Genomic DNA, 576,716 nt, shown 5'->3' with positions numbered 1-576,716 from the left:
ACATAAAAGGGGGGCAGAGGAGGAATCAGAGCCAGCAAAGATAACCGAGATAGTTCTGTCTGCCAGATAAGATTTGAACCATTTCAGAGCAGTGCCGCGAATACCCACAAGATACTGTAAACGGGATATTAAAATATCATGGTCAACTGTATCAAAAGCCGCACTTAAATCAAGCAGAACAAGAGCTACATAGTCACCAGAATCAGATGCCAGGAGAATATCGTTAAAGACCCTTAACAGTGCTGATTCTGTACTATGGAGGGCTTTAAATCCAGATTGGAAAACCTCCAAAATATTATGGTTTTCCAGAAAAGACTTCAACTGAGTGTAGACAATCTTCTCTAAAATTTAGCCAAAGCTTGCAGAATGTGAGGGTTCATAATATAGTTTTTTCAGTGTAGCAGTTTTTTTTTTTTCTTAATTGTACTGATAAAGTATGAAAACATTTTAGATGTGATGGTGTAATTTTTTTAGTGAATGAACTTTACACAGACTCACTTCTCAACACCTACAAGGCCTCCGGTTAAGGTGTCATAATTTGGAAGATCACACACCACCTCTTATCAGACAAATGATAGGGGATGCGGTTAGAAGATCACACACTGCATATTATCAGACAAATTGTCTGGAGTGCAAACAAGGGGGGGGTACCTGCAGCCCCCAGACTGAGGGGAGGGGGTCTTTGGAGAGCCCCTGTACTTTCGTGATTGGTCTGTCTTAGTGGCATCCCGCTGGGAGCGCTCTGGGGGAACGGCACCGTCTATTTCTCTGCGTTCACTCGGCTTTGCGACTTCAGAGTGTCAACGACGGTACTTCTGCAAACAATGCTTCACAATTACAATGGCTTCTGTGCACCGACCCGTCGGCGTTTCAAACTGATTTTTATTTGTTATTTTTTTAGAAGGAATAAAACATAAACACATAAAATTAATAAATAGCGATTTCCACCATGGTCCGCAGCTGCACTGCGTTTTTACCATGTCGATGAGAAAAGGAGCTGCACTGAGTCACTCGGGGTAAAAACAGCTGATCTTATTTGTTCATTAAGAAATAAAATAAAATCTCCCTGATCAGTGAACACACAAGTACTTCTTTTTCTATTAAAAAGGAGCCTTTTTCATGAAAAAAGTTCACAATTTCAACTGGTGGTACACAAGCATTCCCGACCTACATTTTCACCGCCTGTTTATGAAATACGAAATATTATGAAAAATATTTCATAAATCATATTTTTTATTTATACCACATCATCTACAAGATCCATTAACAACCTCTCTCCTCAGTACCTTTCTGAGCTCCTCCAAGCATACATTCCCACCTGTACTCTCAGGTCCTCCTCCTCCACCCAACTCACCTTTCCAAGAGCCTTCAGCCATTCGGCCCCCAGTCCTTGGACCTTTCTGCCCCATGAGTTATAAAATTCTGCTTCTCTTACGTCTTTCAAATGTCACCTCAAAACCCATCTGTTCAGATAGTTTACTCATTGTAATCTGCCATCGATCCTCAATCTGCCATGGCTTCTCTCTTACACTATTCTCCACCGTTGATTGATTTTATTATATCTGATTTCTATAAGGTGATATTGGGAGCTTTGAAAGGTGCCTATAAGTAAAAGTTATTATAATTATTAACAACAGTTCCCATAAGCAAAGTAAGGCCACAAATAAGTTCTGTGAAGCCTGGAGGGTAATCCAGCTCTCTACAACAAATGAACAATGTGACTAATTGGACTGAACCTCTGCTCCTGCTGAGGGAGTCTGACTCCTGTTTCTTGCTCTTCCTCAAGCTGCTGAAGGAAACTACTCTTAGTTCTATTTTGCTTTCTATTTTTCAGGTCAGTCAGCAGAGGCTGCCAGTGATTTGGGCCTGGCCTATATGAAGTCCCGACTCGAGGGGCTAGGTGGGGTGGTGACAGTGGACCCCCAGGGCCACTGGGCAGCCCGCTTCTCCAGCAGTTACATGGCATGGGCTGCAGCCCAGAAGGATACTCTGCACTATGGCCTGTACACTGGAGAACACTTCACCCAAAGCATCCATGACCCTCGCTGACTGATGATTTTTTTTTTTTTTCAAAACTATCATTTTTAAGGGAGAATTTTGAACTGCTGGGACAGTAAAGGAAAATCAATGCAAATGGGAACAGCATACAATTTATCCAGGTGCTGAATAGGTAGTCATTGTGTCTATGATTTTAAATAAAATTTATGAAGACAGTCATTCTGTCTGGAACAATCTTGAAAGATCTTTGAAATTCTAGGCTTTTACAAATTTTCACTTCAGATTACAGATTCTTAAACCTCCTGATCTTCAGTGTGTGTCAGCAATCCTCAGATCCATACTTACTTGCATTCTAGCCTAATCCAGAGTTCTTGTTTCTCTTAGTTTGCTGTGAGCTCCACAAACTAGCTGCACATGTTTGTAACATCTGGGAAGATAGCTACACTGGACCGGATTTAACTCTTAATGGTGCTTGTATGAGTGTGAGCATTTTAGCAGTCGCTAATTATGTCAGGAAACCCGGAGAAAACCCTCGCTAACTCTGTTAGCTCTGTGACAGGCTGGAGACCTGTACAGGGTGTACCCTGCCTCTCGCCCTATGACAGCTGGGATAGGCTCCAGCCCCCCCGCGGCCCTGAACAGGATAAGCGGAAGAGTCTCTCCCAGCTGCCAAGAGGCGAGAGGCGGGGTACACCCTGGATAGGTCCCCGCTGTGAATGTGAGTACGAATGGTTGTCCAAATTTAATGAGTCTTTTTGAGATTTTTTTTTATATTTTATTATTATTAAACTGATTTCATATCATTTATATAATTTGTATTTGACAACTAGTCAGTTAAATGAACTGTGAATATAAATATTTGTGAATGTGATTTTTCAGATGTGTTTTCTATAATCTTTAGTCATTTTTTTGTGTTTTGACTTATGTGATGTGAGTATAAATTATTGAACCACTTGAACTTCCATTAATTAATTTCTGATCTCCTCTTCACTGTTGGATAATCAAGTATTTGTAAAAACAAACTTTATAGAGAGTGGCTGATTTCCACCTCTGTGTCACAGAGAATCCACGTTCTCTCTGCAGCAGTGTTAATGTGCTGGAAGATTAACTGACCTCGTGTATGTGACATGCTGCTACTCAGATAATGATTGTTAATGTTGAAGCTTTGTGTTAGAAAAAACACTGAGCAGGACATAAAAACCTTAAATCTCTGAACAGTGTGTGTTTCATGCTTCATTTACTCATAGACTCTGTGTAGAGGAGCATTCGCCTGTTAAGCTCTAACTGTATGTGTTCCCGCCACTAGATGGTGGTGTTTCAGTAGTAACCAACACAAAAACACAGCTCGGAGACTCAACCTGTGAGCAGTTTGTTTATTTGCTTTGTACCAGCACAGACAAAATCTCCAGATTCATGTGAATTTAGTCAGAGTACCAGGATGCTGGAGTGGACACATGACTTTTGTCATTTGGCACTCAGAATCCACATATACAAAAAAGAACAGTCGTTAATGCAAAGTGCTTTTTTTGAATCTGATGGCCACATAAACATGATGAAAAAATATATGACGTGAAGAAAAATAGAGCAATTCCAATTTATGTTAGTGAAAGTGCACTAAGAGGACTTAAAATACGTAAACATATAAATTAAGAGTGGACTTGACAGACGTCAGACTGTAAGGGAAACTCAGAATTAACAGATAAAGGGCCCAGTGGTAGGTAAAACCAAATGAAAAGATGATAAAGATAATGTGTGGAAGCCATAAATAAAATGAAAATACTGCCCCAAAAAAGGGGTCTTTGAAAAGAAAAGGAGATTACATTAGAAGGGCTTCTTAGCTTACTCCTACTGGTCATATTTTCGAAAGAAAATTAGCTTCGCTGTGGCGCCAGAGATGGACCCGGACATTTTAGGGAATGTTTTTTTCTCTGGATGAAAGTAAAATGTTCTTGGAGTGCATTCTGTCAAATGACCAGCAGGAGGCTCCTCCTCTGGGAAAATTACCATTTTCTTTATGATTTAATACAGCAAGATGCATATTTTGCCAGTTATGATCATATTTCAAGTAAAATAGATATGAAGCAGGATATTGGTGTCTACTGTGGGATTATTGGAATTAATGCTAAGCATGTTACACACGGCAGCACTGAAGTGTATCCAGTGCATGGGTTCAAAAGAATTCTATGAAATGGAGCAAATTACATACATAAAATCCAGTTGTATTGATCAGTGGAACCCTGCCATGACTTTATTAATGTGGTGAGTTTAGTACTGCAGTGTTATTTAGTTTTTCTATCTAATTTCTTTATTCACATATCAGACACACATCACTGCATGGCTTCCTTTCCCCCATATGGCACACAATCCTAATGATATTACCACAGCCTGGAGCGCACAATCACTATTATCAGTCACAGGCTTCTTTCTGTGTATGTATGTGTTTTTTTGCTTTATTTTTTTATACATTCCATATATAAACACATATTTATATGTGGGTTGTACAGCTGAAAAAAAAGGATAGTCATTAAAGATAGGAAAATCTATCTGTTGTACTGTTGTTGCAGAAAGAGAATTAAAATGAAGTGGGAAAGGGACACTAGTATTGTGTTTTCCAAGAATCTAAAGTTGAAGCCCTTAACTGCTTATCCAACCTGGGGTCATGGGTGCATCCTAAACAGGTCATCAGCTGATCACAGCACCAAGATGTTTGGTTAATGTTACTGTTTTGAGACATCTATATCTGATATAAGCTACCATCCCAGTGAAAGTGCATCCACTGGAAAGCTGTGGAGAGAGCCAGAATTGCCAGAGTGACACAGCTACTCTTGATCATATTTTGGATAGACAGTTAAGATGGGATAGGTTTGTGGTCTGTGTTCTCACAGACTCATCTTCATCATCTCCTGCTGTGCCCCAGAACTTTGCACCTTAAAGATTAAAGTTTCTGGAACTTTTGGCTGGAATGCATCCAAGGCAATTCAAATGTGGCAACTTGAAGGCCTCAGAAAATGTTCAGCTTATACTTTGTTTGAGAGATCTTTCCTCCAAATCAGGAGACTTCCACAGTTTTTAATCCAGTTCACCCTTTTTGTTTTTAACTACAAAATGAAATTTTTAAATGATGAGCTATCTAAACCTACCTGGCCCTGTGTGAAAACCAAGAGCGCATCAGTGACTCATCCAAGAGGCCACAAAAGAATCCAGAGCAGCGTCTAAAGAACTGCAGGCCTCACCTGTCTCATGAAAAGTTCAGAGTTCATGATTCAACAATAAGAAAGAGACTGAGTAAAAATGCTGACCTACAAGAACACAAAGGCTCGTCTCACATTTGCTAAAAAAAAAAACATCCTGATGATCTCCAAGATTTTTGGGGAAATATTCTGCGGACTGACAAGACAAAAGTTTAACTTTTTGGAAAGTTTGTGTCCAACAATCAAACATGGTGGTAGTGTGATGGTCTGGGGATGCTTTGCTGCTTCAGGGCGACTTGCTGTAATTGATGGAACCACGAATTCTGCTTTCTGCCCGAAAATCCTGAAGGAGAACGTCCGGCCATCAGTTCATGTCCTGAAACTTAAGTGTATTTGGGTTATGCAGCAGGACAATGATCCAAAACACAGCAGCAAGTTCACCTCTAAATGACTCAAAAAAAAAAAAAAAACTCTAAAGGCCACTCCGAAGAAGGTTTTGGAGCGACCTAGTCAAAGTCTGGATTTTATTCTGATTGAGATGCTTTGGTATGACCTTAAACAGGCCATTCATGCTGAAGAACCCTCCAGCGTGCCTAAATTAAAGCAATTCTGCAAAGAAGAGAGGGCCAAAATTCCTCCACAGCTAGGTGAAAGACTCATTGCCTGTTATCATAAATGCTTGATTGCAATTACTGCTGCAAAGGGTAACACAACCAGGTATTAGATTTAGGGGGTAATTAATTTTCACACAGGGCAGGTAGGTTTGGATAGCTCCTGGTAATAAATAAAATCATTTGAAAAATGAATTTTGTATTTGCTCGTTTATTTTTGTCTAATATTAAAATTTGTTTGATGATCTGAAATCAGTGTGACAAATATGAAAATATTAAAGAAATCGAGAAGGAGGCAAATAGTTTTTCACAGCATTGTGTGACTTTTCCATGTATGTTTTTGTACCTCCCAGATGGTCTGGGCTGCAGCTCTGCAGACTTTCTGAATCCCAGTGAACACTGTGTACGTAGCATCATCATCACTGCTCTCTGCCGCTTCTAAAAGATCAGTGAAATCCAGCCATTACCCCTGTGTTTGTTTTCTCCTCTGCCATGTTTGCATTTTCATGTATATGAAACATACATTTGCTTAGTAAACATGCGTGCCCTGACTCCTGTCGTTTCCTCCATGAAAACTGTGTGTTCTGCTTGTAGATCAACACCTGGTTTGGAGGTTGAATTGATTCTCCAGTTGAAAGATAATGATCTACTGTCTGGAAAAAACAACTGCACTGAGGCTTTCCATTCTGTTGCTGCCCTTCAGATCATGATTACTAATGCAGAGGCTTTTTTCCCAGTAAAGGCAATAAATGCTTTCATCCCTGTCCATCGTGTGTTTCCTCCCTTATTTACCCATGAGACCCTTTGGAGTGCTGATGTCTGTTCTCTAGCTTTGGCTGTATATATATTAACCTGACAGAGGGAACTGATTCAATTAATATTAACAGAACCAAAAGTCACACATAAATTTTTGGCCATCTTTCTGTGAGAAAGTATTCACCCTCTTCTCGATTTCTTTCTAGAGCAGTACAAAGACAGGCTCGGGAGGTCACATTGACCCTGACCTTTGATCTTTCACCATCAAATTCTAATCAGTTCAGTTTTAGGTCCAAGTGAAGCCTTGAGATACAGTATCATGCTCACATAATGGACTGCTGGTAAGAGTAGCCTGAAAACCTAGCAGCCGTGACTGTTACCCACACAGAGGCATAACATGTAAGAGTCAACACATCAAAGGTTAAGAGCAAAGTGTTTTATGGATCCTCTAAATGATCAACAGGCAGAGGTGGGAAGTAACGAAGTACAAATACTTCTTTACTGTACTTAAGTAGATTTTTCAGGTATCTGTACTTTACTTAAGTATTTATTTTTCTGACTACTTTTTACTTTTACTCCCTACATTTTTACACAAGTATCTGTACTTTCTACTTCTTACATTTTCAAACAGACTCGTTACTTTTTAACACGTCAGAAGAAGTTTGCATTTCCGGTCAGTGCGCCGTCAAACATCAAACGAATTGAGCCTAAACGGAGGAATAATAACACATAAGAGACAATCGTACTGGCGTATCCTCCATCACCGGGGCTTATCTCGTACAAAGGGATTAAATATGCAAACCCATATAATTAATGTATCATTTATAGCGCTATAATCGGGCCGGACCGAGTCCGTAAGTTGCGCTGCGGCACATAAACAGCTTAGCTAGCGCTACTGAAGAGGAGCGAGCATGAAGGGAGTAACGTGTGGCAGATAAATGCAACGTTTCTAAATGCTCAACAAATATCAGCAAACACACAAAGTGTGTGCAGTTTGTTACACAGCTAGCTAAAAGAAGAGCTGCTGTATTTCAGGGAGAGCAAAGAGAGAGAAGTTCACTCAGAGATGGAGAAAGAGGACAGGAGAGGAAGAAGAGGTTAGATTTAAAGGTAAGGACTGGAAAATAAACTGAAGTATGCTGACTTTTGTAGTTCAAAGATTCTATGAAAATACTGCAGTTTAGTGTGTAATAAATAGGTTAGCTTGTTGTACTGTATTTACAGTAAAGCTCTGTGTTGGACTGGAGCACAGTGTTTGTGTTCATGGTCAGAGTTACAGGTTACATCAGTGCAGCAGAGATGAGTTTGAATCAAAGCTGCTGATGCTGAGATTCATTCACTGAATCCAACATTTCTACAGCCTATATGCTGTCAGTGTAGGGGATGGAGATCAGCTCAGAGAGCTGTGAAATACTGAGTTACATCTTTGTGAGTTCACTTCATCCACACAGAGCAGTAAACCTCAGAGCAGCAGCAGCAGGTCAGCTGATCACAGCCTGCACACCAACATCATTTACTGCAGCTACAATAGAAAGTTGTGATTCTTCTCCCCATGCAGAGCCACTACAGCTGATCTTAGGGTTCCACCACCTTCTGAATCCCACTGTAACCCCTGAGTATCCTCATGTTGGTGTTTAGGTGGAGGCACAGTCACCCTCTACTATGCAGGACATGGAGAATAGAGCTGTGTTTAAATTCCCTTTAACAGTTTGTGTCCTACATAACAGTTTCAAGCTGAGTGCATTCATTAGGATTAAAATTTAGATTGGAATAATGTTTGCATTCTCATGTAATTTTATTTTATATTATTACAATAATATATAACGAGGTTCGGTTAGTTTTACACAAAAATAGCAGGTAGAAACGTCCTCCAAAGAACTACTTTTACTTTCTTACTTTGAGTACATTTCAGAGCCTGTACTTTTTTACTTTTACTTAAGTAGAGAAGTTGAACCAGTACTTCGACTTTTACTAAAGTATTTTTTAACATAAGTACTTGTACTTCTACTTAAGTACAGAATGTCAGTACTTTTGCCACCTCTGTCAACAGGTAAACGGTAACAATACACTGGACTGGAGTAATCTCACCACATGAACCACATAAACCAGTGTAGTTAACTGTAGCTTTTAGATTGAGTGCTGCACCGCACTCAATCACAGGGAGCCAAATCTGGCATGTAGAACATATGTTCAGTGAAAATCGTGCTGTGTCGCACACCATAGTTGAGGTGGTTTTGTTAATAGCCTGATTCTGGGGGATGAATGCACAGTGCATGCTCTTGGATATACTCCTGGCCTGATGTACCTCCTTTGTGCTTGGACACTTCAGGCTTATTGACTAAAAACTGCTGTTTGTTGACATGACAGTTGAGTCACTCTCACACAGAAGTTGTTTGCTCTCAAAGCAAGTTTAAATTCCCTGTTGAAATCGGGAATGCAGACCTGCCAGAGGTCAGGATAGGACTTCCGTGGAGTGTTCCAGACGACATAACCTTGAAGGGGGACGGTGACCAAACATTTAAATTTTTGGTTTTATGGGTAGAGTTGCAGCACTTTTTGATTGCACTTTGTATTTTTTAGTCTTGACTCCTGGGTAACCAGACTGAGACTGCCACATCAGTAGCATCACTAAAACAGAGAGTCTGGAAGAAAATGCATCAAAAAACACAGAAGAAGCAAAACCAGGTTCACCTTACATTCAAATACAGATCTCAGTCACAACTATTAAAACATTTAGATAATAGTCACATAATTATGACATTATTGCATGTTTTTATAATACAGTGACCTACTATAAACTTTCAGATGATATCCTCCATAGGTCACACATCCAAACGCTGCTGTGAGTGTCAACTTTCTTACCTAGCTCCCATATCCTTGTATGCTTTGAGTGTAAACACTTGCCCTTCAACCCTGAGCTGTTACTTGCGTTCAGCAGGTTCTTCCAGTAGGATTGTGCACTAGTTTGTACCCAAAACAGTAGAGTAATGAGGGCAGTGGAAAAAAGCAAACAGTCAGAATGTATGCTGTTATTTCAGCTTAAAATCATACGTCGGATCTTTGTGTCTTCTTCTGCAAAATAATTTGTTTTTAATCATTATTGTTATCATTAGGGTCATCATCAATGATGACAGGGTTAATATCAATATGGTTCCTTTTAATTGTTCTATTTGCCTTATTGTTGGCATGGATTTAATGCTTTTTGTATTACTATCTTTGCCTCAACTGTAAATCACGCTGGATCGACTCCTGTTAAAACTAATCTGATTGCACATGTAGTAAATTCAGAGGTGATTCTTTAGAGTGAGGACATGTTTGTGAGGTGAGGATATTTGGGTCGGCTCTCCCTCCTTCAAGGGGCCAGTTCAGGGTTAGGATCTGGGCTTGCCTGGGGTTGCCCAGACAGCATGCAGCGCTTGGACAAAGGCTGTCCAGCCCTGAACTCTCAAAGTGGGCCATGGCAAAGCCAATATGGCCTTTATTTGCTTTTATTAGTTTGATTATTTATTCAGGGCTACTTGATGAAAAACATCATGTTGTATTTAATGAAATTTGTGTGGGTCCAGGTGCAGTACACCTCCTGCTATCGCCTTCACAACTGTTTGATGTTTAAATCATTGTTATGTAACCAGCACTGGTTGGGAGGTCTAATCTAATAAAAAAATAGATGTATTCTGACAGTAAAAAAATTACAGGGTGATAGAAGATCAAAAATACTTCACAGAAGTAAAATTGTAGGTACTTTACTTGGGTGTTACACCCATCTTTGTACTTATACCTTTCCTTTAACAAATGGACAGCCTATGGGGAGAAATGTCAATAGAAATTCAATGCCACAGTTGCCTTTTGTTAAATGGTTATAGAGGCAGAATAATCCCAGGCAGGATGAAGGAGGACTGTGACAATGAAGCCTGGCTGATACTGATCTGAAGACAGTGCAGTATAGTTTGCAGGCAGAGGTCTAGCTGGGATCCTAGAAATACTACAATCATATTCAGTCCCTCCTGATGCCACAATGACTTACTAATAAAATATTTCAACAACAAAATATACGCGCGTGTGTCCCAGTAAATCTCAGGTTTGAATGATTTGTTGTGTTTGGTAGTGGATTGGTTTGGATCGATGATAACATAAAAATAATCGATTTGTCTAATGCATGATGTCAACGTAACTTGGTTTAACTGTCTGAGGTCTAGGTCATCACAGGTGGTAACTAACCCTACCTAAACCCATATTCTGAAGAAAAGCAAAACCGACTTATTTGGGAAAAATGTGAATATGTTTTTACAGGGATCACATAGAATAATTATCATTTTTATTTCCTCATTCCCAAGTCTGGGAATACACTTTTATAGAAGGACACATTCTGATTGCTTAGGGTTAGGGTTAGTTTCAGCACCAATGACATGTTAGACTGCAGAGGGCTGATGCAAAATACAAGCATTAACAGAAACTCCATCCATCCATTTTCTTACACTTACCCCATTCAGGGTCGCGGGAGGACCAAAGCCTGTCCCAGCTGACGTTGGGGTCCGCCCTAGACAGGCCACCAGTCCCTCACATGGTTAACACTGAGAGACAGAGAACCATTCATGCTCACATTCACAACGCAGGCCAATTTAGAATCACCAATTAACCTAAAATGCATGTCTTTAGTCTCAGAGGGAAGCCACGCCACGCAGAAAGCGAACCAGCAGGTTTAAATCCAGAACCTCCTTGGTGTGAGGTTAGAATGCTGTGCTGTCCATAGATATTTTATTAAAATTAAATACATTTACATGCATCTTTGCATTTTTATCTTTATCAGAATTTGTTTAAGTAAATTGTTACTAGTAATTGCTGCAGTACAGCAGCAGCAGTAATAGTGAGCTAAGCAAGGGAAGTCCATATAAGACACTGAGTGGCACAAAATTTAATACACAAAGTGATTAGAGTGAAGCCCAGTAGAGCTTTATGTCTAACTCTACAGTTAAGCTGTTATATTTTCTATACATGTTCTCTCCTTGGGATTTTTAGTTTTGGATGAATGTTATTATGTAGCTCATTTAAACCTCTAATATTTCTGTTATTATTCTGAGGAAATGATCTATGTTTGATGTATTCCTGCAGGAAAACTGCTGTAACAGACACATGTCTGTGCTCTTTTTCTTCTCCCTATCCCTGAATCCAAAGAGCACCTGCTTTTTGATAACCGCATATTACTCCTCAGCCAACCTACTGGAACTTGCTCTCTCTTCTGAGGCCAGAAACTGTAGTACGTTTTCTAATTTATAGCCTTTAAAGAACATTATTAGTACTTGGATATGAATACAATTTGACTAACGATCAGGATTTGAGTGTAGTTATGTTCCGGTGTTATATGTAGTCGACTGATGTTTGTAAGAATAATAAAAGTAGTAACCCCTTTACATAACCAACAGTACAAGCTCGAGAACATCTGTACATAAAAGGAGACATGCTGCTGAAACACTGAGCTGAATCGTGTGGAATGAAAGGACATCAGCGTACAGTTGACCTGCCATCCGCCAGCAGCACGGAGGTCAGTGCAGCCTCTGCAAGGTTCGGTTTTCCTCGATGAAGACAACCTTAAGAATTGTGTGTGTGTGTGTGTGTGTGTGTGTGTGTGTGTGTGTGTGTGTGTGTGTGTGTGTGTGTGTGTGTGTGTGTGTGTGTGTGAGTGAGTGAGTGTATGTGCGTGCGTCAGCCCCTCCAAGGTGAGATCTGGCCGCCACTGTCCTTGCTGGCTTTTGGCCAGTCTTGAAGAACATCAACTTGAACAGTTAACAAGATAATACCGGAAGTAATTAATTGCTTTCAAAACAAAATCATCAATTTTGCTGTTAAAATGCATCACATTCTATCAAAATGAATGCTTGTTAAATGTTGTATTTTCATAGTAATATTTAAATATGTATATCAACCGTGTTCTTACACAGTTATAATAATGAGGTATTTTTAAGCGGTAAAGAAATGACCGGAAATGCTCATCATGTTAAGGGCTCTTGTAGCTAACTTGACAGCGGTCAGCGCAGAGGGGGCGGGGCTCCGTCCAGTTTTCTTCCTACTAAAAGCTGGAGTTGACAGAGTGCGTCTGAGAGCGGAACGCAGGTTCGGCGGATTTCTGATAGTTTTACGAAGAACTTCGCCCCCTGCTCCGCCGTTATACCCGGGAACAAGTGACCGGCACCTACGGAAGACTGCACATATTTTCTGACTCTCACCCGACCTCTTAACTGTTTTCAAGGAATGCTAGATGCTGTTAATGTTATCCAGAAATACAAAGAGCAGCAAAGCTGGCCCGCTGCCTGCCGCAGCTGTCCGCGGGGGACGTTAACACGGTGAGTTAACTTAGCTCCGGACTGATTCCGGACTTCTTCTGCTACGAAACCGCCTTCGGAAATAAACGACATTTGAGATGTCGTTACTTTGAGCTAATTTGCATACATTAGAGAGTAGTTATTCAGCTATTCCCCACTTTAGAACACCCGGCTCTTTAAGTCGGCTAAGCTCTAACATCAAAAGCACAGCTAGTTGCGAACAAAAATAACTTTGAGAATCGGTTCCTCTGTTTTCTCGCACCTTACATCCGCATAGTGAGCCAATGAGCGGAGTCAAGCGGCGTGAGAAGCAGAGAAAGCTTTTACGGGAGAAGTGCTGCTTAGTTATATATCTGTAGGCCGAATATGTAAGTATTTCTATTAGCATGTTACCACGTTCTCATTCTTTATTTTTAAATCCTTGTAGATAGACAAAAGAGTTTCTTAGGCGATGGGTTTTCGTGTTGAGTTTGCTGAAGCATCCTAAAGGCGCGTTTGCGCGTCAGTCATTACACAGTTATTAAAACTGCGCTTTTAATAATGGTACTGCTCTACAGAATAACTCCTGGAAAGGAAACAGATTTGGTTCACGCAGTGTAGACTATTACAAAAACAGCCTGTCTACATCTGCATGTATCTCTAAGTTAATCTCTGTATGATAGGATGCAAAGCGATTTGTATTGAATTAAACTGTACGTGCTGCTGCTCAAAAGAGTAATCAGATTACTCTGAGTGATTCAAAGAAGAAAACAGGGTTCTCACTTTTGTATGACTGATTACAGCACTTCCATGAGCTATGGTCTATAAATATCTCACAGTTCTGAACTTTTTAAAGTTCAAGTAGGCTACTCCAAAAATACTATGAAGTAGTGTAATCAGGTCACGCATTAATAGAACAAGGAGACGTGGAGGAGGACAAAGCACTGTAAACTTGATGCAGCAAAGGTTACAGGGCCTTTATGGGATGGTGTATTATAAGTGGTCTTTTTTCCTTTCTAATGATCACCAACCAAGAGGTCACAGTCCAGCTGCACTGTCACTGGTTGACTTTTCAAAAGTAATGTGTAATCTGTATCGAATTGCGCTGATTGAAAGCGAAGCTCTCGGGCCTGCCCATTCACCCGACTCTTTCCTCCCTTGGGATGAAGGTCAGTTTGGTTCCCAGGCAGACACGAGTGTGAGGAAGACTGAGGAAAACCTTTCACAGTGAGGAAGAAGTAAGTATTATTCCAACAGTGCAGGGATGAGCACAAAGACGTCTCATTTTCTGTTGGTACAGTTGTTAGAGTACACTAAATCCATGCTCCTTGGATCTGATAGGCTGGTTTATATGTCTGCTTACACACCACTATTATTTATGCAAAAAGTTTTTTTTTAAAAAAAGCAGTCTGGTGTATTCCAGTGTCTCACACAAAGATTTGATAAATGTGAGAATAATTCTGCTGCCATGGTGTCACTTTTCTTAAAATGCCAGTACCATGTAGCAGCAGAGCCAATAATCTACTAGGAGCACTGGGATGGTTGTGAGAAATTTTTTTGTTAACTAGTAAGCTTAATAACATGCTTTATCTTCACCATTTCTTTATAGTAGTTTCCACACTGTACGCTGAAAATGTGTTCCTGCTATACAGATTACACAGGAAGTGCTTTAGTTAGCTGAATGCACTCCATGTCCTTGTGAGCGCGCCTGGGTTTGTGTGCGTAATTGTGTGTTTGTTAAGTGTGTACAAGCTCAGTTGTTTGTGTTTATCTAGGCCTCTCAGCTCTTTGTGTTTGAGGAGGGGTCTCCGGCCTTGCGGGGCTGACCTCAGGGTTTCCATGGAGACCGCAGGAGCCACTTCCTGAATTCTCGGCCCATCCCGCAATACATTATAGAGGAGGGGATCCAGAGTCAAAGTCAGGACTGGAGTGGAAACGAGGGAGGAAGGAAAACCTAATTCTGTTTTAATGGGATTATTCTAAGAAATGGAAAGTAATGGTGCAGAACTAATATGGAGCTAAGCTGAAACAAACTGAATACTCTTCATGCTAATTCACCAAAGCAAGCCTTTGCTACAGTTAAAGTCTCCAATATCCTGACAAGCTTGGATTTATAGTTATTCTCAGTACAGAGCCACTATAAAAGTGAAAAGTAAAATGTCAAATGTTCATAATAAACCTGGCCAAACTTTCAAATAATTAGTAATCCCAAAAACTGTGGCTTCAGGTTACTCTCACTAATATGCTCCTAACAGTTTTTCTCTACTTTCATGATGATCTTACATCAACTTTTCACTGATTTCTTTATCCAGTCATCAGCTACAGGCACAGCACAAACAGGAAGGTCAAAGGTTAAACATTTCTTGGCTTATGTACTGCTTGACTCTCTGGCCAAGAACTATATATATATATATATATATATATGTGTCTTCATAGTGTAGTTAAGCTATAGGCTGCCAGATAGCAGATTATTAAGCATTAGTAGATTAGTGTCACCTATCGGCATCAGACTGGGGATCTTTTGCTTGTTAGGCAAATATGTAAACCACTACAGAGCGGAGTCACTAACCAGGGCCGGTTAAAGAAATGCAATATTATTCACTAGCAAAGCTGAGCTCAGCACAACTGTAGCTCAGTAATTAATGCACAGACCATTTCTGTCTGACAATTAAGTATTTTCAGAGCCGTTGGATGCTTTAAATTTAAAACAGTAAGTATTTATTTTCACAAGTGATAGCATGTATATATTAGCAATATACACCAAAAAGTGTGTGAAAGACCAGGGCATATTATTACCAACTTTTCCAACTTAAGTTTCCTGAGAGCCTCTGGTACTTTGTAACCAAGGGTGTTGAGGAACATTAACTCCTCGTTTTTGTCCTTTTAGAGTGAACAGTGTTAATAATCAGAGGTTCTGGTTTCACGGGCCACCAGCTCTGTTAGTATTCACAACCCTGATCGGAATATCCACCGGTCCGTTAAACTGCTGACAGGCTCATACACAAGGCCAGCTCATCAGAAAGAGAGAACTAGACAGAGATCTGAATGGCAGAGGAAGGGAGGGCCTTAAAGAAAGGGCAGGATTTATGCTATCAGATAAAGAATGGAAACTTGTAGAAAAACTCCAGCTGCCCTCACGCTGTTGTGAAGGTTGTAGCCATGGGCAACCCTTGTTGATGAAGGTTAAAGGCTGAATTGTAATCTGATTATGAAGGTACTTGTTTTACTTGGATTATAATATTATAGAAAGGTATGTAAATGTTTGTGTGGAGATGTGAGTAGGCTGATTGTTGAGGGGGAAAGTCGTTTGGAAGACGGTGCATTCGTGTGACATGCTTTTTAGCTTTCAGAGACCTTTTGTCTTAATTCTGGAAAATTTGATGCTTCAGTCATGGAAGGAAACCTGTAAATATAAAATCCACCTAGTTGAAAAGTAATTAGCCAGTAACTGGGCATCAGCTTGACAATCCAGGAATCCAGGTACTGAGTCACCAATTGCAAGGGCAGCGTTATTGCACTCATTCATACCCTATAGCTTCCTAATGCCTGTGTGACTTGACTCAGAAATGCTACAAGTTGCAGTTTCTATTGTCTCCATTTAGTTCCATCAGTGCAGTTCACAGGCTTGAAACATGCTTTGGGCCTGTACTGAGCACCATGTTTCAGCCACACAACTCCTAAAGCTTGATATTAACTTTAAGATTAGGCAGTGTTGCCATCAGGAATCTGGTTCTCATGCCTCCAGAGGCCCAGTTCCTGTTTAGGTTATTTTAACAAATCAATACATAGTTATTTGTTCTGATTATCAGTCTAACACGCAGGAGTTCTAATGTGTGAGAACCAAAGTTCTTCCAAAAGCAACCATCTTGGTGATGCTCCCTGGTATGTATTTGGACAGTTATTTCAAGGCATTTGTTAAATTAACATTGTGGTTACCAGGACCTAAAAATGCATGTAGACCAACACTAGTTAAATCTGATTAAAAAGTGCTGAAAAATGTAAAGGTAACTTCTACTTTCTAAAAATCTGTGTAGTTAGCAGATTTTTTTTTCCCTGCTAAAACAAAACTCAGTTCAACTTTCCATGGAAGTTATATTTCTATCAACATCTTTGCTCTTGCATAACTCTTGTATGGACTTCACATCAGGATTCATTCAGTCAGTGAAACATATCTGTCTTACAGTGTTTCAGCTGGAACCAAATGCACCTCATCTACTATTGACATAGCTTCTGAATTCTGTGTGGGACTGTTCAGCCCTAAAAAGCCAATTTCACATGACCACTTATAGAAATAGAACATTTATGGCATGACTACATAATATTTGGTATTCTGTGTCTGGAGTTATGTAGCAGTTTTCTGTTAAGTTTAGAGAAAGTGAAGCAAATGCAGCGGATTTGCAGATTTGACTGGTCTGACAAAAGAGCTTCAAGAAATGGATCATTAACAAGACAAAAAGAAAAAAGCCTCCTAGCTACAATCAATACAATAAGTGAAGTTTCGTCTACTGAAAATAATCAACAACAAATCTGGCTTAAGTTCTCTGGCAATGAAACACAAGAGAAGCTGCTGGACCTCAAATGTTCACTTTGGCACAGAACACAGCTAAGGTCATCTGAAGTGCGTGTCCTTGATCTACGGTACCTTTAATGGCGTCTGACCTGGCACACTGTGCCTCTCTCATTATGCCGGTGTATTTGTGATGTCAGAGAAGTGCCTCTTGAGTGGAAGAAAGAATGTGCAGACACGGTGCTCGCTATGCTTTAAAGGTTTCCTCTGTAGCATTTTTAAACATCCATGGATCACCTCTAAACTGTCTCAGAGTATTTACTGTACACAGACCAGGCCATGATAGATAGCCTCTGCTTAACAACACTGACATTTTTAGTGCTGGAAATATTTCAAATTCTAGAATCCATTTTTCTTCATAATTACAGTTATGTGCTTTTAGTCAGAATTATTTTGCTGTGCTTCTTTTTTTTTAATTATTTAACTTTAAATAAACTGTTAAAGAAATGCACTTTGTGAGATTAAAAGAGTGATCAGTGTTGCATCTCTGGGTTAGCTTAGCTTACCTTAGCGGGCAGTAGGCTTTCAAAAAAATTAAAGGCTTTTAAAAATTCTGCACCTGCTGCCCACACATTAATATGCTGTGTCTGATTTATTAAATCCAGAACTAAGCTGAAAACCCACATTATTTGGCTTTTTGGCAAGTTCTGTGCTTCTGTTACTGTAAGTGAACAATGCTGAAGGTGACAGTGCATGAACAGATACAGTGTCCTCGGGCCCCCCACTAAAACAAAACGATACACTGTTCTAATTAGTTATGACTAATAACTAGATGACTACAATATTATAAATACATTGATTTTGAAATACTGGAATAAAACCATTATCAAACATTTATCCAGGACAAAATTATATAAAAGATGGACTTAGCTACCATGACGTCACCCACTGGTTTCTGAAGACCTGTTTTGAAAGAGCTGTGCTGCTGTATCCATTTTGTTTTGAAACTGGAAGTGAAACCACATATTCATTGGCTAACAGCATGTCAATCACAATTTGTTAGCCCATGAACATACCCTGGATATCCTGTTTTATTCGGTGTTCCCTGAAGTGACTGTAAGTGACTGTGACCCATCAGTAAAAGTGTTTACAGGAGGCTAATGGGCACTGAACCACTAAAGTGCCAAACTATTAATAAGAACTTAAGCACTCACAATTACTCACAGTTATGTACCAACATTAACATGGGTACACATTAGTTTTGTGCTTTTGTTCATGTTGATGTATTAATGGCTGTTGTCACCTGTTTTCATCAGGGATTAGGGTGGTGCTTTATTGAGGTGCGCAGAGGAAACCCATGGGCTGAAACACTTCTCTTTCTTCTTACTGCCATGTTATATTAAATATATTATTATTATTATTTAAAATTATATTATTTATAGTGGTGAAGTCAGAAAGATATTTTCTCATAAACATCTATAGGGCCAGAAATCCTTCTGTAACCACAGCTATGGCCCCTGCTGGCCATTAAAAGGTTTAAGGCACTTCTGTGCTGGTTTGACTTTTCAGACTCAGAAATGATCTTTTATAGTGTCTTTGGAAAAATTTTGTCTCAATAGTGTCAACTTATTTAGCAATAGGCCAATAGCACCAGGGGTCCACAGGTAACTCCACGGCTTCTTTATTCAGAGCAGCTGTTGATTATTCCAATATAAACACATTTTGTAGCATCAAAAGCTGAAACAGTAATAAACCAATGAGATAAATGAAGTTGTGAACAAACGTCAATATTATAATAAGTTAATCTGGCTCATGTCTCTTTGGTAACATGATTGAGGTAGGGTTCATGACCTCCAACCATTGTATCCATCTTCATATGCAGTAGTCTTGTAGACTATGCTTCACCTCCTTCCTTAAATTATTATTGTGATAACTGTCAAATATCTCGATAACTGTCTTTCTGAGATAAAGTTAAAAAAAAAAACACTGCCATAATTTCCCATTCAGAAATCACACTTCACTGTGCCCAAAGTCTCAGTGTAAAATCCAGTTTCATATTCAAAAATATGGCAGCAGACATTTCGTTCCTGGCTTTTCAGAGCAATAAAACCCATAAAATACTGCATTACACAAAAGAACTTTGTTTTTCGAAGTCACTCAAGGCTTTTTCTTTGTGTAACCAAATGCCAGCTTCATTTTGGTAGCGAGCAGTGTCAAGAGTTTATCGGCTGGATTTTACGAAAGCCAAACTGAAAAAGTGGCCCGAAGTCATGCACTACTTTAGCTGATAAGACAGGAGGCGTCGAACAGCCTGGTTTTTGAATTGGATTTTGTTCTGGTCCTACCTGCAATTGATACAAAGTACTTTTCCTGTATTTTTTTTCTTTATAAAGTGTCTACCAGACTCTAAAAGGTTAGACCACTTACAGAAATAGATTTGGTGATTTTTGGTTGGGAATAATATTCATTCAACTATTCTTGGATACAGGTAAAGGGCACTCACACTACAGTACTACACACATACACAGCACAGTTTTGCAAATACATTTTTTAAACTTCATTCACAGTAGAACAATAGGAGGTTTTTTCCCTCCCATTTCAAAACCTGCTTTTGTTTCTTGGATCTTCGACCAGTCTGTTAAGCAATAGTACAGATTGCATTCAAACCTGCAGCAGACACTCTGAGGAAAGACTACTACTGCCTGCACCTTTTATTTCTCCTGCCTTCCTCCTCTATCTTCTGTCTTCCGCTTGCCTTCCTCCGCCCTCTCTCTCTGTGTCTCTCCCTCTTCACTCTGTTTTTAGTTGGTTGCCAAGTGCTAAGAATCTGGGGAATGCAGGACTGCAATGTTCTGATAAAGTTTGCTTTGTTCCCCAAAGTGACCTGAGTGAGAACGAGAGTAGTACCCATAAGTCCACATACACACATATACAGTTCACATACATGCATGCTTGCACATGAGCAGTTTGTTTTTCTCCAAAAAGTCACGGGAGTGTGAACACAGATTACACCCAAAACTTACTGTAAAGCAGACACACTATGAATGCAGTCACAGCTAGAGACCAATCACACGTAGTACTGTTGGATCACCAAAAAAAAATCTTCAAGCATTGTCTTTGCCCTGCATTGTAAAACCAGCCATTTGCAATAGACTGATTTGTCCTTTAGGGGGTTAACATGATATGTCATTTCTTTCAACCCTGTGATTTTCTTTGTGCTTGCGGGGAAGCAGCTTGTGTCACTGATGTGACGTAAACAACAGAATTTGGTCAAAATGTGAGAAAAAGAATCTTTGAGCCAGTGGCTACATGACTATGGAACAGGGTACAACTTAAAAGTGTGGTCACTGGTTTCCAGTGACTGAGCAGCAGTAATCAAAATTGTCTTTTAACATCCACTAAGTCAGTCTAGTTTCAGATTCAAGCTTTGGGTTAGGGTTAAGGTAAGGGTTTGTTTTAGCTCCATCTAATTAAGCAAACTTTCAAAACCTATGGTATAATACCAGTCGTATATGTCATACATTTTGTCATCACAGGTTTTATTTTTGTTAAGATTTTCCTTTTGGTTGTTTCAAACAGGGAAACATTCTGTAAAAAGAGGTAGATGTTAACACAACCCTAAACCTAGATGGGTCACCAGTGATGGTAATTCGTGGCAGGGAAGATAATATTCTCATGGCAAAAAGTGTTAAATCAGTAGTAGTTTTTTTAATAGTTGTTTATCTACTTTATGGGGTAAAGTTAGAGTCAAAGATTGTACTCTGTACCTAAGAATAAAAACAGCTGGTAGTTAGCTTACCTTAGCTCAATGAGTGTAATTAGGCTAAAGCTAGTCTGGGTTAGTCCAAAGATAACGCCCGCCTACCAGTTAGCATGCTGATGCCAGTGCTGATGCAAATTTGCATGATAATAGACTCTCAGATCTGCTGAGGGGTGGCTGTGGCTGTAGCTCAGTAAGTAGAGCAGGTCACCTACTGATCGGAAGGTCAGCGGTTCGAATCCTGGCTACTCCGGGCTACATGCCAATGTATCCTTGGGCAAGATACTTAACCCCAAGTTGCTCTCCGACCGTTCTGTCGGAGTATGAATGCGTGTGAATGTTAGCTAATTAAAAGCACTTAGCTTCGTAAAAATGGAAGTGCTTGTATGAATGGGAGTGCATGGGTGAATGCAAACATGTTGTGTAAGCGCTTTGAGTGCTCATACTGAGTAGAAAAGCGCTATATAAGAACTAGTCCATTTACCATTTACCATCTTGGTTGCAGTCTTGATGTTAACAAGAATTCCAAGACTTTGTATGAGCAGAAATAGACTCCTGTTCATGACATTGAGCCACAGGCGATGGAAAAAAGATGGGTGTAGCCACAGTGACGTGACCACCAGTGTGTAAAGCCTTGCATTTTTCATGCTGCCATCATAGCTTTTAGAAGTCCTCTTACAGTGAACCCAGAAGACACTACATGCTTATATGGCAGTAACTCGTCAATCACAAGCTAGGCTCTTTGCAAAGCACATCCTGCATCGATAACCTTCTGTACACTAATGGGGAACATGATTCCCAAAGTGAACATCGTGTTGTACTCAGTAAGGCCTGAAACTAGCGACTAAGGCCATGAATTCATCAGGAAGGTTTTTACTTAGGTCATAGATCTAAAGACTTTTATATAACCAAATGTCATTTTGAAACCAGAGGGGTTGCCCCCTCCTGGCCATTAGACAGAATGTAGGTTTAACGGGTTTCAACTCCGGCTTTTATGTACAGTTTATGTGTCTATTGTGACCGCTTCCATTATTTATGATCTCATTTTCTAAGCACTGACTGATCGTTTACAGACTAAATTGCTGATTGTGTATCTTTCTATGGTCTTGTGCTCTTGCTTACTGAATAGACAAATTCTTGTTCACGCATTATTATCTTATGGAAGAATTTATTATCAAAAACGCAAATTGCGGCTCTTCATTCTTTTGCACATTGTGAGGTTGCCGTTTTCTTGTGCACACATTGCCGTACACATTCTTCAGATTGTGGTATGTATACAGCCAGAGAAAATTCCAGAGCCAGAGAAAATCAACAGCCTGCTTGCTAGTGCTAATAGCCACGACGGCTTACTAATTGTGGTGATATTGTTCAGTTTCGCTAGTGAACCACTGAAATGATCAGCCTAGCCCAATGATTCCTCAGCCTGGCGCAGTACCTGGCGATCATCCTCTGGATAGAACCCAAATCCAAGGCTGTCCACAACAACATGAATGAATATGACAAGTGGCTCTAGTTCAAGTCACACAGATTTTGTTAAGGCTTAGGCTTAGGGGTGTGGCTATTTTGATTGGCAGGTGTTCAAACACAGTTAGCTGTAGCCAAAATCTAAACCTTTTGGAGCATTTTACGTGGAATTATCCGATAATTAATATGGCTTGCTATGTGGTAAAGGCTATCCAATAAGTTTGTGCTTCACTGTGAATGTTAGTGAAATTGTAGTATTGTAGTCTGTTACTTTAGCCTTAATTCCACCTGTACACTTTATGAAAGTAGCTTGCTAACCAAGCTTGCTAGTGTTAGCTGATAACGAGCATTCCACCCTCTCATCCAAATACGGTCAATTCTGGCTCCAACAAAAACATGACAATGTCCAAAACACTATCATTAACGCCCCCAAATGCAGGCTGTGTCCATCTTTTATATATAGTCTATCTTCCTAACCAGGCTGCTACGTGCGTACTCAGTGGAAACAGAACAATGCTTGCATTCAATTATATGTAGTGCTAAATGTCAAGATCTCCAGGTGGCGTTACCGTTCACATTTAATCCAGTTAATGGTTTTAAAAAAGTACTTGATTTACAATAACTTAACACTTGAGATGTTTGTTAATGAAGTAGAGAGAGGGAACCGTGAAGAAATTGCATTCCTGTCTTTATCTCAGTCCAGGACACATGTGATTACATGCACTCTCGCGCTTTCACTCTCAGTCTCTATCAGTCAACACACACAAGGGCACATTCATGCTCTCAAAGCCATGCAAACTCATTTACATGCACTGTGCTGTCTTTCTAACTCCTGTCACACACACGCACATACACACACACACACTCACAAAAATGCCATTCCATCATTGTGTGTATGGAGAAAAAGTGGAGGAGAGAGGAAGAAACAGGAAGTAGGCGTTTGGGTTGGGGGAGGAGGGTCAGAGAGGGCACTGTGGGAGTCATGCACATTTATTTGCGTGTGAAGAAGTAATTAGATGTGTGTGTATGTACATATGCTGAGCTGTGGGAGTGTGTATGGTGGCTAAACAGAAATGCAGAGTTGTGTTTACATGATAAATAGTGTGTATGTGTGTGTGTGTGTGGGTTGGGAGTCAAGGTTGTGGAATGTCACATGCTGGTAGAATGCTTACTGGACAACAAAGGCAGGGCAACAAAACACAGTGGAGATCAGTAAGTATGCCGGTCAACACTGGAGTCAGCAGAGGATGAAGGCCGTATATGTGAACAGCACAGGGATAAATAGTGTGTAGTGAACCGTCATCAGGTGTTTTCTTTACAACCTTACTTTGCATTGATGTTACTGTCTGTGTCAGAGACACTGGATTGCACATTTCTGAGTGTCTCTTATAACTCGGTATCAGACTAAGTAAAAGCCAAGTGATATCCTAAAGTTTGGCTAGATTTAAGGAAGACCAATACGTCACAGCGATGCGTCAGTCTAAAATGTGTAATACTATTTAGACAGTGTCATTAAAAGTAAAGGCAATGCTTATTAGTAGCCGTTCTTTATTAAGCAAATGGGCATAAATAAAGTTAAATTTACAACCTAAATTTGATAGCTTCCATTGTCTTGGATGACTTCAGCTTCTTGGTTACGTCATTGTTAGACTCAAAGAAATAAACAGCTTCACATAAGTATACTAAAAGTCTGAAATACATGTATTCAGTTGTGTTGGAGACCCACAAACATTTGCCTCTCACAGCTAGTGGTCTGAGAAAGTGCAGCCAGTTGGCATCGAGTCACAGTAACATATCTTCACACCTGATCATTAAGTCCTACGATTTAGCTCACTTTTCTCAAAACCCTCTCCTCTTTCTCCTCTCTCTATACAATAGTGAAGTGGAACCCTACAGCTGCTCTCACACGGCACCAATAAATAGTTGTCCTCCATTTCCAATTGTCATCACGTGGCATCAGGAGAGAGTTCAGTCTCTGGGAGAATCCAGCTGATGGGTTTTCACAGCACAAAATGAAGCTGAAATATTTTAACTTGTGCAAACTTGATTTGTTTCTATTTGTGGCATCTGTCATTGCACAGACTTTGTATGTTACTGCACCATCATATCTGCACCATCTGAGAGATGTAGCAGTCTGTTTTTTCCTTTGTGTGTTTGGACCTCTTATAATATGAAAACAATGGGCAGTGGGAGACTGTGGAGGTGGGCTTTAGACTGCTCACCCAGTTAGACATGAGGAATGGTGCACGTGTTTTCTGTGCTGCTTTTACTATTGCTAAACAAAAAACAGGAACGATCTTTCGGTCGGTTTGCGTGGGTATGACGACTGCTGTGGGTTGTGGGTCTGAGGCAATTCGTGCCCATAGCTAGCACAGGCCTTAAGCAGAATCAGTAGACTAACAGTCTAAAGTTAGATATCTGTAATGTGTATCTGTCATACAAAGCTGCTTAGTATTTGACTCTCTGAAGCACAACCAGCTGAACCAAGCAAAGTCGGGCACACCTTAAACTACTAAATCAATAACTACATGTAACAAATGGGAAATCTGTTTATGTCTGTGTGGGCAGATATAGGGGGATATCAGATGTTTAAATTCCCAAATACCAGTATCGATATTGTTTGGGCCCTAGCTAGCGGCTAGCCCTTGGCCCACTGTGAATCTTTCAGCCACACTGAATCCACACTGGTAAGATTAAATGTATGTTTTGTGTCACCTGGTGATTTTTTTTCTTGGCAGTTCTGTTTAAAGATTATTCTAAAAATGCACCTTCACCATAGACTGAAGGCCAGTTGCAGTGATTGTCTTTTAGTGCATCCAAATGCTGAACAAAATCAAAGCAACCACAGCATTGCTGATACATATTTTTTTAGCCTTAAAGCATTTTATATGACTCACAAGTTATATTAACAAAAAAATTCAAGGAAGGTATCAGATACGATAAACAGAATGACATTAAACAAAAGAGGACAGAAAGCAAAATAAAGAAAAGAATAAGTATAACTTTACATTCATCCTGAACTTCTGTGGCTTGATGGATTATAGCTCTCAAACAGGGAGTGGGTGTGTCGAAGTTTGAGATTAAGAACTGTGCTTTGATTATTTCCATCACAAATCACTCTGATTCAAGACTGTATTTTTAAGTGACTGTTGTTTAGCTAATGGGAATGTTTGTGTGTTCATAGATGCTTCATCCTCTCCGGCCCGGTTGGCAGTCAGGGCTACTGTAAACATCCTTGACTGGAAGCTGGTGTTAGTTTCTGGGGCTTTCAGTCGGATGTTTGCAGCAGCCAACTGCTAGTACCATCGCTCCACTTCACCCGCTGTACGCTGCTACAACATGAGTGCACACAGCTGTAAGTATAGTGACTGAATAGTTATGGAAAATAGAAGGACCAGACAAAAAGAAGAACAGAAGATTATGGTTTAAATTGATCTTGGAAAATAGTGCTAAAGATAGGTCCTGTTAGGGACAAACAAAAGCAGAGGTGTACTGTTCAAACAGTGATGAATCACAGAAAAAATACAAGGGAATGATTAAAAAATAAATTATTCTAAGGAATAAGCGAGTCACATTCCTCCCCTATGCTATGACAACAGGTGGTTTGGTCCAATTTTAGTCCTATATAAGTCAAAGAGCTCCACCCACAGCCACCTCCATCTAAACCAGCAAGTCCTGGAGCTGCACACAGGTAAAGACATGAAATTTCAGTTTCTGGAACTTAATGACAAACTGATGGAAAGCAAATATGTAAGCAGAGTGACATTAACCAGAACAAACAAAGTGATTTATTTAAAAAAAAAAAAATACAGCATAACTGCCTTAATGATGTGGGAATCTGTGAAGCCATAAACCTATAACTGTTAAATTAGAGCTGTGTGTGGATGAATATGTGTGGTTGTGGCCAACAAATGCAGCAGCTGTAAATGATCCCGATGTAAAACTAGAACTGCTTCTCACTGTGGAGTGGGAACTACAAACCGCTTCCTTTATGTGACACATGTGATTGGTCATGAGGGATTGTCTGATAATCCAGTTTTTACATTGGAAAAAGGGCAAGTTTCCCCACTGTTCCCATATTACTATATTAAATGTTTTGGTGATGGGATTGTCTCTGGACGGACACACAGTGGGTATAGCTGGTATCTTCAAGTCACTCATTGTGTACATAAAGCTCTTTAAACTGTGTCCCAGACAGGTGATCAGGGCACACCAGTGTCACAGAGGAAGGCAGGCAGCCTAAGAGGTCTGATCTGGGGGATGCTGTTGTAGAAATGTGTTTTTTTTTTTTTTTTTTTTTCTGGCTGCATGGTGGTTAAGTGGAACTCTTGGATTACCATTCAAAGCAAAATGACTGCACCAATGTGAAACGGCTGGCTGTGATAGCTGTCTCCACTCAGGCTATTCAGTTCCCAGTGGATGGGAGCGGCTTCATCCTCTCCTGGGACTGAGGTCGGAGGAGGGGGAAGGAATGGAGGGGGGGGAAGGATAAAAGAAAAGAGTGGGATAGGAAGGAGAACGGCAGGGATTAGGGGGGTGGAAGAAGATGCAGGAGAGGAGCTAAAACAAAGTTCTTGAAAAATGTACTCAAAAAAAAAAAAAAACCCTGTTGTCAGAGCTCAGGGGGGAAGTGGGTGTAACACACACTAGAGGGCCACAGACAGGGAAGGAAGGAAGCTTTCTAATATTACAAACTGCCCCCACCCCTGCATTCATCATACATGAATGAAAACATGCTGTGCTTCTTGCAGTTTCTGTCTAAACAGTCTCAGCGTTCCTTCCTTGGTGCTGGAAAACCCAGGAAATGGGGCCTGTTCCACTCTCAAAAGCTCCTCCACATAAAGAGGGTCTCACCAAGCAAATTAAAGATGAAGCAGCAGCATGTTTGTTGCTGCACTTGCACAACTCTATCCTGTAATGTGGCAGATTCACTGCGTCCCCTCCAGAGGGGAAGAATTCAGTGCATTTCATGGGTTCTGTGACGGTTGTAAGGGTTGATGAACAAATGATGCCGATTGACCAAAATGTATTTGTCAAGCCATTCAGACTTAATGTGTTTAATTTTGCTCCCAGTATGGAAAAATACTTTCTAGAAACAGTCTGCACCCGCTGGAGAAATAAATCTAGTAAGAACTCTTAACCCTGTCAGACTTAGACTTTATCCTGATGAGTTTATGGTCTCTTGCTTGGTCACTACTTGTTGAAAACAAATCATCATAATTTGGTTATGAAACCATATAGCATGGTGAGATTTACCCAGGTGGCATGGTGGTGCAGTGGTAGGCAGCATGTTGGGTTAATTGGTGATTGTAAACTGACTGCAGGTGTGACTGAGTTGGACTTGTATGTCTAGGTCTGTGATAACAGCTTTAAGAGTGGAACAGGCTCCAGCTCAATGCCGTTAACAATACCATGGAGTCAGAAATTAGGCAATTAAGTATTTATATTTAAAGATTTAAAATGGTGTCACTGATATTGTTTGGGTTTTTTCTAATTTGACTAATGTTGCATAATTGTAATATGTATGACAAATGTTAAGATGGTGGTGGTGCCAAATGGCAAAATTTTTAGGTCTGAGGTAGTGCTGTGCTTCTGACCTGACTCCACAGACAGCTAATGTGGCTATTGGATGAAGGTGCACTCAGCTGCTCTCATTTCCACAGTGCACGAATCCACGTTTTATGCTAAGATTTTTGTTGGTGCTCATGATGCAACCCTCCCAGTTATCCAGGCTTGAGACCACTAATAGGAGTACACCCATACTGTAGTCTCTAAAGCACTGAGTTACCTTGTGTGACTATCCATCTGTCCATTCTCTTAAGCTTATCCTGTTCAGGGCCGTGGGGCCACCGGAGCCTATCCCAGCTGACATAGGGCGAGAGGCAGGGTACATCCAGTACAGGTCGCCAGCCTGTCGCAGGGCAACAGACAACCGTTCACACCTATGGGCAATTTAGTGACGAGTTAACCTAACCCCAGTAACTACATGTCTTTGGACTGTGGGAGGAAACCGGAGTACCCAGAGGTACTTGTGTGAATAGTGCTGTTTAAATTTGTCTTTGCATGGTGTAAAATGATCCTGTTTTCTCTCACAGCCCACACTGAGTAGCTGCTCTGCTGCTCAACACTGATCTGTTTCTGATCTTTTCATGTAAGTCTGTGTTAAAATGTGAATTTTAAAACTTTGTGTAGCCTGAAGTTTCCTTCTGAAATCAGAGTTCCAGGAAGTGTAAACATCCTACACTCTCGGCATCTGCCCTCTGGTGGCCGGGAGTGGGACTGTTTGCACTGCCTGGCTCAGGAACTCACCAAGCAGCAGCAGAGGAGGAATTTTTTATTTATTTATTTTTCCTTTTCCTTCTTCCCTCATCACTTCATGTCTAAATGCAGAGCTTGTGAAATGTATTCAGTACTTGTCTTTACTGTACTTTAATCCTGAATATGTCCTCAAAAGCCTTTGATATCTGTGCTGCTCTGGAAAATGCATTTCTTTAGAGGAAAACTTGTGCTTTGTACAGGATCAGTGTGAAATTGAACTGTATGTCCAAATAGCCAGAAGTCTGTGTAAATAAAGCTATTAAAGATTGAGCTAATGGATTGGTGTGATTCCTTCAACATCCTCTGAGCTGCTAGAGAATGCTTGCCATTTGGGACAGGAAATGGGGAGCGGCTGACTTCTGATTGGCTGGCTTCTCTGACCCAGTGACCCTGGTCATGGCTCTCCCACTGGGGCCAGGACAGTCTTCAGAGCATGTGACAGTCCAGAGAGTGGTGACTGAGGAAATGGGTAGAACAGCTATGAAAAACTCAGCACATTTTTTTTCTATCTTTAGATAAAGTCTGAAACTGAATGTGTAAGTCATCATATTGGGGTGTGTGACATGTTCACTCTGCAGTCAGAAAGCAGAAACACTGAGGGTCTACTGTCATTTAAAGTAGTTTTTGACTTAACAGACATCCATGAGCCACTTGCATTCTCCCTGGTTTCAACTGACCAAACTCAAATGATAACATTGGGGGGGGGGGGGTAGTTAATGCTAGTGTAAATGAGGAAATGCTGAATGTCAGATTAAAGAAATTAACTGACGCAGTCTCAAAACTGTCCACCAGTTTGCAGGATGGGGAGTTTTGTTTTGTTGATGGTTCCGAGAGCCTGAAATTTAGAATATTAAGTGCTGCTGCTCCACGAGTGATCCAAAACACAATCTCAGCACTGTCTCAACACTAGCTTGGGTTGTTGGCCAATTCACAGCTGAGCAGACTGAGGGTCGTTCTCGGTGTCTTGTTGCCTGATCATTTGGACTGAGGCTGCTCTACTCTGACCAATACTCAAGTTGTTGCACAAGTAGTTTTTATTTTATTTTACTGCGTGCAGAGAGAATATAAGTAATGCATTTACAAAAATAACAGTATGCTACACTTCAGCTGTTTATGAATGGTCACTAAGAGTTAATGATTAGCGCTTATAAAGGTTACAAACTGGGTGGATGTTTCTATTTGGAGGTGAACGCTGGCCGACAGTCACAATGCTGACATGAATGCGGTCAAACTTTCCAAATTTGAGTCACTGAAATTGTTGCTGCCTCCAGTTTTCATAATATACCAGGTAAGTTCAAGACCAAAAGTTCTTAATTGTATTTTGGCAAAAATAGTCCAAGCAGGCCAGTCTTCCCAAACTATTCGTCCAATTTGGATGAAATTAATTATGAAGTGGAACTGTATGAAACGTGTCAGATTTGAGCTCGTAGACCGTGAGTCTGCCTGCTGTTCTGACTTTGGATTTGACCTCACTAATCACAGAAAAACTGTCATGCTGCAAAATAGTTACATGTTTTTATATTAAAATATCCCTATGGATTAAGAATGTGACATCACTCAAGTTCATATTGCTTGTGAAGGCACAGGAATCTGCATATTAATTTGGTGTTTCAGAAAAGGTATAAATGTGTTTATGCTTTATTCTAATCTTTAATTTTAATCTAATCTAATCCAGCCTCTTTACACAGCTGGAGTTGCAGCTGTGGGAGCACAGAAGCACACCAAGAACACCTGTTCAGCACTGATCTTTTGTCTTTTGCATTTTACTGTTTATGTAAAATGATTTTTTTTTTAAAAATAATTTTATAGCGTCTCTGATTGGAGCAGGTGGTACTCATAAAGAGTCTCATGACCTGCGAACAGGAACGGAGCCTGAAGCCTAACAGAAAGCTGAATATTACTGCTGTGATGGCCGTTATCTCTAAGTGGGATTTTAAGTTTTGTCGGGCCAGCTAAGTCAGAGGAAGCCTGGCTGTGTTGAACTTCCTCCTTGTATTCTCGTCTGCTCTGTAAAGCGACTGTTAACACTTGTTTGTTGGCAACTCAATTACGAGGAGGCATAAAATGAGTCAAAAGGAGACCAAAATGACAAATAAGAAATGCAAAACAACTAAAATGATATCAAAAAATTGGATGTAGAATAGCTACAAAAGTGCTAAAAATGAGGAATGAAAAAAAAAAAACAGATGTAATGCAGCTGTTTTTAAATTGCCTCTTTAAAGCAGGTAAAGTACCGTAATGAGTCTGGAGCCTCGCTGCTGGAAAGATATGAGCTGCTGTCCATTAGCACAGCTTAGTTTGAGTAACCAGCAGCTGTTTATGTAGACATGTGGAAGTATTTTATTTACAGTGTACATATTTTTTACTTTCATTTCATGTGGCATGAACTGTATTTTGGATTTATGGTACTTACCTGGTCTTTGTCCAAACTGAGGTTAAAGCTCAGAAAACCCCAAAGTTTGATATAATTCTTTTTTTTTTTAAATTGATATAATTTGCCGAGTAAAAAACAGAAAATTAAAGCACAACTTTAATTTCATTGCATACGTTTTGTACAATGCAGTGCAAAAGAAAAATTCTGCAAGCTTGTAGTGCAGGCAGCTGCCACAAGATGGAGTCAGAGAATCACAGAACATTACGTTCTGTCCTCCAGCACGGGCTGCCAACCTATGAGATGTTATCCTTGACTTAAGTTCAGCTTGAAAAACCTGAAAGAAATCGTCTGGGTTGTTGCAAATCTGAGAACTGTCAGTTTAAATACCACCATAAACAGGTGTGTCACCAAAACACCAAACAAGCACACTCATTTGCAGAATTCCTCATTCAACAATCATTTCCAAGGGGACCAGTTTGTAGATACATGAGACACATAGTGTGAATACTTGTTTTTAACATGCACTGTAATTCCCATTCTTTCACTAATGTTTATAGAAGCAGCCTGCATAACTAGGTGCTTGATGGTTTTTTTTAATTAATTTGTTTTTTTACAAAAACACAGAAGATTACGCACCCATCAGAACGTCATCTTTTGGGTTCTCAGCAAAGTCATCGATAACACTGCTCAAATCTAAAGTCTATATTCATCCTGCCCTCCTCTCCTTCCTCTTTTGAGCACCACTTTTTTTTTTTTTTTGTTTTGCTTGCTAAACTTACACAGTGGTGTACATCACTTTCTATAGTTATATGTTGCACTGTAATATTAATTTTCCAACATCTCCTACCTAGAAAGTTTATGTAGGCAGAAGACTGATAACCAGAAAACTATCTGCAACAAGAGAATGTGCATGTGCCCTAAGATAATTCTAAGTAATATGCCTTCCAAAGGCATAACTCCCATGACATGTCATCAGGGGCAATACCCCCAAAATAATCTAGCTTGCAAAATTGGTTCAATTAAGCAGTATTACTCTGTTCAATCAGAGGAAAATGAAGTCTATGTTCTGCAGAATTTAAAATGCTGCATTTAAAATGTAGCAAAATCATCTCTGTCATATCAGAAGGCATATTACTTAGAATTATCTTAGGGCACATGCACATTCTCTTGTTGCAGATAGTTTTCTGGTTATCAGCCAATCTATTAACGAACAAGTGACAATCATAAGTTCCTGTTTTCTGAACCTCAAAAAGCAGAAGTACACTCTGTCACCGTTCTAGTTTCTGCCACAATCGAGAGAAGGCAGGGAAAGCCCCCGAAACCAAGATGAACCACAGTGACCACCTGACATGCAGACTGAAAATGTGCCAGTCGGGAGTTTTTACAGTAGTAAAAGCATGAGCATTCATACTCAGCTGACTGTGCGGATCACTGAGCCAGCACCATAGACTAAACCTGCATGGACTCATTTGCAGCTGTGATGGTTTGCACTAGAAAAAAAAAACAAACAAAAAAAAAAAAATTAAGGTTTCTAATGTTCTAATATAGCTATAAAAGTTTCCATTCAGTTTATACCACTGGACTGGTTCACGTCAGCAGCAGTCTAAACCAAATACCCACATTTTCTTCTCCCAAACCCCCTCCTTCAGCTCTGCTGAGGGGACACAGGGGTGTTCTCGAGCTACCAGAGAGACGTAATCTCGTCCTGGGTCTGAAGTGGGGGTAGTATATGCCTGGAACACTTCACCCAGGAAGTATTAGTCAGATACCTGAATCACCTCAGTTTGGTCCTTCTGAAGCAGCTCTACGCCCAAACGCCATTCAGATTAAGCCTGTTTTCACCATTTGTCTGTAAGCTTATTGTTTGGTCAGTAACAATTTTCTGTCATGCTGTAACTTTTGCTTGACCACAACAGGGCCCGCATCATTGTACTGCACCAACCTGCACCACTCATTGAGAACCATGACATGCTTGAAGATCTCTAATCGGGGCAGCAAATCAGCCCCCAATAAAAGTTTGTCATTGATTATTAAAAAGATTATTTTCTGTAGTAAAAGACCGAGCTGTTAGGCAGGTTTGATGCTTACAGATGTTTGTACCATCTTGGAGAGCTGTCTGCATCGAGCAAATGCCTGTCTGAATTTCTGCTTTAATTTTGCTTTCTATCACTCCCTTACTTCTGGTTGTTCAAACATCCAACATTTCAAGCCTTCTCTCATTCCCAGTCTCTAAGATATGCACAAGATCCTCTGGCATCTCTGCAGTGATGCACCAGGTTCAAGGTTAGACTGAGCCGGCTCTATCACAAAGAGATGCTTGTAAAAAAAAAAAAAACACCTTAACATCACATTTAAAGGCAAATTTAAAGGTAAGTATAATTTTTTTGACATGCAGGATTGAATGCTGTAAATGGGCATTTTTAACCCAGCCCACACATTTTTCCTGAACCCAACGCAGTACGATTTAGTGCGTAGCCATTAACCAATAGTTATAGCGCATAATCGTTTTATAGAGAGTGTCTAATCCAGGGCTTTCAAACCTAATTTCACACAGGGCCACCTTTGAAAATGAGGATGACATTAGGGGCCAGAAATGTACAGTTTATTAACATGCTTTCATTTAAGCAAAACATTAAAAATGTCAGATTATATTGTTGCATCCCCCCATATACAGTAACCTTCTTAAAATAGAGTGAATGATGGATGTTTTTAGTCTGTAAGTACTGTATGAGTACTTTGGTTGTATAAGGAGAAGAACTTGTTTAGATTAATCACCTGAGACTATATGTATGTTGCATTATTAAGGACAAGAATAGTGTATCTGATGTGACATGGCACAGCTCAGAATGAAAACAGCCTCTGACTGGGATTTGTTGATGGACAGCAGGGTGTTGTCAGGGGATAAGAAGCAGAAAGTTTCATTTTTCTCCAGCGGTTCAGTGAATGCTGCCAGGACAACAGCATTCATCTCTCAGCCTCAGTATTGATATCTGCAGACGGGAGAGAGGAAAAAGATCGTTTCTTGTCAGAAACTTGAAAACAAAGGCCACCGCTGTGTGTTGCAGATTTGGCCTTCGGACGTACTGCTGTGAAAATAAGTGCGTTTCAGTGATTGCCAGTCTCCAGCGGCGTCTGAACTTGTAATCACCCCTCCAAGATGAGAGTGGAGAATATTGTGAAATATCTCTTTAAAGGCGCAGTGGTGTGTTGCAGAACATGCTGGGAGGAAATGGAAGACGAGAGGAGCGGAAACACACGGAGACACCATCTGCTGTTGGGCAACAATGCAGGAAAAAAAGTGCCAAAACACACACACGCACATGCACGCATGCACGCATGCACACACTCAATATAAAGCAAAGGGCAAATAAGGAGAAAGAACAGCCAGTATCAACACTGTAAGCCCACACCCACGAGAAAATAATGTGTCAACATTTAAGATCCACAAAGGATGAGAAGACTTTGAGCACAAAGGAAGGAAGTATAAAGCATGGATAATGCATTGCACTGTGTTTTATCAGTCACATTTTCCTACAAAAATAATGACATTCCCATCAGATTAAGCCACATTTTTGTTGCTAATATGATGTTAAAGTGATAAACATGGTAAACATGGATACCTGCAGTGACACAGCACTCTAACATTGTCCCACAGGCCAACGGGAACCATGATAAAGATACACAAAGGTCAGCCACAACCAAATACCTCCATATGGTAAGACAGGTGCTGAAAACCCAGCCAAACGGTATGGATAAGATCCATCCATGAATACACCCTACCAGTCATCAGATACCCAGCTGGAATAATAAGCTGGCTGCAGGAGGAGATAGACACGAAAACTTAGAGATCACCACCTGAAGTCCAGCACCCTGAGGCTCTATGAGCAACGAAAAGAGAGAGGGCGAGGATTGGTGAGTGTGAGAACCACAATCCAGGATGAAACATGAGGCGTCCACGAATACATCAGGAAGATGGCCCCCCGAGATGAGCTGCTCCAGAATGCCTCAGGCAGCTGACAACAGATGGTGAAGAGGAACAACCGTGGATGACCAAGCCCCTGCACTGACTGACAGGGGAAGTGGCTGACATCAAGTAATCCTATCAGTTGCTAGAAAAGGTTGGCTTAAGGCAGAGGTGGCAAAAGTACTGACATTCTGTACTTAAGTAGAAGTACAAGTACTTGTGTTAAAAAATACTTTAGTAAAAGTCGAAGTACTTGTTCAACTTCTTTACTTAAGTAAAAGTAAAAAAGTACAGGCTCTGAAATGTACTCAAAGTAAGAAAGTAAAAGTAGTTCTTTGGAGGACATTTCTACCTGCTATTTTTCTGTAAAGCTAACTGAACCTCATCATATATTATTGTAATAATATAAAATAATACATGAGAATACAAATGTTATTCCAATCTAAATTTTAATTCTAATGAATGCACTCAGCTTGAATCTGTTCTGTAGGACACAAACAGTGAAAGTGAATTCAAACACAGCTCTGGTTTCTGTGTCCTCCATAGTAGAGGGTGACTGTGCCTCCACCTAAACACCAACATGAGGATACTCAGGGGTTACAGTGGGATTCAGAAGGTGGAGGAACCCTAAGATCAGCTGTAGTGGCTCTGCATGGGGAGAAGAACCACAGCTTTCTATTGTGAGCTGCAGTAAATGATGTTGGTGTGCAGGCTGTGATCAGCTGACCTGCTGCTGCTGCTCTGAGGTTTACTGCTCTGTGTGGATGAACTGAATTCACAAAGATGTAACCCAGTATTTCACAGCTCTCTGAGCTGATCTCCATCCCCTACACTGACAGCATACAGGCTGTAGAAATGTTGGATTCAGTGATCTCAGCATCAGCAGCTTTGATTCAGACTCATCTCTGCTGCACTGATGTAACCTGTAACTCTGACCATGAACACAAAGTGCACCAACACAGAGCTTTACTTTACTTTACTCTAAATACAGTACAACAAGCTGACCTGTTTATTACACACTAAACTGCAGTATTTTCATAGAATCTCTGAATAACACAAAGTCTGCATACTTCAGTTTATTTTCCAGTCCTTACCTTTAATTCTAACCTCTCTTCTTCCTCTCCTGTCCTCTTTCTCCATCTCTGAGTGAACTTCTCTCTCTTTGCTCTCCCTGAAATACAGCAGCTCTGCTTTTAGCTAGCAGACACACTGTGTGACAAACTGCACACACTTTGTGTGTCTGCTGATATTTGTTGAGCATTTAGAAACGTTGCATTTACCTGCCACACGTTACTCCCTTCATGCTCGCTCCTCTTCAGTAGCGCTAGCTAAGCTGTTTATGTCCTGCGAGCGTAACTTACGGACTCGGTCCGGCCCGATTATAGCGCTATAAATGATACATTAATTATATGGGTTTGCGTATTTAATCTCTTTGTACGAGATAAGCCCTGGGGATGGAGGATACGCCAGTACGATTGTCTCTTATATGTTATTATTCCTCAGTTTAGGCTCAGATCGGTTGATGTTTGAGGCGCACTGACCGGAAATAAAAACTTCTCTCTGACGTGTTAAAAAGTAACGAGTCTGTTTGAAAATGTAAGAAGTAGAAAGTACAGATACTTGTGTAAAAATGTAGGGAGTAAAAGTAAAAAGTAGTCAGAAAAATAAATACTCAAGTAAAGTACAGATACCTGAAAAATCTACTTAAGTACAGTAACGAAGTATTTGTACTTCGTTACTTCCCACCTCTGGCTTAAGGATGGCACAGAGGAAGTGATCATGGCAGCACAAGAACAGGCCCTGAGCACCAGACCCACAGAGACAGGAGGCTACCACAGCCGACAGGACCCAAGGTGCAGACTGCGCAAAGGTGCCCCAGAGTCTATCTAACACACAGTAGCTGGGACTGCATACACTGAGAGGCACAACCAAGCAGTCATGATAGAAGCACAAGAAAATAGAAGTACCAGGGGCTGAAGGAACCCCTGGAGCACACGTAGAACGTAAAGTCCAAACTGGTCCCAGTGGTAACACGAGCATTAGGAGCTGTAACCCAAAACTGGGAAAGTGGCTCCAGCAGATTCCAGGCACAACATCAGAGGTCTCTGTACAGAAGAGTTCAGTCCTAGGAACAGCTAAGATACTGCACAGTACCATCAGAGTCAAATATCTCTCTCTATCGATGTCTATAAATATAGTTTAGTAGTTTCTGATTAGTCCAGGTCGGAGAAAATGCCAGACTACTTTAACAGCGTGTTATCTTACAGTATAATGCTGCTCTGGACATGGTGGAATTTGATAGCATACATCACATCCAGTCTCTTGAGCATTGATACTGAGAGACAGTAACACAGATGTCTACAGTTTACACTACCAACCCGCTCTTCTGGAAGGTAAGCTGACAGTCAGGTAAGGAGAAAAAAAGGTACTTTTTTGCATTTTATTAAAGGAAAATACATCAGATGCAAAAAACTAAATGAAAATTAAATGCTAAATTTGTACCTCTGTATTTCTCCAGGCTGTGCTTGATTTGATATTTTATTTATTTACTTTCCATCCATCCATCCATCCCTTTTCTTAACCGCTCGTCCAATTCGGGGTCTCGGGGGAGCTGGAGCATGTCTCAGCTTTCATAAGATGGGAAGCAGGTTGCCCCCCCCCCTGTTGTAGAGTATATAGACAGACTCCAAACTATTTTTTCTTTTAATGAACAAATGTGCTATTTCTTTTTTCTTTTTTCAGAAACTACACAGATAAAACACAGACTAGAGAGATGACAGGAACATTAGCACCAACAGTTCAGAAGGTAGATCATGAAACTGTCTGGACGCCCATGAAACAGTGGACGACTGCAGAATCCTTTCGATGGTAAACAAAAACCCCTTCACAGTATTCAGACAGGTGTAGAACGGCAGCTGGCATATCACTTTCAAAATCATTAAGAGAAGACTTCACTGAGATTATACAGTGGATTTACCAGAAGATGCAAACTAGTGATCTGCCAAAAGAATAAAGCAGCCAGATTAGCATGAACCATCTGAAAAGCCAAATCAGGTCTGGATCTTTGGACCGATGGGACTGAGATCATTTTGCACTAGTATGAGGGAAAGAAAAGAATATGAAGGTGTGGAAAGGCTCATGACCTGAACCACACAAAACAAGTAAAACTACATGAAGGCAGTAGGATGCATGAGCATGTGTGACTTCCTACGGTGCTGGATAACTAGTGTTCACTGATGCTGTGACAGGAGACACAAACAGCCAGATGAATTTGGAAGTTTGTAGGGCTATACGATTTGCCCAGATTCTCCTTTAAAGCTGGATTATTTAGTATTTGTGCATTAGAATTGGATCAAAATGCTACATATAATCTAGAAGCGGTTGTTTGTAGTGATGTAGTTTTTCTAACTTTGGTGGAGTCAATTGTGCCTGCAGAACATATTTTACACTGTATAATGAGCAGTGAAGTCATTTCAATTTTTTTCTTTGTTTCTTTATTTGGGTTTAATCATATTCAGCCAATGAACTTTCACAGTTTTGTTAGCGACTGTGCTGATAGGCATCAGTGACTCTGTCAGCACTGCTGTTTGGAAGAACCTTCTGGAGAAATCAAATGACATGTAGAGTCATCACACTGCACACGATTATTGTCTCGTGAGCATCTTATCTGCAGACATTCAGACAGTGTGATATCAGCTTTGTTTTACAAGCTGCAAACCTGCTCCTCAGTTCCTCTCGTTTTCGATTGAGCAAAGATGTATTGAATATCCATCTATTTTTTTTAACAACTTATGCTACAGTCACAATGGATGGATGGATATTTTATTCATTTTTGGCATCCAGTAGCTTGTTAAACACAAGACAGCAAACAAGAGATAAATGCAGATATAGAAACAACAAAGAAAGTACGTCTACCAGATGTGCTAAGAGGTGAGAATGAAAGTGAAGGTGGTGCAAAGGGAGGTTAGCATATAGGCAAATAGTACAGATCTGATCCACAATGCAAGAGTTAGCACTGCTGTATAAACTGGAGTAAGCTGTAACCAGAAGATCAGATTAAGTAAAAGAGAAGAAAGTATAAATGTAGATGTGCATGTTCATGGGGCTATGGCTACAGCAGCATTCATAATCTTAGTGAGGTTTGCAGAGAAAAATCAATGCCTCCCCTCTGTTTCTGTGTCGCACTGAAGAGCTTTATGGCTTGGGGGACCGAAGACCTCCTCAGTCTGTCAGTGGTGCAGGACAGTGACAGCAGTCTGTTTCATGCTCCTCTGCCTCAGGAAAACACTGAGAGAGAGCGATTGTTGATGTCCACTGGCTGAGACGGCAGCACGGCCACAATTATTCCCACAGCATGCAGTGAACTTTCACCTTTAAAATGGCTGCTTTGAAGACGGGGGACCAGGTTGCAGCACCGTCATCCACCTTAGGGCTGTGGAGTTAATGTTTGGTTCCTGCTGTCCTAGGGGTCCACTCACAGCATGGGGACAGGTCCCCATCCATCACAGGACTTGAGAAGACAAAGACAAAATCTTACACAACTGGTTTCAGTGGTGGTTAAGACTTACAGCCCCGACACTGGCCCGGAAGAGTGGCATTCCTGTACACTGTAGCACATAGACAGCACATATACAGCTATAAAGCTCCTCATGTTTTACATCGTGAGCCTTCTTTTTTCAATATTCTCTTCAAAATGCATCATATAGCTCATACCTCATGTTTCTTTTTTTAAAATCACTTGAGGATGCTCCCCTGATGCTTCGTCTCTCTTGTCTAGCTTCATCAAGGCTCATCAACGGCAGCAAAGAAGAGCAGCTGGATTGTCTCTGTCACCGATGGGAGGGAGTAGAAAGCTTCAGTCGGAGCGAGATGAGTCGAGCTACAACAGAGTCGATGTTCTTTGAAGACACCGTCACATCTTTCTGCTTAGGCAGCAAGTGTTCTAATCTTATCCCTCGTCTTATCTTTCAGTTTCTTCGTGGAGAAAACTCCTCTCACAGATGCTTCTTCAGTCATTTTACTGTTCACATAATGTACAGCTCCTTCTTGCACTCTCTTTACTGAGGACTTTAATCCTATTATTCAGCTGGCAGATCTGCTGCAACAGATGTGTTCTTTGTACTGGAGACGAGGAGCGTTATTTCTTTCTTGCTGTGGCTCTGGAAAGCACAGGCATCTCATGATTGACTCTAAGAAGCTTCAGAAGTGATTATGCAAGTAATGAATGATTAACAATACCCCAAAACTACATTAAAAACTTAAATAAAGGTTGCCAAGCTTTGTGACAAATGAAAGCAGCGCAGTGTGTCATTTTAAAAAAAGAGAAGAAGCATTTACAGGCAAAATATGAGCTGCCTGCTGTGTGTTACTGTTGTTAATTTATCTTTGTCACAGTATAATTGAACCATGTATGAAATGTGCAGTGTTGTTTTATGCCTGCCAAACCTGCAATTTATCTCTTGTTTGGACACCACTGAAAATGAGAGTGTAATTGTTTTTTTAAAAACAGATGATGATGCAATAAATAATGTTCTATGCAAACAATACTCCGTAATTTATGCATGCTTTCAGAGAGTGTCATCAGAATTTATTACTGCATATTGACATATGCAGTAATAAATTCTGATGACACTCTTCAGCCAAGTGTGATAGAAGCTAATGACTACAGTTACAAAGTAGATGACATAAGACACAAACCTTGGCACTGATGAGTTTTGATCAAAGGATGTTGATTCCTTAAAGTGCCACATGCACACACTTTGTACCAAAAAGCAAAGCCTCACTTGGGGAAACACAACAGGGGACCAGCAACGATGGGGCAACCAGAGAAAAGGAAACCTCAGTGAAATCTGCCGGCTCCGAGGTGAGCGACTGAAGTTAAGGCGCAGCCAGAGGCTCGTGAACAACTACGACAGAGCTGTAGTTGGAGGGCAACTTGCTTCGTATTTGGAGTAGGCTGATGTGAAAAAGTGATAGAAATTAAATGCATATGTTTGAAATGTTCACTTACTAATATTTTGTTGAGCTCTTGCAAGAAAAACAACAAAAAATACAGTTATGACAGTTATTAAAAAAATTACATTTCTAAACAGGCAGAGATGGCTCGACTCTTCCATCGCCCTAAACTAAACTACACAAATCACCGTGGTTTATCTTCTACAGAACACGTGGACGGCATCTGAACTCTTTATAAACGTCTCTATTGTTTTGTCAACCGGACAGGTGAGCAAAGAATAGACACATAATATCAAAGAACTTCTGAATACCTGCAAAAAGGTACGCTGTAGACTTCTGGCTTCCTGGTTCATGAGGTAGTCCAGAATAGGTGATGCACAGGAAGAGACGAGTAGTGATCCAGTGACTTTAGTGACTTGATGACAGGTGTTAACAACTCGAGGTGAGCGGTTGTTGACTGACATGTGAGCGAGGTATATTTGGAACGGTTCCCTGTGCAGCCAGAGATTAGATCTCCACCAGTGACTGCTCTGAAGTGATGGGCAACAGGTGAATCACCTGTGGATGACACTTAGAAAGTTAAAATATCTCAGCACTGAGGAAAGGGACTGTTGAATGCCATGGCGTTTATAAAAAAACTTAATTTTGTACATTTTGCCTCTCATCTAATGAGAAGTGAAACCTCGTCAAGAAACTTAAAGAAGTCCAGTCACTTTTTTCAAGCTCCAGCGACTACTATGATCTGGATGACTGAGACACAGACGAAATAATATTTTGAAAATCAAGAAATCAATGAGTTTTCATTATTGGGCAGTTAGACCATTCTGCTGTGAAACGAGGGGGCTGAACAGTTCAAGTAATACTGGCCCTGTGAAAAACATACATTCCTGACTTTTCACCATCATTGCTGTCACCTGGTCAACTATAAACAGATGATCAATCAATTATAGCAGGGACAACTGTAAGTCAGTGTTACTGTCATCAGACTGTCAGGTTTCATCTGTGCTCTAATACTGAGCGTAATATCCAAACCCACCTGCCCTGTGTGAAAAGTGTTTGCCTCCTAAACCAAATAGCTGGCTGTGACACCCTTGGCAGCAAGAACTGCAATCGAGCATTTTCAATAACGGGCAGTGAGTTTAATTTCACATCACTGTGGAGGAATTTTATTTGAAGGGTTGTTTTAATTCAGCAACACTGGAGGGTTTTCAAATATGAGCAGCCTGTTTAGGGTCACAGCAAAACAAAAGCATCTCAATCAGACCTCGATTCCAAAGCTTTTGCTTTTTTTTTTTTTTGAGCCATTCAGAGGTGGACTTGCTGGTGTATTTTGGATCACTGTTCTTCTGCATAATCCAAGTGCCCTTAAGCTTCAGAACACAAACTGATGACTGGACGTTCTCCTTCAGGACTTTCTGGCAGAGAGCAGAATTCATGTTTCCATCAGTTACAGGAAGTCGTCCTGAAGCAGCAAAGCAGCCCCAGACCATCACAGTACCACCACCATGTTTGACTGACATGTAGGCAAGGTATATTTGGAGTGGTTACCTGTGGTATGATGTTCTTTTTATGAAATGTTGTGTTAATTTTATCCACAGAATATGAGACGATCCTTTGGTCAGCAGTGGTTTTCTCCTTATAACTCTCCCATGGATGCCAATTTCTAATTGTTGACTCATGAACTCTGACCTTAACTGAGGCAGGTGAGGCCTGTAGTCCTTTAGATGTTCTGGGTTCTTTTGTGATCTGCTGGATACGTTGTTGATACACTTTTGGAGTAATTTTGTTAGGCCGGCCACTCCAGGGAAGGTTCACCACTGTTGCAGGTTTTCTCCATTTGTGTAATAATGGCTCTCACTGTGGTCTCACTGTGAAGCCCCAAAGGCTCAGAAATGTCTTTGTAACCCTGTAACTGATAGATGTCAGTGACTTTGTTTCTCAGCTGTTTCTTTAGATTGTTGTCGTATGATACAAAAAAGGACCCAAACGCAGACTTCTGAGACAGAACGTGATAAACAAAAGACCGACTTTTATTCAGCCAAAATGTGAAATCAATGAATCGCAAACAGAGAATCAACAGATCTTTAAAAAATCCATAAAGCATAACTAGCACGGAGATCTGAACAGGTTCACAATACAGACGATCTGACAAAGGAGACGGATGACTGGGGTAGAGTGGAGAGACCTGGGAAACACAGCTGAACCAAATCAGATAATAAGAACTAAAACTGAATGCTAAACACGTTAGACCACCAAAATAAAACAGGAAATAACTAAAACATGACAATCCCTTACACAGACTTAAAAAGAAACAGGGGAGGAAGAAGAAACGGAAAATTCAATGACTTAAATATAACCTGCAACGAAACTAAAAAACTCAAACACATAATCTAGTGACATAACTTAACTAAGGACTAAGAACAAGAAACACTGGGTTAAAAGTCCCAGGACCATGACAATTATGGCATAATATGTTGTTTTTGAGCTCTTTTAGCCTGCTTCACTTTCCCACAGAGGTTCTATTTAAGTGATTTATGGATTCGACAGGTCTGGCAGTAATCAGGCCCGGCTGGGGTTACTGTAATTGAGCTCAGCTTTCCAAAAAATGTGGTTAATCCCAGTAAATTCATGATTTAATGAGAGGAGGCAATTACTTTTTCACATCAGGCCAGGAAGGTTTGGACAGCTGTTTTTTCCCCTTAATAAATTAAATCATCATTAAAAAAAAACCTGTATTTTGTATTTACTTGGGTTATCTTTGTCTAATATTAAAATTGGTTTAATGATCTGATACTTTTAAATGTGACAAATATGCAAAAAACGAAGCAATCAAGAAGGGGGCAAATACTCTTTCACAGCACTGTACATGCTTAAATTTATTCAGTATGCAGTGCACAGTACTACATGTGGTAAAAGCGTCAAAATGACATGACAAATATAATGAACATTCTTAAACCACAACCCCATTTTCATTAGAGTTACTGTATGTGTGGTAAAATTCACATTTTAGGGTTAATGTCCACTTTTTGTGGCCTGTCAATTCTGAAAATAATATACTGTGTCCATCAAGCATAGTGAACATTTATCAACATAGCAATCACAATTTATTCAAAGAACCAATACAAACAGTTTCAAGTGTTATATAGTATTAACCTGTCCTGTATACAGAGTCTTCTGGGATGTATTTCTGCTCATACTCGTATACTCAGATCGTCTATGACTACGTTGCGGACCATGATGTAAATATCAAAATGCTGTACAAAAAACAGGATGTACAGGAAAAGACACTCCATACAGCATCCAGATAAAAATGAAAAATACAAAAGAGGCACTTAAGAATATCACACAGACACACACACACTCACATATGTACGTGTACAGTATGCTAAAAATCAGAATACTTGAGCCCACGTTATCATACAATTCACCTGAAGTTATTTTTACAATTATATCAGATACACTTGGCTAAAGAGCAATGTAAAAAACCTTGTTAGCTAAACATAAGCAAGGCCACCTCCTACAGGAAGAACAGCCGTCTAGGTCATTAAGAAGTTTTTGTTGTTTTTTTTTTTAAACTCTGATGGGTCTTTCTTACACTTAACATGGCTTTTAATTAAGCAGATTTTTACCTACCGCTACTAGAAACACATGCGACTGTTTAAAATGATCCCTACAATTAAACAAACTGGCTTAGCTTTTAGTTTGAGCGACTAGACCAGCACACACTTCCTGCTGTGTTGGGCTAATATTGGCCTTCTATTGAAAACTAAACATGAGCAAGGTAATGCTGGGCGCAATGATTTGACATTGACCTGAAGTACATTAGCCAGACTGTAGTTTTTTTTTCTATGTGAACATTTCTGTTTTTGGAGTGGCAAACAAATGAACCTTAAGATTCTGGCAGAAATATCAGCAGCATTACAAACTTAGCCCTAGAAGCATTTTTACCTGTTAAAAACAGGGGCTAAACTGACTGTTAGGTTTCAGCTTCTCCTTTCAATAAGTCACATTATTGCAAGGTTAGACAATATGAGCATTCTATCATGATTATGATGCACAACCTTTAGAATCTACAGCACTTTTAACAGGAAGACACAGATTGTTCAAAAAGTGCAACACACACATAGACAGTATAAAACCCTGACGCAGCTTCTGGGTTGGAAAATGAAGCCGACGCTGAAGAGCCTTCAATCTGCTTTCTATCTGAAGGCCACCAGGTGGCGATAGCTGTGGTTGCAAAAACACTTCCAGACCTATGGAAGTCTATGGAGAAATGAGCTTCTGTCTTGAGCTTTCCTGGTGAATTCATGGGGCCAGTCACTCATTTTCAGCCATACTGAACAAAAAGATTAAGTCTATTTTGTAAATCTTGGTCACACTGTGTTTCAAAATGGAGGACTGGCTAACAACCTGTCAATCACAAGACCCGCCCCTCCTTGTCACATGCATTTTTTTTTTTTTTTTGTTGCACCCAAGATTTACATAATGAACAACAAACCAATTAGTGGCATGGAGGCAGCTACATCCATCTTTTATACTGTCTGTGAACACACACCACACATCACCAGTCTGATCACATTAAATTCTATAAAAGTCCATAACTTACACTTAAGAATAAAAGGCTTTTAGGTGGCATAATACACTGTGTGGCAGCTAAGCTAAAAATAAAACGAGTAGCTCACTGTCTTTTTTTTTTCTTTTACACATTATTAAAACTTGATATATATATATAATACATAATAATGTGATTACAGTAATGTATTACTTTGGAGTGTGTTACAATGTGTTAGTTCTTATTTATTCATAATTTACTGGTTTCCTAATACCAACACAAACGCTATCTTGCTAATTTAGCTTCACTTGCAACATTTGTAACGGTGGTGCTAGCATTTCTACTCTAAGTCTAAATTAGTTGAAGGTTTAATAATCGTTTTTCTGAATACTTGCCTACAAAACAAACAAACAAAAAAAAAAACATAGATATTTGCTCAAAACTGAGTTGACACCTGAGTCGTACTTTCACATTAAGTTTCAAAAAAAGGTTTTGTGACTCACCCTGACTAGTTACAGTTAGCTGGTAGGACCGATCACACCCCAAATAATGTAGATCAGTAACTTGGATCAATTTTGATGTTCCAACAACTGAGTCAATATTATTTAAATCTGTGAAGTCACTGACACTCAATAATTGGCTTTAAACAGCCTAGGGACTTTTTATAGCTACATAACTTTGCCTTTCACAAAAAAATGAATTATCAAGTTTTCCGATGGACTGCTGTGCTGTCACTTGGAGTTTACAGGTAGTGATATCACCAAAAGCCTTTCTTTTCTTAAGCATTTCTTAAAGATATCAAGTTACCAACAACTTTTGTTTTTTGCTTTAAAGTTCTGTACAATTTCCGGAGGAAGTGGCTACCTTTAACTTGCAGAAAGCGTAAAATCGCAGAGCGGATACATAACGGAGCTGCGCCGCTAGTAATGACAAAGTGAAAATTTCAAGTCAGTCAAGTAAAAAAAAAATTCAAAGTATTGCTGACAAATTAGTCTTCCCTTATGTACGTTCACATGATATGGAAATAAGAAAAAATTCTTCCTGTTCTTCCTTTTCACATTATAATATTTGCTGTACAGAACCTGTACACAGGGAGCTCAGCCCAACATGTTGTTTGGGGGAGCTCCAGCTACAGCATTTGAGTAATCTAACCATCACCAGCTGAACACCAGCATGTCAAATAATCTTCAGTATTCCAGACCAAAACATTAAATAAGGCTTCTGTCATAACGTTCTCTCCTAGTTTAGATAAGTTTGGGATTGAGCTAGCTTAGTTTATGAAATGACCCCCACCACCACAAAAAAACAACACTCCAGCTTCTGATTATAATCCCAAATATAGTTAAGATCATTAACTTGCAGTAAAGCACTGTTTGAGTTATTTGAGTTTATATTAAGCCCTTAACCTAAACTGATTCTAATGATGTGTTTCTAACAGCTCAAACATCTGTGTGTTGTTGCCCTGGTTTCCTTCCACAAGCAGGTTTATCTATTTACAATTTAAGTGGCTAATTTTGTTTTGTTTTCCATTTTCAAAACTACAAAACTACAGGAAAAACTACAAAGGAACCATCTCATTGTATTCATTCCTCTCTCCTCTAGCTCCCACCATCATCAGCATTCCCTCCATGTTGGAACCGAGTCCCGTGCAGCCCTTGAGTCCTCCTTCAGCCGGCTCATGGCACATCATGGCATTGTGAGAAGACACAATATTTCCACTACTCGCAGATGTGGAGGTGGTGTTCTCCTTCCCCCTCCTCTGTTGCTCTGGTGTTGGAGCAGGCGCCCTAATACCACTACTTCCAGCACCCACACTACCTCCAGCGCCACCACCTCGCTTTTTAGGTGGCGGTCCCCAGAGGAAAGCGTGGGCCGGTCTGTAGTGTTGGCGGGCATAGCGGAGCAGGCGTCGGCGGGTGGCCGGCAGGCGGATGGTGTAGACGTAGTACTCCAGGATGCTGTGCTGCATGTTGTGCAGGGTGCCGTGGCACAGCGACTCCTCTAGGAAGAAGCGAACCAGTGGGGCCTTAAAGGCCTCATAACCAAGCTCACCCAAGGACTTCAGGATGCGAGTAATCCGCAGGTAGTTGTGGTGGGATCTTCAAAAAAACAAAGTAAGAGGTTGAAGAAGTTTACTGATATTGAGAAAGAGAACGCTGACAGATCAGATGAATCTGATCTGCCAAAGCCTTTCTAGAAGAAAGTCTCACAACTAGGCAGCCATCTAGGACCTCCTCTGAGCACTGAGGAATTATTTGGAAACATAATCCAAATGAACTTTAATTTCAGCAGTTATTGGGACATGAAAACTGCATGCACCGGTCATACCTGAAAAAAACACTTAAAGGTTGCTGATTTTGTGCCAAAATGGGTTTAAATAAACTTTTCCCCCTGGAAGTTATACCTGTACTACCATCAGTCTGTGTGCTTGCTGTGTAAAAAGTCTGTTACATGCTAATAAAATGCAGGGATTCCCACACCAGCTCTTACTTGGGCTGGTGTGAACAATGCTCATTGAGCAGATAACCCAATGCTGGCATAGTAAGTACCTCCCTGTCTCCATCACTCCTCTAAGGACAGGTCCAACTGAAGTACCCATTCATTGCTCTCTCTATACCAATGATCCCACATCCTGGGTCAACAGGCAGACAGATCACAAGTCTGTTGCAGAGCTGACACACATATCCCAACAGATTTGCACATGGGAACTTTTGCAGGAATTATAAACTAAATTTCAAATATTAATTCAATTCAATTCAATTCAATGGAAACACCATGACTTATCTCAAGCCATGAAAAGATCAAAACAGGATGTGTAACAAAAAAAAATCTCCTTTTAAATTGCCCTTTAACCATCTGTTTGTTGGTTTAAAGCATGCTCTTTCACATTCAGCTGCTGACAGAGGAGCAATTAAGTTGCAGAGGATTTAGAATGATTGCCTCGCTGAAGGACAGAAAAGCAGCAATTGGCAACTGCGCAATAAGTTCACACACATTCTGGCTGCAGTTTCATCCCCTCAAGCTATTGCACAGTGCATTTAAACATGTGTGTATGTGTACTTACTCATTAAGGTGCTGGAAGCGCTCCTGCCAGTTGGGGGCCCGAGCAACATTGCCACTCTTATCCAGCAGTTTGACGCCATAGAAGTCCAACATGAGGGAATAGGCCGCCAGGAATCTCCGCTTCGCTTCCCGAGTGCTTTGGAATTCCTGATGGGATTCAGCACAACAGATCAGAAACAGAGACACATGTAATAAACAAAAGCAATATTTCTCATTGGGTGATTTGAGGAAGCAGAAGGAAATAAATGCTGTATGCAAACACAGTTTAATCATACTCAAATGAGTATGAATTTTATAAGGGACACATTTCTATCTATTTATAACAGGAATGTGGTGTTTGTTTTGTTCTATCTGAGTAACTAATATTAAAAAAAAATGTATCAACTTTCTTGAAAAGAACATCTTACGGTACTCTGACATTCAAAAATTTCCCTTATGCTAAAAGGATATATTTCATTGTTTTGGTTGTAAAATGTAATGACTCAACCATGCGAAACACTTGTGCAATGATGAGCCACAAATAAACTGACATACAAAACCGCAAAGCCGTGACACTGAGCTGTGTTTTTCCCCTGCAGGGCACCGAAAGCACACCATAGTGCACTTGAACTGCTAATGACGCTCTCGTAACTCTGATAAACGCATAGTTCTTTGCAGTGAAAGTATCCCATCAGGTCACAGGTGGAAAGCTTTTGGTGTGAAGCAGTCACCGATATAGCTGAATATCACCAGTAAATGATAAAATAGGAGCCAATATGCTAATGTAGACAGGGATGCAGAAGTGAAACTGAACTCCAAGCAGCAGAGGTAGCTATAATAATAATAAGAGTGACCACAGCAGCACAGCTGGAGGTCAAACACATGTCGTCCCAGTTTAATGCAACACAGCGTTCACAAAGCGGGCCATCGGAGGGATAGCACAAACAGCCCCGCACATCATGTGTCTGTGTTACTTACTTTGATCTCGTCCTGAGTCAGTTCATGTGCGTAGAAGTTGAGCCCTTGTTCTCTTAATGGGAACAGCCTGGGACACAGATGGAACAAAAACACAAATAAATACAGGGATGTGATGGGGTGGGATAAAAACACATCTACGTAGCAAATAAAGAAGATCATTACTCTGTAATTTCTCAACAGTCGCTACTGTTTGCCTGCTTAACAATGATGCAAACATACACGTGCCAAAAACTACAGTTCCTTTGATGGCCACATGAGGCTGGACCCCAAAAAGCAACTCATTCCTCATATACTAACATGTTAAAATGCAAAACTTCAGAGCATTAAAAAGCATTTTTTATAGCCTGAATCAAAAACACAGTTTTGTTCTCTATGGATACTTTCCCTTTTGCTAAAAACTGTATTTTTCTCTCTCTCTCTCTTTTATTAAATTTAGCTAGAGCTTCCATCTGCACACTGGTGTGAAGGGCATAGCTGCTTTCACTGACATCTGCCCCAGTACAGGCACCTGTAGCTTAAACTCCAGGTCACTAAACTGGGTCTCTTGACTCTGTCTTGTTAAGTCCTGTTAGAACCTTTTAATGGAATTATCCATCCAGTCATCCCTTTTCTTCCACTTATCCAATTCAGGGTCGCGGGGAGGCTGGAGCCTACAGTTTTGGTGAGGCCGGGGTGCAAACACTGCATCCATGCAGTTTATGGGTGCACTCTAACCAAGCCATTTAAACCAACAAAATCCGTTCTGAAGTCTCCTCTAGGAACGAAAGCTTAGCCAGACCTATTCAATTAAAACATCCCTGGTTTTATGTTGAAATTTCCTCCGTAACTGGACAGAAAAAGGAAGCTTTGACATGCACGTTATTGTGGCTTCTAGCACGCTAAGAACAATCTTGATGCGCAAACACGTATGCTGTATGAATATGGAAACAAACAGCTGGAATGTCTCACCACTGAATGTAGGTGTGATTGTGCTCCAGTTTGTCATAGTCGCCTCTCCACTTAGAGAGAATCTCCTCTATGTAGATACCTGAGTAGAAAGAGGGGCTAGTTAGCTGCAACATGCATCGCTATTGTGTGTGTGTGCGTGTGTGTATAAGTGTGTTTAAACAGTGGATCAGTCTACTAATCTGCCGGGCTTTTCCTGTCAAACATGACCTTTAGCCAAACACAACTCACTAAGCCCAGCACCAACATCACTTCTCTCCAGTGTTCACAGTTCTGCATGGATAGTGCACGTGTGTGTGTGTGTGTGTGTGTGTGTGTGTGTGTGTGTGTGTGTGTGTGTGTGTGTGTGTGTGTGTGTGAGTGATATCTCACCATCGGGCACTAGAGGGATCTTGTTCAGGTAGAAGCGCAGGTTGCGGTACTCATTGGGTTGCCGGGACCTTTTGAAGTTCTTCGACATGAACACACAGATGAGACAACAGATATCACAAAGGGTGTGTGCATCAGTGTGTGTGTGTGAGAGAAAGCAATGTACCATCTATTCTCAGTTTAGGGTACATGTGTGTGAGTGAGTGTGTGCATGTACCGGGTAGCTGTGCCGGTATTTGTAGAGGTCCCTGGCAGCATAGAAACTCCTCTTCATCTTTGGAACAGACTCTGGGGAGTCAGTCAGCTGAGAGAGGAACAAGGAAAGAAAGGCAGAAAAAATAAGTTTCAAGATTGAAAAAAGAGAAGAAAAGCTGCAGATCTGAAGCAGATGGAGTGTTGCGCTCTGCTGCCGCTCAGATGAATTAAAAACACTGAGTTTGCTTTTGTGTTCGAGGGTTAATATCATCCATGTCTTTCTAGTAAAACTGGACAATTCACAGCAGCTATGCTGTGCAGTCACAACCTATGGACACCAGAAAACCTCTGTCTAATCTGGGTCATGCTACCTGACCCTGCTCTCACAGCTTCACACGTGACCCGATCCTCTTCAATTTATCTTTATCAAAGTTTATGCAGTTCCTCAATCATCAATAAATCACATCAAAATTCATGGGACATACAGTTTGGTTTGTTTTTACATCAAATATCATAACGTTTATAGTGAAAGATGTTTTTTGATTGGATACTTGTCTGGTCTAACTTTTAAAATAATCCCTTAAAGTGCTTCATTTGCTCTGTTATAACCTGCTGGTTCTTGTAATACAAAACAGTCTGAAGTAGTCTCATAACAGCAATCCAGTCAAATATTCTAAAAGTTATGGGCACATGGTTCTTCTAATAAATTATTTCACTTTCTTTGTAAACTTGTAGGCAGTGCAGGATTGGGGTTATGGTTCTATACATTACTCTGATAATAACACATATCAGGTGAACAGGATGCAGCCCATAACATCATGTATATTGGCAGGCATGTGATCACCACGTAATGGGATGACAGCAATGTACAGTATGCAACATAAGTCTGAATACAATGACTTGTGTGTAACAGTGACTGCAGTAAGATCACGGCGCGGGTGTAGGTTTGAGCACTGGGCAGTAAACATTAAGCGGAGGGTCTGGGGGTCTTCTTCTTTTGTGCATCAGTCACTTAATGTCTTGTGTTCCGCTGAATTTTTATGCATCATTTTATATCCTGGAATATAATGCAGTGACACTCCAGTATTCTATATTCATTAATGCAGAGCTTATTAGTTATTCCTAACTTTTCTCATGGAATTTGATCCCTGCTGAATGAGCACACATACAGACGTGATTCTTCTGTTCTCCGGTGTGTTTAACGGATATTAGACATGAGACTATAGGTTATAATTGTTACCACCTATGTTACCGACTCTGACTGTAAACAAGGTCAGGAGACAGTTAGGTCTGCCAGAATCGGTTTTTTTTTTTCATGCAGTGAAACTGGCAACAGCCCTTCTAAACTCGGGGGGGGGGGGGGGGGGGGGGGGGGGGTTGCTTACAACTTGGTTATTAAACCTTTTAAGAGTAAACGTCGCGATAAAGGCCCTCCTCCTCCTCCTCTTCCTCCTCGTTCTTCCATGGTTATTAACCTGGCTGTGCAAGGTCCCAGAGCTGCTGCTGTGTTTAATGAAGTTTCCAATTTAGTGACGATATGAGCTCCTAATTCATATTCAGATTACGGGAGTATGGCAGAGGCATTCTCGCTACGTATTTCTGCTGTGGCAAGTGATTCCTCCCCTAAATTACGAGGGGGACCTGTCCCTTGCGTCCCCGGTAAAATGCACAGCTGTTTTTCACAGCTGTATACACGTCTTCGCCCAGTACCACGGTGCATGAACTTGATACATTTCTGAATGAAAGTTTGGCGTAGAAGGTCTCCCAGGTACACAGCCGGCACCGTAGCACGGTTGCCCTTACTTTGTCCTGGCCTTTTCGATACCGGGCGCTGCCGGTGGCCCACATGTCCGTCCTATCACAACATGCTCGCAACGTACCTGCGGTGTGGCGTCTCCCGCGTGTCCCGCGGCCCTCTCGCTCTTCGCCGGGCTGACGGAGTCGGAGATGCCGCTATCATCTTCAGCCGCCGGCTCCTCGCTCTCCGAGTCCGATCCCCACGTCGAGTCACATTCCTCAATCGTGCTCGGCTCCTTGAAACGCCAGCTGCCCACCAGGTTTCCCATTTAAAAAACATGCAACACCTGCCTTCTTTTTTATTATCCCTTTTAGTAAAAAAAAAAAAAAATGCTACATAATTATGCTCCCAGCCTCGTTTCGCGGTTTGCGGAGCGGTGGGCTTCCACTGCCCTCAGTGCGGAGCTTTTAAATGGCAGAAATAGGGGATTTCCAGACTAGCAAGGGTGATGCGTGTTTGTGTATGAGAGGCGATTAGTGCCGCAGAGGCAGGAGGAGCTCTTAAAGCGATGAACATGAATTCCTTATTATAAGAAACAAGGTTAGTATAGTTAAACTAAACTGAAGGGTAAAACGAGGCGTGAAAAACATTAAAAAACTAAAGTAAGTAAAGGCAGTGTATCATATATAATTTGCAAAAATATATAGATAGGATTTTTTTTTTATGTCAATACAATCAGCTGGAGGACACTTAGGTTTTCGTGTTTATTGGGACTGGGATATCTGTGAGACATTGTGTCAAGTATTTGTATTATTCTAACGATTTGATTTCTTAAATCGTCTGATTTGACAAATACAATTCATATGATAACAAAAGACTAAAACTAACACTGAAACTAGTAAGGCTAAACTGAAAGGAGCAAATCCAATTGATAAATGTAATAACTGAATAAAATACAAACTAATTTAGAAGGCTAAATTATAGCAACTCTCATAAGACAAAGCGAATGTTGTATCATCACAGTATGGATTTACAGGGAAGGCTTGTGTCAATTGCTAACTAATTCAAGAACTAAATAACTCATATATTGTATTTAAAGCCACATCTTTTGCTACAAGCTAATGCTAAAAGGTTTTCTGCTATCACAAAATAAGGCCCAGCAGCCGTTCTTGTAAATGTAGGCTTGTCATAGTCACTGAAGCTGGTGTCTCTGTCACTCTGCAGCTACTCTGATAAATCATGTAGAAAGGAATTGATATGTGATTCATCATTATGTCCGCAATAGCATCAAAAGGTTAATTATAGGCACACTTAGTCATTTTTAAAAGTTATTTAATTGAAAAAAATACTCGCAAATATACATAGATTAGTATTTAATGACTTCTTCCAGCAAACTGATGCATTGTTATAAACTTAGAATTAATCTATTAAAAATACAGTGGTGGAAGAGAAGTCGTAGGCGTTCACCTGCTGTAGAGGGACATTTAAATATGTGCCTGTACCCTCAGACTCAGGATATGTAGGATCATACCTGTTTTATTGTCAGAGAAGGGGTTCCCCTCACCAAAGAAGCAAAAACGCAAAGGAAAGCGACAACGCCACAGCATCCTAATGAAACGCCATCCTCTTTCTCCTCCCCTCAAGCTTCATCTCCTGAAGTCATGTAACCATCCCATCTGTGTAAGCTGGCAAGAGCTAAATAACAACAGCCACTGATAGACAGATAAATATTCACACCTATGGGCAATTTAGAATTACCAATTAACCTAATCCCACTAACTGCATGGCTTTGGACTACTGGACATCAGTATTTGTAAGCATTTTAAGGTGTCCATCATCATACTTCTTCTTTCTGATGCTGTGTGGCATCAATCACCTTCTATACAGATTCATTACAGCTGCAGCATCAGGACCAGAGGTGCATCACGTGACCCAGGGACGGCGATTATAAGCGTCTATCCAGGAGGAACGTGAAATTGTGTCGGTTATTCTTTTGGAAAGTCCAAGTGATCTTTCAATTTAATGACTTTAAATCAGCTTTAAACAAAAAAGGTGTTATTCTATTTTAATTTTTGTTTTAAACCCAATTTATCTAACTTTAAAAAATGTTAACGTTTGGACACAAACTGTAAAGAACTACATCATTATGGTGTAAAAATGCATATAAAATTGTTAGTAAAAGTCAGCTGTATTTCAAAAACATTTACATTACACTACCTTTTTCTCAGGGCAAAAAAAATGTTTTTTTTTGATAAATTGTCATGAATGAACGGGGATTTCCCACTGTGCTGGATTTTCATCTAATATCTGTATGTTCCTTATGACACACTGAGTTACTTTAATCATGTTGCCATAAAAACTTCCAGTGGCTGGACTCTTCATTGTTCGTTTTAGTCGCTGTTCCTTTTCAGACTTTCTGTGAAACTTTCCTCAATTTCATTTAATGGATCTTACAGCAAAGTGAGCCCTAAACACAAGAAAAAGAACCAGTAAAACAATGGTGCTGTGAGGCTGATTTTTGCCATAATTCATAGCTTTCAGTCCAGTGTCATGCACAACATTCCTGCAGGCTCACCATTGACAACTTAGATTATTGTGATGAAGGAGGGTTTGCAGTGTTTGGCTATGTATACATATTTGATACACTGTTCAGCTGCTCACTAATGCAAATATCTAATCAGCCAGTCACGTAGCAGGAAGTCACCCTACATGTACAGTTTGCATGGACTCACTGAAATTGGAAAAAACAAAGTGAGGAAAAATGTTGCCTGCGTTTTAATTTCTGTTGTGACATATGGATGGTAGGATCAGAGCTTAGTGTAAACAGGTAAGCATGGATCCATCCTGTCTTGCAGTGTATACCTTAAGCAAAGTGTAGTTACAGCAAACTAGAGTGCACAATAATAAGAGTTATAGGGGACATTTTACTGCAACATGCGCACTCTTAATGGTGATACTGTAGGTGCAGTTTGCTGGTAGCTTTTGCATATATAAAATATAAAGCAAATCTCATGATATCAGCTTTGATCTCCAAAAACACACAAGTCCAGCTGTAGTGGGCGTCTTTGGTTTGGTTAATCCTGTCCTTTGGCTACTCTTAGACTGGAAAGGCGGTTCACCCAGGAGGGAGCCTGCAGTTCTTGGCAGTGTGATTTGTGACATTGATTTGACTTCTGATCATGAGGTCCATCCCACCCTCCGACTGTGACTGCTGCTGGCCTCGGTCAAACAAAGAGTAAACTGTGTCACTGAGGCGAGGACAGAGTCACTTTGCTAGTCATGAGGAAACTCTGCATAACGTGGAAATGGAGAGAAACTGCAGAGTGAGGCAATCGAGAGAGTATGATCAGTGGAGTTTCTGTCAGCTCAGCAAATACAGGAACTGAAGTGCAGTTCCAGTATTTTAAGCACATTTAATGTTATAGGAAATTTGATTTGATATGATACAGTAACAGGAAGCAGTCTCATACCAAAAGTGCAGTAAGTCATCTGTTCATGTAAAATCTCATAATAAACCAACAGATCATTTTTTCTATATAAAGTAGCAGAAGTTTCTGTTCCCAACAACTGCCAAGAATTCTTACAACTTGTCAGTGGTGGAAATCCCAGGATCAGATAACCATGATCTAATAATTCTTCATCATCTACTGACTGTCATCTGCTCTTAAATATGCTATAGTTCAGCCTCTTGTCTTAGCAAATTTTAGACCAAAATCAAGGTTATCTGTTTTTTATACAATACAAAACTCTCCATAGAATACATTATACAGGACACAGGATGTTCCAAATGGGCCTCAGAGACACAAATATATGCACCCACTGTTCAGGCAACCATACTGAAAACTATATGCATGCAGTTTGGTCTTGTACACCTGTTCAGAGGTTCTGGCAGAGGATATGTGAGTGTGCTGTCCTGAGGGATTGGAGGGATGTTTCTTTCTGTGGCCACTAGGTGGTGCTTTTTTTCTGTTTGGGGATTATCGCCATTTCTGCTTATCCTCTGTAACCCGTTGGCAGCCATATTTGTTTTTCCCTTGCACTTTGATAGAGAGCACATTGTGGATTCAGGTAGCCAAAGTATCTGCTATCATCCTCATCTGGGAATCACTATAGGGAGCATAGTCTGTGAGTATGGTTGTAATAAGATGCCTATGTTTGTTTGACATGGATATTTTGTACAGTTAACCAGGTTAAGTTGTGTTTTTGTTTCATCTGGCGTTTCGTATGTAATGTGTTATGTTGATAGCTTTCAGCTAGCCAAGCTAGTAGCCATGTATGTGAAATAGGCTTTAAGAAACTGGTAATACATATGGAGCATGTATGTTAAAGGGGGTTCAATGTGTTCATTATTGTCATTATTTGCTTCTTTCATTTCAGTTTTACCCCATTCTCATGCTGTTAACCTAAACGGTGGTGCTTAATAAATCCATCATACAGAGACTACAGTGTGTGGAAGGAGTTGTCTGTCTGCCTAGTGAAGAAAGGGGACTCTTTAACGAGGGCAGAACAGTAAAAAGACTGACTCGACGGTGATTTCAGCTTTGTTGGATAGCTATCAGACTAGCTCAACATTTCAACCACGATGTCCGACACAGAAGGGAAAACTCATGACACTAGATCAGTGTGCTCACGCGCATCAAAATCGTCAAGGTTGTCGACACGCTCCAATAGATCAGCAACTAGCCTGGCTGCAATAGAAGCACGCGCCAAGGCTGAAGCAGCACGCGCCAGAGCTTCTTATGCACAAAAGGAAATTGATGTTAAGGTAAAGAAGGCTCAGCTAAAGGTAGAAGAAACATTCCTTGAAGCTACGCTGGAGGCCATCCAGCAGGAGAAGGAGGCAGATGCAGCTTTAGCTGAAGCTACTGTCCTTGAAGCAGCCATGGAGGTGGCAGACAGCCAGACGCCGTCCAGACCTCACGACACTGACCAAGACTCAGCTCGCACATCTGCAGAAAGAACTGAGAAGTGTGTTCAGGATCGGTATGCCTACACAAGAGCCATCATTGACAATTCACAGCCTGAGACTGAGGTCAAGGTTCCCCCAGCTGAGGTAGAAACTCCTCCAGCAGGCCCTAACACTAAGCCACCGACCGATTCTTCCCCAGCGCATAAACCTGTCCATCTAGAGGGGATGCAGCAGTTATTTCCACACGTCCCTATTCACACTGAAGCTACTTCAAGCCAGCGCCACTCAGTGGTTCATTTCACACCTAAAAAGGGAATGGGGCAGAACATCCCACAGTTCAATTCTAAGAACTCATCGTCACCCAGGGATAATACAAGGGATAACGACCAGTCACTTAGAGGACCATACCATGCATTCCAGGAATCCCGCTCCGAGGTCTCAGATTTAGCAAAGTTCTTAGCTCGCCGTGACCTACTGACAGCTGGACTCACAAAATTCAATGATAAACCTGAAGGTTACTGGGCCTGGAAGTCTACTTTCTCCAGTGCCATTGAAGATCTAGATTTGAGACCCAGTGAGGAACTTGACCTGCTAATTAAATGGCTTGGGCCAGAGTCTGCCGAGTATGTGAAAAGAGTGAGGTCAGTTCACATCAGACACCCCGCTGAAGCCCTTAGTATGGTCTGGGGAAGACTAGAGGAGAGCTACGGATCAGTGGAGGCAATGGAGACTGCGCTCTTTAAGAAGCTGGAACGTTTCCCCAAAGTCTCTTATAGAGACCCACAGCGTTTGCAGGAGCTAGGCGACCTGCTCCTTGAGCTGCAGTGTGCCCAGGAGGAAGGTTACTTACCCGGGCTCTCCTACTTGGACACTGCACGCGGCATTAGTCCTATTTTGGAGAAATTGCCCTTTACTCTTCAGGAGAAATGGATGGTGCATGGAACGAGATACAAACGACAGCACAATGTCAGCTTCCCACCCTTCTTTGTTTTCTCCAGCTTCATTCGGGAGGAGGCAAGGATGAGGAACGACCCGAGCTTCACTACTACAACCTCCAGCATTGCGCCACCTAAGGGAGAGAGATTCACGGTGAAGATGTCAAGGACTCCAATAACGGTACACAGAACAGAGGTGAACAATACTCAATTAAAGGATGAAGCTCAAGGGTTGGACAGCCCTAAAAAGCAGTGTCCTATTCATAAAAAGCCACACCCACTGCATAAATGTAGAGCTTTCAGAGAGAAGCCCCTGGAGAGTAGAAAGGCCTTCCTTAGAGAAAACGGCATATGTTTTCGCTGTTGTTCTGCAACCTCTCACCAAGCAAAAGACTGCAGGGCCATCATTCAGTGCTCAGAATGTAATAGCGATAGGCACATCGCAGCCCTTCATGCTGGTCCAGCACCTTGGTCAGTAAAACAAACTATCAGCTCTTCTGAAGAGCATGGCGGGGAGGAAGAGGAGTTTCCCTCTCCTTCAGTCACCACCTCGACTTGCACAGAAGTCTGTGGGGATGGCACTACCGGGAAATCGTGTGCCAAAATCTGCCTTGTTTATGTGTATCCTGAAGGTCAGCCGGAGAGGAAGGTGAGAACATATGTTATCTTGGACGATCAAAGCAATAGGTCTTTGGCCAGATCAGCCTTCTTCAAGATGTTTGGCATCACCAACGGCACCTCCCCTTATACACTGAAAACATGTGCAGGGGTACATGAGACTGCTGGCCGAAGAGCAAGGGGGTTTGTTGTGGAATCCGCCGACGAGAAAACCAGTATGGCCCTACCTACACTTATCGAGTGTGACCAGCTACCTGATAATAGGGCGGAGATCCCCACGCCAGCAGCTGCAAGACACCATCCTCACCTCAGGTCTCTAGCTACCAAGATACCCCCACTCGACACCAAGGCCGAGATTTTGCTCCTGTTAGGAAGAGACATCATCCAGGCACACAAAGTCCTAGAGCAACGCAATGGACCCCCACAAGCTCCCTTTGCACAACGAACAGCTCTTGGCTGGGTAATAGTTGGAGAAGTCTGCCTTGATGGTGCTCACAAATCCTCCCATGTGAACACCTTCCGAACCAACATTCTGGAGAATGGACGACCCAGCCTACTTAGTCCATGCCCCAACAAATTCAATATCAAGGAGAGCTTCAGCTCCAGTGACCAGTCACAGAATTCTCCTACTTTAGACCATCTATGGCAAACCGCGCCAGCTGACAGAACAGGTCTCATGGGAGAGTCGGTTTTCTGCTACACGAAGGACGATGACAGAACAGCTCCTTCTATGGAAGATCTTGCCTTCCTGAGGATCATGGAGAAGGAATTCTGTCAGGACGACTCGAATAGCTGGGTAGCTCCACTCCCTTTTCGTAGCCCACGGCAACGCCTCCCTAATAACCGTGAACAAGTAAAGAATCGTCTCACTGCACTGACCCGTATGCTCAGGAAACACCCAGAGAGGAAGAACCATTTTGTCGAGTACATGAATAAACTTCTTGAGAATGGGCATGCCGAAGTAGCTCCACCCCTACAACCAGATGAAGAGTGCTGGTACTTACCACACTTCGGAGTTTATCATCCCCAGAAGCCGGGACAAATAAGGGTGGTATTCGACTCCAGTGCCCAACACCACGGGGTGTCCCTCAATGACGTCCTCCTCACTGGCCCTAACATGAACAATAGCCTGCTCGGGGTATTGCTGCGGTTTAGGAAAGAGCCAGTGGCTGTGACGACTGACATACAACAGATGTTCCACTGCTTTGTGGTGCGTGAGGACCATCGGAACTTTCTGCGCTTCCTCTGGTACTGCAACAGTGACCTTGACGATGATGTTGTGGAGTACCGGATGCGGGTCCACATCTTTGGAAATAGCCCATCGCCATCTGTGGCCACATTTGGGCTCAGGAGAGTGGCTAAAGAGGGAGAGGGAGAGTATGGAATGGAAGCAAGGCAGTTCGTTGAGAGGAACTTTTATGTTGATGATGGTCTGATCTCCCTCCCAACAGAAGAGGAAGCCATCACTCTTCTTCAGAACACGCAAGACATGTTAGCTCTCTCCAACTTGCGGCTGCATAAAATATCATCCAACAGAGTTGCTGTTATGAGAGCCTTCCCCGCAGAAGACCTGGCTAAAGGGCTGAAAGACCTGGATCTCAACGTGGACTTTCCACCCGTGCAGAGATCTCTAGGAGTCAGTTGGGATGTCTCTGAAGACTTGTTCACCTTCCAAGTGTCGGTCGCAGAGAAGCCCTATACGAGGCGTGGGGTCTTGTCTTCTATTAACAGCCTTTTTGACCCACTAGGATTCGCGGCCCCTGTAAGCATTCAGGGGAGAAGTCTACTCAGGGAGCTTTCCACAGGGGTTAGTGACTGGGATGCCCCTCTCCCAGAAGAGAAGTATAAAGAATGGAAGCTGTGGAGAGATGCTCTGAAAGAGCTGGAACAAGTCAAAATTCCACGCCAGTATACCTCTATCTCATTCAGCCAGGCACTACATAAAGAGCTATGTGTTTTCTGTGACGCATCCACGATTGCCATAGCCGCTGTTGCCTATGTGCGGACAACTGACGTGAGCAATAACACAGATGTTGGCTTTGTGTTTGGTAAGGCCAAGCTTGCTCCACGCCCTGAGGCGACGGTTCCACAGCTTGAACTGTGTGCAGCTGTTTTGGCTGTGGAAATAGCAGAAGCGATTGAGGATGAGATGGACACCAGATTCGACACCGTGACATTCTATTCTGATAGCAGAGTGGTCTTAGGATACATTCACAATGAATCTAGATGGTTTTATGTGTATGTACACAACAGAGTGCAACGCATAAGGAGATCAACCAGCCCAGAACAGTGGAAATACGTCTCTACTAATGATAACCCTGCTGACCTGGGCTCGAGGTCAGTCCCAGCAGGTACCCTGACAAGCTCAATATGGTTGTCAGGACCAGCGTTCCTCTTGAAGTCAGCCAGGCATACAACAGCCTCTGCTGCCTTTGACTTGGTTGACCCAGAGGCTGATGTTGACATCCGTCCACAGGTTGCTTGTCATGCCACCGGTTTCAGCAGTAATAGATTAGACCCTAAACGGTTTGAGAGGTTCTCAAGCTGGCGATCACTGACCCGTGCGGTAGCAAGGCTTGTACACGTTGCCCGCACCTTCAAGAAAGGCAGCGCCTGCAAGGGCTGGCATATCCATGAAAACCACAATCTTAAGGAGGACTTGGACCAAGCAAGGAACATTTTGGTCTGTAGTCTGCAACAAGATGCCTTCGCTGAGGAATTGGAATGTATTAGAAAGGGAAAGGACATTCTGAAACATAGCCAGCTCTACAGATTATGTCCTTACATCGACACTCTTGGTCTTCTAAGGATCGGAGGATGCCTGTTCCAAGCGAGCCTAGGCAGAGACGAAATCAATCCCCTAATCCTCCCTGGGAGGAGCCACATCACAACTCTACTCATCCGCCATTACCACAAACAGGTACAGCATCAGGGGCGCCATATCACGGAGGGTGCTTTGAGAGCAGCTGGCCTGTGGATTGTTGGTGGAAAACGGCGAGTTAGCAGCATCATCCACCACTGCGTTAAATGCCGAAGACTACGCAGAACAATGGAGACTCAGAAGATGGCTGACCTACCTGTTGACCGCCTCAGTACAGACCCACCTTTCTCCTTTGTAGGGTTGGACGTCTTTGGACCATGGATGGTCATGACTCGTCGGACTAGAGGAGCAGTAGCAAACAGCAAACGGTGGGCGGTGCTCTTTACATGTATGAGCACCAGGGCCATTCATATTGAAATCATTGAATCAATGGACTCTTCGAGCTTCATAAATGCTCTGCGGCGATTCTTCTCTATCCGAGGACCAGCCAAACAAATAAGGTCTGACTGTGGCACAAATTTTGTGGGAGCCTGTAGAGAGTTGCGGCTAGAGTCTCTGACAAGCGATAAGGAAGTGCAGGGATATCTGAGCAGCAGTGGTTGCAAATGGGTCTTCAATCCCCCGCATTCATCCCATATGGGAGGCAGCTGGGAGCGTCTGATAGGTCTGACAAGGCGCATCCTTGATTCCATGCTGATGAAGATCGGTCCATCAAAGCTTACCCATGAAGTTTTGACCACATTCATGGCAGAAGTTTCGGCAATATTGAATGCTCGCCCGTTGGTTCCTGTATCCACGGACCCAGACTCCCCACTTATCCTAACACCAGCGACACTTCTGACACAGAAGGTCAGTGCACTTCCTCCACCCATAGGGGAATTTGAAGAAAAAGATCTCTACCGCAAGCAGTGGAGGCAGGGTACAGAGTCTCGCCAATATCTTTTGGCATCGCTGGAGGACAGAGTATCTTCCTACCCTGCAGAGACGCAAGAAATGGCAAAGGGAAGAACGTAATCTTCGCGAGGGCGACGTCGTCATACTGAAAGAAAGTCAAGTTAGAAGAAACGAATGGCCTATGGGCATGATCATCAAAACGTTTCCAGGAGCAGATGGGAGAGTTAGGAAGGTTGAGGTTAAGACAATGAGAGAGGGTTCATGCAAGACTTTCCTACGGCCTGTCTCAGAGACTGTCCTACTCTTCTCCCCAGAGACCGATTAAAGTTTACTTTCTTCACGCTGTGTATCATTAGTGGTGGCATCCTTTCAGATACCAGGCGGGGAGTGTGCTGTCCTGAGGGATTGGAGGGATGTTTCTTTCTGTGGCCACTAGGTGGTGCTTTTTTTCTGTTTGGGGATTATCGCCATTTCTGCTTATCCTCTGTAACCCGTTGGCAGCCATATTTGTTTTTCCCTTGCACTTTGATAGAGAGCACATTGTGGATTCAGGTAGCCAAAGTATCTGCTATCATCCTCATCTGGGAATCACTATAGGGAGCATAGTCTGTGAGTATGGTTGTAATAAGATGCCTATGTTTGTTTGACATGGATATTTTGTACAGTTAACCAGGTTAAGTTGTGTTTTTGTTTCATCTGGCGTTTCGTATGTAATGTGTTATGTTGATAGCTTTCAGCTAGCCAAGCTAGTAGCCATGTATGTGAAATAGGCTTTAAGAAACTGGTAATACATATGGAGCATGTATGTTAAAGGGGGTTCAATGTGTTCATTATTGTCATTATTTGCTTCTTTCATTTCAGTTTTACCCCATTCTCATGCTGTTAACCTAAACGGTGGTGCTTAATAAATCCATCATACAGAGACTACAGTGTGTGGAAGGAGTTGTCTGTCTGCCTAGTGAAGAAAGGGGACTCTTTAACGAGGGCAGAACAGTGAGGAATTATCCACATGTTTTAATTGCGATATCCCAACATCACCAAAACTGTGCATTCTAGGTGATTTAAGTGAATTAAACATGGAAACAAATATATCACACATAGTTCTTACTACCTTATGCATCGCTAAGAAAACTATCCTCATGAATTGGAAATCAAAAAATGATTTATGCGTTACTCACTATAAGAATCTACTTTTAGACCACATTAGTCTGGAAAGAATGTCTGCCACCTCTAAAAATCAACTGGCAAAATTTGAATCTCTCTGGTCCCCACTGATCAGCTCCATCGCATGATGGGGGTGACGAGCTGTGGTCTAGTTTCATGGCGCACCCGGTAGGTGGCTGGGGGTGGGCCGGGGGGCCTGGGTGTCTGATGGCTCTGGCCTGGAGGCGGTGGCTACCGTTTTGTGGTTTCTGTGTCCGGGCCCTGGTTGTTGGTGGTGGGGACTTGGATGGTGCTCTTATGGTCGTGGGGTGTGGGGCTCGGGGTCCCGTGGTGGCGGTGCTGGCCCCGTCCGGGTGGCCGGCTTCCTCTGTGGGGGCCGGGGTGCGGGGGTCGGGGCCCTGGTGCCCGGGGTTGCCCGTTTCCTGGCTGGGCCCCTCCCTGCGCTGGAGGGGTCTGTGTTCCCTTGGGCGCGCCGCCGTGTGGGGTGGGTTGGCTGTGTCGGGGTGTCTGGCTGGCATTCCGGGATTCTGGGTGCCCTCCCCCATGGGGTGGTGGGGCGCTCAGGTGAGGGAGCAGCAGTTGCCCCACACGGGGCCGGTTGGTTCTGACTCAGGACCACTGTGTGCGTGTGTGTGTATGTGTGAGTATGTATGTGGGGGTGTGTGTCTGTGTGTGTGTGCGTGTGTGTACGTGCGTGTGTATGTGTGCGTACGTGCGTGTGTGTGTGTGTGCGATATTTGTTGTCCTTTGTATGCATGTGGGGTGTGTGTTGTGTCCTGTTTGCAGTGGGGGCAGTGGGTGCCGGCCTGGAGTACGGTGGCGTCCTGGGGGTGCGGTCACTTCAGGCCCTGGACCTGCCTTCCCTGGGCTGCGGGGGGGTGTAGGGAACTGGGGTGCCTAGTGAGCCAGTAGGTAGCTGGCTCTCTTCCTCCGGGGGGTAGTCCTCTGCCTCCCGGTCATATTTATCCTGGCCCCTCCCCTCCTCCCACTCAGTTTAACATCACATTATGCACACATAGGTTCTCGGGGGTGGGGGGCTCGTGCTGCAGTGAGTAGGGCCATCACCTCGGCTCTGCTCGCTGTGCTGCGTGATGTCCCACTCCTCCTTTTTTAATTGCATTATACAGCTCACAACACATCATAGTACATATAGGGCCTTGGGGGGCAGGTGTGTCACACAGTGGTTAGTGGGTGGCACTGCTGAGGTGGCCCCACTTGTCTGTTCACTGCTGCCTGCACCTCAATTTTATTTACATTTTAGACATTGAGGGCCTTGGGGGGACGGTGTGGATGGGCGCTGTTATTCAGTGCTCATATTACATCTGTCCCTCCAATTTTAAAAGCACTGTAGTTTTCACACAGCCATACACATTCTTCTCAGTACATACATTCACATCACCCCCCCAACACGCTGAGTGGGAGGAGGGGGCGGGCGGGCCTTCTCACACCCCGGTTCCATGCACCCCGCCTGGGATGGGGACTGGCTCATTGTTCGGGGCTGGGTTGGCTGCTTCCCTGGGTTGCCGCTGGCTTGGTGCTGGTACCCGCTCTCCCACATTAGGTGTCAATGTATGTTACATGTGCGTATGCATGAATGTGTGACTGGTGCATGCGAATGTGCGTGCGTGTGTATGTGCGTGTGTGTACATGAGGGAATGACTGGTACGTGTGTGTGTGTGTGTACGTGCGTGCTTGTGAGAGTGTGTGTGTGTGGACAGCTGGGCCTGGGTTGGTGGCTTGCCAAGCCTTGGCACCGGTGGGACACGGAGGGTGGGAGTTACCCCTCCCTACCGCTCCACGCTGCTCCCCACTGGTCGTCACTGCCGCCCCTGGGGTGTGGGTGCCCGTGGGTCCCGGGATGTGTGGCCGGATGTCTCGGCATGGTTTTTGGCCTGCTCCCTTGGCGGCCGTGACCTGGGGGTGGCTTGGGCCTCTTTGGCGCGTGGGGGGTCTCTGCCGGGTGTCGGGCTGCTCTCGGGCGCTTGGGGCCTCGGGGGCCGCATGCCTGGCTCGTGCTGGGGGTGCCGGCCTGCCGGGGGGGTGGGCTGCCCGTCGTCTCTGGCTCTCTGAACTCTAGCCCCTGGATTGTGGGGGTTCCGTCTGTAGCCTCCCTCCTTCCTCTTCTGGGGAGTGTACGCGGTTGCCATCGGGATGTGTGGCCCCAAGTCTTCTGAGCTCCTGTGCTGTGGATGGCCTGGGTCCCCTGGGTCCTTCCCTATCTACCTCTGGATCGCGGGGGGCATGGTTGCAGTTTCTCGCCCTCATTATCGAATACATTGCATGACAAAGGCGCATACACACACATTACTACAAACAATAAACTTGTGTGTGTGTGTTTGTGTGTGTGTGTATATGTAGGTGCATATGGGTGTGTGTATGGATGTGTGTGTGTGTGTGTGTGTGTGTGTGAGTATATCAACCCCTTTTATTTTTATTTATTTATTTATTTATTTATTTTTTTTTTTTCTATCTCCTTTCTTCCTTTTCTCCCCCCCCCCCCCTTTTCTCCCCCCCACCTCTTGTTCTTGCCCCTTCCTTGTTGCCTGTCAGACTTGGCATGAATAACTAAATAAAAAGATAAATAAATAAAAATAAAATTGCAAACATTAACAAGAAGAGCCTATAGGAAACATATAGAGCTGTTCTTGTCAAAGCAAATATGTTTGGTACATCAGTGCATTCGGATCATCATTCCGATTGTGAAAGATGCCAGACATGACAGGCTAAAAAAAAAAAAAAAAAAAAAAAAAAAAGGTTATCTGTTTTTTGAAATAAAAAATGTTTAAAAATTATTTTGTTTCTCAATTAATCCTATATATGAACAACACTGATATTTATGAGACAGATCAGGTTTCCGTGCTCATCACAGCACAGAAATATCTCAGATCAAGATGGTATCATATATTTGTCACTGCTGACTCTGACTTATGTTCTATTCCAGTTCCTCTGGATCTGAGTTTTGCATTTGATACAGTACAGTTAACATGATACGTGACCAGATCCTGCCTGGTTTCACTCCTACTCATCAGACAGATCTGTTTCTCTTATAATGGAAGAATTCTCCTCATCCTCAGCACCGCTCTCATGTTGGTCTTCTGCAGGGGTCAGTTCTGGGTCCCATAATATTCTCTGTCTACATGCTTGCATTGGATCAAATAATCTGTAAAGACGGTCTTAATTTCCCTTCTAATGCAGATGATATACAGCTAATTGTTCAGTTGAAGGCCAGTAATGTAAAGTCTCAGATCTTGTAGCTTATCGCTTCGGTGTTTGTTGAATAAATTTCCTTCAGCTCAATGATTCTAACAGTGAATTCCTCTTATTTGGACCTCTAACCTGACCTGTAACTTGGAAAAAAAAACTTGCATATTTGTTCTCCAACCTGAGGAAACCTGGGTGGAGTTTTGTTCTGACTCTCAGATCACCAAGTTCATACAGTCATGTTTGCTCCAAATACAGAAAAACTGCAGAAAGTTTAAAAGAAAATGTGAATTCAAGCACACCTTGAAAAACTTGTGCGTGCTTTTATCATTTATTTGGTCATATTTGGACTACAGCATTTCACTCTACTCAGGTCTCAGCCAAATCTCTCCTCCAGCTCATTCAAAACTCAGCTCATGGTATAAGAAATTCAAGGAATATAAACTTCTATTAATAAATATTAAAGTCTTTTATGAGCGGACTTGGACATTTTCTGTCACAGGCCTGCAGCGCTGGAACTTTTTAACCATAAAATCTGATGTTGGCAAACATAATATCTACTTTCACTCCTCAAAACTTATTTTTACAGAATGCCTTTATTCATAATAACACTGTTTTTATCCCCAGTTTATTTCTTTATCGACTTTTTAAATTTATTTTCATTGTTGCCTGATTTATTTGCTTTTATTGCATTTAAATTCTTCTGTTTGTCTGAGTCGTAGACCATCTCTTTGTTTGTTGTTATTAAATTGTTTATTTTTCCTTTTGATTTTGTAATGATGATTCTGAAAGTGCTATACAGATAAAGGTTCATATTTATTATTTATTATTAAAATCAATGTCTTTTCCTGAGCTGAAGCTTTCAGCATTTCATGTAAAAAAAAAAAAGAGTTCAAAAGCGACGTCACATAAAACAGCAGAGGCGTTTCAGTGTCAGACGGGTTGGTTTACTACCCGTAAGGCTTTACTGTTCTTATATTATGTCAGCCACAAAGGAGTGCAAGCATTTTACTGCTTCTTCTGATGTGTTTTGCAGCACTCTGTGAGTGCCGACATACTGTGAAAAATGGGCCTCATGCTGCATAGTGATAGAGAACAAAAACACTCCTACAAATTCTTTCATCTGTAGATTATTTTCCAAGGTAACTGATTATTGTTTGGTTTCTAACATGTTCAAAATAAGTGAAAAATGACAAAATTTCACAGTCAAAATGAAGGCCAAACATGTTCTTTTCAAGTGACTCGCGCTGTATTAATACAGTTTATCTATCTGCCAACTACAAACATGTTTTCATCAGTATGCTGCTGTGGCAGTTATAGCAGCGTGAAATTATCCTCTATTTTACTGATGACTGTGGAAGCACTGGAATTCACAGACCAGCACGTAACCACCATCGGCTTTAGTGATATAAAAATGAAATGAAGAACTAACTTTAGATCGATTTTACTCAAGGAATAAAAAAATCTCTCTTGACATAAGTTTTAGGATTTTATTTTTAACCACATACTAAACAGGCGGATTTGAAGAAACTGGAAGATTTTACCTTTCGGTTCAAGTGTCACACGTTTATTTTGATACAATTTTTGTGATAACAGCACTTGAAATCACAAATCTGATAATACTCTGACAAAGTTACAAAGAATTTCATGTTGACGTTTGAGTTTCTGTGGTGGTGGTTGGCTGCTGTCTCTTAGGTCTACCTTCCTCTAATTGGAGTCACTGGATTGGACCTCGTTTCTGTTTTTGTAGTGTTGGTGACTTCTGGAGTATTTTTAATGCGATTATCTAACAAATAATTTGGCCTGAACTTTCTGCTTCAGTTATGGTGCTGCTTTTAGTCTGCTGAGGGGCATTCATGCCGGAAATGACATACAGCAACCAGAGGCCATAAAAAGTCAATGACATTCAGTAACGATGGACAAGAACACTGCTGGTGACAGGAAACTGTTCTCGACTTCAAGGTGAGTGAGTGAAGTGATTACCACATAAAGCGCAGGATATCGATGATTGACATATGACAAGGTAGTAAGTGACTAACTGTCAGCTATGAATCGATGTGCTATGAGTGAATTGCTTCCTGTGTGGATGGCCTTCGCACTTATTAACAAATGTGTGAGTCTGTGCATCTGAGCAATTTATGAATGCAGCTTGCCAACCCAAAAAAACTAACACAGCATCAGCCAAAACAGTGAGGGTTCAAAATGTGGAGTCGAAAAGCCAGTGTATGACATCACATCGGTTACATGCATCTTTTATAGTATATGTAACCTATATACTGGATTCAGTGCAGATGTCGAGAGTAGTAAAACAACTGTGCACTTGAATATTCCTGCCAACATGTTTCACTCCAGGTCTGGCACACTGCAGTACCATCCTCTCTCAAATGCATTACCTTACATACAGTACATCCTTGCATTTAGGGATTAAAGTGGGTCAGAATAGCACTCCAACACCTCCAATTAATGAGCAATTAAATCCGATAGTAATATGCGCTAACCTGCCTATCAAGTGAAATCATTTTCCTGTGCTGCAGCTTGGCATTCCTTCCAGCTGTCTGCACTGAGATACTTGCTCGGCTACAGCTACTGCATTTCCCAGGGAGAGAAAAATGTTAATGTGTGACACTGAGAGATGGAGAAAGACACAAGAAAGAGAGGAAGGAGAAGGAAAGGTAAGGACTCTCAGCAAGTTAAATTTTATAACCTGGAAATGTAACTCGTTCGCAAGCATTTTAGAGTTTTTAAATCTATACGTGATGTCTTGATGATTTCTTTTTTGTGAAATCTCTTGCAAAACAAACTGAAGTACAAATGTTGCATGAAAATACCGTACTAAGCAGTTTGGTGCCCTTCACTGTAGTCTAAAATGGTTACTTAGCAGTACTGTGGTGAAGTTTTCCGTAAAGCCCTAAGTTGGATGGGTACAGAGCAGCTGTGTTGTTCATGGTCAATGTTTGGCTACATCAATTTATATTTGAGGTGACGGTGCTGGTTGGAAATGAGCCATGTAGCTTGTGTAGCGTCTTAAATCTTGAACAAATTCAGTTGGTTAAATCCACAAAGAGCATTAAACCTCAGAGCAGCAGCAGCACAGGTCAGCTGATCACGGCCTGTACACCAAGAAAATCTACTGAAGCTCTCGAAGCTTGTACTGATAGTGTTTGAAAGACCCTTTTTCTCAGCCTGTGAAATGACTCTGGATTGGAGTTATCCATTTTTATTTAGAAAACAGGAAACTGAGGCTGCAGTTTGCACAGGCTAACCAAAACTGAACAATAGAAGACTGTAAAATCTTTGCCTGGTTGGATGAGCCCCTATTTCTGCTGCAACATTTGGATGGATGGGTCAGACTCTAGTGTGAATAATGTGAAAGCATGGATCTGTTCTTCCTTGTCTCAGTAGTTCAGGCTGCTGTTGGTAGTGTAATGGTGTGGGGGATATTTTCTTGGCACATTTTCAGCCTCTTCATACTAACTGAGCATCATTTAAATGTGGCAGCATGGTTTCTTGAACGTGACAGAGTTCACTGTACTCAGATAGTCTCCTGTGTCATTAGATCTCTGCACCTTTGGGATGTGGTGCAACATTTAGGTGCAACTTCACGCAGGGCGTTTAGAACATTAAACAACCGATGATCTGGACATTTACTCTGTCAGTGTCTCCCTCATGTGCAATACCACCTTCACGGTTACAACACCATAAATTAACATCCAGCTCTGTGATCCAGTGTTTCTCACAGAACTGGACGGTCTTTGAGGCAGTAGGCGGGAAGCAGGTTGTGAAAGGAGGCGTAGCTAATATTTAAACAAATAAATAATAGCATATGCATTTTTTAACAACAAACAAGAGTGACAATGAGCTCCACTCTGTTAGATGAACTCCAACTCCACAACTGCAGCTGGCAGCAGAAGTCCTTGTGATGTTTTTCAGTCTCGGTAAGCTACAGCAGGCTGCACCAGCTCTCCACCTCCTCCAAGTTCTGGTTAGCATTAGAGGTATCCTCCAAATCGCAGCAAAGCTCCAGAACAACTACTGTCACCAGCTGCAGACCATCACAGTGGAGCTGAAGTCCGTCTGATTGCAGGATTTGAGACGTCAGACATCATCAAGCACCACCACAATAGTAACCTGACCAACCTGTCCATAGGAAAGAAAGCTAGCTGGTTAACAGCAAATGAATTTTCAAAATAAGGGCAAGGGGATTTTCTAATAATAAATCAATCACATTGTTGGTTCAGACGGTTGAGAAAATTGCAATAAATCAGAAAACAAATGCTCGGGTGATCTTCAATATACCCAGGCCAGATTCAGGCATTAAATTTGTTAAACCACATTTTGAAAGACACAGAGTCTGAAAATTAGAGTCTGAGCCTCAACATGTTTTTACAGTCTGTCTCAGAACTGGATCCGCCCGAAGGAATCACAGGCTCCATAACGGATCAGCAAACCATGCCCGAATCTACTTGCGCAACAGGATGCATCCCAAACAGATAAGGATCATAGATTCAGACCGGATCAGGCTCCGGACATTTCCCAGCTCATCCGTTTTTGGATCCAGTCATAGTAGTTCATGAGTGGATCCCAACACAATTTAACCCTTTAAAAATCCTGGATTTATTTGGCAAATTCTTTTGGGCCTGGATACGGGCCCTAGTACCGTTAAAAGTTTAAAATGTCTCATCCTTCCCAAACTATACTGACTATCATATAGAAAGCTCTGTAAAAACTTAGATGTGTTTGCCTTTTCTGATAAAACTTTACATTCATTAAACACTTGGAAAGCTTTTTGGAGTGTAAATGTGAAGGAGTTACTATTACATAACCCTTAGTTTTAACAGTAAGTCAGGACAGCATCTCTGATGTTGCTGTCAGGAAGCATCATCTATCTTCGAAGGCTGATATTAGATCCAATTATAAATACAGCAGTTTTCTCTTAAAGCATTTTTATCCACTAATGGCAAAAATAATTCAGGATACTGAAAGATTATATATTTTATATCCGTGTTTTATTTTGTTTAAGATGATGACAGAAAACCAAGCTGATTAAAACACTTTTTGTCCCCCATTTAAAAAAAAAAAAAAAGGAAAAACATCACGGTCAGCAGCGACATTTATATTCCTCGGTCTACTGGATTAAAATGAAGGGTCTTTATTTACACATTGCCATGGTAAATAGTAATATTGGAGCTCCGTTGGTGATGGCATTCTTTCTCTACTCATGCATGCACTTACTCAAGGTGAACATACTGAGAGCTGATTGAACTCTGACCTGTTGTTCTGGAATGAGAAACTCAGAGTAGCCAATCAGCAATCTCAGAGTTAATGAACTCAGAGTTTGCTGACCCGGGATGAGATAAACAAAGATAAAGAAATGTAGTTTTGTACATTCCTTTATCTTTGACAGTTAGAAGCAGTGAGAGACATATGTGCAGCTGCCAGGGAAGGTTTCAGACTGGCTGAACACACGCCTACAAATAAAAATGCAGATGCCTGGCAGGGGCCAAACTTATAGGAGGCAATATGAGATTCAGCCTGTCTGAGTGATTAGTTCCTCTTGCTTTTTTTACTTCTTTACTTGCAGTACAACTACCACCAGGGGGCACTGTTTCCCATATAATACTGCCAGCCTGTCTCATAATAAGCCTCTTACCGGGCTGTATGAGTGTATTCCTGCTCTGTATGCGGGTATTTGTACCTATGGGCCGATATCCCTTGTAGGATTAGGATGATAATATATAGAGTCACACTAACGGTCACACATAGGGCCAAAGTACTCCAGTCGCAGCTTCCCTCGATAGAAATAAACAGCTCAGTTTTGTCTGAGTGTAGGTTAGAGGTGTGTGTGTGTGTGCGTGTGTGTGTGTGTGTGTGTGTGTGTGTGTGTGTGTGTGTGTGTGTGTGTGTGTGTGTGTGTGTGTGTGTGTGTGTGTGTGTGTGTGTGTGTGTGTGTGTAATAAAAGCCAATCTGTTTCCCCAGCGATTGGCTTGCTATTAACAGTATGTTAGCTACCTGAGCTAGGAAAGCAGCAATCTACCATAATGGCCATAAAGAATGTCTGGGTGACTCTGTAGGCCTGAGACAAAAAAAAAAAAAAAAAAAAAGTAAAAAGGTGGCCATGTGGGGGTGAGACAGAAAGAAAGACACACTTCTTTTCTCATTTCCTCTTAATGAGATCAGGCCCAGGTTCCTCCCTTTAAACTGGTCATCTCTTGGGATTTTTTTCTCCAACAATCTTTAGGGTCAGGACCTCATTACCAGTGTGCCTTTGTTGCTAGGCTTCCAGAGGTCACCTGCCAATCAAATGGTCTGCCCAGTCTGGCAGTGTGACATCAGTAACCTTTGATTTTATTATGGTGGAATGTCTGTAGGAGTTGCTCCTTTCTTGGAATTGCTTCTGAGAAAAGGGGGCAGTCACTGATGCTTTTTGCACAAACTCAAAGTCACATCTATAGTAGGCACAACAAGAAGTGCATAGTTCTACATCCTCTTTATATTTCTATAATGTGGAATATTGTAGCATATGCATGTATATTCATCTGTGTGTATCTCCTCATCAGCAGGTGGGCTAATCTGAAAGAAACTTTGCACGAGCATCGTCTCACACACACACACACACACACAGTGATTAACATATATTTTAAAAAAGATTTACTATAAATCTCAATTCTTGTGATTTTTCAATATATCATTCAATATATTATATACATTATGTTCAGCGTGAATCGCACGTGCATAACCTATCACCAAAATGTGATCCATAACAGAATTTTGTTTGAGTCACCACCACTAAATATGGAGTCTCAATAGTAAACCTTCAAAGCACTTTCAGTATGTGTGAAGGAGTTGGTCCACTCCATTATTAAAGCTGAGCATTAATCATGAATAACTCCCATCAGAAGGATTTTGAAGTTTAACCAGATATTTCCTAAATTACTTTATTATCTGTTTAATACTCATAGATTACTGTTTTTTCCAGGGAAACAATAAGTTCAGGAAATGTTGCATTCTATGCTTGCTGTCTTTTTGGATAAAGCAGATAAAGACCAGGCTGGATTGCCAATGCATCACTGTAACTCCCTGTTCTGAAGCAATGATGTTATTTAATTATGTCCTTGAATGTTCTCAAGTGTCTCAAACTGAGAAATAAAGGGAGACTTTTGACGTCACAGAGACAAATGTGTTTATGTCCCTAATCTGAAAGTGCCCTTTTGACTGGATTTAATCGCTGCTACAGTCCTGCTGTTTGTCCTGCTGGCACAAATAAGACCTATAGCTCTGAATCTGGGGATTTACCCAGAGAGGAGATGGTGTCCTTGGTAGCATCTCTCACGATAGTTGTGTGACAAACCTGCAGTTATGGAGACATGATGTTGAGGAGAAGGTACCTCACTTAAAGTGAATATATATGAAGATGAAAATATGTATAATGTCCTGTATAAATCTCATACAAGCAGCTGACAGGTGTTCAGAGGCTCATATTAGTGGTGGGTGTAAATGATCGAACAGCAAACTCATCCTCCAGACTCTCCACAGTCTGCAGTCAGCGTGCTGTTTGAAATAAATCAACTTCCCACTATGGGTGGACAGCAGCACTTCCACAGCCCAGCTAGCTGCTTTGTTCCCCCGCCCCCTCGTTCACAAGCCAGATGCACTCCAGCTTATGTAGCTTGAAAAATGGCTTCTGTAATACATGTGTTGGACCCTTTTTACAGCAAACCTCATGACTCCTGTTATCAGTGTGACAGTATATACATGACGTGGAGATAGGACAGAAGTCAATGAGCATCTCAGATGCTATCAATGGAAAGTTGTCTAGATTTAAGCTGAGGGAACTTTGAAAATGTAATTTTCTATGTAGAAATGATGAAATGTAGTAAATCACATACAAGCTGAATTAAATGTCCACTTGTGAGCCTCTTAGAGACAAAGACTAATGGAATGTTCTAATATTTATGCCTTCCCCAAGGTGCTCAGTATTAAAGAAAAATACACTATAATGCCAAAAGTATTCATTCACTCACCCAAATCATTGAATTCAGGTGTTCCAGTCACTTCCATGGCCACAGGTGTATCAAACCAAGCTCCTAGGCATGCAGACTGTTTCTCCAAACATCAGTGAAAGAATGGGTCGCTCTCAGGAGCTCAGTGAATTCCAGCGTGGTACGGTGATAGGATGCCACCTGTGCAACAAGTCCAGTGATGAAATTTCCTCACTACTAAATATTCCACAGTCAACTGTTAGTGGGATTATAACAAAGTGGAAGGGGTTGGGAAAGACAGCCTTATCCTCTTTATATTACATGAAGTGGTAGACCATGTAACATCACAGAGTGGGGTCAGTGGATGCTGAGATGCATAGTGCACAGAGGTTGCCAACTTTCTGCAGTCATTCACTACAGACTTCATATGGCCCTCAGATCAGCTCAAGAACAAGTGCATAGAGAGCTTCATGGAATGGGTTTCCATGGCTGAGCAGCTGCACCGAGCCTTAAATCACCAAGAACAATATAAGGTGTTGGATGCAGTGATGTAAAGCACACCGTCACTGGACTCTAGAGCAGTGGTGATGTGTTTATGCAGGTTTTTAGAGCCAGAAATAACCGTGATTAACAGCAGGGTTGAATGCTTTATTAAGTAATCACCTAATGCTAGCAAGCTTAGTTAGCAAGCTACTTCCATAAACGCTACAGATGCAATCTGCTAATTAGTGAGACTAACAAAATACTGGAATTACATTCACCAAACCTGAACCACAGGCATCTCGGCAGACTGTTAATGCTATTAACCGCACAACAAGCCATCTAATTTTTTAAAATATTTCCATTAATAATGTTCAAAAAGCATGTGTATCCTTGCAGGCAGCTAATGGCTACAGTCAGATGTGTGAACCTGTCAATCAAACTGTATGAGATGAGCAAATCATTCATCCTTTATACAGCCGTTATTGAGGAGCGAGTCAGCTATCAAGACCAAGACCGCTCTTTGTTCCCGGCTGTACACGTGCTTAGTTCTGCAGTACAATTAGGTATTTTACCTTAGGGAGGGTTTTTTAAACTGAAGATTTTCTTCTTTGTGAAAAGAACATATGCTAGCATTTACTGTATACATAACAGCATACACTGATATATTTATATATATTTATGTGTGTGTGTTTCTGAGGAGGAGGATTTATGGTTTTGGGGCTGTAAGAAGAGGGGAAAGAAAAAGTCTTTACTCTGGTGGAAAAACACCTGCACCATTATCATCGTGGAGAAGATTCACAAATGAGCATGACAATCTGAGAGCGCCACATCGAGTCATTTAGGATTAACAATCAGCAATCAGCACAGATTACAGCTCAGGGGGGGAAAAAAAATCGCAATCTCTCTGCTCTGGTAATTAGGACCTCTAGCTGATCTCAAGTCAGGTAGGTGTGTGTGTGTGTGTGTGTGTGTGTGTGTGTGTGTGTGTGTGTGTGTGTGTGTGTGTGTGTGTGTGTGTGAGAGAGAGAGAGAGAGAGAGAGAGAGAGAGATGAGCAGTGCTGAAAGACTGGGTTGGGTAAAGTTTCTCCCAATAAATAATGGTTACTAAATCTGTCAAACACCACTACAAATTCACTTCTAACCACTTGATGTTGCACCCAAACACATTTTGTCGAATTTCCCCTCCATTTTCTATCCCCCTGCAGCTTTTAAGTAGCGCTGGGCTAGCAGCTAATCTCTCAGGCCGACAGTCAGGCTCATGGCTAACGACTAAATGTCAGCGTAACAGATGGGGGTGCTGTCTACCCTGACCTGTTTACAGACACTAAAAGCTACAGGCGTGAATGTAGCCTGTGATAAATCATTCAGCCAGCACAGCTCCAAAATGAACTGGCGGCAAATGAACACCAGCCTCCAGCCCACAAATTCATTAAATCAATACTTCAACCAATTATTGATCCTCAGAATTCAATCAAATGTAGATCAGATTTAATTAATTCTATTTCTTCACATCTACCCTCAAATAAATACAGTACACACTGCACCACTTGAAAAACAGACTTCTGTCATTCATAAAACAGTAAAATGAACATCACTGTTTAATTGATGGGCTCCATCAGCCCACTAATTAATTTTCAGTTTGCCTGTGCCAATCATGTCATTGCACGCAGTTCTGTGACAGATGATATCCAGTTCAGTGCTTGAGGCATTACTTATTTGTGTTTTTGAAATGTAAAAATATCCTGTTTCATGTTTGAATAAGAATATTAAACTGATAGATGAGCAAACAAAGGGATGTTTTTCTGCTCAGATCAAATGGCAGGTGACACGGTGAAGATGGATTACTCCCAGCTGCAGGTAATATATTGGGCTTCAGTTTAATATACATTGTTTAGGTGGAAAGGTGAAGATGCAAGGAGTAGAGGTACTGAAGGTGGATGAGTTTAAATAGCTGGGGTCAACCATCCAAAGCAACAGACGGTGGACAAGAGAGGTGAACCATAGAGTGCAGGCAGGGTGGAGCAGGGTAAGATGAGAATCAGGGGTGATTTGTTACAGAAGGAGAGCAGCAAGAGTGAAAGTGACCTGGTCTGATGTATGGTTTAGAGACGGTGGCTCTGACAAGATGTTCATTGGGAGTGAGCAGGATGGACAGGATTAGAAATGAGGGACAGCTCAGGCTGAGCAGTTTGGAGACAAAGTTAGAGAGGCGAGGCTGAGATGGTTTGGACATGTCCAACAGAGGGCTAGTGGATATAGTCGACAAAGGATATTCAATATGGAGCTGCCAGGCAGGAGGAAAAGAGGAAGACCACAGAGAAGATTAATGGATGTAGTGAAGGAGGACATGCAGAGGTCTGCTGTGACAGAGGTGGATACTAATGATACGGTGAGATGGAGGTAGATGATCTGCTGTGGTGACCCCTAAAGAGACCAGTCGAAAGAAGAATCAACACCTACAACAAAGCCCGTGCTAGCTAATTGTTAAGGCTTTGTCTTTTTAATCTTTCGCCCATAAGTATATAAATTTTAAAATTTTAGACATTGTCCATGGCAGCAAAACTTGCTGTTAACTGCCTATTTGGTCTGTCAGCCAAATACACTGTGATCAGGAACCATCCATCCATCCATTTTCTTAACTGCTTGTCCAGTTCAGGCTTGCAAGGGGGCTGGAATTTATCCCAGCTCTCATTAGGCAAAAAGAGAAATACAGTGACTGGATTGATTTACTATGAAAGTAGGCTATTTTAAGTAGTGGTAATAATTTAGCATCCTGCCAACCATTAATAATGAATTAATTAATGTGACTAATTCAGTTATGTTTATGTTGCTAGGCCCTAGCTAGAAAAATGTGTAAGCCTGCAAGTTTACAGAAAAAGCAAGCTCATAATTCTCACAGAGCTCGCCCTCTAAACACACGATGAATGAAATGACTGACACAAGATACAGGTTACTATTTAAGTAACAGCAGCACATGCTAGCACATCTGTGCTCTTCTGGTGGGACAGAGAGGGTAGAGGGGCAGAACGCCTGTATTTTTGAGCTCATATGTTTACATTTGTGATCCCTGACAAAACTTACCTGATTTAAATTTGGTTGATCTCCCTTTTTTTTGAGATCTTTTTGTGCATCTATTGTCATTTTTTTTTTTAAATCCATCCCTAACAGTCCGCATATGGCACATATGTAATTTTGCTATGTTCCTTAAACTTATGCACACAGCAAACATCAATTTCACTTTCAAACTGACCCAACTTTAATGTGAAGGATCATTGCTGTTGATAAGAGCTGAATCAGGGCATCAGGCCTGAAGTGTGACCAGAAGCATAACCCTCAGTTTTGTGTTTGATAGTGAAAATGTCCATGTGGAGTTCTACTATAATATCCGGAAGGGTCTTTGGGAAAACATTTAGCAGAAATGACCACAACTGTGGAACTTGCCAACCTGAGCTGGCACACAAACACACTGAAAAAGCAGAACTTTCTTTGGCTTCACAACACAGTCTTCCCTTACCACCTGGCCCACTCACCGGATTTGCCTTCATGTGAGTTCCTCCACTTCCATAAAATGAAAATCAAGTTGAAGGTTCACTGTTTGACACACCGGAGGAGAGCCAGCATGTATAGCAGATGCACAAATGCAAGTGGACAGATTGGGATTTCACCTCTAACAACCCCAACCCTAGTTCCTTGTTTCTTTGTCCCCTGATTATCAAGAGTTTGGAGAACACTTTAAGAAAAACAAGAATTTCTGATAGCACAGGGTAGCCATACAGAGGATTTATGCTTCTGTGGTAAATCTGTGCTGTAGGTATGTTGTAACCACAAACTCCTCTGAAACCCTAAACCATAACCTACGCCTGCTGTGCACCTCCCTAGAACCGTAACTACACTTTGCGTTGATGCAGCCCACAACTATTGTGTTTGAACACTCTTGATTCCCCCTGTGCATTTTCAGCCACATATTTGCTGCATTTTTGAATTTATCAGTGTGAGAATAAAAATTGTACCCTCAATATAAGGCCTCACAAATGTCAACAAATTCCTGGAAGGAGACTGAGGAAACTTTTGTAGTGAATGTACAAAGAAGTGGAAAAACCTGAAGGACAAACGTTTGCCTGTGAAAAAAAGAACTACAGCAAAGAGCACGGACCCGGGAGGGTCCCGGTATTTTATTTGTTTCTGTCATGGCCGCCACCACATATAAAACACAGGGACACGACCGCAAGGTAATTAACACATAAAACAGCATCAGCCACTTATATAGGTTACATAGTAGGCGCAACAATAATTCACTGCAAAAGTCTAAATCAGCCGTTTGGGTGAGTTTAATCATGGTTATAATAGCAGCTACACTGCAAAACATGAGTGAGAAAGTTATGTTAAAGAGCTGCCATATTTAAATATAGCAGATTTTTTTTTATTTTTATGGGCCGACTCACAGAACCTTTTGATCACACATTGTATAAATATTTGGACTCCTACTACTACTGTTAGGATTAGGTTGCATTTTTGCCAAAGGCTAAACAAGTATAATTTTAAGAACCAGAATCAAAACTTAAAAAATAATTCTGCAATCAAAGTTACTTTATTAGATTTCTATTTGGATCTTTTGCAAAGGAGAAATTTCCACATAAAGAGGCAGAAGTGAATCCAATGCCAAACAGGTCCCTGGTGACCTAGTGGAAGTTAAAACACTCCAGTTCTAGTTGTAGTGTTTAACAGTCCACCCTCAATAGATAGTTAACATTGCACGCATGCACAAAGTTTGCATTTATGCTGCATTTCTAAAGGGAAGGTCTCTTCTGTTAGCCTAATGGGCCCAGATATCACCAGTAATTCAAGGTTAGTCAAACAGCAGTTTGTTTGGTTGCTGGGCACGCTTGAGAGACTTTCCTGTCCTGGTTCGACAGCATGCTGGCAGAGCTGCAGCCATCAATGTCATTGCACAGACAGAGTGAGGTACAGCATTTGTTTCCCAGTCCAGCCCTGTGCTGTACACAAAGAAGGAGCCAGGCAGAGAGCCAGCAGAGAATTACATGGAAAAGTACGGAGCGTATAGCTGCCTGCAGTGTTTGAGAGACAAACTGAGGAAGAGTGGGATTTGACACTGTCATATGCATATGCAGGGCTTCGATATGTACTCTTTAAAGGCTCCTGACAGACATTTTGTCAATTTCACTTGCTAAAAATCAGTGTGTTCACAGCTGCAGATGGACTCCTCAACCTACTGTTGTGCATGTATCTGTTTTTCAGACCTCTGCCCTGGACTGTCTCCATAAACTGCATTGTTTTCTCAGACAAATCAGCTCAGACTGCTTCAGCATTCTTGAATCAGAGAGTGAGAAAGAGAGATTAATATCAAATGAAGGGAGAAAAGAGGGAATAAGATGGAATGGGAGGGGGAGAGGCAACGAAAGCCACAGGAGGAAAAAAAGAGACAAAGGCAGAGTGTGAGAAAGAGAAAATGATAAACAGGGAAGACTGTCAGAGGAAATCTTTATTGCATTTTCATCCTATGTGCATGGTAAGAAAAGAAGCAGAAAAACAGAATTATTCTTTTGAAGATTTGATTTTAGAAGTGCAGTAAATTTAGCACACTGCCAACTTCTGCCAAGAACACAGAAGAGGAAATTTTACCCTTTGCAGCCTTCCTCACGAGGTCTAAATTTGTTCAGCTTTCAAGCAAATGCTCAGAGGTATTATTATAGCCAAATCTACAGCAAAATATACTGCTGAGTCAATGAAATCCCCAAAAAAGGAACAGAAACATAGTTCGTTGACATTTTTTTGACATCACCGAAGTGGATGTGTGTTGGATTGTTTGTTTCTCAGCTTGAAACATGTACTGTAAAGCAGGTACCCCGAATAATCATATTCACACCAAGCATTGTTCTGCTGCTTGGGGAAGCATTAACTGGCAACAATGAGATTACTGAAAAGCAATTTAAAGAATCCTTAGTTTGTGTGTGTGTGTGTGTGTGTGTGTGTGTGTGTGTGTGTGTGTGTGTGTGTGTGTGTGTGTGTGTGTGTGTGTGTGTGTGTGTGTGTGTGTGGACTCAGACCCAAGCACTGGGTTCATTGGGTCCCTGGTGTACAGCCTCTGTGTGAAACAACTGTTAACCTCTTGGAAGGTCAATCAAATCTTGACAGCTGACTGGAAAAAGATACAAAATCAAAAAAACAAACAAAAAAATGATGCAAAATGATCAAAATTGAAAGCAGTTTACAGAATGATCTCACAGAAATGGACCACAGAGTGAAGGAACGCTTTCACAAAGACTTTCAGAACACAAAATATGTAAAACAAAAAGAATAAAACAACATCACACACACACACACACACACACATGCAAATATAAATGATATGATTGATATTTTCACAAAAGCATATCATAAAAACTGGACATTCCCACCAATAAAAAGTGAAGCAAAAGCAGAAAGTCCACAGAACTCAGGGCAGCCAGGAATTTAAAATATTTCTGGCTCTCTCTATTATTTATTTATTGATTTACAGAGGTAAATCTGTGTAACGACAGTAGTCTGACTGACTCTACAAAAACAGTGGCATATTGTTAAAATTCCACTTACTTTTTTGGGACCCCTTGAGATCATATCTGGCCCACGAACCAAAACAAAACTGTTGCTGAGGGGGTTTTATTTCTTTATTTTATATTTAATTTTTTACCAGTCTGGCGTTTATTCTTTTCGAAGGCAGACTGTCCTTTTATTCGGGTCCAGCAGCTTAAATCAGTATTTTGGTGATGAGGGCATTAAGCGCCGTTCGGGCACCGTGACATTTTTACTGTACCAGTAAACACGGGTGACTGCAGGTTCACCTCGACCCGATTTCAAACGAAGCGTGTCACATGACATTTTGTCTAAATGGCAAAATTATTTACAGTACTTGTTCTGGATGACCACGCTTAACCCTAAGTCATCAAAGTCTGAGTAATCAAAGATAACCCTAACCCTAAGCTATCAGAATATGTGATTTCTGGGTTTTGAGAACTGTTGTCCCAAAGCTTAACAATCAGGGGACAAAAATATCACTGTAACTGACACACAGAAAACTATTCACGTTTCTTGTAAAAGTAAAAGTTACAAGCTTAGGGTGAGGTGTTAGCCATCTGGTGTGGGTTGTGGGTTTGTAGTCTCTTTCAAATGGGAACAAGTGTCTGCATTTCAGACCACCTGTCTTCAAACGCATTCACTTTAGCTCAACAGTTCACAGCAAGCACCATAAAATCTACTAAATTGTGAGTTGCTAAACTACACAAAGTCTAGCAATGTGATGTTGAGTCACCCTAGTTGCTACTTAGCTTCCCACAAGAACTGTGGGAACTAATTTTGATAATAGCCAAGTTACCCGACCGCTGCTGGGAAACACAGTTCAGCTAACGGCATTGCTAAATGGAGCCCCTGCGCCCCAACACTAATAATGCTGGTATTGTTATTGCTGCACGTCTGTCTATGTTCTTTCTTAAGTGCCATTATTGGTTTGTCAAAAATAAATAAATAAATAAAATAAAAAGTTAATGGTGTACCAGCCCACGCAGATTACAGCAGCATCCGTCACAGCCTGTAGCTGGAGCCAGTTTTGTATCACATATGAGAATTGGATTTGGCAGTAAAAAGCATAGCAATAAAGAGCTGTCATTAACATACCTGGCAAGCACAAGAATCAAATAACAGCTGCATGAATATGAAAGTGCTTCAGCTTCAAGGATTATGAATTGCACTGTACTGCATGTGCGAGCGTACTCCTAGCTGACACAATGCCACATGTTAATAAATTTTATCAAATAATAATAAAAAACAAGAAACTCTCCTGCACTATGATGCAGTCCGGTCACGCAGTCCTGTTACACATTCTGCCTCTGTGAGCGTTCAGTTTTTACATTCACTCAAAGAGAAACTTCTCCAACTCAGTGGTTGTTATTAGTTGTAGTTGTAGCTATCCAGTTGCCTTCAATACAACGCGACCTAATACAACAACTACACACATTAATACTTCTAAAATGAATTTGCAAAGAATGCTGAAACAGTCTCGTGTTTCACGCGCGCTTTTACTGGAGATCGTCCTTTGATTGTCAAGATTGACAATTAAAAGATGAGAAAACTGTTATCAGCACCATCAGCAAATGGCTGTGCAAACCTCAAAGCTGATATGGAAGCTGTTGATGTTGTGTGTCGTGTATGTTTTTAACAAGAAGAGTGACTCGTAGCGGTGAAGAGTTTGTTTACCCATTTTTCAGCCCTTGTTAGTAGTGTCTCTGATCCTGTTCTCGCTATAATTATTCATAAAGACTCACGACAGAACCACGTGTCTGAAGGCAGCGTGCTTTTTCTCGTCATGCCTCCAAGCCTTTAGCAGCCATAGCCTGAGGCACTGGGTTGTCCTTATCTCTGTAATATCTCTGGAAAGCCGTCAAGGGATTTCTTGAAATTTTGCACAAATGTTGAACTAAAGGATGAACTGATTAGCTTTAGATGGTCATCACATTTTTGCCTCTAAACATCCTACCAAACACAGCTTCTGGGAATCATATTTGCCCGCTGAGTTATTGCACAAACACAAGAGCACTTTTGAAGTTCACAACAGTCTCAACTTCATCTACTTGTTATCATTAGGTAAGTGCACATATTGTTTGTTTTATTTTGGGTGTTGGCTACATTGGCTTTAATGTATCCATAAAAGAAATGAGTATTCTTCAAGTGCTCTTGTGAAATGAGCCAAACACATTAAGCGATCGTAAACAGACGTAAACAATATAACACATTAGATAGAATGATGTGTAACCTTTGCTCTGTTTAATGTGTGTAAATTTGCAAGGAACTATCTATAATTTAGCCATTACCAATGGATCAAGCCAGTAGATCAATAAATGAACATTGATATGAGAAAATCAAATAACACTGACTCATCACTAGTTCATTTACTCATTTAACCTTTGAAAATTATTCCTTAATTCATACAACAATATACAAAAAGAATCCTACAAACTATGTCTATGAGACAACTGGTAAGTAAGAAAGTGTTCAAAGTGCTCACTCACTTTGTCACAGTACTACTAACGCTAATTAAACCTGCAAGTAGTAATGGCTGGCCCTTGCACCTTGATGCGTACTGAGGTGTTTCTTATTATGTCTTGCGCCCCCTACCTGTAGGTGGTTTTCACTAGGTGGTGCTATGACTGTGACTAAATATTAGCATGTAGATGTCTCCAGACTCAAACTCTTATCAAGCATGTGAAGATGAAGACAGACTGAACAATCTACTTTTTCACGTGCTGTGGCAAAACACCAAAATTTGCCATGGTGCCAGGGACGCAGCCTTTAAAAAAACTGAACTGAACTGACCAAAGATCAGTCAGTTGGATCAAATCTCTAGGAGTAGTAAACTTGTAAATGGCAAAAATTCAACCAAAATTGCATCTTAAATTCTAAATGACTGACTTCCTGTTGGGTTTAGGCAGCGTTGGGGTCATTACTCCAAAAAAAATAATGTATTATACATTACACAAGTAACACAGTAAATTACTCGCCGGAGAAAGTAAATTGTTACACTATTTGTTACATTACTTTCATGTTACTTGGTAAAATAACCTGAAACACATTGTCGCGTAACCTATATTATAATCGGACATTTAAGAGTTGACAAGAAAGCGAGGGAAAGAGCAGGGGAAGACAAACAAATGTCTCCGGTCAGACCAGCCCAAAGAGACTTCAGGCCTCTGTGATAGCCCTGTGGCATATGGGTCACCTGCTCAGCCTAGTGAGCTAAACTGGCGCCCTCAATGCTGACTTGTTGACATAATTAGCCTACATTTTGCTAACTGACAACTGTGTAGATCAACGATGAAAGAATTTCATAATGTTGGAAATGCACCTTGAGAAACACTGTATTACAATAATTAATATGTAAATGTGATATTTAGCACACACATCAGTACTGGCGAAAATTTACATATTTTATAGGCTAAAAAGCCTTAAAAACTATTTAGTGCAATCTTATGGCCAGTATCTTGGACAGCGTAGCCCTCAAGAAGATTATTTTGCCCACCCCTGGTTTCAGAAGGAATTTAGTAACAACATTCCTGTTACTGTTGTGAGGAATATCTATTGCTGAAACTGAGCATCCAGTTGCTGTCTTTTTGAAAAAAATTTTGGACTGACATGAGATTGTGGTCCCAGGTTTAAAAATGCTAATGTGAGCCTTGATAGTCTGGCTAACCTTGTTTTTCTGTTCACATTTGACAGATTTATCCGTGGTTTTTGGCTCACTTAGATGCTAACAGTCTTTGAGCCAACAGTTTGACAACCACTGACTGAGTTATTTAAAGAAGGGTAGAATAATGCCAAGTGACAAATACATAATGCCAAGTGACAAATAAAACCAAACTTTTTAAATAAACTGGTGTTTATTTAAAACACCGCATACCAATGAACAATGAGCAATGAACTTTTGATTATGTTGCACATCAACTATTGTCATCACAGTCACTTTGGTGAATACGGTGATAAAATGACAGTAAGACAGAGTAAGTATGCTGTCAATCAGCGATCGAATGGGGTCAAGTTGGCAGCGACAGTGATTAACTGTGATAAATTGCTTTATATATAAAACCTGAATACAAATAGTTGGGAACCAGTTGAGTTGTGACGCATCTCTACAAAGAGACGCGTCACAGACGAGCTGCCCTCGACATCGCAGACTGACTCAGATTCATCACAATGTGTTGACAATCTGTTTGGGCTGATAAATTAGACGGCAAATATTTGAAAACCTTCAGCAATCTGTCTCAGAGTGATTGCAGCCAGTCTGAGTCAGAACCTGACTGTTTGGAGACAGGTTGCCTCCCAACATCTTACAGTCGGTTGCCAAATACAAAAAACTCACTGCATTACTGGGCATTCGTAGTCGCAAGGCGGTTGTCGTCCTATTTTTACTTCATTGTGATTGAGCCATTATCCATATACTGTCAGATGTGGACGATTAGCAATTAAGTATTACATGCTAGACTTAAAGACTTTTAAAGACTATTAGCAAGCGCAGTAGGAGTTGTAGAATGCCTCATTTATGTGTTATTGTTTCATTATTTTGTTATGCAGGTTTTTTTTTTTTTGCAGATATTACATATCTGCATTTGTTGGAATATATGCCATTCAGAAGCAATTTTGAGTCCCAACAGCATTTTTCAGCAAGCACTGTGATTTTAGTCAATCTCATTATATAAGATATAGATTGTTTCCTTCCGTATTTAAGAGAATGTCAGGAGAGCGGCCAATTTAACATCTAACTGAGTATTACACTCTTGACTTTTTTATTGCTGATGCCATCAAATGTCAAGCGGCGCCTCCGGATGACTTCTCATCCTGGCGCAAAACGTATCAAGTCACCCACCAATCTGCAGGAGTGTGGGACAGAAACTTATTTCTATGCTAATAGTGTTGACAAATGTGTTGTGATGGGGGGTTGCCATTTTTGAGCGGACCTGAATCGTCCCCGTGAATTGAATTGTACTGTGAATTATCATATAATTGCATTTTCAGCTGTGATTTATCTGCACGTTGGGGCTGGTGTGCTCCAGTTAGCTGGTCGTGGCATTTGTGCAGCTGGTCTGACTCCAAACACTGCAGGATGTTTCTCCACCAGCAAACATCAATCTTCAACACCCCACCACCACCACCACCTTCATGTATTATCCTCACTTCTCCTCGCTTTTTTCTTTCTTCAGTCATTTTTTCTTACTTTCTCTTCATGTCTCACTCGCTTTTATTCATTCATTCCCAGCATTTTTTCTTCCTCTGATGCTTTCCTTTTCTCCTTTGTACTTTCCGTCTTCCAGTTTCTATCTCAGCAGTATTTGAAGGGGATGACAGTGAGGCACCCTCAGGGTTATACAGTAGATCTGCCTCCTTCACAGAACACATGCACGTACCCACACGCGCACGCAGCCACACAGATACACAAGCTAACACTCACATCTGCTCTTCTCAGTCATTGTGTTTTCTTTACTCTATCATTTGGCACTTTCTGTCTCCATTTCTCTGTCTATAAATTCCAGTATATCATCCTGCATACAATGCTGGTACTATATTGTGTCTGAATGTGCCTACACATCCATATTTACCAGAAATTATGAATATGAGCCTTTCAGTTAAAAAATTAAAAAATTAAATTAAATTCTCAAACTTTCCTAACACAAACCAAGCTGAACAAGGGGGAAAAATTACACTGGATACAACAGACTATAAATGTGAACGGTGAATTACTGTTCAGCTGTGCAGTCTCTCAGTGTGTATCCATTGGTCTGAGCCTGATCTGGTCTGTAGTCTCCTCTTTAGCCTCTACTGTGCATGTTGCAGGTGAGGCCTCAGGCATCCATGTGATTCCGTGTCACCACACTGCCTGTCCCTGGCTGCCCTCAGTCGCACAGACTCCTGACGTTTGACATGATGCCACATAATTGCAAAGCCTCAAAACATCAGCATCTCCAAATCCTACCTCGTACAAGTTACAGGCAGCTGACTCAAATCACCTGGAGGTAATGAAATACATATCACCAGGGCTGACGTCACTGGGACCAGCTTGTTTACTGGGGATGCTTGTAATGACCACAGTGCAAAGTGCTTGACAAGGGTGGGTGCTTGCAGAGTGAGAGTGTGAAAAAATAATGGACTGGGCTTTTTTTCTCTCCTTTATTTTGTCTTGTTTTTAGAGCTGCATCTTCTGCTATCACTCTTTGACAAAGTGCTCAGGTAATTCTGAGCAGATTAGAGTTTTAGCTGTACAAACATTTGTCAGAGCTGCTCTGGATGCATAAAGTTCCTCTGCTGTTCAGAGCACAAGTCTGCAAACTGGCTAACAACTAAGTGTGCTGTAATGTTGTATGGGTTCTAAAGCACTATATGGTAGATGTTTATGTTTATTTAAAAGGGATGATGCATATTAATTAACCACGATATATGCCAGATTTAGCCACACAGGCAAATTTTCATCTGACTGCCCAAAAGCACTTTTCTTGAGGGGTATTTTACAGTCCCCTCTTTAACGTGCTCTGGTAGATGTAAATGTAGCTTCATTTTGAGGTGACTGTAGCTCAGGAGGTAGAGCAGATCACCTACTGAGCGGAAGGTCGGCAGTTTGATTCCTGGCTACTCCAGGTTGCATGCCAGTGTATCCTTGGGCAAGATACTTAACCCCAAGTTGCTCTCCAATGCAAGCGTTGGAGTGTGAATGTTAGATAATAAAAGCACTTAGCTTAGTTAATCATGGAAGTGCTGGTGTGAATGGGGTAAATGTAAATGTGTTGTATAAGTGCTTTGAGTGCTCTGTTAGAGTAGAAAAGTGCTATATAAGAACTAGCCCATTTTGAATTCCTCCTCATGTAACTGAAATTTGCCAAACCAAATTTAATTCTGTTCACAACTTTTTTTAACTTGTGTTTTAAATATAACTTGTTCATCTATTATTATACCTAAATATATTAATCAACAACTGATAGTCTTCTCCCTCCTGCAATTACATCTGGACTTGGTTCTTTATTTGCCAGATCCAGATATGCCGCTGGACAGCATCCATCCTGTCCTGCTTCCCTCATGTTCGGTCTGTCCCTCTTAAGCAGAAGTGTGAAAAGCAGGTATCCAGAAAGTTTCCACAGCGCTTTGGGCTTCACTGTTTAATTTTTGAAAGTGAAGTTTGAGATTATTGCTTTTTCATTATTGAAACAAACTGTCCAACAGGTAAAAATGAAACAAAGGCATATCCATATTCATATCCATGAAACAAAGGCATCATTAAATGTTTGGAATTCCTCGCATACTGGTCTGGGGTACAGTGAACCAAGGACAAGTATCACCATATATGTTAAGATGCAACATCATCTTATTTATATAGCTCCATATTTAAAGACCTTACAAAAATGCTGAAAAAATCCCAACAATCAGAAGACCCCTATGAGAAAGCACTTGGCAACAGTGGGAAAACCTGGCTCAGGGAGGGGCAGCCATCTGCTGTGACCGATTGGGGGTGAGAGGAGAGAGACAGGACAAAAGACACACTGTGGAGGAGAGTCAGAGATTAATAATAACTAATGATTAAATGCAGAGTGGGGTATAAAAACAGAGAGTGAAAAGAGGAATCCCCCTAGGCTAGGCCTATTGCAGCATACCTGGGGGGGGTTCTGGGTCACCTGATCCAGCCCTAACTATAAGCTTTATGAAAAAGGAAAGTCTTAAGTGTAATTTTAGAAAAAACTGGGTTGTGTGTGTCTGTCTCCCTAATCCAGACTGAGAGCTGGTTCCTCAGAAAAAAGCTGAAGGCTCTGCCTCCCAGTCTACTTTTAAATACCCTACAAACTACAGGTAAGTCAGTAGTCTGAGGCCCTGTTTACACGAGAACAATATGCTGGAGACTGTATTGTTATTATTTTCAAGAAGTAATGCATGCAGGCGGCAATGTTTTAAAAATTACCGCCATTCACACTGAACTGCAAGAAATTTTGAAAGCACTGTAGTGTCCATGCCAGGCCACAAGTTGGCAGTGTGTGTTTAGGCGTTGCAACCATAGCGTGCATGTGCCAGTACCTCCCATTATGGAAAACTTGTGTTTTCCCTGATTAGACAGAGACCATAGCATTTCAAACATTTACATGAATAAATTCGAATCTATTAAACATGATTCAAACCACTGCAGCGCGGTGCCTTTAATACCTATGGCATGCTCTAATCCATCCATCCATCCATCCATTTTCTTCCGCTTATCCGGGGCCGGGTCGCAGGGGCAGAAGCCTAAGCAGAGAAGCCCAAGCTTCCCTCTCCCCAGCCACCTCCTCCAGCTCATCCGGAGGGACCCCAAGGCGTTCCCAGGCCAGCCGAGATACATAATCTCTCCAGCGTGTCCTGGGTCTACCACGGGGCCTCTTCCCGGTGGGACATGCCCGGAACACCTCACCCAGGAGGCGGCCAGGAGGCATCCTAATCAGATGCCCGAGCCACCTCAACTGGCTCCTTTCGATGTGGAGGAGCAGCGGCTCTACTCTGAGCCCCTCCCGGATGGCCGCACTCCTCACCTTATCTCTAAGGGAGAGGCCAGCCACCCTTCGAAGGAAACTCATTTCTGCCGCTTGTATTCGCGATCTTATTCTTTCGGTCACTACCCAAAGCTCGTGACCATAGGTGAGGGTAGGAACGTAGATCGACCGGTAAATCGAGAGCTTCGCTTTTACGCTAAGCTCCCTCTTCACCACGACGGACCGGTGCAGCGTCCGCATCACTGCAGAAGCAGCCCCGATCCGCCTGTCGATCTCCCGTTCCCTTCGCCCATCACTCGTGAACAAGACCCCGAGATACTTAAACTCCTCCACTTGAGGCAAGAACTCGTTCCTGAGCCGGAGATGGCACTCCACCCTTTTCCGGCTGAGGACCATGGCCTCAGACTTAGAGGTGCTGATTCTCATGCCAGCCGCTTCACACTCGGCTGCGAACCGTCAGGGCTGCCCTTTGTCACCGATTCTGTTCATAATTTTTATGGACAGAATTTCTAGGCGTAGCCAGGTGGCGGAAGGCTTCTTCCTTGGTGGCCTCAGAGTCTCATCTCTGCTTTTTGCAGATGATGCGGTTCTGTTGGCTTCATCAGGGGGGGGCCTCCAGCTCGCAGTGGAACGGTTCGCAGCCGAGTGTGAAGCGGCTGGCATGAGAATCAGCATGCTCTAATCCCTGTAATAAAATATTATGGTCAACAGTATGAAATGCTGCACTGAGGTCTAACAGGACAAGCACGGAGATGAGTCCGCTGTCAGAGGCCATAAGAAGATCATTAGTAACCTTCACTAATGCTGTTTCTGTACTGTGACTGTACTGTTTCTTCTGAAACCTGACTGAAACTCTTCAAATAAACCGTTCCTCTGCAGATGATCAATTAGCTGTTTTATAACTAACTTTCAAGGATATTTGAGAGAAAAGGAAGGTTGGAGATTGGCCTATGATTAGCTAAGACAGCTGGGTCAAGTGATGGCTTTGGTACATAGCCAACTAATAAAGACAGATTGATCATACTGTATTCAAGATTGAAGCATTAATTAATGGTAGGACTTCTTTGAGCAGTCTTGTAGGAATGGGATCTAATGGACATGTTGATGTTTGGAGGAAGTCACTATTGAAGTTAACTCAGAAAGATCAATTGTAGAGAGTCTAAATATCAGTAGTATTGAAAGTAGCTGTACGTAATGCTAAGTCTGTGAGATGGTAATGAATATTTTTTAAACTAATGGTTACATTTTTATTAGTGAAGAAATTCATGAAGTTATTACTAGTTAAAGTTAAAGGAATACTTGGCTCAACAGTGCTGAAAGGAAACCTGGGCTTGTTCTTATTTTCTTTAATCAGTGATGAGCAGTAAGATATCCTAGCTTTATGGAGGGCTTTTTCATAGAGTAACAAAATCTTTTTCCAGGCTAAACAAAGATCTTCTAAAATAGTGAGACACCAGTTCCTCTCCAGCTTATGCATTATCTGCTTTAAGGCACATTTTTGTGAGTTCCAAGTAGGGCTAAGAGTTGGGCTTTCAAATGAATTCAAACTGTCTGGTTTGTTGGTTGATTAAGATTGCTGCTACTCCTCCTCCTCAGCAAGTGCTTCAAGGATTCTTACAGTTACTGTGACTCGGGGATGTTGATTCAAACATATTCAACCTGCTGTAACCAGATTTTTGTAAGGCAGAACAAGTCAATATATTGATCAATTATTTAATCTTTTACTAACAGGGACTTGAAAGAGAGAGACCTAATGTTTAATAATCCACATTTAACTGCTTTACTCTTTGGTGCAGTTGAGGATGCTTATATTATTTTTTCTTTTTGAATTTTTATGCTTAAATCGTTTTTTGCTGATTTTTGGTTTATTTTTTGGTGGTCTGGGAGGAGGCACCGTCTCTATGGGGATGGGGTTTTTTTGGGAATGCCTGGAAGAATGAAGCTGCAGAGAGGTGTGTAAGACTGCAACTCTGCTTCCTGGTCTCAACTGGGTAGTCATGTTTTGGGGGGTTCAATAAATTTGGCCAGATTTCTAGAAATGAGAGCCTCTCCATCCAAAGTGGGGTGATGGATGTCATCTCTTCTAATAAGACTTGGCTTTCCCCAGAAAGTTTCCCAATTATCTATAAAGTCAACATTGTTTTTTGGACACCACTCAGACAGACAGCAATTCATGGAGAACATGTAGATAAACACGTCACTCCTGTTTTGACTGTGGAGGGGACCAGAGAAAGCTACAAAGTCCGACATTGTTCTTGCAAAGTTACACTCCAATTCAATTTTAACTTTAGTGACCTGTGATTGACATAATCGGGTGTCATTACTGCTGACATTTATCTCTAGCTAGCAGTTTCAGAGTTCCTTCTATGTCGCATCTGGCCCAGCAAGATAATCAACAGTGGCTTCTGGTGTTTCTAGCTGCAAGTTTCTCAAAATAGATTTGCCAAAAACCAGAATTTGTTCCTCGGTGGGTGTGTTGCAAAGTGGGGAAAAACTATTCGAAACATGAACTGGGGGCTTCTTTTTAAGGCTATGCTACCTCTTCACAGTTCCCCAGCCTGATGTCCTGGCTGCTTGGGACACTCTGCTGGGGGAGAGCTAATGTGGCAAAGCTACCTGTGTTCGTACCAACTACAGGAGCCTGGTTAGCTACAGGATTTTGAAGGGTGCAGAGCCGGGTTTCCAATTCACTGAGCCTGGTCTCCAAGGCTACAAACAGGCTATATTTATTACAAGTATCGTTATCAGTAAAGGAGGCCGAGGAGTAACTAAACATCTGACACCCATGCTGTTTGTGGCTCTGTAGAGAGCTAAGCTAATAGCAACGGAAAGCTAGTGAATCCTTAAAGACACAATAAGTGAATACTATAAATATAATTTTACAGGTGATTCAGCAGTGAGTCTTCTTTGGATAAAGCACGTGAAGATTACAACATGAAATAAGTCGTTATCTAAGGGTTTGTAATTAAGCAAGTTACACAATAACATGACTGTGCGAACAAGAAGTGATACAATACTGCAGTGAGAGCCAGCAAGTACATATGTTCTGTAAATTTAAGTATGTACAGTAAAACATAACTTGTGGTATGTTCGCATAACTTGTAAATGCATGCGATGACTAATAGTGCAGTTAATATACTGTATTCTAAAATGACTGTTGTGGCAATTTAGCCTGGAGTCAACATTGGGAATGACTGACGCATCATATAGACAACATAATAAAGATGTAGGTGTCAGCTGAATACGCCGGTGAGCATTATTCATTGTCAGTATGTAAATGTGTGGCTAATTAACTCTATGGGTACCTCTCCACCATTTGGTTTTAGAACTGAAGAAGCCGTTTGGATGAGAGGTGAAATGTCTTCAAGAAACTTAAAGAACTCCAGTTGCCTTTGTTTTTCTTTTTGGTCAGCAGTGGTTTTCTCTTTGGAACTCTCCCATTGATGCCATTTTTTGCCCAGTCTCTTTCTTATTGTTAAATCATGAACTGTGACCTTAACTGAGACAAGTGATGCCTGCAGTTCTTTAGATGTTGTTCTGGGTTATTTTGTGAGTAATTTGGAGTAATTTTGTTAGGCCGGCCGCTTCTGGAAAGGTTCACCACTACTCCAAGCTTTTTCCATTTGTGGATAATGGCACTCAAACTGTGGTTTGCTGGAGTCTCAGAGCCTTAAAAATGGCTTCATAACCCTTTACAGACTGACAGATGTCAATTACTTTGTTTCTTATCTGTTTCTTTAGTTCGTGGCATGTTGTGTAGCTTTTTGAGATCTTTTAGCCTGCTTCACTTTGTCAGACAGGTTCTATTCAAGTGATTTCTTGATTCATCAGATCTGGCAGTAATCAGGCCTTGGTGTGGCTAGGGAAACTGAACTCAGCCTACCAAAGAAAATGTGGCTAATCACAATTAATTTCTGATTTAACAAGGTAGGCAATAATTTTTTTTTACACACACAACCAGAAAGGTTTGGAAAACTTTTTTCCCAATATAAATCAGCTTATCATTAAAAACTGCATTTTGTATTTACTCAGGTTATCTTTGTCTAATATTAAAATTTGTTTGATAATATGAAAAATTTAAATGTGACAAATGTGCAAGAAACTAAGGAAGGGGTCAAATGCTTAATTTATAGTGCCGTAAAAAAGTAAAAATTAAGATATTTTATTTGCGATGCAAATTTAAAACCAAATGTTTGGGGGGAAAATATTATATTTGTGTTGAAAAGCAGTGTACATACACCAATGGAGGTCTTCTGTCATTTATTAAGTGTGGACATTGTGGATTTTTCATTATGATTGAGACCAGACAAGGAAGAAGCATCCATATTTCAGAGTAGGTTCTAGATTCAGCTTAACAGCAAGAGAATGTTCCAGATTCACACATTTATCTGTTTGGATGGGTTCATGACCTATATTGCAACCAGCCAGTCGGGGAGATTTCACCTCTGGGGAGCTGTCATGTGGTCCATCTGCATATACAGTTTATGGCTGTGGTAATTTAAGTGGGAGATTAACAAAAAGCAAGCTAATTATGACTACATGTTCTTTTTCTTTAGTAGCATGAGAGTGGATCTTCATTATATCAGCTAGCTCTTATTTTATCCTTTACTTGTCATTGGGCTTATGCCTAAATTTACACACTATTTTCTGCCTATTGAGGCTTAATTATGTCTCCAGAGCACTGAAAAAAATCTGCATACTATCATCTGGCAAAGCTTTTGTTATTGTAAATCATCATTTAATTTAGAAAATCATTCCTCAGCTGTGAGAATTAGCAACATGCTGGGCTAATTTGTTTGAAAGCTGTTGTTCAGTGGCAGTCGCTTTATAACTAAGGGCAGTCAATATTTACTGTACTTGTGGCAGGATTGGTTGTAGTAATGTATAAGTAAATGTGTCTATTTTTGGGCCCACTGTCCTTTCAGCTGTCCTGTCATTTACATAACATGCGCAGTCAGGGGCAGACTCTTCCTATGAATAAAACAGCATTTCTGATGCGGAGAGAAATGGCAGGCAAGCCAGTTAGATGTGGCAGATATGAAGGGGGGGTGTTAGATTGATAAACTGATGATTTGAGACAGGAGTTGTGACTCGAATGACTCGCTGAGTGCAACCTATGACAGCAGCATTTAAAGGAAAAAACGAGAGATTATTTTGCACCACTGCATAAATTTGATAATGGTTCCAGGCATGATTATCCAACATTTACATTTACAATCCTTAGAACAAGCCTTGGAGATGAGTCGTCCCAACTGATTTCAAAGCGCTGTCTTTCCTCTTTGTTGGCTACTAATAACATGTGAGGCAGTTCAAATCAAAATGATCCCATTTACAGTGACATCTTGCTTGATGCATCATCCTTATGTCCAAATTGCTCATTGTGTGTGAACAGATGGAAGAACATGCAATCAAAGTTGATAAAGCATGACAATTTAATATTGGAATAAAGCCTATTAAACAACTATCACCACATCAGTCTCCTAAAAGTGATTTATCATTGAGTAAGCCCATCATCTTGGTTTTCACTCAAATCACTGAGCATGAGATTGATTAAGCCTCCAAAAGTAATTTTGTTTGAGAACAATGCGATATCCAATAAGCCTCAAAGTACCAAACACTGTGCTATAAAGTATCCCTGCTTTTCACTGCCCCTCCTTAAACATGAGCACTCCCGGTTTGCCATCTACTCCAAACAATCAAAGGTGCTTTCATCCTGTGAAAATATAAGCTTGTTTGCCTGCAATTAGTTTGGTGTGAACCAACTCAATTAGTGTGGCTCAGTGGTTTCTCCTCTCTTTTCTTTCCGACAGATCTCTTGATCCGTGTTGTGTGCATAATTAACCATCAATGATTAGCTTCTCAACTGAAGTGGAGAACACCAGTAAGCCGGAAAGCTGCTGGACTAAATGTGCTTCGACGACCTTTAAATGGATCCATAATAGACCACTGACTCCTAATCCAGCTCTTCTTAGATAAACCTGATCTGAGATGTTCCACCGTAGTTAACTTTGCCCTTGGAAAATCAGATAGGTGGCAATAACACTAGAGAGGTGAGAGCCTGTAATGAATATCTTGATCAGTTGTTCCCTGAACAACATCTTTGAGCTTCTGGCTACAGGCATTTGTGTTGGACAGGAGCAAACACAACCGGTCTGTAGCGAAGAGAGCAGAGCATGAAAATTAAGAGGTCGATTTACAGTACCAGTCGATCTATGTTTACAGCCTCACATATGGCCATGAGCTGTGTGTAATGACCAACAGTAAAAGACTGCAGATACAAATGGAGGAAATGACCTTCCTCTGAATGGTGTCTGTGCCCAGCATTGGTTATTGGGATTATATCTCTTGGGTTGCTTGGGAACACCTTGGTGTCCCTCTGGAAAATTTAGAGTAGGGTTTGGGGACTTCTGCTTTGACTGCTGCCTCTGCGACCCAGAGTCTGATAAGCAGTAGAAAATGTATGAATGAGAGCAAAGGAGAGCAGACTGTAGGGGCGGATGGATGGGTCATCAAAACATTTACCATGAGAGTAAGTTCTGATTTCTTCCAACCACAGCCATGGTCATCTCTACCCTTAACCATGTAGTTGTTATTGCAACTATGGCATCAGGGTGGTTACCCACCCCATCATTTTGGTGCAAAACACAGAGCTGACAATGCTGGCTGACACTTTCTGCCATTGGATCATAGTGAAGGATTAGACAGCATGGGGCTGGCAGCACGCTTACTGGCCAGACAAGAATTGTCAGGGCATGTAAAGAAATGTTCATTTTAACCCAGCTTGTTACAGTGTCTGCCTACATTATCAAAATTATTCTATTTATGAAGGAAAAAAAAAAACATTTTTTAAACCTAACCAAACCTTTGCTGTTTCACCGTCCCTTGACAGTGTGGCTTCATTTTTGAACAGTGGTTTGCAGCAGGTTTAGAAGGCACAGATGAATAATGCTTTTGTGCTGATGAAGACATCGAATCAAAGTTTTACTGTTTAATGCATGTTCATTTGTTGGGCCTGACAGTTGTTTACCACCCCAGCAGGATTTATTTGATTTCATTAGATTTAAAAAATTACACTTAAGTAGGAAATGTATAATTCATCATTAAATATACAAAATTAAATATTAAATATATCACTCAATAATGTTGCAACTTTGAGGGCATAAAACCTTGTAATCTTTAACATGCATTACATGTGATACACCAATCAATGTATCATAGCTCAGATTGTTTCTCTCTAATGTCGACCAACTTCTGAATTTTGTTTAAAGTACGTGAACATCATCACTGCCAGTTAGAAAGAATTAAAATTGCAGTTTAAGATGTTAAAAGAGGTTTTTGCTTCTTAACATCCACAAGGTTGCCAGCAGGGTTTTGTTTTGGACACGTGCTAAATATGCAAATTTACATTTGAAATAAAGTCACACTTGATTATATATTTTCTGTTAAAATATTTTTCCAACCAGACACAAAAATTGATATAAAAGGTGTGGACATTAGCTGAATCCATACCCCACCCTACTCCTACCTTAGAAGGTTTGAATATTTAGTTTAATCATCAGTCTGTTGATTAGTTCACAATGATTCTCAGTTTTTTTCATTTGTACATAAATTGGATTAGTGGGTGTTACCTCCACTGAGGAGGTTGTGTTTTTGGTAGCGTTTGCGTGTGTGCGTGTCATTCTGTCATCCTGTCTGTGAACACGATAGCTCAAAAAGTTTTGAATAAATTTTGATAAATCTTTGTAGGGGTGTAGAACGAGGTGTTAACAATCCACTAAAACTGTGGATATAGAACATGCTACACATGTTTGATATCCACATAAATAAAAAATAATAAGGAATAATAATTAGATGTCAATATTAAAATGGGTTTCAACAGTGCAAATAACAAAAACCTGCACTTTGCACTTGTTTTTTCTACACAACAAACTTTTTAAAGTATGTTTAAAAAGAACAAAGAAAACAAAATAAATAATAGTAAATAAATGCAAAATATAATATTATTCCCTCAGAGAATGAGCTCCCATGGAGGACGCATGTGCTTTTTGCTTTGTATGTTTTTGCCCATGGCTCCACACAGCAGGTAATTTATGAAACTATCAAATACAATATGTATTTGATCATTTTTGTCTAAGACATCTTTAGTTTTCCTTTGAGCATTTTGGTTTTTTGCATTATTTATATATAAGTTTCCCAAAAAATAGTACCAGTCAAAAGTTGGGTGAGTGTGTCCAAACTTTTTTCTGGTACTGTACTTTGTGGTGAATGATTCCGACCAAAATTCTATTTTCATCCACTCTTTCAAATTCATCATCACTGACTTTATGCTTGATTCTCTTATTAACAAAAAATATATCACTTTTTAAATGTAATTCAGTGATAATTTATTAATATCAAACCACTTTTTAAAACTTATGTTCCCTGTCCCCTGTCCCCAGCAGTTGTTCCAGCATTATAAATGCGGGACATCAGCAAATACAGCGCATTGTGTTGATTTGGAGACACTGCGCACATCACTTATATTCAGTGTAAACAGTTTAGGGCCCAGCACTGATAACTTTGTGGAATCCCACAAGTAACTTTTAATAAATCTGATCCAACATTTTTTATTTTTACATATCGATATCCATCATCAAGGTAGCTGGGTTTGCATGAATGTGCTGCTCCTTTATTACTGTATCTGTCTCCCTTTCTCATTAATAATCTAGTGTCAAATGCTTTTTAAAGTGAACAAACATCTCCTCCAGTATATTCCTTGCCATCCATTACATTAGACAGAGTTGCTTTACTGCCACTAAAGTGGCCCTATTTTCTCCAAAGCCATACTGATATAGTCACTCAATATTTTCATATTTTTTCTATGAAAAACAAACAAGATTCTGCAATACTTCTTTTCTTTTTTGACCACCGGGAGAGCAGAGAAATCCGATTGTACAAGTGATTTCCACTTTTATTAAATGACTATTCTTCAGTGGCACAGGCAGAGGAACATCTACATATCACAGTGTAGAAGCTGGAAGCATCATTAGATTAACCTTATGGGGGCCCCTGTGGTGAACAATGATCACTGGGCCTCTGATGATGGTCACAGTGAATAGCAGATCTATTACTTCCCCAAGCATCAACCAATACTGAAACGATTAGCTGGCAAATCCGCTGACAGAATATCAATCGAGGAATCTTTTATGACACATTATGAACTGTCAAAATTCTTCTAGCAGCTTCTCAGATGTGAATATTAAAATCTTAGTTTTTTCTATTTTATTTAACATTTTATGCGCTAAACAACCAGTAAAATAAAATAGGGGATGCTGGAAATAATTGTGTGTAGCCTTACAGTGTACTTACAGGGTCAAAGGTAAACAGTATTTCCATTATGTTTATTTCTAAAATAATTTTTTCCTCTTTAACTCCCTCATAGACCTCCAGATTTACTCATGTCCCACGGGTCCACATATCAGGTCCCTCCATTTTTGTTTTCAAGAAACTCGTCTTGACAAACAGCGTGAGCAGCACAGCCTGCGCTCTCTCCCTCTCTCGCTGGGTGCCTGCGTGTCTCTGAGCTGGGTTCATTCTCAGCGGACACTGACGCGCACAACAAGGTCTCTCTCTCTCTCCCTCTCCCGAGGTTCCCTCCTCTATCCCGTTTCCCCTCCTCTGCACCTGCTCCTCCCCTCCTGCCTTATTATCCTCAGACTCAGAGCAGCGCTCCTTCCTCCTCGCCAAGTGATGCTCATCGTCGGCCCACATCACTGGTTTATCACAGTCCGCTCCAGGTAAGACTGCTCCGGCTTGTTTTTCTCCACTGGAAAACACGCACCGAAGGGCGACTCAACATGGGAGTTTAACAAGGCTTGCGTGAGCGAGAGCTGGGGAAGGGTAGGAGGACGAAGAAGCCCGCAAGTCCCATCCGAGAGAAGAGGAGGAGGACGAAGAGGAGGAGGGGGAGGCTCCGCAGAGACGGTCCCGCCGGGACGGGGGAGCGGCGGATGGTTGTGTGCTTTACATAGTTTGAAATGGACTCGGCACGCTTTTTGTTGTCTGGCTGTAGGGAATAAGATAAGTGGATTTAAAGGAAGAGGTTCTTGGAGTTGCGCTCGGCCGCTCTTTGCCTTTCTGTTTGTGATGGAGTGAGAAAGACAGTGCGCACAGTAACTTCATACTCGCCATGAAATCTGTGTTTTTCAGCCGTTTCTTCATCTTGTTGCCCTGGGTCCTTATTGTCATCATTATGATTGATATCGACAGTAAAAGGACGATCCGGGCGCCAGCAGCCGGTCGCACCGGCAGGGCGCAGCGGGCCGTCCGAACCGGCGCACCGGGGACAGGTGGCACCCAGAACCAATCTGCCCTGCCAATTATCTACGCCATCACTCCGACTTACACCCGTCCGGTGCAGAAAGCGGAGCTTACCCGACTGTCCCACGCTTTCCGCCAGGTGCCCCGCTTCCACTGGATCGTAGTGGAGGACTCGACCGCGCGCACGGAGCTGGTGGCGCGATTCCTGGCCCGGTGCGGGGTGCCGTATACCCATCTACATGTGTTCACTCCCCGGAGGTTCAAGCGCGCCGGGATGCCACGCGCCACCGAACAGAGGAACGCAGCTCTGACTTGGCTCCGGCAGCACCGGAGCAAACGGGACTCCGGTGTGGTTTTCTTCGCGGATGATGACAACACGTACAGCCTGGAGCTGTTTGAAGAGGTAATGTGTTGTTTCACTTTGCATCATGTTCACTTCTCATCGCAAAACTAGAAAACTGTGGCACTCTGAGAAAAAGCTCTTCAAACCACTGAAATCTATAATTGTGAGTAGTTTGTGTGAGAACAGCATCCACACAGTTTATGTCTTTGCTTGCTCCTGATTTCTGTCTGTGAATATAAACTTTAAAACACGATAAAACTACTGCATAGCTTTTTCACGTGCTTCATCAGCTTTTTACATAGAAATGATGTGAGCAGCTTTACCCATCTTCACTCTCAGGGTAAAAATCAGACTGTACCATGCTTCGGCCATTGTGCTGCTCTGAAAGGTCACTGGACACCCCCCACCCCCACCCCCGTGGGGTTATTACAAATGAATTCAAACATTCACACACAGAAATTCTCAGATTCTTCATGCTGACAGGATCCCACTGATACGCTCCAGACCTTCTTAAAATGGTAACACTGTACTGGTTTTAATGGATTATGCTGACTTCACCAAATGATGAAAATGAATGAGATGAAAAGGAAACAGGTAAAGAAAAGGATGGAAAGACAGAGAGAGGAGAAGGGTGGATGAGGACTGTGGTGCTGGTCCACCATGGTTGGCAGAAATTTCCCTGTAAGCAGGAATAAAAGGATTTTTTTGTGTGTGTGAGTCTGTCACACAGTGAGATTCTTGGGCTCCTGTATGAGAGTTATTTTGATTTTTTTTTATTTACATAGATATCACCATTAACTATTTCACAAAATCTTATGTGAAATCTTCTGAGGAAACATTTCCCCTAATATGAGGCACTGAAAATCAAACTGTGTTGACGAGCTGCAGACTGCAAAACACACTAAATGATATGCTATTGACCACGTTTAATGGCAAACTGATAACTCCATGTGGAACATCTGAGAGTTTGTGACTTTTTTGTATCTCCGTAGAGGTTTTAACAGCAAGGTGGTCTTTAAAGTGAAGCCTCTGTGTAGTCCTTTAACAAAGTGTGCCCTAGACCTGCAGATAATGAAGACAAAAACAACAAAACAATCCTCACAGTCTCATAAATGACAGCCTGATTGCTGCGCATCACTGATAACTGAGCACAAATATGAAATGACTTTAGTTTGTACCAATAATGCAATTTTGAAAGCAGAACATTGTAAAGTATATTAAATTCAGAATAGTAAAAATCTATATCAATACACAGAAAATTTTATGTGTTTTTCTCTATCTGAGCACATTGTAAGTAAACGTACATTTTTTTTATTCTGCAAAGGCTTTTTTCCTGTACCCATCACTACATGTACCAATGCCCATCACAATTTCCTAAAGCCGTTCATGTAGTTCTAAATTGTTTCTTTGTGTGTGTGTGTGTGTGTGTGTGTGTGTGTGCAGCAATCAGTCCAGACAGTTTACAATGCTGTAAAATATATGAAAAACAGCAAAAACTCACAGTTGAGATGCCAGAAACAGTTAATGATTTGCAATGTTGCTCAACAAATTACTTAGTAATGGTTAATAAATTATTAAAATGTTTGCAGAATAATTTCCTGTAATTTTTAGTCATTATTTATACCTTACAGGGTTTAAATAAAATAATCAAGAAGGCAGCTCGCTCTCTGGGCAGTATTTCCTTTGACAGGAATAGTGCTGTATGTTATATATATTTAATTAAGTTTTCTTTGTTCTTTTTAAACACACTTTAATTAGTTTGTAGTGCAGCAAAAACAAGTGCAAAGTGCAGACTTTTGTTATTTGTCCTGGTGAAACCAGTTTAATATACTTGACATAATATATTAGATTTTTTTATTGTTTTTTTTTTATTATTTATATGGTTTCTCTTTCTCTTGACAGTACTTTCCTTAAAGAACTAATGCATGTTGGGGTCACCTTGAAAGAAAGGCAGATGTGAAACATCAAAGTGAGATCGGTAGAGGTGTAACGGTTCACCGCCGTTAACCGAAGCCGGCTCGGATCACACAAATTTAAAAAAGAAGATTAAATAATTCGAGCTCTGTGTTTTAACCCTTTGTCTGCCATAGTGACCGCCTCACGTTTCCCTGTTTCTCCTTGTGTATAAAAACGTTTTTGTACACACCATATTGTGACATATTTTAATAATATCAACACAGGATATGTGTTAATGAAATATTTTACGGTTTTAATCCCAAGTCCCCTCTATGGAAGCTTGTTTCCTCCACTAAATAAAATTTCTGTGACTTAGCTGTTAGCTACTGTTAGCCCAGGCTGCTGAAACTGGCTTCAAGGTGGATCTAAAGCTGTGGGCGAGTCTGACACTGAGCAAATAAACTCATATATGATGTGAGAATGTAATCAAACCGTGATTTATTTATTTTTTTGGACGCTGGAGCCTAATATTGGCTGGCATAATGTTAAGCAGCTGTTGTTGAATAGCTCCTGTCAGCTGTCTGTACTGTAAATGGGAGTGTCGCAGGTCTGATCTGCTGAAAATCAGTTATTGTGCCAATATTGGATATAAGTAAGAATGGACTGATAATGAGGTGAAATGTAGATACTGATTAATTTTGTTCTCATTAATCTCATGAGAGGATTATTTTGTCAGCTTTATTTTGTGAGGAATGTTGTGTTGCATTGAGCTTTAGTAATGAAACAATAACAGACCTCTCAGGTGATCTGTAGTAGACTGATCAATTGACCATCAGTCATTTTTTAATTCAATTTTCATTTGTTTTCTAGTCACATGTGGCTTTAATGTTCATTGAAAGTGTTTTTTGTTGTTGTTGTCGTTATTGTTTGCAAGGAATAAAGAAGTTCTAAGTTTTAGTAACAAAAATCATCATCTGATCAAGAAATAAATATTTCATATATGCAAATGAACTGAAATTCATGAACCCTGGCTTCTGTACCACAGTATAGAGATCAGAGGTCGAATGTGACATGATATTTGGACGCAAACTATAATCTGATATTAGGAATTCCCATATACAGCACCATTTCCTAAATGTTTCCAATACAAACAAAGGCTGTAGAATTGTCAGCAGAGTTTCAAAAATAAGACATTTGATGAAAGTTTGACCTTATTTGACCTCGAAGAAGAGGTCATTCATCCAAAGTAAGCACAGTCTAATGTATAGTGTGCTGTAGTGTCAGTGGAAGTCCTCTTTATGAACTAAATGCTAAGTTGTTAACACGGGAATCCATTTCATCGATCACCTAATCAGCCATAATCTAGTCACACAGAACCTAATATCCAATTCCTCACATCACTTCGAAGTATAGAAATTCTGCTATAATAACAATCACATGGTGATGTTAGGAAGCACTTCCCTCTGCTGCTTCCCTGAATGCTGCACTTGGGCAAAAATCTGCACTATCCTGAACCCAGAGTACCAAAGCTTAGCCTGCTCTGAGGCACAGACTCTGTGCTGGATTTGCTGACTGGGGCACAGTGTAAAGACCGTCCATTTGATTTGTTGATAGCACACTGTCTTCTCTCTGTCCTCCTTCCTGTTTCATTTCCCAGCCCCTCTGTGCAGTTAATGGCCTGTCATAGAGCGATAATAGGCTGTCATACAGCAGTAATAACCTGCAGAAACTGTCTGCAGCTTTAGACTGATGACACACTTTGTTCAGTGGGTGGCAATTTCACATTAGGAACCCTTACATCATTTCAAGAACAAAAATGATCACACTAACATTCATGCAACTAAAACATTATTTCACTGTAACCCATAATATCCGTTGTGAGACTTTAATATCATGCTAGCCAAGCTTTTGTAAATCTAGGCTTTAAAGGGTGAGTTTGGCTTGTCTTGAGCCTTTCATTGTACAGTACAACCTTATGGCTATAAAGTAATGCCTTCATAGTGTGACTACACAAAACAGCACTCCCCTGTACACTGCAGTTCTCTATGCTAATACTAAAACTTGATTGTCATCAGTAGTTCATTTTTCACATCTGCTACATAGAGATGTATACAAAATGGACAGCTTACAGTACTGCAGATTATTCCAATTGCTGGACAGTGAGGATGTATCTCCTACTATCTTCTATTCTGCTGTTATACACGACAGATAGAATGAAATAGTTCAGACATTTACCTTTTACTGTAACCATTTTGGTCCTCAAAAAGTCAAACATAGTTACCTTGAGGTGTAATAATTAGCCCTAGAAATGCACTTCTGAGTGTGTATGGCTGCATTTTTCATGCTGTTGGTCAAATATTATTAAGAAATTCACAATCATTGGGACATTACTTTATAAAGCTCTAATTTGTCAGAGCTTTCTGGGAGACAAACTATGAATGGGGGCATGTCTGGAATAAACTGATATTAGGCCTGGTCGATAGCCTATAGGGTTGGTTGATTTATTAGCCAAGCTACTTATCAGTAAAGGCTGAGTGATTACAGTGAGCAATTACTTTTCACTATAGATAAGTCATGTGAGTAATGTACTGTATTTACATTCACTGGAGACAATCCAAACTTAGTGCATTTTCTAATGAACAAAAGCAGACTGAAACTGACGAAGAAAGTACAATGAGTACAAAAGTACTGTACGTATTGCTGCTATCATGCCTTTCTTTAATTATTAAAAATTTACATCTTATGCTAAAAAGTGCATTTCAAAAATAAATAAGGATTTTCACTGTATGACTCTTCTTATTAACTCACCCTCTTGTGTGCCAGCTCAGCAGAGTAGATGTGTACATTTCCAATTCTTTCAAGCTGGAGTAAGCTACAATTATGTAACTGATCATTTATATAATGTATAGTTAGAGATGAGTACATACTGATGGCCTTTGAGTGGATAAATCCATGCTGAGTGTAATAACTTCATTGAATTTAACCTCTTTAACATCCATCAGGTCACCGGCAGCTCATTTAGGGCTGGATTTGGTTTTCTTGAATGTCCACCCTCCTTATAGAATTTTAGCCTGTTTGGAACTCTTACACTGGCAAGATTTGGACAGAAAAACTGTAAAGGAAAACTGTGTGGGACTCTATTTCAGATGTAACATCTTGTAGCTGAAAACTTGACTCCTTTGCATGAGGCTGAAACAAAACCCCTAAACTCCAACCCTAATCCTAGGTTTCAGGGAAGGTAAAACGGACAAAAAAAATGGCATCACTGATGATGGCTTGGATCTCAGATGGTTTAAGAGGCAAAAAGTAAGGCATTTCTGACCTGCAGTTGTTCAATTAACAAATGACAAACTCCTGCTGGGGCAAAATCAGCCTCATTCTGGGTGCTGATTACATGAGCATAAGTGCCCGGGCTGTTTTGCTCAAAAAGCACGTTACAAACTACTGCAGAGTAATGAGCAAAATGTGTTACACCCCCCCACCCCCCTATGAAAAATACATTGGTATGAAGCAAATGTTTAACAGGCCTCCCAGTGTTTCCCTTCTCTCCGGCATCAGAGTCAGAGTGACAAGTCAGGTGGAAAAGCATACCATTAAGTCAAGAGCTAAAGGGTGTATTCTTCATTTCCGCACATTAGTCAGGTCTCAGTTTGGCACGGTTTATTATGCACATGACACATTCCAGCTCAGTCGCCTCCCAGCAGTCAATAGACTGGCAGAAAATGCAAGACTCCTCATTTAATGCCTCCCATACAATTATGCCTTGATTGGCCCTTAACACACTGTTTCCTGTTGGCTTCTTGAGGTGATTTTGTATTTTTGCCCTTAGAAGTCAGTGTGCTGCCACCATGGGAACATCCTCATTTTAGGCCATATTTCTTTAGTTCAATCACACAAGTTTTAATCTTTAAAAGCATCAGAACTTCCAGGTACTTATTCAATAACATGTGAGGACAGACAAGCTTGTTAAATTGCACTTATATTCATCTAATTATATACTTAATTTATCCCCAGTGTGATGGATTTGTTATAGGGTTAGAAAATCTGAAAGCCACAGTAAATGAGGATTCATTGATGGTTTGGGGGTTATTTTAGGTAACTCGTATTTGCCATTACACAATGGAAGGATTTCTCTGGTTGAGGGGAGATCAAGAGGGGCTGAGGGGATTTTAATTTGGCTGTCCATTAAGGAGAAGTAGCACTGTACTGCACTCTCCAAATTGATATGTGAAATCTGGGATTGCACTGACTTTGTTAAAAGGATGTCCCATCATAGAATCAGTCGGGTTTTAAGTCCCAGGCTATTCTTTGTAAATTTCCACTTGACTCATAAATTAATCAGTTTAATATTAAATGGTTACACTGTGATAAGCTTTGTGCATTTTGTAGGCTTTATCTAGAGATTTGGAAATAAAACTGGCAGAAGTTCAGGCCAGAAATCAAGATAATATGACCTAACCTTGCTGATGATGTAACCCTAACCCTATGTTTTAGTGGACAACAGAAGGAACTTTTGTAATAGAGGGGTTTAGGTTTACCAAGCCGGTATTATCCTTTAAAAGCACATATGAAATCTCTTATTGTTAATATGTTGATTGTTAATTTAAGCATACTTACCCATAAGTCCACTATTTTAAGAACTCCATCTTTTTTGGGTGAGTTTCCTGGCGCACAGACTCAGTCAGCCTTAGCTGCATAACAAGCAATCAGGAAAATTAAGCTGTGCCATTTATTTTTTTTTCCCCCACTCTCCATTCCTGAAAAGCTGACTCTGGGGATGGAGGATTTTTCAGCTGACGGCAGCATGGCAGAGCTGTTTGATTCAGCTGCAGCAACCTGTCAACCAAGCAAGACTTTCGTCAGACCTGTTTTGAATAATTGAACTCCCTCGGCCCTGAGAGCCCCATAGCATTCACGGCAACTATTTTAGGGAGCAGCTACTGTAGCAAATGCTCTCTGCTGAAGTGTGACTCAGGAACACCTTTCTCGGATGGTTCCACACTTGGGTTTAGTGCACATTTAGTAGTTCTGAGAGCTCCAAGAAATGTGGATGGAAGTTCTTTTGAGTTTTGAATCAGATGGCTCAGCCTCTACGTAAATGCCATTCATTTATTTGATAATTCCTCTTGTTTTAAATGTTCATTATACTTTGACACGGTGTTTTTTTTCCCCCTCTCATGTCTCATATGTTTTTACATCCCACTTAGCAGTTAGTTGGTCAGCAGCGCTTGCTGTTTTCACTGGAAGCACTCCAAAGACACACATATAAACATTCAATATATATGATCGTACAGCAGACTCCAGCCTGAGAGCAGCGGGCTGATGAGGAGGCAGCACAAAAAGAAACTGGTGGGATTAAAGGAACCAGAGGGAAATGGGAAATTCAATTTCCTCTAACCCATATGAGCAATTATCATAATTACATAGTGTAGTGGGAGAAGCGAGGGGTGGTGGGGTTGTAATGTCAGGGAAGTGAAGCAGAAAGGAGACAAACCCTGCAGAGAGAAATTGTCCGTGGTAGGGCTGGTGAGAGGATAAGGAGGGTGGGTGTGGGGGGCTGGAAAAGCTGAAGGCTTTTAAGGGCCAATGTAAATGTAAAAAAGGTGTTATGCAGCAGCTCTCTGCTTATTTCCACTGACTTTTTTTCCCCTGAATTGTCAGTTTAACGAAACACCCTCCCCGTACTCCCTCATCAAATCTCCTGCATTCCCTCGTTCACCACTGTGTGTAACAGTGACTGGGAAACATTCACTCCGAACAGAAGCTGTTTTATTTGTCAAAAAATGTTTTCTATGCTTTCATAGTTTCATTATAGATTAATATATCTACTGGTAAGGCTCTATAATGTCTTAGAAATATGGAAAATGAACTTTGGTTAGCAGAGACTGATGTGATGGTTTTTAGGACTTGTATCTGGGGATGGTGGTAACAGTGGGATGTTTGATGATGCCATTGTTGCAGCCCTGGAGGTCTGTGGTGAATTTTATCTGCTAATTCAACATATTGATCACTGGCTCCTATCCTTCCCTCAGGTTGTGTGGAAGGAGCTTTGAAGGACATAGTCCAACTTTTTGGAAAGTAAGCTGATTTGCATTCTTTCAGAAAAACATCAATCTGATTTAAACTTAGCACAAAAAGTAAGGACATTCGGGTTTGGTCGATTATTTCTTTGTTGTAACAACGCTTCTTGGAAATAAATGTTGTACTGTTGGAAAGCCTCTTTATTTCTCCTTAAATGGTGCCCCCATTTGTAAGGAAAATGCATTTGTGTATTGAGCCGCAGAGTCGGATACGAATGTAAATATTAAGTTGTGTTGTGCATGTTGTCACTTTGGATAAAGCTTCATTTCTGCCTCTGACTCTGTAGCCTACTGGTGCATTTACACCACACACGAAGGGGAGTTTTTGAGCTGTGTGAAAGTCCTTGCCGTGAGGTCGATTCACACTGGGCAGTGCAAATAGAGGCCAATTTGCATTCATGCAATTTCAAATATTTCCATTTAGGGGGAAAATGTCTGTTATATTGTGTATTCTCTCCTGATGCAACCGACAACCAGCACTGGAGGACAACCTTATTGATACCACTTGAGGGCAACTGGAGCTGTGTGGTTCAACTTTGATTTCATATAGATTATTTTCCTCCCACAGTCCAAAGACATGCAAGCGCTTATTGGGGTTAATTTAATTGGTGATCCTAAATTGCCCATAGGTGTGAATATGAGTGTGAATGGTTGCCTGTCTGTCTGTGTTGGCCCTGCGTCAGGCTGGTGACCTGTACAGGGTGTACCCTGCCTCTTGCCCTCTGACAGCTGGGATAGGCTCCAGCCCCCCGTGACCCTGAACAGGATAAGCAGAAGAGAATGGATGGATGGGTAAATGTATCAAATCTAATCAGGCACCAGCACCACCTCTGGGGTTAACAACGCAAAGTCATGACGTGCCAAAAAGGTGATTACCAAAAACAAGTCAATCCTCACAAACTTCCGTGTTCAAATATCCACCTTCACCTTTTTTTTTAACTCGCCCATTTCAATTTTGTTAAGGCTTAAAGTTAGGCAAGTGGACACTTTGATTTAAATGTGTGTCAGCAAGGGCGTCTGTAGCCAGCAGCTGTCTGCTGATTCGAGCCACTGGAGTGGACTGTTTGACCATGTTTGTGCCATTGGTGCATTTGGGAGCATGTTAATGGAATATGATGAATAAAATCTCCTTCTGTGTGATGCTGCCCATCCAGAAAGTTTGTGCTGCAGTTTTGCTGAGTGAAATTCTGTTATCTGTAACTTAGCATTAATTAGCTGGTGTCTGTGACAGTGCACCACACCCATACAATCTACAGACACAGGCAGCTAAGCATGCGTGTGTTAGCTGACTTAGAACTCAAACTTCTCTTCCAAATGTGGTCATATCTGGCTCCAAAAAAAAAACAACATGCTAATGTTGAAACCTCAAAATGCACAGAAATTGGCTACACCCATCTTTTATATGCAGTCTAGGTTAACAATTCGAGAATGTGATTTGCGTGGCACTGCGAAAAACACCGAAATTGGTGCAAACAACTTGCAAGACTTTCTTTAAAAATAAAGAATAAAAATAAAGCCAAATATTTAGCTAGTAAACTATCCAGAATAAGAAGTGTTTAAAACAAGAACAAGAATAAAAAATTCAAATGTTTTTCAACTGTTTAACATAAACCCAATACAGCAAAAACATGATGGGGAATTTTCTGCATTGCTGTTCTAGATCTTTATTATATAAATTTCAAATTTATGCCTTAAATAAAAGGGTTATTTTTCATCTGTTAATCCACATGATTAAATATTCATCTTTTGCGGCATATCTAGGTCCAGGTTGTGTTTATTCATTAATTAATGATTCTGAGGGCAATTACTGTTCATCAGTACTTCCAAGAAGTACTGATGAAAATAAGGTATAAATGTTAATAAATTCATGAATTTAATGGATGAATCTAACTCATGTACTTGGTTTAAAAAAAACAAAACAGTTCCTGATAACTTATCCCTACTTTTCAATCAGATCTTTAGTTGGTATTCGTTAGGACTGTATCACGGTACAGGATATTGTGGATGTTTGTATTGCAACGTAGGGTCTTAATTTTAGAATTGCTACACCCCCAATAAACAAATATTACATGTCATTCTTTGTGGTATTCAAAGCCTGCAGTTTTCCAGTGAACAGTGCAGAAACCCTGCAACACAGACACAATAGTACCTCACTTAGCACTGCATTAACAAGACTTCAGGAAGCTGCACACAAATCCAAAGTAGTTCCACTTCACTGCTCTTAAAGCTGCAAATTGTCTGGGTTTTTTTGCTTTGTTGGGGGGGTTGTTTTGTTTTTTACATATATTTCCACTACAAATGTAAATATTAAGTTGTATGGTGCATGTTGTCATTTTGGATAAAGCTTATTTTTTGCCTCTGATTCTGTAGCGTAATGGTGCATTTACACCACACACAAAGGGGAGTTTTTGAGCTCTGTGAAAGTCTATGCCATGATAATAAGGAAAATCTTAAAGGTACAGTAATTTTTTTTAGGGTATTTAATAGAAAAATAAATGTTGTACTCATAAATATACATTGATAAGTGTGTAATTACATTGATTAGTGTGTGGGCGCCCGGGTGGCTTAGTGGTGAAGCCAGCGACCACATACATATGCTGCGCTGCAGTGCGGGCAGCGCGGGCTTGAGCCCCGGCCTATCGCCAATTTGCCCGCGTGTCTTTCCCTGTATCTTTGCCCCATTTCCTGTCTCCCTCCACTGCTCATAAAAGCCGCTGTGGCCAAAAATGCAAAAAAAAAAAAAAGAAATGCATAAGAGTTGGAGTTGTGGAAGATGCCATATTGAACTACCATTTTGAATATAATGGTTGAGGTCAGGTCTACTGGCAGGCCATTCCATCCTCGCCACTCCCAAATTCTGCAGGTAGTCTCTGATAAACCTGCTCTGTGGGGGCTAGTGTTGTCATTTTGGAGGATAAGGAAATGGGATTGCCAGTGGTTGCAGGATCTCATCTCAATATTGAGGTGACCTCCAGTGATGACAAGGCTGATTGTCAGCACTTGGGTACCAGAAGCTCAAAACAAAAGTCAATAGCACTTCAGTAAGGAGAGATCCTTTGGAAGAGTTGAACATGATTTATTGAGATAGAGAAATTAGTTAATCTATTTGGCGATTAGACTCCGATAACCCATCCTGACAGAATGGAATCACAGCGGTGATAGACTCCCCCCCCAGGAGTCTAGACGCTGGTGGTGCTGAAGATGAAGATGGAGGCTTGGATGGAGCTCTGACTAACTTGGGTGAGGTGGAGACGGGGAGGAGGTGGGTTGCACGAATGAGACCCTGCAAGCGAGAATGATGGAGATTTAAAGCACACTGAGATTTAAAGCACACAGAGTGGAGGCTGACTGGCTCAAAGAAGGCAGGCAAGAAGATGATTGGACTACTGTGATGATGTTTGAAACAGGTAGTGATGTAAAAAACAGAGGAGCAGCCAAACACCTGGGAAACCAAGCAGATCAGTGATCACAGATCTTTCTTACTGAACTTACTCATAAGAAGCATTGTTACAACAAAAAAAATAACTGACCAAACACAAATTTCCTCACCTTTTGTCCCAAATTTATGTAAAATAAAACCACTGGATTTACCATGAATGTTTTCCTTGCACTCAAATTTATGTTGTGTATAAATATCCACTTACATCGATGTATTTGCTGTATACACCAGGGCAGCTAGATTCCCGTGTTGGTAATGAACACTGTGACTGTATATGCAGAGGTGTGAACATTCTCCCTCACACTCTCGATATGCACGTACCTTCATCTCATCATCTTTTCCACATAAACCCATAAAGCACTGAACCTGCACACATATCATGCACCATTGCATCAGTTTCGTAGCCCATACTCAGCCTCTCTAATTTGAGTCATTCGTTTTCTCCCACCTCATTTCTCCCCCTCCCTTTTCTCTGATTGCATCTGCCGTGCATATTAATAACACGCAGATAAAAATACGCTTGATTAAAATCACAGCCGACCCAACCACCCCATCACTCGTCGCTGTGCGTAAACAACACAATGACGGCTTGCTCCCTCTGGGGCAGGAGGCAGGAAACGAGAATATCCATAATGGATTTCATATACTTCATCATCCAGAGACTCTTTGTGTGTACACACAATTCACTTCTCACCTATTTGTTTGCAGCAAGGGGAGTCAGAGTTGATTACCCAACCGAGCTCTGGTGCTCCCAGACAGAGTGTCCTGGCTGCAAGTCAAATGAAATGTGATTCTTCTCAGCACTGGATGTTTTACCCCCAGCTTTTCTTTTGTTTACTTGTAAATAGCATGCGTTTACTGGCTGAGCTCCCGCTACTGTAATTTGTCAGGACTTACAGGTTGTCGAGGACTCTGCTGCATCTGAAATTATTTTTCATGTGATGAATTATTTGTTATCCCAGCACGGTGTCTGCCCTCTGGTGAAGATATTCATATTGATACTGAGACGGGCGCTTTCTTAACGCATGACAGTGTCCGCCTGTGGGCCCCACTATACAGCCTAAACCGATGCAGAATGTAGAACAAAGGCCTTTACAGATTTATCAGTGACGCAAAGCGAGTGTAGAGTCAGAGTTTGTCATCAAATATTATCAGAAGGAGGGGATGAAATGACATTTTTCCTTCACTTTTACACCCGTATCTATATATTCTTTTTTTACATATAGATTTTTTTTTACCATTTCCCTCTCCATGAAATTATTAGATTGCAGAACTGTAGGCTTGAACCAAAAGTCTGGTGACAGCAGACTCAATAATAATATCAGTGTGATTCATCGCTGCACCCACTTGATGCTTTCCATGTGGGGCTAAGATCCACTATTTCATCTAGAAAGGTAAACGCAGTGGTAGTGTATCCTACGGGTTTTCATGCAGATGATCAGGAGTCTTATCACTTTGTTTCTGTTTAGAGTAAATACAGTCAGCTAAGCGTGAACGTACACCCACAAAGGCAACTGTAATATCCTGAAAGTGTGTGTCAGGAAACTTGAGGTATTCCAGCAGTGACTGCTCTCCACAACCAACTGAGGAGGAAACCTTTTACTGCGTGACCTGTGGGTCATTTAGCTTGGAGCAATATTTCTCAAGAATTAACCAATCCTAGAGAGGTCACCAGTGACCTCTCTAGGATTGCGAGTAGGACATGAGTCAGGTTAACCATTTGAGGTCTAAGTAATCATCAACCCAACCCTCACCTCAACACTATGCAATCAGTATATGTCAGTTTTTTAAATTAAATTAAAGTCTTGGCAATCAAGCAACAAAAAACAGAATCATTCTTACTGACATACGTCAAAAACTGTTTATATATAAAAAAATAAATTTTGACTTTCTCCAATAGAGTTAGAGATACTGCCTTTGATGACTTAGACCTCAGATGGTTAATATCTACCTTTTTTGTTTTACATAGAATTTTCATCTAGTTGGAAAAGCCAAATGAAAAAAACTTTAAGAAAAACTGTAATGCTGAAAATGTATGAGCCTTAAATTCAAAGGTACCTGCTGCACATATACTGATGTGATGCCCTAAAAGCAAGAATGCATCTAATCTTAGGAGAATGTTGCCTGCACTTTTTTCTTTTAGCTCAGCTTAACATTTCTTAAAATCATCATGGAAATTTTAGGCAGCTCATGCATATGTGTTGTTTCAGCAGGGAAGATGTCAAATGGGAAAAGTTGCTCAGCAATGGAAAAAACATTTGAGAGGATTACAGATTGCCTGAAAGCTGAACTACATTATATTCCATTTTATGCTCCAATACATAAATAAAGACAATTCCATCATAGGGTGGTGTTGAAAAGGCACCAAATGATGCATAAAATTTATTTTGAAAAGGAGAATCACTCACAACACCACACTTCAGGCACAGAATATGTGTTGCTTTAACCCCTGATTCTTTTGTGAAGATGTGTTCCACCTCTAGACTATACAGTATAAAAATGATCATCTCCATATAATAGTTTGTAAGGTAGTGCTATATATACACTATTAAGTAAGAAAATATATTTAGACATACTTTGTTTAACAAGAAAAATCTAATTAATTTTTTTAAAGAATGAGCTCCCTTTCTCTTCTTTGTCTGTCCTCACCTGTTGGCAGGAACTTTTTTCCAGCCAGTTCTCATTTCCAGCAGTCAAATCTGCTATTTGGTCAGAGTCACTGCCTCTCAGGGATACACACAAGCTGCCCTTTAGGTTCTTTTGAACTTTGTCCTGCTTAAGAAAGGCGTCTTTAAATATGCTACAGAAACAAACCAACAAAGCATTAAAAATAAAAATGATGTCAGGTTGAGAGCTGTGACAAAATTTGTTACCTTATTCCTGCTTGTTATTTTCAAGTCGGGCCAAAGCGACCCTCATGTCACTAAGAAATGGGCAGTCAGCCACTGTTGTTAACTTTGTTACTGGCTCCTGGGTGGCAGCAGCCGCCCCTCAACATAATTTGTAAATGTGAGCGTTCCTGCTGGTCAGTGAGCTGACCATGGTGCTGAAATACAAACTTTTTGATTCCTCTGTGAATATCCCATTTCACCTCAGCTCAGAGATCCAGAAAATGCGCCATTGTCATATTAGTCACATAGGTTTAAATTTGTGAGTGGGAACTGTTCAAAGGGGAGACCATTCCTGCTAAATAAATGAGGTAGTTGTGGTTGAATAGATTTGAAATGGAGCCTCCGCTAAGGCTTGTGCAGAGCTGTTGAGCAAGTAAAGTAGGGACAATGTGCTGCTGCGTTCCCTCTGTAATGTTCAAAAACTTGTTTTGATAGGTTTTAGGAAAAGCGTGGATGTTTTTCACTGTATATTGTTTCAAGTTGAGACAGAAACAATAATACAGGGCAGGGATTTGACTCCATCTGAGGGCACAGTTGTCCCACAAACCAACACTCTAAATGTCCAGACTGAACAAGTGTTAGGACAGTCACAATATCAGATTTTCACTGTGCCAAATAATTTTAAAATAGTAATTGTGAAAATATTATTGGATGTCTAATATACAAATTGCAAAATCTGTACAATAAGAATAATTACATCTTTTTTTAGGATGTCAGATGTCTTATTTTAAATAATTTAATAGTTAAATATCATAGTTATCTTTATTGCTAGTAGGCAAAGGATGAGACGTGTCTGCTATGTTAGTCTAGGATGAAAGTATCCAAATTAAAAATGCTAAAACTTTGGGACTACGTTTATCTAATCTAAGCTCACAACAATGAGATTCCACTCTCTCAACAGAGAAAGAAATACAGAGTGAATCCAAACCTTCAAATAAATATATTCAAACATCAAGCAACAGTCTCAAAAACTTAACACACATTCATGAACCTACAACAATACAAACAGGCTACATGTTTTTGACTGAACTGCTTTGTGGCACTTATTTTTCAGCATTTCACTTGTTTTTATTGTCTTTATCTCTCCGCCACCTTTCCTTCAATTGTCCATTGCCTGCTATTATGTATAGAGACGCAGAGAGACGATGCATGCCTTGCTGAGAGAGTGAGAGAGGGACACACTGCATGTGTGCATCTATGTGTATCTGTGTCATAGTGGCCACACCCCCAACTCTGGCAATCAGATGGATAAATTATAAAATGAGTTTTTATGAAGGGGGAAACAGATCTATAGAGCCCAAAATCCAGGCTGTACATGCTTTTTAACCCTAGAACACTAACATCGGGTGACAGCTAGACTTACTCACCTTGTTCATCACTGGAAGGAACCTCTACAGTGTGCTTGGATTAGTACAACAACTTGAGTGGCTAATACAACCTTTGGATGTGTCACTCTTCAGTGGCAGGGGCCAAAGAGTGTTCAAATGTAATGCAAAAGGATTTTGACAAAGCACAAACGTGTGTTGAGTCAATATTGAGATTGGGCACATTTTGTCATAACAGAAATCTTGAAGAGACAGCAGAGCATATAATTCATGCTGACTGGTCCTTGGAGGCACTTTTTTATTTCTGAAGTTGTGATGTTTATCTTTATTTTTGTTTATGTTGTGTGCTGTCTTTTGTGATGTATGTACATGGTTATGTACAAATATTTAATGTCTTGTCCTTGGAGAGACCCTTCACTTCACTCAATGTGAATGCTCAGTTTATCAGGATCTCCTATTACTTACAATCTGTTCACATGAAACTGCATTGTGATCTCCAGAAAGGAAATTATTTGTCATGTGCCAGAAAGGGATCTTCTTAGTCTGCTTTCTCTAAATTCAAGGTCATGTTTGTAAATGAGAACTGGTTCTCAAACATTTTACCTGGTAAAATAAAGGTTAAAACAAAAACAAAAAACAGTATGACTTCTTCATAGATACAAGAGAGCAGAGTGGATGTGTGGACACAGAGGCTTTGTTGAGTTTCTGCCCCCTCCCCAAACAAAGATGTTTTGACTGCAGGTTTGCAGTTTTCATCTAGAAAAAAAATATATATATATATTTTGTGTCCACAAGCTCCATTGTGTGCTCCTGTAGCAACCTTTATTGTTTTTCTTTCCCCAGTTCAGTCCCTGTGGGGAACGTGTAGAGCTTGTTCGTGATTTTAAACCTGATCATAAGGGTGAGGTCTGCGGTTTCTGGCTTTCTGAGAGAGTTGTTTGTGTTCTCTGGTACTGACAGGATAACCCACTCTCTGAGTGACAGTACAAGACTAAAACCAGGCTTTGTAATTCTTCTATTTGTTATCATTCTTTGTACAACATCATCATTTTGTTGCTGTCTGCTGTAATGAATACACTTTATTGATTTCATGAAGCTAAATGCCAGAGCGTGTGCGTGCTTTCCTTCCTAGTGTAAGAACTATTTGCACATTGCTTTAAAAAGATGGATTTTTACTCACCTTCCAGTGGAAAAAACACATTAAAAAGCATGCACAGTCACGTATACACATTTCCTAAAATAGAAGCCCTTCTGCGCAGAGGATTACATTTAGTGTTATATAGATATTTTTCTTTGAGTCCATGCTCTCAAAGGATTGCTGCACTGTTGGTGAGGCTTTTAGCTGTTCAATAAAATAGGACTTCAACACAACAATTTTCCCAGATAAATGTACAATATCTCCTGACAATAAGAGCTCAAAATAGGAATAAAGTGCTTCTGTTAGTATTAAAAATTAAGAGATGACAGTAAACTGTTTAATAAAAGATAGAATGAGCTTTCTCCAGTTTAGTCCTAAACTGGCAGTAAGCTTGATGCATTGAGGCAATAAAGGACTGCACAGCTGCAGTTAGAGCTGCCAAGTAAGGCACCTCTTTGACTTGGAAATGCCTACATGACAAGCTATGTATGAAGTCTAATAGTTGTTCATCATTAATGTCAGAATATGTGGTCAGATGTGTTGAGAACATACTGGACCATCCTGTATCGATCTTTGGGTAATACTTTTTCTGGCACCAAACCTTTGCTGCTTTGGTTTTGTTGTTGTTGTTGTTGTTGTTGTTGTTGTTGTTGTTGCTGTTGTTCATTGTGCTGCAGTGCTGGGTGTCTTCATGTTTTAATACTCTATATCAGGGTCCAAAAAAATATTCGCTAGAGAAATTTAGAGTTTGGTATGGAGATCCATTTTTTTCCAATCTCAGTTTGTTTTGGTAGGAAAATCCAAGTAACCACCGCAGTACTGACTGCAAATAATATTACTAACCTGGTGTTTTGTCATAACAGACACATAGTTACATCCAATTTTGTGTGTTTTTCCATCCATATGGTAGCATTTTTCTTTGCCAATCTGGCACTGCTTTAGGTGCTTTAGTTTATTTACTGACTGACCCTCAACAAGGTCCAGCCCGTTTTCATCCCTGAAGCGTCAATTAGTGTCGTCAAACCTGCTGGTGTGGCTCATTTACACACAAGGTGCCCTTTAACATCTGTTCTCTGACAGACTGGTTTATAGCATTAGTGAGAGGGATCTGTCACTTCTGGCTTTCCATTTGTCTACGAGCAGAGCTGCTGTTCTCAAAAAGCACTTGTCAAGAAACTATATCATCATAAACCACAATATCATCATAAACTTACCAAGTAGTTTTCACTGCCTGAATCTAACAAGGATGTTTCCACACCTAAACCAAGCTGAGCACTGATTTAAATGATAAGAATGTTAAAAAATAAAAACAGCAAATGCACAAAAGTTGTTATGTCCCAGTCTAGGGGTAAGGGGCGCAACACGATGTTTGACTTTTGATTTCAGTCAGGATTGGTTCCATCCAGTCCTCTGCCTGCAGAGAACTCCCAGCCCCTTAAAGAGAACACAGACACAGAAACAACAGACATGCGGCCAGGGCCGTAACAAAAGCAAAATATAACAGTACATGAACCAGGGTCTTCCAATTTGCTGAGTGTTGCAGCCTCCTTTCCCTGCAGGTAAATGTCCACAGGTCTGTGCAGAATGTGGCTATGCATTACATTATATGCATTTATCTAACTAATATTTCCGGTGCTAGCTAGTGTGAGCAACGTTTAATCATCTCGTAGACAGGAACAAACAGGAGGGAACAGTTTAGTTAGATACTGAAAACCATCTTCAGCAAGTCCTTGATTTACTGTACATGTGAAGAGGTGCTGAAATCATGGAGATGACATCCAAACTTGGTAAGTTGGGATGATTCATTGGACAGGAGGTGATTTTAATTTTTTTTTTTTTCATTTTTTATCTTTCTCCATTTTATTTTCCAGCTTCATGCAAATCAAGTTGCATGATTTATACAAGACACTCTGACTTGTGTGGCACACCAGGACCACTTCTCATAATTGTTTGACCTATCCTGATGATCAAGTTCTTAAATCACTGGAATTTGCATCTTACATGATATACAATATTAAATTTACATTCATAGGAGTGATAGTATTTTGTACTGTGTGGCTGAGCCCATTAAATTACACACAATAAATTAAAAGTGGCCTTTAGTGCCATGCATTAAATTGTTGCTTAACGCTGTTCTAAAAATCCAGCAACACAGATTATAGTAATTTGCATATTTGCACTGTGAAAGGGTCACAGAATAAAAACATGTTTGCTTTTGAATTTGCTGTTAGAATTCAGCTTTTCTTTGAGATGCGAAAAGAGTTTTTTTTTTTTTTTTTTACCCTCAGTTGTGAATTGTTTGGAGGTCACTGCTGACATGCTGCTGCCTCACTTTCCTTTCATTCAGCTCTTTGCTTCATTACCGGAGATGTAAGACACCATTTGTATCTATCTAAAAAGGCCTTGTGTCTTTTACTGGAACTTTGGTGTACAATGAACTTAAAAATGGGCAGAACTCATTGATGCTGCCAGACCCGCTTTAGAAAAGACTGCTTTCAATTCAGTTCATTTTAATTTCAGCTCAGTTGTATTTATATAGCACCAATTCACAACAACAGCCTCCTCAGGGCACTTTATATTGTAAGGTAAAGACCCTACAATATTATAAAGAATTCGATGAGCTCCTATGAGCAGTCATTGGTGGCAGTGGGAAGGACGAACTCCCTTTTAACAGGAAGAAACTTCTGGCAAAACCAAGCTCAAGGGGGATATCCATCAGTCGTGACCAGTTAGGGGCATGTTCACCTGAAACTCCACGCTCATGCTGCATCTTCCCTTTATCCAAACCTCTCTTCTGTTTGTTATTCTGTTTTTGTGTTGTTGTCACATTGTTTGATTTATCTGCCGACAGGGCATTGCCGTATAACAGTGTGTCCTGTGCACTCAGCCAGCCTTCTCTGTGTAAACAAAGGTACAAGTTTGTGCTGCAAACTTTCTTCCACGGCAGCAGCAGTCTGCAGACGGTGGCATGAAAACGCAGCATGTGCTAAAGCAGTTTCCACTGAGCAGAATAATGTACCATCTGTTGAAACACTGTCACCCCACAGCTTTGTTTGGCTCCCAGCAAACATTTTGACATTGAACTGTTGTTGATAGGATGCTCTGCATCGTGTTGAAAATGCAAAATTGAGACAGCATCTGTAGTTGTTCCTACACCGGAACAAAATACTGCGTTTCTGGGATCCAAACTGTCTCCAGAGCTGCTCTGATGTGACTTATTTTTATCGTCCTAGAATATCATATTAAAAACTCGATGAAACTGATGATTAACGCTGACATATTTTTGAGGTCTGGAAGTTCACGTGTGTGATTCTGAATCAGTTCATACTGCCACTGTAGATCGACAGATTTCCAATTACACATAGTTGAGTCGGGACATTTCCATTTCTAATGGACAAATGAAAGCTGTAAACAGACATCAAGAGGGGGAGCACTAAAAAGGGCTGCCGATATAGCCTGGCACTTCTTTCCCAGGTTTTATGTTGCTCATTGAATTCTGCACGCAGACATTCAACCGGCACTCATACGAGACAGATGTATTTTAGCTAGGCTCTATAATGGATTACTGACTTCTCACTCCTTTTTATCCAACATTAGTATGAACTTGGGCATATTTATAATTCACTTAGTTGTCTTCTGACTTCAGAAAGCAGCAAATGTGAAAATGATTTCCTTTAAACCTACACAGACACTTTTAAAATCAATTTTAGGCAAAGGTACCAATTTAATAACAAAATCCTGCATTTTTTACCCTTCCAGTGTGATACCAACACCTCGGCTTCTGGGATCTGCACATGCTGAGTGCTAATCCGATGCTAGTGTTAATCCATTTTTCATTTTTCAGTAGTTATTTTATTTGCTTAAACATTGCTTTCCAACTTATGTAACAAATAAATATAAATACAGCCAAGTAAATAGTTTTTGGGGTATTAACTTAGTATTTCTTGTATTTATTAGTAAAATAATACATGAATACAATGAATAAACCTCATTTCAGCTCAGTGTGATGGTATTTACTGCATAATGCTGTTATTTATGGTCATTCTGGTTTCTCAATTTCCTGCTCTCACTGTGAATTCAGTGATTACATGCGGTAGAGGACAAACATCCGCTGACCCACTGAGCTCAGTCAGAAATTGTGTTCAACCAATCTTAGAGCACGCTGCATCTCCCACACATAGACTTTACTTGACAGCCTGGCTGGTATAATAATGGCGGCCTGAGTATGATGTATTTTGCAACTCATTTTAGCATTTTTTTAAAAAACATGTTTGAGAAAATGATGCCATCCACTGAAGTTTAGTCACTGCTAACCAGCTACCCTGGTCCTTCCCATCCTGTGTTTCTCTATTGGCTGGCTGACCAGGTCGTTTAATCTGATGTGATGCCCTTATCTGCCCGCCACACAGGTTAATGCCTCTGTTAGGGGAAAATAAAAAACAAAAAAAAACAGACCCACTGGAAAGTTCCAGAGCTTCCTGATGGGCGTCAGTAAGTCATTTTAACATTTTCCATTACACCCCCCCCCCCGAATCAGTTACTCTTCGTGGCAGTAGTAGTTGTTTTCTTGCACATTGTGTGGGTGCTCCTGTGGTTAATTATTAAATAATACTATACATCCCTTTTGCCAGTAAATAACTGAGGCATAATCTGCTGCTTTGTGAGTCTCTACAAGCAGCACCACGTGAAGGACTGCTGTCGCCAGCTGACCGCGAGACGAGTGACTTTCTAGAGAAGCAGCTTGATGATGTCAAGGAAGGCAGAAACAGTGGTCTAATTAAAAAAAAAAAATCAGATGGGAAGGACCAGAGTTGCTAGTTAGTAGCATCTGAACCTTTGCAGATGGAGTCATTCTCACAGACAGATAAAAAACAAAATAAATAAAAAAGAAATAATGCTAAAATGAGATTCAAAATACGTTTGGACAGCCATTATTATACACGGGCAGGCTGCCCAGATAGTCTATGTGTGGGAGACAATGGATTAATCTGTGATTGAACTCAGTAGGTGTGTGTTGTATCACATGTAATGATTAAGAAACTAGCTAAACAAATAATGGGTAAAGAAGTGACAACTCTTTGAAGTTTACCAAGAACATTCTGTGGCACAATTCACTGTCCAGCATCAATAAGCGCAGGGCTGTAATTGGACTGCAGTCATATAAGGTTAAGTTGAATCCAGTTTTCTACTTCGCTGCTTTTCAACCTTGGTATTTGCAGCACTGTTCCATCTGACATGATAAATATTCATTAGAAAGTTGCATTTTGCTGGTTTTAGCTGGAAACATCCAGAGAAATCTTTCTGATATTTATGGAGTGTTGCACAAGATTTTCTTTGGGAGCTGTTTATCACGCAATAATTTTATCTACGAGACATGATCTTTCCAGAGGACACAAATAAAGGGTTTTGTATTTTCTTCACGGCATTTTGAATGATGCTTAAGAAAACAGCAAGAAGCTTGTCAAAAAAAAAAAAAAATGATAATGCACTTTGAAAGTATTTGAAAATGAGTGATTGTGACTTGTGAAGACCCCTGCGAACACTTGAAAAGCTAAAGATAGAAAAGAGACTTGTGTAGTCATGCAAGAAATAAGAAGTGTTCTTATCATTTAGTGGTGGAAATCTGGTTTCTAAAGGCAGGCTAAATATCTATTCTAAAAGAAAATCAAATGTTGGTCTTCAAAGTGTTATTCTTAGGAAAAAAACTGGGCTTGCTGTAAATCCAGCCAGAGATTCTGAATATGTTTGCATGAAGTCGAATCCAAGGCTCTCTAATAATGTGTCAAACTGTACTGAGCTTTGAAGTACTGCATTCAAACTGGGGGATCATTAGCAGTCAAACTGGGACTTAACCGCTAAGCCATATTAACGATCGTACTCCAGGAACTATCTGGGAACGACCGACACACCGAGTCTGCCTCGCTCTCTACCTCCTTCTCTCCTTTCTTTTCATCTGTGTTTTCACAAAGCAGAGGAGCCGGAGTCTTTGAAAAATGACCTGAGAGAGAGAGGAAGACAGCAGCAAAAGAGGAACAAGGGGGAAGGGTTTTAGCGTTGCGCAGGCAAACTCGAGGGGGCCACAGTATTAATGGAGAAAGGGCTTCAAAGCTGTTGGTGATGCACAGGGGCCCCAAGCAGGAGAGAGGTGTTAGGGCGCGGGGCAGAAAAAGATGGAAAGAAGAGAAATGTAAGGGAAGGAAGGGGAGAAGGAAAAGAGACGGTGCTGCGCGCTCTTCTGTAGAAGTGAGGTCAGCCGCTAACTAAATGTTCACTTTATCCTCTTCCTCTCATGCTGTTGAATCTCAAATCATAGCATATTTATAGGAAGAAGATAAGATGCAGTTATTATCTTTGACAGTACTGTATAAATAAATGTCAGTTTTCATGTTTGTTTGGTTTGTTTTTTTGTTTTTTATTCTTGCTGGTCAGAACTCTTGAGTTGATCGTTGGAAGTATGCATCACACAGTATAACTGATGGACACCGTGTTGGCTTTTTGGAGACAGAAGTGACTGTATCTTGGCAAGCTTGTTGTTCCTTTTTTTGCAGGCCACTAACAAGATTTTCAATAAATTTGTCCTCTTTTAGCAAATGTTGCGCAAATACAACAATGTACACAATTTTGATATTCCATAGCCCAGAATTCTAGCAATGGCCAGGTGAACATCTTTCCAGAGTTTTGTGAGTTTAGGATAAAACCAAAAAACATGAGAATGATCTACATTTATGTCTCCACATCTCCTCCAATATGGCTGTGGTACAGCTGAATAGTTGCTGGTCATTTTAGGTTTTAGATAAAGAAACTGATTATGTTCTTCCAACAATATAATCTCCACACTTGTGATGTTGTAGTTGACTGTTTCTCCAACCATTCCTCTTCAGAAATGCTTATACCCAGTTCTCTTTCTCATTTCAGTTTTACATATGAGGTTGTTTTCCCATTTCTCTCCATTGGATGGCAATAAATTGTGGAAATTTTTCTGTATTTCTTTGAGTTATAGATTCCATTTATCATTCTAATTATTCAATTTTTATCCAGATTTACTTTGTGTTTTATTTCTTTGTCATAAAAATCCCTTATTTGTAAATATCTAAAATGTTCTTGATTACTTAATTCATTAATTTGTTTAATCTCTTGGAAAGTGATTATTTTAAATTAGTGTACAAATTGCTGTTGTTCCTCTTGGAATCCATTGTTTGAACCTCTGGTCAAGAGAACTGGGTACAAAACATCTGTCATATCCATCAAAGTAGTCCAAACTCATTCTCTAGTTTTTATTAACACACTAAATCAAACCACAGTCTGAATATGAATTGAGTGACGGTGTCCACCCATTCAATTCTACCCATTGTTTCCTCTCTGCCACCAATCAGGCTTTTAATTTCTCTTCCCTGGATGAGTTCTAAATTTTTTCATTTGGCCACATAGTCCTTATCACACCAGCAAATTATTATAAATTTGTGCTGCGTGATAATGTTCCCTGAGTTTTGGCATTGCCTTACCTCCCTTATCCCAAACTGTTCGATTTTTAATTTGACTCTTGGTCTGCAGCCTTCCATATAAACCTTAACATGGTTTTATCCCATATTCTGAATTGTTTATCTGGTACTTCAACGGGGTAGAGGAGACAGGGTGGAGAATCCTCGTTTTTATAGTCTCTATTCTTAAGCTAATGTCTAATGGAAGCGTAGTGTACCTTTTCATGTTGTTCCTAATTTCTATGCAATTAGCTTTATGTAGTTCCTCAATTTTTTGTGTTTAGGTGGTCCTGAGATATTTATATTTCATTTTTGTTGCTTTACAATTTATAATAAATTTCAGCTGTGTATTTCTGGATGAAGAATAATTGAATGTTTAAAAGTGTGTTTTGGTTGTATTCGGAGCAGAAGCCAAACCGCTCTAGTAGGTTGGTTAGTGTGGGAATACATGGATCTGGGTCCTTTTAAAAAAAAAAAAAACAGATCACGCCATCTGCAAAAAGTGCAGTGATGGGTTCTTCTCCCCCAACTTTTATCCCCTTCAGATCTTTATTTTGCCTGATTGCTTGAGTTAAGGGCTATATAAAGATTGCAAACAGAGTGGGTGAGAGACAGCGGCCCTGCCTGGCAGACCGTTCTAAAGTTATGCTCTTAGTCAGACTACCGTTTATTCTTATCCTCACAGTTGGTTTTTGGTAGAGTGTTTTAATACATTTGACAGCTTCATCATTGAATCCGAATTTTCCAAGTAGTGAAAGGTCCCAATAACACTGTCAAATGCCTTTTGCCAACAAAATAACAAAAATAAAAGGGATAACATGTAGAACTCAACCTTATGGTGTCCTGGGTTTGACATCTTGTGATAGAGCCTGTCTGATCCTCGTCAATAATGTCACCGATGAAGTGTTCATACATTTTTGAAATAAATGTACCGGTATACAAGATGTAATCTACATTAAGTAGTGACATAAGTCTGTAGTCTGAACAGGTTGTTTTTCTTGGAGATCACTGATCTTACTGAGTAGTGTGTATAATCCCTTTTATCGGGGTGTAATTCCCTCCATGCATCAATTATCCCATATTTGCTAAAGGGTGTTTTGGTAACATGGTTGCTACTTTTATTCCTGTTTGTTGTATCTAGTTTACTGTTCATCACAACATTAAAGTATCCACCACATATTAGTATTCCCTCCATATTTTCAAATTTCAGTGAGTTGGAGATGAGTATGATTACTCCTCTCCTTCATCCATGAAAGAATGAGCTACAGAATGAGTTTGCATTGCCAAACCTCTTAAACTTCTCACCTCCCTGTGTAGACAAGTGTGTTTCTTGTAAAGATACAATCTGTGACTGATCCTTCTTTATTTTGGCCATTAGCTTCTGGTGTTTCGCATGATTATTCAGACCATTAATATTCAACAACAGTATCTTGGTGTTAAACTCTGACATTATTGTTTATGAATTTGTGTGGCAATCCTGCTCTGAACATAAAAAAATCTAACTATAATATAACAATTTAATTTGGAACCATGTGAATTCAGATAGGATGTGTTTAACCATCCTTTCTGGTCCCTGTTGGTGGGAGGAAGGTAAAAGGTCTCTTGTCTGCGAGGGCCCTCCATAGCAGTGAGAGAAATCCCACTCTTGATTTCTTTCTTCTGATTTCTTCTTACAGCCTGTAGATACACTATATAGATCAAAGTAAGGGCTGCAAATGGGCCACAGCTCTTTGAAATAAGAGGAATTAAGAGGTGTTTTCAGTCCACAGGTGTATAAAGTCAAGCAGCTAGCCATGAAGTCTGCCTTTACAAACATCTGTAAAAGAATGAACTCACTAAATTTGAGCACGGTATTGTAACAGAAAGCTATCATTGCAGCAAGTCTGTTTGTGTCATTTCATTTTTTTCTGCATATTCCATGATCAACTGTAAGTGATGTCCTTGTAAAATGGAAGCATTTAGGAACCAGAGAAACTCGGGCACAAAGTAGCAGACCGCATAAAGCTGCAGATCTAAAGCACACAGTGTTTAAAAGTTGCCAGCACCCTGCTGACTCAAAAACTGCAGATCCAGATCTCCTCTGGTATTAATAGCGACACAAAAACTGTGCACTGGGAGGTTCATAGTGTGGGTTTCCACAGCCGAGTAGCTACTGTAGGTATAATGTGTGGATGACCAGTAATTTTGATCATGTACTGTAAGAAGCTCTTTGTCTTTCTGGTACACTGAGTTAACAAAATGCTGCTTAATATAGTGTAAAATAAACTGTGTTGTTTCAGATTACATGTATAAGTGATAAAGCGACAGAAAAAAGAAATTTGTTCTAACACTAAATGCTGTCTTGGTTAAACATCATGTCTTGTGTATACTCTTTGTTTGCTTGATTGAGGTTTGTAATTTATTGAACTGCTCAGGTTGCTAATTGTTTGAACTTGCAAATCTATTGAAGCTTAATGAAAATAGTCTATTACTTTGAAGCGGTTAACTAATTTCAATACTGAATTCAATACAGAGCTTCATCATGATTACCTCTGCTGTTATTGTAAACAGAAGCAGCAGGACTTATCTGTTTGTGTATTAGACACACACACACACACACACACACACACACACACACACTTGTGTGTTTTCTTCAAAGAGGAGTCCCTCAAACAATGCAACAAAGTCTGTTACTAGTATTGTTTTCTTAAGTTTAATTTAATGGGCTGAATAAACTCTGAGATCTGAACAGAAAAAGTCATTTTGAGGTGAATTAACTTGAAAAAAAAAATATTAAAATATTTACATGCTAATGACAGAACATTTGTTGATTTTACTAAAATCCTATCTGACATTTTACAGTGTCATCAGTAGCAACTTACAGTTTGTTCATTAAATTTTATTACTCCAGCTTAGTATTATAGAGCTTAATATATGTTTCATTGATGGCAGACAGTTAATTAGGCTGCCAGTGGCAGGATGCCAGCCCCTCCACCGCCTCAACTAATACACCCACATTAATCATTCCCACTAACACCAATTCACTAGGCTACCACTGAGCTGTACTTGTGCTAACTAACCTCTTCCATCAGGTGAGTGGTGACCCAAATGGAGTTAGTACCAGGGATGGGATGACATCTACCTCTTTTTCCCTGTATGGAACACCCAAATGGAAAATCTTTAAACCCTCCTGGCTTTCTCTAAAATACAGGGTTAGGGTTACTATCTATGACGACTCCAAAAGGTTAAAAGAAGGCAGAAATATTGCATTCCTCCTGAATTATTCTCCAGTAAATACTTTAGTGAACCAAAACATTTCAGGGTATTTTTTTATTTTTTTTACTGCCCATATGCATTCTGCTAGTCTTTGCACACTGCCAAGTCTCCTCCTGTTTAGAAGTTTGCAAAGAGCTTCAAATCCTCTCCATATATTGTGCTATATATACACTTGGCTTCCCGTGGCTTTAAAAGCTAGAACTCTGTGTGATGTCTGGCTGCAGTAATGCAGTGCTGCTTACTGATTTGGTTTTGTTCTGTTGCTTTCTCATGAGCAACTGGCTGGAGGCTGTTTGGGTGAGCGATGAAGAGCATTGTCTCAATGAACGGCTTCAGGGTGGCCAGGGGTGGAAAATAGAATCTCACACGCGCAGATATGCATCCATACACAAAGAAAAGATACAGATGTTTCATACTCGAACACAAAAACTCAGCGGTCCTTGCACAGCCCCCCCCCCCCCCCCCCCCCCCCCCCCACACACACACACACACATTTCTACATCACCAGTCTTTTATCTCACTCTCTCTCCTCATCATTTCTTGTTGCACTGCTTCGGGCTGTGTGCAAATTCATTCACTGTGAAAATGGAAGGCAGCTCTACGCTGCACACTTTCATTTAGTCTCATATTCAGTTAGCCACAGACTCTCTGATTGCTGCTCTCACCCACATTTCAGTTGAAATTAAATATGTCTAATCGCTTATGCAAACTGACACAAAAGTAATTAATTTCAGAGTCAACACCACAAGCACAGTCTCTAACTTTCTGGAGCCTTTGACATCTCCTTGGGGTTGATGTCACCCATAGACCTCAAACATCATGGATCAGACATCATGTCTAGTTTGCTATTGCAGAACAAATATTGTGATTAGCAAGGAAGGCAGTAGGGCAAATAAAAAATGTGGTCTTCTACGGGGTCAGAGCTGCTTTTAACCAACTTCACACAGGGGAATGTTGGAGCAGATCTGCTTCCTGCTGTTTTTAAATAACTCTCAACTGTTCAGGTTATATTTCATACATTTGGTGATAATGGCTGTTTTTTAATTCCATTTCTTTCTATCTCTTTGCAGATGCGTAGCACTCGAGGTGTATCTGTTTGGCCTGTGGGATTTGTGGGTGGCAGAGCATATGAGCGCCCCCTGGTGTCTGGGGGTAAAGTTGTGGGTTGGTACACTGGCTGGAGGCCGGACCGACCTTTTGCCACTGACATGGCAGGTAAGAGGCAAATCTGTAGATCAGCTAAAGTGCAGGGATTACTTGGATACACATCAAAACAAAAAGCCTGTGTCAAGGCTTAAAATTCCATCCACACATTCCACTGATAGTCCCTGCATCCAGAAAGGTATCTGTATTAGTTTCAGTGTATGTTTTTTTGTTTTTGTTTTTTGTTCTTTAGAAAAGTAGCTAAACCTTTCAATTCATTTAATGATTTTGGTATGGATATGGTGGTGGTTCTGGGACATATGATCCAAATGCAGGACAGACAGCTCAAGGCCCCAATTCCAAAATATTAATCATCTGGTGATCAGCTGGCATGGCAAAGGGTGCTGGAACAAACTGAAATGCATCAAAGTGAGACATTTCACAATAAGACACTAAACAGAATTTAACAGCAATGAAAAAATAAGAACAAACAAAACCCAAATGTCTTTGGTTCCCTTAATACAATAAGTGAATGAAATGTCTGGCCATTAAAGCAACATACTGTACTTAGAATATCAAAGATATCTATTGAGCTAAACAGATATACAGGCAATTTCATATAAGAGGTGGGAATCATCAGACACCCCACAATACAATATTATCACAATACTTCACTCACGATACGATGTTATTGCAGTTGTTAACATTAACATTATGCGATACGCTGAGTATTGCAATGACATATATACATTTATCACTTTATCAACTGCAAATTAGGTCCTCAGAGTTAAACTTTGTCAGTATCTGTTTTATCTAATGAGATAAAGTTTTATCACTTCTGTAATTTTTTTTTCCCTGCAAAATGAAATTGTCAAGCATACCAGCACTGACACTAAACCCTGCCACAAATGGTGCCATAATATGGTGTGAGTCTGTGATTGAATGGGGCCAAGTTGGCAATTACATGCAATCTGTTTCTGATATTACAGCAATTAAGCGTGATTGTTGAAACTGTTAAAAAAAATCACTCATCTGTTGCTGTCTGCACAGACAGAAAAAAAGAAGAAATCTTTTTCACTTTTTGTAAGGGATGTGTACAAATGAGAAACACAGCTTTGTAAAATTTGTCTTTCATTTTAAGATTTTGGGCATGGGTAACATTCTGATTTCAGTTGGTTGTTCCCCACACTTGCTCAACATTGTGAGCTTTGTGCTTTTGTGGAAAAACAGGAGTCTAAAACTACTTTCTCACACCAAATAACTTACATTAACAATGATTAATTACAGGACAAACTGATGTTTTATGTCATTAATTCATCCAGAATTATATCACCTTCCAACTTCGTCGATACAATGTGAACTGCAGATTTTATTTGTATTTGCTATCAGCAGGTAGAACTTTGCACCACTTGTCACAAATCGGTGTATACATCAGCCAATACGTAATAAGGAATTGCAGTGAAGAAAAGCTAACTGTGTTTGCAGGCAGTTAAAATCAATATTGCTTACTTTGTGTCCAACAGGCGAGCAGCGAGAAGTAGATTGTGCAAGTGTTAGATGCCCCATTCTGTCTCTATCTTAGTCACAAATTAAAAATGGATAGATCCGCACCAGGACTGATCATTAATCACTTTAAAATAAAATTGGTTGGGCACTCTATCATTCAGAATCAGCAGAATCAGTTTTTAGAGGTCAACCATCTATTTTGTCGGCCTTTTTTTCTGCCTAGAGAGCTAACAGTAGTGATCGTCACAGCTGTGTATATAGCTCCCGATGCTAATGTTGGCATGGCGCTCTCTCTCCTGCTGAACACCATTAACGAACAGCAGCGGGTCCACCCCGACGGTGTTCTTATTATCACAGGAGACGTTAACAAGACCAACTTGAAGACTGTACTCCCGAAATTCCACCAACATGTCAAATGTTCTACAAGAGGGGAGAACACTCTTGACCATGTTTACTTCAACATTAAGGCTTACAGAGCCAAACCCCTCCCCCACCTCGGCCAGTCCAACCAGCTTTCCCTGCTGCTCACCCCACCATACACCCCCCTCAGACGGAGAGCCAGGCCTACTGTAAAAACCATTACATCCTGGCCTGAAAACGCACTCTCCGACCTACAGGACTGCTTTGCATACACAGACTGGGACTTATTCGAACACGAGGACCTAGAAACATTCACAGGGACGGTACTGGACTACATTAAGTTCTGTATCAGAAGTGTGACTGTTAGCAAAAACATGGTTTTCCCTAACCAGAAACCCTGGATGAACAGCCAGGTCCGTTCACTCCTCAAAACCCGCGATGCTGCCTTCAGGTCAGGCGACAGAGCTCTGTACAGTGCTGCTCGAGCTGACCTGAAAAGAGGAATTAAAAAAGCCAAAACGGACTACAGGAGGAGAATAGAGTCCCATCTGTCCAGCAATAACACACGGGAGGTGTGGCAGGGCATTCAGAACATCACAAACTTCAGAGGCTGTGATGTGACTGCAGGAGACCTGAGCGTGTCACTGACAGAGGAATTTAACTGTTTCGTTGCTCGCTTTGAGACACCTCAGGACCACCCATCTGCTCCGGTCCTGCCCCCCTGAAGTTGACAGCCTGGTGTTCAGAGAACAACCTGGCGCTGAACACCATGAAAACCAAAGAAATCATCATCGACTTCAGGAAACACAGGAATGACCCAGCCCCCCTCTACATCAACGGCGAGCGTGTGGAGAGGGTCCACACCTTCAGGTTTCTTGGTGTCCTCATCTCTGCTGATCTCTCTTGGTCAGATAACATCACAGCTGTTATCAAGATGGCTCAGCAGCGACTTCACCTCCTGAGGGTCCTCAGGAAGAACAACTTGGACTCAAACCTGCGGCTGACCTTCTACCGCTCATCCTTTGAGAGCCTGCTGATGTACTGTATCACAGTATGGCATGGCAGCTGCACCAAGGCAGACAGGATGAGGCTTCAGAGGGTAGTCAAGACAGCATAAAGAATCGTTGGCTGTCCTCTCCCCTCCCTGATGGACATCTACACCTCCCGCTGCATCAGCAGAGCCAGGAACATCATCAAGGACAGCTCACACCCTGGCTTTGGACTGTTTGACCTGCTGCCCTCTGGCAGGAGCTACAGGAGCATCAAAGCCAGAACAAACAGACTCAAGAACAGTTTCTTCGCCAGAACAATCACCACCCTGAACTCACACGCTCACCCACTTTAACAGTGCAATACCCACATCTCTGTGCAATATTATATTATTCATACAGAACAATATTTATCACTCTCATATTGTTTAATATCCAGTATTCATTCACTAGTGCAATATTCATTCACCAAGTGCAATATTCACTATCTTTATTATTATATGTATACACTTATTTTACTTTTCTTACAATGTATATATTTTTATACATTCTCTTATTTTCTGTATTTTTAATACATTTTATGTTCTGTATATATTTTTATACATTTTATTTTTTGTATATTTTATACATTGTGTTTTATTTTCCGTATATTTTTAGATTATATTAGATTATTATATTTTTATTTTTATTTTTATTTTAGAGTTTGACTTTCTATTGCATGGCACTGAACAGGAGTGGCCCTCCAATCTCATTGTACATCCTGTATAATGACAATAAAGGCATTCTATTCTATTCTATTTTTTTCTATTCTATGCTTTTACTCTTACCACTCCTCCTTACAGATTATACAACAGAGTTGTTTAACCCTAGAACATTCACGTCGGGCGATTTTCACCCACAGGAAAGTGAGAGCAATAGTGTTACAAAACTCATGTTTGTGTTCTAGGGTTAAACATTAAATTGGTCATTACATCTGGGGATATGAGACTGTAAAACAGGTTTGCAGGAGAACTACTGCACTCACTGATTCTGATATAAGAGGTCACTCACTATGAAACTTAGGTTTCTCTTTTAACTTATTATTACTTTATGGAAACATCAAAAGGTTTTATCGACCAGTTCATTGATTACAAAACCGTTAGAGCCAGTTGGAGTGTTTCAGCCAGCTGGCTTTTATCAAAGCAGGAAACCAAACAGAAAACATTACTCTGTGCTCCTTCTGTCCTGGATTTACCTGCAGGCAGCATTTCTGTTGAACTTCTGTTTTTTTCATGGATTAATTTGCTGCAAAATGAGATCCAATCCTTCCAATTTAATGTACTGATTGTAAGACCTGCACACATGACCTGCTGTGCAACTTTGCTTGATTGTTTGTTCCTTAGAAATCGCCACACAGGACTGCAGAGTGCTGTTGAGTAAAACAGTGCTGCAAAGCAACAGACCGAATGGAATCAGAATTTCAGGAAACCAGTGGGATGAAAATAAAAGTCTGAGGTATCAGGAAACCCACCAGCTGATGTATTTGAAGTCAAATTGATTCTAGAAAAACTGTATGTGTCAAATACGAATGTCCTGCACTCATAAAGTGTAAAGAAGTGTACTGCTGTCAGAATTGGACAAAACACTTGATTGTTAACGTACAGATACCTGCTTATCACTGCTAAAGAACAGACTAATTAATACTAGAATTTCGCCTTCCAGAACTGGAGCACAAACTTTTTGAATGAGCTGTACCACAGAGCCCGTCATATTATTTGTCAGATAAAAATACTATAACACGGCCCAAACACTGTTGAGAAATCCAGCTCAGTGACTGGATTAGCAGATGTGCGCAGAGAGCTTCTGGTTACACGTACCTGTGTTGGTGCACCTGTGCAGCGACTACACTATATAGACACAAATAATAGGCCCACCTGCACATTACACCTACAGCAGCTGCTTGGCTGTGGAAACGCATGCCATGAAGCTCCCAGTGGAGCTGTTGTGCTGATATTAATGACAGAGGAGGTTTGGAGCTCTGCAGTTACTGAGTCTGGCAGCTCTAATGCAACTTTGAACAAGCAGCTTTATTCAAGTCAGAGTATTAAAATCTCCATTTTTGACATTCTTAAATTAAAGGGTCACATCATCATCATAGCGCAGTAAATATATTGCTTTTCTACTCTACTTGAACACTCAAAGCACTTCATGCAACACGTTTGCATCCACCCGCACATTCATGCAAGCACTTTTTTCTACATCTAAGTGTGCTCTCTAGCTAACAGTTGCACACACATTCACACTCACATTCACACACAGCAACTTGGGGTTCAGACTGGAGCAGCCAGGAATTGAACCATCAAACCTTCCAATTAGTAGATGAATTGCTCTATGTCCTGAGCCACAGCCACCCCAGTAGCCAACACTAAGCAGCAAAGATGATGGAGTTGCAATTTACAAGGTTAAAACAGAGCTTGAAAGTCAGTATATTTGGTATGACCAGCTTTATTGTTCTTTATATTACAGAGAAATTAAAGAGAAAATACAGAGAAAACCCAACTATCAAAACAACCCCTTATGAGCAAGCACTTGGCAACAGTGGGGAGGAACAACTCCCTTTAAACAGGAAGAAACCTCCAGCAGAACCAGGCTCAGGGAGGGGCACCCATCTGCTGCGACTGGTTGGGGTTCACGGTTGGTCACTTTCTCTTCTGGCCCTGGAGCCTCTCTCTCACTTCCTCCTTCTCTGCTGCATCTGGTCTACTAAAAATCTCTTGGGCCACTGGCCTGATAAAAATATATTAAAAAGCTGTAGAGACAGTTTTACATTCACTGTCTATTAATTGTCTTCACTGCTGCTGGTGGATTCATTTGAAGACCTCCAAAATTTGCAAGGACTCAAATCTTCCTCTTCTTCCTTACAATCTTCTTGGGACCGCTTCCTGGATCCTCCAGTTTGATGGTTGCCAAGTTCTTGAGGTGCATCCTCAAAAGGTTCATCACTACTTCTCTCAGTGTGACTGCAGACATTTGGGCCAGTCCCTGGATCAGGGTTTGCAAAGCCTAATTCTTTTGCTAGTATGGGCTTCGTCCTCCACATCCTCCTCTCTGGATCTTTTGGTGACCTGCTGATTGATGTCCTCGGGATCATCAACATTAGAAAAATCTGTGCTGTCAGAGTCACTATCAGCATACTCTGAATTCTGAATCTGTTTTGTTCAGGTTCTTCTTCATCTGAGTCTCTTGACCTGTTTCTGGATCCACCAGGTAAAGGATCCTCTTCTGGGAAGTTCTGGAGGACATCTACAGCTTCTTCAGCTGCCTCATGAGCAATATCATTGTCAATTCCACCAACAACAGCAATATTATCATCATTTGGTCTCCAGATGTCAACATTGGCATTGTTTCTCTCACGAGCAATGCCGGCAACAACAGCATTGTTATTATTTTGTCTATTGTTTCTGAAGTTGGGCCCTCAGATATGGATGTTATCCCCAGCACCGCCTTCATCAGTATCTGATTCTTCTGATTCATAGAATAGAATAGAATAGAATGCCTTTATTGTCATTATACAGGATGTACAATGAGATTGGAGGGCCACTCCTGTTCAGTGCCATGTAACAGAAATCATCATCAGTATCTGATAAATTCATAAAATCACGAACTACCTGTACAGCTGCCAGATTTACACGATGTGCAGTGTCTCAGCCAGTTCCAGAGTCTGCTTCTGCCTGCAAGATCATTTAATGTTTTGATTAGCATTCATAAATATTTGCAGAAAATAATTTTCTTTCATAAACTTTAAGATTAAATACATGTATGAAAAGATCAAATACTTATGACTGTGATGGAGTTTTAGATATCTGAAATGTAATTACGGATAGTCAGACAAACAGCCTGCCATAAACTGCCTTATAAACATTCTGCCAAAATGCTCCATAATTCAAGATATCTCAAACGTCATTCTGACTAGTCAGAATGATGTTCTAATTCAAGATATCTCAAACATCATTCTGACTAGTCAGAATGATGTTCTAATTCAAGATATCTGTAATTCATTTTGAGATATCTTAAAAGGCATTTTGACTAGTCAAAATTACAGTTCTAGATATCTCTAATTTAGTTTTGCCTAGTCATTATTTGCTTTCAAGATATCTAGAATTTAATTTGCACTAGTCAAAACTATTTATCGCCTATCTAAAAATATATTTAAGATATCTTGAAATATGGTGTCATTTAAGGTATCTTTAATTGGAATTGCCTAGTCAGAATAAAAAACAAGATATCTTGAATTAACTTTATGACTAGTCATAATTTAATTGTAGATATCTGAAATGTGAGTTTCAGATAGTCAGTAATTCATTGAAGATATCTTGAATTGAAGCCGCCATACAAATGAATGGTAAATCTGACGTCATTTCGACAAGTCAGAATGTAAATAGAGATATCTCAAATAGGTATTTTGACTAGTCAAAATATAACTAGAGATATCTCAATTTACTAGTACATCTCGTCGTAAATCAATTTACAACTTATATTTGCATTTTAATTGTAAAAATAATTTGTTAAGCATGTTTGTGATTTTTACAGTAAAAAAAAAAAAATCTAACTTTTTTCTGCGTGGATTTTATGTTTTTATGTGATTATAAGTCCAATCTGTTAGTATGTCAAAATGAAAGAGTAACTATACAGGCACACACATGAGGTGGTGCTGAAAAAAAATGATACCAAACAGGGCAAGGTAAATAGTTTCTAAGGTCAACTCTAAAGATAAAAACAAAAGTAGTCAAAAATGGCCGAATATACCCCGGACCCCAGAGGGTTAAGCCGGTCATGGGGAATGATCGAGAGGCATTTTGTAAAGTGTGCAGAAAAATATAAATTTGACCTGGAATGGTGTGACGGCGATCAAATCACACTGAGCATCCACCATTCACCAGCAGCGGATTCGAGCAGATCCCTATTTTGTTTTTTGGTGCTACACAAAGCACTGCAACTGCAACCTCAAGGTCAGCTACGAGCACAAGTATTGCCATCACACCTCAGCAGCAAACCAGTATTCCAATATTCTATTGGAAAATATTCTATTGGAAAATAAATCATAAATTGGCTTGTGAAACTCTGGAATATTAATGTGTATGAGGTCTTAGTCAAGACAAAGTCACAGTTACATCTTCAAGTAAGTGGGATAAAGTTTTGTCTTTGGTGAGAGATGGGCTGTCATCTTACATGGCTTAGTGCTGTGAATCCACCGCTACCCCCAAAAAAGGCTGCTGATCGATTTCGTGCTGTAGTAAAAATATTTTAGAGGTAGTAAAAATAGATAGTGAAAGGTAGTAAATTGAACTCTAGGATTCCTGTATAAACCCTGTTAATGGTAGTTGGCAAACCAGTTTAGAGCTGCATTACTGCCACCTCCTGGACTGGAGTGTGGATAAGGCGTTAGGAAAAAAAAAACCCTCAGATTCTTTACCCACATCCCTTTTAAACTAAGTGCATCATGGCTGACATGTTTTTCCATGCCTCCACCGCTCTCCGCTGCTTTCAGCTGTTATTTTTTTTCTCTACTTCAGCTCCCAGAGTGGATCACTATAACCATAGACATGTTGCTAATGAGCGCCGCTATTAGCATTAGCCATCGTTCGGTACCAGAAGGACCCCTTCCCTGTCAAAATGTTTTATACTTTAATCCGTGGTTAGTGACTAAAATAGACCTGGAGTAGAAGCGTATTTAGGAGAAATCTTGTGAATACAAAGCATTACAACATTAAGCTCTTGCAGCCCCCAGTTTTTCAACAAAAACACTGATAACAGCAGGTGGAGCCGTTATAGAGATGGTGAGCTCAGGCCGAGCAGAAGGAAATGTTTTTCTAGTGTCCAAAAGAAGCACCCCCCCCCCCCCCCCCCCTCCTCCCCCAAACAACATTAAACCTTTACTGGGAAACAGCTAGAGGTCCATCAACCACTGAATCAGCAAGTGAAAAAAAAAGGCTATAAATTGTGACCAAATTTTAGCACATAGTAAATTGATGGAACTTCACAACTTTCACAGTATTAATATAATTGTGTCCGTAGGGGTCGGAGAGTTTTGAGGAGAGCACTTCATTCCAAATTGGTCCTTATATTTATAATCCTCCTAATGGAGAGCAAAGCAGACATCCCTATCAATCTGTTTACATCTTCATATCTCCTGTGTAAAAATCCAATCAGAGTAGTGATCAGCCATCATGCTCCATTTGACCCGAGAGCAAATAATTCATCACACTGACCAAATAATACCACCCTGCCAGTCCTCAGTCATCACCCCACTTCACCCACATGTACACTGTATTTAGACTCTTTGCAAGAGGCTGTTTATTAAATGTTTGGAGAAGTGACACAACAGCAGAAGTAGGTTGGATTGGTGATTGCATGCTCCAAACCCACAAGGACACACACAGCACATGTGCGCAGGTCGACCCCTGTGATTGGTTTTAATTAAATCATGATAATAGGAGCGGGCCGAGATCTCATCCCTCCATTCTCCCTCAAACCATCACCTAATCGCATTTATACACACACACACACACACACACACACAACACACACACACTCACTGCAATTATCAGCCCTACTTTTACACCCCACTATATAATTACGCTGTCAATTTGCAACGCTAAGATTTACAGCTGAGGCTCTAACACAAAGCATTTTTTTGCTTTAAATTCTGTAAGGACAACAATGGCTGAGCCGAGCAAGCGGCCCAAACTTTATTCACTCTTAAATTATTATTCATGGGATTTACAATAGGGTGTCTGCAGAGTGCTGAGTGAGTGCCAGTGCGTGTCCTAATAGTATTGTGTTATACAGTGCTGTATTGTTAGCGAACCACTAAAGCTTCCCATCTACCGCTCGGTCTCATTTAGCCAGACACAATGGAGCCTGGACACTGATGGTGTGGTGTACAATTCACCTCAGTGTATGCGTGTGTGTGTGTGTGTGTGTGTGTGTGTGTGTGTGTGTGTGTGTGTCTGTGATTATGCGCATCTGCACACAGACACACAGATACAATTACATCATGTATCTATTGGAAAATAACACACAACCACACACCTGCAGGCTCTTGAATTGATATGAGTGGACAGACGTGCCTGTTCCATGGCATGGACATATACGTGCGTGCAATTTTCCTAAAGTACATCACAGCTGCAAAATAGAGCAAATGGGTGCAGGTGGGCTCACAGAGGAAATGCAAAAATACAAGCACACACAAACATTTCAACACAAAGACAGTTGTATTGTTGTTCAAGTGGTACTTATGCTTTGGGAGTGCTTCCTGAGATCAGGGCATGAAAATGTTTAACCCCCAGTAACCCCAGTGGACTAGAGTAAAAGCTGAACTGGACAGACAATCAAATGTGTGGCACACTAACAAAATAAATTTGAACAGAGAGAAGATTAGTGTTGCAGATTGAAAGTCCTAGGGCACACTTGTACATATCAGTTTGGACAGGTCAGAGTTTAATGTAAAAGTAAAATCCATTTTAATTTGGCAGCATGGCTCTGTTAATGTGTTGCTCTGGAGCAAGTCTGACAAGTCATAATTTGTGTAATTTTTTTGACACACAAGGAAAGAGTCACTATGATGTATAGATGTAATAAATGAATGCACAGGAGACTCACAGAGGTACCCTCCTTCAGTTTCCAGCAGAAGTTTTGTATGTAACCACAATAAATCAAACAGCAACATTTTTGTTTTTCTTGTTTACTCGTGAGCTTTGCTGGTCGCTGCTTCCTGTAACTCCCCCGTCCCCCTGCGCTCTGACACATCCTCTGTCTTGTGCTTTTTAAGCTCATCAGGTGGCTGAGTGTGTAATTTCGTTGTTAAAGGTACCCTGCGGAGTTTTATTGTAAAGAATAAATGTTTCTGTTTACTCGCCAGGTTTTTGTGCATCTTTAAAAGGTGTGGCAAATCAGTTGATTTGCTCGACAGCTCCAGCTTGTTTACCAGCTTGTAGTTTTCCTCATCACAGCTGATGCTTGTTGTATTTTTTTTTTTTTTGGTTATATATGAATGAAATGTGTATTCAAGCATTTGTTTGTGAATGTGAGCACAAGATCAAGCAAACCATAAAAACACTGACTCACAGTAGGAGACCTGAGACAAGTCAACATTACGAGACACATTTGATGAGTGCTACAATGTGAGTGAAGCTGTACAAAAGTTTTATGATGCTGAAAGCTGTGTTTGACCAGTGAGTGATGTTCAGCAGTGCTACTATGCAACCCCCAACGGAAATGTTTGGCCAAGGAACTAAATTTAGACACTCGATCACTCGATCCTCCACTAAAAACAAAGGTAATGTTTATAAAAAAGCATATGCTGAGGAAAAAGATGTTCACGTATGTGAAAACAAATGACTGTAATAACTTGCTTCATGTGCAGGGCCCAAATAATGAACAAATTTTCTTTGCTGATGGGATTTACTTGCAATAGCTACAGTCATATAGGTCAGCTGGAGTGGGTCAGGTATAAAGTGGGACACAGTCAGCACAGAGTCTGGACAACCTCCTCTTGGGCAAAACTGGCTCAGATAAGCCGTGATCTCCAGTGACTGGCAGCAGGTTTAGGAGATGCCTATCATGTTATAAGCTCTCATATCTGTCTGCTCCACCTGAGCACCATTTATTTGCGTGATTAGCCTGCAGTATTGCAGTAATGAGCCTGACACCAACATAACCTAATAACTGTAGAGGTGTTGCATCACTTTCCTGTGTGTGCCTTTGTGTAGGTATAAGGGAGTTTGCTTCTGGCTTTTAAGTTATAACTCCTCTGAGGCTAATGTTGAGATTACTTGTACCACAGATATTTTTTTTTTTTTTTTTGGAGAAACTAGAAGATGTTACTCTTTGGTATTACAGATTTTCCGCTAATTTTTCCATCTGTGACCACAGAGACACCAACTCAATAAAAAAGGGGTCGCTGTTAACCGGACCTTAACCCTAACCCTAGATGGTTTGCTGGTGAACTGGTGGATGTACAAAGATTAAACATCACCAAAAGAAAAGATTGTACAGAAAACTTCTGTTTTTTTTTTTCAATTTGACAAAGAATACATTTATAAACTATAAACTTAAGTCCTGTATGAATAGATTTTTCTATCTGTATGTTCATTAGTGTGGACGTGTGTGACTTGGTCTAAAATATAGCAAACTTAAGCCTACAGGGAGGTAATAGCAAACCCATTTGCATGTCTGCAGCTTCTTTCTCTGTGTGACCCACTCTGACACTAACTTACCTCAGAGGACTGCTGTCTTGTCTGCTGGTCGTGTATCACTACCTCAGGATAGCTGCAGCCTAGAATATTCGTTTCAGCTGGAGGTGGGGGATGAGAGGGAAAAATGGAGGCTAGGATGGTGAATTACTGGGGGCAGATTTCCACACTGATTGCAAAGGCGTTTCACCCACTGTTGATTTGCATAAATAAATATTCAGTAATTATGTGGAGACCTTGTGCATGGACGATCACGACAGTTTCTGCAAATATCCTCCTGTCGCACTCAGAACTGGAAACATCTGTGCGAGAAGTGCTTTGCTTAAAACTTTACGCCTACACTTGAGTTTTTCCCTTCCTGATGGGTGCTCAAGGATTGCTATAAATTAGTTTAAACTGCACCACAGTAATGAGATTTTTTTTCATTGTCTTTCTTCCTTCAGTTTCTGAGTCAGTTTTTTTTAAATTTACACTACACCTGTAAAAAGGCATAAAATATTTACGAGGCTATTGGCTCACCTCAGGCATCAGTGTGAAACTTGAATTGGGCCAAACGTTTAAAATGCAAGAACCTGTGAATGCCTGTGCTTGATTTTCTTAGTTTAAAAGAAAAATGCTAAATTTTTCACCTATATTAACATCCAGGTAACATTTGTGTGTTTGGTGCTAAGCAGTGTGTAGTGGGCTTTTTCTTCTATATGAGTGGCTTCCTTCATTACAGGACTGTGTATATACAGGTGCACAGAACACTTCTAAACACTGGGGGAAAAAAAAGCATAAACCATCACAGTACACAGAGTCACTAAAAGCTTTAAGGTATCTGATATTAAATGGAAAATGAAGCAGCCAGAGTGTTTTTCATGTTTTTTTGATAAGGATAAAACTGTGTTTAATGTAAGCGTCCTCACACTCGCACACAGACACCTGTTGTTGTTGTTGTTGTTGTCGTCTCCTTCCTCTCTCACTCTGCGATCTCTTCTTTCCTCCTGTCAGCTCCACTTCTCTCCCTCTGCCTGCTCGCAGTCTCATTCCCAGATGAGTGTTGAAGCAATAATTAATGCTCAGAGAGCTTTTCTTGCAAACACACACACACACACACGTGGGAAAAGGAATAAACACATTTTCTTTCTTTGTCAAAAATAAATAAATGAAAAATAATGCAGGCAAAGCAGAAATATTCCCCGTGGAGGGTGAATGTATATACTTTTTTGTGAAACTTCGTCACCATCAGGGAGGCAGTAGATCAGCAGATCTAGTGAGCGAACATACTCTCCCTCCCTAGATACTTGCTTTGTCAGCCGTGAGGCGCAGCAGATCCTCCAGTCTGGCTTCGTCATTTAGAGCCAACTAAAATTTCAGGTCATAAATCCATTGATTGTGAGCTGCTGCTACAGCTAACTTCAGGATTAGCTTGATTATCATCTTTTTGAATTTTGTCTCAACTTTAAATTTAATTGGATGAAAAGTTTAAACTTAATTGCTCTTTTTTTTTTCATTGTGAACAAAAAAAAAACTGTTTTCCTAAAAGTTGTGAATTTCTCTTGCTCCCATTTTGCTCACCTCATTTCTGCTTGTTTATTTCATTTTGGACACACTTTATATGTGATTGCTAGTTGGGTTTGGGAGAGACTGTTGGCTCAGCAGTGTAGGGGAGACAGGGACAGGTGAAATGCAGACTATACTACTGGAGCCAGTCTGCACAAGCTTAACTCAGTTAAGAGCAACAGTTTGCTTGAGATGCAGGGAGTTCATACTAAAACTGGAGACACAACACCCACAACAACAGAGTGGTTTGCATATTATGTGTACAAAAAGCCAGTCCAGCCCTTTGGTCCAGACTCAATCTTTCCTTCTCACCTACAGTACAATTATCACCAGAGAATGCAGAGCCCTGTGATAAATGAATTTCATATCAGCCGTATCACAGCCAGTGTGTCACAGTCACACTGAGACACGATGAATCAAACTGCTGCACAGAGGTCAGTTTTGTTCCTGTGGTTGTATTTTGCCCATGTCCGGTGCAGCCATTTAATACATAGTCCAAGCTTACTGTCAGTCTTGTTAATTCAAAGTAACTACGCTTGTCTTAAGTAAGATTAAATGGAGTAAATGTCTAATTACTTTGTCTAGTCATACACCTAGCACTGAATATGAGGACAGACTCCCACTAAGCTGAGGGCCAAAAACGAGCATTCTTTGACTTAAAGACAAATCTATTTTACAGTCGGTAAATGTGTTTTTTACAACAACTTCAAGCAGTTAAAAGTCCATGGAGGCCCAAGTCATGAATTCCAAGAGCATCAGTTATTAAAAATGCAAAGTTACCTAACGTGGCAGTAACAAGAGCCGACAGACTAACTGCAGATGACACTTTCTCCTGACAGTGAAAGCTCGGCTGGGTGGAGGCAAAATCATGCAAAAAAAGGCTCATCACGTGTCACCTTCAGACCCGTGGCTAGGGGGTCAACAACACATCAGATGTGTGAATGACATGTTCTCCACACTCGTGCTGCGCAAGGTTAACCGCAGCAGCTGCAGGGATTAGCTTCTCTGTTTAGTTTGTCACCTTTGATTTGAGTCTAAAGTAAAATTTGTGGAGTTATGGAAAAGATTTCGTAATGCTGTTCTCACAAGGTGAATTACTTTCCAACCTTCAAATGTATTTCTGGCTGCAGGGCAGCTAATACCTTTTTCCTGCTGTAATTACATGGAGTCACACAGCCAGTTTCTCCCGACAGTTACCAAGTATTTCTAATCAGATTGATTAAATCTGGTTGCAAGCCGAGCATTAATCCCTGCTTCTGCACCACCACACTGGCATCGTGAGCCTTCTTCCCTCTGACATCCTCTTGTTTTCCTTCTCATCTACAGTACAATTATCACCAGAGAATGCAGACCCCTGTGGTAAATGGCTTTCATATCAGCCATATCACAGTCATTAGATACACTAATCAACTCGGTCATTTTCTGCTGTGATTATAACAGACTGGTAATGCGCCTTTTATTAACCCTGTGGCTACCCCCCCCCCCCCCCCCCCCCCCCCCGTCCCACTTTCTCTCCTCCTCCTCACCTCCTCCTCAGGCTTTGCAGTAAATCTCCAGGTGATCCTGGCAAACCCACGGGCGCAGTTCAAACGGCGGGGCTCTCAGCCAGGGATGCAGGAATCCGACTTCCTCAAGCAGATCACCAAGGTCGCCGACTTGGAGCCCAAGGCCAACAACTGCACACGGGTCAGTAACCACACATGTCTGTGCAACATACTGAAAACAATCCAGGCGAGATCATGTGAAAGAGTTAAACACCTCGGGACCTTACCCACCCAGTGAAAATTTGATCAAATTTGCTAGAAATTTGAATAACATTGAGACAAGGTGAAAAGATGGATGAACAGAGCTGTAGAGCTCTCTTTGTGATTAAATTGATTAAATTTTGGTTGAAAGGACGGCGGTCTTCCCTGACACCTTTACGGACTCCTCAGATAACCAGCACATTCAAACATAAATTACATGTAGATGCATATATACATGGCAGAAGCATGTTTCTGTGTTTTTTTTGTTTTTTGTTTTTTTTTTTAAAAGTATCATCCGTTAGTACTAGCCTGTACCTGGAGTGGCTGTTGTGTGTCTAAGAATGATCTCACAGCCAAACAAAATGTAAATTAAAAAAAAAAAAGACACACTAGATATCTGCTAAACGTTTATATGGTTTTAGCCTAGACTTGATCTATGAAACCTCTAATCAACAAAAGATTGCTCAGTGGGTGAAGGTAAGCTGGTGAATGGTTGGAAACAGGCTGAGTTTAAGTCTTCAGGTTGAGTTTTCAACGTTTACTTGATAGATACTCTGATCGGTCCATCAGATTTAGACAGAGAGAAATCACCTTCAGATTTGTTGAAGTGAAGGATTGCAGGTAGCCAGTCCTCACTTTTTTCCACAGAACATATTTTTACAAAACTTTAACACAACATTTTCATTCTCTCACAGAACCGATATGTTTCTGTGTCAGTCCGGTGCTGTGATGGCTCACGTTTCTCTGGTTTTGCGTAACTCCAGTGAATGTGTGTTGGGCTCCGTGCACTGCCAAGCTTGAGATGCCTCCTGCTAATGTGCTGCTACACTGTCTGTGCAGACACTATGTAACCTAATCACACACAAATTACACTCTGTTACAATTAAAACAAATCACAGTTCACTCAGTGCATCAGTGTCCCTTCAGGAAAGAGATCTTATAAAAATGTGCTTCAGATGATATTTTCATTGTTAGAACAATGTAGCTTTTTTCTGTGGGTGTAAATAGATTTAAAATCCATATTCAGACTGTACATTTTCACAAAACTAGCTGTGCGGTACAGGATGAAGCTTGACCGATTTTACACAGGTGTTTACTTCATGTGTGATCCTGAAGCGTGGCTCCTTGTGTTATTTAACTCGAGACAGGAAGTTAATGCACATGCAAAAATGATTTATCAAATGATGATGTTCTAAAAAAACTGTAGAACTTACTGGTCCAAAAAAGTGGATTCAGTTAGATTAGGTGGTTTTAGCTGTGATAATTTTTCTTCCTACCATTATTTCCTGTCATGACCACTGATCATTTGAGGGGCACCTCTGGCTGTTTCCTTTTTTTTCTCCTAAGTAAATGAAATTGTTTTTGTTTGTTTCTTTTTTTAATTCTTTGCTTTCTTGTTTCTCACATGCATACAGGATGTAGACAGTCCAGCTTCCCGATCACTGAACAAACAAACATGGATTACAGCTCACACAGTGTGTTATGACCTCAGCTAACGATGGAAAGCATCATTTTGTACCTCTATATAAATGTTTAAAGCTCTATATAAAAGTTTAAAGTAATAATGATTTTTTTTAACCATATTAACTAAGGAAACATTGCTTTCGAATTATTAAAAAAAAAACAAAACAAATGAAACAGGCCTTTACAAAAATGATGGAAAGACCACAGCGACATGTTCAACTAAGGTGTGTCCTGTAATCAGCATCACAGGAGATGAGAGACAATTATTGACAAGCATTTTAAAGGTAAAGGCTACAAGACCATCTCCAAGCAGCTTGATGTTCCTGTGACTACAATTGTACACATTATTCAGAAGTTTAAGGTCCACGGGACTGTAGCCAACCTCCCTGGACGTGGCAGCAAGAGGAAAAGTGATGACAAATTGAAGAGACAGATAATACGACGGGGAAGCAAAGAGCCCAGAACAACTTCTAAAGAGATTAGGGGTGAACTCCAAGGTCAAAGTACATCAGTGTCACATCACACTATCTATCAGTGTTTGAGGCAAAGATGACCGAGGAGGACACCACTGTTGAAAGCAAATCAATCTTGAGTCTGTGCAGGATACAATGAAATCTCAAGATTAAAATGTGCTGCCCAGTGTCAGAAAGCTTTGTCTCAGTCACAGGTCAGGGGTCCTCCAGCAGGTTAATGAAGTGACCTCGATGAGCCCTCATCTAAACCCTATTGAACATCTGTGGAAGCAGCTGAAACATGCAGTCTGGAGAAGGCACCCTTCAAACCTGAGACAGGAGTGGGCCAGAACACCTGTGGACAGGTGCAGGAGTCTCACTGAGAGTTCCAGAAATCACTTGATTGCTTCAAAAGGTTTTGCAACAAAATAGTAAGTTAAGGGTACCATTTTTGTCCAGGCCAGTTTCTTTGGTTTGCTTTTTTATTTATTTATTTTTTTTAAATAAATTATTTTGAGCCACAATTTAAAAGCAATATCCAGTTTTCATTTTCAGTAAATTTGTATTTATTATTACTTTGGTCAGTTTGAAGTTATTTCAGTGATCATTGTGGGTTTTTCTTTAACAGAAGGATACCAGCATCTGTATAAAGTAATATGCAATTTGTATTGTATTCAGGGCAGAACTAATCAATTATAGATTAGTGAGTTATCAGACTACAGTGACCTGTATGCTGGAGGTGAATGACACAGACTAGTGCTTAATAAAAGCCCAATTTTTCAGTTTTAATCTGACGTGCACATTTGTGTATCTGGGGCACAACTGCAGCCATCACAATGACCATCACAGCAGTAACTAACCGTGGGGCCTCTCCCCCGGCTATTGACAGCATGAGTCATGCTTTAAGTTAGTGGCACAGTCTAAACTTAGACACACACACAGCTTAAATTGGATAGAAAGTGCGTTGTGTGCTTAGACAGTTTAGATCGATGCAGCTCATTTCAGATCGCCATGGCCCCCGTTGGCACCCGGTTTTATGAAGCCACTCATCCTCTTGACAACCATCACAGAGCTGCCTTAAAGGACTTTATGTGACAAATGGATCCTATTATATTTTTACCTTTCAAGGAACATGTGAGCTCAAAGTGTGATGCCCACAGCTGTTCCAACAAAGCACCAAGTCTGCAAGTGCCAATGTATTTGTTTTTACTTTCCTTATTAAAGCCTTACTGTCAGTGTGCCACAGCAGTCAGCAGTGACCATTGTATGTCCATCACATCCATGTGATTTTCAGTGGATGCTCTTAAACATCAGTGGAAGAAATCCACAGATTCAACATCCTTTGTAGGCGTATCAATCTTACTCAAGTTTGTTGCACATTTTTCCTGTTGAAATACATCCCAGTCATTCCTAATGGGAACATTCATAAAGACCAACTCCATCAACAGCTACTGTGTTTCTGTGAAGTTGGGTTGGGGTGTTTCTTAATTCCCAGATAAACAGTTTTGAAAGATTCTGGTGATGCAGTGAGCTTTGTCCTCCCGTCTACTTTAATGTATCCCCAAAACTGATTGTCTAGTCTTTTTCTTTGCTAAAAAGCTGGATTCCATAGATTATCTCATAATTTAAAATGCAGATTTCCTTGAGATTTGCTGAACTCCTTCATATTTCCAGTAAGTTTTACAGTGAGATTTATTGTGAAGATTTGTTTTAAAATGTTCCTTTTAGTTGCATCAACAGTGGAACCTCTAAAGGGTCCAGAGTGCGGTCTAACAAAAATAATTAGTCTTCAAATTCTGATGGTGGTAATCGTGCTGGTGTTGAGGCCACAGACATTCAGGCTGTTGCAGAAAAAGGAAAGCAGAGTAACACAAAGCAATTGGATGGAAAATCTGTTTGAACTATCACTGATTTAAATTAGTTTTATATGGAATTTAAAAGTAACACGATACTGTTTTTAAATTAACTGCAAAATGGGTGGAACAAAAAACAAATCAGTCATTACTTCATGACTTTATCAAATACAGGAAGGTCAATAATTAGTGATCCTTTATTAGAGCTGACAAGGAAACAAGGAAATGACCTCTGTCTCAGAGCTTCCCGCTAAGCCGAAATTTCGAGTTATTAACACGAAAATTTGAGATGCGTAACTCAAAATTTCGAGAAAACAACTTGAAATTTCGAGTTACGGCTGGCGTTAACTACGCCACACATCAGCACTAACGCAGTACATGGAGGAACTAACAGCACAGGGTTCTCAGCAGTTTGGAGGAATTTCACACCAGCTGTGTTAACATGTCTTCATGAACGTTGAAATAATTTTGGATTTGATCATAAACTTTGGTCCAGAGAGTTGACACAACTGAAAGCTCAGATGAAGCTCAGATGAGGCCCTGCTGGCTTCTCTCTCTCTCTCACTCTCATTATGTTCACTGGAACACTTGTTGGCAGGCTTTTGTTGCATTTACAGCATCATAATGTTGTTTTAACTCTAGTAATATTATTTCACTTCATTACACTTCATCTTCCTGCTACCACACTGCTGATGGTACAACTCAAGCACCTGTTTAACATTGACGTTCTTTTTTCTTTTCTTAATGCTTGTATCCAAATCCTTTTTAGATTTAGAAAAAAATATCAGAAGCTGCTGTTTTATCTGGAATTAACAAACATATAAAATCTAACCATTGTGGTTCAGCGTCTGTGTCTGTGCAGGTCACAGTTTCGAGCTGTAAATCCCTGGTGGGTTATGGGTAAATGTTTCCTGCAGGGAATAGGATAAAGACCCCCCCTGGAGCTGCTGGGTCATCATTTACTGCTGGCTGCTGCTGCTGCAGACAGCTCTGTGTTGAAACTATCATCATCATTATCAACCCCATTACACTAATGGAGGCGCCCTGCTGCTAATATTAATACAGGTTATTAGCAGCCTGTGACATCATCAGTCATCAGCCAGCACAGCCCAGACAGGACGATGTGATATCAGCATTTATCACGTCAGAGTTACAATAGCAATGGGTTGTGACATCATCGCTCATAAAGGCACCGATGTGCGGCTAAAACACAAGACATCAGTCAGCGAGCAGAACACAGAGCCTCCTGCACACAACGCTGTGAAATCTTTCATGTAGCTGCAACGATGTAACGTGACATTAAACCATGAAGCAGTTCAGGAAAAAATGACAAGGCATAAACTCAATACATTATTAAATCATATTTGACTTTAAATATGTCAATAAAATATAATTAGTGCAACAAATACAAAGTAAAACTAATTTAAAAAAATAAGCTTATTTGCGAAAAAAGAATTTATATCAAAAATATTGTGGACATGTAGTTTTGCTCCTCTGTAAGCTGCATGTTTTTAAACTAGAGCGGCTTAAATCATTGCATGAAGCTTTTACAGTGCTTCATTTAAAGAGTTTTATATCAGTTTTAAGCACAAATGTGAAGTTGCTGAATTTTGCTAAATGGGAGTTAATATAAAGAAAAAGGTTGACTTCTTTAGCTTAAGGTTGGACCCTGAAAATGGTGACAAAAGGTTTTAATAAATAAAACTCCAACCCATAATAACAATCAGCCCAGTTCCATCCAAAGCTTTTGAATCCCTGCTAATAGACTCAGTGGTGATACTTTCAATTTTCTTTCAGTTTTGTCAATTTGGTCATGGTTTTTTTTTTTCTGGAGCTGTCATGTTTTAACACAAATTAAGCTCAAACCATTAGCGGGAACCTATTGTGCTAATTTCCACCTCCACATTTTTTATTCTTTAGCTCTGCGTGATTCTGAAAAGTCCATCGCTCTTTAAAGCCAGGTTTCTTCTGACTGGCCACTCCTTGAAAAGAGAAGGTTAAATAGCAGCTAGGTGGGTTTTTGCCTTTTTAGAGTTTGCATGAGGGAAAAGGGAAGTATAGCAGGAGTGACCACATGTTAGCTTAGATAAATACTTATTATCAATACATCCTGATTCCTCAACGCCTGATGCCAGATGACATCCGAGCCAACGTGGCTTTAGTTATACACTGCTAAAAAAAATTAAAGGAACACTTTTTTAATCAGAGTTTAGCATCAAGTCAGTTAAACTTCTGGGATATTGATCTGGTCAGTTAAGTAGCACAGTGGGTTGTTAATCAGTTTCAGCTGCTTCAGTGTTAATGAAATTAACAGCATGTGCACTAGAGGGGCAACAATGAAATAATCTCCAAAACAGGAATAGTTTTACAGGTGCAGGCCACTGACATTTTTCCCTCCTCATCTTTTCTGACTGTTTTTTTTTTCCTGCTAGTTTTAGTTAGGGTCAGTGTCTCTACTGGTAGCTTGAGGAGATTGTCTAATTGTCTACAGAGGTTGCACAGGTAGTACAACTCATCCAGGATGGCACATCAATACGTGCCATTGGCAGAAGGTTTGTTGTGTCTCCCAGCACAGTCTCAAGAAGCTGGAGGAGACACAGATCCTCTAGCAGAGCTTCACCGGGCTGTAGAAGGTTCTTAACCCATCAGCAGGGCTGGTATCTGCTCCCTTGTGTAAGGAGGAACAGGATGAGAACTGCCAGAGCTACAAAATGACCTCCAGCAGCCACTGGTGTGAATGTCTCTGACCAAACAATCAAAAACAGACTTCATGAGGGTGGCCTGAGGGTCCAACATCCTCTAGTGGGCGCTGTGCTCACTGCCCAGCACCGTGGAGCCTGATTGGCCAGGAGCTCAGTGATGAGCTCAGAGTATCCAGCACATAGTAGTAAGATGTAATATGCAAGCTGGGACCACATACACTGAGCACAACCAAGTGGCTGGGATAGTGTACGGGAACATCTGTGCCACATATGGACTAGAAGTCCTCAAGTCCCAATTGGAGATCCCAACAAAAGTGGCTGAGAACAGGGCAAAGGTCCTGTGGTACTTCCAAGTTCCAGACAGAGAAGCAGCTGCTGGCCAACCAGTATACAAGAAACATGATAGATGTTAGATGTGGCAATCCCAGCAGACAGCAACATCAGGAAGCAGGAGCATGAGAAGACAGAAGTACGGGGGGCTGAAAGAACAACTTGAGCAGATGTGGAAGGTAAAGTCCAAAGTGGGCAAAGAGTTAATAGGGGCATTAGGAACTGCAACCCTGAAACTGGAAGAGTGGCTCCAGCAGATTTCAGACACAACATCTGAGAGCCAGAGTTATTAGAGGAACTGCAGCATTCATCTTTTGCTTACATGAAGCCAAAGCCCAATCAAATGTAACAAGGTGGTGATTTTATACATGGAGTTTCTGCATCCCACTGACCATTTAAATTATGGTTAATTTGGATAATGCTTAGACCACCTAAATAAGTGCCTGTCAGGTTGGCTGCCAAGTGGTAAGGCTTGTTTCTAGAAGGACTTCGACATTACTCAGACTATAAATAGTAACTGCTGATTTTAATAAGTATAATTTTATTGATCACTCAGAACTATAATCATCTGCGGACTACACCTTGTTCTGGATTTGGCTGGATTTTGACTTTTCTGCATTGGTTGATTTTAATTTTTTAAATAATAATACCTTTACCTGCAGACACACCCTAACTCCAGGCTCTGGCCACTGTGAGGTTGGTATCTGGGATCAGATCACAGAACCTGAATGTCGACCTTGACAATGTAGGCCAGAAATGCTCATCTGGCGGCTGGGTCAGTATCTGGAGACGACTGTCAGGAGCTGTAATGTAGTTAGAGCGGGAGAGTAATAGTAACAGACAGCAGTGACAGGACAAGAAAGGAGGGGGAATGGCGGGAACAGATGGAGACAGATGATAGCACAGGGGGGAAAGGAGCTCGAGAAAACAGAAGGATGAGGAGGGTAAAAGCCTATGCAGAGAAAAGAGGATCCATAGACAGATTGATTGACGGGACCCAGGGAGGTCTGCTGCCATGGGGTGAAAGACTGCACTGCTGTCTATTTCATTAGAAATGGCTCTCAGCTTTCTGATAAACTTCATTTTAGTGGCTTTAATGTGGCTAAATGCATCTCTGACCACTTCTTGGTCTGGTTTTGGTGACACAATCCTTAAAGCATCTTGAGTGCATTTACAAATTAGGAATGCATTTTTCCTTCCTGTTCCAGTGAGAGGGATATTTCTGATTCAATTTATTGTAGGAACAGAGAACAGAGAAGCTTTCAGCCAGTGGAAACAGCAAGTGACAAAAGGTCTTGATAAATTCCATCGAAATCACTGCTAATAGACTGACTGGTGTAATTTTTAATTTAGTTTCAGTTTTATAGATTTGTTCATGATTTTAATCAGGAGCTGTTACTTTTACACAGATTAAGTTCAGATCAGTGGAAAACTCTTCTGTACATTTATACCTCCACGTATTTTATTCTTAGACTACTCAAAACAACTTTGTGTGATTCTTAAAAGCAGCTAAATGAGCTATTTCAGCTGCTTTCCACCCCTCTTTAAGCCAGGTTTCTTCTTATTGGCTGTTTAAATAGCAGGTGGGTGGGGCCTTATGCCTGAGAAGACGGCATTGTGGATATCCGTTGTGTCTGACATCATGCAGAGCTGAGAGTACAAAAAATGTCTGAAAGTGAGCCTTTAGAGCACTGTGAAGAGTTTTACAGTAATTCACAGGAATTACTCAAACATACACTGACCTCATTATCTGAAACCTCGGCCATGTTGGCCAACAGTGTACATATAACAGAAAATAGAGATGGAAAACATAATTTGTTCAGAGTAATTTAAATACACTCCATGTAGCTAAATTCCAAATTGAGTTGTAAAACTGACACGCTTCCTTCTATTCATAGTGACTTTTATAAGAAGCAGATGGCCTTACTTTAATCCATCTACAGTATGGTGTTGAATCCAAAATGAGTTCACACTTTTCCCCTGCAGTGCTGTGATTGCCTGTTCAACATGACTCTAGTTCCCCCCCTGGTTCCTGTAGAGAACACCAATAGCTTACTTTTATCACAGGGCATCTGAAGGACTGATGGAATACATGTCAAATATTTTCTTTCCCACATTCACTGTAAATGGTTTTTAGAAATCAGTGACATCACAGAGATATTTATTGATAGTTTCCCCTTCCTAACAACTCCATGAAGGATTTCTTTTTTTAAAACTTACCCACCTGGAAGTTGGATTTGGGGGTGTGGTCAATTTGATTGAAAGGTGTTCCCAACAGAGGCAGCTGTTAGGTTTCACTTCCGCTAAATGGAGTAACTGAACTGGAACTCATTTTCTCTTTTTTAATACTTGCTGTGTAGTACAAGCTGTCCACGAAGTTTGTGCTTCAGCTTTGTTGAACAGAATTGTTACTTTCTTAGTCACAGTCACAGTCTGTGGAGCGTAGTTCTTTTTTAGGACCCAAGTGCAGGACCTGGTGCTGTTTGTCCAGATAAAACAAACTCTTTTACTTAAATTGGGAGGAACAATAAGCCTGTTTATCTGGAAGTAGAGTTTTCATCAATCATCCAAGTGGATGTAGCTTTTTCTCCCACTGAAAATGCTACGTCCAAATAAACAATCAACTTTCTGGGATTTTCGTACCTGGAGGATTGAACATGAATCAAAACAAAAACAAACCAGGGAATTTAAAAGTCCAAAAAGCACTAGGAGCATGACACCAAAGCAACACAGGGGTTACAGAACCATGGATACACAGCATATGTGGGTGATACAACATTGAAAGTAAGGAATGACGGGATTATTTATACACACCTTGATGGGGGATTGAACACAGGGGATAAATGAGGTGCAGCTGAACACAAAAAATAGGTGAAAACAATCAAAGAATCAGGAGCAGATAAACTAAACACAAAAACTGGATGAATCAGAAAACAAACCTATGAAGCAAAAACATGAATTAATCAAAGGAGACTAATTTGAACGGGACACCAACATACAAAAGGACAGCCTTAAAGAATGAGACAGAGGGAGGACACCAATCTATAAATTCAACAAACTGGGAAACACAAAGAACTAAACTAATCCCTTGAAAAACACAAAGTAAACAGAAACCAGAGACTCAATAAGGAAACAAGGTCACAATAGAATACAAAACCTAAGCAGAAACTCAAACTAGAATGTGTTTACTCTGAAATGAAAACAAGACACGCTGGAATAAAGACGAGGACAGAAAAACTAAGGAAAAACACTACAGCATCGCAAAATACCATCAACACTGACCAACGCTAGAACTAAAAACTCTAAGATAATAAAGGAGACACAAACTGGAATCAAAACACAACCTAACACTGATACAAAACTAAGAGCTCCAGAGCAATAAAGCAACACCAAATAAACCTGAATTAAAGATTTTAGAAACTAAAGCACAAAGGAACCAATTCAAATATCAAACAATATAAAACTGACTAGATTTCAAATGTTACAGCAAAACTCAAAATCCTGGGACAATCAGGCATGTGTGTCTGTGTGATGCACCTGAGTCCCAAACCAATGGGTGACATCACAATGACTATGCCCTCCAAGACCAAGCAGCTGAGCAAGCTGGCAGTGACACAACTGACTGAACAGGAAAAAGCATTATTGGCCCCCTTTAAGGTAAAAGTGCTTCTATATAGGTTCTTCTTGCTGGTGGGTAGAAACAGTCCTACCCTCTCCTTATGCTGTTAAAAAAAAAGACAGAGCTCTCTATCCTGGAAAAGCTGTTTTTGTCTCCTAGTTGCCTGAGGGTGAAAACGAAAGCTAGAGCAGGAAAGACGACTGAGGTAAAACCAGGAGTAAAGCCATGGGAGAGAAAGTGGACTTGATGAATGAGGAAAATAGAGAGCAAACTGGGAGAAAAAAAAAGTGCAGGGGAACAGGGAGGGCACTCTGGCTGCATAATTGGTGATACCATTTTCCCTACAGCTCTGGAGCGGGGTTTTAGTGGCTGCTACATTAGTCTCGTTAGATATGCAAAGCGGCCCAATTAGCAGCTCAGTGTGCAGGAAGTGACACGTACCACCTGAAGAAGTGCAGCAACAACGTCAGTGTCTACAGCCAGCAATAAATCATGCCTCTGTGAGTCACCGTGTGTGCAGTTTTGGGGACACTTGAATTATGGGCTCATTAGTTATAGCCCTTAAAAAAAAAGGGGGGGGGGGACCTCGCTTGAATCTGTGTGGAATGGAATTTGTTCTCCTCTCCAGGAAAATATCAATCTTTGCCTCCATTGTAGTGTTTTCTCACCAATATATTGCTGTGAAATTGACTGAAAAGACAAGACAAACAGCTGCAGTGAGGTGTGTGCTGCTTTTGATTCGATCCATGTTGAAGTGTCAGACTGTTTCCTGCCTGTGGAATTTCTCCCAGCGCACTAACACCATCAAATTCAACAGCAGGAAGATACAATGCAATCTGTGTCGCAGAGTATACGGCAGTGTTTTTCACTCGATGGGCATTTCATGAGCACATCTTCAAGGACTGAAGCTTCAAAATGTATTTCCAATGAGGGGAAATACAACTGCAAGGAGTAGAAATCACCCCTGAACCATCTCTCAGTTATTCTACTATAGGCCTAAGCTAAACTGTGATCTTTTCCTACACCTCGCCAAGTAGATTTGTTGCCTAAACCTAACCAAACCATCACCTGTATTAGCCTATGGGGATTGACTGACTTTTGGGTTCAGTCCCAAGTGGCCATTAGAGGAACTGTAGAGAAATTTGTTATACCTCGGCCCAAACAGTTAATGATTTGAAAATGAAAGTAAGCAAAACTTAAAAATGGTCCCTGACAAGACTCACCCTCCATTTGAAAGTGGGGTGTGTTTGTGCCACCATCACCCCATTTTCTACCCAACACAGTCTACATTTTCAAATGTTTCAGATGGGTGGAGCAAATGACCAGTATGATTATTTAGCTGGAGGGCTTATTAGGTTTACAAATATCTGTTTGGTCAAATTTTGTGAAGTTTTTTGCTGGAAACATATCATTAAATATGACTTAGGCATAATTGCCCAAGTCATATTTTGGCCAAAATTGCGATATCTATCTAAATGAATCTACACTGTTAGCAGAGTAGGTATCTCAAAATATGCCAAAATATGACTTAGGCAATTATGCTATTAGGCTAACGATATGACAGTAAGATAGCTTGTAATGGGCTAATAAGATACATTAGGTTTTCTTCAACTTCATTTCTACAATATTATCACTGACCATAACATTCGTGGCACCACATCCAGATCTTGTAATACTTTGGTGATAAACTGGGTGACAAGACAACACAGCTTGGCTAATAACATGACCGTACTCCTTGAGTTGCTCATTCATTCATTGTAGTCTCACTCGGGGCTGCCTGCATTCCTTTAACTGATGGACTTGTTTTTCTGGTGATGTTGTTGCATTTCTATATCTCAGCAATAAAAGGAGTTAAAGGAACCCTGTGGAGCTGTGTCCACATTCACACCACAATGCACAGTGTGAGATTTCTAATAAGCAAAGTTCCACGTTTAGTGTAAAACCAATTTTTCAAAAAAAGAAAAAGAGAAATCTATATTCTCTATATCTGTTTGAGGGCTTGCTGTTGTATTCTTTTTAGCATGAAACCATCAACAGGAGTGTGTTTCACATCACTGGTTTTTTTTTTGTGTTTGTTTTTCAGTGCACTTCGCGTTCATTGTCAGCAGATTTTTTTTTTTAATTCTTCCTCTTCTCTTTTTCAGGTGCTGGTTTGGCACACTCGCACAGAGAAACCGCATCTCGCAAATGAGCCCAAACATCGAAAGGACACCGTGGTCATGGAGGTGTGATTGCAGCTGCCCGTCATCTCTTGGCTGAGACTAATAACAGCACTCTGCTTTCTCTGCCTTTCGGGTTATCCAGCTTGTTGCTGATGGACACAGACTCTGAGGAGCTGCATGATTTAAGACTCCCTGCTGTCTGTCAAACATTGTTTTGTGAGAACTGGATAGCACCAAATATCTTACAAACAGGAATGACCTGGACTGTTCATTTTCTCACATCCACAGCCTGCTGATGTAAAAACTCCAGTATAAATGTAACATATCATGTTGCTGAACTGAAAAGTGCCATGTAAGACGCATTGACTCATTGACACGCTGTTTTCCATTATTAACACTTCACCATCCATATTAAAACTATGAGCTTGTGATACAGTTGCTGGGGAAAACAAAGGCTTGTGGACCAGATGATTGGTAGCTGCCTGTATTTTATGACAAAGGTGTTGTAATGCTAAGGTTTCCCAGTGTTAAAGGAATTTTTAACATTTTTGTAGGGATGCACTGATACCAATACCAGTATTGATTACTGGCCTGATACTATGTTCATGTAGCCACTTACAAGCTACTCAGAGCTACAAGCTGTCACTTAAAGCAACACTAACCTTTTCCGAGCTGTTGCCAAAACCTCAGGCTCAGCGTTTTGGCTGTCATCAGCTTTTTTAAACCAGACATCACAAGTGTAGCTGTGAAACCGCGGGACACTACCGCTTTATTGTTCTTTTTGAACACTAATAAATAAGCATTGTGTTGTGTTCAAAAGGATTTAAAAATTTGTGATTGAGACTGCAAACTAATCAGGAAAGTGGTTACTGAGGGCTGAGACCTATCCAAGCTGTCAGAGTGAGAGGCAGTGTACACCCTGGGCAGGTCGCCAATCTATTGCAGGGCCAATGAGAAACAGCAGTAAGGAAAGCAGGACAACAGTCCCAGTCACCACCTGCAGTCTGTAAATATGACTGAAGCACTTACGCTGATGACCATCCAATAGTTGTAGGTGGTTACACTCAGCAGATTTTGATATCTGCTGAGTGTAATGCTGCCCTAATAAATAAATATATATATATATATATATTCCCAGCCAACAACACATCAGAATAACCTCCCAGTGCAGCACAACTTTGTTAAAAAAAAATAAAATAAAAAATTAGCAGCCCGTTTCAGGACATTTAGTTTCATCACTTCACCTCTATTTAGACAAATATTTGTTCTGTTTAACTGTCCAGTGGATCAAAGTTAGTTTAATGGCATCGAGGTGTGATTAACAATAGTTGATGATATGGAGCATTCTGAAAATGTTGTTTTAGGTCATCTTTCAGGGTACATTTGTTAGAACTCTATTAAGTATCTCTGTTCTTGGTATTGGCCAGTACCCCAATGTAATATAAGTCTGAAAAAGTTGGTATTGCTGGATCCCTACATTTTGGGAAACATCATTGTTTGTATTTTATTCATTAATTTGATAAGATTGCTATCAATGTCATACCTGTGCTGGAAACTGGTATCAGAAGGCTTTTAGCCTCAGCGTAGAGACTGGAAGGTGGCACAAAATAAAAGAATAAACCAAGTAATGACTCGAACACCTCCAAAGCTCCTGCGTTCAATTAAACAGAGAAAAACTGCTATCCTGGTTCTTTAAGGAGTCTTGCCTAATATCTGACTAGCATCCTAGCAAGCTTACTATTATTGCTATAAAATGCTACAGCTCCCACTATAATTTATTGTTTTAAATGTGGTAGATGCTGTTTAATAATTAGCTTTAGATGTGTTTGTAGAGGTATCCAAACTTTAAAAAGAGCCAGGCTAGCGGTTTTCCTTCTCTGCCAGTTATTATGCTAAGCTAGGCTAACCATAACATAGTTCAAGCCCTGTAATTAATGATTTTCTCACCTCACTCTTGGAAAGTGGAGAAAGTATATTCCCTAAACTACTGAACTATTACTATTCTTCCCATAATGTCCCTCAAAGCATTGGATATGCATATAAAAATGTTGGAACCCTTTTCATCCCTTTGTCATCAAAGTTTTAAAGCTCCGTTTTCTCTGGAAGAACAAGGTCTTCACTTCGGACGGTACTTGTGAAATTGCCAATCAGACGGCGACAGAAACGGCCGCCTCTGGTCTCCCTTGTTTAAGCTAAATCACACGAATGTCTCAAAGTTAATGCTGTAAAGGTTGATTGATGCCTAAATGCTATTTAAATATAATGAACTGATCATATAAATTTAATGAAGTGACATTGTGTGTCTTCTCCTCTGTGTATCAGAGCAATGTAGTGAAGTTTGGAAGTGGCCCACATCAAGAAGCACGTAACAACACTCCTGACAAGCAGCCATCAATAATCTAGCATCTGTGGGCTGACAACAAAGAAAACCCGTCTCCCAGCAGAGAAAGGAAAAGAAATGGAGTAGTTGGCATATGAGCGGCACAACACAGAGACCGCCACCTTCATGGTTCTGATGTGTAAAGAACTCTCTTCCTGACGGCAGCATCGTCCTGAGCACTGAAGTTTAGAGGGGACTGAATGTGCACAAGAAATAAAAACAGGATTCTATCCAGGATTCAACAACTTTTATTGCAAATAAAACAGGGAACAGAAAAAAAGGAGAACCAAAAAGATCTCAAAAGATAAAACCAAAAGATGAACACAGAAAATTTCCTGTATATTTACAGTTTTAATGCACAAAACACTTTTTTTTTTTTTTTCCTCTGTACTAGGCACCAGAAAATGTAAACACACTGGAAATAAACCTGGAGGACATTAGGCCGATGGAGTACATGATTATAAGTGGTGTTCTCACACAGCGTGCTACAGTTATTGCATGGCAGAGGGACCCTGTACAGACATGAATCTCTGCATCGGCAGTGTGATCTGTGTGCATACGTGTGTGTGTTGGTGTATTTCACTCGTGTTCTTAGGAGAACTGGACAGTGATGACATAACCCATCTAGGATTTTCATACAGGTCCACTTTGCTCTAGCACTGTCCAGTCCCATTCTCCCTCCTGCCAGTCTAGCCCTCTGATTGGTCATCCAGGTTTATTTGCTGCAGACTAACTGTGCTTCTCTTGTACTGCACACAACAAAACACCACAATGCAGATGGCAGAACATACGGTTATAGTATCATATATGGAAAGAGAAACATTTTGGGTGTCACACTGGCCCAGAATTTCAAATAAAAAGCTAAATTTCCTGTCCAGAAGTTGGAATTGAACTGCATACGTGATCTGTGTGCATACGTGTGTGTGTTGGTGTATTTCACTCGTGTTCTTACCACGCCTTAACAAAGATCTGAGAGGCAGAACCAAAACCAACCACTGATACAGTATGTGCTCTGCTAGTTAGACATAATGCTGTGATTCCAGGATTCCAGTGTTGCTTTAATTTCCCTCAAGGCGCATGGGAGACAGTACACATTTCAACAAGAAGGAATATCTTAACTGGGTCTGAACCCAGCCTCAACTGAATTTAGCTCGTTTGGTTCTAAAAAAATTTAAAACATTACAGCAAAGCTACCAAAGGCACCCAGGGGACCGGGGGACTTAAAGGGAATGTCGGACATTTGTTGAAGGTTTGTGTTGTTTTTAACCAGCCAGCAGTTTGAGAAACAGGGACTGGTTTACCTTCTGCTGATAAAGTGTATTGGGTAATGAGATGTGTGTCTTTATGTGTTTGTGTATAAATAATAATCAAAGACATATCAAACAAAGCATTAGCTCTGTTAAATAGCTATACGCTGATCTGTGCTTGTGGCTTCTGTCTGTTGAAGAGATGTATGTCCACAGTACAAAAGATAAAAGTGCGGTTTATTGCAGTCTGTCCCCGTCATGTAGTTGGATAACTGAGTACAATAATAAATTCAAAGATGGGTCAGTGACCAGTTTTGGGAAATATCTTTTAGCTAGCACCTGTGTGTAAGAACGACCCTAGCGCTATGTAGCAACTGGCTGGAAGCAAAGGTTTTAAACAGCTTTGTAAAGTAAAAAAATTCATTATATAATGAATCTAATCTGCACATATTGATGTTCATCTGACACATAAGCAGATATGTAAAAGCTACACTTAATTTTTAGGTAGAATTATTCGATGAGCAGCTAATGTGTAGCAACGTCACAAAATCTAAAAATTGGGAAACCTGTGATGATATATTTACATTTACAGTTTGAACTGTATGAACTGAGATTAGAAATTTTGGTGAAATTAGAGATGTTTGTAATTTTTTTTAATAACTTTAGACTGTACCAGATTAGCAAAGCCACATCTTTCCTTCCTAAGGCTAAATTAAGCTAACTCTGTCCTAGCTTCAGGCTTCATAACAAACATTTCAGTGGTATCAGTCTTTTAATCAATTTATTAGGTACAGTATATATCCAAATCTATGCATGCATGGGGAAAACAGTAGTTTTAAATTATATGTGAGAAAGCCCTGCAAGCAGAGCTTACCTTTTATTTCTCCAGCTTAAATCAAAGTATTAATTATATAATCATATAATACTTAATAGTCAGTATTAGTATCAAGATAAAATCCATAAAATAGAAAGGAAATGAAAACTGAACAATTTGTTCCACTAAGTTGTTTTTAGTTTCTGAAAAAAAAAATGTCTGAACTCACAGATTTATTGTGAAGTGCAGGAAAGTGGTTTCCCCACAAATGGAAACCACTGGTGTATATAATCAGTGCACTGTCTGCTGTGGGAATAAGCTGAACCTGCAGAGACTGTAATGAGGCAGCTTGACTTCACAAGTTTTTGAGAGAAAAAGGTTGAACTTTTTGATCATCAGTGCAAAACACCTACTGTATTAGCAGGTCAGTGAGACCTCATTTCAGCAGAGACTGAAAACACTTGAACCAAACAAAGTTTTCCCGAGCTGAAGCATCGACCTCTCTCCTCTGAAAAAGCAGGAGGTTCACTTTTTTTCCACATTAAAAGAGTACTGCTCAGATGATTATCTGCTACAAGGCTGTGCTTGCCCTACACGATGAGGGAGGGGGAGGAAGAAGGACAGTTATAATACAATATACAGTGTAGACAGAACGGAGAGGACAGGTAGCATAGACCAACCACAAGATAGCCATATCTACTGTAGGTACTGAGAGACTACTCACTAACTATCCAGTTCAGTAATTATATTGTTTTAGTATTACAGACACTTGGAGTTGTTGCTCCAGCAGCTTTCAGTTCAGTCTCTTATGTTGTTTTTGTCTTCTTCAGACAACAACAACAAAAGGAAATCACAAAAGAAGAGGAAGTCAAATAACGATGCAAGATGACTGTTGCCAGTCTTTTTTTTTTTTTTTAACCACACTCATCCACTGTGATGTCATCTTGGTGCTTTAAAGGAACTGCGGTGAAGGTGTGTTGGGTCTGGGAGGGGTGTTTAGGGCAGACAGACTGCCCTCGCTGTGCGTCTGTGAGAAGATGGGTGAGTTGGAGGCAAATATGGCTGTTTTGTTGCCATGTGACTGCCCTCCACTCCCCCACCACCACCACTACCATCACCACCTTATCCTCTGGACCCCATCCTCATCACTTCCACAGCTGAGTGCTCAGGGTCTGGCCTGAAGCTGGCGATGGAGCTGTGGGCCAACCGGCCGCAGGGGCGCCTGATTGGCTGAAAGCAACTGGCGCAGGCGTTCCACCACTCAGAGCCATGCCTGACATCTGCTGGGTCATCTGGGATAGAAAACAGAGGAGCAGAGTTACTGTTTGAGTTCACCAGAGCAAAAACAGAGTTATTCTGTCATATCAGAGCCTGGAGGCCGGGGTTGGGTTTCTCCATCCTTTAGCTCCACTACCTGGCTTCTACCCAATGCTCTTTAACTTCCTCTCTGTTCCTAAAGGCTCCATGCCCTCTCTCCCCACGTCCCTGCTCACTTCACAATTCCTCACCCTCTTCCACATCCCTGACTCACTCCCCTGCACCCCCTTCTTTCTTCCATTCGGTCTTATCTATTATGAATGTGCTTTAGTGCAGTGCTGCTCGCTTATCTGGTCATCTGAGAGCTGTGAGTAAGGAGGTACTGTATGTGTATGTTGAGTAATGCATGTGTGTCAGCTAACCAAGCACTCATCAGCTCACCATTCCATCTACTGCACCATCCCCTTCACTTCTGTGTTTGTGAGGACTTTCACAGACTGGGTTGAGGACACTTTGGTTAGTTATATTTTAGACAGAGCTCCAAAGTGAACTTTGACGGCTCAAACTTTCAGTCAGGTTTGTGTTTGGCCTTTGTTGGTGTTGCATGAGATGAGTGAATGCATTAGGTTAATGAATATTCTCACAAAGTCACCCATTAAAAACAAAACAAAAAAAACATGCATACATGCACACGTGCCAGACGGTCTGGTATTTTGGAAATTGTTGATCTACTGTGATTTTCTTCACACAACCATCTCTAGGGTTTAGGGTTCGTAAAAACACTGCCTGATCTGATGAGTCTTGATTTCTGCTTTAATGTTTGGATGGTAGGGCCAGAATTTGATGTAAACTGCCTACTTGACTACTGTTACTGACCATGTCCATCCCCTTATGACCACAGTGTGCCCATCTTCTGATGGCCATTTCCAATAGGATAATGCACAATGTCACAAAGCTCAAATCATCTCAAACTGATGTCAACATAACAATGAGTTGACTTTGTACTCAAATGACCTCCACAGTCACCTGTTCTCAATTCAACAAGAGCACTTTTGGAAAGTAGTGGAACAGGAGATTTGCCTCATGGGTGTACAGCCAACCAATCTGCAGCAACTGTATGATGCTGAGGAATGTTTCCAGGACCTTGTTAAATCTATGCCATGAATTCTGACATTTTTGAAAGCAAAAAAGAGGTCAAACCCAAAAGTTTATTTGAGCTTTTTTTTTTTTAAGCTCATCTGTTGATCTGCTGTGTGGTGCAACCTGTCCAATACATGTTCCAGTTTTGGTGACTGGAAGTGTAGTATTTATTAAGTATGTTACTCAGGACTAATTAGGAGGCATCTGTGTCTGTGATGTTGCACCTGTACAGTATACAAAACCAAGCTTGTTAGCCTTACGTGATAACTTAGCATTTCACCCACAATATGGTGGCTACACCCATCTGCTATACACAGTCCATGGTTTTAATATGCAATTTAATTCCAAATTGGCTGAAAAACCTCCACAAATTATTGACATATGCAGCTAGAAAGTGAAGAAAAAAGTGGATACATTCATCCATAATCCATATTTATCAAACTTCATTCTGCATTCTGTGTGGTATTAAAAGGTCTAGCAGAACTCTACATCAAATATTACATACTAAGTAATGTACTGCTCTGGTTAGAATTATGGACAAAGAGATTTAAAAAAAAAACCCTCATGATTATTAGACAGTAACCTTGGTTATAAAAAAGATTGAATAGCTGATTAAAGCTGCACCTCTTGGGCTTTTACTAAAGGGGTGAGGTCATTACTGCACTGAGCTCTATGCAGAATTGTGGAGCAGAGCACTGTGTGAATCCATATATTCACAGTAACTGGAGTGGCCACAGAGCTAAATGTTAATCATCACCATTCTCAGTACACTTTAATACAGAGATTCGAGTCTCTTTGTGTTACCTGGCCCATATTCCACTGTCCTTGCTGCATGCTGTACATGTTCTGTCCTTGGTTGGCTGGCATTGCACCCTGCTGCTGCATGCCCACGTAGCCCCCATTTGGCAGGGCCATACCGGACATCATGGCCCCTCCCCCCATCATGGTGGTGGTGGGTGGAACACTTCCACCCATTGCTGGGGCATAGCCCTGTGGAGTGAACTGCATAGGAGGCTGGCCCATGTACACACCTGCTGCAAGACAAAACAGACAGATAAGAACAATAAGCATATATTTAACTAAACCTACAAGTGGAAACTAAACCTCTAAATCCAAATATAAGCACCTTCAGGTAGTCAAATATCCATAAAATCCAGCAAAAAAGCATATGCAGTGCTAGCACTCATCCTTTCAAGAAAGAGTAAAATGCTGCAACACCAACGACAACAAAAAGGGACTGTGAGAAGAACAGTGAGGTGCAGGTGATACGCTCTTACTGGGATTTCAGTTGTGTGGCATCACTAACAGTTCACCAAAGTGTGCTGCGCTGCCGTATGTGATGATATAGGGAAAGGCAGACTCTTGACTTTATTTTTTATTAAGAAATTGTGAGCTGATGAGCTAGGGAGGATGAGAGCATCTGGTTTGAGGATCATGGAACTGCTTCTCTTGCTCTTTAAAGACAATGTGATTTTGTTGGCTTCATGAGACGATGACCTTCAGCGAGCACTTAGGAAGTTTACTGCAGAGGCTGAAGCAGCTGTAATGTCAGCATTTCGTAGCGTTTTGCCTAAAAACAGTGAATTGCTCCCTGAAATTTGGCAGTGAGCTGTAACCACAGACTCGTCCATATGTTTTTCGACAATTACACGATTTTCGTAGTTTTTCCTCTCTACAGCATCACAGTGGACTTTAAACCAGACAGTCACAACATGCAGATTTTCAGCATTAATTTAAGTGGTTTAACAAAAGTACTGCATTAACTGTTTAGGGGCTCAAGAGTAATTAGAGAAACTCACAAAATTTTAAATAAAAGGACTTTTTTTTTCTTAATCCTGTGACCCTGAAAAGGATAAACTGAAGAAAATGGATGGACTGTTTTTAATAATTGGATGAAAATCCTTCACAGTTAATGAGTGCCTGAAGTCTAGAACCCATGAACATCACTGAAAGGTGTTTTTTTTCTCCCTTGAGATGCTCTGCCAGGACCTTTACTGCAGCCACCTTCAGCTGCCTTTAGTGTTGTCTTCAGTAACTGAAAAGCATGCTCTAATGGCCTGAGATCAGGTGACTGTATTGTATTGAATCGCCCATTTCTTTGCCTTGAAATTATTGCAGTATGCTCTGGGCCATTTTCAGTGGAGTGGTTAACATTGTCACCTCACAGCAAACTGCTTGAAGAGTACAGGATAAAGTGCTGCATTTATGTGTAGTTAAAAAGTGACTTGTAGTCTAAAGTGCTTTGAGTGAATACTAAGACTAGAAAAGTGCTATATAACTGCAAATACATTACATTACATTAGCCAGTTGTGCTATGACACACCGGCCGACCAGCTTTGCAGCATTTGGCTCAATCTGGGCCGAGGGTACAGCTCTGTACACTTCACAGTTCATTCTGCCACTTCTATCAGCAGTCAATAAACACTCTGCAAGCCAATTGTGCCCATGCTATAACATGGCATCCACCATATTCAACAGATGGGCTTCCTCCCGACTGTGGCTGGACTCATTCTCTGGGTGTTTCCAGATCATGTATGACTAATCTGTAGCACAAAGACTGTAATTCCTCAGTGCTTAATGCAATGCTTTTGTTCAAACCATTGAGTTAAAGCAGAGTCTGCACATCAGTTGTATCTTGATTATTTTATTTGAAATCTACTGTGGTAGCATGCAGCCAAACAGTATCAGGCCCAACTTTAGTGTAACATGTTACACTCCACATGCCTGTCTTCAGTCCACATAAGTTCACATATGTCATAAAAGGCAACAAATGTGAGATCTGTCCGCATATGCAGATTTCTGAGTAGAAAAGCAGCACAAAAAGTATACCCTGAACAAGCGACTGACAGCTGAATTATTTTGAAGTTATATTCTCATCAGAAGAACTTGGTGCAGCTATTTTCCACACCTGATATGTACCGCACCCTGACACGCCTGACGCATGATCCAAGGACACCGCTTACAACCAGAATACAAAATTCTGTGTGTAAGCATTTTTCATGCTTACCAAATGTACTGGACTTTTGGCTGAAACATCCTCAAAGTGCAGTACAGAGTACTAGTACCTAGTACCTAGTACCTGCAATGCTCTGTGCATGTAGAAAATGACAGAGCCTTTCCTCTCATATTATAATATATCCTCTTTAGCACAACTCTTATAACACCTCACAGTTTTTAGTCTTTAGCTGTTATAAATCCACAGTGGAAATCGATACAAATCCATGGATAAATAAGTGATCTGCAGATCCCTGCACTGATGTAGCAGTATTTTTTGCTATCTATATAGCCTGACATTTTGATCACATCATTGTTGGCTGCATTTAGAGCCTTTCTGTTGCAGCACGGAGAGGTGCACATGGTCCCACGCACACATAGAGTGCATGCAGGATGAAAGTCTGTGATTTTTGGGCATTAGCCTGGCAACGTTCTTTTGGCTTTGATCTCAATCAGCATTTATTTGGATTCAGAAAGGACAATAAGCAGAAAGCCCTTCACTCCGTTCCTAATCCTCAGTACAGCAGTGTAAACATGGAACACTATAATCAATGCATGTGCCTGCTGTACAAACCTGCTGCCTGTTTTCTCCCACCGAGCAGAAAACATGCAGCACTAATGCTTTCCCACACACTCCAAACCTGCTCCGGCTGATGTTTGTATGATGTATGTGTGAGCATCCGCCTACCTGGACATGCGCACACACACACACACACACACACACACACACACACACACACACACACACACACACACACACACACACACACACACACACACACACACACACACGCACACACACACACACACACACACTCCTGACACTTCAGTCTTTACACATAATAACTGTGAGATGAAAGCGAATCTGCAGACACTCCACTATTTTTACTGCTGCACTGGGACCACAGTAAATGCAGTGTTGAGTAGACGTGGCTGGTTTTCAGCACGCTGACCTTTCATCTTTACTCTCCTCCATTTTCATGATGCATCTTTCCTCTGATGTGTGTGTGTGTGTGTAATATTGTCTAGATGTGCATGTCTGTTTATGTGCAAACACCTACTGCAGGTCTGAGTGTGCACCCTTGTATTTATAACCTCTATGTCTTTCACAGCTTGTGAGACGCTGTATATGTGTAGTATTTGTTTACATGCTATATTTACAAGATATTTCTACTGTGAGGAACCTTGAAGTCATTTATGACCATATGTGTGCCAGCTTGCGCATTAAAAAGAAAAATCTGTAGCTCTTTAGTCTTTAATCTGCACAGTAATGTCAAAATTAAAAACATCCTTGGGCGGCAGTTTAGCTCACAGGTTGCGCAAGCGACCATATGCCACATGGCTAAATGCAGCAGCCCCGAGCCTTTCGCTGCGTGCCTCCCCCCACCCTCTGTCTCCCAGCTTTCCCATCTCCTCTTCACTGCACTATATAATAAAGACCCCCCCCCAAAAAAAAAAAAAAAAAAAAAACTGAAAAATGCTGAAAAACTAGTTTATGCTTTTGTTACTTTCAGGCAGGACTAATGTAATGTGAAAATGTTTCTCATCTTTTGTCATGATTTTTCACTGTGAAACTAAGTAGTCCCGCTGTTTGGAGAAAATCCCCCGAAAGTTGGATCAAAATGTGCGGTTCGACTGGGAATAGTGTCCTACAACGTTTGGTAGCCATATATATATATATATATATATATATATATATATATATATATATATAAATAAATTGTTGCCACTGTCGCCAAGTGCTTGCTCATAGGGGGGTCATTTTGACTGGGTTTTCTCTCTAATTATTGTAGGGTCTTTACCTTACAATATAAAGCATCATGATGTGACTGTTGTGATTTGTTGCTATATAAATAAAATAAGATTGAATTGAATTGAACTGAACTTTGGACCTTCCCTGTGTATCCTGGCTGCTGATAAGTGAAATGGCAGCAGAAGTCAAATTTTCTTTTTTTCCAGTTCCTTATTATCACCCTGAAAAGTCTTAAGCTGATCTAAAACCCTGTACTGAAGACAAGGACTAAAACGGAGATCATATTACTCCCACATTAGTGTCTCTTCATTGGCTTTCTGTTAATTCTAGTCTTGAAAAAACAACAACATGGCCTTCTTTTCACATAGAAAGTTATATGATGATCATATCATCCCAATAGAGTACTTAACTCTCAGACTGTAGATGTGCTTGTGGTTCCTGAGTTTCTAAAAGTAGAATGGGAGGCAGAGCCTTCAGCTATCAGGCCCTCTCCTGTGGAACCAGCTCCCACTTTGGGTTCAGAAGACAGACAGATCTGATTTAAAACTTTTTGATAACTCATGTGTTTATATGCCGCTACTGCATGTCAGTAACTTCTGTCTACTTTCTCCCACAATCTGCATCTCATCCTGTTTATTTTTTGGTCTCTATCTTCCTCTTTTTGTCTCTTTTCTTCTCAAGTGCTGATGTTCTAGCCTTATTCTGCTGAAGGTCTTTGTTTTAGGGGAGTTCTTCCTCTGCACTGTTGCTAAGTGCTGCTCATAGGAGATCATTTGATACTGCGAGGTCTTTGTCTCACAGCACCTTGAAATGACTGCTGTTGTTAACTGGGACCATATAAATATAACTGAATTAAATGGAAAGTGAATTTCAGTCCTTTGATCCACAAGTCCAGGAATCCATATAAATAGTGATGGCTGAGGTTCTTTGTGTAGGGCTATTACTGTAGCAGTAATATTTGCAGTTGAGTGTGTAACTGTATCTCAATGTGTCTCTGTATAATCACATTGCTAAGTATGCATTTAAAGATTCCTTTACACATTTACAGATCTGATTACACACAGAGGCATTAAGATACAGTTACACACTCCTCCAAAATGCACTTACTTTTGCTACAATAACAGCTCCCACATCGCTGCCTTAACAAAAACTATTTTCTGCAGAGGCAATGAAAAAGCAGCATTCTGGGGATGAATCTTCAAAGATCACAAGGTCGCAAGTTCCATCTGAAGGGTCGTGAGATGACTCCAGAGATAAGAAGACTGTTAAAAAAAAGCACATGGTACCCCACGTTTTTGTGGAAGGTGTATGGGTACTGCAAAGGGTGTGACAGCTTTATAAACAAAACTTAAAACATCCAGGATTGTGAAAAATTTGCATCTTCTCAAATCATCAATCAACCAAATCAAATCATGATCTTAATTATTAAATTACTGTTGAACTGACAGTGCATACAATGAAGTAGAAGCTAAAAAGAGACCTCTGATAGTTTTTGAGTTTCTGCAGAGTGGAGACACAAACAAGGAGGTCCTTCCTCCAACAGCTATAGGAGTTACTGTATAAAAAGTTCCCGAGGTCCAAAAGCTCTTAATGCCATTCATTTTCACTTTGTGTGTCTGTAAAGATGTCCTCGGGCTTAAGAGTAAGTAAGAATTCTCTCGATTAATAGACCAAATTTACAGAACACACACACACACACACACACACACACACACACAATGTCAGCATACAGTGAGTCTCTGCTTGTTTATGCTGTTTTCCACCAGTCTCCCTTCTTTTACAGCTCTCAAAAGGAGATCCAAGATAAAAACCAGTTTTTTGCCCAGGCTAAACAAGCACAAGCAGAACATCACTGTTGTTCTCATTTGTAGCCATTGGTGCAGCTTTTAAATGATTTCTAGCCACTTGGGGACCATTTTCTATGCTGTAAATGGACCGTCTGCCTTTTCATCCTCTTAAAGTTGATAATCTGACACTTTACATCAAGCACAAAACAATAATGCCATTCATTTTGATTTCTGAGGCAGCGCAGTGATGAAGTGTTTATGCCTTTTTCCTCACAACAACAAGGGCCCTGGTTCAATCCTCCTGGTCTTTCTAGGGACTCTTAAGTTTCAGCTCTTGGCTACATGGCAGGGAAATCAAAGCAACCAGTGGCTTAATGTAGTAAAGATAAATGGGGCAAAACAAAGTAAAGAGCAACCTTATTTGTTGCCACTTGAGGAGATGAAGTGAATCAATGCAAAGTTCACTGCTATAGCATCCTCCTGGGTAAAATCCAACCCTATACCGTAGTTTGGTGTGATGCATAGTGCAGCCGTAAACAGTTCAGCAACGACCACTATAGTCAAAAGAAGATTGCACGTAGAGCCTTATATTTATATTTGGAAGTAGCAAGATCCCCAGCACTGAACAGAACAGAAAGTCATGACTTTTATTAAGGCAGAAGCAGCTTGAAAAGGAGGAGCCGGTTTGAGGTGGGTTGCCAAGTGGCTTGCAGATGGGTAGCACCTGCAGTCAGGCTAAACAGAAGGTCGTAGTAGTAGTATAAGAGCATCGGTTGAGCATCAGCTGGTCTGCCAGGATTGCAGCTCGGCTTCGGCTTTGTGGCCTGTCTAATCTAACACCGTGCTTGATCTTTTGCAGAGAAATTCAGATGGAAACTATATAAAAAGCAATTTTTTATTTTTTTTGCAACAAAATCTATAAGCCGTGGTACTGACACAGCTCAGCTGAGAGAGGACACTGAAGTGCTCAGTAAACAAAGTAAACAAATGAGCTTGATAAGAAAGAGACAAACTTGTTGCTACAGTGACATCAAACTGCAATTTTCAAAACTGATATACAAAAAACTGCCAATGTTTTTTTTCTCTATCACTCTTAGAGACACTGCGCACAAATTTAATACCTACAGCAAGAGTTTTTAAAACGTTTTCAAGGGACCTACAAACTTGAGTGATTCTGCTTGAATTAAAAATGTGACTCTAGAGTTTGAGTCAATTGATCAAGCTGCCATGTCTTGATTAGAAAGGGGTTAATAAAAAAAACTTCCTGTGTAAGTGTGTGTGTGTGTGTGTGTGTGTGTGTGTTACCTTGTCCTGGAGCAGGCTGTTGCTGGCTCTGTGGCTGACTGCCCACTGAGCTGCTTGCGTACAGGGACAGGATGGAGTCTTTAGATAGAAGCTTCTTCTCTTCTGCCTTCACTGTGGTAGTGGTGGAGGTAGAGGAGGCTGCAGAAGAGGAGGTGGAGGGATCCACCTGTGGAGTTGCTATACTGGAACCAGACTGTCATACAGAAACAGACAGGGAAAGGAAAGAAATGCCATGAAATGTGGATATTTTCATCCAGACAAATTCCTTCTCTTACACCATAATCATGCAGTTGTTCTTATGTCACCCTATGAATGCATTTTGCTTGAAAAAAAATTTAAATCTCAAAGTGTGACCAGAGCCATAATTCACCTAATCAGCAGAGAGAATCAGGCCATCTGAGAAACAAAGCAGAGCAGCTTAGTAGATTTTATTTCTATTTTTAGTTTTTTCTTTTCTTTTCTTTTTTTCTTTTACTGCCCTTTGGGTAGTAGTTGGCAAGTGTTTGCAGGCAAGTTGGCATCTTCCATGCAAACTAAATCCAGCGACCATACACCAAACAGTCGGGAAATAGACATTTTTGTCTAGCGATTGGAGGCCATCAGGCGGTTAACCAGCTAGTCTGTATGCCTGTAAGCCTTTTGCTTTTTCACAGGGAGTGCCACTGCCACTTCTTCCTATGAGCCCAAAATATTCAGGGTTCAAATGGCTCGAAATCCTACGTTTCAATTTTTTCTTGACTGAGAGAAACCCTGTTTTCCAACTGTTGTTCAAAAACTGCTTATGAGGGGCAGCCAATCAGAGGAAACTTGGCTTAAAGGGAGGAGAAGGCGAACTAAAACAGCTTGCCTCAGACAGAGGTTGAACTGAAGGGCTGGACCAAGACCCAGAAAAAGCTGAATAAGATTGTGAATCATGTAAAGGCACTTGAACAAGCTACTAGTCCAAGATTAAAAAACACAATATCTCATTAATTTCTCAGTTCAGTATCTTCTACTTTGCTGCTCTTTTGATTGTTGTTAAAACAATCAGCAAATAAGCATTACATTTCTGCCCACACACAACATATTAAAAGCCAACAAACTAGGAAAAGGTTGGAATGACGCGAGGGAAATGAATCCAGGTTCTCAAATGCTATATGTGAACATAAGCAGCCATAAAAGAAGATTTACCCAATAAACAATAAAATAATGATTGATTGCAATTGAGAACTATGCCAAAAAATGAGCAAACTAAACATTCTGTCCATTTGTGTACTTGACACTCTCCTGCTAGTACTCCTCATTTGGAGTTTTAAAAGCATTCATTAGGTAAATCCAACAGTTCTTTTCACTTCTTGTCATTTAACCTATACAGATAGCAGGGATATACAGTGGGATTGGAAATATATTTAGTTATACCTATGGTTTACGCTACGTGTCACGGAGAGAAAAGATGAAACAAGAGAGGCGAAGACCGAGGTGAAGATGAAAAATAAATAAATAAAGGGCCAAAGAGCAAGAGTTAAATAAAGGACAAGAAAGGAGAGAAAAGAATGGATGAGACAACAGAGGAGAGAGAATAGAGGAGCATTGTCAATGTAAGTGAGACGGATGACATTAATTAGGCTGCTGCAAAGAGAGGAAGACGTGAACTGTTGCAGACAGGACACATGCACGCTGCTCCGCTCACATACACCTTTTCATTAAAAAATAAAGAAAAAAAAACCAGCTTTCATGCACACACCCATTATGTTTAATGGATGGAGCTGACAAAAAAACAACACCTGCTTAAACGCTCTGCTCAGGTGTGTGTGGAAATGTGCGTGTGTGTACATGTGAATAGACGGGACAAACACTGAAAACAGAAAGAGGGGAGGCGACAGACAGCATGAAGAAGATAAGGAGAGACAGTGTGATAAACAGCAGCTCCTGCAAGCTGCTCTGCAGTGCATAAACACACTGCATTCAGTGTCATAAGCACACATCCACACACAAATCATATATTACACAAAGTTGCACCCCACCATTACCACAACACAACACACACACACACACACACACACACACACACACACACACACACACACACACACACACACACACACACACAGAAATGCCGGCACATGTGTTGTCCTCTGCTGCTTAATAGGCAGCACTGTGCACCTCTGTCTCTCCCTGCAGACTTCATCTGACTGGAGGAGGGAAGGAACGAGGAGATGAGGATGAGGGAAGAATGGAGAAGAAAAGGTGGGGAAGGGAGAGCAAGATAGGAGAAAAGAAAAACAAAAGAGAAAAGAGTGGAGGTGGATGTGAAGGCAGGGGAGGAAAGAGGAGAGAAGAATTAGTAGGATGGAGAGAAAAACAAGGGTGAGTTGAAATGAAAAGAGGCAGGCAAGGATGGAGGAATAAAGAGAGCTGAGGAGGTAAGATGGATGGCTAGTCATACCAAAAGACACCCCCCCCCCCCCCCCCCCCCCACACACACACACACACACACACCTATATACAGGGTCCATTTTCTCTCAAGTGAAGCCAGTTAAGGTGAGTCAGGTGCTGGAGGGGGCAGGATGGAGCTTCCTATTAATAGCCACAGAACATTAGCATGAAGGAAGGTGAGAACACCTGATCCGCCTCATGTCACTGAGCTATATAACATAACTCAATCAAGGAAGCTAAGCCTATTTGCTGCTAAGCTTTTTGCAAAGTTACAAAAAAAATACATTTAATAGACTTGAAAATTTCCAGGCTGCAGTAATCAGCAGCCATTCAGCTCCCTTCTTTGGGAAAGTGTTATGGAAGGGACGGCGTGACTCAGACAGAGTCTGCAGGCTCTGAACCGGTGAGATAAGACCATCATCCAGGATCATTTGGGAAGGGAGCTGCAACATGTGGAGCATGTGGGATGTGAGCCAATTAAAGCAGCTTGGAGGTGGGGTGAGCTTAACCAAGCTGGCACTGACACTGGGTAACTTCTGGTGTCTACTTGTTGTTGCAGAGCTGTTACTAGTTTTGACCATTTGTTTATTTGTTTTAGGAGTTACAGTAACAGTAGATTTACCACAGTAAAGTTATCAGATGTGAGAACATGACATGACTGCAATTAAAAGAAAAATATTATAATAAACCACAATTAAGACGGAGAGTTTTTAGAGGATTAAGATCAAAACTAATATAAACCCATTTAAATACTGAAACAGGGTCTGCTTCTATTTACGCTGACCATTAAAAGCTCATCTCCTAATGTGTTTTTAAGATAAGAGACTCTGGTCCGGTGCAAATTGTGGATGCACATAATAAAACTGGCCAAAGTTTCAAATAATGAGATCAGCGTATTCACGAGTAATCCCTCAGAACCAAAAGCTCAGGCTGCACACAGTAATAAACACCGCTTCAGGCTGTTTTTTTCTACTCTTGGCTCTGTATGAAGTCAGCGGTACAGATCCTTAATATGGTCATGAAAGCACAAAGCTTTGGCTGTGAGCACTGCAGCCCCACCCACCCACCGTTCAACCCTTCTGTTTTTGAGGAGCAGCCAATCAGAAGAAAGTTGGCTTAAAGGGAGAGAGGCTAAAACAGCTCGTTCAACATAGAGGATGAACTGAGGGGCTGCAGGTCCAGTACGGGACACACAGGGTTAGTCTAGTAGCCTTATTTTCAAGAATAAACATATGAAGCTGGAAATGAGAATATGCCCTCTTTAGAGTGTATTATTTATAAGTATTCCCTTTATTCGCATCCTCAGTAAGTACTTCCTTGTTGAGACAGAGGAGACAGGTACCAAAAAGAAGTAATCAGGCGTTACACAGGCAGTAACTTCAGGGGATGCTTACTTGATGACACACAAGTGCAACAAATGACATTACTAATGGCTGTATTACAGTTTCATAGTAGCTTGTTAATGCCTGTGCTTCCACTAATCTTTTGGTAAATGGACTGATTCCTCTATAGCATTTTTCTATTCAACTTGAGCACTCAAAGCACTTCATACAGCACGTCTTCATTCACGCATTCATACAAGCATTTTTTTCCTACGCTTCTACATCTAAGTGCTTTCTGTCTAACATTCGCGCACACATTCACACTACGACAAACACATCAGGAACAGCTCGGGGCTCACTATCTTGCCCAAGGATACTTTGGCATGCAAGCTGGAGCAGCCAGGGATCAAACCACCAACCTTCTGATTAGCAGATGATCTGCTCTACTTCCTGAGCTGCAGCCAGGAGACAGAGTGGTGTTTTGAGTCTAAATATTTGAAAAAGGCCGATGAGCTGGCCTCATTTGGTAGAAAAAGTAAAAAGCAAGGAAAAATTACAGACAGTGATGGATGACCAATGGGACTGGCTTTTCCCGGCGACAAACAGTATGGTTTAGGGTGATTATATGACATTAGATATGTAACACTGGTTGTGTAATACACAAAGTTTTGGCAGCGCAGGGGCAGTTGGGGCAGTTGACTATTGGTTACAGAATGTTAGTGACTATACACTCGCCAGGCATTTCATTAGCTGTACAACTGCCAATCAGCCAATCACATGGCAGCAACTCAATGCATTTAGGCATGCAGACAGGATCAACACAATGGGAAAGAAAGGTGACTTTAGTGACTTTGAATGTGGCATGGCTGCTGGTGCCAGATGGGCTGGTCTGAGTATTTCAGTATCTGCTAATCTACTGGAATTTTCTCACGCAACCATCTCTGGGGTTCACAGAGGTTGGCATGAAAAATAGAAAATCTCCGTTGAGTGGCGACTCTCTGGGTGGAAATGCCTTGTTGATGTCCGAGGTCAGAGCAGAATGGCCAGACTGATGCAAGCTGTTAGGAATAACTACTTGTTGCAACCAAGGAATGCAGAAGAGCATCACTGCACAGACCATACGTCAAGCCTTGAAGCAGATGGGCCACAGCAGAGGAAGACCACACTGGATTCAACTCCTTCCAGCTAAGAACAGAAAACTGAGGCTACAATTCACATGAGCTCACCAGAAGTGGACAATAGAAGACTGGAAAAATGTTGTCTGGTCTGATGAGTCTCAACTTCTGCTTCAACATTCAGATGCTTGGGTCGAAATTTGGTGTAAACAACAAGAACGCACAGATCTCTTGGCACACTTTGGGCCCCAGAGTACTAACTGAGCATTGTTTAAATGCCACAACCTACCTGAGCAGTGCTGCTGACCATGTCCGCTAAAAAAAACAAACAATCAAATTGAATCAGACCCAGCTCCCACCGAGCAGATCCCAGTTGAGTCCACAGTTTCAAAGCCCAGAGGCGGTGAGTTATGTGAGGAGTCAGACCAGGAACACAAGTATTGTTTTCTTCTCACCCCCAAAACATTTGTGGGGTTCTGCACCACGAGCTGGTCCCTCGCGATTAGACTGTCAACATGGAGCTCTACTGTAATATCTTGAGGCATCTGAGAAATAACTGCATTTTTTTATATATATATATATATATCCAAAGAAACACAACTCACTCACCACCCACACCACTTGTCAGATTTGCCTCTTCACTCACTTCCTGAAAATTAATACTGAGTTGAAAGATCAGGGTTTTGATACACTGGAGAGGAACAGAAATGCATCACAGAGACACATCGGGACTTCTGTGTAGTGATCTAAAAATAGCAGCCACTATCCAGAGGTGCAGGAGAAGATGATCGTCAATGGTACATCCAGTACAGCTATTTGGAGAAATACTCCCTCAAATTTTTATTCACTCCTCGTATTACAATCCCTATATAATCATGTATTAGAGTCACAGACAGGCTGATATGAAGGGCTGCAGTCTTTCAGAACATTATATTACTGTCAAGAGATGTGTTTAGGACGAGGTGCTGCAAATGAAAGTGAACATAATCAGCATCCTTTACCTCAAAGACGTTTCCTAAAATTGCAGCCTCTTTTGACATAAAAGCTGTTGCTCAAAACAAAGCAGCTTCCACTGGCCTTTCACTCGTTCCACCATCTGTGACTGCCAGACACTCCAGGAGCATTTGCTCCATTTGCACTGAAAAGAACAGCAAAGCAGTCCAGGAGATTTTTTTTTTTGCCAAAGCTAGACAGGTGGCACACAATGTAAGAGATGCACCATTCTTGTCTCTCCTTAAAAGCTAAAGAAATTCAAGCAGGGAATGTCACATGTGGATTTGCAACGACAATAACATACACACATACATCAAACACACATCCACTATCCACATAGTGTGTGAGGTGCTGCGGGGCTCCTAGCAGCATACTGTGTAATAGAAAGCCTCTTCAAAACGAGGCTCCATTCTTTTTTTGCCCAGTGTTGGTGTTGATGTGGGCAGCCAGAGCTCTGAATTACTGCTCTGACAGCCTTTTCCTCACTGTCACTATTCATAGACCTCTACAGCCAAGCACGAACGCGCGCACACACACACACACACACTACTATTTTCCATCACTGCTTGAAATACTCATACACTCCCCTCTGATAGACCATCTGTGGCTTTAAAACTGTAATAGTTTGTGTGTGTGTGTGTGTGTGTGCGCATGCGTGCGTGTTAATTTACTGAAAACAAAAGCAAAGCTCGTCTTAGAAAATCTGAATTAGCAAAAGTGTGTGCCAGAAAGGAGCAGGAGAAAAAAGGAGGGGAAAAAAACAAAAGAAAGAAAAGTGGAACGAGCTCGCTGGTCACTGGTTCATTACCTCACTTCTCTCTGCCTTCTCACCCTCTTTGTTGTGTTCTCAGCAAAATGCAATTCATCTGTTTCCCTCTTGAGCCCTTCATCCTTTCTTCAGCAATCAACTACATTTTTCTTCCGTTGTTTACTTTAGTCTGCCACCTCCATTTCCTTCTTCCATGTAGTCCTGAAACACAGGCGTTCTTGCACAAGCTTATAACGTCACCATTGAAGCTGCAGAGCCCTGTATCTGGATGGCGGTGTGCGTTTAGCATGTGTCACAAGAATATACAGACGAGGTATACTTTGATGCACGTTCAAGATAAATGAGCCACAGCTTTGAGTGAGTTATGGCAATCAAAGAGGACACAGCTGAGGAGAACTTTATATTTTGGAATTTAAATGTGAGTCCTGCTCGAAGCAGCCCTGCTATCAGGCTGTCCATCGTGCTTTCCAGCGTAGCTGCTTACTTAGTTTTTGGAGGTAAGATTCAAATCAAATCAAATCACTCTTGACTTCTGTCTCAGTCTGGCTCAGCAGTGACACAGCCGAAACATCCACTCTCACTTTTGGAGTCTCTTCAATGTTTGATGCATTTTTTTTTTATGTTTTACTCACGTTGTTGTGAATGATACTTGCCCATCAATGGAGCAAATTACTAATTATGTTAATGTTAATGTTTGATACAGCAGATTAGCACATGAAAATGCTTTTGATTGGAACCTTTGCAGAGCAATGACACAGAAAACTGTTCATGATAAATCTTTGTCACCTCTTTCCATCTCAGCAGCCTTGAGCTTAGCTGGATGTTCTGGAAAACAGTGTCACTGTTCCTGGAAGACCTCGGACTCTCTTGGTCTCAGTTCACAGAGAGTAAGAGGGTCTATAAACATTTAAGGCCGTCTAAAGTCTTTGTTTTCCCCAAGAAATATACTCTTCTTCTTGGCTGCAACTTTAAAACATTTATTTTTTTGGTTTTATAAGGTATATTATATGATCCTGAAACAAGGCACAAATTTGAACTTGTTAGCCTTATGTCAAATTTTCAAGTTGGCTAAGCTTTTTTTAATTTTAAATGATGTTTTTTATAATGTTTTTTTTTATTCTTTGTGGAACTCCTCTTTGCTGTCAGATGGTTAAAAAGCACCGGGGCTGCAGCTGTAAGAAAAACACTGACACTGTCGTACTCACATGTAATCATTAATTTAATGGGATGACTGTATTCTGTTAGATTCCACCGTGTCTTAATCATACAGCTGTGAGACTGATAAGTCTGGCTGTTATTTACGCTGCCTTCAAACAGGTTCGACTTTATTAATACTGCAGCGCTTTTGCAGTCTCACTGACCCAAGTGCTTAAAGCACACACACATACTCATCGAGCAGTTCAAACACACCGATGCTTTGTCTGAATCAGCTGTGTTACTTTCAGTGTGTATGAAGTGTTTAACCTCCCCATCATGTTCTAAAATTATAGCTTTAGCTCCATTTGTAAAACAGTCTTTCTGCTGCCAGTGGTCCTGTTCATAATTGTGATTGGTCAGATGTTGCCAACACTGCCCCTCTCATCTGAACAAGCTCATAGCTGAATTGTGAAACCCTGGGTTAACTTGTCAAGCTGGGTAATCTGAACTTGCGTCATAGACGAGGTCCCTGGTCCTCCCTTATGCTTTAGTCTATATGTTTTAATTCTTGTTGTGACCTCGACCTGCTTGTGCTCCCCATGTTCCTTGTGTTTTTCTAGATTTCTGTGTAGTTTTATTCAGTCCTTTTGCCTTTCAGCCATCACAGGCTTGCTTTTTCTTTGTTAAATTTTTTCTTTTTCTTTGTCTGCATTTGGGTCCTCTCTCCTGTGAATCATAACAGTTTAAACAAAACTCAATACAAATACTTCAAAATTGTTCTAAATGCAGCAGCAAAATTCTTACATTAACCAAAGAGAGTAAACATGTCCCAGTTTTAAATAACTGGAATAACTAGGTCACCATGTTTGTAAGAATTGATTTTAAGATTTTACTTGTTGCTTTTAAATCCCTCTATAGCCTGGCTCCAGAAATACATGTTGGAGCTGCTGCCCCTGTAGCATCCAGGTGGCAGCTTATGATCCTCAGGCAGGGTTCTGGTGCCGCCTCACAGCATTTACCGTTAGAGCTGCCTGGGAAAATCTAGCTTGCTTCATCTTTTAAAGACTTGTTTATATTTCAAGACCTAAAGCGGAAGTCGATGGATGGATGGATGGATGGATGGATGGATGGATGGATGGATGGATGGATGGATGGATGGATGGATGGATGGACCTTCCTATTTTAATCTGATACATCAACTTTAAGTTTGAAGTTTAATTTTTAATTTTTTTCCCATATCATTGCATTAAGTCATGCGTGTTATGACTTTTGTACAAATAAACATTATGATTATTATAACAACTTCTTTGTTATCCAATCTAACACTATTATATTTTTGCTAAGCAGACTTTCCCCATTAAAACCTCTATAATGGCTCCTGTCATAGCTCACTGAGTTGAGCTGGCCCGTATGCTGAAGTCTACTGCAGGGGTCTGGGTTTCAGTCAGCCCCACACCATTTCCTGCATCTCATTCCCCCAGTTCAGCCTGCTTTCCTGTCTGCTCTCTACAGTTTCCTGTAAATAAAGGCATAAAAGCCAAAAATAAAAAACAAAACTTTATAATATGGAGTATAAAATCAAGAGTATCGTATTGATTTGGTCTTATTTTAGACCAAAACTTGCAAATTTTACATAAATGTATTCCTAAACGTGGACACAATCAGTCACTGTGGATCACTGTAGAACTACTTTTTGAAGGCTGACAGTCAGCTTTACTAAAAATTTTGATGTATAAATGTTTGCTGTCATTTTTACTGCTTTTCAGCTTCAACCTGTGTATAAGCGATGTCTGTTTTCCTAAGTCAGCACCTCATTACACAGTGAGATGCTGGACTGCTAGAGCTCAGCTGCCACAATTCAGAGGTGGGATTTCTATCACTATACTCAGAAAATCAAAGATAAAGTAGTAAACGTGGTTCAATATCACCTGAGAAATCTATTTACTCTAACAGTTACTAAAAAATAATGATACAATACACTTCAGCTTTCAGGCATCTTTATGTAATTACTATTATGTGGGGGTAACAGTTTCCATGGGAAACAAAAAGAACAGAGACATCTTTTTCTCTCCTTGCTCTATCCCTCGTTCCCTCCCCACCACATTTCTTGGGAGTTTTCCTGTTAAAAATGATCTCATAACTGCATTTCCCACACTCAGGCAGAGGTGAATAAAAGACAGAGGACAGGACGAAGAGAGAAAGTGTGTGCGTGTGAAATGGAGAGAGAGCGCAACAACCTGGGGATAACACAAATCCTCCCCCTCCTACAAGGCTGTAATCGCATTTTTATAATTGACATATGCACAGATAGGCGAGCATTCCCCGATGCCAGTTAATAGCTGCCCAAATCAGCAGGCTGCCGGCTTCCTCTTTCTTCACAGGCCCAACTAATCACAGCTGTAAAGCAATATCCGCCTGCTGAATCCAAAATTCAGTCCTCAGTATATCTGTGTGTATGTGTAAAAATCTGGGGATGTGTACTGACTGTCAAAACTGTGTTCTTGTGTGTACTGCTTGTATATATAGGAGAGGAACACTGTTAGATAAATGAAAGGCTGACGCTGTATGTTGGTTTGTGGGGTTTTCTTTTCGAAGTCCGAGGCTGCGTAAAGAATAGTGATCTGAGTGGAGAAGCGTATATATACAACATTAGGGCCAATGACTGGTGAAGTGAATAACACTGATTATCTCTTCACTTCATGGAACCTGTTAGTGGGAGGGAGCAAGTGAACATTTTGTCCTTAAAGCTGATGTGTTAGAAGCAGGAAAAATGGCCAAGCGTCAGGATTTGAGCGACTTTGACAAGGGCCAAATTGTGATGGTTTGAAGACTGGGTCAAAGCATCTCCAAAACTGCAGCTCTCGTGGGGTGTATCTATCAAAAGGAGTCCAAGGAAGGAACAGCAGTGAACCAGCGACCGGATCACAGCCAGCCAAGACTCACTGATAGACGTGGGGAGTGAAGGTTGGCCCGTGTCACCTGATCCTGAAAAAGTTAATGCTGGTTCTGATAGAAAGGTGTCAGAATACAGACAGCACTCTTTAAGCAGGATAACGCGCCCTGCCACAAAGCAAAAATGGTTCAGGAATGGTTTGAGAAGCACAACAAGTTTGATCTCAATCTAACTGAGCATCTGTGGGATGTGATGAACAAACAAGTCCAGTCCATGGAGCCCCAGCACACCTTCAGGTGTTTGGTGGAGTCCATGCCTCAATGGGTCAGGGCAGTTTTGGCAGCAAAAGGGGGACCAACACAAAATTGGGCAGGTGATCATAATGATCAGTGTATACTCATTATATATCTAGAGGTTTGGAAACACAGGAAAGGTCGCAAGGTCATCTAAAACTCATGTGTTTCTGTCTGAGGCAGTATCCACGTTAGAATGTAGGTGGGGCATTGGTGTCACGTTTTGTCCAGTCAATGAGAGCATTATAAGTTTTGCTGCTGACTTGATTGGCTGGTTGGTTAGGTCAACATGCTCTCAGGGTCTCAGGATGTCAAAAAACGCTGTTCTCTTTGATGCCGCTGGCATCTCCAAATGATCTGCAGCCTTTGGCATCTGTTTCTTGATGTGCTGGCGGCAGAAATGTTAAAATGAAAAAGGTACAAAGTTCCCATTAAGAGGTTGATCTTCTTCAAAACACAGTCTACACATGCACTATACAAATGTGAAACCTTCCATCAGCATAACCTTGAAACCCATCAGTAGTCTCTGTTGAGGCAGACAGTTGCTTGCTGTGATGGTTGTTGATGCTTCACCACACTCTTTACTGGGAAGACAAAGGAAAAGGTGAAACACAATATAAACAATATCGAGCTGAGTGCGAATCTTTGGATGTGCATCACAAAGAGTTGCCTTCAGCAGAATTTCATGAATAACTCAAGGTCAAAGAATGAAAAACAAAAATGGTGTCTGTTTTTAACCGTATTAAGGCAGATAATGATTTCAGCTATTACCAAGATGAGCTGTCCTTTGAACTAGACAAGCAGCAAATGCATACCAACCGTCACTTCAACTATCAACTGCTCTCCTACAGGTTATACTTAGAACTTGGTTTTAAAAAAGGGTTTTGGGAAAAATATTCAATTCAACTTCACTGTTATTCACTGTCTTCTGCTGGTTATCCTAAATATTAGCAGGTGTAGGGTGCTGGTGGAGTAAGGTTGTTTGGTAGCTTTTTTGATTTTTGCTTCTTTGATTTGGTTGGTTTTCACTCACAGAGGAGCTTCTTTTCCCATCAATTCATCCATTATGCTACTTCTTCAGGGTTGCGGTTGAGCCAGAGGCCTAACCCGGCTGTCATAGTGCAAAAGACGGGGTACACCCTGGACAGGCCACGAGTCTGTCTCAGGACTAACAGAGCTTCATGCTCACATTCACACTTCCAGCCAAATCAGATTAATCAACCTTATATGTCTTTGGACCGTGGGAGGAAGCTGGAATATCCGGGGAGAACCCACATAGACACAAGGAGAACATGCAGACTCCACATGTTCTCACTCAGCTTTAACTTTTGCTTTTACTCGTTAGCTACGTTTAGGCACCAAAAACTACCTGGCTGGGTTTGGGTTAAAATATGTGTCTTCACAGTATTGGGACACCAAGTGGTCCTTTACACTCATACACATCTAATGTGGTTGTGAGTGACACATCGTTATCACTTCCCTGAGAACAGACTCTTTAGGTTCCAGGCACCAAAACTACGTGGTTAGGAAAAGGTCATAGTTTGGCTTAAAGCAGAAAGTTAAACATGTGTTAGAGAGCTCACTTTTCCAGGTTATCTTACTGCAGAGTTCTACCACATCTGCACCATCACACACTTTTCATACACCTATTCACATTGCTGCTAGAGGCTAGTTAACTTTAAAACTTAACTACAGGTCATAATACCTGCTTGTACAGACAACCTATTGGCTTGTTTTCTTGGAGAGAACAGCCTCCAATTACAAGCAAACCTTCACGCCAAAAGCAGAAGCATTTACTGGCCACATACTGGTAACAGCCTTTTCTTTAAATGTAGCAGCAAATACCAGTGAAGCACCTGAACGTGGCTGAGACAACCAAAGCACTTCTTAGTGCAAAGAAACAAGTTTGAATTAAATCTGAAGGCAGCGCACAAAGAACTACAAAAACCAGAAAAGATGGATTTTGGTGGCATGTTTAAAAAAAATCCATCTTCTGATTAGAGAACTGTTGCAGAAACAAAACACAACTGTTGCTATAATAGTAAAAAAGACAAGAGTGTGCTGCCATAAGCGGAGGGCCATGGGACAGCAGCCTGTTTGGTTCAAACAGCCTCTATGCAGCACACACTTGTAGTCTGTTAAGTATTCTGAGCTCTTCAAAGATATCTCAGCTCTGTCTTAATCTGATAACTGTCTGTTCCAGCCCCACAACACTGCAAATATTCTCTCTCTGGATCACTTGTATGCTATCATTATTTAATCTGCTAAACAGTGTTGGAAAAACAGCCTTATCAAATTCAATACATTGTATGAGATAAAACTAGTTTTTCCCACCCACACACCCCACATGTCTGTGATGTATGTGTCAGTTAAATACAGAGGTGCCAACATGAAGCTAGCGAAACAGATTAAATTTCATATAAATCTATGATAAACGCACCAGATAAAGAATGCAAACACAAAATTGAGTCCCATTTACTGTTTGCATGTGTTGTATTTAGACCGGCTGACGTCAGGGCCCCGGGCAACAAAAGACACTGTATAAGCAGTACAGTGATGGACCGTAAGGCAAGAAGTGTAAAACCGAGCAGGAAAGAGACCTCTGAAGGATGAAGAGGAAGGATGAATAGAAACAGTGCTGTGTGTGCAGATTCACGGAAAATATATTCTTGTGAGAGAATGAATGGTGAGCACCTGCGGAGAGAGAAGAAAATGGAAGCGCAGGTGTGAGGGAAGACATACTGAGGGGATAATAGAGCATAAAATCAGCTGGAAAAAGAAAAGGTCTAAGGTGTAGGCAAACAGAGGGCAAACTGAGGCCGGGGAGGGAGGGGGAATACAGTGTAGAGAAGAAAAAATATATAATGGCATCATTTGTGTGTAACTTAGATCGTATATAACTCTCACACACCGAGTCAAGCTGAATGATCTTCTCAGTTACAGATACACACCGCAGCTACAGCGTGTCAAACAATTAAATCATGTAGCTTTCACTGCTCTGTTAATGGCTTTATTAATTGCATATGTTAGGAAAATAAGTCTGGAAAAATACAGGACTTACTGAGTGCCAATAAACAGTCCCACCAGTCTAGGAACTGTCATTGGGACACTGTTTTCTGGACTAATGGGCATGTTATGCATGTCTTCCCTATTCAGTGTTTAATTAGGGCAACTATTAAAGAAAGAAAACTGACACGAGTAAAAAAATTAGAAAAAAAAATCAATCCTGCTGGTCCTGGCTGATGAGGCTTGCTAATACATTAGCTATGTTTGGGCAGAGTGAGAGCATAAGGCTGAAGGTGAATCCTGATTAGATGGCTGCACACCATGGAGGTTACCCCTTTTTGTGTTACTGTTTGCACATTTGAATAAGAGAAACTCTGAAAGGGTGAGAATATACCAGTGAATATGGCAATATCATTGTGAACAGCAGCAAAGTAATTTTACCCAAATAATAACACAAAGCAAAGTGATTAATGCTACACTAAACTACATGCGGGATATGAAACATCCAGTTTTACATGATACGTGTGTCAGTCTCGAAAAGTGCTTCCCAAGGAGTAACACACAAAATCATTTCAAAGCCATTTCTTGGCTGTGGAGTAAATGTGTGATTAATACTACAGGCAGAAAGCCAACATCATTAGCTTACATTAGACCAGATAAACACACTGTTTACCACACTGTTGCTCTTGCATCTTTGGTTCTGTAAAGGGCTGAATAAAGACACACCCCCTGCAAACCACACACACACACACACACACACACACACACACACACACACACACACACACACACACACACACACACACACACACACACACACACACACACACCAAGTATTACTCAGAATACAGCCATGCAAATCCACCACCTGCCTTCTTAGTTTTGCTAAGCTATGACTGGAAAGATGCAGATGGCATTTAACCATCAATCTCAAACAGTCTTGACTGTATTTACTGTTGAGGTGAAGGAAAAGTATCTGCAGAATCCTGCAGATCCATTATAAGCGTACACAGGAAAACACCAACAAATACATGCAGAGCAGAATCGGGAGAAAATGCACGTAAAATTAGAACTCAAAAGAAAGTGCTTACATTTTAAATTAGCTGAAATCCAGCTGCCCAAACACTTTCCATTCCAAAGCTCCCCAAACCAAAGGGCCAAGTGAAGAATAGAGTCCCTGTGGTGATGACTGCTTCACTTAAATTACATTTCAAAACATCATTTCGACTAAAATTGCCCAAATCATCTGCATAGGCTAGTTTGCATGTTCATTTTTGACACGTCGATCATTTCAGATTCAGATATATACACAGAAATGTTCAACATACCAATAGACAATTTCCTTTATATCAACCCTTCATTTCAACCCAATAAACATTCATTTTAGGTATCCATCTGTTTATGCGATCTACAATGGCCTTTAAAATAATGTGATATCCAACACAAAATATAAAAGCAATTACAATTATATTCCAAATAGAACTGTTATGACTACAAATATAATATTGACTAGTTACAGATCTATATATATACAATTAAATTGTTGTTAAAATTGAAGCAGACAAATCAATAATTAAAATTTTCACTTGATGATTTGAAATGAATTTTATGAACAAATGTCAATAGTGGAAATTTGAAGTAGTAGGAATGAAATTAAATTGTAAAGTATTTTTATTTTTAATGGTGACAGTTAAGTTGCAAAGAGAGCAAAAGCAAAGACAAAGGCTCCTAATGAGTTGCAAGTAATGTTGGACACTAAGGAAGGAGAAAAGGACTCGTATCAATTGGCTAAACAGAGAGATCGAACTGGAAAGGATGTGCAGCAGGTTGGGGTGATTAAAGATAGAGATATTAATGTACTAATGAATGAAGAGCATATGACAAGAATGGACAAGATTAGAAATGAGTACATCAGAGGGACGGCTCAGGTTGAGCGGTTTGAGACAAAGTCAGAGAGGCTGAGATGGTTTTGACATGTGCTGAGGAGGGACAGTGAACATGGATGGAATTCATGGATGTAATGAAGGAGGACATGCAGAGGGCTGGTGTGACAGAGGAGGATGCTGGGATAGGGTTTGATGGAGGAAGATGATCCACTGTGGCGACCCTTGAAGGGAGCAGCCAGACGAAGAAGGATATGAGGATTTGAAAATATAACAAGTCAAAACTTGACAGAAGTATATGATGAAAGTAGACTATATGTAATTAATTACAGCTACCTACAGCGCACATTTTCTCTATAAGAAGTTATTTGCTGTTTTGACAAGGGAGAAAAAAATAGATATTTTTAATAATTGAATCAACTAGTCAAAATTACACTGCCAATATGGTTGGATTGGATTTTTAAAGGGTCGTCCACACAAGAAGCGATTTGTTTGTCGTGCATCACTTTGCTGCAATTGCTGCTCTCACAGCAACACTGTCCTCTAAACACAAATCAGATTAATCAATTTATAGCTTTATGTAAAATAAATAAATAAATAGAAAACTAAAAGCCAAAGTGTATTAGAATCTTGTCTGCCAACTCATAAACTCTTTTTAGAGTTGAGATATCTTTAAAACATCAGAAATAGAAAGAAATGATCACAAACTGGGAACCAAAAACAGAAAGACACAAACAGCCAAGAAAACAGAATATGCGATGACTGTTTGGCACGTGTGTTTCTTCCTACAGTGTAAAACATTCAAAGAAACAGGAACATTTATATAAATTGAACTTGAAATTTAGGATCTCAAAACCTATATCTCTGTCTTGCTGCTACATTACTGTTCATTTCACTATTTTAATAACTGCCTAAACATTTGGACAGAATATAGCTTATAAATTATAGATTTATCTATAAACTACAGTTAGCTTTGGCAATACTTTGGCAAAACTTTGATGCCCATAAATGAAATGCAAACGAAAGATTAGTGAGACAAAGCACTAATGCTGTGTTAACTTTGACCTGCATCCATAGCGCTGCATTGCTTTACGTGTGACCACACCAGAGCCTCGCTAAAAGAGCAAAAGAAGAGGATCGTGGGGAGAACAGAGGAGTGATGAATATATGGAAATAAGCCAAGGTGTGAGGCAGAAGCACCACTGCAGTAGATGGAGTCACAGAGGAGGTGAGCGTGGAGGGGAGATTAGAGGGCAAGTGGGAGGCTGGTAGTGCAGAGGGAGAGCTTGCAGTTACAGCAGCCCATAATTGTTCTTCATGCCTGGGTCTCCTGCGAGCCACTGCCTGGTCTCTCACCCCTGGAGGCACCAAGATGTGTGAGTGTGTGTGAGGGACAGAGACAGAGTGTGATGTACAATTTGACACCTAGGAACAAGTGAGAGAATGAATTTCACCCTAACCATAATTCATGTGATGATAATTTAATGTGAACATACACCTTTGTGTGTATTTGGGTCTCACAGTACGTGACATGCATGTCGTGTGTGTGTGTGTGTGTGTGTGTGTGTGTGTGTGTGTGTGTGTGTGTGTGTGTGTGTGTGTCTTTTCTTCTTTAAGCTGCATGCATGTGTTAGAAAGAGGCTGTTTATTTATATAGATACACGTGTGTTTCTGTGTGTGTTTCATGTGTTTCTGCATTACTAGGTGAGTTCTGATTTCCATGTGAATGAAAGGTCAAAGGTCATGACTGAGGGACGACAACCACATTTTAAACTGAACACTGCTCCTCGAAAATGTTTAATTCAGCACAACTTACTCGTCCTTTTGAGAGGAACCGCTGACAAAGTAGGAGAGGAAAGGAGGAAAAATGAAGTGAAGCATCAAGCTCTTTTCCAATTTTCTTCTGTTCTCATTCTGATAAACATCCTGTTTGTTTACCGAGAAAATGAAAATCCCAATAAGGCTGCAGACACCCACTGGACAGCAGCTCCATCTCTGCTCTTCATCCTTCATTTACTTTATTTTTTTCCTCTCTATTTGTCCTTAATCATCTTCCCAAGCTTCAATTGTTTTGCAGAAATATGTAAAAATGGTCCTAATGATTTGAGAAAAATAGCTCATAAATATTTAATTTCAACATCTCTAACCAATATTGTCATTGTGATTGAAAAAGTAATTATTTTCTTTAAACCCTGTTGAGTATTCATGGACCACATTTCAAGGTTTTTCCTGGTCTTTAGCTCTGACTATGCATGACACTACAATGATTTCAGTGAGATGCAGTGAGACTAGTAATTTATTTGACTGCAATCTATATGTTTACTATGTAAACGCGTAAATGAAACAACAAACAACAAAACAGATTTAAAAAATTAGAAGGGGAGAGGATTTTTTTAAATAAAATTAGGTAAATTTCAAAAGAAAGCTTGCTGAACTTTTGCTGATAGTATAATAGAAATATGCTCAACATCATATTAGAATTTAATAAAAGTGATGAATAACCCCCACAAAATATATTATCTCATTTTTCAAGGGAGTTATGTATTAATTTATGAATAAGTTAAGTTGATAACAAACTTCTGATCAGTGATGCAAATGACAGTGTAATTAAGCAATGTAACCCAGCTAGAAAAGATTAGCTAATAATAACTGCCAAAGCTGCACCATGGGTCCATTATGGCTCAGTCACACTAGAGTAAAAATGGGACAGCAACCGCCGTGTGACTAGGGAGTTGGAAAAAACAATATGTGGTTGAATTTAACTGATTGCAAGCAGTTACAGCAACCAGCTGTGCAACACCCTCAACCTCTGGGAGGCAACCTGTCTACAAACTGTTGCAGTCTGACTGAGACTGACTGCAGACAGAGAAGGTTTGCAAATAACTGCCGTCTATAAACGCAGACAGACTGCCAACATGTCGCAATCAATCTGAGTCAGTCTGCACTGATGAGCTCAACTTGTCTGCGATGCATCTCTTTGCAATAGGGGACTCGACTCAACTGGTTGTGTTTTGGTTATATTCCTATATAAAAGGAAGGTTACTGAGTGTACTGTATATGTCAGCTTGTAGTTAAATCGCTATCCTGCAGCAACTATGTCATTACTTGTGGAGAAATTTCTGAATTTCTAATCTATGAGGTTTCTGACTGGACTCTGAATTGAAGCAGTTAATGTGAATTTCTGTCTATGCAGATTACAACAGATTTGCTATTTTCACTGATTTTTCAGTTAATTGCTGAATTACCACAAACAGACTGACCCCATGCAATTGTAAATTGATAGGTTGACTCCATCTTATTGTCATTTTATCACCCTCTTGACGCACCAAAGTCACCAAAGCATCCATTTCAAAGGCAACACGATCATGAGTTAATTGCACACGGTTGCAATAATCTTGGTCATACTGCGACCTCTGTGCTAAACGAGCCAAAAGTGTTTTCCAGCTTCCTGGTTTCTTCCCACATTGTGTGGCCCATATCCATGTATGTTAGTAGAAGTCCTGCTCACGCACATTTGACTATAGAATAATTTCACGGTCAGCTCAATGACTGCAAGGTACAAAAGTTCTGAGGCTGCAAAACAAGCCCAAACCACCAACGTGCTTGACAGTTGGAATGAGGTGTTTGTGCTGATATGTTGTGTTTGGTTTTTGTCAAACGTGGGGCTGTGCATTATGACCAAACATCTCCACTTTGGTCTTGTCTGTCCAAAGGACATTATTCCAGAAATCTTGTGGTTTATTCAAAAGCAACTCTGCAGACCTAAGCTGTGCAGCCAGTTCCTTTGAGAGAGAGGTTTTCTTCTAGCAATCCTTCCAAAGAAGCCTCACTCGTTTAGTCTTTTTCTAATTGCGCTGTCATGAACTTTAACATTCTCTGAGAATTGGGTGGTCTGACCTTGGGGTGAATTTGGGGGGATGTCCACTCCTGGGAAGATTGGTGCATGTAGGTGTGTTAACATGATACCACAGACCAGCAAACTTCTACTTCTACTTCTACTTTTATAGCAGTTTTCACACTTACAGATAATCAGGTGTATCTGATTAGCAGCACATGGCTGCTACTTACCCTCTTAATTCCTATAGAAGCATCAAAGGTATACTTAAGATACTCTTTTAAAAGGCTGGGCAAAATGTTTCCCTCCATCTTTCCCCATGTGGTCGTTTGTGGTCATGCAAATCTTCAAACAATATGTAAAAAGTAGCACTATATTTTTTTGTAGTTCTATATTAGGATTATATAGTTTAATCCATCTCTGTTGATTAGACTGTATCTTAAAGGAGAAAGCAACAAACCGAGTGATGCTATTCTCCTTCCATCACTCCCAGCTGTTGCCTTCACTGTAGCAGCTCACTGTTATTGCTCCCAGTCACACAAACACACTCTCCTTTGAAGGACATTGGTCAAATTAATTCAGTCAAAGAGAGTCTACGGCAGTCTGCTTTGATATGATCCTCAGAGAGTGTGTGTCACCACGCACAAGGCGGATGGTGTGTTTGCTGTGTGTGTGTGTGTGTGTGTTTTCTCTGCAGACTCTCTGTGTTGCAGCCTGCCTGCAGTGATAAGCAGCTGATGAAAGCCAGAGAGAGAGAGAAAGTGCATTACCTGAGCCTGCTGTGTGTTGTTGGATGAGGGGAGCGGGTTGGAGACCATTGGTCCAAAGATGTCCAGTTCATCGCTGATTGGTGCAGCACCGCCTGAGCCCTTCCCACCCCCCTCTGGAGCATCTGAGAGGGAGACAGAGATAAAAAGAGATGTGCAGTATCTCCCAAAAATATATGACAGAGTCAAAGACATCGAAGCAAAGAGGCTGAAATCTCTGCAAATTAAAGACACTTGGGACTGGATTTCTAAATGAGGTATATACACAACAATTCTACACACTTGTTTTTAAAATTCCACACATAATATGGGTTTTCTAAAGGAAGAATGTAGGGTGACAATCTACATATACACTGGTTATTTTTAGAGGAAGCCAAGCCTGATCTTATATTAAATGGCCTGCATTATATAACAAAATCACATCTTTTTATAATGAGGACAACACAAGCACAACTGTCAAGTAAAATATTGAATAAAAAGTTTGAAATGCAGCTCAGAATGAACACAAATACATAAACATATACATATTTGTCTTTAATAACACAGAAAGCTGCATTCAAGGACTGCTTTCTGTCTAAAACTGCTGTGTGTTGCCTTTAGCATCGGAGCTTTGAATGAACCACCTTCTGTAATAATAACGTTTTCTCGTGTATCAGCCGGACTCTTTTTTTTATCAGTTCATCCACAAACTATCTACTGTGGGTGACATCATTATCTGGCTGAGACATCTACCTTTGCTGCTTGAAGCATTTGTTGTTTGCATTCACACTTTGCAGTCTGTGACTCTATCAGTAAATACCAGTTCACCTCAAGCAGCAATTTCCGGGCTGAAAACAAAGCCAGCAAGGAAAAGTCAAACACTGCAGTGTGAAAATGCCTGGCTCCAAAAGCGAGGCAGTAGCCATAAATTAGCATCTTAAAATGCCCTGCTTTACAACAAAATTAATCATGGTTGCAGCCTGGAACAAAAACTGGTTGTGGCTTCTTTGCCTTCCATGACAGCTGTATGTCAGTATTTATTAAATTGTATTATTCAACAGTTCCAGACCTTGATGCTACTGCCACCATACAAACCTTCAGTACATGTAGTTTAATTATGGACTCATAGCAAACCAGTATCCATTAATCAATTTCCTAATGGTCTGTGAACAGTTTGTTGATTTTTGTTTATCTCCTTAATCCTTGCCTCTTTTTCCTCTTGAGATTAATACGCAGTTCCTTCTGCTCCTTCAGTCCTACCAACCGTGGCTGAGGTTCTGTTCTCTGCAGAGACCACCGATGCGTGACCTATTGTTCAAGCTCACTACACTTGTTGCTGTCAGTTTTGGTATGTATGAAGTCAGTTGCCATTGCACGTCACACAGGTGCCGCTAGCAAAGTAGCACAGGTGTAGTTCATCACATGGACATGTTCCACTAAGTGCAACAATCAATATCTGTCTAAAAGTTTGGCTGCCAATCAGAGGGCTATTTTCATGTTTTTCTTTCACAACCTGGTTTATCTATTCCAGTAGCTATTTAAACTTTCATAAAATCACTTTATGTATCTCAGGGATGTTTTTTGATGGGTTAGCCTTTTATATATTTTATTCAGGGATCTATGTTATAGTATAACCAGAACATTAATGATGTAGCAGCTCATGATAAATCACGAGTCACACAAAGAAGGATTTAAGCTTTGTTGTCATTGGTTGGGTGCACTGTACTGTACAAACGAAGGAGAATTTAAATCCACTCAGAAGTCTAGGAGGCTTGGAAACAGTTGTATCCAATTCATCTCGAATTACTAATATCTGACCAATACTCTAGGAGGAATAGGGACTGACTCGTGATTGTGGAGGGACAGATGAACAGATGAAGCTCATAAGTCCTTCAGCTGGATGAGTTGAAAACAGTAAATATACAATAACAAATACTGAAAATCTGACTTTGACTCTACTGTACAACTAAAGTCACCAAGGAAAAATTCCAGCTCAGCCAACCTTTTACTGCATTTAAAGCTACTTTTGCCACAGCAGGTGCTCCACATGTTTGATTTGGCAGAGTTTTATACTGGATGCCCTTCCTGATGCTACACTCAGTGCAATGATGCTGAGAATAGAAATAGAAACCTCTCAGGCACTCGCACACATTTCCAAAGCTCCCCACACAGCTCATTTTACAATTATCATCCTATTTAATTTGAACATGCTCACAACGACTTTGATGACTGCACTCCTTCGGTAGCTAGCTCAGTTGTGAAAATGCCCTTGGAGTAATACAGGCTAATTAATTGGCTGTAAAATATTTTTTCACCTTGTGTCACAGAGCTGGTTTAGATTTGTGTGATTTTATCAATGTTTAGTTGAATTAAAGAGTACAAATTAATGTTCAAATACAGACGCTGAAGATGTTTCTCTACATTCTGTGCATAAACCAATGACTGAATTGATTGTATCTAGACAACCTACTGTACAAACAAAACACAACATTTTGAGCTTCAGACGTGTAATTTTCTGTCTTCTGGTGAAACTTTAACACCAATTTGTAACTTTTAAGCATCAATTTATGTTGGAAATATTTATTTTATGGACAAACAAAGTGAAGCATTATATAATAGTAAGGATTTTATTTTAACATATTTGCATTCCTGCATTTTTTAAAATATATTTTCTTTTACTGTATATTCTCAAATGATACACCCCCTGAACTTCACTGTGATTGAGCGTGATTGCTGCTCATGTTCAAAACTTTCTGCACAATAAAATCATATCAAACATATCCTTTTTTGTAGTTACTACATCATCTCAACTTTCTCAAAAAGAGCAGGCAACACAGATCAGTCATTATTAAAATGTAGCTCTCTCTCCCACAGTGTGCCCTTTGTCCTGGGTCTCTCCCTGAGCCTGGCTCTAACAGAGGTTTCTTCCTATTAAACAAGAGTTTTCCTTCCCACTGTTGCCAAGGGCTTGCTCAAAAAACAAAACATACAAACAAAAAAAACCCCCAATGGCTCACAGTTTACTGAGTGGAGTGCAGATTCTCGATCTACACCTCCTTCCTTATGGCTCCTCCATGGCTCCAAGCCCACCTGCACCTGTATGTAGTGTGGCAGTGCATGTGCTCTCATTATTCAAGAGGTCTTGTCTCCGCTTGTCTCTAACTTTGGTGGTACAAGATGCAAAAAAAAAAAAAAAAAGAAAAACACACAAAAAAAACATAGCTTAGCAAGCTGCCAGAAGCCAGATGGATGACAGCTGTGGTGAGCATTCTGTTCCTGAAAGCCAAGAACATAATGTAATCATTTCTAAATATGAATCCTCCCCTTTCAATGCACAGAAAATCCATCACTCACCATTTTTTCAGTCAGAAACTGCAGCCTGATGGCCTTACTGGATTCAAGTCAAACACGACTTTCAAAGCCATAAAGAACATCCAGCACGACTGTGTTTCAAACCCTGACGTCAAACATTTGACAAATTCATCTAAAGAGCGTGCTGATATGAAAACTAAAGCAACAACCTTGCTGCAGCTTTTTTTTTTTTTTAAAGTAGTGCAATCACGATGAGCACTTCAGTGAGCCAGTGTGTGAACAAAGGGGTTTTTTTAGTACCTTTTTTTCATACTTCCACTGTATTCATACAAAATACATTGTTCCTGGTTGTATTCAATCAGCCATATTTTTCGTACAGGACAGCTTCCAAAAATAAGCAAAGGACAGTTTCCTCCCACAGTTCAAAGACATGTACTTATTAGGGTTAGGTTAACTGGTGATTCTAAATTGCCCGTAGGTGTGAATGGTTGTCTGTCTTTCTGTGTTGGCCCTGTGACAGGCTGGTGACCTGTACAGGGTCTACCCTGACCCTCGCCCTATGTCAGCTGGGATAGGCTCCAGCCCCCCCGCGACCCTGACCAGGATAAGCAAAAGAGAATGGATGGACAGTTGGATGGACAGAGTGAGCAGTTCCCATGGAGCTGGAGAAAACCCCAGCAGTACACAATGTACCGCTGTCATTAACGAGACAAGACAGAGAGAGAGAGAGATGGTGATAGATAGAAAAGAGGGAGAAAGAGAAAAAAGGGAGTCAACTGGCTGTGTGTGAGAGTGAGCTTGCAGCGGAGGTCATTTATATAACCACAGTGATGAGACATCTATAATTTAGCCCTTTTAAAGTCTGAGCTCTTTTAACCAGACAGCAGGGTACAAGGAAAACCATTTACTGTGAGAAGGCCAGAAAGATGGGCTCGACATCCTTTTCAAGGCATTTATTAAACTTCACTTTTAAATAATTGCTTTGTGACGTTCTTCCATCCTAATATTTAAGCTATAGATTTTGCTCTTTATGCATTTTTTAATCCCTGCATGTCATTTATGAGCCTTGCTTTTGTTTTCATTGTTAAATTACTTCTAAGTTACTTAAAATTTTTTTTTTTTTGCATAAAGACATGCAAATAACATCTATCATAATTATGATAACTGCTTTAGAGGCTGACAAGAGTGACAGGTACAAGTCACACACTGAAACAGAGGGGAGGAAAAATAAGATGTGAAATGCATCAGTTACCAGTCTGATCCCACCCCTCTATTAGCAAAAATTCATTCAGCCATTGCCATGGAAATGAGCTGCAGGGAGAATAGGGCCCATCATCCTCATCATCACTGCCATGTCAGGCACTGTGCCCGCCATCCCTTATTATGGGATGGAGCCGCTTCTTGAGAGCACTCTCAACTTCACCATAGAAACAGACATAGAAACAGTTTATGCAGGGGGTGTGTTTTATAATCACTCGGGACCCCCTTTGCTCTCTCTCTCTCTCTCTCACACACACACACACACACACACATACAGGCAACAGTCTCATTCAGCATGGGAGTGCTGTCACATTAAGGTCACCGCCGCATGAGGTAAAATATCTGACCTGATTAAGCGCCGAATTGATTTTTAATGCAATAACGTGAAGAGACAGGCAAATTTATGACACAGTGCTCTCGTTGGTCAAAAAGCTGCTTCAGGTCTTTTTTTTTTTTTCATCTCAGTTGTTATATTCACTAACATGTTGATACAGCCATGAAGCCAGAGATATGCAAATTCAACCCACTTTTTTCCTCCAAACACAAGTCCCAACTAGGGCATGAAATTAAGTTTTCTCATTCCCCTTTGAGTGACTCTGGGAGTCCAAAAAAAGAGAGCAGAAGCCCGGCTGGTGACCACAGCCATTAGCTAGTGTTAGAAGGAGTCATTACAGAGAAGGAAGAATGGAAAATGGACGCAGAATAACTGGCTGATATTGCAATGTGTTTGTTAGGAGATAAAGGAAGAGAGAAACCACCTCTTCCCTCATGTCAAAAGGTGAAGAGAAAATAGTTATTACATGCTGATGCTGATGCAAAGAATATTCATGAATTTTTGAAAGGCTGTGCTGCAGAAAAACAACCTGCATTCCACTTTTTGGAAAGTTAAATGATGATGTCAGAGGACCGAGAGAAAGCTGATTCATCCTCATTTTTCACTTCCTATAGTTGTTCTGTTGCAGAGAAACAGCAAATGCTTCTAGATTACAGGAGTGATTTTGGCTTTCCTCTTTTTTCAATCACATTTAAGTACTGTGCAAAAGTCTTGAGCCACCCTTCTTTATATTTTGCTTTTAGTGGCTTTCTTGTCATTTCTTTTTTAAAGTTACTTTTTGAGCAATAGTTCTCATTTTCAATCCAGTCCTCGTACCAGACCATTCTGAGAGCAATGTTTTTTTGTTTCTTAAGCAACTTAACACTGACCTATGATATACTATTACAATGGAGGATGCTCATGTTTAGGGTTAGGGTTAGTTTAAGAAAATGAAGTCAGTGTAGCCAAGCAATTGATGCTCCAGATGCAGACTGCTCGAAACATTCATTTCAGACAATCTTTTTGGAACGCTGTACATTGGGAATGTAATGGTCCTGGGCGGGTGGCCCAGTGTTTTGAGTTTCTTTTGTGTAGCTTTCTTTTATTGTACTTTTCAGGTTGTTTCTTAGTGTTTCTTCTGGTTTCTCTGTTTGTTGTTTGAGTGTGCGGTTTGGTTTCCCTTGTGGTTTCATTGTCAAGGCTGGGTGCTGGCAAGGCAGGGAGGACCCCAGTAGGACACGGTGAGAGCAGGGTTAGAGAGAAGATTTTTTGATAATATTTTCAATAAATACAAAACAGCTAACTCGAAAACTAGAAGACAAAACACACAGACAAAAAACTGACGAGGACCCGAACACCAAACTAAACAACACTGAGACTTAAATACACAGATGGAACGAGGGGGAGTGGAAAACAGCTGAGCACAACAGGTGAAATGAATAAGACTAATAACACAGGAAGTAAAACATAACATAAAACACAGGGAACACTGGACTACCAAAATAAAGCAGGAAGAACTAAACATAACAGACGCAGACCTAACACAGAAAACTTGACAAAGGCAACATCACACAATGAAACCACAAGGGAAACCAAACTGCACACTCAAACAACAAACAGAGAAACCAAAAGAAACACTAAGAAACAACCTGAAAAGTACAATAAAAGAAATCTACACAAAAGAAACTCAAAACACTGGGCCACCAGTCGTTAAAGGGGCCACATTTCCAACTACATATATCTAATCTTGGGCTTTTGTAGAATAGATCAGCATGCTTCAGTTTAAAATAATTGTTATTTATTTTAAAATGACCTTTGGTGCAACCTTTTAGTCCATTCTCTGAAACAAGCCAGTGCTGTGAGCCTGGAATGATCATATTAGAGCGATCTCCCCTTAATGACATCATACAGAAAAAAATGACTGAAAAAGAGTGTTTAGAATCTGAAGTCTGACCTTTTGGCTCACAGGGATTACTTGTACATATGGTGAGGTCAGTATTTGAAACTTTATGAAAGGCAACCAACCAGAAGGTGACATAAAGGGGGAGGAGTTAAACTGAGGGGCCGCACAAAGACCCTGTATATGACAAAAGAGGATTATTTTTGGTGCATGAATCACACAAATCTACTACATTAGAGCATAAATAAAAACACGGAGCTGTAAAGGAGCAAAATTTCAATGTTATATTTGGGGAAAAAAACAGAAAAATAGGAGGAACTACTGGTTAGTTTCTGGGCTGCAGGGCTTACACAGCGCTGCAATAAATTCTGCTTCCACAAAGATCTACATTTTCACATTTTGCTGTCAAAAAGGTGATCATCCTACTTTATTATTGAGGTCATAGCTGATGCCCAGGCGTGACAACTCTGTGATAGGCCCTAGGGCAGAGTTTTTTTGGGTCTTACCACCACATAACCGAGCAAACACAGCATCTCACATTCTCCATCCCCCTCCCACTCTCATCAGCTTACTCACACAGGCGCACACACACACGCACATGCGCGCGCACGCACAAACACAGTGTGTGTATAGCAATAATCAATAGCATAATTCTAGCTTTTGATTAGTACCACGGACAACAACCGCAGTCAGAGGTAGAGGGAACGGATTGTCTTCAACTGCAACAAAACAGATTTAGCCTCGCTAAAATAACATAAAGACACTTGTGATGTCTCAAAGCTCTGAACATACTAGAGAAGCCCATTAACCACGGGTCCTCACAGACCGACTGGATGGGTCACCGTATAACAAGCACACTCATTTATAGAATGAGGACCAGCTTTTAGATGTATCACACAAATATTACAGTATGAGTGCATATTTTCAACATTTAAGTGGTAAGTGGCACTCAGCAGAGCGCACACCTCAGCTACCCCATGTTTTCTATGTGTTGATACTACACTGCAATAGATACCACCGAATCATATCACAAAGACTAGAGCTGTAACATATGATTTTAGATTTTTATTTTAATGGGGTCTACATAAACAGATGATGGCATATGTAGTCTGGATATATTTTATGCTTACAGTATGCACCCTAAAATTGTCCTCTTAAAAAAACTAAATGAAAAAAGAAAAACAAACATTTGCTGAGATACTGTATAATCTATATAATAACAGTACGTGTGTGTTTGTGTGATTTTTGTGTAGGGTTTGTAGTTCACTTTGCATTATTGTATTTTAATTTAAAATAGAAAAAAAAAAGAATTATCAACAGTAACTCTTTATACCTGAGTATGGGCGAGAGGCAGGGTACACCCTGTACAGGTCACCAACTCAGGAAGTCCAAGTAATAAATTTCCCAGCATGCCCCTGCACAATCAAAACCTTTCTGAGAAGTTTTGATGGAAAAAGTTTTGATGGCTATTTGAGTGAGTGGTCTAAAATAACTGAATAAATATTTGCTGAGCTAACATTCACTTCATAAGGAAAATGTATGCTGCGTATCTTTGGATCACAAGATGATTTAAACATATAGTGGAACTTTTATAATGTGTCCACTTTACCTTAACACTGAATATGAGCATCCAGTGCAGGAGGGGCCCCTTTGAAGCCTTTTTGCCTGGACCCCTCCTACTTTCAGAGCCCCTGTGGTGTTGCCACAGCTGCCCAATCAGATGCTTGAGCTGATGGTGGTGGTGTACTGGACTGTTAAGAATTCTGTTCACCCCACTGGAATACATGAGGAGAACACATTTACCAAGCCCTTCGTTATACATACTAATCTGTCAAACCGCCTCAGTCCTTGGGCTCATCGATTCCATAAGATGTTTGAAGCTTCCCACTGAAATTCTGCTCCTTGTTCACATCAGTATAAATTTGCCAGTTCAACATTTACTGTATGCTGTGAATGCCCTGTTCTACCCCATCTCAAAGGTGGGTTACTGGATTCAGATCTGGTTAGTGGTGAGGCTGTTGAGGTCCACTGTGACAGTGGACATATCATCCAACACATCATAATGGAACATATCTCCCCTTAATACCAATCATCAAACCACAACCGATTGGTATTAAGGGGAGAAGGAGGAACCATTCCTCACACCATTAAACCACCGCCTCCAGACCAGAGTGTTGACATGAGGCAGGCAGGTCGATGGATTCATGCTGCTGATTCCACATTCTGAACCTATCGTCTGCAGCCTCAGCGAAAATAGAAATTCATCAGACCAGGCTATATTTTTCCCAGTTAGCCTAAGCCCACTGCAGCCTCAGATATATTCCCAGAAGTGGAATCCATTGTAGTCTTCTGCTGGTGTAACCCATCCGCCTTAAGGCTGAACATGTTGTGCATTATGAGAAGGTTTTCTGCTGAGCACAGTAGTAAAGATAGTTATCTGAGTTAGCATAGCCTTTCTGTCAACTCCAACCAGTCTGGGTGCTCTCCTCTGACCTCTCACTGCGCCGTTCTGAGTAAACTATAGTCTGTGATCAGCAGCTTCATAAATACTTGAACCCATCTGGCAACAACAAAGCACAAGGACAGTCACTAAGATGCAGTGTTCCCGCCCATGTGTTGTCACAACATGGTTGGTTGATCAGTTGATTGCAGGTAGGCAGGTGTTTATAAGTATGTATACACATATCTACCAATGAAAGATGTGAAGAAAAACAAATACAGTCATGGTGCCTAGCCAGACTGCGAACACTGCAGCTGAAACAGAGTTTATTCTCTCAACACCAGAGTCAATTCAGCCTGTCAGAACCATTACAGCAGAGCGCTGAGGTAAAAGTGAGAAAACCATAAAAGAAATGGAAAACAACAACAAAAAACCCCCAGAAACCAACAGAGAGGGGTGCTCTATCAACTAAAGTTTCTTAAACTATTTCATTGTCTTTTGGAGAGATCTATTTTTGGCAAGATTGATCATCCCTGTGACAACAACAATGCCTAAAGGAAATATACAACTTTACAACTCTACTACACCGATTAATCACCTAACGCCTAAATCAGTGTTGTTATTGACACCCGTGTCCATAAAGTGATTATTCAGTTGCTCACATTTGCTCAACTCCATTGGCCAAAACAGTAATAAGACAAAACAAGATCTATCATCAGATACATGCTGCGTATCCCGCAAACATGTTGGGTATTACTGTAGAATGGAAATGTTATACTGAACATCTTTGTTTTGTGCCATTACATGATGCAGATAATTTTGTAACTGTGTCTATAAACACTGGTGCCTGAACTACTCTATCCCACCACTCCTTCTTCAGCTGAGATAAAACCACACCCCAATATTACTAAAGTCATAAAAGCCACTGAAGCCAGTCTAACAAAATTCTCAAGTCACATTTGTTGGTATCGCTGTTCTTATGTGGAGTTTGTGTTAGAGTCTGTGTTCTGCTGGGGGTCAATCCTTTGTTGATATTAATGATTAGTGGAGTCCATTTCTAAGTTACCGTTCACTAGTTTTGCTCATTGTTGATGTTAGGAGTAGAAAAGAGGCACTGAGGTAAGCATCACATCCTTTGGATTTTTGCAGAAAATATGACAAAAAAGAAAGACGATTCATAAGAATAACACTCCTTTAACTCTAATGTAGTTTATATGTTAAACAGCATCAAACTGAACTTACAAAAACACACACAGAAGCCAAAGGAGAACGAGGTTCTTCGAAGGTAGTAGAGTAACGTAACCGGAGACATGGAGGGATGGATGGGGAGGGGTGGGGGGGAGGGAGGCATACAGCCACGTGTCTGACTTATTGATTATGTGTGAAATCTCATCCACTCTACATGGCTGTAAGGTGTGCAGCATTAGTTATTTATAGCAAGGTGGTGACTCTCACGTTTCCACACTGCCGTCGGGAATTTTTGATCAATGCCATTTTCACTGGCATTTTTTCAGGCAGCACAGCTTGCCCTCTGCTCAGCCCGACATAATATAGTCCAAGATCGGGGAAACAGGGTGATTGCACATTACAAATTTATGGTGAAAACCCTGAAGCAACCCTGGTTGCTTCTTCTGCCTTGTTGCTGTTCAGGATTAAGGTCAATAAGCATGGAGCAGAAAGTCTGGTGGTTAGTGGGCCAAGACGCACACTGTGTACCCAAAATGTCACAGGTTTGAATCCAGCTTGTGACCTTTTTGAATGTCATATCCTCTGTGCATTCAATCTTTCTGGCTATTGTGCTGCTGTTTTTGTCAACAAAGCACACATGCCATTAAAATGCTTTCAAGCTGGATATACACAACACCTCAACTGGCAAATTAGATCAGATATAAGAGGCTCTGATGTAGGTTAGGGGATTTGGGGGTGTTTGTATTAGGTTCTGGGTGATTTGCCCAGTGGAAGCTGGACGGGGCAACTGGAGTGAATTAAAGGGCGCCAAATCCCATGTTGTAATATACAGCCATAATAGATGTAGAGTCTAGTCTGATGTCTGGATTTTGCTTGGCAGTTTTACTCACATGCTTTGGCATTGAGCATTTGGGTCGAGAAACAGTGTCAAGCAAAAAAATGCCAACATAGCAAACAGGTCGCAGTAAAAGTAACAAAAATGAACTAAATAAAGTAAAATTTTGAGCTTTTGAGAGGGGAATACTGGACTTTTATGACAGCTATAACACCTTAAATGCAGACTTTTACTTTGAACAGTATTTTAGGTTGATATGTAAGAACACAAGATCTCATATATAAACAAGTGGTTTCCACCAGTTTCGGGATAGTGACCCTCCTATAAAAAGCCTATTTCTTTCCCCGGGATACTTTAAAATTGGAACTATATTCTCATACTATTCTCAGCCCCATATTTTTCTTACCCTACACAGGGCATCGGTGCAGCCCCTCATTTTATCTGCCAAAACAAGCAGTTTTAGCTCTTCTCCTATTAAGGCCACCCTCCCTTTGAGCCAACCTTCTTATACTTGGCTACTCCTTGCAAACAAAAGGTTTGAACAGCAGGTGGGCGGGTCTTTGGTGCTCACAGCCAGAGAGTGCTATACCTTAGGCTACAGGCCGAGAGATCAGTTGGAGACCATCTGGCAACCACCAATTACTAGGAAAAATATGTATTCCCCATCCAATTGTGAGTGGTTGCTGGAACGCTGACCGAGGTGATGATCATATTACATCCCCTATACAGACCAAAGAGTGGGGAAACAGCATATTTAACTCTTAAGTGTGGGTTTTTGGTTAGAGAGATTACTTCATCTCGTTATCTAAAACTGTTCATGTATCAACAGCCACCTCGCTGTGACACTATATATTTGGCAGAAAGTATAAAAGAAGCAGAAGTCTTCCTTTAACTGTCTAAGATCAGTCCAGAAAAAGCACAAACAAAAAATAAATATAACCAGTTTTTCTGTTACTATAGTTTAAATTATTGCTACAATTTTTCTAGTGTAATTTGATCAGTTTTGCCGATTATTGATATGTTGCATGGATTGTTTTTTTTTTAACACAGAGACCACTGACTTGTGTTTTACACAAGATGCTTGAAAGAAGATGGTGGTTTGTCTTAACAATTTTGACTAAATAACTAGCTCTTTTTTGAAGGTCTGATCCTCATCGTGTGGTTGTTCAGTTTTTTTTCTCCTGTTCACCTGTTGGTCAGCAGGTGATTTCACTGATCAGGGCATGTAGAAAAAAATCAGCCTTTTTTTCCCCACACTCTTTTGACTCATGCTTATGAAGATCCTATTGATCGAAATCCTTTGTAGTATTTGTAATATTTTAACAATTAAATTATTACTTTGAGTTAAATAGAATACAGACTTCCCTTTTTTCACAGCATTTCCTTTTTGATGTGGCACTAAAGGAAAAAAAAAAAAAAAGATTTGCCTGGATGCACTCACACATGCTCTTTTTTCTCCTTTCCTCTCATCAATCATTTCATGACCTCCCAGATTTATCTTGTGACCCTTTAGAAAGGGGCCCAAAACCCTATATTGTGAATCACTGAACTTAAACAACCCAACTCTACTGCACTTAGAGTTAGATCCAGTTTTTGGACAATAACACATTTTTTTTTTATAATATTGCCTCTGGTGCACCACCACAGAGGATTTTAATTCAAAAAGTCTGATATGACTGAAGTCCAGACTTTCAAAGCTTTAACAAAAGCACTACATGAACTGTTTAAGAATTACAGCCACTGTTTTACATTTCCCCCATTTTCACAGCCTCAAAAGTAAATGGATACAATAACATAATTTTAAATATAACAAGTGTTTTTAATACATGCATGAAAATCCTTCGCAGTCAATGACTGCCTGAAGTCTAGAACACATGGACATCACCACCAAATGCTGTGTTTCCATAAGAAAAAAAAATTATGAACCTAATTGTCGAGGCCTGTGGGCGGAATTAGCTCCTAACAAATGTTCTCTGCATACATTTTGGCCCACCTAGTTGTAGCTGTGGTCTGCACAGTGGTATCATATCTTCATATGCCAAACTAAATAACTAAAAGTGCTATACAAATAACGTTTTTAACACAGAATGGTACAGGAATGAAAGCTGTTGCTAAAAGCAGGCAATTTCAAGATGGGTGGGCGAGAACCTCCTCACTGATTGTAAAGAAAAGCTCGTGAATCTATTTGCCACAAATGTATCTGTTTTTGAAGAATATATGCTGCATGTGTAACGATTTTAACTCCTTACACCAGCAGAGATAAAAAGCCAAGGGAAGGGAACACAGGCAGAAAGCTGCTGAAAAAAAAATACACAACTACATTTTCTTCAAAGGTAAATCACCAAGTGAAGTAACTGTAAAGGCTGTGAAAGTTTAAGTGTCACTAAAGACCAGGAGTGCAGGAGTTTACCTTACAATAAATTGCTTCCACTTTACTGTGGTGCTGGTACCACTATGGCTAACTAGGCTAGCAGCAAGTTGTCCTGTAGATTATTCAGTGTTCAGTCAGACTTTCTGAACAACATCTCCCACATCTCATGTTGCTTTTCTATTTTGCAGATCAATCGCGTCCCCCTGACATAACAGAAGGACTCACAGTTTTCTGCTTCAGTCTGAATTAGGGTTTAATCCCGGGATCCGGGATTCCCGGGAAATGCGATCAGAACCATTTCCCGTTTCCCGGGAAACGTTAGACGGGAAACCGGGAAAAAAGTCACGCGCGTCGATTTGACTTTCAGAAAGAAAAGAAAGTTTCAGAATGTTAAATTTAAGGAAATATTGAGAGAAGGGTTCGTTTAATGCGAAAAGCATTACTCTTCATTTCAGGCACGTTCAGCCTCCGTTTAAGGCTTCAGCCTTCATCTCAAGCGTTTTAATAGAGGTATTACACAGTTGTACTTTTTTCCTCTTTAATTTGTTGAAATCGTAGGCAATGTGTTTACCCTAAGGTATTTTGTATTATATAATTTTATATTATTATATATTGTTATATTGCATTATATAGCCTATAAAATATGCCTGCCCTGAACAATAAAGAAATATCTGTTTAACTTCGGGTGTTTCTTTTCCTCGTTTGCAGCCGCTTACTAACAATCATGAATTAGGATACGGGCCTAATGTGTGAAGAAATTATCATGAAATAGATTGCTTTAACATATTTCGCTTTTAAAATGGAGTTGAGTAAAATGTATATTTTTTAGGCTATAAGGATTGGCCAGTTTTTCAATAGACGATTCACAGCGAACCTACTTTAACCCTCAGACACGGTGTTATAAATTTGCTGTTGCCAGAATGGCAATGACCAAGTCGTAGTGCATTACTCAAGGCCCTGTGTTATGCCATATTATAGTGTAGTACGGTAGTTAACTTTTCAATGACTATTACAGCGTTCCACTGGTGGAGATATAGTGCAACAGATGTCGCCACGACAGCGTGGCTGAGCCTTTATCAATGCTGTGGAGATGAACCGTATTGTTTTGCACCAGCAGTTGTAAAATAGCTTGGTATAATTCCATGTACAATGGAGGAATATTCGAATTATATTTGTTAAGGGAGTGTTGAGGAACGATACAACACGGCATAGCTGGAAAGCTACCTCTACAATATCACAATAGGTTAAGGCCGACACAGGCTACAGAAGGCCTAATTAAAATAAAAAAATAAAATAAACTTTTTCCCGGGATTCCCGGGAAATGGCTCGTCATTTCCCGGGATTTGATTCATGTCATTTTCGGGAAAAATATTAAACCCTAGTCTGAATCAAACTGAAATCAGGGGCCCATTTCACATGCAGATTGTAAACAGTGTTATGACAAACGAGTATGGAAGTGCGCTTTTACTTTTGATTAGTGACACATGTCAGAGTAAATTCTGGATGATTGCACGTTGCAAATGCAGAAAGAAACGCTTTTGGCAAAGATCAATTTATTTGTGACCAAAGCAACAAAAATGAATGCAGAGCAAAAGTCAGCCTGACTGCACCTCGAAGACAGCTCTAATTATTCAAAATAACTGAATCTGAGTGGGAACAACATCATGTTTTGTGGACGGACCTGATGAAATATTCTGAATGTGATCCCTGATGTGTCCCTGTGTGAATCCACTTGTACTTTTCAATGCATCGCTGATGCTCAGTTCTAGTCTGGAAAGTGGTTATTTGGTTCCATTAGGAGCTCCAGGGTGCTCCTCTCTTAGTTTGCTCTGTTCAGCCAGGACTTCACATTCTTATTCTTTGGTGACTGTGAAGCCTTTAATGCCCTTGTACATTTTTTTTTAATGGCCTGAAATGTTATGTCCCCAAAAATGTATTGACATTAATTGTCCCCCTTAAAACCAAGATACGGCTTTGTTGATCTTTTTTGTAGCATCTTATTACTGTAGTTTATGGTTTGTTTATTTATATTTATTTTCCTAGGTTTCTGGGTTCTTGTTTAGTTCTGTTCATGGCTGCTGTTTATGTCTCTGTTTACTGTGCCTTTAGCTCTCTGCCTGCCTTGTTAGGTGGTTTATTCCCTTTTGTGATTCCCTTCAGCCCTAGTCTCTCTGTGTGTTTTATCCTTAGTGTCTCCTGTGTTTCTCACTCTCTTTGTAAGCTTGAAAGTCTTGTCCTGGTCTCAGTGTTAGTTACTTCCTGCCTTTACTTTGATAGTCTGTTGTGTCTTGTGTTGTGTGTTTAGGTTTACTTCCCCTGTGTGGTCTTCAGTGATTAGTTTCAGCTGTGATCTTCCTGATTACCTCATGCGTATATACCGTCTGTGTTCTCCTCTGTTATTTGTTGTGTCGTCATCTTCGGCTCCCCTTACATTGTGTGTCTGAGTTTTCCTCCTAGTTTCTTCCTAGGTACCTAAGTTGTTGGATTTCTGGCTCTAGGCCAGCCCTGTTAATTGCTAGTACTTTTTTTTTTCTGTGAATAAAGGCTGAGTTTAAGTTTACTCCGGCCCTCCACTCTGGGTCCTGCATGTGGGTCCTCCCTTGTCTGCCTCACACAGTTGGTCCATGTCATTTGTAGCTTTTGCATGTTTCAAGTTGCTGCCTCAGCAGTGGCAAGTGTAAGTGCTTTATATAAACCCTTCCAATGACTTTACTCCTGTGCCATAAAAGGGTGAATCAGCAAATGAATATTTCTCATAATTATCACAGCTTTACTGGACTTTAAAATATGTGCAAATCAGGGTTATTATAGTAAACGAAAACGAACGAAATAACGAAAACTGAAATTGAAAAAACATTGTCGTTAACTGAAATAAATAAAAACTAAAATTAAAAGGAAGAAACGACAACTAACTAAAACTGAATTGTGAGTTTACAAAACTAACTAAAACTAACTGAAATTATAGATATTGTTATTTTTTCAAAAGTCTTGTGGATTGATATGAAATCATTTTTTTCCTCTCTCCGAGTTTAAGCTCGGAACGCCGTCGGGCAAATGGGTGCGCATGTGCGTGCGTGCGCACACCGCGCTGCTCCTCAGAGAGTCCCATGTGGTGTTTTTTTTTTTTTTTTTACTATGATAGCACAGATAGCAGCGAGTGTCTTGTTGTGGATGATGTTGTGGATGATGTACGGAACACTTCTTAGTCAGGAAAAAAAACACCAACATCAAAGTAGACCTGAGAAGCGCACACAAGGCAGCTACGGAAACCGCTCTCATCCTACAAGGCAACCCGGCCTGCACCTCCAGAGAAACGTGACTACTCGTCGGGTCAACGCAGCCCACAGCGTTGTGTTTAGTCCTTGTGCGTTTCCGGCTACTTTATCAGTCAGATAATAACAATCAGGACTAATAATCAAAGCATCAATATAAGGACTCACAAATGTCAGCAAATTCCTGGAGGGAGCTGCTGAAACTATGGGAATGGACGTGAAGAAATGAAGAAAGTGAAAAAACAGGGACAAATATGTTTGCACCCTAAAAACTGAGCACAAAGAGCGAGGACCAAAAAACCCCCAGCACACAACCACAAGGTAATTAACACACGCAATCCAGCTATACATGCATAAATGCGGACATGAGGTCGGACACTTCCGTAGGCTACAGAGGCCGCAAAGACCCTGCAAGTCTAATCAGCGAGCATCTAACCAAGCTAGCTCCAAAACAGAAGCAGCATCAGGTGGAGAGAACATCAGGATGCAGCTGGATTTGAGCTTTGACTCCTTCAAGGAGTTTGTTTTTGTCAAACACCACATGTAGCTGTTGTTAATCTGCTGCACTGAGGCTGAACTTTATTGGGAGTTTATTGTAGAATTTATCAAGTTTTGGAGTTCATATTGTTAGCAGTTTCTCCCTGTTGATGTTCATGTGTGTCCTTAATATTACACACATTTAGAATGTAGTTCTGCTGTCTGTGAACAGTTGGTTGCTGAATATATTTCTTTAAAGGGTATCTTTAAAGCGTACCTGATTAAGTATGAAAATACTAAAACTAATACTGAAACTAACTAAAACTAAGCATAAAACCAAAAATAAAAACTAATAAAAACGAGCAAAACCACTCTGAAAACTAATTAAAACTAACTGAATTAGAGAAAAAAAGTAAAAACTAACTAAAACTAAACTATAATGTAAAATCCAAAACTATTATAACCCTGGTGCAAATATATTTAGGAAATAATTTCCCCCGAGGAACAACACTTTCTTTTCTTTACCTGTTAAATCATAACTGGCTTCTTTTTTTTTTTTGTTAATACTTGTGTTATTTGTGAATTTATTTATTTTCTCTATTTTACTCTATTGGTTATATACTATACCACAGGTGTTAGTAGATTGCTACCCACAGCTGGCATTTAAGTTGGACTGGTTAGGTGTTTGTCAGACCCCAATGAACATTTAGAGTCAATACAGGTTTGCTGTTTGCCAATATCAGGCTTGAAGCAGGGAAAAATTCTGTCCCTGAAATATATTGTAGGCAGCGAGGACATGAATCAAAACTGCTCATGATTGGACTGCTAACAAAAAACAAATGAAAGAGACGTGAGGAGGATTTTCAGAATCAGTTTTCTGCATCCTTGTAAATGTTTATGGTCAAATTTGGGCATTTTCTGTCCACTATAGAAATGTCTATATTTACATAAAGGAAGCCATAAAATGAAGTAGAATGCAATAAGGTTGAGACAAATATTTATTTTCCTGTAGATTTACTGCCAAATGTTGTGTTGGTCCCCTTTTGCTGCCAAAACAGTCCTGACCCATTCAGGCATGGACTCCACTAGACTCCTGAAGATGTGCTGTAGTATCTGTTAGCAACAGATCCTTTAAATCCTGTAAGTTGTGACAGGGTTAATACAGGAATCCTAGAGTTCAATTTACTGCCTTTTACTACCTATTTTACTACCTCTATAATATTTTTACTACCAGCACGAAATCGAGCAGCAGCCTTTTTTGGGGTAGCAGTGGATTCACAGCACTAAGCCATGTACAATGACAGCCCATCTCTCACCAAAGACAAAACTTTATCCCACTTACTTGAAGGTGTAACTGTGACTTTGTCTTGACTAAGACCTCATACACATTAATATTCCAAATGCATTTCAAGAAAACTCAGAAAATTTGTTTTTGTAAAAATATAAACAAAATGCAATGAAATTCAAGTTTCACAAGCCAATGATTTATTTTCCAGTAGAATATTTTCCAATAGAATACTGGAATACTGGTTTGCCGCTGAAGTGTGACGGCAATACTTGTGCTCATAGCTGACCTTGAGGCTGCAGTTGCAGTGCTTTGTGTAGCACCAAAAAACGAAACAGGGATCTGCTCCCCGCACGCACGAATCCGCTGCTGGTGAATGGTGGATGCTCGGTGTGATTTGATTGCTGTCACACTGTTCCAGGTCAAATTTATATTTTTTTCTACACACTTTACAAAACGCCTCTCGATCATTCCCCATGACTGGCTTAAGCCAATCTTTGAGTAACAGGTCATTGAGCCAAAGTTGTGAAAACTTACATTTTCCCATGATGAGGCGCAAAATGACTCGTTAGTGTCAGCATATCAGGCGGTTGCAACACCGCGCATGCGCACAGCAGATCGGACAGCGGAACCAATCGAGTCTATCAACGTCAGCTCAGGTCCTGCTGAGAAGTTATATTTTATACAGATTTTATAGTTAAACGAACTTAAAACAAAAAGTCTACATCAATGGAAAAGTCAAAATATATTGAAGGGGTGATGAAAAATTTACTACCAAGTCAAATTCTGTTTGTTACGTTTTACTACCTTTTAATAGCCTTAATTTGAGCTCATTTAATTTATTACCTTTTACTACCCCGCGGAAACCCTGTGTGAGGTGGGGCCTCCATGGATCTGACTTGTTTGTCCAGCACATCCCACAGATGCTCAGCTGGACTGAGATCTGGGGAATTTGGAGGCCAAGCCAACACCTCAAACTCGTTGTTACGCTCCTCAAACCATTCCTGAACCATTTCTGCTTTGTGGCAGAGAGCATTATCCTGCTGAAAGAGGCCATAACCATCAGGGAATACCGTTTCCATGAAAGGGTGGAACATGGTCTGCAACAAAATGCCAAAGTAACATGGATGGCATAGCCCAAGGTTTCCCAGCAGAACATTGCCCAAACAATCATACTGCCTCTGCTGGTTTCCCATAATGCATCCTGGTGCCAGGTGTTCTCCATGTAAGTGATGCACACACACCTGGGCATCCACGTGATGCAAAAGAAAATGTGATTCATCAGACCAGGACACCTTCTTTCATTGCTCCGTGGTCTAGTTCTGATGGATTGTCTGTTGGATTGGGCCACATGGGCCAACCTTTGCTCCCCATGTGCATCAATGAGCTTTGGTCGCCTGTGACCCTGTTGCTGGTTCACCACAATCTTGGGCCACTTTTGATGGATACTGACCGCTGCAAACCAGGAACACCCCACAAGAGCAGCAGTTTTGGAGAAACTCTGTTAGCCATCACAATCTGGCAATCAAACTCACTCAAATCCTTACACTGCCGATTTTTACTGCTTCTAACACATCAACTTTGAGGACAAAATGTTCACTTGCTCTCTAATATATCCCACCCACTAACAGGTGCCATGATGAAGAGATTATCAGTATTAATCACTTCACCAGTCAGTGGCCAGTCAGTGTTATGCCTTATTGGTGTATAATCCCAGCTGAGTCAAGACTCTGATTTTAGGAGGTAACCTCTTTATACATCCATGTGTCGGTTTTTATGTCATGATGAACTGATTTATTTTGAATAATTTATCCACCAATAGCTCAGATGTATTTCAACAAAAATTCTGCTCATGTTCGAAACTATAGGCGCATTCAAAACATGTCATACATTTCTGTGAGTTGGGGTTATTTTTAAATCTCCATTATGTGATTAAAAATGACTGAAACCTAGAAGGACATGAGAGTGCTCCATGAACACAGCAGAATGTGGTGACACTGGAGAGTTTCACCAGTCACTGTGCTAACGTACCTGCTAACGTCTGCTATCATAATTTAATTGTTCCGCCATCAGAATTAATCCAAAGGCCAGTGGGGTGCGCCCCACAGTTTGAGAAACACTCCTCTAAGAACTGCCTGCATACTCTCACCACATGAGCCTGAGCATCGCTGTGCACCAGGAGGAACCCAGGACCAGCTTAAGCTGGTCCAAAGATTTCATTCTGATACCTAATGGCAGTCAGGGTGCCACTGCCTAACCTTTAGATGTCTGCGTGTCCCTCCATGGATATGCCTCCCCAGACCATCACTGACTCATGTTCTCCACGGCTTCTCGTGACCCACTCATGTCTGTCATATGTGCCATCCTGGAGGAGTTGGACTACCTGTGCAACCTCTGTAGGGTCCAGGTATCACCTCATGCTGCTAGTCAGTGTCACTAACATGAGCACTACAAACTAGTGACAAAAGGGGTAAAAATAAAAAATGAGAAGGGAAAATATGTCAGTAGCCTCCACTTTTAAAACCATTCCTGTTTGGGGGGTTGTCTCATTGTTGCCCCTCTAGTGGACCTGTTGTTAAATTCATGAACACCAAGGCAGCTGAAACGGATGAACCCCCTCTGCTACTTAACTGACCAGATCAATATCCCAGAGGTTTAACTGTCTTGATGCTAAACGCTGATTAAAGTGTTCCTTTAATATCTTGAGCAGTGTATATGCAACCATATGTTTGCAAAGGGAAAGTTAAAAACAAAGAACCAAGACTATTTATTGTATACATAATTATATATTGTCAGATCTAAAACACCAGAATTTCAGAAGAGCGCTGGAGAATCACTCACCTGCCTCTGCTCTTTTCTGTGATTATCCTTACACCAAATAATATCTAGTAAAACCTCCTCGATGGTATTTTTTCGTAGTTGCTTGATATCTGTACATCAATGTGTGGACTGTTGGATGGTTTTACCTGTAGTCTCACATGGTTGAACCCACTGATGAACAGCCAGACAGTATAATAAGTCATCAAAATGTAATGAAAGCTCTCTCTGCATGATTCAATTAAAGCCTGGCGGCATTAAACCACTCCATGATAATGTCAGACATTGCTTAACCTGCAATTATTGCAATATCAATCAAAAAATATTATAACATCATCCAACTTAACTGGTTTAATGCACATGTCAGACACATTAGGCAGACATTTAAATGCAGTTTGACAGGTCAGTGTATAGGCCAAGGTTTATTATACTGTAAGCTGGTAGACGGCTGCTCGTGTCTTACCCAGACCCAGCAGATCCACGGCCGGCTCTGTGCCTTTCTTAGGACTGACTCGTAACTCTGCCTGTTGCGGAAAACAAATAGAAAAAAGAAAGAAATATAATAATGATATAACATTTATTCAAGCAAATTTGATCAAAAGTTAACATTCCTAGTCTGTACAGGGCAACTGCATCCTTAGAGACAAGACCTTTTACCATTTGTATAACAATCCAATACTGATGCTTCTTAAAATAGTAGACTGGATCATCAGTGTGAGCCACTGAGCCTAAGATGAGTAATCTCCCCTTAACGCAATTACAGTCTGCAAACTTGTCAGGATGACTTTTATTTAATCATATCCTCATTATATGAGCCATCGAGTACATTCTGTGATTTCTGCAGTACAACCAAGGAGTTGGCAGTTTCAGTCACCCTACTAATATGACCTCAGAAATTCTATTACGTTTGATTTCAGTGGAGAGCATTATTATATCAATGAGTCCTGAAGAGATTTTGACCGCTATGACACTACATGGAGAGTTTGATGCTTTGATGCTTTACTAGCCTGCGTATATGCACATGAGTGATATAATATACATTCCTGTTGGTGAAGGTTATGTTTCACGAAGTGAAGCAGTGAGTCAGCACAAAGGAGGAATGAATCCCACCTTTTAGAGAATAAAGTTTATGGTACAGCTGAACTTGCATGATACTGAGATGTGTTTTAGGTATTTACCCTAAAATCACTGAAATGAATGGGACAGACAAAATATTAGTAGGAAGCTGTCAAAATGCAGTTTCCTACAGCAGTACACTTTATCTGTGACAGTAGAGAGTGGTGGTTGGGTTTTGTTTCAGACACATGTTACAGTAAATAGGCAAATATTCAGGAACTAGAGGATGATACCTTTTAAATAAAGTTTTGTGTACTCATTCATTTCCCAGTTTGCTGTTAAAAACTTTTTCATCTGGGAATTCCAAGCAAACAAAACTTGTATGAAAAGGTGAATGTTAACCTGACCCACACCCTAGTTGCCAAGAACATTGCAAATGTTAAAGAGTTTAAGAACAAATTATTGAATAATACCATATAAAATTGAACAATAAAGCTTCTCATCCCATGGATGAACTTCATTTCCACCATTCTGGACTGCAGCTGATGATGCCAGTTCTTGTTCTGTTATGCAGCCGTGGTAAGCTCAGCATAGTGGCAGTAGTTCTCCATTTGCTGCAGGATCTGATAAGCTTGCTGCAAATCTGCAGAGCAAACCACAGATGAACACCGTCAGGTGCAGTGCAAGACAATGAAGTTGAAGTGCATCCAACTGCAGGACGAGAGGCTTAAAACCACCGAATGACAGTGAGGACTGCCACAACAACATAATCAGCCGCTTGCACTCAAAAAAAAAAATATTCATGGCCAAAATGTTTACTTAAAGTGATTTGATTATATGTAAATTTTCCATGTAATTTTTTTTACCTAAGTACAAAGTAATACGTTGAATTTAATCTGGTCAAATTAAATTTAATTGATTGGTATAAATTCAGTTTGTACCAAGCATATTTTCCTTAATGATGAATTATTGTATGGTCCTAACCTTACAGTATAAAGCATCCTTGAGGCAACTGTTTGTTGTGATTGGCACTATATAAATACAATTGAATTGAATTATTTGAATAAATAAATAAACCTTTGATTATACATATTTCAGTTGAATTTTACTCTGAATTATTATTAGAAGTGTTTTGGTGGTATTTTTGAGTGTGTATAAACACTAGACAGGAAGGACTGTGGCTAGTTAACCAGCAGTGTCTGTGACTAAACTTTCAAAATAAGGGCTCTGTCCAATATTAAATTAAATAAAGGTGGTATTTATTGCTGGGGTGATCGATTATACAGGCAACTGAATTTAGAATCATGGTAAAAAGAGAGTACACGCTATCAATACTAAGGTTTTATGTATCAGGACAAAAATGAAGTACACATTTACTGCTTCCATAGGAATTAAGCAGCCAGGTGCTCATAATCAAATGCACTCGATTAACTAATTATCAGCAAGTTTGAGCACCTCTACAAAAGCAAAAGTTTTGGCAGTTTCCTGGTCTGGAGCATTCAGGTGTATGCCCAGGCAAAAAAATATCCTAAACATACTACTGTTGCTGCCTATCAACATGGGAAAGGTTATACAGATATTTCCAAACAATCTACACCAATCTACAATGATAAAGATTATTCACAAGTGGAAAACATTCAAGACAGATGTCAAACTGCCCAGGAGTGGCAGGCCCAGCAATTTCACCCCAAGGTCAGACTGCAATGTTCACAGAAATTACAAAAAACCCAAGAGCTACATCTCAGACTCCACAGGCCTCAAATGCTAAAGTTCATGACAGTCCGATTAGAAAGACACTGAACAAGTATGGCTTGTTTGGAAGGGTTGCCAAAAAGAAAGCCTCTTCCCTCTAAAGAGAACATGGCAGCACAGCTGAGGTCTGCAGAGTTGCATCTAAACAAACCACCAAACTTCTGGAACAATGTCCTTTGGACAGATGAGACCACAGTAAAGAGGTTTGGTCATAATCAACAGCCCCAAATCTGGTAAAAAACAAACACAGTATATCGGAACAAACACCTCATACCAGCTGTCATCACGGTGCTGGACAGGTGATGATTTGGGCTCATTTTGCAGCCACAGAACCTGCACACCTTGCAAACACCGACCCCATAAACTCCTCTGTATATTAAAGTATTCTAGAGTCATGTGAGGCCAGCTTGACCAAAACTGTGTCATGCAACAAGACAAGGATCCCAGGTAGAGCAGCAAATCTATAGCAGAATGGCTGGAAAAAGCAAAGAATTAAGGTCTTGCAATGGTTCAAAGTCCAGACCTCAAACCAACTGAAATGCTGTGGCATGACCTTAACCCTTTATTTACCATGGACTTGATGGTGGGCCCATCTTAAAGAGCTCTTTAAATGATCATAACTCCATTACCGTTTGTGTTAAAGAGAAAATTCAATCGGCTTAGGAAATTCATAGGGTACTCCTGTCTGACAGAGACTGTTCTTTATTTTTTACTTGACTATATATGAACTAATCAAGTTGTGAAGAGCTGTGATGGTCACCATGTCCACAAGATGTACAGCGTCATTCATTTGGAATAATGTTACTGTCTACATCATTCCTTAAGCTCTTTTATGGTCTCCACTCTATGACACAGTCATATTTCAGCTGTTTGTCAGCGTTATACTACCTTGGTAATATTGAACACGTGTAATCACGCCAATTTAGTCTTAAAGCAGAATCAGAAAAACTGCAAACGGGAGACGAAAAGGAAAGATATAATAAATGGAAGAAAGATAGCGAGGAAGGGAAAGCTAGGGGGAGATGAAGTTAAAGGAAGAGTAAGATAGGGGAGTGACGGGTGTGAGGACAAACAGATAGAGGAACGTTGGAGAAAGTGAGTGGTGAGAGAGAGTGACAGAGTCATAAAGGTTAATACGTGGTTCAAGAGAAATCTACAACACTGGTAACAAACCCAATTGCCCCCCCAACAAAAGATCGATGGAGCACATTAGATTCTATGTCGTTCCAATCCAAGGCAATGAAAACAATTACCGCGTCCATGCCTAATCAGGAATGCATTGGCTGTGAATTGATGTGTGTTGGGACTGCAGCAAAGTGTGAACAGCAGCGGGATGAACCGCAGCAGGAAGGGGGTCTCTGTACAGCAGCCGGAGGTTGGATTGTGCTCTGCCTTCATACTGCAAACAGTGGAGGACCAATTTAAGGAAAAGCAAAAACAAAGCTAAGGTTGAGGATACTTATTAGTAAGAATGCATTAAGTTAAACACCATTATCTCTATAATAAATTCTTACACAGTTAGAGATGTTGAAAGATTGTATTAAGATATATTAGAGGGGAGTCAACATCAAAAGTGTAGCACATAGAGAGAGGACTGGTGCGGTGGAGGACAGCAGGGGGTGAAGTTGTTGTGCTGCTGTGTAGTTGTGTATAAATATAACTGGATGTTACTGGTGAGCTGGTAGCCATGCAGCTGAATAACAAGCCGCACACTATGAGACGTTAATTAAGCAATGCAGCAAAACCGTACATACACTCAATCATGCTGTCACGCTTTTCATAGTGACAAAGTGTGCATCAACGCAAAACAGTACACTCTGCAAGAAAACACCGAAAATAAAGGATTAAAAACAAAATTCAAACCACAAAACAAATTCCCATCACTGTATTTTATGTAATTAATTTTATGTACGTATTATATAAGATTATTCACAATCTAGACCCACAACTACTTGTAACACCATTTAGTTCATGTACACAGTTAACAAGAGCTCAATATAAAGGCAACCCTTATGTCAAATTTTTCTCTACAACATTTGGGCAAAAGTGTTTTTCAGGGAAGGCAACAGGGATATGGAATTCTTTAATAAAAAGTACAAGAATACTAAAAAAAAAATTATTTAGTCTGAAAATGTGACTGAAAGGTTCTCAGAAATGTGGCTGTTTTGATACTCATGCTTGGAAGTTTTCTGGCATCGATAAAATGCTTGTTTTGTGTGCTTTTAGGTTTGCTAATGACATACTCTCTAGCTGTTAAAGAATATTTTTCTGTATTTTTGGCTATGTCTGGTGCAATATCTGCATTGTGCATCTGCTAATTAAACTAAATCCATAAATAAAATACAGCAAGTAATGCTAATCAGCTTATGAAAGTGTTATTTCAAGACTCTACTTGGACTAAACAGAAGCACAGACTGCGTTATTTTACACACAGATTTTTTCCTTCCCGCCTGGCAGACCACCATCCTTCAACAGCAGCTCAAACAGCTAAGTCCTAACTAAAATCTGTCTGCTCTATTTTATGAAATAGCACAACAGTTTTGTTTCACATGTAGCATTTAACAGGTGCACATTTTTTAATCGCTGGTGATTCTAATATACTAACAGGGTTCAGGGCATCTGGGACAGGGCACCTTTCCAACAGCAGTGTTATTTGGCACTATATAAATAAAACTGAATTGAAATCAAATTTATAAAAATTAAAAAATACTGGAGCACCCAGGGATCAAACCACCAACCAACCTTCTGATTCGTAGATGGCCTGCTCTACCTCCTGAGCCACAGCCGCCCCATGTACTGTACACTTTATAGCGTCATAACTTTTTTTTACTCTTTAAATTGATTGTTAATGGTATCCATTGTTACATCCTTCCTTTACCTGAATCAATAATGGACTGACATGCAGAATAAGGTTTGTGTTACGTTTGTCTATTTTTATCCAAGAGTTTAAATGTAATGAATGAACAAGTTACATTTTCACATGTACTAAAGCTGCAATCCACTGTGATGGAGGGTTTTGGGCTCTGTTTACTTCTTAGTTTATTGTAGTTTTGCTGTTTTGAGTTTAGGCATCCTGTTGAGGGTGTTCTTGGCTGGTCTCTCTTATGTTTCCATTTTTAAGCTTCTAGTTATAGTTTTCTGCATCGCGTTGTTAGTTATAGTTATTTTGTATTTAGTTCCTGTTTCCCTGTGTTCTCCACGTCATCCCTGTGTTCCTGTATCTGTTTTGTCCCTCTGTGTCCTAGTCCCTTGTATGTGTTCAGTTTTGCTTCCCCTTGTCTAGTTAGTGTCGTTCAGTTCAGCTGTTCTCCCCGGCTGTTTCCACTGTCCCCTCGTTACCTCTTGTGTTTATATTGTCTGTTCCCTTGCTCCATGTTTCCGAATTGCTTTCTAGTTTGTGTATTCCTGGCTCCGAACCAGCCCAGCATATACTTTGTATGTTTTTCCTGCCTGACACGCAGCGCTACCTGATACTTTGGGCTTTACTTGTGACAATTTTGCAAATTTGCAATTTTGCAAATTATCTGGTTGATAAATTCAGTATGTAGTGAATTTAGACAATTTCTACTATAGTATAAAAAAATTTCCTATCAAATCTGTAGCACAAAACTGGAAGAGCCAAAATACATGCATGTTATACAGAAATGGATCAAACTTTAATCTTAAATTCTCCTAACTCCATTATAAGCCTTTAGAAAACAGACAGCAACAAGTAAGCATGCTACTATATGCCTGTCCATTTGATTTAAGAGCACGCAAAGTGTTACAAAATTGAGATTACATAGCCTTTCAATATTACATCCCACACAGCAGCTGTGAACCAGTGGAGAAATAAATAAGGAAATCCTAAATGTCACTGTGGATGAAAAGCTTAAATTTTCTGCTGCATGTTCAGAAGGATTTGGAAAGACATGCTGCCAAAACTTGTGGCCTAACGCTTGACAGACAAGCCGAGCTTTCCTGCTCACAATCTGGTTACGGAGAAATGGACATCCCTTGTAATTAGTTATTTGAGGTGACACCAAGTGATTCAGCTGACAGACGGCCAGCGACAGACTGTGATTGGCTGTCAGGGTCAGCCACATTTGAAGAGAGAACATGGAATTGGAAGGGAAACGGCAATCGATAACCAACCCCCCCAAACAGGTGAATAGAGTCTTTACTTGATGTCGATGGCAGTTTGAAATGCACCAAGCAAACCAAACTCTCTGATGGCTGCTGTCAAATCAGACCGCCTGTCAAATACACTTCAGACAAAGACACCATCTGACGGCTGTCACACGAACGTCTGCGCTGGGGCACAGCCTGCTGTAAGTTCCTCCCCGATGTACTGAACAGACAAGCCAAGTGACAGTGAAGCACTGCTGAGTCTTATCTACCTTCGTTTAACAATAATTTACTGAACAAAACCAGACAATATGTCAATGCAAAGTCCAGCTTAGCAGCTTCCTTGTAACATTCAATCAAACTGACCAATGTTAAAGAGCGAAATTGAAGCCGCAAGCTAAAGCAACTGTCTCTGACACACAACACCTTCTGCACAGACATTTAAAGGACTTCCAGCAGCTTAAGGTGCATAAGCAACTGGATGGGGGGGGGGGGGGGGCACCACTTTACCTGTTTGATCTGCACTCAGGGCTCTTTTCATGACATGTTGTGGCAACGGGTCTTACGGAGTGATGAATCCAAATTTGAACTCTTTGGCTCAAATCTTTGTCTATATATGGAGGAGGTCAGGAGAGAGGCGTCTACAGCCATCTGTAAAACATAGTGGAGGCTCCATCATGGTTTTCAACCAGTGGTGTTGGAGATCTTGTCAAATGATGGAATTATGAATGCAGAAAAGTACTGTCAGATTTTGAACCACCATGCAATGCAAGCTGGAAAGCATCTGATTGGCAACAGCTTCATTTTTCAGCACAGCAAAATCCCAAACAGATTCCCAAAGCATTGAAAGTATATCTGGATAGAAAAAACACACAATGGAACTCCTCAGAGCCCGGACCGCAACATTGCTGAAGCAGTGTGGGATCATCAACAGAACAAAGGGCAGCCAAAATCCAAAGACGAGCTTTGAATGCCCTTCAAGAAGCCTGCAGAACTACTCCTGAAAACCTAAAGAAATAAAAAGAGTTCAGGCTGTGTCAAGGAATAAAGGTGGCCATACCAAATATTGACTTTCAAGCTCATTAGAATTGTACTTTTTCCCTTATTTATTGTATTTTTATTTATGATTGCACATTTCAATAGATTGCTGAACCTATTTCCCATTTTCCAAGCAAAATATAAATCAATTAATGTCCATTAATTCAATGTTATTTATATAGCACCAAATCACAAAAATCAGTCGCCTCAAGGTGCTTAATATTGTAAAGACCATATAAGAATACAGAGAAACCCCCAATGATCAGACGACCCCCTACAAGAAAGCACTTGGCGACAGTAGGAAGGAAAAACTCCCTTTTAACAGGAGGAAATGTCCAGCAGACCCAGGCTTAGGCTGCGCCTGGTTACAGCTGAGGGGAGGGAGACAAGACAAATGTGTGGAAGAGAGCCAGAGATTAATAATAACTAGTGATTAAATGTAGAGTGGTGTATAGAGTGAAGAAAAAAAAAAACACTCTGTATAATGGGAACCCCCCAGCAGCCTAGGCCTGTTGCAGCATAACTAAGGGATGGTTCAGGGTCACCTGATCCAGCCCTAATTATAAGATTATCAAAATGGAAAGTTTTAAGCTTAATTTTAAAAATAAAGAGGGTGTCTGTCTCTTGAATTCAAACTGGGAGCTGGTTCCACAGAAGAGGGGCCTGAAAGCTGAAGGCTCTGCCTCCCATTCTACTTCTAAGTATCCTACGAACCACAAGTAAGCCAGCAGTCTGAGAGTGAAGTGCTCTGTTGGGGTGATACAGCACTATAAGTCTTTAAGATAAGATGGGGCCTGATTATTCAAGGCCTGTAATGTGAGAAGGATACTGCACTGAACTGCAAAATGTAATATATATAATATAAATTTAATATCTAATTATAAATTACTATAGAATTTACTAGATAATATAAATTTAATATATGTAAATATATGACAACTGTATATGACAAGCAGTGTGAAAGGAAGCAACAAGAGCTGCATAAGCAAAGAATCAAACAAGATGTGGAAGATGTGAGCTGCCAGAATTGGTAATACCGTACATAAATATTCATTAGTTGCATGAAACTGGAGCTAACATCCTTCAGGTACAAGCCGCATTCAAATGACATCAAAGCGTGAAATAATGCTACTATAGAAGGTGCTCGATGAGGCGATAAGCAGCAGTTTAAAAGCACTTTCTGGCATTTCGTCTCCTATACTGAGCTGATATTAAGTGGACAGTACAGGCTGACATCTCAAAGAGAAAACAGCAGATTGAACATGCACACAAAGGCGTGACCTTTAGTATTTACAGATGTCTACCATCTTCAGCACAACAGGTCAAACAATGTGCAAGACAGAACAAAAGAATACTGCTGTCAGCGCAGCTGAATAACAATGCAATAATGTGGTGTTCACAATTACATTAAAAGGGCACAAGATATAGCTTAGCTTAGTATGAAACTAAAAATGATGTTCAGCAGATATTACTGTCCCACTGAATAATGCATTAAATAGAAAGTTAAATCACCAAGAGTACCAAAAGCCTTCAAAACCTCTGAACGGTTACACGTTTGCTCAGCTCAAAATTCTAATATTCATGCATAGGTCATTGGGCCCCAAGCAGTATTTCAAACCTATTCAACCATTGCTGCAATTTTATGTCTGCTCATGGACTGTGGTCCTGCATTTCTAACTAAAGATTTTTCTTTATATACAGTGCTGTGAAAAAGTATTTCCCCCTTCTTGATTCCTCAGTTTGTTGCATATTTAAATGTTTCAAATGTTTCAAATGATGATTTCATTTATTAACAAAAAAAAAAAAAAAGCTATCCAATCCTACCTGGCCCTGTGTGAATAAGTAATTGTCTCCTTGTTAAATCATGGATTAATGGTAATTAACCAAATTCTTTGGAAAGCTGAGTTCAAACAAACATGCAAAAAAAGAAAAAAAAGAAATCAGGAAGGGACAAATTCTGTTCCATTTCACCCCCTTCACCAGCTTTTAATACTTTTAACACTGTGAGCTCTAAGTCAACATTGGTGATGTCCCAACCCTAACCCTAACTGCAACCCCATGGTCTACAAAAAAGCAAAAAAGGGCTTTTTTTGTGCGATGTGTGTCAGAATGATTCTTATTTTTGTAGGAGATCCTGCTTTGCCACATGCTGCTATACTGTCATGAGCTTACTGGGACACTTAATGGAACTGAGCCATCATTTGGTTTCCGTACTATTGCAAGTCATGTCCACTTCCAAAAGATATACTCTCAGCAGCTTCCCTGTGTCTGTGGCTGAGAAGCACTCACATAGCATGGTGCTTCTGCCACAGTGCATCACTGCAGGTATGCCAAGTCAAGCACAGTGCCCACTGTTTGCCACTCATGGTACTGTCTGTTCTACCACAAAGGCCTGATCGATGGAGTCCTGCTAATAAGGCTGCCCATACGGCAGGTTCTCCCGTCTCTGCAGAGGATTTCTAAAGCCCTGTCAGAGCCACCACTGGATTCTTAGTCAATACACTGACCAAGGCCACTCTAGCATGCTTAATATGCTTGGCCAAATGGTACAGATAGCAACAAAGCTTTACACATGCCTTGATCTATGCAGAATTTTGTCATGAAGGTTGCAGAGAACTCCTTGGAAAAAGCAACACACATTTGAGACTCCAAAGAGGCTGATGACCCACTGAGACTGTACTCAGCAGCTTCACACCAAATATTCTGCTGTCCTCCTTCACATGTAGGAGAAGCAGATGAAACAAATGTCTTATCCTAAGAGAAGAGGCAGCGCAAGGTGATGGAGCAAACAAAGAACAAAACAACACTAAAAGAGTGAGAGGAAAAACAAATAGTGGGGAAGGAGACGAGTGGGACGAGATGAAAGACGCAAATTGGTTGGTGGGGAAAAGCAGGAGCGGGAGTGGGAGTGAGGACGAGAAGGAGAAGTACAGAGGACAAATCCAATAGGGACAAGAAGTAGAGGACAAATAGGAGAATGAGGAAGAATAAACATGAGCACGACAGAGGGAGGCGTAACACACAGCAGTATACACAGCAGCTGACAGGAGGCAGTGATAGCAAAGCTGCTGCTGAGCAGGAAACAGTCCTTGAATTCTGAAAGAATTTTATTTACTAATTTAACCCAATCTTTATTTTATATTGCTTCTATAAAGTCACTGTCCAACCACATTTTCTTCACAGATGTCTCAAATCAAAAGCCTGCCAGCAGCAAGACCAAAAATGAACAGTTTAAGGGGACAAAAAACTAAGATAGCAGAACTGTACTATTGTACTGCATTATAGTGTGGAAATGTATTCATTTTAATAATGGCTTTTATTGTCAAATTCCTGGTGGAAACTGCCTGGTCACCATCGGCAGCAGCAGAACATTAGTAGCTGTAGTTATGCTGCAGAGAGTGGATTGTCTTCTTGTGTCTGACAGCTGCCTTATTAACACTATGAAAGAGAATAATAAAGCTGCCAAGAGTGATGCCAAAGACAGACAGCTGTGTTAAAGTGAAGAGGAAGAAAGGGGAAAAAAGAGCCAGAGATGACGGGGGAGGAAAGGGAGGATAAAGAGGTCAATCAGGTTAGAGCGCAGAAGAAAAAAGGGAGGCGTGCAGAGTGGAGCATGGGCCAATTAGCACGAGAAAGGTGAGTAGTGGATGTGGAGGGTGGGGAAAGATGAAGAGGACAAAAACAGAAACGATATGAAGGGAAGATAAATGGCAGGAAGAGAGGATGACAAAGGAAGGACGGGGATGGAGGAGAAAGTTGACATGAAGACTGATGATGAGACACGTAATGGAAGATGAGAAACGAAGGATGGACAAAGGCGATGATGAGAGGAGGAAGAGGAGATGTAGTGAGGGGTGTGTGCATGAATTATGTGCTAGAAGTTGAGTGAGGAGAAGTGTGTTGAAAATGCATTATCAACACAGACTGAGGCATCCATATCATAAAGTCAGCAGTCCCCCTATCTCTACCCGGAAACACACAACAAAGTCCATTTTGTATCTTCGAGTGTGTGTGTGTGTGTGTGTGTGTGTGTGTGTGTGTGTGTGTGTGTGTGTGTGTGTGTGTGTGTTTGTCTGAGCAGCACCGCAGTAAGTCAGTGGCTGTGAAGTGTGCTGGGCTGCTGCAGTTCTGCACCATTCAACAGGATCTGTCACTCAGTTGGTAGCACACAGACACACACACACACACACACACACACACACACACACACACACACACACACACTAAAAGGTTTTGTCACAGAGTGAAGATCTTAAGCTGCCACACACACGCATCTCTTCCATCCAGTTACATTTATCTGACAGTCATGGAGATGCCATTGCATTTTAACACACACACACACACACACACACACACACACACACACACACACACACACACACACACACACACACACACACACACACACACACACACACAGGTAAAAACAAAGACACTTATAGATAAAGGCAAAAACAAACACATTCAAGTAATGCATGCTGATGTGCAAGCACACACAAAACTTACACAAACTGAGGCCGGGGCGTGCGCATGCACACACACACACACACACACACACACACACACACACACACACACACACACACACAAACACTCAAAATATATGCATCCACAGAGACACAAACACAACAACACACACACACTGGAGCGCTTGAGGAAGGTCACGGTGTGGTCTGACGGCTGATGCATGACGGCACTGTTCAGGGAAAGAATACCTAATCAAATCAAAACCCTGGCAACACACACACAGACACACACACACACAGTCCAATTTAAACAAGGTATCTTCAGGTATTTGGAGAAGTGAATCTGATTTGTCACTAAACAGGAGAGCTTCCCGAGCGTCGAGAATCTTGTTAGGCTGCAGTGTTGAGAAAGTGACAGCCAGCATCAAGTTAGAATCTGTTAGATTTAGGAGACACACACACACACACACACACACACACACACACACACACACACACACACACACACACACACACACACACACACACACATTCAACAGCTGCTTCCACTCACAGCACACACTCCCAGTGCCCAGCTGTTTTTTAAGAGCAAACTTGATGGGCTGGATTTGTTGCACACACACAAACAAACACAAACTCTCACACGGATGGATTTGAGGAACACACACAGTTGGATTTGGGGAAGGCACAGAGAGGCAGGATTTGGATTAGCATGCTGGTGTTCACATGGAACACTGCCCCAGACATCTACTGGCTCCATTTTTGTTCAATTTTTAGTGTTCTTAACCACAGACATCACGGACGAGTGTGAGTATTTGTGTGTCTGTGAGAGTGTTACGCTGTTTTGCTTGCTTCTTCACACTTGCCCTCTCATGTCCGGCGGTGAAAAAGGAGGGTTGCACTTCCCATTTTTGTTCCACTTTGCAGGAAGTAATTGGATTTAAGGTGTTTTACAAACACCATCCTGCATTGACTTCAACAATAACAACACAAACACAATTCTTTCTAAGGAAGAAGGATGACAAACAGCTAAAAACCAAGTAAAGACACACGTCTGCATTTCCTACCAAGAGCATATTAGATAATAAATTTAGCTGATGTTTTAAGCAGCCTTTGCAATCTGTCAGATTTGTGAATTAGTAATTATTATGAACAGCAGTGTGATTGTGTGTACCTGCATGATTGAGGCTGCTGTAACACTGATGAGCGTTGACGTTTATTTGACAAGTGAATGTTGTATAAACCCAGAGTGTCTATGTATTGCGATCCTCCTGCATACTTAGGATAAGTGAAGAACCAGAACACCAGCCCCAGATCTATGAACAGTGACTTAAAGTCTAATGACAATATTTTGTCCACAGCAAACAACAACTTATGGTGCATAAAAATGAAGCCAAAAACTGCAGTTCCTCTAATGGCCCCTTGAGGCTGGTTCCAAAAAGCGAGTCGGTCCCCACAGACTCCCACAGTCCCGTTGAGAACGGCCAAAATTCACAAAACAGACTTCTATTCAGAATGACCTGAAATGAGTGATTGAGACCATAAACTCAACAAAAAATGTTATCAGAGATCAGAGCAGAGGGCCATTTTCCCATAAACTTCTAAAGGTCTTTGCGACCACAGGTATCGCCCCCTGGTGGCCATTAAAAAGAATGCAGGCTTTACGACAAGTTTCAAATCCATAAGTTATCTCCATCTTTTATGATTAAAAAGCACGTTTACAGCCTGGTACAAAAAATAAATAAAATGGTTTAGGCCTCAGTGAATAGTTTTCACCTTTATAACAAATTGGGTGTTTTTTGTATCTTTAAATATCTCAACCACCTGCTGATTTACAGGTGTCCCAGCACAAAGCAGCTGTAGTGATTTCTGTCTGCTGGGCCTAACCTCTGCAAACTCGAGTTACTGAACTGCACTTCGCAACCATGTTTGTGCTGCTGTTTTTTTTTAAAGCAACTATCTGACAAATGAAGTTTGTGCTTCAGTTTTCGTGAGTGAAATATTACCGGCCTACCCTTAGCTGCCCCGAAACACATTTTAAAAACTGCACAGTGTTTAAGGACAGCCACTGTTTGACTGGATGTCCTGATGCATCTCAGTGTGAATGATTCCTTAAAATATTCCTGCTTCCTGTAGGTTTGTGCATATTTTCCTCCCGACACTCACTTGTAGAAACATTCATCTTAATATTCAGATGTGTTCTCTGCTACCTGAATAATGCAAAACAGCGATTCAACTTCAATCATCCAGGTAAAGTCATGCTTCCTATACATGAATAAAACTGAACATTTACAGGTAGAACTATTCATTTATTGCTGAACATTTCAGGATCAAGAGAATAAAGTATAGAAGGTGACTAACAACATTTGCACCTATATCTCTGTGCCATATTTGGAGAAATCTGCAAATTAATCTTCAGGATCAAAACAAAGACCAAGCTTTCTGAAGGGTTCTTCTAAGTTCTGCCAATAGCAAGTCTAGTAAGAGGTAAGACATGAGAATATCTTCCTGTACCGGATCCAAAACTGGTTTCAAAACGTATGATTGACTAAATACACTAGAAAATATTCTGAAGGACTAGTTAGTTATGGTTTATATTGTTAGATAGAAATCCAGCAAAAACACCATCACAGAGCAAGGGCTACTGCTGTTCATACAGTATGACACTGTCTGTGGCAACGATACCAAATCCTAAACTGCTCCTGATGCTACACAGTCTGTATGACAGTTTACTGCCAAAGTGCCGACCTGAAAGAAAGGTACACAAAAATTCAAAAGAGTACAAAATCATTCTGATTTTGTGCAAGATCTCAGGCCTATAGTTTTTTTTTCTGCACAGCCTACAGAGGAAACTCGAGATGAATGAAAGTACCTTCATTTTACAGAGGAAATCTCCGGAGATGGACAGCCACCATTTAACAAAACCAGACTGGAAATGGACTGGCAGCTATGGAGCGCTTTTCTGGTCTTGCTAAACACTCAAAGTGCTTCAAACTTCAAGTCACGTTTAATCGCACATTATTAGACTGTTTTATTCAATACGCTTTAAGGGAAAGAAGCCTAGAAAAATCTGAAGACCAGTGATTAGACCAGAATCCTGTGGGAGCTGAGTGGTCATCAACAATGGGAAGTAACTGCAAGCCTATGCTTTTTTTTTCTTTTCTTTTCTTTTGTTAGGGGGTCTTAGAAAAAATGTACAAAGTTTTTGATATGTGTCAGTTAGACCCCTGACAATTATAAAAAATAAAATATGACATTATGGCGGCACAGGGTTAGGAGTGTGCTTCAGCCTCAGAGTTAACATCAGACATACATGACCTATTGTCAACACTAACTAAACAAAAGTCCAACTTGGTCCTTTCAGTAGCCACACATGCGTGTCCCTGCTAATAGAGGAACAAGACTTTAAAAAAAGAGTTTGATTATCATGCTATAAATGATGATAATAATGATACTGCTCATATTTACAGACTGCCACATGGAGTCCACAACATATTATGGCAAACTTCTCAGTCACTTGTTCCCTGCTCTATTTACTGAGCTCTGTCAAAATAAAGAGATTATGTACCATCTTCTTCACACATCCACAGGGCGTTTACACAAATCTGTGGCTGACAATAAATCTGGTGTATGATATATTTGGCAAAGCCCTCGGCTCTGTAAATGCCAACCAGCTCAGTGGACATGGCTCAGTCTGTTTACAGGTAGACTGGGCTATAACTGTCTCAGCGGAGTGTAAGCTGTGTGGCACCACACTAGAGGGACATGTGGTAGCGTGTGTGGCCGTACATGTGAGGAATGGGAGGAGCAGTGTGTTGGTGTATTTGTGCATCTGTGCATTTATCGTGGGGGAGGGTGGATGTGTGCTTATGACTGCATCTGTCCCACGTGCGTGTGTGTGTTTTCTTGGGGAAACAGGCTCGATTCTCTTCCTCCAGCAGCGCAAATCCGGCCTATTGATTAGCCTCCTTCTGGCTACACTATCGATCCTTTGACTGCTAGACTTCACTGAGAATATTTTCTATGTGTGTGGTGCAGTGTATGTGTGTGTGTGTGTGTGTGTGTGTGTGTGTGTGTGTGTGTGTGTGTGTGTGTGTGTGTGTGTGTGTGTGTGTGTGTGAGTGAGAGAGAGAGAGAGAGAGAGAGAGAGAGAGAGTGTGTGCGTCATTTTATTAGTCACAGAAGGCTGCTCCTTTGGCTGCCCTTCACACCACCCGCTCAAACTAACTCCAATCGACCACAGATATGCTTTAGCTGCTGCAACTGCTGCTGCTGACTGTGTGTGTGTGTGTGTGTGTGTGTGTGTGTGTGTGTGTGTGTGTGTGTGTGTGTGTGTGTGTGTCACATTCAATCTCAGGAACCTTTGAGAGCCCAACCCAGTCCAGATGTACAGAGCACCTAGCGATAACACACTCCCCAAATCCCTGCACTGAATGAACAAAGACACACACACACACACACACACACACACACACACACACACACACACACACACAAAAGCAAGTGCCAGTGTTTTCCATGATTCTCGTTGATAATTTATTCATGGGCTGAAAGAAAGAGACAACATACGCCAGCAGTCCAACGGGACGACAGTGATTTAGTGTTTGTAGAGAGCAATGGGCACAAGGAGCGCTAGAGAGAGAGAGAGAGGAAAGACAAAGGGGGGCAAATGAAGGAGAGATGGAGATGAATGGAGGGGAGGAGAGTGTGAAAACAACTGGAGAGGTAATGGAGTCACTCCTTGCTTAAAAACCACTTTGTGTTTTAGGAGACTGCACGAGTGGTATCATTAATGCCTGACAGAGCCTGTCCTCACTGCAAGGGCATCAAATGTTGTTTTGTCGAAGCTGCTGGTGTCTCAGCGATGCACACAAGGTGTCCTTTGGTGTTTGAGCCTTAACACAGCACCCAAAGGCCTCAAAGACCAGTGTCACTCTCAACTTGCACATGCAAGTTAGGTCCACAATGTTGCCTCTATACACCACCACAGTGGATTTTAAATCAAACAACCAATCAGGATCTGACTGAAGTGCAGATTTTCAGCTTTAATTACGCTTGCTTAACAAAAGTATTGCACTAACTGTACAGGAATTACAGCCATAATTTTTATAACTTGCTCCTCATTCTCAGCTCAATTAACTGGACAAACTAAGGTAACCTTAACATAAGGACTGTTTTTAATACGTGGATGAAAATCCTTTTAGATCCAATGGACATCACCAAATGTTGTGTTTCCTCCTTCGAGATGCTCTGCCAGGCCTTTACTGCAGCCGCCTTGACTTGCCGCTTGTTTGTTGGTCTGTGTGTGTTCACTTTTATCTTCAGTAACTTAAAAGCATGCTCTAGTGGGTTGAGATCAGGTCACTGACTTGGCCACTGAATAATGTCCCATTTCTTTGCCTTGAGAAACTCTTGGGTTGCTTTTGCAATATGCCCTCATGTATGGAGAAGGAAAAAAAATAAGAGTGGAGCGGGTCATTGGCAGTCATGCATGCCTATGCCATAACTCTGTGCATGGGCAATGGCTCAGGACCCCTTGGCGTCATATCTGAACACAGGGGGTGAGGTGAGGTCTGCGTTGTGGCCTAGATGAGCTACTTAGTGGCTGTGTTTTCTTAGAGCTGCCATACTTTAACAAATGAGTATTTGCACTGCTTTTATCTTTGTTTGGTGTGTATCAAGGATTAAAAAGCAACAAATTATTACTGTTAATAATGCTGGTGTGGTACTGATATCTTAAAATGGTTTACTGTCCAAATAATCTGACTCACAGAAATTTGACTCCACTTTCAAATGCGATTCAGCTCAGCAAGTTTTAGGCAAAAGTTACAAATGATAAGGTTACAAATGCAACTTTACAGAATCTACATCTAAGCATGCTCTAATTAAATATTGTTAGGCTAATATGAACAGAGCACAGGTATATGCTGGAAGACGGGACTGTAAGTGGACACATCTGCAGCAAACAGATGAGCTGTTAATGGTTTGCAAACAAAACTCCTAAATTTGACCTGAATGAGACTCTTTAAGATATCGTCCCAGCTATACTGGAGCCAACACAAGGTCACAGCTGCTTGACTGCGATTAGTTGAAACTGCCAACTAATCATATTTTCAGACTTCAGCAATTTGACAGACCACTGATGAAACCCATCTCCAAGCCTAACATTTGCCCGTACCACCACCTACACATTATTCTAATCCGCATCAGCCAAAAATCTTATTTTTAGAGGGTTTCTTCAGCCTTCCATCTGTGTGATGACAAGTAGATAACACATGCTGAGATGTCAGCTTCCAATCAGTGCTGCCGCTTAATTAGTGCCTAAAGGCAGTGGATAGAAAGTACAGAGAATGGGACAAAGTTGGGCTTTGACAACTGCATTCAAGCTGAATAAAAAAAGGTTCACATGAATTCAGACAACTAGAAAGAGTCAATATCTAAAAAAAAAACAGACTACTTGAAATTCTAGCCTGTGAAACTGAATGCCTGTATATGACTGCCTATATTTACATTACCACTGTATGGTGTTATCCACGTTACCTGCAAGTCTATCTGAAGTATATGCCCCTGTATATTTAATTTCAAATCAGACCATCGCCAGTCTAAAAGCAGCTGGTGATTATGTTATTACCATTTAATTTAAAATGGCTGGGCAGAGAAGTCAACGCTTGTAGTTAATTTTTCATTTAAATGCTCAACATATCCCAGAGTTCCTCTTGTCAATTAAAAGATACATCACCCGCCTACCCTTCAGCCACAAACACAGAAGAAGAATTAATTTAGTCTGGGGAGAAAATTTGAGTGGGTTCTGAAGGTCAAGATAATGTTCAAGAGGCTTTTCTGATGAGCAAAAACAACAAGCCATGACCAGACCACGAGAAAATAATGAGAACTGTGCCTATTAATAGATTTCTTAGAACACGATAAAATATCTAATGAACATAACCTCTGGTTGGTTGTTGGTCACATGACTCCCAAACATAAATTCTACACTTTTCGGTGTGCGAATCAGTGAAAAACACTGTAAAGTTCTAAGAGAATTTCTTGGATAAAAAGGTGTTTATATACACACACCAACATAGCAAACTGTCAGAAGTGAATCCTCATTAACAAATTTTATTTTTCATAGTCAATATTTTCACAACAAAGAAAGTTGCTGCTTAAAGATAGAGGGCTGTTTTTGAGTCATTAAAAAAACAGCAGGAAGTGGATGCCAGTAGAGGTAAATAGGGCAGGGTTGAATCTAAAGGGTTCATACAGAGTGTACTACTGTACACTACATTTATTCTGAAGCTTACATTAACAATTTTTATTCTCTTTTTCTGTGGGGCCAGTAAAAGTCTGATCTCAGTGGAGATGGACACTGTTGGCAGAAACAATAAAATAAACCAATAACATGCAGGAGTTCACCTTCATGAACAAGCAGTGTAGCATTTACTGTACTCCTGCATTTGCACTGGATGCTGACAGTGAATGTCAATTAGGAGGTGCATAAATGGAACAGCCAGAATACTGAGCAGCATGAGACAGAAGCCCTTTTTTAAAGAAAAAGTTTAAATTTCACACATGGGACACCATCAGGCAGTGGCTAACTGCCAGTGCAAAGCCTGAATTATCAATTAGGTCATACCCTACCTCAATATCACCTGATCTCCTATGTCTGTCTTTACAGTGCGACTGGTGAGCCACTGCTGACTAGCAAGACAGATCTAACACAGCTGACACAATGACAGCATGATGAAAGTAGTGCTAGGGGACTGAGCTGCTGAGGTACAGCATGAGACAAGAACACTGGACTGACGTGCATTGAAGGCACTGCCTAACATCTGTCTGAACACCTGTGTTATGGTACACCAGGGGAGAAATCCACACTTTAAAGTGCTTGATTAAAGCAGTAAAGAAGATGGCATCAATTATAAACTCAACATGTTTCAGCAAATATTCTTAAGAGTAATGTGCTAATCTAACTGGGAAACATGCTGATAATTACACCCATGTTGTGCTGTACTGTGTGTTATAACTCATCTATGATGCCTTCATAAAAAAAAGAGAGTTTTAATGTTTCTAACTCCAAAAAAGTCACTAAAGACTGGCATTTGAAGTGAAAAATACTATGAAATTCACTGGGATTACATCCTACCAGCCACTGTGGGTAGGCCGGTGTTTAATAATATAATATTTGTATTTCTTTTGAAGTACACAGTGTTTTGAATCTGGTACCTTCTCAATGTCAGCAAGACAAAAGAGATGGTGGTGGACTTCCAGAGGAATAAAACTGCGACTAAGCCCATTAACATCTTGGGAGAGGACGTGGAAACGGTGGACAGCTACAGGTACCTGGGCGTTCACCTGAATGACAGACTGGACTGGAGGACCAACAGTGATGCTGTGTATAGGAAGGGGATGAGCAGACTCTACTTTCTAAGGAAGCTCAGATCCTGTAATGTATGCAGCAAGATGTTGGAGATCTTCTACCAGTCTGTGATTGCAAGTGCCCTCTACTCTGCTGTTGTCTGCTGGGGGCAGCATCAGTGCCAGAGATGCCGGCAGGATCAACAAAATGATTTGCAAGGCTGGAACCATCATAGGGCAGAATTTGGAGACGTTTGAGTCAGTGAGGGACAGGAGGTCACTGAACAAACTGCTCTCTATTATGGACAACCCATCTCACCCACTCTACTCCACACTGCTGAGGCAGCAGAGCTTCTTCGCCCTCAGATTGATTCAACCTCGCTGCCATAAAGAACGCTTCAGGAAATCATTCCCACCGCTCTCCATAAAACTGTATAATAACTCTTCTTTCTGTGACAGATGAACACACCTGTCAGGACAGAAGATCCAACACACAAATTTTGTATTATATCCTCTTGATGCTGTCTTCCAGATTCTTTTTGTACATACTCTGATTTATAGTGTATATATTACATATTATATTATTTATCAATGCAGTTTGCACTACTCTCTCTTTTTAAAAAAATTTTTTTATCTATTTCGTTTCTATATGTATAGTTTTGTACTCATCGTTGGCACTCTCACTTTGATGTTTAGTTACTGTAGATTGTATTTTTTCCCGCTGCTGTTACACAATAATTTCCCTTGTGGGATCAATACAGTATCTATCTATCTATCTATCTATCTATCTATCTATCTATCTATCTATCTATCTATCTATCTATCTATCTATCTATCTATCCATCTATCCATCTATCCATCTATCCATCTATCTTATCTGTGGTACAAAACTGTATACTCACTGGCTAATGACTTGTCAATCACAAGACCGACATTTCTTGTCACGTTTTTTTGCAACCGAGATGGCAACAGTGGAAATACTCATCTAGAGGTTTCAAAACGGGACTTCAGAAACCAACAGGTGATGTCACAGTAGCTACGTCCATCCTTTACACCTACGCCTATGATGGAGACAAAGTAAACTACAGTATAAGTACAGCAGAGCTCAATTGTGTAATTACTCTCACTGCCAGAAGAGGGATAGACAACCTCTGGACTGCAGGTTTGATAGGCATGGTTGTAATACTGCAGTTATTGAAACAGATCCTTTTCAAAAACCATGGCAACACCATATTGATAAAAGCTAATAAAGAAACCCTACAGTAAAAGTACACAATAAAGTTGAACTCTTCTGCAGCAAAGTTAAGTTTTTATTTCACAGCAGAATAATACATTTTTTAGCCACAGCATGTAAAATAGCCCACCCGGCTTACAACATGCAAAAACTGCCTCTGCTGGTCTGCGTGCCAGTGCGCTGATCGTTCAGATGATTAACCAGACCCCTCTCAAACTGCAAGCACCCGATCAGCAGAATTTAATTGGACAGGGATGACTGACTGAAGAATATGCAGATATAGTTTGTACATTTGACCCTTCTCCACCATACACATCTTTGAACTCACATTCTGCTAAAGTTGATTAGAGCCAGTTAACGTGCACTAATAAGAAAAGTCTCAGCATCTTGAACATTTTTAGTAAACAAATATGAGCAATGGGAAAGAAATATAAGAAGGTTTAAAGAAACTATATAATCACCCACATTTTATTGTGTAATCACAATAAAATCACAACTGATATTTTCCACAGAGTTTAATAGTAAAGGACTTAACTTCTCATACTGATTCTTGACTGCTGCTGAAGAATAGTTAAAATATTCATACACCAGCACCCGACTGAGGGCATCCAGAGGGTCAAAATCTAAAACCAGTATCTAGGTTTTCTTTCTTTTTTCTTAAACAGACTATATTATAAGGTAAAAGGCTGATAAAAGAAAATAAAAATTCAAATCCCCGAATTAACACCAAAGACTAATTTTAAAAATGTATCACTTACAAGAACTGCTATGACAAACATTCCACTAGACGTTCTTTTTGTAATCATGTGGGGATAACAGTTATTGTAAACCATACATTTTTTTTGCTGTTTTTTTTTAATAATTTGCTGAATAAGAGAAAGAAATGGGTTTTAAAGTTATAATGCTCCTAACCCTAACTGTTAGAGGGTGATAAGACAGATAAAGACTTTGCTATTCTTCAAAGAAGAACAAGTTTCAAATGACTGGACACAGCTGTGTCACAAACCTGCCACATACTAGCTTTATCCCCAGTCACACAGGCCTAGAGACCAGTTGGCAACCATCTGCCAATTACTGGTTCTGAGGGGAAAATTAGTATTTCTCAACCGATTACGAGCGATTGTTGTCACTAGTGTGAAAGTGGTTGCAAAGATGTGTATGGGGCTGAACTGAAAACCTCCTTGTACTGTAATTACTTTGGTTGCAATAGATCGCAGCAGTCGCTAATAGTTTGCATGGAAGACACTGACTTGTCTCCAAACACTTGCAAACTGCTCCTACCTTGAAGGCAAACATTCTCCATTTCTGGTCTGCTCCATGGTTGTTCAAGTGTCACTAAAGCTCAGAGAGTAAAGGGTGAACGTTTGCAGACAAGTCGATGTCTCCCGTGTAAGCTTCGAGCAGCTGCTGCAATCTGATGCAGCCAAAACAATCGCAACAAGGTCTTTGGTGTAGCATCCTCTTTGTGACCAATTTCATCTGATGACAGCCAGTAACCTCCAGCACCCACTCGCAACCTGTCAGAAAAATTCACATTTTTCCCCAGCAACTGGAGGTTGTCAACTGCCCTCTAGGCCTGTGTGACTGAGGCATTGGACCTAATTTCCCCTTGGGTTTTTTTTTGCTTTTTTTTTGAAGGAGTTCTACACAAGTCATCTTGGCAGTTGTAATAGCCTTTGAATTTGCATATTTATTCTGTTTGTATAGTAGCATCTAATGTCATTGACACTAGTTAGTAGCAGAGGTGGGAAGTAACGAAGTACAAATACTTCGTTACTGTACTTAAGTAGATTTTTCAGGTATCTGTACTTTACTTAAGTATTTATTTTTCTGAGTACTTTTTACTTTTACTCCCTACATTTTTACACAAGTATCTGTACTTTCTACTTCTTACATTTTCAAACAGACTCGTTACTTTTTAACACGTCAGAGAGAAGTTTGCATTTCCGGTCAGTGCGCCGTCAAACATCAAACGATCTGAGCCTAAACGGAGGAATAATAACACATAAGAGACAATCGTACTGCGTATCCTCCATCATCGGGGCTTATCTCGTACAAAGGGATTAAATACGCAAACCCATATCATTAATGTATCATTTATAGCGCTGTAATCGGGCCGGACCGAGTCCGTAAGTTGCGCTGCGGCACATAAACAGCTTAGCTAGCGCTACTGAAGAGGAGCGAGCATGAAGGGAGTAACGTGTGGCAGGAAATGCAACGTTTCTAAATGCTCAACAAATATCAGCAGACACACAAAGTGTGTGCAGTTTGTCACACAGTGTGTCTGCTAGCTAAAAGAAGAGCTGCTGTATTTCAGGGAGAGCAAAGAGAGAGAAGTTCACTCAGAGATGGAGAAAGAGGACAGGAGAGGAAGAAGAGAGGTTAGAATTAAAGGTAAGGACTGGAAAATAAACTGAAGTATGCTGACTTTGTCTTATTCAAAGATTGTATGAAAATACTGCAGTTTAGTGTGTAATAAATAGGTTAGCTTGTTGTACTGTATTTACAGTAAAGCTCTGTGTTGGTGCACAGTGTTTGTGTTCATGGTCAGAGTTACAGGTTGCATCAGTGCAGCAGAGATGAGTCTGAATCAAAGCTGCTGATGCTGAGATTCATTCACTGAATCCAACATTTCTACAGCCTGTATGCTGTCAGTGTAGGGGATGGAGATCAGCTCAGATAGCTGTGAAATACTGGGTTACATCTTTGTTAGTTCACTTCATCCACACAGAGCAGTAAACCTCAGAGCAGCAGCAGCAGCAGGTCAGCTGATCACAGCCTGCACACCAACATCATTTACTGCAGCTACAATAGAAAGCTGTGATTCTTCTCCCCATGCAGAGCCACTACAGCTGATCTTAGGGTTCCTCCACCTTCTGAATCCCACTGTAACCCCTGAGTATCCTCATGTTGGTGTTTAGGTGGAGGCACAGTCACCCTCTACTATGGAGGACACAGAGAACAGAGCTGTGTTTAAATTCCCTTTCACTGTTTGTGTCCTACATAACAGATTCAAGCTGAGTGCATTCATTAGGATTAAAATTTAGATTGGAATAACGTTTGTATTCTTGTGTAATATTATTTTATATATTTTTACAATAATATATAATGAGGTTCGGTTAGTTTTACACAAAAATAGCAGGTAGAAACATCCTCCAAAGAACTACTTTTACTTTCTTACTTTGAGTACATTTCAGAGCCTGTACTTTTTTACTTTTACTTAAGTAAAGAAGTTGAACCAGTACTTCGACTTTTACTAAAGTATTTTTTAATACAAGTACTTGTACTTCTACTTAAGTACAGAATGTCAGTACTTTTGCCACCTCTGGTTAGTAGGACGTTCTTTTTCTCCAGCTTCTTGGTGGATTACTGCTTCGATCGGGCGGCAGTAGCAGTTTACATTATATTTACAATAAATATCTTCTGGAAAAAAAATGCTTTTTGGCTCTGGATTCTTTTATCAGTCTTTATCTAATCAGACACGGCACTGTACCACTCAAAAGTTTGGACACAGTCGGTAAGTGTGTCCAAACTTTTGATTTTTGACACTGGGCCATTTTTGGCATGTTGCAAGCTGGGTGGGCTATTGTGAGTCTGTGTGTGCATGTCATGGCCAAATGTGATTCTAATGAAGCAAGAAACATCACAAAGTACTCAGGTAGTGTGTCTGACAGTTTTTGTCAACATAATGGTGTAACAACCACGCAATATGTGTGAATGTCCTCCATAAAAATGCACAGCACATCATCTGTACGCAAAGACGCTAAAGAAAGACATGCTGTGTCATGGTGTCATGGAGAAAAGGTGCACAGCAGACTAAAGGGTGAGAACAGCAGTGAGACAGAAGCCAAAGTGTGGAAGAAGGGTACGGGGGGGCTGGGTGGCGGGACTTGGCTGTCAGCATGTTTCCCGTTAAACTGAAGATTAAACAGCTTTCAGTGTGTCAACATACACTTGGCCTAACAAGTCTCTCACTCTGTGTCCCTGCAACACACACACACACACACACACACACACACACACACGCACACACACACACACACATACACACACACACACACACACACACAAGTGTCGTCAAATATCTCCCTGACACTGGGGCTCAGAGACAGCAGAAGTAGAGCTGATAAGGAGTAAAGGGATGAAAAGGAGATGAACAACATAACATAATGTAACACATCTCTGCAACCGCGCGCACACACACACACACACACACACACACACACACACACACACACACACACACACACACAGAGGATGTGTTCTTCCTTAATTTCCGTGACCAACAAACTCCTTATGTTTACTTACTGCTAATGAATGAAATTTCATAATAACCCAGTGATGCTGATGCAAACAACTGCAAGATTTAGTTAAATGCTCTAAACTCCACAAAACTACATTGTCACAGTGGGTTGAGCAGGTGACCATATGCAGTAAGTTTAGTGCAAAGGGTGTGAAACCATCCCGGGCCATTTACTGCATGTTACAGCTTTCCTGTCCACTCTCTACTGTCCTATCATAATAAATGCTTAAAATAGAAATTCTGTGTATTCATATTCTAAGAAACAAAGACTCCTATGTGGGAAATGCCAAAAACAGAACATTTCATAAACAGCTGTGTACTCCTCCCTTTACAGAGCACAAACTGGCTCTAACCACGTAGAGAGAAGTGCAAGGCCCCAGTTTGGAAAAGATACCTGCTGCAAAGAAAAAGCCAAACTGGACACCAGCCAATGAAGACGGGCAATAAATCACAGATATTGGACAAAAGAAAACTGGAATGAAAATGTGCTGAAGGAGGGTTGATGCCATTTGTCAGGTATGGTGGAAAAAAGAAATCTATCTCCAGATTACGCTATCAAAATCATAGCTCCATTGCCAAAGATCTGAAAGGCTGTGGTTGCTGCAAATTAAAGATTCTTTACAAAAGGTTTTTTTCATTATTCAGAGTAAAAACAAAAATTCATTCTTTAACATCCACAAAGTGAGAAATAGAATATTTCATATTCACTTTGAAATTAATTTGATGAATAAAAGTTTGAGTATGACTGACCTCCAAAATGTTGAGTCCATGTGTGAAAGTCAGACGGTTTACGTTTGACTTCTATAGTTTCTACTGTAATATCTTCACTGTCTACTTATCAGCTAATTAGTGTCTAAATTACAGTTATTACTATAATTAGCTGAATCAAAATTCTTAATGAGCAAGTTATACTAATTCATCCATTTTATTATCGGCTTATTTAATTTAGGGTCAGCAGGGGGCTGGAGCCTCTTCCAGCTGCCACAGGGTGAGAGCCGGGGCATACCCTCTACAGGCCACTACTATCACAGGGCTAACACAAGCAGACAGACAACTACTGAAGCTCACAGTCACACCCTACACCCAATGTGGAATCACCAATTAAACTAACATGCACATGTTGCATGTCTCCAGAGTACACAGGCAGAACCCAGGCAGGCACAGGCAGAATGTGCAAACGCCACGGAGAAAGCAGTGGAAATGTCAGGGATTACCAAAGTTGTATTCTTACTAAGACATAAATGCATAAAGCAAATTCCACAAAAGCCATCTCCACACGTGTGGCCAGTTGACTATAAAACACCTAAGTGAATCAGTACATTTTAGCCATTATAGGCGCACACAGAGCATAACTACTATTAGCTCTGAAAGCAGTGGGAAGAGAGTGTAACAGTACACAGAACCTGGAGGTAATTTCATTTTCATTGACAGGGCATAATCATACGCTGATTGCTTTTGATTAAAACAGAATGCAATCTCTCTTTTCAACACTGGTTTTCTTCTGGCACTGGAACAGATTAATTACAGCAACAGCATGCTCTTAGCCCAGCTTTGGACACATTTATACAAGAATAACCTGAGACGAATGACACAGCAAGAAAGGTTAAAGGCACACAAACACACACACACACACACACACACACACACACACACACACACACACACACACACACACACACACACACACACTCCTTTAGCAGTCAGCTACAGTAACAGTACAAACTGCGAGCATACAACCATAACAGTCTTGTCAATGGTTTTGCTTTATTCTCTATGTGCTTGTCTTGTGTTTTCCTTCACTCCTTACAGCTTTCCAGTGTTAAGTTCACACAGCCTCTGCGCCTTTAAGTGGTATCCTGGGTATTTTTCTTCCCGCAGACATGGAGGTTAACTGGAGTGGAAACTATAAACTGCATTTAGTAGGAGTGGACAGTATAGAGAAAACCCTTTATTAAGGTGGATGTAGTTTTCCACCCCGATATTCATGTATTAGAGATGAAAACAATTCTTGTCAGCATCAAAGAGGGTTGATGCCAGGTGGGATGGGAGACAGAGGCCAGAGGAGTTCATCCAGACCGGCTTTTATGGCCTGGAAGGCCCAGATGAGCTGCATCAGCTAAACAACCCTCCATCTCAGCAAGTTGTTGTCCAAGACCAGCCTCCAAGACGGTGAGAGGAGCATCACAATGAATGCTCAACTCCAAGAATCTAAACCAAATCAGGGATGTTCTAATGGACTTAATACCACTGCTAAGTACAATGCAGCAGTGACTGGATTTTATTAAGGACATTTCCACACTGTGACAAATAAAATTATACACCCTTTCTATCAAGAGGAAATACTGTATGCTTTTTTTTTTTTTTAATTAATTACAAACCAGTTGTGTAATTATTGAGAAATGTTTGGTAGACTTAAATGCAAACAAGCAAATTCAGTGCAAATTGTTACATCAAATTTGAGTACATTCAATATGTTTTCACAGTGTTCCCTGCAAAGAATTCTCATGTTCATTAAGAAAAATATGTCCAATTTATGAATAGTTATTTGAATGTAAATAAATTAAGCAAGTAAATATGTCAGGGCAGAAATACTGATATATTAATATAATAAAATATTAAAGGGTCATAAAGACCAGATGAATCCTGAATATGAGAATGTATCAGTGCAAAGAAAACACAGAGTGCAGGACTCTGTGTTATTACATTTCAGTCTTAGTTGGTGCAGTTCCCCATAGCCTCAATTTTTGTTTTCTGCAGAACATCTAAACACACACACACACACACACACACACACACACACACACACACACTGCTGAGAGCTATATTATTCCCTCACCGCTTCACACGCCATGGAAATACTCTGGATTTACTAACCATGACCCAGAAACACACACACTCACCCCTTCACTTCTCTCTCATGCTCTCTCAAGCAAATATTAGTGTGCACACACAGTATAGATATGCATGACAGCATAGCACAGCTCTAGTGTACAGTGCATACACATGGGCAACGGCAACAGCCAACTCACATTACGCCTGCATACCGCACACACTCAGTGACCCTCACCTCCACACATCAGTTATTTGCAGCTCACGGTGACGTCGGTCTGATCTGTAATTACATTCTAGTCAGACCTGCATCATTCACTGCGGTCAAAATCACTTATCTCGACAGACAGCAGCAACTTACCCGGCCATCTATTTTCAGATTTTATTTCAAAAACACAACATTATGTGAGTTGTCTTTCATGATGTGAGAGGATCTTCTCCTGGAGCAGTCTAGTGCATTAACAGACTATTGACATTTCTAAAAAAGCTATACTTTTCTTTACTGTGACTGATTAAAGACTTCTTTTTGGACAGATATTATGCCATTATATTAGGAACCTGTTTAACACAGCTGAGGTTCAATTTATACATTATTCATCGCACACATTGATGATATCACAGTTTTTCCAGATACGGTTCCCCTCTATATGCCCCTGTGCATGAATAAGATATAATCAATACTGATGCACGCAGCAATATTAAAGCATATGTGAACAACATGAATGTTTATGAGGAGCTTCCCTCGAGAATGGGCTCAGGATTCAGGTGGAGGGCTTCACAGGCTCTTGGCCTCTCTGTTGTCACACAGTGTGCATTCAATAAGCCACACTGGCTCACACAAAGAAAAGCTGCTTCACTTCGCCTTGTCATAACTCAAGACTTTCATAATGTTACAACAGCCTTGTACATAAAGCGTGATCACTGTTACTGGACTGTATTCTCCTCCTTATTAATATAGGTTCATTTTCAGGCCAGTTTCATGGTCAGGAGGAGATCTGAAACTCCTGGAACTCCTAAATTTGAACAGTAATCAGCTCATTACAGTGGGATCAACAAACAAAGCCCTTTCGGATTTTCTGATATTGGGGCATTAGCAACGGTGCATGCTTGGGGTCCTTCCCACCCACGCTTTGTCAAGTGAAAATCATCCAAAGGCACAACTGCAATATCAGCTGACACACATCTGACATCTGCAGCAAACAGACACATTACCAGACACCATCCTAAAATGTGTAATCACATGATCAAAGCAGAGTAAATAAAAGCTGCGGCCAAATGGTCTAAACACAGCAGCTGTTTTGGCAGTTGGAAAGCATCCAGCTGTGGAATTCTGTTCCTACGGTACATGTCAGAGTCAGGCAATAATCTAGTCTGCTGCAGTGTGAAATGCATCAAACTGTCTATAACTTTTAATTTATGTCATTCACATTTTCTGATTCAAGTATTTGCTGAAAAGGGAAATAAATCTAGAGGACTGTTTCAGATGCCTGCCAAAATAAACAACTTAAACACTGCAGACTTTTGCATTTCATAACAAAATTAGTAAAAATATATTTGATTTTAGCTTATGGAGCTGTACAGCTGACTTGTGTATATGCAGAAGCACTCAGATTAGCAGTATTGTTTTTACCTTTTTCTTATATTTCCCTTCAGCTCATCAGGTTTTCTTACTTTTTTGCTTACAAACTAACCAGGACCAACTACTAGCTTAGTATTGTGTCGGCCCTCCATGTTCCACCACAACAGCTGTGGCACTTTGGGGCATGGACACAGGACCTCTGATGGTGTGCTGTGGTGTCTGGCACCAAGATTTAGGCATCAGATTGTCCTCTAGGTTGGGGGTAGGGGCTCCTTGGATCAGGCTTGTTCCAGCACAGATGCTTGATTGGACTGGCATAGCTTGGTCTGGGTTACCAGCTTAGGATGTTTGTCATGTTCCTTTAGCTGCTCCAGAGTAGTTTTTGCAGTGTGGTGGAGTATTTAGGGGGGCATTAGTGTCTGGGGTTGCTGTTGCCAACTATTATGGAAGCACATGCCAGCATTCACCAGTGTAGCTTATGTGCAAAGACTGTATATAAAGGATGGACATGGCCACATGCTGTCAAAATTAGACAAAAAAATCAAGTTTACACAAACACACACACACACACACACACACACACACACACACACACACACACACTCGAAGATACAATCTCTTTGGGCTAAAACATCGAGGAATTTGTTATTTCCAAATTTGATTTTTACACAAGCTACAAATGTTATGCTAGCTCAATTCTGTAATTAGCTATTTGTTAGTATAATTTAAACTGCCTCAAAATTAAAACTGAGGGGAAAAAAATACAAATGTGACCACTGAGGGGTGGATCTGATGGACACCGCACACCCACACAATAATGAACACTACTGTACACGATGCACGGTGACTTAAACCAACCTGAATGTGTCAAGAAACAAAGCACTGGGTTTGCATATGCAATAGAGGTCTCCACAGGTTCATGTTCAACCTGAGTTGGACCAGTTCCCAGTTATACTTGTTGTAATTGTGCTGCATTAACTGTAGATTTACAGCTCTGAGCCTCAGGTATGTGTGCTAGATTTCTCAACTTCATGTGGCTCCAAATATATCAAAGTGTATTCAGTATTACCTATGATCATGTGTGTTACAAAAGGGTGGTGATGCACTGTGTCTGAGGGACTGAGAGACTATTTGGCTCATCTCAGATTAGGAAGGTTCTGGTGATCGAAGCAGAATAAAGGGTATATACAGCAGCAGTAAATATACAGTTTGAGCAACACATTGACAGTAAATACATGCTACAGTACTGCAAGACTCCAGCCAAGATCCTGTGTCCTGCTTGCCAAGTGCTGAGTAGGGCAGCACAGTGGATTAACCCCACAGCAATAAATTCATCCCAAAAGCAGCAGTTTTTTTTTTTCGCTAAGCTGATGCCATCGTAAAGGTAGCAGGAGAAAAGCTTCTATGAATTCTGTATCTATATTAGAAAAGATGAGTTTTAAACTGTCACTGGTTGTTATCGTTTGCTGTTTTATTCTGTAGATGTTCTTCTGTAGATGTTCATCTTTATGCACATTGGTTTCTTCTACAGCTATCAAACCCAGTTCCAGAAAAGTTGGACCACTGCATAAAATGTAAATAAAAACAGAGCACAATGATCAGCAAATCTCATAAGCCCATGTTTTATTTAAACATAGAAAACATATCAAATATTTACACTGAGAAATATTGGCTCATTTTGAATTTAGCGGAAGCAACAGGTCGAGAAATTTGAGACAAAGAAGTCCCTAATAGAAACAGCTGGAGGAACAATTTGCAACTAATTAGGTTAACTGGCAACAGGTCAGTGACAATGACCTGGTATAAAGAGGGTCCATCTTAGTGAGCCAATGGTTCACCAATCTGCAAAAAAAAAAATGTCTACAGATTGTGGAAGAATAATGGGCCTCAGTGTAAAATTGTGAAGACTTTGGATATCTCCTCATCTACAGCACATAATATAAAATATTCTGAGAAGCTTTTGGGACAAAGGTGTAAAGCAATGCTGAATGCCTGTGATCTTCATGGCCTTGGACAGCACTGTATTAAAAACAGGTGTGATTCTGTCATAGAAATCCCTGCATGGGCTCAGGAACATGCCCAGAAATCACTGTCCGTGAACACAGGACACCATGCTGTCCACAGATGCAGGTTAAAGCTCAATCATGCCAAGAAGAAGCCACAAGTGAACATCCAGAAACACCACCATCTTCTCGGGACCACAGCTCATTTAAAATGGACTGAGGCAAAGTGGAAAACTGTTCTCTGGTCAGACAAATGCAGTCCTCAAGACAAGACAAGAGGGACCATCCAACTTTCTATGTGCACTCTGTTGAAAAGCCTGCATTTCTGAGGGTACCGGAGTGCATCAGTGCCTGTGGTATTGGCAGCCTGCACATCTGGAAAGGCACCATCAATGATGAAAGGTATATACAGAGTTTAGAACATATGCACTCATCCAGACAATGTGTTTTTCTGGGAAGGCCTTCCATATTTCAGCAAGACAAGCCTAACCTGCTTACGGCAGCTATTGCAACAGCATGGCTTCGTAGCAGAAGAGTCTGGGTTCTAAACTGGCCTGCCTGCAGTCCAGACCTTTCACTAACTCATAACATATCATCTGGCATATCATGAAATGAAAAATACGACAACAATCCAGGACTGTTGAGCATCAGACAAGAATGGTGACAGTATTCCTCTCCAAGAAGTCCAGCAGCTGCTCTCCTCAGTTCGCAGATGTTTTTGGACTGTTTTTAAAGAAGAGGAGATGCTATGCAGTGGGAAAAACGGCCCTGTCACGACTTTTTTTGAGATGTGTTGATCCCATCAAATTCAAAATTACCTTGTTTTTTCTTTAAATGTACGTTTTCTCAATTTAAACATTTAATTTTCTTTCTATGTTCTATTGTGAATAAAATATGGATTTATGAGATTTGCAAACCATTGCATTATGTTTTTATTTTATTTTATTTTATTTTATTTTATTTTATTTTATTTTATTTTATTTTATTTTATTTTATTTTTACATGGCATCCCAACATTTTTGGAATTGAGGTAACTTGCAAGGCAGCTGTATTCTTGTATATGTCCTTGAGCTCAGCTTTAAGCCAATTCCTAGTTGGTCAGATTAATCTGTGTCCTCTATTGGCTACTACAGCTGTGTTTCTTCAATGAAAGAAGAGCGTCAGATGAATCTGCTGGTAGTGGTTTGTTGTTCTGATTTGTTGAAGTTTGCCGATAGACAAACGTTCATCCAGTCGCCTGCCAAGTTTGTTTGTTTGTTTTTTTTGACAGTGTCTGCACCAATCGACAAAGTTCCCAAGGATACCTTCACAGATGGTTCAATGTAACAAACCATCTGGGAATGCTCCACTTCTGCTCTCCAGTTAGCTGCCAACTTTCAGTGTTTGTTCAGTACTGAGTAACCTGTGAACACTTTTTACTCAAACTCCTGCATGATGTGGATTAGGCTTTGGAAGCCAGAGAAATCAAAACAGCAAACAGAAGCATACCACAGCACTCCATAAGATGGCTGACAGTACAGTGCAGTCGTGGTTAAAATTTACCTGAGCGTCACTGTGGGTTTAACTCGATAACTGAACCCATTCCTGAACAATATAAACTAAAACAAATGTTTTTCAGATTAAACACATGTAATCCAGAATTTATGAGCGGTGTTTGTACCTTTGAGTCATTGTGTCTCTCCGCTTTGTCAGCATCCTTCTCTTTCTTCTTCTCCTCCTTTTTCTTTTCACGCTCCTTCTATGAACAAAATTTGAAAAAATGGTGTAAGAAAGAGGCATATTTTGTATAATTTCTGTATAACTGACACACTTATCCACTTAATTCACACACACTCTTATGCTCATTTTCAGTTCTACATGCCTAGCATTGCATGATCCATAGTTGAAATAATTCTTATCCAGGCATACTGGGCATTACAGCCCCTCAGCTCATCTGTGTGAAACCAGCTGTTTTAGCTCCTCTCCATTAATGCCAACTTCTTTCTAATTGGCTGCCACTTGCAAATAGAAGGTTTAAAGAGTAGATGCTGTCAGGTGTTCTGCGCTCACAGAACTGTGTCTGAGATGACCATATTTCTACTCTCGCTGACATGCTCAAGTTTCAAGACTGGAAAAACTACATGAAGTATTTTGGCCCACAAGGATTACTTTCATATATATATATATATATATATATATATATATATACACACATGCACACACACACACAAACTGCCAATGGAAGCTACAGTTTGAATAAAGTAATTTGCTAAACTGCAGCTAAATAAAATTAATTCATTTGATTAATTTTGGTATGACCTTCAGAGCACCAAAGTTCATTCATACCCCTGACCCTATTCTCCTCCATGACATCAGGGTGAGGCTCACAGGCACTGACGTTCTTAGATGTGAGATTACCCAGAACAAAAAACAAAGATGAAATTGGCGGTGCTGATGTAAAACCATAATCTCATGACATTATCCGGGAGGATTGCGTGTTTCTGTGTTAAGTAGGGTATCGCTGATCGTAATAACTGAAATGGGAATACATAAAGGACTCAATTAATCCTCCGCAATTTTCTATGCTCAGCTCAGGGCAATTTCAGCAGAATTATAAAAATTCCAGGTAACATCAACCATAATAATGCACGCTTACGCACAGTGGGCTTTACTTTATTTGCATATAATTTGCAGTACTTATTAACAGATTTATGCATCTGCACTCAACACTACAGATGCAACAGAGCAGGTCAAACTGATAATATCAATATCTTACTGATAAATTGAACTGACATACTGCTGTCCTGCAGTACTATAAATAACATGTAATACCGCTTAGGAACAGAGAGAGAAGCCACTTTTCTTCGCCTAATAATGCTCTATAGGAGAAGGCCCAACTCCAACTGGTAAAGATTAGCTGTACCTCATAGCAGGTTGGAAACAATTACATCCTTTTCCTTAATGTGATTTTAATGCACTCACAATGCAGATTTAATGTGCAGACATTATTAGCGTGCAGAGTTGATGTAGTGTTTTCAGGTTAATGCTTCTGTCTTGCTTTGTTATATGTAAATGAGCCAGCACTGATGCCAACAGGATTGAGCTAATGACTGTCAGGATGCCAAAGAGGGAAGCTTTAGTTTAGCAGGTAAAGCCTACAATCTAGCCATTATGACAACAATAACCGTCTCATTCTCTCCCTCGCCGTCTCTGCTCTCAATGCAATTACTTGAACGCAATAAACAACGGCATCACCATCATCAGTACTTACAATAGTGCAAATCAGGATGGGCACAGAGGGCATCTGCTATTTTTATTTTTTTTGTAAGCATATGAAGTCAGCAGGGATTTTTTTTTTGTTTGTTTTTTACAACAATAGTTTGAAATACTGAAAAGCAAATGCAGCACATTATTTTAAAAAATGTCCAATGTCAAGTGTTGTCACAGGGGAAAAAATGTTTATTTGTGCTTGAGTTTTAATTTCTGATCCTCGGTGTCTCTAAGGGGAATAGCTACTGTTTACACATGAACAGCATAACAACATGGGTCTCTGTTCTGTTTCAACTGATTCTTGGCTGTTCATTTACAAGGCATTTCCTGCATCTTCCCTTATTGTTTTCATATCAATCACTAAGTTAGAGTATATTATCATGAGGCTCTGGCAGGCACCAAGCCTCTAACTCTATCAACTATGAGCTAATGAGGCTGGCGTCCAATCTGCTTCAGCGGCATTAACGGACTATTATATTCCCATCTGAGCATCACTAATAAAACAGAAAATTACAGCTGGGATCCTTCGCCACCTATTATGCTGGCTATGCTTCTGACTTGGGTTATTGAATCAATTCCCCTCCGGTTGACCAGGTTAACTCAGACGAGCGCTGACCCTGAGCATGGGTCAGTTTCTCTGAAATTGCTCCTTATCCAAATCGCAACATTGTGGAATTTGTTCCCTATACACACACAATATCAGAAGTAAACAGTGCATAAAAATCTCAATTTCCTGCTCACTCCTGCTAACAGGGTTAGGGGTCATGCATAACAAGTCACTTTTTTGCTGTAATAAGTAACATACATTAGTTTTGCAATTCAAATAATCGATTGCTTTTTCAAATAGGAAATCTGATACCAATAAATTTTGAACATACTTTCTTGTTTTGTTGCAAAAACTACATAATCCCGCATGCATTCACACCATTTCTGTTTTTCTGCTACTTCTTGGCAAGTAGCTGCTCACTGGTGCAAGAGCCAATGTACTGATCAAATCCTGTTAGTATGCATGCATACACTAAAGTACTGGACCACCTACACATTACACCTGCAGGAGCTGCTCGGACATGAAGCTCCTGGGACACAGTTTTAGTGCTGATGTTGATGCCAGAAGAGGTCTGGGACTCTGCAGTTACTGAGTCAGCAGAGCATTGATGATTTTTAACACACCATGCGCCTCAGCAGTAGACGGTCCTCGCTCTGTAACTTTACATGGTCTGCCACTTCATGGCTAAGTTGCTGTGGTTCCTACACTTGCAATAATACCACTTACAGTTGATTGTGGAATATCTACTGTAGGAAGAAAGAAACTTCATGAACTAACTTGTTTCAACAGTGGCATCGTATTACAGCATCTTCAGAACAACCAAATTCTTTCACAAATGTTTGGAAAGGCAGACTGTACGGCTGGGTGATTGATTTTATACACCTATGCCAGTACGGCCAAGTACTTTAGTCCATATAGTGCAGCTTAGGTAGAAAGATAGGACAGCCTTTACTTTGTCAAAACATTTGTAGTATTTTTAAATTGGGGGTAAAAAGTTCAAGAACAACATGACAGTTAAAGTTTGTCAGTTTGGCCATGATCTAGGCTACTTAAGGCACTTATGACATACCAGCAAATACTGCATGGGCCATATGTAGACCAAAAGTCACAAGGTGGGCTTGATATGGATTATAGCAAGTGTTCTGTGGGCCAGAAAACACTAGAAATAACTGTGGAGTTAGCTAAGGTACCTTAGCCTGATGTTCCAATTAGCTGTTTTTGTGCATGTAACTTGAGCTTAAAAGAGCTATAAAGAATTTGACAAAGGGCTTAAAGAACAAAGCAGATGATATCAAATAAAACTGTTTTATATGTTCAGATAATCCATGTATCCCATTTGTTCACTAACGGTAGACTAAATCAGTCATCACTGTATACGAACAAAGTCAGTGGTGACTTAGTGCTCTCTCACTAGTATATATTTTACTTTCTCATGATACTGGAAGTGTTAAATTAACTCCCCGGTAACTCTCTCTGTGTCCCTCCTCCTCGTGTGTAGAGATGCCCACATGCAGCCGTTCCACCACAGATTTATCAATTAGCATTACACGACGCGAGTAGCACTACATGAATAAAGTGCAACATTAAAGTGTTTCAAAACCACACATCCCATCCCCTGACAGCAGCTGCCGGGGCTAACAACTTTGTGTAGCTCACCCTAATACATACTATGCATCTTTAGTAATGCAAAAGTACAAAGTTAAACAAGTTACTTTGTTCAACAGGAAATGCATTAACATAATCTTGAAAAAGATTACCTTTAAAAGCACAGTTTTCACAATTATGTTTAAAATAAACTGATAAATGTGAGAAACACAAATGCAAAAATGTTTTCAGTGTCTTCCTTGGATATTATTGAGTTTTTAATTTCACCCAAGTGAAAATAATCCCTTGAAGCAAGAACAAAAACTTTAGTCCAGAATGTAGATTTTGATGCAGCACTCTTACAGGAGTATTTGACATCAGTTGAGATAAATAAGCAGCTGGATGCCAACCAATATGTCATTTTATGCTGGTAAACTAAAAGTACACATAGAGCCAAAGGAATGTCCTATACTGTAAAAAAAAAGATATCAGAAATCACTTGTATGGCTGAGTAATGAAAGAAGCTAGTTGGTCAATTATCAGAAAGAGAATTAAAGAAGCTTGTCTCAGTTGTCTTAACGTGACACTGACACAGGACGCCAACATAAATCTAGAAGACTACATGGCACCAGAACACAAGCACAGCAAAGCACCACCACACCACAGAGTAAAAGAGGAGACGTGCACCTCGTGTCTGCTCTTGTCAGTCTGGGAGGACGGCGAGGTGGTGGGAGGAGCCACTTCAGACAGCTTCTGCTGGAAGACAGAGAATTTTAGACAGAGGGTTAGACATGGAGATGAGGAGAAGAAGAAAAAAAAAATCAAGAGAGACAAGAAGAACAAGGAGAGCACAGTATGGAGAGAGAACATGACGGAGGGGGAGGAAAGTGAAGCAGAGACAGGAGTGACTTAATTAGAGGGAACGAAGGAGGATTCTCTCCACTACAGCAGAGCAGTCTTTGCTTCAGGAGCAAACCAAGGTTATATTCAGCCTCACAGCTGCACAGGATGAATGGTCTCTAAATAAAGTCTCACATCTCACACAAAACCAACAGTTATTGAGTGTAGGGACGGCCTCAATTAACCTGCTGTTGACCTTCAAGATAGACCAAGATGGGCTTGGATTGAACTCTGCAGCCAACCAACTACAGTAAATAGTTGTTTCACAAGTATTTTATTCTTTCCATCAAAGTATTTTATAGAAGAGAAATCAGCTATCAGACAGCATGCCAGTAGCCATATCCTCCTCTGACCCTACAATTGTGGAAAAGTTGAAAGGTTGTTTGTATTGTCTACTACCAGACATCCCCCAAGGACTGCCACAGATAGACTATTTCATGAGCAATAAACTGTCTTGAGTTCATTCTTAAGGCATTGAAGGGAATGAAAACCTATTTTCTCAATATGGTTCTTGCTCAAAGAGATGACGGGTTCAGTGATTTCACCTGACAGAGCTCTGTGCTTTCTACTCACTGATTTAAAGTAAGCCATGTTCGATGGGATGTTTAATTTTTCTGTTTTTTCTGAGGCTCATTCTGCAGTTCACTCTAACATGTACTAAGCAGTACTGGAACTCTTCAGACCCGTTTTCGCACTCAGAACTGCCTTAATGCTTTGTGGCACAGATTCAACAAGGTGCTGGAAACTGCTGGTGCTGGAAAGATTTTGCCATGCTGATATCATAGTATCACACAGTTGCTGCAGATTTGTCTGCTACACAATCATGATGTAAATTTCTCTTTCCACCTCATCCCAAATCTGCTCTATTCGACTGAGATTTGGTGACAGTGGAGCCCATTTGAGTACAGTTAACTTGATCGAAAAACCAGTTTTAAGAGATTTGAACTTAGTGGAGTGGTGCATTATCCTGCTGGAAGCAGAAGATGGGTACACTGTGGTCATAAAGGGATGGACATGGTCAGCAGCAATGATGTTCAGCTGGTACTAAGGAGCTCAAAGTGTGCCAAGAAAATATCCCCCACATCCATCTCCACCTGCCTGAACCACTGATACAAGGCAGGATGGATCCATGCTTTCATGTTTTTTATGCCAAATTCTGACAATCATCCAAATATTGCAGAAATGGAGGCTCAACAGACCAGGCAACATTTTTTCAGTCTTCTTTTGTCCAATTTTGGTGAGCCTATGTTAAATGCAGCCTCAGTTCCTTTTCATAGCTAAAAAGAGTGGCACCCTGCGTGGTCTTCTGCTGTTGCAGCCCATCTACTTCAAGGTTCAATGTGATGTGCATCCAGAGATATTCTTCTGCGTAACCTGATCGTAATGAGCGGTTATTTGAGTTACTGTTGTCTTCCTATCAGCTTGAAGCAGTCTGGCAATCCTCCTCTGACCTCTGGCATTAGCATGTCACTTTCACCTAAACAGCTGCTGCTCATTGGATATTTTCTTTTTTTCATGTAACTCTCTGTAAACCCTAGAGATGGTCTCAAATAAGCCTGAATGGCAGCAACAATCATGCAACATTTAAAGCCACTTAAACCCCATTTCTTCTCCATTCTGATTCTCAGTTTGAACCTCAGCAGGTTATCTTGTCCATTTCCTCATGCCTAATGCCTCTTTTCCACTAGTACCTACTCTGCTTGACTCAACTCGACTCTTCTCGTTTTCGGTTGGTTTCCTTTACAATTCAGTACCGCCTCAGTGTGGGTGGGTTTGTTATAGCAAGGTGGCGTGGAAGTCCCATGATGTCATTTGTATGCAACACAAACACAAACAGTCGCTCCGTCTAGCTCCCTCTGGATTCTGTTGTCAGCCACCAAGCACAAAAACGTCTGTGTTAGTTAGTGTGTAGCCGTTTCCCTCGTTGCCGGCAGGTTTGCTTACTCTGTGGTGTGGTGTCAAGGAGTCTCTCTCATGACTCATCTAGTGCCATCACTCCCTGGCCATACAGTGGCATGCAGTCTGTTGATGTCACATTTCTTGGCTTGTCTCAGCTCACTTGGAAACCCAGGTAAGTATCATCCAGTTTTACTCATACCTAGTGTCAAATGAACTTTAGTCATCCAGTGATACAAACAATTGCTTTCAGGAGTCTATTTAAGGCTGAATTGCAATCCTTGAACATAAATTCTAGAGAACAAGTTCTAATATTGTTTTTTGGCTATAGCCTACTAACAGGGTTAGACTTTAAAACTACAGACACTGTGTCGGTTTCATTCATCCTGAACAATGTGTTAACTAACACCACTACGGATCAATCATGTGGAGCTTACACCGAACATACCCATGAAGCTTCTTGTTCTGCTCTGTGAAAAGTCCAATGAACAGTTTATTTGAAATTTCAAGTGTACTGGTTAGTTTAAGATTTCTGTATCCCTAAAACTGAGATATGTAACAACCCATGAATTTCAGTTAAGGCGAAAAGCATACCTTTATGCACAGTGCACAGACATGCAGCGATGAATAGATGGATATTAGGGAGAAAAACTGAGAAGGATAAGGTCCAGAAAGGTTCACTTCCAGTACTGCATACATGACATATTACTATTTTTTTGGTACAGGATTGAAAACTTGTATTTTGTTTATTTTTGGTGATATAAAGCCTTGAAAATGTTTTCCAGAGTATGGTGCCCACAAACTCTATCACAAAAGCCACTCCAGCACCAAGGAATGAACACCCACTTTCTACAATAATTACTGCCATTCTCAATCTGTCTTCAAAATCCATACCAATCCAATCCCATCAGCCATTTCATCACAGAACAGCCTAAAACTTTCCTGGCTGTAATGAGACATGTCAGTTAGCATATTTGACTAAACAGTTGCGATGCTACCTTGCCTTTTGTCTTTATCTATTCCTTATTTATCCTTTGCCATCTGGCTGTTCACTGCCTTTCTACATGCACCACAGCTTCAGCTACCTCCCTCAAGATTTGCACCTCGTCTCCACTCACTGCCTCTCCACACAACAGCTGAACAGAGCAATTATTCCTAAAAGCAGCAAAAGTAATGAGGTCATAAAAGCACTAAAAATATATATGTTTCTTTGCAGTCTGTTACGTGGGTGAAAATGACACTGAGTGCACCAGCTGAGCTGTGTGAAGCAACAGTGAAGTATTTAACAAGATTTTCACCAGCACCAGTATGAAGGAAACAGGTAAAAAGAAATGTTAGAGTTTGGAATTACTTTAATCACACTCTCGTGATAAAACTACAATCCACAAACTGCAGGAAAATGCAGATAGAACTTTTGTGCTTAGATTTAAGCACAAATTTAAGCTTTGGTGGGTTTTTTGTGTGTCTACAGCCATCTAAAACATGGTGGAGGCTCTGTCATGTTTTGGCGCTACATTTCAGCCAATGGTGTTGGAGATCTTGTCGAAATTGATGGAATGATGAACACAGGAAAGTACTGTCAGATTTTGATCCACCATACAATACCATCTGGAAAGCATCTGGTTGGAAACAGCCCCATAATGATCCCAAACACACTGCCAATGCAGTAAAAGCATACCTGGCTGCAAAAACACACAATGAAACACTATCTGCCAAGGATTGGCCTCCCCAGAACCTGTACCTCAACATTTTTGAAGCAGTGTGGGATCACTTTCACATCTACACATCCAAAGATGAGCTTTGAATATCCTTCAAGAAGCCAGGAGAACTATTCCTGAAGACTACTTACATCAAAGCTGCCTCAGAGAGTTCAGGCTGTGCTGAAGAATAAAGGTGATTATACCAAATACTAACATTCAAGCTCATTAGAATTGTACACACTCTTTTTGCTTTATACACTGTATTTCTATATATGTTTGTACATTTCAATAAATCGATGCTCCCATTTTCCTAGCAAATTGTAAAGAATGTACAGAAAGGAGGCCAGCTGAAGACTTCTGCACAGTACTGTATCCACAACAGATTTAAGAATAAGATGCTTTCCTGTTTAAGTCAGTAGACCTTTCAGACACACTGACAGAAAATGGCCATAATTCAAAAACAAAGATGTGGCCAGTTCATTTCAATAATCATAAAAGCAATGTACCAAAAGCAGCACATACAAGTCAAAAAGGAGCAAACTAAATGTAAATTTAAATAAAGCTGATGGGTTTTTTTCCCTGTTAGAATTGGCTGGGGATTGTGTGGATAATAATGTCATCTCTGAATAAATCTTTATTACAAATTATTCTACCATAAAAAACTGAAATCTGCATATCACAATTGACCTTTGGGATGAATGGAAAACACAAAACATTATATACCATCAGATCCTGAGCCAAACATGTAAAAATGAAGTTGCTGTTACTTTTCCACATGCCTAAATAAGTGCATCATGTTTTTACGTGATGCTGCATGCATAATTTTTAATGTCTGATAAATTCAGACATTAAAAACCTTGACATGTGAATCCTATTAAAGGTATTACAGATTGTTGTATTTGCACATGTATCGTTGTTAATTCTGTGTTATAAAGTAAAAGTATTCATGTCTATAGGTACTGCATGTATGGTCAGGTAAAGCTGAGCCAGGAAGTTGGGCTGCCTGCTAGGGTGGAGGTCTGGGCTGTAACTTAGAGTTTCCTTTCACTTCCAAACAAGTCCTGATGTTTGAGCTCAAACTTTGCTGTCCAGTTAAATCGTCACTGACCAACTTACTGATACAGCCAATTAAAATGGCCAGCCGCCCTTGGTCGGTCCGTGGCCGATCCGTGGCCGATCTGTGGCCGATCTTGGCTGAAATGAGATCCCCCACTTATGACGTAGGCAAAGTGACCACAAGTGGTAACGCCCCTAAGCAGCATTTAGGAAAACTAGAGGTAATTTCCTATGTATCAACCAGCAGGAGCAGTAATAATGGAAGCACATTCATTTACAGCCTGCTACTCTGTATATTCATACATTGTAAATTTGCTCAGGGTTCTATAATTCTAGCAGAATCATAATGTTGAACCATTCTCTAAAACACTGACATAAATATTTGCCTGCAGCCAGTGAAGAAGAGGATGTGCACACTGAACAAGCTGCTTGCACTCAATGGTTAGTGCTGACTAACGAACATGAAAGCATGGAACAATTATTTGACCGCATTGCTACTGTTTTTAAAATGTTTTTGAAATTTAAACGTGAATTGATTATTGCTGGGTTCTGTCAGTGAACGGCACATTTAGGACAGAGAGCGGCGGGATTGCGCAACAATGATGTTTGTGCGTGTGTACTCTGCTCTATAGAAATATGGCAGAAATATGTGGAGCTCGGTCCAAAGCATTTAGGGCGAAGACTCAGTGAAAAGCTACTTTAGGGGAGGGACCCAAAGATTTGGCCCTTACAACATCGGGAATAAGCCCGTGCCGCTAGCGTGCCGGCTTTCAAAATAAATGAACAGTGACAGCAGCAACGATCGCAGTCATGCTGCTTACTTTCAGCGTTACTCGATGTACTGAAGCGTCTGTCGCTAGTAGTGGCTTAGTTCATCTCCTCTGTGATTCATCTGAACACTCTATTCCGCAGCACATTGGCGTGGTGGTTGACACAGCTGCCTCACAGCAAGAAGGTCCTACATCTGATTGCACCTTGGCCGAGGTCTTTCTGTGTGGAGTTTGCATGTTCTCCCTGTGTCTGCGTGGGTTTTCTCCGGGTACTCTGGTTAACTCCCACAGTCCAAAGACATGCAGTTAGTGGAGTTAGGTTAATTGGTGATTCTAAATTGGCCATAGGTGTGAATGTGAGTGTGAATGGTTGTCTCTCTGTGTTAACCCTGCGACAGGCTGGCGACCTGTACAGGGTGTAAACTGCCTCTCGCCCTATGACAGCTGGGATAGGCTCTAGTTCTCCAGAAGAGAATGGATGGATGGATGGATGGATGGATGGATGGATGGACTCTGTTCCGCTGTGAAAGTGTCCAGCCGAAGAATCCCACAGTATTTATTTATAGGTGCAAAAACTGTGTATGCTGACAGGTCGGACAGCATTAACACAGCATAAGTTTTTGCACGGTGAAACGTGAACATCCAGAACCCACAGATGACCTGGAAGGTGTTGGAGTCGTCATCAGAAGTGTGGAAGTGTTTCACAATGCTGGAGCATTGCAAATGTTTTATTTGGATTTGAGCTACCCAACAGACTAAGTATATATACACGGAGGGAAACTGTCTCAAAAAAGACTCAAGTGCTAAAAAAAGGAAACTGAAGGAACAATTTAGACAAGATAGGGCAGGTAGACTGGAACATTAAAGATCTTTTATGGAACACTCAGAAGTGGCACAGAGGAAAGCTTGTAGCTGGGATATTATCCCATATCATCGAACTGTTATAATGAAGGTTTTGGAATGGTTTTAGTTTTAGATGATTAATAACTGTCCTAGTAGAATTAGCAGCGAGGAGGAAAAAGAGAATTTGTTTACTTATTTTATGTGAAAGTAATTCCTGTGCAGTGTATAATGTGTATCTATTTCTTCTGTTCATCCTAATTCTACACAACAGGTCTCACCAACAGTGTTTTGGAGCTGTGTTTAGCTTCCAGGTGCTTTTTTTCAAAATGTGAAGTGGAGATTCTTAGCAGCTGATGGACACTCTCTATGACTGGCACTGAGTATTTACATGATGGTCGCCCTCTTTAACATTGCTCTAGCAAACAGACACAAATGAGTAGGATTGGATACATTCCACTATACAGCTGTGTGCAAAGAGGTCGGAAGGTGACAGTGAGCCAATGTGAGAATTCACAGCTAGTGACTGAGGACCTTTTGTGGTTCCTTCTACACGCTCTTTCCTGTCAGCTCCTTCAAATAACCCAAACAGTGTATTTCTAGTTGTGCAAACATGTCTGAATTTGAGTGTTTCCTGCTGTATCCTACATGTGAGAAAAGGAAAACATAATTCTAGAAGTTCATATGTGTCTTTTTTTTTTTTATTAATTTCAAGATAACGTAAGCAAGTCGGGGGATTAGAGTTGAGGCATGTTGTACAAAGCACTTTGGGTCCTCAAGTAGAGCAGAAAACGCTATATAAAAACCAGCTCATTTACCATTTCCAACAGTAAGACTTGTATCTGTGTTTGTGTAGCTCGCTTTGAGGCTAAGTACCTGGAGCCTGACATGCATGGACAAAGGAGGCTTTGGTTCAGTTTATGCCGGGAAGAGAAAAACAGATAATTTACCAGTGAGTATAACGCGCATATTCTTATATCTCGTGCATACTGCCACCATTCCATGCACTAACCAAAGTACTCCCGACTGATCTGTAGGTGGCGATCAAACACATCCTTAAAGAACATGTGGATCTTGAACCAGTGGTGAGTGATTTGAGAAATTAAAAATGTTTCACCTTCTTGTACCTTTGCTGTTGACGAGGAAACCAGACAGAAAACCTCATGCACTCATTCACCTTTCTTTTTTTTAGGCCTTACATGGGAAAACATCCATGGTCCCATTGAAGGTTCTCCTCATGATGAAAGTGGGAGGCGGACCAGCGTTAGTAAGGAATTCTGCACCCATGGGTTACTAGACTGGTATGACATTGAGCGGGAGGTTCTTCTGGTCATGGAAAGACCAGTCCCACGTATGAACCTAATATATGGAGAACAATGGTGGACCCCTGGAGGAGGATGTTCCTAAGGTACTGAAGTCTGGCCCAGAGAAGCTCCACAGAGCTTGTTTGATACTTGCCACATTGCCGGGAATCAGTCCCTCCTTCAGCTCAGTGACTGTCCTCTGGTGGATGCAGCCTTAAAACTGCACACAAAAGGTGTTTCCCACCGTGACATCAAGGCCGAAAACATGCTCATTGAAACCAGCACCAATGACCCTCGAGGGCAGGTCACAGACTTTGGATGTAGCTGCTTGGTACAGGAAGAACCATACTCCAGCTTCTCTGGTATGACATCTGACTTCTGCTCGTCGTTCAGCCATTGCTCTGCAGAGTGATGATTTTGATTTCGGTCTGAACCTGTTCCTCATCCTTCCTTTCTGTCTGTGCACTGCAGGAACCTCAGTGTACGCACCTCCATGGGAGGTATGAGGCTCCCCCCACCACAGCTTGGAGCTGGGCGCACTGCTTTGTGAAATGCTGGATGGAGAGCAAGGATTTACCACCTGTAAGTTCCTCTGCGGGAGAATTTATTTCAACAATGGCCTAGCCCAAGGTGAGACAGAGAATAGCTGTGTTTTGGTGCTGACACTGTATAAATGTTTCCCTTACAAGGTCCAAACGATTGCTGCAGTTTCCACCCAGATCTTTGCTTTGTTTTCTGTCCTCTCTCTAATCAGACTGACAGAATTTTTTGGAGCAGCATTTAGCTCGAAACCCAAAACAGTGGGTCACCTTGGAGCAGATTCAGCAGCACCCCTGGCTACAGAATGAAACTCCAGTCACACCTCAAACACTTGCTGAGATGCCTGGCCTTTAAAACTTTCACAGCGGAGGCTGTGAAAGCGACCAAAAGCATCAACAGAGATGTGTTCTGCAGTATTTATATATGTATTTATTCATTTAGAGGTGCAAAAACTGCGTGTCCGGTCAGATAGGAGAGAATTAACACAGTGTTAGTGACAGTGGAAAGAGCTCTCCCAGCCCCCCACAAACACATAATTTCAACCCCAACCAGAGACCTCCCTCTATAATATTTTTTAATCAGTGTGGCTCAAGATGCAGGAACGTCCTGATGACTATCCTGGCTTTCTTAAGACTGATGATAAAAAAACAAACACATTAATAATGTGATTTATAAAGGGTTACATAGATGTCCTAGTTTTACATATAATTTATGGACTGCATAATTTTAAAATGCAATAAACTGCCTGCCACAAACCATTCTGTTATTCTTTTAAATATAAGTTGCGTGCTGCGAGAGCAGGACGCCATTTCATTGCTGGTCCCCTTTTCTGAAAAGCACCATGAGGTTTGCTGCCTCAGTCACATTTACACTGCAGAGACCCTTTCCCTGCCCTCACGTCCATAAAATGAAAACTGGTCTAATACACTTCAATTTGGTGGTTCAGTATTGTGCCAAAATCTCTAATTTCTTTATATTTTACAGGAAATAAGTGCAGCAATTTATTGAAAAGTGCAAACATACATGGAAATGCAGTTTATAAGGTTAAAGCAGAGCTTGATAGTCAATATTTGGTATGACGACCTTTATTCTTCAGCTCAGTCTGATCGCTCTGAGGCAGCTTTCAGTAATTTCTTTAAACAGTCTTCAGGAATCGTTCTCCAGGCTTCTTGAAAGACATTCAAAGCTCTTCTATGGATGTTGCTGCCTTTTGTTCTGTTCTCTGTCATGATGATCCCACACTGCTTCAGTCATGTTGAAGTCTGTGCTCTGGGAGGCTGATCCATGACTGATAGTGTGCTATTGTGTGTTTTTGTATCTAGGCATGCTTTTACTGTATTGCCAGTGTGTTTGGGACTTTTCTGTGATGATAAATGAATTTTGACAAGATCGCCCACACCACTGGCTGAAATGCAGCCCCAAACCACGACAGAGCCTCCACCATGTTTTACAGACAGCTGCAGATGCTCACATATCAATGACAATTTAAAAAAAAAATCCAATTTGTGTTCATCTCTCTATAAAAAGCCATTGTTAAGTGTATTTTTGTATAATTCATAGTTCATTGTTAAGTGGCTTAACAAAAAAAAAAAATGACTGGATTGAAAATGAATTTAGTCCAAAGAACAACTGTGAAAGACCTTCATAAAGCTTGGATGACACTAAAAATTACAGTAGGTGAAAGTCTGGCTTCTATATATAAAGAAATAATTGTGGCTCATGACTTTTGCACATTAAAGTTTATAGAAATTCATAGCATAAAATCAAAATATTAAATTTTAAACTGACAGAAAACAATAAGTGAACAACAAATGAAAAATTAGGTTCTCCCAGTGTCAGACTCAACCTTCAATCTGCTATTGGATCTGTAGGAGGAGGAAGTTTGTGTGCAATTTTATTTTCTGTATTTCATTTTCTTTTAAATTGTATATATTTATTGTATTAAATAGAAATGAATGAACAAAGGGATGTTTGCTGGGAATAGTTCTGGTGATTTGCAGTGCAAAATGTCTGAATGATCAAACTGACAAAGTTTAATCCATCTAGTTTACATTTTCAAAACATAACTTTGAGTAAAGTTTTATATTTCAGCAGGAGAAAAAACCTATCAAACTATTTGAAACTATACAAAAACTACAGTTTTTGTGAAGAGACTGCATCTGTAAATTTGTCAGCATTTGCTTTGATTGACTCCAAAATGAAACAAATGTCCAGCCTCAGACTGTTACAAACTATTTTCTATGAGTTGTGGTTTGATTTTTTTTTTTTTTCTTAATTACTGGATTGTTAAGAGTCGTGGACCTAAGTGACCAGACTGAGTTTCTCAGCCTTAAGGCACCCACATACTGTGAGATTCCATCAGTCTTAAGTTCACTGCAAGCCACAGTGAGCAGCACAGATCTAATAAAGCTAGATAAGACCTCAAGTTTGATTCTGTCAGAATTTTATTCAGGATGTTACAAGGCCAACTTGGAACCTCTCTTTCTGTGAGATGAGAGCTTTATAATAAGAACTATAAATTTGAAGCTGCAACAAAATATATTGTCGCAGTTCTCATAATTATTTTGTCTAGGAGGATCAAAAACACCACAGTATGCACCTGAATTCAAAAAGGATGAAGAGCTTGTACATCTCAATGAGTTCAGAGTAGAGTGGCTGTTCCTTTGCATTAAAAGGAGCCAGTTGAGGTGGTTTGATTACATGGAACCCCGACACCAGCCTGCGGAAGTCCTATCAAGTTTTAAAAAAAGAAAAATGGAGCTGTGGGTCTCAGTCCTGTTGTCTGAAACCAAACTACAGCAGCACACTGTTGTTAAGCCCCCTGCACACAACACTGTTTGTTTTGTTGGAAGCTAAAATGAGGCTAAAGTGATGCATGCCAAAATACTCGTTAGCATTTAACTGCCTGGAAAATACAAGAAAGAGGTTATACTGTATCACTAACATCAACCCACCTTATTTCCTTTCTCAGAGCCATCCTCTCCTCCTCCTCTGCTCTCTAAAGCACCTCAGGGTAGAAAGTAACGCTGACTACAGTATGTCTTTCTGAGGCCACAACAGAGAACTGTTTTCTCCATTTTTCATCTTTCTACACTCCTCTTCTTCTCCCTCCCTCTTCTACTGCTCTTGTTGCCTGTGGTGGTGAAAGCAGCACAGCTGAGATGTGAATTCAGAACATTTTCTACCCCCCTACTTATTCTGTTGATGTCTTTGAAAGAAGTATGTATATATATATATATATATATATATATATATATATATATATAGAGAGGATAGATAGAGAGATAGATAGAGATCGAGATAGAGAGATAGATAGATAGAGAGAGATAGAGAGAGAGATAGAGAGAGAGATAGAGAGAGACATAGAGAGAGAGAGAGAGAAGATACAAGAGACAGAGAGAGGAGAGAAAGAGAGAGGACAGAGAGAGAGAGAGAGACAGACAGAGAGACAAGAGAGAGACAGAGAGACAGACAGAGAGACAGACAGAGAGGACAGAGAGACAGAGACAGAGAGAGAAGAGAAGAGAGAGACAGAGACAGAGAGAGACAGAGAGACAGGAGAGACAGAGAGACAGAGAGAGAGAGACAGAGAGAGAACAGAGAGAGAGAGAGAGACAGAGAGAGAGAGAGAGAGACACAGAGAGAGAGAGACACACAGAGAGCGAAGACACAGAGAGACAGAGACAGAGAGGGAGAGAGAGAGAGAGAGAGACAGAGAGAGAGACACAGAGAGAGACAGAGACAGAGAGAGAGAGAGGAGAGAGAGAGAGAGAGAGACAGAGAGAGACAGAGACAGAGAGAGACAGAGAGACAGAAGAGACAGAGAGACGAGAGAGACAGAGAGACAGAGAGAGAGAGAGAGAGAAGAGAGACAGACAGAGAGAGAGGACACAGAATATATAGACACAATAGATACATAGACAGAGAGGTAATATAAAATAGAAACATGACAAGACAAATATAGATAACATATAACAGATACACATATAATATATACATATAGACATATACATATATATAGATATACATAATACGATATCATATATATATATATATATATATAATATACATATATATATATAGATATATATATATATATATATATAATATATGATAGTATATATATATATTATATATATATATATATAATATATATATAATATATTATATATATGTATATTGGTATATATATATGTGTATATATATGTATATGGCTATTAATATATATATAGATATTAATAGATATATAAAAACCTTATCTTCTCCTAATATTCTTGACTTTGATGCTTGTGGCGACGTTCAATAACTCTAAACAGGCCCAGATGGGGCTGATGATGAAGATTATAAGGAGGCTGGCGGGTAAGAAGACAAGGCTAAAGGGACACAGAGGAAGGGGAGGGCAAGAGGGGATATAAAGGGGATAGATAACAAGAGCAGTACGCACTGGGTGAAAGAGGATGAACAGAGGTTGAATAGATATTAGGATAGAAGTGTCTGGCTCTTTACTGTGGTGAGTGCTGATAGTGAGAGAAAAATGGTTAACATCTTTGCTGAAATTTGTCTGCTGGCCAGACCTTTAACAGCTTCATTTGTACTCTTGCAGAGAACACTCACTGAGGAAGAGTGGAACAGTTACACAGAGACTAATAAAACAAGAATTATGGAGGCTGAGGGATAGTTTTAGGTGTTTGAGCTGTAATATAGTTCCACAGTGTTCTCACAAAGAAGTCAACTAAGTGACCTTGAGATATGTGTGGTGGCTACAGATGGGTCGATTCGGTCGATTTCCAGTCAGTCTTACGTATGTCCAACTATGAGCCAGTCCATTTCATGCATGCACAACATGTCACAACTGCACAGGCAGATAGTTCTGCATGCACTCATGCCTGTCAATAGCATGGAAGCCCCTTACTCTGATTTAAGATGCAAAGTTCATCAAAGTAAACTGAGGGAGATTATGGAGATGAGTGAAAAAGAGAAAAGGATAAATCTAACACTTCTTCTTCTTACAGCTGCTCCCTTTAGGGGTCACAAGAGTGGATCTTCTGCCTCCATCTCACCCTCTCCCTAGCATACTTCTCTGTCACACCAACCCTCTGCATGGTCTCCTTCACTACATCCATGAATCTTCTCTGTTGTCTTCCTCTTTTCCTCCTGCCCAGCAGCTCCACCTTAGCTGATCTGTGATGTAATCCCACCCCCATTTGAACCCATTTCTCACTACTACCGCACATCTCACCACTGTCTTGCTGTCCTCACATGTGTCCTGTCACGCCTGCTTTCTCTAGATCCACAGAGACACAGTGCAGCTCCTTCTGACCTTCTCCATCAACACTCTCAAAGCAAACATTGCATCTGTTGTGCTCTCCCTCAGCATGAAGCCATACTACTGTACACTGATCGTCAGGTCTCTTCTCCACCTGGCTCCAACAACTCCTTCCCATAGCTTCGTGGTATGCTCAGCTTCATGCCTCTGTACTTACTACAGCTCTGTACATCAACCTTGTTCTTGAAAAACTGGCACCAGTATACCGCCTTTCCATTCCTCAGGCATCTTCTCACTCACTTCCAAGATTGTGTCAAACAGTCCCTTGCCCTCTCTCCTAAACATCTCCATACCTCCAAAGGTTTGGCATGTGGACCAACTGCATTTCCACTCTTTACTCCTCCAACTTCCTCCTTAGTAATCCCTGAAAAAATCTAAATTGGCCAAGAAAATTACAATTGGTGCATCTCTAGTTGTGGCACAGTTGTGGTGGCAAATTCCCTCACAATCTCACATTGTGAAAGATTTTTCATAAAACTGAATACACTAATTTTTTCCCCCTGTAACAGAAGGGCTGCCACTCCCTGAGCCTGGGTCTGCAGGAGGTTTCTTTCATTTATATATATATATATATATATATATAAATTTTTAAGTTACAAAACATTAACAAAACATAAACAATATATCAATATACCTTTCCCTTCCCAACCCACATCAAAAAAAAAAGGATTTCCAGGAAGACAAGGCAATACCATGGTGACAGGACTGACGGCATTATAAAATGTACTATGTAGAATCTAATAGAGGCACTAGCATAGTGCCCACATAAGTCAAATAAGGCTGCCAGATCTTAACAAAGGTTTTATAATCGCTTCTAAGAGAGTAGGTAATCTTTTCGAATGGAACACAGCTATTCATCTCTGAAAACCACCTGGAAATAGAGAGTTGGGAGTCAGACCTCCACGTAATAGTACACTTTCTGGCAACGCATAGAGCCAATTCCACAAACTTCTGTTGACATTTTCTTAATTGTGTACCCAGATTTGTAAAGTCTCCTAATAAACATACTTGAGGATCAACTGGAAATGACAGCCCTATAAGTTTTGACATAATATCAGAGAAGTCCTGCCAGAAGGTGCTTACCTTTATGCAATTCCATGTGCTATGCAGGAATGAACCCACTTCAATGTCACATCTAAAACATAGATGCGATAACTCTGGTTTATATTTATGTATTTTTTATGGCGTAATGTAAGTTTGATGGAGGAAATTATAATGGGTCAACCCAGGGGCGTAGGAATGAGTTTACTATTGGGGTGGACACATATCGGAAACCTGACAGATCCATGAATACTCTGAGCAAAGCAGTAAAAAAAAATGTGATCTTTTACTTTCTTCTTTTTCAGATGTTTCTTGGAAAAATAGTGTTGTGTACACCTATATTATTGCATGTATAATTTACATATGTATGTTTTATAATCGTAAGACTTGGGCAAACTGGCTTGAGCACAGATAATTGTTACCAGTGCATAGATAATTGTTACAAATGCACAAATAAATGTTACCAGTGCACACACAAATGTCACCAATACATAGATAATTGTTACTAATGCATAGATAATTGTTACCAGTGCACACACAAATGTTACCAATACATAGATAATTGTTACAAATGCACAGATAAATGTTACCACTGCACAGATAATTGTTACCAGTGCATAAACAAATGTTGCTAGTGCGCTAACATGTTAAAAAGTTTCATTACAAATGTATTGTAACGTTCCGTTATGTCACCCAAGCACCAGGCAGAGGTTTCGTTACTAACACCATTTAATCAGGCCGGACACACACAGAACAGCTCTCGCCGGATACAGCCAACTCTAACTCACACAAGAAAAAAAGAGCCCTCCCTCCCAAGAGCGACCCCCCACATCTCCTTCCGGTTCAACCCCAAAACAACCTAACTTAAAGAGAACAATAACTGTGACACACATTTAGCAATAACGTCCATCATGGATCATTACACTGCTCCCCCAACAAAAAGTTCCTCGTCCTCGAGGGAAAAACACAGTCTCTGAGGCGGGGAGGCAGTTGACGTCGCCTCCTTGGCGTCCGAGGGGTGGCATGAACTACAGGAAACTGAGGGGGAGAACAAGGGGATGGGGAGGGAGCCATGTCCAGCTGGGAGTCCAGCTGAGCTGGAGTGTGGGGGATTTGCACGCATCCCTCAGAGAAAGGGGAAGGAGAACGACCCTTATAAGGGGCCATCCTGTCTCTGTGCAGGACCACTTTCCTGCCTCTAGGTGGTAACTGTACTCTATAAACCACTTCCCCAACTCGTTCCAGGACACTGCAGGGTCCAACCCAGTTGCTGTCCAGTTTAGGACACCGTCCTTTTTTTCTCTTCGGGCTGTAGACCCACACCAGCTCTCCAGCACGGAAGTGCCTCCCTTTAGTAGTCAGGTCGTAGTTTCTCTTTTGCCGCAGTCCCGCCTTTGCCAGCTGGTCCCGAGCATAGGAATGCGCCGACTCCAGTCGGTCCTGCAGCTTCCTGGCATAGCTTTGACCCGGTGGCGCATCCGGAGCATCAGGAGGTTTCCCAAAAGCCAGTTCAGCAGGGGTCCTTAGTTCTCTCCCTAACATGAGCAGGGCGGGTGTGCACTGGGTGGAGTCCTGGACGGCCGACCTGTAGGCCATTAGGATGAGTGGGAGGTGAGTGTCCCAGTCACGCTGGTGTTCTGACGTGATGATGGCTAACTGCTGGGCCAGTGTCCTATTAAACCTTTCCACCAGGCCATCACTCTGGGGGTGGAGTGGCGTGGTGCGGGTCTTCTGAATTCCAAGGCGTTCGCACATGGCAGCAAACACCCTGGACTCAAAGTTACGGCCTTGGTCACTGTGAAGAACCCCTGCCGTTCCAAATCTGCTGAGCATTCCCTCCACTAATGTGTCAGCCACTGTCTCCGCCTCCTGGTCCGGGATGGCGTATGCTTCCGGCCATTTGGTAAAATAGTCCATAGCAGCAACCACATAGCGGTTTCCCCTATCAGTCCGGGGAAATGGCCCCATGATGTCCACAGCCACTCGCTCCATCGGTGCACCTGCCGGTTGCTGTTGAAGTTGAGCACGGGACTGGTCCAGCGGACCTTTGTGGGCGGCACAGGAGTCACAGCTTCGGCAGAAGCCCTCCACATCTCTACGCTGCTGGCCCCAATAGTAACCCTGGCGCAGGCGGCGAAGGGTCTTTGACACGCCAAAGTGGCCAGCGCCTCTACTCCCATGGCAGGCTTCCAGCACCGCTGGCCTTAGCGACTTGGGTACCACAACTTGCCACCTTTCCTCACCTGTAGCAGGATCTTTCCAGCCGCGCTGCAGCACTCCCTTGTCCAACCTTAGAGCATTGAACTTGGCCCACAGCCCTTTGGTGGCGATAGAGAGCCCGGTAACCTCATCCCAGTTAGGTCGCTGCTCGTTCTCAAGCCATCGTAGTACTGGTAGCAGGTCGGTGTCTTGCTCCTGCTGGGCCCTCCATTCTGCCATGTCCACCACTAGGAGTGCCCTGCAGGAGAGCTGTGCAGGATTATCTGTTGCTGTGAGTTCCCTCTCCTTCTCCTCCCGCTTCCCACAATAGCGGCAGCCTGTCGCGGCACATGGGCGGCGGGATAGTGCATCCGCATTGGAGTGGTGTGCCCCTGCTCTGTGCTCCACAGTGAAATTAAAGGCCTGGAGCTCCTCCAGCCAACGAGCCACCTGCCCCTCTGGTTCTCTGAAAGACATAAGCCACTGGAGGGCGGCATGATCAGTCCTGATGATAAAAGGCGTGCCACATAGGTAGTACTTAAAGTGTCTCACTGCCATCACCACAGCCAGGAGCTCTCGCCGTGTGACACAATAGCGTCGCTCACTCTTATTCAGGACCCGGCTGAAGTATGCCACCACCTTCTCACCTTCAGGTCCGACCTGCGACAGCACGGCTCCCAGTCCCACACTACTTGCATCTGTGTCCAGGACAAATGGTAGTGCGGGGTCAGGTGGGGCAAGGATCGGAGACTCCGTCAGGAATCTGCGCAGGGTGTCGAATGCCTGCTGACAGTCTTGGGTCCAGCTGAAGTCGTGATCCTTCTGCAGCAGGCGAAAGAGTGGTGCAGCTATGGAGGAGAAGCCTTTTACAAACCTCCTGTAATATGACGCCAGTCCCAGGAAGCTTTTTAGTTGCACCTGGCCTGCGGGAGTGGGCCAGTCCCTAATGGTCTGCACTTTTTCCTCCAAAGTGCTGATGCCCTCCCGACCCAACTTGTGACCAAGGAACTCCACCTCCCTCCTCATGAAGTGACACTTGTCCGGGTGCAGCTTAAGGCCTGCGGCCCTTACTCTCTCCATTACCTGTCTCAGGGTATCCATGGTGGTTTCAAAAGAGGTCCCATGCACCAGGAGGTCATCCAGGTAGACCAGACACTGCTGTCTTGGGACACCAGCCAGCACACCGTCCATAAGTCTCTCAAAGGTGGCTGGGGCGTTGCACAGGCCAAAGCTCAGGACTCTGAACTGCCACAGTCCCCTGTTCGTGCAAAAGGCCGTCTTTGGTCTAGAATCTGGGGACAGAGGCACCTGCCAGTAACCACTTCGCAGGTCCAGGGTGGAGAACCAGGAAGACCCTGCCACCAGGTCGAGAGACTCATCGATTCTGGGAAGGGGATAAGAGTCCTTTTTAGTAACTTTATTAAGTGGCCTGTAGTCCACGCAGAAGCGCATTCGTGGACTGTTCTTCTTGGGCACCATCACCACAGCAGATGCCCAGGGGCTTTCAGATGGCTCTATAATGCCCATCTTTAGCATCTCACGCAGTTCTTGGTCAGCCGCCTCCTGATGAGCCAGAGGAAGGCGACGAGGACGCATTTTAACAGGACGAGCATCCCCAGTGTCAATAACGTGTTCCACCAAGTGTGTCAGGCCTACATCACACTCTGTGAGGGCAAAAATGTCTTTAAAGTCCAAGAGCACCTGCCATAGACTTCCTTGCTGCTGCTGAGTCAGGCCCTCACAGTTCCTGGACCAGACGTTTCTCACTGCTGACAGCCTCTCCTCTTCATCAGTTCGCTGTTCAACTAGTGGTAATACAGGGGACTCCGAGGTGCAAGCCGCTATTACAGCAGGGGATGGGTTTAAAGGTGGGGGTTTAAGCTGCACCCTCTCTCCTCCCGGGAGTAACAGACAGCCTTCCCCGAGGTCCAGCACACCATCAATGGCTCGTAAAAAGTCCAGCCCCAGGATGCAGGCATCCTGGACGTCAGCCACCCAGGCAGCAAAAGGCATGGTTAGGTCTCCAACCTTAAACTGAAACATCCCCCTCCCTTTTATGGGGGCCAGGTCACCAGTCACTGTCTTAAGCTGCACATTGGTTGTTTGCATGGCAGTCCCAGCTGGAATGATGTCAGGTCGGACCAGTGTTGTGTTGGACCCTGTGTCGAGGAGTGCTGTGCAGGATACCCCATCAACCACCACCGGAATGTGGCAAAAGTCACCAACTTGGGTCCAGCCTACAGTAATGACCATGCCAGGTGACAATGTGGGTGGTGTGGGGGTGTTGGTCACGACGGCCCGTGTACTCCCACCTACACGGGCCCCTGACCGTTTCCCTGCGCCGTTGCAAACCTGGGGCACTGCCTGATGAGATGTCCAGCTTGTCCACATCCCCAGCAGCTTTGTGGTCGGCGGCGTGTGCCAGCACGGGGAGAAGGTGACTGAAGAGCAGCCGCCTGGGTCATGCTGTGTGGTCCCCCCTGCCTCTCCGTCCGCTCAGCAGGTGCAGATGTTGCTCTGACCACTGGTGAATCCTCAGCCCCTCCAGGAGGTCCTGTCAGCATCTCCCTCTCCAACGCCAACTCCAGAGCTGCACTGAGTGTGGTTGGACGAGCAAGCTGTGTCTGAATACGGAGCTCTTTGGGACTGAGGGCCTGTAGGAACTGATCACGGGCGAGCTCTGTCTGCACTGCAAGGGGCATGTTGTCATAGGCCCGCCTGCAGAGGCACTCAATGTCATGGGCCAGGATACGCAGCGGTTCTCCAGGCAGTCTCCGTCTGTTGTGAAACTCTGACCTCAGTAGCACAGGCTGGTTATACTGCCCAAACCGTCTCTGGAGTGCCCCAACTAGAGCAGTATAGTCTCCCCTCTCTCTTTCACTCAGCAGCAGCAGGCATGCTGCTGCATCCTCACACAGGCACAGAGCTAATTGCAATGCTTTATGTTCGACAGACCAGCCAGCTGCAGCAGCTAATAGTTCAAACTGAGCAATAAACACTTCCCACGGCGTCTTACCGCTGAACTTGGGTGTCTTTATGTTTACCGTAGCCGGCTGTGCATGGGCGCTGCCATCATTGTTTACATCACATGACCTCCGCTCCGTCCCGCCGAAATGGCGATCATGGCGCGAACGGCCCTCCAGCCGAGACAAACCTGGGGAGAACCCAGCCTCAGCAGCCAGCTGAAGCGCCGCTTCCCTCACGCTGCGAGCGGGTCGGATATCCATCTCCTGCTCCTCCTTCTTAACAGTGTTCCTCCGCATAATCGGGAGTTGTGTCCCTGAGCCGTGAGCAGAGCCGCTGGTAATAGATCCAGGCGTGGTAGTTCGTAGTTTAAGCTTCTGACACCAGTGTAACGTTCCGTTATGTCACCCAAGCACCAGGCAGAGGTTTCGTTACTAACACCATTTAATCAGGCCGGACACACACAGAACAGCTCTCGCCGGATACAGCCAACTCTAACTCACACAAGAAAAAAAGAGCCCTCCCTCCCAAGAGCGACCCCCCACATCTCCTTCCGGTTCAACCCCAAAACAACCTAACTTAAAGAGAACAATAACTGTGACACACATTTAGCAATAACGTCCATCATGGATCATTACAGTATGTTAGCTTGGGGGCCCTCTGACCACCAGGGGGCCCCCAAGCTCACATACAGACAGCAACATATGTCACTATGCCTCGGGCGGCTCTGTTCATGGCAACGTTCCGACAGTCTGTTTTACCTCATTTGAAAGAGTTTCTCACTCCTGCCGCTGTCTCCGCCTCCCAAACACTCAGAGCCGTTCAGAGGGGGGCGGGGGAGCGCAGTGACATGACTCTATGTTGCGCCTTCAAAATAAAAGCATGCGAGTTAAAGATTTCAAAATCAAGTATTTTTCTCCTCCGCGGTGTAATATTTGGGTGGGACAAATGCGCCTTTCTCCAATATTGGGGGGGGGGCACGTCCCCTCCGTCCCCCCCGGTCCCTACGCCTATGGGTCAACCTGTACCTACTATTAATAGTTACATTTACACATTTTTGACATAATTCAGACCATAGATCTGAATCAATTGCTACATGTAAGTCGGTCTCCCACCTCTCCCTTGACTTGTGTAAACCTGGCTTTGAAGCAGCACACATTAGGACAGAATACAGCTTTGAAATAAAACGAGGCGAGTTCCCTTCATAAAGCAGTTTCTCCAGGTCGCTTAAAGGCGGTAGGGCCATATTTGGACCCAAAGAAGTTTTAAGAAAAGATCTCAACTGGAGATAGAAGAAAAAGTTCCTACTGGACAGATCATACTTCTTCCTCATGTCCTCAAAGGACATCAGAGACCCATCCCCATAGCAGTCCTCCAAACAGCAGACCCCTTTCTGATGCCACTGTTCCGGGACCCCGCTGTCCAGTGAAATAGGTACGAGTCCATTCTGTTTCAAAGGTGTGCGAGGTGAAATAATGTTCTCTAGTCCAATAGCTTTGCGTGCTCTATGCCACATACTAATCAAATGAATTGAAACAGGGTTATCTGTTTTGTTAGCAATACTTGTGGGGGTCCATTTATAGAAAAAATCCGCAGGTGAACTTTCTTTAACATCATGTAGACTCATGCTAATCCAGGAGGGTACATTTTCTTTCTCAAAGTAAAAGGAAACAAATCTCATTTGAGCAGCTAAATAATACTTTTCCAAATTAGATAACTTAAGACCACCATATTTATAATCCCACATAAGTTTTTCTAATGAAATCCTTGGTGGTTTACCATTCCATATGAATGTTCTTATATGTTTATTAAAGAAACTGTGAGGTACTGGAATTGGTAGTCACTGGAAAAAATACTGCAACCTAGGTAGTATACTCATCTTAATGCAGTTTATTCTGCCAATTAAAGTAATTGGTAAGTTTTTCCATTTTTGTAAGTTTTCTACTATCAGACGACTTAGTACCAAATAATTGAGTTTATACAGATTTTTAATGTTCTTATCTACCATCACTCCAAGGTACTTAATTCCATTTGGTGACCATTTAAATTGACTTATTTGCTGATGTTTAGCATAACCAAAGTTTGGGAGTGGAAAAATTTCACTTTTTTCACAATTAATCTTATATCTAGAGATGTAGCCAAAAGACTGTAAGGTTACCTGTAACTTAGTAAGAGATTCAGTTGGATTTGATAAGTAAAGGATTATGTCATCAGCTAGAAGGCTGATTTTGTGGGTGGTTTGGCCTATTTTTATACCCTTTATCTCTGAATCCTACCTTATTGTCTCAGCCAAGGGTTCGATAGCTAATACAAAGAGTCCTGGAGACAGGGGGCAACCCTGCCTACTGGATCTATTTAGAGAAAGGTGCAGAAATCTGACCATTTGTGGCAATCATAGCTTGGGGTTTCCTATATAGTGTTCTGATCCAATCCATAAAATTTGCACCAAAACCAAATTTAGATAAGACTTTGAACAGGTATGGCCATTCAAGCCTGTCAAAGGCCTAAAGTAGTCACTATAGGCTCCATCCTAGGGGACGCCACATGAATTATGTTAAGTAACCTACTGAAGTTATTAGTCAAAGATCTCTTCTGGATAAATCCAGCCTGATCAGAATTAATTAATTTTGGTAAATAGTGACTCAATCTATTTGCCAAAGCTTTAGAAATTAGCTTATAATCTGCATTTAGCAGTGAGATTGGTCGAAAAGAGGAACATTTTAAGGGGTTTTTATCTTTTTTATGGATCACTGTAATTATGGCTCTTGAGAAAGACTCAGGAAGACTATGTGTTTTAAATGCAAAATTAACTACATCCATTGTAACTCATTTAAAACAGTTTTTCCTCCCCACAGTCACCAAGTGCTTGCCCAGAGGGTAACATGAGATTGTTGGAGTTTTCTCTCGCTAATATTTTAGGGCCTTTTCCTTACAATAAGAAGTGCACTGAGATTAAACAGATGTTTTGGAGATGAAACAGATAATAGCTTTCAGACTTGGCAAATAAAAAGGTGCACATTTCAAATCATATTAATGAGAGTGTTACCCAACTGATCCCTTTGAGCATGTGCTTGGCAAGTGTTTGCAATGGTCTAAGCTAAAACACCTCCTAATGAGCCTTCTTTTGGATATTGAGCTACTTAGTGAGGTACAGGCTGCAGTAAACATGGTAAGAGTGTACATGTTGTGTTCTTTTTTTCCCCCAGCTGGGCTGCAATTATCTGTCACACACATTCAAGAAGTAGCACATATGACTCAACTTACCATTACTGTCTGAGTGTTTTTTAAGTGTTGCACTATTTTCTCAGCAAAGAGAGCTGAAGTAATGAAAGCGACAAGACTCAGCATGTAACTGGTCTGAGAACAGCCCCTTGAACCAGGTTGTGGGTTAAAAAGTTCCAGTGACAAATGGCTTGAAACTGCATGTAGTGCGTATAGATTCACAGACACTCTGGGAACATGGCTAATATCAGGCAAACAAATGTGAGGATGAGTGTATGGTGATTATTTATAACAACTGTGAGCTGGCTCATGAGCAGAGAAGCTGCAGGTTCTTGTAGCAGGAAGGCTCATTAAAACATGTGAGGAAACACAACATGCAAGATTAGGAAAAAATTAAGTAGCAGATACCCAACTTTCAAGGATAATGCTGCTAGCTTGCTATTGCTGGAAAACAGCAACTGACGCACTGTGCAAGAATTAAATTTTCCCTCTTCTTGTCATTTGAATAGACATACAATAATTTATTTGAATCACTGTTCAGGGACTGCACCTTTCATTGCATCCCTACATATATCATATTGAAAGCTGATGTAATACTGTAAAAAAATTAACTGAGTTCACCATTTCCACTTTTAAATTTGCTAATTAAAATTTAAAGAACCAAGTGTCTAGCAGCAAGATTGCAACCAACTCAATAGCCTTATAGGACATGGGTCGCCTGCTCAACCGGGTGAGCAACCCGCGCCCCATTTTCAGGTGATTTAATTAGTGCATAAACATATAAATAATCATATAAATATTGTGTTCTATTTTGACCAATAGACCCTCCCAACTGTCTACATAGTGAAGATATAAGCCAACAAAAAGGAATGTTGTAGAAAATAAGTAGTGGAAAATCTACCAGAGGCATGGAAGTTTGAAGGTTTTGTGCAGTATTATTTAGAGCCCAACTGATTTACTGTCAGTCTGATATCAATGGCCTTTATGAGCTATTTGTCAATATATAACTACCAGCATTTATAACAACTAATAAATGAAAATTTGAAAAGTAAAGAAGCAACAGGAGAAACACCCTTCTATCAAGTTATGAGTGTTGATGTTGCACAGTCTGTCCACCAAGGTACTCTGCAACTTCCCTGTTGGCAAACGTATAAACTTGGAATGTCACAAACACAACCAAGTGATCTCAGCAGAGTGCAAACAAGCAAATAAATAACTACACATAACAATGGTTAGTGAAGTCTGTTTATGTTTTGTGCATCGTAAGATATATATATATATATATATATATATAATATATATATATATATATATATATATATATATGTGTGTATGCCTGTCTTAAAATCCTATATCGGTCCCGCTCTTACTAGCACTGCACTCTTCTGGACGCAGACCTCTGATGTCATGCCTGGGATCTGCTGGAGCCTGTTGGTGGTTACAGTTCCTAATGCTGCTATTATCAACTGGGACCACTGGGACCACTTTGGGTGTCACCTTCTAAATATTTCTGCTACTATCAGCCACATCTATAGCAATTGCTGTCTGTTATCCTCTGCTTTTTGTCAACCACCACTTATTCTGGTTGGTTAGCCAGCAGCCGCTTGTCTGTCTGGAACAAAGTCCCTCAGGATGGCAGCCCTGTTGTTGAGGATAATTTTCAGAGAAAATCAAACCCTTAATAACTGGTCAATCAACTGCCTCAAATGGCTTCAATGTCTATATCGTCTAAATGTCTAACTGCTCATTTCTAAAAGGTAGATTTTAACAGAATGCAAACTTAATAAAAATGACTTATGTAACTTTCACAATTGTCTCAGTAGTGCACTGCAATCTAGTTGTTAACCTCATGAGAAATCTGTGTTGTTCTGCTGAACCAAAAAACTTAAAGCGACCTCTGCCTAACCTTCCCTGTAGCTCATCTGCTATCCGCTGATGTCAGAATACAACATGTCAAAGGATGGCAGAAGTTAACTAGGCTGCCACAGCTGGCTGCTGGAACACACACAACACTGGTAAGTACTGTGGACACAACAGGCAGGACACTCCTATGACTAACACAGGCAAATAAGGTTGAAAATCAGCAGTCTTCCTCCAAGGCGACTGCGCTGCTCTCTTGTGACATTTTTAGGCCAATCACTGGGCTCATCACAGAAGGTTTGCAAGATGCACTTTGATGGATTGTTGATTCCAGTAACACTGAAATTATTTGTGGTTCATACACAGACACAGTTCTACTAATTCACTCATGGCAGAACAATGAGAGCACGTTACACGAGTGATGACAAAAGAACACCGCTCCCTCTCTAGCTTTTTTTTTTATTGGCTTTGTAAACAAATAAAAACCCAGGACTTCAAGCAGTAGGACCTACAAGCATCAACAAGACTGCTAGAAGATGCAATTTTTTTTTCTCCCCACAAAATTTCAGAAATGCCAAGAAGCCATCGCATCATATCTAGGGATGGAATGGCCCATGAAAAAAATTCCATCCCATTCGGTTCACTCCATATGAATGTTCTTATATGTTTATTAAAGAAACTGTGAGGTACTGGAATTGGTAGTCACTGGTCTGTGTGTGTTGTTTGGTTCAGGTCATCTGCAAAAAAGCCTTGCGCCAGTAACCCAAATGAAGGGGCAGAAGGGTAAAGTGTCTAGTGCAACAGTCAGGGTGTGGAAATGGCAAGCAGACAAAGGAGGCCCAGAGTTAGAGGACGCATGAGTAACAGCATCATTTCAGTCTGCTGTGTGGGACCATTTTGGATTTAGTCCTACATATGATGATGGTGGCAAGAAAATGGTGGATAAAACTGCAACGTGTAAGCACTGTGCAACAAGTGTTGCTTATGCTGGCTCACCCATGGAGACATCACCCCAGTGTGACACCACAAAGGAAAAGAGACTCAGGTAGGAAAGAACAACTTCTGCTCCCTGCAGCTTTTTAACAGCCTCTCTGTGAAAAGTCAGACAGGGTGAAAGCCATAATGAAACCCCTGGGAAGGTTCATAGCTAAAGATATTTTTTTTATTTATTTAAACTTTATTTAACCAGGAAGGTCCCGTTGAGATTAAGAATCTCTTTTTCAAGGGAGTCCTGGCCAAGATAGGCAGCAAAACCTTATATGCAACCTTATACCAGCATATGTGTCCCAATCTGGCAAAATAAGTCATAAGTCGCAGGGGCTAATTAAGCCAATAACATATGAACATGGGAGAGATCACTTACATGTTTTGGACGCTTGTACACACTACCAGCGATGTCATTATTAGAATTTCATTGCATACTCAATATGCAACATAATTTTACTGACATACTAAGGTATACTGTGGTATCTGATCTTTGTGTTAAACTGTGTGTTAAACTGCATCTATGTATAGGTTTTCTCCTTTAGGATTATGGCCTTGAGTTCAGGGCTGCTTTGATCAGTAAATGGTATGAGAGAGCGTAATCTCTTGTTGCTTTCTCCAAAAAGAGAATGACCTTACATACATGCAAGAAACAAGCTATACCTGGTTTTTCAGAAAATACTTTATGTAGTGTCTGCACTGCTATGTTAAAATACTATGTATGCATACAGTATGTGTTCTCTTTCCTTAAAGTTTTTACTGGTTGTGCAAGGCCATTTGAGAGGAAATGTGATGTAAACATCCCCCACAGAAAGAATGCATAGAATGTCCTTGTAGGCTCTCTGGCCTTGCCATATAAGGGATTGTCCATATGTCCAGCTATAGGTTAGGAGGCTGGAGCTGTTTTCATAGCCATGTATGGAAAGTTAGGATGTGGGGGTTTCCAACACTACACTATATAAACTTTGTCTCTCCTTTGTTTAGGGGAGTTAGGGCGATTGGCAATACCCTGTCCCCGATGGCTTTACAAAGCATCGGTTTTGACATTGTCTTTTTTGTAAATAAACTTTATGTTATACATTAAGACTGTCGGCGAAGGATTTCTTCAACTGCACCATCATGCCACCGAGAAACAACATTTTTGGTCACACAAACAACTACAATACCGAACCGAACCAAAAACCGTGACCCCCGAACTGTGATACAAACCGAACCATGGATTGTGTGAACCATTCCACCCCTAATCATATCAGTATTTGAAGTCAGCAAAAGACCTGACTTCAAATCTTGAAACCAAACCTTTCAACCAGCTGACAATAATGCACACGAGGACATACGTTTTGGTTCATTTGAGACCAAAACTGTTTTAGAATTTCTGAAAAAAACTTAATGACTGCTTAACACTAACAATAACTAATGCCTGGACAATACTGTCACATGATAGGACTAAAATATTTTTATGTATAGTCAAGCTTTTTTAACCAGCTGCATAATGGAAAGCCCTGCTTTTCCATTATTTAACCCCATCAGTAATTCCCATCCACCATTTGCTCCTCCTGTCATATGAACTCTAACTAGCACACGCTCCAGCCATGCTCATTGAGTAACTTGTTTACTTTTGAGCCGCACATCACTAGATGCTAGCATCTATTCCTTGCATGCCTTTTGCATGCCTAATATTCAGTTAAAGGCCCAAATCAAAAATGAAAATGCTTTTTTGGCATTTTGAGAGGTTACTTACAACCAGCATTCCTTTAGCCTCATGGAAAACAGACCACCTTCCAGGTTTACAAGTCAGTTCATTTTTTTCCACTTGAGATGTTACAAATAGATAACCATTATGCATTAAGCTAAAATGCACTCATAGTCCCTCACTGCTCACAGCTTCCAGGGTATGTGTGAAGGACAGAGTGACAGTGAATAGGGTCAGCAGCATGACAGACAGCCCTTTCTGACAAGAAGCTGAAGTCACTCTCTCAAAGCCACCACCTGATACAGCCCAACACCTGTTAGGTAACTGCTGCATCAGTTTGTTTGTGTTAATGTGTGACTTTGTATTAGTGTGTTTTTGTTGATGTTTTAACACTTTGGTTCTGAATCAGATGCTTTCACAGTTCTGTGAAAAACTGAGTACACCTTACTGCTTCCATAGAAATTATGAGGGTAAGTAGCAGCCAACTGCTGCTAATCAAATGCATGTGATTATCTGATCAACATGGCAGTTTGCTGGTCTGCAACATCCAGGTATGTGTTAACATAATGCCACAATCTACCTAGAAGTGGAAGTCCCAGCAAATTCACCCCAAGGTCAGACCATCCGATGCTCAGAGAAACTGCAAAAAACTCAAGAGCTACATCTCAGATTCTACAGGCCTCAGTTAGCATGTTAAATGTTAAAAGTTTAATGGCGGAACAATCAGAAAAAAAAATGGCTTGTGGCTTGTTTGGAAGTTACCAGGGGAAAAAAACTCTTCCCTGTAAAAACAATATGGCAACACAGCTTTGGTTTGGGTTCGAAAGTTGCATCAGAACAAACCAAAAGATGTCTGTCATTTGGACCATTGACACCAAAGTGGAGATATTTGGCCATAATACACAGCACCACTTTTAGGGAAAACTAAACACAGCATATCAGCACAAACACCTCAAACCCAGCTGTCAAGCATGGTGGTGGAGGGGTGATGATTTGAGCTTGCTTTACAGCCACAGGACCTGGACTCCTTGCAATCACTGAGTCGACCTCCTCTGTATACCAAAGTATTCTAGAGTCAAATTTGAGGCCATCTGTCTGATAGCTAAAGCTTGGCTAAAGCTTGATTATAGAATAGAATAGAATGCCTTTATTGTCATTATACAGAATGTACAATGAGATTGGTTGATTATGCAGCAAATCCACAATAGGATGACTGAAAAGGAAAGGAATCAAGGTGCTGCAATGGCCCAGTGAAAGTCCAGACTTCAACCAGACTAAAATGCTGCGGCGGGACCTCAAGAAAGTTGTGCATAAATAAATAAATACATAAACCTCAATGAACTGAAGCAATGTTGTTAAGAAGAGTGGCCCAAATTCCTCCTGACAGACTAAAGTCATACAGAAAATGATTACCTCAGCTTACTGCAGCAAAAGGTGGTTCGAAATGCTATTGAAGGACTGCATAGAATCCTTTGTAAACTTTTTTCCTCCTACATGCCATGTTAATACACCAAAACCACAGAGCTGTGGAACAGCAACCCTCTGTGTTCTGAGAGGTAAAGTTAGTGTTTTTGTCAACTGGGTCTGTTGGCTTTAATCAGAGAATTATACCAGCTTAACATCTCAGAAAGAGCTGTAAGTGGTGAAAAAACAAATCACATTAAATTGCTTATTTAGTCCCATCACCTGTCGCTTTATGGGCTTCAGTGCAAGCTATACTCAAAATTGGTTTTCTTTACATCTGTTTGCTACTCTCCTGTTCCCTGAGCTCATATTTAGTGTGTTTAACGCAGTTAAATTCCCAGTAAAGCTGTTCTCACAATGATTGTTCCTGATAACAGAAAGCCTGTTAAAATACTGATTTTAATCCAGTCCATAAACTACAGGGAAAGGACCTGACACACTCATCTTCCAATCCAATGCTCTACACTACTGAATTCCTGATGACCTCCAACGTTGTTTCACGCCTCATTCTGGCCTGTATCAGCAGCTGTGTGTTTGACCAAAGGTCCTGGACTGCTCCCACTGGGTGCTTCTCTCCATCAGTCATAAATGTCTTAATGAAAGGGGCGAGTGAAGCAAAATTTTCAGTTCCGTTTTAACCTACTAATACTAAAACAGACTGCTAGAAACAGAGCTCAAAACCGTGGTATACTGAAACCAGGCATACACACTGTAAGTACACCTGTTCAACTGCTGTCAGCCAATCACAAGGCAGCAACTCAATGCATTCAGCTATGTAGACATGCTCTGCCCAGCTTGGTTAAGTTCAAACCAAGCATCAAATTGGGGAAAAAAGGTGATTTAATTGATATGTCTGTGTAGATTCTCAGTTATCCAGGTCATAGTAGTCTCTGGAGCTTGAAAAGGGCGACTGGACTTCTTTTTGTTTCTTGAAGACGTTTCACCTCTCATCCGAAAGGCTTCTTCAGTTCTCAACCAAATGGTGGAGAGACCCAGGTAGACCCAGACCCAGGTCTTCAAGAAACAAAAAGAAGTCCAGTCGCCTTTTTCAAGCTCCAGAGACTGTGATTTAATTGAGTTTTCCAACATAATCATCTCTAGGTTTTACAGAGAATGGGCCAAAAGAAGAGAAAATATCCAGTGAGTGTCAGTTCTCTGGGCAAAAATACCTCATTGACTCTAGATGTCAGAGGGGCATGTCCAGACTCAAAGCAGCCCAGACGTGTCCCAGAGGAACGCAACAGTAAGTCAAATACCTGCTTGTTATAACCAAGGTATGCAAAAAAGCATCTCTGAACACACAACACATCAAACCTCAGAGCAGCAGAAGACCACACCAGGTGCAAATCCTGTTAGCTAAGAACAAGAAACTGGCTATAATTTGCACAGACTCACCAAAATTGGACAATAAAAGACTGGAAAAACATTGCCTGAGTCTCAATTTCTCCTGTCAGACTCCTGGTAGAGTCAGAATTTGGTGTAAATAACATGAAAGAATGGATCCATCCCACCTTGTATCAGCAGTTCAGGTAGTTGGTGGTGGTGGTAGGGCTGGGTGATATATCGAGTTTTAAGAAATATCGATATATTTTCATACGCGATATAAGACAATATAGTTTATATCGATATAGTCTATATTGCGTTACAATCACACTTGCAGATCCACCAGTTCACCTTTCTCTTCTCCCAATTTGTCTCTGCGCACCTGCACAGTGCCTCGCCTCTCTCCCTCACCGCTTCACCCATAAATCACGCAGGAAGCGACAGCATGGCAGAGTTGCCAACTTAGCGAATTTGTCGCTAGATTTAGCAGCTTTTCAGACCCACCCTACTTTTTTCTTTTTTTCAAAAAGCAACTAGCAAAAAATTTAGCGACTTTTTTCTTTTGGAGAGTTTTAGAAACCAGAAATCCTCAGCTGTCGCCGTGTTTTCTGTACATACAGCCCTCGTACTGCATCTGTTTGTATGCTTTGGCATCACCGGGACCTCCAAGAGTACCTGGCTGCAGGCAAGAGGGCGCCGCCATACCTCAACTTAGCGGAAGTTGGTTTGTACCGTAAGTCATGTGACCTTAATAGCAGAAGTGGGTCTTCTTCGTGTGCTCGCAGACGCTGCATTGAGCAGGTGGGCCTGTTGCTGTGATATGCCAGCGCATATGTCTATGGATTTACCAAGCTGGCTAAAATCCTGTTGACTGAAGGATGGAATTTTGTTCACTTAGTCTGTTTACATATTTTGTCATTTGCACAGAGTACTAGATGTACAGGAGCACACACAGGAGGAAACACTGGCTTTTGAAAGAATAAGTCAGCCTTTTGCTATTTATGCTCTGTATCTTTTCTGTTTACATTTTAGTAGCACAGCTGTGAGTCTTTTGTTATGGAGGAAAAAAGCATTAATTTATTTGAGGAGCATTATTATTTATATATGCCAATAGTTTATTTTTGAGCAATTTCTCATGCACATCTACAGCTGAATGTTAATAAAAGTGCCTGTGTGACATTTGGGACAAGTAGCTTTGACTCAGAAGTGCCTTTTTGTTTATGCCTTTTGGGAAGAAAAAATATTGAGATATATATATCATATATCTCCATTCAGCTAAAAAATATGGAGATATTCTCTCTGGTCCATATCGCCCAGCCCTAGGTGGTGGTGTAATTTCTTGTCTCCCTTTTGTACCAACTGAACACCACTGCCTGAGTACTGTTGCTGACCATGTTCATTCCTTTATCACCATGGTGTGCCCATCTTCTGATGGCTGCTTTCAGAAAGGTAACGTGAAAGGTCAAAAAGCCCAAATCATCTCAAACTGGTTTATTGAACAAGACAATGAGTTCACTGTACTCTAATGGCCTCCACAGTCATGGGATGTTGAGGAATGCTCTAAAGTGGTAAATTATAATTAAGTCATGCTGGACCTTCACAAAAGCATCTGAGACTAGTGTATGAAAGAACTTTGGTTTCCTCAACTGGGATTACAAAATCTCCCAGATTTTCCTGATTTTTAAAAAGGCAGCTGCTTGACTCAAATGTGAGGGCTCACCCATTAGATTGGCACCCAATGACGCATCTGAGGCACATAAACAAGTGAAACGTCATCAACTACCGTGGTCCTCCTCAGGATCTCTGCCAACATGAGACTTACATTTGTCAAAGGGACAACAGCAACCTTCAGGTTCACAGCTTGTTGAGTTGTTAATACAAAGCTTGCACGTCAGTGTGATGTAATAATAATAGCGCAGTAAAGACACAATAGAATTTCAATCCTTACAACAATGCTGCTCACTCAAGCTAGCAAGGCTTCAAACAAAATGAACACCAAAATGTTTCAGGGAAAAGGAAACTCTGAAACATAAAAACCAAATACTGTTACATTAATTCACACTGTCTTGTTCACAGCAGGCTTCCTCTGGTGCATATTTATTTCATTGCAGTGTCTCTCTTTAAGTTTCCCTCTGTCTTTTCTTCTGTTTCTCAGTTTATCCCCCAACACTTTGTCCCTCTCGCCTCTCTCTCTCTGTGTTGTCTCTGCCTTTCTCTGAAGCACTGCCAGCAGCCAGACTGTGATCTAGGATCTGTTTCTGCCACCCACACAGACGGCTTGGCTTTTATATGCAAATTAATTATTAAAAACAACTCATTATCACTTTAAGCAGTTTCACGCAGATGGAGAAAGAAGAGGAGAAGGCGGGCTACAGTAACCCTGAACTATAGTTTGTGTATACGTATGTGTGCCTGTATTGGAATGACTTTAAGTCATTTACTGGTTTGATTTATGTATTGGACATATATCATCAGTCTGTATAAAACTGTATATTTTTTTTGTTGCTGTTTATAACCAGCATGCTTGGATGGTACTGGCAGCTGAAATCTGGATGTGGGCTCTTTTAATATTGTGAGGTGATGGATGTGATGCTGTTGCATTTCTGGTAATGATGCAGCCTTCTGAATTCCACACATTCCACCACAGTTGTCGGATGACTGGCACATTCTTCGGATTGTCTATTTATTCTTTGAGTTTTCAAATAACTCAATTACAAGTCTGGTAAACTTTTGTTCTCCTTTACACTCATTTCTTATGTCAAAGAGGATTTATTATGCTTTTCCTCATTTTCTGTCTTAGGGTGCCAAGGCCCAGTGTAAGATAAATAAGGACTGCTCAAAAGTAAAGCTATTCTGTTGGAGTCCAAGAATAAAAATATGGTATTTGAAATGAAACACACTTTTTTCAGTGGTGGAAAAATTTTGAAGTTGCCAGAATCTGTTAACTACATTTTTTTTTAACAAAAAATATTATTTTGTTGAGAAACAAACACATTTGATTGTTCAGATTCTTCAAAATGGAGCCTATACAAAAACTGAGTTGTATTTCTTAACTTCCATGACAGCTGGCAGTTAATGAAGAGCAGGCACAGTCTTCCATGGTTCACTGTTTTATGCCTATCACCTGTTGGCTTAAGTGCACAGTGATGCTTATGCAGCAATAGCTCAGAGGCATCAACAGTAAAGCTTTCTTCACACAGGCTCTGCAGCCCTGAATTTTCCTAGACATTATCTGACAGAGCTGCAAATCTCAGATTTAATCAGATCTGAACATAGTTTATTAGAGTACTTTATTAGATCTGATAGTTTAACCTTATGAGCTTTCTAGTACAAAGTGTGTGTAATGTCTGTTCCAGTACAAGAATAGTGAAGGTAACTGAAGTATTTTCAGTAGTCATACAGCACTTGCACCAGATTCTCCCAACACTGTCTAAAGTTCACGTTTGAAAACAGCTTAAGTTCAGTCTTGTAAGGTATGGCTTAAAAGAAAAACATATCAGACAACCAGAAGGGTATGCCCTGAGACTATTAACTGATGTTGGCCTATTACAGACATACAGGTATGTGCTGATGGTAATTTCACAATTTAGAAATGGTGTCCTCATAGTTTGTCCAGCACAGCACACCTAAATTCATTCAAGTTGTTTACAACACCATAAGCCTCGTCTGAAGCACCCCTAGAGTAGCCTGGCAATTAAAGTAAATTCTGCTGTCGTAGGTGGTGGCAAAAGCATAACTTCCAGGCAAAAAAATCTTTTAAAGTCTTGTTTTAGGAAAAAGCCTCAATCTGAATTTAACAGACTTCATTATTTCTGTATGGTTGTGTGAAAAAAAAAAAAAAAAAGTTTTCACTGGACTCTCCTGCAGTCCTGTGAAACACTAAGTAAACTCTTACTGTTTTAAGAATTAAGAGGGTAAATTACAGCCAACTGCTGCTAATCAAATACACTTGACTGATCATTAGTAAGCCTGGCCACCTCTAGAAAAGTAGAACATTTGGTAGTTTGCTTGTCTGGAGCATTCAAACGTGTGTTGATGCAATGACACGATCTTCCCAGGAGTGGACATTCTAACATTAAGCTTCTGGAATGGCTTTTCCAAAGCCCCAACCTCAACCCTGTATGCTTAAAAGGCAGGTCTATGCTGGTAACCAACCAATTTACCAACTCTACCACTTCTGTAAGGAAGAGCAGTTAAATATCCAGCCAGAATTATGTCAGAAACTTGCTGATGGCTTCCAAAAGTTTTAGGTGTAACTTGCTAACATTTAGTGGGGGTGTATGTAAATATTTGACTCTGTACGTATAATTTGACCCTGTTTAGATTAGAGCCAAAACAAAATAAATTCAAACTTGTGCACCCAATTCTTGTTTTTTAAAGTCACTGAAGATGTATGATGTGCAATCATTCCACCCTGGAAAAAGAACAGTTCAAAGAAACCATTAAAAGCCCCAAATTACCATGACATGACAAGATGAGTGTATGTATGTAATGCATTGGTTATCTTAGCAAGTTGATAACCAGCTTTGTGTGACTGTTTCTGATTACCAACGTTAGGGTGAGTGAAATTGGATAACAGAAAGATACCCAGGGCACTTTGCTGTCATTGAGTCGTTCATGAACTCCGCTGCATACCAAATTATCCTTGAGTCAGTGAGGCCATCTGTCCTACAGCTGAAATTGGGTCATGCAACAGAACAATGATCCCAAGGATGCCAGCAAAACGAAACGAAAAAGATAAGAATCAACATGTTGGAACGGACACTGAAATTAAAGATTAAGATTAAGATTATGCTTCAAGGTAACTTCAAATACCAAAATATGTTAAAGATGGCTGCCAGGTGGCTAGACTTGCTTCATAAAGGACGTGGTAAACAGAAACTAACTAGTTTGTTTAATACAATATATCAAAGGTAATAAATGATAACTCCACCATTTTAACCTTAAGAAGAAGAAGAAGAAGAAGAAGAAGAAGAAGAAACAGCCTTTATTGTCCCACAGAGGGGAAATTTGGGTGTAACAGCAGCCGCAGTTATTATAAATATAAGTAAAAATATAATAATTCACACTATTAAGAAAAGAATATAAATATATATAAAATCAACAAACAAGATTAACCTTAATACTACTAATAATAACACTATATACAATGTACATGATGTGCCTGTGTGTTGAACCTTAACAGGCCGGACTATTTACAGTATATTATATATTATCCGGGCAGCACGGTGGTGCAGTGGTTAGCACTGCTGCCTCACAGTTAGAATACCATCTGGAAGGCCTGGGTTCGATTCCACCTTGGCCCAGGCCTCTCCCTCTCTCTGTGTGGAGTTTGCATGTTCTCCCCGTGCTTGCGTGGGTTTCCTCCGGGTACTCCGGTTTCCTCCCACATTCCAAAGACATGCACTTACTGGGGTTAGGTTAATTGGCTAATCTAAATTGCCCATAGGTGTGAATGAGTGTGTGAAAGGTTGTCTGTCACTCCGTGTTGGCCCTGCAACAGGCTGGCGACCTGTTCAGGGTGTACCCTGCCTCTCGCCCTATGACAGCTGGGATAGGCTCCAGCCCCCCCGCGACCCTTAACAGGATGTGCGGAAGCGAATGGATGGATGGATGGATATATATTATCCTACATTGTGTAGGTTATTGTGGTTTTTGTTGGGAGCAGTGATGATTATAAAGTCTTACAGCTGCTGGGAGGAAGGATCTACGGTAACGCTCCTTTGTGCATTTAGGATGCAGCAGTCTGTCACTGAAGGAGCTCTCCAGCTCAGCAACAGTTTCATGCATGGGATGGGAGACCTTGTCCATCAGTGATGTTATTTTGGTCAGAGTCCTTCTGTCTCCCACCACCTGCATTGAGTCGAGAGGACATCCTCTTATATAAATCTAGCATATTTTATTAGACACATTTCTCCCTAAAATCAAGCATCAGTCAGGCTCTACCATAAACCATTAGTCTTTGTAGGGAGAGCACTGATACAGTACAGTCAGTCATTTTTTTAGGTTATTTAACAGAAAAAAAAGAATGTTGTACTCATATGTACTCCAACAAAAGTTTCACTAACACTGGCTAACAGCAGCAAAAACAGCAGCGCTTACTGACAGGAAAGTTCAGGTTATCCTCAGCCACTGACCTCAGTACTGCTGTCAGACAGAAGTGAGCATCACTGACTCAATGACTCATATTGGACTCCTGTCACAAAGTTTTACAGCCTCCTCCAGAATAAATAGACGTGGACACATACTGACAACTGAGGTAAACAGCTAACTGACAGCCTGCACTCACTACAGATGAAGGGCGGCCGAGTTGTTTGTCTTACAGCAGCGTAGGATTATGCACTTGAATTGGGAGGGCTCAGAAAACAGAATTCAGCTGACATCTAGTGGCAAGATTTTACACACAGTCACTTTAAGAAAAGTTTTGTTCAAGTGTTTGGACATGTAAGCTAGCATTAACTATCAAATCCATCCAACATTTATTAGAATATTGAACCTTTTACTTGTCTCAGTGTGATGAGTCAAAATATTTTCCATGAAAACGATAACAAGCAATTCTGTTATATAAATCTCGAAGATTTTTTTTTAACAATCAGTAGATTCAGTTAAATATTACATAGTCATCCAATACAGAACTGAAGGTTGTGGCTTCAAATACAGAAACCTCTATAACTAATTTAAAATGGCTTACTGTAGTTACAAGTTAGTTACAGTCTAACAATTCTCTTGCATGTCAGTATGTCCAATACCAGAGTGGTATTGGCAGGACTGAATAAAACTGTCCTGAAACCACATACACATTTAATATTGTTTATGGATAATAACAGCCAGAAGCACAGACTCTGTGGGGTTTTTTTTTTGTTTGTTTGTTTGTTTTTTGGGAATATACAAGGTGATACATATGTGAACACACACACACTCCGACTGCATCACACCCGTTTCAGTGAAGTTTCACACCACCCTTCATACTGTAACTCAGTACAGAAACAGCCCACTCACTGAAACATGCAGAGATGCACACACCTCTGATATCTCTGTGGAAACAAGACAAGGATATGTGCACCCATCCACCCACAAACACACCTACACCATTGTGTCCTTTCTCTTCCTTCACCCACGCAGAGCTTCAGTCTTGACACTGACACACACACACACATACACACACATCTACTTACCGATAAAGACCTGTATCACAAGATAACAGTGTTTTTTAAAGGTTATTCTCCAACTGTGTGCAGAAACTCTTTGTATCAGATCCAGCAAGACTATTGTTTGGGTTGCAAAGGATTTCATTGCCTTCCCACATATTTAAGCTTAGCAAGCATCAATTTTATAACCGATTAAAGTGCACAAAAGGTCAGTGTCAGTAAAAAAAAAAAATACTAATTTTTCAGGCTGGATGAGCAAAAGATAAGGGCACTGAAAGGCAACAAGGAGGCTCTGGCACTGAAAAGTCAGCACTGGAAGTCATTCACAAGTCTTGTGTGAGGAAAAGATGCCAAATATGAGTAGAACATTTTAACTTTTAGAGCAGCTGTAAACGCACTTTGTTGCAGGTTTTAGCCTTTCAGAATTTACTGCTTTTTCAGAAAAAGGCAAGCAATGAGAAAACATTGCAATTCCGTGATTAATATGAAGTCTCTTTTAAACAAAGTGTTGGCATGTAGCATTTGCTGCTGTTAAAGCTCCTAAAAAAAGGGTAGGTTTCCAGCAAAAAGCAAAGCTCGAGGGACAGAAAAGCTGTCATTTTACATTTATGTTGCTTTCTGTCTTAAGCACATCCTGGCACCAAAGAGCCACCATGTAACCACTGACACTGAGGTTACATGAGATGGCCTCCAACCATGGCAGCTCTTTTTTCAATCACAATAACATGCACTGACAAACTGTAAAGTAAAAACAGTGTTGTTGATACTCACTGGAGCTGTGGCCAAAGCCTCTTTGTTGTAATATTTTTTCCTCTCGTACTTGTCCCGGATAAAGACTTCCACTGCTCTGGAGGTGGGGGTTAAGGACTGAAACAGCACACAAAAGAAAGCCAAATGCACAGTACTTACATACACTACATCAGAGATGTCACTGAATGTAAACAGACATTCTGCAAAGCAAAGGTGGGAATAGAATGAGTTCAATATTTGAGGAAAACGTTTTAAATGTATTTGAAATAGTAGACATAACTTATTTATTGTGAAAAATAGTGCTCTGGAACCAGTCTCCTGGAGAGGGGCTGGTGTTATGTTTGGCTGTGTGGCAGGCAGAGTCGAACCCAAGCGCAGGACGCGAGAGATAGAGTGGAACTCAAAGCAGCTTCAATACAGAGTCTTTAATAAAGTCCCAAAAGCACAAAATGCAAGATCCCTTTTTTCCAAGGCAGGAATAAAGCCCGAAACACAAAATTTTGGATCTCAAAAGGGAAACTCTAAACAAAGATGCACACAGCTCACAGGAAACAGATAATGACACGACAAGGAACAGAGAAGAACTGAGGGTTTAAATACACACAAGGTAACTGGGGAGAGTGGAGACAGCAGGGAAGGACAGGTGAACCAAATAAGACTAATAACACAAGGGGAGGAAAACTGAACACAAAGCACACAGGACAAGGGACTGTGAAAATAAAACAGGAAGTGACCAACCATGGAGTACAAGTACACAAGGAATACAATTAAGTATAGAACATAGACAAGGAACAAGGGATGATGACACAGAGGGACAAAACAGGGACAAAACAGACACGGAAACACAGACATGGAGAAGATGAGAAGAACAAAGGAAAACAGGAATTAAATACAAATAACTATACCTAATAAAAGAATTCAGAAAACTATAACAAATTAAAACTCTAAACAGTAAGCAAACTCAGAAACACAGCAGGAATATAGCAACACACAGAACCTCAAGGAAAAAAGGACATAAATACACTGACCAACGGGCCAGGACCATGACAGCTGGACTCTCTTCCAGTCTGGAGTTGCCTTCAGTAAGAGGCAGCAGGGTATCCCTGTATCCCCTCGACTTGCTACCTGTTCATTGGAGCTGTTATTGGTGGATGAGAAGGTTGTTTCTCTGTGCCTTCAGGCCAGGGAATGGATCCTGACTGTCGTCTGCACTTACGCACCAAACAACAGTTCAGAGGACCCAGCCTTCTTGGGAGTCGCTGGGCGGGGTGCTCAATCTCGTGACTCCGTTGTCCTACTGGGAGACTTCAACGCTCACATGGGCGACGACAGTGAGACCTGGATGGGCAGGACTGGGGAAAAGGGCCTGCCTGATCTGAACCCGAGTGGGATTCTGTTATTGGACTTCTGTGCAAACCACAGTTTGCCCATAACAAACAGAATGTTCGAACATAAGAATGTCCACAAGTGCACATGACATGAGGACACTATAGGTTGCAGGTCAGTGATTGATTCTGTAATCATATCATCAGATCTGCGACCGCATGTTCTGGGCACTCGGGTGAAGAGAGGAGCTGAGCTGTCAACTAATCACCACCTGGTGGTGAGTTGGATCAGGTGGTGGGGAAGGATGCTGGACAGACATGACACACTAAAACGTATAGCGAAGGTGCACTGGGAACACCTGGCAGAGGCCCCAGTCCACAAGATCTTCAACTCCCACCTCCAGCAGAACTTCAACTGGATTCTGAGGAAGTCTGAAGACACTGAGTCCGAATGGACCATGTTCCACACCTGCATTGTTGAGGCCGCCCCACAGACCTGTGGCTGCAAGGTGGTTGGTGCCTGTAGTGGTGGTAATCACCTGAACCAGATAGTAGTCACCAGAGGTGAAGGAAGCCATCAAGCTGAAGAAGGAGTCTTACTGGGCTTGGTTAACCTATAGGTCTTTGGAGGCAGCCAGCAGGCCAAGCAGAACATGGCTTAGGTGGTGGCTGAAGTAAAAACTCAGGTGCTGCAGGAGTTCAATGAGGCCATGGAAAAGATGTTTGGACTCCCTCAAAGTGATTCTGGAAAGCTGTCAGTTGACTCAGGAGGGGAAAGCAGTGTAGTGAGTAGGAAAAGCGAGTAGGATGCCTCCTGGACAAGGTGTTCTGAGCACTTCCTACTAGGAGGACACCCCGGGGTAGACAAGATACACTGGAGAGAGTGGTGTTCCCCCAGATAAGTTGGAGGAGGTTCTGGGTTTCTCTGCTTGGGCTGCTGCCCTCGTGACCTGGCCCCAGATAAGCGAAAGAAAATGCATGGTTGGATGTTTTCAATTAATGGGATGATGATTAGGCATCAGTGAGTGTCCTTTATTTCAAGCAAAAGAATTTGTAAAAGTCTGGTCTTCACAACACATAGTTCAGAAAAAGAATCTCATTGGCACAAAAAGGAGAATAGTGTGGGCTTCAGAAAAAGGGTTGATAATGCTCCTGAAGGGACAAAATAATTGGAAGGTTCCAGAACTACCTCTAAATCTTACAATAACCATTTCTAAAGTTTAGAGAATGATCTCTAATGAGCTTGGACTTGACCATAGTCCACATCATTGTTACCCACAACAAGAGTAGCCAGCCAGGAGCAAGTAATAGGTCCCCCAGGTCTTTCAAGGGAACTTCTAAGCAACTGACTTCTCTCACGCTGGCTACACTGGACAACAGAACCATCTTTATAGGTTAAGGAATCTTCTCTAAAGTATACAAAACCATTTCTAAAGGTTACACAACAATCTCCAAAAGTTACAGATTCATATTTTGCAAGTTTGGACATTAACATTTCAAAGTCAAGACCACTGTTACCCGCCACAAGAACAGTTAACCAAGACAGATTACTCCAAGATCAAGTGGTAGTTTGGGCTAAGGACTAAGAATATTCCTAAGCAAGTACCGCTGACTGGAAAACACAGAAACAAACTCAAACTCTAACAAAACTCTTTCTTCGCTCAGAAAGAGCGAAGAGGGGTTTTGTCAGCCTCAAATCATGACTAGAGTGTTTCTAAAAGGGCACTTCATGGCATGCTAATACACTTTGCAGAAGCTGGATCACTACTATCCTAGACGATGAGGGATATCTTAAGTGAGCACAGAATTAGAAGATCAATACATCAAGATTTGTTGACAGAGTTAAAAGGAAGCAACGCTTGTTCGGTTTTGGCTGAAACATTTGACAGTGGATGGATTTGAGTTCACTGTCCAAGTTTACGTTCTTCTTTTGTGTGAAACTGAAATAAACCGACAACAAATATCAGAACATTATTTAGTGCATATACTGTATGTTACCTAAGTCAATAACCAAGTTAGCTCCAATGACAGGAACATATGCATGTCCCAGATAGCTCTGTAAAGCGGCCTAAGCATCACCCACACCAACAGGTATTTGAAAGGATCATTTAGTCGTTCACCAGTAGCAATAGTTGTATTGCTTAGCTTAGAAAAAAATCCAGCACAGATGCTAACCAATAAAATATTTACAGTATAGACACGGCAGCACGGATGTGTCAGTATAGATGCTTATACACGCTGCACAACATTCAAACATTTTAGAGTCTGCATAGCTTATCAAAGACACTAATAGCTTGTTTGACCTATATCATAAATGCAGTCACGGGGAGGGGTGGAGCCTATCCCAGCTGTCATAGTGCGAGAGGCAGGGTACACACTGTACAAATCACCAGCCTGTCGCAGGGCTAACACAGAGACCGACAACCATTCACACTCACATTCACACCTATGGGCAATTTGGAATCACCATTTAACCTAACCCCACTAACTGCATGTCTTTGGACTGTGGGAGGAAAACGGAAAACCTGGAGTTAAAAGGCAAAACAGCAATTCACTGTCATATGTGGCCCAAGATTCCACCAAGAGAAACGATGTAACTGCACTCCCAAATAAGTAACTCACAGCAAAGCACACAAAGTCATGTGTTCAAGCTGGTTGTGTTTAAGAGACAGTGCAGTGATTTCTTTATATTTTCCTTGGAAAATAGGTGCAACGATTTATTGGAACATGTGCAAACATATGTGGAAATACAGTAAATAAGGCAAAAGCAGAGTCTGTCCTGTTCTAATGCATCTGAAAGTCAATGTTTGGTATGGCCACCTTTATTCTTCATCACCGCCTGAACTCCTTTATGCAAGCTTTCTTTCCTAAGAGAGTTAAGTAGTCTTGAGTTCTCTGGACTTCTTGAAGGACATTCCAGAGCTCTTCTTTGTTTTAGAGATGGCTCACTGATGTACCTCTCTCCTGACCTCTGTACATACTGAATTTGGAACACTGAAGACCTGTTACCAATCATTTTCAGTGCAGTTCTTGTGTAATTTGGCATATCTCAAAATTTTGCAACCTTTATGCCTGTCAGACTGTGTTGTTTTTGCCATTTTTCATAAATTCAACTAAAGAAAAGGGAACAAATGATGAAAATGAGTAAAAAAGCAGCCAATGCCCAAAGACAAACATTCAAAGACCTTCAGGGAGCCTGGAGAACCATTGCTCAAGACCATGTAAAAAAAAAAAGTTACAATAAAGTCTGGCTTCTTGGAAGCAAACTATAAAGAAATTAAGGGTGGCTTTTAGACTTTTGCACACTACTGACTATTATGTCCGAACAAATATACAGTGTGAAATCAGTGTGAAATCAGAAACAAAATTCCACATAGGGTAAGTATGCACTTTGGGCATAGCTATAATATCCCTAGTTTCTTAAAAAGGGCAAAAACAATGTATATACGCTTAAAAAACAATGTGAAAAAACTATTGACTAAACAGAAGAGACATTGAGAAAGTCAGGAACAAAAGGTATTAACATGTCTGAATTTCCATGTGTGCAATGCTTCTCTCCACACGTCATGATCAGCAGGAACCCTCATAAAATATGCTCAGTCTAGACGTGGATTTTGCTTCTTTGCCACATGCCGTTAGTGACATGACTAATAATGTTCTCTCCACGTAACGGCTCAGTAATCCTTTGGCAGATCATTTTTTTAAAAAAGGGAACATGAACAATTGAGGTTATGGGAGAGAATATTTACATTACGAAACCTGCCAAAAAAAAAAAAACGTGACAGTGAGATATGTGAGGATACACTCAACCTTACACTCACTCTCCCTAAACACACTGCTCCACCATCACAACCAGGCACTACTGCGCCGCAAATCCTGACGTTCTTATCTGCCTATTTCAGCAGTGACGCTTCTGTCGGATCGAGTGATAGACTTGAGAAGATTGATAAATGATGACCACCCGCACGAGTGGAGCTACTTGATAGGCTGGAAGAGGCAGCCTGCTGTGGCTGTATCTCAAACACAGCGCTTATTTATTACTGTTGACTAGAAACATCAGTGCAGAACTAGGATGCCTTACTGAGATACCAAGCATGGTACTCAGGGCTGTAGTGGATAAATGTGTGCCTGATGACATGGTGGTTAGGTACACATGAACACAAAAGAGGATGAGACAAATCCTACGAAAGACTGACAAAAGACAAAAATGGAGCAGGGATTCTGACATGAGGATGACTGCTGTCCTATGACATCAATCAAATCTAGTCTGGGTGGCACAGTTCCATTCATTTCATATTTATAATACTCTAATACTGGTGACTATTTTACTGAGCATCAACAGAAAGACCTCATTTGAAAAAGACGTGCTATTGAGGTTGCTGCCAGCAACACGTTTTTCACAACAATAACAAAGAAAATCTGGTGTAATAAGTAAAAAGTTTATGTTAAAATTTGAATAATCTGGGGTCGCTATTGGCCTTGGGGGGTGTCCACTCGCCCCGACTTCAGCTTTGTGGCTCTTGATGGGCTGCTGGTGGCCTGGGTTTCCTGGAGCTTTCTCTACCTGCCTCTAGCTTCTCTTACAGGTTCAGCAGCTGATCAACTATTTTGGTTTATTTACTTGTGCTCTATCCCCTTTTTTCTATTTTCTCCCCATTCTCCTTTTTTCCCCTCTTTCTCTCTCTTCCTTTTTCTTTCCTCTTTTCTTTTTCCTCAGCCTGTCAACTCTGGCGCAGATATATGCATGTGAAAAATAACACAAATAAATAAATAGAGTAAAGGGACAAATATAAGAGCAAATATCTTTGGCACAACAGTGCATTCAGATCACAGCTCTGCTTGCAGGATCTGCCAGACCTGATAGGCTATAAAAAAATAGATTTGAATAATGTGATAAAACACTACAGCATTACTGGTGTTTTCAAAGTATTTAAGACATTTTCTATACACAACATTAATCTTGAATGCCATTTTAGTCCATACTTATGTAAAACACGCCTGTGTATATGAATATTAAAACATTCACAAATACACACACACACACTCACAGGAACTGATAACAAAAAAGCCAATATGGAGACGGGAATCAAAGTCCATTTCGTCATTTACATACATAAGCACAGTAAACAGCAGGGCCAAGATAATGTGTGAGTATAAACAGAGGAGTACACACAGAAACCCCCACATTCAGGCGGCAGCTCCTCTAATCCTGGGTCTGTTATCTGCTGCTTTCAGCCAGCGGCGATGCTGTCAGAGCAACTAATGGACTTCAAAAGAGTGAAGAATGATGACCACCCGCACAAATGGGCCTGCCAGATACAAGATAGGGTATTAGAGGAGCATTTCAAACAGGGAGATTATTTATTTCAGTCTGCTGGTGGAAATATGAACATATGCTGGTGTGTTAACCACACAGCTGTCTTGTCTTGAGTCTTGGAAAAGGGCAAACTGGAAAACACTGTTAGAGCTCTACGTACACAGACAAACTGCTCGATGTGTCCTGCTTAAATGTGCGGGAAGGCGCAGAAGTTGCAAGCCTGTGGAAATGATTTGTGATGATTGGTTTGCAGGTACAAGTCTGATAATAACAATGAGTTAAATTCGATACTGCACATTTTTCTCATCTGAAGTTTTCTAACTTGGTCAGATTTTAAGAACACACAGTCTATGATTATTTCTCAGTGATGACCAGTTTAAAAAAAATTATTTCCAGCAGAAACACCAGAAAACAGATAAAGCAGAAGCAGCAACTTTACAATATAATGCGTTACCTATCATTCAACATTTTTTTAGGTTTATGACAAAAAATCTTTAAAATATACAATTTTTAAGCTTTTCAAAGTGACACAATTAATTACTTGTTAAATTATAAAGCCACTTTTAATGCAGTAGATGGAAGCATAAGGAATTTACTGTACAGCTCAAGGTGCTTTAAACTGTAAGACAAAGACTATAAAATATTACAGCGAGAACAGTGAACCCACTACATGACCTCATGACCAAACACTTGGCGAGAGTAGGGAGGAAGAAGTCCCTTTTGACAGGAAGAAACCTCAGCTGCTACTAGTTACATAGCTAAATACAGAGAAAAGTGAAAAACTTCCAGTGGTCTAATTCCAATTTTGCACCTTGGGTTACAGCTCAGTCACACTACAGTGAAAACAGGACAAAACCTCCTCACAACTGGCAGAGAAAAAAAAACAAAACTGTTTTTCTGTGTATGTAGAAAGCAGCAGATTCAGAACAAACTGCAAAAGATGTGCAATTTTCACTGATGTATCACAGTTAGTCATCGTATTATCACAAACAGACTGCATGCAATTGCCGACTCAACCTCAAACTGAGAAGACTGTCCATCTAATTGCCATTTTACTGCTGTCTTGATGCACCAAAGTCGCTTTGAGGACAGCAAGTGGTACCCGTCTTCAAAGCGCTCACTTCAAAGGAAGCGAGATTGCAAATTAACTTCACCTGGTCACAATAATCTTGGCCGCGCTGCGGTCTCTGATCGCTGTTTTCCCTAGCGTGACTGTAGGATTACTGAGTATAGAATGGCATCACTGCTGGGTGCTGTTACGGGTCCAACAGCCTTGATGTGTATCTGTATGGCTTTGAGTCAATTCCCTGACATTTAATACAGGACAAGATTTAAATGCCATTTGTATCACACTGGGAGGATCTTGACAGTTCAGTCCCAAAAACTATAACATTTTACTGATACAGTGGAAAAATCACAACACAAGTCCCGTCTGGGTCCTTTACATTGTGAGGTTATGACTTTTCAATACTACAGAGAGAAACTCAACACAGATAAATTATACAGCTGCTTTCAGGGCACCGCAGCCCTGAAAATATACAGACATCACCCAAGTGAGGTGCACATGAGAACATCAACGGCTTCTGTAGGCAGATCAGACATTAAGCAGATTTTAAAACTTCCACCTTTGCAGTACAAATTTTGTTTGATGCCTGATTCTGCTGATGTGATAATAGCACAGGTAGCTCCCTCACCTCAAACAAACATATTTTCAATGGTGAAAATGCATCGGAAGCTGACTCCATCTCCAAGAATGACCTGGGATTATAAACCCGGCTGCCACAACTAGAGCACAATTCTATGGGAAAAGCTGCAGTGGAAATCTGGACTTTGGTCCGATCAGTCCAAATGTGACATTTCTGGTCACTTCACAGAAGGTGAACAGAAGAAGCTGTTTCCACTGTGCAGCATAGAGCAGTGATGAGTGGGACAATGGTTTGATCTTCAACTGGACAATGAGCCGAAACACAACCCTCTAGGTTCTTTAAAGGGCCATTTGATATAGAAGGAAAGTGATGGAGTGTTGCATCAGAATACTTGGCCCATCACCCGACCTCAAAATCAACTGAAATGGTTTGTGGTGAGTCGGAGCGCAGAGTAAAGGAAAAGCAGCCAACAAGTGCCCAGCATATATGGGAACTCCGTCAAGACTGCTGGAAAAGCTCTAGGTGATGACTTTATGATCCGGCTGATGAATGTAGAGTGTGCAAAGTGGTTATCAAAGCAGAAATTTTTTCTTCTTCTTCTTCTTTTTTGAGGAAACTATTCTTCAGTTTTTACTAAATTCTAGTGTCCAAACTTTTGACCAGTATTGTATGTGACACATGCAGGACGGTGTACTGAATAATCATCTACTTATTTTTGGCGACATTAGGAATTTATATGCAACTATATGGTGACAGGAGCCTTTAAATTTGCATTCAAATATAGGCTGACATATATGGTCATACAGAGAGGTTTTATGTAAATCTATACTGAAATGTATGGTGACAGAGGTTTTTCTATCAGTGTATAATGAAGTTGGCAGTTTTATGTAGTATGACAGCAGCAGTTTAGATCAAACTGGGTAGTGAGAGGGAAGATTTATTCCATTGCATGAGTTTTTATGATAATAAAACTCAATAGAGGCTGAGACTAATAAATAAACAGTGAGAGAGACAGCAGGAGGAGGATACTGGTCTGTCTGTGGTCGCCTGAAATTCTCCGGTAGGTGGGCTTCATACAGCTGTCTGGCCCTGGTGTTGCCCATGTCCACCATACTCTATGAGGAGAGGAGGAAGGAGAAAGAGGAGAAAGAAAAGACAAAAGAAATGTGTCATTAATACAGAAAAGGCAATCGGTGAAATGCATTTAAGACCTTGTCAAACACACACAGCGAGTTCTTTCATACTTCACATTTGCATTCGACTCAATTTGCCCGCTGATTCCTTCCCGCGCACACACAAACACGCACATGCCAAGTGAAAGACACACTGGCCGTATGTGTCAGGGCTAAATTAAGAGGAGGGTGATGAATGGGGTGATGATAGGAGAAGTGGAGGAGACGGAGTCGGAATAATCAGCCATCCAGAATTAATTAGTCATTGAAAACAGTGATTAACATTCAGACTGAGCCCCGTTCTACTCACACTCAGCTGATGGATCGGCACAGTGCAGGAGAAATGCACGAGCACACACACCTTTCCATTACTACACAGACGACTACTGCTGTGCGAGTTTCATAGATGCCCATGCATACACACACACACACACACACACACACACACACACACACTGCAGACTTAATGTGTGAAATAAAACCAATGTGACATGCTAGTTATCCACAAACCACAGCTCCACACCAACAAATTAGTGTTAAGTCTTTCTGCATTCCCTCTGCATGTGTACACGTGTTTCTAAGCCTGTACATGCATGTCAATGACTCTGTGTGTGTGTGTGTGTTTGTAAAAATACTGAATGCATACTAAATAGTGCATTTCTGAGACAGCGTGTGTGCATACAGAGTGACCTTGCCCTCGTGTATGCACAACTTCATCTATTGAAGTAACCCTTTAAAAACTGCCTGGTTTTTTTTGTGTGTTTTTGCATCTGTTTTATTTGCAGGCTCATCCCAACATGTCTTAGCTCAGTTTATTTTTTTGGCTCAGCTACTGCTAAATACAATAGTGGTATAATATAGCTTCTTTTGGCTGTTCCCTTTAGGAGACACCACAGTGGATCCATCTCTTCCTCGTCAGTCACACCAACCCTCTGCATGTCCTCCGTCACTACATCCATGAACCTCTTCTGAGGTCTCTGAGCCTGGCAGCTCCATCGCCACCATCCTTTGTCCAGTGTTATAATATGTTTATGAAAAATATGTAATATATACAATAATATATTAGTGTATTTGATATTCATTTATCTGCTCAGAGGTTTTCAACACAGAGCAAATGTGTGTACAGTAACAGATGAAAACCACTATAAAAACTTAATGCTGCATTAGTCCCTAGGCATGGATATCGACAAGATCTTATCAATATCAATGTTATCAATTCTGCTTATAGAGCTCATATTTTGTTGATTCCTTTCTTGATTTCTGACAAGCTTTTATGTAACAGCTGTTATATTATCTCTGACCTGGATGCAGAGAGAAAGAGCAGAAAAAGAAGGGCGTGCATGCAACTCAGGTGTTTGACGAGTTTGACGTCATCGCTCTGCAGTGCCTAACTGTCAAAAAAAAAATACGCCAGCACTGATAAAAGGAAAAGATTGAGAGTGTATGACTGCAAAGGATTGGACAATTTCAAAACAGTTCTCGATTCCCAACACGAACGAGCCAGATTACTGTTTGATAACTGTAATTAAAAAATGATAAGGATTGTCTTTTTATATAATTTAGATGTAGATTTCTTGACTTCAGGGATGAACATCAATCACTAAAAGGTTCCACTGATTCCTGAATGAATATAAAGGGAAAGGATGTGAATTTAGAAAAAAAAAAATTGACTTTCCAACTTTCAAAAACCTAAAGAATAAATCTTTCCTCCCACTGCTTTCATTATTTTTGACCACATGCTTTGTTCCAAATGTTCTAATTCCAAATGTAAATCATCCTTGAAAGCAGAACGACTGATTCAAATTGCACAGTCAGGCGCTGCACACAAGCAAAGAGTAAAAGCAGTGAGTCTATGTGGTTTTTCCTATTATTTGTGACCATTACTACATAGATTAAACTCCCACATAAAGAAATGCAGTGACCTTTGGTCTTTAAGTACCAGAGATAATTTTAAAAATTCAACAATAACAGATTACAGAGCACAGTTATATCATTGTATTTAGAAGCCTTAGGAGCAGTAATAGTATGGAGCGTATCATTTGCATATATACCTGGATCTGCTCTGGAGTCCACTGATCCAAATTGACAGATTTGACTCTGGAGATGTGGACACCCAGGTTGCGGTGGATGCCAGCGCAGCGGATACACATGAACACCCCGAGGTTCCATGATGCCCACCGAGGACCTGAAATCAAAACGGAGAAAAGAGAATATTTCCATTTCGAAGCTACCTCTGTTGCAGTTTTATTGTAAAACACCTGCTGTGTTGTCAGTTTAAACGACTCACTGCTACATGAGAGTTCATCCCAATCATTTTCAACAATTTAGATTGGGTTTTTGAATTCCTTTGCAAATAAACTCAAAAATGTGGAAGTCAAAGAACAGCAGGAAGTAAAGAATAAACGAAATGCAGCCGTGAAATGAAAAAGCAAGCTAGGAGTACTATTTTCTTTGAAGCTCTTTACCCCAACACCATCCTTCAAAAATGTGCTTTCAAGTTTCAGAGGTAACTGTAACTGCTACACAGTTTGAAGGTAATTTTTTTTTTTTTTTAATGTTACAGTAAAAGATTTTCTAGGCTCCAGCATGGCCATCAAAGCACCACTCTCCACCGGTTTGAGTACTTTTAACCTATTGATCTCCTGGGATTTTCAGATAATAATCATTCTGAAATGAATGTTGGATAAGGCCACAGATTTTAGACTCAGAATTTAGTAACAATCAATGGGCCCAACCATTACGCCAAGAGAGCAGGTTGCTAGTGGTGTAATCAAGCATGCAACATCTTCTTAGACACTTAAAGCAATCAGTCATAGTTTGGCACCACCTCTATATGCATCCCTTTCTTCTAAAGCCTACATGATAATACCCAATGTCACAAAGCAAAAGTTCTTTAATAAACATGAGAACAGGTTCAGCAGCCTTTGGCAACCTCCCCAGTAACTAGATCTGTATCCAGAAGAATACTTTTAAGATGTGACAGAACATGTGAAGGATTGGAAGGTAGTGCTTGGGATGAACTGGCAGAACACATGTATTGTATTGCACCATGAGGGTGGCAAGAGTGTTGAGCTCAAAAGGTCTTTGTCCCAACACACACCTATAGCCATGAGATTTATTGTTCAAATGAATAACAGCGAGGATACAAAAGGCTGAAATGAGGTCTCTCTCTGCGGGCCTGCTAGCTTCATCCCTTGACATAGGGTGAGGACCTCAGACATCCATTTAGAAGCAAAGCCACTTTGCCTTTATGTCGAAAAGAGACAAATGAGATGTTATGGACATATAATTAGGATACCTGGGTCCCTCCCCTTGGAGGTTTTTCTAGGCATGCTCAACTGGGAGACCAACCCCAAACAGACGCAGAACTTCTGAGATATTTTATTTCATCTGGCCTAGGAGCTACTTGGGATCTCCTGGGGGAACTGAAAAACACTGCTAGGGGGAAGGAAGGATGGATGGATGGATGGATGGATGGATGGATGGATGGATGGATGGATGGATGGATAGATGGATAGATGGATAGATGGATAGATGGATAGATAGATAGATAGATAGATAGATAGATAGATAGATAGATAGATAGATAGATAGATGAAACAGGAGGTTGGTGGCAACAATACGCAGCTAACCAATCTTCAGAATTGATGGAATGTAACAATGTCAACATGAATCTCAGGATGTTTCCAGTATAGTGTTGAATGAAAGAACAGACAGACCAAACATGATTTGAAGTTTTGTCCTGTGTTACTCATGCAAATACAGACACTGGGCTGTTTTTGGACAATTTAGAAACCCACAACAAGTTGCACCTAACAGGCGATAACCACTTCCTTCAAAAGTACAACTAGCAGCTAGTATTAAGTAACAATAAGATTTTTTCAGAACGTCTCAGTCCTGCAATTTCTTTTACTTTTCTACTTTTTATGTTCTGTCTCTATACAGCAGTAAAAATCATTCATCTCCAGCAATAATGTAGTCCTCTGTATGTGTCATTGGGGGAATCCACAGTCTGCAGGGAAATCTCAGTTGCTGGAAGTTCCACCATTACATGAAGCAAGTTTTTCACCAAAGCTGAAATATTTTCAACTCGTATTTTTGCATCGCCTGATGTGAAAATGCAATGTGTAAGAGGCAAGGAAGGAAAGAAGGAACAGTACTATTATGCTGCCCCCCCCATTCCCCCCAAAAAGGCCCAGTGATTTTATGTTCTTCTGGTTTATACAAAATCAGTGGTTAGTTATGTGATTATCGGTGTGTATTGGCAGGGGTTTGTTAGAAAACAAAGGTCAGCAGGGTATGAGCAGCTTTAACAGAGTCACATCAACAGAAACTCAAACTCTTGAGCAAACTCCTTAAACAAGGGATTTTGTCAATGTGCTGTAGTAGTGCTTCAGGTATAGTACACTATCAGAGTTCAGCAGAAACTCAAAACAGTACCAACAATCAAAGCCTTGCTTTACTTTGATGATATTGTCTGACTCATTTGAGTATATCAGAATATGCAAAATCCCACTTTAGATTATGCTCAGACATTTTGAAAACATTCTTATCAAAACTGTGCAGGAAGTAATATTCCAAATCCCTTCAATACATCTTAAGGGAAATGTATGAAGGAGTGTGGTTTTCATTCATGGATATCATTTGATTAGAGCCGATGCAGTTTAAGAAATATAAAAACCAATTAAATGTGCATGTCATGTATCTATAGAACAGCTGCATTTAATCAGATTCAAAGTAAAAGATAGTCTTAGTCTTTAAGGATTGCTTCGATGTCCATCTTTAAAGGCAGAAAAAAAAAGTCTTGTATTTATATTGCGTGCACTCTCACTTTTGTTTAGTGATTAAACTTTTAATTAAATGCCGCTATGATTTAGAACCTATTTCAAAATAAGAAAAGAACTATTAACAAACACTCATTAACTCAATGAAAGCAGCTTTGAGTTTAGAAAACGTTTCCAGAGTTACTGAACTTTTTAAACCCATAAGTATAATCTTCAAAAACACTGGAAAACTGCAGCTTTATTCATTACAGACTGAACACAGACTTCCTAAATCAGGCATGGTGCCATTTGTACATTACTCAGGAAGACTAAGTTGGCTTTTTTGGTGATCGTTGCTTGCTACATAGAGGCAACAGACATTGCAAAAATACCCATCATGTAATTACATAAAATCCCTGACAGAGAAGAAAGGCCATGAGTGTCCCGCACAGAACCAGAAGAAAAAAAAAAGAACCTCCAGGCAGACTGAGACAAGACTTTCATTCTTGTTGATTCAATTCAATTTTATTTATATAGCGCCAAATCACAACAAACTGTCGCCTCAAGGCGCTTTGTATTGTGGGTAAAGACCCTACAATAATACAGAGAAAACCCAACAGTCAAAACGACCCCCTATGAGCAAGCACTTGGCGACAGTGGAAAGGAAAAACTCCCTTTTAACAGGAAGAAACCTCCAGCAGAACCAGGCTCAGGGAGGGGCAGTCATCTGCCGCGACCGGTTGGGCTGAGGGGAGAGAAAGACATGCTGTGGAAGAGAGCCAGAGATTAATATCAATTAATGATTAAATGCAGAGTGGAGTATAAACAAAGTAAATAAGGTGAATGAGAAACAGTGCATTATGTGAACCCCCCAGCAGACTAGGCCTATAGCAGCATAACTAAGGGATGGTTCAGGGTCACCTGATCCAGCCCTAACTATAAGCTTTATCATAAAGGAAAGTTTTAAGCCTAATCTTAAAAATAGAGAGGGTGTCTGTCTCCCGAATCCAAGCTGGAAGCTGGTTCCACAGAAGAGGCGCCTGAAAGCTGAAGGCTCTGCCTCCCATTCTACTCTTAAGTATCCTAGGAACCACAAGTAAGCCAGCAGTCTGAGAGCGAAGTGCTCTGTTGGGGTGATATGGTACTATGAGGTCTTTGAGATAAGATGGTGCCTGATTATTCAAGACCTTGTATGTGAGGAGAAGAATTTTAAATTCTATTCTAGATTTAACAGGGAGCCAATGAAGAGAAGCCAATATGGGAGAAATCTGCTCTCTCTTTCTAGTCCCTGTCAGTACTCTAGCTGCAGCATTTTGGATCAGCTGAAGGCTTTTCAGAAAGCTTTTAGGACAGCCTGATAATAATGAATTACAATAATCCAGCCTAGAAGTAATAAATGCATGAATGAGCTTTTCAGCATCACTCTGAGAAAGGATGTTTCTAATTTTAGAAATATTGCGCAAATGCAAAAAAGCGGTCCTACATATTTGTTTAATATGTGCATTGAAGGACATATCCTGGTCAAAAATGACTCCAAGATTTCTCACAGTGTTACTGGAGGCCAAAGTAATGCCATCCAGAGTAAGTATCTGGTTAGACACCGTGTTTCTAAGATTTGTGGGGCCGAGAACAAGAATTTCAGTTTTATCTGAATTTAGAAGCAGGAAATTAGAGGTCATCCAGGCCTTAATATCTTTAAGACATTCCTGCAGTTTAACTAATTGATGTGTGTCATCTGGCTTCATTGATAGGTAAAGCTGAGTATCATCTGCATAACAATGAAAATTGATGCAGTGCTTTCTAATAATACTGCCTAAGGGAAGCATGTATAATGTAAATAAAATTGGTCCTAGCACAGAACCCTGTGGAACTCCATAATTAACCTTACTGTCTGAAGAAGACTCCCCATTTACATGAACAAATTGGAGTCTATGAGATAAATATGATTCAAACCACTGCAGTGCAGTACCTTTAATACCTATAGCAAGCTCTAATCTCTGTAATAAAATGTTATGGTCAACAGTATCAAAAGCTGCACTGAGGTCCAACAGGACAAGAACAGAGATGAGTCCACTGTCAGAGGCTGTAAGAAGATCATTTGTAACCTTCACTAATGCTGTTTCTGTACTGTGATGAATTCTGAAACCTGACTGAAACTCTTCAAATAAACCGTTCCTCTGCAGATGATCAGTTAGCTGTTTTACAACTACTCTTTCAAGAATCTTTGAGAGAAAAGGAAGGTTGGAGATTGGCCTATAATTAGCTAAGACAGCTGGGTCAAGTGATGGCTTTTTAAGCAGAGGTTTAATTACAGCCACCTTGAAGGTCTGTGGTACATAGCCAACTAATAAAGACTGATTGATCATTTTTAAGATTGAAGCATCAATAATTGGAAAGACTTCTTTGAACAGTCTAGTAGGAATGGGATCTAATAAACATGTTGCTGGTTTGGAGGAAGTAACTATTGAAGTTAACTCTGAAAGATCAACTGGAGCAAAAGAGTCTAAACAAATACCAGCAGTGCTGAAAACAGCCGAACATGAAGAATAATCTTTGAGATGGTTATGAATAATTTTTTCTCGAATGTCTAAAATTTTATTTGTAAAGAAATCCATGAAGTCACTACTAGTTAACGTGAAAGGAATACTCGGCTCTACAGAGCTCTGACTCTTTGTCAGCCTGGCTACAGTGCTGAAAAGAAACCTGGGGTTGTTGATTATGTATCAACCTGGGGTTGATACATAATCATGCAATGTCTGTTGAGAAGACAGATGGAAATTTTGAAACATCCCACAAGCAACTGGCCCATAGGAAACCACTGAAATACTGACCTTTAGTTTGGCAAACTAACAGACTAACATAAAAATTGTTCACTGAATTATAATACTTACTATCCAGCACAGATTAGAAGCTAGCTCTGTCAAACCAAAACAATAAGTGTTAGCATGTAAGATTATTCCACTAGAACGCAACACGCAATCTCTGGCTTGTCCTCCTAGCTTACTACCTAGAGTGGTTAGAACTGTTGCCTCACAGCAAGGTCTGAATCCACTGGCGAGCTGGGGATTTTCTGTGTGGAGTTTGTATGTTCTTCCCTGTGTCTGTGTGGGTTCTCTCCAGGTACTACTTCCTCCCACAGTTCAAAAACATACATGATAGGTTAATAGTGGATTCTTAATTGGATGTAGGTGTGACTGGACAGAGTAGTTAGCAACACTGGAGCCCCACAAGGGACTGTCCTCTTCACCCTCTACACCACAGACTTCAGCTACTGCTCAGAGACCTGCCATCTTCAGAAGTTTTCTGATGACTCTGCAATAGTTGGATGTATCAGCAGGGGTGATGAGGACGAGTACAGGAGGACGGTGAAAGACTTTGTCACATGGTGCAAGCGGAACCATCTAGAGCTCAACGTGACAAAGACAAAGGAACTGGTGGTGGACTTGAGGAAAGACAAGGCACCGGTGGCCCCTATGTCCATCGGGGGGGCCACCGGTGCCTACAGAAAGGGCCAAAGTCGTCTCTATTTTCTGAGACGCCATGAGATCCTTCAACATCTGCCGGACTATACTCAGGATCTTCTATGAGTCTGTGGTGGCGAGTGCCATCCTCTATGCTGTTGCATGCTGGGGCAGCAGGCTGAGGGCGGCAGACGCCAACAAACTCAATAAACTGATCCACAAAGCCAGTGATGTGGTGGGAGTGGAGCTGGATTCGCTTATGGCAGTGTCGGAGAGGAGGATGCTGTCTAAGCTGCAGGCCATTATGGACAATGGCTCCCACCCACTCTACAACACAGTGATGGGACACAGGAGCACATTCAGTGCAAGACTCATCCCACCAAAATGCACCACAGAGCGCCACAGGAGGTCATTTCTACCTGTGGCCATCAGACTCTATAACTCCTCCCTTAATAGGTGACACTGTGGTTCACCACTGTCATTCATTTATCAGTATTCATTTGGTATGTGTGCCTGCAATTGTACATAAAATTGTTCCATATACATTGTACATACACTTATACATAAAAAAAGACTGTATATATATATATATGTATATATATGTATATATATATATATATATATATATATATATATATATATATATATATGTATATATATATATATATATATATATATATATATATATATATATATATATATATATATATATGTATATGTATATGTATATCTATATGTATATATATATCTATGTATATCTATGTATATATATCTCTATGTATATATATATATATATTGTATATTATATTATATAATATATATATATATATATATATATAATATGTATATATATGTCTTATATTATATCTATATATATGTATATATATGGTATATATCTCTATATATATATAGTATATATATTTATATATATATATATATTATATATATGTATATATATGTCTATATATATATATATGTCTAATATGTTATCTATTATATATATATATATATATATCTATATATATATATTTATATATATATATATTATATATATAAATGACCCCTCTTTTTTCTTTACATATGCAAAACAGATATAAATACTTAAGTATTACTGTCACAGACACTGCACTCACTTTATATTTTTATGCCTTTAGTGTATATTATTTTGTTTTTGGTTTTATTCATTTAAATGAAACGGTTGCAGCTGTAACAACAGAAATTTCCCTCTGGGATCATAAAGTATTTCTGAAAATCAGTGGTAACAGGTCTGATGAAGTGATGAATCCAAATTTGAAAGTTTTATTTCAAACCGTCATCAATTTTATATCTACATGCATGATCCCAAACACACTGCCAATGCACTACAGGCAATAACTGGATAAACACACACACATGCACACACACACACACAAGAACACCATCAGTCATGGATTGGCCTCCCCAGTGCCCAAACCTCAACATCAAGCAGTGTGGGAACATCTTGACAGAGAACAGAACAGAAGTCAGCCAACATCCAAAGAAGAGCTCTGAATGTCCTTCAAGAAGCCTGGAGAACTTTTCCTGAAGACTACTTAAATTTCAAGAAAGCTGCTACGTATGCTCAGGCTGTGTTGAAGAATAAAGGTGGGTTATACTAAACACTGACTTTTATGCTTGTGAGAATTGTACACCCTCTAAAATAAGTCGCTTTAACTCCTGTCTCTTTAAGGCCTCATCACTCAAAGAAAACCATCTGTGTGGCCAAATTCTGTGGCTACACAAACCGAGTGCTTTTGCACTGCACTGCACATTTTAAGTAGTTGTGCTGTGCCTGTAGCAGACGGCCATAAAAACAAATCTGTGAAATCATAAAAACAGATAAAAATATTGGAAACCTGGTTTTCAGAGCAGTCTGAAGTCCCTGTTTTTAAATAATAGGGATTGCTTTTACATTTTATTTCCTTATTTGGAACGATGAGTTTAATATGAGCATCCAAAAGTGCCTTAAAAAGAATGTGGCAGAAAATAAGGAAAAGATCCCTTTTAGGCATAATGGCAGATAGAAATGAGAACCTCTGTTTTAAATCAAGGACCTATTGTTTCAAAAACATATGATGAATAGTGGTCTCATCTAACGCTGCTTGAGAAAATGATAAATTGTACTCTAGGCAGAATTTGAACAATGTGGTTAATGCAAAAATACCAAGGGCATCCTCTGCACGCTCCAAACAATGCAGCATGTACAGCCTGTCTCCAACCATATGTTAAAGTAAACCTTTTCAGAATGACCACATTCAAGAGGGAGACAAGAAGCTTCTTTGTATTCTTGTAGCAAAAATAAGCTGTACACAAATTTTGAGAGTCTGTTGTGCTGAAAAGAATTAAGGTAGTTTTTTTAAAAGCCCTGCCTTACTTTCACACCTCAGGAAACCAATTTTCTTCTCAAAGAAAATGAGAAAAATTCAGTCGAAGGTTCACCCAGTCCTGCGTTGAAAACTTTGAAGCATAGAGCATCAAACTTACTGAAACCCAGAATATTAATACACTTGTGCATAGTAGTGAGACCTCTTTAAGATATCTTTTTTGAGTAAACTCAGGCTAAGAGCTTCCCACGGAAATCTGTGCAAATGCATCATCCCTCATGGCAGAAAACAACCCAAGCTCAGCCAAATCTCCATAGAAATGAATATGAGATGGCACGGAAATGACAGTCAAATCATTTTAATGGGCTAGTGGCTACAGTCCCGCAGCATCATCTTTGGCTCTATCCTTCTCCAGACCATGAAGCTTTCTATCTGTTAATCCAAGGACTGAAAATGGCATTGAACACAGCATGCACAAAGGTTCAGCCTCTTTGGATCCGAGCTACATTATGGTGGTGGTTGGAAGGCAGCAGGAGCACACGTGGTGCAGTAGGTTTGCCTGTCTCGGGTAAGAGCATCAGTGTGTTAATGCAGTGGCACTAATGCACTAGAGGGCCTAAAGGAGCATTAAGGCAGGGATGACTGAGTGTTAAGCCCAAATCAAGCAGCTCAGCCATTGTAAGCTGGGCTCTATCTGCTGCATATCTATCAGTATCTATTGGACCTCACTCTTTTCCAAAAATATTTCAAAACAAATACACTATGTAGCAGTCTCACCTGAGTTCTAATTACACACGGTGGCAAACACTGCTTGAAGAGGCTGGAAATGAATTTTCAGTGCAGTGCAAAGCCTCCACACACACTCAAATTTTCTTGACAGAAGGAATTCAGTATGAAGAGGCAAGATTTCTAAATTGAAAATCCACAGAGCAAGAGAGTCTGGTTGTGTTAAGTAAAAAGTAAAACTCTCATACAAATTCTCCCCTGAATGCTAAAGTGTGCTGCACTTATTTCAAGAAGCCAATAACATTTGTCTCTGCAATGATGAGTGGCTTGCACTGATGTCCTTGTGTGCAGCAGTGTCTGTAGACAATGACCAGCTTCTCCTCTGAATATTGCCATTACTTGCTACAATATTTCCAAATTTTTAGCAACATTTCATTTCACAAAACTCAGGGAAATGGAAATGATGTCAATAACTTTGCTATGGAAATAATTAATTGGTCTCTTGAATGTTTTACAGGTATTGTGTTGTTGTGCCTTGTTGTATCCAGACTATAGCCATCCAAAAGCCTTTCAAATACATACTGGTTCTATGCATGTCACTAAGACAGCTCTGAAATGAGGAGGTATGAAGACACAAGACACTGCAAAACTCCCTGTGGTATCTGGTAATGTGATGTTAGCAGCAGATTCTTGTTCCAACAGCTTTTTCAAATGCTATTATTTTGAGTTCCCACAACATAGTCAGCTGACAAATAATGATCTGAGTCTTTAAAAATCTTTACCCCTTCCCCTTTAATTAAAACACGACTGACTGTTTGATTATTTGTCTAAAGTCACATACTTGTATAAAGTGATTTGTGCATCATTTTGAAGCTGACAGCTGTTTGTTAATGGACATTCCAGTTGCCTAGGTAATTGATGAATTTACCACCTTATCATATGTCAATCAATTGTATCCTCTGCTCCTGTTGGTGGTAACTTCAACTGCTTCTTTTTCCCAGTGTTATGTGAAATCTGGTCACCACAGTGCTGCTAGTCTCTTTCAATGTATACAACCCTTAATACACTGTATTACCAAAGGTATTAACTCACCCACCCAAATCACTGAATTCAGGTGTTCCTATCACTTCCATGACCACAGGTGTGTAAGCCAAGCTCCTAGGCATGCAGACTGATTCTACAAACATTTGTGAAAGAATGGGTCGCTCTCAGGAGCTCAATGAATTCCAGCGTGGTACCGTGATAGGATGCCAGGTCAGTCATGAAATTTTCTTGCTACTAAATATTCCACAGTCAGCTGTTAGTGGTATTATAACAAAGTGGAATGAGAGCAACTCAGCCAGAGGTCACCAACTTTCTGCAGACTCAGTCGCTGCAGACCTCCAAGCTTCATGTGGCTTTGAAATTAGCTCAAGAACAGTGCATAGAGAGCTGCATGGAATGGGTTTTAATGGCCGAGCAGCTGCATCCAAGCTTTTGGACATTTGGACATTTTGGACAGTGCAAAGGGTGGGCTGCAAACTGTAATTAATAAAAACCACATCCTATGTGAGTGTTTTTAATGTTTGGCTTATTGGAGTATAATACTAACTCAGCTTTCTCAAGTGTATAGCAAGTCTTTTTTTCAGGATTCATACACAAAGCTTTGTAGAATTTTTTTCTATTTTATAATTTGCCAGTCTTTCTTTAACAATATGCTCCAGAGTAGCAGCAATATCTGACTGCTGACCAACTTTATTTAAATTGGGGATCTGCATATTTGTGCATGTCTTAAAGGTTCACTGCTTCATCTAAATTTATCACAGCACTTGAGTCTTTTGTTTGAGCTAAGAAAGGGACCACTTAAGAGTCTTTGTTCACCTTGTTAAAATGTACAATTCAAGGGTTCAGTGTGCTGTTGTAGTAAAGTCAGTGAACAAGTGTGTGAGGTTTGATGGGTCTGGCTTGAACAGTATGCATCTATGGTGTGAATTTAAACATCCTAGGTGAGATCTTTCTCGAGTTATTGCGCTCACAAGATTTTCAGAAAACTTGACCTCTGACCTTTACCCTTAGGTCAAGGTCATCGAGATTCGACCTCGACTGAGAGTTTTAGTAGATGCATCTATGGTGTGAATTTGAACATTCTAGGTCACATCGTTCTCAAGTTATGGCCAACCTAAAACTTCTTGTGAAATAGCCACAGACGATGCAAAGGGTATGACAAACGCTCAACTTTGTTTTCAAAACAGCCGAGCTAAAAAGGAATAAAAAAAACATAATACTGCTTTACCCATTTATCTGATACCTGTCCACTTAAATACAGGTGGCAGTAGGCAGCAAGTGAATTGGCTGTGAAGTAGGAAATAAACTCCCCGTTGTGTCGCTTCCTCTGTCTCTGGCTCTCATCAGACATTGTGTGAAAGCTCTACATTATTTACAACATTAATTTATAACACTTCTACACTATATTACCAAAACTATTCGCTCATCTATCTTCACAGGTATATGAATTTGAGTAACATCCCATTCTTAATCCATGATATTGGCCCCCCCCTTTGTAGCTATAACAGCTTCAACTCTTCTGGGAAGGCTTTCCACAAGGTTTAGGAGTGTTTATGGGAATTTTTGACCATTCTTCCAGAAGCTCATTTGTGAGGTCAGACACGGATGTTCCCAAAGGAGTTCTTTGGGGTTGAGGTCAGGACTCTGTGCAGGCCAGTCAAGTTCTTCCACACCAAACTCATTCATCCATGTCTTCATGGTCCTGTTTTGTGCACAGGTGTGCAGTCATGTTGGAACAGGAAAGGTCCATCCCCAAACTGTTCCCACAAAGTTTGGGAGCATGAAATTGTCCAAAATATCTTGGTATGCTGAAGCATTAAGAGTTCCTTTCACTGGAACTAAGGGGCCGAGCCCAACTCCTGAAAAACACCCCCACACCATAATCCCTTTACAATTGGCACAATGCAGTCAGACAAGTAAAGTTCTCCTGGCAATCTGCAAACCCAGACTCATCCATCGGATTATCAGTCAGAGAAGCATGATTCATCACTCCAGAGAACACATTGCCACTGCTCTAGAATCCGGTGGCGGCGCGCTTTACACCACTGCATCCAACGCTTTGCATTGAGCTTGGTGATGCAGCTGCTCAGTCTGTAGCAATTGACTCAGACTGCAGAAAGTTGGCAACTGCTGCGCACTCTGATTTTACATCGCCTACCACTTCATGGCTGAGTTGCTCTCATTCCCAGTCACATCCACTTTGTTATAATTCCACTAACAGTTGACTGTGGAATATTTAGTAGTGAGGAAATTTCGTGACTGGCCCTGTTTTACAGGTGGCATCCTGTTACAGAACCACACTGGAATTCACTGAGCTCCTGAGAGCGACCCATTCATTCACAGATGTTTGTAGAAGCAGTCTGCATGCCTAGGTGCTTGGTTTATATGCCTGTGGTCATGGAAGTGATTGGAACACCTGAATTCAATGATTTAGATGAGTGAGTGAATACTTTTGGCCAAAAAACATCAATTTTAGTAGATTTAACAGCAATCTCACTGGTAATATGCCTCAAAAAAGAAAAAAAAAAGTGCTTTAGTAGAATGTAAAACATATGGTTGATGTGATTTTCATAATAATTTCAAAGCAGAGCTTTGGCCATGCAGAGTAAAGACCACTTTAATTTATGAAGGGCCGTAAAAGCCAAAATTCATTCTTTTACTCCCATAGATTTTTCTTTTACATGCTCATGTAGTTTTATTTTTTTATTTACACATTTTTATTCTCAGATTCGTACATTTTAAAACACACACGCGTTATATTATGCTCTGTCAATGTACACATTAATTTATTTTCACCCTCATATACATGTATTTTCATTTGCGCCTTCCTACATTTTGCTCTCATGCACAGGCATTCAATATGCATCTAATCTTTAAGCACAAGCAGGGTCACCTTCAGGTGTCTAACAGCACGGTAGGGAGAGAAGAAACTTGAGTACTTCAGGAAAGCCACTGGGCTGTTAAGAAATATTTTATCAACTCCTGAAACGGTCACATCCTTGTCCTCATCACTTGAGCGAGATAGGATGGGCTCATCTGCACCCAGTGTTACCCACAGCATGGTGGAAAGCGTGATGAGGGAACTTTTTCCCTCACCTCACCATCAAAGCAAATTTTGGTATTTTATATCAATTTTGAATAACTCTATTTAGCATTGCAATAATATCAAAAACTGATAATTAGTGCATGTACCTGAAAATTAGATGTTACCTTTGAAGTTTGTCATCTGTCCTTTTTAAACTTTTGTTTCAGGTTTATAGTTGGTTAGACTAGTACCAAGTTAAAGTTCCTTTTTTAAAAATGTTACTTAACCTCCAATACTGATTAAATTTACAGTTTACTGGTGCTTTGCTAGAATTGCTAGAAATATACATTAACTCTTGTGTTTTTACAGTTTAAAATCATTATATCTGAAAATGTGTTGTGTTTTTAAATTCTTTTTTCCAGTTTCTTTTTTCCTTTCTAATGACGATATTACAAACTATAGCAGTGAAGACAACTGTGGAGAAAACCCTGTTTAAGCAAGGCAGCTGTGCTCATCATCTTCAGTTTCACCAGTTCAACAGCTGCCATCCCAGCAAACTGCATTCCTACATTTCAGCCTCGTCCCTCATCAGTTGGGTGCAGAACATTGTTTACTCAAACTCCTGCCTTGACCCACGAAGGCAGTATTTCACCCAAACACAGCAGCACTTCAGCAAACAGTTTCTTCAGCCAGCTGCTAGTCTGCTGAATGGAAATCTACCCTTCCACTAGTCATCCTTCTACCTCATCATCATCTGTTTCTGCATCTTCAGGTGATCCTATCCTGGTCCTGACTTGCCAAAATACTTCAAGCTCACTCTATCAGACCGGCACTCCAGAGAGTGATTGTCCAGCACCCAAAGATTTTTGGTTGACCGGCCTGTATCCAATATTGTAAAGGTGACGTGTGTGACACATGCTCACATATTTATATGCATGTAAGAGTTTATATTCGCCCTTGGAAGTACTGGTTTGTGATTAATGCGTACAGAATCAAAGGAGAATGTTGAAAATTACATGCTGGTATTTTTTTGTTGTGCAGGTTCAAACCAACATATTTATTTAACTACTTGTGTCTTCTGAGGGACTGTCCAATAGGGTCAACTTCTTGAAGACCTTTGGATATGTAACCCATGTGATGCACATACTGTTCACCTGTGTTTGTGGAAGACTGAAGAATTTCACCAACAACTCTATTTAGCCTGTCATTTGATCATGCTGCATAAGTCAATGGCTCAATGCCAAGCTGCTGTCTGTGCCTGTACAGAGTACAGCAGCTAACCCATAAGCATGCTGCAATGCTTTGCCAATTCTTTCCAAGAGATACTAAATGAAATATTCACTCTCCTGAAATGCTGTATCGTGGTCTACCTTGATGTCCAGTCATGAGAGGTGGAGGAAGCAAGACATTTCTGTTCTCATGTGGTTCTTCGTCCGGTTTCATAAGAAGTCAATGAAAAGGTCAGCCATCCATATGAGGACCGTAATGCATTCGCTGCTTCTCTAGTTCTTGCATCTTCAACAAATCTTGAGATGGACAAAAATCCAGATAAAGTTTGAATGTGATCACCAAGTTCTCTACAGAGCTTCTGAAGAACAGAATAATCTGTAGCTTCTCTCTCTATTACAGAATTAGTTCAGTACAGTCTAATACTTTATTTTTTTAAAAGTTCTACTGCCATTTTCATTGCTATTTATTCTCCAAATGAGCAAAGCACCCACCCCGCCCAACATGAGCTGAGAACGTGGCCCTGGGGCCCCGAGCACCCAAGAACCACACGACACCCAGTTACACATGGAAGTGCTTGTATGAATGGGTGAATGCAAATGTGTTGTATAAGAACTTTAGCTCAATTAGAGTAGAAAAGCGCTATATAAGTTAGTCCATTTACCATTTACATGATTAGCACTGTTGCCTCACAGCAGGAAGGTCCTGGGTTTGAATCCACCATCTTTCTGTGTGGAGTTTGCATGTTCTCCCCTATATGCATGGGTTTTCTCTGGGTACTCCAGTTTCCTCCCACAGTCCAAAGACATGCACTTAGTGGGGTTAGGTTAATTGGTGATTCTAAATTGCCCGTGAGTGTGAGTGGTTGTGCATTTTTCTGTGTTAGCCCTGCAACAGGCTGGTAACCTGACCAGGGTGTACCCCGCCTCTCCGACAGCTAGGACAGGCTTTCACCCCAACCCCACGTGCAACCCTGAAAAGGATAAGTGGAAGAAAACGTATGTATGTAAGTGAAAGCATGAATTTTGGCTTGTATGGCCCCTCTGATACTGATTTATGAGCCACAACCTACTACACTGGTCAGTGTCCACTAACCTACTGACCATTTATGTGCTGTCCTATTTTAATTCCGATCTTTATCTCTGCTGATATATATGATGTCTCTGAACTGAAAAGTACATAAATAAGCCATAGCATTAGTATGTGTTCCCCCGTGCTTCGTGTAGGCTCTTCCGATTCTGTTTTATTACGCTATTCATCTTTATTATAAACTTTGTATTTGCTCTGCATTGAAGTTTGGACAAAAATAGACAGCTGAAATGAGTTTCCCCAGTAGACACAAGCCTTGCAGTCCCCCCTTACACACACACACACACACACACACACACACACACACACACACACACACACACCAGTGCTAATTTGTAGACTGCTGACCTGATTAGACACAAATGAGCTTTTTCCCCCTCTCTCTCTCCTACACAGATTCAAGCACTTTCATACAGGTGATTCCAAGCACATCACAGAGAGCACCATAAAGAACAAGCCTGCACAAAAGACACACACGACTGCACATGCATAAAAGCAAAGCGATGCATCTATACAGATACCTATACACAAGCAATCACAGACAGCCACTCCAGTAAATATGCACACTAATATATGCACATTAACTCATTTTCAGCAGCGTGCGCAGACAGAAAGATGCACGGAGACAAATATTCCAGCTGAGAGACACACACACACACACACACACACACACACACACACGCATGCATGCACACACGGGAGCCCTGATGAGTGACAGAGGAACTTTCCAACTTTGAGGGGAGGTGGGCAGTCAGCAGAGCATGAAATTAAAGCCCCAACTGTCAACCTGAGGACAGTCAGGACGACGACTGACAAGTGTGCGTAAACGTGTGTGACAGGCAGTGGTAGTAAGGTAGAGAGGGCAACCACAGATGTCTTCCATGGAGATCAATCCAGAGCTCCTCTTCCTTCAGGGACACAGTGAAAATGGAAAGTTTAAAGCTTTAGGGCTGGGAAAGAGGCAGCCTTTGTAGAAATCTTCCTGGTCACAGTCACAACCACCCTTTTATCTCCTCTTATTTGAATTACCTCTTCATTTATCTTTCAGTCTGCATTCCTTTGTCTTAATGCCCTATTAAGACCTCAAAAGCTCAAATCTCTATAGAATATTCATACATCCTTTAATTGTGTATGGCTGTATGACTCCAGTTTAATTTTTCTCTTTTTTCTAGGAACCATAAACAAATGCTAATGCTGCTGCATAAAGGCTGAATGGTGCTAGAGGCAAGAAAATGCTGAAATTCAGCAGTGTTCTCCTTTAAAGAAGGTTAACAACCCCCATTTTCTAATTAATAAAATGCCCTCTTAGTAAATCACTGAACGACTGCCAGAATCTTCAGTATAGTCCAGAGTGGAGAGTAAGAGTGGAGGCTGAGGGGCAAAAAAAAGCAGCACTGTGCTGCTCCCTGCTGGCCCATTAGTGTGACTCAGTGTCAGCAGAGAAGAGAAAAAGGAGGAGTGAACAGTGCGCTTCCACAAGGAGAATGGAGCTCCCCTCCAACAGTATATCCTCTTTATAATAACAGGAGCAAAACCTAATAAAAACCCATCATCTGCTCTTATTCCCTGTCCTCAAGCTAATGGTGGAACATTAGGGTGGAGGCAGTCCATAAATCAGGACAAATGGATAAAGCATAAAAAGCATCATCACAGGTTATAAAGACTGGAACAGACAGGGATATACACAGGGGATGAACCAAACTGCTAGAAATACAATAACAGGTCTACAGTCTGACATGTGGACTGTCTCATTATGTTTTCCGCACTAAATAGATAAATGAGGGCAACGACAGCATTTAGTCCTCAACTGCAATGAGTATTTATTTTATACACTCAGTGGGTGCATAAAGTGAAGACAGGATTCCATCTGCTGGTGACAGAAGGCAGCGTGGGAGACTCAAACAGAGCAGGCTGGGAGACAAGATTCATGTTCTTCTCATTAGAGAACCCAAGGCAAAGGTAAGGTGATCCTACAGCAGTAACAGCACAGTATAGTGTGTTACAGCGGAGCTCCGCTGCTCTCCAAAACTTACTGACAATGTTTGCAACAATGGACTAAGTTTATAGTGACAGTCCTACATACACCTACTGTAAATACAGAGCACCAAATGTCCAGCAGTTTTAAATTAAACCAGATATTTGTGACCAGTTTAAGATTTACAGCAGCAGTAGTGACATCATTCCAGCCTGCTTGTTTCATTTGCTATATAGATAAACTGACTTGCCTGGACCACTGATAGTCCAATTAATTATTTTAGTCACGTGTTATATCCCTATAAGCCATTTCTTAAAAGTACAAGACATTCTCAGTGTTGCACCGAGACCCCAAACAAGGGGCTGCTGTTACTGTTTGTCACCAGCAGGTCTTAAGGCATGATTATAAGTTAAAATGTGCTATTAATTAAAAATAATCTTACTAAAACAAAGAGGAAAACCACAACCAAAAGAAAGGAAACTAAAATTAAAGTAAACAAATCAACAACAGCAGAGAGCTACCACCCCACTCATTTCATATACATGTGCCACCTGTATGGATCCTACCACTTACACAGGTAAGGAAGGGGTGATCAAAACATAAACAACAAAACAAGAACTAAACATAAGGCCAATAATAATCCGGGTTCCTGCTTGAATACACTTTAAATATTGGTGCTTATCATATATACACTGCAAATATATATATCCACACAGGATGTCAGTGACTACAGAAAAACGCTCTCCTCCTCCCCCCTTCTGTTCCTGCACCTCAGTTCCCCACTGCTCAGGACCATCAGGCCAACCTGTCTTCACTACCACTGATTACCTGGAACGCAGGTGACCCACAGAAGCTTACAGGTAAAATGCGTCTAATGAAGTAGTGCACTGATGATTTGTCATTTTTCTTATGTATTTATGGAAATTACTACTTTAATATTTTTTAAACTAAATATACATCTATTTTCTAAACTGCTTATCCAATTCAGGATCACAAGGAGCTCAAGCCTATCTCAGCTGACATGAGTAGGTACCCACTAATAAAAAATTATAAATCCTCTGTTCATCAGGATTTTTAGTTTAATGGAAGCCCCTGAGACTCAGAAGCACAAAGCTTTTTGAATTATTGAAAACTGAGATATGGCAATTCTAATGAGAGTGACCCTCACCTTTTATGTCCCAGACTTTGCTTTACAGAAGTGCATAATTAAGGTAATCATATGCAGTCCTTTCTAGTTTTGTCATTAGTCATCAGAATAATACAAAACTTTGGCCCTGGGGTTTTTTCAGCATGGCAAATCATCTGAGCTCATCAAAATTGATTAAAAATATGGAGATTGTAGTGAAATTTGGGTTTCCATGAAAACCAATGTTGGGTAACACCCACACACACCTGATTTGTAAATGTTTGCATCAGTATCTGAGTATATCCAATTATCTTTGGAAGCATAACAAATATATTCAGTGATGGTGATAAACTCTCAACAACCTTGTTCATATTTCTCTGAACGCTCACAGCGCCATCTTCTGGCAGCCAGCAATGTCTAATTTGATGGCTGACACTTGGTCCACTGTCTAAAACCGGGACCACATGCACACACACAGATCCTAAGTACGAAACAAAGACACTGATTCGGTCTTTAAAAAGTACTTTCTACCATTAAAAACTGCCTTTATTTACACCTACTGCCTTACTGGAAGCGATTAAACTTTCATAACTGGTAGTGAAACTGATTGTACTACGTATGCAGGAGTCACGAAATGGGAAATCTTAAATGCTACAACTTACTGGTCGGGTCGCACAACTTGCCGTGGTCAAAATTCTTGCCGCCACACTGGCGCAGATTCGCAGGTACCTAACACGGGGCAAAAAGTGAGTTACACCCCAATCGTGTCACCAGTCTATCACACAGCTAACACAGAGAGGCAGATAACCATTCACATTCACACCTATGGCCAATTTAGGGCCACCAATTAACCTAACATGCATGTTTGGACTGCGGGAGGAAGCCACAGAAAATGAATGCATGCAAACTCCCCACACAAGGGCCCTATCCACCCAATGGATTCAAACCCAAGACCTTCCGGCTGTGAGGCAATAGTGCTAATCACTCCACCACTGTGGTCCCCAAAACTAAATGTGGTACATGTGTCTTACATTGCACAAAAATGATAATTTTTGGCTAACTTCACTGAAAACTCTACTTACAGCTCAGCTTCAGATACAGGTTAAAGATTTTTTTTGTACTGTTTTCCTGTTTTGGGTTAAAAAATTAGATGCCTAGCTCTGTCTCATGTACAAATATGACATACTCATATGTCATATTTGTACATGAGTATGACGTACTCATATTTGTGGATTTACAATTCAAGACAGCATCTTTGAACACAACACTGACAGAAGAATCTTCTGACTCATGCCATCACTGCTGCTCAATCCTCGTTCATTTGGTCCCTCACAGATGGAAAGATTTGCCAAGGCTAACGCTGCTCTCCCTCTGCACTTGAAGATTGGTTGTTGTGTTTTGGTACATAGAGTTTTAGTAAAGCAGTTATTCTGGCCATCTTGTCAATACACTCTCCAGCTCACCCCCACTCTCCCTCTGTGCACTTCAAGGTCACAAAGTTCTGCTGCAGGGAAAGGAAGCCAACAATACTAATCTGAAACTGAAGGTATGCATTTACATCATGTTAAATTTGTGGACCTGACAAACTTTAAAACCACCAGATGTTTTTTGGGGCAAACTCAGAGATTTCACTTTGCAAAAAACTGGATTTGCCTGTTGTGTGAACTTATCTATCGAAACGCAAAAATCACAGAATACCACAAACGAACCAATCGAAGAAGAAGCAGACAAATTCTGTGCTTGGCAAAATAAACTTTCTGTTTTAGTCAAAGCACTCCACTTCCTTGTAAGAAAGAGCTGTTTGACAAGAAGTAGAGAACCCCTGTTCAGTTTTTAGGAGCATGATTTATAGCCAAGAATCCTAACATTGTGATAACACTGTCCCCTTTCTTTAAGTGCTCACACAGACAACAAAACCACACTAAACTGGCACTCTTTTTCCTCACGTTATATGATGCTAAAACAGCTCACATGCAGACTGTCTCCTTCACATGGCCACCACCAAGCTAGCCTGCCCTCCACACCCTTAAGTTGCATACAATTGCAGGTGTGTGGGCACCAGCTTCTGAGCCCAGCTGAGAGTGAGTGCGTAACAGTATTTTGTGTGTATGACAGGGGAACAGTACCAAGGACAGGTCGTCAAAGCGGTGAGTACCCTGCAGGCACTTGCCAAGATCTGCTGCACCAGCACAAGGGAGAATGTGCCAGCTCAGAGCACCCCCTGCCACATATCATAATACTGACGCACACTGTGTGTGTGTGTGTGTGTGGACTTTGCTCACACTTGTAAAAGGATTGTGTTAAAAAAAAAAATGAAAATAACAGTCCATCCGCCACTAAGCAGTAGATAGGCTGACATGCCAGACAGAACAAGCAAAGGGAATGCAATAGATAAGGAGTCCACCACCGTCTCACTGCACACGCACGCACGCACACGCAAAATGTAGGGCAGTGTGTGTAGATAGAAGGCAGGTCTGAGGGTGGAATTACAGCTGAGAGGCTAAGGTGAGTCACCACTCTGCATTGGTCATAGAAGGCTGCCACACCTAGGCACGCTTGCAGCCGGTAGTACGGAGGATGGACGGCGTCTGATCACATAAAGCCTAAAACAAACTGATCAATGAAACCAGAGCTCTGCACTCTGAGTGCTCAATCAGCTATAGAGTGAAAGCTTATTTTATACGTCAATAAACTCTAATACACTGCCTCAGATGCCGGTGTGGTGTAAGAGCCTGACTGATGTAGGACTTTTAAGACCGATACCAATATTCTAATATATCACCCAATATTTTTCCCCTTTCAAATACACGAAACATAAACAGATTTCCCTAACATTTGCTATGTGGAGCTATTTATTTACTCATTTATACTCTGAAGCAACAGCTGATTGGTGTTTGTAGCATTCCAAACAAATGTGTTATAGGGAAGCTGCAGAGTGCCCTCTGCTGGACAAACTATGCAATCTCCACATTAATAACATGGTTAAAAGGTGTTTCTCCCTTGTCCCCTTTACCTGCTTTTTTTTTTTTTTTTTTTTTAAGTTAGCTGTTATAAATGCTGATACCAATAGATCGGCAAATGGCTAACATCTGCCCACAGATAAATCAGTCAGGCTTTATTAATACATTCAAGCTCAAAAAGAGAAAAAAATTACAATCTCAAATCCAGATCCACTACTGACAATTAACCGATTTCATCCTTGTATGACACAGTGAAACTAATTCTTAATATTTTACACAAAAGAAAGAGATCCTAAATAATAACTACATGCAAGTCATACTTGCACAGGGACAAATGTGGTCTGTGGACTAGCAAGGATGCCAAAAAAGTGCTATATAGTGATATTAGGGGGTTGATTAGTAACTTTCAATCACATAATCATTTCTAATTCATTTCTAATCGATATAGGCTAAAACACTGGGAGGGCCCAGAAGTGCTGCCTCTCCCCCATTTCAACTTCTACTGGAAGTGATTCCCCAGTGGCGCTTCAGAGAGACACGCAGGACACATGATAACAATGCAGGTCTGCGTTATGGGAAGCTGTTTTAACTATTTAGCTTCATTTTTTTTTAAAAACATCAAATTTTGTTGGTCACGTCCCCATAGTTTTAGTTATATGCTACAATAACAATGACGCAAGCAGGTTGCTCAAATGTACAAATCAGATTTGGTGGCACAGCTCTCACAGTAGAGAACAAAACGTGGCACCGTATTTGCTGAATTGACACCTTGTTTTGTTCTTCTTGTTATGCTGTGTTCACATAGTATGAAAGTGAAGGTAATGACGGGAGCGATTACCATCCGAGTCTTTTTGTGCTGCTCATTTTCACTCATTACTGGAGATCCCAGCAGCCTTAATCAAGAAACGCAAACAAAACACAACAGAAGACGAAGGTTTGCAAAAGTTTTTCAAAGAAAATCAGAGTCCATTCAAAAGCAAGTAACAAAAAGACTGTCAAATCTGTTAAAAACTGCTTTAAAGGTTTTTTGACTTTGCCCCAAAATACAGTCATACTTCCACTACAGACACTGTGCATAGAATTTCATGTCATTATGCTTGTTTGTTCTTTTACCTTTACATAGCAGGAAGTTAAACCAGATCCAGGAAGGGGAGCATTAACCTAAGAGGTTTTCTGATGGTGTGAGAAACCTGAGCACAGGGAGAACAAACAAACTTAACACAGAAAAGCCCAGCCTGGCATCAAACCCAGGTCCCTTTTACTGTGAAACAACAATGCTAACCACTAACCACCCTGCTTCTTTACCCTTAAATATCCATATGTTTATATGCCCAACTTTAAAAATTTATAAAGTAGGGGTGTAAAGTAGTAAATAAATAAATAATCATTTAATAAATAGCATAGTATCGTGATATTTTGCCTGGCGATATTGTATCAATACAGCGACACCAAATTATCAATAGTTTATTAAATAAATGAAAAAACTCATCTCACTCACCACCACTGTGAGATAACATTAGTCAAGCATGACCAAATAACCACCCAACACTGGACACACTTAGCTTGACAACTCGTATTATTCTGGTTATATTCCTATAGAACAGCAAGGTTTCTGAGCACAAATGTAATAGTTAAATGTGAATTTCTGTGTGAGTTTCAATGATTTATCACAGTTAATTGCTGTAATATCAGAAAGCGACTGCATGTAATTGATAACCTGACCCCATTCAATCACAGACCTGATATGTGACGGTCTTATGGCAACATTTGTGGCAGGTTTTAGCGTCGGTATGCTTGACAATCTCATTTTGCAGCTGTAAAAAAAAAAAATGGAGATAACTTTATCTTACTGGATAAAACAGATATTGACAATGGACATAATTTGCTGCTGAAAAAAAGGTGATAAATCACAACATATGTTATTGCAATACTCTGATTTTGTTAAGGTTTAAAAGTTCATAGCCGTAGATGACTGCTGTCTGTTAGGCTCCTACTCTGCTAACTCCAGTCACTGAATTGGACCTTTTTGACTGTGTTTGTGCTACTGATACCTTTTGGTGTGTGTGTGTGTGTGTGTGTGTGTGTGTGTGTGTGTGTGTGTGTGTGGGTGTGTGTGTGTGTGTGTGTGTGTGGGTGTGTGTGTGTGTGTGTGTGTGTGGTACAAACCATCCAACAAGTTTGTGTTTCAATTTTGGTGAGTATCAGCATTTTACTATCCTGTTACTGCTAGCTGCTGTTTGAGTCTGTGCGTGCATGCATGCTGTTTGTGAATGCAGCTTACTAACTGAGCTTGTCTTAAGGCCCAGTTACACAGGCTTAAAGACTGGTTAGCAACCACCAACCACTACGGAAAAATGAATATTCCCCAACCTGTTGGTGAGCGGTTGCAGGAGGTTTCTTGCTATCACTAGGTTGAATATGGTTGCAAAGAGGTGCCCCGAAAACCTCTTTGTGGTTTCTTTGGTTGCATATTGCCACGGCCGCCTATAGTTTGCATGGAAGATGCCGTCCTGTCTGCAACCATTTGACAAGTACTTGCTAAGCAGTAGTAAAACTGAAAAGCATGACACAAGCTGGAAAATATTCACCTTCACAATAAAAACTGTGCCTTTCTGCTAAAACCAACACATTTCAAGAGGTGCAACTTTTTCTGTGAAGGTGAACAGTCTCCATTCTCCATAGTGCATCGCACTCAAGTCTCTCACACAGAATACAGATTTTTCCTTGCGATCAGAAGTTCCCACAGATCAGCCTGTGTAACAAGGCACTCCAGCCTCTCATCCACATGTGCTGGCTTCTGCCTCCATAAAACACAGCAGCAGCCAAAGTGCTAAAATTGAGGCTTGTGGGGTCCAAAAACCAATGACTACATCCATCTTTTGTATACAGTCTACAGTGTTAACTGGCTGATTTTGCACTTGGTAACTGATAGCATGAAAACCAAGTATGAATTTAAAAACTATTTAGACACTTTCTTGACAGCAAGCAAATTCTCAAACACAAAATGATTCAAACTTCCAAACTTTTTGCATTACGAAGCTTATTTTTCATTGTGTATTTGGATAAAAATAGCAGTGACAGTATGACTCACAGGGCACAGCTGGATGCGGCTGCGTTCTGACTAACCCACAACAAGCCCTCACAGGCTGCAGAGGAAATCACAAATCAATAGATCAAATTTTGGACTCACTGTGATCATTTATAGCAGTGGAACTGAGTCACAGTGAAGCTGGACAAACTTTTTTTTTTTCACTCTTTTGATTTTTTTTTTTTTTTTTTTTTAATGATGGCATCAAAATGTTGTACTGTATTTACTCCTGACAGAGGAAGCCAGTGTCATTTTTTTATGTTAAACTGCACAGCATTAGCCTCAATCAATGAGACGTCACAACCAAACAATGCTGAAATGAGGCTTTATATTCAAAAGCAAGCCATAACTATCTTAGTTCAACATGCAATAATTCCTCCATCGTTAGCATGATTGATGCTTTTCTTTGTAATTTGGATTTGGTACTGTTGGTCAGACAAAAGGAGGCATTTGAAGACATCACTCTGGACGTCATTATTTACTGCTCAGAGGTTTATACAAAGCTGTGCAGACGCTGGGCCCCAAATGACCCTCCACATCCAGGACTTTTCTATTTTTTGAGATACATAAGCACCTCAATAGCCTACTATAGGAACCTAATTTAAATTTTGAATGCCCACTTTGCATCATGATGATTTAATTTCCTTTCTTTGTAATACATGTGGAGCTACATGCATGTCCCTGCAGGGTCACTGCTCATACATAATGAAGCTTAATGAGCACTTAAGGGCAGTCGGCGGCAGTATGGGCAAAGTGGAGCAGAATACCCAGAGACAGACCCCAGCATTTATGTGTACCACAAATATTTTGCATGAGAGAAAGCAGATAAATAAACTCCCCGTGGTTTTTAATCTACAAGACGAGTCAGTGTGTGCTGACTTATAGCTTACGTACCATTTGGAATTTAACCTCTACTGTTACTATTAAACATCAAAGTAAATATAAAAAATAGCCTGAAAAAACTAGAACTAGGAACCAGTCAAATGTTCCTATGGTTTAATAGTCAGGTACCACTTATGTACACTAGTCACTGCAGGCAGAATCTTATTTATATGAAACAGAATGAAGTAACCATGACTCAGTGCTTTCTAGCTATTGTTGCCTACTCTGTCTTCATGCTGGAAGTGAGAAACTTCCTACTGCCATCCATTCATCCATCTATCCATTTTCTGCCACTTATCTGGGTCACAGGGGCAGCAGTCTCAGCAGAGAGGCAGCCAACAGATACTGTATAATCTCTCCAGTATGTCCTGGGTCTGCCCTGGTGCCTCCTCCTCATAGCACATACCTGAAACGCCTCACATAGGAGGCGTCCTAGTTGGATGCCCCCAAGCACCTCAATTGAATTAATTTCTGAACTTTTTTTTTTTAAGATTCATCAGTGACCCACAGAAACACTGTGGTCTACACCAACATCCAAGCAGCCGTATCATTTTTGTTGTCATGGAAAAAGAGTTCCGATTATTTCAGCCTATTATACACGATTGAAATGCATAACCATTCTCACAGAAGCGGGCACTTTAATATAAAAAAAAGATCTTTCACACCATCCTCTCAGCACATTGTACACAGAAGCTTTGCATTTCAGAAAATCCCTGAACAAAGATCTGGATTTATAAGCATATTTACGAACCCTGAGGGGAACGGAGAAGGAATAGGGATTTGTATGAGTAATGACACAGAGAAGACAAAGTTAGAGTATACCTACACTATAAATAATGAACACCTGCTGATTTCATTAATCTGCACTCTGCATTCAGCAATGAGCACATTCTCTCTGTCACACACACACACACGCACAAATGCTTAAGCTGGATTTACAGGAACAGCAAAATAAGTCAGCTCACATGGGAAACACACATTAACACCAAGGTTCCTGTGCAAAGCAAACTAGCTGACATTAAACAATGCAGAACAGCAAACACAGCCAGTATCCACACCCTCCAGCTACCACAGCAGCTTTATTTGTGCCGGCGTTCACGATCCAATCACTCCTGCTATGATGAAACTCGTTTTTAAAGGCTTTAAATTACAAGAACTGTCAGAGGAACGGTGCCAATTCAAAGTTAGCTTATTCGTGCACCATTAATTTATCATTATAACCATTTATTACTTGCCAGTTACAATCTCACACAATAACAAATTTTGAAAAAAGAGAATACTCCAGGAAAGAAAGGAGGAGACTATTACCCATACAGCCTAGACGATACTGGGTTTTAGGGGCCGATACCAATTTCAGGGAATTAAGATTCCAATACAGATATGAGCTGATATTCTTATCAGCGTTTCCCCACAGACTTTTCTTAGATTAACACACCAAGTATATTTGGTGACTTTTAAACATTTTATATGTTTAGATGTTCTTCTGAGCATCTGCGATCATTCAGCTGCTTGAGCATCTTATCAGGTGGCTAAATGGACTCCAGTGTGACCATATTGGACTGCACCTGGTGACGATCCTTATTCTGCTCCACAGATCTGCTGCCTGCAGCGGGTACAGTACTGCTTCATATGGTGCTACACCACCAGACGGTTCACAGAGGCTCCACAGCAGAACTCAAGCTAAGCAGCTGCAGAAATGGTAATCCATCTGAAGAGCTCACAGCTGATTATAATGCCCTGCTATTAACCTGTCACAACCTACTTATAAAAAAAAACATTTCAAGAAGAGCACCTCACAAATTGCATTGTTTAGCGTGTGTGGGTGTGCGCGCCTCCTTTGGACCTCACAAACGGTTACACTCGTGCACAGCACTTTCCCTTGCTAACAATATCACATAAAGGGGGAACAAAGCAGACTTAAAGCGCCCTCAACTGGACAAACTCTGTTTTGACATCATTTCTAAATTATCCCCAGGGTTTATTTCCCATTTTTTATTATTATAAAAAAATAATAATAAAAAATCATATCCCAATATTCGCTGATAAACATGTCTGTAACGGACCAGTATCTGCAGAGGCATGAAACTGCTAAAATCATAAATAAATAAAGGCGGACACGTAGAGCTGTTTCGAAAAGTCGAGTTGTTGTTGTTGTAGTACTAAAAACAGCCCCTCTCAGCACCCTCTCAGTGGTCCTCTTGTTCCATTTTAGTCTAATTATTTTTTATATTTGGCATAATTTTGAGCCAATTATTTATTTATTAATTTGTGATTTTGCCAAAATCAGGTATATAATCAGGTACTGCCCACGTGACCAAAGTTACCATATTTCTTTATTAAATGTTATATATTTTTGAGTCAGACAATTATTTTTAATTATTTATTAAAGTTGTATTTTGACCACTTTGGTCCTCCATAAGCAGGGGTTAAAGTGGGATTCTGCAGATGGAGGAACTCTGATTGTGGAGTAGCGGGGCAACAGGGTTAGAAATGACTCTCATATTGATTTCTGTTGTGAGCTGCAGTAGATTTGTCTGCTTTGTGAACAGACTGACCTGTGCTGATTATGAGCTTTCCTGCTCTTTGTGGATTTAATCAACCAGTCTTTAATATATAGGCCCATTACGGCTGCTTCCCAACCTTTAGCCAGTATAAAGGTGGAATCTGGCAAGTGGTTGCTGAAGAGCATCAGGGCTGGATCGCTCTGGCCCACTTTTACCCCAGTGAGTAAGTACCGGCAGAAAAAAAATCAAGCACAACCAACATGAAAAAAACATTAACGTTATTCCAACATGTGTTTTTGTGAACCATCACGTTATGTCAACTTATGAGATTTTTTTCCCAAGCTACCACATTCACCATCTTCTTTAACAACTGAGTTACACAGCAGACAACGTAAACCACTTATAAAATAAAACACACAACTCGTTTCCACACTGATGTCTGACGTGAGATGTCTCAGGCTGAGGTGATCGTGTCCAGTTTCTCATGACAACAGATGGTCGTATAAAACATCCTCAAAACTGTGAAAGACTGTGAAAACAGACAGAATTCACACTACATACTATTCTACTTCACAAAGAGGTAATTAAGGTTCAGATGTGTTTAGATCAACATGAAGAACAAGGAGGATAGGACCAAAAAAAAAGAGAACTTAAAGTGAAAAAGCAGCAGCGCATCATCAGTGATACTGACTCACTGAGGTCTGCTACTACAGATTACAAATGTCAGACGGTAGGAGAGGCACTGTGATGACGCAAAAGGCGTTTAATCTCAGTCAGTGGTAGCCCAATAGGAAACATTCAATTTCCACTCAAAAGACTGGGAATTTTATCCTTCCACATTTACTGACTGGCAGTTATAGGTTGCACTTTATATTAGGATGTTCAGGCAACAGTGAAGATCTTAGACAACTGTACATTAAAATGTCATTTTTTGTTAATAGTATTATATACTAAATGCATGCAAGTTTGACATAATGAATCACAGCCGTTGTTTGAGGCTGTGTGCCGAATTGAAAACTGACTCTTAAGGTTTTATTAAACCTTTTCCATCACACTGTACTCTACATTCGACTCAAGGGAATATTAAACTTTCAATTTTCTGAATGGAGTTTGGGGAGGTGGTCTCCCTGGCAGGAAGGTATCCCGGGCCAGAGGCAAGGTGTTCGCTGCAGCCGCCACAAACCCTGCAGCTTCTGATGCTGGCGTGCTTTTCGCCGCGAGGCATTCAGCGAGCAAACGACACCTCTAACTCAGCGCAGTCGGCCCGGGGCGCGCACGTTTTCCGCTCATAAATAACCCAGTCAAGGACACGACATCGATACTGCCGAACGAAAGCCGCGTCAAGTTAGCCACAGTTACACAATACCGGACCGGAAGTATTCACCACTCAACCTCAAAATAAAAGCTCACGCATGAATTTCTAAAAGAAAAAGGTAACGGAAAATAAGGAAAATTATTGCCCATTCACCTTTTGTGAAACTCTGGACCAACACCATTTTCAAACTAGCTGAAAGTAGTACTAACATGTTTCTTTTTGTGCCATTTATAAAAAATTAATGAACGATGTTAGTATTTCAGAGTTTCATCACACTATTTCTGAACACTGAGTTAGGATAGATTTGATATGCCTTATTTCTCGTATGTGCCAATATTCATTCATCCATTAAAAAAAAAAGTATACTCGAAGCATTAAAGCAATAAAGAAAATCACTGGCACCTCGAAAAGAAAACCCTGAACCTCCTGTCCACGATTATAAATTTCACTTGTAGTGTCAACAACTTAGTAGCTACAATTATGAAAACCCTTCATAAGCAGCATAAGAAGCTGGTGTATTAAGATAAGATAAAACTTTAATGATCCCACAATGGGGAAATTTGCGCATTACAGCAGCTCAGTATAGAGAAAAATGAAAAGGATGATTAAAAACTAATGAACTAAAATAGAATAGAATAAAATAAAATAACACAATAAATGTAAAGGTTTCAATAAATGTACAAAGAGCAACATCCAAATATTGTATTTTTTGTATCACTAACCTTCTCAGTTACAAGTATTAGTTGTACCACATGTATGTATTAGTTGAAAAGAAATAGCTAACACAAGCTCTGGATGAGGATTTTACTTTGAAAACACCAAGCGGACGTTGTGTGTTCTTCACTTATTTTTAATTAAATGTCGCTCAATAATATTTATAAATGGCTTAAATCTAACTGAGAAAACGGTATCGTACCGTGGTTGCATTGTTCAACATAAATATGCAAGTAGGGAAAGAAAAAAAAGTCAGATTTACATAATTCATATGTAGCATCAAAACTGAAGGCTGGATGTGAGCATAGCTGCACATAAGTGACTCCCATCAGAATAATGTCGGTATGATGCTAGCTGTTAGCGGACAGGTGTCCTCCTCGTTTCATCTTGACATACACACACCTGTGACACGCAGGTTAGCCGCACAGGCTTACCTTTTGCCTCACAGTCAGCACAGTACTTGTTATCCTCCTCTCTCAGCAGTTTGGACAGAATGGCCTGATGCTGCTCATTCAGTTTCTGGGCTTTTTCTCTCTCCGACCGCGTCGTCATGTCGCCGAAGTTAAGGAGTTAGTCCCGTCTGTGAAGAGCCGAAAGAACCACGGAGTGCTCAGCCTGTGTTAGAAAGGGTGGGACATCACCTTCAGCCCGCACTTTGCTGCCTCTATTCAGTTAGCTTGCAACCTGCTAGCAAGGTAATATGGATCTACGGCAGTATCATCCCTGCTGCATTCAAGACTGTGGGAATTTTTACAGTGGCGCCTGATTCAGGATCAGACAAGTGGTGTGGTTTCTGTTTTCACCAACGACACAGACACTGGTACAGTTACAGTACTGTGCAAAAATCTAGCGGCACGCCTCTTTTCTTTATATTTTGCTTCCCATGAGGCAGGGTTTGTTGTAATTTTGTGAAGTGGTCTTGAGCAAGAGTTCTCCAGGCTTTCTGACAGGCTTTCAAAGTGACTTTCGACATCGGCTGTCTTTTCACTTATTTTCAGTCCAGTTCTTGTACCTGACCATTTACAGAAGAATGTTTGTTTGTTTAGCCATTTAACACTGACTCAGGGGCGTAGGAATGAGTTTGCTATTGGGGGGGACATATCGGAAACCTGACAGATCCATAAATACTCTGAGAAAAGCATTAAAAAATGCTATTTGATCCTTTCTTATTTTGCAAATGTTTCTTGGAAAAATAGTGTTGTGTACACTTACATGATTGCATGTATAATTTACATATGTATATGTTTTATAATCGTAGGACGTGGGCAAACTGGCTTGAGCACAGATAAATGTTACCAGTGCATAGTTACCAATGCATAGATAATTCTTACCAATGCATAGATAATTCTTACCAGTGCATACTTTCCAATGCACAGATAAACGTTACCAGTGCACAGATAAATGTTAACAATGCACAGATAAACGTTACCAGTGCACAGATAAGCGTTACCAGTGCACAGATAAATGTTACCAGTGCACAGATAAGCGTTACCAGTGCACAGATAAATGTTACCAATGCACAGATAAATGTTACCAGTGCACAGATAAATGTTAACAATGCACAGATAAACGTTAACCAGTGCACAGATAAGCGTTACCAGTGCACAGATAAATGTTACCAGTGCACAGATAAATGTTACCAGTGCACAGATAAATGTTACCAATGCACAGATAAACGTTACCAGTGCACAGATAAATGTTACCAATGCACAGATAAATGTTACCAGTGCAAGGATAAATGTTAACAATGCACAGATAAACGTTACCAGTGCACAGATAAGCGTTACCAATGCACAGATAAATGTTACCAATGCACAGATAAATGTTACCAGTGCACAGATAAATGTTAACAATGCACAGATAAATGTTACCAGTGCACAGATAAACGTTACCAGTGCACAGATAAATGTTACCAATGCACAGATAAATGTTACCAGTGCACAGATAAATGTTACCAATGCAAGGATAAATGTTACCAGTGCACAGATAAATGTTACCAATGCAAGGATAAATGTTACCAATGCACAGATAAATGTTACCAGTGCACAGATAAATGTTACCAGTGCACAGATAAACGTTACCAGTGCACAGATAAATGTTACCAGTGCACAGATAAACGTTACCAATTCACAGATAAACGTTACCAGTGCACAGATAAATGTTACCAGTGCACAGATAAACGTTACCAGTGCACAGATAAATGTTACCAGTGCACAGATAAACGTTACCAGTGCACAGATAAACGTTACCAGTGCACAGATAAATGTTACCAGTGCACAGATAAACATTACCAGTGCAAGGATAAATGTTACCAGTGCATAGATAAATGTTACCAGTGCATAGATAAATGTTACAATGCACAGTGCACAGATAAATGTTACCAATACACAGATAAATCTTCCCCTTAGAATTATAAGGTTCTGACATTTTTGACGAAACTGAGTTTTTGTCATATACTTATTTGCTGACCGTTTATCAACAATATGTAAGAGATTTTTTTTCAAATATATATATTTTTGGGCATTTTATTCACAAAATAATAAGGTTCTATCTGCAAAATCAAGCTTTAACTTGGTACTATAAGGTTCTATCTGTGCACCAATAGGCACTTGAAATGTTCACAAGAGAGCCAATCAGGCTGCTTCTTTATTGTAATGTTGGTGCCCAATGTCAAGCAAAGGAGCAGAGGAGATGCTAGAGAAAATGTTTCATGGTAAGCTGGGGCTGTTTCTAAAGCTTGAGGATTTTTTTTTTTTTTTTTTAGATTGCACTGAGCTCTTTGCACTGTTAGCTACGAAGCTAGTGAGCTAACACTAGTTTTGTATTGTTTGTCTGTGGTCAGTGCTAACATAAAAAAACAAACAATGTAGTTGGTAATATTGAGAATAGTCAAAGGTCATAATATAAGTTACCTCACAAATAAAATATTATTGATTGAAGAATGACTTCAGGTTTTAATATATTCTATGAGCTAGCAGTGGTGCCATGCTAATGAGTGCTGTCTACTTTTATTTCTGTCATCAAACTCCAGAAGAGCAAGTAAAAGGAAAAAACACCAGAAAAGGGACGGCAAAGAAATTGTTACATTTTTCCTGAATAAATACAACCGAAAGAAAACAGTTCATTGTCAGTGACATTTTTATAGCAGAATGATTTTAATTAAAGATCTAAGTTTAAAAAAATCTACCTTTTAAGTGGGATGAGTTTTTATTTGGATTTTTGTACTCAGTGGACATGGACTCAGAATCTAAATGTTTATTCAGAATTTTAATGAATGCTTTTTCAGGTAGATTGCAGCTCGTAAAATTTAAAAAGATCTAGGCTAAATGGGAAAAAAACATTGTGGTAAATTATCCAGAATTTGTTTGACTCTCTGAACAAATTTTATTGAAATTTGAGTTTATTTATATTTCAAAGTATATGCCTCCTAAATTTATATCAAATGTTTATTTTGTCCTATTTATTTATTATAAATTTTATTTTTACTTGTTGATTTTCACATAATTATATGTTGTTATCTTAAGAAAACTTTGGAAAAATAAAGGATGGGAAAAAAAGAGGGCTCAGTCTGCCAACATGAGTTTAATGAAAAGTTTGATTTTTTTTTTTTTTTTTTTAATTTTTAATTGTACAATTTTAAAATCATGTAATAGATGTTGTGCAGCAAGGCGGCATGGTGGTTAACACTACTGCCTCACAGCTAGATTGACATCTAGGTCTGGGTTCGATTCCACCTTGGCCCGGGTCTCTCTGTGTGGAGTTTGCATGTTTTCCCCATGTCTGTGTGGGTTGCCTCCCACAGTCCAAAGACATGCAGTTACTGGGGTTAGGTTAATTGGTCACTCTAAATTGCCCATAGTTGTGAATGGTTGTCTGTCTCTCTGTGTTAGCCCTGCAATAGGCTGGCGACCTATACAGGGTGTACTGTGCTTCTCACCCTATGTCAGCTGTGATAGGCTCCAGATGGCATTGAAACATTCAAAGATAAAACTTTGTCAAGCATCATCTTCTAGTAAAGGGAAGGGAAATGTGTCCGTAAAAACAGTTTGCCATGAAAGAAGAAACTTAAAAAATGTCACAGAATTCATTAAATTTGATTTAACCATACTTGTGGACACTCTATTATATCTATAATTTTATGGTTTAAAACTTAATATAAGTTAACTATTTTTCATTCCTTGAAAATCAGTAGTAGTTATCACATTTTGCAGATAGAACCTTATAATTCCAAACAAAAAATGAGTTTTTAGAATTAGAAGGTTCTATCTGCATTATATTTGTTTAAAAAAAAAAAAAAAAAAAACATTTGCACATTTAATAGCATTTTGATATTACTGATTTAGAATACATATAGGGTGTGTTTCATAATCATGTGTGAACAAGACTTATTCCATGTGTAATTTTTACTATACAGAGTGCAAAAACTTTAAAGCTCAATATCTCAAAACTGTTCAGAACGTAGATAGAACCTTGTAATTCTAAGGGGACGAAATGTTACCAGCGCACAGATAAATGTTACCAATTCACAGATAATTGTTACCAAGGCACAAATAAATGTTACCAATGCACATATAAATGTTACCAATGCACAGATAAATGTTACCAATGCACAGATAAATGTTACCAGTGCATACACAAATATTACCAGTGCATAGATAATTGTTACAAATGTATAGATAATTGTTACCAGTGCACACATAAATGTTACCAATGCATAGTTACCAGTGCACAGATAATTGTTACCAATGCACAGATAATTGTTACCAGTGCACAGATAAATGTTACCAGTGCATACACAAATATTACCAGTGCATAGATAATTGTTACAAATGTATAGATAATTGTTACCAGTGCACACATAAATGTTACCAATGCATAGTTACCAGTGCACAGATAATTGTTACCAATGCACAGATAATTGTTACCAATGCACAGATAAATGTTACCAGTGCATACACAAATATTACCAGTGCATAGATAATTGTTACAAATGTATAGATAATTGTTACCAGTGCACACATAAATGTTACCAATGCATAGTTACCAGTGCACAGATAATTGTTACCAATGCACAGATAATTGTTACCAGTGCATAGACAAATGTTACCAGTACACTAGCATAAAGTTTCATTACAAATATATGTGAGCTTGGGGGCCCCCTGGTAGTGGTAGCCGCATATGCCGCCTATGCCTCAGTCCGGCTCTGTTCATGGCAACGATCCCGACAGACTGTTTTCCCTCATTCAAGAGTTTCTGACTCCTGCCGCTGTCTCCCACCTCCCAAACACTCAGCCGTTCAGAGGAAGGGGGGGAGCGCATGTTGTGCCTTCAACATAAAAGCACGCGAGTTAAAGATTTCAAAATCAAATATTTTTCTCCTCCGCTGTGTAGTTTTTGGTTGGGACAAATGCGCTTGTCTCCAATATTGGGGGGGACATGTCCCCTCCATCCCCCCCGGTTCCTACGCCTATGCACTGACTAATTATTCATTCAAGCATTAAAAAGGTCAAGGGATGAACCAGTGTTGTCTACACATAGCAGGCAACTTCACAAAGAACTCATTATAAATGATATCCTTAAGCATTTTGCTGCTAGCAGCCTGTCACAAACACACATTGTTTATTCCCATTTCTTTAGCTGAATCTATGAAAACTGTTGGATAACAGTTTGACAGGCATAAAATTGTTATGCAACAACAAGGTGAGTCCCAAAGCGCTATTTGCCTATTAGGACAAGAGCTGGGAAGTAACAAAGAATAAATACTTTGATGCTGTACTTAAGTAGAACTGTCGGATATCTGTACTGTATTTATTTTTCTGACAACCTTTTGCTCCCTAATTTTTTTACACAAAAGTCTCTACTTTCTGCTCCATTTTCAAAACAGGCTTGTTACTTTAGGTTTAACACATCTGAGGGGAGTTATTTGACATCACTGCACGCCTTCAAACATCAAACCTGTCTGTGCCCAAATGGAGGCAACAGTAACACATAAAAGGCAATTCTGATGGGCTTGCTGGATACAAAGAGGTGAACGAGCCCATAATTTATGGGGCTATACTCAGGGGGTTAAAGTGGACCAGTGTTGTGTCCAAAAAGTGATTTCCAGTATTTGCCAGAAAATGATTACTGGGATTTAAACAGTTGGAACTAACTTGTTGGCCTATAATCTTTAAAACGTATGTCAAACAAATCTCAAATGCCCCCAACAAAACCACAATAACCTACACATTGTTGGATAATATATAATATATTGTAAATAGTCCGGCCTGTTAAGGTTCAACACACAGGCACATCATGTACATTGTATATAGTATTATTGTTATTATTATTATTAAGGTTAATCTTGTTTGTTGTTTTTATATATATATTCTTTTTCTTAATAGTGTAAATTATTATATTTATATTTATAATAACTGCGGCTGCTGTTACATCCAAATTTCCCCTCTGTGGGACAATAAAGGCTGTTTCTTCTTCTTCTTCTTCTTCTTCTCACGGTTGTGTGTTTCCTAGTTCCATGATTCCCAGAGAGTCCCAGTTTCTGGATTAACTGCTCCTGTTCAGTAACTCTGTGCATTTTTTATGTGTGTGAAAGAGCTCAGCATTAAAGCTGCTTAAAGTTCATGTCAGCCTCCCAAGTCCTGCATTTGGGTCCACACAGCCGACCTTGACCGATAGTGCCAAGAAATGGGACCGTAAGTAATCCAGCAATGATAGAAGTCATTTTAAATGAAAGAGAAGATAAAATGAGACAAGGAATACTGGAATATGTTTCAATTAACCCTATTCAGATTGGGCTTCCTGGGACCGAGGTTAGTACTGTTGCCTCACAGCAAGAAGGTCGTGGGTTCAATTCCACCTTGGCCAAATCCTTTCTGTGTGGAGTTTGCGTGTTCTCCCTGTGTCTGCGTGGGTTTCCTCTGGGTACTCCGGTTTCCTCGCACAGTCCAAAGACATGCAGTTAGTGGGGTTAGGTTAACTGGTCACTCTAAATTGCCCATAGGTGTGAATGGTTGTGTCTCTCTCTGTTAGCCCTGTGACAGGCTGGCGCCCTGTACAGGGTGTACCCCGCCTCTCGCCCTATGACAGCTGGGATAGGCTCATGATAGAATTGTTACCAGATACATTTTAGGAAAAGCCACCAAAGTTTGGTGAGTCCAGCTCAAGTCTTTTTTATACGCTGCCCCAAAAAGAGAGAGAAAACTAGTGTTTGAGTTGTGAGAGTGTCTAAAGCAGACATGGCCGCCCCGTTTGGATGGCTTAGGTTGACACAATAAAACATCAAAACAGATCAAATGGTTATTTGCGTGGCATGAAAAAAATAAATCACTTTTAATGTTGACAGACAGGAGAACAGAACAGGAAAGAGACGACAGTACAGATGGCACTGAGATGGTAGCAGCTAAATAAAATAGAAGTCCAACAGGAGGTCATCGGGAACACTGGCAGATGAAGTTTAGTTTAAAAAGTGTACAGTAAGGATAAATACATTTGACACTGAGGGAAAGTGTTAAAAGGAGAAAGTAGAAATAATACAAATAAGTTAAACTAATTACAATAAATTAAAATATATATCATACATGTACCACATAAGTAATTACATGTGATTGTACCAGATACAGTTTACTAAACAAAACTATTAAAGTCAGCTTTGAGTTAAGAGAGAAGTTGTTAGCTTATAAAAGTCACGTGTGAAATCTGTAGTAATGAGTATGTCCTGAAACACATGAGTTTACATCCTTGAAGGAAACAACTAAAGTAGCACCACCACATCATAATGAGCCTCTCACAGATAAAGTGATGACATGGATGACTTCACACATGAAAAAATAAAAACCCCTCACTCACAGTATTCTTCATTTTAAAATACACAATCATGTCACAATAACAGATCAAACAAATAGTAAATATCACCACTGACATGCAAAGTTTCAGACAGATGCAAGAAGAGATGCAATCAGCTTAGTACTTTCACATAACGGCCAGTAGAGGGCATCAAAGTCTCACCCTGTCACAGACTAACAAGAGAGCCTGCTTGTTTAACCAGCAGTGATTTGGCACAGTCTTCATCATGTCATACTGTACATCAGTGGGACATCAGATATCACAAGTTGTGTCCCAAGATACCGCAAAGTAAACCGCTATCTAGCCCATTTATGAATTCCCAGAACTGTGAATGGAAAAGAGCAGGATTCGGATGCTCTGACACAGCTTTGGATGCATCTTTTTTTTTTTTTTTTAAACTGTTAAAATACAGATATTAATAAACATCATGTAACTTTTACCCTGGTATCACAATATCATGGTGCAAGACTCAGACATCACTGAAGTAAAATCCCCCGAAATCAAAGGATGGATTTGCAACAAAATAAGCTGCAGTATGATCCGAACTGCATTTTGGTCCAGTATTTGAGTGTAAACATTTGATCACGCTTTTAATTTTTGAGTGAATGACTTATGGATTGGCTGTGATTTCTCAGGCACACTGTTGTGAACTACTGACCTTACTGACAACCTTAGGTTTAATATCTGATCTTCAGTAAACGCGGACCTGGAGTGTCAAACAAGTGTGGTTGCAGTACTGCTAACCTTAACAGTATCAACAGCTTATCATTAGTCCTTCAAATAACACACACACTCTGGCAGCCATGTGTGAAGTATTCACCTTTAGGGTAACAACATAGGGTTAAATTTAAGACGCTCCTGTTTTACATTTTCAGGTTCATTTGTGATCCTTTCTGTCCCTTTTTTTTTTTTTTTTTTTTTTGCATGGAAACAGACCTTTTAACCATAAATAAAATGGGACCTATAACACTTCTATCTCCACTTTTGTCTCCAAAGTTGGTTCTACTTTCACAAAGTACAAGCCCTATAGCTCACAAGTAGGGCTGCATAAAACGATTATTTTAGTAATCGAGTATTCTATCGATTATTCCAGCGATTAATCGAGTAATCGCATAAGAAATACTTTTTTTTTATTAACAGTTTATCTGCATATTTTAACTTCCGTAATGCAGTTTCTCGCCATGTGAACAAACAGCGGTGAATGGAGCAGCTACAAAGTTCTCTTTTCTTCACCTTAACACTTGCTGATCAGGTGCTTGATGAAGGACCTCCAGCTGTTTCCCAGTAAAGATTTTAATGGTGGTTACTAAAAGAAAAAGCTGCTGTTTTGGACGCTGGAAAAATGTTTCCTTTTTCACTACTTGAGCTCACCGTCCAGCTTCGCCTCTTTGCGCTTGCGCAGTTAAAACCGCTGCCTGCTATGAGTGTTTTGAAAAACTAGTGGCTGCGGGAGCCATGGCGCATGTGTGAGTAATGGTGTAATGCTTTGTATTCACAAGCATTCTCGAAAATACGTTTCTACTGCAGGTCTATATGTAGTCACTAATAAGGGATTAAAGTATAAAAAATATTTTGAAGGAGCCCCTCGGTCCTGGGGGGCGGGCCTTCCCGTACCGAACCATCGCTAGTGCTAATGGCCCGCGCTCGCTAGCAAACTAGTTCTGGTAGCTACAGCTGAAGTAAAGACAAAAATAGCAGCTGAAATTCTCAGCGAGCACAACACACACAGACACACAGAGAGCAGTGGAGGCGTGGAAATGCATGTCAGCGACAGTTGCCACCCGTCCCGTAAAGTACGGAACACGGCATGTTACGGAGCCGTATTCCACGGAGTCCCGTAACATACGGGGTTCTGTATTTTACGAGACAGGTGGCAACTCTAGTGATGATCCACTCTGTGTTAAAGGAAATCCATCGCAGTGACAGAGAGCTTTTTAGAATGTGTGCTTGTGTATACGTGAGTGATTCACACTCCAGTCCAGTAGGTGGCGGTAATACAGTTCTATGTTGGTTTGCCAGCCCCCAATAAACCCACAAAAAAACGTCAGCACTAATGCTGCTAATGCTAGTGAGGAGCGCCGCTTACACCGAGACAGCTGAGCGCTGCAGAGTTTAAACGAAGCATCGACACAGTAAATTTGTGTCGATAAATTTTTAGAATCGATTTAATCGAGTTAATCGATGAATCGTTGCAGCCCTACTCACAAGCATGGTATGCTTCCCCTCTGCAGGCTTCTGGAATATAGCCAATCAGAACAAAGGGGGCTTTTAAGGATGGGGGTCTGAAAGAGACAGTAAAATGGCTTATTTCAGATAAAGTATGAGCTGAGGTGCTACAGAACGGGCTAATATAAGATAAATGAGGAATTTGTGGACTGTAAATCATCCAAGCCTGTTTTAGAGTCTCAGAATAAGAAAATGAAGCTGGAATGTGAACACCTTTGAAACATTTTATATCTGTATCATTAGTAGATCAGTTTAGTTATCCACAGTTATCTTCCCTGGGCTTAGTCTACACACCTCTTTAGCTAAGCAAAGATAAGTTAAAAACATTCTAGCATAGCTTGCTGTTAGCTTAGCTTTAGCTGGCAAGCAGACAATCTGGAAACCTAACAAGCTACTGTTCAGACTCCTTGGTAGCATAACTATAAAGCTCCTAGCTATTTTTATTTTATTTTTTTTAATAAATAAAATAGCTAACATCAAACAATGTAGCTAAGCGTCAAACAGCATTTGAAAGTACTCTGTCACAAAAAGCTAAGAAATGTGCCAGCACATGCTGCCTTAACCTAACGCTGCTGTCATTACAAAATTGTTGGAGCTTGCTTGTAAAATTATAATATCAGCTGGAAAATCATGTGCAGCTGGCACTTTCTTTGTGGTTTTAGAGATGGGAAGAATTTACTCAGAGATAAATAGTTTTTTTTAGGAGAATAAGTCATACATTAGTCCAGTGTCCAAATTACTTTAGGTCAATATTTTACTGATAGGTTGCATGACGTTTGTGGGTGGGGGGTGTTGACCTGTAATTTGAAAAGTTAATGTTTGACATTGTCTGTTGGTATTCAGCAGGTAAAAGTCTCAACACACCTTGTAAATGTCTCTCTGGACAAAGAGTACTCTTAAACTTAGGACCAAACAGTTCCCACTTTAACCTAATTTGACACTTTTAATACAAAAATGCATTATTTTCATCCAGCTATCCAAGTAAAGAACGGCAAATTAACAGAATAAGTCAAATGCAAACACGCACACTTCCACCAGCTGAGATGAAGTGATCAGACGAGTACTTAAGCAGTGACAGACATGGTCAAGATTGGTTAGACACTCTGACTTGTCAGCATCTGGTGAGTTGTTAGTCCTCTTTAGTTATAGTTGGCCTGAAGATAAAAAAAAAGAAATAAATGCACTTCATTGTGTTCTGTAATACGAAGCTAGCGAGGCAGTGACTGTCTCATGTAGGACATGAGATGAGCACACCTGTGACGTTTATGGGAATGTTGTAGGCCGATTTTATCGTTGGTATGTTTCCATCAATGTTTATTTCAAAATGCTTTAATAAATAAAATGTAAAATACAAAAAAAAAAAACTGACTCAATTAGGAAAATAATTTCAACGTAAATTATACTTAAATTTTCTGTACATTCAAATTTGCATACTCGATAGATACTCGAATGGAAACCCAATTTCAAAAGCAAGTGTGGCACTATGTGGACTGTCTACGCTCTACAAGACACTAGAAGGCATTTTCTTCACAACTGAAATCAGTGACTTGTTTATGGAGACTGAATCAGAATGATTCCCCATCAGCAGCAATGTCAGAGATGTCAAAGGTAAAAGGTCAAGAAAGGTTAAAGTCTGGCTGAGATCACAGCACTGACTCGATGGCTTCCGGCATGGCTTCTAAGGCTTTGGTTTGATGCGTGACCAATGGAGATGTCTCCTCCTCCGCCTGGGTGTTGGCCACCGCCTCCACCTGGACTTCTACCAGCTCCCCCTCCTGCTGCTGCTTCTTCATCTCCAGTTGGTTTATATGGTGGAGGATTCCTGCGCCAAGAGCGTCACCCTCCACATTCACTACGGTAGTGGTACGATCCCTGTTCCCAAAGAGAACGTTTGTGACAAACTTTAGTTTTAGCAGTGGTTACAAAGTTGCTGATGGCATCGAGGGAGACAGAAAGTTGCACTAACAAGCACAGAAAAGGAAGGAACAATCAAAAGGTTGGACTGATGAACATAAATAAAGAGAAAACTAAGGATTACTATGTTTTATACAACAAGTTAAACTCTTTTCTTAAGTATGTGGGCTTTGTATCATAAAGTAGGAACAGTCTTTTAAATATGACCTATTTCCATTTGTTTGTTTAACCTGCTTGTGTGTGTGTGTGTGTGTGTGTGTGTGTGTGTGTGTGTGTGTGTGTGTGTGTGTGTGTGTGTGTGTGTGTGTGTGTGTGTGTGTGTGTGTGTGTGAGAGAGAGATCTGATCTGATCTGTGTGTTTGCGCTGGGAAAATATAGCAGGGGGTTTCTATTAGTTTTCCCTTGTTGGCTCACCAGTTGGGAAACTCTGATCTAGCTGGCCTACTGTAAGCTAGGTGAAGTGCAGGTGTACGTGATCATCTGAAAGTTTTACGTGTTTTCTAATATGATACTCACACAATCCAGTCAACAGCTAGCATGAGGGACAGGTCATTGGTCGGCAGGCCGATGGCCTCCAGGATGATGGCGATGGTGATGATGCCACCGGCTGGAATGCCTGCCGCGCCGACGCTGGAGGCTGTGGCTGTCACCCTAAAAGTATGAACATTTGCAATAAAATACAATAAAATCCCACCTATTTATACGGGAAAGAAAGATGTCAGAACAAATGAATGGGTGGAAAATGTTGGTGGTATTACTGAACAAAAATTTTTCTCTTTGCCTGAACTTACAGGATAGTGAAGATCTGTCCAGCGTTCAGCTCAGTGTTGTTGAGCTGAGCGATGAAGACGGCGGCGATGCACTGGAAGATGGCAGCGCCATCCATGTTAACCGTGGCCCCAATGGGCAGAATGAAGCGGCTGATGCGCTTGTCCACACCATTGTTCTCCTCCACACACTTTATCATAGAGGGTAGAGTTGCAGAACTGATGAGAGAAGAAACATGTGATGTATGCAGAATTGAATTACCGCTGGCTTAGTTTGGCATTAGTCTCAACACTGCTGCAGAAAGTTGTTATTCATGTGAATAATAATATTAATGTTAGCGTGTTATCTGTGTTGCTATTTATTACTATGTTGGAAATTAGATTGAGAAGTGACATTAATTATACTGAGTATTTACTGAAAATTTTTGGTGATAAATTGCAGTCTAAAACAGAGTTAGCAGCAGATTAGGATGAAGCATAAAAACCGCATAACCACCCAAATACACACAAATTCTTGTGATAGCGCAATGCAAAGTTTGTGCTACTGTGACTTCACAGCAGGGTGTCCTGTGGTGGTGTTAGTAAGACACATCTCAAAAATATGCACAAAACATATCCCTTCAGCAAAAAAACCTACAGTGCTGTGAAAAAGTATTTGCCCCCTTCCTGATTTTTCTTTTTTGCATGTTTGTCACATTTAAATGTTTCAGATTATTAAACACATTTTAATATTATACTTTTTTTTTTTTGACTGAGTGGATATCTGGGCAGATGGGCCCCCGGAAGGGGGGGGGGGGGTCTTTCCACAGGTCTTCCCTTGCACTCTGCCCAGGTTGGGGGTTGGCTGCTGGTCCAGGGGCCACACTGGCTGAGTGTTAGGGTTGCTACTGGCTCTGGGGGGCAGCCATTTGGAGGGTGGGTTGATGTGTGTCTGTGAATTTTTTTTTTCTTTGTGTGTGTTTATGTGACCAGTATGTGTCTGAGCACAGGTCTAGGGTTTGCTGAGCCTTATCCCCATGTGAGACATGGCTCTGCCAGGTCCCGGGCGGTTCCTGAGTGTCTGGGGCCCTGGGGCGTCATCCTTGGCTCGTGCTGGGGTGGCCAGCCTCTGGCGGGCTTGGCGGTCTGTTGCCTCTGGTTTTCTCTGCTCCTACTCTTTGGCTGTGGGTGCTCCATCTGGTGCCTCCCTCTTGTTTCTACAGGGTGACCACACAGTTGTCATTGTGATGTTATGCCTCAGGTTTCAGTACTCTTGAGGGCCATTCATTACTCATTTATTAATTATTGTAGGTTCTTTACCTTACAATATAAAGCACCTTGAGGTGACTGTTTGTTGTGATTTGGCGCTATATAAATAAAATTGAATAGAATTGAATTTATCTGTCGGTCTCTGGCTCGGGGGGGGGCATTGTTGCAGCTTCTCACTCTCACAATCTCACAAACTTTCATGACAGACGCTCACACAAACACTCGCACACACAAGACACACAACAAGATTGTATGTTTGTGTATGCTTTTTGTTTTCCTCTCTTTCAGGTGCTGTGTGTTTTTTGTATGTGAATTGTTTCTGATGCAGCAGTTGACGACCCAACTGCTGCATTTTACTTGTGCTTTGTCCTTTATTTCTTATCTTTTGTCTCTCTCCTCCCCTTTCTTCTCTCTTTCTGTCTCTTTGTTTTCCTCCTCCTTCCTCTCTTTATAGTCCCCTCTTTTTTGCTAACCTGCCCCTTCCTGCCTGTGAGCTCTGGCATTATATAACTACATGGATACTAATTTGAATAATAAAATAAAGAAGAGAAGAGGACTAACAAGAGGAGCCTATGGAGAGTCTATAGCGCTCCTCTTGGCAAAGCAAATGTGTTTGGCACAACAGTATTCAGACCATGATTCTACTTGCTAAAGCTGCTGGACGGGATTGAAAAAAAGCCATACCCAGGCCTGATTACTGGCAGACCTGCTGAATCAAGAAATCACTCAAATAGAATCTGACAGTGAAGCACGCTGAAAGATCTCACAAAGCAACACATCATGCCACGATCTAAAGAAAATCTAGAACAGATGAGAAACTGTCACTGACATCTAATAGTGTGGAAAGGGTTATACAGCCATTTCTAAGGCTTCGGGACTTCAGTGAACCACACTGAGAGCCATTCTCCACAAATGGCAAAAACTTGGAACAGTGGTGAACCTTCCCAGGAGAAAGAGACTGGGGGACAAAATGGACACATGGAAGAGTTCTAAGACAAAAACCACTGCTGACCTTAAAAAACACAAAAGATCGTCTCACGTTTCCCAAAAAACATCTTAATGATCCCCAAGACCGCTGGGAAAATAATCTGTGAACCCTCTGGAGACTTTTGAGTCCCGTTATATCTGGTGTAAAACTAACAGCATTTCATAAAGAGATCATCATACCAACAGTCAAACAGTGTGATGGTCTGCGGCTGCTTTGCCACTTCAGGACCGATGATCCAAAACACACCAGCAAGTCCACCTCTGAGTGGCTCAAAAAACAAAATGAATGAATGAATGAATACCTTTATTATTCCCACAATGGGGAAATTACAGTTAACGGAACACCCATCCAAGAAATACAAACACAGAAACAAACAGGGGGGGACAGGTGTCTGAGGTCATGCAGCTGTTTTACCCGCGCTACCCTTAGCAGGAAAACAGAAAGAGATACACTGGGATAGTTAGGTTCAAAAAAATCATCTCTTTGGGGTGGCTATAGCTCAGTAAGTAGAGCAGAAGGTCAGCGGTTCGATTCCTGGCTACTCCAGGCTACATGCCAATGTATCCTTGGGCAAGATACTTAACCTCAAGTTGCTCTCCGACCATCCCGTCGGAGTATGAATGTGTGTGAATGATAGTTAATTAAAAAGCACTTAGCTTAGCAAACATGGAAGTGCTTGTATGAATGGGAGTGCATGGGTGAATGTAAACATGTTGTAATAGCGCTTTGAGTGCTCATACTGAGTAGAAAAGCGCTATATAAGAGCTAGTCCATTTGCCATTTACTGTGTTCATTATGAAGACCTTACGAGGTTCCAAAAAAACACCTCAGCAAAGCAGTAGCACATTTAAAGCCTGGAGAGCACTAGGGTGCATAGGGGAGGGGCTGCCAGCAGAGACAAGTACAGGATACTGTGATGGCAAGTCAGCTTTCTCGACTAGCAGTTCATGATAATGTTCATGATAAGATGGAATAGTCAGCCTTGACTGGAGAAGAGAAAAATAAAAAAAGGTTTTGGACGAGTCAAGTACGATGGACTTAGATTGAGATGCTTTGACATGACCTGAAACAGGCTGTTCATTCAGCCACATTGGCTGAATTAAAATGATTCTGCAAAGAAGAGTGGGCCAAAATTCATCAACAGAGATATGAAAGACTCATCACCAGTTATCACAAATGCTTGACTGCAGTTTTTGTGCTGGTGGCACATGTTATTAAGTTTATTATACTATTAGTTTCAGGGGGCAGTTACTTTTTCACACAGGGCCAGATAGGGTTTTTTCTGCAAATTCTTTTCTTTTTCACAGCACTGTAATGTGTAAGACTTTAAGTGTCGCATCACTGCTTTCCAAAGCAAAAATATCTGTGCTAAGTCCTTACAAAGGATCCCTGCATGAGATAAAAGAGGTTATTGTTCCAATTTACATTATGTTATCCTATATTTCAAAAGTAACTTTTTAAAATCCCAAAAAATGAACAAACCCAAAGTGTTTGAACTGGTCAGTAAGACTAAAAAATGCCCATCCATTTCCAAGAAGCTGTACTGGTAACACCATTAATGATACACTTTCAGTAGTTATGGAATAAACATGAATTATATTAAATAAAAATATATTAATATATATATATATTAAATATATTAGTTTTGCTATTTTTAGAGCCGTACCAATATTAAGGCTCAAGCTATAAAGTCTGTATTCAGAACTTTGCTAAAGGAAACATTACTTTGAGGGGTTTATCCCCTTATGACTAATTCAACAAGGCAATTTGCCTTATTGAATTTATCAAGTGATCTCTTGCAGGCCAAGATAGCACAAGATAAAAGTTCCTCTTAGGACAGTCTGCTAGATTTTGATCTTTTCTATACAAACTCAGCAGACAGCGGAGCAGGAGCTAAGACCAGGATGTTAGGACTGAACACAGAGTAAAAAACTGGGTGTGCTATTTCTTTTTTTAAATTTAATTTCTATCATAGATAGAAATGCTGTTCCCTGTAACCGTTCAACAGAGACTCTGCATTGTGACAGTATACCTGGAGCAGGTGGCAAAGGCAGTGGTGAAGGGTGTGATGAGGCCTGACAGGAAACTGAAGGGGTTCTTGCGAGTTAAACCAAAGTAGATGAGGGGCAGGATGATGCCTCCGTGGATAACGTGGCCCAGAATCGAAGCAAAGATGTATTTTCCAAGGCTGGTGACCAGAAGGACCACATCTTCCATCTCCACAATTTTACTGCCCACTAGGAACATGATACCAAAGGGGATATACCTGAAGAGAGACAGGAGAAAAGAGAGGTCAAATACAGCAATGAATGGATAGTACAGACAGTTATTGCCTGGCCTTCTTTATTTGATTGAAAAATGTCATAAAATATCCCAGTGTCCAAGTCGAAAGCCGTTTGAATTTCAATTAATTTCATCCAAGAGCACTTACCACATGATCCAGGAAACCAGCACCATAGTGGCCTCGTTGAATGCATTGAAGAAACGGATGAGTTCCTCTCCCTCGTCACCCAGTTTCCTCAGCGCCACACCAAACACCATGGCAAATAGCACCAGACCCAGAATGTTCATGCCATCTGTTTCTGTACCATAAGGGACCTAAAGCACCGAGCAGAGCCACACTGTAACAGACTGACCATACTGGCAAGACTGTGGTCAGGAGAGCTGTCAAAAACCTAGTTGGTTCAGGTAAAAAGGGAGAAAAACGCAAAAGGGGAAAGGGTCTCCAGCCATGCAGAAGGCTTGAAAAATGTATCTTGGTAAGAGCATCTTGTTTACTAAGACTTACTGTCACTGAAAATGCCATAAAGAACTGTAATGGGAGAAACATTCCTTGGAAACTGAAGAGATATGCAGGGTTAGGTGGGCAGTGGTTGACTGTGCAACTTTACTCCAATCCCTCTCTTCTTTGTTCTGTCTCTATATAAAAGTAAAGTTGAATCACACAGCTTTGGCTGTCCACAAATAGCAACAATAAGCTGCTCAGCCATATCTGACTGTCAATGGCTTCGGGAGAATCTACAGTCTGAGAGAATCTCAGCTGATAGATTTTCATGGCACAGCATTAAAGCTACACTCAGTCATTTTTTTGAGGTTATTTAATAGAAAAAAGAATATTGCACTCATAAATATATATACTGATTAGTGTGTAATTAAGTCTTCCAACAAATTAATGCATTGTCATAAACTTAGAATGAATCCAATAAAAATAAAAATACATGGGAGAGGGCATCAATTTGTGGAAACTACCATGTTGAATATAGCGGTTGAGATGGACATCGCTGTATTGCTTTTTATATATGTGGCTATAGACTGGCCACATCCGTAGTATACGTTATATGTTACTTTTAATTTAAAGATAATGAACAGGGTTCTAGCCAGCGGTCGATCGCCCAGCGCTGCACCTTGCTCTGGTACCGCTGTGCCAGTCTGAGAATTTCAGCAGTTAGCTACAAGAACAGATCGCTATTGTAACAGCTAGCTAGCGCCACGGCTATTAGCATTAGCAAGAGGTTGTTCAGTATATTTGGTTGGTACTGAGATGGGACCCCTTTACCCCGCCTCCAGTCATTCGTGTGTTATCGAGAGCAATCTACTGACATCTAGTGGTAAGATTTTACACACTGTACCTTTAAATTTTATTTATTTGGGATATCCACTAGGAAATATCAGCAGCCACTTTCCTAGTCATGGATTAAGCATAGTCCTAGACTAAAAGAAAAAAAGTCAATGAAGACCAAAATAGGAAAAAGTATTTAGTCCAGGATTAGACATAATCCCTGTATGGGAAACTGGGCCTAAATTCAGATAAAACTGAAATTCTTGTACTCGGCACCACAAATCTTAGAAACATGGTGTCAAACCAGATACTTACACTGGAAGGCATTACTTTGGCCTCCAGTAACACTGTGAGAAATCTTGGAGTCATTTTTGACCAGGATATGTCCTTCAGCACATATATTAAACAAATATGTAGGACCGCTTTTTTGTAATTATATTTCTAAAATTAGAAACATCCTTTCTCAGAGTGATGCTGAAAAGCTCATTCATGCATTTATTACTTCTAGGCTGGATTATTGTAATTCATTATTATCAGGCTGTCCTAAAAGCTCCCTGAAAAGCCTTCAGCTGATCCAAAATGTTTCAGCTAGAGTACTGACAGGGACTAGAAAGAGAGAGCAGATTTCTCCCATTTTGGCTTCTCTTCATTGGCTCCCTGTTAAATCTAGAATAGAATTTAAAATTCTTCTCCTCACATACAAGGTCTTGAATAATCAGGCCCCATCTTATCTCAAAGACCTTACAGTCCCATATCACCCAAATAGAGCACTTTGCTCTCAGACTGCTGGCTTACTTGTGGTTCATCGGATACTTAAGAGTAGAGTGGGAGGCAGAGCCTTCAGCTTTCAGGCCCCTCTTCTGTGGAACCAGCTCCCAGCTTGGATTCAGGAGACACCCTCTCTATTTTTAAGATTAGGTTTAATACTTTCCTTTTTGATCAAGCTTATAGTTAGGGCTGGATCAGGTGACCCTGAACCATCCCTTAGTTATGCTGCTATAGGCCTAGGCTGCTGGGGGGGTTCCCATAATGCACTGTTTCTTTTCATTCACCTTATTTACTTTGTTTATACTCCACTCTGCATTTAATCATTAATTGTTATTAATCTCTGGCTCTCTTCCACAGCATGTCTTTCTCTCCCCTCAGCCCAACCAGTCGTGGCAGATGACTGCCCCTCCCTGAGCCTGGTTCTTCTGCAGGTTTTTCCTTCCCACTGTCATCAAGTGCTGCTCATAGGGGGTCGTTTTGACTGTTGGGTTTTCTCTGTATTATTGTAGGGTCTTTACCCACAATACAAAGTGCCTTGAGGCGACTATTTGTGGTGATTTGGCGCTATATAAATAAAATTGAATTTAATTGAATTGAATGTCTGTTCTCCCTTTTATGGCAAGCCATCCAAATGCTTTCATGATATCAAACCTAAAATGTCAGTGTCGCTATACAGATAAGAACAGTCACTAGAATGCTTGAGACTGATCCTCAGAGGACTATGAATCTCTGTGGAAAAGTTTTATTAGACTGGACTAAAGTGGTGGTCCATTGACCCATAATCCAAACTGCTAGCATGGCTAAAAACGTATGTTGACCCAACTTTAAACAAAACTTGTTTTCTTAGCTAATGAAACACTTCTCACAATAGCAGTTGCACATTGATGGTCACCCACTGTACTCTTGGACTGGAACCTAATGTGTATCCTTTCATCACGGAAAGATAAACTTGTCAAATAATGGAGCTGTTTATACGACACCTCTTACTTATTACTGAGTGTGCGTGTGCATAAGTCTGGAGTCAGAAGGATTCAGTGAACTGGATGACGAATAGGGACAAGGACAAATCCTGTGCTCAATCCCTTTCCATTGTACTGAGCTCTCCCACAGCTCCACCAGCTTCATCCCCTGGCACTGGGGGGAGGCAGTCCACCAAGACCCATGACAGACAAATACCATGGACCAATGCCAAAATCAGATTCCCCCAACTGTTCCCCCATACTGGGTCAGTGGGGACAAGCCATGGCCATTGGGGAGAAGCAGTCGGATTTAAAGGTTATGTTAAAAATTTAGCTAATTATATAATCAAATACAATAACTTCAGACTGTTTTTTTTTTTTTTACAAACTTATAAAACTTCTGTGTGCTCTTTAATGATGCCTTAGTACAAGCAAGCTATTTGAATGCATTGCTGTTGAAAGACTTTCAAAGTGGTTCCTTGTTTTTGCTAACAGGATGCTGCTGTGGTACAGGCCTAAAAAGGCTTTTGTACTGCTCACTAAATGCTTTTGTTTAGCAGTCTGGGTACCATCATGCATCTGTTAGCTGCTTCCAATCTTCTGTATCTCCTGCTGACAAATGAACAAAGTCATCATACACTTGTCTATGATGCAACATCTACTACAAGTAGCAGGCAAGTAGCAATCTAGAAATCTGGTGCTGGCTGTCTGTCAGGATCCCTCACCACCACCACCACCACCACCACCACCCCACCCCCGGAGTAAAGACCAGCACATAATCTTGCCTCAAACCAGGCTCAATGGATATCTGCTGGGTCAAGATGACCTGTATGGTGGCCAGCACTTGAAATTCTGATCGCAACACAACAAAAGAAGAGATGTGGTCTTTAGTTAAGCTAACCACACTTGTTTTAAGCACACTGCACGACATCCGTGTTGTCTGAATAATAGACCTGATGTCTGTGGATGGACTACATATTACTGTCAATACCTGTTAAATATCTGTTGACATAGACATAATTAAATGGCACCAAAACATACAGCAGGAAGTTAAGGAAGGGTGCTGTCTGACCGCCAAGCTCCACTGCAATTCAGCCGCTGTGAAACAAAAGAAAATGCTACAATTCTTTAAGCATTTGGTAACAAAAAGTAATTTAAGCCAATGGCAAGCTAAATGCTATTTGATTTGATCTGGAAACTGGAACAGCCTAGCACATAACCAGTGTTGCCAATAAGTAACTTCATAGTAATAAGCGACTTATCTTCCCCTTTTTGAAGACCTTTTATCTATTTAAAATTAGATTGTGCCATCAAGAAATTATAAGGAATATTTCAGCAGTTACAAGTACAAGAATTAATTGAGTAAAGTAATTTTATCCAATGGCTATTCGCGACCACTGAACTTAGGACTTATTAAAACTCATAAATAAAAATGACCAGCCTTTGACCTTGTTTCTAGATACTGTACCATTTCCCAGAAATACCAGCATTTCACCATCAACCTTGAACCTCTTTCCTCAAACAAGCTCTTTCATTAGACTTGCTCATAGTGCTGATTCAGTGAGTTTGCACCCATGGATGACTCGCATACAAACAGAGTGCTCAGAGCAAACATGTACCTCAAGGTGGACGGTGGCCTAACCTCCTCTTTTCAATTTGGCAGAGATAACTGTGCGATGAGAGCACTTTCCTTCAGTCATTTGGTATTTTACATGTCACATACTCTCCATGCATAATAGCATGCACTGTATGTTCCCTATTCTTACCTTTTGATAGAGAGTCGTCCCATTGGAGTCATTCCCTACAGCAATCATCTTGTAGTCTGTGGCATACTGTAACATAAAGAAAAGAAAGACGTGCTATTTATTCACACACTTTGTTTATTTCCTTGTATTTTTGAGATGAGTGAAAGTTTTTGACATTAAGTGGAAATAACATAATTTATAGATGACATTTTGAAAAAGTTGTTTTAAGTAATAAAGTTTCCAATCACATTGCTCAGGAATAGGGCATCTATTTGAGCAGAAGTATCTCAAAAGGGGACCTGCAAGGTGCCACTGACCCCTCTTGAAATATGAGTAGAAGACTAGCATAAGAAAAAATGTTTTCTTATGCTAGTCTTCTACAGTGGGTTTATTTTCTGACTTCCCATGGGCCTGTTCTTGGTTGCCCAGGTTTAAAAATTCTGGACATCCACAATCAGTGAGGAATTCACTGAGTACATGTGCTTTCTGTAGACTGGAGACCCAGTTGGACACCGTCCACTGAAGTTCAGTCTTTCAGTAAACAGAACTGTAACAATGCTCCCTTTCCCTCAAAGCATTTCTTTAAACAGTCCTATAGGATCTCTACAGATCTATATGGGCTTAAAAAAGTCTTGGTTCTTAAACGGGCTCAGGCATGTAGACACATATGGTACATGGGTATAGTCTCAAATGATAAAAAATCAGCTGTCCAAGAATCTGAATCTTACACATCATTTGTTTAAACGTCTGTTTAAACATCGAGCTGCCTGTCATTTTGTGTAAATCCCCCCCTCTCCTCTGCTTTCTTGGTATAATCCACTGTTGGAGCCATTCCCACGGGGGCTCTAACACAGCATAGACTGAGCGTGTGTGTGTGTGTGTGTGTGTGTGTGTGTGTGTGTGTGTGTGTGTGGGGGGGGGGGGGGGGGGGGGGGGGGGGGGGGGGGGGGGGGGGGGGGGGGGCTGGGGCTGAACTCTATAACCTAGCCACACTTTAAACTCCATTACTCTTTCTGTGAGAAATGACTGACTTGTCTGTGTGTTTGTAATTTTACAGGTTTTGTTTCAGACAAGTTTAAGTTTCGACAAAGTGTGCACACGACTAAAAGAGTGTGAACATGCTTTCCTTTCTGTGTGTGTGTGTGTGGATAGTCAATTTGTATCACCTCATCCCCAAATATTGAACTTTCCGTATCCCCGTATTAGCACTAACAGACAGGATGTTTCTAAGAAGCGGAGCGGCCTGTGTTCAAGAGTACCGAGGCGAGGTGGGTTGCTAGGCTGGCTGGAATGGAATGGTTTCGCCATGGTAACGGCTGGTGAGGAACAGGAAAAAGCGGAGTTCGGGAGAACAGGAGAGAGCGGCGGTCTCTATTCTGGATGTCTCCTCAGTAGGAGGTTCTTGGGGCTGTAAGCAGGATTTACAGCAACTCAGAATGAACATCCGCGTGGTTGGGAAAATATATTCTGAGGAACAATCTGCACAAGACACAGGTGGTACAGGAAAAAGGCAGGAAGGGGAATATAAAGTGTGTGTGTGTGTGTGCGGGGGGGGGGCAGCGTGGTGTGTCAAAGTAAGGAGCTGGCACTCACAGAACGGAAAGCAGCGGCCACCAAGTTTGCTGGAAACAAATTCCTGAGGACAGAAGGAAAAACAAGTTAGAACCACAGAAAACTGCAGTCATCGTATCCCTGATCCCGTGTGTGAGCTTCTGTATCTGAACACACTTGTTAAATAAAAGGCCAACATCTACATCAACACTGGACAAGTATTTCAGAATCGTGCCAGTATCCTGGCTGAACACTAAATTGTCAGCAGGATTGGTTTATCATCCCTGTATTTTGGCGTTTTTCCCAGGATCCTCCCTAAAGGCCGCTGCAGCCTAAACTCCCTGACAAAGCAGTAGTTCAGACACTGATCTGCTGTCTGGTTCATCTTTTATTAAAACAAATCAGCACGGTCTTACCTAGGATTAGGTATGCTGGAAGTTTTGTTGTACTCATTAAAAGCTTCACTTCACCTTCAGTTAATCAGCCAGGCAGATTTGGAAAATAAAATTAAACAAATTTTAATGGCTTTATGCCTTTTAATTTGCCATCTTTTCTCCCTTTTCCTGACTTTGCTTCCTTTCCATTCATTCCTCTTCTGTTGGCTACTGTGTTCTTTGGCAACCTTCTCAACACACCTCGTTTGAGGGCTGCACTCCCTGCCATTCACTCTTTTCACCTTCACCTGGGGTGGTATTATTTCTTCTCCTTAGTTTACATTTTTTTAAGCAAAATCTTTATTTGCTTTTATGGATGCTTAGTTCCTAAAACACAAGCTGCCATCTCATGAGCAGAATGTAAAACATTTGGTTTAGCAAAGTAAGAGGCGCACTGCCAGCACAGGCAGCTGAGGACTCAGCAACTCCAATCTATATCAGTTTATGTGAACAAAGCATTACTTCAGCATTAATTTAGCAAAAGGATACAAATTTTCACGGTCACACATCCAACAGTAGCTTAGATGTTTTGCCAACATGAAGGGACATGAAGAACTGTCTAATGTGGTAAAGCCACAAGAATAAAACCGCTCACAGGAGAAGTGGATAACACTGAATGGAGCTGAAATTAATTTTGGTGTTACTTTGACAAGCATCATCCACCTAAACCCCAAACGGCAATGGTACTCCCCGATGGCAGTGGTCTCCCCTAGGAGGCCAATACACATGAATACTGCTCATAACATTTATCCACTGCATTTCCATAGTAGTAACAGCAATTGAAACATCACATAATCACAAATGCCAGTTACAGAGCTTTGTGAAAGAGGAGCAATTTGGCACCAAGATGCTTTTTTTTCTTCCTTATTTATGGCAGCCTCGTTAATGCAGAGGATAATATCCAGATTTACAGGGAGTTTATTATTCATCCTCAAAGGGAACACTTTGGTTCATCATCCCTTTTGTCATTATAAATCCCTTATTCAAACATTTTCTTGACAGACTGTCACAGAGTGTCAAGGAGTTTATTTTCACTACTGTAAAATAATCACGAAGGGATTACTGGAAGCCTGCAGGCCCTTTCCACATGCTGGTGTGTGTTTTCTGTAACTTTATCCTCTGGGGTCACATCGTATTGTGCAAAGAAATACAGGCTTTGCTCACATCTATTCCCATGGCCAGACCACAGCCAAGCAATTCAGCTCATAACATTATGACCCCATCAACTCTGCCTTCAGTTCAGGGCCAAATGCTGCTTCAGCTGTTCAATATCTCAGTTCCCCTGGACACACTGGCAGGTAGCCATGATATCTTCACGTTGTCATTTCTTTCCTGATGTTGCAAACAAATTATTGCAATACAAGAGTCCCTATATTCTTTTCCTCTACATCAAGGGAGTCAGGTTTTGTCCTATCACATGACCAGAGCGAGAATCTGGATTAACCCTGTGAACTCCGAACTAAGCTGGCATGATTTCCATAGCCCCACTGTGTCCTCTCCATGGACTGATTTTTAAAGCTGTTACATAACAGCTTGATTTTCTTATTAATCGAAGCCAAGTATCATGAATGATCATTTTGATGTATAATTTAGATCCTGTGATGTGGTCTGAAATGGTCCGTCTGTCTGTTTGCTGGTTCTTCTGGTTTTTAAATGAAACTGATTGCAACAGTTTACAGATTTTTCTACTGGCTGGACACATATCCAGATAACAGCCAACAAGTAAGACATTCAGTACTATGTATTGCAGTACACAAACTGCAACTCTAAATTACTGAGCTTTCAGAACTTTTCAGAAAAAAATTGCTCTATTTGAACTGCATGTACTTTCACTACTGTGATTGTAGCAGAGCAACAATAAAAATCTAAAAACACAGAATAATACAGACTGTAAAATCATAAACTACCTCTAATTAAGAAATATAAACATTGCAGTGAAAAGAAGAAGCGGTCTTCTACAATTTATAGATTAAGCCAACACAACCAAAATAACTGCAGTTCCTCTAATGGCCACTTGGGGCTAAACAGATGGTTTCTTATTTCATAACAACTCTACCATGGCTACATTTTTTTAATAACTCATCCATATGGCTACTGGTATGATTTAAAGTTAGGAGACTGAAAGTTTTGTTGGGGGGGGGTACCTGTTAGATCTTACCTACTTTTCTGAGTCATTATCTTTGGACAATGTGTGTAACATGTATATAATGTTTTGATATCTGTATATAGCGTTCTGATGTGTGTGTATATGTGTGTATATGTGTGTATATGTATATGTGTGTATTGACATTGATATATATATTTATGTATATAGTGCTTATGTATATGTGTATAGTTTTTTCTAGTCTATTCTATTTTAGTTCATTTGTTTTTACTCATCCTTTTCATTTTTCTCTGTACTGAGCTGCTGTAATGCGCAAATTTCCCCGTTGTGGGATCATTAAAGTTTTATCTTATCTTATCTTATACTGGTCTCTTTATGGAGAATTTTTAATGTAAATATCTGGCAAATATTAATATAAATTTGTGCTTCAGCCTTTGTGAGTGAAATTCTTGAATTTTTATTAGTTTGTTACTCAGCACTAATAGCTGATATGTGTGTTTGCAAATTGTTGCTGCACAGTTTATGAAAACAAGGTTAGCACCCAAGCTTGTTAGCTGTCTGAAGGCCACCAGATGGCGATATCTGTGGTTTCAAAAAGGTTTCCGGTCTCATGGAAGTCTATGGGAAAAGGGCTTTCAGACTTGACCTCAGTAAACACTTTCCTGCTGACTTTATGGATTCAATCACTCATTTTGGGTCTCATTGAATAAAAAATTAAGTCTGTTTTGTAAATCTTGGTCATGCTATGTTGCAAAAAAGAAGGATTATCCATGGTGTGCTCACTGGAGAATAACTTTTTGGTTTTTTAAAATCAAGATGGTGACGGCAGAAATGCTAATCTTGAGGCTTCAAAACAGGACTTAAGCAACCAGTAGGTAATACCACAACACCTACAGCCATCTTTGAGACTGTCTGTGTGAGGAAAAAGCACAGTGACTTGTCTGGTACTAAGAGTAGCCCTCCTCAAGCTACTCTACTTACAGTGTTAATGTTAGCTTTTTCAAATGTGGCTGAATCAGAAACGTGTTAAAATAAATATTCCAAAGAATTCTTACTTTTTGGCTCAGTTGCTTTGCTCAAAAGCATAAAGACAAAACTAGAAGCACACAAAAACACTTTCTCCAGTAGAACTGGCTTTCACGTCCTGTTGTGTACTGATGTAACCCTCAGAGGTGGGAAGTAACGAAGTACAAATACTTCGTTACTGTACTTAAGTAGATTTTTCAGGTATCTGTACTTTACTTAAGTATTTATTTTTCTGACTACTTTTTACTTTTACTCCCTACATTTTTACACAAGTATCTGTACTTTCTACTTCTTACATTTTCAAACAGACTCGTTACTTTTTAACACGTCAGAGAGAAGTTTGCATTTCCGGTCAGTGCGCCGTCAAACATCAAACGATCTGAGCCTAAACGGAGGAATAATAACACATAAGAGACAATCGTACTGGTGTATCCTCCATCACCGGGGCTTATCTCGTACAAAGGGATTAAATACGCAAACCCATATAATTAATGTATCATTTATAGCGCTGTAAGTTGCGCTGCGGCACATAAACAGCTTAGCTAGCGGTACTGAAGAGGAGCGAGCATGAAGGGAGTAACGTGTGGCAGGTAAATGCAACGTTTCTAAATGCTCAACAAATATCAGCAAACACAGAAAGTGTGTGCAGTTTGTTACACAGTGTGTCTGCTAGCTAAAAGAAGAGCTGCTGTATTTCAGGGAGAGCAAAGAGAGAGATGTTCACTCAGAGATGGAGAAAGAGGACAGGAGAGGAAGAAGAGAGGTTAGAATTAAAGGTAAGGACTGGAAAATAAACTGAAGTATGCTGACTTTGTGTAATTCAAAGATTCTATGAAAATACTGCAGTTTAGTGTGTAATAAGTAGGTTAGCTTGTTGTACTGTATTTACAGTAAAGCTCTGTGTTGGTGCACAGAGATTGTGTTCATGGTCAGAGTTACAGGTTACATCAGTGCAGCAGAGATGAGTTTGAATCAAAGCTGCTGATGCTGAGATTCATTCACTGAATCCAACATTTCTACAGCCTGTATGCTGTCAGTGTAGGGGATGGAGATCAGCTCAGAGAGCTGTGAAATACTGGGTTACATCTTTGTGAGTTCAGTTCATCCACACAGAGCAGTAAACCTCAGAGCAGCAGCAGCAGGTCAGCTGATCACAGCCTGCACACCAACATCATTTACTGCAGCTCACAATAGAAAGTTGTGATTCTTCTCCCCATGCAGAGCCACTACAGCTGATCTTAGGGTTCCTCCAGCTTCTGAATCCCACTGTAACCCCTGAGTATCCTCATGTTTGTGTTTAGGTGGAGGCACAGTCACCCTCTACTATGGAGGACACAGAGAACAGAGCTGTGTTTAAATTCCCTTTCACAGTTTGTGTCCTACATAACAGTTTCAAGCTGAGTGCACTCATTAGGATTAAAATTTAGATTGGAATAACGTTTGTATTCTCATGTAATATTATTTTATATTATTACAATAATATATAATGAGGTTCGGTTAGTTTTACACAAAAATAGCAGGTAGAAACATCCTCCAAAGAACTACTTTTACTTTCTTACTTTGAGTACATTTCAGAGCCTGTACTTTTTTACTTTTACTTAAGTAGAGAAGTTGAACCAGTACTTCGACTTTTACTAAAGTATTTTTTAACATAAGTACTTGTACTTCTACTTAAGTACAGAATGTCAGTACTTTTGCCACCTTTGGTAACCCTTCAGGAAATTTACACCACCTGGTCACCAGCACAAGTATAAAGTGTGAGACATTAAAGCAGCATGTCCACCTGCTATCGTGATAAGGGAGAAGTGCTGACGGCAGCAGACCATGTTCTGTTTGTACTACACTCTGCTGCAGGCCCTCCACCTCTTTCCATTCCTCAGAATACATCCTACTATTTCAACAGCTGTCTGCTTTCCCTCACACTCTCAGAACTTATTATTAACCACTGAAGGCCACTGAAGAACACTGATATTTATAAGCTACCAGCACCACTTTCATGAACAACTGCCGTTCTGGGGGAAAGAATTCAAGCATTTTTACAGAGGGTTGAGTTGAAAATGTACCACAGGACCTCCACCTGTATAAAAAAAGAGTTTGCTCCAAAGACACTGACTGTGCCTCTTAATAATCAGTGAAAAGTCATCAGTGCATTTTTCAATTGTGCTTGTGACCTCTGGAAGCCCTTAGACTGCAATCTGGGCTCTACAAAGAATCCCTTAATTCTTTAAACTGGCAACTAAATTAGGTTAAAAGATAATCCATAATTACAGGTACCTATGTAATGGCACCATGTCAATCAGATGTAACATGACTCTACAAAAGTCCAAAGTGCAATCCCCCCTTTCCCTGCTGTGAGACTAACAATTCCTCTCAGTTCATCAGCTGTTAGACATTTGGAGCTTTCAGTTGGAGCGGCACAGCATTGTAAAAGGTTATGAGCAACAATCAACTAAAAGTAAAATGGATTTAAATACTTTAAGCAGAAGTACTCATTCTGTGGATGTGACTAGTCTGGTGCAAGCAAAACTATTAAGCTACACTGAAACTCCCACCACTTAAAACGAGGGTTAAACACATGCAGTGAGCCCGCTCTCTATTTGAATTGCAAATTAAAGCAGTTTTAATTATTAGGTAGAACTCTCCATCCACGCCGCATCATGATTCCCCACAAATAGAGGAGACCTAAACAAATAAAGTTGCGTTTACAGACAGACTGCGGGTTACACCGACCTGCTCCGCATTGTCACTCAGGTGCTTTAATGGCTCACTGTGACACTGATTTTAACCTCCCGAACAGAACCAACGGCGCGATCTTACTAGAACTGTAATGACACTGATTTCGATCCTACACAGATCAAGTGTTACACAGTGGCAGAGAGGACGTGGTTGTTTAAGTGTCTCACATGTAACGCTCACTACAGCAGCTGAAGCCTTTCTGAGCGTGTGCGCACGCATGGCGAGGATGACTCCGAGCGTCGGGCCATTCATGTGTGTAACTAACCAGCGTTCCCACACCGACCTACGCAATCTGTGCTACAATTCCCACCAGATTCACTAGAGTACAACACACCAACCCGCTTCTTGCCCACCGCGTCCTAACGCGTCACTGTATCCAATGTTAAAAACGATTAAAGAGGGTTCTACCTGGCCAGGTCTAAAAAGGAATCGGTGGTCTCCTTGTTGCTGCTGACGCTTTCCAGTCCCAGGTTGTTGGTGTTCAGAGCTCCTGCACCCACTCCGGGTTTGATGATGAAAGCCAGGGCTACCCCGATCCCCGAGGCGATCAGCGTGGTCACCAGAAAGTAGGCGACTGCGATGCCCCCCAGCTTGCCCAGGGAGCGGGTGTCCAGGCTGGCGGCGCCGGATATGAGGCTGCAGACGACCAGGGGCAAAATGATCATTTTCAGCATCCGGAGGAGCATCTCTCCGGGGAAGGCGAAGTAGGTCATCTGCGCTTTGGTCAGGTTCATGCTGCGGACCATCATCCCGAGCCCGACGCCCACCAGCACGCCGGACACCGTCAAGATCACCAGTAGGTTCTTTCTCAGAAACTCCATCAGCTTTTCTCCGAGGCTCTTCTGCGCGCTCTTCTCTAGAATCTGGTCGGTGGACGCTGAGCCGGACATGGCGTGTCCATTTATCTCGCTCTTTTTCTCCATCTTTTTTATATTTTCAAAGCAACGTGGAAAGCCCAGTCCGGTTCCAGGCAGCGTGGGTAGGATACACTTTTCTGTGAAGGATGGTCCGGCGTGAGCGCTGAGCGCAGAAGCAGCGGGGAGAGCCAATGGAGAATGAGCAACGACACAAAAAGCCAGTGGAACATGCGCACAAAAGCAAGTACTTTATATCAAGAGCAAATGATGCAAGAGCATGGGATATTGCCAGGGTCCTCCACTGAATAAATAACAGAGGGCTTTATGATTAAAACACCAGACGAAAATCTTTCCAAAATACTGCGCGCTCTGCTGCTTCCTTTCCTGGCTTTTCTTTTCTTCTACTTAATAATACAAACATATGAAAGGGCCCTTTCACATCATTTTTCCGCTGTACTCTTTAGAAAATCCCCCGAATCCATATCTTAGAACCCGGGCATCATATTTCATGTCTGTCCGAAGAAAAAGCCGTTGTGGTTTTAATTTACGCCCATAGAAAAAATCTTAGTGAAAAAAAGCTTTCTTCTCTGCGTTTTTGAAGGCTCTTTCTGAAACTGCTAATATCATTTTTTTTTCTGTCTCAGCACTTTGGCATGATAATGAGATCAACTGTGATGCTGTCACAAACTCGTCAGGCCGATTTAATGCTGCTACATGTTGATAATAAAACAACAGTTACTCTCGGCACAATTATGCACATTTTAGAGGTTTATTCAGCTGCTTGTTAAAACAAACAAACAAACGTCTCATTCATATATCCTTTCTACAGGCATTGTAATAATCTATTATTAATATTTACAAGCCTTTAATAGTGAGAGATGAGATTCGCACTTGAAGCAAGCGACCAATCAGGTTTCAGGACTGAGAATGGTGGATGGAAAGCAGAGGATTGTCAGCACCATGGTCAGCGCTATGCGGCTCCTAGAGGGCGCTATTCGCCAGCGTTTCTCACCTTTTCTTAAGGCAGTCCAGATAGCTCACATCAGAGTTCCGTCATTTTAAAGGTTCAAAGGACAGCTCTGCTGGAAGCGAAGGAGTGAACCTCTGTTGCGCTGCTGCTATTTGACCACAAGATGACCCCACTGTAAAGCAGTTGGTCTAGTTATGACACAGCTGACAAAAGGTAAGCTCATGAAAGTACAAATACAAAAAGAGAAAGCCACAAACGTCTTTGCGGCTGGAAAGGTTTTAATATTCCTTTTTTCTTAAACAGTTTATTACCTTGTGAGAAATGCGCAATGTAAATAAAGATTTGATCATTCTTGATCTTTGTAGCTGCAAATCTAACAGCTCAAAGAGTAACAAATGTGTTCAAAATTGATATTATTAGAAACGTGATCAAAGAATCCTGAAGTTAAATCAGTGGGAGAGGCCAGCGAAGGTGGAGAAGGTAGAAAAGAGCTTAAACTTCATTTAGATAATGCTTCAAAATAATGTCAAGTGGTGAGATGGGCTTTTAGAGGGACTTTGAAAAACCACTGCTGCTTTATAATCGATGATTTTTACATGATTGCAGTGCCTGATTAGCCTGTTTTAAAGGGAAATTTTTACACTGAACAGTTCTGTTTCCACTTGTCAATAAAAGCAGCTGTACCTTTAATAAAACACTAGTGCTTTACTGAGTGGTCAGCTAATACATTCAAAGGAGAGAGAAGCAATATTCAGTCAGCAGACAGAGAGGCAGTCCTCTGTCTCCCTGCTTCTGTGTTGTCCTCATTGACCCCAGCGCCGCTGTTGCTAAGTTGAGTTAAACTTTGCATGTCTCCACCAGTAGAGACAGACTGTGCCCCTACCCCTCACAGCTGTGTTGGCCTGAATGCTGGAAATAACCACCGGCTTGTGGATCAGGAGTCATGGATGTTTAACAGTGGCAAGCATTGGCTCTGTGCCATTGTAAACGGCATGGCAGGGGGGAAAAAACAGGGAAAGACATACACTTAACTTCATCCTGGAGATTGTTGCCACCCAAGGAGATACAAGAAAGAACCAGTGCTCTTTGGAGGCACTGAGGTCCAAAACTGACCAAAAGTAGTGAAGGTCTGCTAATGCAGTCATGAAAATTATCGTACTTATCTATAACCTTTGTGGCTTTTGTATGAAGGTGGCGTGCTCCTGGACGAGGAAACCACCTCCTGCAGACTTTTAGGCACCCAAATTCTTCAGATGTTCAACGACTCAATGCCAAGGATATCAGGAGCCTCCAGAGCCTCAAGAGGCCTAGCTATTGATGAAATTCAAGGAAACAAATAGTGGACATTCTGGAACGCTTTCTGGTCAACACGTATTGCAACCATGATGTCCTTGTGGTTATGGACTACTTAATCTGGGATTTGGGATGGTGGTGGCACAGTGGGCAGGTGCTCACCTTGCAACTGGAGGGTTGCTGGTTTGAGTCCCTGTCTGAGCGCATGCTGTCATTGTGTCCCGGGGCAAGACACTTAACCCACATTGCCTAAGTGTGAATGTGTTTGGTGGTGGTTGGAGGGGCTGTAGGTGCAAATTGGCAGCCACACCTCTGTCAACCACCAAGTCTGACTGAGGTGCAAATGAATAGTGCATGAAATTGTAAAGTGTCTTTGGGTGTCTAGAAAAGTGCTATATAAGACTAATGCATTATTATTTATTATTATTAATCTGCTCGCTCAGTGGTACTGTAATCCAGCAGATGCAATCCATCAAGGCATCTGCTGGACTGCAGTACCATCATGGAAGTAGATAGACTTGGGGACGAAGTGTTCAGCCTCATAGTGATCTGGGTGGATCTGGAGTCCCAGGTGTTCAGTGAGGTCTGCTTTGGCTGGGATGGACAAGCTGAGAATGCTACCACTCCAGTCTCAAAGCAACAGCTGAGTGGACCGGTCCACCTGTACGCTGGCCACCCAACTCAACTCGACTCGACTCGACTCAGCTCGACTCGACTCAACTCGACTTGACTCAACTCAACTCAACTTGACTCGACTCAAATAAATCTAACTCAAGAGCTTATCAAGCGCTTCCACCAGAAGGACTGGAACTGCCACCTGCACCTGCTCCTTTGGTCTCACCAAACTGCTGTCCAATTCTAGATCTGTTCTAGTCCAAGGTCTATTGTTGTGCATACTGGGACACTTGATGGAACTGAACAATTGTTACTATGTTTGTTTTACCTGTGCTTTTCCTGCTATCAATCATTAAAATGTCTGTCCTGAAGAAGACCCACTGAGAAATGTCCAGATGAAGATTGTCTGAGGACAAGCCATCAGGAAAAGAGCCGAATCCCTAGATATGAGGAGCATCACTCCCTTCTTTCTTCTTCTTTTGGTTGCTCCCTTTAGGGGTTGCCAAAGTGAATCATCTGCCTCCATCTCAGCCTATCTCTATACTGTAAAAAAATCTCTGTAATTTAACAGAATTTATTCTATAAATTTTACAGAATCTTCCTGTTATTTTGAAATATGTGAAATATCAATAAAATCACAAAAATAGACAGTGAAAAAAGATGGGGGGGGTGACCTGTGAATGAACATGATTTTTCATTTTTATTCACAGGAAATCCATTATATCCACACAAAAGGACAGTAAAAAAAATACAGTCACAAGAGTAACATAATTTCATGAGTATGTCAATGTTTATTTTAAAGACTGTTAAATTCTAGTTTATTGATGTAAATACACATCTGAATTCTGATGCATTGAGTGCACAATAACACAAAATAATGTCTGTAATTTCACACAGATTTGTTCATTAAATAACAGGTATGTTATGGAAGTTTTGATCGTTTGATCTCCTCTGAGCTCAGAAGCTAAGCAGCATCATGCCCAGATAGTAACGGATGGGAGACTGACGGGGCCTGACTGTAGCTCGCAGCACCTCACATGCTGGTCCGAAAGTTGGTAGTTCGAGCCCTACCTGCACCAGTCGGCAGGATTTAAAAAATTATTATATATATTTTTTTTTATTGAACAGAAAATTTCCTTTTTAAATTGAATTTTCCATTTTTTTGGGGGGGTTTTTTTGACAAGATTATTTTTAAAAGTGTGCACTGTAGAGAAACAAGCAGAATAAAAATCTATGATCAGTAAAGAGTGAAGTTGCTTTAAATATTAGCAGTGACATTTGCAAAATTTAGGTGAAAAAAAAATCCAAATGAATGTGATGTAAAACATTAGCTAATGGCTAGCAAAAATTAGAAAGCTTATTTTGTTTTGTGCTACTGTTGCTATTGTATTTTTATCCTAAGTAGTTACATTTTGGCTTACACATTTGCTTGGCAAGTGAAAAGTTGCTGGTTCCATTCCAGCCGGAGACACAAGCCCCCTTTGGGGTTGCATCAGGAAGAGCATCCAGCACAAAACTGGCAAACATGTCGAGACCCCATGTGACAAGGGAGCAGCTGAAAGTAGCTTCTAGTTACATTTTTCCTGCATTTTATGTGTAGCTTTTGAAGGCAGTATAAGGAATCTATAATTAATGCTTATTAGCACTGAAAATGGGATAAAACTCCTGTTTTCTCCAACAGGCTAACATCACCTGAGATTTATGCAGCGTCAGGACAACCAAGTTCGTCGACATTTAGCTACAGTAGTGATGTCATTCACACTAAACACACTGCAGCCAACAAAGATTGTTCTAATAACACTCTGAGTTGATGAAAAATAAAAATCAAAATGCATTCTTCAGAGTGGAGACATTTTACTATGAAAGAACTATTGTAATGTAGGAATTCAGTTTTTTGAGACACTTATTCTACTCTAAACAGTCTGATGTTTTAATAATCAGAATTTATCTTATCTTGTAAGTGTACGTTCTTTTATTCATTTGCTGTCAAAATTAACTTGGGGGTGGGGTGGGGGGGTGCAGAACCTGAATTCAAGCAAATTTTGTGCACAACCCTATGCAGAAAGCTTTGTTTATGACATTCATCTCTAACCTCTAGTCCGATGTGTCCTCAACAGGTTGTGGTCCAACAGCTGCAAGTTTCAGTTTTACTGTTTTCAAGAGTTTTGAGAGTTGTATGTGTGGTTTCATTATTATACTGAGACTGTTACACTAAGAGATGTCCCTCTTGTTTTTGAAACTACAGCAAGTATCTTTATATGCTAACAGACTGACTGTGGCCTGATTATTAATAATATAAATATTATTATCTTGTGATATTATGTACTGGGATATTAATACTAATATTTATATTATTTACAGAAATGCTGCTTAGGCTCATTTGAGATTGCACCTATAGCTGAGTAGTTCTGCCTCAATACACCACCACAATGAAACGTGATCAGTGCATTTGGTAGTGATGTAGGGGCGATGTATAACAGTGGCTCCAATTGCTGAACTGTTCATGCAATATTATTGAAAACTAGGCCTATATGGTACAGAGATTCACCATGCGCTTAGTCTCAGCTGAAAATAGAATGTGTGCAGCAGGTGGCCACTGATGCATTGTCCACAAAGTGAGTTCTGAGCCATAGCAACCCTGTGACCAATAACAAAAACCCACCCTCCACACACTAAAGCTGTGCACATTCAGTTACTCCTGGGGACCTCAAGTGCCTGCACAACAAAATATGACAACAGAGCTATAACTAAAGAGTATATATATATATATATATATATATATATATATATATATATATGTGTGTGTGTATATATACTGCTCAAAAAATAAAGGGAAAATAAAAGGAACACTTAAACAACACAATATAACTCCAAGTAAATCAAATTTCTGTGAAATCAAACTGTCCACTTAGGAAGCAACACTGACTGACAATCAATTTCACATGCTGTTGTGCAAATGGAATAGACATCAGGTGGAAATTATTGGCAATTAGCAAGACACACTCAATAAAGGAGTGGTTCTGCAGGTGGGGACCACAGACCACTTCTCAGTACCTATGCTTTCTGGCTGATGTTTTGGTCACTTTTGAATGTTGGTGGTGCTTTCACACAAGTGGCTCAGGTAGTGCAGCTCATCCAGGATGGCTCATCAATGCGAGCTGTGGCAAGAAGGTTTGCTGTGTCTGTCAGCGTAGTGTCCACAGGCTGGAGGCACTACCAGGAGACAGGCCAGTACACCAGGAGACGTGGAGGAGGAGGAGGGCAACAACCCAGCAGCAGGACCGCTACCTCCGCCTTTGTGCAAGGAGGAACAGGAGGAGCACTGCCAGAGCCCTGCAAAATGACCTCCAGCAGGCCACAAATGTGCATGTGTCTGCACAAACAGTTAGAAACCGACTCCATGAGGATGGTATGAGGGCCCGACGTCCACAGATGGGGGTTGTGCTCACTGCCCAACACCGTGCAGGATGCTTGGCATTTGCCAGAGAACACCAGGATTGGCAAATTCGCCACTGGCGCCCTGTGCTCTTTACAGATGAAAGCAGGTTCACACTGAGCACATGTGACAGACGTGGCAGAGTCTGGAGACACCGTGGAGAACGATGTGCTGCCTGCAACATCCTTCAGCATGACCGGTTTGGCAGTGGGTCAGTAATGGTGTGGGGTGGCATTTCTTTGGAGGGCCACACAGCCCTCCATGTGCTCGCCAGAGGTAGCATCACTGCCATTAGGTACCGAGATGAGATCCTCAGACCTCTTGGGAGACCATATGCTGGTGCGGTTGGTCCTGGGTTCCTCCTAATGCAGGACAATGTTATGGACTGACCCGCCCGTTCCCCAGACCTGAATCCGATTGAGCACATCTGGGACATCATGTCTCACTCCATCCACCAACGTCACGTTGCACCACAGACTGTCCAGGAGTTGGCGGATGCTTTAGTCCAGGTCTGGGAGGAGATCCATCAGGAGACCATCTGCCACCTCATCAGGAGCATGCCCAGGCATTGTAGGGAGATCATATAGGCACGTGGAGGCCACACACAATACTGAGCCTCATTTTGACTTGTTTTAAGGACATTACATCAAAGTTGGATCAACCTGTAGTGTGTTTTCCACTTTCATTTGTGTGTGACTCAAATCCAGGCCTCCATTGGTTAATAAATTTGATTTCCATTGATGATTTTTGTGTGATTTTGTTGTCAGCACATTCAACTTTGTACAGAACAAAGTATTCAATGAGAATATTTCATTCTTTCAGATCTAGGATGTGTTATTTGAGTGTTCCCTTTATTTTTTTGAGCAGTGTAAATACATATATAAAACTACTGAAAAGCAAAAGTATCAGCTCTGAAGATCTCACATATTAGTTTTTGCTTGTCTGAATATAGAAAACAGCATTCCTGATTTTACCCTTTGAAAGGACTGCATCATAATACATCACTTACGTTGTATAATTATTACTTTTTTAATGTTTCGTTCCAAAGCTTTCTGTTAAATCTCATGGCCATCCTCATCAGAGGTTCTGCGTACGACCCTCTCATCACATGAGCCATATTCCACACATAAGTTGACCTTGTGTTAAACTTTCCCTCCTCACCTTTTCAACCTTAAACTGCTGCTTGGAGGCTCTTAAACTTGAAAGGCCTATTTTTTTCCCCAAACTTTACTCTGGCTTTGACAGAGACAAGAAGGAACCACAACAGACATTTGCTCTTTTTACAGTTTATTTTATATGTATATTTATATATATATATGTATATATATATATATAAAACTACAAAAGTAAGACTGTTTTCAAATTCATAGACAGCTGTACTTTTATTTCATTTACTTTGTATACATATTTTTATATATATATATATATATATATATATATATATATATATATATATATATATATATATATATATATATATACATACATATATATATATAATCTACTGTCCACATTTGGATCCCAATACAGTGATCAGCTGATAGTTTCTCTCTCTGTGTTTGTGTTCTATTGCATAGAAAAAGGCACAGCTCTGAGGTCTGTGTAAAATACAGCCTTTGTAGAGGGAATCAGTCCATGTCTGCGGTTTGAAATTGCCGCACGCTCAGACAGCGCTAAAACCGATTCGGTGACAAACACTGATCGAAAAAGACTCAGAAGCTTGAATGTTGTTCATACTATGTACATTACTTTTGGCATCGGAGCGTCTGACAGGCTTTGGAGACTTGACATCTGAAGGTTGGAGATGGGCTTTTTGAGTATTGCTGCATGAAGTGTTCGCCTTCGACTGGAAAGTGATGAACGCGAGTACAAAAGATGTAAAAAGTTGTGGCCGCCACCCCAGAAAAACAAACAAACAATAATAAAGCAACAAAACAAACATGAACAAGATAATATAATTACCTATGTATATAAAAAATGGCTTCCACCCCATAGTTCCACACTCAGATACATTCCTATTTGAAGTACATTCCTACCACACATTCTGTACACACATTTACAATCCAAATGTTCACTTCACATAAAAAATAAATATATTTACACAAAAAGGAAAAAATCTATATGAATAAATAACTTCATTGACAAAAAAAGAAACAGAAAAAGAAAAACAAGCACTCCAAAATTTAAACATGGTGAAAGAAACAAAATACAGTCATCTAGAAATGGTATTAGTTGGTGCTGCTATGTGCTCAGCTCACACTCTGCTTCAGTTTAAAATGCCATTCTTTTACTACCTAGCTGAAGTCAAATGCACCCTGGGAAGCTGAGGATCTTCCACCGGAGCATGTTTGAATTCACACTGTCAAACAACACCACGAGACCACTGCAAAGCTGTGCAAAGACCAAACGGTTCATGTGTTACCTGTTGCCAGCTGAAAAATCGACCCTTTCGTATAGAGACAGATACCGGTGGTGTCCCCTGTGCTCGGGATCATTGCTGTGTTGAGAAATGCTTCTTTCTTATCTTCCTGTAAATATCTAGACAGATGTTGAAGATATGTATGATGAGAAAATACAGCACGCAGCAGCTACGAAGGTGTCGAACATTAAAGCTGCATCGCCAATACCTTTTATACTTTTGTTTCTGTGTTATGTGTACCTTGCAGTGACGAATCCACAGATAATTATCACTCAAAATCACTTAGACACCAGTTCTGTCTTTTAGTGCCATAAATGGGTGACCTGTGTGGGGTGGTGGGGAGTCGGGCAGTGTTTTGAAACAGCACTGCGATGGTTGCAGTATCAGGTTAACACTGTGGTTTGGGTTCCTACTTCAGTGGAAATCCACATTCGTATTTACGAGCCAGATTCAGGCCTCCTGCCCTGCAGAACCCTGAGATTTAGCATTTTAGGACTTCTATTCTAAACACAAGTAAACGGGTGTGTGTAATACTGTATGCCCTGCTACAAATTGCCTGTCACCTGCGTTGCTAAATCTGAGGGAACCAAACCCTCCCAAAATAAATAAAGTAGTCCTACTAAACTCTTAGATTTTCCTTGTGTAATTTTGAGAGTCGCATGGGTACCACAGTGAATTTCCCTGCAATGGGTAACAGCTGTTTTGTTTTGAGGCTAGCATAGCTAAATTTAACATGCGTGTAGCGAGCCCTAAGCCTCTGCTTAGGCTGCACTTTTCACATCATCTACAGCCGACTGGGAGCCATGAGTCGGTACTGCTGCTGCTGCTGCTTCCAATGTAAACACGCCGAGCTTTCCCCTGTGGGTGTAGCTCATTTGAATTCTGCTGCAAGTGAATCATGATAACCAGCTCATATGACCAAACTCATGTAAAACAGCATCCAGCACAGTTATATGTGCCTGCTGATAAGGAGGGGAAAGAAAAAACAAAAAAGATCCTGCACTGAATTCATAGACATGATGTGTACAAGAAGAGTTTACCAAAACATCCTGGAGAGGCGTCTCAGAGCTACTCCCAAACTATAACCATATAGCCAAGCTAACATGTCATCTAGCACACTGGTAAAACTATATATTCCTTTTTATGCTTGCTTTACAAATAAAACATAGCATCTGTAATAAGATAGTGATTAAATAATTACTATTTGATCATGAGAAATTACCTTACTTAACCATAGGTTTAATACAATAAATTAAAAAAAGCAAAAACATTAAGGAGTGACCTCTCTAGGCAGCTAAACTGAAAAAAATACTGTAAAAACAGGAATTGAATAAGTGGTCATGTTGAAAGGCACTCATCTGCTAAAAGCCATAATTACAGTGTGTGTGTCTGTGTGTGTGTGTGTGTGTGTGTATGCGTGTCATGTTTACACTTGTATTTCTTTACCTGTGAGGAGTAAGTGTCCCCACAAGGGTAGATAGAGTTGTCCAGAACAAGGACAATTTCATTGCTTCTATTTACAGTTACTCCTTAGGGTTAAGGCTTAGATTCAGGTTAAAGATTACAAAGAGGATTAGGTTTAGGGAATGAAGGGAGTCAAAGGAGGTCCTCACAAGTATAGAAATACAATTATGCGTGTTTGTTTCCCCGTTACTTCATTTCCATATTTGGAAAGGCGAGCACAGTGCATGCACAGTGTTGTGTAGTAGTAGTAGTAGTTGTCATAGTAGTACTAACTGACATCACCATCGATGTTTACAATTACCGACTTTTGAAGAGAGTTTAAAAACAAAACAAAACACATAAACAATGTAAAAACAACAACCAGGAAAATCGATCCCACATTTTTGTTCCAGTCTGTTCTCCTGATTAAACTGTTTCTGATGGGGCGGCATCCTCGAGTCAGGAGCCCACCAACACCTCCATGATGTGGTCCAGTTCTGTCAGATCAATTTTGAAAGGCTGATTGGCTGAAACCTGGGGGGCGGGGCCGTTGTACGGCGTGCCCAGCGATTTGATTAGGTCGTCTGCTGTCACCACTGGGGACAGTTTTGCGAGGCTGCCGCTACTTGCCATCCCACCCCCTGCTCCCCCTGCTGTCGTGCAAGGGTCAAAGTCATACATGGACGTGTCAATGTCGGCGAAAAGGACATCATCCAGCGCCAAGTCTGAGAGAAAAGGTGAGGGCGAGGAAGAGGAAGGTGGACATGAAGGAGAGGAGGAAACGTCTACTAGGCCACCAGGGGAAAGTGTAGAGAGAGCGTCCATTGGCCGGAGCTCAGCACAGCGACCTTCTACTAGGAAAATGGCAGCTGCCTCTGGTTTAGCACCCATGGTCCTGCAGTCTCTGGGTGAGCTGGTGGGTGTGGGAGGGAGGGCTTGGGTGGTTGGTGTAGGAGCTGGGGAGGTAGTCATGGTCGTAGTATTAGCTGCTGCTGTCCTTGTTATGGCTGTAGGAGGACCCAACTCCATGTCACTCAAAGAGGAGGAGAAGACAGGCACAGGGACAGAGGGGGGCGCCTGGCTCAGAGGTGCTGAAGGGGGAGGCTGCACTGGGGGTGGTGACAGCGGAGGAGTGGGTGGAGATGGAGCACAAAAGGCTGAATCTCCACCATCCTCCTCCAGTAAAGAGGCAGGAGTGAGGCAGGCCTCCAAAGGGGCGGGACAGGCCTCCAGACGGGTGGGGCAGGCCTGGGATGCCTGGCAGTTGGGAGGCACCATTGGGTGGGGCGAAGGTGGTGGAGCGATCACTGGCATCAACAGTGCAGAAGGCTGGGATACCTGCGCGCTCGCTGCCGCTGACAGAACGCCGAAAGATGGTGGCGCCTCACGGAAGCCCTCATCCATGGGGTCGTCGGGTGGTGGTGAGGGCGGAAGAAGAAGTGGCCGCAGGGAACCCTCTTGCTTGAGTTCGTCCTGGATGCGTCGGAGCATGTTGTTGATGAGGACGCGGCGCTCCAGACTGGGTTCTCCGAGCGGCCGCTGGCTGTACAGCTTCATCAGAGAGATGTTGAAGATGGTCTGCCGCTGCAAGGTGTACGACACCTTAGAAAGACCCTCTGGACTGACGCCTAGCCCCCCTCCCGCCACCGGCGCCTCCAGCGTTTTGCCTTCCAACCCCTCTTCATCCTCGTCCAGCTTCCGCTTCGCACCTTTACCGAACATATATCTGAAAAACAAATAACCAGAGACAGGAGAGATATTTAAGACTTATAAAGGTCATATAATATTATATATGCTTATATAAGCATAATAAGTCTATTTTAAAAGCAACCATACTTTGGCCTACTTAACAATCACTGATTACGCTGATCTGCCATGGTGGAAGCACACTTGGACAATTCCCATTCAGGCTGCTGGAGTTTTGTGGCAGTTCAACTTACATAAAAAAGATAAACTAACATTCCTTAATAACTAGCTATGTTTTAACATTACCAGTTATTTCCTCTCCCTAGCGGACTTTTTGTGACTTTCCACAACCAATTCAGAACACTTCCTTGACCAAAGTCTGAGTGTTTCTAAATGACTGAAACTTGGCATTCTGATTGGTTCCCTTTCAGCAATACACCTCAAAAGAACTTTGATAATCCAAAAAATAAATAAAAATTCCCACCTCGCTATTGGGGGATATTTTTATGTTGACTCAAATCCAGCAGCCCAACTGGATTTCAGTATAAAATGATAATAATAGTCAAACCAAATCTCATCCCACTAAAACACTGACATCCACCAGTGAAGTTTTCAGACTGAAGCGTAGCAGCTTAACTGGGGTGATTCAAGAAGCTGCTTAAACACAACGAGCTTACTGTGACAGGGGATTAAAAAAAAAAAAACATATATTGAAACCATAAGCAGCTGCAGCGGGAGCCTCACCACTGCACACCGAAGCCCAGCACACACACATATAAAGTAGTTATGTAATAGCAGTGCTCCCTGCTGTACCACAGGATCAGAGGCCAGATTTAAAGCCCAACCCCTCCACTCTCCCTCCTCGTGCCATATTAGAATAGCACACTGAGTTACTAAGTTGGGGGTGGGGGGGGGGGGGGGGTGTAGTAGGAGAGAAACGAATGAGAGAGAGCGTCACAAGAGATTCCCTGAATATAAGCATATTAACTTTGAGATATACATGTAACTACTAAATAGTTTTAATATCTATGCTGCAGAGAATGCAAGATAGGCAGAATGCAAAGAAAGAAAGAAAGAAAGAAAGAAAGAAAGAAAGAAAGAAAGAAAGAAAGAAAGAAAGAAAGAAAGAAAGAAAGAAAGGCATTGCTGCAGTGTGTTTGACTTTAATCCAGGCTGACAGGCTCATGCAGCCAGTCGCTGTCTACACACATACACACTGCGCATGCGTCTCCTTAAACACACACACACACACACACACACACACACACACACACACACACACACACACACACACACACACACACACACACACACACACACACACACACACACACACACACACACACACAGGAAGCATGAGCTGCAGGCCCAGTCACCAGGACTGGTTGGTTGCCATGACAAACAGAGTCAGCTGGGAATTCACCCAAAGAGATGACAAAGAACGGGATGGGAGGTGGGGGGCGGGGAGGGGAGGGGAGGGGAGGGGAGGGGAGGGGTGGGGAGTAGGTGGTGGTGGTGGTGGTGGTGGTGGAGGGGAGGGGAGGGGTTGGGGCGGGGCGGGGCAGGAAGGAAGAGGAGGAAGACAAGGAGGAGGAGGGGAAGAAGTGAGAAGAGGAAGTAGAAGAGGAGGTGAGAGACTGATCTGGTAAGGTGGGAGGCAATGAACAGCATTTTCTCCTCCCTCTATCAAATGATTGCTGCTGAGTCGCCTTTGGGCAAGGCACTGAAGCCCTAGTTACATCTTTATCAAGACCATACAGGTCTTTTGGTTCACTGGCTGAACATATTCAGGTTCTTAGCAACATTTTACTGTTATTAGGGGACACAACATTGCACACACACACACACACACACACACACACACAAAGACCAGTGAATGTGTATTTGTCAAAATGTTGAATTGTTCCTTTAATCTATGCAACAGGCTCATTTTGCATAATAAGAACATCTGAATATGAAACTATGAAGGCACAATCCAGGCTGTTAAACAAATGTACGTATTAGAACTACAGCAGCTGCCGCTCCACGCGAGTGGACAAATAAAGAGCGGCACCCTCAAAAAGCTCAAATGCTGCTGATTATATTTAATGCTACAAACATTATCACCAACAAGTACTTTGGCACTCGAGCCCACAGTCAACAGGCTAACTAAAAACATCTTCATACTCATATTTGACACGTCGTTCATAGCCCAGGTGAATGAACCTACAGCTTCTGAGGGCTAGTGATAAATGAGTAATGTGTGTTGGACATGGGTGCACATATGAACACTATAAACGGCTTCCTCAAGAGACTGTTCAAAAATCTGTCTGTTTTTTTTTCCCCATCTGTAAACAATATTGCATGTCCTCCATCTTTATGACAGCTGGCTCTTCAAATGTGGCCGTTCACAACTATTAACACTTTTTTTTGTATGAACTAGTCCTGGCTTAAGCAATTCGTGCACAAATTAGTCACATATTCTTATCATCCAAGGGAGGAAGGTCAGCATCACCAACAGATTCCAGCACACTATGTACAAGGACTGACAGGTGAATGCTGGGAAATGCACAACTACAGACTTTGGTTAAAAAGTATACTCTGTTACATGGGGAGAGGCTTTTTTTTTTTTATAGCGTGCATATCATGATGTGGATATAATATGGACTGTAGCACAAACATCAGTGTAAAATTAAAGAAAACAAACAAAATAACCTAAAAAATAATTACATGATTTTATTGTCATACTTTCAAAAATAACATTTCTATTTGAAATTCTGTCAGCAGAATTAACAGGTAAGCTTAATGCTGTAGTTTAAACAGCCAGCATCAGACTAAAGAGAGACCACTGAGCACCCCACTGCTTCAGCCCCAGGTGAGAGAGAGCCCAGAAGTAGCAAATCTTGAAGGAAAAGCTTGTTCTATCTATCTGCACAGCACACTTCTGCAACAGTCTGGGCAGCTGCTTCATTAGCTCCATAATGTGCATCAGGTGTTCAAGTTGTCATTTTTAAAATGATAATTATCCTCAAGATGTTAGGCTAAACTTTGCTTGCTCTGTGCTGGTGGAAAGAGGACCTCTAAGGGTTAGTGTGGGGACTATTTTACTCTTAATGGGACAATGATTTGCAAAATGACCATCATGTTGTACTTGATAAAACTTGAAACTTGAATGAGACAAACCTATCAGGAGTCTACTGAAGTCATAGATGAAGAGAGCAGTTGGGTCAGTTTTCCATAGACTTATATAACAAAACTTCTTTTTGAAACCAGATAGTTGCCCCCTGCTGGCCCTTAGGAAGAATGCAGGTTTAATGCACCTTTCACACCCAGAAGCTACGTGAATCGTTTCCAAACAGTCTTTTTGTGTTGAAACTGAGGTACAACGAAGAAGTAAAAATATCAACACGCATTCAACTGCAGTAAAGAAATTCTCGGGGCTCCTTCAGAAACAAATAACTGATCTTAACATTGGTGTGTGTGAATTTTGAAAAAGCAGTCTCTCCATCCACTGCAGCTGCTTGTGGATCTTCCAGGAAAATGGCGAATCAGAGCGTGTCAGAGGGAGACAGAAACAGAGAATCAAAGAGAGAGCAACAGAGATAGTTTCAAAGCCGTTTGCGGGTGTGTGATTGAGAGCTGAAGCAGCTGCGCATGTCTGACTCACTGAGTCATGGTGGGGTGTTTAGACTCACTAACACACACAGACACACACACAAACACACACTCATACACACTGAGTGCAGGGCTGACATACCAGAGGTGCCCCACCCCTTACATTCCACTTCATTATCCTCTTCTTCCCTTTCCTTCTACTCCACCTCTTCTTCACTCACACTTTCCTTTTTACTTCTTCTACATCTTTCTTTTTCATCCTGTCTTTAGCGTTTACCTCACGCCCTCCACCTCCCCGTTCCACCGACTGTCAAAGTTCACAGGCCCAGAACCATCCCACTCTCTATGAGCCATGTCTAGATATGACCGCACAAGGGGAAGAAAAACAGGTCATAAATGAGTCGGAGTGATAAAGCGCAGCAGCGGAGGAGCACTGCACTCTAAAATGGAGCCATGATCTTTACTCAAGGTCATTGTGACTTAAAGCGAATCACTGTTAACTGTCTTGTAAAGTAGTGTATTAAAGCACCTTTTTTCCTAAAGATTTTCTGTGAGGTAAACATAGTAAAAGGTCTGTTCAGACCTTCAAAGCAAAGAAGCTTTGACTAGAAATAAACCACGCTGCGGTTCTGAAGGTCAAAAATAGAACAAATTTTCACTGATAGTCACTAGATTAGATACAAAGTTAAAAAAAAAAACAGTAGTAGTAGCAGTACTCTGTGAAATGTTTCATTATAACAATCATCATATCAGAGGCTGATAATGAGAATTACTCAAAACTTTCTTTTAAGTCAAGTATCTAACTATGACTTCATCAATCTACGCAAACAATAACAGTTTGTTGTGTTTAATCCTCTTTTCCTTGCCTTGCTAAACATGCCATCACAGTGATCTGATCCATGATAAAAACATCTGCCAGAAGGTGGAGGGCGTGAGGTAAACGCTAAAGACAGGATGAAAAAGAAAGATGTAGAAGAAGTAAAAAGGAAGCATTTCTTTGGTTTTGCCTGCAGCCTAAAATATCACCAAATATACTGATATGCAAAACCAAGAACTAACCACACCTGACCTCTGGGCTGCTTCTGTCACTGCCTTTAGGCTCGTCTACTTTATAAAAGAAGGATTAACTGCAACTGATAAGCACAGGCTACAATCAAAGAGCTCCATATGGTGAAATTTATTATGTGGTAGGTACTTGTAGCTAAGCATGTATTAAAGATAAGATTTCAGAAAAGTGGGCCTTTATAATAAAACAATCACATGACGTGAAGAAGAACACATGAATATTAAGGTGGGATGACTGTATGAATAAATGAAGAGCGTGAAGAGTGTGAATCTCATCCCAAAATAATGGTAAAAGAGTGCTGTTTTTCATGTAGAGGTGTGGTCAGGTGTGTGTAAGCATGAGCGTGCGTGTCAGCCTGCAAACACACGGGTCTGCGGGCTGTGCGTGTTACTCCGAGAGCTGACTGTAATGAGTGTGTGTTGTGCAGTAGTGCAGTGCTAGTGGATGGACTCTGCAGTGATATTATGATCCTGTAACCGGATACGCTGGTTTCCATGCCTCAGCTGCACACACACACACACACACACACACACACACACACACACACACACACCACCACCACCACCTCTACATCAGACTATTTCAGGTTCTCTAGATGCACACAGTACAGACACCAAACTACACTGCACTGCACTGCACTACACTGCTGCAGGTCGAGCAAAAAAGCCGTCAAAGTTGAACGTGTGTTCGACAGTCGTCTGCAGGCATGACTGCACCGCCCCGTTCCTCCTCACTGTAATGCACCCAGCCCTGCACATGAGGACGACGCTGCCCAGCTCACTCCTGTGTGCCTGTGTCTCCCTCTCTTTCTCACTCTCTCTCTCTGACACACGCACGCACACACACACACACACGCACACACACACACGCGCGTGCGCGCGCGCGCACACACACACACACACACACACACACACACACACACACACACACACAAAATGCAGAACTAGTAAACACATTCCAGACAAAACCCAGAGGAAGACACGTTGTAGTTCTGGCCTGACCAGACCTACTGTGCTCACTAGGCTCCACGCTTCCACGCGTAACTTAAGATACAATTACACTATGACAATACATAGTACTACTACTGACACCCCTACTGGTCTATCTACTACTGTAAGAATACTGGTTTTATGACATATTTCAGTACTTGCACATGCGCTCAATTAAGGCGTGCCACAGTTACTCATGAACGCCTTTCTAGCAATTTGTCCCTTTAAATGTTCTCCTTTGCATTGGCCTGTAATAAAAGAAGAAAATGCCCCAAACCATGAAAATACATGTGTCATTCCCCAAAAAGCTGCTCTCAGCCAGACTGACGCTCAAAAATCAAATGTGACACCATCGAGACTTTTCATTAAGCGAGTCAAAGTTCACGTCGCACATGTGGTTTAAAAGGATGAAGATGTGGAGATGGTAAATAAAGGTCAATTACAAAGGTGAAGGTCATTTCATTTGTGATTTCCCCTCGAGTAGACTCAAGTGCAAATGTGCAGCCTACATGTAACATTATCATATTACTGTAAATATGAGCTCAGTTATGCCCCAACAAATTATTGAGAATGAGCTGAAACTACATTTATATATGACCTGATTAATCTGGAAAACACTTTTATTTTCAAATAGCTGGGGAAAAAAAAGCTCCTGAGTGCTTCTGTGGAACAACAAGGAGGGAAGACAGATGGTAGTAGAGAGTCCAAACCAAAATAAATAAGCCAATCATACTGCTGGAAACAATGTCCATCTGTGAGGGCTGTGTGTGTGTCTCACAGTGATCATAAACACTCACATGACAGAGGTCAGCTGGGTATCAGACAGGGAATTCACTACGATCTCTTACATAATAACGGACATGGTTACAAAACACCACAGCTCCAACTGCACAACATGCAGCATCCCATTAATAAAGAAGCACACCGGTGTGTGTGTGTGTGTGTGTGTGTGTGTGTGTGTGTGTGTGTGTGTGTGTGTGTGTGTGTGTGTGTGTGTGTGTGTGTGAGTAGTGGCATGCCAGCTTAGGTTGGATTTAACCCTTTAGTAAAGTGATGCTACTCTGATTAAATAAAAAGCATCTTTATTGAAGCTGGAAATACTTTAAATGCATTCCAGTTCATTTTTTATATTTAAATGCATTTTATTCATATAGTTCATTCACAGAATTTGAAAAGTCTAAAGTGACTTCAAAGATCTTTCACGTGCTATAGTTCAGGTCACCAACATGACTTTCAGTGTTAAGGAAAACAGTGAAAAAGAAGTCCAAAGTTCAGGGAATTTCTTGGAAGCCTTTTTTTCCCCTCCTGACTTATGATGAAGCTGTATTCAGTAGCCAGTATATCAGACACATGCAGCTTGTAATATTTAGTTGAAGTTTAGATGAGATCAAATATGAAGTATAATAAAAACTGAGTACAACAGCAGGTAGGCTATAAAACCTTGTTATTAACGTAGGTGTATCCAGCAATTAAAAATATATCTAAGTTCAAACTGACAGCAGTGTTTAAAACCTGGTGATTGTCCTTTCAGTGGAAAACCAAAACCCCTTAACCTCCTGAGACCCTGCGTCCACATATGGCATTTTGGCTTTGCTGCACCTTATACTTCATTGTGCTCAATAGTATTTTACACTTTGTTAAGTCATGTTGTTTTTATTGTGTTATACTATAAAATAATCCCAGTGTCCACATCTGAGGACATCTTTTTTTTCTCACAAAAGTATGTAACAACCATGTAACAAAATACAACTTCCTGCTCAAAGAGGAAGCTTAGTTTATATACATATCAGGTCCATCTAATGACAAATATCTAGGAGAAACTGAAAATGCATCGCAAACAGGAGCTCAGGTCTTAGGAGGTTAAAGGATGCCAAAACATTTTAGATTTAAGAAAAAAAAGCCTGTATTTACAGTCATGTATTGAAGAGGACACACAGTTTTTCCCAGAAAAAGGGGATCCAGGCTGTGTGTGTTCCCGTCCTTAATCGGGGGGGGTGTGTCCCACCCCAGGCCCGCCACTGATCCCTGTGTCAATCATAACAGACAGCTATGCCAGGCACCTTTTTTTTTCCTACAAGATTAAATGTTACTCATTTTAGTTAAAGGGACAATCCATCATTTTACCCTTCCCAAAGAACTGTGCAGTAACGCACAACGAGCACACACCAAAAGTGAGTGTGTGCGTCTCAAATTTCGGGTCATTTTTACATTCACGCACAAACTGAATCTGATGCTCTCTCTCTTTCTCTCTCTCTCTCTCTCTCACACACACACACACATACACGCACACACACACACACACACACACACACACACACACACACACACACACACACACACACACACACACACTTAAGTCTATAAATAAAAGGCAGAAGAAGAGAGCAGATTTAGGTCAGCAGACATGTCTACATGCTGTTGAGCACTCCACTCTCTCTCCACTGAGCCACCGAGCGAGAAAACAGCTTGACACTTCCAGTGACAAAGCCTCTGAAGCTACAGAAATCTACAGCGTTGACATGTCTGGTCATTGGGTGTAAAATAGTACCCACCTTATTACTGCAGTATGTGCCTTATTACTGCAGCACGCACCATATCGTGGCAGAATCGGCCTTTTTACCACAGTGCCCACCTTGTTACAGCGGCACCAGCCTCAATGCTGCAAGTGTCATCGTTTCAACTGCAGGCAGCACCCATATTACTTGAGGATAATCCTCATCAGCCTTACAACTGCACCTCAAGCCACACTGCTGCACTACTCATAGATGCTAAAGGTATACAACTTAACCTACATTAACCACACCTTGTGAACCAGCCTCGCTTATTATCAGGTCTTACAGATTCTAAATAAAAGCCTGCAGCTGTCAGGTCTTCTGCAGCATCCAGGCTCTCTAAGCTTTCATTTTTCCTCTCAGCTCGATGCTGATGTATTTGGTCTGGAGACAGCAGCATGAGCTGAATATGCTGCTGGGGGCAAAAATAAAATCAGGATCGTCTTTTTATGTACTGGAAATGCTCCAGGAAACCGAAGAGTAAAATTTTAAATTGACTCTAGACCCTACCTGGCATTTAAGGACCTCCTGAGGAGTTCCCCATTCAGCAAAAATTAGGCTTTCCTCTCTAACCCCTGTGTGGTTCTCTGCTCATTTACAGTTGTGTAACTCTGCAGCACATCTGCCAACTCTCTGTGGTCTGACATCGAGTCTATGTTGTGGGCACTCCTGCACACAAAGTAAGAATCTCTGACATGACCGATGCTCAGCTTGCAGGTCACAGCCCAAAAGTGAGGAGATGCTGTCATTAGGGGAGCTCACGTCTGTGTTGTGGTGTTTGTTATGAAAGGCAGGGGCCCCCTACCACAACAGCTACACTTAGGCTGTCTAAAACACTGGAGGAACACAGCAGCTTTACAGGTATGCTTCACAAAGCTAGCCCATAACAGGACATCAGGTCTTCTATGTTGTAGTTTCATAGATAGTCCAGAATGAGTGGGAGCCCAACGAAGATGAGGCTTCTTCTTCTTCTTTTCTTTCTTTTTTTTTTTTTTTTTTTTTTTACGGGTTTTGATTGTAGTAAAATGCCTTTCACAGCACTATGAGCCACTTTACAGCATCTACCATTTTCATTTCAGGCACGAAGCTGCAGCAGCAAACAACTAGCTGTTCAACTAGCTTCTAATGTCTAGTTATTGTTTATGGTTTCATAAATCCTTAATCGACCAATCAGCATACAATCGGAGAATGCTAGCCTCTTCTTATTAGAAAAACTAAAGAACGTGTTACATTTCAGTTTAGACATACTACGTGTACTGCATTTATGCAAATTTAAATATATGGGGGGGGGGGTTTGTTGTTTTTGGTTTGGTTTTTGTTTTCTTTTTTGTTTTTTGCCTAGAATAAGACTTAATTACTAATTTAAGCCGCTTCGCGTAATTCACTCCTATTTATCAGCGCCCTCTGCTGCACACGCAGCTGAACTGCAGCAAGTTTCTGTACTCTGGATTAAGAGGAAGTGGACTGGCTCTCCTTCATGGGCTCTGGTTATATCTGTACCTGCAAATTACATTTACTTAAATATGGAGCCTGTGTTTTATCTCCAGCTGTTGTCAACACGCTTCAATTAGGCTAGGTTCACTGAACGTATCATACATGAATGTCATTTATACATAAGTGAATTTACACCAAATTGTTCAATTTTTATGGAGCCTAATGTATAAATTAACTTTAGATAAATAGTCTAAAAGAAACTGTTTATTTAGTTGACGTTTTTCGACCAATTTCAACGTGTTTCTTGGGTGTATTTTGAGAAAGCCTTCAGTGTGTTTTGAGGAATGGAAAGTTTATCAGACAGACTCAGAAGTGGCGGCTGCTGCCTCGACTCTGTCAGCTGGACTCACTTTTTATAACACAAAGAGTGACGGTCAGTGGAAGTACAGCGGCAACTCGCGATTGCAAATATTAATACTGAAACTTTTTCAACAAGACTCAGGTACCCCGCAGCGGTACTGAAACACCAGCCGTCACCGTTTCTATTATTCATTACCAATAAATTACACCTTCATGCCTAAATTAAGCTCAATTCATCGCTGTGTATTTTGCTTTGCTCTTTAAAAATGTGCGAAACGACGTCTTACCGCATCCAGGTCCGCCGGGGGTTTAAAGAGAAACATGGAGGGTATTTAAACAGTCCCGTCGCCTACAGAAAAACAGTCCGTCCGAGCTCCCGGAGACTCTGTCACACAATGGCGCTGATAGGAGGAGAAAGCTGCCTCCGCTTACAGGAACGCTGCTGCCTTCAAGAGCCGCCCGACCTGCCCGCGAACTGAGAGGAACCTGTGCATATACTCCACAGTTTGGGGTCTTTAATCGCAAAACCCGAGCGGGCTATTAGTTAGGATTGTGTGGTACACAGGAAAAGCTGCTGCCCCATCCCTAAGGGATTTGATGAATTTTCTTTTTTAAAAGTTTAAATTGGAATGATCAACAAAATGTGTACTAAGAACATATAAGCCTTAAGAAATACGTTTTCTTTATTTATTAAATGTACTTGAGATTTTTGGCGTGACTCCTGGTGTCACTTTAACAACTCCAAAATTATTTTTATGCAAATCCATTTTTTTTGTCAGGGTTTATATATTTACGAGGAACACTTGAACGCATCAGGAGAAGCTGAAACCGAACAGCTGCCCCGAAAAGCGTCGTCGTCAACTTTGCTCCGCCCACCCTTCCACCCACACACGCGCGCGCGCGCGCGCGCACACTCACACTGTAACACTGTATCCCTCTTTATCTCTCCCACTCAACGTAAGACTAGTTATTTAAACATTAATATTTAGAAACGAAATGGAAGCAACGTTCACACTGTCAAGACTTCCTTTATACTTCTTTTATATCGTTTTCGCCTTTTCCTGCTTTGATATGTATTTAAAAGCTGAAATCATTAATTTATTCTTTTACTGAGAAAACAGTGGTCACGGCACCGAGCAGCGTACGGCGTGCTGTTTGGCCGGTTAGTGACATCCACCCTGCTCTGCAGCAGATGGCGGGGTGATGTCCGGTAAACTCAAACAAAACCCGGCAGTCTGCTCCGTGCAGACACAAACACCAGTTCACCAGCGCATCCTGAGGCACAAAATGGGCACACAGACAGTTTGTGGCCCTGATGCCCCCTGCTGCACGCTCACCCAGTTGTGCCCTAATACACTCACATTGCAGATCTCCCTGTTTTTTAAGACAGGCGGCGTGTTCTCAGGGCAGCCTTTCACTAACTCACTGTTTCCAGAACTCAACTGCTGGTACAAAATCATTCCGTTTTTGTCGTTTTAAAGGTGACAAAAACAGTATTTAGACCTTCAGGGTACACTTTAAAGGCCTGGTCACACCAGGAAGTTCACCATAACAATCATCAGTGTATCTTGGCAAAATATTAGGTTTAGAAACTTTGGTGATAACAATATATGCTATGCTACAGCTAGGTTATCACAAGCAGCGAAAAGTTAAACAAACACTAAAGTGCCATTCCCTGAACTGGCTACAAAACACAGACTATAGATAGAAGGTGAACATAATTCAATCCAATTCAGTTTCATCCCTCCATTCATCTTTCTTCTACTTATCCTTTTCAGGGTCGCAGGGGGTCTGGAGCCTATCCCAGCTGTCAGTTTTATTTATATACCAAGCAAGCACTTGGCGTCAGTGGGAAGGAAAAACTCCCTTTTAACCAGAAGTTAAAAGAGAGTTTGTGCACCTTTTCATTGTGGCTCGTTCATTAAAAATGTAATGATACAAGTTCAAAAGTTTCATTTGTTCAACTCCTGTCTCCCAACTTTCTGCAAGCTCTCCTTCTTTTGTACAGCAGTTTATTTTCCTGCAGAGGATGATGGCATAAAAGTGAATGGTGCACAAACAACTTATAACATACTCCAACACAGCTTGCTATTGCTAATTATCTTAGCACTCCAAAGACATCACAGTGTAGCACATAACCGAATACCTGTGCAGATTTATTTTGCTTCTGTGACTTTTTGCACTGCTTGCAGTGGCTTCATTGATCCCCCCCCCCCCCCCCCCCCCCCCCCCCCCCTTCAATTTTGACTTACTTCATTTATAATTCTGGCATAACAGGGCCTAAACTCATCCTTAGATACAGGCCGGGAGACATAAAAAGTACAGTATTATGCATAACATGTTTATACCAGTCTAAGTTAACCACAGACCACAGCTCAATGATGCAGCACTGCAGAACTTGTGGAAACAGCTGATCAGACAACATTGCAACATGGATGTGTCCTATTGTTTCTTGATCATGCAAACAAACACGATTGAAGCCTCAGCTGCAGTACAGCTAACCAGTGCGTTAGCCAGGGTGCATATGTAGCTTCTGTGGTGAATGGAGATCTGATTTTAGTTGTGCGTTCATCTCTCTGGACTCTGAGTTGACTCATGAATGCAGAGCAGTGAGGAGGGATGGCTCTAAATAAAGATTTCAGGTCAAAAACAGGAAATGGCTCAGCGAGCAGGGAGGGCAGGGCCATAGCAACACCAACTGGAGAGAGCTGCACCCACAACATCCCTCTCTCCCTCCATCTATCTTTATTTATTTCTCCCTTGCTCTTTTATTTCCCTCACTGTGTAAAAGTTTTCGCTGTTGCCTTAACCCTAATTTTCTCTCGCTGCCTCTCTGATTCTGGATTTTACTGTCATTATGTTCATTTATTTATTTTTTTCTCAGGTTCTCATGTCAGTTCAGGGACTTGCCTGATACATCTACAAGGGAAAGAATTGCACATGTATTCAAACCACAATGAAAAATATTGCTGTTAAAGTGAACAGTGTCATTACAATTGCAGCAGTATCAAAGATAATATACTGTGTGCATGCTAACTAAATAAATGTTCTTTGTCAACACTGCCCTGTGCATGTATCAGGTTGTGTGTGTGTGTGTGTGTGTGTGTGTGTGTGTGTGTGTGTGTGTGTGTGTGTGTGTGTGTGTGTGTGTGTGTGTGTGTGTGTGTGCCAGCATTACTGTGAACCTGACTCACTGGTCCAACTCATCACACACTGCATGAAGCTACATCCATCCATCACCGTGCTTTCATCCATCACCGTGTTGCACCTTTGGGTGGTAACATGTGGGATTATGACAGTCACCAGAATTAGATCACCGAACATCATGTTCCATTTATACTCAATAGGACAACACGCGGTGCCTTTTCATATCATCAGGCTCTATAAATTCATGCAGACACACGAGCTGAAAAATGCCACCAAGCAGAACAGTTGATTCACACTCGCATGTCTGTTACTCATTAGTTTTGTTGTATTGATGTATTGATTGTGTCCTTGATTATGTATTTTTCTCAGTAATAAAGGAAGTATCACTACAACGTCTATCAGCATGTTGGTGACTTATTCACTGCAGTAAATGAGATTCCGCAATTCTGGCAAGTAGTTCTAAGTTTAGTAACCCACTGCTGTGCCTTTTATTATTACTGTGGCTATGAACACTTTAACACCTCTACTACTACTAGAACTACAAGTATTACAACTGCCATTACTATTGTTACACCTACTGTACATTTCCAGTTATTACTCTGCTGCTACAGATGCTGTTGCTACTACAAGAGTCCAGCTGAGGCTTTATTTTTGTTGACAATGCTGATTTTAAGGGAGTAAAAAAATGCAGAAATTGATATGTGAGTTTGTGAGAGTGTGTGGTTGTCTGTCTCTCTGTGATGGCCCTGTGATGGACTGCAACCTGTCCGGGGTATAGCCCAATTCTCACCCTACGTCAGCTGGGTTTGGCTCCCTGCGACCCTTGCAAGTTGGAAAGAAAATGTACGTATATAGATATAGATATAGATATAGATATAGATATAGATAGATGCTCCTTCTAGATGCATTTAAGGCAGATTAACAGAAGCAGAGTGGACTGGAGCACTTGGCTGAGAAGACATTGGGCAGTTTTACACAGTTTTTACTAGCTCTAGTGAGGTGATGAAAATAATATATTGTTTATAATTTAAACCATCTCTAAAGACCCATATATATACTTTTAGATAAACATGTCTTCCCTCATTGGAAACTAATGTTGCATTTATCTTGGTATGTAAATGACACTTTTATTTCTCAGTTAATATAAAGGAAGATAACTAAAAGGTACTTCGGTGCATATCATCTTTCTTTTTATTGTCTCAGGAATCATTTTAAATAGATTCTGAAACAAATCATTACACAAAGAATCAAATCAAAGAACTCCTGCGCATCACTGCTGCCGTTCTCTCTCAACAGGGTACCAAGAAGCATCTACATAAACAAACATAAACACTGTATGATATTACATCAATATCATGCCCTTAACTTTAACCTCCCCCAAAATGTCCCTTACATCTCTGGAACTAATGAGTCAATATATCTTTACTTTTTGCAAGATCTAGTCCCACTCCAAATAATGAATATTCAACAGTTATGAGCAAACAATGAAGATAACTATCCTAATCTATTCTAACTATTCTAATCAGCTTGCTTGGCTTCTGAAAACAGTTGTACAGTGTAAGTGTTGTTGTTGATAATCAAGTCTCTGGAAGATTTAAAAAAAAAATGAAATGATAAAATTTGTATTAGTCAGAACTGATGATAAGCAAGTGATGTTCATCTCATTTATTGTGAAATATAGAAATATAGATAAATTTTTCCCCTCTGGCCCTCTGACCCCAAAGAATCATTTGTAAAAGGCAATGTTCTTCTCTCGTTGACCTCCAGGATACGTTTGTTAAGATTGCATATATGTAGGAAGTCAAGGCGAGTTTGCATTTGCTTTGTACCACAAAATAACTCAGCAGAGATAATCTCAGTTTTGAACTACAAATTTACGACTGCCTGTTTCAAGACGGTGGTCCCCGTTCTAAATGGATCTTAAACCCTAAGAGCATAAGTTAAATTTCCAAAAAAAGAAGCCTGATCCAAGTGGAACCAGAGCTCTGCCAGACCTGATGTCATATTTTAGTAGGTTTTAGCTACACGCAGGTCAACAGCTCGCATGGAGACCCAAAGAGGTACGGCGCTGGCTGAATGAATCCAATATTGTTAGGTATGGTCTGATGTTAAAATACTGGCCATTGCCCCAAGAGACTAAGCCTGCAGACTCACCAATAGGTTCTCAGATTGTTTCTGGAGTGACCCAATCCACAATGTATTCAAACCCCCCCCCCCCCCCCCCCCCCCCCCCAAAAATCCTGCAGTAAAACCCAAGTGGACCTGTAAAGACCTCTATCGTGACCAAAACTAAGGACAGAGTCTATAACACGAGTGTTTGCAGAATCCAGTGTCTTTTTTCTCATTTTGGCACGTACTACAGACTAAAAGTGCAACATCAAATTGAGGTTTGCCTTTAAATTACAAGGCTATAGACTGTATATAAAAGATGGACACTGTGCCATCACCCATTGGTTTGTTAAGTCTTGCTGTGAAGCCTTGAGCTGAGTGTTTTCACCACTGTCATCTTCACTTTCTGAAACTAGACATCAAGAGGAGACGAGAGTAGGGCAGAGCTATGAAAGCAAAACTTGTGATTGATTAGTCGTTACCCAATTAGACAGCATACCTTGTTTTTGTTTACTCTGATGAGGACCATAATTTGCAAAATGAACATCACAATATATTAAGACTTATAGATTTAAACAAAGTTTTTACTGAGCTCATAGAGCAAGGGAGCAGAGGACTGTTCTCCCAGAGACTTCAACATAAGCCGCGTCTTTCTGCAGCCACAGTATTTGCCCCCTGCTGGCCATTAAAAAGAATGCAGGTTTAAGACACTTCAATTATCAGACACCAACTCCATCTTTAAGAGCCAGTGTACGAACCAGACATAGCCATATGGTAATTATTCTTCCCTCTACGACTTCCCTGGTTTGTTGGTCACATAATAAAGATGTAAAGGAAAGAGAAAATATCTAACTGCCCCTTGATTGAACATATAAATGGAAATAGCTTATTCAACTCAAGCTTTGAGGCCACGGTTTGTGGTGAGCTGCATTACAGTGCTATAATACTTTGCCCCCATAGTTCCTTATTATGACAGATTATTACTCTGTTATCCCCCACAAATGGACCTTAATCTAATATCAAAGTAATTGCAATTAGCTGTAAGGGGAGTGTGTAACATGTTTATGTTCTATAACATGTGGAAACAACACCGTTGATTATCTTTGATTATGATTTAAAAAAAAAAAAAAGTCACACATTAAATCTTAGAGGAAGAAGAGTAAAGCCAGTAGAAGCATTTGTGTGTGCTGCCAGATTTGGGGAGGGTGTGGTGTGAAGAGAATATTATTAACGCTATTAGACATGGGTGTGGCACACAGGCCCAACATGGGAAAAAAAATAGGGTTGGGGGGGGGGGGGGGGGGGGGGGGGGGGGGGGGTAGGGAGGGGAAAGGCTCCACACCAAAAACACCCATCTGCTTTCTTTCCCATTCTCTCTCCCTCTCTCTTTGTCTCTACCTCCTCCTATTCTCTCTCATTGTCTCTTTATCAGAGTCCACCATTGCCCCCTCTCTGGCCCATACACAGCTGCTGCCTCAGTCACATGCATACACACAAAATGGTTTATCCCTGATATGATATATATCCAGAGTTAGTGGCACAAATTTATACTAAACACCCACACAAAGGTGGACTGAGCCTGTTGGTGTGTACCTCCATCCATCCCTCACACACAAACACACACACACACACACACACACACACTTCAGTATCTTTTTTTTTTTCCTTCTCATTACATTGAGACTTCAAACACTTGTTAAGTGCCTTGACTCACGCACTTCAAAAGGGGAAGTACAAGTAAGCAAAGCAAGTGGGCCTCCTACAGTGCTTCATTTTAGTCAAATATGTCTAAAATGTAGTCATGCCGCTTAGACTCCCTGCTGTTTTCTTGTAATCTAGGTGATCTAAGCATTCTGCTGCGACAGTCAGCGGCAGCCTGTGTCTGTTGATGCTATACGGAGGTGATGGAGCGGCAAATAACCATCAATGAGATCTACAGTTAATCATATATTCAGGAGAGCATTAATAAAAGGAGTCAGTGTGTTTAGTCTCACAGGATTAAAGCTGGGAGTCAGTTCCAAACTCACAGAGTTAGTTTATACTGCAGCAGGAGTTTGAGCGGGCTTTTTGGACTTGTTGCACAGCATCCTACTGTTTTTCAATCAGAAAGCAACCTTTACATGAAAAGAGAACACACATCTTTAAGCCTGCCACATGATTTGAGACTGCTATCTCATGGTTGACATGACCCAATTATATCATTACATGTCTGCAGAGATGACAAATGGGGCTTTTCAGTGTTTTTAAGCCTGTGACGCGGCTGCACTTGAATTACTGCGCTGTTTCTACATAATAAAAGAAACTGTTGTCTAAATATGATAAATGTGTGCTTATCTTGGGACAACAAGCTTCTGTACATCATGATCTTCACAAGCTGCTTTCATTAAAGAGTCCTTCCTTTTATCCTTAGGATAAAGTTTGTTATCTAAACTAAATTGGACAATTAAGCGGTGATCCCAAGCAAATAGTTTATCTCAAGATTACGGGATTAATTATCTTGACATACTGTAACTGGCCTCAGCAACAGCAGCTGCCACAGGTTTTAGTATAAAGCTGAGATATTGTGGTCAAAACAATGTCAGCTTTTATGGCTACACTGTTTAAATCAATTTCATTCATCATCAGTATGTATGCGTAAATAAAGGTGAGGTGCAATAAGGAAGATCAATCCCAAAAAAAAAGAAGCAAACTTTAAAACATTCAAGTGAAGTTACTGTTGGAAGCAAGAGACCAAAGATATGCTTTTTTTTTTTTTTTTTTATTAAAAAAAAGTTGTGGTTTTTTTTGTTAATGTTGGATGATTTCTCTGCTGTAGCAACATCTGGTGATGGTCAACTAAATTGCAGCAACCTTTAGGGCTGAAAAATGAAGCCACCACAAGTCAGTCCCGATAGAGTGTCATGTTTTAACTGGACGGCATTAAAAACCATATTTACAGCCTTTAAAAAATGTTTTTGCCTCTGTGGAAAGTTTCCTCCTTCATAACAACATTAAGGAAGCTATCGCTGTCTGCTAGGCCCCAGCCCAGCTCACTGAACTGGACCTCTCTAACATTTCTGCTCTGGAGCTTCTTGGAGCATTTTACTGGAATTATCTGCCAGATTAGATGGACATCACATCCAATAAGTTTCTGCTCAATTTTAGTGAACTAAATTCTATTATTTTATTCATCTGTTGATAAATACTAATTACTAAGTATCTGCAGCTGCGTGTGGCTTCATAAATTCTATGAAGGCAGCTTGCTTACCAGGTTTGCTACCCAGGTTTCCACCCTCTCACCCAAATAGTGTAAAATCAACATGGCCATGGCATAAATATTGAGGCATCAGACCGTGGAGTCCAGAAGCCAGTGGGCGACAGTCACAATGGCTCAACCATCTTTTTAAATACAGTATATGGATCAACAGCGACGTCATCGGCACATGGCACTTTTAAAGTTATGCTGAGCTGAGTTCTTCCTCAGCTGTGATTGGATAATTGAGGCTATTTCAACTGCACAATTTCACATCCTGCCCATTAGTCATGCGGTGTCATTAAATCCACACACCTCGGGCTGCTGTGAATACAAACATCTGCTCATAACGGTCTGATTTTTTCCCTTCTTTTCATCCTTAACCCTTTAACGCCAAGTGTATCATATTTGATACATGGTGTTTTTTGAGATAAACCTAAATATAATACAATTTTAAGCAAGAAATTGCAAAAAAAAGAAAAAGAAAAAAAAGCCAGATGTAGCAAATATGAAACAAATTAAAACTCATATGTGCAAATTAATTTTTCATTTCCGTCCATCTGGGGGTGGGGGCTGGGGGGGTGGGGTGCTGGAGCCTATCCCAGCTGACATAGGGTGAGAGGCGGGATACACCCAGCCTGTCACAGAGCTAACACAGAGAGACAGACAACCATTCACACCTATGGGCAATTTAGAATCACCAGTTAACCTAACCCCACTAACTGCATGTCTTTGGACTGTGGGAGGAAACTGAAGTAAATCCACACAAACACAGGAAGAACATGAAAACTCCACACAGAAAAGCCCCTGGGCCAAGGTGGATTGAAACCCAGACCTTGTTGCTGTGAGGCACCGGTGCTGACCACCGCGCCACCGTGCTAATATATATATTTGTTTTAATTTATCAGAAGGTTCAATAAACACCCCATTTTAAAAAAGGTGAGTTTTGTGGCGATTATTTCATAGTTCAGGCTTTACAGGGTTTAAAGTCGTGTTAGTCGTGCTCTATTATGTGCTCTCTATACTGTATACAACATATTTTTTTAATAGGCAAATCTAGAATATTCTCCAGTTTTTATGAGTGTGTATTAGAAGGGCCAGTCAGACAATATTTAGTATATTTCTTATTTCCATGACCAAAACAATTGAATGTTTCCAACTAACAGGCATGTCTAATATATGTTTTCCCCCTGGGCCATAAAGATCCATTGTTTTTCAAAAGCTAAAAACAAGGATTATTATTATTATAATGATTTATTACATTAGAATTGATTTACATAAACTCTACCAGTGCTGCAAAAATATCTAACCAGCCTCAAGCACCCAATATTGTAAGTATTAATCCAGAGCAGGAAAAAAAAGTGTCTGAGAAACCGTTTCCTCCTGTTTCAGTAACATTTGCGAAAACTGCAGTGCACAGCTGTTTCAGGAAATGATTTATCTTTTTCAAATATAGATTTTAAATTATGGAATCATATTTTGAGTCTTTTTTTTTCTTCCCTTTTTTCCAACATTTCGTTGCATTGAGAGGAGCCAGCTTGAGGCTCACTAAGTGAGGATATGTTGTAAGTCAGACACAGATTTTTGTTTCCTTTTCCTAACATTTTTTTTTTTGACAAAACATGAAATGTAAAATGTTATCTTTAAAAACCCCCCCCCCCCAACCAAAATAACCTTGCTTCTCTTTTTTTCTGTCCGGAGACTAAAGAATTTAGGGAGATAGCTCTATAAATAGAAAATAGTTAGGGCTCTGAACAAAACCTTTCATCTTGCATGAAGAGGGCTTGTGCCTTAACTTGAACACGGGTGAGAAAGCCAGACAGCAAAACACAGAGACGGAGAGAAAGAAAGGGAGGGAGGTGTGTTTATTCATGGCTGCCGTGACGCCTCCAGTGTCAGGTGACTTACAGGAAAGAAGTTGTTGTTCTCTTTGACTCTCTCTCTCTCGTTCCAGCTCTGTTTCTCTTTCATTTGGGCACTTTTCTCTTTTTCCCTTGTTTCATAACTTCTGACATGAATTGTTGTTCCCTCTAAAGTCCCCGACTTTACTGCCAATCTTGGCTATCTAACTATCTAACTAATCACAGTACAAATATCAGAAGCAGGTAAGGGGCAATGCAGCAATATTATAGAAGGTAATGGATTTGAAAGAAAAGTTACATGATGCTATAATAACATATCTTAGACATATGGTACTGGACTCAGTTGCGTGTTTAATAACTTTCAGCTAAGAGTTATGCAAACCTATCCCAACACTTAACTGTGTGTGTGTGTGTCCATACCCATCCATATCAAACTAGTGAGTGTGACACATTCCAGTGGAACAGCTCACCATTAATCTAGGAGGAGACTGGACACAGATACTTCAGTCCACTACGTAAAAACTCAACAAAAACACTGATGGCAGAGAATTCAGTCACAGGTTAGCTCCAGTATGACTAGTCTGAACAAAGCTGTAAGTACAGGAAACCGCAGCTGATGGAAGAAATACTGGAAGTGATGGTATTCATGTAGTTAGTCATAGTAAAAAAAAAATAAGTCTAGTAGTAATAGTAAAAACCTCAGTGTTGCTGCTTGTTATCGACTCACTGCAGAGTCATTTCACATGTGAGTGAATTCCTCCCACATGCATATCGTTTGATGCTTTGCCTCCAACAACAAAATCTGCAGCATTTTTTTCTACATGCACTTCGAGTCAAAGCAAACTGCACTGAAAAGTCTGTGGGGGATATTGTAGCTGAAAACAGGAAGGTCATTAATCTTCGAGAGAAAGCGAGCTGACACACAAGTCATGGCACATAAGGAAGCAGCCCCGGCACTTCGGCTCTAGAGTCTGGCAGCTAGTAAGGGTACGGTCTAGCTGGTTATCCATCTTTCTTTTCTCAGATTTTCTGCTTTCAAGCAGTTTCATTTTATCTTCCCCTCTTCCTTCCAGTCACAAGATCAGCAGAGAGATATGCTTCCTCTCTGGTGCGGCTTTTTTTTAAAAAACCAGGATACCCTCAGAACAGTGTACGAAACACTGGAAATTACAGTGATGGATTCCCATCAAGTCACCAGGGAAAGGCCTAAGGGTTAGGGGTTAGTTTCTGCCGCATGCAAAAATGGCCACTTTTTCAGAAACTAACGGATTATTCATGTGGGTGATCGAAACAGGCAAAAATAATTTTTTAAAAAACAGATTGATATTAGCCTAACCCTGCCCCTAACCCTAGATCAGTTGCTGGTGATTTGGTTGGTCTTAAGAGGTTAAAAAAAAAACCCTGAAATTTCTGCCTTACATTTGCATGCCACTGTCATCCAGGCAAGTTTCAGTTTACCTCCCTATGCGCCCAGACTTGAATAATATACAGTATGTATGTAGTGAAAACTTTGAAAAAGTTATATTAACTGTATTTGGCCAATAAAACAGATTCTATGAGCACAAAGCTGAAGGTATGACAACAGGCAATGTTTCAGATATGAAGGTTGCAGCAAAAAGTCACAATTTTTTGTCAGAGAAACGATCGACCCAGCAGTACAGAACATCCGCAACCTCACCACCTCAGTATTTGACCAAATGTGAACTCTCTCTCCTCTTGTCCCTGAGTTACAGCATTAAGCAATAGCCAGAAATGCATTTTTGCAAAAAAACATTATGATAAGGCACTGAAGCTGACTTTTGACCTTATTGAATATAACACATCTTCACGTCTTCTATTTTAGCCTGACAGATAAGGGCCAAAAATGTGTTTTGTGAAGCCACAATGACTGACACATTCTAATCAGCTCATCCTTGAACCAAGTAGGCATTTATTAAACCAGATATAATGGAGTTCCTTCAAGAGTTCTTGAGACTCAGGAATGCGATGGACGAGCACGGTTATCAACAGCACAGAAGCATAAAAGAAAATCTTTTCTGACTCCCTGCGAAAGACTGGCATCCTGTCCAGGGCGTACCCCGCCTCTCGCCCCATGGCGACAGACCCACCTCACACTCCACTTTGATTCAAATGTATTTCTTCTTTGGATTTCAGTTCACACAATACACTTCCACCACCAAAAATGCAGTTCTCTTTAACAGGTTTTAAAAAAATCTTTTGTTTTTGCACGCTAGTGTAGGATACTCCCTTATTTTGCTGTCACACAGCACTGCAGTTGTAGCCCAGTGAATCCTCTCATTGAGTCAACGGGAGCGTTAGTGACTCTTGAAATCACTATTGTACATTCGTTTCAGTGACACCTGTGCGAGCATACTGACAGAGAACAAAACACAAAGTCACAGAGTGAGTATGAGGTGTCGGAATAAAGGGTTAGTCTGTCGCAGTCAAGTGGACAGACGGCTTTTAGGAGGACAAAAGCTGGACTCTTGCACCGTTTACTCCAATTAGTGCCGTTTTGTCAAAGTCCACATTTCCCACATCTCTACAGGGAACGCGGTGAGTGAAAAATTAGCATGAGTCATAGCCAGAAACGCTGCTCTTAGACACAATTAAGGCTGAAAACACGGGACTTTTCTTTAATTGGGAAAACTTATGTTTGAGGATTTATTATCAATGACTTGCTATTATTACATCAACAGCATTGTAATAAAATATTTGTATTTTATTACAATGCTGTTATTTATATATTAACCATATTACATAGTAACATCATCCCACGGTACTAGTTTAGAAACTGTACATCGGAAATGTGATTATAGTAATCCATCCACAGTAATCTATTACTTCTTTCCTTACTGCTGCCCTCCTACACCAGACCAGACTGGCTGAGTCAGCTCCTCTGCTCTATCACGATTCAGCCTGACACACTTTCCCTCCCCTCGTTCCCTCCCCCCAACTTTCCTTCATGAATTTCTTCATTCATCCTGAGCTGCGTTCAGAACTTCCTCACTTCTCTGCTGTTCCTGCAGGTCTCATTCTGTTTTGTCTGATTGCATTTGCTTCTTTTAAATTGCATGCAAATATCCGGCGACTACATACTCTACCCCCCCCCCCCCCCCCCCCCCCCCCCCCGACCATCTCTCTCTCTCTCTCTCTCTCCTTCCCTCCCTCCCTGCTGGCTGCCTTCAGGGTAGCAGAAGGGAAGTGAATGGCTTCAGCCCTCCCAGCTGGTCCCATCACCCAGCAACCCAGAGCAAAACAAAAGAACACACACACATATACACACACTTACACACAAGCCTGCAAACAGGCAAGCAGTGTACACACATGCACGGGTTCACCGGCAGATGAGTATACGCATGTTCCTAGACACATGCAGACAGATATGCAGATGTATGCACACACACACCCGTACCCCCACCTTTGCCCTCACAAACTCACATCTATAAACACAGCCAGCTAGCCAGCCGTCCCCTGCAGACTCCCACCCATCATCCTTTCCTCCAGTCCCCCACCCATCACCCATCATCCCCTTCTCCCCTCCCCAGCACCCTCTCTCCAGACACCCAGTCCTTTGTCCACATTCTGCTCGGCACACACAAAAAAAGACATATTTGGGGAAAACAGATGAACATGTGTTGATCCAAAAAAAAAGAAGAAGTCGACACAAAGCACGCATTAAATGCATCGTTTGTGTTTGCAGCGCTCACACACGCACATTCACATGCATACATAAAAATTGCATTCAAGCACCAAAACAGAGCTCAGTTGTTGTCCTGAATGCTGTAAGTAGTCTGTAGCAAATCACAGCTCCAGAAACCTGCATGATCACAGTGTGTGTGTGCACTTTTAACTGCCAGTGATCCTCTGCAATATATCATCAGTGTGTGCGGGTCAGTGCATTCCAGCAGATATATTGTGATTAAGTCTCTAACTACTAGAACTATTTGTTTTTACACCCTCTGATTCTTCTGCTTGTGTAGTTCAAAGTTTCAGAGGATGACTTCTGACAAACCCCAGAGAAGAAATGACAGCTTAAATGCACCTCAGTTGGAAATGAATATGATACAACCAGAATTTTCCAGCTCAATGACAAATCAGCTTTCATCATCCACGAGCAAGGTTAATGACAAAGTCAGTATCACTTTATGTCTGATTATGACCATATTAGCCCACTAGGGGGCCCTGGCCAAAAATGTGTGTGCACCACACACATATTGTTTTTTTAAAGTTTTATAAAAAGGTTTTACACGTGTATTAGGCATAAATATATTATCTAAAGTAGTGCATACTCCACATACTGTATCTCTGTGGCCTGTGGAAATTCAACGGGCCTTTATAAAGGCTTCAACCTGGAATATGTTGGTATCACACTTTAACTGTGTGCTGCACTGATGAGCTAAAACGTTCAAAAACAAAGTGAATAACAATAGTTATACCACAAAAAAAAATGTCTGAGATACCCCTACGATGGCAAGTGAAAAGTCGTTCCCTGTGCTGGATGGGGTAGAAAACAGGCGAGTATAAAAAGCCTGAGTGATTTGTACAAGGGCCATGTCATCATGACCATGTGACCACAATCAGAGTAACTCTGAAAACTGGTGAGCAGCAGCCAAAATCCACTGACAGAACAACACATAAAATAATAATGACAGAAAGGGTTTTGGGAGGTCTCGTGGACTTTGACTCTCAGAAACACAGGTACAGTGAAAGTCCATTTCTATCCCTACAAGGTACAATCTACACAGATATAACTACATGTAAAAGGTGCAGGAGACAGGAGTCAAAAAGAGTACAAAAATACAAATTAGGTAAAACATTAATTACTACTTTAAGATTTTACTGTTTCCTTTGAGTTAAATGAAAAGCATTTCATGTAGTCTCAAAGTTTCATCCTGTATCTGTGTGGTATATCAGCAGCACGGTAGTGCAGCGGTTAGCACTGTTGCCTCACAGCAACAAGTTTCTTGGTGCAAAGGTGCCTTGGTGCTCCCTTGATAAAGCTGTGAGCTTTGAGCAAACACAAAGGACCAATAGTCCGAGAAAACACTTCCCTGACTATTTCCCTTCTGCATGCACTTTGGAAGTCGATTAAGTACAACTGCAAACTTTACTCAGGTGTTGAGCCAGGCTTGAGTGCAGCTAGCTGTAAGCTTGGACCTTAATGAAGCTGAGGCGTTTCAGGCCTGATTCTGCTAATGAATCAGCGCAACTGTGACATTAATGATAATGGAAGACATGCTATCATTGGCTCCTTTCTTTCCTTAAATGAACTTTCTTCACATTATGCTGCTTCAAAGTGGACAGTTGTGTAGTGGTTAGCACTTCACACAGAAGCCGCTTGGTGGACTGACAACCTGTTCAGGATGTATTCCTCACATATGTAATCTACTTGGATAAGCAGTTATAATTTAAAAGTATTAAGCTAAAACATCTGCCTAATGGACATGTCTTATACTTCCTGTAACCAGATGGATGCTACAACATGATTAGACTCAAATAAGGAGGTATCACACTTCGAGTGTTTCAGCTGGACTCACATACATGGCTGGGCTGTCAAAGCAGGAAGCTACATCAGAGTCTTCACATCACAAGGAGTCAGCACTCAGTGCAACTCGTTTACCACCCTAAGACCTGCACGAGCACACCCCAAAAAACTCCCCAAGAGGACAATTAGAGTGGCGTGCAGCATCAGATGTGACACCTGTGGTTAATGCTGCAACGGGAAGATGCAGAGACTGAATTTTTACAAAAAAAAACAAATTGGCTGTCTGGTAACACCAAACCATAAGCAGACACAGCACTGACTGTAAAGACGTCAAAGTTCATGATCCAGGAGTAAGCGGAGAGACAGAGAAAGTTCAAGGTGGATATTCACTCTTTGCACCATATACACACGCCTGACCTGATCATGTTCACATCACATGGAGCTAAAAATTTGATGTTGACCTTGAAAAGAGAAGTTTGACCAAATAAATCTTACCACACAGTCCATTTCATGACATATGAAAGTTTTCTGAGCCGTTTCCTTCTCAGTGGAAAGCAGTCTGCTTGGTTTTCATGAGTCATCATCACCCGATATGAATATGAATGAATATGGAAGATGGAAGAAGTCATGATAAATGTTTATATTAGAAGTGAGCACTGAAGAACTAAGAACTGCCAGCAATGAAATACATTTGTTTTAAACTATACATCCTCTACAAACCTTTAAAAAGACTTCATCTATGTCCCATTTTCTCCTTTGTCCAGAACACGAACACACAAACACATTAGCTGCTAAGAGCCAAAGCAGCTAATTATAGTGGACAGGTCTAGCAGGGGGACTAAAATGGAGCCGTTTGTGCAACAAAATAAAATCTGTCTTCATAAAATCAGAGGGAATGTAGTCAAAGCAACTGCCTACTAAATATTTAGTTTAACCTTCTCCTTCGGCATAGCAAGTGTGAGCCAAACCAAACCTGTAAGAAAAATGCTTTGCTTCCAAGCTTCTTCAGCCTAAACCGCTCAAACAAACAAACTACCACAGAAATGAAATGGAGTGAGATGTTTTGGAAGCACCACAACATGGAAAATCTGAGCATGTGAAGCGCTTCTTGAGGCATGGGATCATTAACAGCAAATAGGAAGAAAAACTGGGGGGGAAATGAGGTGGACTGAATAAAGTCGAGACTGATCTGGTTCAATCCTGTCTGAACTCACTGCTCATGCATCGTTCAATCAGGGACCCTATAGAGAGATAGATATGAGGAAGACTGTTCTTTCCATCTCTAATCATTTATATTTGGCTGGATGGGTCTGCTCACCCACTCACTGACAACAAAAAAGACACTGATTAGGTCAGAGAACTTAAAAGGAGCAACTAGGGTGTAGGTGGGTTGCAAAGTAGTTTGCAGAGGCAAAGCAGGAAAAATCAGCCTAAATAGCATGCCCTATATGCAATGCAATACAAATGCAAGTGTAGCTGAGCCATCGGCTGATTGTGACTGAGCTTGAGTTCATGGCCTAGCTGAATTAACAGTGTGTTTACCACCAGTCAAGCCCAGTACAAGCCACCTGAGACTAATCCAAACAGTTGGGGTTGGACTAATCAGTTTGGTTTGGCTCACCTTTAAAGTGTCCACTTCAGCCCAGTCCAAACCAGTATGTCCCAGTCTTGTCTACAACAGTCTTAATCAAATCCCTCTGTGGCAGTCTGGCTCTGCAAACTGGCCCAGGACCAGTTCCACCACCAGTCCCAGTAAACGCGTGGAAACATAATACAACCCAGGACAAACACCTGATCACACACAAACACACACAAACTGTCCTTATTCAGCTGAGGGATGTGTTTGCTTTCCTCCTCATTAATTATTGAAAAGAAAAATCCATCCAATAGCCACGAGTCATGGAAACCAGCTTCTGTATCACACACATGCATGTGCACGCACGCGCTAGCGTGACAACACTTTTTGCGCCTTCAGTCCAAACTGAATGTTTAATATTAATTGCAGGCACGATTCCACAGTCACCATATTTAGGCTGTGTAATAGATTAAAAACAGCTGTTTACTGTGACTTTTTGTCATGCAGGTGTCCATTTAAAATAAACCCCAATGATCCGAACAGTCGAGCAATTTCTTCAATCTTACAATTAACATGCCTGCTTCAAAAAAGCAGGGAGAGAGAAATATGAATTTCTTTCGTGAATATGCAGCAGATACTGGCCATCCATGCAGCCATTGATCTGTTTTATCAGACTGAAGCATGACTTACAGTACTCCCTTATATTTTTAGACATGTAATTTGAGCAATGCGAGACAAGGATACTGCATGAGGTCAAAATGACAGGTGTGTGCACCCGTGATCAACAGCAATAAAAAAAAAAGCAGGATTTCTGTTATTGTAGTTTGGCCAACTTATCATCCCTGTCAGCAGTTGGAGCCACAGCAGCGGCCGTGACAGACAACACACAGAGGCAATTAAGCAACATTAAAAAACATTAAAGCTGGCTGAGAATCATCACGTTTTTAAGTTTTCTTCAGTGCGTCAGGAACTTGGCGACAGACGTCTTTGTATTTCTGGATATATTGCAAACAGGAACTACTAGCTGGCAAAAAATGTGAATAGATAAAAACTAATATCAGCAAGAAACGCAGAGATGTTTTTCATCTTCTGCAATGTCTTCATTAACTAACCTCTTAGATTTAGCCAGTGACCAAGAAGCGGGTAGCGACCCCCATCTTGGAAACCACCTTAATGCACTAAACAATGTGAGACATGCAGCAGAATAATACCTCTTTCCTACCACAACAGCAAAGCAGTGCTTTTCACCTGTTTAAAGTGCTCGCACCACCAGCTGTGTGAGTTGGCCACCCGAAGGATACTACTGGCTTCCACACAAGGCTCAAATTATGGTGTTACACACATCATCATTCAGTCAAAGGCCCAAACAGTAATCTCTCCAAATGCTACTCTGCACCACTGACACAGATATCAGCCTCTTGAATGGCAGCCAAGCTGACAGTACTGTAGTAACAAAGTATATAATCATTAGGCCATAATCATACAGTGACTGGAAGCCAAATATCCCAATATCAGGGCTGGCGTGTTAACGCTCCCTAACTCAGTCAACATTTGCCGTGCTGATCTATTTTTCAATGTGGGCTCAAAGGTTTCTGCAACCCTGTGTTACTGACTGTCCTATAGACTAGTAGGAGGAGGCTACACACTGTTCTGAATATAGACACACTTATATAGAGTGTATATACTTGAGTGTATATACACCCTTTCAATATATTATGTTTCAGCAGGCAACACACTTTTAATATCTCAGTAAACACTTTCAATTTACAGATAATATCTTATTATGCAGCTCTGCAGACAGGGGACTGAATGAGTAAGAAAATTTCTATAAAGTACTGCTGAACAATAAATACACAGTCCTGCTCAACAGGCATATTACTCTCCCAGATACTCACAAAAATACAAATAATGTAAACCGTCACTTAATTTGTTCAAAAGATTAGATTAAAACCTTAAAAGGTGTTTGGATAACATCAAATTATGTCGGTTTTATAGGTCGGTGGACATAATGAGGAAGAAAACCTGAACCTACATGAATCTACATGGATTATATTTCTTGCATTTATATGTATATTCATATAACACCTCACCATGACGCTGATTATCATGTTATAAAACTGTTATAACTATAATGCACTGTCCTCCACTGCAGCACCTTTGATTGCTTTAATACAGTCCTGTTATTTTAAATTCTTCTTCTTCTGATTTCAAAGATTCAAAAAAACTTTGTCATTCTTCTCATGTAAACATGACGAGAAAGAAAATCAGACTCTGAGATCCCTCCAGTGCAAGTTGCCAAAGAAACAATGTACAGTGTACATTTACAAATAAATAGAATAATTTAAGAAAATAGAATATAATAAATAACTAGCTCTAAAGAAAGAAAGTGCTCTGGTACCCGAGAAGTTTGCGCTGATATTTCACATCATATTGTCATTATTGCACAGTCAGTGGTTTATTTCACATGAATATTATGAGTGGACTGGCCTTAAAGAAGCAGAGTTTCTATTGCACAAGAATGTTGTCAGTGATCTGATTTTAGTGAGGTGCAGGGTTTGTTAGTCTGACAGCTTCAGGAACTGTTTCGCAGCCTGGTTGACCTCACTCTGTGTAATCTACAACCTGAGGGGAGTGGGGAGAAAAGTCCGTGGGCAGGGCGGGAGGGGTCCCTGATTATGCTGGAGGCCCTGCTCCTGCATCTGCTGATGTAGATCTCCTCTACAGCTGTGAAGGTGCTGCCGGTGATCTTCTGTGCCAACTTGACCACCCTCTGCAGAGCCTTCCTGTCAGAAGCAGAACAGTTCCCATACCACACAGTGATGCATGTTGTTATGATGCTCTCAACCACACACTTGTAGAAGGATGTGAAGATTTTGTTCCCCAGGCCAGCCTTCCTCAACTTCCTCAGGAAGTAGAGTCTTTGGTGGGTTTTCTTGATAAGACAGCCAGAGTTTGTGTTCCATGTGAGGGTGTTAGTGATGTGAGTCCCCAGATATTTAAAGCTGGAGACAACCTTGACTGCTGCGCCACTGAAGCAGAGTGGGGCAGGATGGCAGATGATGTTCCTCCACTGTATGCTTGAGTGTTCACAACACAGTCTTTGTGTGTGCATCTCTAATGTCCCAACAACCGCCATCTTTTAATCTCAGGTCAGAAAGTCCGCACATAGACACATGGAACTTCTTATAAAGCTAATTTCTCGATCAATGCTGTCATGACCAACATGTACCACACACTTACTGTTGCAGAAGAAGTGCCCCCAGCACCACTCCCTTCATGACACCTTTATGGTCTCTGCAGCCTCCCCCAGAAGAATAATGCAGCACTCAGTCCCACCCCATAAACCACAAAATCCAAAGGATCTGCTGCTAACAACCCACAGCACAACTCAAACAGAGCCTTTGGACATGAGTTACACCTATTCAGTATCACTGATATATTAGTAAATATTTGTCTCACTCTTATTTTGAAAGGTTAGTCTCGGTCATTCCTATCATATTTTTCTTGCTGTCAGCTAGCTGGGCAGGTCACTGATGTGGCAGTCCTATATAATATCTCATCCTGCAGCTGAATGAACTCTAACTCCACTTAACAGACAGTTGATAATAATATTTGTCAGAAGGTTCTTGGTTCTAAGAAGAACTAGTCCATTCTTAAGTTTTTGTAGTGGAGAACCTCACAGGTCTGCTGCTGTGGCTGTAGAAGAGTCTGGAAACATGTCATGCAGTACAGCTAACTTCCATAATAAAACAACTGTGCATTATTCAAATAATAAAAGCTAAACCTATAGGCACAGCAGATGTGGATGATGGACTAAACGGTTTCATTCTTGTTTTCTGAAATCATATCATCCCCATGAAACTTTTTTGTACACCACTTTTTGTGATCATTATTTTTCACTGAAACTTTAGGCATGTTTAATATGAGCAGCCACCAATAGGTCCCCTTTAAAATCAATATATTTATGGGACACTTAGCTAAGGTGTTTGTTGTCCCACATTATTCAGTCAGCATCTTTTCCATTGTAACATTTCAGGTGATCATCGCACCAAACAAATGGCAGAAAAATAAAATAGTTCTGAAAGACACACACTGGCATTCATGCAGCACGATGAATCGAATGTGTCAGAGTCGACTGCATTATGTTAGCACCGAGCAGCAAATTCTCACCATCTCACAGAGCAGGAGGAAGAGTGTGTGGGAGGGGGTATTCCAACCGAGGACATGATGTAACACAGAGTACTATACAGGTAGTGGAGCAATGAGTCACTGAGCTAAGGGACGTAACATGATAACCTCCCAACGAGTCAACATCTGTGCAAGCGGCTAAGTTAGGCGCTCATCGTTTTCTCAACGGACATCAGAAATCTGCTCTTTACATCTCCGCGTCTCTCTGACTGTCTGTCTGACTGTCTGTCTGACTGTCTGTTTGTCTGTATCACCTCTCTAAATGCAGCCTAATCCATTATTAATACTTTGTATTTTTGCTCCTGTTAAGAGGCCTGCTCTGCAAACGCTATTTCTCTGACATCCGATCCCCTCACTCACACTCGTGTGCGTGTGTGTTTGTGTGTGTGTGTGTGTGTGTGTTGTGCATGTACAGTGTGTGTCTCCGATCTCTGCTTGTTGAGTCTTGTTTCCTCAGGATCTCTGAATGCAGCACAATGCTCCCTCGGTTATTAGATTCTGAGTGCATTGCGATGCATGCCGTAAACATACTGTAAGCGTAGCTGAAAACAGCATGTATACTGGTGTAATACTGTAATGCAATGCGCTTTTATTACGAGGTCTGTTCTGGGAGTTAAAATGTTGCCTCGAGTAAAAGTATTTTAACAAGATTTTAAGTTCCGCTGCACACATTTCAGCACTGATGCTTGTTGGAAATATACACCGATGAGTTGCAACATTTAAACCACCTCCCTGACTTTTAAAGGTCCCCTCTCATGCTGTTAAAGCAGCCATCAGGGCATGGATGACAGACCAGCGGTGTCTGTCTGTGATGTTGGCGGACAGTTAAAAATACTGGAATGTGGAGAGTTTTGAGGACACTTTGTTGCGCTCCTCTATCCTTTCTTCACACAGTGTTTGTGGCATTGAAGGCAAACTGTCTTCTGGAGGGAAGACATTGCGATCGGGTGCACCTTTGCCATGGGAGGACGGCACGCTTGATCTACAGTAAAGTTAAGGTGGGTGACGTGTGACAAAGCAACATGAACATTAATATTACAACCCAAGGTTTCCCAAGACTACTCACTTCACCTGCTAATGCTCTTAATGTTGTGTCTCATAAATATTTAAAAACTATGCAAATGGTCAAGCACCGCATCATATGAACTATCTGTGCACAAACTCCGTCTGCTGATGAAAACCATATGAATCCACTGAAAGCTTTGGACAAAGCTGAGCTCTATTTCCAAACTCAGGAATGAACTTCTAACTTAAAGCATTCTTAAATCAATTTAAGAGTCAATTATCTTCTGAATTTAGAAAAGCTCATCTCGGTAAATATGCAATGATTTGAATAACAGCCAGTGAAATCCTCGTCCAGTTTTGTTTCCTGAACATTTCCTGACTGAGATCCCGAAAGATAAGAACAAGTGGCACGCAGCGTTTGCACAATGAAGCCTTTATTGCAGACACAGCTGTTTTTCACATTCCCGCACTACACACTTGAAAAGCACATGCATGCGAATAAAAAATAAAAGCTATTAAACACATCAAATGATCAAATATCTAAAAAAAATTTCCTAGGATTGCCACTCTTTCTCCCTATAATGCTGCACAGTTGATCTCTGTGATTTTTTTTTTTAAATACAGTTATATCCACATCCCATATGAGAAAAAAAAAAGAAGGAATGAAGCAAGAAAAAGTTGCTGCTTGTTTGAATAATGAAAAGGAGGTCAGTGCCTGGAGGGGTGGGGCGATGGTGAACGCTCTGTTCAAAGTAAAAGCACTAAAAGACACAGAGCTGCCGCACAAACACACACTCGATTGCTGACTGCGGAATGACAGGTAACACAATAAAATGCCTGCGCATGTCTCATGTTTGCGCCTGCAACTCGATGCAACAGCTGCAAAAATATAAGTAGAGAAAACACTTTAAGGTGATGTGCAAGTCCAGTTTAGAGACAGCAGTCAGACACATAAACACTGTGACCATGAATCACAGCAAGTGCGATAGAGCGTTAGTCTGCGTCTACATCTGGAACTGTTTGTATGTAAAGGAAGCTGAAGGTCCTAAAGCCTGGTCTGTGCCTTTAACATGATCTTCGCTACATCTGCTGAAGGTCATTAAAAACGTTCCCATTTTTAAGACTGAGGCTTTCAAACTAGCAAATCATAGAAAAAGAAAGGACAGGCTCAATAAGAGATGAATGAGGCATTTATCAGTGTCATGTCCACGTGGCAGCTTCTTTCAAAACAATAACCACTGATTTGTCTTTTAAATATAGCAAATATGTCCAAATACTCCAATGCTGCCATTAGCTGCACCTCAGATACAGTACAGGGACGCTAACGGACTGCCCAGATCACTTATCAAATTCATGAAGGACTGAGCTATGATCTCACATGGTTATACTCCAGGAGCTCCAGTTTCTCCTGCTATCAGGAAACATGCTAGGTTAATGGTGCTGCTGAAGAGATTCTTGATCTTGAGTTTTGAGCAGGGATTTGGAGTTAACTTCTTACTGGGAGGTTTTATTTACACAACCCTGTACCTTTGTTTTTTTAATAAAAAAAAAAAAAGAACGATTTGACTGAATCAGATTAGTTTGATGGCAGTCCAAGCTGAAGAGGAGCTCCAGCTATGAGTCACCTTACATCTTCTGTGGGAGAAATGAATGGGACTCTACTTCCGGAACCAGACTTGCCCAAAATAGCAGCCACCAGTTTGCAACTCTATAGCAACAGTAAGGCAGATCAAGATGAGCAAACTGTGAGTTCTAACTTCAATAAAAAGCACTCTGCGAGTGTCTCCATTGATCCTTTTCATTTGTACTTTTGCAGTTAGAGCTGACAGTCAGCTTTCCAAGTCAAGAAAAATATTCACGGGTGCTGAAACCGATGATAGCCAATATTTTCTTGCTGATAACGGGTGAGAGTCCAGGATGGCACTCGACAAATGGCAGTTCATGCCCACAACATGATCTGCCCCCCCGTCTGCTGTCTGACTGACCAGTAAGCACCATCCACGAGACAAATATATATAAAGGATTCTTCCAACCTGTTCAGGCTGAGTGAAACATGCTCCTTTTACCCACCAGTTCCATATTAGCAAGCTTAATACAGCATTTACACACAGAGACACTTTGCATAAGGTCATGAGTTCACCAGATAACCCTGCTTACTATATGGGGGTAAAGCAGAGGGGAAACCTGCTCACTGTTAGAGCCAGCATAGAGCAGTGGAGTAACGCCAGTCTTGCTGAGGGATTATTGTGTGGTGATGCTATCATCACAACCACTCTCCCACTGTCTATTTATAGTTCACATAGCTCTCCCTCCCTCTCTCTCTTTCAGTCTCTGTCACATTCTCCATACTGAATGCCAAATGCATTAAAAGCAGAAGGTCAGGAAAAACAGAACCACTAACCAGTAGTTAGTGGTTTGCGCTTCAGAAAGAAATACAACACCTGTTCTCTGTCTTATGCAGACTTCTGCCCTTAAGTTTACAGGCTTCATATATCCCCTTCTTTGACGCAAAAAAAAATATACAACTTGCACCACAGAAGATTATTCCGCATTTGTAGGTCAAGAATTCCACGGCCGGGTGCCGGTTTGGCTCACAGGGCGAGCAGGTGACTGTATGCCGCAAGGCTAAATGCAGCAGCCTGAGTTTGAGTCTAACCTGAGACCCTTTGCTGTGTTTCTTCTTCACTACACTATCTAAAAAAGGCAAAAAAAATCCCCCCAAAAAACCATGTTAAAAAGAGAAAAAAAAGGAATTCTGCAAATGCACAGTGTATAAAATGGAACCCTGACCCTCGGTGGCTCGCTGGTGACCCGGCAGATGTTTTGAGGTAAAGTTATTTTCCATAAATGCTTTTTTAAACACCTGCCCAGATAAGTGCCTGGAGGAGATTCAAGGTGGCTGCTCAGTGGTGAGACTTGCTTCTGGGAGGACTTTGCTTATGTTCGGTGTGGCCACTGAACAGTTTGTGGCCCAAACTGGGTCCAGATCATGAAGGCAACATTCAGCAACATGATCCTCTCATTACAGTGACAGGCAGGTTAAAGCTTACAGCAGATCCGGAAATTCTGCTTTTAAATGTACTGCAGGGGCTTGTACGTGCAGTAGAGAATGTGACAGCCAGTGCTGGATGGCTTGCTGATTTTGCCTGCCAGACAGGCTGCAGCGTCTGAGACCCAGGCTGGGAACACAGAAGAACCACAGCACCTTAATCTGGATTAGCTGATAAATTAGAAGCCTGGATGCTTGTGAAATCCCTCAGACAAAGTTCCACCAGCTCCGTTGGCCATTTAACGGCAGCACATTCATTCGGGAAAGCCCAGGTTGCACTCAAATATAAACGTCTATCCTTCAAGTGAGTGATAGTGATTTAAAATACACAGTAAACACAATCCTGAACACTTCAGTTTTAAATTGACGGCACATAAATTACAACCACATGTGTGCATGAAGTCCAGGTATATGGAATACTGTGCTGCACTGGAGCGGCGCAGCGGCACACCGGGATCTGCCTGTCAGTCAGCTTAAAGTCATTTTGGTTATTTAATGAAGGCAGCTGCAGAACAGTAAACGCGAGCTGATTTTCTCTGAGCATCAGCCGAGAACACCGCAGAACAGTTCATCCAACTCCACAGGAATCAGATCTCTCTGAAAGCCCTTTCTAACTAAATAAATCTGCCAAGTTCCCGAGCTTCCTTCATGATTAATAAGAGTGTGAAACAATGGAATGATTTTTAATTAAACTTTTCAAACTGGCTGTTCGCCACAACTGTCTCGTCGCCTCTTTTCAGTTAGAATTGTTATAATTACAATGAACAGTGTTTGGTTTGTCAAATATATGCCAATTTGAAGAGCACCGTCATTTCACATGTGAAGTATATCAGTACACTCGGTCCGTCACGTATCATCTTTCGGCAGGATGTTATCACCAATAAATATCTTTTTTTTTTCCAGTGAAGTTTTTGCGCTGAACTGTACGCGCGTTACGATCGCGCGTAACGGGAATTCCACGCTGCACTTTTCCACTTCTGACAGCCTCTGCTGATGTAGACAATGTACTTGCTCCTTTATTAGACGCATACACACACGATATATTTTTTCGCGATACGAAAAGCTACCTGACAAAATGTTTAAGGTGTTAAAAAATAAGAACAGATGGAAAAACACCCAAATAGATCACTTACGATTACAACCAAGAGCCCCAGACAGCGAGTCTGTGTACAAGAGTTCATGATGCAGTTTAAGACTCACCCTGTATGGCAGATCCGTCCAGCACGGTGCTGAAGTAGAAAAATAGATTCCAAAAATGTGACTCTGAAGCTTTTGTGATGGGAGAAAGGTCACTCCGCCACAGCCGGGATGTTTTATTTCTGTTCTACCTAAAATCTAGGAGACCACGGACGGGCTCAGTCCACCGTCTCCAGTGTCACAGAGCGCGGCCAATGCGAAGTCTTGTAAGATCAGTCAGTCTGGTGGTGCATTCAGGTGTCATGGGAAACAGTATGCTTTGGGAATTCTGCACATAATTTTACCGCCAAGTGTGTGAAAAACACGCATTGATTGCTGAAGCTCAATATCTTACAAAAACCTATTAAATATATTATATATGTGGTTCATAACACATAAATAATCCTCGTAAATTTTGACATGCTAGAAAGCCTTAGGTTAGTCTTTTCTCTCTTCAGCCTTCATTTATTCCTGCAGTCCTTGAACGCGTCAGCAGACACTGTGTGACAGACGTGTCGTGCAGTGACTCAGAGCTGAGTCAGAGTTTCGTGTCCCGCCCACACACCGGTGGCGGCCAATCGCGCCCGTGCGGAAGCCGGTACGGTGGCGAGGAGTCACGCAACCCTCAACAGTTCCTCCGTTGTGCAGTTTAAAGGGACGCCGAGCCCGTACCCCGCCTCCACTCCCGGCCCCTCCACGGAAATCAGTCCCACTGACCACTAAAGACAGGCGGGCGGGAACGCACGTAACACATTCATGTATCAAAGAAGGACCAAAAGCTCAATGAACGAGGAAAAGCAGCAAAAAACAAATAAATAAATAAAATAAAATAAAATAAAAATCATATTATTATTTTTAATTAAAAATAAATAATATTCTTTTATTTTAATATTATTATTAATTAATTTTTCTTATTAACCATGGTGATAGTGGGGCCAGCTATTTTAACGTAATCCTCTTCTGTGTCAGTAAATTCAGACCACAGGCTGCTCTGGTTTTCTACTGTATTCACATGGGCGGCAGTCCATGGTTCATGAACCCTGAATTGTATATGGATGACGTTTATTCTCCCATCTTTTCCCTTTGGGGGTAAAAAAACAGATTTTCTTGGTCCAAAGGAAACTGTGATGGAAGGTCGGGTGGTTCTGAAATGCCTGTCTTAATACTGAACATGTTCTGCAGAGATTATAATCAATGGAGCAACTTATTGTGCGCTATTTTATTTGTAATTTTTTACCTGAGCAGGTAGGCCCTGTACATTCGTATGCCAAAGGTTCATGCTTGTCTGTTCCTGTTGGTGGCAATGCTCTTTTGAAAATTTTTTAAAATATTGTATCAGTGGAGGGAAGACTGCAAAATAGTTTTTTGTTTTTTTTTGTTTGTTTTTTTTGAACAATTGTTGAGGTGGCATTTTGTAACGCCAGGTGTATTTGTGAATGTTAGGAAGACTCAGACAGCTATGAAACAGAAGAGAAAACGCTCCTCTGATCTCATTCTGTGCTGCTTTTCACATATTAGGACATGAACTGTGGGTGCCTGCTTTCTTGTTGCATTTACATAGTGCATGAAATGTTACAGAGGGCCTCTGCCAGGCTGCAGCCTGCACTTGGAGCACTTAGAAACTTTGAGTGGATGTAAATATTATGAGTCTTCTGGGTCTGAGGGTTCTCTTGTCAGCCTTGCTTGATTTTCAGGACAAATGTCAGGCCCTGGTCTGATTCGGGCTCCGCGCACTCTGTGGTCAGGGCAACTTGCAGCAGCTTGTGGTCAGACTTCATTCTGACCACAAGCTGCTGCACAAATGCTGCTAGAATGGATGGCTTGGTTTTCTAAACAGGCAGATTTTGTCTTTAGTGGTTACACAAACCAGCTTTTGGAGATCAAACTTAATGTGTTGTAGATAAGAATAGATATCACGAACATCTGATGCGCTACTGTAGGTATAAAACTGTTGCCACCTCTGTTTCTCATGTCTTTCATGCAGGAGCTGCTTTGGAAAGTGGACTTCTTTTTTGGTGTCCTCACTAAGCTGCTTCTCCTCGAGCGTTGAAAGATATCTGGACATGCCTGGTTGCACTCCACCCTACTCGATCACTCACTGGGCCTCATGCAGCTGGCTTTGGCTGAGAGATAATGTCCTACTGTGTGCTGGCGGTGGCAGTGAGAGGTTAGTCATCCAAAACCTACGTTTTACCCCATAAGATGGCTGTAATTCTCTTTTTCTCCACATCCATCTCCTCTGTGTCTGCGTGATATTATGTCTGACAGTTATAGAGTCTGTAGTGGCTCAGTTCTTCTCCTGCTTACCTGTTTCTGGGCTTCTTACAGGTGAGAATCAAAGACTTTAACAGTTCTTTTCCTTAACCCTGTAGTGGTCTTATTTAGACCTGGGAGAGTTATTCTCTATGGTGCACTTTGGTTGTTTGCCAACTGCTCTCGCTGGTCTGCAGCAGTGTCGAAATCAGCAAGGACCTTCTGAAGTCCTTCACTATTATCTTTTGCTACAACAACTTCTTCATCATCATCACCTCTTTGTTAGGTCATTTTTTTCCTCTGCAGTCCTAGTTCCAATTACTTAACAAGGCTCTGAGCCAGGGAGAGATGAGCCTGGTTTAAAACATAGCATGATGTTCCAGTAGAGCAAAGTTTCCTTCGCTTGACCTGAGTAACAAGACGGTCGTACAACGTATGTACAAATGAACAAAAAATGCATCCAGTCCCATTAATGGGCTGCAGGTGAATTAAAACAGAAGAAGAAGAAGCATCTAAATGCAATTATTGTCCTTTTTTTTTGGTGGTGACACCAGCATATCAGCTTATGCAAGTACTGTATATGCTGCTGTTTTTCTTAAGGAATAATGAAGAATAATGTGAATGCATCAAACCTGTGACCCAGTGACATCACTAAACTGCATTCTTCTTTTGTGATGTTGGCCAGTCCAAAACCTTCCACCTCCTGCCCCCCCAATGAGCTCCTTTGTAGTGTTGGTGTGTTTGGGGTCATTATCTTGCTGCATGATGAAGGATCTCCCAATCAGTTTGGTTGCATCTTTCTTTAGAATGACAGACAAAATGTTTCTGCAGACCTCTGAGGTCATTGTACTGCTGCCATCATGCGTGACATCATCAATGAAGATTAATGAGCTCGTCCCAGAAGAAGCTATGCAAGCCCAACCCATGACATTACCACCACTGTGTTTCACAGATGAGAGTTTTGGGATCATGAGCAGATCCTTTCTTTCGCAAAACTTTAGCCTTTTCATCACTTTGGTAAAGGTTCATCTTTGTCTCATCAGTCCATAAAACTTTGTCCCAGTGTTTTTGAGACTTCTTGGCAAATTCCAGCCTGGCCTTCCTGTTCTTACAGGAGAAGCTTCTGTGCTTTTGTTCATGTAGTCTCTGTGAACAGTGGATTGTGATCCCTTCACTCCTGCCCTCTGGAGGTTGATGCTGGTGTCACTAAAAGCTGTTTTAGGGTCTTTCTTTACAACAGTTACAATGTTTCTATAATTAACTGCTGCTGTTTTCCTTGGTCTACCTGCTCGACATCTGTTACTGAGTACACCAGTGATGACGTTCTTCTTTAGGAGACTCCAGACGGTTGTACTGGCTATGGCCAATGTTTGTGACATGGCTCTGATTGATTTCCAGCTTCTCTCAGTTTCATAGTTGCTTGTTGTTTTCGCTCTCTGCTTTTAATGTTGATTACTCCTCTAACCATAAATACAGTCTGCCCCATGTTCCAATACTTTTGCTCACAAGACAAATGGGTGGGTTCATACCAAAGGTGCTGTCTTCTGAACTGTGTATCAGATCCAGATGTGAATACCTGGAAATACAAGCTGAGATGATCATCTTTTGTCTCAGCTATCCCAGTAAGTACCTGCTACTCCACCAAGTTTTTGGCTCCACCTATTTCACATTAATCTCATATGTATAAATTTGGTAGTGTGCCACAGGAAAGAGAAACAGCGGTATAATAAAAGGTATTTCAATATAATCTTCCCCAATATTGTAAAATTGTGAAGAGTTTGAATATCTGAGGATCTAGAGTCCATAATACAGTACATCACAAGACTGTGAGAATCTGGAGAAATCTCTGTGCCCAAGAGACAAGGCTGAAAATCAGTATTGGATGCCTGTGACCTTCAGGCCCTTGGGCAGCACTGCAGTGATAACAGGCATGACTCTGTCATAGAAATATGTGAACACAGGTCACCGTGCCATCCACAGATGCAGGTTAAAGCTCAGTCTGTCTGTGGTCAGATGAAATTTAAAACACTTTTTGGGAAGCCAGCTTGTTATCAGTGCTTGGCTGAAAAATTTGCATCTGTGTTGGTATGGGGGTGCATTAGTGCCTATGGAATTGGCAGCTTGCACATCTGGAAAGGCCTTGTCAATGCTGAAAGGTATGTACAGGTTTTAGAGCTCCCGTCCAGATGACTTCTTGCTTGTTTCAGCAAGACGATACTAACCCTCATACTGCATCTGTTACAACAGAATGGCTGCCTGCAGTCCAGACCTTTCACCAAGTCAAAACATCTGGCACATCATGCAATGAAAAAGATAACAAAGTTCTGAGCAATGAAGGAATACTGCTGAATAAAAAAAAGATCCATATACACTATAGAGGTAAACTGGACAGCTGGCTTTGAAAACAAGAGTAACGTGTGAGAGACTGACCACAATAAAGTGTGAGATGTGCTGGAAGTCAGACAGATGACAGAGTTACAATCATGTAACTGTTCATTTATTCTTTTAGGAAAGCTGGGATGTAGCAGGATTGGGTAACTCAAATATGATGTTCACATGGAGGTCCATATAATACATTTTTGTTTTGACTTTTTGTGTTACCACTTTCTGATTCATGTCCTGCTGCGCCCTCAGGCGGTGGGGGACTGCTACAACACCCTGACAAACCCACTGTGGAAATGTTGATATTCAGTCACAGTTAATTTGACATGATGTTATGCCATATGTTATGGCCTGAGTTATGCATCAGGCCTTCGTGAAAAAAGGTAAATATCTTGTACATAATTTCAAGGAGGGTTGTGGGACTCGTATATTGATGATGTTCAGTGATATTTGATTTCTGAACTCTGAACCAGTAGCTGAAGAGCTCTAACAGCTGATCTTATAAATGATCCGGTCTTTATTTAATTTGCAGACAGAACAATAAAGAACATAAAGCAACATGCTGAAGTCTGTTTGGCTCAAAAGTCACCACTCTTTCGCTCAAAAACGAAATAAATAAAATTTAAGAAAGGTGGGGCCATCCATACAGTTTGCACAACTCATAAAGCAGAGGCGAGACTGAATAGTCCTATGATGACATCACTGAGTGATGATGGGGTTGGAGTGTATCCTCTGGTTAATGTAGATATTCAGGGAGAACGTGAGTGTGCGACACCCCCAAGAAAAATAGCTGAGAAAGAAAACAGAACAGAAAGGCATGAGGACAGTTCATAAGATCCAATCTGTAAATAATCAATTAGCTCTAAGTTTATTTGAATCTGTAAATGAAAATGTGTTTGAACATCTGAAGGAATCTTTTTCATCTGCATCCACCTGCAATCAAACACCTCAACCCTCTGCCTGCCTATTATTAAAGCCCTCTGAGCCCCATCCACAGCCATGCAGCTGCATATCCAGCCTCCACAACAGTGTGCAACAACCATCCTCTGTGTGTGGCTTTTAACACCAAGCTATATCCACTTCCTCCACCTGCACATTCTGGCAGACAGCTGCAGCTGAAGGCCAAAACATTTGTCAGTAGCCTCTTCCAGATACCTGCTGCCACCACCTCCACATGCTTCTTCCAGCTTCCAGTAACAGCCTCTTCTGACCAGCATCTACATTTTATGACAAAGAGCCTCAGCCTGAACCTCCATCTTTCACCTCTGGCAGCAATCTTCACATCCACCCTCACCGAAGATAAGTGAACTCCACCTTAATCACCTTAAGCCCAAACCTCTCCTTGCAACATCTACAGGGTATCAGCCCCACTTCACTTGCAGCTCCTCACACAGTCTTTTTAGGATGCTAGATAACCAGCCTCGATGACCCAGGGCCACAGCTGTAGGATACATTTTAGGGGTCTCCATGTTCCTTTTTGACTGCAAATTAAAACCCAATTAAAACCATAGTTACCAACAAATCACAGGGTTGAGCAGGTTCTGGTGCAGGCTGTTTATTAGACATCTTAGTAGCACACAAATAGTTAAAAAGACATAGACAGTAGCATAGTGAAGACTGAGTTACACACACAGAGAAACAGACAGGAAGAAGGAACCTGTTGATCATGCCCCGGCTTCCTCATCACTCCCCCCGACCGAGGAGAGCCCGTGCTGAGATTAAGTATGAGTCCAAATAAAATCAAACTGTCCAAATGATCCATGGCGATGAGCCAGCTCTGTTGCAAAAAGTTACTAGCACTTAGAAATATACAAACACAAAAATCAAAGGACAAAAAGCAAAAAGTAAAAGCAAGAAGCCCTCCCGGGAGGTTGTGCCTTAGTAGTTGCTGGAAAAACGGACAACACGGACAAAGACAGTCGCTACATCTTCTCTCCTCTCTTCTCCTCTTCTAACCGTGGTATTTATACTCTTTCCCTTTCTTTGTCTAAGATTTGTGCTGAGTCTGCACTTTACAAACATTCATTAGAAACTGTCATTAATTCTACTGTCATTATCTGAAAAGGCACAAACATCCCGGAGCATCTTCAATACATCAACAAGACAGTAAGAAAATTCATCACAATAATTGTCAGTAACAACCTCCTTGAGGCCATCCTATGGTACTCTTGGAGAAGGATTTACAACTGCCCACACTTACACTGACCAGATATGAGGGAAAAAGTGGGGCCCAATTTGCCTCCAGACTTGTTGCTTAGACAGATTTACACTTTCTTAATTTGCATTTCCAAAATCTTTGGCTGTGCTACATAAGCAAGGTAGCCTATGGCTAGGTCCACTGGACAGATTTATCCCTATAAACAGTATAAATCTAAAAATGGGCAAACAGGATGACTGGTGTCCTATACATGAACTCAAAAAGGGGCAGTTTTATGAGCTGAGACCCCTAAGCATGAATTTGAATGAGTAACAGGTTCATCATGGGGCTAGAGCAGAAGATGAGTATGCTATCTGAGAGGGCCTGCTTGGCCACAGCAGACTGTTAGGGAGGGGTAGCAGAACTTCTGGGGCCTGAACACAAATAAGATCAACTCAAACAGGCCTCAAATCTTCCTACTACTTTTAGACACACAATACGCATTTATTACAGTGTAGAAAACCGTTTAGTTGCAAATAAACAGAAGTAGGAATAATAAGTTTAAATATCAACATTGGGTGATAAAAATATTTCCCAACACAGCCATATTCCTTTTACAGTCACCGATTTTTTTTTCTTGCAGACCAGATGAAGCTCCAGCTGCTACTTACAGACTCTGGTACCCCACCTGTGCAGGCTGCAGTCCAGCTTTTGCAACAACTTCCCCCACCTATCTCTGGCAAGATCCACCAACAGTTTTTGACTCCTTCACCTGCAAAATGAAACATACAATTGCAGTAGAGTTTAACCCACAGCCCCTTCCATCACACTCACCATCTGCTCCCACCTGGAGGACGTATCCTCGTAGCCTTCATCTAAATCAGCTCCCCCTGCAGCTTCTACAGGGTAACATGAGAGCCAAACTTCTTCAGGAACTGTGTAGCAGAGAGATGTTTGTTCCTGCTCCCCATTCTCCACCTCCCCATTCACCATCACCTCCTGCCCCAAGCTGAGCATGTTCCTCTACGGGGGCCCTTTAACTGGACTTTGAGCACAAATGTTCCCCTCACTTCCTCTGAATTTAAACGTCTTCAACCCAGCTCAGCACAGCTTTGACCCTTAATTGTTCCATAACCGTTTGCACTCAGAACAACTCTAAATATTTAACATCTTTGTAAATTTGTGGACATTTGAATATTTCAATCAGTTTTATGATATTTTGCTAGCTGAAAAATGCTAACTTAGCCTGTTAGCATCCTTCCCATCTTAACTAATTATTTATAACGAGTTAGTCATCATCTTCTCTTATCATCTTCAACCTCTAAGTGCAGTTTGTACAGTATATCTGTGATATACTGGATACATTCTGGTCTCAGATATGTTCTGTTCAAATGTAAAGCAATGCAAACAATGTAATAAATGTAGGAATATGCACCATGTGAACACACCATCATCACTAACGCTAGATTTTTAAATTAAGAAACATCTTCAAGAGGGGTATTCTATGTCAAGTGAACACTTTCCAAAAGATCCTGTATTCTTAATGTCTTATTAATATCTAGTAACAATTTATTTAAATTGTTAATACATGTAATAGTTAAAGTTAACAGTGTAGCGCACAGAACACCTAAAAATAGACACTAACTTTTACACATGACCAGATCAGTCAGGTTTTTTAACAATGCAGACTGATTTGTGGCGCATATAAAGTGAAAATAAATAACTAAATACATACATACACAAAAATAATGGCCACATGGTGAACCAGGACTCTTAAAGCACTTCATGTGCTTGGTTCTTACTACTGACTGTTCTTTTTTTCTCGGCCACGGGGTTCATCTGCACTGATTTAAAGGACCCGTCAAATAAACACGCAGGTAGAAAGAGCTGAAGGTGTGTGCGTGGCCAGTTCCATTTGCTCTTTTTTGTTTTGTTTTGTTTTGTTTTGATGCGCACAAAACGAAACACCGACACGAGGGACGAGCTTCCAGCCTTGTTCTTTCTACCTTAAATGACTAAACCTCATTCAGTATGTTCATTCCGCTGGACAAATATTATGAGTACCGCTGTGCGTAAAATGGTTCGCTCCACCGGCAGCCAGCAGTCCATAAGCTCCTGAAAAGCTCTTTACGCGTCACGCTGTTATCTCTGAGTCACAGCAAAGATGAGCTACGGAGACCGCTTCACGTCGTCCTCCTACCGGAAGATTTTCGGTGATTCTCCAAGATTCCCTGTCGCCTCCTCTCGCATGAGCAGCGGGTCTCCGCGGGGCTCCCCGGGGCTCCGGTCCATGGCTGCGCCTCGCAACAGCGCGTCCTCCGCGAGTCTGTACAGACGGGTGGGACGGACCAATTTCTCTCCGGTGCCGACCGCCTCCCTGGACTTGACTCAGACCTCCGTGGTCAGCAATGAGTTCAAAGTGATTAGAACCAACGAGAAGGAGCAGCTGCAGGTAGGCGTGATCACAGCCCGAGAAAGAACCAGAAGATGCGGCTCAGAACGCAGCAGAAAGTGTTGAGCTCACTAACAACTTTCCCACTTTACTGAGTAGTTACTTACCTGCCACTTTGTTATCTGCCTGGTTTGGACAAGGTTAGCAGCTAGAGCTTAATTTGATTTTGGAAGACTTAATGAGAAAGAAGCAAATACTTCCCTCAGGAGTAGGTGGAGACCAAAACAGAGTCCAAAGGAAAATAGCAGATGAATTCTGTGTATAACTATTGTTAACATTTGAGCCAGTTTTTGGTAACACTTAATAATTAAATTTAAATAATAAGGCCCAGCACTAAGGGCGTAATTCCCCTGTAATTAAATATAATTTAAATTATTTAATTTGAAGCTACAATATAAATATATATACCTACATATACTTAAAGGTAGGGACACTAGAATAAAAAGGTAACAAGTTAGAACTTTTCAGGAAACAAAGAAATGTACTGTACTGTACTAAGAGTAAATTTAAGAAGCGTTTAAGTATTTTAAGTAATGTATAAGCAGTTTAAGGCAGTGCATGAGTAATTCTGAGTATTAAATAACTTCAGGTATAAGTTGTAAATTAGGAAGGGAGAACAGTCCACATTTATATTGGTAAAATTAAAGGACCATTGAATAATAGAACATGCATCATTCACATTAAATATTAAATATTAAACTCCATAATACAGTCTGAAAAGTACAGCGTACTTATCATGTAAGATGGGGAAATACTGTTTGTTTACCATGAAGTTACACGCTACTTAAAATTACTTAAGCTGTACTTAAATTTACTGACAGTATAATTATTATGTTATTTCCTGTGTAGCTACCTTTAAGTGTTTGTAGGTAAATATATAATTGAATTGTCATTTTAAATAAAATACATTGAAATTCCATTTAATTACAAGGGAATTACACCATTAGTCGTGGGCCGTATTACAAAGTCTTTCCCAATTTTTTAAAGGAACAATATATGAGTCATATTTACAAATTGCTCAATAGGCACTGCATCATTACTACATGATAAAAAACAGTGATTTTTGAAGTTTGGATTGTATTTTATTGAGTTTCTATCAACCCTACCTGTTTGCTGCCTGTCATGTATTTAATATCCCAAATAACCCTTTGATAATAAACAACCGCTTATTCTGTTGCACAGGGTCTGAATGACCGCTTTGCCATGTTCATCGATAAAGTCAGACACCTCGAGCAGCAGAATAAAGTGTTGGAGACGGAGCTGGTGACTCTGAGACAGAAGCAGAGCGAGCGGCCCCGCATCGCTCATCTCTACCAGCAGGAGATGAGGGACCTGCGCTCACAGCTGGAGGAGCTCAACAGGGAAAAGAACCGAGTGCTGATTGAGAGGAACAACATGGAGGACGAGCTGCAGGTGAGACCAGTGGACAGGTTTGAAGAGGTGGAGGACAAAGTAAGATGTTCCTTCCTCTATTCAGTTTTGAGCATTTACAGTTGCAAAAAAAGTGGACGTAGCCACCATGATGCCACCCACTGGCATTTTAGCCACTGCCATCATGTTTTGTTTTGTTTTATTAGCTAATTTGCATACATTTTCATCTTTGCATAGACTTTGTATGTAATGAAGCTACACAAAAATTGCTTTATGTTTGGTATGAACACATCTTAATCCTAGAATTTCACTTACAAAAACTGAAGTGCAGACTCCTTAGAAAGGCTGTCCCACACCGCAGGCCATACTGTTTGGTTTATCAGTATCCAAATGGGTGATATTAAAAAGATCACCCCCAATAGAGTCATTACTAAGAGGGAAATGAAGGTAGCTGCTTGCTTCAAAGCTAGAACCCCCACAGAACTCAAACTTCAATCATCTGTAATGACATCTTTGTCATTGTGTCTCATGTTCTGTTCATGTCATTGCATAAAGCCTATTTGCCCACACATTTTCTCACCTTTAACCCTGCTGTTTTGTGTCATTTTAGAAGCTAAATGCAAAGTACGATGAGGAGGTGAGAGTACGGGAAGAAGCCGAACAGACCCTGAGGTCCTTCAGGAAGGACGTGGATGATGCCGCAGCCGTCCGCCTGGACCTGGAACGCAGGGTGGATTCGCTGATGGACGAAATCTCCTTCCTCAAGAAAGTGCATGAAGAGGAAATCGAGGAGCTGAGCAGCATGATGGAGGCGCAGCAGGTCTCTGTGGAGCTCGAGCTCGCCAAACCGGACCTCACCTCCGCTCTGAAGGAGATCCGTAACCAGTATGAGACCATTGCCTCCAAGAACCTGCAGTCGGCTGAGGAGTGGTACAAGAACAAGTTTGCGAGCCTGAGCGAGCAGGCCACGAGGAGCAGCGAAGCCATGAGGGCCAGCAGGGAGGAGCTCAATGAGTTCAGGAGGCAGCTGCAGTCCAAGACCATCGAGATAGAGACCCTGAGGGGTGCCAACGAGTCTCTGGAAAGGCAGATCGCAGAGATGGAGGATGCACACAATGCTGAAGTCACAGCAATGCAGGCAAGCAAACAGCCTTTGAAAAAGTATAATATTAGTAGCTTACATAAACTTGTTGTTTTTGTCTTTTCTGTTTGAAAGATCCAAACAATCTGCCAGGGCTAGAAGCCTGGTGGACACAGAATCACAGTGGAAAGTGGGAAACTGGGTCCAAAATACAATAAAATAGGAATGTCTTAACTGCCTTGTACATATCAGTAAAACCCCGCGGTGTCTCAGAAGACCAGGACTTGACACTGGAGTCTGAACTGCCAACTACAGTCATTTTTGTCTGTCCAGCTTCTTCTGTATTCAGGGTACTTTTGTATAATCACATCATGAAAACACTACATATTTTATTTGAAGAATATCAGTCCACTTAACAGTTCAGTTGCTTTGTAATTTTGCTTTAATAGAGCAATAAAACCAAAAGTATTTCCACCACCCAGCACAGAGTGTGGAAAACATGGATGTGCTTTTTGCTTGTTTGCGTTTCAATTTGTATATATATATATATATATATATATATATATATATATGTGTGTGTGTGTGTGTGTGTGTGTGTGTGTGTGTGAAAGAACCCTTAATTAAATGGCTAAGTATTTTAGTGAGTATAACAGAAGAATCTTATGCACAACAGAATAAAATATCACACTGAAGAGGAGTTAGTTGCAGTGACAGAATTATGCCATTGAGATACACTAGTATTTCTACTATAACACTGTGTACAGAATATATAATGAATCATGCATAAACCTAAAAGGCCAAACTAGAACCACAAAATCCATGAAGTTTTTGTGACCCTTAAAAAGCAACAGTAACAGACAGAAATACTGTACTGCTCTTATACGGTCCTTGGAAATGGATCAGTGCTATGATCAAATCTGAGGAAGCACTGCAACTGCAAAAGATCAAAGTTGAGACAACTTCTTTTAAAATGTGTTGGGAGAAATCTTGGATGGAGGTCACAATTATGTGCAAACCTGGAGAATAATAGGATTGAAAGCTTGCAGATCTCAGGGTCAAGTTAATCATCAATTATGTCACAGCTTGAGTAAAGCTTTCAGCTAACAGCACACACTATGGTGTCCCCAACTTTCATGTGTCAAGGATTTAGTAGAAAGAATCCAGCATACAGATAATCCTAAAGAATCATTTTAATCAATGACCCAAGCGCCCTCTGAAAGCTCAGGGTATATTGTGACACTCATTCAATAATTAGATCAGATCGATGGTTTGCCTGATAGTTATACCCCATTTCCTGTAGACTTTTTAACCTCACAGGCTTTTATCTGAAACATGTCTTATTACAGACTTTTGATTTCCAGCTCCCTTTATTTGATGGCTTAATACTACAGCCTGTTGATGCTGCAGACGGAGACAAGACAACATGCATTTTTTTTAATTTTATATTTTATTTTTTTGGTGTCACAAAATAACCTACTTCATCAACTCAACTGCAAATATAATGGATGAAATATACAGTCAGAATATTTCCAATCATGCTCAACATTTTAGCTAACGAAACGTTTTTGATAAGCTTTGCTATTACAAACCCAGAACTTCCTCACACTTCATGTAACTATTGCAGATTAAAAGCCCTTGCATCCCAGTGACCCTTAACAGGGCTTTTATTGTAACAAACATTTTCAGGCAAACCATATGTAGAGACATCCAGGTCAGGTTATCTCCTAACCTGTCTGTATTTGGGTGCTAGCTTTTATTTGTTAGTGTCCACCACAGGCTGACCACTCATCTTTATTTGAGAAGATACAGTATTCACTATAATAAAGTTCAATGAAAAGGAACAATACCACTTTCATATTTATACCATAAAAAGATGCTACAGCAGTGAAATGGTTAGCTTAGTTTAGCATGAATGGCATCATAAAGAACCAGGGAACCTGAGAGCCTCCCTCTGAATCAGAGAAAGACACATGTTACTCAGGGAGCTTTCGAGATGCTGGTAAATTGATTTTATTAAATTTGGACAGACCCATGCTGGCTTTTTTCTTTGTGCTAGGCTAGCCAAGTAAGTTGCTGGCTCTAGCGTTACAGTTAACAACAATTTTTTAAGCATTGAGGCTAAAATAGGGGGATATTTGATCATTGGCACTGATATCCTATCGATAAAAAGTTTTGGCTCTGTCTTTGAAGTAATGAAATCACATTCGAGGTGCGGTAAAGAGTTGGTCGTTGGTGTATGGTTGGCAGTCTAACTGTGACTGTAACAGTCCTTAGTGGTTCTTAGTGAATTAACCCTGAATGTCTATTAGCTTAACATCTGACCTGATCAGTCGGACACAGGAAGGTCATCTGGCTTTCACTGGCTTTTTACAGGCACTACAGCTTAGCCCCAAAGGTCGCTGGAACAAAAAGGAAATCCCTTAATAAACTTTAGAGGGGTCCTTTACAAGTATCACAGGAAACTACAGCATATCACAAACAAATATCACAGAAAAAAAAGTACTGATTAACTGATTAAAAAAAAAAAATATATATATATATATATATATATATATATATATATATATATATTCATGAGTGTTTGAATGGTCACATACTGTTGATACTCTCCAACTGCTGTTTCCTTTCCATTGTCACAGGACACCATTAGCCAAACGGACACTGAGCTGAGGAACTTGAAGAGTGAGATGGCTCATCATCTGAGAGAGTATCAAGACCTGCTCAATGTCAAGATGGCCCTGGACATAGAGATAGCTGCTTACAGGTGCTCAGTGGGTTCATAAATCTCCAACCTTGTCTGTTAGCTGAAAGAGCAAATCACTGATGTACTGATTAAACACATTCCTGTAATTCAAAGATGCCCTCAAGCCATGTTTTAGGATGGAAAAATGTACTATGTAGAATGGCAATATCTGATATACTGTACACTATGTTGCCAAAAGTATTCACTCACCAATCCAAATCATTGAATTCAGGTGATCCCATCACTTCCATGGCCACAGGTGTATAAAATCAAACACCTAGGCATGCAGACTGCTTCTACAAACATTTCCAGCATGGTACCATGATAGGATGCCACCTGTGCAGCAAGTCCAGTCATGAAATTTCCTACCTACTAAATATTCCAAAGTCAGCTGTTAGTGGGATTATAATAATAAGCGGAAGCTATTGGGAACAACAGCAACTCAGCCACAAAGTGGTAGGCCATGGGAAATCACAGTGGGGTCAGTGGATGCTGAGGTGCATAGTGCACAGAGGTCTCCAACTTTCTGCAGTCAGTCACTACAGACCTCCAAACTTCATGTGGCCTTCAGATTAGCTCAAGAACAGTGCATAGAGAGCTTCATGGAATGGGTTTCCATGGCTGAACAGCTGCATCCAAGCCTTAAATCACCAAGAACAATGCAAAGCGTTGGATGCAGTGGAGTAAAGCACGCCACCACTGGACTCTAGAGCAGTAGAGATGTGTTCTCTGGAAATCACATTTCTCCATCTGGCAATCTGATGGATGAGTCTGGGTTTGGTGGTTGCCAGGGGAATGGTACTTGTCTGACTGCATTGTGTCAAGTGGTGGAGGGGGGATTATGGTGTGGGGTTGTTTTTCAGCCCCTTAGTTCCAGTGAAAGGAACTCTTAATGCTTCAGCATACCAAGACATTTGGGACAATTTCATGATCCCAACTTTGTGGGAACAGTTTGGGGATGGCCCCTTCCTGTTCCAACATACAAGCAAGGTCCATAAAGACATGGATGAACCAGTTTGGTGTGGAAGAACTTGACTGGCCTGCACAGAGTCCTGACCTCAACCTGATACAACACCTTTGTGATGAATTCAACATCAACATCAGTGTCTGACCTCACTGGAAGAATGGTCAAAAATTCCCATAAACACTCCTAAACCTTGTGGAAAGCCTTCCCAGAAGAGTTGAAGCTGTTGTAGCTGCATATATTAGACCCTATGGATGATGAATGGGATGTCACTCAAGTTCATGATTGTGTGAAGGCAGCTGAGTGAATACTTTCAGCAGTATAGTTTGGTTTTTCTAAAATTAAGTTCAAATAGACCCTCTTCAAATTACATCTTCTCCCCCAGTCTCATTGAAACTATAACAATGAATACATTAATATTTTTTCTAACAGGCCACTGTCTTTTTATGTATACCTGAGGCTTTAAGTTCCTTCATTACCGTTGTGCACCACTGATTAATTGGTGGATCCTCCTGGTAGTTTTAAACTGAGATCAAACATGAGCACAAAGACACCTACCCCCTTCAACAATTTAAGTAACAAAAAGCAAAACATATTTAAATCAAGGGGGGCATTAATTCACCCCATACCAGTTAGAATCTATAAAGTCAGTGTCAGTGCATTAACCTTCCCTTACATTTTTCCCTTGACAGCTAGATTTATTCTGTGCATGTGCAGCTTGACATTTGTTTCCTTTGATCCTCTAAGGAAACTGCTGGAAGGCGAGGAGACTCACTTTAACTCAGGGATGTCCTTCAGCTATACCTACCAACCTCGAGCCTCATCCAGCTCCTCCAGGAGGGAGAAAGAAGGAGCCACGAAGGAAAGTTTCAAGGACATCAGCGAAGACAAAGATGAGGCAGACATCAACTCCAACAACTGAAGACAGAGGGAAACTCTGACACCAGCGTAGTTGTTAGGTGCAAAACTAATGTTCTGGAAGTAGAATTTAAAGTCAGCATTTTGAGTAATAGTCAATATACTGTATTAGAAGTTTTTGTTGCAGGCTTAAATATTTGAGCCATCTGCTTTTCTTGAAGTGTAATCTCCATCAGTAACCAAAGGGAACTAACCTGACAATCTGCTCTGCTCTGCACATCTCCAGAGGGAGTGAACATGTTACGAATACTGTACCACAGTAAGCATTAGCCCGAGAATTAAATGTTAATGGGAAAGCTTTCATTTTGCTGTTTCACATACTGAAACCTGTATGACATGCATGAAAAATAGATACCATTTAGACTTCGTGTCTTGAGTGAGACGATCCCACTTCTCAGCTGTTGTAAGTTTGAAGCAGTTTGAGGCATGGCCCATTTCCACATCAGCGTCTACACCAGCAAACCACTCACTGTGTACTCGATGTGTACTCAGGCAAGTGGCTCCATAGTGTAGTGGTTTACATATGTAACAAGTGAAAGATTCCTGATTTGATCCCAGGAGACACAAATCATTTAGATTTATATTGAAGGTTGTATTTAATACACTGAAATTTAAAAACTGACCTATTAAAAACATTTATTACCCCCTCCCCTTCCCAGATGTGCCATCTCTTGGCCCACCTATTCAGATGTGTCTAAACCTGCCCCTACAAAACAGTAATCAAGGATGAATTAGGAAATATTTCTCAGTTGTGCTTTTATTTATTAATTCAACCTGACAAAAGCAAGTAGAAAAGTTTTTAAACAAACCATATCAAAGACTTCTTTATACAAACTCTCTTTAAATAACTGCATTTGTATCCAAAGTATGTTTCAACTAATCAGCAAAAAAAGATGCTCTCAAAAATAACTATCAATCTATAAGCTTTAACATACACAAACCTTTGGTAGTGGTAGTCCTTTTTGCTTTAAGGCCTTTAAATCACAGCTTTGGAATCAACCAACCAGACAGATGCTGCTTACATCGTTTTCACAGACACACCTGAGGAGTTTCAGTCCATTCACAGTAGTTCAGTCCAGTTTTAGTTACAGCAAGTCACATTTTCATGACTAAAATAAACTTAAAAGATAGCTTGACAGTAGGAACAGGAATTTATCATTTTCATTCATCAGGTCAATTTCATGTTATATATGTGGGTACAAAGTAATTCAAATGTACGCCATCTGTGTCCAGCAAATACAAGATAATGATCTTGTTAGTTAAAAACTGAACAAAATAGCTCAGTACATGTTTTCATTCCAGCCTGTTCAATAAAGAAAGAAACACTTTAAAAAAAAAAAAAAAAAACTGCCAGCTGCCAAATGTGGCTACATTCATGTTTGAAGGTTTATCTGTTTTGTAACCAGTTAGCAACAATTTATTAATTTCTAACTGATGAAGTCTGATAAAGATAACGTCCAAAATGTCAGTTCAGCAGCTCAGAACATGGCTAAATCCACCTCTCATATTTAAGACTGGGAGGGCAGCACCAAGCCAAAGTGTAGCACCAATAGACCATCCTGGAGGAAAGAGAAACCAAAGCAAAAACGATCACTCAAAGGATTATTACCCCCAGCTTCCAATGTTAGAATTATTACAGGTTTGTTTCTACTGTGTGATTTTGGGGTTCTTACCTGTAGTGCATCTTCGCCAACAGAGTTCTGTATTTCTTTGAGTGACTGGTAGTGATCTAGGAGGTGATCTCCACAAACCACATCTACCTGCAGGACACACACACACACACACACACACAAAAACATTTCAGACCACTGCAGCAGAGATTCAATCAGGGATAACAGACCAATGATGTGATTCCAGGAACACACATTGGGTAAAAATCTGGGCATTCAATTCAGACCCAAAACCTATGCCACAAAATTCTGGAGAGCAAATTTTTAAGATCCAAGGACACACTCAACTAACCACAGGTTTATTTACACTTATCATGGGCATGAATATTTTGTCACTGTAGAGCACTGGGCTAAAATAAAAATGGCAGTCTAATAGATTTGAGGAAAAAAATGTTGGTTTATGGAAGTTAAGAATGTCTCTTCTAGTCATTTCAAAAGAACCACATTGGTAGAAAAACAAAAGTGTGGCCACTTTTCCAAAGTCCGAAAACAATCAATAACATCACCTTCATCTGAGAGGAACTTCCAAAGGAAAGGAGGAAGTCTCACCATCAGATGAGAGAAGAACTGAGTTGTTGGCCACATTTAAGAGGAAAAGGTGAGAACTTCAATTTCAAGAAATCTGTACCAACTATTAACCATGATGGTGGGGGCAGCATCAGTGGCTTAATTTAGACATAGTTTTTGGTCATTATTGAACAGTATAATGAACCCAAACACACATTAAAGCTTCTAGAAGTCTAAAATCATGAACTCAAACATACAAAAAATAAACTGCTCAAAACCACAAACCCACAAGAACAAGACGACGGAGAACTGTAATGCAGCTAATGTGAGCAAAACGTTATTTAATGTATCGGATTTCATTTTTTTAAAATTTCTTTTCGATATCCAATCCAGTAATTTAGGCCACTATCGGACCGATACCGATACTGAATATCGGATCGGGGCATCCCTACTTAAAAGTCAGGTCTGTGTCAGGAGAGCAAGTATTTTAATAGAAATCTATCAATTCTGCCTAGAAGAGAGGGCAAATATCTAACCAGTTATGCCACAAGTATAATTTTGACACTTTTTTTCAGAAAACCCCAAAATGAAAGAAAAAAATCTTTAAGTTACATTAGTTTATTCCACTTATTTAAAAAAGTGTCACAAATACGTAAAAGTTAAAGTGAGACTGTTGGAACATCTGCTGCACTGAACAGTGACCTGTAGGTTTGTCCACACAGGCCACCCCAGTGTTGCACTGAGGCCAGGAAATCAGTGTAAGCTGCTAATCCTCCGCCCTGTGTTACAAAATACAAAATGCATGAATACCTTAACAATCTGATCACACTTAATGTTTCACTTCTGGAAAGTAGGACACTTCTGATTTTCAGATTAATATTAGCAGCATGAGCTTTCTCCAACAGCAGATTCACTGGTCTGAGACAGAAATACGGCATCGCTGCTCTAATAACTTGAATCTAATCAGATTACAGTTGTATTTAAGGACTGTCTGCTGTCCTTCAGAAGCTGGCAGCCTGCTGAGTTTTGACCTGAGCTGCTGAGTCTTCCATGTCCAGCTTGTAGTCTCTTAAGTGCACACGTGCATGCCTCATTATTCTTATGTTCTGATATCTGGGTAAGGGTGACTTTTCCATGAGTCTCCCACTAAGATGAACAGTTGGTAAGTTCTCATCAGCCAGTGAAACTGAAGAAGCCTCATGGGTGAAATAGGAAACATCCTCCAGACAACACTGTCCTGATAAACATTCAGTCTCATCATGCGACTTTCAGCAGAGCCCAGACAGAATGACGTTAAATAATGACCAAATAAAAACAGAGCTCCAGTTACTCCTGTCTTTCTGTCCATATGCATCCTCCCTCTTCCCCTCCTGTCCTTTTACACTTGCATGCTTCCACTGATCCTCCAGTCCACTTCAATTACCTTTTAGGCAAGTCAGTTTAATTACATTACATTTTGATTCTTTCTTTGACTAGGCAGTGATTAATTTTCTCACACCCTCATAACATTTCACCAGAGTTTATGGTATAAACTGGTGATGGAAATAATTGTAGCTGAGTTTACATGATTAAAGTCTGTGACTCTGACTCTCAGATCTGGAAGATTTATTATAAGTGGGCCTCAATATTTCCCATTATTACAGATACTTAAATGGGACCTCATCTTGAAGGAAGTTAATAAAACAGATTTGAAGTTCAAACTGAGCATCAGAATGGGGAAGAAAGGAAACTATGAACGTGGCATGGTTGTTGGTGGACTGGTCTGAGTATTTCAGAAACTGCTGATCTACTGAGATTTTTCCCACACAATCAAGCCCAAGGTTTACAGAGAACAGTCTGACAAAGAGGAAATATCCAGTGAGCAGCAGTTCTCTGGGTGAAAATGTCTTGTTGATGCCAGAGGTCAGAGGAGACTGGCCAAACTGCTTCAAGCTAATTCTCTTTATAGCTGGGGATGTCCGCAACTACCCAACTAGACATTTAAATATTGCTGTGCTTGATGGCTGGTGCCAGAAATACTAGTCAACACATATTATTCTGGCTTTATTAATGTACAGTGGCAATTACCCATTCAAAGATGTTACAATACCACCAGACACTCCCCGGGGCTGCAGACGGCTGTCTCTCGCTCGCTCTGTGATTGGACGTTAAAAATAAACAGAGTTGTAAAGCGCTGCTAACCAGCGCTGTTCTGCAGTACTTTGATGTAAAAAGAGTGGCTGTATGTCGGCTTTGTCAAAACAAACTGGAATATAATCATGCAACAAAGCCAATGTGTAATCATAGACTAGTCAAACTTTTTCTCCAAAAAAACTAGCAAACTAGTCACCAATTACATTCCTAGTTAAAACCTGGATATGCAGAAATGCATTTCTGAACACACTGAATCTTGAAGAAGATGAGGAGCAGCAGAAGACCACACCGGGTGCCACAATATAACTAACAAAGTGTCCAGTGAGTGTGTCAAACAGTTTTTCAATATCATTAAAAAAAAAAATTGTAGCAATAAATAACAGTGAGCATCAAGCAGCCATGATGCTGTAACATTCCTGCTGTGCAGGTTTACATGCAAGACGCTGCTTCAATGCGCATCATCCTCTACAGGTGTGTGCTGCACTGAAGTTTGCAAATGAGAAAACATTTCTTTGTTGGATCATGCGTTTCCTGGCTGCACAGCATTCTGACAGCACTGCAGGCCCATGCTGTCTTCCTAATCTATAATGGTAGCCATACACTTGTCGCTGTACACACCCACCCTATACTGTAATGCTAAATTCCTTTACTGTCCTGCTTCCAAGTCTGTCTGTAAGTCTGCAGTCTTGCAACTTTGTGTTCTAATTAGCTGTAAGCCTGGTAGATTCACCTGGCAGGTTGGGCTCAGCTCCATCTTCCTCCTGATGAACAGCTCCACGTGGCGAATGGTGGCCTCACCTGACACACGGACGTACCGCCTCTCCAGTGGCTAAACAGGGTGGAAATTCATAAAAATGCATAAGACATACATCTAAAACCAGGGCCGTATTTTCACTCTACGTAACTGTGAAACAGACTTCTTGGTGATAAACACTGATAACTAAACTGTGTCTGTCTTATAGTTTGATACAGTTTAGTTATCAGTGTTTATCACCAAGAAGTCTGTTTCACTCTACGTAACTGTGAAACAGACTTCTTGGTGATAAACACTGATAACTAAACTGTATCAAACTATAAGACAGACACTTTATGCTCACTGTTTATTGCAGCCCTGTCATGGCCCTCTACCATCCACATAAAACTTCAAACTAATATTACAGTAAACAGGGTAGAAGCCAGTGAAGAAAGTACCACAGCATGCAGTGTAAGAGTTAATTGCTAAAATAACTTAAAAGATTGGCCCATTTGAACATTGTACCCTTTAGAACTACAAAGGAATAAAAGTAAATGAGACAAAACTATCCTTAAAAGCACGTCCAACAGGTCCTGAAATTCACAGCAACTACGCATAATAATAATCTAAAATAGTTCAGATTAAAGACTTTACCTTGTAGTTGCAGACGCCCTCTTCAGCCCTGAAAACAAAGAAAAGCATCAAGAGATGTACAACTTTTTGATTGTAAGGAAGCAGTTTGAGACGATGGAGCCACCTGCTGGCATTTCTATGCAACTGCAAACTAAATCATTCATTGCTGAAAATCCCATGTTTAACTGAATTCATCTCATTTGTTTCTCAAACCAGATCTTCAAGGTATTCTTTCTGCAATGTTATTTTCAAGCGATCAGATTAGATTTGGGTATCCAGATGTCACCTTATCCATCATGCCAAAACATTAAACTCACCTGCATTCTGCTCAGCCCGGCTGCAACTGACACTGAAATCTGATTTAAACAGCAGGACTGAGACACTGCCAAACTGACTGAATCACATTTCAGTCCACTTCCAAATGGTCTGGATTTCACTAAAATAGTATTTCACGTGTTTTCTTTCTGTCCAGGCTTTCTAAACTCTTATCAGGGAGCAATCTGGATATGCAAAACACTGATCTGGACAGGGTGCCTAAATAAAGCCTTTATGTGTACAGGCCAAAAAAGCAAAACATCTAGCAGACGTGCTCTAATCAAGAACTGAAAGCCAGCTCGTAGGGAAAGCAACACAGGCTAGCTGTTAGCAGTGACTGATCTTTCAAAACAAGGGGTGGAAGGCCTGAAAAGTAAACTGATCAATGACAGCAACCTTCTTACAAATAAGTAAAAACTAACAACAACAACAACAAAAAATACAATAAAATTAATAAAAACAAGCAACTGCACAGTACAAATGCTCACCCAACAAATTCCAGGAGCAGAGACACATCCAGCTCTGGAGGGATGGTGAACACAGACTGAGGAATGTTGTCCTTCTTCTGCCTCTTCAACACAACAGGACCTGGAGGGGAGATGACCGCTGCAAAGGAGAAACCTCAGTCAGTGAATGGACTCCTCCACTTTTCCCTACTGTTGTGCTCCATCTTTAAGTTTCCAGTTCTTGAATACTCAGATCTAAACAGGAAGTATTAGCCTCATTTCCAGCATGATATAACTACACAGAGTGCACAATTATAGCAAAAATCCAAATCACAAGTAGTTTTTTCTCATTACAGCAATCTTGATTATTAAAATTTAAATTATTTAAATATAAATGCCATCTAGTAGGAGTTACACACTGACTAGCTGGTGTTTCTGACCATAAAGTCTATCTTCAAAGAACAATTGTTTTGTTATTATAATCACTGTATGCCAAAATCATGAATTAAACACTCCATCCATCCTAAAGTAGTCCTTTATTGAACCTGTTAAAGCCTGAATTCAAACCAGGATATGAGAGCTGACAGCAAAAACATCCACAGCAACATAAATTATACCAATACATCTCTGCTCTGCTGTAATGCGTGTACTCCCATTACCTGCTTACTATAGGATAAAACTTTGGATTTAGTCTTTCACAATGCATCATCAGTCGAAGGAAATAATGTTCTATCATTTGTAACTGTGCACATTATATCAGAGCAAGGAAAAGCAGCACAGCAGGTCCCCTTTAAACACAAAAATAAACTGTCAAATGTAATGTTTCATGATGGTCATCCATTATTTTCTCTGGTACTTACATACTTACATACATTGCCACCGGCTTATTAAACTTATAAAGCTGAAACATTTTACCTGGTTTTGGCACATCTAGTCCTCTCTCTTTGTAAAAGTTACACATTTGTGCTCGTTCAACTGCAGTTTGGAAGGAGAGAGAGTGCGATCACATTAAAACGTGGACAGGAAAATGCTGCACATCGATTAGGTCACACGTGACCCTAAAACGTATACTTACGCTCTTCCAAGAAGGGAACCATTTTATAAACTATGTCCTGAAGTTGTCTGTCGGGCCTGCAGGGAAACAAAAGACTAACTTGTGAATCTGAAAGCGGACCAATTATACTCGCCATACAATGCTCATATTAAACATGGCTAAAGTTTCCAATGATGAGGTCAGTGTATGTTCAAGTAATCCCTGAGCCAAAAACTCAGCCTTCAGACTGCTATATTATTCTAACAGAGCACTTTGCTCTCAGACTACAGGCTTACATGTGGTTTTCAGAGTTACCACAGGGGGAATGAGAGGCAGAGCCTTCAGCTTTCAGGCCCCTCTCCTGTGGAACTAGCTCCCAGTACGGGTACAGAAAACAGACACCCCCACTTATAGTTAGTGCTGGATCAGGTGGCTCTGAAATATCCCTTAGTTTTACTGCTCTACAATCAGGCTGGTGAGGAACTTCCTGTGATACACTGAGTATTTCTTCTCCACTCCCCTGTTTTCACTCTCCAGATGTTTACAGTACTGTGCAAAAAACTTGAGCCACCCCTCAATTCTTTATATTTTGCTAGGAAAACGGTAAACAGGTACAGTGACACTTTAAAATATGTGCACACAATGGTAATACAGTACATAAAGGCAAAAAACTGAGTTTGTACAACTGTAAAAAATGAAGCCGTTGCCAATCAGACACGTTCCAGGTGGTACTGCATGGCAGATCAAACTCTGACAGTACTTCAAATTTCATCAATTTTGACAAGCTCCCCAGCACCACTGGCTGAAATGCACCCCAAACCATGACAGAGTCTCCACTGCTGGACCTCTATCCTGACCCCCTCTGCACATATTGACAACAATTTGGATTGATCACTCTGTAAGACCTGTTGCCACTGACTTTCAGTCCAGCTCTTGTGGAGTTTGGCATGCCTCCTTTTTTTTTTTTTTTTATTCCCATTCCTTAAGAATAGCTTCTTGACAGCCAAGCGAAGGGCCAGATGCACCTCTCAGGGCTTGTGTAAGTTTTTTTGCTGGATTTTTTCCAATTTCTTAAGGACATGTACCTCAGATATGATTTACCTTCATTAGAAGACTTTTTTTAGGCCTGCTACTTTTTTAAGACCACTCTGCTCAAGTTTTCAGCTAATAGCTCTTTGAGAATCACCTTGTTGGTGCAAAAATACTCTTATGCCTGTCAAACTGTGTTATCTTTGGTATTTTTCATAAATTCAACTAAAGAAACAATGTTTTTGCAAAATGCTGCTGGTCACAAAAGTGCTTAAAGACACAATTTAAAATTGGTTCTTTTGCCTAGGTTACTTTTGTGCATACATTCAACTTATGCAATACTGTCACTACTATTGCACTATAATGCTGCTGCTGGCACCTTGTGGCTGTAGATTCACACTTTGAATTAGCCAGTCAGTCACCACAGTAGCTTACTGGAGAAGGACAGAAAATGCCCATCATTTTGTTTGCACTAATAAATGTTGCTGGCTGCAGGCTGCAATCACCCATAAAAAAATTCGCTTTTTTCTTTTCTATATTGTCAGAAATCTTATTATTATGTATGATATATCATTTTGAGGCTGTATCACCCACTCTTAGTGGTTTACCCATTTGGCTAACAAGCGAATGATCCCCAGTTTGATCCTGAGAGGAGACACAAATCCCTTTGGGGTTGCATCAGGAAGGGCATCCGGCATAAAAATCTGCCAAATCAAATCATGCGGACCTACTTGCTGGAATGACTCCTTGTGAATAAGGGAGCAGCTGAAAGAAGCTTATTCAATTCTTATATGACCAGATTAGTCAGACCCACCTGATGTTGTAAAGAGGTTGTGTCTGATGGACCACAATGCTGCATGTGGGACACCTGTTGCTGCAGAAGAAGTGCTTCACGATGCAGCTTTTGCAAACTTGGAGAGGACAAAGCACAAAAAAAAAAAAAACAAAATTGATTTTTCAGACATCAAATATCTATTTTTACATGACCAGAAACATTTTTAAGTATTTGTTTCATGAAAAATATTTGTGACCATTAAGATTTTCTGTAGAAATATAAACTATGTAAACAAACACACATTATATATAAATTTCATATATGTGGGTTTTCAGTGCTGGCATTTGTCTCTATTATCTACAGTACTGTGCAAACATTTTGAGCCTCCCCTCATTCCTTCATATTTTGCTTCCAAGGAGCTAGACCTTCTTGTAATTGTTAAAATGGTCTTGAGCAATAGTTCTCCAGTTTTCTGAAGGTCTTTCAAGGCTTTACTTTGGACGTTGGCTGCTTTTTCACTCATTTTCAGTCCAGTCCTTGTACCTCACCATTTTCAGAGGATTTTTTTGTTTGTTTGTTAAGCCACTTAAAACTAACCTATGAAACATTCGAGCATTAAAAAGGCACATAACCTTAAGGGATAAACTAGTGTTGTGTGTACACATAACAGACCTATCTTTAGACACTTTGTTACTAGCAGCCTATTGCATAACACATAATCTGTTTCAATTTCTTTAGCTGAATCTATGAATGGACAGAAATAAAATAGTATTTTTGCACCAACAAAGTGATTCTCAAAGAGCTTTTAGCTGAAAATTGTGCATCTCAGCTTGGTGTGTGCATATTTTGTCCACATTTTGGAAAGTGGACAAAAGAAGGAGCAGCAGGCCTAAAAACCTATCTACAGCAGATGAACAGTATCTGAAAGCCATGTCCTTTAAGACCTGACACAGAACCTGAGAGATGCATCGGGTCCTTCAGTTGAGCCATCGACTGTTCACCAAAGCCTCATCAGAAATTATCTCAGTGGAAGGGTGGCTGTTTAGCAGCCGTTCTTAAGGAGCAGAAATTATGAGAAAAGGCTGAGTTATGCAAAATTACACAAGAATTTAATTGAAAGACTGTCAACAGGTATTTTGGAACAATTAATCCAAATTTGAAGTTTTTAGTTCAAATCGTAATTATATACAGAGGTCAGGAGAATGACAGTGAGTGTCTAGAGTCATCTGCAAAACTGGATGGTTTGGACCTGCAGCTCAGCCAGTGATGTTGGAGATCTTTTAAAAAAAAAATAATAAAAAATTATGGCTGCAGAAACGTACTGTCAAATTTGGATGCCCTATGCAATTCCATTTGGAAAGCACCTGATTGGTAATTACTTCATATTTCAGCTTGACACTGATCCCAAACACTGTGTGTACCCTGGACTTTGACCTCAATGTTACTGAAATAGTGTGGGATCAACTTGATGAAGGACAGAACAAAAAAGGTAGCCAACATCCAAAGAAGAGCTTTGAATGTCCTCCAAGAAGCCTGGAGCACTATTCCTGAAGACTGCTCAAAGAAAAGACAAGAAAGCTGCCTCAGAGAGTTCAGGCTGTGTGGAAGAATACAAGTACTCATACCAAATATTGACTTTGAAGCATGTTAGAATTGTACAAAATCTTTTTTATCTTATATGCTGTATTTCCATGCATGTCTGCACATATGTCAATAAACTCATGAACCTATTTCCCATTTTCTTTGCAATGAGGAGTGGCTCAAGACTTTTGTACAGCACTGCATATATTGCTAATGCAACTGTATCAGTGAGTAAGCTTATCAGGCCCTTGCTGGCACAGGGAATGTACCAAATTAATCATTAAACCACTTGTAGGACTTAGAGTAGCTAAATATGTAACTCACATGTGTGCAGGCACTCAGTGATGGTGGTGGCATCTATGAGGAAACCACAGCAAAGGGCACAGCGGATGTATGGATAGAACTGATTAAGAGGGAGCTTGGGCTGCGGGAACGTAAACAAATGTAAATGATTGCATCATTAAAATATCATTATAATCTTGTAAACACTATGCTTCAGCTTCCATTTATAAACGTATAATTCGGCTCAGTTCAGTGATCTGGACAGCTCCTAAACACCGGATATAACTGTCAGTTGTGAGAACAGTATAAAAGGCCGCTTCTATTATGAATAAATAAGTAAAAATTAGCCAAGTGTGAGAAAACCTCTGCAAACGCACCTCGTCCTCTGAGTCGGTGTCTGATGCGTTCGCTGTCCCTTCATGACTCCTGCGAACAAACGGTGGCGATGACATTCCCACTTCAAAACACTTCACTCGTCTCTTTTAGTTACGGACAAAACGGAAACTTAAACAGCTTCTTCGAGTTAAATTTCAGCGGTCAACGTTTTCTTAAAGTGTGGCCAAACTTGTTGAAAGTTAGCCACGCTTGGCTAGTCGGCTAACGTTAGCTGGCTTATTATATGCAAGACTAGAAACAAACATGTGAAAGCGACAACAGTTTAGCAGCTAATGTTACAGACTTTGACCAGGTGAAAAAAAGCCTCCATACGTACTAATGCCGAAAAATTACAGTTAACACAAAATGATATCGCACCCTAACTTGAGGTACTTTGTTGCTTTCTTCACACTCAAACAACTCAATTTCCCTCGCTAGTATGGCGACTATATTACAGTTTCCGGTCTGAATACTTCAAAATAAATGTGATCCGACCATACACTTGGTCATAATTAATAAATAAACATGTTCTTTACTTTATCACTAGTATTATTATAATACCATTAATATATTGTATTGAATATATAGCGACATTTCAACAGTAATGTAGCGAACAGAGACCATGGAGTGAAGGTTAACTCTGCCTCTCAACTAGTGACCAGAAATTGCACAACGCACAATTATATGTTGACTGAGCTTTACACCTGCTTCTGCAGGCCACATTTTTCACAAGCAGAATATCAATATTATGTCAAAATAGAAAGAAAATTCAATTGTAGTTCTCTAGTTTTGCTTACAAGGAAGCCGATTTTGTCCATACAAAGCTATCAATCTTCTTTGCTTTGACTGGTTTTAAAGCAATGAAAATACTTAAATTGTTTCTAACAGTGAGCATTTTTTTTTACCAGAAGTGGGCATTTTTAATATATTGAGGCTCACAAGTTTAAATAGTTGGTATTCTTTTAAACAAGTTTCCCATTCATATATTTTCATTGGGAAAGAAGCGCTTTCACTTATTGCCGTAATTCATCCTCAAACCACGTGGGGTCACCAGAGATTTTAACTGGAAGTGAATCAAGCGAGGTGCCTGCAGTTCCAGATAAGAAGAAAACAGGAAGAAATCCAAAAAGAAGGCAACAGCAAATATTGCAGTGTGAAATATTTGCCCACAATGTGGTATAACAGTTATTTTCCTCTTGCTATAGTCGACAGCTAATGGTGCACCTATTGGTGAACTGGCCAATTTACTGCATGCTTTAGCACAGATTACAAGCTATTCTTTTAGCCTGTATCACAGCGGTGTTTAGCACAACTGCAGAAATACCCCAACTGCAGTTATTAGTCATTGATAGTCATGTGAGTGTCTTAATAATCTATGTAATGAAGACTTTGTAGAGACTTTGTAGAAAAATTATTTGAGTAACCACAAAGAGATAAAAACAGTTTAACAAAGCCCACATGTAGGCTTCTATGTCAAGTCACCTTTGTTTCCATGGTAGAATTACAATGAGATAAACAGTCCACATGGAGTTATGTTGCAAGGGTATGACCATCAGTCATGACGTGCTGTAGCAGATAATCCCAGCAGCATTTAAAGCAGACATCCTTCCACCTTCCATCATCATTGAAACCATTTTTTTAGAAAAATTATGCATTGAATATCTACAAGCCTGAGCTGATTGAACTATTTGTCACTGAATCAGCCCGTGTATGTGTGTGTGTGTGTGTGTGTGTGTGTGTGTGTGTGTGTGTGTGTGTGTGTGTGTGTGTGTGTGTGTGTGTGTGTGTGTGTGTATTAGGCTGCCTTGCGTTGCTGTAGCACCTTTTTCTCTGAGGAACATGAGCAGGAAGGAACCACTGAACAGGAAAGTAAACATTATTACTTTGAAGGCGCACTTTAGAAATAAAGCTGCCAGCCTTGCCCTGGAATTGGAAAGCAACTCTTCTGCTAACAGTAAAAACATAATTTTCTATTATTTAATGGTTGACCTCTAGTGAAAGACAGAAAAATGTCTTTGATGCCACTGTTTATCTATAGTGGATACATTTCACCGTTATAGACAACATTTAAGAGAAGATAATTGAGATGAAGAAGGACATGAAAAGGTGCATGTTGCATGTCCTTTTTTAATTATTTTCAATATATTCTGTGTTTATCTCAGCTAACAGAGAACATATGACAAACCACATCAAGTGCACCAGGAAGAGCTGAACTCTTCAAACATAAACTTAGGCTGATCTTACTTTATAGACATTACTTACTTTATATTTATTTAAATATATATATTTATTTACCCAATTATGTCCAAGTTTTTTAGTAATTGTTTTAATTTTATGCACTAACCTGCATAAAACGGTGCCATGCAAATAAAGTTTGATTGATTGATTAATAATGTTATAACTGTATTGTCTGGATGGTGGTCAGAGTTGAAGCTGCTAACATAAATAAGGTCATTATTTTCCTTAAGATGCCAAACGAACACTAACCCTGCCACTGACGAGCTAATCAAGGAATGAGGGTTTTTACACATTATGCAATGTGTAAAAATTAAATCAAATTTTCTGCTCTTTGCTTGATATATATTACACATCAATATTTTTCTAGAAAAAAAAAAATTGGCGGGAGTCTTGAGTGATTAGTGACTCATCAGTGACTGGTAAGTTCCAAACAACTGTGGTGGTTAAAGTGTTACCAAGATAAAAGATCTGGAGTTGATTCCAAGTGCTGATCTTGCATCTGATAGCTGTTCACTGGAACTCTTTGTGTAAGTCCAAGAAATGTTGTTGGAAGTGAGGGAGGCCATCATGAGGGTGAAAAATCAAAATAACTACCAAAGAGAGAGTGAGCAAAAGCTTTAGGAGGGGACAAATCAGCAGTTGATTGCATTGGTTATGTTCACGCGTACATGGGTATTTTGGTAAATGTGTCTTTTTCTATGCATTTTGGCTTTTCATCCACATGTAAACGGCATTTTGGATCACTGAAAACCGAACTTTTGAAAAACTCCTGCATAATCAGACACTGACTAACTGCAACTCCACCACATCAAAGGTGTGCGCCTTTATCACCTTTTCTGCCAACAGACTGTGTGTTGTGTTATTGTTTGTGGACCTTATACTTTGGCATCCTCTTGAGATCGCTGTCATGGGGACAGAGATCTTTTTGAACTTGTGAAATACCCATTAAAAAAATGGTCACAGAATTATTTCCATGGTTAAGAAAAACAGCTTCACAGCATCTAGCCAAGTCAAGGACCCTCTTGAGGAAGTAGGTGTATAATTGGCAAAGTCTACAATCAAAAGGCATCTTCATGAATGGAAATACAGAGGGTTTGCAACAAGGTGCAAACCACTGTGTACAGTCAAGAATAAGAAGGCCAGAAAACACTTTACCAGAAGGCATCCAACAAACCTGGTGGAGGCCATGTCGTGCCATGAGCATGTATGGCTTCCAGTGGAATTGGGTCACTGGTGTTTATTGATGATGTGACTGCTGATAGAAGTAGCAGGATGAATTGAAAGTGTAGAGGGCTATACTCTCTGCTCTGATTTAGCCAAACGCTGTAAAACTGTTTGGATGGTGCTTCATGGTGCAAAAAGAAAAGCAACCCAAGAGTTTAGAAGTGGAATACTCTTCAGTGGCCAAGTCAGGCACCTGATCTTCTCCCAACAGAGCGTGCTTTCCAGTTATTAAATACAAATCTGAATGCAGAAAGACCCACAAACAAAGGTGTGGCTGCAGTTGACTGTTTCAAATCCACAAAGGCCAAATTACAAGAACTGTGGCATTGTCTAAATACTTGCTGTGGGCATGATTTATGGAAAACAAACAAACAAATGAATGAATGAATAAATAAATAAATATTCCAAATATGAAAGTCAGAAAGTAGTTAGTAATGAGTTGAAAGTTCGGTGACATCAGGCTATTTATGTCTTTTGTTTAGTGACGTGACCTCTGGTGCTAATGTCCCACGTGTCCCAGTGCAGACTGTTGTGATCACCCAGTTCCTGGGAATTAAGAGGCAGGGATAACAGTGACCAGCTTGTATTGTACTCTATATATTAGAAGAGGGTGTTGTTTGTTGGTAAAGTCTGACAAATGTTCATTTTATGTGAACCATAAAGTATAATATGGATTATGACTGAATGTATTATACTTTATTACACTCCCAAATAGGAGAACTTTTTTCTTCATTCTCCTGGTTTTTTGTTTTGTTTTCTTTGAGTCAGGTTTATACCAGATGTGGCAGATCAGATTGCAGGAGGATACAAATCAGCCCATTTGCTGACTCAGAGAATATGGCTACTTAGAGTTGTACACCCAGAAAGAGGAAGGAGACGCTGGGTGAGTCACTAAGCCCAGAGACCTGATTGCTTATACATGCATGGATGCAAAAGAAACAAAAACAACCATTCCAGACAAAGATGAAAAGATAAATAGAACCATATGCTCCTTGATATCTATTTAAAATTAAGTTATAAGTCTGTGCTGAGAGAACTTGTGAACCACTTTATCTCCTGCCTTTATGATTATCCTCTCTATCTTCCAAATATTCCCTCCATTTGCCGTAATGAGGTAGTTTGTCTGCAGAACACTCAATGCATGCTGATATCTGGGACTTCTTGTGGTTAAATATTTACTTTATGAGGAACTGTGGACTACTATCAGAGCATGTCAGTGGGAATATAGATCTTACCACATTTGTAGTGCAGTGTTTTCACGACTCAAATGAGATTTCTGCCTTTTCAAGTGTCTGCATGTAACGCAGTTAGTCAGTGTCAATAATGGATGCTTTGCATCTATGACACAGTTGGGGTGTTCTTGTGCAAATATCCTGATGTCATAGCCGAACGGGGAATTTCCAGATATTTGCTCACTGTGTGCAACAACTTTGTTGTCTCTGCTTCTCTGTAGTGCTTTTTTTTTTTTTTTTTTTTGCAGTTAGACCTGCATCTTCACACCTGCATGGTCACTTACTTGTTCTAGTGACATCATAAAGGACCAGAAAGTGTTTATGAGTTATGAAGTACTCTTGAGAAGACGTCTGCTTTATGTTGCAGGATTTAACTAAACAAACAAAACAGCCTGATGCTAATTTTCTGGATCACGAATTTTTTTTTTCAATATTAATCCCTAGTAGACAAGACCTCATGTACAATATGTGTAAAATAAATGCTAATTACAATATTTGAAGTATATCCATCCACTGGGTGAGAAAAGGGGTGGTGCAGTGGTCAGGGCTGTCAGCTCGCAGGAAAAAGGATGTGGGTTTGAATCTGCAGGCTGGCTGGGGCCTTGCTATCTGGAGCTTCCATGTTCTCCCTGCGCTTGTGTGGGTTCTCTCTGGGTACTCTAGCTTCTTTCCACAGTCCAAAGATAAACATGTTAACTGATGATTATAAATTGGCTGTAGGTGTGAATATGAATGAGTAGCTGTCTGTGTCTATGTGTTGGACAGCCTCCAGCACCCCTAAATTGGATAAGTGGTTAAGAAACTGGGTGGAAATTTGAAATATGGTAAAACAGTGCAGTAAGACTAAGTCATTTTGACATATCATACATTAGAAAAGAAAACTCAGACTTCCTCCAGTTTGCTGTGCTGCTGCTGACTGAGATCAGTGGGTGTGTTCCTGTGTTTTCGCATGGTTGGGGAATTCAGGATTCAGTGGTTTTATGAAATCATAATTCATAAACATCTTTTTCAGTTTACTGAATTAAACTGCAGAAGCCTCTTGGATGAGAGGCGAGACCAAAAAGAGGCCCCATTGCCTTCATTTCAAGTACTTAAGACTGCCATGATCTTAATGACTGGAAACCTACACAGACACAGGGCCATAAACTGTAAAGTTTAATACAGATTTAAATTTGAACTGAATGAAGATGCTAGATAAAAAAGTCAGCAGATATGTGAATAATTAAATTTTAAAGTAATTTGGATCCCCACTGGGGGACCATTAATGTGTTTTACAGCATTTCACTGCAGTACAATAATTGTTTGGATACTTCAGAGCTCAAAGTGGTGAATGGGCAGGCAGACCAGCATACTGAAGCTGCCATCCTCAGAGACTAAAAGAATAACAACAAACTGCATTTAAATTTACACACCATTTTTGTTGGGTGTGTTTATAAAGCACGGGTGGCACCTTATTGGTGATAATACTGTGATTACTCTGTATGTGGACACAGCTAAAATATACATAAAAATGTAATTTTTTCATATATTAAATTGAGAGTATAGAAATAAACAACTTTAACTGTGTACATCTAAGAAATCTAGACAAAAAGACATGGATCCAAATAACATTATCAAAAAGCTGGTTATACTTTATATATTTTTAGAAGTCAGAAACAGAAGTTACACTTTACACAGTATTTAACATGTAACATAGTGAATACAGAGAATTATGTTTATGGTGCGCCTAACAGGCTCTTTCATGCCACTGCAGCGCCTTCTTACTGTAGTGAGTATAGTTCTTTGAGCATTGGGACAAAGATTTCCTTACAATCAGCTCAGTTTAGCACTCCTGGAAGATGACACTAAATTATTTGACAAACGAGTGTTGTATCATCACAGACACACAATATATTTTTACTGAAAATTTCTAAGGGTTCCTTAGAAACAGCTTTAATAATCAGGTATATTTTAGTCGTTGAGTCGCTCAGGACCTTCGGTTGTAGTCAAACAGGCGTGTGACAGCATGTCTCAACTGTCTCGTCATTTGGGACACGGCTACCTTCACTCAGCTGATTGACTGAGACACGGTTCAGATCTCTTCATAAAGTTGTCTGGTGATTGTACACTTTTTTTTTTTTTTTTTTCCTTTCCAGGCTCTGGGTTATGAAATTGTGGCTAAAGACCAAAGCACATCATATTCACGAGGAGCTGCGTGTCATTTTTGGGGTAAGGTTTAAAAAAAAAAAAAAATAATACAACAGCAGACTGGAGTTTGTCATACAAACATTTCTCAGAGGCAGAGCTGCTCTGAAGGCAGAAATAATCTCATTAGTTCAGTTACAGTAGTCACACTGCACATTGACATTCCCAGCATGCAGAGGGCCCGGCACAACTGACGCACTAAAGGACTCACGCTTAAAGCTATATTATCTGACCCCACTTGCTCAGCAAGTATTCATCATCTGTTGGCAACTAGCTGGTGTCTCCACAATCTGCTAATGATCCTATTGATAATGCTGCTGATGATGTTCTCTTTAAATGAAGTTTGTGGGCTGAAGCCAGAGAACATGAACCTGAAGCCAAAATTGTATCCACATTAAACTGGAGCTTTTTGAAGTCTGAAGTTTAGATTTCTGCCTGACCTTAATCCACTGCTCCTGTTCACTGTTCCCACCAACTCATCCACGATAATGAGCAACCTGAAATACAAACATGAATCGTCATAATTTTTTAATTTTGTCCTTTTTTCCTGCCTTTGGTTGATTTCTACCTACTGCAACTCTATCACGAATGCCATGTGCATGTGGATTAAATGTCATTACAGCCTCCCTCATTCAGTCTGCTGGGTCTATTCTTTCACTCTGTACTTATAAATTTACTCTCATATTTATATTAATTTCCACTTCTAGAGTAGCTCTGCCTCAAAAATATTCACATTACTAAAAGTACTGTCTGTCAGACTGTGGAGCAGGATCCTGTACAGTGACAGGTCAGTTGACTGAAGAGCACTGCTGGACATACGTTCCTTTCTCAGACCTCCAGAAGACTCTGAGGCTCTGCTTGCTGGTTGTTAGGCTGGAGACGACAAATGGGCTTGTTGCACATGGGGCACACACTGCGGATCTCTAACCATTTTAGCAGACACCTGCAAAAATATGAATAGATGTGAGGCAAAGTATGTGAAAAGGTTCAGTTTTAACCACTCAACATCCGCCAGATCATTTTAGCCTCATGTTAAACAAGCCCAGCTTCAGAAACAAGATGATGTTACCCTTTAGCTCAGCTCTCTTACGGATTTTGGCCTTACAGTTTTTTTTTTTGTTGTTATAAGTTGGGCATGCCAAGTAGGTGAAGCAGTATGAACCTAAGCATCATCCTACCCTAAAAAGGTCACCTTTGATCTGGTGATGGCTGAGAGGTCAAAACAGAACAACAGACAAATATTGGACAGTTAAACAGGAGCAGTGACAGCTCACACACTTTGTAAACAGCATGTACATTCCTGAAGTACTGCTGTTACTGTCACACCTCAGCTGCGGGGAAAATAAAGGTTCAGTTGCAATAGGCACGTTCCTGTTCAAACAGGCACGGTCAAATGTTCTCAGAAATCTGGTAGTCGTTCCCTGCAAACGTTCCTGGACATCTTTCTCTAAATTTGAAAGCCTCGCTGAATGCTCGGGCTGTTAGCTGAACGCAGAGACCAGCGAGGAATTTGCAGGCAGTCAAGATTCTTGGTGCAATTACTAATATTTAGTGGCTTTATATAAGATCTATGGAGCCACCGACATAGGATGTGTAGACACAAAGGCTGTGTGCTATTGCATATGTTGTGAGTTACAGACTTACGAGGCAAGTTTGTGAAACCGCTGAAACAAATGAATCATGTTCATTGTTTTTCTTTTTGTAAATACTGTTGTTCACATTCACAGATATGGCATCATTAAAGTCTGATAATCAGCATGCAGCGATACTACACAACTTACTTTTTGTGAAAAGCATGGGAGCACGGGCACACTCCAAGCTCGTCCCTGCTGCGAAACTCTTCTAAACACACCGCACATGTTTGCTGGAAAGGGCAAATGACAGTTTACAAAATGGGTTTCAATCTAACTTGCCCACCTTTATTCACTTATCACAGTATAACATCTGCCTGCCATTTAGCCAGAAAGATAATCCATTCATTCAGCTGCTATGCAGAATATTAATCACCCATTAATAATTTAATCTCTGCCATGACTTCTTTTAACTGTATTGATAATATTTTGGTAGAAAATATACACCAATAAAATATGCAGCATACTCTTCCCTCTAAAAGTATTGGATCAGTGAGGCCAAACACTTTATTTTTGATGTAGACCAAAAAAAATTGGGGTTTTACCAAAAAGAAAAAATCAATCTGAGACAAAGATCAACATCTCAGCTTTTATTTCCAGATATTTACATCTGGATCTGATACACAGTTCAGATGACAGCACCTTTTGTCTGAAGCCACCCATTTTTCTTGTCAGCAAAAGTATTAGTTTTAGGGACTGATGAGACAAAGATTAACCTTTACCAAGGTGATGGAAAGGCTAAAGTTTGGAGAAAGAAAGGATCTGCTCATGATCCCAAACATTTCTGAAACACAGTGGAGGTAATGTCATGGCTTGGGCTTGGATGGCTTCTTCTGGGATGGGCTCATTAATCTTCATTGATGATCTCATGCATGATGGCAGCAGTTCAGTGAACTCAGAGGTCTGCAGAAACATTTTGTCTGTGAATTTAAAGAAAGATGAAACCAAACTGATCGGGAGATCCTTCATCATGCAGTAAGATAATGACCCAAAACACACACAGGAGTTCATCAGCGGCAGGAAGTGGAAGGCTTTAGACTGGCCTAGTCAATCTCCAGGCTTAAACCCTATAGAGCATTTTACCTCCTAAAGAGGAGACCGAAGGGAGTAAGTTTAAGTTTATCTGTTCCAATACTTTTGCTCACAAGAGAAATAGGTGGGTTCATTGTCATAAAACGGGCTGTGTGGGGGGCAGGTTAAGGACCCACAGGCAGGACTCAGGACAAATGGAACGTGGCTTAAAAGCTTTTATTCGCTGCAAACACGAGACAGAGCTGGACACTAATGAGACAGGGGAAACAAAACTGAAAACAACACAACACACAGGGAACAGGACACTAGGAAAATAAAATAGGACATGAACAAACAGGAACACAGAAATGCAGGCTTGACACATGAGGAGGCAGGCACACCGAGGGAATCGAAACAACTAAACCAGGCGCTGGATCACAGGGACGCGGGGGAAACAGGAATCACTTACAATAACTACATCTAGAAACAGAACTCAAAACATATAGTGAACTGAAAATCCAGACCATAGGGAAACTCAGAAACACAGAATATCAATGATAACAGCACTCGAAAAAAACAAAACACTGGACAAAAGGCCCAGGGCCATGACAGCTATCTTCTGAACTGTGTATCAGATCCAGATTTAATACCTGGAAATAAAAGCTGAGATGTTGCAAAAAAAAACCCCAAACCATCACCCCTCCACCACCGTGCTTGATGGTTGTTATGCGCTGATATACTGTGTTTTCATCAAACTGGGTGCTGTGGATTATTATATTTTGATGTTTGTGGTTTATTCAGAAGCAAATCTGCAGACCGAAGCCGTGCTGCTGTGTTCTCTTTAGCCAGAAGAGGTTTTCCTCCTGGCAATGCCTCCAAACAAGTCATACTTGTTTAGTGTTTTTCTAATTGTACTGTCATAAAGTGTAACATTTAATATTTTAACTGAGAGCTGTGGAATCTGAGATGTCAGGTTTAGTTTCAGACAACTCCCTTGAATATTTTCTAACATTTTTTATGATGGCCTTCAGATTGTTTTAAAATAGTCTTATTATAACCCTTCCCAGACTGATTTACTACAGCTCAGCATTAAATTAGTTGGTTAAACAAGGAGCCATGGCTTCATTTTAATCCTTTTTTAAAATATTTGAATCACTTAACAAAATAGTATGTATTACATGACTTTTATATGGTTAACATTGGTCCTGGTCACTGTTCATCTCAGGCCAGTTTACCCCTTTAACTTACACCAAGAAGGCTCAGTTTCTTCTCTGCTCCTTTTAAAACAACCTGTTGATAAGAGAGGATTTGTGGAAAAAATACATTAAAAATGGCAATTCTCCAGACAAACTGTGCATCAGTGTAGCGAGAATTATAGTTTGGCTCTTGTCAGATTGGTCAAAATATGAAGTTATTACCTCATTGTAGCCATACTGTCCTCTAGCACCTTGTCGTCTCAGTCTGTGAAACACAAACAAGAAACATACCATTATGTAGACTCATAATAGCTGTATGCTATGTCTGATGGTCCCATATCTGGCTTCACCATTACATGTCTTGTCATGCTGAATGAATCAGCTGGGATAGTACTTGGAGCAGGTCTGGAATTCACACAATGCCAAATTCAAGTAACAGCCTGTCCATCCACTTTTGTATGGAGCAGAACTGTAACACTGTCGGGAATGTGTGATTGTCAAAAGAAATCTGGCTGAAATTCAGTTTTATTGACTGATCACAAGTATAGATAGTGTTATTTTGGGTTTGGGGAACAAGTCAAAATCTTGTTCATCGATTCCTTACTAAGTGTGAAGCATGAATGAAAATGAGTGAGTTGCAAGTTTCTAAAGCACCTTTGTCTCTGGGGTATCTTCACTGCTCCTCTGCTAGCAAAACCACAGTATGACTGATGAAACATGATTTCATCAATCCATTTAGACTTTGAATTTTTCCAGAAATGCTAGCGCTTGAGAGCAGTACACTGATCTAACCCTGTTCTCTCAGCAATTCATTTGTCAAACAACAGACAATGTAGCATGTATTTCCATATAATAAAATGATAGCAGAAAATGTTCATAGTCAGCCAATAAGATTTGTACACATGAACCCACCCCATAATACAATTTAGCTTGTTTTAGCCGGGCTCAACTCCCACATGAATGCCAAATATTAAAAGATGATACCAAGCAGTGAGTCTGGCTGTGGATGCAATACTGTTCCAAGAAACCGAGACATTAGATCTTTTGTTTTGTAATAGGTGGGTAGAAAAGTATATACTGCACAAGGGAATGGATTAAATTTGTCTTGGAACTATTTTGACTCTGCTGTCATCTTATCTGTAAGTTGGTTGCACACTTACGGCAACTTAAACACAGATTTTATGTTAAAAGAGAATATCACTGTTCCACTGTGAGCCTGACAGACTGTAAAGTTAGAATGAATTCACAGATACATCTATATCTATCTATGTAGTTTATAGAAGGACACAGACATTGGACAGCTGTCGGATACAGTTGGTACTGTCTTTTGTCTTGTACCTGAACAGGTAGCAGCAGAAAATGAGGCTGAGCATGAGGATGAAGAGGCCGATGCCCAGGATGATTATGTAGACGTTGAGTGGCAGTTCATAGAGCGTTTCAGACGTCATCTTGCAGTGAGGGTCAGAGCTCTGCAATCCAAGGTCACACAGACACCCTAAGAGAATAAGACACATACAGAGACAAAAATGTGTAAACCGGAGCCTGTATTAAAACACCTAAAGGAACATGATTTGGCTCAAAAGAAAAGTACTTCTGTACTCTAAGTACTTGTGTATAACTGTAACACCAGTTCCACCACAATAGCTTATTACAGCTGTTGTTTATACAGGAAATGCAATATTTGCTCAGATTCTTTTCAGTTATTTTTAGTTGTTTAGTTAGTTAATCACATTTATCTTCATCTACTAAACACTTATAGCAGTCATGATGTATTGATAGCATCCACTTAAAATACAGCTTATTATCAAACTGCATAATTTCTACAATATCAACATGTTATATTTCCATAATAGGCTGGCAGGGGCCAGTGTGTGAGGCTAATTGATGTGTTGTGAGCACGCTTTGTCTTCACACAAAGAACAAGCCACTATTGCTGATAATGTAAATATGTATTCATGTTTTCACATGCCTGCTTCAAAAAGTAATTGTGTGATGACACAATAAACAGAGCTATAGTTAGATAATTCAGTTGTGGCATTAAAATGCCAACAGAGATCTCTAAGAAAGAAAGCATGCTGTCTATGTACCCACTGTTCATTATAATGTCGGCATAAATCATTTGTAAAATTCATAAAGATGTGGGCGAGCTTCTATGTATTAATTTCCTTCTGAATAATTTATTCATGTCTTATGTCTGTAGTTCTCAATCTATCATATTTAAGGAGAAGCTAGTATACACTATTTACGGCGTCTATTTATTTATTGTAACGGTCCATAACTGTTATGTTTTGGAGGAGTCTTTTTATTCTCATCAACCGTGTCTCAAGAAGGTTCTGATAAAACAGATGTGCCCTACTTGCCCTGAATTAAATGGCTGATAAAGATATCCCTTAGCTAGCTCGCTTTAGGGATCTCCAGCTAGCCATTAGCTACATAGCTAAATGCCATGTAGCCAGTAGCTACATAGCAAATTGTAGCCAAACTTTTCTCAGCAGTTGGTGGAGACTAAAAGGCATAGAGCCGTTATCAAGTGCAAATGTTGCATGCCTTACCAAACATTTTAGCCATTAAAATCAGGCAAGTAAAATTCAGTCTATTTTTTTTTAATTAACTAATGTGGGCTCAAAATTGCCCAAGTGTGTTGCTTTGATAGTTAAGATTAATATGCATGGGAATGAAAGCCAGCAACATGAGCTTATATTAAACACAAGTTTATGTGTGTCCATCAGAGGCTTGCCTGTGGTGTATATTCCACACAGGTCTCTGTAGCAAACCCATCATACACCACCCCGTCTGGCAATCCTACACTTCATCTGCTTCCACCCCACCCCCTGGGCAAGGATGTGGGGTTGGGTTTTCAGGGGTGCACTCTTGTGTATGTGTCTGTGTAACCTGTAAAGCCTGGCACACATGCTCCACACGGCATCCGTGAAGCCTCTTGTTTCAGAATGCAACGTAATACTGCTCACACTGTTAGGACACCCTTGGGCTTCACAGAGTGTTTGAGTTCAGGTGAAAGGTGAAGTATGATTGTGTGATTTTGGGTTGATTTTTGTTTCTGGTGGTGTTTGCTCTCATGATGCTTACCAAAATGCCACAGAAAAAAACACCTTTCCACACCCTAAAATAGGCCTGCTTTAATGTGAACATTTATATCCATCCTTGCGTCACAAAGGAATGCTTTCCACTTGCTTTTTTGGCCAAACTCTGGAGTTTAGCTTGGGGAGAAAAGTTCTCAGCCTGAGGGGTCTGACCAAGGCACTTTTCATTCCACACAACAAACGTCAGCCTTAAACTGCACTAATTAACCGTTTCTTAAGGCCAAAGTGCAGCAACTTGCACCGCAGTGGAGGGAGTCTGGGTAAGGAGTCACTTTCTAATGGACAAGGGTCACCGCGGCAGGGCACAGTCTCAGGGGGCTTTTAGAGGAGGGTTAAGGAGGACGTCTGGGCGAAGGAGGTGGTAATCTTAGCACGATGCTAGTAAATCATTGATAGTGGAGCACTAAAAGGTAGGCCACTGTGCACATGCATTAGGTGTGGATTATATCATTGTTAAACATTATTAGTAGCTTTGGTTTAAGTGTATTGGCTGGAAATAATTATAGAAACTAAAAAAGCATAAAAAATCTTTAGGTTTGTGGAGTTTGTGGAGAGGAAAATATACTGCAACATTTTTTTAAGTCATTTTTATGTCTGGTTAAAAACACGCCACGGCCTGGTTCTTACTGTTCTTGTGATAGGGTTGGGCCAACTTTTCACCAGTCTAGTACTGACTGTGTGGAAAGTCCATCCTAAGCTCTTAATAACAACTAGCTAGCTTCACACTAGCAACTTAATGTAAAAAATAAACATGTCTTAGCTAGAAAAGACCGCAGTAATCTTTAAATGAGTCACTAGTAAGTATCAGTAGTACCATCCAGTCAAAATCAGTTAACTGTGTATTAGGAAATCATTGTAGCATAACTTAATATGATTGTTTTAGGACTGCAAATTGGCTCCGGACACTTACCGTTACACCACTGGACAGGATGCATCAAATGTTCATCCAGCAAACCCCGTGAGTGTTTGGGGTTGTAACCTCTCCAATATTACAAACTGTGTTTTCCACAACTTTTCTGGGATGGTTTCCAGCACTGAAAATGAAAGATTGACCTCTTATGTCCGCTTTCAGGTTACTCTTATACCTGTGTTCACTCCTTGCGGTCTACAGTGAGTACACCAGATTAGAGACTCCAAGGACGTAGAGAAAATATTGCCCACTTAAGCAGCTGCTCATCTGAACACAATTTGTCAGTGTGGGGTGATGATTTACCCCATGAATGTAATAAAAACAACCACCTTAAGTGAGATTTAGACTCCCAGACAGCTGTAGAAACTGAAGTATTCCTCTGTGTCTTCCCAACACATGACAAAGAATCCGACGTGGAATTGTGCTGATAAGAAAACACCGATGTCACTAACAATATAAGGAAAAATATTCCAAATCCCATCCAGCACTTCGGTTATAAACCTCTGGCTTTGTCTCCCCTTCAAAACACTGTCACGAGGCTGTCCTTCCCTTCCTCTTCTTCTATTCTCTTCTCTCTTTCTTCTCACTCCTCTGTCCTCTCCTTTTAGATCTCCACGTCGCTTTTCTGCTCTCTGGCTGTGAAAACCTGCCGTTGCCAATTATGGAGAGACAAAGGGAGGGACGTGGATGGGTTCTCCCGGCAGCGCAGTCAGCCAAGCAGGCAGGCAGCCTCTCAGTGCTCCTGTGGAAAGCAGCAACTCATCTCTTCCCCTGCCTTCCTGCTGTGAACGCAAAACACGGGGAGGTTTGTCAGCACAGGAAGACAATGCAGCTAATGTTAACTCAGCTCCTCGCTCCTGTGCTTTTTTTCTTCTCACATTCACTCTCCGTCCTCGCCTCTCTCCTCCACGCTCTCTGTCTGAAGCTCTCAGTTTGTAAACAGATCCCTGCTCATGTGATTCGCAGTCTGCATCACAGCTCTGCTTTCACCGCCCCCTCCTTCCTTTTTCCTCCCTCCTTCCTGGCTCACCCGCGTGCCCTCCTTTTACCCCTCTGGGTTTTCCTTCCACGCACATAACCCCCCCCCCCCCCCCCCCCCCATTCCCCACCTTCCTTTGCAGCTGCAAGCTATTATTGAAGTAGCTGCAGAGCAGATGGTAGACAGGCAGATGTGGAAGCAAGCGTGGGGAAAGTCTGCAATATGACAGTTAAAAGATAGTTTGATTTATTGCATGCTATTTGTTCCATTGATTAATAGCAACTTTGCTTGTTTGTACAATGCTCATAACCCGAACCAAAGAGGAACTCTGAAACACTCACAACTTCAATAGGTCTAACTACCAACTGAACTAAACAGACAGCTGCCTCTGGGCCCCTGACCCTTGTATAAAAATAGCTTCAATAAGCTCTGTCAGTTTAACCATTATGAGGTAGAGACAAACCTGCGTTTAGACAGAATCATACATGATAGGTAAACATGGAAGGAACATGAGACAAAAAGGCAGAAGGCTCAGCACAGCTATTATTGACAGACAGATGGATGGATGTGTTACTGTGTTTGCTGCTTGCTGCTTCATTCTTTCCAGTGCTTTCACCTGAACAAATAAACTTAGCCAAAGGAGTAAACAGTCCAGATAAACCGCTATGAATGTTGCCAGAGGTTATGGACCAGAAGGCAAAAAAATGCAGATCTGCTGCTCCGCTAAGTGAGGATTAACAAGTTCAGTGAGTTTATCTCTGCCCCCAAAACCTGCTTGGATGTATTTACAGAAGTAAAATTACAACCTGACTTCAGCTTTTTCTAGTAAATACATTCATTCAGGAGTGGACAACGTACATTTCAGCTCACAAAGAATCATATTGAAAAGAAGAAAGTTATTTTAGGTCACCATAAAAAAAAAGTCAAGGCTTGTTAGGGAGTTTCAAGATTTCTTAAAGGTACAGTGTGTGAAATCTCACCACTAACTGTCAGCAGATTGCAGTCATCTGAATTCTGTTTTCATACCTCTCCCAATTTAGGTGCATAATCCTAACTACGATGTCCACTGTAGGACAAACAACTCTGGCCGCTATTCATCTGTAGTGAGTGTAGGCTGTCAATCTGATGTTTACCTCAGTTGCTGTCCACATTTGTTTCCTCTGGAAGAGGCTGTAAAATTTTGTGAATAGAGTCTGATACGAGTGGATGAGTCAGTGAAGCTCAATTCTGTCTGATTACAGGGCTACTGAGGTGAGTTGTTGAGGATATCCTGAACTTTTCTCTTGCTGACAATAACTAATTGCGACAATATCGGGAATAAACTAGCGTGTTTATGCGTGTTTTCATGTGTTCGAGCCCTGACTTCAGTTCAGGTGATGAAGTTTGAGGTGAGGAGGAAGAGGGGAGGTGTAAATGAGGGAGGAGAGAGCAGTATTGGAGGAGGAGAAAGACATAATGAGAAAGAGATGATGAAAATGTCAAATGTGTACAAATATCAAATGGTAATTTGAATAGTTAGAAATATATTTGAAATAGCTATTTGTCAAATTGAAAGTAACATTTAAGGCATACTACGTATGTGGTCGGTCTCTAGCCACAAACATAAAACATGATTAGGTGGACCGGCGATGTCCATCTCGACCACTGTATTCAAATATGTTGCGGCAACACATTTGAATGGCTTCCACAAACCACCATGTATTTTTAATGGATTAATTTTACATTTATAACAATGTATAAATTTGTTGGATGATGTAATTACACACTTATCAGTGTATATTTATGAGTATAACATATTTTTTCTATTAAAACAAAATTACTTACTGTAGCTTTATGCTGAGTGAATCCAGCAAAATCAAATTCCTGCTCTAATGATTTCTGATATAGCCACTTTAATATAACATTAAAATAGAAATAAAAGGAGATAAAAAAGGAGATTTACTGATTTTTGTATGTCAGAAATGTTTTTGAAGATGATCCCGTTAAAGTTAAAAGGAAGAATAAAATGAAAAGTAGACATATTCCACTCTATTACATTCTGCATGTGCAGCTACTTCCAAGAAGCCAATGGTCCATCTAATGGTTGTTGTGCAGAAGTGCAGCATATGACTGAGTGCAACTCCTGGAAGTAGAATGTGTTTGCATAAAAACCCTTCACGTTAAACCCAAAAAAGACAGAATCTCGTGCCTCTACTTACACAAAATTAAAAAAAAAAGAAAGATGTGGGCATCATATAAAAGTCTCATTCAACACCCAGCTGGAGTCAATCAATTTATACTAACAACATAGAAGTTTTGGAATAAAATGCTTCATTTTCGTGTTAAAGCTAGAATGTCTAAGATTTTCATGAACTCACCTAAATGTTTTGCATCATGTAACAGACAATCAGCGTATTTTGATTTTGATCCCTCTTTGTCTCAGGTTTAATGTTGGTGGTAGGTATGCCATTCCACCCTGTGTAAACAGATGCACTAGTTGTATAGCAGACATACGTACAAGTTAAATAAGTTTGAGGAGTCTTTGCTGTAGTATTAAACAATGCATTTACCTATTGCTTGCATGAGATTGTTGCCATCTAGTGATATAGTTATGTAAATTTATGTATATTCTCCATAGTTATGGTAATATACATTATTTTGTTCTTCTCCATAATCAGTGGGAAGCTGTTGACGCTGAACAGAGGAGGCTCCAGAATGGAGCCTTGAGGTACTCCACATTTCATTTTTATTTGCTTGGATGTATAATTATCCAAACACAAAGCAGTCCCTGTCCTTTAAGTAGGTCTCAAAGCAGTTTAGTACTGCGCCAGAAAGTCCCACACAGTTTGCCATCTGATCTGTTATTATGTTGTGGACGACTGTGTCAAATACATAAGATCCTGTGATTCTAAGCCTGATAATCTGCCATTGTCTTGTTTAAGTTAATGTCACTGAAGATCTAAACAAGCAGACACTCAGTGCTCTGGTGTGCTCAAACTCCTAACTGGAAGGCATCGAAGCAGAAAACTGTTCTGGTTTTAATTGTGTAACACATGTAATTATGAAATAATAGCTCCATCTCTGCTGCGATAATTATATTTTTTTATTATGACGATGGGTTCTTGTAGCTTTTTTGTTGATCTGTATCTGTGTCGGCATGCAGAGGTCACAGGTCCCGGTTTGCTTCATAGACCTACAGCAGAGGGTGGTGCTGATGATCCCATTTTCTGCATGCAAGGCAGGGCTGCAGGGTGTGTCCACCCTTCCCTAGGTGCAAAGGAAACACAGAAGTGTTTAGAGGCAGTGTTTAGCAAATCCCTAACCCTCAAGGCAGTTAGCTAATGATGTTAAAATACATGTTGAAGTAGTAAAGCTAGCATTTCAAACTTTCAGTGCTGTACGTATTTGTCAAATTAAACAAAATTTAAGTGAATATATACATATCACATTGGTCATGAATAGACATAATCAGATTCTCTCTGTTTTCAACACTATAAAATGCACTGAATTTGTGGCTGGAAAAGGAGAGAAAGTCATTTCTCACTTAAAGAGTAAGCAGCTTTACATCCATGGCGGGAGGAGGCTGAACACCCGGTTCCTTTCATGCCACCTTTCTGGGAGGTTATGAAGTTTAACCCAGTCTGACACATGAAAAATAAAATTAAAATGATCAAAATAAATAAATGTTTTTCTTATTTGTGTGAGTTCAAATGCTTCATTACCTGTCTGCAAGCTGGAAACAGTGGGTCCCGCAGACTGGGTAGTCTCTGCGGTGGCTTGTAGCTAAAGCTGCTTTGTGAGAGGGAGGGTGGTTGATGAGGTCTCTCATCCTTGCGGCCCTCTCTGACCTCCCTGATCCCTACTTGAACTACAAGGAACACTTTGGTGCTGCTCCTCATTTCCCTCAAGGCCACGGCAGCTTCATCAGCAGTATCATAATGCACCATGCCATATCTGTTACCGTTCCTCACAAATGTCTGAAGTATGAGAGGAAAATAACTGCTGAGAACCATGAAGCAAATTAAAGTTGAACATGAGTGAATTTTGCATTTCCAAAATATGCTTGTAAGACAGTTACCTGAACAGAGGTGACACATCCAAAAGGTAAGAACATGCTGAGCAAATCCTTGGCAGTAACATGTCGGTCAGACATCAGATAGACTTTGATTTTCTGTCAGAGCAAGACACAGAGTCAAAGCTGACATCATGTGGTGGTTATGATTCTCAGAAAGCAGCGGGGAAACGTACATTGGTCCATTGAACATTACTCCATGAAGAAACCATCTGTTTGGAAACCTCACTGGCTGCATAGCAGTTTTCATATCTGATGGTGTCCATTACAATTCTATATCAAAATATCCTCAACTATTATTTCAGACTACAGCTTTTAACTGCAAATATGGTCAGATGCCAAAACAAAACAAAACAAAATTAAAAACAGCTCAAATATGGGCTAATTTGTAAAATGTGTTCAGTTGTAAACAAATGTAATCTGCTAGGTCTGTGACAGAAATCCTTAGACACATTACAGGTTTGAAGACAAGCATTTTCAAGTTGATTAAAACCTGTGTGTTTCCTAGCAATGTGATGCAAATCCACGCTGCTACAGACTTGGTATTCAGACCACATAATTAAGCAAAAACATAAAGTAGAAATACATTCTGTAACTACTGATGTGGATTTTTTTTTTTTAAATATCTAATGGATGTGCTGCGACTCCACACCAAGTGGTGCTCTTTGTAGAACTATTTGAAAGAGATTTTGGACTGAAGTGGCATGAATGTAAAAATCCTTTACTTTTACTCGTGCTTAAAATTCCAGACATGAAAATAGTTTTCACATTTCCTTGAACAAAGAGACCGTGCTAATGAAATACAGAGTACAGCTGGGAATGCGATTTTAGTTTTTGGCAGAAAGGAGGCAGCATATTGTGGTTTTAGAAATTAAAATGTCCTCATAGTGATGACAGAGGGAAAATATGACACAATGTGCCACATTCATTCTGCAGTGGGACCAGGAGTCCTGCAAAGTTTTGTGATTTTTTTCTGTAATTTCAAGAATTGAAAGAAAACACTGAGCATCTGCTCACTGTCGCATTCAGGATCCCAGTTTCCCTTGTATGCGGCCGAGCTCCTTCAATATCACTCTCTAGTTCACTCACTAAGGTCACATAAGTAAGATCCAGCAGATTTTATGATCCAACATTGCAGCCAGAAATTTATACTCATAAACTCTATCTATACACACATTATCTACCATCACTTGTACTCGATCAGTTAGGTGTTGCTTTCCAAACCACTTAGTTTTTGTTTTACTCAAATTTAATGACAATTTGTTAATATCAAACCATTGTTTCAATTTACTCATTTCTGTTGAGATTGTTTCTGAAAGCTGATGTAAACTGTCAACTGAACAAAAAATATTTGTATCATCCGCAAATAGTACAAATTTTAGAATGTTGGAGGCTTTACATATGTCGTGTATGTATACTATGAATAGTCTGGACCTAGCACCGACCTCTGAGGAACTCCACAGTATATATATCCATGCAGGCTGATTTGTATTCACCTATCTCTACAAATTGCTGCCTGTTTCTTAAATAGCTCTTCACCCAATTCAGTCCAACCCCTCAGATACCAAATCTTTTCAATTTGTTGAATGGTATGTTGTGATCCATGATGTCCAAAGCTTTTTTGAAGTCTATAAATATTCCTGCTGCATACCTTTCTTTGAAGAATTTGAGATTTCTTCGATTAATTCTAGTAATGCCAAAGATGTTGATCTGTATCTTGGAGAATTGAGAGAGCAGAGAAACAGGCCTGTAATTTTTAAAATAGTGTCTGTCACCTGTTTTATATAAAAGTGTTATCCATCCATTCTCTTCCGCTTATCCTGTTCAGGGTTGCTGGGGGGGGGGGGGGGGGGGGGGGGGGGGGCTATCCCAGCTGACATAGGGCAAGAAGCAGGGTACACCCTGTACAGGTCACCAGCCTGTCGCAGGGCTAACACAGACAGACGACCACTCACACTCACATTCATACCTATGGGCAATTTAGAGTGACCAATTAACCTAAACCCACTAACTGCATGTCTTTGGACTGTGGGAGGAAATTAAAGTTGAACATGAGTGAATTTTGCATTTCCAAAATATGCTTGTAACACCTGAGCAGAGATGTCACATCCAAAAGGTAAGAACATGCTGAGCAAATCCTATTTTATTAAATAAAAGACAACACCGTTACAGTACTGATATGCTCTGTCTCTTGTGTATGTGCAGGTGTTGTTAAGGGCCATAAGACAGAGGGCCAGGAACTGTTCTACAGTGTGGAGAAGGAGGGTCAGAGGCAGCAGTACAACAGGACAGCAGTCATCCTGTCGCTGGAGCAAGGAAACAAGCTGAGGGAGCAGCACAGCCTTGGGCCCTATGAACCCATTTTTAGGGCCTCAGAGATCAGTTTGGGTAAAGGGGCCATAGATCCTCCCTTCTTAAACACTGAAAAAAGAGAAGTATATATTTTAGATTAACTGTGGCACATCCTAGTAACTTTTTGAGGTGCGTTAAAATTCCTACACCTGGATGTGCTACAGGATGACAGTGTGGTCCTACCTGCCCAGCGTGCCTCCAGCTTGGGTGTAATATTTGTTGTAGTCTAGTCGTAGTAACAGCCTGAGCCTGATCAGAGTTTATCTGATGGTTCCTGACGCTTCACAGAATTTTGAACAAGCCTTAATGATCTTGAACCTTTAATGATGATGAGAACGGGACACCATAGCAGTCAGGATTTGTTGGTGAGCCTGATTGAACAGATGCTGCACTTAGATACCAACCACAGCATCACACCCTTGGAGGTTCTCCAGCATCCGTTCTTTGACCCCGACCTCTCACAGAGTTCCCCCAGAGACCATTGTGTTGACATGGGGACCACAGAAGACCAAAGCCTCATTCTCTGTCAGCAGCCTTCCAGTTGGCAGTCAAAAAGCCCACACAGTACTGACTAGAGTTTCCAAAACCAAGCTGTACACCTTCTGCTTGTGGATGTTCACTTAGTTATTTTTGCTTACAGTCTCTGTGCATGATTAGCCTAAATGTTTACTACACAAATATGAAAGTTGCATAAAACTTGTGGTTACCTTTGGACCAGAAAGCCAATTTACCAAAACATTAGTGGGGTCAGGTTAATTGATGACTCTAAATTGCCCATAGCTGTGAATGTGAGTGTGAATGGTTCACATGGACCAGGGCTCTCTGAGCCCTGTCACAGACTGGTGACCTGTCCAAGGTGCACCCTGCCTCTCGATAGGCTCCAGACGCCCTGTGACCCAGGAAGAAAGTTGGAGAAAACAGACAGATGACATTTTTGCTTTAAATACTACTAATGATATGCAGTAAGCGCACAGGAAACTAAACATAATGAAATCCCTACACTCTGAAAAAAACTTGGGGTGGCTGTGGCTCAGTGGTAGAGCAGGTCATCTTAATAATTGTAAGGTTGCTGCTTTGATTCCTGGCTGCTCCAGTCTGCATGCCAAACTATCCTTGGGCTGATACTGAACCCCAAGTTGCTCTCTGATGCAGCCGTCGGAGTATGAACGTGTGTGAATGTTAGACATTAAGCACTTAGCTGTAAAAGGAAGAACTTGTATGAATGGAATGGGTGAATGCAAAACATGGTGTATAAAGCACTTTGAGTACGCAGCAGAAAAGCGCTATCTAAGAATTAGTCCATTTACCACTGAGGACTGTAATTACTGTATGATCTCTTACAGTATTTTATTGCAAACATTCAGTTGAATTTATGGTAGGCTTTTTTTTTGTCTGTTTACAGTAAATTAGAACAGAATCTATCAACATATCGATCTGTGTTGCCTTACAGAGATCTGGTTACAGCAGGATGAATGTGTTAGCGTAAATCAGTGTTTCTCAAAGCGTGGGGTGCAGGGTCATAACAGGGGGGGCGCCAACAACCTGGAAAACTAAAAGAATTGGTATTCAATTAATGTTTTTATGCCATGAGATGGCACACAAACTCAGACCCAGGCTGGTGAATCCGACGCTCTCGCTGCTTCCAAAATGTTTATTGTTACTAGTTAGTCGTGCAGTCTCTGAGCCACACATTCACACACTCCACACACATCCGTTTTCTCATGGGACCGCAAACTACATCATTTACTCATAAGATGCTCCACAGCATCAGGGACAAACTGAGAAAGAGGCCCAAATCTCTCAAGTATGGTGCTCAGAGTAATATCATGCTTTAACAGCAGCCCCTCTCTGTCCTCTCACACCGAGGTTACAGTGAGACGTTCTGATTCCCAATAATATATTATTTTATAGAATAATATTTGCCATCCAAAATCAATAGTATACTGAATGCTGAAAACCTATCAGGGTGTGAATGCATCTGTGCAACTATCTGCATTGTTTTGGGGTCAGCTCCTGTTTCTTTTCATTTAAAGAAATCTTACTTGGAGTAAATCATTTATGCATTGATTTCTATATATTTATTCTTTTTGATATTCAAAATTTTGAAGATGTGTTCATTTACGATTCTCCACCCTAGCTCCCTGAGCAGCAGCAGCAACGCCCTCTGCAGTGTGCAGAGAGAAGTGCAAAAGCTTACAGCACCTGGTATTCCCAGGCGGTCTCCCATCCAAGTACTGACCAGGCCCGACCCTGCTTAGCTTCCGAGATCAGACGAGATCGGGCGTGTTCAGGGTGGTGTGGCCGTAAGCAGGAGATTAACCAAAAAAACTGCCTTTTATAGGCGTTGGAACAGCAATTACTTTCAATTTGAAAATAAATTTGTGGTCTTAAGCCAACAAGAGCATTTTCAATTCAAACAAAACGATCAGAAAAACAAAAATACAACCATTTATACTATGTCACAAACTCTCAATACCAGCTTTAATAACTACACAACATACTGAAATGTTTTCAATATGGGAGGGGGGGGGGGGGGGGGGGGGGTCATGAGCCAAGGACTTCAATGCAGTTCCATATGGACTGTTTAAAAACTGCTTTATCCAATAAACCTTTAATGTGTTGCTAAAAAAAAAAAAAAAAAAAAAAAAGGTAGACCACCTTCATCAGAAGACATTTTAATATCATTTTTGTTTCTCCACAAAAATAGAATAATATCTACTGATTTACACATGTTCCTATTTACATGGATCGAGAATGTTACATGTAACTCTAGGAAGGTTTTATTTTACAGAACAAAGCTTGAACTTTTAAAGATAAAACTCTTTGAAGACACTTTTGTTAATAAGAAGTTGACAGTTGACCTCACATCTAGTTTTATAAAGCTATTTGTATTGCTTTGTATTGCTGTTTGTATTTGCTTTCTGCCTCTTTCCAGCAATAAAGCTGTGTTTTGAGTTTACATCTGACCCCTGAATTTGGGCTCACAATAACACCATCACTTTTACAACTTTATTTGTCTGACTGTGATTAAATTACATGTTCATTCCCAAAAGTCCCAAAAGTAAGGAAATACAATCCACATTTATTCCTGAGCTCTGTGCAGCTCTGCAGCTGTCAGAAAGGCTTGTTTGAAGTTGGAGCTTTTGTTTCAGATCACATTTTATGATCAGTTAAAGCAGGGTTCCTCAAATCCAGGCCTCGAGAGCCCCTGTCCTGCAGGTTTTAGATGTGTCCCTTATCCAACACACCTGAATCAAATGGCTGAATTACCTCCTCAGTATGCAGTCAAGTTCTCCAGAGTCCTGCTAATGACTTCTATATTTGACTCAGGTGTGTTGAAGTAGAGACACATCTAAAACCTGCAGGACACCGGCTCTCGAGGCCTGGAGTTGAAGAGCCCTGAGTTAAAGGATTCACGTGTTTTTGTGCTATTGTGCAATAAAAATAATACCCTGGTATTATTTAATAACATCAGGATATTATATAATCGTAATTAACCAGAGGAAACGCACAGAGACATGGGGAGACCATGCAAACTCCACACAGCGAGAGATCTAGGCCAAGGTGTAATCAAACCCAGACGTTATAGATGTTATTCCAACTGTGAGGCAGCAGTGCTAACCACCACGCTCCACCGTGCTGCCTTATGAAAGTGTTACTTTTGCTATTTTCATTCGTTTTGGAAATGTACTGGTTTGAAAAGGCAAGTTACAGATGTGTGTTAGTGGTTTTTCAGTTGTCATATCAGTATCATTCCAGTCAGTTGATGTTTTCTTCTTACTTTTTTTTTTTTTTAAAGTTTCTATGATTTCTTTTCCTTCTACTGCTCTAAGAAAGATAGAATGAGGATTTCTTTCCCCTAGATGTCCCCCAACCCCTCCTAATTCCCAGATATTTATTAAAAACCACTAACCATATCTTTCATGTCATTTATGATTCTGTCATTTTCAACAAAATATTCAGGATAAGCTGCATTATTTGATCTATTTCAAATAATACTGTTTAGCACATGCCAAATACCTTTAATGTTGCTTTAATTCTTCTCTAATATTTTATTATAATATTCCTTCTTACAAATCCTCATAATATTAGTTAGTTTATTTTTATATATTTTATATTTCCTCTCTTTCTCTCTTGTTCTGTCTTTTATAAATTGCATTTTTCTTTTTGCAGGCATTTTTTTTTGACTTTTAGTGATCTGATTTCCTTTAAAATACTCTGAAATTACTGACTGCTTCAAAGTACTTACAGTTTAATGTGTTTCTTCTTTCATGTAAAACTTTGAATTGTTACCCCCTTGTTCTACTGTACCCATCATCAGGGTGTGATTTGCTGGGATGGTGTCCTTGCAAAAGTGAGTTGTGCAACTTCTTCTTTTAACTTTTTAAACTGCAGCTATGCACTGAGGCTGCTGTCTGCGACATCCTGCAGTTATGAAGGGAATCTCAGAAGAAATTGCGTGCAGTTTGTTGGCTTTGCAAGCAGTGGTGGAGCTGCTGTGATGGGCTGATAAAGACACACTCAGGAGAGCACATTCCTGTGTAAAAAGATCAACTTTGTATCACGTTATTGTGTTAACCTCTGCACAAGGTAAATAAGTCTTTTTCTGACCTACTACACAAAGTAATTTCCTGTACACTCCCTGCGTCCTCTGTGAAAACCCTCTTTGCTTCTGCTGTTCCACTGTACCTGCCTGTTTTTACGTCCTTAACCAAATTCTTTTAATGACTTGACTGATCAATTTGCCACTGATCGTATGGCATTTACACCCATGAATCTGATTTGTGTATTATTATGGATTTAGAAGCACTTCATGAGCTGGTTTATGTTTGAATCTCAGGTCATTATTTTATGCAGCAGTGCCACCTGTTGTTCACCTGGCAGATCCATCTTCAGCATCCTTTGGGGAGTGGGGTATATCCACCCCCCCCCAACCCCCCTGCGCATCTCCAAACCAACTCAGCCTTTGCCTCACTAACTTTGTCTCCAAACTGCTCCCTGAGTGATTTCTGGAAGTTTTCCTGAGCCCGTGCAGTGATTTCATTGACAAAATCATTCCTGTTTTTCATGAGGTGCCAACTGAGCCCGAAGAGCAAAGGCAGCAAATACCGATTTCTGGCCTTGGTCCTTGTACAAAGAGATTTCTCCAGACTCTCTGAATCTTTTGAATATATAATGCGCTTTAGATAATATTAGATAATATTAACATTCTTCACAATTTTACATTGGGGAACATTATTCTTAAACTGTTCCACAGTTTTTTGCAGATTGGAGAACCTCTGCCCATCTTCACTCTGTCTCCTTGGTTCTCTGTCCTCCTCACGGTTGTCAGAGGACAGTTGATGGAAATCGCACAGCATCTCTGCTGCTTGACATCAGGTCAGGTGTATCAGCAAATATGAGGCCAAAGAAGACCAATGACGATGATATTGATGACATAAAGAGGTCGCTGGATTTTTTTTTATTTTGTGTTTCTGACTTGATTAAAGAATCAGCACTGAAGCTGATTTGAACTCAGCTCTGTCTCATGTGTCCTGCATTTGGGTCCAACCCTGCCTGCCACAGCCAAACATAACACTGAAGAGTCAATCAGTGCCTTTCAAAATTATTTATTGATGTGAAACTGGGAAATGATATATAAAGAATAAGTTGACAACGCATATGATACTTTCCTGGAGATATTTAAAATGTTAAATGATAAATACTCTAATAAAATAATAAAGTAAAAAAAAAACTAATTATTTTGATACACCAATGATCACAAAGGGATGGCGAAATATTTGTAAAAACAAAAATACCCTATACAGAGAATTTATAATATATAGAACTAAAGAAGCAGAAAACATATACAAAGTATAGCAAATATCTATTATGAGGTTGCCAAAAAAGGAATATTACAATAAATTATTAGTTATTAATAAAAATAACATTAAATAGATATGGAACATGTTAAATAGTATTACTAGAAATAGTTCTAGTCACTTAAACTACCCTCAGTATTTCATTGTCAATAAACAGAATATTGATAGCATGTAGTGGTTGATAGTTTTGGTAAATTATTTGAGTCGGATCAGACCTGGCTGATAAAATTGCTAATTTGGGAAAAAGAACAGAGCAGCTAGAAAAGGAAAAAAAAAATCCTAATTCAATCGTTCTTACAACAGTGGAAGAAAATGAAGTAATTAATGCTGTAGGAAAATGTCAAAATAAAACCTCTACAGATTGGAATAACATTGATATGAAAATTGTTTAAAAAGTAATTGAAGGGGTTACAAAACCTCTAACATATTTCTGCAATCATTACAGAGTGGTAGATTTCCACACAAAATGAAAATTGCTCACAATCTCACAATGCTCAAAAAACAAACAAACAAAAAATGGAAAAACTCTTTATTGATAAATTTATAATTAAACATAAAATATTAACAATACAGTCAACATCCATGGCAATATTTTAATTAATTGAAGAAATTACAAAGTGTATCACTCAAGTAAGTATGAAGCTGGAGTTTTTATCAACTTGAAGAAAGCTTTTGACACTGGAAAGGTATGGTATTAGAGGGGTGGTGCTGGACTGGATAAAAAGTTATTTAAATAACAGGCAGCTATTTGTGAAGATGAGAAAACATCAATCAAAATGTCTGAATATTGCTTGTGGAGTCCCACAGGGTGACAGTATTGGGTCCAAAATTCTTCATCTTGTATGTAAATGATACACACTATATTGCCAAAATTATTCACTCAACCATCCAAATTATTGAATTCAGGTGTTCCAATCACTTCCATGGCTACAGGTGTATAAACCAAGCACCTAGGCATGCAGACTGCTTCTACAAACATTTGTGAAAGAATGGGTCGCTCTCAGGAGCTCAATGAGTTCCAGTGTGGTACCGTGATAGGATGCCACCTGTGCAACAAGTCCAGTGATGAAATTTCCTCACTACTAAATATTCCACAGTCAACTGTTAGTGGTATTATAACAAAGTGGAAGTGGCTGGGAACGACAGCCACAAAGTGGTAGGCCATGTAAAATCACAGAGTGGGTCAGCGGATGCTGAGGCGCAGAGTGCACAGAGGTCGCCAGTTTTGAACTAGTTCTTATATGCTCTATTATACTTGAGCACTCAAAGCCCTTTATACATTCACCCATTCACACTCTGAGGACTACATCGGGAGCAACTCAGGGTTCAATATCTTGCCCAAGGATAGTTTGGTACACAGACTGGAGCAGCCATGAATCAAACCACCAACCTTCCAATTAGTAGATGACCTGCTGTACCTCCTGCACTACAGCCAACCTTCTGCAGAGTCAATCACTCTAGACCTCCAAATTTCATGTGGCCTTCAGATTAGCTCAAGAACAGTGCATAAAGAGCATCATGGAATGAGTTTCCATGGCTGAGCAGCTGCTTCCAAGCCTTACATCACCAAGTGCAATGCAAAGCGTTGGATCCAGTTGAGTAAAGCACGCTGCCACTGGACTCTAGAGCAGTTGATGCGTCACATCAGCTGGAGCTCACTGAGCTGCAGTGTGACAAGTGGTGCCTCCTCCACCAGCAACTCTCTTGTGAACTTTTACCTGTGCTGTGCCTAAAAAAGTGTCATTTGCAAAATCCACAGTTGCAAGTATTTAAACTGTGTTAAATGACTTGTTGGCCTGTTGCCTGTCAAACATATTTTGCGTTAATGATATCAGGTCATTTTGAGCCAGAAAGAAAATTTCTGTCACAAGGTAGAAGCTGCAATCAGTTTTTGGCAAAGTGACTTTTCCATTTGTTTTATTTATCTGGATAAAAAAAGTGTCATTGACATTAAATAGGTCTTTTCAACAGAGATCTGCCCCAGAGGGCAGCAGAAATTGCAACAAATATAACATCAAAGCTCCATAAAGATATTTTAAGTGGCCAAAAAGGACTGGATTGATTATAAAGCAGGTACAATAACACAGTCATTAAGATGCTTATAAAACTGGTCATTTCTTTATTTTATATATAGCCCCTTCAGAAATTCTGTTGAATAAAGTCTATTTAGCAATATAAACAAAGAGATTATACATAAAAAAAGCAACACACCAGCTGCTACAACATTGGCATATGTCACAGTGGCATACCATCGTGCACTTTTGGATCTCAGCGCATGCAAACATTTCCTAAGAAAACAGTGAGCGTGTTTGGCAGCATATATCTGCGTGAGCAGACACTCTCTGTTATGAACTCAAACAAAAACAGCTTGAGATCAAGACTAAGTGACTTCCATGAGACATTTTATGCATTTCAACCAGTGCTCACAAACCAGAGCTGCCCTCAATAAGTTACCTGCTTTAACTAGTGTTTTAACTTGTGTTAAAAAAAAAAAAGAAAAAAAAGCTATGCAGCATAAGATTTTTCAAAAGGTAACATGTATCACTATATCACTATTAACAGTTTAAAGTCAAAACCACGGCTATAAATGTATGACACTTGGATTTTTCTGTTGATCGTTTGAATCAGGATTAATGATGATTTGTACCTGTAGATGTGATGTAAAAAATGTTTTGTGAATGACTTTGTGCGAAAGTTTCATATGTTTTAAACTTAAATGTTAACAATGTTTCATTACCCCTGATAAGTCATGTTTAAAATTAATATTAAAATGAACACTCATCACCTTCACAAAAGTTTCAGGTGTTCCAGATAGCCTGATCTTTACATTATTTGACTCTCCAGATGGGAATGAAAAGTTGAATTATTCTCTTAAGGCTTGAACACACCTGAATGACAATTGTTGTGTTATTAAAAATAAAATCGGCAGCATGGTGGCATGGTGGTTAGCACTGTGCCTCACAGCTAGAAGGTCTGGGTTTGAATCCATCTTGGCCTGGGCCTCTCTGTGTGGAGTTTGTTCTCCCCGTGTCTCCGTACATCTATGCACATATGCTTTGCACCTGTCTGAGCAGCATCCAACCAAACTGAGTGTTAGTAAAACTCAAGTGGATGCACAAGTTTTAACTGTAGTTAGTGTTCATATGAAATTGGAATGTATGGACACACACAGCATTCATGCCTTCTTTACCTTTGAAAAACAAATTTATTGATTTGTGCAACAGTGATGTTTCACTCGATCACTGAAAGTGTAAGCTACTTGAGATTCAATCACTGGACATTAAAGGTGTAACAATTTTCCAAAACCACAGCTAATACCTTAATTGTTGGCACACAGTCTTTGGTGATAACTCGATATTTCTTTTGTTTGTTGATTTTTTTTAATTTGCAAAGATAATCCAAGTAAATACAAAATTTAGGTTTTAAGTGATGATTTCATTTATTAGGGGGAGAAAAACAACCCAAATCTACCTTGCCCTGTCTGAAAAAAGGAATAAGCCCCTCTTGTTAAATCATAAATTAATTGTGATTAACCAAATTTTTGGGAAAACTGAGTTTAATTTCATTCTCCACAAACAGGCCTGATTACTGCCAGACCTGCTGAAACAAGAAATCACTTAAATAGAACGTGTCTGACAAAGTGAAGCAGGCTAAAAGATCTCAAAAACAACACATCATGCCACGATCTAAAGAAACTCAAGAACAGATGAGAAACAAACTTACTGACGTCGATCAGTCTGGAAAGGGTTACGAAGACATTTCTAAGGCTTTGGGACCACAGTGAGAGCCAATATCCACAAATGGAGAAAACTTGGAACAGCGGTGAACAGCGGTGCCCCTTTTGATGTATACCCTCCTGTTTTTACCTCCTATGAGTTTCTCCAGAAGTCAGCTTTTGGTTTTTAATTTTTTAATTTTTTAATTTCTCCACGAGCTCATCGACAACTCATCCAGGAGGTCACAAAAGAACCCAGAACAACATCTAAAGAACTGCAGGCCTCACTTTCCGCAGTTAAGGTCAGAGATACATGATTCAACAATTAGAAAGAGGCTGGGCAAAAAAATGGCATCCATGGGAGTGTTCCAAGGAGAAAACCACTGCTGACCAACAAGAACACAAAAGCTCGTCTCACATTTACCACAAAAAAACATTTTGATGATCCCTGAGACGTTTGGGGAAATATCCTGTGACCTGAACTTTTTGGAAGGTTTGAGTCCCATTGCATCTGGTGTAAAACTAACACAGCATTTCATAAAAAGATCATCATATCAACAGTCAAACATGGTGGTGGTAGCATGATGGTCTGGGGCTGCTTTGAATTCTACTCTCTGCCAGAAAATCCTGAAGGAGAACGTCCGGTCATCAGCTCGTATCTTGAAGCTTAAGAGTAGCTGGGTTATGTAGCAGGACAACGAATGACTCAAAAAAGAAAGAGAAGGCCAAAGTCAAAGTCAAATCCAGCTGAGATGCTTTATCATGATCTTAAACATGCCGTTAATGCTCGAAAACCCTCCAGCGTGGCTGAATTAAAACAATCCTGCAAAGAAGAGTGGGTAAAAATTCCTCCACAGCGATGTGAAAGACTCATTGCCAGTTATCACAAATGTTTGACAGCAGTTTTTGCTGCCAAGGGTGTCACAACCAGTTAGCAGGTTTAGGAGGCAAAATCATTCCTTCAGCATAGCCATAGGAACACAAATAACCTTGATTTGTCCAGTTAAAGTGTCATGTGCTTTCATAGTGTAGAGGTTAGTGTCTTTGCCCAACATGTAAACAGTCCTGAGTCTGAGAACAGGAAAGCATATGCTTTACTCAGCTGTGTTTTTTGGAGGAAGAAATACTTGTTACTGAAGCTAGAATTTTATTGTTAACCTCACAGAAATATTGTAATTAGTTGAAAAAGCAAATTCAAGCTGCCCAGACCTTTGCCTAAATGTGTAGTCACATCTGCAAATCAAAGCTGACTTTTCTGTGCTAGTTCTTTTTTACTGCTCCACCACATCCCAGAGGTGCTCTGCTGGATTGAGCTCTGGTGACTGTGGAGGCCATCTGACTACAGTGAACTCATTAAAATGAGTTCACTGTAGTCAAAAGAAACCAATTTGAAATGATTTGAGCTTTGTGGCACGGTGTGTTACCCTGCTGGAAGCAGCCATCAGAAGATGGGGACCTAAAGGGATGGACAGTCAGCAACAACACTCTGAGAGGCTGTGGCATTTAAATTATGCTCAGTGGGTACTAAGGGACCCAAAATGTATTTTAAAAAAAAGATCCCCCACAACAGCAGCGCCACCACCAGCCCGAACTGTTGATACAAGACAGGATGGATCCAGGATGCTTTCATGTTCTTTACACCAAATTGTGACCATGACTAATTGTTTGGTGTTTTGTTTTGTTTTGTTTGAGTAGATTTTTAAGAATGTAGATTAGGAACTGGTTGGTATACAATGCTGTGCAAAAGTCTTGAGTACATACTTTGTTATGATCCATGATCATGTGCCATTGTTTACATGTTTGGCTCCTCCCACCAGTCTGTGTGTGTGTGTGTGTGTGTGTGTGTGTGTGTGTGTGTGTGTGTGTGTGTGTGTGTGTGTGTGTGTGTGTGTGTGTGTGTGTGTGTTTTGGTTTAGACAGGTAGAGACTGCTGACTGGCTGGTTTGAATGAATCCTGAGTTCTGATTGGAAGATTAGATGGACAGCCACCTCTCCTTGTCTCCTCACACACACACACACACACACACACACACACACACACACACACACACACACATGCTAGTAGCTCTGGGTGCTTGTGTCTAAATAGAAGGTCATTGGGTCATTTTGAGAGCTAAGTCATGTTACTGATATCTCTGTTGCTAGCCAAGAGCATTTTGAAAATAGAAAATTGTGAATATTTATAAGTGGTATATATTGAGAACTGCAGCAGTAGGAGTGAGAAGCCATTTTTGATCAAGCCCTTTTTCTCTTGTTTATTGATTAGGAGCTCAGGTTAGAGAATTGTCTTTTGTCTGCCTCTTATTTTGGTTCAGGGAACATTAGAAACTTCTGTTTGTTGTTTTGACACTGCTCACATCCAAGGGAAATAAACTGCTGCTTAGCATCATCAATTATATTTTGCCTCCAAGGAGCAAAACCTGTAATTTTTTTTAAGTGGTCTTGAGCAGAAGTTCTCCCAGCTTTTTCAAGGACATTGGCTGCTTTTTTCACTCATTTTTCAATGTATCATGTACCTGACCATTTTCAGAGGAATATTTTTTGTTTGCTTGCTCATTAAGCCATTTAAAACTGACCTATGAAGCTAAAAAAAAAAAAGGCACCTTACTCAATGGAGGAAACCAAAGTTGTCTACACATAACAGACAACTTTTTTTTCTTGGAGGAGTCCTGAGACCATCAGACTATCCATCCATTCTCTTCCACTTATCCTGTTCAGGGTCGCATGGGGGCATGGATTTACAATACTTCAATAAAAAAGGCAATACTGTGATTTGAGATTTCTTATTTTATAAAAAATAAATCTCTTCCAGGCATTTTAAAAAATTTAATTCATTTTAGGTCTTAAGCTTTTATTTTATGGCTTAGTTAATTTAGTAAGAGGTTATTTAAATGATAGTAAAAAAAAAATAATAATAATTTAAATAACTCATTTCTCCAGCAGATGGCGCTCCAAAATCACATATCAGACGCAGCAGCTCACACTGCAGGAGATGGCGCTATTATTTGTTTATATAAAGTCCTGACTTTAACATGGGCTTGAACCAGAGGCTAATCAAAGAACAATGCGTGTTTTTATTCTCTGTTCCAGGGATTATTGTCCTGTACCAACTAGCAGCTGGTATAAGCAAATAAATGCATTGCTTTAAACGGTCCAGACTCCATAGTATAAAAAACATGCTGACTTTTTCCATCAAACTGGAATTATTGTGTAATAATTCCCTGAAATTGTGCACCAGTTTTCATTTCTCCTTTTCCCATCACAGGCCTGTGTGCCAAAAGCTGACCATTCAGGCACTGGGACAGGAGCAGTATGAGCCAGCACAACAAGTTTCAAGTTGTTTTTTTTTTTTTTTTTTAGTTGATTGCCACATAGTGGTCAGCCCCCTAGTGTGGTGCAGTGATAATATATGTAAATGGCCTACTATGTCCCAGCCAGACAGAACAAGCTTTAACCAGCCTGCGCCTGAGGTTGCTTACCTCCAAACTTCACACGCGTTTGATAATAAATTCCAGCACGGCTCCACCAGAGAGGCTCATTTGTGTTGACAGTGAGGGCCTGTAGGCAACTGGCTTTATGTGGGAAAGAATGAATGACATGACGAGGATTTTCATAGTACTACTTCTATTTTTAACCATATCAGACTGACGTAAACTTTGGGAAGTGCGGCCTACTTTCTGCGAAAAGGGCACTGGTGGACCGTCCTGTGAAATCATGACTGATGTTTATGTGAGCTTTTTTTTTTTTTTTTTTTTTTCAATCTTCAGCTGTGGTATGAGTTGAGATACATTTTCAATATCTAGGACTTTGCTGAAAGTTGCGGCTGACACTTTTTCATACAGTAAACCCCCTGTGGGTGCAGGTTCACACACATATGTGGAGGTCTGTTGATTTGCACTCACATTTTTCTGTTTGGGCATTTTTTTAAAAAAAAGGAACCAATGTCAGCCTATCATACTCGCTTATTTGTTTGCATAGTAACGACCACAGTCAAACTCACAAGAGTGGACCGCTGTGTGCATGAACTACATGTAAAGCACCACAGTTAAAGCAGAGACAGAGATGTATATATAGCCCAATTTTAAAATCTCTTATTGCACATATACTATAAACTGGACTTCAGACAGCTTTTCCCTTGTCTAATACAGGCTGACCTGTATTAGAAATGTGTCTTCTGTCTGAAATGTGTATCTTCTGTCCTCCTGAGTGTCAGGCACTCTGTGACAGCACAGAGGGCAAAGCAAATGGCGTGCATGACTCCACACATAGATAATAGGCTTTGAAATCTTGTTTGTTAATAACAAAGGCTCGGATATAGGCCAACTGTCTGAGGTGTGAGGCTGATCCAAGGACACTGGCACACCAGCGGTGCACTGACAGAACAGGTGTAATAACATAACTCATACTGGACATGGAAAATACGCAAAAAAAAAAAAACTTTTCTCGAATACATATGATACTGTAGGAGTCGTGTGCAATCAGTTCCCCCTCGTATTGCATCATGACATGCACTGCAGGCATAAGGACACGATATGTGTGCAACTGCGAAACAAACCGACTGATAATGGGTTTTGTTGCAGTTTACACGTTTTCACTGACTGGCTGACAGTCCGACATGCACTTCAAAAACAGATTGCACTACTTCGCACATGTAAGATTTCGACCTCACACTTCTCTGAAATAGCAAACACGAGCCTTGCATATTTCTAAGAAACCTAAAGAATGAGCGGTAGACAGTGTTGCTGGGTAAACACTCAAAACGCCCTTCGAAAAATCCTCTCAGAATGACTTTACTGGGCTGTGTACTGTCTCCGCTACACACCAAATCCAGTATTTTTCCATCAAGTAGCGCGCTGGACCACGTGACCACAGAGGAGGTTAGAAAAAACGCTGTCATGTTTGCATCCTCAATTGACAGCGGCGCACTGAATATATGGCGCTAAATTAGGTAAACACAACACAGCCTTTCTGCATTTATCGTCCTTGCTGCTGCTGCTGCTGGCACTATATATATATATACATATATATATATATACATATCTGCCGTTCACTTTGGCAGCGTTACCCATTCGGGAAACAAATTCTCCTCCAGGTCGTTTTTCTAACCCCGTGCGTTCATGATCATGTAACCACTCCCACTCGTGGCTGGTGGAAAATTACCAGCTTACAAGCAACAGGCAAAATGAATGGCAGTTGCGGTTTATCGCATCGTTCAAGCCAATAGTCTACCTGCATGTCCCGGTCACGGAGCTTTCTGGCTATATTAGGCTTGAAAGTAGTAAAACCTCCGCCGAGGGATTTAAATGGATAAAAACCACTAAGCGTCATTAGTTTTTGCTCCGCGTGCTACATGCTCGCGCTCTAATTCTTTCTTGTGATTACTTGAATAAATGAAACGTGTACGTTAACACTCAGTTGTGGCATAAAAGTGAGGTCGGGAAGTTATTCGCCATTCTGTGAAACGGAGTCGTGTAGAAAGTCCATTCTGCAAGGGAGTCTGCCCTCTTTTTCTCTCCGGGCGGAGTAGTCGCGTGGGCGCTTGTGCGAATTGAAATAAACTGACAGCTCAATCTTTCAATGGGACGCCGAGTAGGAAGTCTTCGCCAAAGGCGCAGCCAATCACAGCGCGGCCTGGGCGTAACCCAAGTCCAAACTTTACGCGGCGCCATCGGCTGAAAACTAAACCGAGATGGAATCTCCCAGTCTGAACCGGTTTCAACCGGTTGCGAGTTAGTTGCTTGAGAGGAGAGAAGAGAGGAGGCGCAGGCACACAACCTCCATACCGCCCTGCTGGAAAATTATTAGAGTAACGAACAAATTAGTGAATCAAGGTTTACTTAGTTTCGTAAAATGTGTCGGAGTGACAGATTGTTAGGTCTGCCGTGATAGTAGTTTTGGAATCCACATCAGTGGTTCTTACCAGCCAGACATCATTCACTGCTGGAGCTGGAGATACTAGTCAACGCTGCAGAGATAGGAAATCTTTTCTAATCATCAGATATACTGAACTACACAAAGTATCTAGTAGCTTATTTGGCAAACGCCACTCTTTTCAGTCAGAGCCTTGGACTTTAGGTAGGTAACTGGATTGAAGTGCGAACCTGCCATGCTGTGATTAACGTTTATTGGCTTTACCCTTTATAGAGAATAAATTGCATTTTTGGTGTGCATATTAAGTTCTGTTATCTTGTAATTTTGCCTTGAAGCTCATGTAAAGACGCGCTAATTCAGAACGTAGTAGCATCAGTGGGATAACCGAATAGTCATCGGTTGGCCGCTAGCTAGCATTCGCCACTTCAGAAGAATAAGCTAACGCTGGATGTCAGAGGAAGTGCTATAACTTTACCGAACTAAACGCACAACCAGCCTGCTTCTTTTGACGTTACGTGCGCCGTTGCAGACGAGCACCGAACGGCGTGTGATTAAATCCGCGCCTCTCCCACCGAGGCAGCATCGCTCGTGTGCGTGATGCGAGGGGATGTCAAGTTGATGTTGCTAGGTGCTTAGCGGCGTCAGCGTTAACTTTACCGTACTGTACCGGAAAATGGCACAGACCGTTTCTAAGTCTTTGGAATAGAGTCGCAACAAGAAGCGCCAACTTCTCCAAACAGCGGTGACGACACGGCGAGTAAAATTTATGTATGAGCGCCCTCCGTCCCTGGTATCCTCGGTGGGAGTGGTTGGAGGGAGCACACGTGTGGCGTAAAGCGCAGTGGCGGGTTGCTGTGTGTGTGTGTGTGTGTGTGTGTGTGTGTGTGGGAGACGCGCTTTTGCTGTGCTCATGCCTTTTAAATTAGCAGGTGACGCTACTATCCGCGGACATGGTTGTAAAGCTGCGTTTATTATTATTTTTAGCCGTTGCTGCCTGTCATGCGCGGTGTGGGCTGTGTTTTACAGATGTAAACAACGTGACGTCGGATAGTAAGTGCGGCACGTGGCTCGTTTAATGAGACTAAAACAGTCGCAGAAATGAGCACTCGGTTCGTAAAACATCGCAGCCAACATGGACGGACGGTGCATTTATATCCTGCTTGCAACTGTCTTTCAGCTATTAGGTTGTTTGTTTAAACCAGAAGAGCAATGCCATTGACTGTGGTTTTCTGAATAGTTTACTTAACTGTTTACTAATCAATACTGACCTATTTTTGAAAGATAACGTGGTGCTGAAAACTCCCCTTTTCTAATAAGGTTGTTGGAGTCTAATCAGCGACTGAGTTTGATAAGTTAATTTGCCCTTGCTGTTTGAGCTAGAAACCAGGGCACTGTGTCCAACATTTTCAGCCACTTTCCTAAACTCAGTCCAGCAAGGGAACCGAGAGCTTTCCTGTACTTTTTTAACTTGACAGGCATGTGACACCATGAGCTTAACTTCTTAAAATGACAGCTCACTGGTTGGTCTAGCGGATGTTTGTTACATGGTCAGCTGTTAGGAATGGCTTCTAAACACACAGTTCACATGACTTTGTCTGTTAAATGCTTTCTGTGCACTCATGACCCCCCCTTCCCCGCTATCCTTGTTGCAGAGCTCTATGCCAGCAGTTATGACAATGTTAGCAGACCATGCAGCACAGCAGCTGCTGGACTTCAACCAGAAACTGGATATCAACCTGCTGGATAATGTGGTGAACTGTCTGTATCATGGGGTGGGACCACAGGTACGTTATCTTTTTAATCTCTGGGGGTCGTCTTCCACGCCTTATCTAAAACAAGCAGCATGTAAATTTATAATTTTAAGTTCTACTTGTAATGTAGATTCACCTGACAAACTGACTTTTTGTTGGACAGGCAACATTGATGTAACTGTTGCATTTTCCTTGCAAGTCTTCTCACACCACCTCAGTCTTAAGTTTAAAGTGTCATCCTTATTAATTTACAGCAAAGAATGGCACAGGAAGTGTTGACACACTTAAAAGAGCACCCAGATGCCTGGACGAGAGTGGACACCATCCTTGAGTTCTCCCAGAACATGAACACCAAAGTAAGCTAGCTCTTATCCACAAAACGCTGCTGGAGGGACACTTGCATGTACTTTGAGGAAGAAATATTTTGGACAGCACGCAAAACAACATAATAAAAGCTTCACATTACATCACAGTGGTTTGCTTGTACCGTGCGTTCATTTATTTACGGTGGATCTTTCTGTTGGAAGCAGTTTATGTATTAGCAGTGTTTGTCTCATGCCCCAAGTGTTGAGCTATGCAGGACCTCTGTCCTTCTGAATTATGCTGGATCTGAAACTAGCAGACAAACAATAGAGGCCGGTTGTCATCTCACTGCAATGTAATATAATCCAAATACCAAATGAGCATTTGAAGAGTTTGCCCTGTTGGTTTCACATGCAAATGAGCTTCCATTTTTTTTAAACCAGTCTTTTGTTTCAAATATACCTACTTCATCAGTTGAATGTATCATAGTTGTTGTTATTAACAGAATAGCAACACAAGTGTACCCCTCTAAATGAAACTGTGCTAAAAGTCCGCACATGCCCATCCTGTTTGTGCGGCAATAAAAAAAAAACCTCTAGCTTAACACATGATACCCCTGTCATCTTAGCAGTCAGGTAGATGGACATTTACATGGCCAAGGGCTAGTAAAGTGTGCATACTGTTGCTTCAACTCCTTGCATGAGAGTTGCAAGCATTAGTGATTTAAAAAAAAAAAAAAAAAAAAAAAAAAAATCAGGGCAAACTGAATGATAAAAGTAATAGGTTTTGGGTCTTTGAAGTGTCAGGTTGTCATCAAGGGCAGACAGCTTTTACCATAAGCATTTCCGTCATACTAAAACCACTGGGGTTACGACAGATAGTTAAAGGAACTTTCCACACACATCCTGCAAATATTAACACTTGCATAGTTGTAAAGATTGTTCCATATATATCTTTATTTTTTTAAAAATGGCTCAATAGACCTTGATAATTATTTAAAGTTGGCATATTTAGGTCTTGTGCGTTGTCGGTATGTGTGTTTATCTTGTGCTCCTTGTGTATGCTGGTACTGCTGGTTAAGCAAACCGATTGTGAGTAGTAAACTCTGACATTCAGAGCATTCAGATGTCAAAGATTTACATTGTGCTGCTGCCAATAAAGCCAGTGTATAAACTCATTAAAGTGCAGATCATCCACAGCTTCCTCAAAGTAATGTTGGCACTTTTTTCCTAAATTTAATTTTTTTACTTTATCTGTTTTTGCTTGCTTGTAAGACTGCTTTTAATACTGACATTCAGTACTAATATGAGTTGTTGATGTATCAATATAACCTTTTTTTTTTTTTTTTAAGTCATACTTTACCAAATAAATAGGGGTATTAGAGAAAAAGAGGAGACAAGGTAAACACCTCTTGAATTCTATATTTACCTTCAGTGATAAGTGATAAAAAGTGCCCAGTTTCAAAGCACTGGACATCTGCCTTTTTCTGATTAACTACAGTAGCTGTATTTGAAATTGTCATGAATTCAAGCTGTGACTTTTTGATATTAATCACAATGTTCCATTATGTTTATGGCTTGTAATAGGAAGAGAAGGGGTGTGTCATCCTGTGCATCATGACACAGCTAGGCTTTGACGGCAGGCCTCCACAAGGTCTACCCTTTTAAATTCCCTTTGACTGAATTCTGTTCATCCGTTTTTATTGCATCTGTTTCATTGGACAGAGGGTGGGTGCAGGCTGCAGTCACTAGGATCTATTGTAAAGAGACAATTTAAAAGACTTGATTTCACCTGTAGGGATCATGGCGCTGTTCCTGACTCAATCTTCCCTTCTTCACAGTGCGTTTTCTTTTTTTTTTTTTTTTTTTTTTTTGGTTGTTTCCCCCTCCTTTTCTCTTGTCTTTTCTGTTCCACTGAGTTCTCTAATCGTGACCTCTTCTTAAGACGCAGTTTAATCAGCTGAAATGTTGTAAGGCATTTGGCAGTTTCCTGCTGATAATTTCTCTCTTCTTACCTTGCGCGGCGGTTTGTGTAGTGTGGCAATTAAAGGTGAAATTAAACACGGCAGAATGGAATGCAGCGCTCCAGGTGACACCTGCGAGTGGCGTACAGTCGGCGTGTTGTAAGGAGCTTTCACCTTTAATCTTCCAGCATCCATAGTCTGTTAATCTTGCTTTAATAACATCCTATACTACATGTCATTTCCTCCTACTTTTTTTTTTTTTTGTATCATGTTGTTAAGTGATGATCCCTACAGTTGAAACAGTCAGTTGAAGTAACATCAGATCAAAAACTAACTTGTGATTAAAATTTTTTTTCTTTTTTTTTTTTTTCTTTTTTTTTTTCATGCTTCGCAATTAAGTCTTCAAAAAGAAATTAAGATAGTGTAACCTGTGGTGGTCCTGCTGTTCCTTATGACACACCAGGTAAAGTTGGGCTTACCTTAGAAATGAAGCAGTGTAAAGAAAACGGACTAGAATTTAGGGTTGGGTATCGACAACATTTCCCTATTTATTTATTTATTTATTTATTCATTCATTTTTGAATGCTAGGTTGTTGAATTAGCTCCCTGTTAAGTTCTGGTTGCTATAAAGAGAGCATTTTAAAAGGCAAAAACAATGTTTTGTGATATGTTAAAGGAGTAAATAATGCTTGTATTTTATAGTGGTCTGTGGCGTTATTTTATGTGGACTTGCTGGCTCTGGGACAACAAAACTACAGTTCGGATGTTGAAAGTGCTGCATTGTTAAAGGGTGTTCAGTCAGTCCAAAAAGCTCTGTTTAAAAAAAAAAAAATTTTTTTAAAAATGCATGCCTCTGTTGGAGGGGCGCTTGTTGCTTCAGGCATCAATGAGACATGAAATTTGGTCTATGAGATCCAGTCCGAAAAATGCACCCGTGAGTTTGAAGGATTATCAGTCTGAAGAGGGGTTTATGATATTATGAGGGAGCTCTGGCAAGTTATTGCATGAGCAGTAATTATATTTTTTCATAGCAACAGTCTGTAGAAGCAAATGGTTTGTATTACAAAGCAGTCTAAAAGAAATGTTTGTACATATTTGACCTCTGCAGCCGGTTCAACTTCACACTGCTTTTTTGTTTTGTTTGCTTTTTTGTTTTTGTTGTTTGTTTGTTTGTTTGTTTGTTTTTTTGGCTGAACTGCAGGAACTAGAAAAAAACTTCAGAACAGATTGACTTCATACAAGTAATGTAGGACCTGTGGGCCTCCTGTAACTTGCCTGTTGGCAAGTAAGTGTTTGGATTGCCACAAACACAACAACCAGCTGATCTGAGCAGTGTGGACAAGTACTCCACAACTTCTGGAAATGAAACAAGATTTATTATTATTATTATTTTTAAATGCATTGTCGTAATATTTTAAATAATTTTTTTTTTGTCTGTTTTGTGTGTCAGGGTGGGGGTGGGGGTGGGGGTGGGGTATCGGCCGATATCAGATTTTTTTGGTCAGGCTCTAGTTAAAATGTTCCTGCTCTAGCTAGTTGGCATCAGAAATGCTACTAAATTAAATGAATGATTACTGTTTAATTAATGTACAGACACCATCCTCCACCTTTCTGCCCCCCCCCACCCCCCTCCCAATCCCCAGTGACAGGATCTTATAAACAAGCGGTGTGAACATGTACAGCCCTCTAAATCATCAACAGCATATAAAGCAATTATCTCATATCTAGTTGCTTTGTGGCTGACAGACCAGGCTCTGGTTGCATTGTCAATTGCATTGCCACTAGTCTTTGCTTGTGTGTGTGCTGCCTTTCTGGTTGTGTTAGCCTATGTGCATAATTTTTATCTTGTTGATGGTGATGTTTGAGATCAGAAGAAAGCCACGTGAAGAGAAGTTCATCTGGATTTTGAAAGTTGTGGCCCCAGCTCGGACAGTAGAATCAGTTGTTTACTAATCACAGGGTCAGTGCTTTAATCCCAGGGCAAGACACTGAACCCCAGATTGCCCCAATGCATCCATAGGTGTCTGTGTGTGTAGAGCCCACTTACAGGCATAGACTAAAGCTCTGTATGAGTGGGTTGAATGTGGCGTGTAGTAGAAAGTGCTTTGATTGCTCAGATATAAAAGCAATGGTCCATAGGTTGCTAGATTGCTCCACATTTAGCTGCAAAGCATTTTTAGCATGACTCAGAAGTATATACCCCAGAGCAGTTTATCCCCCTCAAACAACAACTGTGAAAAAGGCAGTGTAGGGGGAATTCTTTGGTGGGAACCTGCACAATTATGCAGCTGCCCTAGAACAACCTGCAGTGGGTGCTTGTATTGATGCCTGCTTAACCTTTAATGTAGACCAAAGCACAGCAGACTCAGAATTTGCTTTCAGGGGTCTTAAAGCACAATCAGATGAAGAGCCAAAAGAAATTTGCAACTTTTATGTACTTGAACTAATTGTCCTTTAAAACCAGTTCTCGATGCCCAACCCTACATGGTCCATGAAGCCTCGATAGAAGAACACAAACCTTGTTATGTCTTCTGGGCCATTTGACTCCCGTTTGAAGCAATCTGTGCCAAAGCTGGTTAATGAGTTGCTTTTTTTTTTTTTTTTTTTTTTCTTTCTTTCTTTGTCTTTTGGTGTCTGGTGTGATGCTGAGAGTAACAGCAGGGCTTCTGCAGTGTTCAGCTTAATGCTGCTTGCAGAAAAAAAAAAAAAACTGCAGTTGAATGTTTTGTACACTATAAAATCTGCATGAAATGTGGTTCAGTCCAATCCAGTTTAGAAATGCAAGTTATTACAGACTGGTCCACGTCATACTGTTTTTGGTTTGTATTAAAGGTGCGCACTGCTTGCTGTTGAATGTTGTCTTAATAGTTTGGTCCTAACGCTTGTTCCTCCTTGCATGTTACAGTACTATGCTCTTCAAATTCTGGAAACGGTTATCAAAACAAGATGGAAGATTCTTCCCAGGAATCAATGTGAAGGTAAAGCTTGCTTTTGTGTCAAAATTCACAAAATATTTATTCCCATGGTGTTAGTGTGTGTGTTGTTTTATTTATTTGTTTTAATGTGGCGTGCGGTTGCCATGTTGAGGACTATTCCCGCACTAAGCATGCTGGTTTGTTTTCTGCTCGACTGGCTCGAACTGGCTGCTCAAAAAGGTTGGATTCTGCACTTGAGCAGTTGTTTTAGAGAGGAAACAATAAAAACAGCCTAGCTTCTTTTTTTTTTTTTTTTTTAATGCTTTGAGGGATATTTTTTGGGGGGCGAATAAAAAGAAGTAGAGCCTCTAGCCTTACCTTAAATTATTCTGATGTGAGATGAAGTTGTTTCTAAAGTAAATAACACGTTCTGTGTGTTGCTTTGAGCCAGTTTTTTTCACATTGTACCCTTGAGGATTGAGGGATGGGTTAATGGAGTGCGGTCATTGCCATTGGTCATTTTTGAATTGTTTAATAATTCCAAACATTACATGAAGTTGTTGACAAGGTAAACATGAAATATGGGTATGAATGTCTCTAAAGTGTGGCAGTGTTATCAGTGCAGTAATTCTATATGACTTTTTTTTTTCTTTTTAAACGTCCAGTCTTTAATTATTGCCTAATTGCCAATTTGACTCACCATTGTCTGTTAGCACATAGCAAGAGCAGCAGAGTGGGATGAAAATTGTCTAAAAATTTTGTCTGAGCAAAATGCAATAATGATGAAATAAATTTGATAATCATGTGCAAATCAGTTGATCTGCCTCCCTCCATTCTTCTATAATTTTGCTCAAAATTAAAATTTTCATTAATCTAAGACTTACCTACTTCTGACCGTAGATGCCTGAATTTTGTTCAAGTGGCAAACCCAGTGCAGGGCGACCGGCAAGTATGTCTTCTCCCCCCTTGTGTCAGAGTATTGCCTTGTTTTCGGCTCCTCTCACCACACCAGAACACACATTTTTTTTTGTAGTCAGCTGCAGTCTAGAGAGAGATGCGAGGGAGCTGAAAACGCAGTTTTTAAAGATGCTCTGCTCACTTTGACAGTCTTGGCTGTGTGAAAACACGTGGGAAAACAAAAAATGGAACTTCCACTGAACTGACCCAAAGGTTTTGTCCTGTAGAAGTTCATTGGCAGTTGCAGCTCACATCCATGTGTTTAGAAACTGGCTTTGCAACAGTGTGTGCATATGGAGAACCACACCTTTTTTTTTTCTCTACAGTACAAATGTGGGATAAGATTGGCAGATTCAGCTAGTTATGAGCCAGCAGATTGTTAGGGTTATTGAGTAATGTGCTCCAGGCAACTCGTCATGTCAGGATATGTTAATGTACACATTTTATTGGTGCAGGCTAACAGACGTCTTCTGATATCTCTGTATATTTGCAGGTATAAAAAAGTATGTTGTTGGACTCATTATCAAGACTTCATCTGATGCATCAAGTGTAGAGGTGAGTCAGCTTTTAATTCAGATTCGTTACCTTTTTTTTGCAGTTTTTGTTGTAACATTGATTTTAATCAGCATCTTTTATAAACGATGTGTTGCATCACCTCTTCCTTTAACAACACTCTGTAAGCGTTGGAGAATTTGGTTTCCCGTGCTTGAGATCGGATTTCACCTACTCAGTTCAGGACTGCCTGTGTTGCTTTCTTAATGCTCCAAATGTTTTCAGTGGTTGTGGGTCTGGGCTGACTTTTTGCTTTTGTTTTTTGAATTTTGAAACCATGTTGTTATAGATGCAGAGGGTGGTGGTTTGTATGGTCTATTTGAATTAACCAGGCTTTCCTTTACAGACTTTGGGTGGGGGCATATGTTGCGTTTGTTTAGCAATAATTGTGCCTTCACAGATGTGCCCGTGCCACATACACCAATACACAGAACACTGGTTTTTGAACTGGATAACAAGTTGGATTATGGTGCTCCTGTAAGCCCAGAGAATGTGGCGTCTGCAATTTTTCAAGACAACTTCACACTTTGACTCAGAGCACAGGCCTGTTTTCCACTTCCCCTCAGGCCCCGAGAACATCTCTGGGTTCTTGTTGTACATTTTGTGGGGTAGAGTTTTGATTTGTAAATGCACTGAACTGTATTCATAGTGAATCCTGTACAGTGCAGTGCTGTCTGAGTGCTCAAAGATCATGGCCATTCAGTATTAATTTGGAGTCTTATCACTGATGTGCAGAGATTTGGATTCTCTGAACCTTTTTTTTTTTTTTTTTTCCCCCCATGTTTATTATTCTCAAATTATTGAGCTATTTGCCCACACAGTCATTCACAAGGTGGTGAACCCCTCCCCACCTTTATTTTGGAAAGATTCTGCTTCCCTGTGATGCTCTTTTTATACCCAATAATGTTACGTATTAACTTTAAGTTGTGAGATGTTCTACTTTTTTTCATTCCAATATTTGATATATTTTATTATTTGCGATTCAATAAAGGGTTTAAATGATTTGCAAATGTGGTTTAAGGAAGAATCACATTTAAAAAAAACAAGCTAGACCACCTTTTGGTGTGAGGGTAATTTATTTATTGCACTGTTGGCGTTAAAGGTTTTCATACAAACAGCGTCTGTGAATCTCTTTAGTTTTTTGTGTTTTATTGCAGCAGCAGTTTAAACAGTCAGGTTATGCAGGGCGGCCACGGGTTAAGCTGCTGAGTGCTGTGTAATTCAGGACAAATACAGTGACTTCAGCAGCTTTTCTGACTGTTTCCTGAGCAGTTAAAAGGCTGGAGATGTCAGGTGTTTTTAAGCTTGTCCTGACAGCAGCCTTTTCTGGTGTTCATCCAGAGAACGCAGCATTTTACTCATGTGTACAAAATGATAAAATATGCTGCCCAGCTTTAAAGTTTTAAGTCATAATGAAGTTTGATACTGTTGAAATCCTTATGGTGGAGGGAAAAAAACAAAAGGGAGCTTAAAGAAAATGTGAGGTTTTTGTTTTAGGTTTGATTTATAGAAATGACTTGTGGTTTTTAGATTTTCCTTAAAATGATTTTGAACGTGAACTCAAGGAGCCAGACTGTTAAACACTGAGGTAAACATGTCTGCTTTAACAAGACGTTAGCTGAGGAAAAGAGGGCAGCATAAAAATGAAGGAGTGCAGGTGCCACCTAAATGAAAACAATGTCTAGTTAGTATTTAACTTCCTGCTGAGAAAGCAGCTTTCAGCCATATTTCAGGTGTTTGCGTCATTCTCAAGTATGTAACTCTGCAAACCAGGAGCTATTAAACTGGAGCGACTTTATCAAAGGTTATTAAGGTTATTAAACCAACCAACTATACCAAACTGGTTTTGTGAGGGCATTTTCCAAAAGAGCACCCAGAAAGAATCATTTCAGCCAGCTTTAAGAACCATAACTCTCCATCATAGAAATTACTATTTATGTGTGTCTTGCTTTACTGCGGGCTATAATTTTAGGATAAATTCAATTCATGGTGTTCTTTTTCAAATCAGCGTGACCGGCCTCTGTTACAAACACCTGTGACTTTATCTCTTTGACAAAAACTAGCCTGTACTTATATAAAATGTTAGACACCAAAATGTTTTTGCATTTTCGCTCGTTTTATTGAATTTGAGTGTAGTTTACCTTTTCAGGATATGTTTAAAGGATGTGGTTGTGTAACTGGGAGGAATGTGTTCCTTGACTGTTTATTTTTATTTCTTTTTAGAAAGAGAAGGTGTACATTGGGAAGCTCAACATGATCCTTGTTCAGGTAAGATGTGACGCTTGTTTCCATTTACTGTCTAAATCCTCTGTGGCTGCTCAACTTAGAGGATGTTTGCTCTTCCTTTTGGATTGGTGTTGTTTATTGACTGCATGAAAAATGTGACATGTCCACAGTGCTTCAGCGTGTGCACTGAGGTGCGTGGTTGATGTTTTATTTGCAAAACGATATCGGTGACTCTCAAGTGTGTGTTTGGGTGCTTTCAGCCATAAGCTTTAACATGTTAACAGTCTACCTTCACTGCTCATGAAGTACTGGTTATGCTGTAAATAATAAAGGCCTCTCTGTCTTTTAAATCTATCAGTGAGGCTCTAAAAAGACAATACTAACCGTGAGAAACACCTCATCGTGTTTACAACTGTAGTGTTTTCCTAACTCTGTGTTCATGTGGGTGAATAGTGGAGAGGCATAAAAAAAAAAAAAGTGTCAGCAAACAGTTTCAAAGAAGGTATCCGCCCTGACAGCAAGAGCGTACACTAGAGCAGATATTCAGTTGTAGCTATGTGCATTTTACTCATTGCCTCAAGCATGGGAGAGCCACTGAGTCAGAGTACTATGAAATATGTACTGATTCAGAGCAGGCTATACAGGAAGGATAACACAGCAATTATCAGCATTTTCACTGAAGACAGTGCAGTGTTTAAGCAAAATAGTTCTGGCTACCAAATCACATCACTTTATTATAAACAAGGAGGTGTGGCTTATTGATTAATGTTCTCCTGAATGTTAAAATTCTGGGTGTCTTCATGTGAAGCAATAAATATAAAATTTAAGGCCTTTAGGGCAGCACGGTGGCGCGGTGGTTAGCACTGCTGCCTCACAGCTAGAATGATATCTAGAAGGTCTGGGTTTGAATCCACCTTGGCTCGGGCCCCTCTGTGTGGAGTTTGTGTGGGTTTCCTCCCACAGTCTAAAGACGTGCAGTTACTGGGGTTAGGTGAATTGATTATTCTAAATTGCCTATAGGTGTGAGTGTGAATGGTTGTCTGTCTCTGTGTTGGCCCTGCAACTGGCTGGCGACCTGCACAGGGTGTAGTACCCTGCCTCTTGATCTATGGCAGCTGAGATAGGCTCCAGCCCCCCCCCCCCCCCCCCCCCCGTGACCCTGAACAGGATAAGTGGAAGAGAATGGATGGATGGGATGGATGCTCCTCTTTTGCAGTGGTGCTTTTTAACCTGAAGATGTCACTCTTAATTAGAAAATCTGGCTCAAAAACCATCAGTGTCAGTTACAAGAAAATTAATTCTTTATTAAAATGTCACATCAGTTCTACTTGAATGTTTCAGCCGAGGCAAAGAATGTTTAGAAAGTGACCTTGCGATAATGAAGAAAAAGCAATGTATGTGACACACACACACACACAAATATGCATGTCCTTGTGTGATACACAGGACATGCATATTTGTTGATAACCAGCAAGTATACAGTGTATATATAAGTTTGAAAGTCGTCATGTAACAAATGCTGTTGGTGATGGCAGAATGCTTAATTCAGGAAGGCACTGAAATCTGTAGAAATATCACAGAGAAACCAACAAATTAGACCTCAGTGACTTATTAGTGCTTCTGAATGTACAATGTGACACCACCTCCTTGTTTTTGTGTGTGTGTGTGTAGAGAGAGAGAGAGATTGGTTCACTGGCTTTACGAGTGACTTTGCATTAATGCCAGTGAGAATGAGTCATCGCTTGCGTCAGCTGAGCTAACGCTGTTTTGGCCTTGAGGGGCTGAAGAGCTCCAGATTCCACATTCATCATCAGGAGGCTGGTTAAAATGGTTATGTTCAATTTGTACAAGTATGGACTTTACAAAAACAGTTTTGTCTTCACTATGGGATGCTCGTGAAAAGGAGAAACATATTTGACTTAAGATTGGAAGATTTTTTTTTTTTAATTGTTTTTAGCAGGATTTGCAGTTTCATCTCAATTTTTCATTCAGATTGCACGTTCTTAGTGCATGCTTTTGACTAATCTCTCACTAACTTGTATGTGTCCCCTGTCTGCAGATCCTGAAGCAGGAGTGGCCCAAGCACTGGCCCACCTTCATCAGTGACATTGTGGGGGCAAGTCGTACCAGCGAGAGCCTCTGCCAGAACAACATGGTCATCCTGAAGTTGCTCAGCGAGGAGGTGTTTGACTTCTCTAGTGGCCAGATGACCCAGGTCAAGGCCAAGCACCTAAAGGACAGGTCAGTTTAGAAGGCATTGCTACCAAAAACACCAACCTGCAGAGTCATAGGAAAGATTTACTGCGGAAGGTCACATTCAAGTCAAGATTTCAAAACTATTTCCTATTGTGTGCTACATGGGAGACGGGACTGATGTGAAAAATATCCCAACCGTATTCTCCTGAACTTGCCCGAAGTTCGTGTGTGAGAACTGCTTATGGCTGTCAGCATGTGTGTATGAGAGGGGTGGCGTGTAGCACAGGAAAGACGGGGAGAAGATAATGTTACTTGAGTAGGTGGCAAATGTTAGCTGCTATCAGTGCAGCAAAAGCTTCCCAACAGTGTTAATTAGTCTAAAACCGAAAGTGAACAAGCAAAAAGTGTAGGGTCTTTACCTACAATATCAAGGGCCTCGAGGCAACTGTTGGTTGTGATTTGACACATATAAATAAAATTGATTTAAAAAAAATAAATAAATAAAAAAAACATGATTATTTACATTGTTTCAGTGCACACATTTTACATGAAGCATCGAGATGAAGGTCATTTAAACTTCATAGTTGTTTCATTATTAGTGTCAGAGGCTCTTTAACATGTTTTCTTGTTTTTTCCTTTCAGCATGTGCAATGAATTCTCCCAGATCTTCCAGCTGTGTCAGTTTGTTATGGTATGCATTTCTTCATCTTACTTTTTTAGTATTGTACCATCTTTGTCATCCGTTACACACCAGTGCGTGTTCTTCAGCTGATTGTTGTCTTGCTGTGTGCGCCTCAGGAAAATTCCCAGAATGCCCCCCTGGTCCATGCTACCCTGGAGACACTCCTGCGTTTTCTCAACTGGATTCCTCTGGGGTACATCTTTGAAACCAAACTGATCAGCACATTGGTGTATAAGGTGTGGATACAAAGACGCATACTTTAGCAGATCTCTTTGAATTGTAGAAATGTTTGAGACGTGAATGAAATAACTTTTTTTTTGTTTGTTTGTTTTAACTTCTCAGTTCTTGAACGTGCCCATGTTCCGCAACGTGACGCTGAAGTGCCTGACAGAAATTGCGGGCGTGAGTGTCAGCCAGTACGAGGAGCAGTTTGTTACCCTCTTCACACTGACCATGTGTCAGCTCAAACAGGTGGGTTAACTGGTGGCAAATCTGTACTGACATGTTTCTCTGTTTGAGACCCTCGGTCGAATTTTAACCTGAACCGTATTTGTTCAGATGCTGCCTCTGAACACCAACATTCGGCTGGCCTACGCCAACGGGAAGGACGACGAGCAAAACTTCATCCAGAACCTCAGTCTGTTCCTGTGCACTTTCCTCAAAGAGCACGGGCAGCTCATTGAGAAGCGGCTCAACCTCAGAGAGACATTAATGGAGGTAAGAGAGGCACGTTATTCTGTTTAGATGGCCTCAAAGCTGCTACACAGGCTGCACAGGAGAAAATGAAGGTAATTTGTACATACACAAATGAACTGACATGTGCGTGGTCATAGTGTTACTGTTCCCTTGGTGCTCCTTCAGGCCCTCCACTACATGCTGCTGGTGTCAGAGGTGGAAGAGACTGAGATCTTCAAAATCTGCCTGGAGTATTGGAACCACTTGGCCGCTGAGCTCTACAGAGAGAGTCCCTTTTCCACATCCACATCCCCTCTGCTTTCTGGCAACCAGCACTTTGACGTGCCCCCACGCAGACAGCTCTATCTGCCTGTTCTCTCCAAGGTACCGTGTAGTGTTTATTCATACCACATAAATGATACCAAAGCAATTTTTGGCGTGTTAAGAACGGCAAAACTCCAGGATTTGAAGTTGAATTTATGAATGTAGTCTCTTCCTTAAGAAGCATGCCTTACATTTATGGTGAAGATGACACAGAGGGTGCAAAACTGTTTCCAGGAACCTGAAGCGTCTCAGCTCGCAGTCATACTAGAAAGACTTGGCTCCAGTCAGCAACAGGTGGCTGCTTTACAGCTGCCAGAAGAGATGCTGCTTACAGTGTTACTAAAAATCAGCAGCCACTAAATTAATACAAACTTCTTCATTTTCTTTTTGGTGATAATATTTCATGTTGCATCAGTGTGTGACATGTATTATCCTTTTACATTTGCGAGAACACGAGCTACACTCTGTGTGTGTCTGTCAGTTGTTTTGATGTGTATACTTGCTGACAGGTTATTTTATCTCATGTGACAGGTGCGTCTGCTGATGGTAAGTCGGATGGCCAAGCCAGAGGAGGTCCTGGTGGTGGAGAATGATCAGGGGGAGGTGGTCAGAGAGTTCATGAAGGACACCGATTCCATCAATCTCTACAAGAATATGAGGGAGACCCTTGGTATGAGTTAATGAGAGCTTCTAATGTCTTCTAATGTCCTCAAGCTTGATTTTATGGTCCTGTGTTAAATCTACGGCATAACCTGCGCCACAGCAATTGTGCTGGGTAAACACGGTAGCACAAGGATTTTGTTTATTCAGCAAAATGAGATTGCGCTTATGGAGACCCATGCAGTTTTCTTGTTTTTATAGAATATATATAACATAACAGTTTGTCAAATTCACAAACTCACATGTGATTGGCTCACTTCACCCTTGTGATGGCAGAGCAATGCGACTCAGCAGCGCGCACATACAGGTGCAAACGACAGCGACGCCATTACGACGTAGGCTCTGCAGAGATTCAACACAGGACTGTAAATCAAGCTTGTACTTATTTTTAAATAAGCAGTGTTTAACTGATCGTAACCTCAAAAAGTGATATTTTTGTATAGCTCTTAATTAATGCATCCATCCAGTGGCTTTATCATTATCAAGCAGCTGGATTTATATTTACTGATCAGACACATCCTCCAACACATTAGGTGAATTGTTCTCAGCACCACTGTAATATTTAAATATTGTAGGAGAATCGGGCGGCACTGTGGCTCAGTGGTTAGCACTGCCGGCTGGCTGGGGCCTTTCTGTGCGTCTGCGTGGATTTCCTCCGGGTGCTCTGGTTTTCCCCCACAGATCCAAAGAAATGCAGGTTAGATCGATTGGAAACTCGTAGACTGGCAGCCTGTTCAGGGTGCATCTGTTGGGACAGACCTCACCTCTTGTGATCCTGAACAGGATAAGCTGTTTAAATAATGGATGGATGTAGGGAAAGCTTTAGCTTTGACTGTAGAACTGACTGAATATAAATTTACATTTGACTTGATTGGCTCGATCAGTGTCACTCACCACACAGGCGTCAGTGTTTTTAGGGAAAATTCATTTCGCCGTTTCTGCTCATATACTTTGTTTTTCTCTGTGTTGCTTCTGAACTGTAACTTTAACTTTCGATTTAGCGGATACTGTACTCTAACCGATGATATCAATTTGCTGTACTATCCTGCAGTGTACCTGACTCACTTGGATTATGCGGACACAGAGCGCATAATGACAGAGAAGCTTCACAACCAGGTGAATGGCACTGAATGGTCCTGGAAGAACCTCAACACACTGTGCTGGGCCATTGGATCCATCAGTGGGGCTATGCACGAGGAGGACGAGAAGAGGTTCCTGGTCACAGTCATTAAGGTATTGAACTTGTCCATATGTACAGGTTTAGGTGACTGTGGAGATCTGCGAGTACTGGCCTGCAAACCAGGAATGCTGGATAAAGCGCTTTGGGTGCTCTAGTAGTTTTAAAAAGAGCTATACAAGAACCAGTCCATTTCCACAGTTTCCTTGCTCATTAGTGAGACGTTAATTAATATTAATAATATTATATCAGTTAATATGTTAAACATTTAACATTAAGCAGAAGTTTTGTGTCTTGAGATTCTGAATTCTTTGTTGCTTGTTTCAGGACCTGCTGGGGCTGTGTGAGCAGAAGAGAGGAAAGGACAACAAGGCCATCATCGCCTCTAACATCATGTACATTGTTGGCCAGTACCCTCGTTTTCTTAGGGCCCACTGGAAGTTCCTCAAAACTGTGGTCAACAAGCTCTTTGAGTTCATGCACGGTGAGCAATTGGAGTATTTTATTTATTTAATTCAACCCCCTCTCTGCAGGTTTGTCTGATAAATGGTTGAATAGATCGATACCGTTTTAAAGCGTGTATGTTTCTGTCCTGCCCTCATCAGAGACCCATGATGGAGTTCAGGACATGGCATGTGACACCTTCATTAAGATTGCCCAAAAGTGTCGGCGCCACTTTATCCAGGTGCAGGTGGGAGAGGTGATGCCCTTCATTGACGAGATTCTCAACAACATTAACACCATCATCTGTGACCTTCAGCCTCAGCAGGTCAGCAAACACATGTATACGAGCATTTTTATCCATAGAGAGACGCAGCTGTCTCTTACTTGCCCAGTTAAGTGTCTTTGCTGATGTGTGTCTCTGTGTACACAGGTGCACACGTTTTATGAAGCAGTAGGGTATATGATTGGGGCCCAGACAGACCAGGCCGTTCAGGAGCACCTGATAGAGAAATATATGCTGCTGCCCAATCAAGTGTGGGACAGCATCATCCAGCAAGCCACCAAGGTAGGACAGTATACCACCAGTTATTCACATTTCAGAGACACAAAAGCTGTGTGTTAATGGCTCTTCTGCTCCTCTGTCCATCAGAACGTGGACATCTTGAAGGACCCAGAGACCGTGAAGCAGCTGGGCAGCATTCTGAAGACCAACGTCAGGGCCTGCAAAGCAGTGGGACATCCCTTTGTCATCCAGCTGGGACGGATTTACCTTGACATGCTCAACGTCTACAAGTGCCTCAGCGAGAACATCTCTGCTGCCATTCAGACCAATGGTGAGAGCTGCGCATTTGTTTGTCATCATGCGGCAGACTGTCACAGTTACATGGTGGTCACTGCAGACAGATGTTGGCAGACTGCAAACATACTGTCAGAGCAGTGAGGTTATAGTAGTTCTGTGAGGTCTTTGACACACACACACAGATCATAAAACTCTGGGCTGATGGCTGATTTCTTGTTTTCGTTTATTTCTTTCCTCTTTTGTACTGAGGAAATAAGAAATCTTCATCATACTGCCTTCAATCGTTCAGCCAGGATTAAATTAATGTGGTAGCAGCAGATAAATATCAGCCACTGTTTTTGATAATTGACATCTTATTTGCTGATAGGAGTCATCAAGAACAGCACTGGCCAACGTTCCGCTGAAAATGGGTGCAGCCCTAATATAACTTATAATGAACTGTAATTATTACATGCTTCATTCCAACCATCTGCCAAACCAAGTGTCCTACTGTATTTTTTGCAATACAGTAATTTCGTGGTGGAGTTGTACATGTGTAAAACATGTTAAATAAAGTGGGATAAACTACATTTTACTGGACCTATTACAAAAAGCTGAGTTCAGAGATGTGCGGTGCACGAGTTTTGTGTGAGCTACACACTCAGACACACCTGCTTTGTGCGATACCTCTTTTTCTCTCTCTCTCTTCCTTTTTTGGAGAAAGTCACATCCTCTGCTGGTGTTTGTGTTCCAGGTGAGATGGTGACAAAGCAGCCGCTGATCCGGAGTATGAGAACAGTGAAACGGGAGACTCTGAAGCTGATCTCAGGCTGGGTCAGCCGATCCAACGACCCACAGATGGTGAGAAGGCGCTCGCACACGTGTCACCGCTGGGGGAGGCAAACCTCATTTGTGAACTCACATTGAGGAAGAACAACCATATTCTGGGCCCGTGAACATTCTCACAAAACATTTATAAAAACAACAATCTGCTGTACCAAAAAGGCCGATGATGTCAGAAGTGATATATTTACACTTGTGCATCCTCGTGATATACTAATGCTGTAGCAGTCAGTGTGACGGCTGACTGCAGAACCGCTTTAGAACAATCCGGTTGGTATTTTTAGATCATACACAAAGCTTTTGTTCCCCTGCGGCAGACTTTTCTGCCCTCAGCCGTGTTTGCATCTGCATAACCATTTAATATTCATAGTTTCTCGGTGTACTCCGGAGCTGGTCACCTTTCAGTTTTATTCAATGCATGTCAGCTGAGTTTGTTTTTTGGTGTCTGTCAAAGCTCAGCCTTTAAGAAGTCTGCTGATGCCTCCTGTTGTTGTTCTAGGTTGGTGAGAACTTTGTTCCCCCCCTGCTGGACGCCGTCCTCATTGACTATCAACGCAATGTCCCCGCCGCCCGCGAGCCCGAAGTCCTCAGTACCATGGCAACTATTGTCAACAAGCTGGGTGGACACATCACCAGCGAGATACCCCAGATCTTCGATGCCGTCTTTGAGTGCACGCTAAACATGATCAACAAGGTGACGTGCCACATGTGGAAATTTGTTTTTCAGCGTTTCCTGGACATGTGATGGAGACGGCAGTCTTTGTCTTTCTGTTTATTGAGTAACCATCAGTTTGACTGCCAATGTCAGCAGCTCTTTGCTCACTTTGTGTAGTGAGCATCAGATCAGCAGGTGGCCTTCAGTGCAATCATAAACCACAGGACTGATTATTACACTCATTATTGTTGCTAGAAAACAAATTTTAAAAAATCTATTTCACACAAAGGTTTCAATCACTAAATGACCGCCTCAGTTAAATGCTTGTATTCTGCAGAAAAAATTAAAAACCTAAATCAAAACAGCAGGCATTAAATTGGGTCTTGTAAAAGTTGTGAAATAATAAAAGGGATAAAATAACTCCTTTTGCATTAATTTTCACTACAAAGGATCTCGTTTTCTCGTGTTGGCTGGTTGTTTGCTTCAGCTCTCGCTCACTGTGACCTGAGCCTCTGCTGCCACTGCAGAATACATTTGGGACTGATCAGAAGTGTCAAGAACCGCATGCTGCAAACCGTTGGGTACTTGAGATTGGGTCTTTGTATACAAGTTATACATTTACATGTCATGCATTTGCAGTCTTGAGTTAAGGCTGGTTTTGCTTCAGGTACCTGAAGTCATGGAATGGTTACAGTCCCAGAGAAACCCTATCAGAGATCTTTGTATGGCGTTCCTGTGCAGGTTTCTCACTTGCTTGTTGATGTTCTTCTTAAAGCCCAAGAGGCAAAGCAGTCAGCCTGCAGAGTAACTTTTCCAAGTTCTACACTTTGGTATTCCAGGCCTGAACCCACCTTCAGTTTATGGATAAAAAAAAATATACTTAATGCAGTTGGTGGGAAGCCATACGTTGGATTATGATATAAGTTCACTCAGAGCAAACCAGACTGAAATTCTTAATTTGTTGTTTCAGAACTTTGAGGAGTATCCAGAGCACCGGACCCACTTCTTCTACCTTCTCCAAGCTGTAAACTCTCACTGCTTCCCCGCGTTCCTCGCCATCCCTCCAGCCCAGTTCAAACTGGTGCTGGACTCCATCATCTGGGCCTTTAAACACACCATGAGGAATGTGGCCGACACTGGTAAGGCCACAGAAACTCGCGCACCTTAAAAATGTTAATGGAAAAACCCACTGTGGACCAGGATCCACAAGTAGAAATGTGACACTGCAGGTGCGCTGTGATACTTTTTACTCAGCAATGTTCAGAAGCTCGCACTGAAACATGCATCAGAGCACCAGCATCATCGTGCAGCCTGGGTTTTAACAATAAGCTGCTGTGGCCTTTCTAGGATGTGCAACTATAATGTTTGTGTTGTTTTTAAAAAAATAAACCATGCTTGTGTTTTGTCACCGCTCAGGCCTGCAGATACTGTACACCATGCTCCAGAACGTGGCCCAGGAGGAAGCAGCCGCTCAGAGTTTCTACCAGACGTATTTCTGCGATATACTGCAGCACATTTTCTCTGTGGTCACTGACACATCGCACACCGCTGGTGAGCTCACACACACAAGTGATGCATTTGTGTTTGATTGAACCTGTAATGTCATTGTTTTGGACAATATTAATGCTTTAAATAAGGCAGAATCGGCTCTGCATGTCGGCTAAACATGAATCTTGTTAGAAATACCAGAAAAAGGAAGTTAAGAGGTTATCTGAGAATCACTGCCTCGTCTTTATTTTTTAATTTTCCTCAGATCACAGTAATGCTGTAGTGGTTGTCAGTACATGGGTGCTTTACAAACAGGGTCTGCTAAAAGCTCATTTTGCTGACTTTTAATGGTTCCAGTTTGAAAAATGCAAACGAATTCATGCTTAAAAGAGCACGTTACTGAGTACTGGTTTGTTCAGGAGTTGATCCTAGCTTTGATTCTTCCTGGTCAGGAGGTAAAAAGAAAAAAGAAAAAAAGACACATTCATGATCTGAACTGGATTAAAGTCACTAAACCAGGGCAGGTAATAACACCTCCCCCAGAGAACTAAATCAATTTGATTGAATTTGATTGGTTTTACAAAGATGAGGGAATTATGGAAGGAAGATGAATTAATCTTGTGTGTGTGTGTGTGTGTGTGTGTGTCCCCTGCAGGCCTGACGATGCATGCATCCATCCTGGCCTACATGTTCAACCTGGTGGAGGAGGGGAAGATCACTGCAGCGCTGAACCCCGCCAGCCCCACCAACAACCAGGTGTTCATCCAGGAATATGTGGCCAATCTGCTTAAGACTGCCTTCCCTCACCTACAAGAGTGAGTGTGAACACTACACACATCCTCCCTGCTGGAACGACCTTCTGATTTTCAGTCACCGCTTACGTGTGTGTGTGTGTGTGTGTGTGGTTTTGTCTCAGTGCTCAGGTGAAGGTGTTTGTGACGGGGCTGTTCAGCTTGAACCAGGACATTCCTGCCTTCAAGGAGCATCTGAGGGACTTCCTAGTCCAGATAAAGGTGAGCTTGTCAGACTGTAGTAACTTTGACTTTAGGTGTCATGGCATAGTCTTTTAGCTCCTCTCACATGGTGTCAGTGGTTACACAGAGTTGAATTAAGGTAATGCATGAAATTGTGTGTTTGAGCTGAACCAGATGGAGCCTGACCTCCATGGAAGCTTTGTCTCTCCTTATCACTGACTCCATAGCTAACTGCTTAGCTGCTGTTTCCACAAATAACACTTTCCTGCCTGGCCAGGCTGCCCTGAGTTAATGAAAGGTTTGTGGGTGCTGTTGGAAACGCTCACACAGTGTTGTCGTGTGTCCTGATTGGTCCAGCTCTAAAGTGGCTTATTTTATCCATGTTGTTTTGTGCCCTGAAGAAGACTTGTTAGGGGTAATTGAGAGATCAACAAATCAAATTATTGTTTTAGTAATTGGCGAAGTCAAACATGTTTTTTAAGTAATCAAAGGAGACCTGCTATAATTTTTCCCATTTTCTAAAAAGCTGAGTCTAAGATAAAGAGATTATTCTGAGCTGTGAATCCTGCAAAACTATAAGAATACAAATATAGAAATGCTGGACAGGGTTCTAGCCAGAAAAATTTCACAGGCCGGCTCGAACACTCTCCGTACCAAACGGACTAACTGCTGAAATTCTCAGCCTGGACGATCAACCGCTGGCTAGAACCCTGCTGGAAATGAGCCCAGTATATCCTTTAAATTATATTTTATGTTTTGAACTGTTCATTTCAAGATTTTGGGACACTAGATGCGATTACTGTTAGCTGCATTTGTTCTTTAAAACTAAAGCCATTCCAGCAAGGTTTTACCTTTGGGGAGGTCGGGGTCCTCCGGTGCAAGCTAACTCCTCATGCTTTTTGAATGGCGTCATGTTACTGCTGGCATACAGTTCTGTTTAGAAACTAATACAGTGGAAAATTAGTGAAAGCCTTTAGGAGACCTGCGCTCTGCAAGCTCATCCAAGTAGCTGTAATATGTCAGTCACGGTTAAGTATCTGCATGCTAACCCTGTTACAAATAAAAACTTGTCATTTGAAAGAATTCACAGTACCCACAGTGAGTATTTGATACCTCCCTCACTCCCCCTGTTAATACTGTCCAAATAGGGCTTAAGAGACTCCTCGGTGAACTGTAACACTAACAGTAGAAAAGGCGATCTTGGTCGCTCTGGTGCAGCGTGGCTTTTAAGGCTCATCTCTAACAGCAGCATTCTGTCGTCGTGTCGCTATTCAGGAGTTTGCAGGTGAGGACACCTCAGATCTGTTCCTGGAGGAGAGGGAGGCGTCACTCCGACAGGCCCAGGAGGAGAAACACAAGATCCAGATGTCGGTCCCAGGCATCCTCAACCCTCACGAGATCCCAGAGGAGATGTGCGACTAAGCCCCTGCTCAGTCTAACTGTACAGTACTCCAAACTTAACCCTAACCACAGCAAACACAACAAAACCCAAGAGAGGCACTTGAGTGTGGTGGGAGGCTGCAGGCCATCCCATTGGATGTTTGTTGACCAAAATAATGCCAATACTCTGTAAATGATTACCGCATCACCCTGTGGTCCTTTTTACATGATCAGCGTTTTCTATGGAGACTTTTTGTGTAATAACTTTCCAAAAATCTAACTTATGTTCTGTCGGTCTCGGGCCCATCTCAGACCTGCATGATGAAGTTGTAACGATTAGGACAAGTTAACCATGTTTTGGATCCGTTTCCGTCACTTTCCTCATTCTGTTTCCCAGTTCTTCCCTCTTTCCCATCTCTTTGGTTATATCTAGATCTATTCTACACCCAGTCTGGGCAGGGCGGGGGTGGGGGATTGTGAAAAAAAACGGCCCGTGTGTTGCGTTGGCATAGAAGCTTCTAGACCCCGTGGTGTGACAGAAAGTGATCTTTTAGAGGAGCACGCACCTCGTGTTTGGTGCCCCACAGCATTGTGGGAGAATGTGAATCTAATGGAAAATGAATGAAGGCTGAGAGATGCTGTTCGTGCAGCAGCATCTGTTGCTCATGACTTTCTGCTTCACCCAAAAACCCGAGCTGCTGCTGCGGCCGCCGCCGCCAGCATGAGGTTTTTTCAGGGAAAGCAAAGCAAATATGTGCATATCATCCCAATTGTATAGCATCTTTAATACCATGGGAACATTTTTTTTTTTTCTCCTCTTATTCTGTTATTTCTTTTTTGTTGTGGGTGTGTGCGCGTGTGTGCTGTCGCCTAGTCGACATCAGCGTTTTGTTTTCCTCTAAGAGGATTGTTGCTCATTTGTGAGCCTTCATTAATGGGATGTTTTAAGGAAGTGGCGGAGGTATTTATGGGTTCTTTGGTTGGTTGCATCTTTATAACAACTCCTGTTTAACTCAGATGGCTTTCGAGATTTTGAACTGTACTAATTTAGATTGTTTACCATGCAGTAGTGCTTCAAGACACTACCTTTAGAGCAAAATGAGAAATAAACCTGGGTTTACATTTAATTTTGTATTTTTGCATTTTTCATTTGTAACTCTTTGAGTTTTGTCCAAATAAAGGCTTTTTTTTTTTTTTTTTTTTGGTCCAGATAGCAAATGAATTGCCAATGAGTTTAATTAGGAAAGAATGTATAGATCCAAATACGCATCCAATCTCTAATGGCAAATTTCCCTTCTCAAGGTGTTACATTTGTTGTGAACTTTTTGAACTGATTAAAGTTGAGAATTTTATAACCCTGCCTTCGCTCACATCTCTTCATTCCACAGCAGAGACTCGGTTTATACGAGCATTTGCTGTTTTTGTGTTTGGGAATTTCCGGCTTTAATCGTAACAAGGTGAGAATGTGGTGTTTACCACGTGTAGCAGAGCTTTTCTGTTGAATTTGAACTTGTCACTCGTAGCTCACTAAACTTTCCTAATATGGTCACAAACAGCTTGTTTTTAAAAAAAAAAAAAAAGTGTTGGCCTACTAATCATTTCAAAAACCACAACAGAAATGACTGTTCAGAGGATGGAAGGTCACGATGGCAACAAACACGTAAACACTGGACTGTGTGAGATGTCTTCATTTTTCCTACACGCCTGTGTCAGCAGCTGGTGAATGACACCGCTGAGCTCTGTTTTAACTTTGAGAACCCGGTTTTAATTTGGAAAGAAAGGCCACCCCCCCTGCAGAGGCTGCTTTCACTTTCACTTAATGCAAGACACGAGTGGCTACACGGCCGCTGGTGGAGGAGACGTCTTGTGTGGAACTAGTGCTGCTGTGTGAAATGAAAGCCAAACTAAGCAATGGGGCTGAAAATGTTGCGTTTTTATCCCGATGCGCAGGAAGGCAACTCTGGGAAATGATTTCTGACCACGCTGTCGCTAAACATGGTGACTGTTTTGTCCCATCTTGTGTTAAGTCGCACACATCTAAGTGTGAAAAGAAGTGTTTTGAAAAAAATGAGTCTTCAAAAACACTTCTCTTGAGGGTCTTCCCCAGACTCTGACACAAACCCTAAAAAGAAAGCTCATTGAGAAGAACGATGATGGATGCACGCACCACGGCATCCGCCCGTTTCCGCCCAGACATCTTTGGCCAAGGTTGTTGCTGTGTAAGCTGACCCCTCCACTAATCTCTGTTAACATGCTGCTATTGCATTAAAGGTTATGCTGACGCTCTGCTGCTGAAAGTTGAAGCGCTCGTCTGACGCAATCCCAGCAATCTGTCAGCGCTGATGCGACCGGAGAGGGAGAGTGAATTCTAATTTTGCTCATCTTTTCACTTCCATGTGTCACAAAGCCAAACTTCAGAGACGTCGATGCACTGGCTGCAAAAAAAAGCAACAGTAACGCTTTAGTTCTGCATGTCTTGGTGGACTGAACACCTCTGTGCTGTGGCATGTTACCAGTTCATGTTCGCTTTGATGCTCTCGGATCCGACCATCTCCGTGGGACCATAATTCAGTCCGGCTGTAACAGGACTCCTCTACTCCCCCCTCCCTTCCTGACCCAGATCCGCAGCCATCCTTGGCATCTGCTGTCGAGGAGAAGATGGAACAGCTGGGGTAGCACCCACCCACGGGGGGGGGGTGCCCACTTCACCTCCCCTATACTTTATGCCCCGTTAAGCCCTGCTCTGGGTTTGTGTTGTGAGCAGCCAGGGTTATTAATACCCCTGTGAGTAGGTCTTACAGGAAGAGCCAGGTTAGCACGCCCACTTGTCAGTGCCCCCCCCAATCCGAACCCAGTGGCACATACCAGGACGCTGCTTGGACTTTATTTCCACAAACTGCTCTGGCTTCTTTTCATACAGGAAATGTCACTCCCACTCTTTGCTAAAGCTGAGGGCCAATCACCTGGTAAGACTGTTGGACAGGTGAGGTGAAAGGTCATGGTCAAACTGGGGCAAAGGTGATGTATTGGGAGTCCACAGTTACTCCCTTGGGCTGATCTGCTGCCACCCAGTGGATACAAACCAGAAAGAAAAAGTCGAATAAGGCTCCAAATGGAGGTTAGTGCCATTTATGTTTTATTGGTCCCAGTGTGGTACATGGCACAGTCAGGTTCCAGTAAACACAGGAATGACTCAAACTACATCTCTACCAGAACTGGGGGGAACAAATGTAGCGTTCTAGTCTGAAGAACGAGCTTCACTACAGGACACGGGCAGAATTAAGAGAGTTGGGTGTAAATTTCAGTTGATGCAGTTAAATTTTCATGCTCCACACATCTGAGTTTCCATTATGGTGGTAGTACAATATGTCAGCCTCAACTAGCATCTCTATATGGAAGACAATTTCTGCCAGTTTAAGAAAAACAATTTCATTTTCAAAATATTTTTTTTCATGATTAAACTCCTTGTTTGCCTCATATTTTTGACTTCTTACCTAATGATTTAGATTTTCATACAAGATGTATTTCTCAGTTCTGCTTTTTTAACCCCAAAATGAATATTATGTCAATAACTTTAACTTTAACCTCATTACACAATTTTTTGACACAGGCTCATGTTTTTAGATATCCTGATACTTTTTTTTTTCCAGTCTCAAGATTCAGTTTCTCAAGTTTTCAACTTTTGCCTCTTTTTTTTCCTAATACCTGATGTAATGTTTTAAATTCATAATTCTTTTATTAATTTTTTTTAAAAATGTCATTTACTTTTTTAATGTGAACCTCAAATTTTTTCGATCCTGCATTTTTGTAATATTTGTTTTAATCCCATGAATTTGTCTTTACATGCCCATGTCCTGCTACTACATAAATGTCATTTCAATCCCTTGGTAGGTGGTTGCCAGGCAACGTGATGTCATATCATATATCAAAATGTTCCAAGTTTCACAACAGTAACGTCTCAAATAAATGATGTTACTGTTGTGAAATTAAAATGATACGATGCGTTTATAAGGTGTTATATTTGCATAAACACTAAAAATGGGTCAGTAGGTGGTTGCTAGGTAGCATGATGACATCATAGTATCTGATACAGGTGAGAACTTTCAGGCGCCGAAGATGTACCTGTGTGCCAAGTTTGGTTGCTCAACTCTTGATCGTGTAGGAGCTGGTGGCCAGACAGAAATTTAAGGTATTATGATAAGATCCATGTTGATCTTTACTTGCTATGAAATATTTTCTGAACCATGACAGTCTTTTTTTTTTTTTCTGGCACAAGTGGGCTTCCATACATTCCTCCTGTTGTCCTCTGTAGAAATCCCCGCCTGTCTCTCTGTGAAGAAACACTGAGGAAAGTCAAAGTGCATTTTCTTATGGTTCCAGAGCTCTGCTTGTTTTTCGAGGACTGGACACAGCTGCACAAACACGCGGCGAGCCGAGTGAGAGAAGATGTGGTTGACGGTGATCCATACGTAGTCACCTGAGTTAAGCAGAGAAGGGACGGGGGGGGGCGGGACTGACAAGTGCTGGGGTTGAGGAGAGCGAGTCCACATTTGGGTTATAACTGACGGACCTGCCAGTCCTCTCTGTCCTCTTCATCAGGTTTAATGCTGGTCTATTTAGCAGCTCCGCGGCCTTTTTACCATCAGCTGCTTTATGTTGTTCGGATCTGAGCGTAGCGCATTTTAGACCTGCTGAGGTAGAGAAAGAATAAAGTGCTTAGTTTATTGAATGAGAGACCAGGCGTGCGTGCGTGTAACACTGTGAATGTACCTGGGTGTCTTTTCTGAACTCTGTCTGCCTTGAGAGGAACTCCTAAATTGTGCTTCGAGTCTGGAGTAGATCCCCCCTGCAGGCTGACACACACACACACACACACACACACACACACACACACACACACACACACACACACACACACACACACACACACACACACACACACACACACACACACACAGTCAGTCCGGAAGAAAAACAATCCAACATGAGGCAGCTGCAAAAACAAGGACAGCAGGTCTGAGAGCTCAGCACCAATCCTGAGCACATGATGTGAAGAAAGACAATAAATCCTGGTCAAAGTCACATTTCCAACACCCTGATACTAAATCACATTTTAGGCACACAGTAAATAAACAGCCACCTCTTTAGTGTCCTTGGATTTACTCTGTTCCTCGTCTCCAAACCTCATCTTTGTCAGGTAGCCGATGATCTCCACCATGCGGCGCTGGTCTGGATAAAATACAAACAAACATGGCTAATGAAGGCAGTGTGACTCAGTGGATGCTTCATACTTGATAGGCCTAAAATAGAAAAGCATCAATGAGTCCTCCCTTACCTTCCTCTCGCTGAGCGTCCTGGTTGTAGCGCATCGAGCGAGAGCTGTCCCACTTACTTTTCTGGACGCTTACTCTACAACACACACAGCGGGCACCGGTGTTAACTTCAAACACCAAACACAGGCAATGCTTCCTTTTTCTTTTTTTTTTAAATCCACGTGTCAGACTGATTCAGATTTACAGGACAGAAACTTAAAAAGTGTCTCAGAAGATAAAGTTTTTCATTCTAGATCCTTTAAAGGAGATGGTCAAGTGTGTCTTAAAGGAATAGTCAGGGCCCAACATAAACACTAGACACTAAGGGGTGTCCTCCTAAGATTCTTTCAGTGGGAGTGATGGAGGGTAAAGTCTGCTGGTCTCATTCTGAGTAAAAAAAATACATCAGAGTACAAATACAGCGTTATGTCAGTTCAATTCAATTCAATTTTATTTATATAGCGCCAAATCACAACGAACAGTCGCCTCAAGGTGCTTTGTATTTTGGGTAAAGACCCTACAATAATACAGAGAAAACCCAACAGTCAAAACGACCCCCTATGAGCAGCACTTGATGACAATGGGAAGGAAAAACTCCCTTTTAACAGGAAGAAACCTCCAGCAGAACCAGGCTCAGGGAGGGGCAGTCATCTGCTGAGACTGGTTGGGCTGAGGGGAGAGGAAAAAAAAGACATGCTGTGGAAGAGAGCCAGAGATTAATAACAATTAATGATTAAATGCAGAGTGGAGTATAAACAAAGTAAATAAGGTGAATGAAAAGAAACAGTGCATTATGGGAACCCCCCCAGCAGACTAGGCCTATAGCAGCATAACTAAGGGATGGTTCAGGGTCACCTGATCCAGCCCTAACTATAAGCTTTATCATAAAGGAAAGTTTTAAGCCTAACCTTAAAAATAGAGAGGGTGTCTGTCTCCTGAATCCAAGCTGGAAGCTGGTTCCACAGAAGAGGCGCCTGAAAGCTGAAGGCTCTGCCTCCCATTCTACTCTTAAGTATCCGAGGAACCACAAGTAAGCCAGCAGTCTGAGAGCAAAGTGCTCTATTGGGGTGATATGGGACTGTAAGGTCTTTGAGATAAGATGGTGCCTGATTATTCAAGTCCTTGTATGTAAGGGGAAGTATTTTAAATTCTATTCTGGATTTAACAGGGAGCCAATGAAGAGAAGCCAATATGGGAGAAATATGCTCTCTCTTTCTAGTCCCTGTCAGTACTCTAGCTGCAGCATTTTGGATCAGCTGAAGGCTTTTCAGGAAGCTTTTAGGACAGCCTGATAATAATGAATTACAATAATCCAGCCTAGAAGTAATAAATGCATGAATGAGCTTTTCAGCATCACTCTGAGAAAGGATGTTTCTAATTTTAGAAATATTGCGCAAATGCAAAAAAGCGGTCCTACATATTTGTTTAATATGTGCATTGAAGGACAAATCCTGGTCAAAAATGACTCCAAGATTTCTCACAGTGTTACTGGAGGCCAAAGTAATGCCATCCAGAGTAAGTATCTGGTTAGACACCATGTTTCTAAGATTTGTGGGGCCGAGTACAAGAATTTCAGTTTTATCTGAATTTAGAAGCAGGAAATTAGAGGTCATCCAGGCCTTAATGTCTTTAAGACATTCCTGCAGTTTAATTAATTGATGTGTGTCATCTGGCTTCATTGATAGGTAAAGCTGAGCATCATCTGCATAACAATGAAAATTGATGCAGTGCTTTCTAATAATACTGCCTAAGGGAAGCATGTATAATGTAAATAAAATTGGTCCTAGCACAGAACCCTGTGGAACTCCATAATTAACCTTAGTGTGTGAAGAAGACTCCCCATTTACATGAACAAACTGGAGTCTATTAGATAAATATGATTCAAACCACTGCAGTGCAGTACCTTTAATACCAATAGTATGCTCTAATCTCTGTAATAAAATGTTATGGTCAACAGTATCAAAAGCTGCACTGAGGTCCAACAGGACAAGAACAGAGATGAGTCCACTGTCAGAGGCTGTAAGAAGATCATTTGTAACCTTCACTAATGCTGTTTCTGTACTGTGATGAATTCTGAAACCTGACTGAAACTCTTCAAATAAACCGTTCCTCTGCAGATGATCAGTTAGCTGTTTTACAACTACTCTTTCAAGAACTTTTGAGAGAAAAGGAAGGTTGAAGATTGGCCTATAATTAACTAAGACAGCTGGGTCAGTGATGGCTTTTTAAGTAGAGGTTTAATTACAGCCACCTTGAAGGCCTGTGGTACATAGCCAACTAATAAAGACTGATTGATCATTTTTAAGATTGAAGCATCAATAATTGGAAAGACTTCTTTGAACAGTCTAGTAGGAATGGGATCTAATAAACATGTTGCTGGTTTGGAGGAAATAACTATTGAAGTTAGGTTCATACTTTACAATATCAGCGCCACCTCAAACACACAGGGACTGAAAAGGGGCACCTTTGCCAAAACCACAGAGCATTTCCTAGGGTGAGTACAGCTTAAGCGGACTATCTCCTGTTGTGTGTGAGAAAGGGCAGCCGAGGACAATGTCCCGACCTGATTCTCCTCACCTTACCTGGAATTCATGAGTGAAAATAGCATGTGTCTGTGACGATGACCAATTAGAGCACAGAGGAGGGAACATGGTGCAAACACAGACTGAAGGTGAAATATTGCAACACAAAATAGTATAATACACACCGCTGACCAGTCGCTGTTAACATTCGTACTTCCTGCTAACTTCTGCACAAAGATGGCATCTGTCACTGATCTTTCTGAGTTAAGTTCTTCCAAACCATCAATGTGCCTATTAGACCCCATTCCTACCAGACTGCTCAAAGAAGTCCTACCATTAATTAATGCGTTGATCTTAAATATGATCAATACATCTTTATCAATGGGCTATGTAACACAGGCAGTAATTAAACCATTACTTAAAAAGCCATCACTTGACCCAGCTGTCTTAGCTAATCATAGGCCAATCTCCCATCTTCCTCTTATCTCACAGATTCTTGTAAGAGTAGTTGTAAAACAGCTAACTGATCATCTGCAGAGGAACGGTTTATCTGAAGAGTTTCAGTCAGGTTTCAGAATTCATCACAGTACAGAAACAGCATTAGTGAAGGTTACAAATGATCTTCTTACCTCTGAGTGTGGCCTCATCTCTGTGCTTGTCCTGTTGGATCTCAGTGCAGCGTTTGATACTGTTGATATAAAAGGGAGTTTTTCCTTCCCACTGTCACCAAGTGCTTGCTCTTAGCAGGTCATCTGATTGTTGGGATTTCTCTGTATTATTGTAGGGTCTTTACATTACAATACAAAGCACATTGAGGCGACTATTTGTTGTGATTTGGCGCTATATAAATAAAACTAAATTGAACTAAATTGTCTCAGAAGAGTCACAGAAAGATTTTAAGTAAGCATCTCATTAGAGTAAAATATCACCTAGTCTGCATTACATTAGTAAAATATAGTCTTTATGTTCCAAATCTAGATTTTTTTGGTCAGTATGTCAACTAACTCTGAAATAGGAGGAAAAGAAGTCTAGCTGTGTAGAAGCCCATGGGAAAATAACCCTTCAGCTCCCTCACTCTATGACCTCAGTAAACATTTGCTGGTTTCAATTGCTACTTTCAAATTGTATTGCACACAAAATGATTTCGTACTTTTCTTAATTTTTGGTCAAAATTGACAATAAATCAGGGGATGCTTTAACATGAGACTGACTAGTGTGAATGTGTAGTGTTCCCTGGTTTCTATGCACTGCTCTGCAGAGCGTCGTTTACCTGTTATAGCTGTTTACTGTCACCAGGGGGCAGTGTCAAAAATATATTGAACAACTGGTCTTTGGGCTACTCATGTTTTTGTGTTGTTGGTCCGATAGCTTAGCTCAGGGGTGCCCAAACTCCGCCCGCGGGCTGCTTCCGGTCCTGCCCCTACTTCTGGTCTGCGAATTGATGTAAAAAATAACATACAATTTGGCCCTTTAAGTTACTTTTTTGACATTTCACTTAACCCTCTTAATTGGAGGGGAAGGCTAAATGTCAAAAAAGTAATTTAAAGGGCCAAATTGTATGTTATTTTTGACATCAATTCGCAGACCGGAAGTAGGGGAGGGGCTGGAAGCGGCCCGCGGGCCGGGCGTTTGGGCACCCCTGGCTTAGCTTTCTGCCATAGAGGAGCTCACAGTCATGGTACACAAAGGAGTTCTTGTATGGCAGTGAAAACAAGTGTTAAAAGCAATGAAAAGTGTCCACTGTAGTCACTGTGTGAGCTTCTCATAATGCTTTTTTATCTTTATTTATTTATTTTGCATTATTTCAGTTGTTGCTCCTTTTTAACCAGCCAGCATTCTACCGAAGCACTGCATCATCACCACTGGGGCTCCATCTTTTATATACAGTCTATGAATGTGATGAATGCAGAGTGCTGAAGCCTCATATTAGCTTCAGCTACATTTGGGATGTATTTTAACACAAATGGAGCTTTACTCTGGATTCTGTGACCTACCACTTCCACTGAAGCTGCTTGTTTAGGTTTATATGGGCACATGACTCCTTTAAGACAGTCCTGTGTACTGAAGCCTAAAGAATTAGGCTTTCATGCCCTGCTGTCTCCCAGCAAATTTGTAAGTATGAAGAACCTCTAAATGTTTTTAGATCTACTCACGTGAAAGGTGTGTTGTCCCTGGTCTGTGACTGAGTGAAAGAAAAGCACATTTAGAAGACAAAGTAACAAAGCTTCTAAAAGAATAAGCAAATATTATGACAGAATATCTAAAAGAAAGTGTAAGTAGGTTGTGAGATGTTTTTCTGGACATACAAGCAGATGTTTTGTAGTAACTGAATAAATCAAGTGCAGATTTTGCTTTAATAAGAAACCTGCAGGGTGTCCACCTAGTATCAGATATACACTAAAATACTAGTTTGATTTGAAAACCAGTTCTGTATCCATATTTAAGGCATTTCTATAATTTATAAGGTCCCAGCAAGAAACAATTCATTCTGTTGTAGTGTACAGAGGAGACATCTGTCAGATATTTGGGTTGAACCCTGCAGTGTTTTTACTCCACTGAGGAGTGAAATATTCATGAAATCGCTGACTCACTTTCTCAGATTTTTCTTTGCGCTGGAAGTTTGGCGAGGACAGTTGTTTTTTCAGAGGTCTGTGGGCCTTCTTGGCCTTCTTAGCAGCTGGAAAACAGAAAGAAAGGATGAGATCTTGTGAAGGACTGCGTCGCCATCTGCAGGCTGAAAAGAGAAACGCCTTCAGTCTCCATTCTTAAAGCTGCGAGGACTGACAATGAAATGTTAAAAATAGATGAGGCGACGGAGACACGGCGGTGATGAGCTATAAATAGAGTCGTGCTTCATTGAGTGTCCTCATTTTGCTTTTATCATTTCAGCAGCTGCTCTGTGAAGAAGGGAAGATGCTTTCAGGACTGTCAGGGTTAAAGGAAACAAGTGAGCACAACATTACGCTGTGATTAGTCACAGCACATGATGACCCGAAGCTGTCACGTGATTAAAGGCAGTCAGTGATGAAAACAGGTTGACTTTTTTTAATATGTGATTTTGAAATATATCTTGTATTTCCAATATTGGGCTCTCTCTTGATTAAGACCATAAGATAACCATGAATGGAAATTGGGGGACTTGGATGAGACTGGCTCCTATGGAAGAATAAAGTGCCTATTGTGTGATGCTGAGCCTCATCTATTTGATATAAATCCTTCCTGCTATTCATAAACTGACCTTCTGAGCCTAAACAGACTGTATATAAAAGATGTGCACAGCTTCTGGGTCTGAAAAGCCAAGCCAATACTTAAGCAGTGTTTTTTTTTTAATGTTCATAAAATGAAAAAATGTAGAATAAAAGAAAAACATGAGTGTGTTCAACAAAAATAGTTCACCAGAGAAAGAAAACTACTGAAGTATAATTATAGTTTGCATCAGTTCAGTAACAGCTCTTATAACTTGAGATCACAGCCCACTGCGAGCAAAGTTTTCATGATCACACACAAATAAGTCTCTAAACTGCAATTAATCTGTCACTGCAAGGCAGAGCTGTGGTGGTAATGATGATCATGACAGGTCTGCAATTAAACCTTTGCGGAAGCATTTTCATGACAAGAACGGATCCGTTATTACTATTATTATAAGATTATTTAATGTATCACAGACTATCATTACCTATTATTGCTATTTCCCCAATGCGCCGAACTATCAAACCACTAATGCAGACAATAAAGGGTCAAAGATGTGCTCTTTGTTGCTATGGAATTAATATGTCTGCCCAACACTACACAGTATGTGTACAAAAAAAATAAAAACAAGGAAAAATTACTACATGAAACTATACCAAAAAATCTAAATGTAACATAAAAATGCAAACCTCCACCGAGGCAGCTCACTGTCTGCGTAGTATTTACTTTTAAGGGAATCATTTTGTATTTTGTGTGTATTCATGTCGTTTTCTTTGTTCTTTTTAAATGTATTTTAAGATGTTTGTAGTGCAGTAAAACTCAGATAAGGCCAGCGTGACAGATGTTTACTCTGATGCCACAAACATTATGTAGGAGCAGGTCAGTCGGTACTGATCTGTCAATAACGACACCAATGACCTGAGCTTGTTACATAAGATTATTCTGCAGTATTTTTGCAACTGGCTAGGCAGCTCTTTCTCTTTCTCTCAGCTACTTTCTTTGACGATAGAACACATTTTGGGGTCAACTTGAGAGAAAGGCAGATGTGAAGTGTCAAAATGAGGTCAGAGGTCAAATGTGACATGATATTTGGATGCAAGCTAAAATGTGATATTTAGTATCACCGTATACAGCACCATTTCCTAAATGTTGCCAATACAAACAAGGGTAAGAGAATTTTAAGGATAGTTTTAAAGATAAAAGACATTTTATGAAAGTGACCTTATCTGACCTTGAAGAAGAGGTCAGAGGTCAAAGTAACGTGATATTTAGAATCCTCATATATCATTGACTAATATGGCTATATGTTATCAGCTGCAGTAAGGAGATGAATTGGGGTGGAGACTGTGAGCATCACTGTCTGACCTCACAAATGCACTTCTGGAAGTATGGTCAAAAATTCCCATATGATATAATTCCCTGGCATCATATTAAACCCTATGGATTAAGAAAGGGATGCCACCCAATTTCAAATGCATGTGAAAGCAGACAGGCAAATACTTCTGGCAATATACACACACAGAATGAGCCTCACAATCCAGCTGATACAAAAACCAAGAACAAAATCAGCCACCTTGTTTCTTAGAGAGTTCTTCTTCATCCCCAACCTCATCTTCAGTGACCTCTGACCCTGTGGTGTACTCCTCATCCTCTGACAGAAGAGACTGCTGCCTCTGGAAGGGCAAAGGTCACAGCTTTTAGACGCACACTTGTTAATGTAACTACTGACATTTCAAGAACGTAAGCAGATATCATGAAAATAAAAAAAGAGTGGAAACTCCTACCAGTTGAAGACTCCAGTTTTTCAAAAGGGAAAACTGGTTAAAGACACAAAGTAAACAGTAAGAACCAGAAAAAAAAAGGGCAGAGGGCAAACAGAGAGAAACACACAGAGAAATGGGACGTGTCAGACTTACAGCGCTGCCATCTCCTCTCAGAGATCTGAGGACTGTTGGCTCCAAGAGAACATCACAGTCCTGAACCTTTTCTGCACTGGACTGACTCTCCTCAGCACTGACACACACATGCACACGCACACACAGAGGAACATTTGTAATTAGTGTATTGATAACACACACAATCAAAAACAACATCTTGAGAGACTGCGTGCACTCACCCCTCTGCAGGAGGTGTGTTTGACAAACACACTGCGTCTCTGTGCAGCAGCAGGTCATTGAGGACTCTGGTCTGGGCTGAAGTCACCTCGTCACAGTTCTCCTCGTCGGGGACGTTCACTATGTGATCCCGTGTTTTACAGCCCTGAACACGCAGACACAAACACAAGCAAACAGTATCAGGATTTCTTCTTCTTACTAGAACTGCAGGGTAAATTCTCACCTGGTTTTTAACAGTGAGAGCTGTCAATCAAACCCGCAACCAGACTGAGACTGTTTGTACCTTTTTTAACTAACATGTAGCAGGTTCCAGATTTACACAGCGAGATAAAAGCTGGCATCAGCATGTAAACACAAAACTGTTGGGCCCAAATTTGGAACCCTGATGTCTGTGGCCTCGGCCGTGCAGGAAATTCCCTGCTGATACTGTCCTCCAAGCTTATCTTCCCACACAAATTACCACAACTTCTGCTATATTACTTCACATAATGTTATGTGAGCTGGTTCATAAAGGACACCAGCTGATGCAGCACCAGCATGGGATCAGTGTAAAAGAGTCCACTTCAAAGTGGTTTTAATATGAATTCAAATGCTTAAAAGGTGTCCTGTTAAACTTTTCCTACTAATATTTTACTGTGGTGGATGTTCACATTGAGCCTGACCAAAAATGTTCAAATAATTAGTTCAGTGCATGTACAAGAAATCCTTGTGAGCCAGAAACTCAGGCTTGAGATTACTTTAAACACTCAGCTTAAGTAGTTTTTTTCCTACTCTTGGCTCTGGATGATGTCAGTGCTGTTTGCGAAGGGCAGCCAATCAGAAGAAGGTTGCCTTGTAGGGAGGAGGAATGTAGAACAGCTTATTTCAGACAGAGGATGAACTAAGGAGTGGTTCAAAGGCCCAGTGTAGGATAAATAAGGATTATTTTGAGCTATTAATCATGCAAAGTCACTCTACTAGTAGTGTCCAAGAAAAAAGATATGGAACTGGAAATCTATGTAAGTCAATTATAACAATTAATAAATGTATCCCAATCCGGCAAAATGAGTCAGAAGTTGCAGGGCTAATACTTAGGCCAATAACATATGACTCAGTGCTTTATTGCAGGTCATTTCCAGGTTCACGGGATGTTCTTAGCAGCAAGAGAGAGATCGCTGACATGTTTTGAGCACTCCTACGTGCTGCCAGTGCACATCTTTGCATATTAGATATGCAAAGATGTGCAAAATAATTTTAATGATGACATCACTGGTAGCCGATAAGAGCACTCAAAACAGCGAACTCTCACAAATGTCATCACTTGTCAGTCTACATGTCCTCATATTTACCTGTCCTGTTTTATCTATAAAATGTCAGTGGGTCAAATGAAGCTAACTACAGGTGTGAAGGTGCTCTTAGAAAGCAACGTCAGCTACAGAACATTAGGACAGTGACAGCTTTTCAACTCCATCCATCCATCCATCTTCTTCTGCTTAACCGGCCGGGTCACGGGGGCAGCAGCCTAAGCAGAGAAGCCCAGTGTGTGTGTGCACGTGTGCACGTGTGCTCATACCTTTGGAATCCCAGTGGGGTCGAAGCGGAGAACCCGCTGGTTGCAGCATGGATATATTCCTGCACCGTGCCAGCCTTTCTCTGTACCCATGCCAGGGTACAGCACACTGTCTGGGTGGTACTTGCACTGGGTCAGCTCTGCACATACAAACACCTACACACAGACACACAACTTTAGAAGTATATCCTGCACACATTCTTTGGACAATGTGACATTCACATTCTGCAAATTTCATCATTTGTACGAAACAAACTAACTCTAACCTGCTGGCATCGGGAGCAGGTGAGGTAGTTGATGGTACCCCAGATTCTCCAGTAAACCAACACCCACGACTTGAGCTCCTCATACAGGCCTGTGATATATTCATGCACATCCCAACTCTTCTGTCTACACACACACACACACACACAGTAATCACACAGCAATCAGGAATTGAGCCAATCAGGTAAAAAGTTCACAGCCCTTCAAATGTGCAGCTATACCTGTTGTGTGTATAGACGATCTCTCCACGAGCGTCGATATTGATTTTCCCCGGAACACATGAAATCTTCCTCTCTGTGTCTTTGGTCAGCAGCTTAAGGCACAGACCACACCTGGGATGAAAAGCAGGGAAGACAAAGAATAACAATTAAATTAGCAGGAATAACGCAGAAAATATTTATGTACTCTCCAAAACATTAGAGCACAAAAAAATTTTAAATCCTTAAAAGCCTGTAGTTACCTGTATAGAGTCGAGGCATTTCCTGGTGAATCTCTGTTCTGGTAGTTTGGGTCAAAGAGACGCTCAATTTTCTTTTGAAACAGTTTACTTTGAGGGTGAAAGAGAATAAAGGAAGAAAAAAAAATCAAACTTCAGCTGCTTTCATATTTTTCTGGCAGATATTTCTCAATAAATGTAATTTCTGGATACAGAAGTATGACTCGTGGCTTTAGCACAGTTATATCAGCAGTCACACTGATAATCTAATGTACAGCTGATGCCTTTGTGCTTTTGCTCAGGTTATTCAGTGCAATACATTGTCCTTCACCCAAATAAAGATTAGCAATATTTTTTCCACCAGTGGTTTGTGGAGGAACTGTAACCTGGCAAAAATCTGGTTTTTCTAACTCTTACAGCCACTATTGTGGAGTGTTTTTTTTAACCTCCCAGACTCACATGTCTGCATTTGTGTCCTCATTCTGAACTGAAACATAACAGCATAATGCCGATGAGAGAGGATATCCCTGCTGTTCAAATCTAATGTTTGCTATGGGCAACCAATCGGAAGAACGTTAGCTCAAAGGGAGGAGAGAAAGGAGGCTTGTTTCAGATAGTGGATGAACCAGGGCCTAGAGTTAAAAAAGGATTATTCTGAACAGTGAATCATGCAAAGCTGATTCACAGCTTTGTCTGAATATTTGCAGTCACGTAGACCCAGAACAAGCAGTGGAAACAAACGGAGCAGGTTCACCTTCTCACCTCTTGAACTTGTCTTTTTTGTCCCTGATGTCGTCGGCCTCGTTGTGGCTGAAGAGCTCAGCGATCCGCGTGGCCAGGTTGCTGTTTATGCAGTTCATGTTGCAGGGAGTAGCCACAATGGCGCTCATGTGTTTGTGGCAGTACTGGATGCACTCCTCCACCTGAGCATGAAGCAAAGATCCGTTCAAACTGTTTCAACACTAATTGATCAGTTCCAGCTCTTCTTACAGAGCGAGAGTGGCGAGAAAATGTTCTGCATACTGTTAATGTAACTTATGGGGACAAAAGAACATCTGCACTTTCATGCAACACTAACTTAACAAAGCTCTGTGTGCAGGCCACTTGTTTTTTTTTTTTTGCTGATTATGGCTGATTACCAATTATCACCTTTGAACCATAATTCTGTACACTGCTTGTGCTTTATGGGGGGCAACTCATTTTTAAAAAAATCCTATTAAAGCAAAGCCAGATATTAGTATGTTTGTGTACGTCTGAAAAACAAGAGGCCCGATGCACATCACCACACCTAGCGTCACATGTCACAACACTTACTAACGTGTCCATCTTCAAGAACTCGGAGGAGATCAGGATTGAGATCACATTGCTGGGCTCTGTAACCGACAAATACCACATGACCAACCAAGCAAACCCCACGACCGACAAACAACACAGAACACGCAGCCAGTGACGCACCAAACACACACCACATTTAGTGACCAATAAATCAAGCGCAACAGGTGGTGTAAGTCACAGCTCAGGCTTTTCCATGTGTAATAATGTATTTTTAAAAATAATTTTTTTTACCAAGCCGGGGTTTGTCCTTGTATCCCTCTCCTGCTGAGTTCCTCCTGACATAGTTCATAAGCCAGTCAAAGATCTGCACATCACAATGGACTGAGATGTCAACCTCTTCCCACCTCTGGGGGTCCACAGATAAATACTCAGCAAAGTAGCGCATCTCCCTGACTAGAAGATCTCTGGGACAAGTGAAATCCTGCTTCAGGTTCTTGGTCTCATCGCACACATGGATGACCATGTTGGGACTGTAGGGGGGAAAAAAAAAATCATATTGAATCATATTCATCCACAGAGTGTGAGTGATTAATGCTGAAAACATTTTCACTTTAAGATGGAGTCATGTTTATAGAGTAGATTTGTAAAGGATGTGTGAGGAATCATTGTGCTGTCTTTCTTGGCTGGGTTCACTGTGATAAGAAGATCTCTCCCAGCGTACTCTCGTGGTTTCTGAGGTTTTTCATCCTCCTCCGCTGACACGCCTTTCTCTTTCTTCTCCACCGCAGCACCCCTTCCTGCAGGCTTCAACTTGGAGCCTGCACACACAAGCATAAAAACGTAAAGTACAAAAAACGCAGGAGTACAGCTACTGCACCCCTCTAACGTATTAGTTATGTGTTTCACTGAGAGCATTGCAGTAAACTAACCCAGCTGTGCTGGAACTTCAACTTTCTTGTAACCAATGAAGGAAAAAAGTTTAGTTTTGATGATTCCTTTGAGAAACTGAGGCTGTAATTTCAGAGAAAAAAGATGATAAACTTATGATATAATCTATGATTAAAGTAGTGTGGAATATAAACTGTTTTATAGTCATACCAATCAATGCAAAGACTTATTAATTAAGGCAGATTGACTGATGACTGTTTCAGGGAGACAATGTTGACGACACATGAAAATCAGATCCATAAGTATCTGTATGATGGCACAATTTCTGCGGTTTTGACGCTCTACATCATCTCATTGGTTGTTAAAATCAAGACAGCAGATGTAATTAAAGTGCAGACTTTCAGTTTTAATTCAGCAGCTTTAACAAAAGCATTGAAATAACTGTTTAGGAGATGTTTTCATATGTAGTCTCCCATTTTCAGAGTCTCAAAAGTAAACGGACAATTGGCTGTTTTATAGCCAGTGAGGTCTATTTCCTCATTATTCCACAACAAATCAAGAAAGATCTTCAACAGTCTTTGGACTATGGAAGGAAGCCAAAGCTTACCAGGCCAACATATATAGACCAAAAGTGGTCAAATTATATAAATATTCGTCATAATGTCACAGTACAAACATGTTTGAACAGCAGATGAGGCTTCTGTGCTCACAGCCAGAACTGTGCACGAGATGACCACAACTGGTACATCCACCCTCACTGACATCACACTGAGCCCTAAGTTGAGAAAAACTGTCTGAAACAGAATATTCAGAGCAGTCTGAACCCTGAGTTTGTGGCTCACAGGGATTAAATGCACATATACAGACCTCGCTACCATGTACACTCAACTGTGTAGTGTGTACTACTGTGAAGGTTAACAAATTTGAAACACATGAGTATTCTATCAACAAAACCAGCTGACCTGTAACTTTGCTGCTGCTCTGGCTGCCTCCTCTCTCCACCACCTCCCTAGTGTCCAGCAGCGTGGACAGGACGTCTGAAGGGGAGCTGCTTCCTTCTGTCAGGGCATTACATTGGTTGTCCACATGAGGAAACCCCCCCATGCTCTTCAGCTCCTCAAATCGACGGGCACACTGTAACACCATCACATCAATGCCGAGGAATTATTTCACATTAACAATTCAGGCCTGTTGCTAAAGCATGGCATGACAGATGGGCGGGATGGGATAGATGGAGAGGCAGGATGGATGAAGGCAATCCAGTTACCTCCTTGGGAGTGAAGCCTGGTACTAGCTTGGCTACATTGTCCCAGTTTATGGGCTGGGGCACACCCCACAGAGAGCCCAGCACCATGTCCAAAACCAGGATGTTGTTGTCGTAGGGAAAGTTGTTGTTGTCTGAACAGAAGCGACTCATCTCTACGTGCACAGAGGCAGGAAACAAAAGGCAGCAAGTCAACAATGAATTCATCCATCTGCTTGATCGTCATTCCCAAATTAGAGCTGAAATCACTGGGCAACCATTTTAACATGTCTTTGAGTATTGTGTGTCATACAAGACTGGAAAACGGTTTCTGATTTCTGCTTTGAGAATTTGCTATTTGAAACTGAATACTTTCAGGTTTTGAACTGTTCACAATGCAAGCAGAGTGGGTTAATGGCATTTGAGGGACCGTTTTCCAGATGAACCACTAGAGAAAACTGCCACAATAATAAGGGACAGACATACTACCTGTGGACCAATGCATAAAATAATTTGGCTGGCATCTGATAGATTTTTGTTTAATGTGGTTTGATTGTGATTCCTCCTCTCGTGCTGGAGAAACACATGCATTTTCATTAAGAAAAACATGTGAACCCCTATACAGTCTTGCAGGACATCATGGATAATGGTGCATTCATCCCAAAGCTAAGTGACAACCTTTAGGTGCAGTCCATTTCTTGTGGAAAATAATCCCAACCTTCCAATCTTTTCAAACTGAAAATTCACATAATTTTCGCACGATGCACATCGATATATAATGCCAAATTGAAATGCATCTGAAGTTTATGGTTAAGAATTTTGTTTTTCTGGCTGAATTTGCCGTTCACTTCAAGTCAAAGTTACTGTGTTTTTCTGTTATTAAATAGCAGGTCAGACCATCCTGAAGGTTCTGCGAGAGCTAAAAGACGAGGCCAGGTATCTATGCACTGCCCGTGATGCGGGCGGATGGTGGGAATGTGTGGTATGCAACAGAGGGACAGATCAGGATAGGCCGAGTGCCTCTGTCCTCCTGCTGAATCAACATCAGCTGCTTCCAGGTCACATTCAATCTCCTGCTTTACTAGCACACATATCCACCAATAGAAAGATACTTACTGTTCTGGCCTGTGAAATATTCCTTACCGTCGTCTCGTACAATAATCTAAGCGGGTAAATGTTTCATGTCATTGTGTGTGGGTGGGTGGGTGATGCTGATGCTGCGGTCTTCTCCTGCCGGCTAATGCTAGCTAAGTTTGCGGGACGGGACAGACCTGCTGCCTTCAGGGACTCCCCGTAAATATCAACTGTCACCGGTGCTGCGGTCCGACGCATTGAATCATTTAGCTGCCGGTGGGCGGTACGTGGGGTTTACACAGACGTAATCAATTCCGTCACTCAAGAGTACGGTGGCTATGCAGCGACATTTACGCCAAAGGCGAAAGTGAAGGTGCCCTCAGGTTCAACTCCATACCTAACCTCGGTATTTCCGATAGCCAGGGAAGGTAGCATTAGCTTCCAGCTAGCATAACAGCTAGCTGAGAAAGTAGCTACTTAAATTGAAATTCCTATGTTCGTAAATCCAGCAACACGGAGAACACGAAATCGACAGGCTGCACTATCAAAATATAAAACCGGATATCCCCAAAGCAGTTTAGGTAACTAAATCCCGATTATTCCGCCAGTATCTGCAGCGGTGATTCGTCACTGTTGTCGCAGTGCAGCAGGTTAGGCGTCCTGTTGCATGGAGGCAGTGGTCGTAAAGCAAATGTTTCTGCCATTAAATGCCAGATTTTAAAAACTAAATGAAATTCTGCAACTTTAACAAAAATAAACCACAGACATTACTCCAACATAAAATACAACTAAACAAGTACATTTACTCTTACAAGCTTGTTTTGTATTGCAGAGGGAAAACCCTGATACCTCACAACACACTGGACAAAAATGATTTTTAAATTATTTATTTTCATAAAGATCATATTAAATACTTAGAAAAATTTTAAATGGTAACTCTTGAAATTGTGCAAACTTCGCCCGTCTCATTCTGAATCCAATTAACATCACAGAAAAACAAATTCTGTAATCCTCAAACATGTGAGGGTCAAAACCAAAAGTGATCGCACGATCAAACAAAACACCTGAACTCTGCTCTTACGCCGTCAGTGTATACAGTATGTGCCAGTGGGCCTAAAAACACAGAATACACTTATTTCTTGTAAAAGCCTTGAGTTTAAAAAAAAAAAAAAAAAAAAAAAAAAAAAAAAAAAAAAAAAAAAGGGGAAAAAAAAAAAAAATGTGATTTAAGCTCAGATTTAAAGACACACACAGGGAACCTGTGCGGAAACTATTTTTGACAAATAAGTAAAATCAGAAGGTCCAGACTGCATCTGAGGATTTGAATTGAGAGCTATCTGAACAGTTCCTGATGCAGTCTGTGAATCTACTGACAGCTGATTAGTTAAGCTCCAGAGTTACAGACTGAGCTACCCACTGTTATGAATGAAAACCTACGGACACAACCATCACAGATCAGTCTTCTCAGGGATGTTAAGTGGTGTGCTGGAGGGCGCGCTGGAGGATCCCTGACTGAAGGAAGCTGGTGTTTCTCCATACACCGACTCCAGCAGCTCCTCTGAGGAAGCGGAGGCCGAGGAGACGTGAGGGGTAAAGCCTTGGGCTCCGGTTGGCTGCATTTGTGCAGCCAAGGTTGTTTGGGAGGCTTGTGCGTTCCCCCGCTGGGCCTGAGCAGGCCTCCCCATATCTGCATGCCGGCGGCCTCTCCTCTTGCCGAGGATCTTGACATAGTTGGCTGGGACGAGCCCTTTGGTTGCGCCGTCTACGCTGGCCAAGAGCCAGCCACGCACATGGGGCTGATGCTCTAAACACAGGGGAGAGGAAAGCACTGTGATAGTCATAAACACTGGGCAGAAACTCTACCACCTCAAACCACAATATCTGTTATATTTTTTTAACCAATGAAGCTCCTCAGATTATATTTAATCCAGGGAAGAATAACTCCATTAACCATGGAAATAAGTCATAATCTCTAGAAAGAATAAGCCCAGCCTGCACAGTAACAAACCATATGTTAATTCTATATTAAAAAAAACAAAAAACAAGAGTTAACATCCACCCTGCAATCATGCTCAAGACTGAATGACTCCATATTCAAATACTTAATTTTTAATGACATTAACCCCATGATATAATGTTAAACAGAATATTACCACATTGATGGAATCTTTTGGTCAAACCAGTCAGTATTAACTACTTTTGGCCTTTACCTATTGTACACAGAGGTGAAATCTACTACTAAATAAATAAAAAGCCCAGCAGTCACTAAAGAGTTCATCACCTTTAGGAGCAAGGTTGAGCATCTCTCCGGCACGCACAGAGATCTCCTCCTGAGAAGCAGCTGTAAAGTCGTATTCTGCTCTGGCTACCACGTGGTCGTCCTCCCCGCTGGCCCAGTTAGTGTCTAAACAAAGCAACAAAGCAGAGTTAAAGAGATTCATATTTTAAACAAAAAACAGGCCGCCTGCTTTATAGATTTATCAGTCACAAGGTAAATACCATACGGGCCCCAATTTTTTTGCCACTGAGTTGCAGAAAGGCACGTTCTGTCAAAATAAGCAAAGCCATTTTTACATGTGAACTGCAGCCCCGAACATTTCCAGGACCATTAATGACTCTCAAACTTTATGACAGCAGCTTTATTTTGCCACAATTCAAAATAATGAGCATCTGTGCTGATTCTCCATGTGTGAAAACGGCTTAAATGTCAGCAAGTGTCTTGCTGATGGGTTGGAAATATATACTATACTGCCAAAAGTATTCGCGCATCAGCCTTCACACACACACACGAACTTGAGTAACATCCCCTTCTTAATCCATCGGGTTTAATATGATGTTGATCGACCCTTTGCAGCTATAACAGCTTCAACTCTTCTCGGAAGGCTTTCCACGAGGTTTAGGAGTGTTTATGGGAATTTTTGACCAGTCTTCCAGAAGCACATTTGTGAGGTCAGACACTGATGTTTGCTGAGAAGGCCTGGCTCACCGTCTCTGCTCTAATTCATCTCAAAGGAGTTCTTTGGGGTTGAGGTCAGGACTCTGTGCAGGCCAGTCAAGTTCTTCCACACCAAACTCACTCATCTGTCTTTATGGACCTGCTTTGTGCACTGGTGTTCCTGTTGGAACAGGAAGAGGCCACGCCCCAAACTGTTCCCACAAAGTTGGAAGCATGAAATTGTCCAAAATGCCTGGGGGTCTAATAACTGTTAGCTCCCCCAAACGAGTACCTTTCTCCCAGCAACCGCCAAACCCAGATTCAACCATCAGATTGTCAGACAGGGAAGTGTGATTCATCACTCCAGAGTGATGTCTCCACTGCTCTAGAATCCAGTGGCAACGTGCTTTACACTACTGCATTCGATGCTTTGCATTGTGCTTGGTGATGTAAGGCCATGGAAACCCATTCCATGAAGCTCTGTTTATTAAGTTTGGAGGTCTCTAGTGGTTGACTCTGCAGAAAGTTGGTGACCTCTGTGCACCCCAGCATCTGCTGATCCCACTCTGATTTTATGTGGCCTGTTGCACAGGTAGCATCCTATCACAGTACCACACTGGAATTCACTGAGCTCCTGAGAGCGACCCATTCTTTCGCAAATGTTTGTAGAAGCAGTCTGCATGCCTAGGAGCTTGGTTTTATACACCTGTGACCATTGAAGTGATTGGAACACCTGAAATCAATGATTTAGATGGGCGAGTGAATAATTTCGGCAATACAGCGTACTTCTTTGGGCAGTCACGCTAAAGAAACCCAACTTTACAGAGCCACACCTGGGGACAGCTCACAGAACAAAAATGTATGTATGAACATGTGACTGTTTGCTGTTCTATCTGCAAACCTTACCTTTTACTTCAGAGTCAGCAGAGGAGCTCAACTTCCAGATAAGGTAGGGTACACCCAAAACTAGAGCAAAAAACATCAAGATAGGCCAGGATTTAACCGTCTGATCTTCCATCTCTCTGGATGAACTCGTACTCGGGGCCTCACTGGGGTTGGCCCACAGGGCTTCAACCTCAGGATCTAGCCTCCGCCCAAGCAGCTTCTGCGCCAAGCGGTACAAGTAGTGCAACGTGCGCACCAGAGCAAACTTTGACAAAACCCGGGTGAGATGCACGCGCAGTCGTGTGACGTGGTTGAGTACTTCCAGCACAGCACGGAAACCGTTATGCAGCGCTGAAAAGGTGGCATCCATCATCATACTGATTGACGCAAACGCGTGGACAATGCTCTCGATGGACTCAAAGGCACCGCGGCTGCTCTCTTCCGCCTGCTGGACAAACCTGCTGGGGGGGACATCTTCAAGGTGGGGCAAATGTCTGTACCCTCCCAGGCCGTAGCCGCCACCACCATAGCCATAGCTGTAGGGGCTGTAGCCACCGTAGATGGAGCTCCCATAGGGGCTATAAGAGGAGAAGGAGCTGTAGGATGGACGGTAGGACTGCTGGACAGGACGAGGGGGCACCGGGGGCACCATCCTGGGCAGGACAGGAAGTCCAGCAGAGGTAGAGGTGCCTGCAGCTATTCCCAAATCTGTAGACCTATTCGGCAACAAAGATATAAGATTAAGTATAATTAGGTGATATTTCAAACCAGCATTCACTGAGCAGAATATTAGTTCAGGAAAGCCAAGGAGTTATGCTAAATCAGAGTCCACAAACTGCATGAACAGTTCATAAAGTCAACAGTCCCTCCAGCCCCATCTCTAGCTCTGCTAATCTCCATCTGCATATGTATATAAACTGTGGAAAAAATAAATAAATTCACTGTGCCGCTCTCCAACGACCAGCAGCTACCAGCAACTTTTAGCATGGGATGTTTCCTTGCATGAGCTGCCATCGTAAAGCAGTCAACGCACCTTAAATATCTGATCATTCAGTTTTCCCAATCCAACGACTGTATTCTCTTAAGCTTAAAAAAAAAAAAAGTACCAGATTAAATTCCATTTCCTCAAAGTGTAAAAAGTGGCAAAGCGTGTGGGATACACCTCTTCTACTTAACAAGCAGAGAAGGCACGGCCGCTGCCTAATATCCAGGTATTTTAGAGAACGTTACAGGCAAGGTAATCACTTCATTTATTGGTAAAGTGACAAAAGACAACAGCGGCTGAATAGATTAACTACCAAACAAATAGAAATTAAATTATTTTAGAAGAATTGCATTAAGTCTGTGTGGCTTTTACATTTATTAATTAGAATTGCAACCAAAAAAAAAAAAAAAAAAAAAAAAAAAGACTCCCTGAGGACACACGGCCTCACAAGACCAAACGAGCTAGTTAGCCAATTTTCCCAGCTGTGTGCCCTTTGCAGGGCAATTTGTTGCCATTACTTTAAAATGGCAACAAATTGCTCTGTCAACCTCAAAAACGACTCATTAGTTTCCAATAATTTCTACCATCATGTCAACTATTAAAAGAAACTGTCAACTGTTGTCTAACGACTCCTGCATGACAGCTTTAGCACCGTAGCTGTAAACACTTGCACGCTTCTTAGCACCGCGGCCCGGTAACACCCGCTCACCTGTAATTTAACGGCACACCCACAGACCCTGGAATCCGCCTTTCCCATGGCCTTGTTGGGGGTTGCGAATCCATAGCGAAATGTGTGTCCACAATACGCAGCGTAAAGCCCTGACCGAAACCCCTTCGAGGTAGTCTGCAGCGATCTTCCCGTATTTCTGCTGCTTCGTCTTCCTCCCTGAGGTTTATTGGCGGTAAGAAAACAAGAATTGGTGCGTTACCGCCACCCTCTGGTGCGGAGCGTGGCGCCTGCTCTGTAAAGTGGAGTGAAGTGTGGGGCCAACACACATTTTGGCTACTTTTGGCTACTTTTGGATTACTTTTGGCAATGATGGTTCAGTTACGCCAGTAACATGTAATAAATTCGTCATTTAAGTCGGTTAGTTATTCTGTAAAACCAATATATGACTTCATGAAGCTAATTTTGTGAGTTAGATGATATCTATGAGGTTAGACTTCACTTTTATTAACCTCAGGAAATATATGTTTAATCTGCTATCTCCAAGTCTAAATTTTGATTTTGGTCTCATCTCTCTTGTCTCTTCATGCACATTTCTAGAGTTTTCTTTTAAATTCTGTAAAACCACTTTTTTTTCCAAGTCTTTTTTTAATTTAAACGTTACCTTGTAGTTGTTCTTTCCTCTTTTTCCCCCTCTGTGTTTGATACCTTTCCTTTAGTTTCTGAAGCTTGTCCCACTGAAGTGAACTAGCAAATCATTTTTTTTTAATTTTGTTTTTTTTTTGTGGCTTTCTTTGAAATCTGCCATTTTTTTCTCCTTTTGTATCAAAATGTTCAGGTATCCATAAAAATATCACTACAAGCACCACCACGTGAACAAGTATGTTTGTTTTACTTTCACGTACAATCTTATGGTCCAAAAACTCTTTTCATGTATTTATATTATGACAAATCCAAATGTCATGCATATGCATACTAAAATTGTATACATGAAACAACCACCGGACTATTTGTCCCAAAACAATCCAATATGGGGTAACCAGCTGTTCACCCCAGGAAGAGCAGATGCTCTGTATCAGCACAGCACTCTCTTGAAGAACAGAGGCATAAATTCAAATAGAAAACATATTTTCCAACATCTATGGGTGATAAATTTTTATTAAAGCACATCAACACTTATTAGACCCCTGCAAAAAAAAAAAAAAAAGAAAAAGAGAGAGATTAGAGTGACATGTGAGAAGATCATCTGTTGCCAAACTGCTCGAGCTGAGCTGTCTGATGTGCTCATTTCTAATCCTGTCCATTCTGCTCTCTCCCAGTGAAGCTCTTGCATCTTCAGCTGCACTCCATCTCCACATTTCCACCCGCTCCACCCTCCCTCTTCTTCACCTCTCTTGTGCACTATCCTTTGGGTGGCTGAGCCCAGGTATTTAAACCTATCCACCTTCACTACCTCTGCTCCTTGCAGCTTCACCGTTGCACCTGCCTCCCTCTAAAGCGAATCAAAATGAATGTTTTATAGTAAATCGCGCAGTGTTTGGTTTGATGTAACCTTAGGACTGATCATTTTTATGTGATTTTAATTATGCTCTTTGCTACACTTTTGCTAAGGATGTGGATTACTATAAGAGGCAGGGCTTGCTGTTCATTATTATGGTTAATATAAAAAAAAAAAAAAAAGTTGCACTTCGCATTACTGTCCAATAGAGGGTGCTGTAACTCATCATAAAAGGCTGATGCACCTTCGTGGCCTCTAATATTAAAGATTAAAGGGAATTTCCCCCTGTACACTGTAATTAAATAAACAACACTTTAAAAAAAAATCACAGTCTTACTAACTAATATGCAGTCATTTTAACTGTTCTTTTTTAATGTTATCCGAGGAGAAACATTAACACGTTTCTGATGTTTGGGTTTTCATTCCAAACTGAGACAGCTGGAATGTGAAATGTGAGTGAACAGGTTTTGGTTACCAAAAGAAAAAAAAAAAAAAAAGCTGCACTTCAAAGTCTGCTGTCCTCATTCTAATGCACCCAAGATGACACTGTTTCCTCTATCTAGACAGTAAAGGTGCTAAGATCTGATAAGAGCTTCATTTTATCCTCTGAAACCCGCTCAGCAAAAAGAAACAACATGCATTTCACACAGTTTCACACCTCTGACACTGACAGAAGATGAAGACCTGCTTGTTGAGCAGAATTTTTTTTTTTGGTGGTATCACTACCTCTGTTGTCAGAAATACTGCTGACAGAGCAGCTCTGAGATTTGACTTTATAACCAGTTGTGTGAATTAGGTTTGGGGATGCGTTCACAAGCTCTCCGTAATGTCAGTTAACTCTGAAATAAGGTCTTTGAGGGGGTGACCTATGACTCTGCCGCTGCAAGCGTGAGCAAAGGAGGTGTACGGTGTGGTTTAGGAGGAAGCCCTGTGATGTCAAGCTCTATTGGTGTGTGTGGGTGGGTGGGAGTGGGGTACGCACAGTTGTCACATTAGATTCCCTAAGGGTGGTATGACAGAAAACACCAGTGTGCTCTCGCAGCGTAGGAGTACAATACTGAGGCTGCCTTTTTGCGGCATGATGGTGTCAGAATCCCAGGCCGAAGGTGCGAATCCAAGTGCCTGCCTGTGGTGCCGCTGAGTGGGGGAAGATCGTTGAACTGATGATGCTTCTGATATTTGGGGTTTGTGCCATACAGCTCTGACCTTTTCTATTGTGATGATATTGGAAGGTCAAAAAAAAGAGTGATCTTTACAGTTATGGATGTATGAGAGTCATTATTGGATGTAAACTCACTGCAGCTGCCACTCTGCTGGGAACAATTTTAACCGGGATGCAGGAACTGATTATAGAAGCTATCCCAGGCAATCCCAAACATGTTGAACTGGGTCAAGCCTGGGCTCTGTGCTCGATACTTCATCAACTTACAGGGAAAAACTGTTTTTTGATCTGGTTTTAGGACCATGCCAATAAGCAGAAAGGATACAGTTTCCCAACATCGGTGTTAGGGAACCTCTAGGGGTTGCAAAAAACGTTATCAAGATGAAATCACAGTAAAATAATTATAATTAAATATAAATAGAACATAAAAATGTTTTTGGAATAACGCATTTCCACCAAATATGAAGCTATAGATGTCTTGCATGACAGCCAAATGGCTGAGAGCTGTTTGCCAAATTGAACATGATACAACCAACAGTCGCAAGGGAAAAATGTGTTTTCAAACAGGTTGCAAGGGGATTCTGGAGGTTTCTGGCTGTCACTGGGTGAAAAGGAGGTGCTGCACCAAAAACCTTGTGATTGCAGTGTGGTGGTCCTTAGCAGATTGCCGCAGTTTGCACGGACGACGCAAACTTGTCTGCAAACACTTGTCTGCAAACTTGAAAAACTGCGATGCAAAGCAGAAACGGAGAACATTCACCTTCGAAGTGAAAGTTGTGCCACAGCACTGCAGCCAACACATATCAAAAGACTCAGTTTTCACTTCAGGTAAATGTTCTCTGTTTCATGTTTGTGTCACACTTTTCACAGTTTCACTAAGTAGCTGGTGTTAGTGTTTGCAGACAAGCTGGCATCTTCCATGCAATCTACGGGCGACCGCAGCAATCTGCTAGCGACCAAAGGTTTTCGCCAAGCCGGTCGGGGGATACACATTTATCCCCAGTGAACAGTGGCTGGCAGATGGTCTTTAGGCCTGTTTGACTGGAGCCTTTTTCACTTGACTCTACAGCATCACGTGCAAAACTGGCAGGCAAGTTAACATGTGGTTAGCAGTTATGCTAAAAACCTCAATTGCTAGGAGGCAGCTTAGCTTAGTGCAAAGATGGGGGGGGGGGACCCAAAAACATATTAGTGAAGGCTGCCGAGTGTCTAGACTGGCTTGGTTGTCACACATGTCACATTTTTAGTCTGCAGTTCCTTCTCTCCCATTGGTAATCGCTTCAATCATTGTTCTCAAAGCTGAGATTAGTTTAACTTGGTTCCCACCCACTGTGTGTATCTAACAGTAACTTTTCCTGTCATTGCTAAAAATTGCTGTTTTTTGTTGACATTCCATGGTTTCTGGTTGCTTCATTATCCCTAGTCCCTTTGTGTGTACGCCTCTTTGGGCATGAAGAACCCAGCGGTATAAACTCTGTCAGGATCTCGGCGCTCTAAGACAGATAATCTATTCCCTGCTGTCGCTGAATGAGCAAGAAATGACCAAAATGAAGAGGAACCAAGAGAAACGCCTCTGCTGACATGTATATTTAAAATGATTGGAAATAAATTTGGTGGGCCATCCACAAACTTACCCCGTATATTCCTGTCTTTATACAGCTGAAATAGGGGGTGATGAAAGAAAAGATTAGTTCAAAGAATCGCTGAGAACGCGTTCTGAACTTCCAGTACTCCTGCTGTATTTTTTATGGGAAGCACGTTGGAATGGCCTGAAAGTGATGAACGTACTTTTTTTTACACACACGGCCTCACCCTTCCTCTTTGTGTTACATACTTGGCATTGTAATATACATGGCAGAGGGGAAGAAACAAATTCTAACAAAAGTGGAACTGTTAAGAGAAAAATATTGGTGGAACATACAGAAGCTATTTGAAATGTGTGTGTATTTAACACCTCTGTGGGCCACAGTGTGTTGACATAGTCATGTGGCTGCTTCTCAAAAAAGGAAATACAGTAATGCCATGACCGTAGAGTCAAATGAGTCAAACGAGTCAAACTAGGTAACAGTGTTGCAATGGAAGCAATATTATCAAGTTGTGTTATCGGATACATGAGGAGCACACAGTGTAAAAAGCAGCTATAAAAGAACCAGTAAAACTAATAAAACTTGTAAAATTAGGATTAATTTAATCAGATGCTGTAGCAGAAAGGTATAAGACTGAGACACAGTACTGAATCCTCTTGCTCTGTAATCAAAGAGTTGATCAACAGCTGAACCAGGAAACAATGAACCAGCCATTTGCACAATTGTGTGCTCCACATGCAGTAATAGATGTGAAACTGCTCACAGTTTCACTGAGAGCAGGCATACCTCCTTATTATCATATTTAGGATTTCCTTGCTGAACCATATCCATAAAGTGAATCAGTATGAAAACTGAGTGATCAGACATCAGGTTGGTGCTCTGTTTGGAGCTGGGAGTGAAGCCATAATACTCTGAAACATTCATAGTAAAAGTACATAACCTTTAATAGAATTTAAAATCCTTCTCCTCACATACAAGGTCTTGAATAATCAGGCCCCATCTTATCTCAAAGACCTCATAGTACCATATCACCCCAATAGAGCACTTTGCTCTCAGACTGCTGGCTTACTTGTGGTTCCTCGGATACTTAAGAGTAGAATGGGAGGCAGAGCCTTCAGCTTTCAGGCCCATCTTCTGTGGAACCAGCTCCCAGCTTGGAGTCAGGAGACAGACACCCTCTCTATTTTTAAGATTAGGCTTAAAACTTTCCTTTATGATCAAGCCTATAGTTAGGGCTGGATCAGGTGACCCTGAACCACCCTTTAGTTATGCTGCTATAGGCCTAGGCTGCTGGGGGGGGTTCCTCTTTCTTTTCATTCACCTTATTTAGTTTGTTTATACTCCGCTCTGCATTTAATCATTAATTGTTATTAATCTCTGGCTCTCTCCCCTCAGCCCAACCGGTCGCAGCAGATGACCCCCCCCTCCCTGAGCCTGGTTCTGCTGCAGGTTTCTTCCTGTTAAAAGGGAGTTTTTCCTTTCCACTGTCGCCAAGTGCTGCTCATAGGGGGTCGTATTGACTGTTGGGTTTTCTCTGTATTATTGTAGGGTCTTTACCCACAATACAAAGCGCCTTGAGGCGACTGTTTGTTGTGATTTGGCGCTATATAAATAAAATTGAATTGAATTGAAACCTTATTTCAGGACAGTCACTAAGTTACCACTGCAGTAATTTTGGTAATGAATCTGACTTCCAGAAGAACTTTGTACTCTTTTAGTAAATCTAATAGACTAAGCTAGTAATTTCTTAGTGCTACAAGTTTTATTTTCTATAATATAGCTTTAAATTTTATTCTACTTAATTTGTGTTTTGGGTTACCAGAACATAAATGAACTTAAACTCTTCAAATGGAAACTAACTAAGTTAGACTTATAGCTAAGTCAGTTATGGCTGGTCATCATAAGCTACCTTAAATACTATCATTTCAATTTAGTTTTTACTGTTTTGGTCTCTATAAGCTTTGTCTATATGAATAATAAGACTTAAAATCCTGTATGATTAAGGCAGTAGCAGTGTAAAGATATTTGGTTTTTCAAGTAAGTTCATATTAATCCTGATTTTTGCTAGCCAACTCGAGCTTCAGCTATGGTCAGGTCTTATTTAAAAAAGCAAGCTAGAAAACAGTCATACTGGCAAACTGTCGACTCAGACGTGATGGACTTCAGGCTTTCTGGTTCCTGCTAATTTTTAATTATGTTTTTGAACACTAAACATTTGGTTTCTTCATTGATGCAGAAGTCAAAGCGTGAACTCCTTCTAGCCCAAATTTGTACTTACTGCTACTTTAAAACTATTTGGAGCAGTGGTTAACCCACTTCCTGATTTGGGTTGGACTGGGTTGATTTTAGGGGTAAGGGCTGCTCACTTTACTTGCTCATATCAAAAAATCAATGAAAAGAATGAGGCCACACATATCTGTTGAACACTCAGTAACAGACAGGTATACACGCTCTAGTCAAACATTTACAGCAGCAGCTACATGGGATTTTCCCTGCTCTGAACATGAGTTAGGTCTTGCACGAGGAGCTGTTCTAGCAACACATACTGTACAATACCTATAATTAAAATGTGCTGCAGGAAGTTGGCAAATTGTAGGATCAGAGGCTGGAAGTAAAAGCATGCTCCAAATTTCATAGACAACTCAGTGGGAAGGAGACCCATTTCTGATCATGACGTTGTTGTTCAGTTAATGCAGAAGAAATGATTCACAAAAAATGGACTTTGCAAATCCCATATGCAAAACTGACATAATAAACTTTTTTTAGGTAACTAAAAAACTATATGTTATGTATTTGTGGCTCAGCAGAGCAAAGTGAAGTTAAGAGGCTAGATTCCTTATTTGAGAAAGAGGTGCGCTGAGCAGGTCAAAAAGAAAAATCCAGTTTTTGCAGCTATATTTAGTGTTACTAAGTAGTAATAATCAGATAAATTCACAGAAATGATGTAATCAGAAATATGTAATTAAATAAGGGAAGTGTATAAATACCATTAAAAATAACTTTCTGCTCAGTAATAAGTGTGCAAGCGCGCTGAGGACAGGCCTGCCCTATAATAATTCCTGCCCAGTTTTGTGAGCTGACAGCAAGTTCATTTAGGTGGAGCTGGTGTAGCCAGCAACTATTTACAGTGTGAAAGGGAGTGAGAGGAGGAGGAGGGAAATGGGAGGAGACAGAGCAGCAGAGGAGGGGCATTACAGGAAATGAGTGGCTAAACAGGTCTAGCTTGGCTTTTCCAGGACATGGTTAAGAAATACTCAAAGGTAGACACTGCCACAAGCACCTGGGACAGGCTGTCTCTGTGACACTCACATGCCCGTGGAATGCATGTGCAGCTATACACTCACGCAGTGCTGCTGCTGTGAGAACTGTCTGCGTAACACTGACGCTGAAGTGAAATGCCCTGATGAAATGCTTCATTATTTTTGTCCACGTGAGGACATTCTGTCCTGTCGTTATTCAATTAACTGGATATGATGTAGCAGTATATGAAATATGACAGTTGTGGCTTAACCTGTTTTCACATGTGTTTTTATTAACTCACTATCAAAGTGCGGGATTAAAGACGGGCAGCTAATGAACAACAAAAAAATTCTGAGCTTTCAGAGTTTGTGCAAATGGTTTGCTTTCCTGTGGCCTCCACAACATATGGAGAAAAAAAAACTACCATCAAAGAAATGATGTCAGCCCAGTTCAAGTGTGTTATTATCGATGTTGAGTCCAAATGTCAGTGTAGTAACAGCACCATTACAGGAACCAACAACATAAATCGTTAATATTTCAGCTGCAGATTAAAATAAGAAATGCCACAAAAAACATTTAAAAAAAAAAACACCATCTCACAGCCTGGTTAAAGTAAATAATCTCAAAATCTGCATGTTTTCTTTAATGTTTTGTCAGATAAATAAACATGGATCTACCTTCTTATGTCAACAATTTGGTCAAAAACATCTGTGTAACATTAAATAGGTCATTTATAATAACTGTCACCCGGTGCTGCTGTTGCAGTCGTCTCTGGGGGCTGTTTTATGCTCTTTGAGCTCATTGATTTGGTTTTGTTGCTTGAAACTTTGCTATTGTGCTCTCCATAATAAAGTTGGCAACTAGCTGGTGGAGACTGTGAAAAACAACTAAAAGCAGAGTGGAACGGTTTCACCGTTTACTATTTGGCAGGAGGTCAGAAACACAAACTGCATGGTAGGCAGTAATTACACTTGTTGATTGCTGCGCTATTAGAAATTGTGATAACCACCATATTGGGTTTAGCTAATTTATGATTCATTTCAGAAGGCTGCTTGAGTCAAACTGACAAATACTGTAATTAAACTGAAAGTCCAATAACAATATGCTGCGTGTCTATGAGCTGGGAGCAGAAAACCCAAACTAGTACAACTCGTGAGTGGATTGTTGACGGTATCCTGTGCAGTGAGGTTAAATCAGGGTTCACTGTGGTTCCGTTAAACGAGACAGGAAGGAAGCTGCTTAGAGCATTTCTCCTCAGCCTCCTGATATGAGAGAAAACAAACATCTCCACTGTAGTACATCCTGGGTTCCTTGGTAATGACGCTTCAGGACACGCTAAATGTAAACTACCTTGTCAACAGCAAACACTGAATTTTACAAGAAACAAGATCATAATCAAAATGTTGATTTGTCACCTATCGGCATCTCTTATTTGTGATGAAAATGTGAATGGCACTGATGTAAAAGAGAAACTCATCGATTCCCTTCAGCTGTACTTGTAAAAATATATTTGATATTGCTTTAATGATATGGCCAGTCCTTGTACTTGACCATTTTTTTTTTGTTGTTGTTGTTGTTGTTAAGCCAGACAACACTGACCTATGAATCATTCATAAAAAAAAGGCACCTAACTCAAAGGATGAACTAGCATTGTGTCAACACATAACAGACAACTTAGAGCTAATTTTATCTTTAGGCACTTTGTTAGTAGTGTCAGTAAGTACAGAGGAGGTCATGAGAGGTACAACAGTGTCTGCAGCCATCTGTAAAACACAGTGGGGGCTCTGTCATGGTTCGGGGCTCCATTTCAGCCAGTGGTGTTGGAGAAATTGTCCAAACCGATTAAACTATGAACACAGAAAAGTGCAGACTTTTAAGAGATAAGATAAGATAAAACTTTAATAATCCCACGACGGGGAAATTTGTGCATTACAGCAGCTCAATACAGAGAAAAAATGAAAAGGATGAGTAAGAACAAATAACTAAACTAAAAACTAAAATTCAATAGAATAAAATAAAATAGCAAAAAAACTATACACATATACATAAGCACTATATACATAAATATATATATCAGTGTCAATACCCACATTTACATATACACACATATACACACACGTCAAAACACTATATAAAGATATCAAAATATTATATACATTTGTAGCCGGTAAGGTACACAGCATACACGGTATGCATTATATGGGTGAGTGTAATAAATAAAATGTATCTGACTGTATGGATAAAGTGATGGCAGAGGAGGTAAAGTGTCCAAGTGACTCAAGACATTATGATGTGTTATACAGTCTAACTGCTGTTGGGATGAATGACCTGCGAAAGCGCTCCTTCCTGCAGCGAGGATGTTTCAGGAGCTGCTCAGCTCACCCACGGTCTCATGAAGAGGGTGATGGGGGTTGTCCATGATGGATGTCAGCTTTGCTAGCATCCTCCTCTCACCCACCACCATCACAGACTCTAGAGGACATCCCAACACAGAGCTAGACCTCCGCACCAGTTTGTCGATCCTGCTCCTGTCCCTTTCGGTGCATCCACCCCCCCAGCAGGCCACTGCGTAGAAAAGGGCAGATGCTACCACTGAGTCATAAAAAGTCTTTAACAGAGTCCTGCAGACACCAAAGGACCTCAGTCTCCTCAGCAGGTGTAGTCGACTCTGGCCCTTCTTATACAGGACGTCTGTGTTTGTACTCCAGTCCAGCTTGTTATTGAGATGAACACCCAGGTACTTGTAGGAGACCACTGTCTCAATATCCTTTCCCTGGATGTTCACCGGTGCTGTAGGGGGTGGCTTCCTCCTGAAGTCTATGATCATCTCCTTCGTCTTGCTGGCGTTGATTTGGAGTGCGTTGTTCTCACACCAGCCGACAAAGTCACTGATGACACCCCTGTATTCCTGGTCGTTCCCATCTGATACGCATCCAATGATGGCCGTATCATCTGAGAACTTCTGTAGGTGGCAGTGGTCTGAATTGTACCTGAAATCTGAGGTGTACAGACTGAACAGGAAGGGTGAGAGGACCGTGCCCTGTGGCGCCCCCGTGCTGCAGACTACTACATCAGACACACAGTCATGGCACCTCACATACTGTGGTCTGTTGGTGAGGTAGTTGATGATCCATGCCGTCAGCTGCCTGTCCACTCCGGCTCCCTCCATCTTCCCTCTCAACAGTGCAGGCTGGATGGTGTTGAAAGCACTGGAGAAGTCAATGAACATGACCCTCACAGTGTTCCCTGCCTGCTCTAGGTGAGAGAGGGATCTGTGCAGCAGGTAGATGACGGCATCGTCCACCCCGATGCCAGGCTGGTAGGCGAACTGCAGGGGGTCCAGCGCTGAGCTCACCAGTGGGCGGAGGTGGTGCAGGATGAGCCTCTCCATGGTCTTCATCAGGTGAGAAGTCAGGGCCACAGGTCTGTAGTGGTTGGACTCCCTGGGATGTGCGATCTTTGGCACTGGAACTATGCAGGAAGTCTTCCACAGTTCAGGAACCCTCTCCAGATTCAGGCTCAGGTTGAAGATGTGCAGTACCACCTGACAGAGCTGGTCTGCACAATCCCTGAGCAGTCTGGAGCTGATTCCATCTGGACCCGCTGCCTTCCTGCAGTACCATGCAGTACCATACAGAAAGCATCTGATGGGAAACAGGATCATTTTTCAGCATGACAATGACCCCAAACACACTGTCAATGCAGGCATCAGTCACAGATTGGCCTCCCCAGAGCATCACTGAAGCAGTGTGGGATCACCTGGACAAAATATTGACTTTCAAGCTTTTTATGGGGACTTAGATTAGTTTTACGTGAAGAGAACCAGAATCTGGAAAACTTCATTGATCCAGAATGGTATGTTTTTTGTGGCAACAGTTACACAAGAGTTTGAAAGATGCTAATTATACATTTACATAGGAAATATAGACAAAAAAGCACTGGGGGGCATTTCATGATTACAAACTCAGTGATGTCACATGGATTGCTTGATTAGTGGAGTGAGGGGGAAATAACAGGAAAAGCAACACGCAGAAACTGGCAACAATTCTTAGAGTTACTAATCCTGTAGAAATAGCAGCTTCTGCGTGTTGCTTCAGAGTAACGTATATGAATATGGACTGTTTGACGCACACCATCTCAGTCCTTACAGGAGCTGTAGGATATTTATGTCTTTTTGAAGTGCTGCTGAGCAAAATGCTGATTAATTGCAAGAACCACTCTGTTTTGAAAGATTTTTAGATATTCAGCAGAAATTTGTCACATTCTTGCCGCTAGATTATTGAAACCTTGAGATAATATTTAGTTTCACATGTGTCAGAACTGTACGTCATACATATAATAGGCAGGTTTTCCTTTTTTACATAAACCTCGGGAGATGACATAGTGACTTGACCATTCTTGATTTTATCTTTTACTTACAAGTCATAACAAAGGCATACAGGCAGATTATCATCTGTTTTTGGTGGCAGTCTTGAGGAAATGTCGTACAAATAAGAAATCAAGCCAACAGATTTCAAGTTAATTGCTTTATGACAATCTAGTTAGCTACAGAGAAATGAAACTGAGCTTGAGCAGTCAGGCTTTTATTTCCAAAAGATCATATGGAAAAGGGCTCATCTTTGAAACCACACTAGCACTAAATATAAAGATTCAAATAAATATGATGATTTATAATTTGGTATATTACATATAAAATACTTTGTATAGGATGGCTAATAAGATGCATCCAAAGTGTTCGGCCCACCCATGTCCACTTACTCAACTGACATTGCTCAACAGTATCAACTATAGTCCCTACATTTCCCTTATTGTGCAACTGGTTAGTCCTGGTTTTGGCAGAAACAAAGACATTTGAGAGTATTGAATAAAAACGTGTTTGTAAAATATCTTCAGCTTAGCACAAAGACTGAAAAAGGGAAAGACAGCTGGCCTGGCTTTGTCAAAATATGACAAAACACCAGCCTTCCAGCTCATCTACAGTCTACAAATCAGGTTTTCTTACCTTCAAACATGCCAGGTCCTTTAAGTTTTTAATTCTAACCTAAACTAGGCTAATCTTAACTAAAGCTGGTTATCAGTCTTTGTGACTTTCCCCAAACAGGTGAAATCATTTGAGTAGAATGAACAATAATTTCAGCAGTTATGTCATAATGTGCCACACTTTTGTTAAGCTGGGAAATCCTCCTTAAACCCTCTTTTAGAATCCTTATGCTGAGCTAGCCTAACTAATTGCAAGCTAGATATGAAACTTTTTTTTTTTTTTTGATAGTGTTGAAAGCACTGTGCCTGGACTCATAAAGGTGTAGGTTGACCCATGACTGCAGATATTCATCTCAGGCCTTTTGATGTTATTTTGTTGGACAGACAAGGAAGTGAATAATGCTTTGGTCACAGCTGAAGTCATGAGAAGTCATGTCCTCATGCTAAATATCAGCAGGGGACAGGCTCGGTCTAAATCGAAAGTCCAGAGTCATGTGGCCAAGTCTACTCATTGCTTTGTTGATTATTCAGGAAGAGGCATCATCAGGCTATCTACACCTCATTATTTCCTGGAGAAGATTATGTTTAACACAAATAACTAGAATAAGTGCCACACCCTATTCACCAAGTTTTTTATATACAGTCTTAACTGATTGTAATGTTTTCAATCTGGGAATTCAGCTTTAACACAGCTGTTCCAATGGGGCAATTTAAACTCAAGCTCATAGAACATTAACTAGAAGGAAATCAAAGGTAGTACTGGTGGATTTACATTTAAAATGTACTTGTTTCTGTCAGGACCTGTGAGATCTGTGACCTCCCACAGTGTCACAACCCTCTCTGAAATATGCCCATGAGAATGCATAATATTTGCAATGTGATGTAAGATTTTACAGTGTAAAACATTATAAGAAAATCATAAGACTGACAAAATATGTAGAAATGACTGTTTATTAAGAACTGATCTTATAGAAAACAAAAACAAATAAACAACAAATTTTAAAAAGTAGTCATCAAAATATACATTTACATTTAAGACCAAAAAAAGCTGCCTGGCAAGAGCCAGTATTTGTCTTACATCAACTTTGTGCTATCAATCCTTTAACAACACACTTTTGTATCCCTAAGAGCATCGCCTGAATGCATAAAACAATAAACCTGACATCTTTATCTATAAATCCTCTGTTAGAAATGCTCTGAGAACTCTGGATAACACATGCAAGCTCTGGTATGACATAGTCATTACGGAGGAAAGACACTGCTGAATGTGCTTCCTCCCACTTCCTCAATGGGAATTTCAGTACCTTGCCAGTTCTTGACTGTTTCGGCATTGTTATTGCTGTCACTCTCAACTATGGCTAACATGTATGTACAGAGTGCACTTAACAGCAAATGCTTTGGTACAAAAGAAGAAAAATCACCAAAAAAAGTACTGTACTATAACTGATACATGTATGAAAACTTTACAAAGAGACAAACAGTAAACCAGTGACAATAAGCAATTGATTCTGGCATTACAAGAAAAAAAATCAATTTATTTTCTCAAGATCAAACAACCCCCCTAACAAATCATTTAATATACAGTATATTGGCACTAACATCAAATTTACCTAAAAAAATTCCAAGAAAGAAAGAAATACATTCAGTTCTTCAAAGATATAACTTTTCTTGGAAGTCATTGCTTGTTTGTTTGTTTTTCTTGTGGGTGAAAACCACGGCGCATCCACTTAAAGACCGTACCGCCCCTCCAGATGAATCCACATTAGCTCACTTCTACTGACTAGCATGGCGCACGCCAGCAGCTGGAAGTCGAACCACAACAAATCAACAATTGTTTGGACCAACCGCAACAAATAAGAGGTCAAAGGTTGGGGATGAACCTTTCAGAATCACACACAATTATGAAACAATGCATCATCAACAAAAAATAAGACAAGAACTAGGAATAGCTTGTCTAAAATTTTTCAAGAAAGTAAATTTACCTGATGCCTTTGCTGATGACTAATTGGGAGTAAAGATCAACCTACAGTTGGTACCACGTTGGTAGGGAGCACTTTTGCTCAACAACTGGTCAGTAACCAGTTGTATCTGTGAAACAATGCCTTAGGCTGACTGCTTGGCTTGGGATATAACAAGCTGTCAACCAATTTGGTCTTGTACCCACTGAGGTAATAACCCAAGCAAATACCTACTGAGCCTTTTAGGGCCAGTGTGAGTAAAGAAACTAAACAACACCCATGCTCTGCTTTGAGCTGCTACTGCTTATTTCTTTAAAACAAGAATGGCACAAATTTCAGTCATTTTGATTCATCCAGTCCTCCAAAGTTGGAAAGTGGGTTTCCGGGGCCATGCCGTTGTTTGCGTAAGGATTATGTGGATTTTTACCGTCTTGTCGCATTGGATCTCTGTTGGTGCCATTGCTTATAGCACGGGGTAGCAGGTTGGTGTAAGTATTCCCTTGGCTCTCCCTTGGGGACTGCATGAGAGGAGTATGGCTCTCTTGCCCCATTGTGATCTGGGGCTCTTGCTTCAACTGGAAGGTGGGCTGAGATCCTCCCACCATGTTCTTCAGAAAATCATCCCCGTCTATTCCCTCTAGGAAAGGGAACGACCCTAGTCCCTGTGATCCTCCTCCACCTCCAGGTCCGTTAAAGGGGTTCTGGGCTGTACCAATGGTAGTAAAATTGGGCCACACAGACTGAATACCTTGGTTCTGGCTGCCCAGATGGTTCTGCGCTTGGGTCTGAGTCTCTGAGATGAGCTCCTCCCTTTGATTCTGCTGGTGGAAGAGCGGTTCTGATTCTCTCATTACAGGGACTTGAGAACCTGTATCCAAGCACTGGAGGTCCCGAATGGAGAGCTGAGGGAGGGCATTATTCTCACAACTGCTGTGGTCCATTCTGTGTTGGTATCCGCGGGTTGACTGCTGTTGCCTGCTAACATTAGGATGTGACAGATTGCTGATGGGACCTTGGTTTACGGTGACTGTGTCCATTGAGAGTCTTGGATTGGGATTTGCCCATGAATGGCGTATTTGTAAATTTGAAGCCTGTGATGTCATCATTACATTCTGAGGACCTTGTTGGTAAGGTTGGTTGAACATAGAAGGTTGTTGTTGCATCGTAGATGCGTTCTGCCTTGGGTACGCGTTGCCCAGGTCTGGAAAAAATTGTGATTTTTAGTTTCACAGGAGTGACGTACAATGCCTTTCTTGGGTGACTTCAAAACTACTTACCTCTTTTCATGTGACTCATGGTGCTCTGTGGCACCGCCTTGGGCCTATTCATAGTCAGACCGCTAAAAGAACCACCTAAGGAGAGAAGGAAACCTTACTTACGATACAGACTTGCATGAACGCGAGCGATCATATCACGTGTTCTACTGTATATAAAGTGCCAGTTTGCTTACCTGACAATCCTGATATCTTCATCAAGTGCTCTCTTCTGCGCTTTTTCTCATTGTATCCATAAGGATCTGAAGGGAAAAATAAAATTTTAACACATATCACCTGAATCTAAGTGAGAACTAGGCCCGACTAATAAGAAAGAAGGTGATCGCTGCTCACCTTTGTCATCGGGCAGATATCGAAAATCCATCGGTTCACTGACTTCCTGATCTGAGGGCCGGCGCAGCTGCATGTGCACGGTCACCGAGTCTGTTGTGGAGGTCATGTGGAAGGGTGGGGTCTTGAACACAATGGCAACTTGTCGATGAACGTCTGCCTGAGAAAAGGAGCCTTTGGCCTCCCAGCCATCAGAGGAGAAGAATCGCACCTCGATGTCATCTGGAGTAAAACAGAAGAAAAAAACAGGACATCAGCATGCAAAGAGACAGGCACTATGGCTTTGGGAGGTCAAATGGATCAGTGGACTGAATAAAGATGAAAGGCGAGAGTGTGCAAAAATGCAAAGACCTGTAGTACAAAACTTTTTTTCCAATTCAATTCAATTTCATTTATATATATATATATATTTATAAAGCTTTTTATGTACCTTTTTGTACTTTGTCACACAGTAGGAAGATCTCGTCGCCTCCTTTGACACTTCCGCTGTTCCTGTTGACCCGACAGATCCTCAGCTCTGCTGTGTTTGGGGCCCCTGATGATACAAAAGAAATAAGTTCTAAACACAAAACCCAACAAATCCTACAAACAACACAGTGTAGTACAAAAATGATATAACCAGAATCTGCTTTTATTTGATTCCATTACTGCTATGCTTAGGTGACACAGTGGCCCTAGCTCAATAGCTGCAGTGGTTTTGAAGAATAATCCTCATTCAGTTTACAGCTAAAGCTTCAGCAGGTTATGTGTCACATGTCACATGCCTGTAGCGAGAAGAGGAAGTGCTCTATGGTAACGGTGCTGTTTGAGGGTTGGTGTGTATAAAGAACTTCCCCTTTCTGCGTGTCTGTATGTGTGAGGAACAGTGAACTTGTTCACCAACTGCAACACTTGAAACGGTACTGGACACACGTACACGGGTCTTGCAACAGGCACTTGCATTCACTGATGCTGCCGGTACATGTTGTACAAAGCAAACACAATTATGTGTGTTACTTCTCAATACTTACACAATATTATTATACCTACATAGGAAAAGGAATTAAATATATACTTAATGTTATATCCTCAGCTCTTGAAATGTGAAATCATCTGAACTCTATGTTCCCTGTGTTCCTGTAAGTGCAACTATATATTTCATTATGTTCTCATCTCATCCAGTTGCCTAATGTGACGTCAGTGTGTTTGACACAGTTGGAGCTCGGTTACTCACTGTTGTCGTAGATGGGGTTGGTGACGATGGGGTTGAGCGCTCGGGTGTAGTGGCCGTTCTCGTCCTGCAGGAAAACCTGGATGCACAGGCGGACCACGTTCAGGTCGTACTCCTCTGTCTGCAGCAGCTGCTCCCGTGGCACTAAGGGCGCCCCACACACACACACACACACAGACACATACTTCCATTGGTTAGATGAAGCATTACTATTGACATAAAGCAAACAAACAGCAGTGCCACTTACGCCACACTACTGACAGATATTTTCCCTTTAAAGGGCCAGTTCAAGTATTATCTGGTTGTTAGTGTGGATCTAATTAGCATACTGTTTAATGTCTTAGCAGTCAACAGGTCATGGTTGGTTTGGTTTAATTAATGCTGCTTTTCAGGATGGATGAGGTCTTATTTGAAATGTAACATTTTCGAGTTTCTCAAACTTTGCCTGTTTAGCATGGTGCTAATACAAATCCTCGTCAGTCCTTTTTTTGTTTGTTGTTCCAGAGAAACAATATCTTCATTATAAAAAAAAAAAACTGTCTGTCAGCTCTTCATCACAAAACCTTAAACTGGTTTTACAGATGTTATTAGAGCAATAACAGAGGCCTGCTGTATGCACATGCTACTACATTACACAGACAGATGCAGTCACATCTGTAGGCTTTCCCCAAAACCTCACCTTAGGATCAACATAAACACGTCACAGATAAGCTTTTTCAAACGTCCACAACCTACATCCTCATCTGCATCACCCACCTTCAGAAGCAACACGCAAACACACATGCACGCACACCTTGCACTAAGAGCTTTTACTGAGAGACACCCACACACGGACACACACGCGCACGCACAAAGCAGGTTTTCACATCTGCCTACTTTCTATCTTCCGTGCTCATGCTGAGGCCATCCCCACCTACAAAGTGTCGACACTGTGACGCTCTGCACGTCACCTCAGAGTGGAAACAAGTATGCGCCTGTATATGTGTATGTGTGTGTGTGTGTGTCTCCACCGCACAGAAGTAAAGAGATGAGACTCCCTGCACGAGTGACCAGGGTGCCTCCTGACGTATGTGAAAGTGGTGCAACATGAGAAAATCTCTTAGACTTTTATTTTAGTCTTTTGTGAACATCTTCCTTTTTTAGCTGTTCCAAGCATAACCACTGGCAAAAATATGTTCATCTCTTTCTTACAGAAACCCAAATAATACAACTGCAGTTACACAGCTGTAGGGAAAGTCCTCAGCCTTACTGGACATGTTGGGTGCCAACAGCGAGCTACTTAGCTCTCTGCTCTGTCTCTGCATGTGCTGCTGGCACCGGCTATTAGTCTCCTCATGGCTCACAGTTTGTTTTTCTGCTTAGTCACAAGTAATCAAATCCACGCTGGGATCAACAAGCAGAGAAAAGATGGCATGTCTTTAACAGCACAGCTCGAGTAGTGAGGAGTGATAAACGTTGTCTGCTGTCAGGATGACATTAAAGATCAGATTCAGCCTGGCTCTTTCATCGCAATATTCAGAATGAGATGTCACAGACAGTGTGACATGCTGTATGCCAATGTATATAACGAAGCAGAGAGGGGTTTTTCTTTCAATTTAAAGCCAGAGTAGACATTTCCCCTTACTACAGTCCTTATCCTAAGCTAACAGTCGCCTGCTGTAACTGTAACTGAACATTTACAGACAAATGAGAGGAGAACCAATCTTCTCGTTTATCACAAAAAAAGCGCATTTCCCCATAATATATGACTATAGACTGTATATAAAAGATGGATGTAGTCACTGTGTTGTCACACACTTGTTTCTGGACATTTTGAAGTCTTTTAAGTGCTGCCGTGTTGGGCAAAAGGCCACACACACCTAACCCTACTCCAAACTGGGAAGGGAGCTAAAAATTCACCCCCGGGCACAGTTGCTTTGAGGGTGTAAATTAGCCCTAAAGAATAGAATTGTTTTATGGACCAGTAAGCATGACTATAGTTTGTAGACGTGTTCATTTTCATTACTGATGTAACTAACATTCAAGAAATACATCTAAAATTCTGCAAGAGCATCCAAATGAATAAATCATCATGGCAAAAATCATCATCAGCTGTGTTCAGATTAAAAAATAGCAAATGCCCTATTCAATGTAATATAAAGGGTTCAACTGAAAGTACATTGTGCTCTTTTTACAAGTAGATTTACAACGCTTATATATACCAATCAAGCTTTATTTTTATTTAGTTATCATTTGTTTAACGCTTTTCTCTGGTGTGCTGCCAATCCACTCTGTGACTATAGCAAAACATCATTCGCCACGACCAACAGGACACTACAGGAAAGACTCTAAAAGGACTTTAGCACACAACTGCTATCAGCCTTTGAGGTTTGATTGGTCTCAAATCAAGCTTTGCTGCAGCATGGAGCTCTGCTCTGTTTAAGCTTTCTGTTAGGTCATCAGGTTTGCCTGCTGTAGGTGGCAGACACACACAGAGTGGAGAAACTGAAGGAGGGAGAAGTGAAGAGGAAACCGTCAGAGCAAATATTGATGGAACATGCTGAGTTGGGCCGCGTGAGTGTTGGTGGAGTGTCGCTGTGAGAGGGAGAAGCTGGACAGATAGGTGCAGGAAAGTGGGCTGTAGGTAGAGACCGTGGTTAATGTTCGTGAGTGTGTGGTGGAAAGAAACTGGGCTCAGGGTCGTTGGGCGTGCTGGGCTGCAAGAGTCTGCAAGGGGTAGGTCATGTGCATGGATTGGCGGCGGCGGCGGCGGGGGGGGGTGTTCACAGGTGGTGGGGGAAGGTAGGTGGTGCTGGGGGGGGTAAGTCTGGTGGAGGGTAAGTGGTTAGTGAGCCTGTGGGAGCAGAGTGTAAAAGTGAGAAAGACGGGGAGGCAGGTGCCAAGCCACACCACAAATAATGTCTCCATTGCATGACTCACAATTTCACCACGTTTTAGGACATGCACTGTTGAGCTGTTGTGTCTGACTGAGGCAATCGCTATATGAGAGAAGTCATATACTTCTGTTGCATCATATAATGTTATAAAACTGTGTGCGCATTTACAGTACATAAGGAAGTTGCGTTAGGGAACAAAAAATGAAAGAGGACGGTTTGGATATGAACACAGTGGAAGTTTCTGGCAATACCGTATAATAGGAAGAGTTAAAGGACAATTACGACATGTTACTCCTCTTCAGTAAAGCTTTAAAAATCATTTATGTGTTATTTTCAGACTGCTAATTCTAACAGATATGGTCTATCTGTGTTGATCTGTGCATGCCCGTTGATGTTCAGATATAATTTAGCTTGGAAAAAGCAAGAATACAGAGTGAGTGAAGCACAGAGTGTTAGTCTATGGGATTAAAGCAGGATCAATAAGATCAATGAGTTTACAAAAGGCACTGTGAAATTCAGTACTTGTAACTGCAGAAAATTGAAAGGATGTCTAATGCAGTTTTGTGCTCAGAAGTACTTTTCCACTGTTTTACAGAAGATATTTTAAAACCACAGGCTTCACTAGAATCGTACTGGCCTGTATCTGAGCCCCGTGTGTATTTTCTTTGGTTGTCAGTGTGGTTATAGCCACATGTACTTCTTCGAAACAATATGGATGCCGTTTACAGCAGACTTCTGTCCCGTGTGAAACGGGCTGACGCTCGCCAGGTGTGCAACCACAATGTTAAAAAATGACGGAGCAGTACTACAGAGAAATGCTACTACGTCACCCTCGGTCGAGATGCTTCTGTGTCATCACTAGCACATGTGAGGTGAGCTTTCTGATATGGGCAGCGACGTGGCCTGTTCACCGAGGGTCTGTTTGCATGCTGTGACGAGCCGCTCCACCCTGCCTTCCTGTCGGCCCGCTTGTGTGGCAGGTCTGCGGACATCGTTTTCCATCGGTGTGCCAGTGCTCTCAAAGCTCAGTTGCTTGGAGGCTCTCCTCCCTGAGACACCTTTTTTGCATTTTTGCACTCATTTACACCCCTGATTGTACTGACTACACACACCACGGTTAGTTTAAGTGCTCTTCTTGTTTCTTTCATTCAAAATAAAAAGCTTTTAATTGGTATTTGTGCACATCTCTGTTTTTGTCATAGCCGTGCAGCCCGGTTTGTGACAAAGTGCAGATGCATGCGTTCACAGAGAGGGAGGGGAACGTGTCTCAGCCCCCAACCCCCCACCTCACTCCCAGCACAGGAAGCAGCTGAGTTTCACAGCAGAAGTGAACTTCAGAGAAGGGAAGGCTTGAGCCAAGAGAAAAAAAAGGCATCGAGCTGTCCTTTGCACACATCTGTGGCAACAAATACATGAGCTCCTGTAGCTAAAGCTGGCACTTTACTATGAATGCTAAACTGAGCTGCACGCAAGATCTTCTCCTCTAAGTGCTTATAGTGGGGCATCTGCATGGCCTCACATCACTAACAAAGATACCACAAGTAATTCAAGTCTTCTGAGGCCTAAATGAGCTATTACAGGGGTGAAAAATAGAGATGTGGTCATATCTACTGATGCTCAGTCTACGGTGACAGATGCTAAAAATGTCAGCCAGGTTCACTGTTCACATCTGTGTCAGTTTCCTATTTTTCAAGTCACTCGCCTTATCAGTCTGAGACAATCACCAGGTATGAAAACTGAATCACAGTATAAGAGCAAACTGCAAATAAATGAATATGCACTTTACAGTTAGTAATTAAAGGCAATTCAAACCGCTCTTATCGTGCAAATTTGCTTGGTGCACTTACAGGACAGTGCTTATCTATAACAACCAGGAGAGCTGAGATCAACACAAAAGCTAAAGGCAGATTCCCTCCACAGTTTTACAGATCTGTAAAGCACCCTACCCTACTTTTATCATCATCTCCGAGGGCTGGGGAACCCCCCTCGGTCCACCACCACCCCCTCCCCCTTTGAATGAATCCTGCATTCCCAGCTCTCACGTGGCATCTCTGCACTGTGCTGAATTGAGCAACTGTGAAAAAGAATGGGGAAGTAGCTCAACGCCTGTTTGTACACGAGAACCGCCGTCTGTCTGCTCTGGAGGACCGCAGAATGAAAGCACAGGGAGGAAATGGCATCGCTGTAGATAGCGCGGCGGCAAGAGAGCGGAGTTGTGACTTGATGTTAGGAAAATCTGCTAAAGTGCCTGAGAACTGGGTCACCCAACATCTGAAAACAATTCTTGTGAACTGTTTTCGAAGCTGCTTAACAGTAACAAGAGCAGGAAAGGCAGCAGTAACAGGATTTATATTTATATTTTACCCACATACAATTCCATTCATTGTTTTGTCAACTGCTAACTTTGGTGTGGATGATCTATTGGTGAGATGACATCAGGGTGAATTAATATAGTAGCAAAACTAAAATCGAGTTTTTATGTTCAAGTTTAAAACAGCCTTGTATTTGTACTTTTATCACACTTCAGCAGTATGTACATGGTTATTATATTGGCTGGTTTGCTACTTGGTCTCTTAGATTAGTGTTACACAGGGCGCCTCATTTAAAACCCTAAGGTGTTACATAAACATTCATAATCACTCGTGCATATAGCTTCACAGAGCCACTAGCACCAAAGTGAGGTTAGTTTAACTTTATGTGGCTAATTGTGCCTGTCATCATTACAAGTTGCTGAATTTCTTCAACGTTTTCTCTGGTCGCCACATTACAGCATCAGGCCGTTGGCCTCAGGCTGTGAAGGGCCTCTACTTACTTTCCAGCTTTCCAGTTTACAAATATAGCAGTATAGTTTTTAGGAAAAATGATTCTGCTTGGAGGAAATAGTATGGTTTTTTTTTTTGGGGGGGGGGTCAGCACTCACCATTGAAGGGGTTGATCCCTCTGGTGATCCTCTGTATGATTGCATCTTTCACCTCTCTCCTCCTCACGCACTGGATACCCAAATTCTGGAAACTGTGTAAAAATGTACAAAATAAATGACATGAGAACAAGGACAGCGCTAAAAGCAGCTCATTAAAACCAGAGCGAGGGACGCTTTAAAACAATAAATAAGTCGATGATGCAGCTGTGTCTAAAGGTCAAAGTAATGACGCAATTATTCTCACCGACCCGGTTTGACCAGCAAATTATTCAGTGGCAAACAAAACATTTGGTAATAAATCTGCTGGATTACCTCAGTTTGTTTACACAGAGGGCCTGAAATTCAAAATGATTCTGAATTTACTACAGAGGTCTGTGAGGGATTTGCAAATTATACACACCAAAAGATACTGACTCATTCACACACTCGCACACATGCTCCAGTACTCACACGCGCACAAATTTTGTTTTCTCTCTAACACACAGCAAATATGGGTGATGTCACTTGGGGAATTCCCATATTGCCATCCTCACAGACATGGGTCGACACATAAGCTTTGTGTGTATTTGTGTGTGTGTGTAATGTGCTGTAAGAGCTTTTCAGCTGTGTCTGAGAGGACATCAGTTTACACACGGTGCCTCCTGAAACCATCAAGCAAAAAGTGAAATGCTGTTAATAGAGAGCAGTTTGATTATGCAGTGGCTGTGTGAGCACGTCACAAAGAGGGTGGTTACATATTTCGGTGAAAGTGTGCTGATTGAGACCGAGACTAGGGTGAAAATGGCTCTCAATGATAACAGCTGACAGTGAAGTAAGCGGACGCCGATGGAGAGCGAGTTTGGACAGGTGGAGTCCGCTGTGTGAGGAGGAGTACTCACGCGATCACTCTGCGTTCGGGGCCAAACTCGGCCTCGTAGAATCCATCTTTGCAGTCCTTCCCCACCAGGTCGTGCGGATGCGGTCGGTACGGCTCGTTCTTCGTCACCAGGTAAACGCGCACCTTCCCCTTACCGGAGAAATTCAGGATCTGAGGAGGAGGAATATGTATTCAAACTTCCGTGCACAAATATGTATGCAAGTCTTTGCAGTCGAGGAGAATTAAGTCGCTGAGACCAACCTGCAGACTGGGGTATGTCCGGTTGTTGTCGGAGCTCTTCTCTCCGGGAATGCTTCCGGCTGAGCGACCCTCACACTTGTACCTGAAGCGCATTCCCCTTTGCTTGGGCTGCTCGAAGATCTGGATTGCCGGCTCAGCCACTGAGGAGGGGGGGGAAGCAGTCGATGAGCACATTTGAAAAGACGAGATAAAGCTTGAGTCTGAATCTGACACAGTTATCTGCTTTTCTTTTTTCCTGTTTGGGCTGCCACATGAGTGATTTGGTGCTGGGGAGGGGGGGCTCAAAAACCTACTTTCACCATGTAAGACTCAAAGGGCTTTTTCTCGGTTAACATTTAGACGTGTCGCAGCAGTCAAACTGCAGGTGTACAAGATAAAAAAAAATGCTGGCTGATTTCCATGTAGCTGCTTAGGTTTCAGACTCAGAGTCATTGCATGCTGGGAACCATGCTTCATGCTTTAGGTGACACCTGAACCTTTCCCATTATGACGAGGCCGCTGTGAAAAAATGGCTTTTATAGATTCATATTAATGTTTAGGTATTTTTCTATGTACCCTTTGTCTTTCGTTTGCGTATATAGATAGACAGATTGAGAGATATGCTCTTACAGTTGTGGATCTTCGTATTAAATATGGCCAAAAATTAATGGCATAATAAGGTCAGCATGTGTGTAAATATTCACTTCAGACTGCTGTAAAGGTTCCATTTCAGAAAGTTTTTCTTGAGTATGATGCCACTGAGAACAGATATCTCTAATATGGTGATCTCATGCACACAGTTGCACCATCCACCTGCTGTTCAAATCTTTGCTTTCTGAGGGGCAGCAAATCAGAAGAAAGCTGGTTTAAATGGAAGGGAATGGGAGCTAATAAAGAGGGGCTGCACCAGTAGAATATTAATAGGGATTATTTTGAAAATAAAGCTACTTTAGTAGAGTCCAAGACTAAAAATATGGAGCTGGAAATTAACAGGATAAATCCCCTTTAAGGTTTGTGTGAAAATTATTTCTACATCCTAAAGATGCCTGCAATCTTTTGGGTTTTCAACCAAGTTTCGACTGATTAGACACATCGGTGACTTTCGGACATGACAAAGCATGAAATTTGTTTCTTCAAGCTTTTTTGTAGAAAACAAAACTGGCCCCACATGATGCCCTGTGCAAGAGAGGAACTAAAACTGATCCGGGAAGTGTTTCAGTTTGTGCTGTGCACTATTTCCACAGAATTAACAACACAAAATGCGGTTATTTTTGGACATGACTGCAAGCGATCCGATCACAGTGCAGCACTGTTATCCCGGCAAGGCCAGTAAGAAACAAGTCAAGTAACCTTTCTATCATGATGACGATATGTACGTTTGCCAAGATTAGAAAAGAAAAAAAAAAAAAAAGCGGCTCAGACAAGTTTTGCCATCATTGCTTTGCAGGAACTGAAAGATCATTAAGTTGAAGCACACATATCACACACTGAGAAGAACCTCAGGCCCTCTCACATGTTTACAACATAAGTCTGAAAAGGCAATGCTTACCAATAAAATAAAAAGAGGAAGTGAAAAGACACTGCTTGTATTCAGTCACCCACCCCCCAACACACACACACACACACACACACACACACACACACACACACACACACACACACACACACACACACACACACACACACACCCCTTTAAGTTTGAACCTGTTAAAACAGAGTGCTAATTTTGACAGGAGTACAAATGAAATGGACTTACTGAGGCGTGTGTCGTCCCCTAGCATGGCGGGCATAAGAACTGGGGAGGAAAATGTGACACAGAAATAATGTAGGTACACATCTATTCAAATCAGACACAAGAGCTCTGCTCTGTAGTAGTAATGGCACTATTAAGCCCAGTTTAGCTAAACCTACCCAACCAATAACACTGTTAGTCATGCAGCAAGGAGGAAGTCCACTACATTCAACAGAAACAAGCACCAACAACCAGTCAAACGGTGTTTATCTCCGGAGCAAGAATTTCAGGTCATCATGATATTGTACAGTTACACATTTCTGCTTCGGATATTCATTTGTACAACCTACAGTCAGTACTTATCTTCGAGTTTTTGACTAACACAGGTACACAGGTGTGGTTATTATAATTTATTTCCTACTCGCTCGTTCTCCACGTCCTCGCTGTTATTACACAGGAAATCAAAGGCGTCGCTACTCACCGTTCATGATGCAAACACTGGCTCACTCTCGGCAGGACCCCTGTTGCTGTCCCTCGGAGAACCTGGAACTCAATGAGTGACAGCGGGCAGAAAAGTATTTTTTGTTAAGCCTGGCGGGGGAATTCCCCTCCGTCACATCAGAACCGGCCAATCAAAAGCCACCGTGAGCCAGAAGGCGGAGCTCGGAGCTGAGAGGATTCACTCGCACGGAGGGGGAGGGAGGTCCGAGGGAGGCTGGTTAGGTGGGCGGCGAGGGCGGCGAGAGGGACGGCGGGAACATACGTAGAAGCGGCGCTGAAGAGCAGCCATGTAACGTAAATCTAAATACATGCATACATAAATGAAAGTAGCTTTGATACGCATTAGGGTGGAAACTTATACCCTTTTATTTTTTTTTTGCTGTTTTATTGTTGATAGTGTGGGCTATATGTATTATTATATATTATATATATAATTGGCTTTATTTTATTGAATATACAGAAACAAGGCTTATTCTGCTCTGGGTTACAGCTCAGAAATATTTGCTTTGATTTCTTCTATTTACTCACTACTTATTTAGATTTAGAGCTGCTAGTTTGCAAATTCTGATACCTTAATTTGGTCTGGTTTATACCCAGCTGCCACACTCACTCCAATTTCCAATCTTTATGCCAATACTCTCTGCAAGAAGAAAATTCAGATTATGCTTTTTTTCCAGATGATTGGAAAAACAGATACTCTGTGAGAAGGTCGAAGTGAGACCTCGATTAATGAGTAATACATCATTTTCATGCCTCAACATAATGGTATGTGAAACACAATGTAGCAACAACCAGGCTCATGTGAAAAAGGTGAACTCTCCTGCGTAAAGATGCTAAACCTCACATTTTAAAGTTAATATCTGCGTAACACCGACGCTGCTCATTTCCAGTTCCATATTTCATTTCTTGGACTCTACTAGAGTAGCTCTGCATCTTATACCTGTTTAGGCCTCCATCGCTTTAACCTGACTTTCTCCTGATTTAACGTCCCACACTAAAGATGTGAACAGCAGGCTTCTGTGGTTACAGTCACAGCTGTGTGCCTGACACACCCACATTTGGTTTATGTACTCCGTGACATCACACAGAACCAAAAAACAAAATCATCCTGTCTCTTAAGCTTTTTCTGGTACTTCATAAACTTCCTAGTTTTGCCCAGCACTTCAGAACATCCTCCATGTTTGCCTGATGGACCCAGTTATTAAAGACTATTGGAAACATGATGGAGTATGCAGTTACTGGCTCTCATTTATCAATTCCTACAATATATTTTATTATTCAGTTGAACAGCAGCAAATTTTCCAGGAAATCAAACATGTTATATCAGCTTTACATGTGACGTCAAGGCAATAAAAAAACAAAAACAAAAAACTATTAAAATAAAAAAAAATAAAAAAAGACCACAGACAGCTCATTGTTTTTAGGGGTTTAATGGGTGTACAGTTCATTTAAAGGAAGTGATAAACACATACAAAAATACCCTTTCAATACATTTTTAGAAACAAACATCTAAAGGACCTGTTTTGTTAAAGGTTTCTGAACAGTAAAACATGAGTCGTCTGAAACAGAGTGGCGCAGATTTAATTTGAAAGACATACCTGCTATGAATGCTGTTTAAAAAAAGAAAAAAAAAGAAAATCACATGGTACAAATATGCAAATATAAATAAAGTGATAAGAAAACCCCCAAATAATGAAGAATATGCCTTTTGAAAAAAACTGTTCTCTGTACATTTAGGTAGGGAAACTGATGCTGGAAAAAGCCTGTGTCCCAACTGTCGACCTGCTCCATTGAAGAGGGTGCCCCATTAGCATTACTTTACTGTGTATAGATATATATTTTAATATTTTATATATATATATCCTCTCTACTGAAATCAAATGCAAAGACACCCAGCTTCATGACGGAGGGTTGGGGCCCAAGGCAAGAAAGTCGTTATCTCCTGACCCCCCCCCTCCTCACCACCACCACTGCTGCCACTAGTGGCCCCAGGAGATGCCGTTTAAGAACCTCCACAGGAGGCGCAGAGGGTTAACACCCAAATAGAAGGGAATTTTGTCTCTCTCCAACACAAACACAGCCATCTATGCATGCACGCTCACACACAGTCAACCACATATGCATGCATACACACACAAACCGGCACAACTCTTCAAAAAGCTTCAAACCATTTTTTTTCTTCTTCTTATCACAAAGCACCACAAACTTTCCAAAGGACATGAAATGCACTCACAACCAGAACCTGGTTTTTATAAGGACCAGGCTTCACAAGCAAAACCAGACCACAGTGAACAGGTGGAGGAGGGGGTGTTTGGGAGGGGTCAAACAGTATCCTGAACACTTTGTTGTTTAGTCCTCCTGATGGACTAGAGGTGATTGTGTCAGACAATCAGAAATATGCACAAAGAAAACACTTTCTAGGGGCCGTCTAAACTGTTCAGCGCTCACTCTGTGTCGAACGCACCTTTCTGACATCTCGGGATTGAACAAACATGAGCAGAAAAGTCAACCTTTCCATTTAATCCGAGACAGGTGTGACACCGCAGCTCAGTTGAATTGAACTATAAGCGTCTGTAGCACTTTGATATGGTTCTGATGACTGTTCCTGTTGTCATGACAAGGTTTCCTTGCTCTTACCAGCCCCTGAGAAGCTTTCATGCTGCCTAAGATCACTCGCACACCTACACCTGGCGTCCACGCTGCTCTAAAGAGTTGCAGTTTTACTATCAATCACGTCCAAGCAAACCCTCATTAAACCCTCCCTGCAAGTGTATGCAAACCTACACGGTGTCTACTGACGATATCCAGGGCAGGGGACAGTTTGTTTTTGGACAAGCGCAGTAAAGAAAACAAAGAAAAGTACAATTTTTTTTTATATATTTTTTTTTTTCATTTTTAGATAAAACTACAATAGAATGGTCAAAAGTTTTAACAGTGATCCTTTGCTCCTTTAAGACAAAAAAAAATTATGTACATCAACATTTACAGGTTTTTGCTGAGGACAGAAAAAAAAAATGAAAGAAAAAGAAAAATCAGCATACACCAGAAGCGTATGTAGCAAGTGCTGATAAATGATCAGGGCTTTTTTTTTTTTTTTTTTTTTTTTTCTTTAAATGTCAACTAGAAAAAGGAGACAATGAAAAGAAGAACAGCATTTTTCTTTTGTAATGGGCACATTTCTAAACACTGAGTTTAAAAAAAAAAGAAAGAAAAAACAAAACCCACACAAAACAAAAAAAAACCTGCTGCTTTAGTTCTCATGTCGTATCTCCGAGACTGTGGGGGTTAAACTTCTCCTCTTGCTGTGACAGCAATGGCCAAATCCCCTATCCACTGGCAAGTCTGTAATCTTGAGATCTGAGGTGAGGTGTCTGTGCTGCTGCTTCACGCTTCAGACTGACCAACCTGAATGCCGCTGCCCGTCGCTGCGTGAAGTCATGTCCTTGGTGTTCGACTTGACTGTAAAGCCCCTCACCTCGGTTGTCTGTATGAATCCAGTCTTTGTCTGGAGTTCAAGCTATGTGGATTCTGGCCTTTTCTGTTTCCTTCAGCCTCTTGGCCTGTTCCTCCACTGATGGCGAGTGGGGTCTCTTGGAGGCTGCTCCGTTCAGAGGGTCGGCTCCTCGGCTCACTAGCGTGGGGATGGAGCTACCGATGGGGGGCACCACATGTTTGGATGCTACATGTTCTGCGGAGAGAAAGACAGGGACAGAAATGGTGTTCATTTGACTCCCGTGTCGCTAACATTTGCAGTTCTGCATATAAGTGAGCATGCGTTTGGGTTAGCTAATCTTGATGTAACCATTTCTTATATAACTGTAAAACTTATTGAGTTCTTCCACTAGCCTTAGCACTGCTGTGTTAAGCTAAGCCATAAGGACAAGGTTTTCCGGCTTCACAGCAGGGGATAGCAGCGCTGCCCGGTCCACACCCAACCTATGCTGCTCTACGGCCCTCAGCTGAACTCCTGCTAAGTTCCCTCCTGTTGCCATGTTCACTACCAGACTCTCAGGATGATTTTTAAAAATCAGTTCTTCCTAAGACCTCAAAAATAATGTAGAAGTCACGTATTATGTTTGGGACCATCTCAACATCGTGAACCCTGGATTTTATTGTGAAATGATACAGAAAATATGATGCGTTTATCATAAAATAGCAGGTCTGCAGAGGAGCACCTGCAGTATGCAGCAGGAGGGTGGTCTCTGACTCGCAGCTCCAACACATCATCAAGGTCGACAGCTGAGCACTAGGATGGAAAAACACTTGAACTGGGCCTTTGTGGCTCAGAAATGAGTGCAAGATCATTTTATCAGCACCCTGCACAAAAATCCCAGGCTGGAGGTCATTTTAATGTCAGACCCCACATCTAGGACGCCTGCTGGTAATGCGCTGATGTTGACCCATTTAAAATAAATGCTGTGCTGTCCTGCATGGTTTTGTGGTTTACTATTGCTTCTACTCCAATTATTGAAGCTGTGTAATAGAATTTTTTTTGTCTGATTTAAAAGGCTGTCAATCTTTCTGTAAGCAGTTAATTTGAGTTTTTCTACGTTCTTGCTGTGTCTTAGATCCAAGACCTACTCAGTAATCCAGGATCGCTACTCCTGATAATGCTCATCTGGGTTATTTATCTTGTTAAAAACAAAAACAGGAGAATTCGATTAGACAAGCTTAATTCCTGAGGTACCTTATTTATTTTGTTAAAATAAATAAGGGCAAAGGCAGCAGTACACCAAGAACACGAGAACAAAGTGTTTTTCAACCAGAGGTTGGATTTTTCTGCCGACCTGTTAATTAACAGGTCACAGCGCGATTAACCTGTCCTTTTAAGGCAAACAGGAAGAGTAGGCTGTTAACTGATTAATATTTTCAGTGCAAACACAGTCTGATCACTGGCAGGATGCAGCAGTGACTTTACTTCAGGTTAAAAAAAAAAAAAAAAAAATGATGTCATGACATCCCTGGGGTACGAGAAGCTCCAAACAAGAGTCAAGATCACAATAAGCTGTTTGGCATTAGCAGAGAAGATTTGGTGAGTTTTCCATGGGTGCGACCCACATACTCATATATAACTAATTCTTCCAAACTGAAGCAGCACCTCCCCAGAATAAAAAGTCAAGAATGAAAAGTTCCAGGACTCACGCCAAAATTGGTGAGGTTAAAAGCTTAATCACCACACTGAGAACAAGAGGAAATTATATCAAATATTTGCTGCTATTCCTTGAGCAAAAAAAAAAAAAAAAAACCCTGTAGGAACAGATACTCACTTGAGCCAATCACAGGAATGGACATGCCCTTTTCCTCGGTGGCAGGAGGAGCGTCTGTGGTGAGGGTGTCCTCAAACACTAGGGGCTTGGGAGGTGTGATACTACACATTGAAGCAAACAGGGCAGAACATACGGCGCATCAGAAACTTGATCACATAACTGCAGTACTTTCAACTGCTGAATGTGCTAGGAAAAAAAATAGAGCTGATGAAACTCACTTGTGGCGGTTGAGGGCCAGTTTAATGGAATTTTTCACGACGCGACAGCTGTTACTGGCAGGGAGAGGCGAGGAGGCGTCTGGCAGCTCCATGCTGGGAAGTCTCTGAGGGAGGAGAAAAGAGGAAAAAAAAACAAAAAAAAAAAAAACATTAGAAATCATCTCACTTCTTTTAAAGTCTGCTGCTTTAACAGAGCCAACCACACAAAGTCTGTGATAAAAATACTTACTTGTGTTCTTGAGGTATCGACGGTTGGAATGGGCTTTGCCTTTGATCCAGGGAGAGAAGTCTAACGATCAAGAGAAAAAGATTTTTTTTCACTTGCCTTAAATGAATAAATACTTTATCTTTATTAGCAGTTAACAGAGGTGGACACAGAGGCCGTAACACCTACTATGCTGGATGTTTCTCCGTGTGTATGGGAGTCAGAGGATGGTGGATATGGCTCTTTGAATGTAGAGTCATCATTTGACACCACCTGCAGCAGCAAAACAAAGATCAGTGTCAATATTAGGACTTTAAAAACCAGTACATTTATTTATTTTTTTAATAATAATAAATAATAAATGCTTACTTCTGTGTTTTTCGGCCTCTTGGTTGGATCCTCTTGTGTGGGTGAGTGTGGTCTCTTGGAAGGAGCTCCGTTGATTGAGTCCTCCAGGCCGTTGGGCTCCTCTCTGGGGCTGCTGGTGGCGGTGGGCTTCACGCTGCTGCTGATGGAGCTGCTGGATGGTGGGGAAGGAGGCTTTGCTTTGAGAGGAGGTTCTTCGGGATAAGGAGGAGACAGAGTTGCGAAATTAGAACAGGACACAGAGATCAACTTAACATTTTAACTTCTACATTTCCTTATGAACGTGTTTATTTTTCGGTTTTGAACATTTCAGTTGGCATTTCTTATCTATACAGATAATGGGTTTGCAATGGAACTGACTAAATTACATTAATTATAGTGTTTCATTTTAAAAAGAAATTTTGTTAGGATGGGAAAAAAAAACAAAAAACATTACACATCATCTGTGTAATACTTTTATTTTAACTCACTTGAACCAATGACAGGGATGGACATGCCCTGGTCTTTAGCAGCAGCAGTAGCAGCAGCAACAGGTGCTGGGGAGCCCTCCACAAAAAGCTGCTTAGGAGGACTGACACTGCAAAAACACATCACAATGAGAATTTGAGGCTACAACTACCCCCCCAAAAGAAGACATAACTAAATATAAACATACAGGATTGTAAATGGCTAATAAATGGTAAACGGACTAGTTCTTATATAGTGATTTTCTACTCTGAGCATGCAACACATTTGCATTCACCCATTCACACCCATTCATGCAAGCACTTCCTTCTACAGCTAAGTGCTTACTAACATTCACACACATTTATACTCCGATATTATACTTGCATCGGTATCTTGCCCAAGGACACTTTGGCATGCAGACTGGAGCAGCTTTCCGATTAGTAGATGGCCTGCTCTACCTCCTGAGCTACAGCCACCCCAATAAATTTAATGACAACAGTAACAGTAAAAATGACACACTATTAGTACATCACACCTGTCGTCTGTGTCAGATGCAGGCTTAGAGGGTTTGCTGGTTGGGGAGTTAAAGGGAGTCCCTGAGTCTGTGTCTCTGGAGCTGTCCAGGTGACTGCTGTCGAGGGAGAGCCGCTTGGAGCTCCCACCGTTAGAGCTACGGTTCAACTCTGCTATGCTCTGCAGAAGGAAAAAAAACAGGACAGATTTGTTAAAAGAAGGAGAAACTACGACACAATCATTGCAGAATAACTTGCAAAGAAAGACATCTTACTCTTTTTTTCTTCTGCAGCACTTCAGGAGGCAGGTACTGATGGAGCTGCTTCTTCTTCACGTGTGTTGCTTCAATCTTCATTCCGTCCTTCAGCATGTTGATGTTGTTGGCTTGTCTGTACACTGATTAGCACAATGTCACGTCATTGTTGATTGACTATTGCTATAAATGAATACAAATGTTTGATACATCTGTATAAACACACACACACAAGCTCTGGTCATTTCCTGTAGTTTGACTCAGTAAAACTCAAACTCTTGGTTCAATAACATTTTGAAACCCCAGACAGAAAATGGTGAGCTGTGGCTGCGTTCTGCCGTTTTCTAAAGCTGAATTTTGCCATGAAGGCAGTTTTGAAAAGCAGCTCCGGTACTGACACTTTATAGTGTAGCATGTTTGTGTTTTTAATTGTTTTATGTTAGAACTACACTTACATTAGTTGTTTTTAAATTTGTATGAGGTACTTATCCAAAGTCAGTACATAACCTACATCAGCAGATGCACACAGTAAGAAATGTGCCACTGTGAATTGAATGTTTTGGTTGTTAAAGTGGGAAAGGTTTTTATTATTATTTAAAGTATTTTTACTGTATAGTTTTGTTTTTTTTTTTAAAAAAACAAACATTTTCCCCACTTTACCTTGCTGTCACAGCACATTTTCAACAGAGCTGAAGCACTACGTGCTCTAAAAAGCCACCAAATTTGACTCATACGGTAACTTTACATTTCAGAACACAGCTGCCTCCAGTGATTTGTGAATCTGTGTGACTGTGTAGGATTGAAATGTAGGGTCCTTGTTTTGACATTAAAAATAAAAATTTCACTATAAAAAAAAAAGTTAAGCTGGGACGAGGGGACGTGCTGTTGCAACGTCAGCGTGATCTGCAAAATGTGAAGTCAACCCCATTCTGCCAAGTTTCAGAAACCTCTCACCAATGCTGGTGCGCACAAACGTAGTGCAAGATGCACTGAGGCCGTCCTTCCTTTGAACAGATGGAAAAAGTTAAGAAGCTGTGAATGTGTGTGGAGAAGTTAAATGGCTTATTTAAGTTCACAATGACTGTTTAGAAATGTCAACTTGTACTTTGTTTTGTCGTACTTGTTAAAATTTGATGACTGGGTTAGATGTACAACGAGTTGCATTTTACTGTGCAGCTACCGGGAATGTGTTTGGCGATCAGCGGCATATACACATTTGGGAATGACAGAAAAGGAGGAGAAAAATTAAGCAGATTTATCTTGCAAATTCAAACTTCCTAAACAACAAGAAACACTTTAAAGACACTTTTTTTGAGAAGTAAAAACTGAATTTGTAACCGAATTGAAATGGTTGCCAGTACTGAGCTGACCTTGACCCTGCACAACATGTGAACTCACTTCTGTGATTTGTGGCTGTAATTTTTTGAATAAAGGAGAAAAGAAGGTTAAATTTATTTAAAAAAAACAAACAAAAAAAAAACAACTAGAATGGCGTTCACTGATAGGATAGGATATCAAATGATCAATCAGTGAACCACACCCGACTATGTCAGTGCTCTCTCTCGGGACACTTGATTTTTACCTTCACATCAGCCTTACTGCGGTCATCCTGAAACCAATAAAAGGATGGAGGGGAAAACTAATCGAGGACCAGCAACAGCAAAAGCAAGAGGATAGCAGGTCTCTCTGGCTGGATCGTAGGTAACAGGGTGCAGACCACTACCAGTGCTGGGTGCTGTGAAGTCTACAACATCTAAACCCAGTGAGTGTCAGGCTGGCTTACAACCCACCAAGAAATGAGAAGCTGCCTTTAATTTTCAAACGTTTAACTTTCCTTGAAATTATCAGGTAATAGAAACACTTTTCTTGAAGACATTTCTAAACTATAACCACTTCAACTGACTTAAAAAAATAGTGAGAAAAAACTAAATAAAAATTAAAGAAATTGAAATTAAAATTACTTTTAAGAAAGTTAGATTTCACAGGCTGGTGGAAACCCTGTTTAACCCATTTTTCACTAAACCAAGCTGTTGGTCTTTTTTCCCCCCATTAGAGTGTAAGACCCTTTTTTAACAGCACCCTTCTACTCACAGAAAAAGAAGAGTGATATGAGTGGGCCTACCAGTGTCTGTGAAGGACTGGATGTCGAATGTCAGGTCTATGTTCACACTCTCTGCATTCTCCACCTTCTTAAAGATGATCCCAATAAACCACATGGACACAAAGTCGTTCCTGTAGCAGAAACACAAAAAGAGCACAACGTTCTGTTAGCAGAACACATGTTTGTTTGTGCTCTGCTTTTGTGTTTGTGGGTGAAGCTGGACTCACTCGTTCCGGTTCTCTTTGGACCCTGGGAAGGACTGGGGGTTGACATGAGCCAGGGTGATGTACTCGTTCCTCTCCAGGTTTCCCACCAGAACACGAATCTTTGACTCCACCAGGCCGATCCTGGGGGGAAACATCGGGACACAGTCAAGGAAGGTACAGGTCAAAGTTAATGGTGATTGCGCAGCAATCAAGGATTGTGCTATATATTTATCTATATTCATCTTTCCCCACTGATGCATTCAATCAATATTATTACTCTATTATCTGCCAAGTCAGTTTCATGGACCCCTCAACATAAGTGCGTGCAGATGTCCACGATGGCCAGACTGTGATGAATGTCTCAGAGCAACAGTGCAGATGAACTTACATTACAACGCACCAACTACACGTGACCCAAGCTTATCCAGGTAACTCTGGGGTTTCCTGTACGATGAAAGTGGCCGAGTGTGCAGCGGACAGAATCAAAGCTAGAACTGTCGGCAGCAGCTTATGTTAGAAGTGTAAAAACAGCTGGACACACTTTCACTGAGTCTTATTTACAGCATGTTCTCAGTGTGATGCAGATTCTCTGCTGGGGGAATACGTTTTATATGTGCAGCTCGTTAAGCCGTACTTTACTAAAACCACTGATACCACATTTCCACTGACGAGGTGCTGGTGCTCGTGGCAGTGCTGGTGCTGGTTCCAATGAACCGACAAACCACTTAAGAACAGGCCTGCGTTTCCACTGCGCTTTGTGAACTGATACTTTATGTATTAGTGTGGGCAGGTCCTCGTCTGGAAACGAAAGCCAAAGGGCACAAACGTGGCAGAACACCCCCCCCTCCCCTTTTGCAAACTTTATTTCTTGTGCTGCAAACATATTTTACTGTCCAAACAAAACTACTGCAGCATCTGTGTGCAGTACAGAGGTAAACACAGACAGCCATTACAAGCAAGATGACAAGTACGCACTTTGCGTCCTTTTATCTGTTACGAACTGATACAAAGTTCAGCCTTAGGGGCCAACCTAATTCAGGGCCGCATTGCTTTTCTCATGTAATACACACCTTGCAGTGAAATAGTGGTAGAAAACTTTACATTGAGATTGCAGAGTCACGCCCTTCCGCTGCTTGTGTCACTCATTCTTGGTTCCAGACCAGCTAGTTTGCAGTGCTGGAGCAGAACCTGTTTTTCAGCTGAGCACTGAGTGAGTTTATGATGGCTAAAAAAGCTGAGCGGTTCAAGCACATGCGGAACTTGCTTCATGGTATAGGACCCTGGTGTACTCGTTTTGCTTTCAGTCGTGCGCTTTATTTTGTGCATGTTTAGGGTACACACTGTATGGGATGAAGAATGGATGTTACCATAATAACCATAGTGATGGAGTTCTCTGCCACCCAGTAGCTACACTACAGGTCATAAGCAATGCCACAGGACGACTGGACTAGTTACAGCACACGGTACAGTTTCCTGACTTCCAAATCGTGTACAGGACATAGACTGTATATGGAAGATGGACGTAGTCACTATGACATCACTCGTTAGTGAAGTCCTGTTTTTAAAGCCTCAAGCCGAGCGATTTGGCAGTTGGGAAAAATCTCTGAGGAAAAATAAGGACGGTGCACAGGACACAATCACGAGGCAGACCTGCTGTACCCTTCATTTGACTCTAAAATAAACACTATGCTGTCTTCAATAAGACCTGACACAAGTTGCTGAGACTATAAACTAGGGCTTCAGCGATGACATCGACAAATTTTTGTAGTCAATGTGGAATTTCACCGTCAAAGCGTCATACTTTTAAACCCATCTATTTTGTTCAATTTTTTATTTGCACATTAAATTGTAATTTAAAAATAAAAACTCCATAATATGCATTGTTTATTTGATATTTATTGTGATGTCACATTAAAGTTAAATTAACTGGATTAGTTTCAAACTCGTATTTTTATGAGTCATTAAGAGACAACAAGGTGACGTTAACAGGTGGGCAAGCTTGAACAGGTGAGTTAAGATTAGAATAATCGTTGACTAATATAAAAAAACATTGACAGATTATTCGACTACCAAAATAATCTTTAGTTGTAGCCCTACTATAAACTCATCAGAAAGTGTTTACTAAGGTAGATGAATGAAGCTGAAGGTAGTTTTCCCACACTTCTATACAAGTGCATTTTGTTTAAAAAAAAAAGTCACGCACTTCTGCAAAGACACTGATGCTACATTCATCTTTTCATACACTTTGTAGTACAGGATCTTCTAAGCAAAACTTTAAGTACTGATGAAATTCACACACAAATAAACAAAATGAAAACCTATGTTGGCATTCAAACTGGCAGGCTGAAATGTACTTCAAAGACGATGACAACTGAAGATGATTTATAGATTTACAGCTACCGAGTCTCCTCCTGGTCTTTGGCACTCACCATTCCAAGTGGTTTTCTTCCGTGGATGCACTGGCAGTGAGAACAATGTAATGTCTGCAGCAAAAAATAAAAGCAGTCAGCCAAGTTATGCCATTAAAGACAAAAGTCAAAGTCAGTTTGCCGATGGACTACTGTGAAGTTGTAAGGACCTTGTACCAGTCCAAAGCGAAGCTAAACTTTATTGCAGTATAAATGCTACACTGATGAGCAAAATCCATGGTTTTTGTGCCCCACAACACCATAAACAGCCCCACCACTGCTCAGGTGACCAATGTAGCTCTAGTGATGCAGCAGCACCAAAAACTTAGCAGAAACTGTGTGTGTGGGAGGAACTTTCATAAACAAAGTGAGTCAACCAAACTCCACTGACCACAAATGAGTCAAATTTGCCCACACCATAAAAACAATAAGTTGTTAAGGGGGAAAAGGAAGTTGCATCAGTTAGTTTCAACTGCAAACACTTTTTTTTTTTTTGTTTTTTTAAAATATGTGCCAGGCACATTCAGAGCAAAAAATTCTTCATTTTGTAGAGAGAGGAAAAGAAAAGTATTTTTGCCGACAAAAACAAACTACTCACTTGTATTTCTGGAAAAAGTTGGGTGGCTCAAATAGTTTGGACCATTCTGCTTTGCCCTGAAGAATCTCGTCTGTGACGCTGAGACCTGTTCATGACAAAGACAGGTTTGATGATTCAGCACTCAGGTACAGCGGAGTGTAAATTGGAAAACATTAATTAACCAACTTCAGTTCTACAGTGCTGATTCACTCTTTACCGTATTTGAACTCCTCGCTCATGATGGTGCGCGTAGACGTGGAGACATTGTATGTGGAGTTCTGCTGGGGATAGGCAGGGGTGATGATGGGCATCAGGTGGTATCTGTCAGCTGGGTTTACCTAAAATAAAATAAAAAAAGTTAAAGTTTAATTAATTGATTAAAGAAACAGCACAGGGGACAGATTGGTTTCACTGCAGATGAGGGAGTTGTTGCATCAGCACACTCCACCCACCAAACTGAATGAGAAGATCGATTTCACCAACCCACACACGCTAAAAGGCAGCATAAAGCCAAAGGTACACACATCCCACCCACCCACAGAGTACATCCCAATTCACTCTGCTTGCCTTACATTTCCCTCATTTGCATTTTTTCCCCTCAGGCAATGTGAGGATGGAGGAATTATAGAAACAATTTCTGAAAGAGAGGCATGTGTTTCTTATCTGTGTGTTATAACCAAATCTTTCATATCTTCTCCCAAATAAGAGCTATTCATGTTTGCCAGCATGACAAAATACTCAAAATATTGCATGTGCACCATGAGCCTTAATATCAGCTGCATGACAAGCATCATAATCTGGATTTAGCCTGTCAGGAAAGTGAGGATACATTTTTTTTTAGTATGCTGCATATGCTTGGTTTTACACTGGGTACTAGCCTCTCTGTATTTAAAAGAGGGAGGGAGGATGTATGGGAGAATGCCAACTTACCACCAGGAAATAAACTGTTTCTGCTTTTAACAGTCCAGACTGTGATGAATGTCTAACAGCAACAAACATGTGGCATGAATAAAGCTGTATCTAAACTGTACTTTCAGCCCACAGCTCAGCAGTGACTGAACGGAAAGGACACCAATAGGCACTTAAAAAGTGTTTATTGCTGAAGGGACACAATAAACATGACACAGCAGTTACAAAGAGCTTGAGTGTTTTCAATTAAGGCAAAAAGCATTTAGTTTGATTGAAATAAGATTTATAAGCAAAAGGTATAAACAAACATATGAAAGAAAAAGAAAAAGAGGAAAAGACTCAGACAGCTGCTTCTGCTCTGACAGTAAGAACAGGCTCATCAACCCTGCTCTGCAGCACCCCCTGGCGTGTGGATGCAATCATCTAAAGTTATTTTACATTCAACAACAATCAATTTGTCACATACAAATATGCAAAATAAGAAGTCCAAGAACTACTTTTCATTTAAAAACAACCATCAAACCACCAAAAACTGTTCATTAATAACCACGCAAAATAATTTACCATCAAATGCTTTTTTTTTTTTTTTTTAATTATAAAATCCCAAGAAAGTTTGCTCAAATGTTCTTTATTTTTACACAGATTCAAGTCGTTTATTAATAACTTGAGCGTTTCTTCAGTTTAAGTCATTCCCCATGGCTCTGTGAGGTTGACATGAGATGCTAGAACATGACTGCATTTGGAAAGGAGTCTCAATATGTCCTGAAATATTTTGTACAGACACCACTCAGCCCTACCACTTAGGGTAGGGTTGCCCCATGTAACCTAACCCTAAACACAGAGTGTGGAGGGCTCAGTCTCCAAAATAAATGAGATGTCCAGATCAAAAGATCTGCTGCTCAGTTAAGTTGCTAATGCATTTTCTATTGTAGGGGTGTGTTATCTGATAAGACGTCCAGGTGGGAAGTCTTCCTTGCTCCAAGCTGCTCTGGGAGGCCTCCTCCGAGCAGAGTTAAGAGTGGAGCTCATGAGTGGGGGCCCAATCAATGTCGTGGTCACATGAGGACATAGGGATGAGGAGACATGAAATAAGAGATGTGAAACGTACCTACACTCTAGCTGTTGAGCCAAATTTAGAAAACACCAACAAACTTATCACATCTCCATCCAGATAGCTTTACCAGTGTCTACACAGCAATGCACATGCAAAACAGAGAGCATAACACCACCATGAGAAAGCAAAACACTGGTGTAATACTCACTCTGGGGTCCCACACAGGTAAATTTAAATTACTATCCTCAGGCTGTTTCAAAAGCACAGGATTCGGCCACTCCCTGCAGAGGGATAGTAATGAATTTAGTAAATACATCGATTTGGGCTGTGAAATATTGCCATAAAGTGGAAGAGGATGAGACAAGAAGTACAGAATCTCACCATTTAGAGAAAACCAAGAAGAACTTATGGACAAGTGTGGCAGCCACAGCGTTGGGGTAGAGCTGGCAGGTCCTGGCTACCAGCATGGCCCATGACACTCCACCCAGAAAGCCAAGCATGTTGGAGTAGATTCCTCGACCTGCAGCCAGAGGAAACATAACATGTTATTCATAATAGGCTCATTAATTACTCTAAAGTGTACAATGAAATCTGAGAAAAGTGGGAGGACTGCTTATAACGGTAAATTCAAATGTCTACATATACAGGACACACATCCTGTGTGTGACCAAATACCATAAAACAAACAATGACACAGACTAAGAGCAAGAACACTTACGTTTCGCCCAGAGTTTGATGGCTCTCAACGTCAGCCTGAAATTCTCTTTGTTTGGCACCAGGTACAAAATTTCATCAGTTACTCGACAGCCTGTAATTAAAAAAGAACAAAACAAAAAAAACAAAAACAAAGGGCAAACTGTTACAGTCATGGAAATCCCCATTAGGAAAAAAAGGGGTTGCATTTAGATTAAAAACTTTAGTTGGTTGTCATTTTGGAAAATGGTGCCAGCTTTAGCTTTAAGCCTCAGGACAGTAGTGACGGCTTAACGCACCATTAAGGCTGCGGATACATCGAATGTCCAAGTTTCTCAAGATGGAGTCTCCCCTCAGGTCCAGGTTGTCTGGAATGGACTGTAAGGCCAATCTGGCAAAAAGCAGGTCAATCTGCTCACACGGAGACATAAGAGTAAAACAATAGAGAGAAAATGTCATCAGGGGCTTAACACGTTATACTTGTTGAAATAGGAAAAGGGTCCAAAGCAGCACGGCACAATCTGTGGAATCACAGCAACCCCATTACAAACAACCATATTCTACAGAGTAACTAGGTTATTGTAAACTGTGTGCATGCACTGATGTGATTAAGACGATCACATGGATCATAATGTAACTTACCTCAATTCCGTCAAATTTGAATTTTATCACTGGTACAAAAGCATCCTCAACAGCCTGGAGGGGGCAGAGAACACACACACACACACACACACACACACACACACACACACACACACACAGAAAAAGGCATCAACAACAAAGGACACGAGGGCATATATAGGTCAGTGCCACGTCCACGAGACTTACCCTGAGATCTTTAATCTCTTCATGTTGTTTCAATTTCTCAAAGAAAGACTGGAAAAAGTCACTTCTTTCTACATGCCGTGGAGCCACACATAAGGCATCAATATCAGCTCCTGCAAAGAGGAGTTACTGAGATCAGGGAAGTTCTACAAGGTTTGAATACAACTCACCAAATAATAAATGTTGCCCAAGTTTAACTTAGAAAATGTTAAGGTTTTTCACAAAACAACAGAAAGCCCACCTCAGGACTAGTGATGTTCAAGGTGACAGGATATTTACATGAGAGGGGGGAGAGGGAAAAAAAAAAAAAAAAAAAAAAGCCCTGACTAGTTGACCAATTTGGTTATCAAAGTCACTAAAACAATTTGTGGCCTGTATAAGACGAGTTGCAGCTTTCCTTTCTTCCAGTTTAGCATCCATGTGCCTGTTCAGGATGTGATGACACATCCCTTAGGTCGCAGTTATACTCGAGTTTACTTTGAATCAACATAAATGATCATTTTCTACATCAAAGTACTGCTGACCTGCCCATGTTTGCCCAGCCATCATAATAAACTAAATAAATTGATACAGCACAGTATCATGTGGCAACACTATCAATAACACCAAATAATATTATGTAAATTGCCAATACCAATTTCAGAACTGGAATTTAAATTGCTTTCTCAGGCCACTTGATGGTGCTATTTTTTTCCTATTGAAGTCAGCAGGTGACTGACAGTGTGTGAGAGGAAGTTGGCAAAACAAGAAAGAAATCAGAAAAGTGCCATCTGCATTAAAATCAAGCATACAGAATCATTTTGGGTTTAAAAAACAAAAAACAAAAACAAGAATAAGACAAAAGGAAATGGATATTACACACGGGATTTGCAAGGAGTGTCATATGAAAGCAAAGTCCTCCAGAAATACTAGAAGCATGAGGGCTCATTTCAGAAGATCTGCATCCTGAGAAGATGTTGGCCAAGGACAGCAAAGCTAACAAATCAGCTCAACTGAAGAGTGAGTGTGTGTTTTTCTTGGGGGGAGGTGGGGTGGCTTGAACACAGCTTCACAAAACTACCTCCCAATTCAGAACAAGCTAAGAAAATAACCCTTCACTTACTTTATGTGCAAAACCTGCATCCATATAAACACATAGCACAAAACAGCGGAACCCACGTAAGTGGCACCGCAATGTTTGTTTATGACACTCATTAGCTCTCCGATGACTGGCAACTGACTCGCATTCAGAGTACCTGTAATAGTACAGTATCCCACATGTGACTGCATTCAGTTAAGCTGAACTAGACTATAATACACACAGTTCAGTTTGTCAGGTACATGTAAAATGACAGGTTTTAACAACAGTGCTGGTCTACATTTTCATTTTGCAGCAACAACAGAACAGACTAAGAACTTAATTTGCAGTTTTGCACTATGTTATTGCAATACTGAGAATATCGTAAAATATCCAAAATTGCAACGGTATATCATTACTTAAGTATCATGATATATCGTGGCGTCTCTGGTGATTGAAGGTGGAACATCCTAACAAAAAAAAAATAAGCCTACAGTTTTAAATAATGTCATGTTTGTTGTTGAGCTTTGATTTATAAAATACTGCAAAGTTTACATGCTTACCAGTTAACTGTTAGTCAAATCAATAATTTAAGCTTAATGGAAGATAAACTGTAAAGCACTTCCTATTATACTCATGTTTTTAAATAAATCTTTCACCTTTGTTCACACTTGTTTGCGATTTAAAACAATGGCATACTCAGACCACACTCACATCAGTGCCTTCAGCCCACAGTCACCCAGTGTTTACCCAGCTTTCTGACCCCAAAACTGGCCTTTTCAAAAACACTCAATAGCAGAGGAGCATGACAATGCCAGCCTTGTGCTTCAGTGTGGTCAGGGGGAGCTGAGCCTTTCAAAAACAATGTTGCACACTTGCTTGTACAGGATTCAGTGATGGGTGGTAATAATGCTCTGACACCTCTCGCTCTTCAATACATGCAGGGCCAACCAATCCTCATACGATAAGGTTTCTTGTTGCCTAAATGTTAAATTATCAGAGTAGCATCTACACATACCTTTTGTGTGCACTCCGAGTCGGTATGAACCAAATGTAAATATCTTGCCCCCAACACAGCTAATAGCTGATGGTGGAAGGTTCTGTAGAGCAGAGGAAACAGTGACATCAGCATGACTTTTTGCTTCTTAAAAACACAACAGCAGAAAGTGTTTGATTGCTTTGGCGTATTTTTATAAACCATTAGAGCTCAAATCATCATCTCCACCCAATCTTGGTTGCATGGACAATTCCTGTTATACTGTACTATAGTAGTGTAGTATCTCTGTGTGGTCACAAAAAATTGGCATGCACATGGATGTCCTCATGGGGCCTTGAGTTCACCATCTGATGAAATGCATTTCACTCAGACCCCAGCCGACCCCTGCATCCTCACAGGTGAGGAAACTAATGATAAGATTATACTCTGGGTGCTGCTATAGAAAGATACAGACATCATTCCTGTTATCCTTCTTTAAAGGGTAGTTGGAGCATTGTAGCACAGTGTTTCCACAAGGTCCCAGAAAAATTACCCAACCACATGGATGTCCGTAGTGAACCTCACCTACTGATGATGAAACTGACGTCACTTGGACAGAAGCATATTTATGGACAAGTAAACGTAATCATTGGTGTCAGACCTGATTTAGACTTCTGTGATGAATCTTTGTAGAGCCTACGATGTACCCTATGTAAATGGCTGATGTCGTTGCCGGCATTTATGCTTGTGCTGGTGCATTATGTGTTCATTACTGTGTGGTTGTGTCCTGGTGATTTATATAAATGCTCTGACTTTTTCCTCTTCTAGGTCCCAGCTCTTTGTTGTGGTCAGTTTTAGCCGGGGGCAAGCATAGTTGTCTCTCAAATTTTTCCACTTTTTTCTACATTCCCTCATGTCATTCCGATAATTTCAGCAATCTGGAATCGACGGTACCGAAGAGAACAATCACAAAAGTTCATTGCTGTGTCGACATTTCTTGGGAGGTGTACATCAGGCTATGCTGTAAGTTACAGTGCATGGTTTCAGAGGTGTCTGCAGTTACGATGTACATTTTCAGCTGAAACACAAATCTCCAACACAGCCTTAAATGTCACAGATGGACACTGGGTCACACAGAAAGTGAGTGAGAGTGTGAGTCTGCAAGAGCTCAAAATGGTATAGTAGGGAATGGAACAGCACTTCAGAACATGTGTGACCCGATTTGGCAAAATGCGTTGGAAGTCGCAAGGGCCAATAACATATGAATCAGCATGCTGTACTGCAGGTCATTTCTGAGTTAATGAGATGTTCCTGGCAACAAGGGAGAGATCGCTTACATGTTTTGAGCGCTGTTATCAGCTACCAGTGATGACATTATCTTGGACAATGGCACTTGGAAATTTCACTAGATCGGATCACATATGATGACAAACTGCATTTTAGTACTAGTGTGGGATAACAGTTTTGAGGGCTCAAAACATGTAAGCGATCTCTCCCCTGTTGCTAGGAACATCCTGTGAACCCGGAAATGACCTGCAATACAGCATGCTGATATGCTATTGGCCTAGGAATTAGCCCCTGCAATTTCCGACTCGTTTTGCCAGATTGGGTCCATATGATGCCAAATTGCGTTTTGGTACTTAGCGTGGGATTGACAATTCAATGAGCACAAGTGCAATTTAAACATCTTCAGGCAACTTGCCTTGCAGAGTAGAGGAAATGTAATTTTAAAATGAATTTACTCTGTTTTGGGTCAAAACTGTTTCAATAAGCCAAAACGTGAAAACATAAAAAGGACTGGACAGTGGAACAGTCCCAGTTATAGTATGAATTCTTCGTGTGGAAACTGGGAAAGGTGCTAGAAATCTGTAGAAACCTACCTTTAACTCACTGATCTCTGCAATCCATTCTTTAACAAAATTATTCAGCTTCCCCAGAACTGCAAGTCTGAAAAGAAACAGCTTTTAGCTGGGACATATTTCACAATCTGATATTTCCACTCATCACATACAGTGAGTGAAGATGATTTTCACAAGGTCAGCTGTCCTAGGAATTTACAAGCCCAGGCACATTAATTTAGTTAATGTACACGTCAAAGAAAATGCAGTACAAGCCAATGTCTGAGAGAGGTTTACTTCAAATGTTTGAACCTAGTTTTTCAAATCACATGTATGTTTTTGTGCATACTTAGGTTTGTGGAAGTGGGGCTTAGTAGAATAGAATAGAATGCCTTTATTGTCATTATACAGAATATACAATGAAATTGGAGAGTACAAAAAAAGAGAAAAAAAATAGGAAGAACATGCTGCTCCTCACCTATGGTTGAGTTCCTCTTCATCTTCAAACACTCCAAAAGGTTTCATAGCGTCGCAGAGCTTCTTGGTGTACTGGTGGTCTATTTCTCGTGGGGGCGCGAGGCTAATGGCAGAGGTAATGCCGTAGTGTTTCTGAGGCTGCTGCCCACTAGGCATGGTGCTGATGAACATGAAAGCATGGATCCAAACACACGTCAAACAACAGATACTGCACACTACCACTTACCAAATCATTTTAATAAACATTCAAGCTCTGTACGGACAAGACATGAACCACTATCCAACTCGTTAACAATAAGACTTTAATAAGCCCCTGACAGGATTTACAGTTAGCTTGTTCTACTATTGCCGCGAACACTACACTGTGTAAACACTCCACAGACAGCAGCCAGTTTAATATATTATATCGCTCACAAAACAAACTTGAAAAATATATTTGGGTGCAATGTCGAACTTTGAAGACAATTTTAAAAAACGTGCCTCTGTTCAGCCTCTGCTAGAAGCGTGCGAACGTTAGCAGAGATGCTACAAACAGGTCGGGAAAGCTAACAAACTGGCTAATTTAGCAAACTGGCAAGCGTTAGCCAACTGCTACGGAAGGATTGGTTTAAGTGACATCTCGCCAGAAAGACATTTTCCCAAATAAAACCAAAGAGAGAAAACTTTCCGGATATTTTGACACATTTGACACAGTTCCTTTAACAGCGACCCAGCCAGCAAACGCAGGCTGCAGGCCTTGTTGTGACAGTTGGCTAACGTTAGCCTTTAGCCTATTCTTCAGGTTGGTGTTAAACGCGGGCAAAAACACTCACGAGGCAAACATGTGTCATATGCACGACTTACCTTGACATTTCTTTCATGACACTCTAAAAAGCTTGCCCTGTTTTTCTGTTGTAAACCCGTAAAAAACACTAAGAAAGTCAGCAAGTGGAAATGATAACAGCCTCGACCTGATTACAACAATGGTCACTTTCCAGAAAGCAGTTCAAAGCTTCCCACTGAACCGGAATCAGTTCTTATGAGTTAACATATCAGTTCGTATCCCTGAAAGAAAATTCATCATCTAATCAATTCGCAAAACGCGAACACTGTTTGAATGCTAGCAGCTAAACACGCATCCAACTGTTATACGGAATTTTTTAAACCCCCCAAATTTACAAATGTGACGGTGTTTGCTGAGCACACGTCTGCGTGCAGCACGCCGAGCTCGAGGCACCGCCTCGCTGAGGCCAAAAATCACGTGACAACCGAGGCCCGGCCCGGGCCCGGCACAGCTAGCACAAACATCCTTCGCTCACCTGTGAGAAAACGGCGTGTTTAGGACTAAAATATGAGCTGTAATCGATACTCGTGTAAATGTGTAATTTAAAACGACTAAACAAAAGCTTAAGTGTCATACATTGATGAGAGGGCACGTAGCTCAAGTGTATACAAGCTAATATCGGCTGTGATAGGTTAAAACGGGCACCAAAAAACTTGGAGAGCCAATGAAATGCTAGCCCTTCACTGAACGAGACTGTTTGAACTCGGTGTTTTTAAAAGTAAATGCAAAATGTTTAAATATAACTTGAATTGTAACTAATAGACACACTGTGATGTTATGTATAATGTAAATAATTATGTTGTATTGGGTTAATGTTCTTTGTGTCCACCAGAGGGAAGCAGATGCAACAAAATATAACTTCAGTTACAATAACCATAGTCAGTGTCTATTTGTTTATTTGCTTGTTTATTTTTGTGGCACAGTGAAGTAAGTACAGTACAGTATTTGGGCAGTGGTAATATTTTGTAACTGTAATCTTTGTGCACCACAATGGATTTGAAAGGAAACAATAAAAATATGCTTGAAGTGTACACACAGCTTTTATTGAATGGGGTTAATGGAAGACATTTTATCAAATATTTAAGAAGTGGTATAGCCATTTTTAAATAGTCTCTCAATTTTCACAAGTTCTTTTCTGGACAAAATACATTTGTTTCTGTCCAAAAACCTATGGTCCACATGGATGTATGCACATATAAGTCTTGATTTACAGTCTAACAATAACACCAGCTGGTGGACCATAGGTTTTCTGGAATTTCATTTCAATAACAATACCTTGTTATCAGGAGCGCAGCTATATATCTTTTCTGAGGTGTATGCAGATACATTTTAGAGAATGGGGTACAGCTGGAACCAGCTGGAGAGAAAGGCCCAGGACCAGGATGGCTGGAGATCGCTTGTTGACGGCCTCTGCCCCGGCAGGGGTAATAGGTAGAAGCCATGTTTGTAGGGTTTTTCCCTTTCATTGTGCAAAATTTCTGGAGCAGAACATGGGTTTATGGCAATTTACTGCAAGCTGGGCTACATTTAGCTCTGATAAAAAGCATGTTTAAAGCACCACCAGCCAGAATTGTTAATACAAGGTAGGATGAATCCATACTTTCTTGTTGTTTATACCAAATTCTGAACCTACCATCCGATTGTCAGTGCAGAAATCAAGACTCATCAGACCAGGCAAGGTTTTTTATCTTGTGTTATCCAGTTTGGTGAGCCCATGCGAATTGTAGCCTCAGTTTCTTGTTCTTATCTGACAGTGGCACACAGTGTGGTCTTCTGCTTCTGTAGCCCACTTGCTTCAAGGTTTGATGTCTTGTGCACGAGCTCTGTCATCAGAAAGAGTTTCACCTGGAGAACTGCTGCTCACTTTATCTGGGCAGTATCTGGGTGTTCATCTAAACAATAAACTGTCTGCCCGTTGGCCATCAAACTCGAGATGTTTTTACAGCTTCTCTCTCAAAGTAGGTGCAGTGACACTGCTGAACAAATGTGTTGGGACAGGATTATTACTTCCTTTTGTTAGTCAATAGGTTATGCCATAGGTTTCATCTTAATGAGTCACTTTTTAGGTGATGAATAAAGATTGAATTTGCTTTTTAAAATTAGTTGACGTCTCGTGTGTGTGTGTGTGCGCGCGCGCGCCTGTGCCGCAGAGGAGGCCCTGCCGGAGTCCCTGACATGTCCGCCCCTCACGCCCACTCAGCACCTGGAGAGAAAGCAGTCGCTGGGCAAACAGTTCGCTGAGATCCTCCACTTCACTCTACGCTTTGATGAGCTCGAGGTCTGTGGAAACACTCGAGTTAAACTCATACACACACTCAGTCTTGTTCCGATAAGTCACAACTCATACTGTATATAAAATATTTGTGTATGCATATGTGATGGCTAAAGGATAACTTGCCCACTTGTTTTCTCGTAGATGAGAAATCCTGCCATCCAGAA

General features: G+C 40.9%; 14 protein-coding genes and 1 non-coding gene across 26 annotated transcripts in view; 4 read left to right on the top strand and 11 right to left on the bottom strand.

The window, feature by feature from the left end:
• asrgl1 (asparaginase and isoaspartyl peptidase 1) overlaps nucleotides 1–3,210 on the top strand; it is an 18,967-nt gene extending 15,757 nt beyond the window's left edge. Inside the window, exon 7 of the mRNA XM_030748121.1 lies at nucleotides 1,835–3,210. Within this exon, the coding sequence (XP_030603981.1) occupies nucleotides 1,835–2,049 (215 nt within the window). The 3' untranslated portion in view covers nucleotides 2,050–3,210. The remainder of the gene's footprint in view (nucleotides 1–1,834) is intronic.
• A 43,510-nt stretch (nucleotides 3,211–46,720) lies between these two features.
• On the bottom strand, nucleotides 46,721–53,415 carry ogfrl1 (opioid growth factor receptor-like 1). Its single transcript, XM_030748522.1, has 7 exons — nucleotides 53,156–53,415; nucleotides 51,298–51,384; nucleotides 51,084–51,162; nucleotides 50,715–50,793; nucleotides 49,767–49,833; nucleotides 48,811–48,956; nucleotides 46,721–47,845 (listed from the first exon to the last, which is right to left on the bottom strand). The coding sequence occupies exons 1-7, from the start codon at nucleotides 53,339–53,341 to the stop codon at nucleotides 47,305–47,307; spliced, it is 1,185 nt and encodes a 394-aa protein (XP_030604382.1). The 5' UTR covers nucleotides 53,342–53,415; the 3' UTR covers nucleotides 46,721–47,304.
• A 47,327-nt stretch (nucleotides 53,416–100,742) lies between these two features.
• b3gat2 (beta-1,3-glucuronyltransferase 2 (glucuronosyltransferase S)) lies at nucleotides 100,743–160,932 on the top strand. The gene is made up of 4 exons (XM_030747732.1): nucleotides 100,743–101,759; nucleotides 130,272–130,416; nucleotides 145,515–145,663; nucleotides 158,287–160,932. The coding sequence occupies exons 1-4, from the start codon at nucleotides 101,226–101,228 to the stop codon at nucleotides 158,371–158,373; spliced, it is 915 nt and encodes a 304-aa protein (XP_030603592.1). The 5' UTR covers nucleotides 100,743–101,225; the 3' UTR covers nucleotides 158,374–160,932.
• A 607-nt stretch (nucleotides 160,933–161,539) lies between these two features.
• Nucleotides 161,540–334,337, bottom strand: LOC115793025 (stromal membrane-associated protein 1-like). Of its 5 annotated transcripts, none has more exons than XM_030747730.1 (11): nucleotides 334,073–334,337; nucleotides 303,449–303,582; nucleotides 301,255–301,340; nucleotides 291,959–292,034; nucleotides 253,645–253,713; nucleotides 249,238–249,315; nucleotides 215,322–215,382; nucleotides 193,413–193,534; nucleotides 172,982–173,174; nucleotides 165,947–166,173; nucleotides 161,540–164,037 (listed from the first exon to the last, which is right to left on the bottom strand). In XM_030747730.1, exons 1-11 carry the CDS (start codon nucleotides 334,188–334,190, stop codon nucleotides 163,891–163,893), a joined length of 1,311 nt encoding a protein of 436 aa, XP_030603590.1. In that variant the 5' UTR covers nucleotides 334,191–334,337; the 3' UTR covers nucleotides 161,540–163,890. The 5 variants fall into 5 exon arrangements, with proteins under 5 accessions (XP_030603590.1, XP_030603587.1, XP_030603589.1 ...); XM_030747727.1 differs by having other exon boundaries at nucleotides 165,947–166,176; nucleotides 334,073–334,190; XM_030747729.1 differs by having other exon boundaries at nucleotides 163,891–164,037; nucleotides 165,947–166,176; nucleotides 249,238–249,312.
• A 9,240-nt stretch (nucleotides 334,338–343,577) lies between these two features.
• slc1a4 (solute carrier family 1 member 4) lies at nucleotides 343,578–364,571 on the bottom strand. The gene is made up of 8 exons (XM_030748101.1): nucleotides 363,914–364,571; nucleotides 357,248–357,290; nucleotides 355,676–355,741; nucleotides 351,055–351,221; nucleotides 350,656–350,889; nucleotides 346,412–346,606; nucleotides 346,137–346,271; nucleotides 343,578–345,578 (listed from the first exon to the last, which is right to left on the bottom strand). The coding sequence occupies exons 1-8, from the start codon at nucleotides 364,426–364,428 to the stop codon at nucleotides 345,350–345,352; spliced, it is 1,584 nt and encodes a 527-aa protein (XP_030603961.1). The 5' UTR covers nucleotides 364,429–364,571; the 3' UTR covers nucleotides 343,578–345,349.
• Nucleotides 364,572–372,182: 7,611 nt separating this feature from the next.
• Nucleotides 372,183–413,241, bottom strand: LOC115793512 (SERTA domain-containing protein 2). 3 transcript variants are annotated; one of them, XM_030748543.1, is made up of 3 exons: nucleotides 386,507–386,612; nucleotides 375,922–376,264; nucleotides 372,183–375,765 (listed from the first exon to the last, which is right to left on the bottom strand). In XM_030748543.1, exons 1-3 carry the CDS (start codon nucleotides 386,509–386,511, stop codon nucleotides 374,998–375,000), a joined length of 1,116 nt encoding a protein of 371 aa, XP_030604403.1. In that variant the 5' UTR covers nucleotides 386,512–386,612; the 3' UTR covers nucleotides 372,183–374,997. The 3 variants fall into 3 exon arrangements, with proteins under 3 accessions (XP_030604403.1, XP_030604402.1, XP_030604401.1); XM_030748542.1 differs by lacking the exon at nucleotides 386,507–386,612 and adding an exon at nucleotides 413,076–413,241 and having other exon boundaries at nucleotides 372,183–376,264; XM_030748541.1 differs by having other exon boundaries at nucleotides 372,183–376,264.
• An 8,697-nt stretch (nucleotides 413,242–421,938) lies between these two features.
• LOC115792927 (alpha-internexin-like) lies at nucleotides 421,939–429,655 on the top strand. The gene is made up of 5 exons (XM_030747572.1): nucleotides 421,939–422,275; nucleotides 423,458–423,688; nucleotides 424,257–424,784; nucleotides 427,367–427,491; nucleotides 429,182–429,655. Exons 1-5 carry the CDS (start codon nucleotides 421,988–421,990, stop codon nucleotides 429,354–429,356), a joined length of 1,347 nt encoding a protein of 448 aa, XP_030603432.1. The 5' UTR covers nucleotides 421,939–421,987; the 3' UTR covers nucleotides 429,357–429,655.
• Nucleotides 429,656–430,661: 1,006 nt separating this feature from the next.
• Nucleotides 430,662–441,308, bottom strand: pcgf6 (polycomb group ring finger 6). The gene is made up of 10 exons (XM_030747573.1): nucleotides 440,867–441,308; nucleotides 440,532–440,631; nucleotides 438,666–438,762; nucleotides 436,865–436,920; nucleotides 436,705–436,764; nucleotides 435,832–435,949; nucleotides 435,050–435,077; nucleotides 434,393–434,491; nucleotides 431,026–431,112; nucleotides 430,662–430,911 (listed from the first exon to the last, which is right to left on the bottom strand). Exons 1-10 carry the CDS (start codon nucleotides 440,939–440,941, stop codon nucleotides 430,861–430,863), a joined length of 771 nt encoding a protein of 256 aa, XP_030603433.1. The 5' UTR covers nucleotides 440,942–441,308; the 3' UTR covers nucleotides 430,662–430,860.
• A 5,547-nt stretch (nucleotides 441,309–446,855) lies between these two features.
• Nucleotides 446,856–456,547, bottom strand: LOC115793649 (RING finger protein 122-like). 2 transcript variants are annotated; one of them, XM_030748715.1, is made up of 6 exons: nucleotides 455,592–456,547; nucleotides 452,919–453,075; nucleotides 451,803–451,845; nucleotides 451,633–451,674; nucleotides 449,532–449,606; nucleotides 446,856–448,090 (listed from the first exon to the last, which is right to left on the bottom strand). In XM_030748715.1, the coding sequence occupies exons 1-6, from the start codon at nucleotides 455,614–455,616 to the stop codon at nucleotides 448,013–448,015; spliced, it is 420 nt and encodes a 139-aa protein (XP_030604575.1). In that variant the 5' UTR covers nucleotides 455,617–456,547; the 3' UTR covers nucleotides 446,856–448,012. The 2 variants fall into 2 exon arrangements, with proteins under 2 accessions (XP_030604575.1, XP_030604574.1); XM_030748714.1 differs by having other exon boundaries at nucleotides 446,864–448,685; nucleotides 449,524–449,606.
• Nucleotides 456,548–465,163: 8,616 nt separating this feature from the next.
• On the bottom strand, nucleotides 465,164–465,282 carry LOC115793727 (5S ribosomal RNA). Its single transcript, XR_004021125.1, has one exon. It is a non-coding gene; the product is annotated as a 5S ribosomal RNA (ribosomal RNA).
• Nucleotides 465,283–478,255: 12,973 nt separating this feature from the next.
• xpo1b (exportin 1 (CRM1 homolog, yeast) b) lies at nucleotides 478,256–502,710 on the top strand. 2 transcript variants are annotated; one of them, XM_030747908.1, is made up of 25 exons: nucleotides 478,256–478,624; nucleotides 480,073–480,204; nucleotides 480,426–480,527; nucleotides 485,343–485,415; nucleotides 486,803–486,864; nucleotides 489,085–489,129; nucleotides 491,147–491,328; nucleotides 491,926–491,974; nucleotides 492,082–492,201; nucleotides 492,308–492,436; nucleotides 492,524–492,682; nucleotides 492,827–493,024; nucleotides 493,496–493,634; nucleotides 494,676–494,857; nucleotides 495,129–495,285; nucleotides 495,407–495,570; nucleotides 495,676–495,810; nucleotides 495,895–496,078; nucleotides 496,778–496,884; nucleotides 497,366–497,560; nucleotides 498,492–498,660; nucleotides 498,938–499,072; nucleotides 499,665–499,824; nucleotides 499,926–500,022; nucleotides 501,259–502,710. In XM_030747908.1, the coding sequence occupies exons 2-25, from the start codon at nucleotides 480,079–480,081 to the stop codon at nucleotides 501,403–501,405; spliced, it is 3,216 nt and encodes a 1,071-aa protein (XP_030603768.1). In that variant the 5' UTR covers nucleotides 478,256–478,624; nucleotides 480,073–480,078; the 3' UTR covers nucleotides 501,406–502,710. The 2 variants fall into 2 exon arrangements, with proteins under 2 accessions (XP_030603768.1, XP_030603769.1); XM_030747909.1 differs by lacking the exon at nucleotides 478,256–478,624 and adding an exon at nucleotides 486,253–486,301 and having other exon boundaries at nucleotides 480,177–480,204.
• A 1,766-nt stretch (nucleotides 502,711–504,476) lies between these two features.
• sanbr (SANT and BTB domain regulator of CSR) lies at nucleotides 504,477–521,799 on the bottom strand. 3 transcript variants are annotated; one of them, XM_030748612.1, is made up of 21 exons: nucleotides 521,272–521,799; nucleotides 520,180–520,331; nucleotides 519,875–520,046; nucleotides 518,746–518,842; nucleotides 518,316–518,554; nucleotides 518,064–518,122; nucleotides 517,512–517,672; nucleotides 516,774–516,860; nucleotides 516,535–516,645; nucleotides 516,316–516,439; nucleotides 516,053–516,205; nucleotides 514,503–514,645; nucleotides 514,303–514,399; nucleotides 514,171–514,203; nucleotides 513,960–514,059; nucleotides 511,789–511,874; nucleotides 511,351–511,379; nucleotides 506,699–506,772; nucleotides 506,504–506,592; nucleotides 506,134–506,216; nucleotides 504,477–506,054 (listed from the first exon to the last, which is right to left on the bottom strand). In XM_030748612.1, exons 2-21 carry the CDS (start codon nucleotides 520,327–520,329, stop codon nucleotides 506,015–506,017), a joined length of 2,127 nt encoding a protein of 708 aa, XP_030604472.1. In that variant the 5' UTR covers nucleotides 520,330–520,331; nucleotides 521,272–521,799; the 3' UTR covers nucleotides 504,477–506,014. The 3 variants fall into 3 exon arrangements, with proteins under 3 accessions (XP_030604472.1, XP_030604474.1, XP_030604473.1); XM_030748614.1 differs by having other exon boundaries at nucleotides 504,477–506,051; XM_030748613.1 differs by having other exon boundaries at nucleotides 521,299–521,799.
• A 637-nt stretch (nucleotides 521,800–522,436) lies between these two features.
• pex13 (peroxisomal biogenesis factor 13) lies at nucleotides 522,437–526,925 on the bottom strand. The gene is made up of 4 exons (XM_030748096.1): nucleotides 526,744–526,925; nucleotides 525,071–525,765; nucleotides 523,511–523,633; nucleotides 522,437–523,033 (listed from the first exon to the last, which is right to left on the bottom strand). The coding sequence occupies exons 1-4, from the start codon at nucleotides 526,815–526,817 to the stop codon at nucleotides 522,678–522,680; spliced, it is 1,248 nt and encodes a 415-aa protein (XP_030603956.1). The 5' UTR covers nucleotides 526,818–526,925; the 3' UTR covers nucleotides 522,437–522,677.
• A 13,179-nt stretch (nucleotides 526,926–540,104) lies between these two features.
• rel (v-rel avian reticuloendotheliosis viral oncogene homolog) lies at nucleotides 540,105–553,112 on the bottom strand. The gene is made up of 11 exons (XM_030748667.1): nucleotides 553,045–553,112; nucleotides 552,588–552,626; nucleotides 550,853–550,992; nucleotides 550,614–550,762; nucleotides 549,736–549,827; nucleotides 543,943–544,083; nucleotides 543,160–543,264; nucleotides 542,733–542,951; nucleotides 542,576–542,641; nucleotides 542,403–542,477; nucleotides 540,105–542,326 (listed from the first exon to the last, which is right to left on the bottom strand). Exons 1-11 carry the CDS (start codon nucleotides 553,049–553,051, stop codon nucleotides 541,461–541,463), a joined length of 1,899 nt encoding a protein of 632 aa, XP_030604527.1. The 5' UTR covers nucleotides 553,052–553,112; the 3' UTR covers nucleotides 540,105–541,460.
• A 1,366-nt stretch (nucleotides 553,113–554,478) lies between these two features.
• papolg (poly(A) polymerase gamma) lies at nucleotides 554,479–574,885 on the bottom strand. 2 transcript variants are annotated; one of them, XM_030747749.1, is made up of 24 exons: nucleotides 574,753–574,885; nucleotides 573,456–573,614; nucleotides 573,020–573,086; nucleotides 571,182–571,263; nucleotides 569,110–569,219; nucleotides 568,924–568,977; nucleotides 568,581–568,692; nucleotides 568,307–568,396; nucleotides 567,970–568,108; nucleotides 567,797–567,869; nucleotides 565,843–565,963; nucleotides 565,647–565,731; nucleotides 565,070–565,123; nucleotides 562,662–562,781; nucleotides 562,456–562,565; nucleotides 560,355–560,476; nucleotides 560,103–560,260; nucleotides 559,591–559,697; nucleotides 559,124–559,314; nucleotides 558,944–559,027; nucleotides 558,779–558,838; nucleotides 558,550–558,653; nucleotides 558,332–558,432; nucleotides 554,479–556,752 (listed from the first exon to the last, which is right to left on the bottom strand). In XM_030747749.1, the coding sequence occupies exons 2-24, from the start codon at nucleotides 573,608–573,610 to the stop codon at nucleotides 556,577–556,579; spliced, it is 2,475 nt and encodes an 824-aa protein (XP_030603609.1). In that variant the 5' UTR covers nucleotides 573,611–573,614; nucleotides 574,753–574,885; the 3' UTR covers nucleotides 554,479–556,576. The 2 variants fall into 2 exon arrangements, with proteins under 2 accessions (XP_030603609.1, XP_030603608.1); XM_030747748.1 differs by lacking the exon at nucleotides 574,753–574,885 and adding an exon at nucleotides 574,298–574,687.
• Between the last annotated feature and the right edge of the window lie 1,831 nt (nucleotides 574,886–576,716).

The sequence above is a fragment of the Archocentrus centrarchus genome, chromosome 15 (genome assembly GCF_007364275.1).
Source record: "Archocentrus centrarchus isolate MPI-CPG fArcCen1 chromosome 15, fArcCen1, whole genome shotgun sequence".
Lineage (NCBI taxonomy): Eukaryota > Metazoa > Chordata > Actinopteri > Cichliformes > Cichlidae > Archocentrus > Archocentrus centrarchus.
Note: the sequence above shows the minus strand (reverse complement) of the source record. Positions and strands in the feature narration are given on the sequence as shown.

Excerpts from the sequence above, each read along its gene's own strand:
- ogfrl1 (XM_030748522.1), bottom strand. The coding sequence starts at position 53,341 with ATGGGAAACCTGGTGGGCAGCTGGCGTTTCAAGGAGCCGAGCACGATT. Across the intron at positions 51,385-53,155 it reads CGGGAGACGCCACACCGCAG|CTGACTGACTCCCCAGAGTC; the intron begins GTACGTTGCGAG and ends TTCCTCTCTCAG. Across the intron at positions 49,834-50,714 it reads AATCACACCTACATTCAGTG|GCTGTTCCCATTAAGAGAAC; the intron begins GTGAGACATTCC and ends TCTGTGTCCCAG.
- b3gat2 (XM_030747732.1), top strand. The coding sequence starts at position 101,226 with ATGAAATCTGTGTTTTTCAGCCGTTTCTTCATCTTGTTGCCCTGGGTC. Across the intron at positions 130,417-145,514 it reads TTTTGCCACTGACATGGCAG|GCTTTGCAGTAAATCTCCAG; the intron begins GTAAGAGGCAAA and ends CCTCCTCCTCAG. Across the intron at positions 145,664-158,286 it reads AGGCCAACAACTGCACACGG|GTGCTGGTTTGGCACACTCG; the intron begins GTCAGTAACCAC and ends TCTCTTTTTCAG.
- LOC115793025 (XM_030747727.1), bottom strand. The coding sequence starts at position 334,190 with ATGACGACGCGGTCGGAGAGAGAAAAAGCCCAGAAACTGAATGAGCAG. Across the intron at positions 303,583-334,072 it reads TGCTGACTGTGAGGCAAAAG|GTCCTCGGTGGGCATCATGG; the intron begins GTAAGCCTGTGC and ends TTTTGATTTCAG. Across the intron at positions 249,316-253,644 it reads CTGACAAGAGCAGACACGAG|AAGGAGCGTGAAAAGAAAAA; the intron begins GTGCACGTCTCC and ends TTTTGTTCATAG.
- slc1a4 (XM_030748101.1), bottom strand. The coding sequence starts at position 364,428 with ATGGAGAAAAAGAGCGAGATAAATGGACACGCCATGTCCGGCTCAGCG. Across the intron at positions 357,291-363,913 it reads TCCTTTTTAGACCTGGCCAG|GAATTTGTTTCCAGCAAACT; the intron begins GTAGAACCCTCT and ends TTCTGTCCTCAG. Across the intron at positions 346,607-350,655 it reads GCCTTTGCCACCTGCTCCAG|TTCTGCAACTCTACCCTCTA; the intron begins GTATACTGTCAC and ends TTCTCTCATCAG.
- LOC115792927 (XM_030747572.1), top strand. The coding sequence starts at position 421,988 with ATGAGCTACGGAGACCGCTTCACGTCGTCCTCCTACCGGAAGATTTTC. Across the intron at positions 423,689-424,256 it reads ACATGGAGGACGAGCTGCAG|AAGCTAAATGCAAAGTACGA; the intron begins GTGAGACCAGTG and ends GTGTCATTTTAG. Across the intron at positions 427,492-429,181 it reads ATAGAGATAGCTGCTTACAG|GAAACTGCTGGAAGGCGAGG; the intron begins GTGCTCAGTGGG and ends TGATCCTCTAAG.
- pcgf6 (XM_030747573.1), bottom strand. The coding sequence starts at position 440,941 with ATGTCATCGCCACCGTTTGTTCGCAGGAGTCATGAAGGGACAGCGAAC. Across the intron at positions 436,765-436,864 it reads GGTTCCCTTCTTGGAAGAGC|TTGAACGAGCACAAATGTGT; the intron begins GTAAGTATACGT and ends TCCAAACTGCAG. Across the intron at positions 435,078-435,831 it reads CTGCTCCTGGAATTTGTTGG|GGCTGAAGAGGGCGTCTGCA; the intron begins GTGAGCATTTGT and ends CTTTGTTTTCAG.
- LOC115793649 (XM_030748714.1), bottom strand. The coding sequence starts at position 455,616 with ATGCATCCTGTCCAGTGGTGTAACG. Across the intron at positions 451,846-452,918 it reads TTCTGCTGCTACCTGTTCAG|ACTGAGACGACAAGGTGCTA; the intron begins GTACAAGACAAA and ends TGTGTTTCACAG. Across the intron at positions 449,607-451,632 it reads AGAAACTGAGCCTTCTTGGT|CAAACATGTGCGGTGTGTTT; the intron begins GTAAGTTAAAGG and ends TGCCCTTTCCAG.
- xpo1b (XM_030747908.1), top strand. The coding sequence starts at position 480,079 with ATGCCAGCAGTTATGACAATGTTAGCAGACCATGCAGCACAGCAGCTG. Across the intron at positions 480,528-485,342 it reads CCCAGAACATGAACACCAAA|TACTATGCTCTTCAAATTCT; the intron begins GTAAGCTAGCTC and ends TGCATGTTACAG. Across the intron at positions 492,437-492,523 it reads CCATGTGTCAGCTCAAACAG|ATGCTGCCTCTGAACACCAA; the intron begins GTGGGTTAACTG and ends GTATTTGTTCAG.
- sanbr (XM_030748612.1), bottom strand. The coding sequence starts at position 520,329 with ATGAGTCGCTTCTGTTCAGACAACAACAACTTTCCCTACGACAACAAC. Across the intron at positions 516,440-516,534 it reads ATCGTCTATACACACAACAG|ACAGAAGAGTTGGGATGTGC; the intron begins GTATAGCTGCAC and ends GTGTGTGTGTAG. Across the intron at positions 506,217-506,503 it reads AATCCAAGGACACTAAAGAG|CCTGCAGGGGGGATCTACTC; the intron begins GTGGCTGTTTAT and ends TGTGTGTGTCAG.
- pex13 (XM_030748096.1), bottom strand. The coding sequence starts at position 526,817 with ATGGATTCGCAACCCCCAACAAGGCCATGGGAAAGGCGGATTCCAGGG. Across the intron at positions 525,766-526,743 it reads GGTGTGCCGTTAAATTACAG|GTCTACAGATTTGGGAATAG; the intron begins GTGAGCGGGTGT and ends GTTGCCGAATAG. Across the intron at positions 523,034-523,510 it reads GCTCAACCTTGCTCCTAAAG|AGCATCAGCCCCATGTGCGT; the intron begins GTGATGAACTCT and ends CCCTGTGTTTAG.
- rel (XM_030748667.1), bottom strand. Across the intron at positions 543,265-543,942 it reads CAACCCCATCTACGACAACA|GGGCCCCAAACACAGCAGAG; the intron begins GTGAGTAACCGA and ends TTGTATCATCAG. Across the intron at positions 542,327-542,402 it reads CATGAGTCACATGAAAAGAG|ACCTGGGCAACGCGTACCCA; the intron begins GTAAGTAGTTTT and ends AATTTTTTCCAG.
- papolg (XM_030747748.1), bottom strand. Across the intron at positions 571,264-573,019 it reads CAGAGATCAGTGAGTTAAAG|AACCTTCCACCATCAGCTAT; the intron begins GTAGGTTTCTAC and ends TCTGCTCTACAG. Across the intron at positions 567,870-567,969 it reads TTCTTGGTTTTCTCTAAATG|GGAGTGGCCGAATCCTGTGC; the intron begins GTGAGATTCTGT and ends ATCCCTCTGCAG.